Below are 566512 nucleotides of genomic sequence, written 5' to 3' on the forward strand. Positions count from 1 at the left end.
ATATAATAAAGATGATTAAAGAATTTCCTAGCCCTGGACAGGACAGGGGTAAAAAAAAACTTTTTTTTTTTAAAGAATTCCGTGGCCGCAATCAGTCTATAGTGTCCCAACTCTAAAAGAACCACTGTCCATTCTTCACAGACTGAGACTGGGTCACCAATGTGAGGATGTTTTGTTTGTGCACCCGACTTTGTTAGCCACTCGACTTTGTTAGCCTCACTGTTTGGCCATACGATGCAGAGACAGTGCAGGAGCAATAACTTTCATCAAAAACAGAATCCTACGAAAACCGAAATCCTACAAAAATCTCAAGCACATACAACAGGTGGGTCGAAAAGCGCTTAAGAGGGCAATTTACCAAATTCTAATGATGATATGATAAAATATGTAGAGAAAAAAAAGAAAGGATAAAAGTACACACTCCTGAGGGAAAGATTTGGCAGGATATACTGTAGATCGTGTTAGTGCCCAAAGTGAATTGTTAATATCAAGGCTTAAAGCTAAAGGCAAGTCAGACCTGTTACATTTGCATTTTGCTGGTGAGACAGTATTCCAGCTAAGAAAAAGAAGCTTACAGGGCACCACAAACATATACGGACACTTAATTCTAACAGACAAAACGCACATCAAAGATTTGTGAAAATTCTGCAATTTCATGGTTTTACATCAACAACATGAACAACTTGCTCCTCGTAAGTTTTCTATGTGTATCAACACAGTAATGCTAAAGAAAATATGAAGTTCTAATATGATGCGAATGCCAGAGCTTTGCCCAGCATGAGTGACTCACATTATCATTTAAGCCCCACCAGCCTCTGTTTGGGGGGTCAGCTTTCTACAATACAGTAATGCCGCACATGTCGCAAAAAAAACGCTGGGGTCACTTACTTGCAGGAATAACAGAGACACACAAACAAAAAATAACAACAGTGAAGGAGAATTTATGTTTTAGATAATTTAATTGTATGCTCTAAATCAGTCATTCTTAACTGGTGGGTCGGAACACTGCCAAAAATCGCCAGGCTTGCCAAAAATAAAATTGTGTAATGACTCAAATTCCCTGAAGGCACCTGCTGTCTGTGCTATTTGCTTGCAATGCCACCACAAAGTATGTGCCATGTTTAAGGGCGATTTGGACAAGATTGAGCAGGAGGAGAAAGGGTAGGGAACCTATGGCTCGGGAGCCAGATGTGGCTCTTTGATGACTGCACCTGGCTCTCAAACATTTCTTAACACCATAACATTTATTTTTCTTTTTTTTGCTGACATTTGAAAGTAAAACATTACAGAAATCAGTGTTAAAAATAACGTAGAAAATATAAAACTTTTCTTATGCATTTTAAGCCATTTTCCAGCTGTCCTTCTTATATTTTCTGGGTCAGACACCAAAAACTCGATTATTATTAGATAATGCGGTAGCCTACTGGGGTCTTCCCTCCTTTAATCAAATAGTCAGCCAGCTAATTATACATAGCAAACCCTTTTGACGAAGAACATGGCAAAAAAGATACAACGTACGGTGCAAAACCATGCAGCACCAGAAGTCACATTTATGGTAAGAAGTATTTTATTTATTATTGGTTAAGAATAAATTCAGAAATTGTTGGTCTTGCTTAAAAATACAAACATTTGGTTGTATTCAATGTTAAAAAATATGATATGGCTCTCACAGAAATACATTTTAAAATAAGTGACTTTCATGGTTCTCTTAGCCAAAAAGGTTCCCGACTCCTGACAGAGAGTTAACGTGCGGTGTCGTGGGGAATTCCGCCCACAATGAAGACTCGCAGGTACAATTTCATGCCCAGTTCAATCTAATCATGCCCAGAAATCTATTGACAAAGGCAGAGGGGAGGTCTACAGAAGAAATGGACCTCCTATCATTATTAAATGTACCTTCTGAGTTAATCAGAAAAAAAGTTACATTTGTACATTTTGAATTGTACTTTTTATTTGAGGAGTTGAACCACAGCAACTGGACTAGCTTGATTTTCTTAAAGGGATAGTTCAGATTTTCTGACATGAAGTTGTATGACATCCCCATCAGCAGTGGACTATTTCAACAATGACTTATCCCCCACCCCATTTGGTCCCGCGAGTCCAGTTCTGGTTGGATTTACGTGACAAGGAACGTAGTTCGTTCTGCTTAGTTGCTGGGTCATTTAAGCAAAGAGTTTGGCTTCTCAAAACAAAATGCGTTCAAAAGAGTAATACATTTGCATCATAAAAATCCCTCCTCAAAAAAAAATAAAAATAAAAATAATCGCTCTGCGTTATATTTGTCTCCCTCCATGTCCCTGCACAATGTCGCCTCTCCATTCGTGTGTATGTGCTAAAGACGCTCGCATCTTCTTCCGCTGTGGAATACACGTAAAAAAGATGGCCGCGGCGCTCCGTCGCAGATGAAGATGCGAGGGTGAATAATTTTTTTTAAATACATAAATTACTTGTGAGTAGTAGTAGTAGTACTAGCCGAAGGCTACCACCAACATGCTTACCAGTTGTTACTGGTTCCAGTGGGCAAATTGCGTCCAAACGTTTTGCTCTCTGACTGTAACATTTCCCTTCAGGAGTCATTTTCAATAAAGCACGAAGGACTTAATGTTGGCTTCATTTTTGGACTACAACTTAAACACATTCTTACCTTGTCCTTGTCCTCTACCAGATCACTCAGTATGTCATCAGGGTCCAGAATGCCCCCATCACAGTATTCAACGTGGTGTGTCCGTACAAGGAATTCCCCTTCCTATCGAACAAAAGGCAAATGTCAACAACATAGTACTTGAATAGAGCTTTAACTGTTAAATACTATGCTTGTGTACTCATGTGTGACAAACTATATATTCAATAAATAGGGCTGTCAAAAATAACACGTTAACGGCGGTAACTAATTTATTTCATTAATTACGTTACATTTTTTTGTGTAATTAATGCATGCGCACCAGAGCAAGCACGCCCGTTCCTCCTGGGAACGACACGTCCTCATTCTCATTACAACCATGTGAGATGCATTCAGGGACACTTCGAACATCACAAAAGGGCTTCATAATGTGTGTGTATGTAAGTAAACAAGAAGATAAAGCGAAACATGAAGTGGATATTCTTATCACTCACTTTGTAACTCTTTGCAATTCGGCTGTACATTTTGCTCCATTTAAGTATGCTGGAAAATACACTGACAACATGTACATTTACCTTAAATTATGTTATGTCTTTGAACACAACCCATAATTGCTCATAATAACATGGTTCAATTCAAATATTCTGCTACTATTAAAGAGACTAGTGTTAGACAAATAGATTTTTAGACTTGTGTGGTATCTTTTAGCTTTATGGACATATTCAGTACATTTGGAGCTATTAAAACATCCAAATATATATAATCCTGTCCTGTCATTTATCTTTTTGTTCATTAAATACAGTAAAGATGGTTATATTTCAGTCATGGTTGCTAATTGTGATTAATCATGATTAATTCATTTAAAAACAAATTAATCTGATTAAAATTTGTAATCATTTGACAGCTCTAATAAACAATATTGCTTGTTGAACTGGGTGCCATCCATTTTCAAATACAGTAGTACCTCGCATAACGTAAACCTACTTTTACATAAATTCCTCTGAACATAAAGAATTTATGTAAAGTTTTAGCTTCGTATTACAGAAGAATTTCCATATAACATAAAGCGTCAAGTCAGTTCAAGTCTTTTTTTTTTTCAATCAACTTTATTAATGCCTCAAGTCGGTGCAAGTTCAGACTAACACTTGGTGACGCCTTCTGACGCATCACGCTCTCATTGGCTGATTTTCGGGGCACCGCCTCCACTCTCATCTCATTGGCTGATTATCGGGGCACCGCCTATGCTCTCATTTCATTGGCTGAGTCATACTGCACGTACGTGAGTTTGTGTGAGAGACAGGCTTTTCCCTTCAACCTCCTTCCTCTTCGTAGTCCCCCTTAAACTAACTTAAACAATTAAGTTTAGTTACAAATTAAAATTTTGCACAAAGCATTATCGTGTAGTGCGTGTGCGTTTGTCTGTGAGACCAGCTGACTCTTAGACTCTTTGAGTCGCGTTTCGACTTGGAACGGATTATTTACGTTGTAGGGGCGTCTACTGTAGTTTAAGGGATTAATGATGAGCACACCTCCCAAAAGCAAGTACATGCCTCACATTTCAACAACCATTTTTTAATACAGTATACATTAGTAAAAAGTAGCGTAACTTTTTCAAGGACAATAGTAAAAAAAGGAAACGTGTCCTCTTCATGTTTGCCTACTTGCTCCGATAAATTAATTTAAAACGTAAATTTGGTGCATAAACACGGGACTCGCTCGAGAGCTAGTTACAGGAGGGTGCACTGCAGAACAATACACTATGTGCTCAATATTGGCCACGCTTGTCTCAAATGCTTGACTCTCGTGACCATGATTAAGGATAAACACCTCCTTAGAACGTCTGTGTTATAAGGATGACGAGGAGGCTGTCAACAATCTCTTTATTGCAAAAACAACACAGGCTATTGTCAGCAGAACCACACCAAAACAACATCAGCAAACTCAACTGTCCTCTATGCATGCACACACACACAAAGTAAGGACTCGTGCCTTATTCACAAATGGTTGGAAATCACAGTCTTTCACACTACAGTACATATAACTGCCAGGTCACTGATCGCTGAAAGCAACAGTAAAAAGCAATGTAGTGGTCTTAGAAATGAGATGGTAAGGTTGCAAGTGCTTTGGCTTTCCCTTTTTTATTGTTTCATGTCACTCTTATATTAAGTGTTTTTCTACTGTACAGGGCTGGGCGATACGGACCAAAACTCATATCCCGCTATATTTAGGATGAATATCGATATACAACACCCCGCCTCTTGCCCGAAGTCAGCTGGGATAGGCTCCCGCATACCCGTGACCTTAGTGAGGGTAAGCAGTATAGAAAATGGAAGGCTGGATCGACATACAATAAATATATCCTGATATTTTTTAAGCAAAGTGAGTTTAGACAAAATGAAAGCCAAATATGCGTGTCAATTTTTTTTATTAAAATAAATACTTAACATGAGGATGTTTTTTTTTTTATTTTAAAGCTTCATGCAAGATGCACATACTGTAAAAAAAATCTGATCTAAAAATAGCTTCTAAAATAAAGTAGGCCATTCTCTTCTTGGGCCCGCACAGTGGTCTAGTTGTTAGCATGTTGGCCACACAGTCACAGGCAGAAGATCGGAAAGACCTGGGTTCGAATCTCCCTTGGGCATTTCTGTGTGGAGTTTGCATGTTCTCTCTCTCTCGCATGTGTGGGTTTTCTGCGGATACTCCGGTTTTCTCCCACATTTCAAAGACATGCATATTAGGTTAATTGGCGACTCTAAATTGTCCATAGCTTTGAATGTGAGTGTGAATGGTTGTTTGTCTACATGTGCCCTGCTGTGCTGGCGACCAGTCCAGGGTGGAACCTGCCTGTCGCCCGAAGTCAGCTGGGATAGGCTCCAGCATGCCCCCTCCGCGACCCTAATTAGGAGAAGTGGCATAGAAAATGGATGGATGGATTCTCTTCTTGAATTAAATACAGAAAACGTCAAATATAATAATATATAATATCTTTTTTCTGAGAAACCCTTAGCTATGCTCAAAGACCATATCTTAGCAATGTGATAGGACACCTCTTTATAATAGCACACAAATTTGCTTTTCCTTTCATGAGGAACGCAACAGGAGATCACACATGCCTCGCATTGGAGTTTTCATTGTGGAGTTTGGAGTTTTAAGGTGGTGAAAAATATTTTTTCATGCTCTGAATTCAAAGTACCTCCACATTACTGAGCTACCGCTTATTCCTTGCTGACTAATTCTTCCAACGCAGATGCTGCCGCTTCAACTGGAGCCGCCGGGCTTCTGCTCCGGCCCTCCTGCATGCAGGGATGGGGAGATACAGCGCAAATCCAGTCTATATCGATATCAACAATATAGTTGGTTTTGATATTGTATGGTATGTCCTTCATGGTCCATGTGTTCTCTGTACAGTGTGAGTGACTTAGGAGTTAATTTAGGTGACTTTAGGAGTTAATTGCTAATGAAAATTACATAACACATACAGCCATTGTTAAAAACAAAAAACAAAAAAACCATAACACTCTCTAATTTGGATTGTCAGATTGGCATTTCTGCTACTGTACATCCTGGACATTCTCGTTGCCTCCTCACTGCTTTCATCCGCTGTGTTAGGTCTGTGATTAATGACATGGAGGCTACACTGGACAGCTGACTGCACAGAGCTGCTTGTTTAACAACATAGAGAGACAGCACACGAACCGACAAATACATTCACTCGCACACATATAAATCACACATAACCTAAGAGCAGGTATGGATCTAAATGTTATAAGGTTGTTCTCTAGTAAATCACTCTTTCAAGGTCAGGTGCAAAACATACAAAATGCAAATCACCAAACTGAGGTTTTGTGTCAAATAAGTTTTTTACATTATTGTGGCATATTTCCGTTCTGGTCGGCTAAACTTCTGCTGCTTCGGTGGTAAGCAAACTCCTTCTTACAAAGAAGTCCATATATATATCATTCTACCTTTATTAATTGTGCTGCCACGGCATCTCTGACATGAAAAATTCCCATTCTTTGGACCGGCAGCTCTCACACGGTCCTCCATTTTGACGTCTCCTCTCCGCTACTCACTGCTCATCACCTTGCCCTCACAATGACAATGGAAGTTGATGCCAAACAAGCCCAAACACAATGACAGCCAATTAATGTGCACTTCAGGGTGTTAACTGTGTTCATCACTGTCATCGGGAAGGCAAAGTGCTCCAAAATATTATTTATTTATATTTATACAGTAGTACCTCGCATAACATAAACCTCCTTTTACATAAATTCCACTGAACATAAAGAATTTATGTAAAGTTTTTGATTCGTAATACAGAACCGCCTATACTCTTATCTCATTGGCTGAGTCATACAGCACGTATGTGAGTTTGTGTGAGAGACAAGCTTGCCTCCTTCCTCTCCGTAGTCGACCTTAAACTAACTTAAACAATTAAGTTAAGTTACAAATTAAAATTTTGCACACAGCATTATCGTGTAGTGCGTGTGCGTTTGTCTGTGAGACCAGCTGACTCTTAGACTCTTTGAGTCGTGTTTCGACTCAGGCTAGTCCCCCTCCTCCTTCCTGCCTCCACTTGCGCTCCTGATCAAGACATCTCATGAACGGTAGGATTGTTTTTGTTTTTCAGTTTTATTCATTTACAGTAATCTTATTTATTACCTTATTTTATATTGGAATGTTACTGTACTATGTTTATGCTAATGTTTTCTTATATTTTCCCAACATATTTGGTGGACTTTGAATATTTTGAAGGGCCAAAGGGGTGAGTTTGGGAAGATCTTGGAACCGATTAGGCTATTTACATGTATTTTACACTTTGTATAACATAAAATCCCTATAACATAAAGGTTCTCGGAACGGATTATTTACGTTGTAGGGGCGTCAACTGTATAATAAATATATTTATATTTACATTATATTATTTATATTAGTTATATTTCCTGTCCCTCACTTGATATGTACTATGTAGGAGCTTGTGTAGAAGAAAGCATTTTTAAATGCAATCTCCACATTCCTTGTTTTGGTATGGCGGTTAAACTTGACAAACTATTGCTGCATGCTCATATCTTTTCCCTGTGCCAGTGTACTAAAATGACTGCATGCTTTCTCAGAACGTGTCTGGCCATAAATCCTTTCCTTTCTTCCTCTAACGTTAAACCCACATAGGCCCACTACCCCTTTGAACAAATCCACATCACTGTACATTGTGCATGTGTGTTAATACAAAAAAACCACACACATTACTTCACAAAAGAGCAATAATGTTAATAATGTTGGGTAATGTTTTTTTGTTTTTTTTTAAGTGTGACCTTTGTGTTAGATTAAGAATAGTTACATTCCAATATAATGCAAAAGCAATAACACGTACATTTTAAAACTCCACACAAAACTCCCTAACAGCTAAGCCAGATATGTAATAGTCTCCGATAGCACACAACCACCCAGTTATCTGTTGAATGTAGTTAATTAAGAAGTCTGCCAAGAAGCGGACAACTTCCTGGCAACTCCCCAGAAACTGTCTTCCTCCCTCCTCCAGTCTTTCTCTGTACCACTTCTGATTCGCCTTTTCTTTTATCTAGGGCACAAACTTTCCATTCATCATCTATACTATTACTTCAAAAGGTAAATGGATTTCCTCGCTGTTGTCTCTTTATACAGGTGGGCCATAAGCTTCCATACATAGGAACATCTATAATGTATTTTTTATTTTCCCAGATCAGATCCCCAGATCCTTCCCCTGTTGATTTCTGTCTTTGGAGGCACTCTAAGACCAGGGTGTACCAGGTGAAGATACAAGACATAAATCACCTCAAGGAACGTATCACCAATGCCATTACCAGCATAACTTCAACTGTGCTAATGCAAGTTCATCAACAGTGGAACACACATATTTTAGAAACAATGGTAATCATAATGAGAACATTATATAAATACATATGGTTGTCCAACACAAATGATTGTTTCTCCTATGTATAGAAACGTATGACCGACCCTGTATTATTCTCTCCCTTCTATATGTATAAATAATTGGTTGGTACCATATTTACTGTCATTACATAACCACAGTATCACTGTAACCTGATTTCATCCATAATGATTCAGCATTCAACTGCATTTCAATGCATTGGTACAAAACACTCATTAGAAATAAAGAAGGAATATCTTTTATCATATGAACAGTGCTAACAAAAACATGATGTACCAGTATGACTGGTCCCTCATTCATTGAAGCATCTTGAGTCAGATACCTTTGAAAATGATAGCGGTCTTGCTAAATCATCGCTAAAGCTTGAAGAGTTTCCACAACAAATCTAGAGACAGGGGTTGGGCAAAATCCCACTCAGCCCTGTTGGTGTTCTGAATAAAGTATGACACGTCTATCCTGAAGAGGACACCGCAACATCTCTGACTGACATTCTGTGTAAAATATTACAGATCATTGCTGTCCATTTATCAGCTATAGCTAACAATCGGTCGACGTCTCTCTCTCAAAACAAAAAAAAGAAATCAATGAAAAGCTTCTTAAAATATTAAAAGCCATGAAAGAAACAACAGAATGATAGTGTTTATACCGTTGGGCATGTGCAAATGGGCAGTCGATCCGGTAGTGACCGGCTGAGGAACCAAACAACTCAGTATGAAAGACACTTAACAGCATGTTGGCCTTTCTATTGGAAATTCGAGTGTAAAAAAAAACAAACATGACGAAACAGTCGACCGGAATAAGTATTGCGCACACACTGCAGGAAGGAGAGCACTTCCACCTATTTTATATGATTTTCATGTTGATGTTTCATTTTTATGTTGTTAATTTTAGATGGCAGTAAATATTAAATAAAGTAACTGGACATATTTTTACAAATATTTCAACTTTCATCTTGTATATTTAGATACTATAGTTTAGATACTCCTGGTTTACACACATGTTTTTACACAATAGTTTGCCCCTAAACCGAGCTACACTACAAGTTTCTGCTTTTTTAAATTGAGGACAGCTACAATAATCTAAATAACCCACAATGCGGCCAAAAAAAGGTGAGAAACACTACTGAATTCAAAAAATAATAAATAATAGCAAAATACGAAGGTGGTGTCTGTGAATATGTCGCTGCCACATTGGCGTCTTTGTCAACAATCACGTCTTCAATCAAGGTGACAGTGACGTTAAATGTCCATTTATCTCTTTCAAAAGTGTTTTGTGTTAACATTTTAGGGTGTGAGTGTCTGGAACAGATTAACTGGATTCACAAATCAGACCCTTTTGAGCGGATTAATAAGGAAAACCGAGGTATTGCTGTAATGTATATGTCTTTAGTTCAGTTTGATTTGACTACCAACATAGCTGATTAATAAGACAGTAAATGTTGCCAGAGGAAGCATGTGTGGAAAAACATTTTAGATCTAGCAAAAAATAATCTCTGAAGTCGGATGAATCACAGAAACAGACGTTGTGGGGGAAAAACAAAACAACAACAACAAGAGAGCTGTCGCTGCAACTACTTAAAAAATATGATTTGCATCTCACCAGGAAGGATTAAAGGACTGGGCAGTGCTTACAAACACAAACATATACATGCGCACACACACAGCAACAGAGAGACCAAAATAAACAGCTAACTACAATATGAGTGAAGTAAAAAGAGCAAAAACTGAAAAACTGACTGTAAAAATACAAAATAAGTTATCTAAAAATCAACTCTCAAAGGAGGGTTATAAGGTTCATATGGAGGAGTGAGTGTGAACTGCTGCAAACATAAGGCATTTCATTCACACAGACAGGGAGAAATCTATTTCAACACTCAAAAATGTAATCAATAGAACAGACAGGCACATAATTAATAACAGCTGTGGGAAAACACACCTGGAGCACTCCTGTCTCTGAGAACTGTTATGCTCTACCTAAAATGTGGCTGCTGTGGTGGAAAGACATCAAGGTACATTAAGTACTGTGCACTGCAGTAAGACAATTTTATTCACCATTCGCTATCATTTGACACTGGTCAGCCACATATTGTTCTGTTTTCATATCTAAAATGATGTTGTGAATTATTCCAAACACCTCCAAGTAAAAATAAGTATCACAAATAAAGCCTGCAAGAAATACTACAATGTTCTTCTACCTCTAGTTTAAGATTTTAATATGGCAGATCAAGACCTTGTACTCCCACTATATCACCTGCAAATAAAATGAAGTCTCAATCGAGATACTATTACTATAAAATAGTTCATCTATTGAAATAAAATCCACCATGCTTGTGCCGCGCCACAGCAAAAGTGAGAACCACAGCACTCCACTGTCAGAGGGAAATAATGCTGCTTTAAGTTTCATCACATGTAATTTAGGAGAATAGCGGCTCAAGTTCAACTTAGACTTAGACTACAGCTCTTTCATTCTGGCTCTGTCGTCGCCAAGGCAACCCTGGATCAGATACAGTATTTTAGTGGTTGACAATAGGGGACACTACTCATGTTGTTTTAGTGCTGCTTGGATGCTTATTTTACTGAAAGTACTACAAACCTACTAAAATAATCAAACACATATGAGTGATGCTATGTGGTTGAAAGGTTTTGTAAGGTTTGTTTTTGGGATATTCCAATATTGGCATAATAATGGTTCAGAATGTTTGCTTTATTGGCACAGTGCTTCTTATTCATAGTTTTGCACTTTTTAACAATATGTCATACCTAGGCATGTGAACAATAAAACGATGCGACCGGATATCCAGTTTGAGGAGCAAATGATTCTGATGCACCGGTAAAAGACTCCTGTATCAATAATAATCCGTCATAAAACTTTAGATTAATCGATTATGGAGACATACACCGGGTATCGCTAGAGAAGCAATCGGTTGACAGTGTCTTATAAACAAAGTGAGAACCTATCATCTAGCACTGGCTGGCTAGCTATGGCCAGCACGCCATCTAGCTCGTGCCGGCTAGCCAAGTTTGGAACGCCTTTGGATTAATTTCAAGAAGGGTGCAAAACTGGACCAGCCAGACCAACAGAGGCAATTATGGTCACTTTTCTGCTTTGTAACTTGATTACTTTTAATGTTGCGCCTGGAGTGCTGAAAGGGATATATATACTCAGTCTGAAATTACATTGAAAATAAATTACCATTGTTATGACATTTTGAGGATGGGATTGTTTACTTTTTCAAGCTAAAACAGCATTTCCATTGACAAATACTTTTATTTACTTATCTGCGCTTGGAAGAGATGTGTCATTATTTGAGGGGCTGTGCACTATGTATTTATTTCATATTGTTAATTGGACTGCAGGTTAAGACTTGTGTTTTTCATTTTATAAAGATTGATTGATGTTTATTGTCATTGCACACAGTACACAACAAAACTCAGTTTGGTGGCTCCACTTCCATTTCTAGCAACACTGAAACATGTAAAAACTAAATGTTCCTAATCCAAATTTAACAGGTCTCAAAAATATAGATATCAAAAATACAGAATGTAAAATATTGATCCCATCAAAGAAAAAGATGTTTATTCAGCAAGTCTTTTTTTGGTCTTTGTCTAAAGAATATAAACAAACATTTGACATGTTATTCTGTTCGCTTTATTTTTGCCAGTGCCTTACAGCATGCTTGGGAATAAGATGTGCTCTTTTACACATTACAAAACATCGTAAGAATGCCACTTTAATTGGCATCTTTATTTTATAATGTAAGATTAATATCTACATCAACTAACATTAACCATGGAACCGAATCGTATCGTTTGTACACTGCATCGAATCATATTGATTTGTTCTGTTTTGAAAATATATCTTTTTTTTATCGTATCATAACCTTTGTATCTAGATTTGAATCGAATCGTCTATCACAAAGAGATTTACATCCCTAATCAGCCCAATTTACGGTAAAAAAAAAATATATATATATATAAACTCCTGATGGCTCGTGGACCCCTGGGGCTCCCCAGAACCCATTTTGAGAACTGGGGTCTGATGTAGCGAATGAAGAGAATATGCACTATGGAAAGAGAAAAGGATGTAGGGGCAAAACATATGTAGTCAATGGGGGGTAACTGATGAATACATGAAAAGAAGCTCAAAAGGGAAAGCGGAAGAAAAGAAACTATGTCTCATACACACACACACACACACACACACACACACACACAATCGGCATCTCTTTCTCAAGCCCAAGTGAGGGGATCAAGCCATCAGCCCGGTTTGTTCTTTAAATACCAGAACCAATATTTAAGAGGTCACTGAGAAGATTTGGCTGTCTGTTGGGGAGAGCGGGGTTGCTGTCCTACCAAAAGCTAAGCGAATCAACAGCAATCATAAAGGGCCACATTTGCATTTTAGACAGACTCACAACTTGGAAACGAGTGGAAACGAGTCATGCACCACCTGTCTGGACCGTCACAAAATTCATATCAGATATGCTTTGAATTTTTCATGCAGCAATTATGGAGAGCTGGACCTTTGCGGCTTTGGCAAAGACTTTGGAATGTGGAAATCATTGGCTACATTTGTGATATTAATAATTACTAAGTATCAATAATTGTATGGCTTCAGGGGAAATCTACTGTAAAAGTATTGATGTTTTGCCCGATTATACATGTAAATTAGACCCTGATTATTGGTGTGTAGGTCTGTTATGGATTTGTAAAATTGGACCCAGGCACGACTCTGGACTTTTGCTGCAGTAAAAGTAATATGTGTCTGAAAAAAAGATTCATATATAAAATAATATATTAATTTTATTTTACTATAGCATCTGGGATAAGCGTACCCCCAGAACACGCAAATTGTCTTGGGAGTACGTGAAAAGTGGAAGGCTAACAATCAGAGTTACACAGTGCGTTTGAACACCTCATCATGTCAACGGTGCCTGCACAGCACAGGGAGTACAGTCCACCAGAAAACAGACAGACAGAGTGTTCATTGTTCTGTGTGCATTATATGAACACATGAGTAAATTGGAGGATTATGCTGTGCATTAAGAGTGTTTTATCTTCGAGATTTCCTTTGCAGTCATCCCTCGCTACTCCAACTTCCGTGGTTTCACTCTATTGTGGTTTTTCAAAAAATAAATCGCCGCTGGTGTGTGGTTGATTACAGCCTATTAATCACAAAAACATTTACGCATTTTTTTAGTAAATTAAACATTTTCAAGCATGAAAATGTCTAAATGAACGAAAACACAAATTGAACCCTTTAGGCGAGTATTTTCAGGAAAATATTCAATTTCGATATTACTATTTTAAAAGGTTGTAGCTTGAAAATGGTTAGATATAAAGGCATACTGTGAATGATAAAAATCATCAGTATGACCCAAAGTTTGTAGGGTAGGCCTGTCACAATAATCAACAAATCGATTAATCCAACGATTAAAAAAAAACAGGTCAATAATTATGAAGCTCTCAATAAATTGACATCTGCATGTATGCATGTGTTTCATCTGCTCGTCTCTGTGCCACGCAGGCTGGATGACGAGAGGGTTCACTCTGCATTTGTTTGTGCACATTGGTTATATAATAGAATGAACGGAGAGAGTGGGCTCTCATCTCATTCAGCGTCTTTGTGGAGGCGAGGCTAATACTGAGTTGATACAGAGGGTTTAGCAGTTAGCTTCGTGAGCCAGCGTACACTAACATGAATGATGGCACAAAAGCGATAGTTTCTAAGGTGAATGCCATAGCCACAGTGTGGGAATATTCCTTTTTAAACAGAATGAACACGGTCAGTACATGTACACAGACGACCGACAAAGACGGTTTTCTCAACGGGGAAAAAAAATACTTATGGAGGTGCCGGGCAGGGGAGCCTTCGTCCCGATAGTCAAAGCTTACTGAGGGCCCTGTCACACCTTGACGATTTAGTCGTGTTTGTATTTGCAGGTAAGTTTGCAGCTTGACCAGTAGAGGGCACTGTGACACTCGGAAGGGAACCAACTTTTGATTTTTTTATCAACTTTACTAATGCATTAGCGAGTCACAAATCCATGAGTGGTAGCGTATGCAGCCTGCAAACTTACCTGCAAATACAAACACGACAGCCTCTCCTCCTCTCCATCTTCACTCGCCAAGAAGTCAGTTCTGTCTCAAGGTATGTTGACGTATTTTGACTTGTACGTAACTTACAAATAACGTCTGTGAACGGGCGTCAATGATCGCATAACTTATTGCCCGCGGATGCGGGACGTATTAATCATACGTTGACATACGTCGAAATGTTTTGTGCATGCACAAAATTTTTGGACGACTTGTACGTACTATGACGTATGCCGGCGTGCTTCAGCGTGCTCTTAACTTATACAAAACTTACCCATAACTTATTGGACGTACGCCAGCGTATTGGCCAATTTTTTCATACGTTGGCGTAAGATGGTTGCATTTGGAAAGTAAATATAAACAAAACAGTGCAAAATTGTGCGCACCCACAGACAGTGTCGCTGGCTACATTGCTAAAACATACAGGCAACTTCTGTGTCAAGCTAATGTCTCACACAGGTACAACGTACACTATACTCGAGAATCATCTCGTGGTTCAAATGTGACACTTCTCATGACAATTAATGAAAAAATAATCTAAAATAATGGTGTCAAAAAATGACAATAATATTGATTATCGACGATCATTTGTAGCACAGTTATCCACCTGCAATAGTTATCATCGTGACAGGCGTAGATGGGGGTGCATTCACTCATCTAATTTGCATATTATTGCGTCACCAGGCTCAAAATTTGGCAGATCCCTATCTTCACATTACCCAACAGGCACATCAAAATGTCTGATCCACTTGTGATACTCTTCCTCACCTCTCAAGCAAGCCAAGCCATCATCATGGTGTCAAGTAGTAACTACATGAGTTGTTAAATTCAGCAATGTTGCTTGTCGCAATTTTGCGATTTTGGCGCTTAAATGGTTAAGTCATTCAGAAGACACATTCAAAGACATTGTGACGATATATAGTATTCTACACTGGTCACTAGATGTCAGTAATGTTACATTGATGAGACAATAGCCAACACAGGAAGTACAGTACAAAACAGGAAGTAAAAAAAGGACAAAAAAAACATGTGTGAATGTATATTATGTCTTATTTTCTATTATCATGTCTACTATATTAGGTAATACGAGTGTAAAAGTGACTATAGGGGCGCTGTTTCATTTTTAGAGGGCACTAATAATGTTAAAACCCGTATCCAGAAGGTCGTAAACAGGTTTTCTAGGCTCTAACTAAAAAAGTATTCGGAGAAATTCCCTTATCATGGTCGGGTCTGGACATGGTGCTGTGACTTGGGCAGTTTCTGAGCTATGGGCCTGTTCTTTTTGTGTTTTGACTTGAGTGCACTGACTAGTATACTGTATGTGCATTTTAAAAATAAGCCGCAGGACTTCTTTTTTTTTTAAGCAACAAGTAAGACTAGAAAAACTATACAGACCATTTCTTTGTGAATGGGTACAAGACTGTGAAGTTTGGGAACCACTGACCTAACCTAAACATTTGCTTTTATTCTTATTCTATATCACAGGTTGACCGTTTTTAAAAGATGCATGTTAGTTGATTATATTTTATTTGTTTTTTGTCAAAGCATAGGTCATGCAGTGTTGCACTTCCAGCATTTGTTATGAAAATTCTACATAAAACAGTCAGTGGTGTACACCTGCTTCAAATTGTACAGTAATAAAGCTTTAAGGGACACTCGTAGTTCACAGTACCTGTTCCAGTAGTTTCCTGTATCTCTGTGTGGCTTGTTGAATGAGGTCCCTCACTGTCCATCCTTCCTTGCAGGGCACAACCACACCAGTCTGCCCAAATGTCACCGTCACCTTCATTGTAGAGCTCTTCATCCAAGACGCAACCCCTTTGGCTTTGGGTAATGGCAAGAACACCGTGTCGCAGTGGATATAAATGTGCTGAGTTCCTCCAACTTGTACAATATGAAAGCATACAAAGAAGCAACCAAATGTAAACAGTTGGTGGGAGGGACAGCAGGATTAAGTCAGTGGTTATAACTGAAGCACAAATGTTGAGCAGAAAATAATAACACTAATGAAGTTGTACTACTGACAAGGTTACAGTGGTACCATTTTATTAAGAATCATCTGGTCATCATCTGCTGTCACTTAGCTAAATTAGCTTCGCAATGTTACTGGAAACTAGCTGCGCTAACGTGACAGGCATTCCCTTCATAGGAATAACACGTACACATAACTGTAATGCTCCCCCGCTCACTAGTTCGGGTGGCATGGTACAAAATGTGTATTTCGCCTCACTTCCAACTTTCCCATCAGCGTTAGCAGCCCAACTCCCCAGCTAGCTTACTTTAGCCACCTTAGCTGAAGTTTGGAGGGAGGGATGCAGTCGCTCAGGCATCATTCCACAACTTTTCCCCCTCTCATGTTTCCTTTCTCCAGGTCCCCGGTAACACCCACTTCATCGCCGACTGAAGTGAGTCGCTATTTTTACGTTGGTCGAACTACAAACGAGGTGAAAGGGAAAGGCAAACAAACTAAATACTAGTGCAAAAGTTTGGAGATTCCTTCAGACGTTCGCTCCAGGCCAGCTCCTGACCAGCGCTCCCACAGCAGGCTGCTGCGACTTTCTTAAAGAGATAGTACACTAATTGTCACAGGCGCCATTTTGATACAAAAGAGTCAGATTGGAATTAGGGCTGGGTGACATTGCAAATTTTTGTATCGATCCGAAACCGAGTAAATTCTGCGCAGTATTGCCGATACCGATACATTTTACTGGCAAATTTTCAAAATCATAAGCGACATAGAAAATTGATGGATGGATGGATGGATGGATATAAAAATATTTTTTTTAAAACACACCCTCCTATGAACATTATATATGATAAACATGAATGTGCAGTGTTAAAATGTGCAGTTGCTTATGAAATGCAGTATACCATTAGTACACAGGTAAACAGTATCTATAAACACTACTGGTCAAAAGTTTTAGAACACCCCAATTTTTCGAGTTATTTATTAAAATTCAAGTCGTTCAAGTCCAATAGAATAGCCTGAAATGGTACAAAGCTAAGTGGTGAAGTGCCAGAGGTTAAAAAACAGCTAAGGTTACCCAAAACTGAAAAATAATGTGCATTTCAGAATTATACAAAAGGCCTGTTTCAGGGACCACAAAATGGGTCAAAAATGTATAGCCGTTCTGCAGAAATGGAGGTTGGCAGTTTGTGCAACTAATTCCTACAGGTGTTCCAAGTTCTGGAGTACTTACTATCTCCTCTGTCTGCATAAAAACAGTGTTCGTAACTACAAAAAAAAGGGGGAATTAACAATGGAAGTTAGACAGACCATCTTAACACTTAAAAAAATGTAGGTTTTCCTCCAGAGAAATTGGAGTGTTCTAAAAGTTTTAGGTAGTGTATACAGGCTTGCATGAATAATAATTTAGTAACATATGACTTCAACAATGTAAGTCAATGTAACAATATCAACAAAATAATACAATCACTCTGTCATTCCTTTTATTATGTACATTTTTTTTGAAGGAAAGTCAGTAGTGCAAGATCATTACCCGAAAGTAAAACACGACGGGTGTCACAAGACACTCCATTCACGAGACGAGACAATACACAAGACTGGGTCTATGAGAACAAGACGAGACAAGATTTTAACATTATTTTTAAGAAAAGCACAATGAAAAAATATTACAATATATTGCAGTCCACTAAGAAAATTTCTACTACATTATACTCTTCTGCACTCTGTGTGTATGCAACCGGCCTTGCCTCCACCCACTGAGACAAAGAGACTGTTTCACTGACAAAAGGGCTCACTCCGTTCATGCCGTTGTTCTATGGCACAAACGCCAAGGTGCTGAAAGCAATGCACAGAGTGAAACCGAGTGTACAAGGAAAACAGACATGAATGCACACGGCAATATATTGAGGCCGGCAAAAGTTCATTTTCATTTATTGTGTGATTAATTCATTATTATCGTCCCAGGCCTACTGCCCACGAGTCGTTTTTTTTTTTTTATTTTATTTTTATTTTAACAAGAAATTTTGTCTCACGTCTCGCAAGATCTTGTGACACCCCTAATACTACTCAGTTGCTAGGCTGCTGGGACTTCCGCTATTTGGCTCCTAAACAAAGGTTGGCATCAGAGGGCAGGCGCAACAGAAGACCATAAAGTTGCTCACTAGTGTCGCTGAAAGAAGCAGTCACTGGCTGTGCCTGAAGCGGAATGAGACCGTTTGGGCCCCCAGTGTGACACACGCCCAGGCCTGATTAGCCAAATGAGTCCTGGGTACACACTGACGCTTGGTGGCATCAGGTACATCCCCAACATCATAACTGAGCTGCTAATCATGTTACTGTAACATCCAGTCTTAGCAAACAAACAAAAAAACTATCCTTGCTATTCATCCGATTGAGATTTGATAAATCCGCTCACCCATAGTTTGCGTTCATTGTTTGCAGTCTCCTTTTGATATTGCAGTCACTTCCTCAAAATTGCTATTGTTATTGGTATTGACTGGTTGCCAGTCAACCCTTTTTTTGGATTTAGTGGATGCACTCTATGTTAATTTCCCAATTTAGATCCTACAGCATAGCTGTAGATCAGCGGTGTCCAATATTTTTCCAGTGAGGGCTGCATATAGAAAGTATGTGAGGTTGAAGTATGTATGAAGTATTTTTTTTCATTTCAATCTAGTTATGTATTTAATGAGCATTTTAGTTACATATAAATGCTACAAGCGAGCGCGTCCTCGGCGCATGGAAGAAAGAACCGGTGTCTCCCAGCTACAAGCAATTGGTTTTAAGTAGCCAGACAGCCAATCAACCGAAGGGTTCTCCCAGTAGACGATGGATTACTTTGTCATTTGTAATCTCCAGATTTACTAAATTAACGATTAAATCCTGATTAACATTATTTTATTGCTAGCCAGTTGATGACAATTATAGTTGCAGATGATGGACTGCTATGTTTTTTTTAAGTTGTTTATTCGAATTATTTCCTATCCAAATAGAGGCCAATTGTTATTTTAACCCAAACTTTTTTATTTGTCATTATGGCCCTTCATAATGTTCTGACACATGCAGACCGCAGTTAATATTAATTTTATTTGACCGGGCCATAGATCATGTTATGATATCACGTGTAAGACTTTAGTTTGCAGAACTAAAAACATCCAAATGTTGTTTAGTCATCAAACCACATATTGAAATAAAAAGCCACCAATGTCCACTGACACGCGTTCCTAGACATTTAACAACTACCAATGTGCAAGTTGAAGTTAAAATTGAGGCCAACGAAGTAATGAGGCTAAAATCTGTGTCATGCAAAAGTTAAATCCCCTCATCACAGACAGTACAAGCCACTTGCAACCCACATTATGCTATTGAAGCCAACCAAAATGTTATCTTTTGCATAACATCATACACAATTTGACTCATCTTCAAAGGTACCCCTCCTTGTGAGGTGGAGATTGGCTTTGTAATTAGCAGCTCAAATGTATGCAAGTGTACGTCTATTAATTGATTTGGACTAGGTTTAGTTTCTGGGTCATTGAATTCCATTGCTTCTAATGAACCCCAGAGGAGGAGGCAAGGAATGCATACATGCATAATTTCCCTCTTTCTTCTGTTAAAATTAGAAATTGAGAAGCGCACGTGAATAATATTTAAGATATGAATATTTTGATGTTTCTAAATGAACTGAAGAAAGTTTCAATGTAAGACACTCCCATAGAAAACAGACTGAAAAAAATAAATATGAAAAAAAACCAAGGGTGCCTATTTCCTTTCCATATTTCTATATTCATGTTTTTCCTTTTTCACGGTTTTCTATGTGTTATTCATTTATCACTGAGATCCTAGTGAAGTGGTGAGACTTTATGGTATTTCACTATTTTCATCTCCACGTGTTGTGGCAACACGTGGAGATGAAAATAAATATCGTCAGTAAGACTCATGTCAATGGTGAAATACACTCGTGATCAAAATTTTAAGACAAGATGAAAAGTCGCAAGACTTTATATTTTGCACTGTTAGATCTTAAAGATGTTCTGAGTAGAGCTTCAAAATGCAAAAAGAAGAAATGCGAGTGAGACAAAAAATGGAGTACTGTAAGCAATTTATTGCAAACAAGCATTAAAGTGAAATAGGATGTTCATCAGCTGATCAAAAGTTTAAGACGATAGCCTTTAAAAGCCAAAATCATGGCAAAAATATGGATTCAGTGTCATTTTTTTCATTATCGCTTAATGGCAAAGCCAAAAAAAGGTTTCTCTCTTTGAACGAGGTCAGCCTCTCGCCATTGCTGCTGAGCTTGGACGCAGTACGACAGTCATTTAAAACTTTGCACAATAGCACCAAACATGGGACATTGAAAGGTGGAAGTAAGTTTTATTCACTGATGAGAACACATTTTACGTTGATGGTCCTGAAGGCTTCCAACGTTCCTGGCATGACAAGGACATCCCATCTGAAATGTTTTGCACATGGCACAGTGGAGGGGGCGCCATCATGATCTGGGTTGCTTTTTGCTTCAATGGAACAATGCGGCTTCAGCTTCAGATTGTGCAGGTGCGTCAAACGGCAACTGGCTATGTGGAGATGTTACAGGGGGAAACCCTCCTGACTGAAGGCCCTCGTCTGAGTGGTAATGACTGGCTTTTTCAACAGGACAAGACTGCAGTTCACAATGCCCGCCTGACAAAGGACTTCTTCCAGAGGAATGGCGTCACTCTTTTAGCCCATCCTGTATGTTCCCATAATCTAAATTCACTTAAGAACAGATGACAAGGAAACACTTGAATCGAGCATCCATCCATCCATTTTCTATGCTGCTTATCCTCATTAGGGTCGTGGGGGTATGCTGGAGCCTATCCCAGCTGACTTCGGGCGAGAGGCGGGGTACTCCCTGGAATGGTCGCCAGCCAATCGCAGGGCACATATAGACAAACAATCATTCACACTCACATTCATACCTACGGACAATTTAGAGTCGCCAGTTAACCTAACATGCATGTTTTTGGAATGTGGGAGGAAACTGGAGTACCCGGAAAAACCACGCACACACGGGGAGAGCATGCAAACTCCACACAGAGATGCCCAAGCAGAGATTCAAACCCAGGTCTTCCCGATATCCTGACTGTGTGGCCAACATGCTAACCACCGTGCGGCCCGGCATCAAGCATGTCCAAACCAATTTTTTTAGGTGAGGAACAAGACTGGCACATTACTGAGTTCTTTTTTGAACATTTTATTTCTTTTTTTTTATCTATGGTCTTAAACTTTTCATCAGCTGAACAACCTGTTTCAGTTCAATGGTTGTTTGCAATAAATTGCTTACTCAAACAAATTTTTGTCTCACACCCATTTCTTCCTTTTGCATTTTGAAGATCTACTTAGAACCTCATTAAGATCCAACAATGCAAAATGTAAATTCTTTAAATTTTTCAACTGGTCTTAAAATTTTGATCAGGAGTGTACTCAATGTTCTGCCAGTCCCAGCAGTGGTCAACCACTTTTCAAAAAAGCCGGGGCATTGTTTTATTGTTTTTTTTTTCAGCGTATATAAAGTGTTTTTATTATTAATTTGTTCCAAAAGGTCTGGCAAAGACCAAAATGTACGAAAACCAAGGACATTTTTCCCATAAGAAATAATATAAATCCAATTCTTCTTTTTCAGGCACCCAAAAGTCTTAACAGAAAAATAATTTTGTAGATACTAATTATAGCTTTACATGCAGAAAACAATGCAAAATAATTATAAATGATGTACTAAATGGACAAAAACCAGTGTACAAAAACTGAATCATACAAAAACTGGATCATTCGAAAACAATCATTTCAGTCGACGTAATGACTTCTGGTTTCAACCCCTAAACCCAGTGAAGCTACAGTATATGGTCAATCCTTTCTACCCTCTTCATCACCATTCCCTCTCCACATGATGCAGCCCAAATGTCAGCTGTTATCTAGCAAGTGTATTGGATGTGAATGCTCCCCTGCTTTGTGGGCCTGATCTATCAAGACCTTGAGCAATAAATGAGTACGTAGGGATGAGCATGTTATGCACAGTGGGAGACTGGAGAAAATTGACCAATGTAGCTTGAACACATGGAGGGTAAAATTACATACATATCACTTTGTAACTTCAAAAACAAGGCTGTGGATGGTTAAAAACAAAACAAGAAATACAGTATATGGATGGATTTCCCGCTGTGGGTTATGAAATGGGTAAGTGCAATATGGATGAGAATTTAAAGAGCATTGCGCCTTCAGTATATGTACAAGAAGACAAAGGACACAATCTGGATGACTACTTTAGTGCTATATGAACTAGGAAAAAACAGATGCATATTAGTTACTACAAAGCATTGAATGGACAAAGCAATGAATGGTTTGTTGGTGTATTGGTCTGATCCGGTTTCAACCAGTCCTGGTTACAAGGATGGGCATCTCAGCCAGGAAACAGGAAGTCGACTCATAATCAAACTGTGTGTGCGAGATAATGAAAAGAACAGGGTGTGTCTGTTCCAAGTGAAAGGCCTTGCGATCGTGCATCATCTCTGTTATGAGCTAGTGCATGCGTTGCAGTACTTATTCAAAACGTAGTGTAAAATGTTCCATTCCAAACAACGGGTTGCCCAATTGGGTTGGTGACATAAGCAGGACCAATTTAATTGGGTTCCACTAAATCAAAAAAATGAAAAAATCGTTTATACGTACTTACACCAGGTCATGAGCGTGAGCAGCAACCGCGTACTTGTGCAACATGTACAAACTTTGGGGTTCATGCTGAAATACCTCCAAGTCTGAAAAAGAAAAAAAGAGCTGTTAAAAAGTGTCCCTTGTCAGGGATCACATTTTTAGTAAGTATCAATACATTCAATTGGCGAAAATAACCCAACCCAGATTGAAAAATATGCCCGTGCACACTAGCATATTACAAGTCCCTGAAAGATTTTTCCAAAAGCCTGCAGACTGGCGTGGTCTGGTGTGGGGCCATGTGTCGGTCACAGAAATAGACAGATCGATACCATCTCAGCAGGGAGATTTGATCAGTCACACTCCTGAACCCCCAGTGCCACATACCCACTAACTGTCTCATCATCTGTCCCACAGCACAGTGTAAAGATTAGTAGCCTGTCACCAGTCCCATGCAACGCTTCTAACACACACTAAAGCGCCTTTTACGCTACGACCATCCAATGTCACATATACAATATTTCATCCTAAACACAATTCAGTGTCACAACAGTTAAAACACCGACGCAATTATGAATGTGCTTGGTGTTCTTTTGCAGTTTTTATGAACCATACAGGCCTGTGAACGATGGGAAATTCTTCAGTTTAGTTAACCTTTTGAAAATAATATGAACCCTTACCCGAGGAAGGTCATCACCTTCACCCAGAAATGACCAGCTAATTGCAACATAGACATGAAGTGGAGGTTTTTAAGACATAAGAACACATTTTTTGTTTATTTCAAAGTAGTCTATCATTTGTTTTACTGTCCGAAGTACTCAGAGAGTATGTTGGTGGACTGAAATACACTGTGTTAGCATGTTGGCCTCACAGTCAGGAGATCGAGGTGCGTATCTCCATTTGTGAATCTCTGTGTGGAGTTTGCATGTTCTCCCCGTGTGGGTTTTATCCGGGTCCTCTGGCTTCCTCCCATATTCCAAAGTTATGCATGTTAGGTTAATTGGAGACACTAAAGTGCCCATAGGTATGAATGTGAGTGTGAATGATTATTTGTCTATATGCGCCCTGCGATTGGCTGGCGACCAGTTCAGGGTGTACCCCGCCTCTCAACCGAAGTCAGCTGGGATAGACTCCAGCATACCCCACGACCCTAATGAGGACTAGCAGTAAAGAAAATGGATGGATGGATGAATGAAAAACACTCTTTGTACAAAATAAGAGAAATACTACAATATGTAATGTAAGTTATATAAAAAGTTCCATATTTATTTTCAACATTTTGTCTTAACAAACCGAGCTAGCTAGTAAGCTTGTCGATGAGCTGGCAACCCTGAACATTACAGTGGTGCCTCACTTAGCATCCGCCTCGGTTAGCTTGTTTTTAGATTAACGCAAAAAATTTAGGCCAAAACCGGTTTGCATACATTTTTTGGCTAACGTAAAGTACGGCACATGTCTTGTTGTGTTCCTGATACGGTATGTGAGTCCAACTGTGTTCTTAATGTATTTGTATCACAAACGTCCTTGCTAGCATCCTTTGTTTGCTAACAAGATGGCAACCGGAACCAGAAGTCATGCAGCCACGTCACCCGTCTATGATGTAATCAGAAGTTGACTCTAAAAAATGTTAACACAAAACATGTTTTTATAGGTTTACATGCCTAAAACAATTCTAAATTTGTATATATGGCGAATGAAAGGGATGAATGAACATTTAAGGTTACTTCTACCTAGGGATGTTTGGCCAATACCAATACCGATCACAGGGATTAATTCCAAGGGCAATGGTAATGTTCATTAAACAACAACATAAAATAGTGTTCGGAGGACAATACATAGCTTATAATGACACCAAAAGACACATGAAAAAGTCAGTATGTACCCGATGGAGGTATAATATCCACTTCCTCGTGGGATTAAAAACGAGCTCTAAACTAACCGCATTTCGGAGTCCGAAGACGAGAAGCTAGGCGGATAATTGTTAGCTGCAGACAGCTAGGGAAAGTGTGTATAGAAAGATGCAAGAGAAGACGAACACCAATAGGTTTGACAAGGAAGTGATCGAACACACTGGCATCGATTGGCGTAGCCTGTGTCAAGCTGTCAAAGTGGAACCATTGAGGTTTGACAGACTAGTGTTGATTCTCGCGGGAAATACGGGTCAAAGTGTGTTCCTTGTCGGCTGAGTACGGTTGTTGTCAACCCTACGTGACACAGCACACACACACATTCACGTCATGTCTGTGTTGTCATGACATGAATTGTTTAGTACGTCATTTAGAGCATCTCTACTTTTACCTTTAATGAAAAGGTGACTGCCCCCAAAGACATGATATGGAGGCAAGAGAGCACACGGACACCATTTTCCTGTTGTATCATAAGTTAATTCTTCAGTTCAATAGTGTTTCACACCTTCTTTATCAAAATGCTGGCTCTTGCAATTTTCTTTGGCTCCATTTTGGGTTACAGAGGTGAGAAACATTGAATTCAACAGAAACATTGTCAAGAAATAACTCATGGCAAAACAGGAAGGTGTCTGTGTGGTGTCTCGCTGCCACTTTGTATCTATGCCGGGAACAATAATGTCAACATGTCTTCACTGCAGGTAAAAGTAACCCAAAATGTTAATTTCTCCCTTTCATTTATATGTATTTATATGCATCAAATTAATTTTTTTTCTGCATGTAAATCTAAAATTGTAAAACTCTAAAAATGGGTTTTGTTGGCTTTTTGGCTTTCTGGAACGGCTTAATTGGATTTACATTATTTCTTTAGGGAAAAATGTATTTGATTTCAGTTATGGTCGAACCTTCTGGAACAAATTAATGACGCTAACCAAGGTTCCACTGTACCTTTGTACCTTTGACCATTAACTCAAATCGGGAAGCTTAAAACACTTTTCTTTGTTACACACACAATTCAGCTATTTTCTAAAAAAAAGAAGAGCACATTTAATTATGAGTCTGTCATTAATTAACACATGTTATGCGAATGAAATAACGACAAAGAGGCAAAACACTTTTAAAGGAGCAGATGCACACACTTACAATAGCGTGAACCCAAGCAAAGAGTTTTTTTGTGTCTTTCTTTCACACCTCTAGCTAATGGCTCAATTAACACGCTGTCATATGAGAAAAGGTTCACCTGACTTCAAGCAGGATGCTGAAGCGAAAGGAAATAATTGATACTATTCACATCGTGGTACTTTGAAAACTAATTATGTGTGTATAACGAGCTGGGAAGTTATTTAGCAGCTCCAGAAACCTGACAGATTTAGGACCGCATGTGTGTTTGCAAGTGTGTAGTCCATCATTTCATGCATTAAATGAACTATGACCTTTGCATAGTGCACCTCTGACACCTGCTCCTATGATAAGAAAGAAATACTCTTCTATGTTGGTGTAAATCGGTGTGACCGTTTCTACTATTTCTAACTAAACTCACACAGCACTCAATCTGAATCACAGAATTCATTGGACAATACGAATGAATATGTCATTGATATTTTAGAAAATTCACACTGTTTTGCATTTATTCATTCAGTTTATGAAAGAACCCTGACATTCAATCAGGTAAATTCATGATGTGAATGCGATGACCTTTCAAATTGAGATCTCGGAAAAACATAGTCCATCATAAAGGAAAAAATGTTCAAGAAACAACCAAAAAAACGCAGAGAAAGGTGTCTGCTGAAGCGGTTGCTTTCGTCGAGTGAGCCGAGTATGAGCACGGTTTGCAGTCACCAACAAAACAAAAGCAAAACTGATATTAAAACCGTGTACCCCGCCTGTCGCCCGAAGTCAGCTGGGATAGGCTCCAGCATGCCCCCGCGACCCTAATGAGGATGAAGCGGTATAGAAAATGGATGGATGGATGGATATTAAAACCAAAGTCACAATATTGTTGGAACCCTAAAATGCTCATGAAAATGGGAAATTGCCTCATAACAGAAAACTATAGATTTGTCCTTTCTTCATATCGCTTCATCTGAATCAGGAGTCTCAAACTTGCACCCCACGGGCCATTTGCGGCCCACTAAACTGTATTTTGCGGCCCGCGACTGGACATCAAAGAGTAGTGTAACTGCAGCCTGCAACATCCGGTCAAGCTCAGTGTTACTTACATACTTACAGGGGCAAGTAAACACCAACACTGAACTAACAGTGGTGTTATCAGATGGATCGGGGGAGGGGTGGTCGTAGAGTCTAGGGCCACCCCTCCCCCCAGCCTTACGGCGTAAGATATTAGCGTTATTGTGAGCCATGTATTGTGAATTGTATCGTATCGTGAGGTACCCTGAGTTTCCCAGCCCTACTCCCAATACTTGACGCGGCCCAGCCTCACCCAGACTCTACCTCCACTGGCCCCCAGTGAAATTGAGTTTGAGACCCCTGATCTAAATGCTCTAAATTTGTAAGTGCCCAATTGTTCAATAAATACCATAAATATATCATCAAGATTAAAATTGAATGAAAATACATTGGAAAAGTAAGATGGAAAAAGTCTGCATCGGTCATATTTGAACCCGTGACACAATCGTGTTGTTTACGACACATTCATGTTCTTTCGCGACACCCCCATGGAAAAACAGCTCCGCCAGACAACGGACATTGTTTTCGACTATTCCATGTCTTTATGCAACACACCACACACACTCACACAACTGAGGAAACAAATTTGACCGTTATTTGCATTCATCTGCCAACCATTGTATAATGATACAGTGTGTGTATGTGGCCATATTGAAGTATTTGCCCCCCCATCCGAACACACCGAAGTGACGCGGACTGCCTCGAGGTCACATGGTTGCAACCGAGCAATTAGCAGAACAGGGTGTGTGGATTATCAGCATTATTTGATTTATTTGGTGAAGTTTTTGTTGTCGTTCCAGTTCCCACATTCTATCACTCACGTGCACATGATAGCGCGTGTACACATCTCATCGTACACAGCCGCGCAGAGAGCTTATGTGTGAAGTGTATGTGTTGGGAGCTCATTTCTGCCAAACGTAATACCAGCATCGATAGGCAGTGTCGGTGGAACTGATTTAAAACACAACGCTGCTCATGTTGCATATAATGGAGAAACGAGTCATCCAGCACAACAATGTGATTGATTGGTTCACTGAAGTGTTGTAAATACATTTTGGACAACAACCGGGTGCTAAAGCACAGAATAATAACCCGTGGAGTGGTTTAGATACACAGCTCAAAAATATGTATTCATTTAGAGTTGCTTTTTGGTCTTTTGTGAAAAGTTTCAAATGTCACCGTCAATCAATACAGTTGGTTATATTTCCTTTTAAATGTGAGCTGATGAACAGAGCAATGGATAGGGAAGCAGTCTTACACACTGAAATGAAATAAGTGCAATTGCAGACCAAAAGACCGGCAAGTTCAGGCCCTCTATCTCCTTCCTCTCTCTTTTACAAAAAAAATGACATTTTCAATGCATGAAGCAATTTAATCGCCTTCTTTACTTTGAAAATGCCTGTAAATGAGAGTCTGTGAAATTAAGACGATATACCAGCCCTTAGTCAATCTGTTGATCTCTCCCCCTTGTCCTTTCTCCCTCTAATACAAAATATGGGATATTATCAATGCATGAAACAATTTCATCTTTTTCACATCACTCCTTTTTCTCCCATGAAAACCTTGGTAAATGAACGTTTCTGAAATTTAGTAGGAGATTATTCTTTTTTTCTCTAAGGTCAGTCGCTCTCTCCTTTTCTCTGTGCATTGCTGATCAGTCCATTTGTCAGAGGTCAGACTCGTTACCATTCGCATTCTAAAAACGGGAATTACATTCCGTCTGCCCAGCATGCCCTATTACCTCATGTAAATTCATGCAAAACTTCAATTAATGAAAAATGAATGGAAAAACCAACATCCTCAATATTATTATACTCTCAACACCCAACCAACACATGAAGTTGCACTGTAATTATAGTATACTAGAGTATAGCCTTGTTGCTTTAATGACTTTAAAAAGTATGAAATTATTAATTTTCATTGACCTGTCTTGGATTATTTTTGAACTCTTCCAAAGTGATCTTCTCCGTTAACACTGTTACCTGGTACCTGGATTGTTTCTCCTCTTTTGCACTTTCCCTTTTCCATCTCCCATGGTGAGTTTGTGCCTTTGTGGTCTCTCCTAGCTTCTTTGTTAGTCTGCTACTTTGCATTTTTATGTCGCGCTGCTCTGTTTGAGCATGTTTTGTACTCACTACAGACTGTAGTCACTACACCAGCCACTATGTCTTCGCATCCTGGGGTAACACTATACAACATAATAGCGGAACACAACGGATTAACTGGCCTAATGATAGTCACCCTGTGAGGACTACCTTCACTTCTTTATTTCCTCCATGGCCATAGCTCAGGTACCTGTCCGGGATTCACGGCTGCCCAAGGTTCAGGCTCCTCAGCTGTCAGAGGTCCAGTGACCTCCTGCTGCTGCTCGATGCCAGGCTGAGGTCCAGTCGCCCCCTGCTCCTGCTCGATGCCAGGTTGTGATCCAATCGCGTTCTGCTCCTGCTCGACACTAGCCAGAAGCCCAATCGCCTCCTGCTCCTGCTCCTGCTCATTGCCAGGCTGAGGTCCAGTCGCCCCCTGCTCCTGCTCGATGACAGGCCGAGGTCCAGTTGCCTCCTGTTCCCGCTCCATTGCAGTCCAAGGTACAGCTGTCTCCTGTTCCCGCTCCAAAGCAAACCAAGGTTCCAGCTGCCTCTAGTCTCAGATCCACGGTGACTCAGGTTTCAGTCAATGCTGTTTTCGGCCGGGTGGCCAGATCAAATACATATTTTCCCCACTATACAGTGGTGTGAAAAAGTATTTGCCCCCTCCCTGATTTCTTTTTGATTTCTTTTTTTGCATATTTGCTACCCATCAAACAAAATGTAATATTAGTCAATGCACAGTTGAACACACAATGCATTTTTAAAATTGCGTAAACATTATTATTAAGGGAGAAAACAAATCCAACGCCACAGTACTGTATGTTAATTTATGCTGATTTCTCAAAGAATAACCCAATTCCTCTTTTCTTCAATCTAATTTAACACCAATCCAAGCCAACATGATGACCCATATCCTGAAATCATCCTCAGATCCTGAAAATTTTAATATTTCAGTAGTGGAAAATCAGCAACCACGACACATTGACAGAAAAAGGGGGTAGGGAGGAAATATAACCAGCAAAGAGTGAGAAAGCTAGAAAAACAAAATGTGCTGTGATGGTTCAGAAATAGAGGAGAACTCAGAGCTGCTTAACCAATGAGGCAAAGAAAAGCCAAGCTTATAGCAGACAGACTACTACTGACTGCTGTATGAATGAAATCAAGGGTTTTCAGAGCATGAGATGCTGTGGAAAGCCCCCTTTTGTTATGTTAAACATATCATCTTCTTGGCCCGCTTTATTCATCTTAACATTATCATTCAGAAGAATAGCGGAGATTGACACAGACGCTTTCTTTGGATTAATCCCTAAGAAGTTCAAAGAATCTGAGTGAATGCAATGTGTTGGTACCCTTAATCTGGTAATAATATAACAGTGATATGGTACCGTGTATGGATTTCTGCCTATCGACCTACTGTAAGTCTGCAAACTCATGAGCTGTGTAAGTTAAGTCAGCGGCTACAAAAGACCATTCATCGTGTGCATCCTGTATGCAAATGATCCATTACTTTTGAAGTATAACACATTTGCTCAAGTCTGATACACTGAAAAGCTGGTCATATGCGGTTGGCTGTTTAAGTACATGCACTTCTGGATGCACTGTGTTTGTATTAGGAAAAGCATGAAAGATATGATTTTTCCCATCCAACTCTTGGTTATTAATACAGGCGTGCGATACCACACATTTTGGTGTCAATCCGACACAAAGTACATACAGGCACAACGATACTGATACTGACTGGACATTTTTCAAGATCACTGGACGCTTTTGTGGGTTTTGCCTTGAATTTGTTGATGATTATTATAAACATAATAAAACAGAACACAAAGATATGCACCTCCAATCTATCAGGCCATTACTGCTCATAACGTTTGTGTTTGGGTTCATCTCTTGCTGCTTTTTGATACTGTTCTTTAATACAACATTTATTGGACCTCGGAAGTGGCAGATGAGTATCGGGTCATTTGACTTTTTTTCAGCTTGGGGTTGTACTCTTTGTATGGGTGTTGTGTTCAAATGAGGTCTTGCTGACCTCATCAGACTGTGACCTCCAGCCGGCGCTGCGTGGAGCGGATGTTGGCCAAATGTAGCAAGCAAGCAATGTAGCAAGTAACAAGCAAAATCTGTAAATCGGAGGCTGTGGATCTCTGCCAGAAAAGCCCTAATTTCTACATCCAGGAGGAAGTGAGTGGATGCCTGATGTTTAGTCCCAGTAGAAGCTATCTTGGTGTTTGTCCTTTTGGCTGTAAGTTGCCGTATTGATGAGATAGATACCTGCAGTAATCAGAGCACTGAATAGTTCTCCAGTTGAGAAGGTGAAGCTTGCTTTCACTTATAGTCAGACTTTTGAAAGACACCTAAAGGGTAGTTCCAGCACCTTACTGACAGCAATTTTACCCAATGACAAAACAAGGGGTGTGGCTCTGTTATTAGGGCCCACGGCAGCTTGTAGAAATAAAATTAAACACAAAAAAACCCCTGCAAAAATATGGAAAATAGAGCAAAAAAAAGCAAAATACAAAGAAAAAAGCTGAAATGTTGGCACTAATAATTAATAACAAAACGCTTTGGGTTTATATATATATATATATATATATATATATATATGTAAATAGTTTTTTAGCCTTTTTATAAAATAAAAATATATACAGTATAAAACTATCAAAGTGGCCGCCCACATCCTTTGATTTTTCTGTAGGCGGCCCTCGGGGAAAAAGTTTGGACACCCCTATTATACGCTGTATATTCAGTCATGATTGTGAGATGAGGTGATTCAGCTTTGTTCTGATACTTTCTGGATGAAGATATTCAACTTCATAACTCTTCTACAAAACCTCAAATATGCTGGGATAAAAAGCCACAGATTTATTTATTAGAAACAATATTTTCATAGTCCCCTCATATAAAATTCCATTTCTTTGTACACTTTGATGAAATAGAAGCCAGGTTGAAATATTACTGTATGCCTTGGAAAAATGAATTATAGATGATTGGCCAGAGACTATAGTGGCCCTGAATCCACTCAGAATCACATCCCTCCCCACACTGGCTTTTGTCAAGTAATGCCTCTGTCATGTTTTCTTTTTGTTTGCTTTCTGCATGTGTGTATGTGCGTGTGTGTGTGTGTGTGTTTGTGCGGGTTTGGTGAACATTTTAGCCTGTAATGGAGGGTATGATATTGAAGGAATACATCACAGCGCTCAGATTGAATTCTCAGTAAGCCGAGGTTTGAACGGGTCATAGGGCACCACGAGGCTAAAAGAAAGAAGAAGAGGGAAAAAAGAAGGAGAAATTGTATCGAGTATAGAAAAAAAAAAAAGACAACAGAAAGTCTATTTTGTTTGCCATTCAAGTAAGAACACTGGCTGTGTTTTGGCGAAGGCACCAACACTCACACACACGTACAAACACGCACGCACACTCACTGACCTTTTCAAAGCTTTCCACATTTTCTCCACCGCCTTTTTCTTCATTAGCCCAGGGTCATTTTATTTCAATGAAAGCTACACATGCATCAATGGATAAAAAGGAAAAAATAGTTACCTTCCCATCTATGTATATATAAACAGTTCAGATATATATATATATATATTTTTTTTTTGCATGGAATGCATGGGAAATTCCACTTCAGCTTTCAAGGTTAAGTATGTGATGTGTACATCACATACTGTATGTTAGGCCTTGGAGTAAACTTGCATATTATTATATAAACAAGTTTAAAGTCAATGAGACGATATTGGCTTTCTTACCAATATCCAGTGTACTGATGTAACCCACCCTGTTTCGCACAGCCCGCACCGAGGATCAAACACAGGACCTTCGTAATGGGAGGCGAGCTGACCACACGGCCAAAAATCCGGACTGTCGACCACGTATTCAGCGTAGCTCTTAAGGCAGAGGGAGTGAGGTTTACCAACATACACTTGCACAGCCTCACAGGCTGGCATCCGTTACACTGATATTGTCCAGAACTTCGTTACCGATAACAATATGAACCGATACAGATATTGCCAGCAGCTCTTCCCTTAAATGAATGTTGTGTAATGAACACTGTTTGTGAAAAATAATACACATATTGCAATATGCAATGAAAGTTGTAAAAAAAAAAAAAAAAGTGCCTTATTTATTTTAAACAACAAAAAGACATGAAAAAAAAAAATCACAACTAATAGTCAACTCAAATAACATGTTCCTCTACGGTGAGTAAGTAAGACAGGCTTGTCATAATAAATTGACAAATAAGAATCCAATTAAATAATGCTGGCAACAACACAATTTGGAAAGCTGCACATTTGTATGTGGCACAAACATCAATAGAAGAACAAAGTAAAGTTCAAAGTATAAAATGTGGACTAATACAATCCGAGAAATCAGAAACTGGGCCCGATCAGCATGAACAAAAGATATTTTTTTTTGTTCATGTCCTCGCTGTGTCTCTGCTTGCAGAGTCCTACTGGTTCGCCAGTGATTACTAGAATGATTTCTTTCCTCTCTATAACTTTTCATACTGTGATCGTTTTCACCACAACTTTTACATTTTGCAATTTCTTATTATCATTATTCTTATCATTATTTTTAATATGCATCAGGGGAAATAATTATTTTATCCCCTGCTGATTTTTCAAGTTACAAAGACATGACCAGTCCACAAATTTCACAGTGGGTTTATTTTAACAGAGACACAATGTAAAATATATATATATATATATATATATATATATATATATAATACCTTTAATTATGATTTTTTGATGATTTTTTATTATTTAATATGTTATATTTTTTGCACGAAAATGTTATGTAATAATGTGCTGCTACTCTTTTATTGTGCCACATTATGTAATAACGATGTAATACATTTTCATCTCATTATGTAAAAATGCCGCATTTCGTAATAATCTGCCATATTTTGTAGCAAAAGTCTTGAACGCATTTTGTAAGAAACTTTGCTGCGTTTTGTAATAACTTCTTACATATTGCAAAAGTTATTACAAAATGTGCTGCACTTTTCTTTTTTCTTTTCTACGACAAAATGTGGTAAAGTGTATATCAAGTAATGTGGTATAGTATATTACACAGTGAGTCCAACAAAATATGACCAGTTATTACAAAATGCTGTGTTATTACATACAACGTGAACATGTATTACATTATTACATGATGCACATTATTGCATAGTGTGGTGCTACGTACTGTATTTAAAAGCCATAACCTAATTATAATGTATAAAATAAACTGAGCTTTTATGACGTTAAAAATATAAATTGATGCATAGATGAAATGGCTCTGGTGTTGCTTAGCATCAGTGCATATGATGCTGCATATCATGTGAAATGATTGAAACAACATTGTGTGTGTGTGTGTGTGTGTGTGTGTGTGTGTGTGTGTGTGTGTGTGTGTGTGGATGGGTGCACTGTGTGTTGGCCAGATACATCCCAGTCTCAGCATAACATAGAGAGAGAATGACATTTTCCAATTAAAGGAGATTTTAAATCAGTGAAATATGAATATGCATCCATCCATCCATCCTTTTTCTATGCCACTTATCCTCATTAGGGTCGCTGGGGGAAGCTGGAACCTATCCTAGCTGACTTCAGGCGAGAGGCGGGTTACACCGCGGACTGGTCGTAAAATCTGAATATGAATCACCATAATATTAACAAATCATAAGAAGAGATAACAGACAGCTACAGTATATTTAGCTCACAAATGATTTAAGGTAATAATGTACGTCAGAAAGGAAACTTTCAAGTGCAGTTTTTACACTACATTCTCCGCAAATGGAAGTTATGCGCCTGCAAACAGGTCGTGATCAGCCATCAAAACGTAAATGGTGCAAAGACACGACTAATGGCCGTTTACTAGAGAGCGATAGCCTCGAGCTAACTCTTCTCACTCCATAAGGAAATAATACATAATTCACAACTAACAGCTGAGCAATTGAGGACAAAAGAGAGAAGGGGACAAAACTGAAGCAGCCAAAGGATGTTGAAAAAGTCAGCGTGCGCATTTCTGTGCGTGTGATGAATGACAGATGCAAATGTGGGCGTGCATGTATACTCCATGTAATGTCTGCTAATAAGTGAATGTAAATGCAATTGGGTGCTAAACTTTGTGTTTGTGTGTGTGTGTGTGTGTGTGTGTGCACGTCTTTGGCAAGCTGTTCGTTACGTGATTCTGGGATTGAGGTGACAGTGGGCCCGCAAGAGCAGTTAGCATCACACACACCACACACACACACACACACAAGAACAACAGCTGTTGCTAATTAAAGATTCATGCTTAAATTCCTGTGAAAACTCAGTGTGGCAGTGAACACTGGGGACAGAAAGTAGGGGGGGGAGTGCAGGGATGAGAAAACAAGAGAATGACAAGAAACACAGAGACAAAATATTCATGACAGAAAACGCCAAAAAATGAAATTACTATCTTTTTTATGTGTTTTTATTTTGTATTTATTCATTCATTGCAACTCTGTGGGGTGGGAGATCTTATTTTTGCCCTCCTCAGGTAATAAACACACATGTGGTGTATCCTAAACAAAACGCTCCAGCTGTCAAAATGATCATTCCAACCATGATAAATTATGTTAAGACGCATCCCAAGACAAAAGATGAGACACATTCATCTGCATAGTAATTGTATTTCAGGCATCTTGCAGTGGTTCAAACACAGTGGCGGTTCTGGCTTGAAAGACGCCCACCTCAACATACAAAATATTTTTTTTCCAACTACAGAAAGGTGCTCCAAAATATTTCATAACCTCCCCTTAAACTGCATTTAACTTCAATCCACATTTACACAATTTAAACTCTCAGTCAAGTCAACAAATGAACAGCGGTTAGTCTGTAGCCACGTTTGTTAATGTGGTGTAAATTAAATGATGCTGTGGCTCCATACCTTTCTTGAATTAAATAGTGTTTCACAAGTCTCTATTCTTTTGATCACAGCCGCAGAATAACCCAAAATGGGGTCAAAAACAGTTGCAAGTGCCAGAAATTGATAAAGAAGGTGAGAAACACTATTGAATTCAAGAAATAACTCATAGCAAAACACCAAAGGTGGTGTCCGTGTTTAATCCTGTTGCCACATCGCTGTCTTTGTCAACAATCACGTCTTCAGTGAATGTAAAAGCAACCTTAAATGTTTAATTTGTCATTTATATGCATTCAGAATTGTTTTATGCATGCAAAACTATAACTGGAAAGCTATTTTGTTAACATTTTTGAGATTTAACTGTGTTACTTAGCAAAAAACTACAGAATCAACTGCTGATGACATCATAGACGGGTGACAGAGCTGACTTTTGCCATGTATTGGCAAGCTAATAGGCTGCTAACAAGGACAAGACATATGCCATATTGTATGCTAAACAGAAATGTGCACAAACCAAGGCAAAAGTTTGCCGTCCAGTTTTGACGTTAACCGGAAAACACATGATGATGCTGCATATCGCCATCATGTCTGCCAACTGAGGTTCCACTGTATTAAGTTTGTCTTATCTTATCTTAAGTCGCCAACAACTAATCAAGTCCCACTCCAGAGTGTTATTTTTATTATGAAAAAGCGCCCGCTTAAGTTGATGTTGGCATACATGGTCGACTGCTTTTGTCAACGGAAAATTTGAGACCCGAAAGGGTCATGTCTATGAAAAACTGTTTCCATACATGTCAACATGTGTTGCAGTGTTGTCAACATCGTAATTACGGTCTAGTTACACAGCATTCATTCAGTTACACAGTGACCTCCTGTTCAGTGCAAAATAAGCTTCAGCATAAAGCATGGCAGTGTTATCCCGGATTCTACCACAGCAACTAACAAAACGCACCCATTTAATTGTTTTTGATAACCACTGACAGAAAGCTTTATGGTCATTGTAGTGAAGATACCCAGCAAAATTACCAGCAACTCTGTCAGATAGGAATATAAATATTGTAATGAGGCAGGATGACTGTTTTCTTTTGGGCTGCTCTAACTTGCAGGCAAACGTCAGTGCCTCCTACAGTCCAACCCGGGAATCACAGCCCAAAACCATACACAATACTCCCGTCGCTAGAATATGATATAATACATAACCTATACTATAACTTTATCCAAATATAAAATAAATCATTAAATGGAAAAATACAACAACCTTGGCAATACGGTACTTTGTGTTTCAAATATTTTAAATCTGCATCAGGCAGAGGGGAACTGTGGCAATGAAGTCCATTTATGTCGAATCAAAATTGCTTTATTATTGCCGTGCTATGCAAAGCACAGTCCACTAGCTAATTAACCATGGGCACATCATTTTATAGGGGAGCAGAACAAGAGAGGGATAATTTATAATTATGATGATTTCTGTATTAATTAAGTGCTCATTTATCATCATCTTGAACTCTTGATGGATAATGGCATCTGAGGTAATTGCTAGTTTTTTTTAATGACAGACTGACAGACTGTTGCTTGATTATGCAGGCAACATGAGGGCAGAAGTGCACCTGATAGAATGGAGATTACTCTGAGCTAACAGGAACCATTAAGAGATACCAGACAAGTTTGGTTCCCTTGTATTATAGTGTGTACTCACACTATGCCCATTGTACTATCGTGCGCCCAGTTAACACCTAAAGTACGGCACATTTGGCTAGTGTAAGCATCTAGTTGACAGATTCATTCAGCACTACATTGCTGAAGGCCGTTCTGCACGACGGTTTTGCATAATTCAGTGACAAGATAACGTAAGCTCTGGTTTGTTAAAGTGAAAAAAGGGGTGTCTAGTTATTTGTTTGTAGTTTTTGGAAGGCCCCTTTCCAACTTGACTGTGTCCCAGGACACAAAGCAAAGTCCATAAAAGCATGCTTGGATGAGTTTGGTATAACGTAAAAAAACTGGAGAACCCTGACCTTAAACCACAACAGAAACAAACAAAAATCCGCACAAGCACACTGCAAACGCTCAGCTACCTTGCCAGAATAATGTTGCCGGTATATAACACCGAAGGAGCAGAAGAGGCTCGTTAGAGGAGAAGAACTGGACTTGGGCATTTGCTTTTCAAGGGCACGACCTATGTAAATGAAATGTTACTTTTTTGTTTGTGACATTCGAATCCAATCAATTGTCCATGAATGGTTGTTTGTCTATATGTGCCCTGTGATTGACAGACGACCAGTCCAGGGTGCACCCCATCTCTCACCCAAGCTCACCTGTACTAGATAAGCAGTAAAAAATGAGCTAATGAAGTAACTGCAGTATTGAATGTGATAGTATGGCATTATGGACACAGGACACAATGTTTGGACAGACTACAATATTTGGGGAACTGTACCAGGTATGCTGCGCTCCGGGCATATCAAGCAGACAGCAGAAATGTGACATGAGATCCAACAGACCAAATGGCTGACAATGTTGATTTATGGCCAATTACTAGTGGAACTTGTGTAAGGAGTAAGCAGATCTTATGTCAAGGGCTACATGTCAGCTGAGGGGTGTTACGTTACCCTGCAATGTGTGATCAATATGTAGCCACTGTTAGAGGTACTGTACACACCTGATCAAAATCTTAAGACCACTTGAAAAATTGCTAGAATTTGCATTTTGCACATTTGGATCTTAATGAGGTTTTGAGTACAGCTACAATATACAAAAGCAAGAAGGGGGAGTGAGACAAAAAGCAAGTAATTTATTGAAAACAACAAACTGAAATAGGCTGTTCATCAGCTGATCAAAAGTTTAAGACCATCGCTCAAAAAATAACCAAAAACTCTCCAAACCAGATAAAAAAATGTTCTCAGTAGGACTCAGAAGTGAGTAGCTCCACCGTTCTTGTTAATCACTTCAAAAATTTGTTTGGGCATGCTTGATGCGAGTGTTTCCAGGAGGCTAGTGGGAACATTGCTCCAAGTGGTGAAGATGGCGTCACGAAGGGCATTGACTGTCTGGAACTGATGGTCATTTTTGTACATTTCCCTTGCCATCCATCCCCAGATGTTCTCTATGGGATTTAAATGAGGGGAACATGCAGGATGGTCCAAAAGAGTGATGTTATTCTCCCTGAAGAAGTCCTTGGTCAAGCGAGCATTGTGAACTGCATCGTTGTCCTGCTGAAAAACCCAGCTGTTACTACACAGACGAGGGCCCTCAGTCATGAGGGATGCCCGCTGCAACATCTGCATGTAAGCGGCCACCGTTTGACGACCCTGCACCACCTGAAGCTCCAGTTTTTTTCTCATCAGAGAATAAAACTTTTTTTTCCACCTTTCAATGTCCTATGTTTGATGCTCCCTGGCAAAGTCTAAACGGGCAGTTTTTTGGCGTTGAAGAAGGCGAGGACTTTTAATTTGTTTTTTAAACCCTTTTCCCGCAGATGCCGCCTGACTGTTATTGCGCTGGGGCATCAGTAAGGGTCTTAATTTGGGTGGAAGACCGCCCTGTCTTGATGGACAGCCAATCAGATCCTCTGGCTTATTTTTTTTGGGTCTACCACTTGACTTTTTTGTTCCATAATGCCGAGGATCTTTCAAAAAATGTAGAATGACTTTCTTACTGCGCCCAACCTCAGCAGCAATGGCAGCATGACCATACGTGAGGCAGGAAGGTGAAAGCTCACTGGGCAAAGCATCCATTATCCATTTTCTTTCGCTTATCTGGGTCTGGGTCGTGGGAACAGCAGTCTCAGTCAGGAAAGTCAGGGATGCCCAGACTTCCTCGTACACCGCCACCTTTTCTACTTCCACCGGGGGGACACCGAGGCATTCCTAGGCCATCCATAATCCCATAGGCATGAACATAATCCATCCAGCATGTCCTAGGTCTGCCTGGGGCCTCCTCCAGGCTGGGCATGCCGGGAACTCCTCACCAAAGAGGCATTCGAACTAGATGCCAGAGCCACCTCAAATGGCTCCTCTCGATGTGAAGGAGCAGCGGCTCTACTCTGAGCTCCTCCCGAATGACCAAGCTCCTCACCCTATCTTTTAGGGTGAGTCCAGCCACCCTTAATAGGAAACTAACTTTGGCCACTTGTATCTCCAATCTAGCTCTTTCGGTCAGTACCCATAGCTCATAACCATAAGTGAGGGTATGAACATGAAAGCTCACTCGGCAAACCATCCATTATGCAGTGAGGAAAGTCAGGGAAGTCCAGACTTCCTGGTCCCCAGCCACCTCTTCCAGTTCCACCGGGGGGACACAGATGTTCCCAGGCCATACATAATCCCAGTGTGGTAAACATAATCCCTCCAGCATGTTGTAGGACTGCCACAGGGCCTCCACCCAGCTGAGCATGCTCGGAACTTTTAACATGGGAGACATTCAAGAAGCGTCTGGGCGAGATACCAGAGCCACCTCAACTGGCTGCTCTCAATGTGACCCTGAGCTCCTCCAGAAGAGCCTCACTCTCTCTCTTAGGGTGAGTTCAGCCACCCTACAGAGGAAACTCATTTCACCCACTTGTGTCCGCGATTGTGCTCTTTCGGTCACGACCCAAGCCTCATGACCATCGGTGAGGCTAGATCAACAGCTTTGTCTTCCGGCTCAGCTCTCTCTTCACCACAATGGTCCGGTTCAAAGACCGCATTACTGCAGACGCTGCGCCAATTCGCCTTCCGATCTCACAGTCCAGCCTTCCCTCACTCGTGAACAAGAGCCCGAGATACTTAAAATCCTCCACCTGGGCAAACCAACTCCACATTTTCTTTGATTGTCTTGCTGCAGGTATAATGGCAAGCTGTCCATAAACCTCCACAATGTCCATACTGTGTTCCTATAAAGCGTAAGATACTGGACTTGTAAACCAAATGACACACAGGCGGACAGAAATATGAGAAGTGAAGATGGCTGACACTAAATGAACATGTACCGCAGAGTGGAACCACGAAAAAAAAATTGATAAGATAAAAAAAACAATCAAAAGGTCCTTTGAGTCTGACAAGATTAACGGCAACATGAACCACTGCGGACCACCAGCCTAAAATCATGCACATAACCAGAATATGCACTTCATCTCATTTGTGCACTTATGCTTACAGTCATGGTTATTATACCTGCTAATGCACAACGTGTGCAAAGTACTCCAACAGCCCCATTAGAGCTATTTGCGATCCCCATGTAGTTGTTCTTAAATGCCATTTTGATGTTTCCCTCACTAATTTCAAGCAGGCATTAGTTAGTAGCGCTCTGAGGTTTGTTTGGTGGAATATGGAGTCCTTCATGCCCGAGCGCTGCACTTTTGTTTGATTTGTGATTTGGTTTATGAACCCGCAGCTTTAATGGAAGAGACACACTCTTATCGCCATTATCAACCCCCTGCCATAAAGAGAGGCAGATAAGAGAAAGAGGAGGATGGCAGAAGACAGAAAAGAGAGTATAAAATAGACCAAGTCATGCCCCTCATTATCAAATCCCATCAGTGAAGGAGAAAACCTGACTGAGGGGACACGACAGAAGGTGAGGGGGTATTTTTTTTATTTGATTAAATCAGCAAGAGAGAAAATAGAAGGGTATTGATGATTAACTGGGAGGATAGAGAGAGAGCATGATTTACCAACACCAAAGTGAGGGTCACCTACGGAGGCAAAGATAATAGGCCAAGCCCCTGATGTGCATATGTGGGACGGACATGGAGCCCGGTCTGCCTTCATCAGCTATTAATTTACACAATCCCGCCACCCCCTAATATTTCATCTGCACCACAACTGCAGTTCACCATCCAATGAGGCCGTGATGGCCGTGATCCATTACCGATGGCCAGGAGCACAGCATGGTGGCCCACTCAGAGCGATGAGATAAAGCGAGGTGGGAAGTGAGAAAGAGGGCAGGGAGGAAGGAGCTGGAGGGGGAGGAGGTAAAGAGCAGATGACAAAAGGAGGATAATGGAAGAGGAAGAGGAGGATGGGGATGAGGGAGGATGGGTATTCTGAATGTATCCATTATGGAGCATCAAAAGGAGAAACTCAAATGGACAAAAACATGTCAGAGATGGAAGCCAGAAAGTGATGGAGATGAGGGCTGAGTGGAAGTACAGGTAGAAAGAAAGACAGAGATGGATATGGGAGGGAGATTGCTTTTCTCTAATTATGTCCCCTTTCAGCACCACAGAGACAGACAGAAAGCTAATTCCACCTGCCCTTCTTCTCATTCCCACTAGTTCTAAAAGCACTTGTTTTTCTCTTAGCCTCTTTCACATGATGGGTCTGTTCTCATGGCGCCAAATGAACAGACGCCAATAACAGCTCCAACAAAAGACTTGGCGCAGAACCCTCGGCCACCATAGTGCACTTTGCTTCTGTTGAAGACAAACTTTCATTTCCATTTACCGAGTTACCGAGTCCTCCGAGTTGGCCATTCATCTCACTCCCATTACCCTCAGCTACGATGGATACACACCGACTTAATCACAGGTATTGAAACCCCAACACTGCACCGACAAACAAATTGCTGGTACCCTAACGCCAAAAAAGTAAAAACCCACACAATTCACCGCAATAACTTCAAATTGACAAGAAAATACAGAAACGTTTACAAAAAAATTAATACATGGAATTGTGGTTCAAGAGAAATTTGTAAAAATGAAACTGGCCTGGACAAAAAACAATGGTATCCTTAACCTAATATTTTCTTGCACGACCTTTTGAAGCAAAGACTGCAATCAAGGACCTCCTGTAACTTTAAGTGTTTCATCCAGCTCCTCCCGAGGGATTCCCAGGCCAGTTGAGAGACATAGTTTTTCCAATGTACCCTAGGTCTTTCCCAAGGCCTCCTACCACTAGGATGTGCCCAGGGAGGCGTCCAGGAGGCATCCTGACCAGATGCTCGAGCAACCTCCTCTGGCTCCTCTCATTGCAGAGGAGCAGCAGTTCTACTCAGAGTGTTTCTCACCTTATCTCTAAGGGAAAACCCAGCTACCGTTCGGAGAAAACTCATTTTAGCCGCTTGTACCCGCGATCTTGTCCTTTCGGTCACTAAGCAATGTTCATGATCATAGGTGAGGAAAATAGATCGACAGGAAAATTGCAAGCTTTGTCTTTCAGCTCCCCCTTCACCACAACAGACCAATGCAGAGTACACATCACTGCAGACGCCGCACCAACCTGCCTGTCGGACCCCAAGGTATGTAAACTCCTCTACTTGAGGCAGGACTTCACCCTTTTCCAGGCGAGAACAATAGACTCGGACTTGGAGGTACTGATTCTCTGAAAACCTTTGACCAAAAACAATGCCTTTTTATTTTTAGTAATTTAAATATTTCAATAATATGGCAGTAATAAATTCACCAATATGAAATAAAACCCACAACAAAATGTCATAATTATCACATCAAAATCAGCAGCAGTACAAAACAAAAAAAAACTTGAAAGATTTTACAGTACTTTAAGTGCATACATTCTCACAATTCCAGCAGAAATTCATAATTAATACAGAATTAAGGCGACATGCTGCATTGTAATGATGATGTTCAGAATTCCGGTGTTCGTGAATGCACCTTGCTCGCCATTGGTGAGGAAGTGCTGCATTACGTGTACGTGTACGAGTTTCACGTGTCGGAATTGAGCACTGCTGTTGGTGTGTTAAGGTCAGCAAAAATGTTTAAAAAGAGCATCAGACTCCGTGTCTCTGTGGGGATGTTGCATTACTTACAAGACGTTATTTGCACAATATCACCTTCAAACACCTGTTGCAGGTGGCTGAGCTTGCGTTCATTTAGCATGCATATGAGGCACTGATAGCCTCTTAAACTTTGGGTCTGGTTGCCATTATGTCAGCACCGGTGGCATAACGATACCATGATTTGGTACTTATCCTGTACCTGTTGACAGGTATTTTAGCAAACTAGCTCTTTCATCAGGTTTGATGGGTGCCTTCTCCAGAGTGCATGTTTCAGCTCTCATGTTGCAGATTTAAATCAGGGCTCACTGAAGGCCACTTTAGGATAGTTTAGAATGTTTCTCCCTAAGCCATTCTTGAGTTTTGGGGTGTGCTTCGGCTCATTGTCCTGTTGGAGCACCCGTGGCCAGATTAGACACTCTGTGGCGGATGCAGCAAAGCAGGCTGAGAACATAACGAAGACTCCATGTTTGACACAAGTTTCAAAGTCAGGAAAATTGTAGTAATGCAATATTATGAAGTGACGACACAAGTAAACATGCTGAGTCAAAAATAAGGACCATTATTCTCAATCCATTTTCGCTTTTATGCAGGTTACAATGTGAATTAAGTTGTTTTAAACTGTGCTGACCCTTTGTGTTTCTATGCAGACCATGACGGAGTTTGTGGCTTTCTCTTGGAGATGAATAAAGTTTTTATCTATCGGTGTATTGCCAGACCTTGCAGTGCGTTTGTAAAGGAGCAGAAGTGGCTGGTTTATGGGGACAAAAATTACATTATCAAGAAAGGTATTCGGGTCAGCTGCCAGGTGTTACTTTACCCTGCCTTGTGTGATCTACAGTATACGCAGCCACTGTTAGAGGTACATACAAATTCATGATACCTTTGTGAATTTTGCCATTCAGGTCCTTGTTAGAGAACATCGAGTTGTACAAAAAGTACTGAAACATTCAAAAGGGTAGAGGTTATAGTACATTTTAGGTTCACCCTGTAAGAGACCTTTGCATTGATTTGTCTCAGTTGGCCATGAGCATTCTGTGTAGTTCCATGATCTGTCCACCGGCTCATTTGGAATGATCACAAATAACGATGAAAATATATTTGAGAAGTAATACGAACCGGAGAATGCAGTGATGGCACATGTAACCTTTCATGCACTCCTACAAATACTGTAGCTGCAAAAATGAAGTGCAAGGGTAGAACCCTTTCAATGTAGCGCACAATGAGTGGCAGGACGCTCTGAACACAACTTTGTTTGTCATCGCCACAGGAGCAGTAGAACCTGAGCGACAGGTTCTGATAGGCCCAGTGGGGAGGAGATTGGCCTGTCCCTGATTGGATGATTAGAGGCTGCAGGGGCTCAAATCAGCCATTTTCAGAAAGAGAGTGGTTTTGTTAAGTGGACTGGCACAGCGTGTGCTCTGTGTGGGATCTTTTAGAGTGGGAGCTCTTTGTGTGGTTTGCACTTGTGCCCTGTGCATTGTGCATGTGTGTGTGGTCAGAGAAAGCCAACCTAGTTTTAAAAGGTGAGGCACATTTGCATGCGTTACTTCAAAGTAAGTATGAAGATGATGTTCCCAGTTGCTCAAAAACAAAAGGAAGTTATTAATGAACTTTTTTAGTACAATGACTTGTGACACTATAAGCACATCATTAGATGATTTAGGGATTGTATTTACCTTCCAATCTTCCTTAGATGAACAATAAACATTCATCCATCTATCTTCTATCCTCACTATGGTCACGTGGGTATGCTGGAGCCTATCCTAGTTGACTTTTTGGGCGAGAGGCGGGGTACACACCCAGGACTGGTCACCAGTCAATGGCAGGGCACATATAGACAAACAACCATTCACACTCACATTCATACCTATGGACAATTTAGAGTCGCCAGTTAACGTAACACAGAGTTTCCCCAAGGAATTTCTGAAGCTGTGGCGGTGGGCTGTATGGGAGGGCGGACTGCCGCCGCTGTGTCGTGCCGCTGATGCGGCTGCAATTTCTTTTTATGACTTATTTAACTTTTTTCAACAACCAGCAGAACATGAACCGAGAACATCGCTGTCGCCTGTCCATTCTTTTGTATGTGGTGAAGACGCTCGCATCTTCTTCCGAGACGGAGTGCCGCGGCCATCTTGTTTACTTGTGTGTTTCACAGCTGAAGAAGATGCGAGCGTCTTCACCAATACACAAGAATGGACAGGCGACAATACATGGGGGAATGAATTCTTCAATAATATATTTAGTTCAAAATAACACATTTAAACAAATTAACAATTTAAATATATTTTTGTTATAGAACTCTTTCCTGTATAAACAGTATGAATTCAGAGTCCAGGGTTATGATAGAACAGGTGTATTCAACTTGTAGCACTATTAAGCTACTTTGACAAAAACAAAGGAGAGGTGAGCTATTTGTGTTTTATGTGACTGCAACCATTTAAATTGCACTTTATTTACAAAGCATCCACTCAGTATGCTCATTTGTCATTAAATACAGGTGTCCTGTTTGAATAGAACACTTATAAAACTACAAAGAGGTGAAGCAAATATTCTTTGGTGAACTACTCAACATCAGCTGGTGAGCTACTGCTAGCTTACAAGCTCCCTGTTGGAGACACTGTGATAGCGTCACTGTTTAAAGCTGTACACATTACCTTTCCGTTGCACAACTTTGACACAAAAGTAGTGTTTTGAAGACAAACCATACATATAATGATATAAGGGAGAAAGATTGTAAAGTGACACTTTAAAAAAGTAAGTTGTGATGATGATGGATGTGTCCCATGAACGTAATAGCCACTTGTAGCTCGCTCATGGGACAAAACAAGCTAGCTGGATGCCGCCAGCCAGGCAAACAAAAATGCCAGAAAGTGGAATGAGATTGAAATGTGAGCGATCGCACACGCTGGCATAGACAGGCTTAGCATGTGACAAAGCTGTCGTCAATTGACTGCGGTACACATTTTACAGGCTATTGATCATTCTCTGATAAAAAGAAAAAGTGTCGCGTATCTGGTCACACATGCGTAAGTGCAAGCAAGGCAGGCGATTTCGGTGCATGGTTATCAAAGCACAGTGAAACATGATATTTTAAATTGTTTTTAGTTTTAAATAATAATCTACATATGTATCGATATAGCATATATATCCATTCATGCAGTATATTACTTAATATTGTTTCCAAGTTTAACAAAAAAACAACACATTTTTAAGGTGTGGCAGCTTTAATTGTGTTGTGGCACACCGCCACAATCAATTACATGTAACGGAAACCCTGTAACATGAATGTTTTTGGAATGTGGGAGGAAGAAAACCCACGCACACATGGGGAGAACATGCAAATTCCACACAGAGATGGCCAACGGAGATTTGAACCCTGATCTTCCAGATCTCCCGAATGTGTGGCCAACATGCTCACCAAATGGTGTATGCATTTGTTTATAACTGCCTACGTAATTGATATATAGCTACAGTTAATGATAGCGTAGGGACTGTCCGTCAGTGTTAATAACATTGTGACACACCGTTTACACTGAACCAATGAACTACAACTAATTGAGTTCAGTACTAACCATTAGTTCATGATTACAACCACTTTGGATAAAACAAACATCCCACATTTACCACTTAGAAGCAGCATATGATTAAATTCTAAACAAACGGCAGGATGTAATTACATTAATACCACAGCGGAAGTAGTAGTTAACAGTGTATCAGGTAGCCTTGTTCTGCTTAATGACTGCACAGAATGTAATTGTGCAAATAAATAATACTGCATTGTGCGCTTGCTTATAATGAAGTGTTTCCAAAAAAAGAATACAGTTAAAAAGCCAAAGAGGAGCAGGAGAAGGGTGGTACAGGTGTTTGAACATAGACCACAAGTTATTTTAGTCGTCTGGTACCCATGACAACAGAGGGATTGTTTGTCCATGTACATGTGTGCGTGTGTGTGTGTGTGTGTGTGTGTGTGTGCACGCTCAAAGGCTGACTCAATAACCTGTTTCTTCACATTTCCACTGCTGTCACCAGTACCTTCCTGGATGTGTGATACTTTCTACATCCTCTTTTATTCTCCAGTCCACGATCCAGTCAGATTTATGGAATATTTGTCATCAGGGTTTGTTGGAAATAAGGTCTTGGTCATTATGTCTCACTGTCCAAACCAAATTATTTCTGCCATGCCTTGCATGAGATAATAATAATAATAATAATAATAATAATAATAATAATAATAATAATAATAATAATAATAATAATACACTACTAACAACTACCAAGGAAAGAAAACAAGGGCCCATTTATGCAATGTGCATGTGCACAAAGGCTCTTCGACAATGTTCTACTGTATTTCTGATGTAGTTTCTGAGCTATAAGATTGGTACCCTGGCCTAATTATTCCTTTGTGATTGTACTTAATTAAGTCATTCTCCTCAAGGCCAGAAATCGCACAATTTCACTGAAGGTGTAATTTCCTACTTCATCAGCTAATTAAGCCAATCAAAGTGGCTCTTACCATGACCCAGCATGCATGAATTTTAATCAACTTGTCATTTTCTTCTCTGACATTTGTACTTTTATATTTTTAAAGGGAGTCTAAAAAAAATACACTCAACTCAAAATATCAACACAACACTTTTGTTTGTTGAACTCAAAAGATCCAAAAATGTTTCATGTACACGTCTCTCAAATATGGTTCACAAATCAGGTGTGCTTAAGGCTGGCCACAATAAAAGGCCACTCTAAAATGTGCACTTTTATCACGCAGCACAATGCCACAGATGAATTGTACGTTAATTTCTCTATCATGAGCCGTGTCCAAAGGCATTTCTGAGAATTTGGCAGTACATCCAACCGGCCGCATAACCGCAGACCACGTGTCATCACAACAGCCCAAGACCTCCACATCCAGCTTGTACACCTCCAAAGATTGCCGGAAACCAGCCACCCAGACAGCTGCTGCAAGAATCGGTTTGCAGAACCAAAGAATTTCTGCACAAACTGTCAGAAACCGTCTCAGGGAAGCTCATCTGCATGCTTGTGGACTTCAGTGGGCAAATGATCACATTCAATGGCATCTGGAGCTTTGGAGAGGTGTTCTCCTCAAGGATGCATTTCGTAGATCAACCGGTAAATTGTACCAATCCACTTGTCCATGTCACACTCCAGCCTTCCCTCACTCATAAACAACACCCCGAGACACTTTAACTCCTCCACCTGAGGTAAAGCCAGCTTAGAGCTTTTTTTCCAGCTTCTGCTGCGTCCTGTTTTGCGGTTTTTGCACGTTCCTTGGAGTCTTCATTGCTCCATCTTGTTTGGCGGCCACATGCATAGTTTTTGTTCATACTTTTTTCCCCCCCAGTGCAACTGGAGATCACCCCATGACCAAAGAACAGCGACAGCAGAAAGGCAGAATATATATGCTGACTGGTTGGATTTGTTCAATTTTGACTAAGTCGACTAATAGTACATTTTTTAAAACTCATTCAATACCAAAGCTTTTATAAACCCGAACGCCCGATCCCAACAACGGATTTATAAATCTTTTACGTTTTTTTGCGCAAGAGGCTAAAAAGAGGTGATGTTTCAACTCCTCACTGATGGATTAGGCATCGGAGCAATTTTAATGCCATAAAAACAGCCACTAGGTACAGAAGTGCATTTGATAAGAGCTCGGCAGAAGTCATGAGAGGACGGAAGAAACACACATGACAGGGAGAGGAAGTGGAAAAACGTTGAGGAGTGTAGCGTGCAGAAGTTTACGCATTGTAGGGAAATTTTAACACAGGCACACACACACACACAGTTCAGTTCCAAATGTGAAAATTGTAAATACTTATATTTGTAAATAACCGGTTATTTATTTACGTTAACGTTATTATTAACGTTTGTTTTGTGTTATGTTGGTGTAGTCACAAAAGCAAATATTTGTGTCAAAGTGAAAGTTATGCTTGAAATTGATCTTTTCACAAAAAGCTGGGTTTCTCCCTTTTTCTAGTCGTGAACTGATATTTTCCTTAAAGTTGCCTATGTTCTACTAAAGAACGGAAAAAGTTTAAAGTCTAATGAAGTCTAATCTTTCTTTTGGTAGGTCCCATGTATACATAGCCATAGAACACAATATTCTGTGTAACTTGAAAGATCGTCTAATATGGCCGCTACTGAAGGGGTTTTCTTTAAAAAAAAAATGGCTGGAATTGAATGCGTTAAGAGCACTAATGGTGATCCCTACAAGTAAACGTGTCATTTGTGACTTTTTCCACCTCAGTTGAAACACTCAGATAAACAAATTGTGTCCATTTTATTCACTAAAGACCACACATTAGTGAGGAAAATGCTCGGCAAGCAGAGTGTGTGCGGTGTGCTCGATTGGTGTTAGCTCGTATTCTTCCACGCGTTTCTCGCCTTTGTTTACGTTCGACTTCACTTGTGAGCAATTTCGCCCGGCTGGGTGGGGGGTGTAGACTACGATACTCGGGGACGAGTTGAATATCGGTGATGAAAACATTGGCACTGCGAAGTCCAATATCCAAAATCTCTTGTTAGGCGTAAGATATTCAACCAAAACCGATATTAGCAAAAATAATAACTACAAAACTGCAAATCTGGAAGAGAGGCTGGGCTTTGTTGTGTGTACACGCTGCCATCTTGTGTAATTCTGTTAAACACACGTCATTTATGATTCATTATTAACATAAATGAGTCGGAATTTGCCACTGTGTGTCTTCGTCTCACATGTTCACTGAAGGTAAAAGTAACCTTAAATGTTCATTTCTCACGTTCATCCATCATTTATATTCATTTAGAATTGATTTATGCAGGTAAAACTATCATTGTAAAACTATAAAAACGATGTTTTGTGTTACCATTTTTGAGACTTGTGGCGTAACTGTGTTAGTTAGCAAAGAACTACAGAGTCAGCAGCTTATGACATCATAGACGCGCGACAGAGCTGACTCCCAGGTCCTGTTTCCATGTGTTAGCAAGTTAATAGGCTGCTAACAAGGATGTTTTGTGATAAAATCCATTAGGAACACAGTTGGACTCACACGCGTATTAATAACTCAACATGACACGTGTCATTTTGCACACCAACTGGAAAATGTATGCAGACAGACAAAATGTTGGCGTTAATTTTCAGCGTTCACCGAAAAACACATGAAACAAAGTTCTGCTGTATTGTGAAGGCATTGGATGTCATTGCATTGTGCAAGTGGTCATAATGTTATGGCCAGTTGTGTATTCAACACTGAACTTTTTGCTTTGCAAGTCTGGTCATTAGCACTACAGTGTGTGTGTGTGTGTGTGTTGTCCTGTCATGTTCCTTCATGGTAAACATCTGCTCAGTCTTGTGCAGAGGACCATTGGACCCGCTCAGTACTGCTGTGATACCACCATCTAATGAGGCTGTCTGACAGACACACAAGTATCAGTTCAGTTTAACACACACACATTCTTCAATAAAAGTAAGGATGGGCACCAACACAGCGTCTTTCACACATGCAGAGACACACGCGCTTAAGTAATTGCATACATGTCCAATCACTAATGGATTCAGTAAATATACTATTTACACGTTACATGCACCACTGTGTCTAATTCATCAAGCCGCTCGATTTGCTCAAGGGAGGAATGTGTCACTTCATTTGTGACAACTGCAAAGAAATAAATTACAGCTATTGTCCCTGAAAATGCTTCGTTTTGGCTTCAGTGTGTGACTCGCAGTATTGGGAGCTGTGCATTACGACCATGCAACTGGTTTTCCACTTGATAGATTGCTTGTATTGAGATCCGGTCACCTGAACCACCGGATAGTTCTGTGTTTCTTTCTATTCTAATATATACAGTACAGCGAGATATTCTGCCCAGTAACAAGTTTTTCATATTGAATTATCCACACTGCGGTTGAGTACGTTGTCATTTTAAGGCAAAAAGGAAAGGAAAACATCACAGACAGGAAGAGCCAGTACTGCAGTTTTCCCTGGTATGTAGCCTGGGGACATAAGTGGTTCCTAAGTGGTTGTTGCTGCACCAATCTGTCATGTATAAATGCCACTGATTATTTCCATGTATGACAGAAGCAGATTGAAAGATTTTTAGTTGAATTTGCATCAGTAAGCATATAGGGTTACATTATTCTGCATAAGACGACACTGAAAACTAACGCAATTTCCATGCTTAAGTGATACAGGAGAGTATTTTAGAAGCCTGACGGCTCATCCAACTCTTCACAGATTCATAACAAAAAAAATATCAGCCCTCGGGCAATATAGTAAGCCGGTTTTGTATGAAGTCAGCACCTCCAATAAAAAAGGTTATTAGTCGGTCTGCTTCAGTTGTTACAATGACTGAGGTGTTTTTACTAGGACTGTCCAAAAGAACTCGTTAAAAGCCGTTACTCATTTATTTAATCATTTCATTGTTTTTTTTTATTGTAACTAACACATGCACATCATGGCAAGCCACACTTCCCTGTTATGATGGCAGACGGAGGCAAGTGTGGTGTCCCACAGATGTACAGTGGAGTCTGACACTCTTGATTATACTTCATTCCCTATCTTAAAACATCAACCGCAGTGCCCAGTGCCAACACCATATATGCAGGGTCCTATCATGTCCATAGGATTGCAGAATTGTCCAATAATGACAGAATCTACTGTTAAACGCGGAATCCCCCGGAATCTGGCATAATGTGAATGAAATGCTCTCACCGTGAGGAGAAGGAACGTTTGCATGGGGAAATATTTCCCCAGCCGACCGCTCATTCGCGGCGGCGTCTCCTCACAAAAGAAGTCAACATGTCAAAGCGGCCACCTGAAACACCGAATAATGTGTGAAAAAACTTTGAAACTCATCTATTTCGCCTAGAATCGGACGTACAATTTTTTGGCTGTTCGATTTTTGGCATTCCTCAAATCCTTGCGTTTTTGGGTTGCGTTTTTTTTCCCCCCCATGGAGAACGTAGTTGTGGTGACCATGAAGGAGTAAGATCTCGACAGACATGAAGGACGAACGAAATATCTGAACAGGTGTTGGCCGCACTAATTACATATGTGGGGTTCACGGCACACATTGAAGTTCACAAGTGTGACGTACGAAAAAAACTGACATTTTGCTCAAACCTGACACCAACGTCCAAAAGACGACACACCAAGATGCACAAAATTTGTAAGTTTGTCTTGCAACCTGAAAAAAAACAAGCTCCCGGAGAGTTTAACACGACAAAGAACCTCTTGTCTAGTCTACGGCTCAAAAATCAGCACATGCTTTTTTAGGAGCCCGTACACCCGGTTGTGACCTAGGCTTTACTCATCGCCGAGCATAAGCGGAAGGTGGCAGGGTTAGCTTAGTTTAGCATTGCATGCTAGTGCGGCTGTTTACACCGTGTTGTGTTTTACCACTTGTTAACGAAGCGATTGGAATCACATCAGCGACTATGTCTTAACCACAAGCGTGGCCATGACAGTTTGACAAAAGTTATCGAAATTATATTATGTTTCTGAAATACTGGGCAAAAATTGTCCGATGATGTATTGCATTGATAAATGTAAAGATTTTTGCATTTAATTAAAAAGGACATTTTATTCACTGACAAAAAAAATGGCAGTAAAATAAGTGTGAAATTCTAAAAAAAAAAAAAAAAAAAAAAGACGGAATTAGAATTAAAAAAAAAATACGTCCCCCCCCCCCGTAAGGAGCATTTAAGGACACTCTGAACTGTGTCAGATTAAATGTTATTCTTACTGGACTGCGTTCCAAAATGACAATACTATTCTAAATACTCTAAATACTTGTAACTCCAGCCTATAGCGTAGTTCAGAGGAATTGCAGAGAGATACGTAAGAGACAAATCATATGATGGTGTGTGGTATGTTCTACCTTGATTTAAATTCACTATTGATGTGGAGCTGTTGGAGATAACATACATTATGTCAAAGATATATAATCCTGTCCTGCTTTTCAGTTTTCTATCATAAATACAGTGAACATTTGATATTTCAAACGTGGTTGCAAATGGTGATTAATTAATTTACAAACTGTCATTAAACAGATTAAAAACTGTAATCATTTAACCCTACTTTTGACCTATTTAAGCTTTCATTTGTACTTTCCATCCATACATTTCCTCGTACATACAGACACATAGACAGCATTCACGCTCATATTCCTGTCTACAGGGAGTAAAAATGAAACATACTTCGGTACAAATAGTCAGTAATACGTTGGCGTCCAAGCAGCTAGAGGGGCATGTCAATGATGATGACCCCTGGCAGGCAAACTGAGAGGCACTGTTTTTGCAGAGCTTTACTATGCCAACTTAGAGATATGTGTTCTTTTTTTGTATAAAAAAAATATATACAGTATTAGACTATACTCTCTGTATGTGTTTCATATTATGGAGCTATTACAGGAAGGATGAATGATGTGCTGTGTTCATCCACAATGTGCTCTATTGACTTTGACTTGTGAGTAAACAAATCTGGGACTCTTATTTGAATTCAGTTTGTAAGAATATAAAAAGAAATAGTGCTTGCTTCTGTTTGTCATTGTTACGGATGATGAATGAGATAATTACTAAAAAGGGCTTCTATAATCTTTCAAGCAAACTGTTATAGAAACAATACATCAAGACAAGACTGGAGTTGCCCCGTGCAGTAGGGCAGCGCAGTACCTAGAAGGACATCTGCTTTACTCGATTAAAACTATTTTATTAAAACTTTGTGGCATTATCGAAAACAGTCTTGACTTTCAACAAAAGTCTAAGAGTTTTGTTTGGCCAAACGTAATAAACATGCTAATCCACCTCAGATAGTAGGAGTCTTGGAGTCCATTCCAGTTTTGTGCAGGTTTACGGTCTCATCCCTGAGGTATTTTGTCAGCTCTTTGGTCTTGCCCATGGTGGTTGGAGTGGAATAGTTCAGTTTAGGAGTACAGTAATCAAACCCCTCGCCACATTGCGTATTTAGCAGCTTCACTCTATCACGGTTTTTCAAAAATATATTAAATTAATAAATCATGCCGTTTCGTGGTTGAATACGGCCTATTACTAGTCAAAATGTGAATATTTAAGAACATTTTTACATATTTTTTGGCAAAATTAAGCGTTTAAGCATAAAAATGGCTAAATGAACTAAATTACAAATATGCATTCAGAAAATGCATTCAAAGACGTGATATTACTGTATGTAGTTTTCTACACTGGTCTCTAGTCTGTCGTTAGTCCACACAAGCACCAGACTTCATCCTCCACACGTCCAGAACACATTTACTGCAACACACAAGAGTCTTATTTATGTCTTCAATGGATTATTTTCTCTTATTATGTCTACTATAATGAGTAATATGAGTGTAAAGGGGACTGAGGGGGTGTTATTTCATGTCTAGAGGGCTCTAATAATGTTAAAAACCGTATTCAGTATTTTAGAATAAGTATTTTAGTCAAACAGGTTTTCTACGCTCCAACTCCGAAAAGATTCGATTTATAAATAACAAATCGTACTTCGGGGAATTTCACGTATTACGGTGAATCAAATACTGTACTTTCCTAAAGGAACAAGACTAAAAACCGGTCTGTTAAGGTCTGAATGCTTTGTGGTTGGGAGGGGATAAAAATAGCAATTCATTTAAGATTCATTGCATGTTTTTCATGGATTTTTTTAATTTAAACATTCCGTCTCTCACGGTAACAATAAACCTACCATGAAGACCCTGGACATTGACAGAAAGGAGGATGTATCGCTAATAAAACCAAGCTATTCAACTGCTTGGTTTACAATATCATTGATAAGCAGGGGGGGGGGGGACAATACTCTGAACATTTCTTCAAGGTTGGCACATACCTTAGTGTGTTTATTGGTGCTTCAACGATGCTCATACTCAACTCATACGGCAGTTAGTACAGACAAATGCATTTGTTACAGGTTCACCGTCGTATTTCAAGTGGGTTTATCGCCGATAACCATTCCCACCTATGGGAAATTGAGTGTCCAATTAACATTACATGCAACCCATACAAGCACAGGCAGACCACACAAAACACACACACAGGTCCGATCTGAAGTTCAAATGTCAAAATGTTACTTCGCCAGTGCACTGCTTGTACAATTTGTAGCATTTTGTTTGACCTTGGATTTGATCTTTTTGATTATTTCCTACTGGAAACAATGATGCTACACACAAACAAGTCGGAGGTCAACCAGTGGACTGGAATGGATTGTCTTTGACCTTAAAAGTTCCACAAAACATTCACGTGCATCGTTGCCATCTCATGGGTGAAGTGAAATCATAATGAACAAGGTTCCCTCGTTATTATTTCAGCTTCAACAAACAAACACATTTCTTAAAAAGGTATCTCATCTCAAAAGGTATCTATGTTATTGTAGGAACCACAAAGTGAGAACAAAAATAGAAATGCAACACTTCCCATTTTTCCTGAACTGAGCCCAAAGATATAAAACTTTTTCTATGTATACAAAAGGTCGAACATTCTTAAATTTTGTCCATAAATCTGTCCAAAGTCTTTGTTAGTGAGCATTCATAATTCATAATCCATCCACCTCACAGGTGCTGATTAGACAGCATGATTATTGCACAGGTGTGCCTTAGGCTGGCCACAATAAAAGGTGTGATTTATTAGAGCGCTCTATCGGTGCTCTGTTGTATGTGTCTGTTATTGTATTTACTACTGCTACCAGTAGAGGGTGTTGTACGCTCATGCGAGAATTAAAGACGCGTGCGGCGCCATCCAGTCTCAGTATGTGTTTAGTGCCTGTACGAGCATATTAGGAACTCACAGTGAACAATACCCGGCTAAATATAGAGCCATAACAGTGCTTATTGTCTAAGGGAGAACCCACTCATTGTGTTCTGAGTCCTGATTGGCTGTAGACCATTGTCAATCAATCTCCTTCGTGCCTTTTCCTGTCGTGGTCAATAGTCGCTAGCAAACTTGTTAACTGTGTGAGCTGCTAGCTAACTGACAAAAAGCAACAGAAGAAGAAGAAGCTAACCGGCTAAATTAATTTTCGGTTCAAGGAGTAGGACGAGGACGACAGCAGGAGCAATATGTTTTAACAAGGATACAAAAACGCTACAGTCGAACGGCGCCAGGACAAGGCGCAGTCAAAGGAGCGAATACGCATAAGTCACTTGAAATGTAATAAAATTGTGTAAATTATATTATATGATGTATATTATATTTATATTCTAAAAGTGTATAAAGTGTAAGGTGAGGGGTTTTACAGCCTTAAAACATATATAATCATTGTAAACAAATAAAGTTGGCTACTTCGCGGATTTCACTTATTGCAGGCTATTTTGGGAACCTATCCCCTGCGATAAATGAGGGAACACTGTATACATATGGAAAATCAGTGTAATGTTGAGGACAAGCAAAAATGTAGATATTGTAGTAGTAACTTGCTGAAACAATACCACCACATTTTGCTTTAGACCGGGTTTTTAGTGGTCTGCGGCACATTATAGAAATAAAATTAAAACAAACAGAACAGCAAAAATGGGGAAAAAAAACAGCAAAAAAGCACAATATGTTGTCCAAACTCTTTCCACTGAGGGCCACAGTCAAAAATTAAATGGATGTAAAGGCCACCTTGATATTTTGTAACCCAACTCATGTAGATATACTAAGAAGTTATATATTTGCTTTTTTTGTGTATTTTTTTTTAATTTTACAAACACATCAACTTTCTTCTCATCTTTATAAAAATGTTATTATTGTAATATTATGTAACTCCCATAGTTTGACTTTACCAACTTTTTCCACCACGAAAGTTTCCAAAAATGACAACTCTTTTGTTCCTCATAATATTATGACTTTGAAAAATTTTTATTTTATTTTTCCCCATCAATATTTCAACTCTATGCTACTAAAATGATTTTCCTCATAATATTACGATTTACTCTCGTGAAATTGCAACTTTTTTCTTGTTAAAATACGACTTTTTTCTCGTAATATATAGACTTTATTCTCTTACTAAAATTACAGCTGGTTTTTTTTTCATAGAAATTTTCTTCTCATATTTATGGCTTTATTCCTTAATATTTTTGACTTTGTCATAATATTACAACTTTATCCACAACCTCATTATCAAAACAATACAATGTTATTGACTGTTTTGTTCGTTTCTCATATTACGATTTAAAAAAAAAAAAAAAAAAAAAAACATTTTTCCTCTTTAACTTTATGCGATTAAAATTACGTTATTTTTCCTTTTTCTTGTCAGATTATAGATTTTTTCCTTTTAATATTTTGACTTTATTTTTGTAAAATTTGTGTATTTTTGCTGTAAATGAGATTTTTAGAATGTGCCGAGGGCCAGTAAAAAAAAAAAAAAAAAGAAAAAAAAAAAAAACAGCGGCAGGCTGCACTTTGGAAATCCCGGAGATTTTTTGTCAAATGTTTTTTTTAAGCCTTTTTACAAAATCAAAACAAAGATTTAAAGACTATCACATTCTTTGATTTTTCAATAATGCAGGCCTTTGGTGAAAAAAACAACTGGATACTCCTGCATTAGTCCTATGATCGTTTAGGATGATTCACTTAGAAAAGTGCAAGCATTAATAATATTAAACACGTTACATTCATGCTGAGCAAATTAGATGAAGGCAGCAGGAACTGTGGAAGTGTGCTCAGGGTGGAGAAAAGCAACATAAAGTGCTGTTTGATGGCGACTATTCAAGAGTGCCACCTAGTGTTGACTGAAAGTTGTGTGTGGTGGCCCAGCGCCCAGGTTCATTAAATGCACTCAAAGACCAGGAAAAAAGCTCACCCAGCTCCGTTCTGTGTCCCTGAATAACAGTTGAAGAGACAGTGATGGAAATGTACTTCATAAAATAATTTTGATTTTTTTTTTTCCCCCCCTCACCCATACTATTTATTCCATTAGTTGAAATGTGCTATGAAAGAACCTCCACTTTCTACATCCATCACTAATCATTATTGCATCTTAGCGTAATTGCCCTCCCCCTGTTGTGTGTGCACACTTGGCGGGCCTGAATGCCATAATTTCTTTGGCAGGGCCGGTAAGTGAGAGAGAGAGAGTGCTATATGCATAGCCAGCTCATTTCCACCGCCAATCAAATTACTTGACCCAGCCGCAATACATCACTGCCAGACTGTTTATTAAACAAAAAGCCATGATTAAATTATTAATGACAGAGATTAATTAAGACCCCACACACAAATACACATCGGAGTCGAGTGCGCACGCACACATACAGTAGCCGCACATACAAATATCAGTCATCTTTGGCATATGTGGAATTGGGTGTCACGTTTAGGTTCATTTGACATACTGTACATGACAACAGCAGGATGTGTGCAGCAAGCATACGAGCAGCCGCCAAGCACGATACGACACTACACATCAAGGAGCTTGTCAGCACACTATTTTTAATGTTTCCTGCAGGTTGACTGATCTCCTGAAATCTCCTAGTCTATGCCGTTCTCAATATTAGGCTACCCGCCATCGTTTGTTCAGTAAGCGATATAACACGCTTGAAATTTTTCATAGTGTTTAAAAAATTCCTTAATAAATCGTCGCTGTTTCGTGGTTTGCTATCGGCTGTCATCAGTCACAAAATATTGGAAGTACTCTGGTCGCTAGCCGTCAGTGATGTGACGTTGATGAGACATTAACTTACATTAACTTAACTAGCAAAGGAGACAGCCATGGACGCAAAAGTGCTACTCCCATTCCGTGTGGCAAAGGCACGTTTTGGGCTTCTTAGTTTGTACTTCTTCCCCGCTCCGTTTCAAACCCATTAAGTGCAGAATCAATCATTTGGAGGCTGACTAGTTAGCTCGTAAGCCTGCTATGCTTAAAGCGGTGGCCGTCGCTTGTGTCCCTTCAGAGATCTCGTAGCCTGCACATAAGAGTTGCGCAATGTGGTGTACTGTAAACCAGGAATAATAGGAGTGTAAAGGTGACTATAGGGATGTTATTTCATGTCTAGAGGGCTCTAATAATGGTAAAAAACATAGTCAAACTTATCATACGCCCCGGTTTGTGTACAATATTGGACGTACCAAACTAGTCCTTTTCCCCTGTAGTGCGAAATCGAGTGCCCAAACAAAGCAGCCTTCGCATTGCTGACCCACCGTCCGTAAATGTTTTATAGCGATTGACTGCTAAATAACCTGCCATGGGGCCAAAAAAACAGTTGCGAGTGCCAGCACTTTGATAAAGAAAGTGAGAAACACTATTGAATTAAATTTCTCCAGGATGTATGGGAAAATCCGCACCGACAATAAAGTTTTCTCCTTCGGTCTGATGCCAAGGGCAGACTGTCACAAGTTGTCACAGACTGTTGTACTGTAGGTTTAACCCCGGGTATGCAGAAAAGCAAGCATGCAGGAAATAATCTTGAACAAAGCATGAGCAGGTGCAGGTACTTACAGGCATGCGAGTTGGCAAATGGCAACAAAAGACAACGGTGCAAAAATGCACCGTGGAAAAAACACAAAACAGGTAAGTACACATGAAGTAGCAGGTATGCAGAACGACGTCTACGTGACAGCAACCATGAACCAGCAGCGTCTTAACGAGTACGCTGGCCTTAAAAACACCACTAATTGTGCATTGCTGCCAGGTGCTGCACACTGCCACACCTGCCATCAAGTGGCTGCACATTACACTGAGGAGGAAGCAACTCCAAAATAAGAGCGCGGAACAGGAACTGAGCCCAAATGTTGCTCTGTGACTCATTCCACAAAGTCAAAGTCATGTTGATTGCATTCTTCGATGTCATTGGCATTTAGTTCTTACAGTAGCTAGTTTAGTTGTGGCCACAAGGCCAGGGTGATCAAATAGCAAGTGGACCAAGAGATCATGCTGCGTTTGCGTCATTCAGTGTGCAAGAAGAGGCAAGAGCTTGTGGCAGGACAACACGTGGCTGCTTCACCATGACAGCGCACCTGCACACAATGCCCTGAGCAGCCCACAGTTCCTGGGTTTGATCATGGAGCTGCGGAGGATCCTGGAAGAATCCTCCCAGGAGTGCATGAAGACCTGGCTGAGAAGGCTGGGAATATGTGTTAGGTTCCATGGGGATTACCTCAAAAGGGAAAACTTGTAGTTTGGATTTGAAATACATCTGACACACCTCGTACAACTCTGTCCAAAAGCATTCTCTATGTGCAATAAAAATCACTTGTGGTAACAAATTGATTACTTCCAACTCTAACAACACTCCTTTTCATTCTTTAACTACTATTATTCACTTCCAACAAAGGAAGCTAAGAAGCTAAATAGTCCACGAGTGTCATGGCTGCTCACTGAGTTGACCCTCCGAGAAACACTGTTCGAAAAGTTTGAGCTGACAAATGAACATGATGCGCTCAACCCTGACAAAGAGAAAACTCAACTCTCAACCCATCACTTCCTGTCCTCCACACGGGAACACATTTACTGCGACACACACAAGCACCAGTTTTATTTATGTCTTATTTTCTGTTATTATGTCTACTATATTGGGTAACATGAATGTAAAGGTGACTATAGGGGTGTTATTTCATGTCTAGAGGGCTCTAATAATGTTAAAAACCTTATTTAGAGGGCCCTAAACAGATTTTCTATGCCATAACTACGAACATATACCATCCATCCATCCATCCATTTTCTATGCTGCTTATCCTAATTATGGTCACGGGCGTATGCTGGAGCCTATCCCAGCTGACTTCGGGCAAGAGGCGGGGTACACCCTGGACTGGTCGCCAGCCAATCGCAGGGCACATATAGACAAACAACCATTCACACTCACATTCATACCTATGGACAATTTAGAGTCGCCAATTAACCTAACATGAATGTTTTTGGAATGTGGGAGGAAACCGGAGTACCCGGGGAAAACCCACACACGCACGGGGAGAACATGCAAACTCTACACAGAAATGCCCAACGGAGATTTACTGTAACCGTGAACATGGGTGGTGATAACAAGGTTGATAAATATCACGCACACCATTACAGAAGACAGTATGACAACCAGTCACATGGGAGGGAGTTTGATGATCACAAGCTATAAAAAGCTATACTATTACGTAAGAGCATGCAAAGTGTTGTGAAAATCTGTTAAGATTCTATGTGGTTCAGCTGGAAAGCCTGTTGGACTTGGAATTCATGAATGAATGAAAGAAAAAGAACATTATTTCTGTGTATGGATGGAGCATATCTGCAGAGGAGGTGCACAATGGAGACCCTTCATCATGGCCTCCACAGTCCCATTGCTCACCACACTCGATGATCATCCACATCTATGACTTCTGATTGCTCCCAGGGCAGATCAGCAGACACCCGCCATAAAACCACACACACGCCATAAAAGAGCGGTAATGCGTGTACATGTAAAAGAAAGAGAGCGTATTTGCATTTTGCATGTTGAAGGTGGGTGTTTATGAGAAAAGGCAAGCGCAATGGGCCAAAAAAACACTCAGCACTTTATAGTGGAGAGTACTAAATTACAGTGACAACAAAGGCAGTAACGGCGTTGTATGGTGCTGTAAAACACCGTGATCATTAGCACAGCTGGTTAATTGCCTGGCCGAGCCTCTCCTGACGCGCACGTACTTTCTTTGACGCTGTGTTGTACACTTGTGCACCGTATTATACTTGCTAAGAAACAGAGCATGGTTCCGCACGTCTACATTCTTCCCAAAGTGGCCATAAAGATGCATGATGGGTGAAGTCAGAGCGTGTTTGTTGCCATCATTCAAGGAGACAAGGTAGCGTTCGGATGCTGCTGTAAAGCAAAGCAAATTCTTCACACTGCAATTAGTCTGCAGCACCGCAACTCTGCGGTCGCTTTATTAGTTTAACATTCAACCTGAGCTGTTCGGACCATTAAACAAACATACGGATTTCAGTCATCTTAGCACTTGAGAGAGACGATCAATATAGTAGATCCGTACTTTATGTTCCGGGACCACCAGCGAATGGCGGCAAACTGCAAATAATTGCTATTTTTGACACCCGGCTCGCTCCTCCCCCTACAAACCCTCCTGTTTGCAGCCATTCTCCGATTGAATGATAATGTATGTTGATCAATGAACAGACGGACTCAGACGACTCACCGTGTCAAAGTTACATGTAAGTATCAGTTTTGGGTCTCACAGCGTCCAACAAAGTGCGAAATTGCAACGCTTGACGGAAAAACATTATCGGTGAAGAATAGAGACACACACTTGTGGGCTTTTTTAACAGTATGCTGTACATTTTTCCTGTATTACTACATGTTTATACATTATTACCAACTTACACCAAAAAACAGGCCTATTTTTAGAGGACAAAAAAAAAAACTTGTATTCAACTGTATTCAACATGGTCATGGCAAACTTTTGACAAAATAATGAGCTCTTTTGTTTGTTTGTCAGGCCGGGAAGCCATGTAGTTTGAAAAATGACCACGTTTACACTTCATTCCTGATCATTTTCATTCATGTGTCTGAATAGTATCCATTTTTCTAAGCTACACAACATTACCCACGCTTGCTATCCACCACAAACTACACATACAATAATAAACAGATTGTTCGATTAGTTGTCGTACCTCTCTGTGTACCATTACATCGCTAGTGGATTGTGCAAGTGCCCCTAATATTTTGTAGTGTATTGTGTATATCGTTTCCAGGCCCGACTGTGATAAGTCAGTTTCGGTGAAATAGGATTCCTTATTTATAAATGGAATATTTCCCTAAGTAAAGCATAGAAAACCTGTTTATGACCTTCTAAATATGGATTCTAACGTTATTGGAGCCCTCCAAAAAATACCCCTATAGTCACCTTTACACTCATATTACCCAATACAGCAGACATAATAACAGAAAATAAGACATATTAGATATAAGACATAACATAGACTCACACGCTAGCGCTTGTTTATTTTTTTCAGTGTACTTTCTGCGGTGGCAATTGTCTCATCAATGTAATGTGATGGCGGCTGAATGGCACCACATGAGGATGGCTGTAAATTAGCCAGGTTTTTTTATTTGAAATAAACACAGGGAACTATGTCTTACAGGCTTTCATTCAACTGAAGGCCGTGAGCAGGATTGGCACTAGGGCCAGGGCTCGTGGGGACTGTGAGGCACCACACAGACGTACCACTTTTGGACAAACATTGCTGTCAGTGAAAGGAAGAAAATATTGGAACAGCCTTCCCTTAAAAATAAGAGATTCTCAGACAATCTTCAAAACCAATCTCAAAATGTGGATGAAACAAAACCAAGTCTGTGACCACTTTTAGCATTTTTATGTTCTGGGTTCATTTTTGTCTTTTATTGTTTATTGTGTATTGTTTTTACATTGTTTGTTGTTATTTCTTTGTTACCTGCCAGGGGGCTACAGATGGAAACTAGCAGTTGTGCTATAATGTGGCATATTTACATCTGTATTGGTTGCAGATGTTCATTAATATGCATTGTCCCTAATAAATAAGTAAAAGCTTGCTCTAACCCAGAATGCACCACATCACGACCCTCTATAGCCCACGCTCTAAACAGCAGCTCAGAACTACAGTACATAATATAACCATTGCTACAGCAACATTACTGACACCTAGTGTCCCGTGTAGAATACTACATATCACGTCTTTAAACACGTCTTCTGAATGCATTATATTTGTATTTTCCTTTCTTTAGTCCTTTTTAATGCTTGAAAATGCTTAATTTTGGGCAAGAATATGTAAAATTATCTTAAATAAGCATATTTTTGACTAATAATAGGCTGTATTCAACCACAAAACAGTGCTAATTTATGAATTAGTTAATTGGCGAGGGATGACTGTACATGTGAACACAGGGAGATGCAAATAAATATGCGGATAATAAACAAAACCAAGCATTACTTTCTGTCCTTTTAGTGGCAATGTTAAAATACTTCACATCCTTTCAAACATTACCTGTCCTTGACCAGTATTTTCGATGAACCTGAAAGAGTCGTGTGTTGAGAGGATGTCCAACACGGTTTCCTATGGTGTGCAACCAGAACCTAAAACAACATAGAGAAGCACATGGACAAACAAGAGAAAGTACTTCCATATGCCATGTAGTGGTTGCGTGCGTGTGTGTGCGCGTCTGTGTGTGTGTGTGTGAAGGGTTTGATACATCACACAAAATTAGCCCCAGGCTCATGAAAAGCATCTGTCATATAACTTTCTACACTTTTACTGTTTTCTCAAAGGCGGTGAGAGAGCAGTACAAACAGTTCACACAGTATTAAATGACCTATAAATCAGTCTAACGGCCTGGTCTGAGTCACCATGTGGCGAGAAGCAGTATTTCAAGCGTACTAATTGTAGCATTCACAATATGACATCATCATACGCACATTTTTATTTAAAAGTAACTGAATTAAAAGCTGAGCCGAGTGGTTAGCACGTTCGCCGCACAGTCAGGAGATCTGGAAGATCTGGGTTCGAATCTCCGCTTTGGCATCTCTCTGTGGAGTTTGCATGTTCCGGGTACTCCTCCCACATTCCAAAAATATGCAATTTGCCTAATTGGAGACTCTAAATTGTCCATAGGTATGAATGTGAGTGTGAATGATTGTTTGTCTATATGTGCCCTGCGATTGGCTGGCGAACAGTCCGGGGTGTATCCTGCCTCTCGCCCGAAGTCAGCTGGGATAGGCTCCAGCATAACCCCGCGACCCTAATGAGGATAAGCGGCATAGAAAATAGATGAATGGGTATAAGACTGGACTAGTCCAGGGGGTTTCACCCAAGGTCAGCTGTGATAGGCTCCAGCTCACCCAGGACCCTAATGAGCACAAGTACTATACTGTAGAAAATGGATGAATGAAGCCTTGCTGATTAAGAAATTCCTCAGTGGCTGAACTCAAAATCGTTTTTAAATGAGGATAATTAACAAAATGTATGGAATGAATAAATGTAATGGAATAGAACAAAAGTATAATTTTAACTTCATAAATTTCAACTGATTGCATTGTCTCTATTGAGAATTAATGGCAGTAAAGTAATCAGACTGATACCAAAATGTGCTGTATCGCCCACCCCTGCCCTCTGTCATTGAGTAAATCTGAGAAAATGCAGTAAAATGCATTGTATCACTGGAAAAGTTACTACAACACAAACGATACCAAACATGTACTGTAGTCCTGTGCAGTGCAACAACTACATGCATTATTAGAATAAAACACAAATCCACAGATTTATCATGCACTGAGTCAAAGGTCTCACTGACAATTTAGGAGTTTTCATCCTATAAATCCCTTTAAAATCCTTTCTGCTCTCTTGCACTAAAGCAGGACTCGTTGATTTGCATTTGAATGTGTGATGTGTGTGCGCTGCTCCAAGTCATCCATGCGTGTCGTGTCAGCCAGTTTATGGCCAGTCAGCACTAATGCAAGCACTCAAGCATAATGAGTAATGAAAGGGCATCAATAACAGCCATGAGTGACATAGCTTTTAATAATAGCCACTGTCAGCTGAGGAGGAAAGGCAGAATGACGGGAGGAGGAGAAGGGGAAGGGGAAGAGGAAGGAAAGGGAAAAAAAGAAGTGGCTGAAGATGGATGGATGAAGACTGAGGAGTCGTGAAAAAAGGGACGGTGTAGTATGAAACCAGAAGAAGTCGTACGGTGACAATGCTAAAAAAAAAAAACATACTGGAGGTGTGACAAGCACTTATTCCATTTCCCTAGCAGTGAACACCTTGTGCAAGTGTTCTAAATTGTCTGACATGGCCCTCCTTTGTTCAAATAAATCTTATTTACTGTGCCAACAAGTTATTGCTCTTGCTTGTTTGCCATCCAAATGATTTGTGAGGCTAATATAAAAAAAAAAACGTGACCTTTTAGGGTTCATGAGGTTCTGTTGCCTTGTGTCTCCTGTGTAGCAAACGGGGACGTTACAGCTTTACAAGACTCAAAGGAACAACAAACAATTCCTCTCCTTTACAGCTAATGTGAAAAAACTATGTTTCCCCACGCTGTAACTGCTGCACTTCATTCATTTTCCACCATTTTTCTTGGGTCAGGAGAGCAGGAGCCTACCCCAGCTGACTATGGGCAGGTGGCAGTGTACACCCTGGACTGATCTGCTTACGAAATGATCATCTTAGTGACAAAGTGCATTGTAAATCAAATCTATTATTATTATTACAAAGCCAAGTAGCTTATTTGTCAGTGTCATAATATTCACTGATTAGACAATTTATGCAGTTTGCTTAAATCAGGGGTGTCCAAAGTGCAGCCCGGGTGCCATTTGTGGCCTGCAGCACTTTATAGAAACAAACTTTAACACAAAACCCAACAAAAAAATACATATAAAAAGCACAATTGAAAGCGAAAAGCTGAAATATCGATACAAATAACTAATAATGACAAAATGTATTTTCTTTAAACATGTACAGTATATTTACATATAGTAAATGTAATTTTTGGGGGATGTCAAATTTGTTCATCAATTGCGATTCATTAACTGCAGTCATATTTAGAGTGTTTTTTTTTAATCACATGAATCAAATTTTTACAGTTTACATTTTCTGTATGCATGTTGTCTTTTTATTTGAAAAAAAAATCTGTTTTACGTGTTGGGCTGCTTGCGCTTGAGTTGTTGGGGGTGGAAAACAATGGTCAGTGGCACCCTGAAGTGGACATTGACTGGCTGTCATTGTGTTTGGGCTTGTTCAGCATTAGCTGATAGATTCCCATTGCAGTTGGGAGGGCAAGGTGAGGAGCGATGAGTCGCGAAAATGGAGAATCAAGTGAGAGTTGTCGGTCCAATGAATGGAGAATGATTAGATCAATTAATTACAGATAATTAATCTTATTTTTTTCATCCCTTGAAGGTCTTTATCCTACATATCTTTTGTTTCAGCCGGATGTTGAGATCCTTCCGTTTGAATGGGTTGAACTTGAGCTTCCCCTTAGTCACCTTGCAATCATTATGATTTAAGTCTGCATATTAATTTGATACCAAATTGAAAGGAAAAGTTTAAGAAACACGATAAAGCAGTATCCTAAGTACAAAAATACATACAACCAGTGGGAATCCCCACGCACTCATCCTGACACGCACATACTGTACATTACAGAATATTACATATACCTTTGTTTTTCAATATTTCTCTACTGATACGCCAGAGTCAACCACGAAACAGCGATCATTTATTCATTAATACATTTTTGAAAAAACGCGATAGAGCAAGGGAGCAATAATCGTGCCACGCTATTGCAAGGGACGACTGCAGTACAAGACTTCTACATTTGTGACCTGTAAAAAAAATAAAAATAAAAAGTTGATTTGTATTTCATTAATGACACATTCATTTTGAAATATATTTATACACATTTTTTTATGTATATGTCTATTTTTTCAGTTCACTAAGCTGCCCAGTGTGGACAGCCACTTTAGTTAGCAACTTAAATTTTCTTTTTTTGCTCAAAGTAATACACATATAATTTCAATCCAACTGGCTATTTTTAGGGAATAAAACTAAATAATTGATTTTCGAAACCAAAAACAGGCAGATTTACACATGAAAAAAAAAACCCACAGGAGACCTCCATTGTAAGCATTTATTTCAACATTCAAGATTGACTAAATATCACAAGCACAAGGTATTTAGTACAGATTCATCAGCAGCAAAATGTACGGCAACATCATCTGGGCATGTTTATTGCTGTATGAAACATGATTTAAGTTGCAGCTTTGTGTTTAGCAAATGTGATTGCTGTAGCAAAACATCCTGTCCTATAAGACCACATCCTCTTACATACATGAGAATAAGAGGTCCAGAGTCATTCAGCAACAAATATCTTAGGAAACTAGCAGCTTTGTAAAGATCCATATGTGAAACTGTTCCGAAAGCTCCACTCACGAGGCCTCCCACCCTCTTACGTCATATATCATGTCATCTCTCCTCACTTCAAAGCCAAGAACCAACCACAAAAACTCCAATAAACCAAAAGTGCTCAAGTAGCAAGTGCGTGAGAAGAAGAATCAAAGAAAACGATCCTACGTACCAGCCGGTGGTACTACTCAGTATTTGTTTCACTTATAGTTACTTCAAAATGTCGATGCATTGTGTCACTTTCTTCACCTAAAATGAAAATTAAAGTTATTGCACTTGGCAAAACCCGACAAATGACATGTCTAAAGTGGAAGGTTTTGCATCAGGATATGTCCTTCACCTAAACCTGCATGAACACAACAGGTTAGAAATGAATGAGATACAAGCTATGTCCGCATGAACGCGGATCTTTTCAAAAAACTCACATTGTCTGCCCACATAAACACATTCAGCGGTTGTCATGCATATTTGGGCCAATCAGAAGTCCTGAAAAACCAACCACAATTGACTTGGTCCCGCATTATAACTCCTCTGTTCATCAACATAGTGACATATTAGATGCGCAATAATGTGTTCATCATCTGTAAACCCAGCGATCGCTTACACGGAGCCCAGGAAAATCTTTTTAATCACGCGTGTGTAACGGCTATTGTTTCCGTTTAGCCTTTCTTCCTGCTTCTTTGGACCGCTTTGCAATTGGAGAAGTAGTCAATGATCCCACAATTTAAAATTCGTTACATATTTCCTTACAGCGCTGGACTCTTATCATCAATGAGGAAGATCCAGAAAAGAGCAGAGGATGAAAATCCCCAGAGTCTATATGGCAGTGGCCGTGCCCCTTCTCTAGAAAGTGAAAGTCAAGTTTGTGTAGAAACAAGTTAAGCTTGTGTGAGTGAGAACAATGAACCTATCGTGTCTCTCCCTGTATTTTTCTATCAGTTGCATGTAAGTGCTGCGCAACTGTAACGTGCATCAGTGTGTGTGTGTCCTCTTTGTGTCCTGAGGGCCTCTATGAGAAGTTATTAGACTCACAATGCGCTGAGCTATTTGAGTTCTTGAATGTCTCTTGATTTCAGTCTGCTCCCGGCACACTGAAATGTCAGTAAAAGCACAGCTCTCAAGTTGAACAGACATGCCCTGACATGTAAGCATGTCAAGCTGACATACACCTGTTCAAGGAAGGTATATAAGCGCTGTTAGCAAGTCAGGATTTTCATCATACATCGCTTGTCCCATGTCTCTAACAATTCTGCAATGTGATGATCCCAGCTCGATATAAAGTTGTCTGTTACAGTCCTCCTCCATCTAGTAGTCCGTCCTTTCACCGTGTCTCGTGTCCATTGCCATTCTATCACTATTAGGCTGTGTTCACGCTGAAGGTCAATTTCGATTTTTTTTTGCTCATATCTGGCCTGTATCTAATTTTTCATGTCAGTGTGAACAGTACAATTCCGATTTTTTCAAATGCGACTCAGCCCTTAAATGTAGATTTAAATCCGACACATATCCGATGCTACTGCAGTCTGAACGGTCAGGTCGCATATATCCGACGTATACGTCGTAACTTATCGTACAAGACTCGGATAAAAGTGCTTACCGATGGAGGCAAAAGTTATACTTTCGACTTTTTTGTTTCATTTTTATATAAAAAAATAAACATTAGGCATGTCCGATATTATTGTCCGACACTGGCATAAAAATGATATATCAAGTTATGTCAGGATCATTTTTTCTGCCTATGAGGATATGGGCACGAGTGATGACATCCTGCTCCACACCAGCTCGGTATGTCCGCAGTCTGGAATTATTTCCATCCATCCATCTTCTATGCCGCTTATCCTCACTAGGGTCGCGCGCGGGTATGCTGGAGTCTATCCCAGCTGACCTCAGGCGAGAGGCGGGGTACACCCTGGACTGGTCGCCAGCCAATCGCAGGGAATTATTTCCTAGTTTCACAATTTGCGGTGCTTGTAAAGCGCTGCAAGGGGTGAGTATGGTGTTTTCATTTAACACTGCTAATCTAATATTAAAGTTTCATATTTGGCACTTTACTTTGTTGTTATACGGATGTTTGTGCCACATAGAAATGTGCAGCTTTCCAAATCATGTATCATTGCCAGTATTAGTTAATTGTACTCATATTTGTGAATTTATTAAGTATTAACTAATTAATTTATTAACTGTCTTACTTGTTGATAGGTAGGAGAACATGTTTTTTGCGGTGACTATTGGTCGTGATTTTTTTTTTTAGATTTTGTTGAGACAAAATGTTGCAAGTACTGTAAATATGGCACTTGTTCCATAACATTCATTGCATGTTGCAGTATTTAGCAGTGTTGGTGAGATAAATCCAGTTCATTCCACAAGTTGTGACCTGACATTAGTTTGAGAGAGGGAAGAGCTGCTGCTAAAATCGGTATCAGTTGATATCGGCAATGAAGTGCTGGACAATAAATGTAAATGTAAATGAAGGCCCTGACAACCTTTTCTGTTATGTCAAATGACCATAATCTGGTATTTCCTGTCTAAGTAAATTGGATACCTCAGTACAATTAACACCGCTAAGCCTAAACTGCTAACATTGGTAGAATGTGAGTGTTGCTGTTGAACGACCTTGAACAAATGATGACCCGATCGTGGTGCTAAAATAAGTCTAATGATGTTTGACAGATACTCATCCTAGCTACCTACTTGATTTGGTAGAAACTGGACATGGTGACGTAATCCTCCTCTTTTTGATTCACTCCAATGACGTAAGGCGTTGACCTTCCACTGCTACATCCCTGATTAGGAGCAGCATCCTCTTCCAGCAGCGACCTGGAGCTCTGCAGGCTGGAGGCTTCATCAGAGGAGCTGCTGTTGAGCTGAATGGAAAGCTCCAGTTCTTCAGTGTTGGCGCTGTCATCAGAGCTTTGGTGGGAACAGGGATGATTGGCTGCAGGACGGATCAGCATGTCTGGTTCCTGCTCGTTTTTTTCCACCGGTGGGTAGATTTTAAGAGCACTGAACTCCTCGGGTTTTAAGTTGAGAAGAAGAGAACTCTGAAAACCAAGAAAAAAAAAAGTCTTCACTTTCGAGGCACATGTGAAACCAAATGATGTCAGTCCGTTGTCGTGCTGCTCAGAGTAAAACTCACTTTATTGGTTTTACAGTTCTGCACCAGTGTGGGTTTTGGATGTAGAATGTTGGGCCATATGTACGGGAAGATTCTGCGGAAAGATGATCATTTTCATTTTTAAAATGCACTTTTACAAAACGCGTGGACCAGAAAAGAGAATTCACCTACTTTTTCCAGAAGAAAAGAAAGCCTAACGTCAGCACGGCCCACGGGATGAAACACACAATCAGTCTTTTCATCATCTCCTCTGCATAATCTCTTTGTGAATGGACTTTTGTCAAGTTGAGCATCGGAAACGGTAGTTATTGTCTTGTGTCTTGTCCAAAACAAAAACAGAACAAGCTTTTCTCACCATCAGGAATGGAGAAGTTAAAGGCGTAGCTCCACTCACTCCAGCTACCCTGCAGAGACCTGAGCGGCATCGCTCGCACTTTGACGTGGTATTTGGAGTTTTTAAGAAGGTGCTCCATGTTGACAGTCATCGTGTCTGATGATGACACATTTTCAATCTGGAGGAAAAGGGTTTGACATTCTTTGATCTCATGGTGAACGTGGACACCACAGCTCCGATGGATGGTTACCATCATTTTGTCGGATGTCCAGATGACCAACTGAAATAGCTGATTTTCAATTTTCAGGTATTCCTTCTGGTACGGCGTCCGAATGTGAAACACAGCCTGGTTTGACTCATGGTTGACAGTCACATTCCACACCTCGGGGCTTCGAGGTTTAACTGCAGGGACAGAACCGGATCAGGACATGCAAATCAACTTAGTAGTTTAGTCTCCAATGCCTCAGTTTTTGTATGATTTTTGCTGAAAATTTTCACCCAAAATTCAATATACCGTACACCGTCTCAGTTATCGTACAAACTGTTGTATTTTACCCTTTGGTATGTTGACTGTTTTGGTAATAAAGATGTCTTGGATCACACACCCAACACCAAATCTTGCCATACTTAGTTTACACAATACTACGGGATTCTGTAAGGCACATTCATTTGGCAAACTCAATTGAAAATATTACACAAACTGGTCCGTCTGCTGCATCAGCAGTATGTTCTATCCTGGCGACAGAAGAAATCAGGGAAGCCAGCATGTTTTTACTACATGTTTTTTGTTTTTTTTGTACATGGAGCTTGAAGGACATATCCTGTAATTCAGGTTCTTGGACGTAAAACCGGTGATGCAGCTACAGCAGCTGATCAAGTCCAGTTGATAACGGTTTAAGTTGAATGGTGATTTTAGCAGGACAATGAACGTTCATAGTTCACATTTACCTATGAAACTGATAAATAAAATACTATTATCTGATAAACCAGACCTAAATCTCTATTAAAAGGCACATTAATTGCTTAATAACTACTTAATTTCAATGAAAACACATGACATCCAAGTATGCAGAAGAACAATCGTGAAAACGGCAAATACAGACACTCAAAATAAATAATTATAGTCAGTATGACCTCTTATTGACCCAGGATATACATTGAACGTTCATCCCCCACAATTCACAAACTGGTCATTCCATAACTTTGCCGATAAAGCCATGTATTGTATTTCATTTACTGTATGCTTTGGGGTTTTCTTGTGAAATTTCTTCTAATTTTTAGCTTTGTCTGAAGGTTTTATACCAGAAAGGACGTTTTGGAACTATTCAAAATACCCTTTACTTGAAAAACATTCACCCGTGCACAAATGCACAAACCATATCCTACCCAACCAGTGGTTGGCTTTAGATAGTCTAGCAAACAAATAAAACCCAAACAGTTAAAATGTTACATTTACATTTTTTTTACTGATAAAATCCAGCCACAGGTTCCAACAATGCTATCGAACCGGCTTGAAGTACCACAACAAGAAATCATTTATTCATTCATTCATTGGTCCATTTAGTAATAACTAAGCATGTGAACAGCTGAGAAGTGCAATGTGCCCGTGTCATGTGTGGGGGTCATATGCGATTTTGACTACCATTTTCAACCAAAGTTAAATTACAACAAACACACAAGAACCTGAAAAATCCAGTAGTTACCTGTTCTAGACTTTCTAAGAAACACAAAAAAATCGACCTATTGGGATTTTACTGACTTCAGTGTTGATATATGAAGTTTAGTGAAACAAGTTTGCAAGTTCTTTGATTTCGGTTGCCTGATTGCCAGACCGATTTACACATTTACTGACTATGCAAAAAAAAAAAAAAAAACACTTGCAGGTTTGTTTTTGGGACAGCTAAAAGTGGTGTCGTAATTTTACCACAGTGGGTTTTACAGTCTTTTAAGTCCTTCCGGACTCAGCTGCTGCCGACAATTTTAAAAATGGTGGTATAAAGTCCAACAATTCTAAACAGCATTTTCAGTGTTATAAAGAGTTACCGATTTTATTCATCTGGATGGATTTTGTGACAGTTCCGCCCCTTCTCAAGTGGATGGTCAATTTGAGACGGGCCAGAGGATTCAAATCAGCGGACGTGATGGTGTCTCCGGGCACTGGTAAACATCTGTCCACTTGCGGGTTTTGGTAAAAACTGGTAAAAAAATAATAATAATAAAATAAAAAGCAAATGACACGAAGCAGTAAAAACATGAATCATGCTGATAGCAACCAAATGTCAGCAAAAACACTTAAATTAGGGGTGTCCAAACTTTTCCCACCGAGGGCCACAGACTGAAAAATGAAAGGATACTAGGGTCACTTTGATATTTTGTAAAACAGAACATGTACATATGCTAAGAAGTTTTTTATATATATATATATATTTCAAGAAAAAAAATGCATCTCAGCTGTGATATAGGTGAAAAAGTCTATTATTAGTATCAACTTTGGTCTTTGCTCTTTTTTTTTCTACATTTTTGCTGTTTTTTTTTAATTTTCCAAATATTTCAACTTCTTAAATAATTTTCATAAATTTTCTTCTATTTTCTTCTCATAATATTGATTTTACAAAAACATTTTTTCTTTATCATTTCAACGCTATGCTATTAAAATGACATTTTTCCTCATATTGCAAGTTTAATTCTAACTTTTTTCTCATTTGCTGTTTTGTTTGTCTCTCATATTATGACTTTGAATTGTATTTTCTTTTTTTCCTCTAATATTTCACCTTTATATGCCACTAAAATGTCATTTTTCCTCATAATATTATGTTATTCTCGTAAAATTACTTTTCTCATTAGATACTTTAGAACTTTTTTTTTTTTAATTTGGACTTTACTGCTGATTTTTCTTTTTTGCCGTTTTTTGTTTTAAGTTTTCTTGTTAAATTATACCATCAATAAAAAAATCATCTATGGCTGCAAATGGCCCCCGTGCCACGCTTTGGACACCCCTGGCTTAACTAGTCATTGACTAAACGTCGTTTAGCTTCAAATATAAAAACATTCACCACACAGTCATCGACTCCACTCCGTCATCCTCGTCTTCATCATCCTCATTCCTGCTGCCAATCAGTTTGCAGGTTAAACTGCTTTCTGTCGTGCTGATGTGAGACATGCAGCTGATTCTGGACTCGGAAACTTGGGCAAAAAAAACATTTTTATTTAACAAATGAACAAAACAATATTTAAAAAAAAAAAACAACTTCAAATCAATGTAGTAATTGCAATGGACATGATATGCTGTGTGTGGATGAAGGATGCAGCAAGAAGCACTCAGCCAATGAAAGCAATAGCTAACATGAAATAGAAGTTGACAAATGCATCTTGTGAAAAAACATAAGGGTTTTTGGTTTTTCAGGTTCTTACTATTACATATTAGAACTATATGCCTGAAAAGCTAAATGATATATTATTTAATTCAAATAGAAACATTGATCAAATGGGATGTCTTAGACCATCTTTACACAGTATTATGCCCTTATTACATTATAATGTGCTTCTTTATAGAAAAATACTCCCTAATGTATCATATGTTATTGTTTTTCATTCACTTTATAAAAAAAAATGATTCATTATTGCGGTATAGGACCTGAAGTTCTTTTGCCATTGATCAACTACTAGAACTGTTTTCCTTTCTCAGGGCATTGAATTGATCACAACTGGACTGTTCAAGTTGTCCTAAAAGACGTTTCGCCTCTCATTCGAGCCGGCTTCAACAGTTTATGCTCAGAGTAGACTAGATAGGACAGCTGTAGTCTGAGGGGTGATGCAGAATCCAAAGTATTATCCTCTAACGTAGAGGCACCCCGAAACAAGAACGGTTTCGGCCGCGCAAAGCAACAGTCGTAAAGGTACAATTTAGTGAAGCCTTTAGTGAAGGCAATGACAGTCGTTTGGTCATGGTCGCCCTGTGAGGGAGAGGTGGTGTTGCAGACCTTATCCTCTGTTCAGAGATGGCCTCCCTCACTCCATGTTTAAAACAGTCGGTCTTCTCTGTCCAGAATATTTACATTTTGTCCTCAAAAGGAGGCGAAAAGCCTTCTACGACTGCGATCGATTCAATGCCCAGAGAATACAATAACCTGGATGAACAGGCAAAATTGTAACAGGCATAAAGTAAATCAATATAATCACTTTAAATATATTGTCAAAACATAAGAACTAAAACACCTTAGTTAACTATAACTGTTAATTCATTAACTTGGTGATTGATTATCGTCATTCTTTGGAATTTCCAGCAATCTCCAATTCAAAGCTCTTTCAAGAGTCTCAATAATTCAGCTTGATCTATTCTGTTGAACTAATATCAATGCATGAAGTCACACAGCATGGGTGACACACTGCAACTGCCTTGTTATACCGAATAAATAAAGCAGTCTTGCTCTCACCCAGGTCAGCGCCTCCGTCTCCGCTTTGAGCCAGACTTGCTGCTGGCAGCAGTAGCAACAGCAGCAGCTGAGCCATCCAGCAGACAAACAACATTTCTGTGTTTGTCTTCTTCTCTGATGATTTCGCCGCATCTGACGGCTCGTCTTGTCAGGGAGGAAAAGGAGGAGTTGACCAACTCTGACAGAGCAGCGCATCAGACAGCAAGTTCATTAGCATCCTTCTTTGAGCTGCTGAATGGGAGTAGTCTGCAGTGTTGGCTGTAACGGCGTTTTTGTTGTCCAGTAAAGGGTAGTTAATTCATTACGACAGTGGAACCTTGGTTTGCGTCATTCATTCGTTCCAGGAGAACCGACTCAAACCAAAACGCACTCTAACGGACTCAATTTTCACATAAGAAATACAGTCTTCCCTCGTTTATCGTGGTTAATTGGTTCCAGACTCGACTGTCATAAGCAAATTTCCGCAAAGATATTTATAAAAGGAATATTTTTGTAGTTAGAGCATAGAAAACCTGTTTACGACCTTCTAGGTACCGTTTTTAACACTATTAGAGCCCTCTAGACATGAAATAGCACCCCTATAGTCACCTTTACGCTTTATTGCCCATTATAGCAGACATAATAATAGAAAATAAGCCATTTAAGACGTGTTTGTGTGTATCGCAATAAATGTGTTCCAGACATGTGGACAGAAGTGTCATTGCGGGTTCAGAGTTGAGTTTTAGCTTAGCATGGGTTACGGCTGCAACAGTAGCCCATGATTATTGTGCCTAAGACACGCGCCATATTGCACGGTAACTGGAAAATGCACGCAAACCGAGCCTAAATTTTGACGTAAGTTTTTCCAACGTCAACCAAAACAAACACGCAACCAGTCACAGTTACCAACAGTGAAATGTGGTGCGCTGTTATGGACTGACATCTATAACAACAATCTGGATGTTGCTTCAGTCCCCATTGTTCACAAGTACTACACAGGAAGCTAACTAGCTAGTCATGTGGTTGTGGTTGTTGCCCCTTAGGGTTTTGCCTGAGAATTGCAAGTCACGAGGTCAACTTAACCGAACCCTCTCTCAAAAGGCACTGCCACTACAAAGCTAAATTCCAATTCTTTCGCATATTTTTTTTCCCCAAAAAGTACTACAAAAGTTATTTTGGTAACTGGTAACTCATCACATTTATAAAGAAGCAGGTCCGTTACTCATTCATTGGGTTTTGTTGTGTCGTGGACCCCACGCAGAGTTGCCACAAAAATATAGAAATTCTTGAATGCAGTCCAGAAAGTTTCAACACAAGGCGATGGGGCAGAAGGCACACCATGGAGCAGTCCAAAAACAAAAGAACTCCCAAACATGGCTGGGGGAGGCCACGGCCCACTGGGCAGTAGTCAGAAGTCCAAAACAGTGCAGGGCTCAAACCACCAGGAAAAAAAAAGGCAGCGGAATTAAATGGTGGAAAAGGTTTACATACAGAGGAAGTGCGGCTGTCTGAATGCCAGGGAAGACCAAGGAAGAATCCAGCAATACTCAGCTGACAGCAGTGAGCTTAAGTACCGTAGCTGCTGCAATCAATTACAGGTGTGCCCAGTGGAACCGCCTCCTGCCAGAGAAGGGGGTTCTGTGGGTAAAAAAAAGAAAGAGGAGGAAAAGGCACGGATAAACACAATCACTTTTTTTTCCCAAAGTAACTAGCAACTGTAAGTAATTACTTTTTTAAAGTCAGACATGACCAATATCTGTAAAAAACAGAAGAAATAATGCAAAGTTATTATTTACAGTCATGTACACTTCCTGTTATGGTTTGATGGCTGTTTGGTGATTCTTTAGTTAACTGGCAGGATTACACAAACACGACATAGCTGATTTCTGTGACACTACAGACACAACAGTCTACTTGCATTGGGTTCAAGTGGGGGCAGTGGACCGGTCAGGTCCAGTGATGTGATGAAACAAGCTTGTGTTGTGTAGTCGTTTCGTAATGCACGTTAGCGCCACCTACAACACTGGAGAGGAACTGTATCTTCAGGCACATGTTGGTTGGGGTTGTTCAGCCTTGGCTGCGATCTGTGCCGACTGATGATATTCAATTTATTTGACACCCCAGTAGTCCATAGAGAGATTGCTAACACAAGACTACAGATTCCACCATCGATTCCACGGTCTGTGCAAATACAAGTACATACAGTCGTCCCTCGCAATATCGCAGTGCTATGCAGTATTCTGGTCACTAGGCGGCAGTAATGACACAAATCATTGAGACCTTACATTACATTACCTTAGCACTGCATGAGGTCAGCCATGGCATGCCCGACATGATAGAGCAGGAATAGGGAATCTATGTCTCGGGAGTAAGTAAACGTCCCTCCTTCGATCAAATAGCTAATTCTGGCTAGTGAACCCTTTTGAAGAGGATGGCGAAAAGAAAAAATGATACGGACTACGGTGCAAAACCATGCAGCACCAGAAGCCGCATTAACGGTAAGAAGTATTTTATTCGTTATTGGATAGCTTCAGTATAGCATCAGTATTAAAAAGAATAAATTCAGAGACTTGTTACTGTATATTCTAAAATTGTTGGTCTTGTTTAGAAATTTAATTGTATTCAATGTAAAAAAAAAAATATGATATGGCTCTCATGGAAATCCATTTTAAAATATGTGGCTTTCATAGCTCTCTTAGCCAAAAAGGTTCCTGACCCCTGTGAGATAATAAAAAAAAAAGTTCCCCTCCCATCCTGTGTGGAAGTGGTAGGTTTTTGGCTTTTTAAGTTTAAAATAAATAAATTCAAGGCTAATTGGTTAGCTTGCTAGCTTTCTAGCTAGCGGCCGTGTCGTGTCCCTGCAGCGTTGCAATGTGGTTTAAACAATGAATAATAGAAGTGTGAAGGTGACTAAAGGGGCGTAACTTCATGTCTACAGGCTGTAATAAAGTTAAAAAACGCCTTAAGAAAGTCAAATATACGAAAATATGTTCATATTTATTTACATGATATGAAGTAGGAAATCAAACTTCCCGTTTCCTGTAGAGATCTGATTTATCAAGAGTCCGTAAGCTCTTGAGGCATGGACAGTTCTCCTCAGTGCTCCTTAATAAAAGCAAAGAACAACACACATTTCCAACTGAATGTTGTGGACAACAGTTCAGTCTTGATAGTTCAGTATGATGTTTGCTTTCGGACATGCTGTTACATTGTTGTTGTATTGCCGTTATTTGTTAGACATTCATATCAACTGGCATATCAACAGCTTGGTTAACTTAGTCGCCACGGTTTCCTGCACTAAATATTTGGTTTAGTTTCGCTCCACTGGAGGTTTCTATGACGCACGCAATGCTGATAAATGATGGCTCAATAGCTTTTGCTTTTATTGTTTGTGCGAAAACAGAAACCCCCGCAGTAAGAGTATAAAAGTAAAATGATAACATTTTAATGACACAAAAATTAGACAGATGTCCATTCTGATAAATCAGCATCAACATAAAAATAGAAAGTCAAGAAAATTCAAGAACGTGTACAAACCATGTCTGATTGTATAATTTCCACCAGGAGATGATCATAAATAACAGGAAATTGCGTTATTTCAGGACATTTTGCATAGTGCAAAGGTCTGAACCGCACTGCGCTTTAAGCTTGATGCATCTAAGGAAAGTCTAAAGGGTGAGAACAAATCTAGTCTTCATGTTTTGTAGTTTTCAGTTCAGGAGAGTTCAGTAATCCAAAATTCAATATAGAAATAAAGGATTGTTTGGTTAAAAAATGACATAGGGAGGACTGAAGCTCACTGCAAAGTAAACAGACTCCAGAAACCCGCCCCCGCCAAACCACACGCCTGAGGTTTGTATCTCGGCTCAGCATCGCAGAACATCTTCAGCTGTGGTTTTAGTGTTTTAGTTGCCTCACTCCCCTGCACTGTTAAGAATCTGATGAGCCACCTGTTTACACGAACTGATGCACCTCTGTAGGCCTCAACTTGCTGAGACAGAAGAATTGCAGTCAAAGCAGGAGAGTTGAGGAATATGTAACCGAGTTTATTCGAAAGGAACTTCCTGATGGTTTACGACAGGGATAACAAAATGGCGGCCCGCGGGCTGAGTCTGGACCCAGAAACCGTCAAATGTGGACCTGGATCTATACTCAGTAAATTATTTAAGTGTGTTAAGTTTTGACGCGAGGCTCCAGCATACCCCCCAGTGAGGATAAGCGGCACAGAAAATGGATGGATGGAAGTTTTAACGGGGCGCTTTTATTGCAAACCTGTGATATTTTTTAGACTTTACGGTACTTTAGTAACTCCAATGACCAACATAAGCCACCCACTCAGCCAATCAAATCTTTGCATTGGTGCCAAACTCTAAATACAACAGAGAAAGATGAAAAAGGGGAGAAACTAAGTGACTGACATGGAAGAACAAGTGAGGCATGCAAGAAAAGAAGATAGAAACGAGTGATTGATACGGATAAAGAGGACAACGAGATGTGTGAACGTTGCCTAGCAATGGTGGAGGGACAAGACAAGTGAGCTGGAGACAACAAAAAAATAAACGTACAGCGCTCTGAGAAGAGAAGAGCGGACAGTGTTTTCAACCCAGAATGTTCTTCCTTCTCTAGAAGCGCAAAACCAGTTATATGCTCAGAGACTGTGGCGCTCATAAAAAGTAACAATGTGAAAATACAGGTTTTTCACCAAGTATACCCACTCAAATCTGAACTCAGGTCACAGAAAATAGGCAGCCTCAGAGCACAGTAATGGCTGTTACTTCTCCATAGCCTTTCTTCACGGTTCTTTGGACTGCGTTGATCTCGGAGAAGTAGTCAATGATCACACATTTTAAAAGGATTTCAAACTGTATTAAAAAATAAGAGCAATATATTTGGTTAAGCGCTGGACTCCTTTCATCAATGAGGAAGGAATGTCTAGATAGTGAAAGTTAAGTTTGTGTAGATGTGATAGTTAAGCTTGTGAGAAAAATGCATTCATTGTGTGTCTCCCAGTGTTTTTCCATTAGTCGTATATGTGTTGCACAACTCCGATTGTGCTATGTGAGTGTCTGTGTGTGTCATGTAAGTTGTGTGTGTCCTGAAGGCCTCTATGAGAGGTTATTAGACTGACAATGCACTGAGCTTTTAGACTGAATCTAGTGTGTAGTGTAATAATAATAATATCTAACAGTACATTATCAACAATCTACAATCCACTGGTTGTAGATTAAGCAAACATAGGTTTGCAGGATTAGTGGTCCCACCAACTAACCAGTCCCTCATCACCTAAATCTGACCAGAACTCGGCTCACAGGACCAAGTGGGGGGTAGGTCACTGTTGATGCACTACACTGCTGATGGGAATGTTATACAAACTTCATGTCAAAAAACTGAATGAAATGCTCGTCCACTAGATGGCAGGAGGTAATAATTAAGCTGTGTACCCCCCTGTTGTCATTCATACGACAGTTTTGTTTGTGGTGTGATTTTGTAATGTAAAATATGTGCTTTGGTGCAGTAAAGGTTGGGAAACACTGCATTAGTAAACGTTCAGTTTACCACCATGTAGACATGGAGCTGCTTCCTGTTAAGGGTGGCGTACGATGCCATCATGCATGCTGCATCTATTTTCATCAGCCATCATGTTGACGTCTTTATCATGAAGCCACAAGGCAAACTCGCAGAGTGTCGAGTATTCAGAGAAGCCGCACCAAACTGGGAGAGTCTTTGAAGATGGCGCTCTGATGGCGACATGGCGACATGTGTGTGCTGTGTGAAAGCAGCTTCCTGCATCTCCTTGTTTTTGCTTTCAGTTGTACTTGGTGCTCATCACATGCGTGAGCAGCTTCAGCGCCTTTGTCACCACATCCTCTTCCTGGATTTATCTTCATCAAACTCACAGCACACCGTCGTGTCGCGACGCCATCGCCTCTTTGTTAATGATTTCACAGCAATGGTAGTCTGGTTACAACCAAGCTTTTATTACACTCGTTTCTGGAATCTGAGGTTACGGGTTGTTTTAAGGCATCCATCCATCCATCCATTTTCTATACCGCTTCATCCTCATTAGGGTCGCGGGGGCATGCTGGAGCCTATCCCAGCTGACTTCGGGCGACAGGCACTTTTAAGACAGTGGTTCTCAATTATTTTCTGTCATGCCGCTGGGGGACAGAAATGTTTTTGCTGATAATATCTATTTATTTATGTGTTTTACAAACTCAACTTGAAACTGAAACCAGTGAAATGCAACAAAATGGAGAGCAATGAAGCTGACAAATTGCTGAGTATGACAAATTCATACATGTTGGCAGGTCTGCACAACACTTTTTTTAGCTGCATTCGTTGATCTAAACCAAATTAGCAGGTGTGAATGCATCGTTTGACCCCGACGGTTTGTTCCATGTGCTGTCTGGGGAAGGGGAAGTTGATACGGTCCTCTGACTGTAATTAATCCCTTACGGGACACCCAGTTAAACATCAGTTATTTTCAATACAGCTTATCTCGTTCAGGGTCACAGGAATGGTGGAGACAATGCCAAAAGTTCTCCTCCCTTTTTGTGTGGAAGTGGTAGGTTTTTGGCTTCTTAAGTTTAGAAGAAATAAATCTGAAGCTAACAGGTTAGCTCACTAGCTAGTTAGCTTGCTAGCTAGCAGCAGTCACGAGCCCGCGCAACTGTCCCTGCAACTGTATTTAGAAAGTCATTTCTGTGCACCAACTATTAAAATATTCCATTTAATAACATTGAATCCTATATTGCGGAAGCTCAATTATCACGGTCGCGAGAGGGAACTGTATATTTAAAAATTAAATTCTGTATTATTAGTTAATAGTATCAACATTTCAGCTTTTTTTTGTTGTGTTAAGCCTTTTACTCAATTTTTCTCATTTTTTCTGTTTTTTTTTTTTATTTTATTCCTACAGTGTGCCACATTCCAATAAAATACAAGCCACGCGCTGCAAATGGTTCCTGGGCCACACTGTGGACATCCTTGCTTTTAGACCTCGTTGTCAGGGTTAAGAACATGATGTGACCTTAACTCTTAGCAATTACAACTCTTGTTGACTATTTAGCTTGTTAGCTTCTTTTGTTGCAAACATAGTGATGAGGCTTGAGCTAAGGAAGAATTCAAAACATTCTTGGTGCAGTTTGTAATAAAGGTGCATGGATTTATAACGTTGTGGAAACAACAGCAAAAAACGTCTCCTTGTCTTTCAGTTTATTTAGTAGTTGGCAACCAGTTTGGAGTAGCTCCACCTACAGGACTGGAGTGGAAGTGTAAAGGTTGTACCACTGCTCACATTTGCACCCATATGTCATATGAGTCTGTCTGGGCACAGAAAAGGGAGTGCCCGAGAGCCGAAAGTAAATGTCAAAGCTCAACCAAACCTTGCGTAGAACAAGGGAGAGTTATTTTTCTAAAATCATTACCAACTGTAGTAACAACTCTTGTGTCCTGTTTGCTACAGTAAACAAATGAACAAACCCTCCAGTTTCACTGCCCTTCCGACTCATTTCTACATCTAAGTGCAATGAGTTTGCAACATTCGTTCACGAAAAAGTTCAAGGTGTAAAAATGCAATCATTACCACAACACAAATAAGTTTTCTGCAGCCAGCTAGACATCTCGAGCGGACACATTTCATAACTGTCATTGCCACAACAGTCGAAGAGATCATCTGCAGTCTGGGTCCATCAACGTGCCGCCTCGATGAGTTATCCACTAGATTTCTGTGCTGAGCAGTTTGCTCACTCATCAGACTGGAACACTTTCAAAGGCCCTAAAAACTGCTGTCATTACGCCTCGTCTGAAAAAGAGCAGTATTGATGCCACAATACTGAACAACTATCAGCCCATATCAAACATGCCATTCTTGGGGAAGGTCTTAGAAAAGGTTGTATACCAACAGCTTACTGACTTTCTCCTCTCCAACAATGTGTTTGATACGTTCCAAACAGGTTTCGGCCCCACCACAGCACTGAGACAGCTCTGATCAAGGTGACAAATGATATCCGTCTGAACACAAATGCAGGCAAAGTCTCACTTTTAGTTCTGTTGGACCTGAGCACTGCCTTTGACACAGTTTATCATGTGATCTTATTACAGAGGTTATAAAACTGGGCGGGAATCTCTGGTACTGCTCTAAACTGGTCCAAGTCTTATCTGGAGGACAGGAAGTACTTTGTTGGAATTGGTAACTGTGTCTCAGCGCAAAAGGATATGACCTGTTGGGTTTCCCAGGGGTCAATCCTGGGACCCCTATTGTTCAATCTCTACATGTTTCCTGCAGGCCTACTAATACGCAGCTGCAATGTCACTCCATCAAACAGATCAGTGTGTGGATGCAAAACAACTTTCTCCAGCTAAACTCAGACAAAACTGAAATCATTGTCTTTGGCCCACAGAAACAAAGAGAAAGTATTATTAGCCACCTTGAGATTCTTTATCTAAAACCTAATCATCAGGAAATGTAGGGGTAATAATGGACTCAGATCTGAATTTTAAACAGCCACATTAAATCAATAACATTATCTTTTTACTACCTAAAAACATTGCCAAAATCAAGGGAATAGTGTCTAAGCCAGATTTAAAGAGACTAATCCATGCCTTTGTCTCCAGCAGGCTAGACTACTGTAACGGCCTTCTCACCGGGCTCTCTAAACGAGCAGTAAAACAGCTGCCGTACATCCAGAATGCTGCTGCTCGAGTCCTGACTAGAACCAGGAAATGTGACCATATTTGTCCAGTACTCAGGTCTCTGCACTGGCTTCCTGTTGCTCACAGAATAGCCTTTAAAACAGCTCTGCTTATGTACACGTTTTTTCATAGTCTTGCACCAAAGTACATCTCTGACATGTTAGAGCCACATAAATAAATGTTTTTATGGAACGATTTTATGAAGTGATTTTACCCTGCTTTACTTACCCTGCACTTTGAATTACTTTGTGTATGAATTGTGCTCTATAAATAAACTTGCATTGCCTTAAAAACATTTTTTTTAAAAGGAAATGTATTTAATGAATTAATTAATTATTATTTTTTTTAAATGATTTTTTTTTTTAATAATTCATTTGTTTTTTTAGACCAAAAATTCACAAATTTGAAGGTGCGCAGATACTAAATGGCAACTATGTGGCGATCTACTGCGGGTGAAAAATCAGGATGTAAAACCATATTGAGGATTTGAGTAGCACAGTGGATGAGTGGTTAGAACTGTTGCCTCACAGTAAGAAGGTTTTGCGTATCAGTGGCTATGACAGTGTTACCACCTGAGTTACAGGTAAACCACGGATGCGTGTGAGGCAGCTGCTTGCTCATAGACAGTTGGCACGGGCGACACTGTCGTGGGAATCCTCACACACACTCGCTCTCACTGCCTGCCAGCTCTGTTAAACGCCACACCAACAGTGTGTGAGTGAGTGGCACGATTGTGTTCATCTGAGGGGACTGGTTGTCATCAAACGTTACCTGTAATACAATAAAACGATGGTGCAGCTTAACGACATTTGAAACAATGCCATGGACATATCAATCAAAAGGTCCACTCGTGGTACCATTGTTTATACGATATTATTAATATTGGGACATGCGGTATCCATTATGGTCATAGATTGTGGCACAAGGAGGCGGTAGAGCTGTACTGCAGTTAGGAAAAGTCGTCAACTGTCTTCATGTTCCACAGGAAAGGACTCAGCTTTATGAAAGCAAAACAAAAGTAATAAAAGGCCATTTACAGTTCATCACCAGAATTGAATTCCGTGAAATACAACCCAGTCTTCATTAGCTGGATATTGGACCGATGCTCAACAATGCGATAGTATAGTTTACAAATCAGGCTAAGCTCTGTACTGCATGGCTGAGTACGGTGATAACAAGGACTGGGTGGATTAATACCATCGGATATCACAGAATTCCTGTTAATAACGATGCAAAGCACAGGGAAGTAATAAGTCTCGGAGACTGATTTCATCATTAAATCACACAAATAAAACATCACTGCACAGATTGTTTTTGGAAGCGATATGCAACACATTTTGTGTGTGTTGAAAGTTGCAAATATGTAAGTACCTTGCACTTCGATGTGCTTTTAACGATGATGGTATTTGAGGATACGTTGACAGCAGTTGAGCCATAAAGTCCACAGATGAGAGATACTGAAGCAAAATGATCCTTGTGCGACGTATTTAGGATGTATGATCGTACTGGGATTGAGTAGCCCTTCGCAGCTAATGAAGCCCATTGAGATGATAGACTGAACTTAAAATTCTGCAACAAGAACTGAACGACAGCCCTGGGAAACATTGGACAGGCAGCATCAATCCATTTCTCACCAGACCCTCGTTTTTCTCTGTTTGCCATTATTCAGGTATTATGCATTAAAAAACTGCAGTGCATGACTCAAAAATAAATGGAAAGTCTTTTAGTTTGATCTTACTTGTCATTGCTGCTTCTCATATAGCCTATGACCTGGCCAGTTTTTGTCATCACGGAAACTTTGAGCTGGTTATGGGAACCTACGCACTGCTTCTGGTTTGTGCTTGTTGTGCTGACTACTGTGTTTAATTCATTGAATTCCTCATAATCCTCCCATTTTCCCGGGAAACGCCCGCATTTTGCCCTTCTTTTCCGTCACCCTTCACTGCAATCTATATGTGGCAATGGGTTGAGAGGGAGTGGGTAGTCGTCATCATCTAATTTGCAAGTTATTGACTCGGCGGCGTATGGGGGAAAAGTTTGGTTTCAGGGGGATTTTTGTGATTTTTTTTTCATGTGGGGCCCTTGCTTACAAGTATTGGTTTCATTTCGCCCAGCGGTAGGCACAAAGTCAGTTGTGGTAGCTTTTTTAGGCTTGTGATTTGCAAAAATGCACATGACAGCCGGTCAATGTCTTTTTATGCAGGCAGGGATTTGCTTTTTAAAATTCCACTTGTGTGAATGGACTTTTTTTTGTATACCGGAGTGGGTGAAAAGATACGTTTTTGAAAATTAAATGTGTTAAGAAGCAGAGTTACAATACCATCTACTGTACGGAGTTGTAACAACAGACAGTCCCATTATAATGTGTTTATGAGCAAGGGTGAACAGTCAAACAGTCAAAAAAAGTAGCGCCAAAATTATTTGTGGAGGGCCACCACAAGTAAATGAATGTATCATAAACACAGTACAGTAATTCCTTGTTTATGAGTCCTTATTATATTTTAGTAGTTAGAGCATAGAAATCCTGTCTACAACCTTCTAAATGTGGTTTATAACATTAGAGCCCTGTAGACATGACATAAAACCCCTATAGTCACCATTAGATTTGTATTACCCGTTTTAGTAGACATAAGAGAAAATAAGACATAAGATAGACTCACACGTTAGCATTGGGGGAGTTTCTTGTTGGTCTTTTTTTACTTCCTGCGTTGGCTATTGTCTCATCAATGTAACATTACTGACGCCTAGTGACCAGTGTAGAATACATATCACAACGTCTTTGAATGTGCCTTCTGAATGCCTTATATTTGTATTTTACTTCATTTCGCAATTTTTTGTCTTAAAAATACTAAAAATACTTGACATTTTCTCAAATATGCATTTTTTAAAACTAATAATAGGACTAATAATTAGAAATTCGAAGCACAAAGTGACAAGGAATCTCTGTACAGCAGGACAGCAGGGGTGTCCAAACGTTTTCCACCCAAGGCCACGTACTGAAAAATTTCACATTTTGAAAACTAACACATGTACATCCATCCATCCATTTTCTATACCGCTTCTTCCTCATTAGGGTCGCGGGGGTATGCTGGAGCCTATCCCAGCTGACTTCGGGCGACAGGCGGGGTACACCCTGGACTGGTCGCCAGCCAATCGCAGGGCACATATAGACAAACAACCATTCATGCTCACATTCATACCTATGGACAATTTAGACACACCAATTAACCTCACCTGCATGTTTTTGGAATGTGGGAGGAAGCCGGAGTACCCGGAGAAAACCCACGCGCACAGGGGGAGAACATGCAAACTCCACACAGAAATGCCCAGGGGAGAATCGAACCGAGGTCTTCCCGATCTCCAAGCTGTTACTGTGTTGGCCAACGTGCTAACCACTAGACCACCGAGCGGCCCACACATGTACATATGCAGTCGGTTTTTTTTTTTTTGCAGAGTATTTTGTACTTCTGTCTACAAAACACATCCTGTACTCTTGTGGTTTTGAGTCTTCTTTGTTTGCTTTATTTTAATGTGTCTACAGTACACACTTGTAGTTTTGTGTCTTCTTTGTTTGCTTTATTTGAATGTTAAGTGTTGATATTTGACATTTCATGATGATATCTGATAATGTCATCATTCGGGTGGGAGGGTGATCGTGCCTCAGCAGTCCTTTCATCATTTGATGCCATGACTCTCTTCTCCTGGCTCTCATCTCGCTTTCTGCACCATCCTTCCACCCACAGCCACTATCATACATCACCCTGCATCAGGCATAGTTTCATTCTTTCCCACCCTCGCTCCGTCCCTCCCTCCTTCCTAACGACATATTATTACTCACACCGGCAATCCATCCAGTCAGATACCACCCACTCTTGCACTTTTTCATTAGTCTTTATCACTGGAGCATCTCTTTCTGGGCTGTACATGGCCACACCCTGTCCTGCATTCCTCTGGGTGAATTATTCCCTCCGTTTGTTAATTCTCCTCTTAAATTCAAACACTTGTGTGACACATATGACACGCTCTCAGATTTTACCCCAATGCCTTTCTAGAAACTCCAAGCAGGGTCTTTGTTTAGTCTCTCTACCTTGTGCCCTCACATTTCCCTTAATACCGCATGAGCTCTCATATGAGAACGAGGCATTATATTTTAGGGTTAGACCATAAACATAGCCAGATGATCTATTCGTCTGTGCTTGCGGTCTACACATTCCATTTCTCTGTTGATCCAACTCCTCCCGCCTCCTCTTGCACCCTCCATACATCCATTCACCTCCTCCCCTTGTGTTGCATTAGAGCCAGTGGCAATGCAATGATCAGTTTAAACAGGTCGTCTGTATGCATGGAGGCTCACTAAACTATACTGCAGTGTGTAGCTACCCTCTGCAGCCCCATATACTGTATGTGTGATGTGAGGCTGCACTGTAATATTTACCACATTATCATGTGCCAGTATGATGAGTGGGTGCCAGGCATTCTTATTCAAGTGTGTGTGTTTGTGTGTTTTACTACCACCTTAGGTGCCTTGTTCAGGGTTAAATCATTGTTTTATGTGTAATGGTAACATACACCCATTCACATAATGTTTGAGTGTGCCGTCCTACAAAAACATTGTAGATTAGTTGAATATCGTGAGGTCATGAGTAGGAAGTTTACTCAATTTTTTACTCCAGAATTTAGTACCCAGGCAATTTGTCCAATCCAGCACACATTTAAATGGCCACCTCAGTCAAATTCCATGTCTCATACACGTTCAGGACGTTTATTCCCAACCACTGTGCTTCGACACGTTAGTGTATCGTGAGAGATCATCAGGTGCACCCCAGGAAATGATCCAATTTCACTTCATTTGTCCAAAAAATATTATTTGTGTACTACAAATAATGTCCTTGTTAAGCTATCTCTGTCAGCGACATATAGTGACAGCCAGAAAAATTAATACCCTGATAGGCAGGGCCCATTTTGCACACGGGAGCACATCTCGGCAAATGCGCAAATAAAATTTAGCCCCAATTTGATATACAGGAACATATTTAACCTATAAACCATGGCATATAGACTTTTTATGCCATTTTTATTTGGTGCCATGAGAAAATATGGGCCTTGGCTCAATAAAGGTTGGCAAATGCTGCCTTTGATTCACTACAATATCAAAATTAGGCCTTTCCAAAGATACAAATTACTTAAATCTTGACTAACACTATCAGATTCATGTAAGATTATTGCATTTATGATTGCATTATTGTGTAGAACCGCAAAATACTGAGATATATTTGTAATAATTTGTTATATAAAGCTAAATTATTATTATGTGTCAAGTTCTTTTGGACATAAGACAGCCTGCACTTGAAGAGGCTGAGAAGATCATGGAGGACGCTTTATCAACTTCACACTTCAATTATTTAGAGGAGCTTGTCAGGTTCTCTCTGGTCTTCTCTCGTTACAGTCATTTGAGTACTAGTGTCTTTTCGTCAATCTACTAAATCTACCAATTATTTGCTCTGTACAATCACCGAGCATCAATGCATGTCGTAGGTATGCCACATATGTATCAAACAAGTCAATTATGCATCATATTTGGATCAGATAGTTGACAGATATGCACTTTTAGCATTTTAGCATTTTCATACTCTTTTGACATGTGATGCTTATTTTTAACAAATAAGCCAAAATTGACAGAACACCTCCCACTTGACCTCCTGGTTCTTGAACCCACGGGTTTTCAAACCTTCAAATTGGGAATTGCCTGGCTTTCTCCTGGCTTGCCCTGGTAGCACTGCGTTGGCACTGACGTGTGCGCTCTTCCTGGCTTGGCATCCTTGCATCAGTGGGTCTCTCATGTGCAAAGTTGGTCCCAAATCAAACCTTCATTTCCTTCAAGATTGGTGAGGGCTTGTTTTCCTTTCACACCTCGGTTGCTGCAATCCAGAGGAGTGACAATGTGCGGTTGATGCTCCAAGATCCTGCTGATTTCTGTTTGAATGAATTTGTTCCATTCCTGGTGTTTTCAATGTTGGATGTGCTGAGCGTTTTTTGAAACTTATAAAGTTTCTCAAGAGCAAGTTCTCTGATTTTCGTTCCTGTGCATGACCACAATCTGGATGAACTGGTCAGTGATTTGACTCTTTCATCGGCTGAAGGATTCATTTGTGCTGCAATTTGGTCTTTTGAAAAATTTTATGGGATTTGACCCCACACATTATGAACTTAGTATCTTCATTTTGGTAGACCGATAACCTATTGAAGTTTGCGTTCGGAATACCTATTTTGTCCTGGGAAGAATGGAAGGGGTCTTCCAGAGTGTTTTCTCGTTCTCACACTGATGGTTTTCTTTTGATTTTACAAGTCTTACAATCACTTAGTTTGTGTTCTATTTAAGGCGCAGGACAGTTGATTGACATGTGATTTAATTCGGTCTTCTTTTGCCAGTCTGGTATTGTGAAACTTGTGTGGAGTTGATTTGTGCAAGCTGCATATATTCCTCAGTCTCTTTCCTGAGGGCTTTGCCATCTTGGTTTGGTAGAGCAAAGGTTTCCTCAGCTGTTGGAGCTTTGGTGTACCAGTTTCTCCCACTTCGGCCTGATCAAGCCCAAGTTGTAACGAAAAAGTATCGCACCTCTAGGATCTTTTTAATCTCTTAGATGGTTTTGTCAAGTTCATCTTGACCGTTGGGAGAGTCAAGCTATCAGATACTGCAAGACCCTTATGTTCTTAAACTACTTCTCAAAGTTCCCCTTAACCGTTGGGAGCAGTTGGGAGAGTCAAGGTATGAGATGCTTCAAGAATCTTGTATTCTTTAAGTACTTCTTGAGAGATTGTCAAAATGGTTTTGTCAAGTTTTTCTTGACCATTGGGTGGGGTCGAGATATGAAGATACTTCAGGAACCTTGTGTTCCTGAAGTAGTTCTTGAGACGTCGTCAGCATAATAGCCACATGGAAGTCTTCAAGAACTTTGCGTTCTCTAACTACTTCTTGAAGTAGTTCCTCCTATGGGCTTTGACATCTCTTTTTGTCTCTCGCTGTCCTTTTTCTTTCTTGGGCAGAGGGAGTAATGGTGGTCCCTTGTGCACTCCCTGTCATTACAGAAAGACGTTTTATCACAGCATTCTTCTTCATCGTGGCATTTTAGACACAGTTCCCAGGCCCCTAGATTTGCCACTGTCCCCGTCTTTCCGTGCAGTCCGGGTCTTCTGAACTTCCTACAGTGGAAGATTCTGTTTCGATGTTGACCTTGCCGGCACACGATGCACGTGCTTCCGGTGTCCCTCGATGAGCTTTCTTGGTTTCAAAAGCGTCGTCGGTTTTCTTCTGGCAATGTGCGTTATATCGTTCAATTTCTTTGAGGGTCCTCTCTTTTCTTTTCCGTAACGAAAGCAATTTGCTGAACCGGTTAGGAGAAACATCGTTGCTAGGATTGTCTACAAACTTTAGCCATCCATTCTGGAGGAAGAAGGGTAATTTACTTTCCACTGACAGTACAATGAGTCGATCCTCTGCTGCACCGTAATCTTCTACTTCTTCTAAATCTGCCAGAGCTTTCTCAACGTCCCTGACAAGCTCAATAACCTGCCTTGGGTTCCCTCTAACGCCAGGTAATTCCTGCAGTTCCCTCAAGATTTCAACGACAGTGGATGACTTGTTTCCATACTTGTTTGCCAGGAGTCTGAATACCTCTTCCCCAGAGCTGTAAGATGTTAGGCTGAAGTCTTTTCTTATCTTTTTGTCTACACTGTCAATCAGCTAAGCTTTCATGACTTCATCTGACCCATATGGATTTGCTTGTCGTTGCAATGATTCCCAATCTTTCTTCCACCTGTAATACTCTGTTACAGCCACTGAACAAGGGTAGACTAGTTGCTTTAATGTTTACGCGCTGAGGTGGGATTGGTGGAGGTTGCACTCACACTGACCTTTCTTCAGCCGCCAGCGCTCCCATCGTCTGCGGGATGCAAAATTGCGTTATCTTATGCTCCAGTTCACTTTTAATTTCTCAGACCGTTCTGGCCCTTGCTCTTAGTTCCTTCATCTCATCCTGAGATACCCACATTTCTCACGCAGAAATAGTCTCTCAAGTGTGTCCAGGTGGGTTTTAAAGCAATCTCGATTCATGTTAGCAGGGGATAGCCATTTAACAACAGTATGTCGCAGCCCTTTCCAACCCTTCTAATTGCAGATGTAAGACTGTCTTCCATATATCTTGTCACTAGACGGATCCGAACAAGTTCCTCAGCTTCCTCAAGCTTTACTTTTGTTTTCTTTACATTGTCTTTTGAGTGCTCTCTAAGCGTTACCTTCACTTTTCCATCAGCAGCTTTGATTTCGAGGAGTCCAGTTTTGTAGTCTTCACTTGTGTCACTTACTTCACAAATGTATCTTAAGAGCGGAGCAAATTCCTCTTGAAGTTCTTTCTCTGCCATCTTGTGAATTAAGTTACATTTCTTTGTGAAGGAACCTTTCACAAAGCAGCAGCTTGTTTCTTTTTAAGTATCATGAGTTCTGTTACTTGATCTTCCATTTTGATAGCTCTCAGCTTGGTCAGCAGTTTGGGAATTTCTTTTCCGTACGATAACTGCACCATGGACATCAACTGTCAAGTTCTTTTGGACATTACCCAACCTGCACTTGAAAAGGCTGAGAAGATGGTAGAAGATGCTTTATCAACTCAACTCCAGTAGATTTTCTTGAGTTTTACTTTAACTATTTACAGGACCTTGTCAGGTTAGGTTGATAACCTTTGAATCAAAGAGGAATAGCATCAAATTACTAGTCAGACTAATCACAGTTACTGTATATCTTGAAGCAACAATAGTTGTTACATACCAGTGGTCTCTCCGGTCTTCTCTTGTTACAATCATTTGTGTAGTAGTGTCTTTTCGTCAGTCTACTAAATCTACCAATTATTTACTCTAAACATAACACATAAACATCATATAATGCATGTCATAGGTATGTCACATACTGTTGGTATCAGACAAGTCCATTTTGCATCATATTTGTATCAGAGATTTGAAAGACATGCATATTTGGCATCATAATTGTCATAAAAATTGCATACTTATTGATGAACTCACGTACCGTCATGTACAGTCATGTGATGCTTATTTTTAACATTATGCTCTCAAATAAGACAAATTGGACAGAACATTACCATGTAGTTCGACACCAGTGTGAACTACAACAAGAAAACAATGTTATATAAAGTCTATCCATCAAAAGCGATCATTAGAATATTTTTAAAGCAAAACTTTGTAACGGTATTTGATGTTGTTACACTTTGCAGGTACATTGGTTATTTTAACATTCTCAATGCACGGAAAAAAGCCTTTTTAGATCAGTTAAATATACAATATACTGTAACATAGCTCACATTCAAGTACAAAATAACAACAATTGAGAAGCGGCGTGCATGAAAATATTGGATTGCCTTGATATTTGCCTGAATCATGGCAAGTGCATACATAGATTGAACACAAAAGTGCATTATGGAGTAAACAGACAGCCGTGCATAAGAAATGTACCTTAAAAGCATTCTTTACTTTACATAAAAGAATGATTTATTGTGGCACCACGCCATGAGTCCCTGTTTCTCTGTGCTATTTAATAGTGCCACCTAGGGGTTGTAAATATGTGCACAGGTTAATGTGAACATCTGGAACATAGGCAAGTGTAATCTGTCTATGTATGCACAAGTATGAATTACAGTCATGCACAAAAGGCAAGCATTTGTGTAGCTCATAATTGCCATCATGATTTATGAACATCTGTCAGGATATGGTATACAGTTCATGCAAGAAACCGTAAATATGCATACATTTTATCCTCAGCACTTGTTGGGACCCTAATTGAACCAGTGGTCCACATCCTGACGTCATACCCTCATCACAGACGTCATTACAGTAATCCCTTTTTTATGCGGTTAATTGGTTCCAGACCCTAAAGTGATGAGTGAATTTAGGATTCCTTATTTCTAAATGAAATATTTTTGTACTTAGAGCATTGAACACCTGTTTACGACCTTCTCAATACAGTTTTTAACATTATTAGAGCCCTCTAGACATGAAATAACACCCCTATCGTCACCTTTACACTAGCAATAGCCAATATAGCACACATAAGAGAAAATAAGACATAAGACATATTATACACTCACATGTTAGCATTAGCAGAGGTCCTTGTTGTTGTTCTTTTTTTACTTCAAGTTTCTGTCTAGTACTTCCTGTGGTGGCTATTGTCTCATACCATCACAGTGCCCAATGTAATGTTCTTGAAGTTTTTCCACTGGTCTTAAAATTTTGATCAGGAGTGTATAAATTAAGCTGATTTGGTCACATTCCATACAGGCATGGCCAAAAACATTGGCATCTTTGTCATGCCAATTAGTTTGGCCATGACTGCACATGGTATTAAAAACTAGGTTATGTAAACTTTTGATCACGGTTATTTGGGTAATTTCTGTTATTACGATTTAGAAAGCTCAAACACAATTTGACAATAAATGGCTTGCACTTTTTCTAAAGGCAGTTTTGGTCCTTGAGAACCAGTGGTTCTCAATTATTTTCTGTCATACCCCCTTGGGGACAGACATTTTTCAGGCAACCCCCCGATTTTAAATGATTAACTTCATATATTTATTTGTCTGTACAAACCACTGTATGCCACTATGTTGCTGTCACTGGCATCATTCAAGCGTGAATAAAGACACTAACACACCTGCCAGGAAATTTTGTTTAGTTCCCCCTGCCTCTCACGCCCCCCCCCCCCCCCCCCCCCTCTCCCGACACCTCACTGTGGCCAACCAGTGGCCCCACTATTTGAGAAGCACTGCACTATACTACAAGCTCATCAATTGGCTCTGTGAACGTGTGATTGGCCGTCCCCAATTTCTCCAATTCTGCGATATTCCTGAATCAATTTGAATCGCACCCCACTCTGTGTTGCTGGGTGGTGGTCCAAATATTTGAAATTATTTTATTTTTATTGTCATATATTTATAGCAGTATGTGATAATCCATCCATTTGTGTGCATCTGAGGTCAACTACAGTCAAAATAATTCAGAATTTCTGCTTATTGAAAAGTAGCAATAGAAAACTACCAGACCTACTGGAAAACACAGTTAACTGAAATAAGTTGGGTTTTATTAAAAACCTTTTTGCATACTTCTATCTGTAAAATTTTAAATGACAACTTTGTATTTAGAAGCCTTTAGGCTGTACTTTTATATATATTTTCAACTTCACATTGCTTTGTGGTGTAGGGCAGATATCCAGCCACTAACCATGAGGTTGTTTGAAAATATGCCCAGAATTCTGCAAGGTAAATGCAAAGCCTATGAGCTCAACTGTGGATCAATAAAACCACCGATGACATCAATCATATTGCTTTCCCATCGACACATGCGGACACACCAGTAGCACAGTCATCATATTGCCGCACAAACTCAAAAAAAGGAGAAATAATAACCGTGTTGGATGTATATTGAAAAGATATTGGCTATTTCCTGTTTTGATGACATGTCATTCTACAGGCGGACACAGGTGGTCTGGACACCTCTCCGTGATGGTTTGTTTCTGCGTGACTGTTATGATGTTCTGCTCCATCATTGCCTTTCCCTCTCAATTTATTCCACCTTCGCTCTGCTGACATGAACCGGAAAATACATGCATGAATTATTTTCAGAAACTATTCGTTTCTTATGTGATGAAAGTCTATTTGTATCATGAGCCTATGACTCACAGTAACAAGGCGGTAAAGAGCGTTATGCTGCTCAATACAATATGGTGACCACACAAAGGAATGGAATGTGGACCAGAAAGCTGTGTTTACTTTGACGGATTTCGCCTCCAAAGCACAAGTAGTCATTTGTGTATCCGTTGTATTGTTTTTACATTTGCTCTTCTCTTCACACTTGTATGAGCACAAAATACACTCCAAGGCCAGCATATGGCATTAATAAGTCCAGAAAATCATAAGATTTCCACAGCAAACTTCACTTAGCTTGACTTATATTTGCTCTTTCCTGTTCCTAATTTTGTTTCATATGAATGAAGCATTACTTTTTATGTTAGTGCGTTGTTTGAGGTTACACTGAAATGTTTTTTGACCACAAACAATGACACTTTCCCCAATGATAGACCCATACAGTGGACATGTAACTTCCTGTGACTTCTTCCAGGTGAATTTCTGATAAACCTATTGGTCAATTTGAAATGTGGAGGCAGGAATCTCATTTCTATTGGCTGTAAACTTTCGAATGAGATCGGACATCTCTCATTCAGATCAGACGTTGCAATGAGGACCCAACCAACCGTACACACTTGTTCATGAGGAGCAACGCAAACAATATCACTATTGAACATGCGTAGTACGTCATACTTTACTCGCACATGCCCAGCAAGGCAAGGCAAGTTTATTTATTGAGCACAAATTATACACGACGTAATTCAAAGTGCTTTCAAAGAAAGCTAACATCACTTCATAAAATCATTCCATTAAACATAAAATCATTCTAAAATCATGACACACATTTCCATAAAATCATTCCATAAAACAAAAGTGAAAATTAACAATCAACGTGAAGAGTGCAGATAAAATACTTTGAGTTGTCATCTGCACAGTTGAATAGAAGTGTTTTCAGCCTAGATTTGAACATAGCCAAAGTCCAGGATTGCCTCACATCTTCTGGCAGACTGTTCTGGATTTTGGAGAGGGTAAAACCGAAACACAGCCTCACCGTGTTTGGGCCCGACTCAGGGAACCCACAAGAGACCGCTCCCTGAGCTCCTCAGAGGCCGGGATGGTTCATGTGGCTCTAACATGTCAGAGATGTACTTTGGTGTAAGACTTGTACACAAGCAGAGCTGTATTACATTCTATTCTCTGAGTGACAAGTAGTCAGTGCAGAGACCTAAGCACTGGACTAATATGGTCATATTTCCTGGTTCTAGTCAGGACTCGAGCAGCAGCATTCTGGATGTACTGCAGCTGTTTTACAGCTCGTTTAGAGAGCCCGGTGAGAAGGCTGTTCCAGTAGGACAGCCTGCTGAAGACAAAGGCATGGATTAGTCTTTCTAAGTCTGCCTTTCACACTATTCCCTTGATTTTGACAATGTGTTTTACGTGTTAAAAGCTGCTGATGTTATTGATTTAAAGTGATGACTATAAGGAGATGACATATGCGAAGGGAGGGGTGATCTCCTCATTGAAGGGAAGACTCACATGCCTAGACACCCAAGGCTATTTGGATCAGGTGATAAGCATATGGAGCACTTGTTTTGGAGACGAGGCCTCTAACTTTGAGCAGATAATCATAGCAAGTCAGTGTCACATTAATGTGCATCTAAGCAGAAATACATATGGATGTGAGTGAATTATTATAACTAACATTAGCAACATCAAATTGAATAATGGACACAAAACTTAAGCACAATAACAACCCATATTTTCCTGACAGCATCTGCTACTTGGTTGAGAATACACCTTAATCGTGTTTGACTTCTTTTTATGCTAATTTGATAGTTTAGAATGTACCTAAAAAAAATGATTACAGGAGTTTCCACGGTACTGTATTGTTTTTCTCATGTGAACATGTTGACTTTTAACATTTATGTAGGTTTGGGAAGCCAAGGTGGAAATCTATAAGAGAACATGGCATGGGAACTTTTTATATCTTAAGAGCAGGTTCAATAAACTACACATGAGAAAATAATGTAGGGTAGGACGCATTTTCCAAATTCTACTTATTCAAGTGTGAAGTTGGAAAAACAATAACATAAATCTCCCTCGCTCCTGAAGTGAAGCACTGGGAATAGTGAAAAAGTCTTCTTCTAACGACTAAGCTGTAACAATCTTTTTTAGTCCTATCATTGGTCATAAAACGTATGATGAAATTCAGCTGTAATAAAGTTCTAGGTGACAAATAGGCGTTGATTCATTCTGGGAGCTTTTCTTGGAAACAAATTCAGAGGACTTTTATGTCAGACGGTAAACGAGAAAGTTGGAAGGAATAAAAGCAAATAAGGCGAAGACGAAGGGGATGTGTTGCCTGTAGGTACCATCTTGACAGATTTATAGTTTAAAATATGACCACCACTGTGCTCATGGGATTTGTGTCAGGACCCGCTGATTTATTGCTTTTATGTGCGTTCAAGCGTTAACGGTGGTCACTGATTTATTTAATTAATTAATTATTTTAACATTTGTAGCTTAATTAACAGTCGCACCTCTCTGTTATGATGGCAGATGGAGGGAGGTATGACGTCCCCACAAATGTATACAGACTCTGACGCTCTTTTTTTTTTTTAACTTTATTCGTACAGCAGCACCAACAGCATCGGAACAACACTTCCTCATTCTCCGCCACACTACCATGAGGTGCATTCACGGACAGTCTGAACTCCTAACTTCAATACGAGGACAAAAGTGCGAGTATCTCTTAGTTTTACTATTCTTACTGTACTACGTTTGAAAATTCAACTACTATTCTAAATGCCTGCCACAGCAGCCTACAGCCTGGTTTGATTTCAGTTTTCAGTTCATTTGCAACTGTTAATAAACATACAGTATGTTAAATATAACCGTGTCCTGTAATTTACTTTCCTGTTATTAAAATACAGTCAAAATGGGACATATATATATGACAATATACTGCAATCTACTAATTTAATTTCTGCTTCACTCTTCTGCACTCCGTGTGTATGCTACAGGCCCCGCCTCCGCCCACCGAGACAAAGCCTGACTGACTGACAAAACGACTCACTCCGTTCATGCTGCTGTTCTATGGAACAAACGGGCCAAGGTGCTGAAACCAGTGCACAGAGTGAACTGGTGAGATGGCGAGAAACAAGGAAAACAGACATGCGTGCACATGGCAATACACTGAAAAATTATCAAGTTCATTTTCATTTACTGTGTGATTATAACTAATTAATTTATTATTCTCCCAGGCCTGGTGCCCACGAGACATTTTCTTTCTGAACGAGAAATCTTGTCACGTTTTAATCTCGCGAGATCTTGTGGCACACCTAATATTCCGACTATTCGTCGACTATGAACAAAATCTAACGAATCAGATTCAACTACGAAAATCCTCAGTGGAAGACAGCTCGCAGCCCTACTTTTTTTTTTTTTTTTTTTGCTTCACTTCACATCGCATCACACCCATACATACTTATAGATCACAACGGACAATCAGGAAGACGGTGATGTGTCCTTACAAAGACAGCAGAGTTAGTGATAACCATCTGAAATGATCCAGTCATGCAGAGGATGGCACCGTCCTCATTGATTGCCAGTGACAGTTAAAAAGTATGGCATAATTCGCATTGATCGGTGGCGATAGTGTGTAAGAAATGGTGTCATCCATATTGATTTACCATAAAAGTATGTGGCACAAATATGTCATGGAGGAGTCATGAGGAGACACTCTCACACACACTTCTATCCATCATTTCAATGTGTGTGTGTGTGTGTGTGTGTGTGTGTGTGTGTGTGTGCATGTGTGGTGCACGTGAACACATGTTTTAGAGACAAAGTGTCATGCATGAAGGCGTCCAGAACGAATAAAACGTGAAATCAAAATCTGCCTATACCCTAAAATGTATAATATTGTGTATTAAAGCATCCATTAACATTTCACATAAAATAGGCGCTACTTCAACACAGGGAGCGAACAATAAACTCTGCTTTCTTCCTGCTCCTTTTCAGACACGTTGAAAGCCTAACAGGGACTACTGGACTCCAAGGTCATTGCAGGCCAAAAATGTACCTCATTCAAATGATCGCCATCATAGAATCTGTACGTATTGTAGCTGCCCAGGTCACTTTTAGGTCGTGTTTTAACATTGTTAACAGTCACAGTGAAAAATGTTTTAATTTCTGCTGTTTTTTCCTCAAGTATTTCAACTTTTTATCCATCCATCCATTTTTCATGCTGCTTATCCTCACTAGGGTCGCGGGTACGCTGGAGCCTATCCCAGCTGACTTTGTGCAAGAGGCGGTGTACACCCTGGACTGGTCGCCAGCCAATTGCAGGGCACCTCCTTGTAAATTTTCTTCTAGTAATAATGACTTAAATGCCATAATATTTTCACTTTATTCTCACAACATTATAACTTTTTCTGCAACCTAATTTTCCAAAAAGAATGTCTTTCAAGTTTATGCTAGAATTTTTTATTTTTTTTTTTTACTTTATTCTCTCATACTCTCATACAATTACTGCTGATTTTTCCACTTTTGCTGTTGTTTAAAAAAAAAAAAATTGTAAAATTAAATTTTCCGTGGGCCAATAAAAAACAGCTGCGGGACGCAAATGCCCCCCCGGGCCACACTTTGGACACCCCTGGTATAGCGCACAGATTGTTCATCAAATCATCGTTTGAAAGTAAAAGTGCCGCCAACGATGCCAAACAGCAAATGAAAACACTAAATGAAAGTCAAGAAAACAGGAAATCAGAGCGGAAAACAAAGGAATCCCGAGCAATACTGTCGAGGTAAAAGCTAAGGGCGGCGTGGCCTCCAGGCGGCCCCAAAAAATTGGAACAAATTCACTTTCAATAAACAGTGTTCTCTCGTTCATTGCAGGGGATAGGTTCCCAAAATAGCCCACAATAAGTGAAATCCTTGTTTAAACGCTCTCAAAGAAGTTCAAGCCTTTCTTTGAATTTTAATGATCAACCTACAGGTAGGACACAAAAAATTATTAAGTCACTCACGCCTATTTTTTCTCTTGTGACCGTGCCTTTTCGTCCTGGCGCCGTTCTGCTGTACTGTAGCGTTTTTGTATCCTTGTTAAGACATATTGCTGCAGTCCTTTGAACCGAACATTCATTTACAAGCTCGCAAGCTAGCAAGCTAGCAAGCTAGCGATGACAGGAGACGGGCAGGGTGGCACGAAGGAGATTGATTGACAATGGTGTACAGCCAATCAGGATGCAGACAACAACGGGTGGTACAGACAGACGAGCGAGGGAAGCGAGAGACAGACACTCAACTTCCCAAAATGCATTCATACGCTATAATAAAAAAAAAAGAGAACCACTAAAAAATTCTGCGAAAGGTGAACCACGATAGAGCGAGGGAACACTGTCATTGTATTATAAAACTTATTATTACTATGAACTCTGTGGATAATGACAGTTTCTCATGGAACTATATGGCAGTAAATCTGCACGTAAAAGCCCATGTATAGTTCTTACATGTGCTGTATTCTTACACTGCTGTTAGCAGTGCACAGCGTTTCACTGCCTAGTAAGGTGGGAAAATAGATGTGTTGGTGCACATTAATATGGTCGGCTGGCAGGCCTGTTGCCATTGTGTGCATGTATTTGCGGGCGCGCTAAAAGTGATGGAGCAGCAAATCATGTGTAGCCTGGTGGCTGTATGTGTAACGTGTATGAGGGTGGCTACTTGTTATTATTCTCTGTCCGTCTCTCACACACACACACAACCACACACACACACACACACACACACACAGGTGAATGGTCCATCATTCATTCACGTAAGCTGTTCAGCAGTACTACATCAATGTCACTTTGTCAATATAACACTGTGTGTATGTAGACACAAAGAACACACTTGTGTGCAAAATGACCACATTGTCCAAGTAACAAAACCTGAATGATATTCCTACAACTGCAAGCATCAGTGAAAAAATGTGAGCACTGAGCTGTATCAAATTGCTGCATAATTCTTAGACGATTGCAAGACAAAACATACAAACGTAGTGAGCGCTTTCAGGATGAAGTGCCCGTGGGGCTGTGCATTCTGCAGTTCACCTCTAATGGAGTTTATTTACTGACTAATTATATTGTGTTTTTACATTGTATAATAAAACTGGATTTGAATTTTGATTGCAAACCATCGAATGAGCCCGGATGAGAGACGACTCACCAGATTTGCAAAATGGGACAATACTGCCCCCTGCTGTATATGGAGGAACGTAACTACTGTACAGTTTTTGACAGAAAAATCAAGAAATGTTGGGGAATACATTTTTTGATACATATTTAGCATACACAGACCCATATGTGCTTCAAGGACAAAATATCTAAGCAAAAAAGTGTATTATTCGTAATTTTATGACTTTATTTGTGTAATAACTTTCCCCCAGCCGAATATTCTTAAAATTACAACTTTATTGTCTTAACTTTTTAAAACTAACGTATTTTTTTCCTAATGGCGTGATTTTCCCCATGATATTACGAGTTCCTGCGAATGGCTGGCGACCAGTCCAGGGTGTACCCCGCCTCTCGCCCAAAGTCAGTCAGCTGGGATAGGCTCCAGCACACCCCCGCGACCCTAGTGAGGACATGCGGCATAGAAAATGGATGGATGGATATTACGAGTTTATTCCCATAATATTTTGACGCTATTCTCCTGACATTATACTTTTTTCCGCAGGGTAATTCTCCAAAACTTACAACTTTATTTGTTGTTTTGTTTCTCATAAATACTATGACTTAAAAAAATAACATATTTTTTATTTAATATTATTATAATGATTATATTATTCTATTTAATATTATTATACTATTATTATTACTGTAAAATTACAACTTTCTCATTACAGATTTTTTCTCTTAATATTTTGACTTTATTCCTGTAAAATTAACGCTGATTTTTCTACATTTTTGCTGTTAATTTATTTATTTTTTTCTTGTTAAATATTACTTTCTGCAAGCCGATAAAAAAAAACAGCTACGGGCTGCAAATGGCCCCCGGTACGCACCTTGGACAGAATTGTAATTTAACCCGTGATGAGAGGAAAGGCGTGACAATAAAAGCATGTTTTGGGATCTATGCTCAGGACAGTAAATAGCCACTCCTCGAAAGCACTGTGCACAAGCAGGAGACACTGGCGGAATACATTCTTTCCTGAATTCCTTCTCTGCCTCCCTGAATGTGACTTGTTGTCTTCTGCTTCCACTCAACCTAATTGACAGATGACACTCAATCAGGTCAGGAGTACAGGGTAAGGGGGGATGGACATAAGCTAGGACACTGCATGAATTGATTATCTTACACACTTTCAAATGAAGGAGGACATTTTGGTATGGAAAGATCTTGAGAATCGTGGGAAGAAGTCTGGTAGTGGAGGACTTTAGGCACACAATGGGTGCCAGGCTGACACTCTGCTGCTGTTACTACTATCTGAAGTACAGCAGAGAGGAGAAAATGGCGTTTTTGCGGTGGGATTCCTCTTTACGCCACTCACTGGACGATACACGATATCAACATTTATTCATTTCAACCTGTTTCTATCTCCAGCGTGCACGCTGCCAACGCTTCCAAGCCACCAGAGCCGCTATCCTGTGATTCCAGTAGTAGTGACGCAGAGGAGGAATGCCATTCTGGGCCACAGCATGCCTTGAGGACGCCATGGGAGAACCAGCAAAGCCAGAGGACAAATACGCATGGTGCCTCATCGATTAGGCGGGAATCAGAGAGAGAGCTGCAAGCTTTCATCAGCATGAGAGACCAGGTTGACAAAGCTACCGAGGTGAGATGTTTGTTTATATGCACCAACATTGAAGGTCTCACACGGAATGCAGTTTAACCACAATGAAACCTGTTGATTATTTTAAGTCAACCAATTCACTAAAAAGTGCCCGTTTGAGTCGAAGTCGACTTACATGTTGATATTAAATTTGAAACCCAAAGGCGTCATTTCTGCAAAAGCTGATTTGTTGTTATGTTAAAATCGTTCAAAACAAACAAAGAAGGTTGGGAGCTGCAACGGGTACCACATAATGACTTCTCAGTCAAACCTCTTTCCACACAAAAATGCAAAAATCCGAAATTCACCCATTCAAATTTTGCACAAATGGAGGAAAAGGATGTTAACAAACAAAAATCCTTCATGATCGCCCATTCTCTTTATGTCTCTGACAAAAGTCACAAGTAAATATGCATGCAATGGCTATTCTGTTTATGTCAGGGGTGTGCAAAGTGCGGCCCGGGGGGCATTTGCAGCCCGCGGCTGTTTTTTATCGGCCCGCAGCACATTCAAAAAATATACTTTAACAACAAAGCTAAAAAACAAAAAACAGCAAAAATGGAAACTACAACAGTAATGTTACAAGAATAAAGTCAAAATATGAAAAGAAAAAAGTTGTCATCTAACAAGAAAAAGTTGTGCTTTTATGAGAATAAATAAAGTTATTATAACCGCTACCATCAGAGCAAGCTTTTTTTTTTTTTTTTAGGAGCATTATGGCGCTGTTTCTAACAACATTCACAAGAGAATAGACAAAGCCAGAAGGAGGGGGCAATGTTTACACCAACAGGGAGACAAACTCAAGCTACAGAAGCTGAAATAAGTCGATTTTTTAAAGTATATGCATACAATAAAAACTTACCTGCTTAATAAATGTCAGAATGTTGTCAAAGAAGACACTTGTAATACGTGACATGGCGCCTGGATGCATCCCGATGTGGAGCAATATATCAAGCAGCTGTATTTTAACACACAATTGAATTTAAATCATACGTGTGTATTTAGTTAGTCAGTGGCTGGCACAGCAACTACAATCTACGAGGTAGACATAATTAGTTTCCCAATTAAACAACACTGCTGTCTAAAAGACCACATTTCTCAATCCACAGTTATCATATAATTGTAGTTGCACATTACTTACAGACATAATCATCAAGGCAGACGCGTAATACAAAGTATTCCGAAACAAAAAGCGTCCGGTATGCTCTGTATCATTCAATGTGTGTGCCTAACTGCATCACAAAACTCAACTCAGTGCATTCTGGTGGCCACTATGTGTCACCAAAACACCAACCACGACCCCACTTTAACTTAAAGGCAGCACATATTCAATTATACATTCCTTGTTATCGCAGTTAATTAGTTACAGACCCGACTGTGATAAGTGAATTTCCACAAAGTAGGATTCCTTATTTAGAAATGAAATGTTTTCATAGTCGTGTATAGAAAACCTGTTTACGACCTTCTCAATACATGTTAATGTTTTAACATTATTAGAGCCTCTAGACATGGCATAACACCCCTATAGTCACCTTTACACTCATATTACCTAATATAGTAGACATAAAAGACAGAAAATAAGCCATTTTAGGCCTAAATAAGACACGATATAGACGTTACCATTGGGAGAGTCACACCGGGTACTTCCTGTAGTGACTATTGTCTCATCAATGTAACATTACTGACACCAAATGACCAGTGTAGTACATGCCTTTTATTTGTATTTTTGTTCATTAAGCCATTTTTATGCTTGAAAATACTTAATTTAGGCCAGAAATGTGTTTACATACAGTACAGGGCAAACAAAAGTTTGGACACACACAACAAAACTGATGGTTAAGGCAAGAAATTGTCTTGGAGAAAAAGTATCTACAGTATCTATCTATGTAACCCTGACAAGGCACACCTGTGAAGTGAAAACCATTTGAGGTGGATACCTCATGGGGATCCTTGAGAGAACACGAAGGGTAGGGTAGCCAAAGGCGGCTACTTTGAGGAATCTAAATATAAGAAGAGCTATGTCACACTTTTTGGTTAAGCACATACTGTAATTCCACGTGTTCCTTCATTGTTTTGAGAATCTACAATGTAAATAGTAGATGAAAATAAAGAAAAGGCATTGAATGAGAAGGTGTGTCCAAACGTTTGGCCTGTACTGTATGCATATTTTTGGACTAATAATAGGCCGCATTCAACCCCAAAACAGCACTGATTTATTACTTCATATATTTTTGAAAAACTGTGAGAGTGAATCCGCGAAATTTGAAGCGCAAAGTGGCGAGAGACGACTGTATATATATTTTGATACATATGTCGCACCTGAGTGTTAGTCGCAGGGCCAGCCAAACGATGAAAATAAGTGGGACTTGTAGTCCGTAAAATCTTTTAAACTCTATTATTAGAATGTGCTTTGGGCCAATCAAAAATGAGCTGCAGACCCGCAAACTTTGGATCCCCTCATTTAGACAGCAAACCCAAGCAAACCCAATCATAGAATAACCTCCCATGTTAGTTAGTTAGTGGATAATTGTATTTCATTGATCACAGCGATTGTGTTATACTGCACAGAAAATAATAAACATGCCGATGGTGGCGTATAATTCAAATGGAACACATTTTCTATTAAAGTCCCATATTAGAATCATCATAGAATTTAGAGTTTATGACCTGGATATCACAAGTATATATTTTGCCTCAAGCTGTGCAGAACATTTACAGTACATTTGTACAAAGATGTACTAGAAATCTTCATGACGACTTGTACTGCTCTAATTCACTAATTGGGTCTATGTATCCTGGCTGTTCAACTATTTTAATATAATTATCTCATTACCATTAGAGGACAGAGCAGGCACAGATGGGAGCTTCTACAGAACTCTTTTTGACCCACGAGTGTCAAAAATAACTCATGATTACATTAAAGGAACAGAGCCAAAGAAGGGTCCATCCTCTCACGTTCAAAATAAGAACATCAGCGTGACATCCACATAGACCATAGCAAGACAGACACATCCTGCGAGACTTACAACCAGAAAATACCGAGCCAGTTTCCACAAAACTTTGTAAAGACGTTGGACCTAGGGCAACAGTGTAGCCTTGGTGGAGGTACGGATTCTACTGAGTGGCATTCTCGTTCTACAGTGTATGGTCATTGTAAAATGGTTAAACATAACAAAAAATCTAGACAATAGCTTACAAATAATCTAAAAAACGATGGTGTAGTGGTATACTTTTGCCCAGTTATGTACACAGACACTTTGAAACCTTCCAGGGTCCCTCCGGAAAAATAAACGTCCAGGACCCCAATGGGTCCCTTCATAAAAAGTGCTACAAAATCTCCAGCCCAAGTCAACATTTGTATTCATTTTTTAAATATTTATTACCGGTATCTTTGTTTTTGTCATAATTAGCACCCCCTAAAGCACATTAAATACTCCGACCGCGTTATATGAAGTTCCACGATATAGGATTCAATGTTAATAAATGGAATACATTCATAGTTAGAGTATACAAATCCTGTTTATGACTTTCTAAATACGGTTTTTAACGTGATTAGAGCCCTGTAGACATTAAATAACACCCCTATAATCACCTTTACACTCCATAGCCTCAAATTTATTTCTTAAACTTAAGAAGCCAAAAACTTACCACTTCCACACGCAATGGGAGGAGGATCTTTTTTCCACTCTATCATGTCGGACATGCCATGGCTGACTTAAGGTAAAGTATTGTAAGGACTGCCGCCGAGTGACCACAACACTACATATGACTTATGTTTTGACTAATATTAGAACGTAGTCTACCACGAAACAGTGATCATGTATTAATTAATTTCTGAAAAACTGCGGTTTTACAAGGGAGTAATAATCGAACCACAATATTGCGATAATGAAGTGCCGGTGGAATAGGCTGGACTTTTACGTCAATAAATTATAACAATGTTGATTTTCTATGCATTATTTTTTAGCAGTACAATTTTATACCAAAAAAGTCACACTTAGGACCTTTTAGACTCAATCAGTCTCTTCTGTGTAAATGTTTCATTTTGCTTCAATCTTAACCAGAACTACAGAGGGTTTTTTTGTTGTTGTTTTTTTTTTATATATATATTTTGTATATTTTCTAGTAATTAAAAAAATATATGCTTTTTTTAAATCATTGCATGTGTTGATTGAGCCGAGTAGCCTCAAGGATTGGTATGTTTTATTTTTTTTTTTTATGTGTCCTTGTTTTTTAGTCATTTGCAATTTGCAATAAACCAGTGTTCATTGCACTGTTTCCATGCATGTCCTACATTAATTCCCCCCATCTTACTTAACGTGTTTGCCCAAGGAATGGGAGAAGCTGAATTATGACATCCACACTTTGCGGTATGCCCGACGCGAAGTGAGAGCTCGATGGAAGAAAATCCTGCTGCAGTTAGGTGAGACATGTTGTTCCACATATCCACTGAATGCAGCTCAATTTTACAAAACTCTATAAAGTGGAATTGATGCTCTGATGTGTCACAACATTGCCTTTTCTGCCTGCAGGTTATCAGGCTGAGGTGGATGCCTTGTTGTATGTCAACAAACAAAGTCGCCTAATTCGAGACCAGGCGAGTCTTAATAAAGCCACTGAGCTGTTGTCTCAGTTATTGGACCATACATCCCTATTTCCTCCAGGAACTGGACATCAGACCAGATACCTCTATGTTATGGTACACTCGAACACACACACAAAGCATCTGGGTTCCCTTTTTTCCGTCACTAACTCAATAAAAAAGGACCAACTTGCTAATTTACTGTACATATACTGTCATATGCAGGGATTGCATACTGACCTCAATATTTCCACGTCTTCTTTAGGATCGCCTGGTGTCTCTGGACAGTGCTGAAGACTTTGTCCGGCTGGCCAGAGAAAAATATCCAAAGGCCTCGAGACAAGAACACTGAAACAAAGCACATAAAAGTTATTGTTGTACTGTTTTGTACTCCAATTTATGACCTCATCTTTCTCGAGTTGGTGAGTTGTAGTGGTTTTTGTTACTAAAATACTTTTTAAATTGATAAGCCAATTTCATTAGTTGATTGTCTGACTGCTCCAAACCAGTGACATGCAGTCGGATGAGGCAGGGCAAGCAGAGCCTCATCTTTCATGATGAAAAATACAAGAAAAATGAATATTAATATTTGTCCATTTAACTGTATTACACATGTATTTTCTGTATTATTCCAGTCATTTGAAACGTTTTATTAAAAATTTTATTAATTTGGACATTGATCAAATACAAGGCAGAACCCTTAAGATGAGACTGGCACCAGTGTATTCTCGGCTTGCAGTACTCAATTCATCCCAAAGGGGTGGGGGCATGCATGAGGTGGAAGGTGGAAGGTTGGAAGGTGCTTGTCACTGCCGTCCTTCCATAGCAAGGAACAGCCAGCTTTTTTTGTGGGTGTGTGTCGCACTTTGATATTTAGATAAGCAGCAAGCCAAAAGATGGAGGATTATATATCCAAGCTCACCAGGAGGTGATCAGACTTTTACAACAAAGTATCAGAACTTTTCCTGCAGAAGGATAGAGTGCATGTACCTGTACTTCACATACAGATTAAAGGTTAGAACACAAATGTTTTTCCGTTAATAAAAAAAAATAAACAAATGGGACCAAGACTTACCTCTTTTTACTTTTTAATCAAAGTGAATGATTTTCTTCTTTTTCTTGTTAACCCCTAATGAGCAACCTGTATTAACATAAAAAACACCAAGGGAGTGAGTGCCTCACCAGCCATGAACCTCACCACATGTCATTGGAAATGTCATTGACTGAAGTGCATAAAAATGTACAAATTAAACATGTGTTGCAAAACTATTTTGAAATTCGGTGTATGCAAAGGAATGACAACACAACTTGATTGTAATTAATTTATTTCATATTTACTGTTTCTCCTTACAAAGCTGAAAGGTAACTTAGATAGTCACTGACTTATGCCCACATTGTTCTCTCGCCAAGTAGTTATAAATCCAGAGAGAATTGAAAGTGATAATCATGTTGGTCGATTGATGTTGTTAACATCCCTCGTTCATAAAAGTTATTTTGGTGTCCAGACTGATGTCTTTCCTTCAAGCATTGATGTACATTTTCTCTTGCTGGACACACTATAATGTACAGTATATTAGGAGGCAATTAGATAGGTAAGCGAGTACTGTTTTACTTAAGCAGTAGTTAGTTGCATACATTGCATGGATGGGTCGAATGGTTACACTGATGATGTCATGTAGTATTTACAGTCGATACTGTCAGCAACAAAGCTACTTTTTTGCTGCTGGTACAATGATAAATGATAAATCTATGAAAGATTGGTGCTGATGCAGAGTTTGCCTTGGTCCTCCATGCTACCCAACCGTTAATGCAATACTGTATGTAAATAACTGTACAGTGGATCGCTGCACATTCGCCATTCAGGATTCACCGCCCTGCAAATTTGTGGCTTTTTGGTAAAAAAATTGTTTCTTTTTTTGTGTAGCGTTTTTTCATCAGTGTTGAGATTTCACACAGTTGTTTATTTTCGGTTGGTGATCCAGAAGATTAACTCCGCGAGAAGCAGGCATCTACTGTCCATTTTTTTTGACTGACACACAAACTGTGTATCGTGTTAACTCGTTGTTTGGTTGTATACCAGATGCACAGGTTACAACAGGGAACAAATCTCACTTAGGTGAACCAAAATATTGCAATACTTTACGGTGTTAGGAATTAAAAGAAAGACGTATCAGAGGAAAAGGCCCCCACAAGTCTGAATTCCTCCATCGTTAACACACAGAAAAGCCGCTGAGGAAGAGCCTTGGAATATGGTGCTGGTCGAGGGACACATGTACGCAACAAAATCTCCCGGCCTGCTGGGAAAGGGAAGTTGTGAGTTTTGCTCCCTCCTTCAGTCAGCTTCCTTTCTTCTTCATTTCCCAGTCCAGTATCTTTATCCAGGAGGGCAGTCTAGATAGTTTGAATGGCAAATTCATTCAGAGAAAGACCAATCTGAGTGATTTCCCATTCCATTCCATTCCATTCCATTCTATATGGAGATGCTTACCTCTTGAGCAACGGCAAACAGCCTGTGGATGATGCTGCCAATATTGCCTTGACCAGCTCCGCTTACAACAACCTCCGGCTCTTCTAGCAGAGAGTTTACAAAACTGGAAAAAAAAGAAGAAAATATGCAGACAGATTCAGCAACGCCAGAAACAGGTGCAGTCCTATTCATGCATTGGAACGTGTTATCTGGCGTGCAGGAACAGCTGATATACTTTTCTTCTTATACACAGTCATAAAGACTAATCACTAATCAACAGGAAGATGAGTCGGCTAATACCTGCTAATAACTTACTTTTTCAATTCCTCTTTGTCCTGGCCTTTCTCAGCCTCATCAATGGCAAACTTTTGTTTGAGAGACCGAAACTGGGCGATGATTTTCTCCATGGTACTCAAAAAGTCAAGGCAATCCTATAGAAAGGGAGAGGCCACAAATGGATGCTTTTAAAATATGTATGGAACTGAATGACTGTTTATGTCACCTGTAACCTTGTTTCATTCAATCAGCTGAAATTACACCTTACAGAGTCAAGGTGGAGGGAATTATGGATAGTTCCTTATGCTAGGAAGCTGAAGGCATATATGAATTTCACCTCGGAGCATGACAATGACCCGCAGCATCCAAATCAACAAATGTATAGCTTCCCCATTCTTGAATGGCCCACACAGAGCCCAGGGATCAATCCAATTTGAAATCTCTGTGGTGGTCCAAATAAGGCCATGCACAGCAGATGCCCTCAAAAAACTTACAGATTTTGAGTGTTTTTGCAAGAAAAGTGGGGAACTATTGCCAGACCAAGATGTGCCTGGCTGATGCCCGACTCCAAAATGACTGTAATAAAAACCCAATAAAATGGAATGAAAAAGCGCTTCAACAAAAAATTACTTTAGCCCAGGTTTCTGCTAATCTGAACCAAAAAAAAACAAGAAAAAAATTGGGGGCAGGGGGCTGAAACAAAAAAAATAGTCGAGACTGTGGTGAGCGTGCATGTTACTGACCTTTAAATGATTATAGTCCGGATTGGATTGTTGCAGCAGCTTGCTTGCTTGAGCTGTAGCTTTCTGGGTGGTTTTTTTGACTGATGGAATGTTGTCCACTGACTCTGTTAGAGTAGTAAACGGATATTATTAACCCTCTCAGTACTAGACCCTGAACCACAAAACAAAATAGTGAGGAAAATAAGATTGAATTACAGGCTGAACCAAGTTGAATATAAGAAAATGGCCTGAGAGAATTTACTTGAGGACGGTGACTTAGTGGTTAGCATGTTGGCCTCACAGTCAGTAGATCAAGGGTTCGGCCTGTCTCATTTGGAATCAAATACAGATTCATTTGTCATTTCTTTATTTAATGTATTTTTTCTGGATTTTTAACATTCTGTCTCTCAACAAAAAAACAGACGCGTAATAACAATAATATTAATAATAATAATGAAAAATGGTGCAATTTTATATGTGTACTAGAAATTACCAATTTCGGGAGAAATTGTATGAGTGCTGGCGATGCTGACGGCAAACTGCAATGTTGCACTCAATGTCAAATCCTACACCCAAACCCTAATGAGCAGACGCCGGACTGAAACGCTGTAGCTATCATGCTAACTGTTAGCATGCTAACACCTACCATGATAGTGCTAAGTGTATATAAGATAATACCTGAGAAAATGGATAAAATACCACCATGCTAACATTATAATTTTAACAATGCTAGAATGCTGTTACCGTGCTATCACCTAACATGAAAACACAAAGTATCTGTGTAAATGTATACCATGAAAATAGCAAAAAAGCTAACAAGCTGATGGTTTTAGCATTCTAGCAATGCATGCTAGCTTTTAGCATGCTTACTCCTGACATGAAAACTGTCTGTGTAAGTTTATACCTTTTAAAAATAGCAAAAAAGTTAATGATAATGTTAGCATGCTAGCAATGCTAACATGCTAGCTGTTAGCATGCTTACTCCTAACATGAAAAATGTCTGTGTACGTTTATACCTTTTAAAAATAGCAAAAAAAGTTTACATGTTAGCATGCCAGCAATGCTAACATGTTAGCTGTTAGCATGCTTACTCCTAACATGAAAAATGTCTGTGTACGTTTATACCTTTTAAAAATAGCAAAAAAAGTTTACATGTTAGCATGCCAGCAATGCTAACATGTTAGCTGTTAGCATGCTTACTCCTAACATGAAAAATGTCTGTGTACGTTTATACCTTTTAAAAATAGCAAAAAAAGGTTAACATGCTAACACCTAGCAGGATAGCGCTTAATCTTTATGTAAGTTTATACCTATAAAAATGGCTTAAATGCTAAACACCCTGAATTACAGCACAGGAGTCTCACCTAAGCGAATCCTCAACGGCACCTCCCACAGTGCATGGCGCAGCCTACAACTGTTTGCAAAAATAAATAGTCTCCAATGATTTCAGCATTTTGTCTGTGACGTGGTACGAATCAGTTGAGAAATGTGAGAAATATAGAACTTTGAATAATTCCCCAGTCATTTTCAGTGGGAAAAATCTCTCGGAAAATGCAGAATTGCGGAAAATCTGGGAATTTTGCGGAGATAATAGATAGCACCTCTTTCCTGAATGAGCCTGACGTTTGGATGTATCAATGGTTAAAATCGGTTGAGAATTGTGGGACTAGATGGTAATAATTATAATATTATTATTATCCTGTATATGATAGGGACTGGTTGAGGTCCTCACCTTCATCCTTCAACTTTAGAATTGCAGCATGTATTATGCAGGGCAGGAGATGGCAAGTCAGGTCTGCAGGTTTCTGCATTTCCAAATAATGCAACACCTGAAAGACCAGTCAAAATCCAAATCTGATTTTATTTTATGTTCTTTGGTTGAACAGTAACTGTCAAGAGCTCAGCATCTGAGCATCGTGGGTGCCACAACTAATCAAATGGAATGCTTTTTTTTTTTTTTTAAAGGAATTCGGTAACACTTTACAATAAGGTACACAAAATTACAGTAGTTAATGAGGAACGCAACTACCTAACCCTAACCCTAACCACTGCTCATTAGTTACTCATTAGTTCTTCATTAGTTCTCAAAATGTATGTGCCTTAGTTCCACAGTAACTACTCTGCTCGTTAGTCACTAGTTCTTCATTAGTTCCTCAGTCTACTAGTCGGAATTAATGTGCCTTAGTCATTAGTTCCTCAGTAACTACTGTATTTTTGTGTACCTTATTTTAAAGTGTGACCTGGAATTCTACACATGCAGGATCAGAAATTGTAGTGAAATCATCTATGATTGATACAATTACATTTTAAGTTGCATACTGTACTTCTCCAAAATTGTCATGTCAAATAAGGAAAGGGTTGAAAATGACCTTTTCTGCTTCCTTGGTGTCGTCAAAAAGCCTTTTCTGGCGATTTGCAGGTACGGCCCTGGCATTCTCCCACGTCTCAACCCACATGTTGCCTGGAATCTTCATCCTCGCACTGAGCTCACCTTTCAAGACTGTTTCACCTTTCTCATTGACCACTTCCTCCTCCAAAAAATCCCTGGGTGAGTACCAGCGCACAAAGTCCTCAAGAACGGAACCTGGGTTGGCTGCCTATTGAGCAAGACGAAATTGATTTACTTTAACAAATAATACCAAAAAAAAGTTGCTATGTAAATTTACACGGTTATACGAAGGCTTGGAGGGTGAAAGTTCGAGTTGTGGCAGGGTGTGTGCAGAGCAAAATGTGGCACATGATTTGGTGCAGGGGGAGACACTAAATGCAAACATGAGACATCTCCTTTGATTTCTCTAGTAATTTAAACCTCCGTCAAAGCTTTATTAGGGATTCACAATGTTGTATTGCCATTTATTCACACTTACATTTATTGACTAAATACATAGTTACCTGCCCCCATAGAATTAGATAAATATGGCAAAAAGAGTACCATCACACTTTTTGTCATAATCCTGTGACTTATCCATCAATTACAGGACACCATCCGTAGTCTCATTAGGAGCATGCCCCGACGTTGTCAGGCATGCGTACAAGCACGTGGGGGCCACACAAACTACTGAGAATCATTTTGAGTTGCTACAATGACATTTTGGCAAAATGGACCAGTGTGCTGCATCATTTTTTCACTTTCATTTTTGGGGAGCCTTTGATTTCCCCCCTCTATAGGGTGATCATTTTCATTTCTATCAAATTATGCGGCATCATTTTGTTACTAATACATCACCCACTTATTATCAGGAAAGATATTCAAGATCATTTTTCCCCCAGTTTAGATCTGATGTGTTTTCCAAGTGTTTCTTCAATTTTTTTGAGCAGTGTATATATATACAGGGGGTATATACACACACACACATAAATATATATATATATATATATATATATATATATTTAAAGAAAAAACAACCTCCATCTGAAGCTTTGTGTTGTGGGTGACTAAATGAATTCTTAATATAAAAACCTTTTTCTCCTAATATTGCACTTTTTTGCTTATTTTTCCAATTTTGCATTTACATTTTTTTAATATAAATATTTCAACAATATTCTTGTGAATCTTTTTTCTCATAATATGACTTTATCCCAAAAGTAATTCGATTTTGTTCTGATAATACATTTGTCCCAAATTTGCATCTTTATTCTTTGTTTTTTTCTCATATTACAACTTTTTTTTAATCATCCTTTTTTTCTTTAATATCTAAACTTTATGCTTCTAAAATATATTTTTTCCCTCATAATATTAAGACTTTATTGTTGTAAAATTATATTTTTTATGAATATTATAACTTTAGTCTCCTAATATTTTTATTATCCTTGTAAACTTACTCTCTTTTCTTCCATTTGTTGTTGTTTTTTAAGTTTTTTTTACTGTTTAATTTGAACGTGCCGAGGGCCATAAAAAAAAAAAAAAACAGCTGTGGGTCACACTTTGGATAACCCTGATGTAAACATTGTCCCCTCCCTCTGGCTTCATCTTCTCTTATTTAATGTTGTTAAGAGCACCCATCACCCATCACACTCCTAAAATAAAATAAAATACATACATTTAAAAAAAAGCTTGCTCTGATGACAGCTCGATCATAAATACCAGGATATGCGACTTATTACTTTTCCACTTCATGACGCATTTTTTGACTGATGCAACTTGTACTCTGGAGCGACTTATAGTCTGGAAAACGGTAGGTAAGGTAAATTTCAAGCCTTGCAACTCTGGCACGCATGACATGTACAGTGCGGGAAAGAGAAACAAAAATGTAACAATTACAGTTAATGTCAAACATCAAAACACATACAAAAAGACAATTGTACCTTAAAAGACTCCATGTCAGAGAGAAGACAGGCACTCTGCATCCGAGCACGGAGTTGGGCACCTTCGGCGGATGTGCCCAGTTTTGCAAGGATTTCCGACTGCTCCTCTAATAAATCCTCGGTCATGGGAGCAGGTTCCTGATAAAACATAAAAACATTATCTATTTTGTACACGTACCCTTAGTATTTACATGTGATGATTATTGACATGATTGTTACATAGAACAACCAAATAAAACATAAAATAGTTTGGTAGATACAGTATGTGTTCTGTTGTTCTAAATGTATTATAAAGAAATATACTAACTTGTGTCACAGGAATAAAGAGAAGCTCCGAAGAGTTAATCAGGCTCATGTTGTTGTACGGGTGCATTCTACCCTCTGCTCGAGTTTTACTGCCGTGTTTGTCACTCCGACTATGCGGCGACTCATTCTCCCCTTGATCACTCAGACATTCAAAGAACTCTTCTTCGCTGTCACTCCAAGAATCCCAGGATTTGCCAGTTGAAAAAGCAGTCGTTTCGCTGGATGAAGGTGTTGCTGTGATCTCTGACCGGCGGATGTTCTGGTGATCTCTTCCTTTGCTTCTCTCAGGAGCCTTGCAAAGGTTATCTCTGGCTTGCCTGCGCTTGATGCAGCAATTCAGCATCTATAAAATAGACAAATACTTTTCAAACAAGGGAGAAAAACACTTCTGAGTGCTTATTATGTAGACTGGACCTAAAATTAAATCATCAATATTCCGGTGTGAATAACAAAAACCGCAATGTAGTGATAAGTGAAAGTAAAGGAATTGTGCAGATCTTTTTCATGGTAGCGATTGGTATTACTCACTCATATGTATTGAAATAACTATGAATTTTAAAATGTTCGTCCATGTGCGTGATAAAGAGAATGTGAGTGAGGGCGCTGTGGGTTTCATTTTGGGATCATTCTTGATTCTTGGTATTTTATTTCTATTATGAGTTGTGTCAGTTATTATGAATAACCTGCTGTGAGCGACTGCATTACAGTCATTCTATGACGACGTTGTGCTGAGCTGTGCGTGTGCATGGAATTATGCCGGGCCTAAGACCAGGGCTTGTCAGACTGGGTCCCTGGGGCCTTGAATTCTTGAATTAAATAGTGCTTCTCACATTCCTTTATCAAAGTTCAGGCATTTGCAACTTTTTTTTTTTTACAGCTGTATTAAATTGATTGATTTATTTATTTTAAAAAGCACACACACATATAAAGATACTGTAATTACAAGATTCCCTGGCCAGAATCTGTCTACAGTAATTGCAGGATTCCCTGGCCAGAATCTGTCTATGGTCTCACAACACCCAACAAATTCTGAAGAAGTCCCAAAGGAGACTGTACTTCCTGAGAAGACTGAGGAAATTTGGCATGTCAACCACAATCCTGAGTTGCTTCTACAGATGCACCATCGAAAGTGTCCTTACCGCCTCCATCACTGTTTGGTACGGTAACTGTACAACACGTGATAGGTAGGCACTCCAGCGGGTGATCAAGACCTCACAGAACATTGTTGGGGCAGCCCTCCCCTCACTGCAAGACATTTATAAATCTAGAGTCCTACGCAGAACACACAACCTCATCAAGGACAGCACACATCCACAACACTCATTATTCACACTCCTACCGTCAGGCAGACGCTACAGGAGTTTGAAGTCCGGGGCCACAAGGCTGGCAAACAGCTTTTACCCACAGGCCATCAGGCTTCTCAACGAAGCACTCACACACGCCGCACGCAACACAAGCACACACTCATAGCACTTTATTTTTATTTAACTTTTATTTTATTTCACTTTTATTTTATTTATTTTACTTTATATTTATTTATTTGTATTATTTATTTGTATTAATGTCTCTTCTGTTGTTGTTGCTTAATTTATTGGTATATATGTTTATGTGTTTATGTTTCTTATGATCTTATTCTTTCTTGTGTTTTCTTTCTTTTCTTGGGAGAATTATAATAAGATTTTCATTGCATAGTATAACTGCTGTTTTACCATGCACATGACAATAAAACTCTCTTGAATCAAACTGTAAAATATCCACTATCCATTCTTCACAGAGCCACAGATAAATGGATGCTTTATTTGGGCACTGTTTGGCTGTATAATAACTGAGACTGTGTACAAAAAACAACATATTTTTGGCCAAGATTTTTGTCAAAAACTGAACCTTACAAAACAACGGGAAAACCGAGGTTTTACTGTACTGTTGAACTCTTTGCATACTTTAAAGTTTTTGTCATTAAACTATTTTGAACCAAAATATTTAATAGCAAATCAATTATATTTTTATATTCTTGTGCACCTTATTTTTAAAGGACAACTGCACTTTACATATAATGTGACGTGCATATTTACCAAGCTACAGCGACATTGTTATTATTATTATTAACATTGTTACGCTGAAGAACTACTTTACTGGCGTATTGCACACCTCGCCACACCACACCGGCTCATAGCTACTAGCCGGCTAGGAGCTAGCTTGACCACACACTCGCCCACAGCCTCAGGCCACTACCGAAAGGCAACGCTACATATTGGAGCTGCCACTACTGCTGCTGTGTTTTTGTTTTTGTTTGTAAAAGTTAATGCTAAGTGTAGGCGTTTTTTTCTATGTTGCTATCTGAAATCAAAGCGCCCAGGAAGGAAGTTCGGGTAATAAGTTTTACATTAGATGATGAATGTGCATGTTACTACATGGTTACAGCATTCATATAAAACATTGTTGGAGATTTTTGAAGGGGCTTTAATAGCGGTCTTTATAGGCGGAATAGTTGTGTCTCATCACATGCAGTACTGAGCGGCCTCTTTTTATCTGTTTTTATATCTTTAGAATGCCCAGAAAAGAGAATGACATGTGTGGTCATGTCTTACATAAGGATTGTGGATGATGAAAAAAACAATGTAGTTTTCCTATAAAGTCATAGCTACCTGAAACTTCTGATGCAAAAGACAACAGCGAAGATCAGGTGGTTCTTCTGGCAATCTGCAGATAATGAAGTAGATACAACAAAGAAGACAAAAATTATTAAGATTTAATGTCTGCTCACAAACTTTTCCCCTTAGCACACATTTTTATTTGCACGCATGTGTATTGCAAAAGAAGCCTGGGGCTCTATTCGCACTTAATAATACACACTTAGTAGTTTGGTACTCTGGTCTTACTACAATATAAAAAACAAGCATATATACTCCTGGGTCCTGACAATCATTCCATATATTTAATGTTTACTACTATTAACATAAAGCCTTTATTTTATGTGCATAAATCAAACTAAATTGTTACATTAACAAGAGAGGTATCATGTAATCTTGTCTCTTTATCATTTGACAATGACGGCGACATGCGTGTCATACCCACCCGTTGATTTGGTAATTGTTTTCCCAGCGGTCTCGCAACTCTAGGACAAACTCCTGCCAGAGGTAGGCAACAGAGCGTAACCCACCATGGTAGAAGTTGACCAGACACACACACAGTGCCAGGCGATAGGTCAGACTTTCAAGTGGTGCCGACTTCAGCTGAATATAAAGGTCCTAGTCACAGGGTGAAGGAAAAATGACAAACAAAATGGATACACTTTTGTATAACATAACATAACAAACATAACTACCATACTGTGAATACACTGTAAGAATAACTTGGAATAATATTTACATACGTCAGTATTTTCATCTTTCCTGGCCTTTCCACTGCAATCCGCTTGTGTGATTTTATTTTTGGATGTTTTATCCACGACAGAATCTGCAAATAGATACTAAGACAAGAAACAAACAAAGCAAAAAAAGAAAAAAATCACAAAAATGTAAGATTCATAGAATTCAGTATACAGTACAATATGTGTTCCATGTCACATAAATACTTCACAAAGCTCAGTGTGTGTTGTTCATTCCTTTCCGCCTTTTAACAACTGTGATAGATTGTTGATGTAGGGTTTTTGACTGCCAAACTTCTTTTAGGAATTTGGCTTAAAAAAATAAAAAATAAAAAAAAAAACATTGCACATGTTCTGAAATGTGCACTAATGTAGTCAATAACCCCAATAATCCCTTCTCTAGTCTGTTATTTCAACAATTCCATCATTTTTTTGTGCATACTAAACTGTTCCTTGAATATTTACATTTACATATATATATAGATATATATATTTTTTATTTTATTTTATTTTTTATTTTTTTAATTGCCTACCAAGCATATTTTGTGACGTTTTGAAAAAAATAAAAATCACCACACCATTTACCTGAAGAATAGAGTTAAGAATATCAGCGCTAAGTGGGGACTCATCAGTTAGTCTATGACGCCGAATGTGCCTTCGAGCATTGTGCATCATGTTGGACACAGACAGTTTGGAGATTGGCACTGATGCAGCGGGTTCTGTCAGCTTTGATAAAGCAGAGGTGATATCGCCATCTGGAAAGGAAAAACAACACATTTTAGAGTCACATGTGATATGTACCATCTGAACGCGCATTCATTATCAATGAACTGCCAGAGCATTTATATTAACTGACAAATGGACTGTGTACAGTACATAATACTAACCCAAGCACACAGACTGATGTAATAACGTGAGTCAGTGAAAAGTGGTCAATTCAATGCCCGAAAGGTTGTTCAATTTGAAAATGAACCCATATTTTTGTGAGAAATGTACTTTAAATGTCAAACAAAAAGCTAATTATGTAAGACTACAGCAAATCCTGATTCGAGACATTGCGAGTACATCTGTCATCTGCTCGTGTGATCAGTTAATTTGTCGATTTTATTCATTCATTCATTCATTTTCTATGCCGCTCCATCCTCATTTGGGTCATGGGGGTATGCTGGAGCCTATCCCAGCTGACTATGGGCAAGAGGCGAGGTACACCCTGGACTGGTCGCCAGCCAATCGCAAGGGACATATAGACAAACATCCATTAACAATCACTTTCATACCTATGGACAATTTTGAGTGATGATTTTATTTTATTATTGAATATTTCTTATTGCTGACAAACCTCTGCTCCACACTTCAGCCCAGTAGTTGGCAGTAACACACAAATGAGGTAGTTTGCCATCCGACATTTACTCCAAAAGAAGAAAGGAGATGAACGCCAAAGAAGAAGAAGGAGAACCTATGTGCTAATGTTGATTATGTGTTGTCTATAATACAAAGACAAGCACAATGATGATCTTGGACTCGACTTGATGATCTTGGACTCGCAGTTTGAATACATCTAGTAAATAATGTTTGTGTAGAAACTATAAAGATTGCGTAATACACAAACAGTACAAATTCACATACAGTACACACAAGTTTAATGAGAATAGTAGTAAAGACAGCAAGCGTCAACCCCACCTTTTCCCTCCTCCTCAGCCAATCCTCTTCCAAGAACCTCTTCTGTTGTTTCCTTCCTTCCACATAGCTTAAAGAACTCTGTCAGCAAGTCACCTGCATAGGAAATTAAACCTTAAATAAAATTGAATCAAACTTTTAACCTGAACAACAATGTTGTTAAGGGGACGCTAAAACTAGGCAATGGGCACCATGCTCATCCAAGTCTAACTCTCCCAGTGTGAGTGCTCTGTATCGTGCTCTAGCGTACACTTCCCTAGCCTAGCGTATAGCAATAATTATAATAATTTAAAGTGCTAATATGAATAATGTATAAAATGTTTTTCTGTAGAAAATCACAAATCTGACCAAATGGCACGTCTTACCCAGTAAACACTGAGGATTTTCAACTGCCCTGGCTCGGACTGACCAGTGAGGCGCATGTAGAGGGTCAAGATCACTGTCAAATCAGGAAAAGACATGTATAAATTATAACAACAAAGATAATACAGGTCGCACATATTTGGGGAACAAAAACAATAAGAACTTGTAAAACATGATGTATGAATCCCTTCAGGGTAAAACTTTGTTCATACACAGCAATGTTGGAGAAGATGGAGTTAAGGGAGTTTCGTGTTTCAGGACAAATGGCACCTTCACACCAAAATGACAGACTACCTGAGCTTCTAGCGTCATAGTAATATGTTGGTCGAGAACAAAATGGCTCTCAGACCTGGCTCTTTGAAGCGAACGAGGCGTTGTTTTTTCTCGTCTTTTTTGTTTGTCTTTTTTTAATGCATGGTTGACCGAAATGTGTGGCGGCAGATGTGTAGACACTAAGCAGAAGGGGGACCTCGGGGTTACTCACACAAGCAAGCTGGCAAGATGAGGAAAACCGCCTCACTTAAAAGAGCTGAAATTCCCACTATTACATCACATGTTCCTTGACGATTTCGGTGCTACCATCGTGATGAACTTGCATACCAGATTTCATGTCAATTGGACGCAATGGTGGAAGGTGCTCATATTTCAAAACTCTACCGAGGCAGTCAGTGTGTCACAGCAAAGTTTCACCCACACCTTATGTTGAAAAGACAAAAATACTAATTTGGGGTGTCACAAGATCTCGCGAGATTAAAATTTCTTATGCAGAAAAAAAAATGTCTCGTGGGCACTAGGCCTGGGACGACAATAAATGTATTCATCACACAATAAATGAAAATGAACTCATTGCCATTTGCATGCGTGTCTGTTTTCCTTGTCTCTCGCCTCGAAACGGGCAGGAAGCGAGTTCACTCTGTGCATTGGTTTTAGCACCTTACACATTTGTTCATTTAAGCAACAATGGCATAAACAGAGTGAGCCCTTTTTGTCAGTCATACAGTCTCTTTGTCTCGATGGGTGGAGGCGGGGCCAGTAGCATACGCACAGATTGCAGAAGAGTGTAATGTAGTAGAAATGATATTAACAGATTGCAATATATTGTCACATTTGTTCATTGCACTTTTCTTAAAAGTAAAGTTAAAATCTCTTCTCGTCCTTGTAGACCCAATCTCGCATATCATCTCATCTCATGACACCCTTAGTAATTATGACATTTTAATATTTTTTTTCCCTTGTAGGTGGCGCCACTAGAGACCGCATACACACAGTCAAGTACTGGGAAAATCTCGTGTTCCAGAACAGATTATAGCAATTTGTGTTCAATGGCAAAAGCCAATGGTCCACCACCACACTCGGCCAACATTCACTGATGAAACTCAAATCCTTGCCTAGAGTCATCAATTATATTATAGATCCTGTCAGTATTCAAATATAATCGGATAGACCCCATCAAGGAGTCGGTTCTTGTAAGATGCTTGCAATTAATTACTTTTTAATTTTTTTTTTACATTTCCTGTCACCACTATGTGATGTGGTAACTAATATTATGCATGGTAGAAAGACATTACAAAACACTGATGCAAGAGGAAAGATAGACTTATTTACCTGTAGACATCATTGTCCAAAACTGTGCCTTCCGTCAAGTCAGGCCACGTGGTTGATAGCTGAAGCTCACTTCACCGGGAAAAGATGATCAGTTATTTTTGTTTTTTGGGGGGGGTAAAAAAGAACATAGTTTGACGCAGTAGTATATTATTTTGCCCTTCATACATAAAAATGGATTTGACAAAAAAAACAAAACTATTGAAATTAGGTTAAAAACTAACCACAGCACGCACTCACCCGTTCTTGCTTTCTTTCTCAGAATGTAGTACTAATGAGAATTTTCATCATTCCTTCCTAATGATTTTGCTAACTCAACACAGCTCCAGACTTATCTGCTTCATGTCTTGAAGGCATTTTACCTCACCTGGCCTGCTAACCTCTTGTGAGATAATTGACCAAATCCTTTTCAGACCATGAAAACAAAGGTACCCTGCATGATATAAATATAAATAAACAATAAAACAAAGCTGAAACTTCAGTCACAATGTGACTCATTGCAGTCATGTATGAAGGCAAAAGTCCTAACACTTCTGCACCTGCAACTGTTCAACTCCATTAAAAACAATGCAAATATTATGATATTGTACACACTTTTAGAATGTAACAGATCATTTTACCTTATTGTTTCCTCACATGCTCCAAACGGAAGCTTCCCAAACTCCTCCACTCCCACCTCACCTTTAAGAAGGTTATCAAAGTCTGCCAAAAAGCACATTTAAACAGTTGTACATTCAAAAAAATTGAAGTATGAGGTGTTCAAGTTACTAGGTAGCAAAAGCAAAAGTTATCTGAGATAATTGATGATGCATTGCTTAAACGGCATTATTAAATCGGCGTCGCAGAAGAGCCATTTACAAAGTCTAATGTCACTTCTTCTCTTTGGCGCGCTGCCCTCGTTTTACGAAGTTCAATATTACAAAGTTACTCCCATAAATGATTAATACTGCACAAAGACGAAAAGAAAGAACTACTAATGTGCGTGTGATCACAACCGAAAGGAAAAAGATAGTATTCATGCGCATGTGAAAGGATTTTCAACTATGAAATGGACAGTGATAACTCAGCAGCGAAGTGGTCTCATTATTGAGACATCCTCTTCCCAAAAAGCCTTTCTCTCGCCCTTCCTTGCAACGCCCTTTTCAGTGTGCGAGACAACCACAGGGATAAAAGCAAGAGTGGTTCTCTCTTTTTTCTTACTGTTTTTTGTATTTAACCTTTTTTGTTACTCTATTTCATATGTCCTCCATGTGTAATGTGTATATTGAGTGACATAGGTGTTAATTTAGGTATGAGTTCCAACTTACACCGCAGTCATAGACCAAGGGCCACCTGTTCACCACTGCAAACTACTTCTATAGTAATAAACATTTTGACACCGTGATTAAAATAGCCATAAAACAAGCCTAAAAAGAAACAACTGATGCCTGGATCGTATACATGCAACTCAGTACAGTTGGAGAGTTCATTTGAGGTCAAAAATGTAATTATCATTATGTGTTCCTACCTGGGGGCTGGAGTGGCCATGAATACTGTTGCCAGTCCTGAAGAACGTAGGTAAAACGGATTGCAATGTTGATTGGAGGTAAGGGGTACATGGTATATCCCTAACAAGAAAAGAATTGTGACAAAACACATTATTGCGACTGAGTATGAAAATTACTGTATTGTATTGGGCATTCAATCTGAGCAAAAAGCAGCATGACACAAACATACCAGCTACAAACTATTTAAAAGAGAAATAAACACAATAGAAAATGTATTTGCAGGAAGCACTGCTACAACAGAAAAAAAATCTATAATTTCTCACGTAAATTTACAAACTATTCGTTTTGTTTTACAATAATTGTTCGCTACAGTTACAAAACACCACAGCAATTTGACTGTAACGCTTCTTAACATTTTGAGACTTACTGATTTTGATTTGAAGATGTCCAGAAGGCCAGACAGGTGGTTGTACTGGCTTGGTACCTTGCGAAGGTGTACCATCTCAAATTCAGTACGGACACTCGGTCCCTGGCATTCACCGGCGTACATTCGCCTCCACTTTTGCTGAATCTGCACAAACATGGGGACTTGGCTGATGGTAGAGGACAAAAGAAACAAGCAATAATAATTAGAAATATTCAACGTAACTAATATTTTACCTTATCTGAAGACCAGCGTGACCGAGCAGCTGTTATGTATAATGGGTAATTGTATCATAATTGTCTAAATTGTTGTATGACACATCTTGCAAAACAAGGACAATAGCAAGAATTTGGCGAATTTTAAGATTTTTTTTTCTCTGAGCAAAAACAATTTTGAATTCAATCCTACACAAGATCGACAGGAGATGAGGTCAAAGTGCAAATCAGTACATTTTCCGTGATAGGCTAGTACTACTTCTTTTTATCACCCTTCTATTTTTTTTCTAGAAGTAACAATCTTGACTGGTAAGTAGAGTGCATTTAACATCAGCAGACCTTTGTTAATTGTTCACAGAGGAAAATATAGATCATTAACTGGAGACAGACATGCAGACATTTCTTTAAAATAAAATAAACTTTTACATGTTGTCACCACCATAATGAACACCTGTGCAATTATCATGCAATCTATGAGACATAAGCCTTCTGCAAACATATTTTTTGACATACTAATTTCAATGAATAGAAAATTATATACAGTAATCTCTCACCACTTTGCACTTCGAATTTTGTGGCTTTTCAAAAATATATGAATGAATAAATCATGCTGTTTCGTGGTTGAATGCGGCGAATTAATAGTGAAAAACATGCATACTTAAGCAAATGTTATGCATTTTCAAGCACAAAATTGATAAATGAACTAAAATAGAAATATAAGGCATTCAGAAGATGCATTCAAAGACATGACGATATGTAGTATTCTACACTGGTCACTATGTGTCAGTAATGTTACTGTAATGTTCGGTGAGACACACAAGCACCAGACTTATCGCCAGAACAACAGGCTTTTATTGCAAGTTTGAATTATCTTACAACAGGTACAATAATCCATCCATCCATCCATCTTCTACCGCTTATCCGAAATCAGGTCATGGGGGCAGAAGCCTAAGCAGGGAGGCCCAGATTTTCCTCTCCCCGGCCACTTCGTCCAGCTCCTCCCGGCAGATCCCGAGGCGTTCCCAGGCCAGTTGGGAGACATAGTCTCTCCAACGTGTCCTGGGTCTTCCCCGAGGCCTTCTACCGGTCGGACTTGCCCTGAACACCTACCCAGGGAGGCGTCCGGGAGGCATCCTGACCAGATGCCCAAGCCACCTCATCTGGCTCCTCTCAATGCGGCGGAGTAGCGGTTGTACTCCGAGTCTCTCCCGGATGACAGTGCTTCTCACCTTATCTCTAAGGGAGAGCCCAGCCACCCTATGGAGAAAATTCATTTCGGCCGCTTGTACCCACAATCTTGTCCTTTCGGTCACTACCCAAACCTCATGACCATAGGTGAGGGTAGGAACGTAGATCGATGGGTAAATTGAGAGCTTTGCCTTTCGGCTTAGCTCTCTCTTCACCACAACAGACCGATGTACAGTCCGCATCACTGCAGACGCCGCACCAATTCGCTTGTCGATCTCGCGTTCCATCTTTCCCTCACTCGTGAACAAGACCCCAAGGTACCTGAACTCCTCCACTTGGGGCAGGATCTCATCCCCAACCCGGAGATGGCATTCCACCCTTTTCCTTGGACTCGGACTTGGAGGTGCTGATTCTCATCCCGGCCGCGAACCGATCCAGTGCAAGTTGAAGTTCACGGCTCGATGAAGCCAGCAGGACATCATCTGCAAAAAGCAGAGACACAATACTGCAGCCACCAAAACGGAACCCCTCAACGCCCTGGCTGTGCCTAGAAATTCTGTCCATAAAAATAATGAACAGAATTGGTGACAAAGGGCAGCTCTGGCGGAGTCCAAACCTCACTGGAAACCGGTCCGACTATTTGCCGGCAATGCGAACCAAACTCTGACACCGGTCATACAGGGAACGAACAGCCTGAATTAGCTGCTCCGATACCCCAAACTCCCGGAGCACTCCCCACAGAATTCCTCAAAGAAACACGGTCGAATGCCATCTCCAAGTCCACAAAACACATGTAGACTGGTTGGGCAAACTCCCATGCACCCTCAAGGACCCTGCTGAGAGTGTAGAGCTGGTCCACAGTTCCACGACCAGGACGAAAACCACACTGCTCCTCCTGAATCCGAGATTCAACTATCCGGCGGATCCTCCTCTCCAGAACCCCTGAATAGACTTTACCAGGGAGGCTGAGGAGTGTGATTCCACAATAGTTGGAACACACCCTCCGGTCCCCCTTATTAAAAAGGGGGACCACAACCCCTGTCTGCCAATCCAGAGGTCATGTCACCGATGTCCACGCGATGCTGCAGAGTCGTGTCAACCAAGACATGCCTACAGCATCCATAGCCTTAAGGAACTCCAGGCGGATCTCATCCACCCCCGGGGCCCTGCCACCGAGGAGCTTTTTGACAACCTCACCAACCTCAGCCCCAGAGATAAGAGAGCCCACCGTGGAGTCCCCAGGCTCTGCTTCCTCATAGGAAGACGTGTCGGTGGGATTGACGAGGTCTTCGAAGTATTCTTTCCACCGATCCACAACATCCCGAGTCGAGGTCAGCAGCACACCATCCCCACCATACACGGTGTTGACTTTGCACTGCTTCCCCGTCCTGAGACGCCGAATGGTGGTCCAGAATGTCTTCGAAGCCGTCTGGAAGTCGTTCTCCATGGCTTCCCCGAACTCCTCCCATGTCCGAGTTTTTGCCTCAGCGACTGCCAGAGCCGCAGACCGCTTGGCCTGCCGATACCTGTCAGCTGCTTCCGGAGTCCCATGAGCCAAAAAGGATAGGACTCCTTCTTCATCTTGACGGCATCCCTCACCACTGGTGTCCACCAATGTCCGCCACCTCCCTCGGAACATGGTCGAAGCTTTCCCGGAGGTGGGAGTTGAAACTCCTTCTGACAGGGGACTCTGCCAGTCGTTCCCAGCAGACCCTCACAATACGTTTGGGCCTGGCAGGTCTGACCGGCATCCTCCCCCACCATCGGAGCCAATTTACCACCGGGTGGTGATCAGTTGACAGCTCTGCCCCTCTCTTCACCCAAGTGTCCAAAACATATGGCCGCAAGTCCTATGATACGACCATAAAGTCAATCATGGAAGTGCGGCCCAGGGTGTCCTGGTGCACATGTTGACACCCTTACGCTTGGACAAAGTGTTTGTTATCGACAATCTGTGACGAGCACAGAAGTCCAATAACAAAGCACCGCTCAGGTTCAGATCAGGGGGGTCGTTCCTCCCAATCACGCCAATCCAGGTCTCACTGTCGCTGCCAACGTGAGCGTTGAAGTCTCCCAGCAGAACAAGGGAATCGTCTGAGGGAGCACTCTCCAGTACTTCCTCTAGAGACTCCAAAAAGGGTGGGTATTCTGAACTGCTGTTTGGCGCATAAGCACAACCAACAGTCAGGACCCGTCCCTCCACTTGAAGGAGGAGGGAAACTACCCTCTCGTTCACCGGGTTAAACTCCAACATACAGGCCACAAGCCGGGGCGCAACAAGAATTGCCACCCCTGCCCGTCGCCTCTCACTGCTGGCAACGCCAGAGTGGAACAAAGTTCATCCCCTCCCAAGAGGACTGGTTCCAGAGCCCTTGCTGCGCGTTGAGGTGAGTTCGACTATATCTAGCAGGAACCTCTCAACCTTATGCACCAGCTCAGGCTCTTTCCCTACCAGAGAGGTGACATTCCACGTCCCAAGAGCTAGTTTCTGTAGCTGAGGATCGGACTGCCAAGGTCCCCGCCTTCGGCTGCCACCCAGCTCACTCTGCACCCGACCCCTTTGGCCCCTCCTATGAGCAGTGAGCTCATTCGAGGAGGGACCCATGTTGTCTCTTTAGGTTGTGCCCAGCCGGGCCCCATGGGCGTAGGCCCCGGGGACCCGCGTCCGGGCAAGGGAAAACGTGGTCCAATGTTTTTTATCGTCATAGAGGTCTATTGAGCTACTCTTTGTCTGGTCCCTCACCTAGGACCTGTTTGTCGTGGGTGACCCTACCAGGGGCATAAAACCCCTGACAACTTAGCTCCTAGGATCATCGTGACATGCAAACTCCTCCACCACGCTAAGGTGGTAGCTCAGGGAGGAGAGGCACAATAATCCCTAATAAAAAATACCTAATAAAAACACGAGCTACTGTTGTGGCTGTAACCAACGCGAAGCTGAAATTCAACTCTGAACCCAAAAGGTCACTTCCTGTCCGCCCCATACACAGTTCCCCAAACACATTAACAGCAACACACACGAGCAAGAGACTTATTTATGTCTTAAATGGCTTATTTAGTCTTTTTTTTTGTCTGATTAAGTCTACCATGGGGCGGCTTGGCTTTGGTTGTAGAGTGGTCAGCTCCCAACCTGAAGTTTGCGGGTTCGATCCTCCCGTGATCGTGTCAAAGTGTCCTTGGTGAAGATACTCCGTCATCAGCAGGTAAATTTGTTTAAAGTGCTGAGTGCCTTGGAGGTGGAAAAGCGCTACACAAGTCAAAGACCATTTACCATTACTATATTGGGTAATATAAGTGAAAAGGTGATTATAGGGGTGTTATTTCATACAGTATCTAGAGGGCTATACTAATGTTAAAAACTATATTTAGAAGGTCATGAACAGGTTTTCTATGCTCTTAACTGTGAAAATATTTGATGTATGAACAAGGAAGTTCACTTATCCCGGTCAGGTCTGGAACCAATTAACATTTTCAGCAAGATGGGGCATCCCCAGGATACCATCGCAATGTCAGATCCTTCCTTGATGAGATCTTGAATTGGAGTGAATTGGTGAATTGGAGGGAGGAGTTTCATCAAATACCCTCCTTGTTCACCAGACCTAACACCACTAGACTTTTTTTTAATGGGGATACCTAAAAGACAAAGTCTACGCTATGAGATCTGCAATAGTTGCTAAATTGAGAGCAGTCATTGAACGTGAACGCACGCAACCAATGGAATCGTTTGGTCATGTGTGCGGTTCCATCACTTTGCGTTGTCAGCAGTGCCTGGACCAGAAGGGACGTCAGTTTGAGAAAAGGCAGTGACAAAACAATAAAATTATGTTTGTAGATTCCATTGCATTTTGAAAATTTAACAAATTCTAATAAACAACTAGTTTACAATTATTTAAAGTGTGTATACGTTTTTTTGGGAAACCCTGTATAATATGTATATATATCTGTGTGTGTGTGTGTGTGTGTGTGTGTGTGTGTGTGTGTATATACACATATATGTTTTATATATATATGTGTGTTTTCAGAGTGGAAAACACAGAGTGGAACAAAGGTAACATGTTTTCATATTTTTTGTGAATGAACAATATTATGTTATATTATTAGGTGTTGATGGTTTCTCACCAGCCACTGTTGACCAAAGAAACCGAGATGGAGCTTAGAAGCAAATTGCACTTTGACTCGCTGATGATAGCCTCAACGTTGGTTCCAGGAGAAATGACCACAAACTCTCGAATACCGTACCTGTCACCAGAAACAGAAACATGCATCTTTTAAATGTGAATTTTGTTTCTTTTCAAACCCCGACTCAAAACCCACCTGATCTATTGTTGTTCCATCTGTAGCTTGTAAAACATCCTTATAAATTAAATAAACTAAATGTATTATTATTATTATGTCCCTGTTTCCTACCCCATCGTCCCACATGGTTAATGTATGTCATTAGACATTGACAGAGACCTTTCTTGATAGTTTGAAGCGCCTTTAGAAAATGTACAATAGATAAAATAGATGCTAGAACTCACCATCTGACCAAGCAGTGGGCTCGGGGGGGGAAGTCATTATTTGTGCACAGAAGGTCCTGCATTGCAACAGGAACGTCATCTGGAAATAACAAAATATCCCAAAGTAAGCGTCAAATGGAAGGCCTCTTACTTAAATGCTCGGTGTTTTCTAGAGCAGCGGGCTGCAACCTTTTTGCTATGAAGTGTCATCGGTAATCTATCAATAATGATTTAACGCTTCTGGTAACAAATAATATACACTGTTCCCACTCTAAAATGCACAGGTTTTTAAAAACAGACTTTAAAGTAGACTTCAGTTTAGATTTGAGTTTGATAATTGATACAAAATAATAGAAGACGTTGATCATACCTTCCTCCAAGTCATCATTTGCATTGTCGTTCGGCTCTTGTGCCAGGGCGTAGTGGGTTATGGAGAATTTAAAATCCACAAAATTAATTTCCTGAGATTGCTCTACCCAGATGCCACTTGTATAATCACCCTGGGTTGGAAGAAGGTATGAGAGAGCACTGTCACACTAACAAATAGTGGTGTTAAGCGAAACAACTAAATCCAATTACCTTTTCTCTGGATAACCTCCTCTTAGAGTTTCCAGTTAGCTTCCATTCATTTAGCACCTCTTCAACCTTTGACACAAACCTTGAAATAAGGAAAATTGGGTTTACTTTCAGCAGAAGTGAAGTAATTGGAGATCCTATTATAATGCCTTACAGGCATTTTACACCAATTATTCCAGTAGCACAGATGATTTAATACAGTATTTACAAATATTTAAGATATCCTTTTTTATTTTTTTGTAGCTGGCCCAAATAGTAAACAAACTCCCAGTGCAATGAACTTTAACTAACCAAATTATTAATTATAATTATTTTTACTTATAACTCATGGCTAATCAATGTAGGTGAATACTGTACATGATAAATGCTGGACATGACATGATGTTGGACATGAGGCAAAGGTTATGATGATTTTGGTTGAAGTTTATCTTCTTACATAGCTTTATCATGCCCATAGAATTATACAGATGATCAAAACTGGTACCAAATGCTTATGTTAAAGTAAACCTATATAAATGCAAAGTGGTTTAAAGATAGAATACCTTTCCCACTCTGACGCGGTGGTGAAATCGGTGATCTCGAATACCTCGGATTCGGACTGCAAAAAATGGACACACATGTACAGAGCTTATAAGGAAATAAGGGCCTCAAGTTCTACATTATTCTCATGTAATTGTTTATTGTATATATATATGAACTCACATCAGCAGCAGTTGCAGACATATCGTTGCTGTTGTTGTTTTCTTCTTCCTCGTTCGTCTTCTTCTACAAAAAGTACTGCAACACTGGTATGACGAAGAAGAAGCAGTAGAAGAAGAAAATTAAGAAGCAGAAGAAGACGTTTGCGCATGCGTACGCGCAGTAAAAGCAGCAACACCAAAGCAGGCTCGAGCCTTATGAAATAATGTTTTGGTTTAATGGCAGCATTCCCGATGCCATTAATTTGGCAAAACAGCGGAGTTTTGTCTTTGTCGTCGTCATTGTTGGTATGTGCTTCCATTTTATGCCGAAATAAGCTTTGTTTAAGACCTACATTTGTAGATATTCGTCAAATAGCCACCCGGGGCAACTAAAGAATCCGTATTTGTAACTTAACATCTGTAACTTAACACCTGTAATCAAAGATAGAAAAAAAGAGTGTTTTTGTATTGAGTTTGCTTAGAAGATATATGAGGATGTCATTGATCGCTGCCATGAGACGTGTCTTCCGAGATTAAGTTATGTCATCATTTAAGACGACCGGCAATGGTTGCCCACTGTATTCTCTGCTTGTAGGGGAAGATGAACAATCTGCAAACTTGATGTCCAGCTGGGAGGACGTCTCAGAGACTGCTCACAACGGTTGTGTGGCCGTTAAAGTCGACGCCAAGAGGTAACTGACATGAAGGTCATCACTCCGTGAATGTAATTAAAAATAACTTAGATTAACTGATTATCTTCAAAGTGCTATCCCTCCTTGACTCCAAATGGCACAGGTTTTTTCACACGAAAAGTATACCACCACCACCCCCGGCTAGCATGCGTTTCCAAGTGTGGTTTCAGAGAAGAGACTGGACAAACATGTCTATATTCTTCACAATTACCAGTCAAACTGAAAGGGATTTGTCGTTCGGCCCGAAAAGTGGGCGTGGTGGTAATGGCTGTCACTCGCTCACGGCTCGTGCACAAGCACATGTCCGAATTGTGCACGCGCATACAGTCAATAACGAGACGTTAAGTACAAAGTTGGCATACGTTTAAAGCAAAAGGCAGGAAAAATGCTTTTGATGCTTTCCTTTTTCGCATGGGGAGATATACATGGGGCTGTTTTCACCTAAAAGGGACAACTAGCTGGGGATATGCTTGTATATATTAAAAAAAAAAAAACTGAATAGATGAGGCTTAATCTAAACCCGATGCATGCAATACATACTACGTGCTGAATAACAATAGGACATTTCTGAAATGTTTATCTTTTTTGTTATGTGTATCTATGGAGTGTGACATTTCTGTTTTTTTTTTTATTCCAACAGTGATACTTGTGTGCAGTTCTCCCAGATTTGTATCTTTTTATCATGTTCCATCCCTTGTCTGATTTATGTCATACTGTCTTTAAATGTTGTTTTGAAGTGTAGCAGGATGACATGTCATTTGCCAGCAGTTTATTCTTTAACAGCTTTTGGATAAAGATCCAGTGGTGTGCATTCCCTCCAGTTTCTTTATTGGAGAGAATGGTATCCCCTTGGAGGTCATCGCCGGCAGCGTGTCTGCCACAGAACTTGAGATTAGAATCAACAAAGTGAAGCAGGTAGGAATGCAGCTGTTGCATTGCTACCGCACTGCTTTCTCAAGTTCGATATTGAGTTGTAAGGTCGAATAGCAGCTAACTTATCAGTGATATTGTAACTGCTAAATTGTTTTTGTACTTCTTCAGATGCACGCTCAGCAAATTGGTAAGCAGCAACAGGAAGCAACGGCTCCTGTGATCAGCGCAACGCAACCTACCCTGGCTGCACCCTTTGTTGCATCTGTGTCCACCATATCAACAGAGGAAGCAGTGGAAGGCTTAGAGCCTGGACAGGGATGTGAAGGTACTGTAAGTCTTTCAAGGCAACCAGTGTGAAAACTAAGCCAAATTAAGCATGTGATTGACTTGGACTGGTTACTCAGGATGGGAAACACCAAGAGACAAAAATAAATAAACTTCATACATACATAAATTATTTGTATGAATTGGAGACAATTTCAATGAATTGCTGTTTTCTGTTCTTGTTTTTGCTCAATGCTTTCGATCATAGCTGCTGCCTGCAGCCAGTCAGCTGCAGAGAATGGATGTCCAGATACCAGTTTATGTTGTCCAGATGAAACAAACCCGGATGCAAAAGTGGAAAGGTAACAGCACACATTCAAACTCACTAAATATTTAAACTTAATTTTAGTTGACATTTTTCAGTTCTTAATTCCCTTATTTGTTAGTACATCTAATTAATAGTGTATATTACCTATACATCTGTTGTCAAGGTAACTGATTTTTTTTTTTCCTGCAAGAGTAAACAAACCGGAGGGCAAGCAAAAAACTGCATTAGAAGATGAGGTAAGGTTGCAAATGTGCATAGTAAGAGCCCATTAGCTATTATGGTACGCAGGGGTGCCATTTATGATTTGGGGCTGTGTGGGGGGAAAAATAGCGGTTGTTTTATTATTTTCTTGTACCCATGGAATCATTATCACTGAAGTCACATCTTTGTTGCCTCTGTTTTGCAGTGCCGAGCGGAAAGAGCAGCCATTTATGCCAAATTCTTGGAAGAAAAGGCTAAGAAAGTAGCACAGCAGGCCGAACAGGCGGAGGAGGAAGCAAGGAAGGCCGCTGTTGTGAGGCAAAGGAGGTAAACTTGCCAGCTTTAAAATGTGGATCCTACTTGTATGTATTAGTCCCTACTGAACAGACAGGAATGTTCACAAAGTTGACCACACTGAAATTTTCAATAACAGTACATTCATATTTGTATTTAGATTTTTTTTTTTCGGTTTGGCACAGGTGTGTACAGATTTCTTACATGGTACACATTAAAAATGAGGGACATTAAGAGTGCATTCGGCGTTGCCATGCACCTCCACAACCCTGGAGAGTGTTCATTTAAAAAAATGGACACAAAGTCCAGGCATTCAGCACGGAAACGAAGATTCGGGCATGCAGAGCACCTCTGCTGCCCAGTGAGGATAGTGCCAAGGAGAAGCCAGAGCCTGGAGACCATCTTCCATCTCCTGTTTCTGGACACTTTGCCTTCCAGGGTCAAAAGTGCACTTTTTTCGGCCTGCAGCTTGTTTTTACTGGCCCTCGGTCTATTGTAAAAAATGAAATTATTAATGAGATACAGTATATGATTATCTAGTTTATAATACAGTCTATTGACCTACATTACAGACAATAATTAATTAATTAATTGGCTATTTCCCTGTAGTGCCTGTGGTTGATTCCCAATAATTATGAATTATATTTGATAGACTAATTCTAACTGAAACCTCTAAAGGTCAACAGTTGGAACACTCTGCTTCCTAACAATATTAAAATGCACTAAAATGCATCTGGAATGCCACACATTTGGCTTGATTATTCAATACAGCAGCTATTATATGCATGTTTTTACTCAATAGTTAATTTTGTCTCTCTGTGCATCATCAGCACCATTGCAAGGCTCCAGTTTCGCCTCCCAGATGGATCATCCTTCACCAACCAGTTCTCCTCTCAGAGCAAACTGCAAGAAGCTTATCAGTTTGCTGTTCAGGTGAGTGAAAGGAATATATACCACAGTATTTGGGAGGCAGAGGCCCTGGATGTCTCTGAAAGCTTTGACTTTTTACTGTGAGCGTTTCACCCCAGCCATTTCTCCAACTCTTCCAGCTGTTGGTCTTCCTCGGCTATAGAACGCCATCAAAACAGTGGCGCTATAGTAGAAGGTTTATTGACAAGCCGTAGTAAGTTACTGTTGGACTTAACCAATGGCACACAAGTCAAAACATACGACACCAATCACATGTCAGTCTGACACCCTGTCATACCCATAATGTGATGTCACTGAGAAGACAGTTGAATTACAATTTAATCTGAACAGCAGGTGGCAGTAGTGAGTGGATGCTGGGCTCTGCTGCTATTTCTCTTTTTAAAGGCAGGCGATACTGCAGTTTTTGGTATTGATTTGATACAAAGTAAGGAACAGTACCAGTAATGCCTTGAAAATTTCTCAATATAAATGAATGATTTTGTGATTTTTGCCTTCAGTTTGGTGATCATGATTAGTAGTATTGTCAGAGTAAAATATAGGGCTAAGATTTTAGGCAAACCAAAAAAGATTTTTAATCATCAATCATATTTGTGAACACTTTAACAATACAGTGGAACCTCGATTTCTGAAAATGTTGGCCAAAATTTTGTTTAGATTTTTATACACGTATTGTACAGTATTGCACGCAACACATTTTATTTCACCCTTGCAGTATTAATAAAAGTGTGGCCGGACGATACTCCCACAATTGCTTGTTTATTCAGCCATCTTGGATCACACAGTCAACAACAAGTTTTGTCATACTGTACTTAGATTCCACGGTACGACGGTATCCTGTTAGGCACAATCATTTGGCAAACTCAAATGAGAATGTTAAATCAACTTCTTTTTTGTCGTTGTTTGCATATCATTCTGCTGAATTGAGTGCCCAAACAAAGAATCCCATGTGTTGATGACTTGTCATCTTATTAATACACTGCATGAGTCCAACTGTGTTCGTAACATGTCTTTATTACAAAACGTGCCTGTTAGCATCATCTCAACTCCCATATGGTAGTCATTCTTCCCCAGCTCCGTCGTCCCTCTACTGAGAACACGTCACTTCATAATAAAGGCCTTTTCTGTGCATTCTTTGTTTCTCAGGAGGTTGGAAACCGCTATGGTAACTTCTCCATGGCCACCATGTTTCCTCGACGGGAATTCACCAGTGAAGATTTTAATAAGACGTTACTGGAACTAGATCTTGCTCCAAGTTCTTCCATTGTCCTTGTGCCTGTGAGTAGACCTGATCCGACGAACCAAGGACAAGTTTGTTTAGTTGTGGTTGTTGCATATTTCTTGAACAGTGTGGCAGGGCTTCTTCAGTGGTTCCATCCTCGGGAGGTGGTATCTGGGCGGTTCTGAACACACTCTTCCACCCAATTCTCAGCGTATGGCGATTCCTAAGCTCTTGGATGTTTGCACCTGCACCGCAAGAAACATCCAGAAGATCTTTCCCCTCGTCTCACTCTCACACCAACTCAGCAACGCGCTCTGATAAAACCAAAATGTGAGTTACGGCCTGTTTCTCATCCTGCACTGTCTGTATGCTATGACTAAAACATTGAACAATTCCCGTGGAAAAGCCCAACAGGAAGTTACCCAGCATGCCCTGTGTGTAAGCGTTTTGGAGCCACACATTTTCCAAGTGGTGCCGTTACATTGTGTATTCCACGTGTTACTTGTGTTATGTTTGGTTGCACCGTGAGTGAGGGAGGTATTTGGATTGAAGAGCTCTTCTTGGTTTGTTTTGTGTGAGCATGGGTGTAAATGTCAAGCTAATTGAAGCACACTGATGTTATTTAGTTACGGAAGCACCATGGACATTGCCCAGGCTTGATTAGCATGCAAGAAATTATATTAATAAATCATGCTGTTTTGTGGTTGAATACGGCCTAATGTTAGTCTAAAAATATGCACAGTTAATCAAATTGTACACTTTTTTTTGGCCTAAATTGAGCATTTTAAAGCATTAAAATGGCTAAAAGAACTAATGTATTAATATAAGGCATTCAGAAGATGCATTCAAAGACGTTGCGATGACATGTGGTTAGGTCTGTCACGATAATACATTGTGCTGGTCGATAACTGTGCTACAAAATATCGACGATATACGATAACTGCGTCATATTTTTTGGATGGCATTTTTCGTAGATCGTGAGGTGTAATGGACATTTGAACCACTAGATGGTACTCAAGTACAGTGTACCTGTGTACGCTTCAGTCAGTCGCTTGCTTGGCACAAGTTCAGAGACCATTTTTTCATTATTTGTATGGCATGATGCGAATACATCGTATCAAATGCAACACATTTTAATTACTCAGGAGTATTTAGCATTATAATCGGAATGTCAAGAGGTGTTAAATACAAAACATTATACAAGCAAACAAAAAAGACCCACGCAGTTCGTACTGTCTGTGAAACATTTCTAACATTTCCCGAAATGTTGCCTTTTCCACCGTATTGAATGCTTGCATTACTTTTGCAATGTAGTGAGCCACTCTGTGAGTGTGCACCATTTTGCGCTATTTTGCTTGTATTTACATTGTCGACCAAAGGCCTCAGTAAGCGTTGGTTGTCGGCACGAAGGGTATTTATTCTTCCCAGTTGGGACAACTGAAAAGGAGGGTGGTATTTCAGGTGAGCATACAAATTGGTCGTGTTCCCCTGCTTCCTCGTGACTCCTTTCCAATTTATCTAGTGCTCATAATCATCAACTTGGGTTTTTTTATAGTTCGATAAATTGATATATCCATTATCACGACAGGCCTACATGTAATATTCTACACTGGTGTCAGTATTGTTAATGTTAATGTTTGATGAGAACACACAAGCACCAGACTTGATCACCATAAACAGGTTTGTATTGCAGGTTTGAATGATCTCACCACAAGCACAATCATTCCTAAAACGGGCTACTGTTGCAGCCGTAACCCATACCAAGTTAAAACTCATCACTGATCCCCCGACGTCACCATAAATCATAAATTTACTAACTGTATGACATCTTCTACTTGGCTCTCTCAGAGACCCTCTCTCCGTCCCTCCTGAGAAACAGCCCAAGAACTTCAAGAAAGACGGGAAAATCTGCCAGCTCAAGACTCACGAGGATAGCGAGGACGACAACAACACCTGGAACGGGAACTCAACTCAGCAAATGTAGCTTTGCAACAGCTTTCTTTCTGTGCATCTGCTCTGACCCAGACCCTCTCCCCCCACTTTAGTCAGTGACTTAGCAGTCATCGATTGCGTTCTACTATTGTTTTCTTTAATTACACCAGATTTGGAACTTGCATGGTTAAATCGGTAAGTTCTATTTTCTTCCCCTCATAATTGTTGACTATAACAAACTTGATTCTAAAACATCCCGACACATGAACTTGGAAGTTAGTGGAAAACGTTTCAGATATAGACATATACAGTCAAACCTGTCTATAGCGGCCGCTGAAGGGAAACGGCAAAAGCGGCCACTATAGACAGGTTGGTGGCCATTTTGAATTTGTGTGCACACATATTAACATGTTCACAAAAAATAAAAATTTAGTGTTTAAAAATAATTTTTAAAATTAAATCAAAGAAGGTAATAAAATTATAAAAATATAAGTAGCCGAGAAATATTTTTAAAAATTAATTTTGTCACGTTTGGTTGCTGCTGCCGAAAGCTTGACCCCCGGTATGCAGAGACGAGGCGGTGGCGTGCAAAAATAAGGAATCTTTAATGAAATCGGCACAGGTATTCACAAAAAGACTGGAGCAAAACCAAAAGAGACAGGGGGGGAAAACGCTCTGTTGACACAAACAGGTAGGTGAATCCTCCGGTGAGGAAACTAGTAATATCAATAACAACAATGAACCAGCGCCGCACATTCGACGGCGCTGGCCTTTTATCCGCCACAAATGTTAATTGAGTGCAGCTGCGCGGCCACCAGGCATGAAGCGGCTGCCTCTTCCTCCCCGGAGAAGGCACAGCCTGCCGGGACGCTCACTCCTGTCCTGCAGAAGGTCACCAATTTCCATCTTTGATTTTTTTTTAAACACGATTTTAAAAGCAAAAAATAAAAATTTTAGTGAACGAGCCTGAGGAATGGGATCGAAGGATACGCATGAAGCAGTCATGAATGGGTGTGTACGTGAACAATAGAGTGCGGAGGGGGGCGAAGATTGTCGTAAACTAACAATACCATCGCTCCTTTCTTATTGAATGGGCTTCTAATCTCTAATTACTCGGCAATTAAGTGAAATTTTAGATGTTTTATTCAGGTGTTTTGGCCATTTTAGAATCTATTCACGGCATTGCCAAGTGGGAAGATTACTGTTTTGGCCGTCACTGAATCTTTTCAGGGCGGCATTGCAAAGTAAGAAGACGGCTTTTTTTTCTGTGGAACAACTGACAGTTTGTGTGGATCTTGTGAATGATTGTGACTGAGCTAGGACTCAGTAATCAAAGTCTACACACGACGGCTTCATTGCTTAAAAAACGAAACTTTTTCGTGCATGAAGCTTCTGCTTGAGTCGGTATTTTGGCCGCTATATGCAGTCAGATATTGACCAAGGGAGACAAAATGGGTGGCTGCTGGCTGCGTTGGACGGGTGACCGCTATACACGGGGCCTATAACACGCATATTTTCTGCGGGGGATTTTTCAGTGGCCGTTATAGACAGGTGGCCGCTAAGACAGGTTTGACTACATATATCTGTATATATATGACAAAACTTGACTTACACATTGAATGACATTTTATGAGATGAGCAGTTTACAAAAATAATATTTACAATGATAGTGGAATAATTTCAAAGTGCTACTGTATGTTTCTGTTGACTGTGTAGGTGTGTGCTTCATCCAACACTGAAAATAAAAATATTGAGAACAAATGTGTTTTGTAATATGAGTTCTGTTTTGGTGTAAAACCCCCCACCATACAAACTATAAACGTTTCTCTGACGGCACTTTATACACTTGTCTCTGACAGGCAAATGACATTTCTCACATTTCTCTTGTTTAAACACTCAAAAAAGTTCAAGCCTTCGTTTGAATTTTAATGCTCAACTCCAAAAGGCGGACACAAGAAGTTATTAATTCACTCACGAGTATTCCTCTCCTGCTGCAGTCCAACGACGAACCGAAGATTTCATGTACAAGCTAGCATGCAAGCAAGCTAATGGGGACACAGGAAACACTGCAGGGCGGCACGAAGGAGATTGATTGACGACGGTCTACAGCCAATCAGGACGCAGAAAACAATGGGCGGTGCAGATATACAGAGAGGAAAGACACAACTCTCCACAAGGAAATTATTCTTAAAGGGCCAGGCCTGTAACAGCGTTCATATCTGTATTAAAGGAAGCACTAAAAAAATCTTAACTGTTAATTGTTGGGTTTTTTCCTCACGTGGACACTGGATGGAATGACTATGGTGCATGGATGTTATTTTTATTTTAGGAGGGGCTGTAGCCATACTACCAAGTTCCTCAGCTCAATAAAATACTGGTTTCGGTATGCATAAGAAACCCTCCTTAAAGACCAGTGAATGTTTTATTGAAGTCTGAATAGTTTACGTAATGTGGTGTTGAGTCACAGCAAGGTGGAGTTCATCCTAGGGTGCATGCAAGATAGGATTGGATTAGTTATCAGAATGAGATCAACATGCATGTTCTAGAATGTCATGATGATTAAGGTTGAGTTTCTCCCATAGCAAACACATTAGGCCAGTTCGATGGAAAAGTAAACAAGTGAGACTTGGAGAAGCACTCGAGAGTGCAGACCTCCGCCAAGCGCCGTCGTTCAACCCATATTGCGATTCACTCCAAAACATTTTTTGGATCAGTCTTTGATATTTTGTAGCACCTGTTGGAAACATGTTCTGGATTTTTTTTCCCCCCAAGTGCTCTGATCATTTTTTGTGGTGTTATATGCACAAATACCGAAAATGGTCCTATTTTGCAATGTTAAAGAATCCTTCAGGAAAATTCCTGGATTGAGACGGTGATCTGGATCACCCCAAAACTGTAATCAGTTCTTCCATATCCCATTTCCGACAATTCCTGAAAATGTCATCCAAATGCATTCAGAACTTTTCAACTTATTTTGAACACAAACAAACAAACGCCGGCAAAAACATAACCTCCACGCTGCGCGTGTGCTGCGCTTGGCGGAGGTAATAAAGAAGAGAAAATACAAGAGATTTATCTTTTATTTTTGCATGTTACTGAAATCACTGAGTGATGCCACAAACAGGAATGTAGTAAAGTTTGTATGTATATGACAAAGACATGCATCCGCTCCCTGAAAACATTGTTAGGACAAACAAGAACGTAGCAGAGCTTATATTGTGTTTTCTGCAATGTCGTGTGCCAACATAACATGCGAGTGTACGCTCATCCTCTTTAAATTGTTGGTAGGAAACAACCATGGTTACAAAACGACGTGAACCAAGTGTGGTTTTCGTCGTCACTCCCATCCAGAAATGATCATCTAGTCAGAGTCGCTGCTGCAGGAACTGCTGGAGGACTACAAGAATGCAAAGACAAACCAAAAATAAGAATTAGAATGACTTTAAACTGATGAATACATTTAAAGGTTGCATGCAAACAAACAGTGCAGTCTGCAGAGAAAAGTAATGGAATCTTACCCCATGACAAGACTTTCCTTTCTTGTGACACTTGCCATGCTTGTGGCCATGCTTGTGCTTGTGCTTGTGACCATGCCCATGTCCATGTCCATGCCCATGCCCATGCCCATGTCCATGATCATGTCCATGCCCATGATCATGTCCATGTCCATGCCCATGATTATGTCCATGCCCATGACCATGATCATGTCCGTGCCCATGGCCATGCCCATGATCATGCCCATGCCCGTGTCCTTGACCATGTCCATGCCCATGCCCATGATCACATCCATAGTTCTGTCCCTGTCCTTGGCAGGGACCAGGACCATAGCCAGGTGGGCCGCAGGGCTGAGGAGGGCAGTTTCCTGGGGGGTATTGAGGGTAACCCCCTGGTTGGTTTGGATAGCCCGGGTACTGGTTCCCTTTACACACACAGGAAATAGAAATTAGCAGAAGTGATACTCGATAGTCACACGTGGGTGTTCAATATTCACTATTCGCACATACTGTACTGTAGATGTTCAATGTTCAATATTCACACATGGATGTCCTATATTCACTATTAGCACATGGATGTTCGATATTCACTATTTGCACATGGAGTTTTGATATCCACATACTGATATTCAATATTTGCACATAGATGTTCGGTATTCTTACATGGATGTTCAATATTCACATATGGCTATTCAATATCCACTATTCACACACGGATGTTAAATATTCACATATGGATGTTCAATACAGTATGTACTATTTGCCCATGGATGTTCAATATTTGGACATGGACATCAATAAGCCATTTCATTGGATATTGAATGTATTATACCGGATGTGTTTTGTGTTTTGATTTCTAATGGCAATGAGCGTGAGGTTCCACTCGGTAGCACCTCGAATGGAGAAAGCTGTCTGCCCAAATCCACTTTTCCTAAAGGGAATAATCTTGCCTCTCTAGCTGTGCTGTGAACAGCTGTTCGTATGTTGACCCGTGAATCATTTTATCAACGAAATAGGGATTTGATCATTTGACCATGTTTTCCCAGCCGAGTAGTCTCTATTTATGTAAAATTGGACAACGGTGGAAATGTGCGGTTTCTTATGCTAACTGTTTATAGTGTGTTTGGGAAGTGACTGCAGGGGTTTCAGACATGTAATACTAGCCCAGGGGTGTCCAAACTTTTTCCAGCGAGGGCCACATACTGAAAAATGAAAGGCTAAAAGGGCCACTTTGATATTTAATAAACCAACACATAGAGATATGCTAAGAAGCTATATGTAGCTCAAGAAAAAACTGCATTTCACCTTTGTAATAGAGGTGGAATGCTACTAAAAATGATAATAATCAAATTGCAACTTTTGTTCTACATTCGTTTATTACTTTTTTCTTAATATTTTGACTTTATTGTCATAAAATTACAGCTGTTTTTTTCCATTTCAACAATAATGTATTTTTTCTTTATTTCAACATTGTTACAAAAATGATATTTTTCCTCATTTCACAAGTTTATTCTCATAAAATTGCAACTATTTTCTCATTAGAAATGTTTTTTTTTTCTCTTAATATTTTGACTTCACCGTGGTCACATTTCTGCTGTGGATTTTTTCTGCATAATTTTCCAAATATTTCAACTTTCTTTCCTAATATTTTAACTTTATTCCCATGTTATAAATTTTCCCCCAACCTAAGTTTCCAAAAATAACAGTTTCCAAAAATAAGAGATTACAACTCTTCTCTTAATAGTTAATAGTAGACTTTCGATTGATTTTCCCATTTTTGCTGCTGCTGTTGATTTTTTTTAAGTTTCCTTGTTAAATTAATGTTAAATAAATTTTTAGACTGTACTGCGGGCCGATAAAATCACAGCTTCGGGCTGCAAATGGCCCCCGGGCCGCAATTTGGACACCCCTGTGCTAGCCTGTGACCAAATGGGTAAACAGTAAGTGACATGTGACAAGATCGTAGCGTGCGTGTACATTTTGAAGTGACTGAGATTAAATTTGATCCTTTTGACTGTATATTTGGTGGAAATGACAGCTTTGTGTCAGTTATGATACACATATATTTACATTCTGATACCGACGGCAGTGTTTGCCCTGAAACAAAAACATCCGACTCGGCACTGAAGGTATTGTTGGACTTAGAGAAGAACATTGCTACTGCTTCTCATGGATGCCTAGTAAATGTGTGGTTTACCTTGGTTATGCCCGTACATTTTCCAAACGACAAATGAGAGCCCGTCTCCTGAAATGAAGAAGAAAGTCCAGACAATTTTTTTAAATCATTGCCTGCCAACGAGCAACAGACCACAAGCAGAAAGATGAACTTACTGTACGCAGGAAGGTGGGTTGCCAAATGCAGCCGCCGACTATTGCTTCTTTTATGCGAAAGCACTCCTCTACACCCCTCCCTAAACATTTGATCGGGGGAGGGCCGCTGCAATCCTTAGCACATATTTGTACTGTGACCTATATGGGTGTGTGAGTGTAATCTTTAACACAGTGGTCCCCGACCTTTTTTGACTCACGGAGCGGCTTGTCTTCCCACAAATCTCCCGCGGACCGGGTGGGGGGCGGGCCGGCGTGGGTTGGTACGTTATAGCGATCTAATTTATCCTATTTATGATGTATTGTGTAAAACTAAGACATGAATAACATCAAATTAAAAGCATAAAATGAATGCCGACCCACCATCCACCTGTTCAAGTTCCAGCCAAGTTTTTCCAGAGAGATGATTACATTGCTGTTTGGCGTGTACGGGAAAAGGCAGTGCGCTAGCATAAATTAACTTGAGACAAATGTGGACATTAGCACTCAATAAGTAATCAAAACTTACATTTATGCAGTCCCACATAGTATCAGCATTTGAGACCAAATATGAGGTGAAAGAAAAATGGTAAAAATACAGTAGTAGTCTATCTGTGCGGCATAAGATAAAGTTAGCACACGCACAATGGACATGCGTCACGTGAGACGGATGTAACAGAGAGAATCCGGCCACATTTCAAAATAAAACATAAATATGAAATAATGGAAATTATTTTTTCTTTCTGTGCGGCCCGGTACCAAATGACCCACGGCCCGGGAGTTGGGGATCCCTGCTTTACATTAGAGTCGTTCATCTGACGATTCGGTTACACATTATGTATTTGATGTGCACTTAATGTATTTCACCATGTTAGTAATCTGATTTCTTTTTGTTTTGCTTCATGAGCAAACTTCTGCAGTAATCTGCATTTGGGGTTTTTTTTGTACACCCTCCCTCTGGTACAATCCATTCACCTCCCAAAAACTGCTAAGAACCCACCTATATTTAACTGATTTTAATACTTAAAGACTCAGTAGTAGTTTTTCTGTCTATTGTCGTTTTAATATACCTTTATATTGTTTAATTGTTATATTTTAAAGTGTCTTTTAAATTACTCTTCTAATAATGATGATGATTATTATTATTATATAACAACATTTTGTATATTCTGTGTGAAAGTTTAACATTTTTGAAGACAATTTTTACATGCATGACACAAAACGCAACCTACGCTGGAACACGTGTACATTCTGCACCTGTTTAAGAAGCTCCTTTTTGCAGAGAAGGTCTTCTTGTTTGTATGATATTGTAAGGTACAAAGCAAAGGTTACATTCATGGGTGCGCAACTCAGCTGATTAAACACGAGTGATGCCGAAGTATGCGGCATGACGTAACTGTTTATAAATTAATATTGTTGAACAAAGGTCCTCTTTCAGGCCTGCCTTCGTAAATAGTTGTAATAAAAAGCACACCGGCAGCTACAACTCTTGCAGTGGAGGCTTAAAACATGTTAAAATGTGCTTTTCATCAGCTTTCAGCCTATTAAAATCAGAATGAGGAAGATGAGAAACACACAAGTAGATGAGAAATATATTATCCACAGATGATATATTGTGTACATTGCCATAAATGTGTCGTTTTTGATGGTTTTATTGTTTTATGTTTGAAATAAACCTGCTTTTTGCTCAAGACCGATGATTGTCATGAACCAATCAACTATTCCATAACGTCATAACAGGCAAAAATGATGACGTGACCATAAACACTATTACTGGAATGCAATCGCTCCTCGTCAAAACCAGCGACGTGCGGTGAGATTCGTGGCTCGTGAGGCACAGACGTCTTAGGAAGTTTGGAGGATAACAAGATGAAGAAGAGAAGAATTCGCTTTTGTTAAAAATGTTGTCGTGTCTTTCATCACTATCACTTTAAAATGTAATTTTATTGTGTTCAAGAGTGAATCAACCAATAAACGCCATTGTTATCTTGGATTATACCTTTTTATTTGTTGGAATGTAAATATATAGTACATGCTTTTAAATTAACAAGTACATTTCAAGGTTATGTGATTATTGTATGCTGCATCCGTAATGGTGGTGGCCAGGACGGTGCCCGTAGCCATAGCCGTGCCCGTACCCATGACCATGCCCGTAGCCGTGCCCGTACCCATGGCCATACCCGTAGCCGTGTCCATATCCGTACCCGTACCCAGGCCTATAGACGTAACCAGGCCTTACATAGGGCCCATATGCGCCAGCGTATGGTCGACAGGCAGGGTATCCAACTGGCATCTTTGGCTCCTGAAAGAATGATGGTCGTTGAAATTGAGTAGAAAAAAAAGGTTGTGCAGCGGTAAAGGAAAAGGAAAGCAGAGATAAGCAAATAAAAATAAAAAAAAGGTTATGTAAATAATAAACGTCAGAATAACTGTCAGAAAAAATGGAACTAATATTCACTAGGATTGAAATATGTTTAAAACGAATAATACATTTATTTTGGCTACACATTAAATCCCAAAATATTGACTTTTTTTTACAATATAATTTCTTTTTTTGATTTTTTTTTGTGAGTCAGACCCGAACGCTCAGGCCCTGATGCTCCACCCACATAAGGAAGCGTCTGCAACAGAACCAGGAACTACAATAGGGGATTTCCATTCTACTCTATTGCTCTCTTTGGACTATTTCCTGTTTCACCTGATGTCATTTTCACCGTCTATAACCAAATACCAAGGGAAACAAATAATGATGATATTGCTGAAATAAAAAAATACATACCTTGATAATTGTTCTTAGACTTGTTCAATCCACAGATCCAGACTCTGAAATGAAAAGAACGACACGTTGCGTCGCGTCAATACAACACAGGCTGATAATGTAACTAACATCCTGTACAGAAGCAGCGGTACCGAGGTAGAACTCATTTCCACATTCTATTCCCAAGTAGAAATTGATCTATTTACCGTGCACTGGAGTTCAGATCCACACTCACCTGTCGTCAGGCTGTGCCTTTATATGAAGACACACCTGTTACTACTCCACCTGCAGCCACACCTATCAAGGATGACAAGGATTTGTCTTTCCTGTTTCGGGAGGTGTCAATGTTTTTTCTCTGCGTCTACAAGGTTCACAAGACAACAACAACACAAGACAAAGGCTGTGAATACTTGTACTTTTTGTATTAATTTACAAACGTTAAAAAAAGGCTTTCATGTTGCCATTATGGGGTGTTGTGTGTAGAATATTGGGGGGGAATGAATGTATTCCATTTTGGAATAAGGCTGTAACATAAGACAATGTGGAAGAAGCGCCATAAATACTTTTCGAATGCTTTGTATTTCTGGGCTCAGGCTGTTCGCTTGTTTTCGACATTTGCACCATTTATGTGGTTTGAATTGTCTTCTGTTTTCCTAAAATCACGTTCTTCATGTGTTTATTGATTTGGAGCAGTTACCGTAGCGACCCGGCAGCCCCCGATATCGCGGGACCTGTGGGTCTAAAAGGACTTAAGAGCATGTGACTCCATCTTTGTTCTCCAGAAAATGAAAAAACAACAGATAATAGAAAACCTATGAGCTGAAGAGTGATCAATCATTATTTGATGCTTTATTTCAGTTTCACAGTTACTGACACGCAATAGAATTTGTATTTATTGTTATTTATTGTTGTCGATCATGCTTTCAAACAAACCGCACACAAATGTGACCTTATCTTACATATTATTTATCATTTCTGGCCAATCTGTGAATAAAAAGTAGAATGGATGAATACTGTAACACCTTTTAAATCCTGAACTGTCCCGTGACTTTGGGCGTATGATATGCTGTAAAGGTGCTTTCCGCAATCAGCAGGAAAAAGCAATGAGTGTGAGCACCACGCCTCTCATCTCATTCAAGTGCCAACAATGGAAAAGGAATTGCGCAATGAAAAAACACGCAACACTTTTTAAGTTCTTTGGGGTGATGTCACGGCATCATTGCCACATCAGCGCTTTCCTGTCATTGGCCTTGTTTTTGACGACCTTGTCGAAAGACTCCGATATTTTTAAACAACTACATAAGCATTTGGGGTGAGAGAAATGGTAGCGCCTTAAAAGCATGGATGTAATAAAGGACTCAAATTAATACCAGCACATCATAACATATTAGCCATCCCTAGATTCAATGATTCAATGAATGTAGTGTAAAATAACATGCCTACTGGCACCTTTACACTCCTACTATTCATTGGTTGGAGCTAGCAAGCTAACCTGTTATCCTCGAATTTATTTCCTCTAAATTTAAGAAGTCAAAAAAGTACCACTTCCACACGGAATCGGAGGATAGCTTTTTTTCCCACTCTGTCATGTCGGACATGCCATGGCTGACTTCATGACTTCAGGCAGCTTGAAGGTAATGTAATGTAAGGTAATGTCTCATCATTGGTTTGCGTCATTACTGCCACCTAGTGACCACAATACGACATATCACTTGTATTTCAATATGTACTGACTAATAATAGACCATTGTCTACAGCGATGATCATTTCATTCATGAATTTTCTGAAAAAACGTGATTTAGCGAGGGAGCAATAATCGAACCGCGATATTGCGAGGGATGACTGCATGTCACAAAAGTGAGGAAATGTTTCATGATGTCTTTTCATGGGCCAACAGTAAAGAAAAGACTCTCGGGCACATAAAGTAGTCAGTGTACAGCTTGGCTAACAAAAGGGGTGGGACAAAGTACATGTTTTGCAAATCTCAAGTCTTTAATCCCAAGTGTCGACTCAAGCATCAATAAAGACAAGTCCAAGTCAAGTCTTAAAGGGATAGTTTTTGACATGAAGTTGTATGACGTCCCCATCAGCAGCGGACTATTTCAACAGTGACCTACCCCAAACAGCTCCCCAACCCATTTTTGGTCCAGTTCTGGTCGTATTACCGTGAACGTAGTTCTGCTTAGTTGCTGGGTCATTTAAATAAAGAATTTGGCTTCTCAAAACAATATGTGTTCAGAAGACATTTGCATCATAAAAATGCCTCCTCAAAAAAATCAGACCTCACAAAACGCCTGCAGAAGTGTAAGCCACGCCCTCCTTTGTTCTTAATGTTGATTGGATGTTAATACTGTAGATGCATTCAATGATTCAGATTTTGTGGGAAAATGTGTTCTCTTGCTGGAAATGACATAAAAATGGTCACAGTAGTTGAATACGAACTATAAAAGGGGACACATTTTTCTCAACACACTCACTGAAAATCTCAAGTATTTTTCAAGTCCGAGTCATTGATGTCAAAGTCTATGTCGAGTTTCAAGTCTTTGATGATTTGATCCCAAAGTCGTCAAAATTGTGACTCGAGTTCACACTCCAGTCCACCCTCACAAAACTCAACACATTCATGTTTCCCTCAAAGAACTGTAGCTGCCCGGTGCTGGAAGCACTCATGCAGCCCCATACCGTGACACTCCCTCCCTGAACATGTGCACTCAACCTCTTGGTCACCGTGCTGCAGCTCAGTTTCAGGGTGTTGCCAGCCTTTTTTATAGCCTAAAACATGTAGAGCAAAAACGATGTTTTCTCATCCTTAGAGAGTTCGTTTCCATGAAGTGCCATGTTGAACTTCCACTGACCAGTATGAGAGCGTGCGAGAGCAATAACAACTAATTTAACACACCTGATCCCCATTCACACCTGGGACCTTGTAACACTAATGAGTCACGGAGGAAAAGTGGCTAATTGGGCCCAATTTGTACAGTTTAACATCGGGGTGTACTCACTTTTGTTGCCAGCGGTTTCAGCATTAATGGCTCTGTTGAGTTATCCAAGCTGTAAACTGACAACTTTACATTGTATGAACGTGTAAAGTCTTCAGTGTTGTCCCTTGAAGATATCATAAAATGTGAGGGGTGTACTTACTTATACTAAGTGCTGTCAATCGTCCGTCCAGATATACATTTGGTCCAAAACACACGCATGACCAATTTTAGACACTATTTTCTAAACACACAACAATCAATCTAAACTGCTTCAAAACATCCTTAAAACTTCAATAGCATAAACAAAAATGTGTGTTATTAGCATGATAGTGTCTCGTCCAGGGGTGTCCAAAGTGCGGCCCGGGGGCCATTTGCGGAGGTTGAATGTTTTTTTTATTGACCCGTGGCATACTCTAAAAATATAAATTAACAAAAAAAAACAAACACAAAAAATCTGCATTAATTTTACAAGAATAAAGTCAAAATATTAAGAAAAAAGTTGTAATGTAACGAGAAAAAGTCATCATTTTACAAGAATAACGTCATAATGTTGTGAGGAAAAATAACATCGTTTTAGTAGCATAAAGGTGACATATTAAGAAAAAATATTAAGAAAAAAAAAACCCAGCTGCGGGATGAAAATGGCCCCCGAGCTGCACTTTTTAGACCCTAATGGGATTAACCCGTCACTTTGGTGAGCAGTCATTGCTTGGCATAGGAGTGCAACAAATGACTTTCTGTGGAATATGCACCATGCAGACACTTAAAGGTGCCTTTTTTCATGTTTTTTAATGTACGTGTGCAAATGTAATTTATTCATTAACTTAAAAAAAATGAAAGACTTTTGTTACACTCTTAGAGGGGCACTTAATCAGTGACGTGCCTCTGCTGTTTATGTTATGTTACACATGCAGTAACAGCTAGCGAAGTAATTCCCCTCCCTTCTTGTACATTTTACATCTTTATTTCAACAGATATAAAACTCGTCAATGCACAGTTGCACAACTTGTTTAATATTGTTATTACTGAGTTGAAAAGACAAGTTAATGATACGGTCATGCAAGGTTACTGTGCAAAGCAGAAGGGCTCAGCGGAGAAGGTCTAAGAATCTTCTAGTCGGAGTCGCTGCTGCTGCTGCTGCTGCTGCTGCTGCAGGAGCTGCTGGAGGACTACATGGCACAAACATGAAAGACATTAAGAGAATGAATATGAGCAGAAACGTTCCCAGGTAACGTGAAGGCAACAGTGAACCGCACCCCGTGACAGTCCTTCCCCTTCTTGTGACACTTGCGATGCTTGTGTCCTAGCTTGTGCCTGCGCCTACGACCCTTTCTGCAGCCCGGTTTATGCCCGTGACATCCTCCGTGTCCGTGTCCATGATGTCCCTGACCATGCCCACCACCACCACCACCACCACGGCCTCCACAACGTCCTACAGAAATACATTGAACTGGTGTGTAACATCCATCCATTCATTTTCTATGCTGCTTAACCTCATTAGGGTCGCATGGATAAGCTGGAGCCTATCCCAGCTGACTTTGGGCAAGAGGCAGGGTACTCCCTGGACTGGTCACAGTGGTGTGTAACATGTTCAGTACATTTTTAAGAAGAATGCTCTGAGAAGGCGTTAAGCGCACATTTACCTTGCTTGTTGTGGTGCATTTCAGAACCTGCAATGAACAAATATCACAAATTAAGTCAAGAAATCACTCGCAATCAAAGCGTAAGAAGCGTTACAGGCGCTTTTTGAGGAACTTACCTGATGCTGATCTGCAGAGCCACAGGCGCTTCTGCAGCCTGCTCCTCTATTTACCTGCAGGCACACCTCAGGGGGCAGGGATGCAGCTCTAATCTACAATCTACAGTATATGTGGTTGGGACGTAATGTTTGTTTGGTTTACAGCGTGCAGAATGTCAACTATCCAATGAAAGCGTGCATGCAGCTATGAAGCGATGCGCATCACCGGAGGGAGGAATGTTGAAATGAACACACAATTGTGTTATTTTTTTTACATTTGATTGATTCATTGACCTGTAAAATGTTGTCAGGAGGCCAAACCTGAAGAGAAGAAACAATGTCAATGCCCTTCCTTCTCTTTTCAGGCCTGAGAAAAAACATGCAGATTATTCACTTTGTTCTACTGTATCCCCCTAAATCTCTCTCTCTTCTCTCTCTTGCAGTCAGTCGATTCAACTAGGACAGTCCTATGCCATCTATTTGATGGCAATCCTCTACAGGGCTCTGTTATCAGCTGTTGACTGCCACGTACATATTCCTTCTCTTTGCAGGCCTGAGAGGAAAACATGCAGAAAATGAACTTTGTTCCATCCCCCTAAACCAGCGCTTCTCAAAAGGTGAGGTGGGGCCTCCAGGGCGAGAAAACTTAAAGGCATAGTTGGGATTTTTTGACATAAAGTTGTATGACATCCCCATTAGCTGTGTACTACATCAACAATGACTTACCCCCCAATTTTTCCCACGAGTCCAGTTCTGGTGGGATTTCCGTGACGAGGAACATACGTAGTTTCACTTAGTTGCTGGGTCACTGAAGTAAATAATTTGGCTTCTCAAAACAATATGCGTTCAAACAACCTAAAAATACCTCCTTGAAAATATCAGACCTCACAAATCGCTGGGCGATGAACGCATATTGTTTTGAGAAGCCGTACTCTTGACTATACTGACCCAGCAACGAAGCGGAACCACGTACCTCGTCACGGAAATGCGAGCAGAACTGGACCGGCGGGACCAAGTGGGGGGTAAGTCACTGTTAATGTACTACACCGCTGGTGGGGATGTCATACAACGTCATGTCAAATAATCCCAACTATCCCTTTAATTTGGAAATTCTTATAAGTGCAGATGTTATCTCAGCTCATTTTATTAATTGATTTTGATAATAAGGTGATTGCAGGATGCTGGTGCCAGCAACTCAGACGGTTGTTTGTACAGATAAATAAATACATATTATCATTATGTCCTCAACAATATTTCAATGGCAGAATGACAGAAAATGCCCTAAATGTTACGTTCTGTGTAAATTTCAATGCAAAGTTTAAATCAATAAATGCTTTTTTTTTTTACTCCTCGAGGCCTTTGTGTCTTCAAGCTAATATAATGTATAATATTATAATAATATAATATTGTAAACATTATGTAATATTATTATGTATTATGTATTATTATTAAAATGTAACAAGAAAACAAAAAAATAAGAGCAAAAATGGGGAAAAGTGCAAAAAAAAGCATAATGAGGAGAAAAAGATGAAATGTTGACACTAGTAACACTAATAATAATAATAATAATAATAATAATAATAATAATACACTTTGTCAACTACTGTACAACACAAAGCTTTTTAAAACAAAGTTTTGTCTTTAAATATATATGGGGTTTTTTTTTTGCCTTTTTAAAAATCTATGTAAAATATCTGCATCCTTTGACATTTCAGTATGTGACCACCGGTGGAAAAAGTGTGAACCCTTCTTTTGGACATCCACAAAAGGATAAAAGGAAATGGAAAACTACAAAAGAGTGAAAGAAAAACAACTTTTGTTATTGTTTTTCTTTCACGCTGAGGTCACGTCAGGACAGGATTAACCAGTTGCAGCCTTCCACGTCTTAAAATATGCTTGTTATCGTCATTAAGATCGCCCTCTTTTCACTGGCTTGCACATTGCAAGACACTCCTTCGTCATTTCAGATCTCGTTCTCCGACAAGCGCGCATATTTTCTCCTGCACCTTTAAAACATCCAAACATCTGTGACAGCGGAAATAATGACAATCCAAGTTGTTCACCTTTGCAAAGGGACTCCTCACAAGAGAGTAGGCGCCAGTCTGCATGAGACCAAAAGGCGGGCCTCTGAACAAGACAAGGGTCTTTTGAACACTTCCCAGTGGGTATTTTTAGCAGATCAGAAGCCGCTTGCTTCACACATACTTTTGTTTCCTTTTCCACCATAAAAGTTGACAAACCAAATAGAATGTTGACTGACGTAACAGATGTGGATTTCTGAGTGGACTATTGTGGCCAGCCTAAGGTACACGAGTGTAGTAATCATGCTGCGTGCAGGTGGAAATTCTTCCCTCATTTTCTGGAAAATGTCCCCTTATTTTGAAATGCAAAAGTTGACAGTTGACAGTTGACACTGAATGGAATCATTCAGTGTTGTTTGACAGTAAAATTGTTGAGCTATATAGCCGTGCTACTCCAAAAAGCTGTACTGTTGCATTTTAGGCATGTGTGTTTAGGGGGCAGCGTGTAGGTCTCGCCGTGTCGAGTTTTTGCATGTTTTCACCATGCTTGCATACTCAAGCTTCCTCTCACATTCCAAAAACATTCATGTTAGGTTAGCTATAGACTCTAAATAACGGGTGTCCAAAGTACGGCCTGGGGGCCATTTGCGGCCTGCGGCTGTTATTTAAGTGTCCAGTGGCATATTACAAAAATATAATTTAACAAGAAAACAAAAAGAAAAAAAACAACAGCAAAAATGGAAAAATCAGCAGCAATTTTACAAAAATAAAATCAAAATATTAAAGGAATATAGCTGGAATCTAATGAGAAAAAGTCATAATTTCATGAGAATGTCGCAATATTATGAGGAAAAAGTTGAAATATTAGAAACAAAATAGATTTTTTTTTTAAAGTTGTAATATTATGAGAAACAAAACAAACAAATAAGGTTGTAATTTTTGGAAAATTAGGTTGCAAAAAAATGAAGTCAAAATATTATAAGAATAAAGTCTGAATATTACAAGAAGAAATTTACAAGAAAAAAGTTGAAATAGTTGGAAAACAAACAACGCTAGAAATGGAAAAAAACCTGCTGTAACTTTACAAGAATAAAGTCAAAATATTAAGAGAAAAAATTTGTAATCTAACAAGAAAAAAGTAGCAATTTTACAAGAATAAACTTGTAAGATGAGGAAAAATGTCATTTTAGTAGCATACAGCTGAAATGTTAAAGAAAAAAATGTTTTAAGTCAAAATAAGATGAGAAACAAACAAAACAAAAGAAAGTTGAATTTTTTTTGAAAAATAGGTTGGGGAAAAAGGTGTAATATTATGGGAATAAACTATATGAGATGGAAATTGACAAAAAATTATTAAGAATGATGAAATATTTGCAAAATGTAAAAAAAAAAAAAAAACAGCAAAAATGGGGAAAAAAAGACTAAAGATGATACAAGTAATACGCTGAGATGCATTTTTTTTCTTTAAATATACAAAATATCAAAGTGGCCGTTGCATCTTTTCATTTTCCAGTATGTGGCCCTTGCTGGAAAAAGTCTGGACAGCCGTGCTCTAAACTGTCCATAGCCGATGTCTACATCTGTCCTGTGACTGACTGGTGACCGCACGTCTTGTCGGCAGGCAGCTGGTGTAGGCTGCAGCTCACCCGCAACCCTAATGAGGACAAGCAGTATAGAAAATGAATGAATGAATGTGTATTTAGGCAATCTACGTCTAAAAAAAAAACAACTATCATTCAGTGAAGTAGCTGAGCCTGATCCCACACGCCCTATAAATCCGGGGTCTAAAACTTGCAGCCCATGACATCAAAGTTTAGTGTGCTTTAGTGTGGCCCGCACATCCTGAAGAAGAGGCTCTTTAATTGGGCAAGCATTAGCCAGCATTGAACTCGCAGTGAGACGGTCACACAGAGGGGTCCTAGACAGAACACGAACTACAATCCCGGTGCCAACACAAAAATGACAGCACAACATGTAGCAGGCAGGTAAACAGACGTGTAATGTTTTGTCAGAGTTTGGTCGAAGTACGTGTTTTGGATGCAGCAAAATGCATTTGGTGCACAATGAGGTGTTATACTTCGGGAATCACAGCAAAATTAAGTTCCACCGCTTTGTATTACTTATTTAATTGTATTTGTCACAAACTTTTTCATGTTACAAAATGACGAGGTGCAAACAGGCTGAAATTGACATCAGATGGTGTTTTATACACAACAGGCACAAAGAAAGTATTCGACACTGTTTCTTCAATACGTTTGCAGTGTATTTTCATTTTCATGACATGTTTATGGCTTCTAATCACTGTAGTCTGTGCGTCATGCCCCTCGAAGTAACTTTACTGTCACTGGTACCCCTTTCAGAGAATCACCCATTGGCGTTTGCTTGCTTGTTACTCCTCACGACACTCACTTGCAGCACTCTGTGTGTGCACTCGCTAATGCCCCGCCTCCCTCCTCTGGAACAAAGAGACTAAATAACTGACAGGAGGATTCACTCACTCCGTTCATTCCGCTATAGAACCAATACGCCAAGGTGTTGAGGCAGATGCACAGAGTGAATCCTCTTGTCATCCAGCCTGTCTGATAAAGAGAGAAACACGCATGCACATGTCAATATATCGAGGCCGGCAAAATGATCGAGTTTGTCTTTATTTATCGTGCGGTTAATTGATTGGTTATCGTGACATGCCTCGACACGTACCGTGTAGTTGATCCAGATCTTCACAAATTGAGTTTTCCAGTCAGAGAGCTGCAGGGGTTTAGTTCTGAGAAGCGGCCAAGGGTCCAGATAGGGAAGACATTTCTGTAGGAGGTGTAGCTGATAGCGCAGCTCTTGTTGAACACACCTGCAACATTCTCCTATGGGGTGCAATTCAACATCATGTGACACCTCAAATGATATTTTATATTATATTCTACTTACAGTACTGCAGTTTAACATCATATTAGGTGTATAGTTGGTGGGCTCGTGTCAATGTAAGTACAGTAGAGCATGGCTAAGACTGCAGTGAAGAGAGAATTCACCTGAGGCCAGTCTCCATTGGGAAGCTGTTTATCAATCAGCAGTTTTATTCCTCTTTCAATGGCCTGCTGATCAGGGTGCCTGCAAAAAGACATAAATACAACCAACATACCACAATAAACACGTGCATTTACAGCCCATTTCTGTCCAGTTTCCCAAGGGAATGTCACAGTACAATTCATGTTTGTCTCAATGAACCGCTGCTCTCCGGGAGCACTCATGCAGTCCCAGACCATGACGCTACCACCACCATGCCTGACAGTCGGCAAGACACGGTTATATTGTGTTGCCAGAGTTTTTCCAGTGTGAATTTTCAGTGGATGGTAAATCTATACCGGTGTGCTGTACTCCGACGAGTCTAAAGTACAGTGTTCCCTCGTTTATCGCGGGGGACAGGTTCCCAAAATAACCCACAATAAGTGAAATCAGCGAAGTAGCCAACTTTATCATTTTATTTACAATTAATATATATTTAAGGCTGTAAAACCCCTCACCATATACTTTTTCTCAGACAGACATTAACATTTTCTCACATTTCTCTTTAAAGTTCAAATTTCATTTGAATTTTTATGATCATCTTACAAGGTTGGACACGAGAAATTATTAAGTGAATCACATGTATTTCCCTCCCCCGACCATGCCTCTTTGTCCTGGAGCCGCTCTGCTGAAGCGTTTTTGTATCCTTGTTAAAACATATTGTTCCTGTCGCGTTATTTTCCTCGTCCTCCTCCTTGAACTGAAGATTCATTTACAGTATTCCGTAATGGCGCACTATAGCAGCAACTTCTACCTTCTTTCAGCATGTCCAGAAGTCCAACTTTTTGTGCGATGCTTGGATTCCTCTGCCATTTGGGTGCATTCACTGCAAGCTGTTTGCTAGCAATCATACAGGAAACACGGCAGTGCTGCACGAAGGAGGTTGATTGACAATGGTCAAAGGGCGGGTTCTCCCTTAGATGAGGACTGTTGTGGCTCTATATTTAGCTGGCTATTGTAGCTCTACTGTGGGTTCCTAATATGCTCGTACAGGCACATAAACACATACTGAGACGAGGTGGCTGGACGACATTTTTGTTCCAGCTACACACGTCTTTAACAAACTCTATACAACACCCTCTGCTGGTAGCAGTAGTAAATACAATAAGAGACACATACGATAGAGCACCGATAGATCGCTCTAATATGCCACAAGGACGCAGAACACAATGCACTTTAAAAAATCTGCGAAACAGCGAGGCCGCAAAAGGTGAACTGCGACGTAGCGAGGGAACACTGTATATCAAAGTTTCATTGCTATAGTATTGTCACTTGAGATGTTACATATGATGACGAGTACCTCACCTGACAGCCATGAGCCCTAACAAAGCCCAGCAGGTGTTGTGGATCTGAGGTGAGCTGCTCTGAACGTAGCAACGTTGCTCACATGATTCAAAGTCCTCCCCCCAGCCCCCGTCTGACATCTGCCGATCCAACAGGAACTGACAAGCTCTCTGCACCTCCGCACATACATCCCTGGTGGAGGAGGCGGAATAGCATTAGTGTGAGACAGAAGCCAGGCCTGAAATGATGATGGGTTGGCACTTACTCATTCTTGTAGATGTGGCCCATACAAGCAAAGGCTTCAAGGCCGAACCATGTCCCGTATGTGAAACACACTCCCCAGGACCTAAACACGAGTACAAAACGATGATAGTACAACCGCATCTAATCTTCTGAATGAAAATCACATATCATCAGGTGACCTAACCCTTCCCAGGATCCATCTGGCCTCTGCACCTTCCTACAATAATCCAGTCCTTTTCTCAGGGTGTTCCTGAGGGCAAAAAAACACAATCACAATTTTCAAAGTTCTGCATACGCACTAAAAACCAATAAGAAAGAAGAATCGACTGGATTGTAATTACTGTGCTAATGGCTTTTGGTGTTTTGTGTACCTTATTTCCTCTGTGCGGTGTTCAGGGTGGACCTTGTGGAAGTACCTCAGAGCCTGAATCACTGCTGACGTACACTCCACATAGGTGTAATCTATCATGATGTCACCTGTTTGTGGATGTGCGAGCAGGCGAGAGAGTGAAAGGCTGATCATCAACTCAAATTGATTTCACAACAGGCACCACATCCTCTTTAAAAGAGGAAATTAATATTGTACTTGTCAGGCACTACAAAGGTCATTTTTAAATTAGTTCTACTTTTAAAATCGGCATTTTGTGTCTGTTGCGTAAATTTCCTGCATGACTCAGTCACGCAAGGAAATTCAGCCATCAGCTTTTACACTTACTAATCCACAAAGTCAGGTAATCGCAGCAATACTGTGTAGAAGTGACAGGACAAGCAAATGGGCCGGTGCACGAATGCCAGCGGGGGCCAGGAGAGGGAGGGGGAATTGGGGTGCAACGGTGCAGGTAACCCACGGTACGGTCCCTAACTTTTTCTCCCCAAATTGTCTCTTTATTATTTTTATCAAATTCTTTTTTAAATGAAGCATGAAATTTGTTCATGAAAAGTTTTCAAAAACAGCACCGGGTCAGAGTCACCTCACGCACCGCCAACACAGGCCGTGAGGGCGTGCAGCTGTGGTCAATACGTATGCACCGAATCCCTCGTCTTTTCGTCTGCTTTTAGGCAGACTGTCCCACACTTGAAATATACACAGTGTAAGAAAAGGCACAATACATCGCGGCAATGGCTTTTCCCCTGCTTCGACAGGCATGCGCACACACAGACACACACGCAAAGTGCAAAATGCTTTGAAAAACCGCGGCACAGAAGGAGGAATTGTGAACCAAACGGTACATGGCTTTATCCTAGTACGCTGGTTGCATCCCTAGTACAAATGGTCTAGTGTGAGACAAGTACACCTGAAGACGCTTATAAAGAGACAGAAGTCCAGAAAGTTGTATCCAAGGTGTATCTCTAGAAAGCTTGTCTTTTCATTATATCTTTCTTACCTTAGATGTCTTGAGCCAAATGAACATAAGGTAGGAAAGATGGTATTCGTGACAAAGACATCTTGTACATCCTTGTATATTGTCGCATAATAGCATTTGAGGTACTACAAATATATCCATTCACCTTTTCTGTGAAAGACAGCTTTTGTTCTAACATAGAAGGACACAAATATCTGACAAGGGACTCACCAAACACCTCGGATGGGTTGAGCAGCTCCAGGAGTCTCCCCCCCCTCTTTCTTTCATATGTGGCAAATCCACCGTCTGGGTTTCTCATGCTCAATAGCTACACGATGGAAATAGGCATTATTTTATTGGTTATCCTGTTATTTTACAAGCGAGAGTATAAATAATACTATCAACTTTTGTAAATGATGTAGCTGAATGGCAACACATCCGAATAGTTAGTCACACATAGCATTTACAAAACTCGGTACAGGTGGTCCCCAGTTTATGGCAGTCCATGGTTACGCGTGCGGGCCCATAACGGAATTAAAAACGTACCTCACTCATGAGCTAGTTATCACGTGGTGCGTTTATCACGCTTACCTGGTTCCAGATCTGACCATGATAAGTGAATTTCCGCAAAGTAGGATTCCTTATTTATAAATTTTCAAAGTATTTTCGGAGTTAGAGCACTATAAACCTGTTTACGATTTTCTAAATACGGTTTTTAACATTATTAGAGCACTCTAGTCGTGAAATAACATCCCTATAGTCACCTTTACACTCGTATTACCCAATATAGTAGACATAAGAGAACACAAGACATATAAGAGTAGTTCGTGCAGTGGCTATTGTCTCATCAATGCAACATTACTGACACCTGGTGAACAGTGTAGAATACTACATATCATCGCAATGTCTTTGAATGCATCTTCTGAATGCCTTATATATTTTAATTTTACCTCATTTAGGCATTTTTGTGATTGAAAATGCTTAATTTAGGCCAAAAATGGATACAATTTGCTTAAATATGCATATTTTTGGGCTAATAATAGGCCGTAGTCAACCACAAAACAGCAATGACTTATTAGTATATTTTGAAAAATCGTTATGAAGCGACGCGGCGAAAGTTGAAGTGAGAAGTGGCGAGGGACGACCGTACACTACATGCTCAATATTGGCCGCACTTGTCTCAACCGCTTGACTGTCGCAACCATCATGAAGGATAAAGATCGCACTTTAACGTCTATCGGGACGTTGTAAAGATGACGAGGTGGTGGTGGATCAACAATCACTTTATTGCAAAAACAGGCTACTGTCAGCCTAATCGTGCTAAGACTCGACTGTCCTCTCTGCACATGCTCGTGTCGCGTTCGCAGACAGTCAAAAATCGCAAAACTCTAACACTACAGTACACATAACTTCCAGGTTGCTGATCCGATGAAAGCGACAGTAATAACTACGCAGTTATTACTTATTGAGATGGAACGGTTTCTCGTGCTTTAGATTTTATTTATATTATTATTTTTCATTATTTCATTCTTATATTTTGTGTTTTTTTACTGTAATTTATGTCGTTCATGTGTTCTGTGTACAGTGTGAGTGACTTGGGAGTTAAGGACCACCTGTACTACATCATATTCCTATTCCAAAACCAGTTGAATGCTGCTATCTGCAGCCAGCGACTGCTGTGCAATGGATAATGTGAATGTTCTCATCTCAAAATCTCAATATTTAAAAAACATTTCCGACATGATCTGTTTTAAGCTTACTGACCACATTGACGGCGTCGTACAGTCGCTCCACGGCGACAGGCTCGCCGATGGAGGGGCACAGCTCTTTAAGCAGCATCATTGTCTTGAGGCCCTCGGCCGTACAGTCAGCTACTATCCACCCACAGTCGCGGGTACTGAAGGGGAAACCTCCCTGACAAAAAAAATAATACGTCTTTTATCCGAAGCTCTTCAATTTTTAAGTCAAAGTGCCTTCGAGGTGATATTACTTGTACCTTATTTGTCTGTCTGTAGTACTTTTGGTAATCTGGAGGATTATCTGGAATCTATTGAAGGGGGAAACCTTGGTCAATTTTAGAGAAAAACTGCACATTTTTGGGGGAATTTTGCCCATCATCCACAATCCTCATATGAAACATTAGCACACGTTTTTCCCTTTTCTGTGCGTTTTAAAAAGAGAAAAACATTTAGCACGAGGCAGCTAACAATGCACATCATGGAACACACCTATTTCGACTATAAAGCCCTCTAAAAAACCTCCAACAACATTTTATCCTTTTATATACATGCTGTGACCATGCGCTAACAGGTACATTCATGACAACATGCAATACTTACAGTATTTTGCCGTATATTGATCATTTTAAACATGACTTTGTTCCTGCGTGCAGTGATTTCACATCTAGTTACTTCCGTCAAGAACAACAGTGTGTCAAGTGTGTGTCGCCGCCGCCGACTAGTTTTGGACAAATGACGATCCAGAACCTTATCTTTTTGAGACTGACCACAAGGCTGGCAAACAGCTTTTACCCACAGGCCATCAGGCTTCTCAATGAAGCACTCAGACACGCCACACGCAACACACACTCATAGCACTTTATTTATTTATTTATTTATTTGTATTATTTACTTGTATTAATGTCTCTTCTGTTGTTGTTGCTTAATTTATTGGTATATATGTTTATGTGTTTATGTTTCTTATGTTCTTATTCTTTCTTGTGTTTTTCTTTCTTTTCTTGGGAGAATGAACAGAATAAGATTTTCATTGCATGGTATAACTGCTGTTTTACTATGCACATGACAATAAAACTCTTTTGAATCTTGAATCTTGAATGTATGGAGGATGAGCTACAGGTTTTAGAAGGTGAGCCCGCAAGAACAGAGAGTGAAACTTTGAAGGTTGCAGATGGGGGGCAAGGCTTTACACCGGCATGACTTGGTTGTGTAAATGTGGAGCCTGTCAAGCCATGTCGATAGAAATGGAGTGTGGCAACCGATAGATGATGATGAATTACCATCGATGGAAAGGCGTCGTGTGTATGGCAAGGAGGACATTGCTCCAAGAGCTTGCCTCCCAACAAACACAGAATTGTTAGCGCTAACACACCCTGCAGCGAAAGGAACTTTTTTCCATCTACCCAAATTAAACAGGAAAAGACACGCCAGACCAGCTGGACCAGACGGACAACTGTCCATCGAGTAAGTCACTATGATATTGACTGTGGTACATGACGCACACAGCACGATATCCCAACACAGTCCATCCAGCCCTTTATAAACAAAACATGGAATGTGGGCTAATACTTTACAGATAATTTGGTTATCTATTCGTAGTTGTTCATATGCTTCTTCTTGTTTCCTATTCAGTGCAGATTGGTGTCCTACGCCTTGTTTTGAACAGCGCTGGGTAGTAGCGTGAGGAACTACACCAGAAAAATAGTTCTTTGTGTTAGCTGCTACAATAACAATGTCGCTGTAGCTTAGTTTATATCAGGGGTCTCAAACTCGCGGCCCGCGGGCCATTTGTGGCCCGCCGAGTCACATTTTGCGGCCCGCAACTTGTCTTCAAAGATTACTGTAATACGGCCTGCAACAAGTACTCGTAGGATGCACACATAGGCCCACACTGAACTAAAAGTGAGTGAATCACTTAAAAAATGTGGTAAAAAAATTCCACCCATTTTCTATGCCGCTTGTCTTCTTTAGGGTCACGGGTAAGCTGGAGCCTATCCCAGCTGAATGCCGCAAAATATAAACTGTGAAATTATTTATTTATTTCTTTGATTCACCCTATGACTGTATCAAGATATTATTGTTATTGTGAGTCATGTATCGCGTGTCGTATCGTGAGGTACCCCGAGATTCCCAGCCCTACTCCCAATACTTGATGCGGTCCAGCCTCACTCAGACTCTACCTCTGGCGGCCCCCAGCTAAATTGTGTTTGAGACCCCTGGTTTATATACAGGTCAGTTATGTAAATAGAACACTGTTGGCATATTTTGGAGGGTTTTTTTGGGGGGCTGTGTGTCCCATTACGTGAACTGTTAGCTCCCACATGCTAGCTGTTTCTCTCTCTATAGAAGGCACAAAAAAGAACAAGACCTTCACATAAGGCTTGTGGATGATGGGCAAAATTCCAAAAAAAAGGAAGTTTTCCTTTATGTAGTCACAAAAGTGGTTTAGCGCTGAGACGTTTGTGCCTTTGAAAGGGTTTGAGTCTTTGTGTGGACCGCACTTGTGCTCGTGTTGGCTCTCTTCAGGTAGACTGGCTTATTCCCACAGTCCAAAAACATGCACAGCATGTTAATTGAAGGTATGTGACTGTGAATGACTGCCTGTCTCTATGTGTCTTCACTATTACAAAAAGCCACAAAGCAGTATGGTTTACAGGATGGTTTACAGCAGTGGGTGGGATGTTTTTCTCACCTGCGTGATGGTGAGAAACTGGTGGGCACGTCCGAGACACTCCGCTAGTTTAGGGTTATCCTGGGCGCCTGCCTGGGATGAGACTATGCTGATCATTCTTTAGCACAAGATAGTAATGAGATGGATTTTGTATACATGTGTGCTTTACTCGGTATCTCAGAAAAGGGAACATATATTAGGAATTAGCCTAACTTACAGTATAAGTGTAAATGCACACTGTCAAATCTGTCTGTACATGTCAAACACAAACAAACATGTGGATGACCCAGATTTCTAAATTCTTGTCAATGGTGCTTCACACAATTACGCCTGTTCTAATACTGTTCTCCGTGGGAGTTCGATTGTCCGACAGGTTAAACACAAGCTCACAGCTGAGGAAAATGCAAATGCAACTGTCAAATACAACAGAAAGTGTTTCCATCCAGATGTATGGTTCACATTTGTTCAGATAATTAAAAGTAGACCCCTAATGTTCCATCATTGTAAAGACTGTGGGTCTGTGTGTAATGTTTTGGGACTTTAAAACGGATGTCTGTCTTCTTACAAATGCAGTATTAATATTAGTGAGTTACCTCGAGGAAAGCCTGTACAGCAAAGCAAGTATCCCAGAGCTGAGAGCCATTGGTTCCCTGTACAGAGCACAATAAGAAAAGAGCGAAAACACATTAAAACTAAATAAAGTAGTCCGAACTTGCGCATGGTTCATATACCAAATCACTTCAATATGGAACAAACTGGCAAAACTAATGTGATTAAAGGAATAGTTCTGTGTTTTACAGTGTAAAGCAGGCAACAATACAGTGGATCTCCGCGCATTCGCTTTTTCTTAATCTCCGAAAATAGGCTGTTTTTTTACACACAAAACACATCTCATTCACCATAAATTGGTAATAATTTATATTTTATATGTGATAATGCAGATAAAGTGTACAACATACTTGTACCTTTCTTAGAAAGCCCACAATTTTTACATGTTCATGTCTTTTTTGCTTCACCGATTATGTTTTTTGATCAAACTGTCCTTGAACACACCATAGTCGTGTGCTGCGCTTGCTCACCTGCATTTTCATGCCATCTAGTCCCAACCTGGAATGCAGAATGTACTATATTTAGTTGCATTATGGACTTTGGACCATGTTTTATGATACAGCTGTGTAGCTGTTAAATTGTTCACGCCAGAGTGAAGTGACACCACTGTGATGAAGCTTTGAAAAGCCGATGATTTCCTAAGTGGAGCCGACTGACCAGAGATAGTCGGGGATCCTGGACACATGCTCCTGGAAGGCTGGAGAAGAGGGACCTTCCACGTACCAGCAAACCAGCATGTTGATCGTCTTGGAAATCTGGACACGATACATTGTTTACTGAAGCAATTTTTCTTTCCCTTTTGAGGATTAATTATATGTTGTTTTGGTAAGTGGCCCGCAGCCTTTTTGAGCCAATGAAACAAACTACAGTAAACTGCCATGCAGGCTAACTCATGGATCGTGACATAAGGGTGACTATAGGGGTGTTACTTCATGTCTAGAGGGCTCTGATAAAGTTAAAAATCATATTTAGATGGTCGTAAACAGGTTTTCTATGCTCTAACTACAAAAACATTGCATTTTTATGATGGTGTGGTCTGAAACCAATTAACCATGAAAAACAAGGGATTACTGTACAGTGTTCTCTCGCTCTATCACGGTTCACCTTTCGCTGATTTTTTTTGTTTATTACAGCAATATCATTTATTGTGGGCTATTTTGGGAAGCTAGCCCCCCGTGATAAACAAGGGAACACTGTACAACAAAATGAAGAAGTGCTGTACTGATTAAGGTTGGTGTGTCTACTGTATTTTGTCTTCCGTGTTTGTGTGTGCGTTTCGTAAGATTTACCGGCCCAATGCTTATGCATTTTGTGAAGCGGTCATCGGCTTGAATGTGCTCGTAAAGTTCTCTGACAGCCATCCGTCTCAGTGTGGTGCTGTGGTGAGCCTCGTACACATTTAGTACCACTGCAGGGAAAGTGAAACAGCAGTGAGACGCAGTCACAGGCCAGCTGTGACTGTGGATTTTGCGGTGAAAAATTGCATTAAGTAATAATAATATCACTAGCAAGTTTCAGGTAAATGTGACTATGTTTAATAGTCAAGAGAGGAATAAGTACTCTTCATACTTACTGTAAGTGACAGTCAGCAGTGTACTATGAGGCGTGTATATGTCACATGGTGCCACATTGTTCCTCTGAGCTGGCCAGTCAATGCTAGCATAGTCCTGGACATAAAGCTCCTAATGAAAAAAGATCAATCGTAAAAATAGTACAATAATAACAATGTTTGGAACAATCAAAATAAAATGTGAATTTTCAGTATGTATGGTGTGAGTATTGAACATTTTTGCACTTAAATTATGTTCAAAAGTGGTTGTATCCTGATGTCACCACATAAACAAAAGAGAAGTCAGTCTTCAAGTCCTGGCGTAATGACGCCCCCTGGTGGAATACATAATCATGGCACCTGTCTGAGGCTGAGAACCAGGGCATCCTCCTCAGCTGCGAGTCGGACAGCATAGCAGTAGCTCATGGGGAGGTAAACCTGGCGACAGTGACACCACAGCGTAGAGGGGTGGGCTGGCATCCAAGTGGGGAGCAACCTATGAAAATGCCAAAACGGGACCGGTCAAGCGATCCAGAACTTGATAACTCTGCATCCACGGTTATATGGATGCAGCTACAGTTTCTTAAATATCACCGATCTGATATTTGGTGAATTAATGTTGTTTGGTATCATTCATTACTGACTATAATTCCGTGTGCATTCTATTTAAAAACATATTCTATGAAAAAAAATACAGAATGTCACAAAAATGAGTACACCCCTCACATTTTTGCTAATATTTTATCATACAATATTAAATTGTATATAACATTACAAATACTACAACCTCCAAAGTTATTTTTAAATTCCATTAATAATATAATTCATAATTATATAATGCAAACTTGTAAGAACAGATAAAAACATATTAACATTCCCTCAATAACTCATAACTGCTAACGGCCATTACTACTTTTATACAGACACAAATTTTCGTACAAATCTTATATCGGAATGTTATGGCCGGTGAGTGTATATGTTGTCCACAAAAAAAGCCAAGGGTCTCGTAACTGCAGCCTGGGGGCCATTTGCGGCCCACGGCTTGTTTTTTATTGGCTTGAAGGCACGCTGTATAAATACAATCAAACAACATAAATGGGGAAAAATAGAGCAGAATGGCACAAAATAAGGAGAAAAATATGGGAAATGTGACTAATAACAACACAAAGCTGTCTTTAAAGATATGACATGTACTCCGAACCGACTGACTAAAAACCTGGCAAGGGGGTACAAATTTGAAGTGAAGCTGCACTCAAAACTTGCTTATGTTTTGCAGTGTTCAATAACCACGTCATAAAAAAACATGTAAAATGATTATGTTCAGTTAACAAAAAATAGTGGGAAAAAAACTAGTACATACTAAAAAGTACATACTAATTAAGTTAATAGTACTTTAATTTGGCCCCATAACAATGGCCAAGCTTCTTGTTTTGCATCTGGTGTGTGTTAGAAGCAAAACAGAAAGCGTTCAAGGAGCCTCCCATGTTAATTAACGCATGTGATGGTGGCGGACACGGAAGGTAGCAATTGTTTTTAGATTTCCAAAGTTCCTGTGCTTGGTCAATATTATATGTGGAGCAGAAATGGTGTGTGTAATTTGCAAACAGCACATCAATAACGACTTCCACTGCAAATCATTTTACACAACGCAATTACAGTTCATCAGAACCATTCAATAAAGCCATGATGTTCCTGTCAGGTTTCTGTGTCCTTTCTTCCCCAATATCCAGGATGAAATCATCAAGAACATGCAAACTCCACGCAGAGATACCCAACGGAGATTCGAACCCATCTTCCCGATCTCCTGACCGTGCCGCCCAATAATACAACTAGCAGCTTAAAAATATACATAGAATGTAAGATCCTCGTAAAGGTTCAGAGAATGTGTCATATATAAAAGGTTTGGCTCTTTAAAAAATATAAAAGTGGTCTCTGCATCCTTTGATTTTTCAGTAAGCAGAGTCATGCTTCCTGGTTCCGATGACGTTGATGTGTTATGGAGTAGTGTTGGCATGAATGATGAATGTATGCACCAGTAAGGCACTTACCACATCTCTGGTAGCAGTGTGTTCATTCCGTCCCAACTGTAAGCATTAAGAATGGCCAGCCAGAATTTCCCCCATGAAGGGATCCCCACTGCGCCACCTGTGCAAGGTGATAAACAGCCAGAGTTTTTTTTATACTGCAAACAAACAGTTTATATACTTAACTACTGCCTCAATATAAGAGTACAATAATCCCTTGCTTATTGCGGTTAATTGGTTCCAGACCCGACTGTGATAAGTGAAGTAAGGTTCCTTATTTATAAATCAAATATTTTCATACTTAGAGCATAGAAAAGTTTGAACATTTTCTTTATCAAATCATTAACAAATGTTTAACATTGTTAGAGCCCTCTAGACATGGACTAACACCCCTATAGTCACCATATTACCCAATATAGTAGACATAATAAGACAAAATATGATACTTCAACGGATAATTCTGATTTTTTTCAGCAGTAAACAAAATGGCTGCGGCACTCCGTCGTGGAGGAAGATGCGAGCATCTTCATCACATACAAGAATGGACAGGCGACATTACTCTTGTGAACACTTATTGTTTTGGGGAGCCAAACTCTTACTTAAATGGCCCCAGCAACTACTCGGAACTACGTTCCTCGTCACGGAAATCCGACCAGAGTGCTACACTGCTGATGGGGATGTCATACAAATTAACGTAAAAAAAAAAAAAACGCATTATCTCTTTAAGACATAAATAAGAGTCATGCTTGTGAATGTTGCTATTAATGTGTTCTCTAGGGAGAGTGGGTGGCAGACAGGAAGTGATGTCAGGGGGTTCAGAGTTGTTTTGCATCTTGCCGAGGATTACGGCCGCAACAGTAGCCCGTGTTTTTATTAGGGATTAATGTGCCTGTGCCACATAACTCAAACCTGCAATAAAAGCCTGCAGTTGTGGCGATCCAGTATGGCGCTTGTGTGGCTCACCGAACATTACTGACATCTAGTGACTAGTATAGAATACTACAGCAGCGTCTATGAATACATATTCTGAATGCCTTATATTTGTATTTTCGTTCATTTAGCCATTTTTATGCTTGAAAATGCTTAAATACGTAACATTTGCTTAAATATGCATATGCTTTGACTAATAATAGGCCGTACTCAACCACAAAACGCCATGATTTATTCATTCATATATTTCTGAAAAACCGTGATAAGGGTGAAGCTGCAAAATTTTAACCGCCAAGTGGCAAGGGATGACTGGAGTTAAATGTAATGTTCTGAACCTTTGCTGTGGAGGTTGCTCCTCGCTCGAACCATATCTGGATCATCTGGACTGACACCCAGAATTCTTAGTGAGGTGTAAGTCAGAGCTGTGCCAAATACTGTCGACTTATCTTCAATATGTCTGCCAACGAATAATGCACAAAATTTGAGTTCACAGACTTGAAATATATTTTTAAAAATGTGTATATATGCAGGGAAAAAAATCGAATAATAAATAATAGTAGTCTTGTTGTCTTACAGGCCCCAGCCTCCATCTGGAAGCTGAACAGAGCGCATGTATCGAACCATCTCTTTCTTCCAGGCCTCATGCAGAGGGATCCTAGCTATATGACAAGTGATCAGTAGACCTGGGAAGCACAAATGTAACCACATTACATGCTATTACTTCCATGACAAAAATACTCTATCGGGACTAAAGTAAAGGGACACCAACAACTAGTCCCCCGTCTAAGAACATGTCATACCTGGGAGCAGGAAGAGAGGTCCACCGTAGTCCCCTGCCCAATGGCCGTCCTCAGCCTGGAGGTGACTATAGAAGAGCATCCCCTTCATGGCTGCATTTAAAGCTGTGTTGGCGTGTGGGGAGTCACACACAAACTTCGTCTGTGGGAATAAATATCAGGACTGAACCGTCAAACCACATCGACGTCTCAAACCGAAGTCTGTATCACAACATTCACAAAGTAACTGACAAATCCAAGTTTCCCACAACTCTGCCAAGGGAATTTCTTAATTTTTATGAAGTGTAAGAAACCCCCCCACCGTGTCCAAGCCTAAAGAATGGGCCTCTAGCATGGTCTGTTCTCTTTCTGGAGTCTCCCCATCATCCACATAACGCCAGGTTTGTCTGCCGTCAGTATTAGTCAGCCGCCAACGCCTCATTTCTGTGGCCGGTTCCGTCTTGTGCGGCCCCCCTCGCCTACGCAGGTGCCTGGCAAGAATCATACGATCATAATCATATAGTCATGCAATGGACCTCTATTGCACACATGAATACTGCATGATGATGAGCAGAAAATATATTTGACACAAAAAAAATCTAATTCTGCCTTTATGATTTGTGAATTATTGTGTTTGTACTTTGAAATGTTGTAGAACTTTATCATAATGACATGTTGTAATATTCTGTAACTGAAATGCAAGGGCACCAATGTTGTAAACTACATGAACACCACTAGAGGGCAGCCAAGGACTGGGCAGATATACAGTAAATTCAAAATTTCAGTCAGAACAAATCCATCATATTTATTCCAGTAGGCTGGAGCGACAAAATAATTGGCATAGAAATAATTGGCAGACTTTCTTAAAGTATGCTGTAGTTGCAGTTAGCCAAATAAAAGCTAAAATTATTCAAAAAATAAAATTAATATTGAGCAGATTAGGTTACATTACAGTGTATACAATCTTACTGTACTATAACTACTAAAAAAATAAATGGGAGCAATATTGATCCCGAACATGATATACAAATATATTTATACAAAATATATTAAACATTATATATCCTGTATTTTATTCATTATATCGGTGTAAATACTATGCATGTCAGAAACAGCCAATTAAAAAACATAAAGTAACTTTGGATCAGTAACATCTTTCATAACAATTAACTAACGCAGTTCAGTTGTGTTAACGTTAGTTTTCATTCAATCATTTGGCTTAATTAGTCTTATTTAGAAAAACATGGCAACTTACACCCCCTCAGTCATCTCGAGCAAAAAGCGTAAAGTTCTCTGTTGTCGGTGTGAATAAGTTCAGATTCTCCAAATGTTCCGCCTCCTCCATGCTTGCCCTGGGAAGTGTAGTGCTTTAAAGAGGCGTGACTGGACTGTTTAAATAAGTTTACACACCATTTCCCAGGAAACATGGCGATATCTTTCGAAAGACACTCGACATGGAGAGACATGACCAGAGGCGGTGCTAACCAATCACAGGCCGTGTGGACAATAATATGGGCGGATCTTTTGGGAAGTCCTCCAATCAGAGAGCTATTATTATAATTTCTACACGCGCTCACATTCTGTTGCTGCATTTACGAGCAGTAATGAAAAAATTACAAACTTTTTTTTTTTATGAGTGAATGAAATTAATATATTAGAATCGAAACACACATAATAGGACAAAACATACCTACATTCATTTTGTTTTTGAATTGAATATTTGTTTCAGTGTCAATACGGTATAGCTTTTTCTACAATGTAATGATTTATTTTCATTGCCCGAATATAATGGGAGGGGCCTGGCTCCATACTGTACATCCAAATGAATTAATGTCACGACTATCCGCGTCATTATTATAAAAATACACCTACTTAAAGGACTGAAACCGACCTCGTTTTAAAACGCCGTATATCTAAATCGCCGAGAGTAAAGTAATTTAGATACCATAGCCGCCATCGTCACTCATACGAATTTCCGGTTCCGGTCGGCAATGTTATGCAGCGTTTGTTGCTACTGGGAAATCTGAAAAATGTAATTTGCAGGTTACGCTGTTAGACCTCAAATCGGTCCAACCAGACACTGCTGACGACTCTAATAAGCCAATAATATCTTGTAATATTTTCATATTCGTGAATATATTTATATGCTAGCCGTTGTGACAGCAAGTAGTTAAAAAAATAATTCACCCAATTCACAGTGTTATTGAATGCCACACGAGCCGTCAGTTTGTATTCCGCCATTGCAGTCAGTTTCATTGATCGAAGCAGTCTAAAAATGCTTAACCATACTTTTGAAAAAGCTATGTTAGTGTTCGCGTGTTTGGGTGTACATCCACACGTTTCATAAATCATCTGGCTTCCTTACTTTGTACGTCATACTCCCGGCGTGTCACCTTGATTTCAGGAAGGACAGTTGTTGCGAGACAGACTAGTGGCAGTCAACCGGGGTGTGTTCATTTTTACCACAAATGTGTCTCCAATTTTTTTCTTATTCGTCTTTTTGAGTGGCGCTTTAAAATGGGTGTAGTGGTGCGGAATCTCCAGAAGGTGGTGCCTCTTCGCCGTGCCAGGTTGCGAAAGGACGTGAACACGCTGAGGCACATTCTTGGCATCCAGAACTTCGACCTGGGCATCATTTGTGTGGACGACCGCAGGATTCAACAGATAAATCACATCTACAGGAAGAAAAACACACCTACAGACGTCCTCTCTTTTCCATTCCACGAGGTATCTTTAGTAGCCCAAAATAGAAATAATTTTCTCCATATGTTTTTTTTAATTGTGGCTTTGACATCATTAACCAGATCCTCCCATGTAGTTATGGGCTTGGTTACAATAAACTTGGCATATGTACACATTTTTCATAGTTATCTCCCCAAATATTGAATGGATTTATAGGGACTGCGACCTGGCAAGATGCCGTGCCCCCTTCACAGAGATGAGCTCAACCTTGGGGATATTTTCCTGGGTGTGGAGTTTGTTATGAGACAGTGTCAGGAGGAATCATTAGATCTGCATGGAACACTCACTGTGAGTAGCATAGATGTCCAGTGCATTTTACCAACACATCTTGATTGGGGTAAACAATCCCATTGGTTATTGCTTTAGGTAATGGTTGCCCATGGTATCTGCCACCTGCTTGGTTACAGGCACGAGACGGAGGAGGAATGGAGTGAGGTATGTGTGGAGACATCATGCTTAATGAAGAAGCCTGTTCAGAGAATGCTGGTGTGTGCGCGCGCGCGCTGTTATCCTCCAAAGCGAATCAGTCATCATCACTTAACATTTTTATTGTGGTTGTACTTTACCTTTGAACCTGAATCGCCGTTTAAAGTGCAGGTGAACATATCAGGTAATGTGTCCAATGAGTGTTAGTATGCCATTTATAACAGAATACTAAATAACTCTGTTATTACTCTCCCTACTGTATTCCAGGGTATCCCTGCACATTAACACTGCAAATTAGCGGATTTTTGGTTAAAAAAAAAAAAAAATCACAGCATACGTGTAACACTGTTAAAAAAAAAGCCCATAATTTTTAGATTTTTTGTCAAGCATTGAAATGTCGTACTTTGTCCAGCAGTCTTTGAAGGCACCACAGTTGTGTGCATCGATAATCTTAGTAATTCATTAGTTGTGAGTAGCTATATACAGTATTTTATACTTGAAAATGTGTTTAGTAAGCATGAGAGGATTTAGCTTGTTAGCTTCCATTGCTATGGAACAATGGCAATTGAGAGTGTTCTGGAGATGAACATAATCTAATAATTACAACAGTCACTTTTATCCCAAATGTTGATCTGAAATCGGATGGAGGGTTTGGAGGGGTAGGAGCAAGTGTTCCAAATAGACATTTGCATGGGTGTATCGATGACACGCGTATTTTCGCCATTCACTGGTAGGCGTTCTGTAACGTTTAAACACTAATTAGTATAGTTAAGAAGACATAATTCGTACCTGGATGAGAATTTTATTAGGGATTACAGTATCCCATTTCAACCACAGAATGGCTAAAAATTGATTCAATGCCCTCTTTTTGCGTCTTCTGATTGTAAAACATTGAGATAACACCTAAATATGACAGTTGATAACCTGCTGAGTAATTTGTTGCTGTGCCTGTAGATGCTGCAGAAGGAAAGCTACATTCTTAGTGAGTACAACAGACTCACAGGGCAACATTTGGTGCCACTGATGAAGAGATGCCACCAGGATAGGTGACACCGACTGGAATAAGCTTATCCAGCCATTCTGTTGATTTCATTCACACGCAAAGACTCCAAAATCAAATTTTCTGTCTGTATTTGTTTAAAATACTCTGTAAAGCTACTCCTTGTCTGGATATCTTTCTGAACACGAGTATTAAACATTTAAAACAGACTTGTACTTTTGTTGTAATATTTTATTAAAGTCAGCTGTAAGAATGTGTCATTTGGGTGTGGGGGGGCTGTAAAGAGCTGCTCACTGCACCTTTTTTACACTGCATTTCACGGAGGGTGTTGTGGAAGAAAGTCAAGAAGAAATCCAAGGTGGCAATAACTCACTAAATGCTTGTCTTTGTGTTAAGCAATGAAGTAACAGCAGTTTGACACAACAGTGTTGTCATGGAATAAAAGACAAAAGTATTCTATGGACAAACTAACTTGAAGGGATTGATGTGAAGATGAAGAGACTTTAATTGAGCATGACAACATACTGTATCTTGCTTCCCTGGTGATCGAGTATGATTTACCCCCATTGACCACTTGATTGGTCAACAGAGGAATAAATCCTAAACTGCAATAAATAGAAAAACCCGACTATAAAATTGTTACAAATTTGACAAATATTGAAAAAGAAAGTAAAGCTTGTCACATACATATCTAAAAGATTGAGGAGGCACAAGATCAAAACTCAAGACAGGAGGTCTTTGTTGGGACTTGTTAATACATGAAGCACAAAAAGCAGCTGGGAAAAAGAAATCCACACAGCAAGTCGAATTTGTGCCAAGACATAGATATTGCACCAAAAGTACCCGCTAAATACAACAACCCTCTAACTCTATAATAGCTTATAATCCAACATATAATATTTGTATTTACTTTATAAAGGAAATAAAGAGTTTGAAAAACATAATTCATGAAGCTCCAATAGTAGCATCTGTTATTTTACAGCTGCATTTAAGTCTGTAGCAACAGCATTAAAGTTCAAAGTGTATCAAGAAACAAAGAACTGTAACCTTTACAAAACAGTTGCTTGATAAAACTGTAGCAAAAAAACTGAAGCCCCACCAAAACATGAACGAATCATTGTTCAATTGAACAGTTTAACTGCATTTCTGGCCACTCGTGGTCATGACACTTTTGCACCTTGGGTAGCAACAGGTGTTTCCGTAACAAATCAAAACTCTTGACGCGTTGAGAAAAGTGCCAAAAATGAGAAAACGGGACAGCAATCAGTAGTACTTAAAGTTCTTGAGACTGAACACCAGTCAAGTGTTCAGGTGTTAACGTTGTTCAAAGACCTCAGAGCGGCTGCAGGACATTCCTCCCCACATCTAAGGTACTACTGGCCCCAGCCTTCTCCATTTCTGACAGTTGGTCAAACACATCCCTGAGGACACACCATATAAGAAGATCAACGCAGGTTATGCTTTGCAAAAACAACACGTAATCAAAATGGTGTGCACGCAACAACAACAAAAAAATTCTTTAAAAAATTACACTAAACAAGTTGCCAACTTACTTGTGCATGTAGAAGAAAATATATCCACTGCGGTCACGTTCTCTTTGCACGACTGCTTCCTGTGTGCGTGACACGTCCAGGTCATTGTACGTCAGCCATGACTGCTTCTTCATATCGTACACGTCACTGATGTAATGTCCTAGGAAGACAAATAAGACACTGTGACATGCTGCCTTCAAGGCTGTAAAGCAGGGGTGCCAAAGTGCGGTTCGCAGCTGTTTTTGTATTGACCCACAGCACATTCTAAAAATATAATTTAAGAAAACCCCCCAAAAAATTAAAAATCTGCAAAAATAGAAAAATCAGAAGTAATTTTACAAGTTATGTCAAAAATATTAAGAGAAAAAAAGTCATCTAACAAGATAGTCATACTTTTTCAAGAATAACATCGAAATATGTGGGAAAAATAACATTTTAGTAGCATAAAATGTAAAAGATTTTTAGGAGTTGTAATACATTAAGAACAAATAAAACAAATACAGTTGCAGGTTGTTGTTTTTTTTTTAAATCAGGTTGTGGAAAAAGTTGTTACAAGAATAATTACAAGAATGAAGTATAAAAGTAATATGGCAATAAAGTCAATTATTAGGAGAACATTTACAAGGAGACTGTTGAAATAGTTTGAAAATTGAAAATAAATAAATAAATCACCATCAATGAAAAAACAGCTTAACTGCTTAAATATGGGCTAAATCAGGGGTCCCTCACTGTACCACAGCCCAGTACCGGTCCACGGGTGGGGCCGAACCGGGAAGCTTTCAGGTACAATGATTAAAATAAATAAATACAATACAATACAATACACTTATAAATAACTACATCCAATTTTATGTAAGTGCATATCAATTTCTGAAATAAGGGTCATTATTTTATTTTTAAAATAATATACAGTTACAAATCCCATAGTTTTGGCATTTATATGTTGTTTGTTGCAAGCAGCAACCCGTCCCACTTTGTTCAATGGTCCCTGAACGCACCATCGTGCGTGTGCTAACTTTCTCTCATGCCGCACAGAAAGACTACTACTGTATTTTTACTGTTTTTCTTTCACCTCATATTTGGTCTCAAATGCTGATACTATGTGGGAATGCATAAAGGTAGGTGTTGATGACCTTGTTGAGTGCTAATGTGCATATTTGTCTCAAGTTAATTCATGCTAGCACACTGCCTTTTACCACACACAACAAACAGCGATGTCATAATCTCTCTGAAAAACAAACTCCAGGCTTGTACTGGTGGATGGTGGGTCTGCATTCATTTTGTGCTTTTAATTTGATGTTGTTCATGTCTTAGTTTTACACAATACATAATGAATTAGATCGCTATAATCTCCCCCTGGTCGGCGGGAGATTTGTGGGAACACAAACCGGTCCGTGTCAAAAAAGGTTGGGCACCACTGGGCTAAATTCATCTTTAATTGGGCTTACTGGCCACTTTTTTCCTGCGCAATGGCTTGTGTGTAAAATCTTGAAGAGTTTGGTATCCATCTAAGTGGCATATTAGTGCCACCTTGTGTTGGGAAGTGCAGATAAACAAAATGTCAGCAAGGAAGGAAAACAATTTCCAACAATGGATGTTTATAAAAACAGCCTCAATCACAAATGAGTGTGGCTGTGCTTCACTCGTAAGACACACAAACTCAGTTAAGTGCTTACCAGAGGAGGAGCTGCTCCCAATGTGACTGACAACACTGATGAGTCTAAAAGAATTGGCCAAATCTCCACACTGTAAATAGGAGGTAACAGGATGCTTCAAAAATAATGATGTTGCAAACGTCACACGTTGTGAACTACTTTAAAAACAAACAAACAAAAAAAAAACAAAACCCACTAGTATCATCACCACATCTCAAAAACAAGCAACAGAGGCTGGAACAAATTATACAATAAAAACAATACATACATATGATAATATATATTGTTAATACAATTAAAGCCCTCCTCCATAATAAATAGCTTACTCATAAAAGTTGAGGAAATTAACAGCTCTGTGGCAATGTATAATGACGTGTTTGCCTGCAGCAATGGAACTACTGAATTTACAATTGAAAACAGACAGAGATAAAACAGACAGCAGGAAGTAACCTACCTCTGCATTTCTCTTCAGGTGCTCAGCTTCTGCCTCAGTGTACTCCATGTCGAGCACATCTTCATTGCCAGAATCATCATCTGAGCACAACAGCTCAAGCAATGAATTATTAAACTCTGTTGGGCAACAAGAAAATTACGTCTAATACCTGTGCCATATTCACAAGATGGACTGGAGTTTTAAGTTGTAAATAGTACATTCGCTACTTAGTTAGTTGAGGAAGAAACAGAAGACAAAAATCCTTACAAGGAAAAAGTCTAAGATGTAATCCACTAACAGTGTACACACCCAATGTTATGAATGACAATTGTCTCACCTTGCAAGCTGAGCTCAGTTGCCCTCTTCAGATCATCATCCTCCCTCATCTCCTGGGCTTCCTGTATGCAATGCAGCATGAACAAGGATTTTTGCGAACAGGGCAAGAAATTACTCATGGCATACCTTTTGATTGGTGTCTACTTGTTTAACAAGTATATTCATCAGAACATGATCCAATATTTAACTCCCTAACTTTATATAGGATTTATAGATAACCACAGACAAGAAAAAAAAGATCATTTTTTTCTAATGTAAGCAGATTTAAAGATGTATGCACTTTTTCCTCCCTTAGCCTATAAGGACTGTTGTGGCTCTATATTTAGCCGGCTATTGTCTACTGTGGGTTCCTAATGTGGTCGTGCAGGCACATAAACACATACACTGAGACTAGGTGGAGCTGCACACATCTTCAACATGAGTATACACCTCTGTTGGTAGCAGTAGTAAATACAATAACAGTCAAGATACAACAGAGCACCGATAGATCGCTGTAATACACCACAAGGATGCAGAATACAATGCACATTTATACACTTAAAAAAAAGAAAGAAGCAAAATTGCACTTAAAAATATCCGCGAAACAGCGAACTCGCGAAAGGTGAACTGCAATGTAGCGAGGGAACACCAGAAATGAAAGTCAATTTTCCAATACATGCCCCCTTTGAGCATTTACATTTGACTATGAGTGATTACACTGAATTATAATGCTGCAAACTATGATGAAGAAACATCATCATTGTCACGTTCTTAAATTCTTTTGCTCTCACATACATGCTCCTTGAGGCTCTGGGCCAGCGCTTGCTGCAACTCCTGCTCCTCCCTCTCCTGGTCCAAATTGTACTGCTGAACCCAATCAAGCTCCCCCTGTTGCTGCATGCTCTCTGGAGTTTGGTTCTCTTTGTTTTCATCCATGGTCAAGTCCAGAGAATCCAACACATCTAAATAAGGCAAATACAAACCAGTGAAAGCAACATTTAATATTAAGCTCAATAGGAAATGATCGCCATTGTAATAGCCAATAATACAATATCGGACAATTACAACATAAAAACGTGTATCTTTTACACACATACCTGTAGGCTGTTTAGTGTCTGTGTCCAGCAGCTCTGTGTGATAGGCGAGGTCATGTGCATCTGTGTCCCCAAACCCTGTGTCTGGGCTGCTTGTTGGCTCATCCTCCAGAGGAGGAGGAGAGAGACCTGCCTCCTGGCGACTAATCTCCAGCACAGCCGCTAGCATTTCATCGTCATTTATACCACCGAAGTGTGCTGGATCCATTGATGCTCCCCGCTGAGAACAGGAAAAAAAAAGTGTAAAGAAAGAAACACAAAAGTAACTCCAGAATATATACGTTTGCCAGGAAATAGTCACCTCTTCCGGTCGTTCATCATCTTCTGGCAGGCAGCTGCTGAGTCGTCGTTTGCGGCTAATGCTCACTTTTCTGGTAAGCTCTTCCTCGCTGTCTGAATCCCCTAGGACAGATGTGTTGCTGGAACTGACCAACTTTCCTCCAACCCTTCTGCAAGCATTCAAAAGTTTCTAATTACATTTACAATGCACATCCCGAAATCATTGTTGGATGTACATACTTTAATTGAATGTATCATAATTTGAACGTCTTACCGGAGAGGTGCTGTGGAAGAGTTGACTGACTGTGATGTTTTATGAGGTCTGGACCTGTGAGAACAGATTTAAAAAAAGATTTATATATTTATTGATTCATCTAATCAGTTGAACTCAAAATATGATAAATTTTCTGTGTAGATGTCCTACATTTGCGAACTCCAACCTAGACTGATGGGGGGCCGTGTTGTTTCAGTGCAGTGAGACAGCAGCGTCAGGTAGCGGGGTATCACCACCTGTTGGCCCAGCTTGCTGTTCAGAGACAGCTGGGCATTAAAACTGTACCTTTTCAGGTGCAGGATGAGCACTCTGCATGACAAGAAAATCTATTAGCAAAAACTGCTGGGATTCTTTCTACTCAGGTTATGGCATTCCGAGTGTTGTCATTTCATGATCACATATGTGCTCCCATAAATTCATTAAAAACTTAATTTTGTAAATCTTAAATCTGTAACCACTGGACTTGCTGAAGAATTACTTTCAGCACGCACGACGGACGAGTACACACTGCAAAAAATGCAGTGTGTACTCGTCTGACACACCGGGAATGAAAAATGTCTTATTTGAACCTACACAGAGTGAATAACATCTCTTATGAATTAACCCTTTTCACTTCATGTTCATGCTGTTCCCAAGCGTAAGGCAGGCTCTTCCGATGAAAATACACCACAGAAAAGAAAAGCCAGCACCATAGAAGTGAAAATGAACATCACAGATGTGAGAGAGCTGGCAGCACTTTTGGTATTAAATATTTCACTATCACAACCGTCATCAAGGATAAAGATCATAACCTTTGGCATATTAAAGCATCTACTCCAATGAAAGCGACACTAATAAACAGTGCAGTGGTCTCATTGTTTTATTTGTTCTCCTGCTTCTTCTACTTCCTCCTCCCAATAAGCCAGAGTAAATGTAAGGAGTTTTTTTTTATTTTATTTATTACTGTTTCATTTAATTATTGTATTTATAGTATTCTATTTATCCTACATTTCTGCTCCACTACAAAAGTTCTTGTTTTTATGAATGTATGCATGTATCACTCAGAGTCTGTCTGTGTAGATTACCTGGGTAGTTTGCTGAATTTATGTGTAACCATGGCTGCTTTTCCATTGCATTTTTCACACAAGTATTCAATTTCCTCTAACTGTAAAAAAAACCAACATAATTATTAGTAAATGTGCAAGCATTTGCTGTGTTTTACATAGAGGTATTGCGTCACTAAGAAATTATTAAGATAGAATCTTAAACAGAAACTTGACAAATGACTCACCCTAAAAAACAGATCCAGAGAATCCTGGATAGAGCGAAGTGGGAGGGTCTTCTTTCTCCAAGGTAGGTCGATGGACAAGTCATTAAACTGCTCACGCTTGGTCACCACTTCACCACAACTGTAAAATCCAGCCATTATTAGACTACCCGGTGTGCACAATTAGGCAAGTCAGTATTTTGACCATGTTGTCATTTTTATGCATATTTTCCAACCATATTTTCAACATTAAACTTGAATGCCTATTGGGTTTAAGCATACCAGGTGATGTGCATGTGTGTACTGAGAGAGAATGTGGCCTTAGGAGATCACCCTTTATTAGGTGTGCACAATTATTATAGCTTCTTTTCCTCTGGCAAAATGGGCCAGAACAGAGATTTAAAAAGTGAAAAGTCAAGAACTGTAAAACATATTTCATATTATATTATTAATATAATATGAATTAATTACATATTATATTATAGGGATGCGGCACTCTTGAAATTGCCAAGATATTAGGACGTGACCACAGAACCATTAAATGTTTTGTTGCAAGTGCACAAAAGGGTTGCAAGAAACGTGTCCAGAGAAAAACATGCAAATTAACTGCCAAATATTTGAGAAAAATTAAATATGAAGCTCCCAGGAAACCATTATCCTCCAGTGCTGTCATATTCCAGAACTGGAATCTACCTGGAGTGTAGGAAAGGCTGAAACCCGACCACCACTGAACAAGATACACAAGTTGAAAGGCTATGACTTGGCCAAGAAATTTCTGAAAACATATTTTTCAAAAGTTTTATGGACTGATGAGATGAGAGTGACTCTCGATGGACCAGAGGGATGGGCTCGTAGCTGCATTAGCAGTGGGCAGAGAGCTCCACTCCAACTCAGACGCCAGCAAGGTGGAGTCGAGGGACTGGTAACAGCTGGAATTATTAAAAGATGAGCTTGTTCAGGTTGAAGATGGACTCAAACTCAAATCCAAAACCCACTGCCACTTTTTTCACAGTTGTACAGGAAAAAGTGTGCATCTTTCAAGGAGACCATGATTTTCATGCAGGACAATGCTCCATCTCATGCATTCAAGCACTCCACTGCGTGACTAGTTAGTAAAGGTCTTAAAAAAATATTGACAGGACCTCTTTGCTCACACGACCTAAACACTATTGAGTACTCGTGGGCCCTTAAACGTAAGATTTACAGTGAAGAAAAAAGGTACACTTCTCTGAACAGTGTCTGGGAGGCTTTGGTTGCTGCTGCACAAAAAGTTGATGGTCAAATGAGCAAGAAACTGACAGACTTCATGGATGGAATGCTTTTCCGTGTTATTGAAAAGAAAAGTGGCTATATTGGTCACTGATTTATTTTGGGAAATGTCAGAAATATTTATTTGTAAAGTTTGTGTTGTCTGTTTATCATTCTGACTTAAAAAAAATGTAAATAAAGTAATGAGATGTGAATATTTTTGGTTTTTCTTTGAGTTGCCTAATAATTATGCACACTAATAGTTGCCTAATAATTGTGCACACAGATATTCTCAACAAAAGCCAAAACCTAATTTTCACTTCCTTAAATATTTAAGTTTGAGGTTTATTAACATTCTGATTGACTAAGAGCACTGTTATTGTTAAATAATAAAACTAATCAATAATGCAAATTGCCTAATAATTGTGGATGCAGTGCAAGTCATCACCACCAGGTGATCAGTCAAGTGGCAGGCCTTACCCTTTGCAGGTGATCGTGTGCTGCACCTCAAACGCCATGTTAACTGCCACAGGGCAGGTGTAGATGCGAGAGGTGTCCACTTCTTCACTGGGGTCTGCCTTGGTTGCCGCTGAGTGTGCTGTTGCCTCATGGCTACCCTCACACATCCCAGATGAGAAGGACGAAGCATCACTTGTCCAGCTTTTATTCATTTTCTCCACATCATCTTTCAGCTGGACCAGACACTGGCTGAGGAACTCATGTGCATCCTGGTAAACGTAATTACATGCAACTTCGTTAAACAGAATTCATTTGTCATATTTTACATTTTAGATGTAAATGAACAGGGAAAAATCCTAGCCCGTACTAATATCACCATATACCAGGGGTCACCAACCCATCGATCGCGAGCTACTTTGCCGGTCAAACGCAAGAATATTAGAAAAAAATGTATTATGACATCAGTGCCCTCCGCTCCCAGAGAATGACTAACAGGCACGCATTTTGACCACTGAACAAGCCCATACGACTTGCCGCTCTCCAGGCACGCAGCCCGCAAGCTCCAGCTTAGAGTCCAGTCCCCAAAACCCGAACGGAGGTATCATGAGCGCGCACACACGTACACCGGCTCATCTCGTGCTAACATGTTGAGCGACAAGGAGAGAGAGTGTCTGCGTGCAGCAATCTGCCTGCTCACGCAACAGTACGTAATATTCTGGGGGCTTTTATTCAGTCTTGGTTAAAATAAAGCCACATTATTATTATTATTATTATTATTATTATTATTATTATTATTATTATCAATAACTTAAAGACAGTTTCCCCACCACCCACAAGCAAAGGTTTTGCTCAGGCAAATCTTACATTTTGTGTATTTCCAGAGAAGCGCTCAGCAGTAGAGGAGATGGCACTTTTCACTTTCCTCAATAGGTCCTTTTGTGTTTCTAGGCAGCCCACATCTTTCTTCGCCAAAAGATGAGCAAAACGCCTGAAAGTCAAAGGCAAACACATTAAAATAGTACAGTTACGTTCTATGTTTTCATTTGCTGCAGTACCTGAGCAATGCATTGACGGGTACTTTTTTCCAAGGGATGCTCTGCCTCAGCATGTCATTGGAGAATGAAGGAAGGCTGAAGAGCGACTGCAGAATGGCATTCATATAGCAAGTGTTGCCCAAATTTGAAAATCTGAAAAAAAAATATATATATATAATATTTGCTTCTGCTTCAACAAATTGGATTTCCCAGCTTGCTGTGTGCATTACATTCTCACTTTCAGTAATCGTTTTTCAGCTGCAAAGTGTGAAGAAGAGCTGTTTATTTGGAACTGATGAGGCAGAAAATATCTGATAGTAATTACTTGACAAATAATTGGCTGGAGAAAATATTTTCTTCTATTTCTGGTTCTCAAATATTGGTGTGGTTTCGATACAGTTAATGTATATAATTTGGCTCAGCAAATGTAAATCCAGAACTCATATGGCATTAAAATATCGCCAAATTTTTAAAGATGAGCAAGCAATTACCCTTGCAGGGGAGGCTGCTGCTGGGCCGTAGTTGAGGGTCTCTGCTTGTTCCAGCCACCATAATCTAGAGCGGGGCGTACTTTCTTGAAAGGAGTGGAGTGATTGGGCAGTAGAAGACTACGCTTGGCTGTGGGAGTCTGTGATGTACTTGATGACCTGAGGTTTTCAAATAGGTCATACACGTGTTACTACAGTCAAGGCTTTAAAGAGTCCTGCATCAGACTGTTGCGAAAATGGTCTTTAAATATGCCAAAATATACGTCAACTATTGCTTTACAATAGCAATATATTTGTGCATCACAACTGTAGTTTGACAATTAAAAAAGCTCACCTTTCAGTAAAGGAGTTGCTGTGGCTATAATCTTTAGTCACAGATCGACTGCCATAGAATGAAGTTGGCTGGAGGGGAGTTGACCCCAGCGGACCTGAGAGTAGTAAAAAAACAAAATAATAATTCCAAAAGATATAGTGTATATGTGTATATTAATTCTTATTATTTATTTTGTATGTTTTTTTACCTAAACTCCGGTTGTCCTCTGTCTGCTTCAACTTGTCTTTGCAGTTTAGTAAAAACTTCCTGGATGGGTCTGAAGTGGCCTTGTTGTTGCTATAAAAAAAGTGTACGTCATGTTGTGTTATGTTCCAGTAGAACATGGTACACATGTACATTTTTGACAGTGGTTTCAAAATGGTATCAGCTGCACATTCTTGAAAAAAAAATGTAATAATGAATATTAACAAGACATGAAGAGAAGCATTCTCAAAGTGCATAGTAGTTCAGTTCAAGCTGATAATACTTTTACCTTGAGGAGTCATTTTCTTTGGGGTAGTCCTCAGTCAAGTCACTTTCAGAGTTGAGGAGTCGCTTTCTCTTTTCACTCCTGACACACAGTGCCAAAACAAGTTTGTAAAACAAGTTACAACAGTGCATACCCTCCCATTATACAGTATTCAGGTGGGTGCCATGACAAACTTAATTTTTAGGCCTTTTTAAATGTAAAATTGTGTAGTTATTTTTTTATAGAGCACCAGTGCACAAAATAAGTCATTTAAGGGTATTTTTCGTATTTATTCAACTAAATTGCCTTTTTTTTTAATTCATCATATTTGCATAACATGTCATTAATGTCTCTCCATGATCACAATTTCTTGGTCTCTCTATTTGGCAGAGATTGCCTTAAATATTCAGCATGTTTTTATTTGAGCATGCTTGTCGTGGGTTTTAACTGTAGACTATTTTGGAGTCTTTCTGTTGATTTGTTTTATAAAAAGGTAAGGGTGTCCCGATCCGTTATTGATATCGGATATTGACCTGAATCTAAATTCGTGGATATTGACACTCCCGAGACAAGCAGTTGATTCCAGACTCAGCCCCAGCACGTCAATCCAGCAGCAGTCGGATATAGCCCACGTGATCACAACAGCAGCATGTGTGTTAAAGGGATAGTTCGGATTTTTTGACTTGAAGTTGTAGAACATCCCCATCGGCAGTGTAGTCCATTAACCAAGACTTACCCCCAACTTGGTCTCATAAAGTCCAGTTCTGGTCGGATTTCGGTGATGAAGACCGTAGCTCCGCTTAGTTGCTGAGGCCATTTAAGTAAAGAGTTTGTCTTCTCAAAACAATATGCGTTCAAAAGAGTAATATATTCGCATCACAAAATTGCCTCCTCAAAAAAAATACAAATAAAAATCAGACCTCACAAAAGGCTTGGCGATCTTTTTGACAATTTTGCTTTCTTGTTAGCATTATAATACTTATGGCTTGTCTTCAAAACACTAGTTGTGTGTCAAAGTTGTGCAACAGAAACACATTGTGTGTACAGCTTTAGACAGTATCACAGCGGTCGGTCTCCAACAGGTCGCTTGTAAGCTAGCAGTAGCTCACCAGCTGATGTTGAGTAGTTGAGCAAAGAATATTTCCTTCAACTCTTAGTATTTTTGTAAGTGTTCTATTCAAACATGACACCTGTATTTAATGACAAATGAGCACACTGAGTGGAGGTGTGCTTTGTAAATAAAGTGCAATTTACAGTAAATGTTGGTAGTTCTCTCAGCAATTTTGCCATCAAATTAACAGTTCTCGGTTCATGTTCTGCTAGCTGTTGAAAAAGAGTTAATAAATAAGCCGGGTTGGGAGTGAGGTCCTGCCCCAGGTGGAGGAGTTCAAGTATCTCAGGGTCTTGTTCACGAGAGAGGGAAGGTTGGAACGTGAGGTCGATAGGCGGATCGGCGCAGCGTCTGCAATAATGCGGTCGCTGTATCGGATTGTCGTGGTGAAGAGAGAGCTGAGCTGGAAGGCAAGCTCTCAATTTACCGGTCTATCAATGTTCCCACCCTCACCTATGGTCATGAGCTTCGGGTCGTGACCGAAAGAACGAGATCGTGGATACAAGCATCTGAAATGGGTTTCCTCTGTAGGGTGGCTGGACTAACCCTAAGAGATAGGGTGAGGAGCTCAGTCATCCGGGAAGGGCTCAGAGTAGAGCCGCTGCTCCTTCACATCGAGAAGAGCTAGATGAGGTGGCTCGGGCATCAAGTTCAGATGCTTCCTGGACTCCTCCATGGCATGCCCAGCCAGGAGAAGGCCCCGGCGCAGACTTAGGACACGCTGGCGGGATTATGTCTCAGAGCTGGCCTGGGAACGCCTTGGTGTCCTCCCCGGTGGAGCTGGAGGAGGTGGCCGGGGACCAGGAAGTCTGGGCTTCCCTACTGAGACTGCTGCCCCCGCAACCCGGATAAGCAGAGGAAAACGGATGGATGGACGGATAAATAAGTCATAAAAAAATTGCTATTTGTTATTTTTTGTTTTTTTAAATTGCAGAGGCAGCAGCAGCACGACACAGCGGCGGCAGTCCGCTCTCCCATGCAGCCCACCACCACAGCTTCAAAAAATCCTTGGGGAAACTCTGTATCAGTATTGGCCGATATTCAAGCCTGCAATATCCGTATTGCATCTGAAATACAGTATGTTAACATATGTTGCTGGCGAGGAGCGATCACATTACAGTCATTCTATGACTTGTGCGCATGCTTGTCAACAGCAGCTACCCCGATACCCTCTGCCTCACTGGCTGCACCCCCAAAGCTGTAAACCCCAGGTGCACACAATGATGTACAACTTAAGCAGAGAAATCATATGACGAGAAAAATAACACAAATATCGATCATACCTATTCTCAGAGAGCCCAGTTCGAGTGGGTGTGGAGGCCACTCTGCTCGGGCTGCCCAAAGGTTTACGTGGTGTGGAGTCCTCCCGCCCCTCTGCACTCTGCCGCCTTGGTGTAGTCTGGAAGATGTCCATAGTCTGGACAGTTAGCTTAAATATATGCCAATATCTAACAGTACAGTACCTAAATGTTTAGTGTTTCAGCTCACCTGTCTCTCGCCAGAGGAACTGGTTTCATTTTTCATTGAGCGACGGCTCAGCACGCTGAAGTTTGCACTTCCGTGGGATGACTTTAAAACGGCTTGAAACGTAAAAAGAAGAATCTTGTTAAATAATTATAGCCAAAGCAATATACTGTGAATCAGACAGAAAAACATGGCATTTTGCCTTTCATTATTCTGGTCACCATAGCCCTATCTTCCATTCATTACAATGGATTTTGAATTATGTGAATGGTAAATGGATGATTTACTTGTTTTTCCTTGCTTCAGCTTCTCCAGGTAGTCTTTCGTCTTCTGGGCCACAGATGGAGACATTTTGTCCAAGGTGATGACGCTGCTGTCTTTCAGAGTAAGGATGATTCGGGTCATATTCGGGCATACGCTCTTCACGTTCTGATTCAGCTGAAGGCAAGAAAACCCATTTAAAATGGTCACATTTTAAAGCTCGATGATGTCATTGTCTACTTTCCTTAACTGGCTATGTGCATGTAGTTTTTATGGATAAAGTAATCCCTTTATGACGGTTACTTGGTTCCAGACCCGACCGTGAATGTCAGCAAAGTTAATGTCGGCAAAGTAGGATTCTTTATTCATAAATGGAACATTTTCCTAGTTGGAGCGTAAAAACCTGTTTACGACCTTCTAAATACAATTTTTAACATTATTAGAGCCCTTTAGACATTAAATAACATTCATATATTTACCTTTACATTCGCGTTACCCAATATAGTAGACATGGAAAGAGAAAAAAGCCATTAAAGAAATAAGACTCATGCGTGTTGCTGTAAATGTGTTCAGAGTTGAGATTCATCTTGGCGTGGGTTACAGCCACAACAGTAGCCCATGTTGTAATTCGGGATTATTTTGCCTGTTGTGAGATAATTCAAACCAGCAATAAAATCCTATTGTTCCGGTGATCAAGTCAGGCGCTTGTGTGTCTCACCGAACATTACAGTAACATTACTGATATCCAGTGTCCAATGTACATATGTTCACAACTGAATGCCTTAATTTTTTTTATAGTTCATTTAGACATTTTTATGTTTGAAAATGCTTAATTTAGGCAAACAATGTGTAACATTTGCTTAAATGTGCATATTTTTACTTTTTGTACTTTGTAAAGAAGAAAAAACATTAAAGATTACCTGGAAGGTTTTGGATGCTCCGCCACAGTTAAATCTTATGGAGAGGTTCACTTTATTGTCCTTTTCCAGGATCTCAAAAGTTCCTTCTCTCCACCTTGTGGTGCCAAAATCGAAGCCGCTGAAGCGGATCCGAACAGCGCCGCCACTGGAGAGTTTGGGCATTACTGTTGCCATGGCTCGCTTTCCAGTGCACCTTGGAGGTTGGGATCACTTAAATCCTACACAAGAAACGTATGAAATCGGCTTTTCAAGCAGCAATAACAGGAGAGCTGAACTGATAATTGTTGGTGCAGCTCAATAAATTTGATTTCATGATTGCAGTTCAGACTACAAGACCAACTATAAAGACTTTGCAGTTCAGTTTCTGATTATAGTGATTTTTTTGACAATTGTTTTTTATTAGAAAATTATTAAAAAATGAACACATACATTCTTTAAATATTTCAATAGGGCTCCACAAACAAAATTTATTTTAAAATAATAAAATCAATATAAATAATACAATACTCCTATAATTATATTATAGTATTATATTTTATTATTTATATTTATTTTAAAATATATTGTATATTATAAAATAATATTATATTATTTTTTATATAATATTATATTTTAATTCACTTAATGAGCTTTTATTCAAGGGCTCAGACTGCACTGTCATTCGCATGACAAACAACAGGTCCTTCGCAGTTTTCCTGTCCCCCAGCGAACTGGCCAGGGCAGACAGTCCCCCGTCAACCGTCTTTGCAGAACCTCCCATGAAAAACGCCAGAAAGACCAATGGGAATGTATTTAAAGCAGAACAGGACCAGGAGTCTGACAAAAATGATCATACTAAAAAACGGTGTACCGGCGAATAAAAAAAAAAAAAATCCCAGAAAACTGCAATCTCAAGTCTAAACAAGAAAACCAGGATTCACATCTTTTCCAGACTTGTGCAGCCCTAATAAAGAACATTTTGCTAATTAAACTACTGAAATAAGTTACATTTTCAAATATATTCAATTTTATTGGAGCTGCACCTGCACGTCACAGCCAGAAATATCCCACCACTTCTCTCATTAAACAACGCAAATTTACATCAAACTTGATCCAGCGCCAATTTTGTTAAAGTACATCAAAGGGTCAAGTATCTTTGAAAAGTTTTCACGGGCACCATTACAACTCGAAAGGATTTAACGAGCATTATATTATTACACAACCCCAATTCATTCAAAACCAGTGGCGTGGCCAGAAATTTTTCATTGGGGTGGCCAAGGTGAGACCATTATTCACATAGGGGTGGCATTAAGTTGATACCTGAATTGGCTACAGGAGTTTGAAGTCCAAGACCACAAGGCTGGCAAACAGCTTTTACCCACAGGCCATCAGGCTTCTCAACAAAGCACTCACACACGCCGCACGCAACACACACACACACACACACTCATAGCACTTTATTTATTTATTATTTATTACTTATTTATTTGTATATTTATTTGTATGAATGTCTCTTCTTTTTGTTGCTGCTTAATTTATTGGTATATATGTTTATGTTTCTTTTGTTCTTATTCTTTCTTGTGTTTTCTTTCTTTTCTTGGGAGAATGAACAGAATAACATTTTCATTGCATGGTATTACTGCTGTTTTACCATGCACATGACAATAAAACTCTCTTGAATCTTGAATCTCTTGAATCTAGATCAGGGGTCGGCAACCTACAGCTCCAGATCTGCATGCGGCTTTTCAGCCTCCTTGTTGCGGCTCCCTTTGCTGAGCTCTGTGATTTTTTTTTTTTAACACCGTAGTAGAGGAAAATGCATTTTCGAAGAGAATTTGAAATACCCGACTCACCACAAGTCCGCGAATGCATCTCGACTGCGTTCTGACTGCTGATTGGATGAGCAAGGGAAGGGGGGGTAGGCTAGTGTATGCGCTGAGTCTCACTGGAGAGAAAAAAGTTGACCAAGTTTGGAGTTGAGTCTGAAGCAAGTTACTGCACAGTAAAATAAAACTATAGTATTAACGAGAGCATAGCAATGTGTTTTATCACGAGAAGCGCGCTGTAGCTATGTGTCCGGAGCCCGTGACGCGCTATTCGTCGCGGTGGTGACTCCGGCAGAGGCGGATAGTGTGCTGCGGTACCTGACGAGTTACCCCGCTTGCGACTGCTGTGAGGCGGTGCAGAACAATACGTTTTTTTTCCACTTTTACGTCTCCAAATACCAGTCCATACATTTGTCGCCAGTCGCTTTTGGGAAAATAAATCACCAAGAGGGTTTGGAAAGTCACCAGATTTAGTGAGAAAATGGCCAATTTGGCAACACTGGGCTGCACATGAGATCGAAAGGAGGGGGAAGCCGTTCACAGATGGAGAATACGTGAAAGAATAGTTCAGAAAAATATCAGAGCATCTATTCTTCGAATTAAAAAATAAACAAGAAATTATTCAAAAAATGAAAGAATGCCTTCCTCCGCAAAGCCAGTCAAGGACAGGCTCAATAGAATGGTTATTCATGACAATTCAGCACAGGCATAAACGCTACTGAGCAAACAACACTCAAATACAAAAATGTGAACTCTTGTGAGCTTTTTTTATGTTAAAGTTGTCTACATTTGGTTTTCATTTTAAACAAATACGGTAACCACTGAAAAAGGCATTTACATGATTTCTGAGTAGGCCTACACATGCTTGCTGTACTTTTATTTGTTGAATTTTGTTGCTGTAACATGTAACTTAAAAAAAAAAACTTTACAACTTTGACATGTTTATAAGCTGTGTAATGTGCTCCAGACTTTTTTTTTTTTTTTTTTTTACTGAACGGAGGCGGCAAAATGTTTCTTTTGGTGCTTTTTGATGAAGGTTGCCGACCCCTGGTCTTGATGGCCAGTGGGGTGGCCGGAGAGTGACGGGGGTCACGGCCACTCGGAGCTCCGCCACTGTTCAAAACTAAAACTCATACTAATACAATTGTAACAAACTACCAATCAAATACATTTAAGGTAGCGCACCAGCTAAGAGTAGATATTAAATATACAAGGATATTTTCGCATGGAATGCAAGGTACCTTTTTTATCGCAGAGTTTCAAATGTAACAGTAATGGTGTTTGCCGCCTAACGGGACAACCCAGCCCATTAATGTACAATATGTGTTATTTCTGTAACCAAACTAGCCTGGTGACCAGTCTGTGACCGCCGTAGTAAAGGGGAGAGAAGGCAACCGTACTGTCATCAGCACTCTTCACGCCTTGCTTTAGATGGCAAAACTACATCAAGAGCAGTCACATAACACTAACAATGTTAAACCAATACAATTTACTCTTTATAGAAAGCACGTGTCTAGATTACAGGTAATGTAGTCGTCTCACCTACATTCGCTCAATGGACGGATGAGGCCGACATTAGCAAGTCGGCTAGGAGGCTAACGGGGGCTAGCTAACTGGCTAATTTGCCTGGTTGTAATGTTGGGGGTGAAAACAGTGCCACAGTTCAAACGCATAGTTTGAGTTGTTTACCTGCTATTGGTATGCGCTCTTCTTGAAACCTTCCTATGAGAGTCTCGTTTTCGAAAGTCCTCTGTTGGCCCAAAGTTTGTTTTGCCGGCATTCACCTGCACCTTGTATGGATCCTGTTGACAGAGGACTCGCACACGACGCCTAGCAGCGCAGTGCGATGATGGCGGGAACGTAAAAATTTACACCGGATGTGACGCCAACATGGGCTCTGCGTGCCATCTCGCGATATTTTAGTTGTTCAACGGCTTGCCCTGAAACGCGAACCGAGTATTGCACCGATAACGTTAGTTTTAGGATTTTTGTCAGTGTTTTTGGCTTCCATGCAATCTTGAGCAAACGTGGTATTTAAATCTCCTAGACTCGATGCGCCCTGCTGTTTGTAATGTAGCTACAACATTCGCTCCTGTTTGTAAAGCCATTAACAGCTAGCTGCGGCTAACGTTAACTGTCGGATCGCATGTTAGCTTCGTCAACTTTAGTTAGCCGCGCACAATTGGTACTCGCTGAATTTGTGACGCCAGAAAGGCTTCTGAGAATGCTGGCTACGGGAGCAGTAAGTACTTTTCGAATACTTGCACTGCAATTATTATGCTGTTAAATGTTCTTTTTGGTTTCTGCCCAGCTCGTTGTAACGTTGTCCAGGCATGCACTGCTGTATGTTAGCATCATGTTGTAAATGTGTTGTTACTGTTACTTTCGAAGGCTGTAACAAACGTCACAGCCTTGGCTCAGGTAGACCGAGAGAAGATTTACCAATGGATCAATGAGTTGTCCAGCCCTGAGACCAGAGAGAATGCCTTGCTGGAGCTCAGCAAAAAACGTGAATCTGTGCCTGACCTGGCACCCATGCTCTGGCACTCCTGTGGCACCATTGCTGCCCTTTTGCAGGTATGTCTATGTTGTGTATAACCAAAAAAATCCCCCGAAAGCTTTTTGAAAAATATTTTGCATGACAAACTGCATCACAAACAAATGCTGCCATTTCACTCAAGAGTTGCACAGGTGTTGCACAAATTGACGCCACTGCCCTGGCCCGCAAGGCGTGCACATGGTCGTGAACATGTGATTCCAAAGACTCACCATCTCAATTCAAAACAACAAAATTCTGATTCACATTTTTTTGCAGAACTATGCAGCACCAGTGTCTAAATAACAGAATTTACTTTGTTATAGTTTTTTGTTGTTGTTTTTCATGCCGAATGCATTGCACAACAAACAAATAACTCACATTGGTGGTCATGTGTCAGTTAATTCTATTGCCCTCTTGGCAAGAACGTTTACACGTTTTTTTTGGTATCCTAATAGACGTTTCTTGTCTTGTTTTAGGAAATAGTGAACATCTATCCCTCTATAAACCCACCGACGCTTACAGCTCACCAGTCCAACAGAGTGTGCAACGCCTTGGCACTTCTGCAGTGTGTTGCATCACATCCAGAAACAAGGTAAATGGGAATTGTGGTTATTGTGGCTACTCCTCAAATAGCTATTTGACCACTCTGGGGGGAAAAAAAACAACATTAACCCATTTGGACTATAGAAATAGGTTATGTTTTAACTCTGTACTAAAAATACAAAGGTGTTCAAATTGGTTAATGTATGTGTGGTTTTACTCTACACATAATAAACTGTTGGTTACCAGGCGAAACTACCAAATCATGCAAGTCGCACCACAGCATACATCTGATAGCGAATGTGCTCACCTCATTTCAAATGGATTTCACGGTTGTCACCCACCAGGTCGGCTTTTCTTGCAGCTCACATTCCACTTTTCCTTTATCCTTTTCTCCACACTGTGAGCAAAACACGTCCATTTGAGTACCTGCGACTTACAAGCCTTGGAGTCATAGGTAAGTTTATATCGCAAATAATTTTTTTTTCTAGATTTGAACAGTCCAGATTTTTTTGGTAGGTTTATTCTAACCGAGAGAGAGTGTGTTAAAAAATGTCTGTCAGGATAACCAACTCTTCTCCTCCCATGTATTCTTGCAACAGTGCACGGAATCCATGACCCCTCTAGCATTCATTGCCATCCAATAATCTTTATCCTTAATGATGGTCAGGACAGTCGGTTGACACAAAGAGTGGCCAATAGTGGTGGGCGTGTCGCCTCTCTCTGAGCTTTTTATGATGTTCATTTTCACTTCCATGGCGATGGCTTTCCTTTTCTTTGGCGCACCGCTGCTTGGGAGACACAATGAAGTCTGAAAAGTTGACTGATAAGCGATGTGGTTCTTCCTCGGTGCAGCTGAGCAGGCACACACTGGATTCATCCGCCCAGTACACACTGTATTCTTGTGCTGGGTGCATCACGTATTCTTCCGCCGGCAGGCGATGTAACTAGTTGTTCAGTGAATCTCATGTTTTATGGACCAAAGTTAATATATGGGAGCATGTTATCAGAGGACCGCCTGTACAAGAAGCGCCTGACCTCTGTGCTTGCCCACAAGGGTTTACCCCCACCAAGTACTAAGCCATGTTTTGCTTAGGGATCAAATAATACATGTTTTTCTTTCTTTGTTTCCACAGTTTGTCTCTCTCTCTTGCAATATAATTAAAAATCTGGACTGTTCATATCTCTGTAAGGGGGTAAACTTATAAAATCAGCAGGGGATCAAATACTTAGTTTGTGTGTGTGTGTGTGTGTGTGTGTGTTTCCTATTTGTTGACAGTGTGCATTTTTTTTATTGTTACTACAGGTGCGCTGGTGAAAACGGATGAGCAGGAAGTGATTAACTTCCTTCTCACTACTGAAATCATCCCGTTGTGTCTCCGTATTATGGAATCGGGGAGTGAACTCTCCAAAACGGTACTGATGGATCTGTTTTTCTAACAATCCTCTCAGAGTGGCACATTAGTAGTCTGTATTGTTAGCTAGGATAAATAATGAAGGGTATCAACGACTCCCATCTAACCTATTTTATATAGTGGAACCTCTGTGTGAATAATATTTTGGGGAAAAGACCTTACCTGTCAAGTTTCCTGATTTAACATAAGGTATTTGGACTTCAGGTGGTATTTCATCACTAATCTTTCTCTTTTTTTATATGTCAGGTTGCTACTTTCATATTGCAGAAGATCCTATTGGATGATACAGGGCTGGCCTACATTTGTCAGACATACGAGCGCTTCTCCCATGTGGCCATGATCCTTGTGAGTGCCCGTTCCGAAGTTCACCCAGTGTCTCAAGCTTGTTGTCAGCAGTAAGTGAAGCTCACAGTTTGATTTTCAACCTCTTGTCTGTCAGGGGAAAATGGTACTGCAGTTGTCGAAAGAGCCATCAGCGCGTCTGCTGAAGCACGTTGTTCGATGCTACCTTCGCCTCTCGGATAATCTCAGGTACATCCACGTACACTGATGTCACGCAACTTAGATCAATATCTTTTGATGGTTTGTGATCGCTGTTTCGTTAACAAGTTTGGCATTGTTGTTGGCATGAAAGCTTAAGATGGATGTAATAAACAATGAATATAAATGCTTTTAAAAAGGTTAAATCAGGTATTTGTGTGTTCAGAGCCAGAGAAGCCCTGCGGCAGTGCCTGCCAGACCAGCTGAAAGACAGCACCTTCGCCCAGGTACTGAAGGACGACACCACCACCAAGCGTTGGCTGGCACAGTTAGTCAAGAACCTGCAGGAAGGCCAGGTCACCGATTCCCGGGGCATCCCGTTGGCTCCGCAGTGATTTCAGCACCTCCTCGACTAGTTTGTATTTCGCCAAATGCGGTGCTAAGACTGTCTCTCTGTGTAGTGAAGGGCCTAACAATAGTTGCTGGATTTGCTTTTTTGGGATAGTCATTTTGATCACATGTGCTGCCTCTGCAATATTCCACATTCTCAATATTTAAAGCCAACATCAGTAGAGTTACACATTCAATTTTGAAACATTGTCTGGTGTTTTGTGCACATTTTTGGCACATTACATCCCTCGGTTTTGGTTAATAAAGACTTTTAAAAAAAACATGATTGAACAATGAAATTCTCCATACGCCTTTCAACCTCACGGAAAACTGTAAATACCTGATGATTATGTAAATAGAATTATTTGCAATTTACATTTGGGTAAATGTTGACACATCGATGACTGCCAGCTGTTTCACAATTTTGGTTGTCTATACTTTTTACATATTTTTGCAGTTTTCAATATGTAATATGTAAAAGATGTGATTCTTAATGTCAGATGAATTCAATTTTCTACACATCAGAGTTCATCTTTCATCAAATAAATAAAAGAAATATGTCCTATTACAAAGGTTTCTAGACTGGGGGGTACCATAAGGCTGCCAAAGCGATGAATTCATTTATTTTGAATAAATTTGTGTTCTAATGTTAACCTGTGTAGTTTGACCTGAAAACATGATCAGTGTAAAATCTTTTTTGGAGCTGGGAGGGGGGAAATTTATGACTAGGACATGGTGCATTTTTATTAATATTAAATTCTGTTTAGTTGACATCACCCAGACAGACCAGACAATCAACCTGTTAATTTACAGTGGTGCATGAACACAGCATCTGGCTAACTCACAAAATCACAGGTGTACTATCCTGGCACTTACGGAGTGACATCGGGACGGCCAATCACACGCTAGCGAAAAAAAAAATATCAAACGGCTGAGCCAATTGAGCTCGTGGGGTGTCTAAAGAGAAAGAGGCTTCAGCTCAGCAGCCGTTTTCCGCTTGGTCCTAGTGCTTGACTAGTTTCCTTTAATATAGTGTAACAGTGTGTTTGGGCGGTAAAAACTACAGGGGACATGTGCCCCCGTCCGAATTCCGAATACGTCCGTGGTAGTAAGTTACCCCATGAGGAAGTGACACATGCATTTTTTTTATTTATTTGTATCAATACTCATTCAATACCACTGAATCGATACACATGTGAGGCATCACGTATTGAAGCATACGCATGTATGCAAGTATTAAACTGTTTTCATTTAGAATGTTAATTACATCTTGGATTTATAGGCGATTTTCTCATCAATAGTTCCTATATTAGCCACCCCAGCCACTGTAGTAATACAGTAGTCACTCCATAGATTCCATTACCCTGAGATGCATTTTTGGAAGGCCTTCGGCCAAGCCATCCATTTGTGAGATGAATCTGCTCTCCGTGCAAGATGTGTTCCTGCCAACTTGTTTTATGAGCACTTCATGGAAAGTCAATAGTAAAGGTTTGCCTTTCAAATGGATGAGTACATTATCTTGACTGCAGTGAGGAGCCTGCACTTACGGTGTGCATAGTGAGTTTTGTCGTAGTTTGGAATATTATTCATCAGTGTATTTAACCATAAATTGCAAATATATATATATATATATATATACTTCTCATAATCCTACAGTTTCTGGCTTGGCCTATTACAGAAGACCTTTCCCAATAAATCGATATTGTCAAGCATTTCATTACCAATACCGATTTCAACTGATAACTATTGTTTTATAATGAACACATTATGCTTCTTCAATTGGATGCATTACACAAATAAGACAGATACTGCAATATGCAACATCCATCTATCCATTTTCTATACCGCTTCTCCTCATTAGGGTCACGGGGGCATGCTGGAGCCTATCCCAGCTGACTTCAGGCGATAGGCGGGGTACACCGTGGACTGGTCGCCAGCCAATCGCAGGGCACATATAGACAAACAAGCATTCACGCTCACATTCATACCTACGGACAATTTAGAGTCACCATTTAACCTAACATGCATGTTTTTAGAATGTGGGAGGAAACCGGAGTTTCCTCCCACATGGGGAGCGCACATGGGGAGAACATGCAAACTCCACACAGAAATGCCCAGAACTGAACCCAGGTCTTCCCGATCTCCAGACTGTGACTGTGTGGCCAGCATGCGGCTAGACCACCGTGCGGCCCCCTAAACATAACTTATCAAAAAAGTGGCAAAACACTGCATTATGCTTTGTCATGTTCCACAAGTTAGTTTTCTTTTTTCTTAGTTTTCACGTTGGTTCCTCTTTTATGCCTAACATAAAAGTTCCTCTTTTATTTCTTCTGTTTCCTGCACTGGGGCTCAAACATATGTCCTTCACAATGGGAGGCGGGAGCGCTGACCACACGGTCAAAAGACTGGACTGTCGACCGCGTGTTCAGCGCAGAGTGAGGTTTACCAACGTACACTTGCACACCCTCACATGCTGGCATCCGTTACACTAGCAAACAGCACAATGAAATATATTTTAAAAATGTATATAATTTTATATACAGTACAGGCCAAAGGTTTGGACACACACAATACAACCCCATCCCATGGTCCCAACCCCAATAATAAGGCAAACACTTCCACTAAGTAACCCTGACAAGGCACACCTGTGAAGTGAAAACCATTTCAGGTGACTACCTCATAAAGCTCACTGAGAGAACACCAAGGGTTTGCAGTGCCATCAAAAAAAAAAAATATATATATATATATATATATATATATATATATATATATACTGTATATATATATATAAGACATAAAATATATGTCTAAAATATAAGACATATTTAGAGTTATTTCACATTTTTTGTTAAGTACATAATTCCACATGTGTTCATTTATAGTTTTGAGAATCTACAATATAAATGAAAATAAATAAAGCACATTGAATGAAAACTGTATGTAAAAAAAAAAAAACTAAAACAAAGAAAAGCAGTGGGCCAGGCTAAAAACGGCAAAAAAACCCAACACCAATATGATTCAATATCTCATTTTATGCCAGTATCAGCTGATAATGTCGGTCAGCCGTTATTATTGGACATCCCTCGTAATGAATTTACTATTTTTTTGTATTTTATTATTTTATTTTTTAGAATATGCAGAGGGCCAGTAAAAAATGAAATGCGGGCTGAAAATGGCCCCTGGGACAGCACTTTGGACACCCCTGCCACAGAGTCTTATTTAGAATATTGCACCGTATAATCCATAACCCCAAAGCAGGCTAATGCACTGAGTGCTCTTTGCAGGGAAGAGGGAGTGGCAGGAAAGGAAGGCAGGCTGCTGAGGAGGCGGAGGAGGAGGAGGAGGAGGAGCAGAGTCAGTCAGTCTGTGTCCAGTGTGCAATAGCGTAAGAAACCTGAGTTGGTCGGGCTAGATTTCTCAGTGGACACTCCTAGGATTCAAACGCTCCCTTAACACAACACCGTCTTCTTTCAAGCGGGCCACAATGCATCCTAACCCTCAAGGACGTGAAGCCTTCACAGGACCACATCTGGATGTGTGACTCATCCCCAGTGGACCTGCACTTTTGCTGAATTCTGGTAAAACTCCCGTTTATTCTCGTTAGTGTGTCCAAATATGTACTGTAAATGCTGTTAGTTTGTCTTAAGATGTGATTATGCTTTGCAAAGCTGACGTCACATCTATACAGTGTCTGGTTCTTATTTACTGTGGACAGAGCGTCTGCAGCAAAGACTTGCGCATGGATTTCATGGGTGTGAGGAATGTGTGTGTGTGTGAGAGAGAGAGAAAGAGTTTGGAAAAATGTTACCTTATGCATGCTCCAATGGAGCACACACTAAACAAAACCGTTACTGTTCATGAGTGAGTCCCACATTCCATCTGGTCAGGTTGTGTGTGTGTGTGTGTGTGTGTGTGTGTGTGTGTGTGTGTGTGTGTCACTGTGGCTTAGCAATGACTCATCTCACCTTAGGAGTGTGATGACCCAAAACACACGAGTGGCACTAAAAATAAAACGTGGGGCGTACAGCAGTCGAAAACATCAGCATAACATGGGATGAAACCGTGAAAGGATCATTTTCACTTTTCAAATGATGTGAAAGCGTCTCATCCCTATTAGTGTGTGGGAACACTCGTGGTTGTGAACGCCACAGTGAATCTTTGTTATTTCAGGAGACAGTGACAGGAAATGAGGGACTTCTTAGGAACAGATTCACTATCTTCCGGAAGCATATCATTCACACTTATCAGCAAACAACACAGATGCAGTTTGATTTTTTTTTAAATGATTTACTTTTACTGATAAGCAGCATTTCTTCATGTACTGTTATGCAAATGATAACTAATTATAGTTGTGAAGGAGTAATTGTGCTACTAGTTCAATTACTTTTTTGGGAAAGCAACTATAACTAGTTGCTTTTAATTACATTTAATTTACTTAATTAAATAATTCAATCATGACTTCAATTATTATTTTATGTAATTATTGTTGTATTCATTATTATTAATACTTTAGTTGTTAATTTGATGTTATTATTAATTTTTTATTAATTAATTTAATGACTTACTTTTGAGTAATTTGCAGTGAATTTGGATGATGATGGAATTACAGACTATTTACGAGTAAAAAAATGTCAGGTCCAAGTTAAAAGTCAGGTAACTATCTATCTTTTCACAGATGTGCAAGCCAAGATGATATTTCCACATTTTGTTGTTCTGGCTTTCCTTCACGGACATCGTTATTGATTGTTTGTGAATGATACACTGGACTGGGACACATTACAAGGATATTTTTCACAATTAGCACAGGAAGTTCCCTTCATGGAGGCTCTGTTATGTTGATACATGCTGTATATACAAAGACAGATAGGACTGCTGTTGGCTAAATGTGAGCATAGAGCGTATCAATAGCAGGAGGTCCCTGCACCATCTCTTTATCAGTTTAGGTGTCCTTGGCTTGGAAAACATTGAAGATCCCTCCTGGTCTAAATAAAAACTGTACTGTCATTATTCATGTCGTAATCTTGGAATATGTCCAATGTCTTGGAATGACTTGGAATAACAAATTCACTAACATTTGATTTGTTTCAGTAAATTTCCATTGGTATGACTGAGGGGCAACAAATGGAGTCTCAAAATCAATGTGAGTACATGTGCGTTACTTCCAAAGGGGGTAAAAACAGAAGTGTACTTACATTACCTGAGCAAACTCCCCCATTTATTATTAATTCCATAGAAATATTTATTGCATGTACAGACTCTCTAAAAATGTACTGTATATAACTCCAGCTTTTCAGGATGACCCTGATATCAAGGTGATGACGGCAGGATCGACCCTGAGGAAGGTTAAGTCCCGAACATGGAAGAAGCAGCGACATTTCCGACTCCTGGACGACGGTCTGAGTATATGGTACAAGTCCCGATGGGTTGGGAAAGGCCACTCCACTTGTAAGTACATAACAGTGTGTGTACGTCTTTGCATCCATGATTGTACTGCGACATGACGTGTTGTTAAAGTCACATGATCAACCCTTACAGAGGGTCTTAGTGAAAGTTCCCCAAGTAGCAAACCCCACATCATTTTCTTGATATACTGTGAAAACCCCTTAGAGTCGACTCCGCCTAAGCCAGGGGTGTCCAAAGTGCAGCCCGGGAGACATTTGTGGCCCGCAGCTTTTTATATTGGCCTGCGGCAGATTCTATATATAGTTTAACAAGAAAAATTAGAAAAATCAGCAGTAATTTTATAAGAATAAATTCAAAATATGGTAAAAAAATGTAGTATTTTCAAATTTTATGAGAATAACGTTGTAATATTTTGAGGAAAAATAATTATAATAATTAATAATTACGTCGCATAAAGTTGAAACGTTAAACAAAAAAGTGGTAATGTTATGACAAACAAACAAGGGATAGAGTTGTTATTTTTGGAAAATTAGGTTGCGGAAAAAGTTATAATGGTACAAGAATAAAAGTCAAGGAGAAGAAGATAAAATTTGAAACAGTTGGAAAATATATAAAAACAACAGCCGAAATGAAAAAAAAAAAACTGCTGTAATTTTACAAGAAGAAAGTCAAAATAATATTTTGACTTCTTGTAAAATTACGGAGAAAAAAGTTGCAATTTTACGAGAATAAACTCGTAATATTATGAAGAAAAATAATAATATTATAGTAATTATTTTAGTAGCATAGCATTGAAAGAGCAAAGAAAAATCTGTTATTTTTTTTTAAAGTCATATTAATAAAATGAAGTTGGGAAAAAAGTTATAATACTCTGGGAATAAAGCCAAAATATCATGGGAATAAAGTTATAATATTACGAGAAGAAAAATTACAAAGATTATTTAAGAAGAAAGAAGAAGAAATGAAACGGTTTCCACTGTGCTAAAGTGCCCGCTGAAGCCAACGTCGGCATACGTGGTCGACCGCTTGAGTTAACATCAAAGTTGAGATGCAGAATCGGTCAGTTGACGTCGACATGTATTGAGGTACAGTCTAACCCTGGTTTTTGTTCGGCCCAGTTTTTGAATTATTCGTTTTTTGTCGAAAATGTTCACTAAAATTTTCAAAAAAAAATTTGCCTCGGTTTTCATAAGTCAATCCAGTTGTCTGCATGTAAAACTATAATTAAAACTATAATTATAATTTTTTTTGTTTATTTCCATTATTTTTTGGGTGTTTGGAACAGATGAAATGAATTTACATAATTTTCTTTGGGAAAAATGTACTCGTTTTCATACGTGTCGGTTTTCGTCTGATTTCTTGGAACAAATTGCTGTAAAAAACTGAGGTTCCACTGTATCGTTAACTTCATCATTATTGCTCACATGTTTTTGCAAGAGCAGATTTCTTGTTAAATCAAAGTCAATAAAAAAACAGATAAAAAAGGGTGGAAGAGGCTAAAGAAAAAAAGATCTGTTTACCTTCAACATTCCGGCAGAGGACCAAAGATCCTATCTTCTTCCGTGGTACACTTCCCAGCTGATTTTTCACTCCCCTTTCCGCAACAAACAAAATGCACCCATTCAAATGTTGCACACATGGAGGACAGGGAAATGTATTAATAATATGTCAACAAACTGCTGTAGGTTGAAAAATCTGTTATTATCACCCATTTACGTTGACCGTTTGTGTCGATGTGAGTCAGCCAATCCGACTTAAACGAGTTCCACTTTATTTACTTGAGGTTATTATTTCTTATGTTTCTGGTGTTGATTTACAGATTTGTTGTTTCCTTATCACTTCACTCTTGACAATGACATGGTTCCAACACTTGTTCCTACACTCCCTCCTCTTGTTTCAGTCTCAGTGAGTGAGGTAGAAGCTGTGCGTGAGGGCCACCAGTCGGAGGTCTTGCTGAGCATCGCGGAGGAGTTCTCTGCTGACCTCTGTTTTACCTTGGTGTTTCACGGTCGCCAAGGCAACCTAGACCTTGTGGCTGAGTCCCCAGGAGAGGCACAGGCCTGGATCCGGGGTTTGCGTAAGCTCATTAACAAGGCTCAAACTATGGATGAGAAACAGAGGCTTGATCAGTATCCTTCTTGTGTTGTAGGTCAGTTCTTTAGATTCCTGATCCCAAACAGGGATTATCTGTTTGTGGGATGGTTGATGCAAAACTTCTTCCTTTCATGATCTGAGTCACTCAGAAAACTTCTAATCCAAGTTTCCTTGAGCATTCTGTCAGGTGGGTCCGGGACTGGTTTCACAAAGCTGACAAAAACAAAGATGGGAAGATGAACTTCAAAGAAGTGCGGACACTGTTGAAGATGATGAATGTAGACATGAATGACGAGCATGCCTTCCATCTCTTCACGGTATAAATTTGATTGGGGCCACTCAAGTGAAAGTGTTGGTTGTCAGATTCGTGTATAAACCGAGCTCTTCCTCTTGGTTCACAGATGGCTGACCAATCAGAAAGTGGCTCTTTGGAATCTGAGCAGTTTGTCCTCTTCTATAAGATGCTGACCCAGAGGGATGAAGTGTGGAGGGTGTTCCAGGACTACTCTGGAAATGGAGAAAAGCTAATATTGGAGGAGCTGGAGAGCTTCTTGAAGGTGGAGCAACAGGAGGGAGACGGCAGCACCCGACATGCTCGAGAGCTGATTGACCGCTATGAACCGTCTGAAGCAGGTCAGTGATTAACCTTTACTCTCAAATAGATCAGAAGTATCCAGAATAATTACTTGGAAAATGATGGTTGGAGATTATTCACAAGGACTTTGATTGACAAAATTCTGTTAACTCTGATCTTTATAGGTATTAGCTGGAAATGTTACTAAACTAGAAATTTCATATCTTAATTTTGGCCCTGGTAGTGTGATGGTACACAAAGCTACCTTTTGAGCAGACGATGTTTGATTCCCGGCCAGTGCCGCAACACCCAGCCATGCCGGATGAATGGGAGGGTTGTGTCTGGATTGGCATTCTTCAGTCTTCTGCCATCAAACTTTCAGACTGATGTGTTGCAAGTCAGTACTGTATTAGTCGTACCGTATCAGCTAGAAGACCCATACATATAGAGGTGTCTTCTCAACCTTTACACTTGTTCCAGTAATAGTTAGCTATAGGTCAAGTTGTCATCTGACCGCCTATATAAGCAATTACCAATCAATACCTTGTCACATTTCTGCTGTCTGCTTGATCTGACCACAAGCTCAGATATAAAACTCATTTGGTAAAGTTCCCCAGTATTGTAGTCTGCCCAGTCATTGGCATCAGGGGCGGCTGTTGGTCTTTGAAGCAGGGGCACTCATTGTTGTCTGACATACATTTAATATGATTTTAGCAACGTTGTCTGCTGACATGGTGTCTGGGCTAACTAGCAAGCTACTCCTCCCACAACTAGGGTTATGATTTAATGAACCAACGAACGGACAAAACTCAGTAACGCTATAATTATGTCGTTTATTTACAATGTAGTATGTACAAAGTGAGAAAATAGATGTGGAAATGAATTGCTGGGAAACAATTAACTCCAGAAAAGAGACTTCACGTCTGCTCTGACTGATGTCTCCCCTTGAATATGCGTGAGTGCGTCACATGGCGGAAAGGGGGAAAATAAACTGCTCACTCCTCTGGCTGCTGTCAGTCAAAAACCCTGCTCCATAAACCCACAGTGAAGCTCAGCTTCCCTAGGAAGTGATGTCTTTTGCTGTTTATCCAATTAGGGTCTTACTTTCTTGCTGTGAGCTTTCACAGCTTCAATGAAGATAGTATACATGTGTCACTTCTCTCTTTGTGCAGCCAAGAAGCAAGGTATCATGTCCTTAGAAGGCTTCCAGATGTACCTGTGCTCCCAGGAGGGCTCTATATTCAGACCAGAGCATCTGGGCATCTACCAGGACATGAGCCAGCCACTTAGCCACTACTTCATCTCCTCCTCACATAATACGTACCTGCTGGAGGACCAGCTGCGGGGCCAGAGCAGCCTGGAAGCATACATCCAGTGAGTCCTGCTGGTCACAACACACAAGATGGATGTCAAATATAAAGTCACTTGAAATAAGTTGCTATGCTGGTGTACATACAGGGCACTGAAGAGAGGCTGTCGTTGTGTGGAAGTGGACTGTTGGGATGGCAGTGATGGGGAGCCAGTGGTGTATCACGGTCACACTCTGACATCCAAGATCCTTTTCAAAGACATCATCGTAACACTCAAAGAATATGCATTCATGGTGCGAAGATTACCACAATACTAGAGTCTCTTTACAATTTAAACAATGTATTATAAGAGCAATCAATGAGCTATTTACTGTTATCAAAGTCACATTGGGGACTGCATCATGGGTTCCACATGGGTTCCACTACCCACTGTATCATAACGACTGCCGTTTTGCACCACAAAAGAGTGAAATCATTCTTGTTTGGGGCGTGCCTCTGCCTTAGAGGGTAAATACTTTGGATCCTGCACCAGACTAGTGCTGTCCTATCTAGTCGTGAGCATGAACTCATGAAGCTTGCTTCAGTCTTCTAAGACAACCTGAACAGTCCACTTGATGCAATTCCCTCAGAATATTGTGAAAGGAAAATATACGGGACATCAGCAACCTGAAGCAAAAGATCCCTGATGCCATTGATGAGGCTATGCTATAATGACCACAGGTTTGTCTATTAACTTGCTTTTGTAATAAATGTGTTAAATTGTCAGACGAGATTGGGTGCCGACAGAGCAGTGTGGCTGTAAGCCACATTGGGCCTTAGGATCTCTTCTCTGCTATTTGCAGACGATATGGTCCTGATGGCCTCATCAGGCTGTGACCTGCGTTTACTGGGGTGGTTTTCAGGTAAGTGTGAAGCTTCTAGGATGAGACTCAGCGCCTCCAAATCCGAGGCCATGCTTCTCAGTCGGAAAAGGGTGGACTGCACCCTCCGGGTATGGAGTGAGGTCTTGCCCCAGGTGGAGGAGTTCAAGTATCTCGGGGTCTTGTTCAGAAGTGAGGGAGGGAAATGTAAGGAAGGTTGGAGCGTGACGTCGACGGGCAGATCGGTGCAGCATCCGCAGTAATGCGGTCGTTGTACCGTGGCGAAGAGAGAGCTGAGCCGGAAGGAAAAGCTCTCAATTTACCGGTGGAGCTACCGTATGTTCCCACCCTCACCTATGGTCATGAGCTTTGGGTCATGACCGAAAGAACAAGATCACGGATACAAGTGGCTGAAATGACTTTCCTCCATATGGTGACTGGACTCCCCCGAAGAGATAGGGTGAGGAGATCGGTCATCCGGGAGGAGCTCAGAGTAAAGCCGGTGCTCCTTCACATCGAGAAGCGCCAGTTGAGGCGGCTCGGGTATCTAGTCCGGATGCTTCTCAGACTCCTCCATGTTGAGGTGTTCCGGGAATGCCCAGCCGTGAGAAGGCCCCGAGGCAGACCTAGGACACGCTGGAGGGATTATGTCTCACAGCTGGCCCGGGAACGCCTTCGGGTCCTCTCGGTGGAGCCGAAAGTGGTGGCCGGGGAACGGGAAGTCTGGACTTCCCTACTGCCCCTATGACCCGGATAAGCAGAAGTAAATGGAATGGTGTTAAATTCTAAAGACACTTTATGGACAACCTGTGGTTAGTCAGCTTTATAGTATGGAGATTAGTTCAAATCTCCTTTGGAATATCCCCTGGTAGGCCAACTGGAGACTATAAATTGTGCATATGTGTGAATATGTGTCTTGTGATTGATTGGTGACCAGTCCAGGGTGTACCCTGCCTATCGCCCAAAGTCAGCTGGGATAGGTTGCGGCTCACCCATGATCCTACTGGGGACAAGCAGTATAGAAAATGGATGGATGGATGGACATTACCTTTTAGGGCTTCCGGTGCTGTTTGATACCTGTTTTTTTTTTAAGTGTATAGAAATCTTAACTTTAATCTGAAATGATCAAATTTACAAAAGCAAGTGTCAATTCAAAATTCTGCCATTATATGATTTGTGTTTTTTCCTTCCTGTTGTACAGACATCAGACCTTCCAGTCATCTTGTCCGTTGAGAACCACTGTGGTGTGGAACAACAGACAATAATGGCCAGGCACCTTCGCCAAATCTTAGGTGACACACTATTGAGGAACATTTTGGATGGACAGGCACCTCAGCATCTCCCTTCTCCACAGGTCAGACAAACGACTTACCTCACCTTCTAGCAGTGAACATACACGTATAACTACCATCACTATACCAACACATACAGTATATCATCACTGTACAGCAAGGGTGTCTAAACTTGAAAAATCAAAGGATGCAAGTGGAGATAGATACGGTAGATCCCCACTATTTGCAGGGATTATGTTCCAGACCTCCCAGGATTAATGGACACACCCATAAAAAGCCTTAAAAATACCTATTTTGATACACTAAACCCTATGATATGACTTTCACAGTTTTTAAACATATCTAAAATCCAGTTTTACACATGAAAAAACAATTAGTCATACAGTATTACTTACAAAATGTGCAGTTACACAACATCATGTCTTGTCAAAGTATCTTCCTGCTGAAAATGTTGAATAAATTGACCTGTGAGACGGTTAACTCTACTGGATTCATAGCTGCAGCACTCTTTTTCCCCTGTAGATAGCATAGATTAAAGATCATTCATTCATTTTCTATGCCGCTTGTCCTCACTAGGGTTACGGGGGTATGCTGGAGCCTATCCCAGCTGACTTAGGCATATACACAGGGGTATACACCCTGGACAATAGCAGGCTACATATAGACAAACAACCATTCACACTCACATTCATACCTATGAACAATTTAGAGGACAATTAATCCAGTGGTTCTTTATTTTCTGTCATGACCCCACTGGGGGACAGAAATGTTTGGCCCCCCCCGCTTTGAAATACTATTGAGAAATTGATCACATCTACAGTATTTACTGTATTTATTTGTACTGTACACACTAAACCCGAAACTGAAACCAGCAAAATGCAACAAAATGTATAGCATACAAGCGTATTCAAGAGTCAAATTCTGAGTACGATAAATTCATACGTTGGCAGGATACGTTGTGGAATGTAGGAGGACCCAGAGAAAACCCACGGACATACGCATGCAAACTCCACACAGAGATGTCCAACAGAGACTTGAATCCAGAGCTCCTTATTGTGTGGCCAACATGCCACCGCGCGGCCGAGATTTAAGTTACCATAAAAAAATGATTTACAATTTAAAGCAGAGAAAAGAAATCTGTGAATATGTGGGTATCTATTGGATTTAATAATAATTATAATTATTAATTGAATTTATGTAGTGCCTTTCTAGACATCCAAAGCTTTACAAGGACACAGCAGTGACTGGGATGGAGGAAGCTGGGTTTGAGCCGCCAACCCTCCGATCTCAGATGACCTGCTCTACCTCCTCCTTCAAATTGCTTTCCATTAGCAGATGCTGTAGCACTTAGGGAATCAATATTAAAGTAATGGCACATCAGTGCGTGCAAGTCATGAATCCCTTCCATAATCCAAAATGCGTATGTGTCTGCAAAATGACAGTAAAGTGCAGGAAGATGGTGTCCTCTTAGCACACACAAATCTACTGACATCTTACGAGTTCTCCATGCAGCACAGAACACTAACTCTAAACTCTTCTTGGTGTTTGAAGGAACTGAAAGGAAAGATTTTGTTGAAAGCCAAGAAAATCGGTGGTCATCTTGATGAAACTCTGGCAGATATTAGTGATGAAGAGGATATGGCCAACGGCAGTGCTGAGAAGCGCTCTGTCGAAGACCTATCCGCACCTGAGGATTTGAACCACAGCGAGAAGGTAAAAATGTTGGTGAAACTTCATCTAGCCCAGGGGTCGGCAACCTTTACCATCAAAAGTGCCATTTTGCCTCCTCTTCCAGTAAAGAAAAATAGGCTGGAGCCGCAAAACATTACACAGTTTATAAACTTTTAAAAGTTTTAATCGTTTTTTAGTTTGACCTGTTCCAACAGCAGAATTCAACTAACAGTGCGGCGTGCATGTGTAGGCCTACATTCAAATAATTTAAACACTGAACTATGTCGGCCTTTTTGAGTTGTTCCTATATTTCTGTAAAATTATAAGAAAACGTAGCCAACTTTAACATAAAAAGGCCCATCAGAATTCACATATCTGCCTATAAATGCGGCATGAGGCATTTCTTTCAATTTCTGAATAATTTCCTTTTTATTTTTTTAATTTGGAGGAAATATGCTCTGATATATTTATGAATGATTCTTTCACGTATTCGTCATCTGTGAACAGCTCCCACCTCCTTCTGATTGCATGTGCAGCCATAACGCTAGCAGCTGTAGTTGAGTTAGGAGCGTTCATCCACTCCTTGAAAGTATGTTTTCTCTGCTCAACCTTCCGCGGTAATTCCGAAATCGCTCCCTTACGCACATCTGCAGTTGGTTTTCAGAAAAAGCCGAGTGCTTGTTTTGAAAATGTCTTTCAACGTTACATTTTCTGTTGTTTACTATTTTCCCGCCACATACCAAGCACATGGGTAAGGAATATGTCAATTCAGAATTTTACTTCCCAGATTTTTTCTTTTTAGGGATGTATTATGGGATGGTTATGGATAGCTTACTGTGGGGGTAGCACACTCACAAGACATCTTTTTCTTGTCTCACTGGACACACTGGCCCCCCCTCCCCCTTCGCTTGCTCATCCAGTCAGCAGTCAGAATGCAGTCTAGACGCACTCATGGACTTGTGAGTTGGATATTTCAAACTCTTTTCAAAAATGCCCGTTTCCTCCACTTCGGTGTTAAAAAAATAAATCACACAGCTTGGCGTGAAAGCCGTAACAAGGAGACTGCAGATCCACATGCGGCTCAGGAACCGTGGGTTGCCGACCCCTGACCTAGCCAAACACCTAAGACTATTTAGTGGGGGGTCTTAAACTCAATTTAGCTTGGGGCCACTCTAGGTTGAGTCTGGGCCGCATCAAGTATTCCACGAAAAAAGGGTTTCGTGTATTCCAAAAATACTGGTATTGCTGGAGGTGCTTGCAGCTTACCAGTGTTCCTTGCGGCACATGATTTATAAAAAGCTGCATGTTTAGTAGTAGTAGGAGTAGTTGTCCTATGTTTGTTTACTTACCTGTTACATGCTGTGCTGTCATTTTTGTTTTTGCACTGTGATTGTAGTCGGTGTTCTGTGTAGTGACCCTACTGTTCATTTCACTGTCTGGGCCACACGAAAACACTAAACTTTGATGTCAAGTATGCAGCCACAACACATGGTCCAACTGCAGCCCACGGGTCATGAGTTTAAGACCTCTGATTTAGTGAGGAGTAAGTGAGTAAAGCTGTAGCAATAGTTACCACATGAGCTAATGGGATTACCGCTAGATAAAAAGGAGGGAAACAGCTCTACAGTCTCTATAAAACACATGATTTAAAGACACAAAAGACACACATGCTTAAGGGCTGTTTCAAGGAAGGAGGAATATATATAAGTTATAAGTTAAAGGGCTGGAGTGTTATTATTTCCACCTGTTCAGTCTGCCAGATTACATGATATTTGCTCATCATACAAATTTTTTTCGTAGGTCATCGCTCAGAAATCCGAGTCCAACCTGTCAAGAGAGTTGTCCGATTTGGTGGTTTACTGCAAGAGTGTCCATTTTCGTGGTTTTAAACGTGCTCCTCTGAATTTGAAATGCAATGAGATGTCTTCATTCTCCGAGTCCAAGGCCAAGAGGCTTGCAAAGGAAGCAGGTAACATGAGACAATGCGCCGTATCTGATGAATGACAAAATACGTGGCGCCACATTAGTGGAAAGAAAAGCAGAATCATCTGTTCATAGATGCATCTGCGACACATGTGTGATTCTGATTTTTTTTTATTTTTCAGGAACAGACTTTGTGCAGCATAATTCAGTACAGCTAAGCAGGATTTACCCTAGTGGCCTCAGGACTGACTCCTCTAACTATAATCCTCAGGAGATGTGGAACGTGGGATGCCAAATAGGTGAGGGAAATTTGTAGTTTTGCAAATTCAACCTATAGAAACAACTACACGTCTGTGTCTTGCATTACATGTATCCAATGTGCATTTCATTGAAAAAATGTCCACCTTTCCCAAAGTGGCACTGAACTTCCAGACAGCAGGTTTGGAAATGGACCTGAACGACGGGCTTTTTAGACAGAATGGCCGCTGTGGTTATGTACTCAAGCCTGGCTTCATGAGAGACATTAACACCAAGTTCAACCCAGAGAAACCAGAGGAGCAGCCAGGCTACAAACCATTACGCTTATCCATACAGGTAAACTGACTAAAGCATGGACAGCAGGGTTTCTCAGACCTTTCTCCAAAAAAAATGACCACTTCACAATAAAAAACATTCAGACGACCTACTCTTTAAATATCCCAAAACAACAGGCCAATCTATCTACAGTGGGAGAAATAAGTATTTGATCCACTCCTAATTTGGCAAGTTTATCCCTTGACAAGCACGTGACCAATTCATAATTTTTAGGTATGTGTATTTTAACCGGGAGAGTTCCAGAAACCCCAGATTGGTTATGTGCCCATGAAACATACAAATTAGTCCCGTCCCTTTAGGAAAGTCCTCCTAATCAGAACTTGTTATGTGGATAAAAGACACCTCATAGAAAAAGTCTCGTCCATTCAAACGTCTCCACAACAGTGGGCAAGACCAAAAAGTTGACAAATAACCTCAGACCATGTGAGATTTTTGGGGGACCACCTGTGATCTGCCAACCACCCTTTAAGGAACACTGATCTCGGAGAGCTCTTCCTCTTGCAAACATAACTTCATACAAAAAGTAATGATCTGCAATATAAACAGAATAAAGAACAAGGGGATTTTAGGGGTTACCCTTTTTGGGGAAAAATATGCTATATGGGCATGTTGTGGGAAAATAGTCCAGTCAAACATAGTTTGCTGTACTATATATTTCTTTCAAATGTCCACCCATCCATCCATCTTCTTCTGCTTATGTGGAGCCGGGTCGACTTGACTCGCCCCAGCTTCTTCGTCCAGCTCCCGAGGCGTTCCCAGGCCAGCTGAGAGACATAATCTCTCCGACCTGAACACCTCACCAGGGAGACGTCCAAGAGGCATCTTGACCAGATGCTTGGACCACTTCATCTGGCTCCTCTCAACGTGGAGGAACAGCGGCTTTACTCCGAGTTCCTCCCGGATGATAGAGCTGCTCACCCTATCGCTAAGGGAGAGCCCAGCCACCCTAACAGAGGAAACTCATTTCGGCTGCTTGGACCCGCATCCTTTCGATCACTACCCAAAGCTCATGACAATAGGTGCGGGTAAGAACGTAGATCAACTGGTAAATTGTGAGCTTTTCCTTTCAGCTCAGCTCTCACTTCACCACAATGCAGAGTCCACATCAATGTAGACAGTAGACACCGCGCCAATCTGCCTCTTTCAAATGTCGGGTTATTTAATTATTGTTAGCTAATGACTTCTATCTCCTGGGTCTATCAGAAGAAAATTGAGATAATACAATACAACTCACAACAGGTAATTGCGTTGAGTTTCTAATGACACTATGTTTTATGTTTATCAGGTGATTAGTGGGCAGCAGCTACCAAAGGTGAACCAGAAAGAGGGCTCCATCGTAGACCCTTTGGTCAGAGTGGAGGTCTATGGAGTGCCACAGGACCAGGCTAAAGACGAGACCAGTCACATTAACAACAATGGTTAATGTCCTACAGTATGATTGGATGATTTATTTATGCATACAATTGACTGGTGCCGTCATTGTTGCTTTCTCTCTTACAGGTTTTAACCCTGTGTGGAATCAAACTTTGAATTTTGTCATCCATACTCCTGATCTGGCTCTGGTTCGCTTTGTGGTTGAAGATTATGACAAGACATCCAAAAATGATTTCATTGGACAGTACACCCTTCCATTTACATGTATCCAATCAGGTGAGCGGTGTGGCTTTTTTTAATATAAAAGAAGGATTTCATAGGCAGGCAATTTGTAACTCAAAAGCTTCATCTCTGTTACAGGATATCGTCACATCCATCTGCTTTCCAGAGATGGAACAGCCATCCCTCCGTCTTCATTGTTTGTTAATATCAGTATCTCGGACCTCACATGAAGAACTTGAGTATGTGTTTGTTGTCACCACTCCAACATCTCCAACATGAAGGAGGGGAGATCAGGAAGCACTGGTGTAATCATCTGACCTTGGGAAAGTGCTTTGGGATGTCATAATCGGAATCCATCTATCCGTACACTTTGAACAGCTTTTCCTGTTCAGGGTCGCTAGAACTGGAACCTATCACTGACTTTGGGCAAACACCCTGGACTGGTCGCCAGTTGTTCGTACGGCACACAGTGACAGACAACCATGTATACGTCACTGAGTGGGGACTGAATCCTCATCGCCTGCACACAAGTCAGGCGAGTCAACCACTCAACTCATAATAGGCGGTTTCCACAAATAAAAGAATGTTGCCTAAGGCAGTGATTCCCAACTGGCACATTAGGATGCCATGTGAAATGTTCAAATTTCACTAAATTGGTCCAAACATTATTCTTAATTTACTACAAATAATGTATCTTCGTTCATCTATCTCTGCCAGTGACGAAGAGTGACAGGCAGAACAATTAGTACTCCTCCAAGAACTCTTCTTCTCGATAGTAGAAGGTACAGAATTGACCTGTGTATCCACCTGGTGACATTCGTACATTTTTGTTAAGTAGTGTGCCGTTAGTTTTCTCTAATATAAAACATGTGCCTTGGCTGAACTGGGAAACACTGCCCTACGGAATTTTTTATTTGATTTTCAAACAGCGACTTCAAACCATTGGTTAAAGGGAACAATCTTCAGTACTTGATGCTAGACTGTAAGTTTTGTCACGGAAGAGAAAACTAACTGTAAATGTAAATTTTGCATCTCATTTTTCAACCACTTTGTTTATTAGCGCAATACCAGTTATCTATCGGACGAACGGTATTCCCTTGCTTGAGCATGTACAAGGCAAACATGCCTGTTTTGCCTTTCAATATACATCCAACATTCTGATTGGAAAAAAAGAAATGGAATGTACAAAAACAGACAAACATCCTCCTTTGAACCCACAATGTACTAGATTGCACAAGTTATTTTATTTACTGACTTGATATATGCTTGCTATAGCCTTAACATATAAACAAATGATGTAAATGTGAATGTTCATGACTGCTGAGTAGTATTGTTATGCAGCAAAAATGATTTCGTGTTCAGGCATTCACTGCAAATACAGAATAAGTGATGACAAGGTGGCTCATTTTTACTACTGCAATAAGATGAAGTGGCTCATTATTAATATTTAAGATACTGTACCGCTGTGATGGTCTTCAGTCATTTTTCTTCCTCCTCTGCCCCACTACTCTGTCATTCAGTGTTCCTTCCAAAGCCTCCTTCAGAGTGAGGCTGCCAGCTTCTGAGTCTCTTACCACCCCTTGCTCCGCTGGCATGTCTGGGTGGTGCCGCTGTAAATGCTTGATGACTTGGAACTTTTGCTTGGCCCTGTAGGAACAATGGCAACAGCGAAAAGGTTGCTGTTGGGTGTGTGAGAGGAAGTGATGTCTGAGGCCGGCTGGCCACCGGAAGGCCTTTTGACACAAGCCACAAGTGTACGAGCGTTGGTCACTGTGCTGCCGCTGGTGAGTCTTCAGTATAAAACTTGTCTTGAAAGCTTTGCCGCATTTCTCACAGACGTAGGAGCGCACATCGCAGTGCTGCGTATTCTGGTGGGCACGGAGGGCATCGGCTCGGTTGGTGCGGTAGCTACACTGATCGCAGGCATATGGCTTCTCACCTACAGTGGACCATAAATGAATAACATTCTCAACAATGAACCTGCATACAAATGTGTTGAATGACCACAAGTATTTTTCACAAGCATTTTCCAAGTTATAGCTTTAAACGCCTGATTTTGTGGGAGGTTTTTCCCCAATTTCTTTTTCATTATTCAGCCATAACAAAGTACACCAGTATTCCTAAAGGAAAATACATAAATAAAATGTTATTTCAGCCTTCATGTGACAAAAAAATAAAGGGAAAAAAATGTTGTTTAAAGTGTTAAGTGCAAAGAACCATCAATTATGCTGAAGACAACAAAATGCTCTGAAGGACAGACTATAGAAATGACACTTATACAAGCTGTACATTGACTGTTCTAAACTATATCCCAAGCTTCCTTTCTACAGTATAGTATTCTCCTTTGAAAAGATATATTGTAATAAAATGGCTGAAATGTGAGGGGTGTACAGTTGTCCCTTGCCACTTTGCGGTTTGAATTTCGCGGCTTCACTCTACCTCGTTTTAAAAAAAAAACATATGAATTAATAAATCATGCTGTTTTGCGGTTGAATACAGCCTAGTGTTAGTCAAAAATATGCATATTGAAGCAAATTTGATGTATTTTTTGCCAAAATTATGCATTTTCAAGCATAAAAATGGCTAAACTAAACTAAAATATAGTATATAAATATATATAAGGCATTCAGAAGACGCATTCAAAGATGCTGTGAATAATATGTAGTGGGAGGAGGGGGGGTCTGAAGGTTATAAATATCAGGTTATGAATATGAAGAACATTATGCCTCACAGAAACAGATCTCACCTGTGTGCTTGGTCATGTGATATTTCAGTTGAGTGGCCCACTTGCATTTGTAGCCACACTCGGGACAAAGGTACTTCTTTTCCTCTTGATGAACCCTCATATGCAGCTTTAACAGTAAAGAAATATGAAGCATTTGCATGGTGCAGTGAATTTATAGTAATTCATTATATGGAACATGTGCACATATTTCATGTTTTTAAAACTTCTTGAGGTCGTAACATGGATTTGCCTTTTGAAAAAAAAAGATACAGAGTGCATGGCCTATCTATCCATCAATTTTCTATGCCGCTCATCGTAATTAGGGTCGCGGGGGTATGCTGGAGCGGAATGATATGTGGGCAAACGGACTAGTTTGGCTGTACGATAACCAAGACATATTTTTGGTAATAATTTTCATCAAACACCAAGTTGTATGAAAACTGAGGTGCCACTATATTAGATTTGACATCATTAGCAAAGAGTTTGAGAAAAAGATCACAATTCAAATAATATCCTGATATACACTTACCTTCAACCTTGATGGATCAATGCAGGTGTAACTACAATGCTCACACCTGTAAGGCTTCTCCCCGGTGTGTATGCGAACATGCCACGTCATCTTCTGCTTGTTGCCAGTGGAATACTTGCAGTCGGTGCATTGGTACACACACTTGCCTCCATGCGAGCGGAGATGCTGCTCCAAAACCAGCGGATGCTGACAAGCAAATGGACAGCTGCTGCACCTGAGAGGCTTATCCAGCAGGGCCCCTTCCTCATGCTCATCCAGAAGGTGCTGTGCGAGGAGCTGCTTTGTTTTGCTAGCAAAGGGGCAGAGCTGGCACTGCTGTGCAAGGTGGATTCTCCGATGAGCCTTGGTGCTTTCTTTTGTCTCCGAAGACTCCTGGCTGGTGGTGCAGTTCATTGGTGGGTGTTTGCTCTGCTGGTGGGTGCTCAGTGTGGCCTCGTTGCTACAAGAGTAGTCGCACTGCTTGCATGAGAAAAGCACTTGGAGCTTGTGCACACGTTTACAGTGGTTTCTTAAAGCGACTTCTGAACTGAAGCGAGCCTCACAATGAGCACAGATATGATGCATTTCCCCCGTGTGGCATCTGAGGGTGTGCCTCCTCACGTCATCAAGGGTGTAGCCGTGGTAGTCACAGAGCGCGCAAGCCTGAGAAGGTTGTTTGTCGTGGATGCGCACCTTGTGCTGACGCAGTTTGGTCAGGGCTCCAAAGGTCTTGTTGCAGATGTTGCAGGTGTGGCGTCCGATTCCGGTGTGAAGAGACTCGTGTTCTTCCAAGCGATAGCGCCTTGTGGTGCTGAAAGGACAGTAGCGGCATGTGTGCGGTGCGGCACCTTTTTGTTTTAGCCGTGTCTTTCCCCGCTCTTGCTTGCTAGTGAAGGTAGCGCCCTGGTTTAAATGCTTTGGCCTACAGTTTTTATCGATGTGATTGGTCAAATAGATTTTGGATTTGTCAACAAATGGACACAGGGAGCAGCGCAACTCATTGGGCTTTCCCGGTTCATGAAAAGCTGTTCTTAATCCACCCTTAGACAAAGCAGAAGAAACTTCTCCAGGTCTTTTACCAAATTCCTCTCCAGATTCTTCTTCACTGATTTGCTTACTTGTACTGTCTTTGCCTTTTGAGATTGTCTTACTCTCTTTTCTTTGCAACCGCTTTTGGCAAATTGAAACATGTCTATCCACTGTTGCAAGCCTGACTGATGAAAAACTGCACAGGCTGCACATAAATTTCCCATTCTGTACTGAAATGTCTTCATGTTGAACCTCCGGCAGATTTTCTGTCCGTGTGTTGCTCTGCTGATGATCTGCCTCAGTACACATAGAGGCACTTTTGGAATTTGCTAAAGTACGCAAAGATACTCTGTCTTTTTGTTGAACATGGCATTCCTCAGGTGAAATTGTTCCTGCCAGCTTTTTAGAAGTGCCCGGAGTGAGGTTGTCTTCTGTCAGTGTGACTGCCTTGCCACTAAAAGTTTGCATTTTTCTTGGAAATGCAGGACATTGCCTCTGTTTGAACTGAGCACCACATGCCTGGCACTCATGATGCTGTGGTAGCTTTAACATTTTCTCCTTTTTGGTCATACAAGATAATCTGTCACAGCCATGACCATCTTTAGTTGGCACCACAAGCATCTGAACTCTTCCCTCCAAAACCATCGCGTCAGCTTGGTCCTTTTCTTGTGTTCCCCTGGGCTTCAAACGTTCTAACAGGTGATTTTTCACAGGTGGGGATTGTGAACTGCCACAATCATTATCCAATTCTAGAGTTTCCTGCTCCGACTCATAGCTGTCAGCCACTGGACTTTTTTTACCTTCTTTATTAACCATGGAAATCCCGTCTTCTTTCTCTTGGACTGACTTATTATAGTGTAAAGGGGATGCGTCTTCATTTGGCAAAAAAGCAGTTTCATAGTCTGCAGTTAATGTTGTTAAAACAAGAGTGCAGTACTCTGGGCTGGTGCCAAGTGGACTATCTGATATTCCTTCATTGGTAACCTCTTTAGTCCCGACAAGATCAGCATTCAGTGATCCAACAGCTTCAGGAGCTTCACTGGCACCATAATCTGCTGGAGCTTCTTCAGTCAACAGCTTAGATGTCTCATTGGATGTCGGTGGCTCATTGCAGACATTGTATAACATGCTAGATGAGTTCCTTTCCCTTTCTTTTGCTGCATAATTCTCCAGCCAGGTTTTGTCACCCGGTACGTACCCATGGGTTTTCCTCTTGTGCAAGAAGAGGCTGATGCTACTGAAGGAGGAATAGGGACAGAGAGCGCAGCAGAACTGTTTCAGCCTGGTGTGTTTACAATTCTCATGATTTTGAAGGGCTTGGCGAAAACATGTTGTGTATGTGCAGTATTTGCACTTGTACAGAGATGCTTGTTTGCCCTCTGCAGAATGTTTCGCCAACATGTGATTACGGAGCTCATACGTGCGCTTGCAGGCGTAGGCACAGATCTCACACATAAGCGATTTGGCCTGATGTCGAAGTTTGTGGCTTTTCAGCTGGTCCATGCGGTGACAACGATATGGGCACTGATCACACTCATACCTGGAAGAGTGAAAAAGGTACTTAGTCTTAAAAAATGGTGGCACATGGACCTTCAACGAAGGGCTTATTCATTTTTGTGCAGCTATGTTTTTTGGCACATCAACCTGGATTGAATAAATTTTACATTTTTACATGCGGTTAACACATCTGGGTTGTCAGATATCCATCCTTCCTCAGAAAACATGCAAGGTTAATTTGTTTCTTTATTACCAAAGCTTTTTTTAGACATTGATTTTATGCAACAGAATTTTGTGCATTTCAATTTTGTTAATTACATTTTTTTTTTACTTCAAATATGCTGAAAATGTCATTGGAAAAAATTTCACAACCAAAATTCGGTTTGTTAAAATACAGTCTTTTAAGATTCAGTTTATAAAAATTCAGCGCAAATACATCTTATGTTTCAAAACACACATATACACTTCCAGTTTTCATAAGACCCGTGTCACGTGCCTATGCACTTTATACCTGATTTGCTGATTCTGAGACCTGATCGATTGATTCAGTCTTGATTTACCGGAAGCATAATCGAGTTTTGAAACATCAGATTTATTTGCATTCAATTTTTTTGCACTGAATTTTTATATAGTTTCTTGAAACACCATATTTCAGCAAACTGAACTTCAAACACATGCATTTTGCTTACAAATTTTTTTTCTATGACATTTTCAGCCTAATTCGGTGTAAAAAAAAAGTCAGTTCACAAAATTCAAAACGCAAAAACACTTTTCGACACAAAAAAAAGTAAAAAAAATCAGAGCAAATACCGGTAAGTGCACAAACATCAGGTTGCTGCTTGAATATTCCGTTAAAAATGTAAATGTTTGTCAAATAGCTTCAGTAAAACAATAAATCTACACAAAAATACAATCATGACAATTTTTTTAGTCAACTAATCTGAAGCTAGTTGTTTCAATTAATGGAGTAATCGGTTAGGCCATAGAAATTAAAACACTTCTATATGATAGAAGCGAGCACTTTCTGCCCTGCGCTCTTATTTTGGTGTGTAATTGCAATTAGTGGGGTTTATACCAGCGCCGTCTCAGTTTTACGGCGCTGGTTCATTGTCTGTTTGCCTGCTACCTTTGTGTACGTCGCCTGTGCTGTCACCTAGACGGTTCCTCGACCTGTTGCTACTGCCTAGTCTCCTGTGTATGTTTTTCACAGAGCAGTTTGCCTCTGTCGCTTTCTGTTCTTTTTCCGGCACCTGATTTATTAAAGTAGTTTTATTTTCCACCACCCAGGCCTGTCTCCACAGGCCTCCACCGGGGTCAAGCACTCGACAGCTCCACAGATTGTAACACAGAACAATTAAATGCTCTTCCATTAGATTGCAGAAGGTATATAATTACGCTGTAGCGATTCCCATCCTTTACGCATTTGCAGAGAATGCGCCCCCTTGCGTAAAATGGGAATCACCCATCATATTTGAATCATATTCATCATATTTGATTACGACAAATCAACAGACACAGTTAGTCAAAACCAAATTTGTTTAAGTCCTTCTTACCTCCAGGTGTGCACAAACTACAGTTAAATCTAAATTTAATGAAGTAGATATTAAAAAAGTTATCGGTACCATATCGGTCTTGAAAAGCAGAAAGTAGCATGCTGAAAAAAGAAATGATAATAAAGGCGACATGCTACCTGAGTTCTCCTGCATGTTTCCTCATGTGGACGTTTAAGTAGTGTTTCCATTTGGTGACATAGCCACATTCAGCACACATGAAGTTCTTGTCATCTGAGTGCGTGAGCATATGTTTTGAGAGGTAGGAAACATCGCGGCATCGGAAGTCACAGAGGCGGCACTTAAACGGCTTCTCACCTTGAAAAAATATACAGAAACATATACAGAAGTAATCATTCATAATCATATAGGACAAACATTAAAATACAATTCCGCTCTCACCACTATGCTTCAGCATGTGTCGCCTCAAGCCTCTCTTGTGTGAGGTCACATAGCTGCACTGAGGGCATTGATGGATCTTCTCGTTGGCATGCAGGTGTTCAATGTGCTGCTCAAATTCCACAGGGTTAAATGTGAAAAAGGTGCAAAAGTCACAACAGAGTTTTTCACTTCCTGGATGGCCATGGCGCCGGTGCTGGATGAAGGCGGTCTTATTGGAACATGAGAAATCGCACTGAGAGCAATGGTAGGCGAGGTGGGTCCTGTAATGAGCCTCCATTTCCTTCTCACCTGGAAAGATGGCACCGCAGGCATAATGTCGACATTCCACGGCCTTGATCTCATGCACTTCTGCGGCATGTCGGACAAGAGCCTTGGGTAAAAAAGTCTGGAAAGCACAGCCCTCTTGGAAGCAAGCCACCGCAGTTTTGCAGTCTGGTTGGACGTTGTGAGTCTTCATGTGAGCCTTCAACGACCTGCTCTGGGTAAAGTTTTGGCCACATGTAGGACAAGGATAGCTGCAGCATATCTTGTCATCTTCTGCCTCATCAGCATGCATGGTGCTAAGGTGGCGGCGGATTGCGTTCCGCTCCACAGCGGAATATTCACACAAGTGGCAATGATGGACTTTTTCACCTGCCTCACGTAGTCGGTGTGTGCGTAGTTTGCTCCTGCTGGTGAAGAACCGCTTGCATGTGGGACACTGCAGGTTAGGGTCAGGAAAATGTAAACGGAGGTGCTCTTGCAGATGGGAACGCATTTTGAAACAGCGCCGGCATTTGGGGCAAATGTGGGTACGGTACATGTGCTCTGCCCCCTCTGCGAGGTAGTCTAAAGGAAAACAACATGAAATGATTCTTCACTAAAGTCACAAAAATAAAAATCACGACTTTGCCAGCCATAACATTGAGTAAACCTGTATAATTGAATGACTATCAAAAATTCTGCCTTTACAAACAAAAACTAGAAGCTCAGTTTTGATCAACCCTGTCAGAGTATACAATTGCTGGGTTGCAACCATGTGACTTAGCGGCAGTCTGCACCATTTCCAGTGATCGGACTATATTTGTACAATGCAAACTAATGTGAAGAATGGTGCATGCCGTTGAAATAATGTGCTCAGATAGTGTGAGTGTGCATGATGTGTTGCATAAAGACATAAAATAGCTGAAAACAAGGGGATCAAACAGAAGTGAAAGCTTATCTTTCGTCCGACATAATGAATGCAGCAGATGAAAATAGCGCTTCTAACACTAAATCAGTCTGCATGAATACATTCTTGTATGTGTCCTTCATCGTTACATTGCATGGTTATTCCATGGGGGTGTAGCATATGAAAATGTATTTGATATAAACAATAAAACCAGTAGCCTGCATTTGACATGGGCAGTTCATATTTGTCCCTAGATTGTATTGCTCTTCCAGAACACAGGTTTATTTCTAGAAATATTTGTTTTAAACCAGAAATGATGTGAGAGAGAACTTACTAAATCATGATATGTATCCACAAAACCAGGAATTTATTTTTGGTCTGGCAGTATTACACAGCAATTACCTAATAATGTCCACAAACACTGTGGAGTGAGTGAGTGCATCCTGCTAATATCCACACATAGATGTCATTCTCTTGCATTTGTATTGGTTTGTGCTGTGACTGTTCACTTCACCACAAAGTAAGTTGGATTCCTTATTCCTTATAAATCAAATAGTTTCATAGTTAAGGGAAAAGGAAACCTGTTTCCAACCTTCTAAATAAGGGTTTTAACATGATTAGAGCCCTCTAGACATTAAATAACAACACTATAGTCACCTTTGCACTATATTACCCAATCTAGTAGACATAATTAAAGAAAATAAGGCATTTAAGAAATAAATAAGACTTGTTCTCGTGTGTGTTGCTGTCAATGTGTTCCAGATCTAGGGGAGCTGAGTAGGGGATGGACAGGAAGTGACGTTAGGGGTTCAAAGTTGAGTTTTATCGAGGTGTGGGTTACGGCTGCAACAGTAGCCCGTGTCAGGGATTATTGTGCTTGCCTGCAATAAAAGCCTGTTGATCTGGTGTCTGGTGCTTCTTGTGTCTCACACGAACATTACAGTAACATTACTGGCACCTAGTGACCAGTGTAGCATACTACATATCACCATAACATCTTTTAATATTCCTTCTGAATGCCTTATATTTGCATTTTAGTTCCTATAGTCATTTTTATGCTTAAAAATACTTAATTCAGGGGAAAAAATGTGTAATTTGCTTAAATATGCATATTGCTTGACTAATAATAGGCCATTTTCAACCATGAAATAGCATGTTTTATTATTTATTTCCTATCATATTTTGGAAAACCGTGATAGAGTGAAGTGGCGAGGGATCCTTTGTAGAGACACAATGTTGCTCTTATGGTTATGTTAGGAATGTCAAAATATTATGTGTATAAGACCATTTTTATATTGTCATTGTAACTTCTTATCAGAGTTTAATCATTTATAGGGAGTGCTCACATTTTCCTGTGCTAATGTTTCAGATATTGTCATTGTCATATTTTAATAACACGTATGAGCTTGTAGTCTAATGTAGTGTTAGCATTGTTGCATGTACGTACCTTTAGTCGGCAATAGTGTGGCATTCACTGCTGAAAGTGTGTCTTTTTCCACCGTCTTTCCCACTTCTTTCACATTGTGCTCTTGTTGTGCTGCTTCTTCTTCGTTGCCCTGTTCTAGTTCTGATGATATGCAGACTTGACTGGAACCTGAAGCAGAGACTTGAATTTGGTGGTCTCCATTTGTGCCTGCACTTGTAGGCATCTTACCTGTAAACAGATATGCGGAGATATGGTTAAATATAACACAAATCTTTTCAATGGTGAGATGATGCAAAATGTCATTCATCTTTTGGAGACAAAGTCCTACATGACTGTATTACACCCTAACAAAGTGGTTCCCAAAACTTTCACAGTCCCGTACCCATAAGGGCTAAGGGGTAGTATGGGGATTGACCCAAAGTCTATTCATTTTACCTTCAGTGTTGTGCTCCAAAAGGTGGTCACTCCATTCTTCCAACGTTTGGGTGACAAACTGGCAATGAAAGCAGCCAAAATGCTTATGTACCCTACTGTGAGTCTCCATTTCACTCTGTGTAAGAACAGACACTTTACAGGACTCGAAAGTGCATGGAATAAGTGGGAGACCATGCGTGGATGTCAAGTGAAACTGGTATTCCTCACGATCCAAGCTGCGGAACTGGCAGTCTTGTTCACAGCAGGAAAACGGGCCTTCATGTTCAAGAGGTGTGTGGACGGTGTCAAAGTGGTATTTCAAAGCACCTGGTTGGGAAAAGGCTTCAGCGCATTGAGAACATTTGAATGTTCCTAAATGTCCTTGACTGTGAGGAACGGTCTGTCTCTCCGAACAGCTGTGAGAGACGAGCAGGCCAACGTCCGAAAAACTCTGCTCGCATGTTTCACTTCGGTGAGGTTCCATCATCCCCACGGTCACTGAAACAACAGCGTTTGCTGGTTACAATTCGTAATTAAAAAGGAATGTAGAAGAAGATAAAGTGGATAAATATTGCGATTGTCATTAGTAATGGATTTGAGACAGCACTACACCGCCAAAATTTGCACCCTGAAGAACTAAGTAGGCAGTGTACATAGTACACACATTGAAGTGTACAAAGTATAGTATTCTATTTGAGACACAGCCATACAGTAGATGGGAAATACTGTATTTTCAGGGGCTTGAAATGACATTTCATAGTAGCTGCTATCAACAACTCATTTTTTGATATTATTGCATTATAACACGTATAGTCAAGTAAATATGCACAATATGCATATATCTGTAGCTGTATAGTATCACAAACATTGCCGCAATGCTTATATTGACATAGAGCAATGGAAGTCGACCTACCGGCTGTTTCCAATCTTTTTTTATCTGAAAAACAAAATATGAAGATTAGGCTCATTGCCTGTTAATACACTAAAAACAATTAAACGCCTCAGGCGCCTCACTTACTTCATATGATAACAATAACTCCAATCCAACATCATCGGTGGCTTTGTTAGCGTTAGCGTCAGATCTATTTGGCAGCTATATGTTGGTGTTTTTTCGAGATTTAGAATAACGTCCACGTATTTAGATGAACACGTATCATAAAAGAAATAAGTAAATCAGAAAATGTGACTACAGCATATGCTCTAAGGAGGGAAAACAAAACAAAAACACGAACGCGGAACCAATGTTACGTCAACACAAGAAAGGAGGGAAGGTTGTGTAAGAAACACAGGAAGTTCTTCAGAGGTCGCAAGAGACCGGTCCCTGTGGTTATGTTCATGCTTCCTTTCATATAATGCGAATTTTTAGGTTACTACTCTAGACAGTTCTCATATGGCTCTGGAGGCAACCGCAGTGGAATGACGGCCAAAGTAAGGAATTTATTATCATGTTAGCGTTAGTGAATAATGAATTGAAAACAATATCACTTCCTCCCAGACTGAGGCAGTCAAAAAACAGTAGGCTATTCTAAAATGTCAACTATCTCACACGTAAGCAACTCGTGGTTTGAAAGTTTTATAATTATGTAGACGGAGATTTCTTTACATCCATCCATCCATTTTCTATACCGCTTCTCCTGGAAATTTCTGTATATAAACAAAAAATGCCACTGTCAGACCTTCTGGACAGTCTGAAGGACAACCCCTACTTTGGGGCTGGGTTTGGACTGGTTGGTGTTGGAACAGCATTGGCCCTGGCCAGGAAAGGAGCCCAGGTGGGGATGGTGTTTTTTCGCAGACACTACATGATCACCTTGGAAGTCCCGAGCAAGGATAAGAGCTATCACTGGTTGCTGAGTTGGATCACAAAGCATGCCAGGCACACACAGCACCTAAGTGTGGAGACTTCCTATCTGGCACATGAGAGTGGACGGGTTCACACTCAGTTCGACTTTCATCCGAGCCCTGGGAACCACATCATCTGGTCAGTGCTATTTTCTCAATGTCTGGACGTCCCTAGCTGGTACAACTTACCGTACTGCCTTCTCTTGTATAGGTATGGGAGGAAGTGGATCAGGGTGGAGCGGACCAGAGAGAAACAGATGATTGACCTGCACACTGGAACCCCTTGGGAGTCTGTCACATTTACAGCATTAGGCAGAGACAGACAAATCTTCTTCAATATCTTACAAGAAGGTAGTGATATCATAAGTGGCATTTAACATGTTTTCCTAGACGTCTATAGAGTATTCATGGCATTTTTCTGTCATGTTTTTAGCCAGAGAATTAGCCTTGAAACAGGAGGAAGGACGGACAGTGATGTACACAGCCATGGGAGCGGAGTGGAGGCCCTTTGGATTCCCACGGCGACGCAGACCCCTCAGCTCTGTGGTGCTGGAGGCGGGTGTGGCCGAAAGAATTGTCGACGACGTGAAGGAGTTCATTGGAAACCCTAAGTGGTATACAGATCGTGGTAAGTGATCCTGTTTTGCAGCCCAGCATTTAACAATATTTCATTGTCCATAAGGGTATACACTATATATTTATTGCCCTGTTACACACCACCAGGCACAGCATTACACACCTGTCAACATTTGCAGGTGTAAATGTGGGAAATTTTCAACAGCCAACAAAAACTTTCTTCTGCAGAGTGTTCAAATTACTTTATGTGGATCAATTCTGAGTCATTGTGCTTTGCTTGTGCTAAATGTGTTAACATTTGTTATCAATTAATCATACAAATGAATTAATCTGGATTGATGCGCTGATTTTTTACAACCCTAATTTATTGTATTAAATTGTCTCTACAGGCATACCTTACAGAAGAGGATATCTGTTATATGGGCCACCGGGATGTGGAAAAAGCAGCTTTATGTTAGTGTACTATTGCTTTCTTTTGCAATTAGTTCAATATTATTGAATAATAATTACTTATGATTTAATAATAATTAATTGAATAAATAACAAAAATAGTATAATTACTAGAATTAAATATTCATTAATTACGCTTTTATTTATTTATGTCCTTTTGGCTCACATTCACTTCTTTTCCTATGTTCATATGCTGTTATTTGTTTGTATTCCAGCACGGCACTGGCCGGAGAGCTGGGCTATAGTATCTGTTTGATGAGTCTGAGCGACCGCTCGCTTGCAGATGACCGTCTGAACCATCTATTGAGCGTGGCACCGCAGCAAAGTATAATACTGTTGGAGGACGTCGACGCTGCATTTGTTAGCAGAGAACTGCTCCCAACAGAGAGTATGTGACAGAGAAGTTTATCAATAATGTACAGCTAGTAGTTATCTGAATCTTTACCGCTGCGCCTGTGTTTTATGCTTAAAAGACTTTGTGTCACACTATGATTTGACATTTAAATCCTATTTACGTGTCCCTCATAGACCCTTTAGCCTTCCAGGGAATGGGAAGGCTGACCTTCAGTGGCCTGCTGAACTCTCTGGATGGAGTGGCTTCATCTGAGGCCAGAATTGTATTTATGACAACCAATTTCATTGACAGGTAAGTCTATGCCACCAGGGGGCGCCAACTGCGACGCCATGAGAATAGGATATCAGGTGTAAGTAATTACCATTGAACGTAATTATCAATTACGTATATTAAAGAAGAATGATTTAAGAGGCACCCTGAGAGAGAGAGTAGCCAATTCACTATATTTGTCTTGCCTCAATAGCTTCCAACTAACAACATATGGAACTATTATTAATTATAAATTAATAGAATAAACACTCTACTGAGAGACCTTTTAACTAATAATTGTCTATATAAAATTACTAAAACCACATTTGTATAAAATTACTAAAACCACAAATAATGGTGCTTTTTGGTGTAGAGTGTTCCCACGCTCCATCGCGGTTCACCTTTCGCGGACTAAATTAATCTTCGGCTCATGGAGGAGGATGAGGAGGAGGAAAATACGATGACAGGAGCAATATGTTTTAACAAGGATACAGAATGTTTGATGCAGCTCCTGTACTGTGCAGGTGTACCTAATGTTGTGGCCAGTCAGTGCAGGTTACTGTTACCACTGTCTGGGTACTGCCAACAGAAAATTAACAAAATTCTTATATTGTAGGTGGCACGCCTGTTTTATGATGACTATATGGAATAAGACAAAATACATTTCAAGGAAAAAAAGCGATCATGCTACCCCAATTGAGTTGCATAAGTGACTGACGCAAGACATGCCTGCACAGCGCCGTCTTGTCAAATGCACTGTGCACTTTACGAAACAAGTTTACCAAGTAACTTTAGATACAAACCGGAATAGAGGCGAGCTGAGGAAAACCTCATAAAGTGGAGGCATTGGGCAACGCCACACGAGCCGTTTTCAACTTGCCAATTGCACCATGTACATGAACGAGGCGCCGCTCAGCTCCTCTGTGGCTCCAGCCTGCACAGTGTGTCTCGGGAGGGGCGGTCGCTGTGTGTGACTGGCCAATCACAGAGCGTGAAAGGTGAATACATAATGAGGATTTTCTTTCATCACGATTACTGATAATGACGAGATATACTCGTGTCGTGCTCGTATTCAGCATAAATGCATTTCATTCTTTATAGGGCTCATCCCTATAGATTAGTATTTGTATTACTCCTAGTGGCATGGCTATGTAGCTCCTTCTGTGTCCACATCAGTGTTTCCCACACATTCATTTGTTTGTGGGGGCCCGCCACAGATCGCCCTTGCTCTTAAACATTATAACACATCTGCTATGCCAGGGGGTAAGAGGGTGGAGCAGGAGGGATCGGCGTTAGCAACTATCTCGCTATATTTAGTGAGTAGTCAGAACCCTCTATATCAGGGGCGTCAAACTCGTTTTCACTGTGGGCGACATTGCAATTATGGTTATCCTCAGAGGGCCACTTTTTATAAGTCTATTTTAGAAATTCATGCATTAATTATTACATACATTTTTCATTAATAAGTAATAAAGAAATAGTCATTTTAATTTGGATTTGACAACCAAAAAATATAAGGTTTTCTGTCAATATTGACAACAAATACATTTAGCAAGAAAGATTGTCTTTTTGATTAAAAAAAAAAAAAAAAAAAATATATATATATATATATATATATATATATATATATATATATATATATATATATATATATATATATATTGTAAGTTGTTTTTGTTAATGTTAATTTTGTTTGTACTTTATTATTTTATTTATTTTAAATGTAACGGTAAATGTTCATTAAATTATTGTAAAATTTTTTATTTTATTGTAAATTTATATTAAGTAAAAACAAAATTTAATTACAGCATACAGCATAGAGTACATATAAAAATGCAATAATATAAATATAATTTTACAATACTATAAAAGTAAAATAATATTGCTTAAAAAAGTAGACAAAATCAATATTAATAACTAAATTACAATGTATATAGAAGTGTATATACAGTATATATTCTTTTAAATAATAATAAAATAAGTGTCCTTTTGACATGCATTATTTCAAGGCTTTTGCGGGTCACATAAAATGATATGGCGGGCCAAATCCGGCCTCCGGGCCTTGTGTTTGACACCTGTGCTATATATACTCATTAAAAAAAAAAAAACGCAACTAGTGACAAATTTAGTGAAGAGTCTTATGGCGACTGAAATGTATGAATTGACTGTGGCCTTATACCGATAACACCTTTTAAACTCTTTTTACAGATGTGAAATTGAGGTACTGCATTAACTGAATTCTTAACTGTTCTTAGCGGCAACTGAAATAGTGTACATGTAAAACCTATATTCCTGACATTTCTTTTATTAGCGGCAGTGATTGTGCTTGTCATGTGTGCATGCAGGTTAGATTCAGCGCTAATCCGGCCCGGCCGTGTTGATCTGAAGCAATACATTGGGCACTGTACCCACTGGCAGCTCACCCAGATGTTCAGACGGTTCTATCCAGATGCGCCCGCCTCTGAGGGAGAGCGTTTTGCCAAGTGTGCGCTCTCTGCCCACACTACAATCAGCGCTGCTCAAGTGCAAGGACACTTTCTTTTGCACAAAATGGACCCAGAAGGATCCATAGACAATGTTGCCAAAATAAAGGAATGACCGGACAGGATGCTTTTTTAAAAAAAAAAAAAAAGAGTATCAAGGATAGCATTGTTGCATATTTATATAAAAAAAACAAATGTTTCTTTGACCATTGAGGTGTGCCATTACAAACACTGGACTTCTTGATCATGAAACTGTGTCCTGGAATAACGATGATATTTTTTAAGTTGTGTAAATGCATTTTATTTTTGTTAATGTTTGTGTTTTAAATAAATGAATATTTGAAATCAGTTAAATCTACCAACATGCTAATTAATTGCGTTTTTCTATTGCCCATTGTAAGGAGGAATTTTTAATTATGGCCTATGACTATGTCCTGCTCGCTGACATTTTGAAGCTACAGCCAACGATACAGTTTGCAATGCTTTTTTCAAAATACCATAAATGTGGAACTATGAAAATGATTCCAATGGTTTCTGAAGCGTAGGAGTCTGTTTTCTAGTGATACAGTGGTGTGCAAAAGTGTTTGCCCCCTTCCTGATTTCTTGTCACAATGAAATGTATGAGATCATCAAACAAATTTAAATATAAGTCAATGACAACACAAAATGCAGTTTTTAAATGAAACTTTGTATTATTAAGAGAGAAAAAAATCCAAGCCTACACGGCCCTGTGTGAAAAAGTGATTGCCCCCCCTGTTAAAACATAACTGAGATTAATTGCAATCTTTTAATTGAGATAAAGCTTTGGGACTCCAGCGAACCACCGTCAGAGCCATTACCCACAAATGGCGAAAACATACAACAGTGGCGAACCTTCCCAGTAGTGGCCGGGCAACCAAAACTACCCCAGGAGCGCAGCGACTACTCATCCAGGAGGTCACAAAAGACCCCACAACAACACCCAAAGAACTGCAGGCCTCACTTGCCTCAGTTAAGGTCAGTGTTCATGGCTCCACCATAAGAAAGACACTGGGCAAAAACGGCCTGCATGGCAGAGTTCGAAGAAAAGACGAGAAGAAAACCAAAAAAACACTTGAACCATGTGTCACTATGTATTCTTTACTCGCGTATCTTGCTTGCTGCTGTAACAAGTGAATTTCCCTGCTGTGGGATAAATAAAGTACAATACAATACAATACAATACAATACAATACAATACATTCAGGCTCGCCTCAATTTTGCCAGAAAACATCTTGATCCCAAGACCTTTGGGAAAATACTCTGTGGTCTGACAAGACAAAAGGTAGGGAAGGTGTGTGTCTCATTACATCTGGCGTAAAAGTAAAACACATTTCAGAAAAAGAACATCATACCAAAAGTAAAATATGGTGGTGGTAGTGTGGTGGTCTGGGACTGTTTTGCTGCTTCCGGACCTGGAAGATGTGCTGTGATAAATGAACCATGAATTCTGCTGTCTACCAAACAGTCGTGAAGGAGAATGTCCAGCCATGTGACCTTAAGCTGAAACGAACAGAAAGTGACATGACTCCAATTAAAGGCGGTTCATGCTGAAAAGCCCTCCAATGTGGCTGAACAACAATTCTGCAAAGAGGAGTGGGCCAAAATTCCTCCACAGCGCTGTAAGAGACTCATTGCAAGTTTGAAGCTTTGTTGCAGTTGTTGTTGCTCAGGGTGGTCCAACCAGTTATTAGGTCTAGGGGGCAATCACTTTTTCATACAGGACCATGGGTTTGGATTTTTTTCCTCCCTTAATAATAAAAAGTTTAATTTAAAAAATGCATTTTATGTTCAGGTGTGTTGTCATTGACTAATATTTAAATTTGTTTCACGATCTGAAACATTTAAGTGTGACAAAAAAAATAAAAAAATAAAAAAATAAAAAAAATATATAATATAAAATTATAAAATATAATATATAAATATAATATAAAATATAATATAAAAATAAAAAAATCAGGAAGGGAGTAAGCACTTTTTCACACCACTGTATACGGATCATTACGGTATAGGGACTGCATCACAGCAGCTCCAGGAAGACTAGGGAATGATACGAAGCAGAGTAGGTGGGGTTCTGTTTGCAAAGCAGCAGGTAGCGCGAGTAGAGTGACGGAGGGAGACACAGAAGCAAATTTTTGGGTGGTGGTTACGCTTTGCATTAACGTTTTGGTGTGTTTTGGCTTGATTGCAGAGGGCTTCAAGGAGGTTGTCTGGGAAGTAAACAGGATGTTCACATACTAATATTCATTTTCCATCTATTTTCTATGCCGCTTATCCTAATTAGGGTCGCGAGGGTATGCTGGAGCCTATCCCAGCTGACTTCGGGCGAGAGGTGAGGTACACCCCGGATTGGTCGCCAGCCAATCGCAGGGCATCATTGTTTTATAGTTCATAGTAAATCCCACGTCTTTTCTTCATGTGTATTCTTATTCAGTAAAACCCTAGAAAATTCAGTTTGGCTTTTGATGCCAAATGTCATAACATTTTTAGCATTCTGTTATTCATTACTGAGCTTTTTATTACTAGCGTGTGATATGCTTTTATAGGTATTTTTATGGCAGCTTAGGAGAGCACAGCTTTCATTTTGTTGTATCTGTGACAATGACAATAAAACCTATTCTATTCACTAATGCAAAGCAGCCTCCACATGTTTAAAGTGCTGTAGTGCACATACCGACACTTTTGCAGCTAAAACAAAACATAATTCCAGATGGACTGTTACAGTTATAGGTATAAAATATTGGTAGTTGTTTTTAGTAACATAATAAATAATAAAATGGAACACAATCGGCCATCCATTAATTTATTTTCCCTCTGCTATTGTAAAACATTTGTTTAAAGTGGTGTTTTGTGGTTGAATATGGCCTCTTCTTAGTAAAAAAAACAATGCATATTTAAGCAAATTTGACCAATTTCTTGCCTAAATTAAGACATTTCAAGCGTAAACATGGCTAAATGATCTGAAATACAAATGTAAAGTATTCAGAAGACACATTCAAAGGTGCTGTGATAATATGTAGTAGGGATGAGCAAGTACACCACTATCTATATCTGTATCTGTAACTGTTCACCATCGAAATGATCCGTAGCCGTATATGTACTTGGAGTGGGTGAGGCATGAACTAGAAGTGGGCGTGGCTTAAGTGGAAATGGGTGGGGCTTATATTGGTACGTTATTTTAAGTCTGAAATTGACATGGATTGAAGTTGCTATATTCATTATTCAGCTATATGTTTAACGTGTATGTGTGTAAGTGATCTGTAAGACTTTATTATTTCATTATTTTTTTAATGAGCTGTGCGACGTTGGCGATTCATGCAAACATCCACTGATGGCAAACAGGGAAATAATCTGTCAGCCTTGTTCACTGTATTTTTCTCAAAAGCACCGCGTTCAGTCCTACGAGCAAAGTTTTCCACCTGACTTTACATCATATTAATTGTCTTGTTATGTCCTCTGTGTTGGGTAATACGATTGTAAATGTGACTTTAGGGGTGTTATTTCAAGTATAGAGGGCTCTAATAATGTTAAACAATTTATTTAGAAGATCGTAAATAGGTTTTCCATGCTCTAACTATGGAAACATTCATAAATAAAGAATCCTACCTCGTGGAAGAGGGGACATTAAACAGAAAAACAAAGTACAAGTCTAGAGTCCATTCCATGTTGATAGCATCTGGGCTAGAAGGGTTAAACTTTCTGTGAGAACTAACCCCTCCCTTCTCAGTTATGGGTTTTAGCTGTAGAGTGTAACAGAAACTAGTCTATTTTTACCCATCATGGCTGCTGCATTGCTGTGGCAGAGAGTGATGCAAAGGAGCCCAGTCATTGTGGCTCAAGTCTTGAGGAGGTCGAGGAGCACGTCCTCTACTCCGCGCCCTCTTGCAGCCTCCCAGGACAAGCCTCGGACTGCGGGGGACCTCCTACGTGTCAGCTTCTTGGAGCTGCTTTATAGAATGGTGTTTCAAGGCTTCTACAGCCGCTCACATGAACTACAGGTACGCTGTTCCGTATAGTTTAAGTGTTGATAAGTGTTGTTTGGAATTGCATCTAAGTACGTAATGGACTTTCAGTGTTTTTACCAACTTGGAAGAATACGTAATGTTACCTTGTAGAAACTTTAAGGAAAGTACAGTAGAAAGGAATTATTTTGCTTCTGAGAACCGGTTGAATGGGTAGCAAGTATGTTGACCCACCCACTGTTTCTACACTAAAGTCAAAACCTGTTGTTTTTTCACTCTAAATTCAGGAAGAGCTTTCTCAATCGCCGTTAGTAGTTAGTACTTTTTTTAACACTATTTTTTGAGCGCTTTTCAAAGTACATGTCAGATTCTGCATGTCAGATTTAATGACGCCCGTTTCAAGCAAATGTATGCAGGTCTAAAATGCGTATCATACATATTGATTATTTGTCAATGTATAAATCCATGTGAATCATTTAGTGAAACAATAGCCTGTATAGCAATGCTAGCAATGCCATTAAAAATAACGGCGTTACTAAGTACCGTAATAGTGGAACCTTAGTTAGCGTCATGAATTCGTTCCAGAAGGTCCGACTAACCGAAACGGACACTAACTGAATCAATGTTTCCCATGAGAAGTCATCTAAATCCAATTAATCCATTCCAGAAAGCCCAAAAAGCCAAAAACAAAAAAGTAAATCCAAAGTCAACCCCTTGGAGCTACGGTTTGAACTTCTGAGCTGTCGCTATTTTTTTTTGCCTTGGTTAGTGTCATTACTCCAGAAGGGCCGACTCAAACCAAAACAGACTTTAACCAAGGCAAATTTTACAACAGCAAAAAATGTAAGTCCAATTAATCTGTTCCAGACACCCAACATTTTTAACACAAACACATTTTGTAGACAATAATTATAGTTTTACATGCAGAAAATAAAGCAAAACTAATTACAAATGACGAATGGACAACTGAACATTTAACATCCCTTTTACCTCATTTTGCAAAGAAGGAGGGGGAGGAGAGGAGATTAATTATGCTTGGAGGGCAAGCCCCCCTCCCCCTTTTTTTTAACTGTTACTGCACTCATGGGGCGCAAATAATCTATGCAGAGAGGTCTGTTAAATTCTTTTGAACATGCACAGTGTTCATTTATCCCTGTCATTCATTATTTATATGTGTTTATATGCATTTTGAATTGTTTTCAGCAGGTAAAACTACAATGGTAAAACTATAAAAACTTGTTTTTTTTACATTTTTATTTCCTGGAATGGATGAATTGGATTTACATTATTTCTTACGGGGAAACATTTATTTGGTGAGCGTCCGTTTTGGTTAGAGTTGAACCTTCTGGAACGAATTAATGACAGTAGGTTCAACTGTAATGATGTCATGATATTTGGTTAGGACAGTCATCGATATCAATATTGGCTTGAAAAAAAAAATATTGTCCACCTCTAGTTAAAGGTGTATTGTTATGGGACAGGTTTGTGTAGTGACTGGACTCTATTGACAAGCAGTTCGAAGTGTTCCTCTGTCTGAACTCCAGCCTGATGTGTTATTATCCTGGATGTTTTTGCATCACTTCCATTCACTTTCCGTTGTCATCAGCTGTATGAAAAGCAACTTTACGGGCCCATATACATCGATGGATTGAAGACTGTGTCCCTGAACACTCCAAAGCTACTGGAGGAACTCTTGAGGAATGAGGAGAAGTTTCCTAGCCGAGGAGATATGTCTTTTTGGAAAGAATATCGTGATATGAAGGGATTCGGCTACGGACCTTTAACTGAGTAAGACCGATGAATTTCATGTGTTGGAAAAAATACTCTGTTATTGCACTTATAAAAGCAGTGTATGGTTTTATGTGTATTGGGTGATAGATGTGGGTTGACAATAAATAAACTAAATGAATATTCACTGAATGTGGAATACGTAGTGCATTTGTGCACATCTTTATCTAAAAGGCTGTTTCTGCTATGTTTTTCATTTAAGTTGGATTCTCTTTGTCTTCGAAGGGAGGGGGAGAGTTGGTACAAGCTGAGGGTCTTGTTGAACAAGCGCATGATGCGTCCAAAAGACTCTGCACTATACGGCAGCATCATCAATGCTGTGGTTACGGACTTCATAAAAAGGCTCTATTATGTGCGCCAATGCAGCCCGTCAGGAGATTTGGTGATGAATTTGGCCAATGAGTTTTACTATTTTTCACTAGAAAGTAAGTACCGTATGGCTCATTCCAGCTGCAGTTTTTTATTGTGCTTTGCTCGTCTCAAGTTGAATCTTTTTCCACCAAGGTATTGGCACGATATTGTTTGAGACCAGACTCGGCGCTCTTGAAAAGGACATCCCAGCAGGTACCCAACAGTTTATGGAATCCATACATAAGATGTTTTCCAACAGCCTCGCTGTGGTGGCAATGCCCAAGTGGAGCCGAAACCTACTACCATACTGGGGACGCTACATCGATGGATGGGAGGGCATCTTCAGCTTTGGTAAGTTGGTCAAATCATCGTAAAGGCACAATCGTGTGCTTTCTGAGGACCAGTAAAACATTGTTATATGAGCTACTCTTATGACAACAATCACGACATAATGATTTGCATTGCTAGCGACCTTGTAGCGCTACATTATGTAATAAAGGTGCATTATGTAACAACGCAATACAAGTTCACCTCACTGTACCGCATTTTCTAATAATCTGCCGTATTTAACAAGGAAAAATGGTACTTGTCAGTCATACTTAATTAGTGTAGCTTTTATCTCTAGATTGCAAACACATTCTCCAAGATAATCAATACAGTTACATTTGATTAAGTAACATCCTACTATTTTATTAAAATGACTTGTAATCAAGCTGGAATGCTTAATATTGTTCTGATTGTGGTGCCCCACAATATGGTTAAGACATTCACCAAGGAATAGTCCGTTTCCGAGTTATGTGGTTGTTGTAGCGATTGAGTCGTTGCAAAGGTGTGGTGCAGAGTAAACAGTTGATTTCACTCATCCCCGACTCCTTCGAATCACGTCTCCACGTTTTGTGACCCCCAACGTGACAGGAGGCCCCGCCATGTTGTGTCACCCCAAGGTGCGAGGCTGATGTTCAATCAACAAAGTCTTTAATGAACAAAAGTAACAAAGTAAGAGGAAAGCAGGCGGGATCCACTAATGCTAAACACAAAACTCACCATGGGAGGTGAAAACACACAAAAGGAGAATAATTCTAGGAAACAGGAAACTGCTAACAGATATGCCAAGGGGGTGCATCGAGCTCTCAGGTATGAGAGTTGAAGGAGCAGCTCGCAAGCAGGTGCGCTCCCAGCTCCCTCGACCATGAGTAAAGGTTATGCATACTGTGTCAAACAGGAAACAGAAATAACAATATAAAAGCAGACATAGTCTCATTTGTGCATAGTTTTGCAGAAGTTGGGACTGTCACTTGCCAGTTTATGACAACAGTGTAAAAGAAGGGCGTCCACATTACAGTACTTTTAGAATGCATGGCTGGTCCACAAAATGAAACCTCTCTCCATTTATTTTAGCCAAACCGTTGATTGACAAGAAGTTGGAGGACATTCAGCAGCGCATTGCCAACAACCAGGAAGTGGAAGGAGAGTACTTAACATACCTGCTTTCAAACACTGAGATGAGTACTAAAGATGTGTATGGTAGCATCGCTGAGCTCCTCTTAGCTGGAGTGGACACGGTAATTTGTTTTTACAAATCTACAGACTCTGTTCTATTTTATGTCGAGTAGAAGCAGAGACACATAACTGAAATGCTTTTGAAATCTGTATACAGTCAAACCTCCGTTTTTGTATGCCGAAGTTTTCGTATTTGTACACTGTGTCAGTTTTTGTAGTTTGTAGTTTGCTTGCCCTGTACTGTAGTGTATCGTTTTGCAAAATTGAGTGCCCAAACAATAATTATTCTGTATAAAATATATGTTTTTGTTGATATTTTTGGGTGACTGGACCGGATTAATACGATTGACATTATATTGACATTAAAAATATGTACGTTTTAATTGTTGTCAAACCTTTTGGAACAAATGAATTACGAAAACTGAGGTACCACTGCATACACCCTGCCTATTCAGATTTATTACAATGGCATTGCTTAAAATAAATCCAATCCTGTGAAATGGCATCACATGAGAAGCTGTTGCATAAATTCTACAATGCATGGTAGTGTACAGTAAATGATGCACATATACAATGGGTCTCTCTTACTGTAAACATATTCCTACATTTCCAGACCTCCAATACTCTTACCTGGACTATTCACCTGCTGTCCAAGTACCCTGAAGTCCAGGAGAAGCTTTATGAAGAAGTGTCATTGGGTAAAGCCGATGGGACCCCTTCTGCTGAGGAGGTAACCCGTATGCCGTATTTAAGGGCTGTCATCAAGGAAGCACTGAGGTACCTTGGATTGTTCAAGCTTCTCTCTTAATCCACTTACTGAAACCCATCCGTGGTGTCATCCCATTATTATTATTATTATTTTCTTACAGGATGTATCCAATCATCCCTCTGAACGCAAGGGTCATTACCGAAAAGAGTGTTGTCCTTGGTGGATATCAGTTTCCCAAAAATGTAGGTGTGCTTTTTAAAACGGTACAGCATGGTATTATTACACGTGCTGCATTATTGTTAGAATTTGGTGTCATCTCTATTTAATCCCTCATAACATGGTATGTGATGTTTCCCCAGACTGCTTTCACATTTTGCCACTACGCCATCAGTCATGATGACGAAACATTCCCAGAGCCGTTCACCTTTAAGCCAGAGAGATGGCTCCGTGATGGCCGAGAGAGGCCAAACCCTTTTGGCTCTATCCCATTCGGTTATGGAGTGAGAGGCTGTGTTGGGCGAAGAATTGCCGAGCTTGAGATGTATCTGGCTTTATTTCAGGTAAATGACTCTTTCCAAGCATTCACCTGATTATAGTGTTTGCAATGACAGAGCATTATACTGTACAGTATGTGCTTGTGTTGATACGTGTACCACTGGGGGGTCCAAACTTTTTCCACTGAGGACCACATAGTGACAAATGAAAGGACGCAAGGGCTACTTTACTATTTCGTAAAGCAACACGTGTAGATATGCTTTTTTTTCTCCTAACATTTTGACTCTATTGTCATAAAATTACAACATTTTTTTTTCATTTCTGCGACTGTATGTTTTTTTTTAAGTATTAAAAAGTTAAAGTATTTCAACCTTTCTTCTTGTAAATTTTCTTCTCACAGATCTGACTATATTGCCATAATATTTTGACTTTTCCCGCAATCTTATTTATTAAAAATGACAACTTTATTCGCTGTTTGTCATAATATTACGACTTGAAAAAATGTCTTTCTTCAATATTTAAAATTCATGCAACTGAAATGACATTATGATATTACTTACAGTATGACCTTTTCTCATTAGATTGCAACTTTTTCTCTTACAATTCCTGCTGATTTTGCCATTTTTGTTGTCGTTTTTTTTCCCTGTCATTTCATACCTGTTACATTTACAACATTTAAGCTCTAAAATGTCTTAAAGTTGCTAGAAATAGAGGTGGAGCCACCAAACTAAGTTTGGTTGTATACTGTGTGCGATGACAATAAACATCGATTTATCTACGGTAATTAAAATTAAATTAACCTCCAGTCCAATCAATAATACTAAATAAATAAATAGTGCAAAGCCCCTTAAATAATGACACCTCTCTTTAAAAGTGGCAAAAATGTGTCCAAGCACCGATAAGTAAATTGAATTTTTTTAATTTGTCACCTGGGTGCAATGAAAAATGCTGTGTTAGCTTGGAAAAGTAAACAATCCCATACTCAAAATGTAACAGTATTGACAATAGTATTAACGTAGTGGTATTAACAATAATAAGCGTGCAACATTTCAGACTGAGCGTAGTGTTTTCAACCCTCCAGAACGGCAACAAAGGTGCAACATTTCAAAGTAAACTAGTTAGAAAGCAAAAAAAATGACCATACTCGCCTCTGTTGGTCTGGCTGCTAAAGTTTTGCGCCCTTCTTGTACAATCCAAAGACGTTCCAAGCTTTATATATATTTTTGCTGATGAGCCCAGGCTCTCACGTTGTTTAAAAGACAGTCTGTCAACTGATTGCTTCTTTCACAATATCGGGTGCATGCCTCCACAATCGATGATTGTTATCGATACAGCAGAATCGTTCGCTTGTCAAACCGGATATCCGGTCATATTGGTTTACTGTATCGTTCACAACTCTATTAGCCTACATCTCCCGAATGAGCTGAACATTTTGAAGTTGGAATGGTTTGAAGCATTTGAGAAATGTGGGAGTAGCTCGCGGTCAAAAAAAGGCGGAATTTGAAATGCAAAAATGGAGAATGACACACAGGGACTGAGGATCGAACCAGCAACAACCATGTTGGGAGACGACCAATCTACCACCTGAGCCAGTAGAGCCTGTAGAATAAGGGGAATGCAACAGTAATGGAAAACGGAAAAGTTTTTTTTTTTTACCAGTAGACGGAACCAGAGTAAAAACGGCAGAATTTCAACTGTTGGAACCTAAAAATGCAGCTTGAATGTTGAAATGTATAACTAATTACAGGATCAAATCAAGATCAAGAATCAAACCAGCAACACTCAGGTTGAGAAACAACCACGCTACTTCCTGAGTCATGTCATCATGGAGAATATGCACAATGTTGTTGTGGTAGGAAATGTAAAAGGATTTCCCACCTTTAGGGGGCGCCAAATAAATTGCCCATTCATTTTCAATGGGAAAATTGTAAATTACTGTAAATGTGGGATTAAAAACCCCCCAATTCTGATAGATAGCCAGCGTGTCCTGAATGAGCTGGACATTTTGACATTGTATTGGTTTGTAATGTTATATTATACGTACGTGTTATACACAGTATGATTCTCAGCGTCCACAGGAACTTGATATCACTTCTTGAAATTCGTACAGCCTGGACGTTAATGCATGCAAGTGTGTCACATCAGCAACACGTGCGCATGCCATGAGTCCAATTAGCTTCCCTGACCTCCTTCGTGTGTTTCTTTTTCAGATAATCAGGCTGTTTGAAATCAAACCAGACCCCACAGTGGGAGAGGTGAAAGGTCTCAACCGCACTGTTCTCATACCAGACAGACCAATAAATGTATACTTGGTGGACAGGGGATGAAAATGCAACACATAGTCCACCGGCATGAGTGCAGTTTCTCGTTTTGAATTTTTGTTTTGCTCCTTTTTTGTTCTCAAGAGGCAAAATTCACTTTTTCACTGCACTTGAAACACACACAGCACCATCCTGTTGACATGCATGAAGCTGAGGATGCACTGCCTTACTCAAGGGCACTTCAGCAGCGCTTGGGACTTCAACAACTTTTAGTCTTTCAGTGACCACTCTCTGTCCGTTTATACGGACACAAATAGTCTTATATCATCCTGCTACAAAGGTTGAGTTTCTTGAAAAAAACGTCTACATAAATGAAAATAACTGATGACTGTGACATTGTGCATATGTTTTTTTGTCACAGGGTAAGTGAAAACTGTGGATTTATTTTCCGTTTGATGAAAAAAAAATTAAATCCTCTTTATGAATATGCTGTGGCAGCCTTAAAACGTCAGAAAATGATCAAAGCAAAGCCTGTTGCTAATAAAATAAAGATGCTTGATCTTGGCTTTCTTTCCGATATCCGATATACCGATATTGTCCAGCACTTCCGATATCAACCTGATGCCGATATAGGCAGTAGCTCCTCCCTCAAACTCAAAACAATAGTCAGCTAAAGCAATATGTCCTCCTACTTTGAAAAAGTAAGACAGGTTAGTCTTAATAAAGTCACACATAATAATCCGATTAAATAATGCTGCCAACGACACCATTTGGAAAGCTGCACATTTCTATGTGGCACAAACATCCGTATCAGAACAAAGTCAATTAATGCAATCAGTGAAATTAATTATAACCTGGGTTAATGCCACATGTGACTTTCCTCCTGGGGTGTGCGTATTAGATTAACAGCAATAAGGGAAGACACTTTACAATCATTGCAAATTGCATATAAGATGGACTTTTTCATCCTGGTTTGTTGGAAAGGAGGCATTGAGACCAGCAGGGGGCAGCAAGAATGCATGAAGAGAAAGCGAGCGAACGTGCACTAACTGTTAAGCGTGGGCGATACTCTTCGATACCATGTAAACACAAGTGTCAGATACCGATGTGTTTTTTTTTCAAGCTCAATAAATGAGTGTGATTTTGCTTTCAATTTGTTGATAATGATTATGATCAGAATAAAACACGGGACAAAGATTTTAGGCAAACAAACAAAAAAACAAAAAAAACATTTTACCACAATACCAATACCACAATACAACAATATCAACAAAATCATGCAATTATTCCGTTTTATTACAATATTTCAGCAAAATAAAGCTAAAAGTGCAAAATAAGTAAGCAAAAGCAAACAATAGGATTGGCTCTCATTCAAATCTTTTGTTCCCCCCCCGAAGACCTTTGTATACAGTAATAAATATAACTGTGATAATACTGTATCACCAATGTAATAATAAGAACAACACAATAAAATACAACAGATATTTGTGAAAATAAACATCCAGGCGCATCTCAATTAGTAAGATGATCTTTTAAAAGTTAATTTATTTCAGTCGTTCAATGAAACAAGTGAAACTTTTACATTCTATACATTCACTACACATACAGTAAAATACATTAAAGTGTATTCCTTAATTTCTGCATAATTTGATACATTACCTGTATAGTTTACAGCTATTTAAAAAAACTCAAGTTCACTAAGTCAAAATCTGGGAAAAAAAGACAGAAAGTTCAATATTATTACGTAAAGTTTGAAATGAACTCCTGAAAAACAACAACCGTATGCACCAAATTCAAATCTATTGAGACGCACCTGTAACATGTCGATCTCGCCACGTTGGTATCGACCCTAAACTGCTATTACTTGGTATTACAGTGTCGATATTTGGATCGATCCGCCCGCCTCCTACTGACTACCTGTTGACCATCCACAATTTACAGGGAGAACTTCACCTCTTCGGCAAGTGTGTGAAACGGCAAGAATGTGTTTCACGGCACAAGTGGGGTGAATGAAACCACGGTCATCAGAGCGGGACAGAAGAGGAAAGGAGAGCCAGCGGTAAAAGTTTGTGAATGGGTTTGGATTTGGGCGCCGTGTTTCCGCTCGGATGGGATGCACAGTGAGCTTTATCTGCTGTGAAGAAGACTACCTACAAATGCCTGTCTGCCAGCATGAGGAGGAGGAGAAGAAGAAAAAGAGCACCCCCGTCAAGGTTAGTCTCGGATTGCGTATTTCACGTATGTCTCTCTGCGGGTTTTTTAAAATGTAAATTATTTGTGTAGCTCAATTTAAATTGGTCACCGTCCACACCTACAATATGTGGTAGTGCATTTTACGCTGTTCGTCCGAGAACATGACTGGAAATAACACACTTCATTCTGTGTGCAAGCCTCCTGTAATTTACATTTTATGGAGAAAATGTATAACAATGCCCCATTTATTGTATACAATTAATTTCTACCTTCATTTGGCGCTTATAATATGCCGACCACAACAAAATTTGGTACCCCTGCACAATCCAACTGAGAGGTGCATCAAAAATTCTCCGTTTACAAATCCGATATCAGTCGTACAGTCGTCCCTCGCCACTTTGAATTTTGCGGTTTCGCTATATCATGTTTTTTCAAAATATCTTAATAAATCATCAGTTTTGTGCCTGAATACAGCCTATTATGACTAAAGAAATATGCACATTTAAGCAAATGTTGTGTATTTTTGCCCAAATTAATCATTTCCAAGCATAAAAATGGCTGAATGAATTAAAATACAAATATAAAGCATTAAAAAAATACAGTACATTCAAAGACACTGATGAAATGTAGTATGCCACACTGGTCACCAGGTGTCAGTAATGTTACTGTGATGTTCGGTGAAACCCACAAGGATCAGACTTGATCGCCTGAACACATGCAGGTTTGAACTATCTCACTAATTATCTCTAATCCCTAATAAAACCCCCCAAATAAAAACACTTTTGCGGCCATTACCCATGCAAAGCTGAAACTGAACTCGGAACCCCCGACGTCACTTCCTGTCCGTCTCTCTTTCAGATCCACTCGGGAGCACATTTATAGGAACGCACACAAGCACGAGGCTTAATTTTGTCTTAAAAGGCTTATTTTCTCTTATTATGTCTTATATTATACTATTTTGGGTAATACAATTGTGAAGGTGACTAAAGGGGTGTTATTTCATGTGTCGCGGGCTCTAATAATGTTAAAAACCGCATTTAGAAGGTCGTAAACAGGTTTTCTATACTCTAACTGCGAAAATATTTCTTTTAGAATTAAGGAATCCTACTTATCAAGGTTGGGTCCGAAACCACTGAACGGCATTAAACGAGGGATTATTGTATTTTTGCTAAACTGGCCATGATGCATTTGCATAAAGTGATTAAAAAAACATGAAAAGTAAAACAAATGTGTTTAGAAATACCAATGAACATTCTTCTAACACTCCTTTTTAAAAAACCGTCACAAACAAAACTGAGCCGCCTGTGATTACCTTTACAGTAGATGCGCGAGAGGCCACAGCAGAACCCGCTGCTCGTTGAGACGAGCGATACGTGTCTCCAAAAGACTGCTTGCTGGATTTGTTGCTAGATAGGTTTGATTACTCAGTAAACGTAGCGACAGTGTTGCAAAGTTGGCAACATCGATCCCTCCTGCTCCGTCTTCTTATTCCCTGGCAGACCAGGTGTGTGTTATAATATGTTCAGGAGTGAATGGTAACCGGTAGCGCCAAATCCATTTTGTAGTGGGCCAAATGATATGGTCCAAACAACCTTGTTTTTATACCTTCTCAGTGTTGTAGTTTATTTATTTTTTAATCATTCTTGTTGCTTTAGTTTTGCTATGTTAGCTCCTCGCATGGTTTTCTCTTCTTTGTTGGCAAACCCACACAGCTAAACAAGCTGAACAGAGCCTTATCGCCCCCTAGTGGCACATACAGCATAGTTAAATCTTGTGTTCGTAAACTAGGAATTGACAGACAAGTGTGAAAACAAGGAGAGAACAAACTATGGCAGTAATCGGACTAATGTATGCATGTAAATGTACAGATTGTTCCCAAGACAGTTCCAGACCTGTCACCTAATTTAACCAGGTGGCACACACAAACAGCTGGCGGGCACAGAAGCATGTGAGGCGGGGAGGATGAGTGGGTGAGTGTGCAAAGCCTCTCCACACATGTGCTGAATATTTTCTACCCGGTGTTTATTTACCTTCCCAAATGGGGTGCTAAGCCTTGTGTTTATGGCGCATACCTCTTGTTGCTGATGTTTGTGTCAGGTGTGCTCAGGTGCAGAGAGATTGCGAGATTGCATCTGAGTGCGTGTGTGATGTTTGTGCTGTTACGTCCCAGATGCAGGGAAAGAGAGTTTGCTCAGGTTGACCTGTGAGCCTAACGTGAAAGAGTGATAACAATCTGCCGGAAAGGAAAGCCTTCACACATAAGCAAAATAAACAAACCAGGTTTACCAGAGGGGTTCTTGAATTGAGGGATTATGATCACCCTTAGACTCCTGTGACAAACCTTCGCATATAAGTAAAAACAATTTCTTTACGTTTTTGAAATGTATTTGTATACAGTCGTCCCTCGCCACTTAAGCGGTTTGAATTTTGTGGTTTCTCGCTATCACAGTATTTCAAAAAGATATTAATTAATGAGATATGCTGTTTCATGGTTGAATATGCCCTATTTTTCGTTAAAAAAAATACATACTTAAGCAAATTTACATCTTTTTTGCCTAAATAAAATATTTTCAAGCATATAAACAGCTATATGAACTCAAATACAAATAGAAGGCATTCAGAAGACGCATTCAGAGATGCTGTAAATGATATTTACCTGTAGTATTCTACACTGGTCACTAGGTGTCAGTGGTTTGAGTAATTTTACTGTAATGGTCAGTGAGACACACAAACGCCAGACTTTATTGCTGGAACAACAGGCTTTTATTGCAGGTTTGAATTATTTCACAACAGGCACAGCAATCCCTAACACAGGCTATTGCTGTGGCCGTAACCCACGCCAGGCTAAAATTCAACTCTGAACCCCGACGTCACTTCCCGTCCGCCCACCACTCCCGAGGGAACACATTTATTCCTTTAGTATTTATTAATTCTTATTATGTCTACTGTATTGGTTAATATGAGCGTAAAAAGCTCTAATAATGTTAAAAAACGTATTTAGAAGGTTGTAAACAGGTTTTCTATGCTCTTAACTACGAAAATATGCGATTTATAAATAAGGAATCCTACTTGGTGGAAATTCACTGATCACGGTCGGGTCTGGAACCAATTAACTGCGATAAACGAGCGAATACTATAGTTTTTTTTGCCTGAATTTGCGTACCATGGAAAACGACAGTAAGGCAGTCTCTCCTAATTCCCACTTGAGTGAAAGCTTGAAGGTCGGACTATTACATTTTCTTTTCATAAAAGAACGTGGTGAAATGAGAGTTCCTTACCATCCCATAATGCATTCCAATTACTAGCTGTGGGGAAACAGTGCGTCCTCTTTGCTGTGTCTCAGAGGGGGCCTATCAGTTCACTCCTACCTGCCGGCACTGACCCACGCACAAGCCGCAGAACAAGACCCTCTCTGTGTGTTATTTCTGCCCAAATGTGTGCTTGACCTGGGAGAGGCTTGTGATGCCTGAGCAAAGTGAGCTCCAGACATTTTACCTTTTGATGCTCATGTTCACAAAGAATGTGACTTCTGGAGGCTCCACGCTGAATTTTCCCCCCCAAGTATCCACATGTGCTACTAAACGTACTAAATGTAATAGTGCAATGTATCAAATATACAGTGCTGTATATATTTTTGCCCTATAAAATCATGGTGTGATTTTGCTTTAGTAGCAAAACAAGGTTTGTATTTTTACATTTAGCAGTAAGTGCCTTGGACTTCCTTAAGTCGTGTGCTGTCTTGTCTGCGATACGCTTTTGTGGGATGCTCGTTGATGTTTGTACCTTTCAGTTTACTTCTTTGCTTCCACATTGATGATTTGTATTTCTTGTTGATGAACGTCCTCCTGGACATTGGGCACCTGTCGCTCTGTTGAGGCAACATCCATTTTGTCGTTTTCTCACCCGCTGTTCTCAACAGCAGCTGGCATCAGACCTGGGTGTAATGCGGAGCCCAGTCACAATCACATGATTTACATGTGTGCTTTGCTCCAACTCATACACTCTGCACATCATTCGCAATATGACCTGATTCTTTTCATCATTTTGTTTCTCTAAAGTGTCCTCTCTTCCTTCCATCCCAGCATTTTCTTGCAGAGCGCTCTCTTCCCTCAATTCCTTGACAATGACTGCTTGTAGATTTTGATAACTTTTTCTGTCATCATTCACTTTTTTTTGTTGAGATCTCTTTCCGTATTGCCGACATCTCTTTCCTCATGTCATTCAACATCGCTATTATCTCTTGGAAATCACTGTTTTCCTGCGACTCTTCCACATGCTCCTTGGATATTGAGGTGAGAGAAGCCTATTTTCTGCTGCGGATCATTGCGTTGCTAGGCAATACCTTTTGAAATTCAGCTCTTAGTGACTGCTCGCTTGTCTTGTTAGTGGTTATCGACAATCATAACTTTTTTTCAGATAATTAATTCCTCATGGGAAGGATGGATCGTGAGACCGACAGGCAGATTGGTGCAATGTCTACAGTGACGAGGACTCTGCATCGGTCCGTCGTGGTGTAGAGGAAGCTGAGCCGAAAGGCAAAGCACTCAATTTACCAGTCTATCTATGTTCCTTTGACCAATGGTCATGAATTTTGGGTAGTGACCGACCGAAAGAACAAAATGAGTTTCTTCCGTTGGGTGGCCAGGCAGCGTGGCTCTCTGTTAGAGATAAGGATTGAAGCTCTGTCATCTGTAGGGAACTTGGAGCAGAGTGGCTGCAATCCCACCTTCAGAGGAGCCAGATGAGGTGCCTTGGGCATCTGGTCAGGATGCTTCCCGGACTCCTCCCTAGGGAGGTGTTCAGGGGACGCCCGAGCGGCAGGAGGCCTCAGGAAAGACCCAGGACACGTTTGAGAGGCTACGTCTCTCAACTGGCCTGGGAAGGCCTCGAGATCCACCGGGAAGAGCTGGACAAAGTAGCCAGGGAGAGGGAAGTCTGGGTTTCTCAGTGGAAAAAGATGGATGAGTGGATGGACAGTTACTCATTGTATTTAAGCCAAGGGCGTCAGGAAATATATCTATAATTATGGTAGAAAAGTGCCAAAATAGTCCAAAACCCGGATAGCAAGGCTGAGATCTGGCAGTAGACATCTTTTGCGTTCACAGGAACTGAAAACATGTCTTCCTTGCTGATAAACCAACGCAGCTAAACAACCTGAAGTGACCACCATTGCCCCCTAGTGTTTTGGAGGCACAATGATTCAATTAAGAAGCGTGAAAACATGGGGAGGATAAAGTTCAGCAGTAATCCGATTAATGCATGCATGTAAATGTCCTAACTGATTCAGTGATGCATACTGCTGCCCGGAACAAGAAGCTACAAAAGTACAAAAGTTGCTCATTGAGCTTCTTAAAGCACCTTTAATTCACTTGGAAATGTCCATTGGATAGAATGACAGTGGTAGAAAGTGATAGAATGATAGATTAAGGTGCAAGGCAACTGGGTTTTCCGTAGGAATCACGGTTGTGAGCTGAACCCTCACTTGCACTTCTGCTTTAGCCTGGTGACATTAGTGTAACATAATACAGTCAGTTGAGAACCATAATGCCCACATAGTGTGGCTTTGTGTGTTATGAATGTGGCTTTTATGCTGCTGCAGTTTTGTTGATATTTCCCAATGTGTATGAAGGGGGTTGGAGATTTTGTTCCCTAATACTTGGCAAGACAGAGGGACATTTGCTCCAGCAAGGTTAAGATCCCACAAAGTCTCACTCTGGGGTCCTTGGTAGCCATTCACAGGGCTTCCAATTGATGGACAGGGAACTTGGCTCTCCTAGCTTGCATTCTTTTTGCACAAAATGTGTCTTTTGTGGATATTTGTGTGCCACAGGGCTCAAAGGGTAATTACTGTGACAGTGGATCAGAAGTTAGGCCGGGCTACCCACGTCGCCCAATCATGTTTTCATCATTGGGGGAATGTTTTTCTTTTGACTTGTAATAAATCCCTCTTTGACATGCTGCATTTACTCTGAATACACACAGGAAGAAAGACCCCTGATTTTTTTTGCTCTCTCCTTGTTTTGCACCAGTGCTTGTAACAAGCTGAGGCAGATCATTGTGGCAAGTTGGCCCTGACTGTGATTTGAAAGTATAGGTTTGCACACTTTCATTGGTATTTACAATGGAATGTGGCTTCACAGTGGACTTTTAAGAGATAATTTCCCTTCATGTTATATTTCATTGTTACAATTACTCACAGAGGATGAGTTACTTTGTACAGTATAATATTATCCTTGGCAATTAAAATGTAATACTAAAAGAAATAGAATGCCTGTGGGCAGTTCATTCTCCACAATTGCTATGTTGTTATTATTAGTCGAAAAGCAGTAGAAACCTTATAGCCTTCCATAAAAAGTTGCACATGCCCCACGTTCCTGTCCTGATCCCTGTTAAGACAGTGGGCGTGTCCTGCCCACTGCACCGGGTCGAGGAATGTTTAATTAAATCACACCCTTGGTCTTGATATTGGACATGTGTTGCACGTGCCTGAAATCCTTCACAAGCATCATTGGCATGCCGTACATTTACTTCACATCCACGGACAGGGAGTTTAATGACAGTATCCCAAAGGCTTTCTGTATACAAAAGCTGAAATTATACCCAAACAGACGAGACAATGAACAATGTGTAATCTCAGGTGACTGGAATGTGTTGACTGTCTGAGTGTCAGTCTGTTTTGAAGCAGGTGTGACAAAGTAGGAAAAGAGTCGACGTAAACACGAACATTAGAGATGACACACACTGCGTCAATTAGAGAGCGTCTTTGAGAAAATGGAATGGAGCTAGGGATGTCCGATATTGGCTTTTTTGCCAACAACCGATATGCCAATATTATCCAACTCCCATTTTTTGATTCCGACATCAGCCGATACCGATATGTGTAACATCACATATCTTTTTCTTGAGTAAAAGTGTTCTAAAGTAACAATTACTGTTAAATGAAAATTGTTTTGTTGGCTACTCCACCCATCTCTGAGTAGATAATTAATGTATTACATATTTATATAAGAATACATTTGTGTTTCTTGTGCCTTGATTTATGTTATTTTTGGAAATATTTAATTTATTTTTAGTTAAAGTGGTATTGTTTAAAATACATGAATTTGCTGATTGTAAAAAGGTTTATGTTTTTTAAATGTGCAGGAGTAAGGGGTACATGGCTTCAGGTCAAATGTCTGAAAGGGTACGCAACTGTAAAAAGTCTGGAAACCACTGAACTAAACAGTAACACAGAACAACAGGCTGAATAGGTGTCTGGGATGTTAACGTAACACATTAACAGTTACTCAGCTACACAATGGCATAAAAAACATACCTGTGAGGCTGAATAGGCTAAAGTAACATAACAAACCAGCGAGTCCAACAGGCACATTATCGGTAAGCAAGTTCACCAAGCTCCCGATCTCATTCCTTATCACTGAATGGCAGGAGCCGCATATAAAAGCATATAGTATTATATAGCTATAAAGTAGCACCTAACTATAAATCGCAGGACCAGCCAAAGTATGAAAAAAATGTGACTTATATTGCAGAAAATATGGTACTAATCTTAACGGTCCACAGAGACATTTTTCAGTGAGTCAAAGGTCCATTTATTATAGTCGGTCAAGCCACAGGCCATAATATCATTCAAAATATAATGTCTTTCTCTGTCATGCCCTGCGTGTCAGCTTGCGTGACTGTTTATTTCTTAGTTCCGGCTCCCCTGCTCTTATTTTGGTAATACTTCTTGTGTTGTTCTGTTCTGCAGCCTTTACTTCTGATTATATGCACCTGGCGCTAATTTGCGTTTCCTATATTTAGTTCTGCTGGTAGCGTCTTCCCTTTGTTGTATCATTGCATGTTTGTGAATTTCAATTGCATGTTTGCGTGTGAATGTTACGTGCCTTCTGCAAGTTTCCCTTTTCTGCTCTGCAACCTTCGTTATAATTAAAGACTTTTACCTGGGTTCCCGTCTCTGCATCTAGGGGCCACGACCATACCAGAACGTGACACTTTTCATTCAAAACAGTGACAAAACACATAATAAAACAAAATAAAATGCTGCATAAATTTTGGCATAAATCAAAAAGAAAATTTGACATAAATCAAAACATTTTTTTTTTGCTGTTTTGAGGTGAATGAAGGGCCTTAGGAAAAAAATAACATGCATGCTGGTACACTTGCTTGCATGATGGCATTCTGACTTCTAAGAAGAATAACAATTCTGTCACTGCCGTGGTGACTCCAGATCGCTTGCTGTCACTGTCAATGATTTGTTGACCGGTACCTAGACTGAAAATGAATGTAGATTCTAACAACTGGTTCATAAATGATGCTCCTGTGTCATGACAGTTTTACCCCAGATTAAATACAAATTTGGTATTAAGTCATCAGACAAAAAAATCTTTTCAATACACTTTCTTCGGTTCCAGATAGACTTTCCCAGGCAAAAGTAATAACATATTGCATTACCTCAATATATCCCCTAATACCATTTAACATTTTAGGAGTTACAGTATATCAATTCTCAGTACACAATATACTACTAATTTGCCTTGAGAGTACCAGTGGGCCTTCAGTGTATTTTGCATGATTCTGAAAGTAGCCTAAATGCCTGTGAAACTATAAACTGTTGTTGTTTGGGTAAGTCATAGCCGTTTTTGACCAGTGGAAGGCAGAGCAGAAAAGAAAGAAAAATGAAAAAAATCTGTCTTTCACAACTGTGGCCAAACGAGTGGCATATTTTGCAGCCGATTGTGGACTCGCAAGTTGTTATTAAAACATTTTATAAGTCAGCGCATTTTTTTCCTGTAAGAACAGCCTGTCCAACCGCAGCCAAATGCAGCTGGGTAAAAGTGACATTTGACCGACAGTAGGTGCAAAAAGCAGCATTGTTTTGTGACTAACTCAGCGACTTTAGGGACCAAGGAGTGGCTTTCGAAAAGTTGCTTTAAACCACGGGTCCCTAACCATTGGGTTGTGGCCTGGTAGTAGTCCCCCGGCAGTGCCGAACAAGTTGATAAGCTGTGACAAATTTGTCCTGTGCTCTCTGTGAGAAAAATGTGACCATGTTGGCAAAGGGGAAGCTCTTTTCTTCTAAAGTAGAGAATGATTCCAATGTAAACACATATAAAAAGCTTCCATGCTGAGTGGAACACGGTTGGTTAATTCCAATAAAGGTTGGGAGAAACGTGAAGCCATACGTTGGACACACAGTCTTGTTGCCAGTCAAGCATAAATTACAAAGCACAAAAAATGCATAATGCCCGACTAATGGGGGGATGCCATCACCATGGGCAACAGTTGGTGTTGACAAGCAATGCAGCTTTGTTGTGGCACAAACTGCCAGGCAGGGTGTAGACACACACATCCACACAGACTCAGTGGCTTACACTTTGCATGATACAGTATATGATTGTTTGGAAGTATTATTATTTTATTAAATATATTGTAAAGTGAAACTATCCACATATACCCAAGATATGAACTGACCACCTGTCACATGGGCAGTGTGGTTCACACTTTTGCCTCACAGCCAGGATGTTCAGGGTTCAAATCTCAACTTGGCCCTCACAGTGCGGCGCTTGCATGATCTTTTTGTGCTTTTATGGGTTTTTGGCAGGCACCCAGAGTCTAAAACCATCCACGTTAGGTTAATTTAAGACAGCGATCATCAACAAGAGAATAACATTTTGCGTACTGTAATCATACAATGACAACAAGAACATTTATTTTGAGCTATTCCTTGGTCATTGTCTGCCATCGTCATCTGTCCAAAGCACGTTGTTCCAGAAGTCCTGGTCTTTGTCTGGGTGTTCTGTGACAAACTTCAGTCTTGCCTTGATATGTTTTTCGACAGTAGGGTTTTTCTTCTTGCACATCTCCCCTGAAAATCACAGTTGTGTAGGCTCTTTCTGATGGCATAAACATTTAGTTTGAGCTTCCTGTGGACCCTGTGATGATATTTCAGACACCCCACAATTTTACAATGGTGCAATTGTACCAATTCACAGAAATTCAACCAGTCCCCGCAAACAATACATCTGCTAATGCCTCTGGTCACGTTTTCAATGATGTTGGTGGAATCATTGGGTCTTTCAGCATCATACACCTTCGTCCAAGTGACCCAGCTAAGCCTGATCAGACCCTGGCTTGTGACCAGATATCTAAGTGGCTGCGACCATGGATCTTCTCTCTTGAGCCACAGCCATCTCGAGGCCCTCCCTGCCACTTCGGTACTGCTTTAGGCTCTCCTCTCCCTCTCTTTTGATGCCTAAACTGCTGAAGGCTTTGGCCAAAGAACGGGCTGTGAAACTTCTGCATCTAACTTCCACTTGGCACCTTGCTCTCTGTCCTGCCTGCTGACAGTTGCTGACCAGTCCCGTGCACTTGGAAAGTTTTCTTTAAAGGCTTCTTCCAGGTGGTCTTCCCCCGGGACTGTCAGCTCTGGTAGCACTAACTGCTTGGTGGTCTCAGACACAAAGACAATGTCTGGTAGCGGGGTGGTACCAGTGATATAGCTGGGGACCTTCACCTGCTAGTGTCTTGCAGAAGTAAGGATGTCTGCAGGTGTTCTTCCCCATGAAGCTGCTTTGGCTGTTCCATGCCAGTGCTGATGGTTTCAGTGATGGTCAAGCCGGTACCGTCCTTCACCAGTCTTGCGGTTTGCTCTTACTCTGAACTTATTACGTCGGCCTGACGTGGGCACGTTGGCAGTTGTTACTTGATCTCCACCTATTCCCATACTATATCCCAAATTATTTTCCATCCATTCAGTAGAAGTCCTGATTTCAAATTATTTTGGAGACTTTTTACATCCTTTCTCAGGCACATTAAGTACGTACAATTGTCTGAACTTATGATCTTGGAATCAGCAGTTGTTACTGTAGAAATCATTCCAAAAGACTTACCCAACTTGTTCAATCTACAACTTAGTGCTTCCTTGGACTTTCCCAGTGTTCCGAATATTGTTTGATCCGATGAGTGACAAATCCTTTAATGTTGTCAAAGGGATACTGTCAGCTGCAGTCAATCGTGATCACTAATGAGAACTTGTAGGGCTTGTCAAGTTAAAAGACATGACCTTAATAAGAAGGCCTCTCCTACAATTGATCTGGAACAATGTTCTAATCATTTTCCCTGATATGGTACACTTCAAGTCTAATTTTAGACATTTCATGTCGTATATTGTTTTTTACCAAAATATTTCACCAATCATGTTTAAAAGAAATATATTCTGTTGTATTAGTTTTACTTATACTGTATAATATGACGTTAATTTCAAAATACTGTATCATGAAAATGAAAATCAAATGTCCATGTGCTTAATTATTGTTTGTCACAAGATTTCAGATGAGTTCAATTTAAAACACCATTGATTTAGGGTCGTAAGGACATAAAACACATTTGATTATACCTTGACTACATGGTCTTAACTTTATTTTTCTACTGACATTTAATGCTGTTATAGTCTGATTTAAAAGTTTTGTGCACATAATCCAGACATTTGCTTTTACCACCTGTCACCCTCGCCCCACACATTCACACTTGGAATGTTTACCCTCACAGCATGCCTTTTGCAGTGATTGTAGTGGTAGAAACTGCTCTATTAAGAAAGAAATCCTCTATTGTCTGACAGAACAATAGAAATACTGTAAAATGATACTGCATGTGGTAATTCTGCAAAGATTCATCCTAATAGACAACATGATGGCTTTTTACCAAAGGCAGGGATAGATTGCTTCATTTTTCGACTATGTTGACGCTGAACAGAGACCAGCAGGGGGCAGACAGTTCTCTTATTTGTCCAAGTTCTTTCCTTCTAACAATGTGTTCATGAGGCTCTCTCACAAATGTCAAGCGTGAGCTCATGCAACTCAGGCTTCCAATTTCAGCTCCTGCCTTGATCTTATCGCACATGTTGGGGAGTGCCATTCACATAGTACACACATTTCAGACACTCCTGTTGGCAGCAGTGATCACAGAGACCTCCCTCATGGCTTAGCACTTAAATGAGCGATAACAATGAAACATAACATAACCCCCTCCATGTTAAAATATAAGCACACAACAAGCGCTATTCTTTGGCAGGCTTGATGGAATGAAGCCAATATGGAATGAAACCTATATGGAATGAAGCCTAGTCCTGTATGGATCTGGATCTATAGTTAAGAAATTATTGAAGTACTTTATGTTTTGACAGGGAGCTTTTATTTTGATCAGTGCAGCTTTTTTAGACTTTACGGTACTGGTTTTATAGGATCAGCACATCCACACTGACCAATTGCATTTGATGTTATACTGCTCAGCCAATCAAATCTGTGCAATCCAGGCACTACGTTGATATATTTCTTTGTTTCAGACACGCTTAACAAGTTGCATTAAGGAACATCACGTGCTTACATTTGCATGGCTCCAAGTGCCTGAAATTTTCCCCAGCTTCCTTAAGTCATGTGCTTTCTTGGTGTTGTCAGCCTTGCGTTTTGTCCCATACTCGTAGATGTCCAAACTTTTTCCACCCAGGGCCACATACTGAAAAATGAAAGGATGCAAGGGCCACTTTGATATTTTGTAAAGCAACACATGTAGATAAGAAGTTATATAAAACTGCATCTCAGCTTTGTGATATAGGTGAAAAAGCGTATCATTAGTATGAACTTGAGTCTTTGCCTTTTTTTTCTTCATTTTTGCTGTTGTTTTTTTTGTAATATTTATTTTAGATTTCAACAAATATTTTTAGGGTATTTTTCGTCTTAAATAATCCTCACACATTTTTTTTTTAATAATATTTTGACTTTATTCCCATAATATTATTCCCAACATCATTTTCCAAAAGTTACAACTTTGTTATGTTGTTCGTAAATCTTTTTCTCGTTCCAGTACAACTTTTTTCTCTTGATATTTTCAGTTTATTTTTGTAAGATTTCAGCTGTTTGTTTTAAATTGTTGCTGTTCTTGTTTTGTTTTTTTCCAACTATTTAAACTTTCTTCTTTGTAAATTTTCTTTCTTTTCTGACTTTATTTTCATAAAATCATAACTTTTTGCTGCAACTTAATTTTCCAAAAATTACATTCATAATTTAGTTTGTTTCGCATAATATTACAACTTTTAAAAACCCTCTTTTTTTGTTAACATTTCAACTTTGTACTACTAAAATAATATTATTTTTCCCCATATTACAACATTATTCTCAGAAAATAAGACTTTTTGTCAGATTACAACTTTGTTCTCTTAATATTTTGACTTGATTCTTGTAAAATCGCTGCAGATTTTTGCTGTTTCTTTTTTTTTTTTTTTTTTAGCTTTCTTGTTAAATTATATTTTTAGACCGTGCCACGGCCAATAAAAAACAAAAACTGCGGCTGGCTATAAATGGCCCCCAGGCCGCACTTTGGAAGCCGCAGATGTAGACGCTTATTACTTTCACCTTGCTTCTCTGTCTCAACAATGCCACCTTATTTTTTTGTTGTTTAACTTTATGATGATGACAGGTGTGATGTTGTTATTCCAACCAGACATTTAAATGCATGTATCAATGATGTTGACATCCACATCCACCTGGTGGCAGAAATTTGGCCACTTGTTGCTCTGGCCAGCTGAAGCAACATCATCTTGTTTTCTTTCTTTTCCTTTTCACTAAATACAGAGACAGACAAAAGAGGAAAGAAGCGGAAGGAGTTGATTGAGAGACTAGTGAGAAATATAAGGAAAGAATAGCAATACGGTGTGAGAGATGAGTAAGCGGGATATAACAGAAGAAAAATAAATACTAGGGTTGTAGCAGTGCGGCGTAATCACAGCTCGGTACCTACTTTTCCAGGTCACGGTACAGAAAAATTGAAAGGTTTTAGGGCCACATTGATATATTTTGTGCATTAAAGATGCTAAAACAAATCCACTGTACGTCAGGGCTCTAAAATAGTAATTAATATATTTTTTTATTCAGAAATTCAGATTTGGGAAGGATTTTGTTTTGTATTTGAAATAAATTACCTAATGTAGACCAGCAATGTTGAAAGTGCATCACAGGGAGAATTTACGGCCTGTGACTGTTTTTTTTTTTTTATTGGCCATCTACACATTCTAAAAATACGATTAAATAAAAAAAAAAAACAGCAAAAATGTGAAAAAAGAGCTGTAATTTTGCAAGAATAAAGATTAATTAGTAAGAGAGTAAAGTCATAATATTAAGAGAAAAAATAGCATGAAGTTGAAATAACAAAGGAAAAAGGTGCAAACACATGCATCTGGTGTGTTTTATTTGTTGACTTCGCAGTCCAGGAAGCAGACTCCGAGTTTGACCAAGTGAAAATACAGCTTAAGCACTGACCTTGGCCAAAGTAGTACTGGCCAAAAAAGAAAAAAAACTGTGTACCAAGAGAGAACACCATCTCCTGGTATTTGTGCTTTCCGTGTTCTAAAATCCTGACAGAGGCTTTCCATGCTGTGTTTCCTCTCCTCTGGCTAACAATGCTGCTCAGGAAGTACGTCAGGATAAGGGCCAGACTACAGGGCTCTCTTAGTCACTGTAAAGTCTCAGAGACGAGTACATCATTTTTGTGACCAGGAACCAGTTTTGGATCTGCAAAAAAGAGGATTTACGATGTCCGTCTTGCTGGTGAGTGCTGTCATTTTTAGCTGTGCGTGGTCAGGGTTTTGCTTCCTCCACAAAGTCACTCAAAATATTCCCTCTCTTTTAATCAATCACACTGTCGTTATTGTCAGATATTTTAGTGAGCTGGTCTGAAAGGAAGTTAAAGACAAATTTCAGATGGGATTTAAAGGCTATTTTATAAGAAGTCAGTTTGAAGCGGCAGTGATTGTGGTTAGTGGAATTGTTGGTTATTCATCATTACTTTATTATAATTGATTGTTTATCGTGATGTTTTTGTTTGTATGAGTAATCATAGCTAGACAAGTTTGGATCGTCTTCTGCTGGGCAGTTATAAAACACAGTACATTAGAGCTGCAAAAATTAATCACGGGATCGATGATTAATCGATTATTCAATTAATTGACAACTATTTTGGCATCTGATTAATAAAAAATGTAAAAATCCTCCGATATCAGCCTCCGACATGTGAACATTTTTTAATTTCCACAGTCATCCATGAAAGCAGACCTGTTATCTTTGTGTTTTAGGCAAAACAAGATATTCACACACATCAGCTTTGACTTTGGAAAACAGTGATGGACATTTTTTCCTCTTTTGAGGACCAAACCACTTTCTGTTTGTGTATGGGTCATATTGGTTCGGTCCGTTGAGGGCCTAACCGATTACTCTATTAATCAAAAAAACGATCTTAAGAAACTACTGTACTAAGAAAATACTCTACTGTAACTGACAGAATCGCGGAATTGGCCAATAAAAACGGTATGTAGCCTACTGTTAAACGCGGAATCTCACAGAAATGTTCATCATGTGAAAGAAATGCTATCATTGTGAGGAGAAGGAACGTTTGTTTCCCTGGCGGACCGCTCAAACACGGCGGAATGTCATGACAAACACTAACCCCCCTCCCGAATTAAACATGTCGATACGGCGGCCTGAAACACCAGCGAAAGTTGGTGGAAAAACTCCTCTTACGGAGCATGAATGGAAACTAGCTGGGTCGAGCTTAGTTTAGCAGAGCATGCTAGTGGGACTGTGTGTGTGACTCCGTGTTGTCTTTTAACCGCTTGTTGATGTAAGCCAGCGGTTTACGATGCCCGCTGACGTGCAAGTTGTGAGTGAAATAAGGTAGCCAAGCTACATTTGCGTCTGAATTACCGGGCAGAATTATCCAACGATATATTGCATCCATAAATGTAAGAATTTTTGCATTTAATTAATGGACATTTTGTTCACTGAGTCAAAAAACACACACTATGCTGGTTAATTAAGTGTAAAAATTAAACAGAATTGTAAAAATGCAGAATTTGGAAAAAAATAAAACCTGAATTTGGGAAAAAATAGAACATTTCACAGGGCCCTACACACACAAAGCATGTTGTAAATGTGTTCAAAATTGAGAGCGGCATCATATTTGCTCTAAAACAAGGTGCAATCAATGCCTTACTCTTTAAAAGTACATTTTAGAAGCTTTTTTTGTGAAATCAGAATCTAAAAAGAACCAAACTAAAAACGGATGTGACAGGGGAAAAAAAAGCTCCCATCTGCTGACTGAAGACAAAATGATGCTTCTTTGCATCGCTAATGAAATGAGTTTTGATTTTATCCCCGATGGATTTCTGCCATGCACTCACATTAGCCGAGCTTTCAGAACACTGGGTGCAATGGATCAATGTTTGGGGGGTAGGAGGTACTTGGAACATTAATCGTAGCCACTTGGTTAGGATGTAATTGTATGGCTGGTAATATAATACAAAATGAGTCTTGTTATGCTGTCTATTCATAATTTAAAGCATCAGAATATACTGGGATATGGAGCCTTGCTGCTCCCTTGCCTCTCTTTAATATGCCTTTAAAATACGTAACGCATTTTAAAATGTATAGGTACTCATCAATAGTGAATGATAATATAAGATGATTGATGAACAGTTGCCTGGTCGTCAGGCTAGAGGCTAGCAGGCTAGAGAAAAACAATCCACACTCATGGCTGTTGTATTTCCAGTCAGGACTTCGGATCATATATTAACTTGTATTCACTTTGCTGTAAGGTTTGAGGCAGAGTTTCGCTTTTGTGTCTGACACCAACTATGGTGTGTTCAAGGACCGCCGAACAAAGAGCGAAATTTCAACGCTGACGAAAAAGCATGAATCATAAAGACGCACGGTAAATGTAAAAAATGTGGGCTTTTTTTAACAGTGGGACAAGTATGCTGTATATTATACCTGGATTATCACCTAGTTATTATTAGTAATTAGTATTATTCTAATTAATAATAGTATTAATTAGTATTATTATTAGTAATTATTAGTCTTAAAGTCAATGGTATGTGTTTTCCACAGGAAGAATAGCCTGTTTTCTGAAAAAAACAACAAGAATTTGCAGGGTTGCGAATACGCGGGAATCCACCATCAACCACAATTTCAAAAATGTAATCGAAATGGTAGATGAATCTCATACTCGAGCTCAAATAACGGATGAAATGTCAGTGAACTCTTGACATTGCTGCTGTTGCTTTCTGGCTCGTCGCAACAGGAGTGATTAGGTTGAAAACCCCTCCTCCTTTTTTCATCACTTTAAGTTCCTCCCACCTTGCCCGACTCGCCCCGCCGCCTCCCACTTTTGTCGTCTTTTTTTTTCTAATGCCGCAAATGGAAGACCTGCATCATCCAACAAGTGGAGAGGATGGATTGATGCTGTGAGGATGCTTGGCAAGAGGAAAGGATATATTAAGGAATGACCTCCAACACACTTTTTTGGAACCTACGTAGGCACTGAGATCCGAAGAGCCATGCATGCGCCATTTATTTGATTAGATCAACAAACAGGCTCGGATTGTCTCCGTGATTTCTCGGGTCTGGTCCTTTGGTTTTGAAGGGCAGGCGAAAGCAGGAAGAGAGAGAAGCTGTAAGGAAGAGCTGCAGTGATTCAGTACAGGAGTGTTTTTTTTGGAGAGGATGGGCAGACTAGTCTGGTGTCTCAACGCAGTCTTCAGCTGGGCAAGATTATTCTTCTACAGCATCTTCCCATTTTGGAAACACAGGAAAAGCCGAGACAAGGTATTGTTTTTGGTGGTTACAACAGATGTAGGATGAATTCATTGTGAAATATTGGGAGAACTGGCAGTATGGTTTTCAATCATGACTTTCATGTATGGCCGAAAATGGCCATGTTTTTACAGTATGGCGTTATGGTTAACCTTACCTGTCATGTCATGTTTGATTCTACCGTCAAAGTGGACATTTAGTCCATTTTTCAAAACTGTCAAAGTTGTATTCAATCTTACATTGTGCCAGTTTAGGGGATACCAAACGGAAGCCTAAAAAAGGTTTGCTGAACCCCCTACAAAATCTGAAGTTGCAAATTCATGCTAAATATGAAACTTGCCAAATCCCAGTTTTTACACGCATGAACTCTTGGGATCACCTCAACTTGTTGGTAAGCCAGATTTTGTGTTTTTTCTGTGATTCTCTGTTTGTTCTGGAATGCTTTCATTTGTTGCAGTTTCAACTTAGGGGTGGAAGATAAATATCGGACCAATAATTATCGGGCCTATACAAGTGATTTAAGTCATACCGATAAATTCGTTAACATAAAAACATATTAGCTCAGATAACCGATAATGAAAAAAAACACTCCAATGAGGCAAGATTACCTGTTCTGTGCTTTAGGTTCAGGTGTGCATATCAAGTGCTTCTTTTCTCCTACATGTGACGTGTTGTAAACAAACATGGCGTCGATCGTGTGGGAAGTCCCCACTGCTTCAGACTCCTCGCACCCTAGCTAGCTCACGCTCTGCAAACACGACACGCCAACCAACCACCCGAAATTGCCACGCCGGCATTCCGAAAGCCCCCCGCCGGCCGCCAAAAATGCCCGGGGCCCACTCCCATCGCCGCAGCGGCCTCCACCATTGCCGAAGGCCCCGTCGGCCAGCAAACCACTCCGAGCCAAAGTTTGTACTTTTGAGTCAGTTTTTTTTAATGTTTTGTTAATAGTGGTGATATTTGGCATATTTTACGACAAATCTAGAGGTATTTTTTCAAATTCAATTTAGTTTGAGTCGTTCTTATTTCCAGGTGTACACAAACTACAATTAAATCGAAATTTAAGAAATAATACAACTGGTATTGGTATCGATCTCTATATAAATATCGTGCATCCCTAGTTTCAACATATGTCGGCTGGAACAAGTTGCTCAGAGGTTTTTGGGTGCAATTAAATTGAATGGCCGTATTTCCCCCACATACAGCATTCGCTGATTTATTTTCTCTATTTAAATTTTGAAAAATACATATTTTTTGCTAACTTGAATAGAAAGAGGTTTGATGGCGCTATCTGCAGGGGAAAATAAGACTGCTGCAGCTATGAATCTGGCAGAGGGCGCTGTCTCGCAGGTCAGTTCACTCAAGATTTTCCATCTGGAAGATGCTTTGACAAGACGTGATGTTCTGTAAGTGCACCTTTTGTAAGTACAATACAGCAATACAGTACTGTATACTAATACGGCCTGCATGTTGAACACCCATGCTTTACATGAGGCATTTTTAGGCCTTTTTATGAATTAGCATGATTTAATTTCTTGACGGCTTACCTTAATTTGATCTTTAACCAACGATTCTTTTGTTCCCCAATGGAGACATGTCCTCACAATGTTAGGAAAATAAGCACACACATAGACAGGGTCGCATATTCACGGCTGACTTGGGCACGTTGCCTGATGGTCGATTTGCTGAATAAGACTATTAATCTCGTAAATGCGCTACATACCCTGACAATGTAATCACTTAAATGAATTGAGGAATGCAATGCAACGGCCTAAAAACAGCTGAAGTGCACTAAAAGTGCATCTGAAGTTGAACGATGAACATGCAATTCTGCATATTGGAAGCTAAATGATCAAGAAAATAGTTAAGAATTATGCACACCTCCAATGTAAAGATTATTGTACTATTTTGATGCATTTTTACCTTAAAATAACAGCTTAAACATTATTTTGACAGATTTTGACAGTGTAATGCTGTCCTAAATCGATTACTTTTGTTGCACACTTACCGGAAAAGACGATCACAATATTTATCCGCTTCCTCTTCTTCTTCTCCTTTTTAATTGTAAATTGCAACCACTCAAGTTAGTCCCTCCAGTTCCATTAGGTAGCCAAGATGTCGATGATTGAGGCTAATTGGGCTCCTTTGCTCCACAATCCCCATTTGGGCCGTGTTGAGTGCAACATCCAGGTACTGATGGCGCACTTGCACTTTCTGTATGCACACAAAATGCTAAGTGTCAGTGTAGACATCGGCCGTCATGTTGGGCTAGCACAAGCATGAATTTCCACATGACTTTACGATGCTGCGAATTAAGCACTGTGTGAAAAATCACATGTTTTTATACAGTAGCTGTATGTAGCAAAGCCAGTGAGGTACCGTATGTTGGGGTTGAACACATATGCTCATCAGATTGGCATTTTCTTTTGACCATGGCTGTTCTTTTCACTGGAAAGCCCACAGTTCACGTAGAAATGTGTGAGTCGCCAGTGAGTTGTTCAAAACTTGCACGTTTCTTACTCAGTCGGGACTCACAGGTACCGGTTTCTGTGAACACGTTCATTTACTGCTAGTTAGGGTTAGAGCGTCAAAAATAGGCATTTTTATGGGTGTTTCCAATGACGTGATAAGTTTCATGACCAGCACTGGCTCCTTTGGGAGTTTAAAAAAAATGTTAATACAGGCAGCAAGAGAATAATTCACTTTGGTTTAAAAAAAAAAACGTTATCAAATACTTCTTAGTCCCATTTATTTATTTTTTATTTATTTGTTATTAACTGTTTATCAGTTTTATTTGTAAACATTCTTCCCTTTTATCTGTATATGATGTACATGCACGCTATCCATCCCCAGGGAAAGTTCTGATACTGTTGAAAAAGTCTGATCACCTTTTGGTGTTCCCTCACCACATCGTGGTTCACCTTTTGCGGATTCGCTCTTTCGCTGATTTTTTTTAAGTCCAATTTTGGGGTGTATTGCATTGCTGGGTGCTTCTTGCAGCCATGGCTGTCATTGTTATTTCATGCACAAAGTCAGCGGACAGCCTAAGCGCTCGGTTACATTACCTAAAACACAACTCATACACCTGAGTGGCACACACACAGCCGCACTAGCATGCGCCACTCAACTAAGCTAACCCAGCCATCATAGACAAGTAAGTGTTTTCGCCGCCTTGTTTGTCATTTTGCCGCCTTGACATGTTTAGTTCAGGAGGGCATGCCGCTTTGAATGAGCAGTCTGCGGGGGAAATAGTTCCCCACACCAGCGTTCCTTCTCCTCACAATTATGGCATTTCATTCACTTTATATGGCAATTTCCGCAAGATTCTGTTTTTATTGGCCAATTCCGCAATCCCGTTAACGTGGAAATTATAGGGCCCTACAACTACACGGGCTGTAGAAAGTCACGGTGTATAATAAATGTTTCCGCAACATTATATTATTGGTGACATGCTGACAAACACAAACTGGCAGGCACCGAGATCCCACTCATTCCACAGACGGTCGGCTGGGCTTGCACACTGAGTCGAGAAGGGACACTTGCGGCAGCCTCATCTTAGGTTGTCTGCCCTGTATTTGAACAGGAAATGTGCAAATTCAGCGATTTTTACTGAAGAAAATGTTAAAAAACAACGGGAATCATACAGAAAATACATGTATTATGCAGTTTAATGGACAAATACTCATATTTATTTTATGTCATCTTTACTGTATTCGTTTTAAAATTTCTCATCATGACCTGCCTCTCATGACTGCACGTTACGGGGTGCATCCATTGGAACTTAATCTCACGAATACCGCCATATACCGTTCTTCCTGTACTCTGTATGCTACACTCTTAATTTCAAGATTATACATTTGATTATTTTTTGTCTGTATGCCTGACAATTTATGGGAATCTGATGCAGTCGCCGTGTTACTGTCGTTATTATCTTACTGTTATTTTTTCCATGTGCCAGTGTGTGTCCTGATGAGCGCAGGGTGCCTCCTCTCAGGATGGAGAACAGGGGAAAATGTGGTCTTACATGTGAGTGTTATGCAAAGGGAGGGCCGGGTGTCAATTGTTTTCAACAGATGGGAGTTGTGGGGGTGGGAATGGGTGTTTGCACGTGTGTGTGTGTGTGTGTGTGTTGAGGGGCGTGCTGCAGTGTGTTCTTCCTGTATGTCAACACGCTGACTCCCCCTTTCCTAGCAGCTCGATGGACATCAGCCAAGAGAGCAGGACACATCCCTTTGCTGTGTTTGTCACTTTTTATGCCCTTTTACGTGCATTTTTTTTACATTTTGAATCCCCCGCCTGTTGACACGTGTGTGGATAATCTACTCAGCTGTGTGAGTGCTGCACCGTCCCCCTTCTGGTGCTTCACAAGAGAGAATGGGTAAAACGGTCGTAAAACAAATCCCATAAATGATCTGATTAGCCTTTTCAAAATAAACACACCCTCCCATTTTAATACTTCCCACCCCCGTGCACAAACACATGCTTGCACATTTGTGTCCATGGTGAGGTGATGTGATATGTGACCACTAGTGGGAGCAGTTGTATTTGATTATCCTATTAACTTGCACTCATTGGTGATATGAATGCCAATAAGCATATTCAATTACTAGGTTGTTGCATGATTTTAAGTAAAGATAATATTTATTGGGATTTTGTGATTATTCTACTTTAATGTGTGTTTGGTTGAAACAAACATGTTTTGATGAGTATGATGTGGAGAGCAAAACCACAAGCATATGACAGCGAACCTGCAGAGCTCAGTGCAAGGATTTTCTGTTCTATGTATATTTTGAAATTGTTAGTTGTAGGTGAAATGGAAATTCCATGGTTGTAATTGTTACGTGACTGAGGTGTAGCGATGACAAAATCGGGCGGAGGCTATAGTTATGGGGCCAAATTACTCCACATGAATGCAATCAAAAAATATTTAAAAAAAAATCTTATGGTGTCCAATCATCACGATTGTTATCAGTGACATGAATGGCTTGTGAGTACAAGGTTTTATTTACCTCTATTTTTTATGAACTTAATATTGCACGGTTAGCTTTTTACATGTTTTTATGCTGTGGTGGTGATTTGAACTCTGAAGAAGTGTTTCAATATACCTCAAATTTAAATTTTGACTGGCTTGTCAGGTTTTTAGTCAGCACAGATTGTGTCATATAGACAATGTATAGAGATTTATAGTGAATTAAGAGTAAACATGTTGAATGAAACACATTAAGCTAATTCCCATTTTGTAGGATTTAGGGTTAAACGGTTTCAGACTTCCTTGGTGATTTTGCTTCTCTAAGGGTGGTCTGCGGGAAATGCCAAGGGATTAATCCTCTCGTTTGTGTGTTTCTGCTTGTGCGTTTGTGTAGTTTTTCAGGGTGGGAGAAAGATCCCAAGATGTGCGAGTATATGTGAAAGGGAGACATACTGTAGCTGTTTATGTGTACATGTAGTAGATTTGATAGTTTCAATTGCCAGTGTTTATGTTCTTGAGGAAAAAAAGTGTAACTCGGTTGTGAAAGAATCTTTGTTTGTTGCAGACCATGGAACCCAGAATTAGTTTGCACACTTTTTTTTGCTGATTTTGAACAAGGGTTTAAGGTGTGTGTGTGTGTTTGTGTTATATAATACAATATGCTTACATACGGTTTAGAAAGGGATGTGCCTAAAGCTACCATGTTCTGGTCATGGATTTGATGTAGGTCCCTTACTAAACACCTCATCAGCCATTCAATGTACTCACATTTTAAAGTTGAGAGTGTACAGATCATAATAAGTGGTCAGATGTAGCATTACATACAGTGTATTACACATATTATCTGTGAGCTAACTCAAGCTAACTAAAGTGGAATACAAAAATAGCCAATAGACGTTCTTTAGTTCAGTGGCTTTTAACTGGTTTTGCCGCAGGACCCACCATTACCGCACAATGACAATTGGTGACCCAAATTGCAGGAATTTTTCAACTCAATCTTCTCATATATTGTATATTTTAAGGGACCGTTTTCAACACGCTGTCTCTTTATGGCGCGCTGTTCTCTAGCAGATATCTGCAACTTTGTGTCGGACGGACAACCCCCCAGAAACATGGCGTGCACCTTTGCAGCGGCGTAACAAGCAAACAGTGCAGATAAGAAAGTGAGGTGCATTCACGGACATTGGGTGATTACATTATTTTTAATTTTAACTCCACCCTTCAGGATTTTATGATGTTGAGATTGCAAAGTCAATAAGGCACTTCATCTTTCGTGCTAAATGGATTTTAATTGTGAGAAAAAAACTATACTGCATGCAATTGCAGTTCTTCTTAACTCATCATTAATTCATGCAACAAGTTATTCCAGGCATATTTTTGTCAGCAAATCTATAATAGCTTAACTTTAATATCTGCTTTACCTTGACTTCTGACTCCAAAGCATGTTTTCCATCAGTTTGTTGACAAGTAATGACAAAAATCAAATGAAGGGGCAATTTTGTAATAATGAGGCGGTTATACATTTATATGGATTTGCAGGTACAAGCGGCCTTCTGAGGGCAGCCGTAACTGCCAAGTGGCCCATGATGAAAATGAGTTTTATGCCCCTGGTCTAACCTGTCAAATTTGTTGTCGCATTGCACACTCACATGCTCAACGGTTCCGTAATGTTCTCAATGAAAGCAGGGGTAAACCACGTGCAATGTGTTGGAACATAAACAAAAGTCAACAAGTCAATAGCAAAACATACATGAAGAATGGCTGCAATTTGCGGATAACAGATGAGAAAGCGGTCATTAAGGGAGGCTCGTTTGTACAGAGCCATGAACCAAGCTAGTCAGCTAGTTATCAAGACCCAATGGTGGTGTTTGTTTTAGAATCTATGCATGCATTTATGTAAGTTTGTCATGTGTGACTGTTGTTAACTGTTGATTAAGAGATGTAAGTCTACACTTAGCATAAATATATGGTTTATGAAATAAGAATGTATTGGAAATGTCCTTTAAAGGCCTATGTGCATATATAGGGGGTCCTCAGTTGACAGCGTTCCGTGTCATGTCATTTTGTGGTTACAGTCATGCCAATATGTTACAACATATAGTTTTCCTTCCTCCCACGCCAGTTTGGTCTCCTCGGCATAACGGAAGTGTTCAGGATTCTTGACCCCAATATGTTACAACATATTGGCATGCCAAAAACGCCAACGTTTTTGGCCGCGGCTGTATGAATTAAGCAGATTTTATTGTATTCTATACAGGCAAGGCAATAAACATTGGAATCTTGGGAATCAAAAACAATGGCATCTTTGGCATTTCAATATTTTTGGCCATGACTGTGCGTACGCACTCCTATTAATTAATTAAAAACTTGAACGTGAGACTTTCTGGAAAAATAGTTATAGCATGGCGCGCCACGGAAGAATACCCTGTGCTCAATATTGGTCTTCCATCATTAACGATAAAGATTGTATTGTAACGTCTCCCCGGGTGTTGTAAGGATGACAAGGAGGTGGTCCATCGACAGTCTCCTTATTGCAAAACAGGCTATTGTTGGCCAAACCACGACAAAACAGCATCGGTAAACTCAACTGCCCTCTTTCCACACAGCCACACACACAGTCAGGAAACATGTCAAATTCATAGACGTTCAGAAATCGCAATCCCACGAAATTTGTCAATGATATTGTATCATTCAAATTGGATGCAAAATTTTTAAGATCTAGGCCAGGCATACCGTGCTTGGACCAACTTCACACCTAACGTCTGGCAGGTTTGGCTCATGTGAATGCCCTGAGCAGTGCTCATATTCGAAATGAGCCTGGAAATAATACACAAAGTCATAAAATTGTAGTAATACATTAGTATAGAAGTAATGGGACAAGAAAACGTCACGAAGCACTTTGAGTGCAGGCCAGCAGCGACCAGGGGAGGGAGGAGGAATCGCGCTGAGGTCCAACATGGCACAAATAGTCTAGTGTGAGTAGGCCAAGACTAAAATGAAAGCCTTGTTTTCACCAAGTAGTATGGTTTGATTCAGGAGTCATGATCTCACATCTAAACTAGTTTTCATGTGGATTACCAGTCACAGTCGTGCTGTATGGCATGCTTGTGTACGATGGAGAAGGACACACTGCTGTCTATTGATTGGTCAACTGAGAACTGTCCCTTCTTATTTACAATGGAATGGTCATGAAAAATACCAAAAACATCTTACTTTTTCAGCTCCAGGAATAAAAATAAGAAGTTTAATGATAATGTATAACAAATCCAGCGTGGTCCTGTCAACTCTGTGAGTTAGCCCACGTAACAGTTTGGTTTATTTTTTTATTTATGTCTTAGTTCCTGTTTCATGCCCTTATTTTGGTATTACTTCCGTTTCTGCACCTGCCGCTGTTTGTCAGAGCATTGTCAGTGTTAAAGTGTTAATTGAACTGCTCTTTGCTGTATTCCTGCTGCTGCACAGCAGCCATTATTATTAAAATATACTCTTACCTGCATATGCGACCTGCTCTCTCGCATCTTGGGGTCGTTGCCACAGCGCCACAAAGCCAAAACATGACAGGTTCTGTCTGTGTGGAGTTTGCATGTTCTCTCTATGACAGTGTGGCTTTATTTTGGGTGCTCTGGTTTTGTCCCCCAGTCCTAAAACATGAATGTTAGGTTAATTGGAGACTCAAATTTGGGTTTTTAATGTGAGTGTGAATACTTTTGTGGCCCCCTACTTGACCCGAACGTGTATAAGTGTGGCCCACAAAGAGGCTCTTTAATTGGGCAAGCAACAGCCAACACTGAACTCACAGCGAGCTTTCCACACAGTGAAATGAACAGGGGGGTCTACAATCACGGTGCAAACACAAAAATGACAACACAACATGCAACTCCTACTACTATGAAGACTAATACACCAGAGTGACAGGAGTGATGCTGGCTCCCACCGTGCCTTGTGGCACCAAATAGTTGCTCAAAGTACAGTATATGTTTCGCGTTAACTGGGTGCGTCTTAGAATAGTCGACTATTCAACGAATCAATTCAGAGGAGTCTGATTCGACTCTCAATCTCGCAGTCGAATTGATTGATCAAGATTCTGGCTCTGGTGTGGGGGTGGCCACGGCTGTTGCTCAGCATACATTTTCACACAGAAAGTCTTTGTTTTTGTTATAAATAGCCTATTTTGAGACAAATTCAGCCTCATTTGTGTTAATAAAGAATTTAAAATGATGTGTGTTCAACAGAAGATCTGTATTTAAATCAAGATGAGGCACACACACTGAAGCCCATCGTCTCTTTCAGATTTGCGGTTTTGTATTTATTATTTTGCTCATGTGGGGTCTGGTTTCTCAACAAGCTCGACAAGAGAGTTTTGATATTGGAAATTGGCAACATTTTTATCACTCATCTTCAACACTTCCTTAAGATCTCCCGAGTACCGCACCGGAGTTTACAAACATCACCCAGCCGGGCGGAAGTACTCGCAAGCGGCGTTGAGAACGTGAGCAAAGGTGAGGAAGGCGCGGGGGAATAACAGCTATCCTCGCACAGACTCTCGTTACCCAGCATTTTCCTCGCTAATGTGCGGTAATAAAATGGACAAGTTACGAGTCCACATCACCCTCACTGCGAATTCTGCTGCTTGCCGAAATAAAGAACGGCTACTTTTAAGCAAGCTGAAGTGACCATCTCTTGGGCAACTCGGTTTCATATTCTTTATGGCCTTGTGACAGCTCACAGTCAGTTGGAAACTGATTCCAGAGTCAATACTTGATGTGGCACAGCCTCACCCAGACTCTACGTCCAGCTGCCCCCAGATAAGTTGAGTTTGAGAACCCTGATCTCCATTATATGTGCCCTGTGATTGAGTGCCTTCCGGTCCAGCTCTCACAGGTACCTGTATCTTACTGTATGACTCCAGACCACTTGTGACCCTGAATGAATGAATATATGACATAATATAAAACAAATTGGTTCTGAGGGCTTGACATCAAGAAAAACTATCATTTTAGTTAAGATAATGCCTGAAGAAATACTACAGAACAATAATAGAAGGAGCAAATATTGCACAAAATGGATGAGAGGGGGAGGTGAAGGGATGCTGAAGGGTTCTGCACAGGAGGGGGTTAGGGATCAAGGAATGAATTAAATTAAAATAAGTGCAACGAAGAGGGGGGAGGAAGGGAGTGAGAGATGTAATGAGATAGAAAGAGGAGTGGCAGGAGAAATGGATAATAAGAGTACCCCCGCCCCCTTTGCACCATGTGGAGAGGTTGGGGCTGCCTGACCCACCCTTGATCCAAAAAAGCTTTGTGAAACTTTCCCCGGCAGAGGGAAAGAGAGGCAGAGTGAGTAGAGAGGAGAGGCAGTCAGGATCCAATTAGATGACCGACCCTGTCTGACATTGCGGGAAAGTGAAGTTAAGAGAAAGTGTATGTGCCCTGTGCATCCACTGTCGGAATGGCTTTGCAGTGTTGGCAACGTTTTCTTCAGGCTGGATTAGACCGCAAGAAGCCTACTGGTGTGTAGCGACCGCAGCATCCCTCCCGTCCGTCACCATGCCATCAGTCTCTCTCAGCTTGCCAACCGCTTTGGCTGGTCCTGCTCGTACTTGGGTCTGTCTGTCCTGCATGTTCTGGGTGAGATGACTTCTTAACTGCAATGTAATGATCAGAATCATTCGAAACTCTCAGTGTGGATGCCTGTGACATGGATGGACAATATACACATGGCAGAAAGTTGTTAGTTCTTGGAGAAACAGATGCGAGTTGCTAAATGCATGTGTTTTATTGATGTTGCCGAAGATGATAAAAGAGATGTTTCTGCCTTGCTTGATGAATGACATTGGTCTGAATCTCATCAGATCAAGAAAGCCAAACAACTTATTGGGTGGTCCACTTGTCGGGGGTTGGGTGTAGGGTTAGGTCCCAGGCTGAGGGGGGTCTTGGCACTGTGACACATTTGAATTAGGGAGTTCTTAGGCAGGTTAACCAGAGGATGCTCGGGAATCAAGTTGAAAATATGCAGTTTTCACTTGTTCTTTACAGTTGAGATGCCAACTGGATTTAGGATGTCGTCTCTGTCTCATCCTTTCCGAAACCCTTGGTTCCTCTGTGTCCCCTCTCTAGGTGGTTGGAACACACAGCTATTTTTGTTTTCTCTTGTATAATTTAATATGCCGTGAACTCCTGCACTCACTGAGGGGTTGTTTGTGGACTTATTTGCCCTTGAAGGTGTAATATGTAAGTAAACGTTTGTGTATCTAAAAGCATTGTGACGGTCACTTCCAAATTTGACTTAAAAGGGGGCTTTTCTTCATTTCTGCTGATATGAAAGAACATTCCTGTCTAAAATCTACAGCAGTGCATGCTGTTGTCCTCTTCTTGAGCTGAATAAAGGATGAAAGAGGGGAGTAGTTGAATAGACCATTGAGATCCATCCTTCCCCATTCTGCAGTGGTCCTTTGGGACATGACTGCACACCACTGGTGGAGCTAGAGTTCTTGACGAGGAGACCGGATAATCTTACAGAGCTCTTCATCGGTTAATTACCATTCTTTCAGAGAAGAGGGGAATGTGGTGTTTCTAAAAGACCCTCTAAGTCCCCCCCCGCGTTGCTTGGGGTCACTGATTGACTGCATCAAAGCACTGTATTACAGAGTGAGCTCATGTATTCGTAATGGGTTCAATATGAGTCCCATCATTCTTTGGGGATCTGGCCAGACAATATTGTTAATATTAACACGCCTTCTTGAAGTTGTTTTTGCATCCAAGATGACTCAAATAGGGTGACTAAGGAACATAGAAACATAAATAAAATATTTAAGGACACGTCTGCTATTAAGAATGTGTAGTGTTTCTCTTTTCATGTTAACGATTACATCCCATTTTAAATAATCTATCATCTTCTGAAGCACCCGTTGTTTTGGCTGTAAAATAAGCCAGAATGTGGTTATCTTCTCTGCTTCTCTGAAAATTTCTCACTAGTCCACCCATTCAGTTTCCATTTGCTACTTGATACTTTTTAGTGGTACCTCATTTATTTTTAAATCATTTCAAAATGTCAGACAAAAACTGAAACGTACGAAAACCGAGGCAATTCTTCTCCTAGGAAATAACATAAATCCAATTAAACCGTTCCATACATCCAACCAGGGTGCTTTATTTGGGCCCTTGAGTTCACCGAATGCTACAGTACAGTTTAAGTGTAGTATTGTACAAAAACTGAGACAGTGTACAAAAACCAAGACAAAACTTGCCAAAAGGTTTTGACAAAAACCGAATCATACCAAAACTTGTTTGTAAGAAAATCGAGGTTTGACTGTATAGTGCTAAATAGTGACTGCAAATCAAACAAAATAATTGCCTCAAAGCACTGCTTATTAAAGATGACATACAGATGTCACATAAAGACGATGTCATAAAGATGTCATATGTCCAATATGCAGTGAGTACTGTTCTCTGCATTTATACCGTCGCTGTAGCTGCAGGCAAAAACCATGTAGTGCCCAGGGACCGAATTCACATCTTATACTAATTGGTATGAATCGGATTTAAACTGTTATGATGATGTCAGAGACTGTTTTGTAATTGTCACAGATAAGCTGAAAGATCTACAGTTGTAAACAAACGAGGCCACCCCATGGTGTAACTCGTAAACTTCTAAACCACTGCATAAAATTGGGTAAAATTTTGGCAAAACACGCAGTCCGATTGTTACCTGTGCTATTATTTTTCTGACAAATACACCACATGGTGGCATTGCTGTTAACCTCCAAACTTTGACACCATAAGGCGAATTCACTTGAAATTTCACCACGTAATTTGGTACACACTAAAAAACACACGTCTGTAAAATCTGAGCAAGTTTGGTTGAGCAACTTGGCCGTCATCCATCAAAACGTCTTTGCAGGGGCATAGGCGGCAACTAACTGTCCATAAGCTATTGATAATTTGTTTAATGATTATTAAATTTTGCCGCTAGGAGAACCCTAATTGTCCTAATTTTTTCACGACTGTATGTATTGTATGTACACTGGAACATTCAGGAGACATTATGAATACATTTGCTACGGTTCTTGCCATCTGTGTTGGCTGTGTGTATGCCTGCGATGCAGTTGAGCCCATTGAAGCAGACTTCAGCACAAAATTTCAAGCTAATGACATTTTGGTGGTGTGTTGTTTCAAAAACCGTGTGTTTGTGGTGTGATATTACATTAGAAGTATTGAATGAAGACACCTTACTCCTTCCTTGCATAACCAGCCTTCTAGAGTCGTTGCAAATTGCATATTTACAATCCAAAGGTGAAACTTGGGAATAATTCCAGATCGTGGGCATAGTAAAACTGTTTGATGAGCTCTCACTCGCAAGCCGATATCATTACCGGCAGCAGAACCGATACCGATATGATCCGAGGCGATGGGGCGATATTCCCTAGTTTGGATACCCCTGATCTAATGTAAGACTCTAGAGTAGACAGAAAATACTGCCTATTGGAAAAAAGCTGTCTGGAAGATTGAATTCTGTATCTCAATAGAGACATTTTCACTAAATAGCTAGATAATAAAGTAAATACATGAGGACAAGGATGGAGGATGTCTTGTATGAAAGCCCTTGAAAGAAGACCTTCGGAAGAGTCTTCCTCCGGCAACATTATGATTAATTGATTAGTGCCAAAGTGGTTATATTAAGCTCCTTTAAAATATCCTCAAACAAATCCATAAAATGTGACAGGTGGAAGTGAAAAAGTGCCTCAGATGCTGCGTCAGCAGTGTGTAAAGGCAAATATTAACCCTTGGCTACACCATAAGTTCAAAGAACTCATGAGGGCGAGTGATATCTATGACACATGCACATAATCCTGTCGCTTTTATGACAGGGCTCGGAAGAATTGCTCTGGGAAATACTCACTTGAGGAATGTTAGGTCATTGGTCGTAAGTTGTCTTAACATGAAAGTAGAAGAATCGAATATATTGTCCTCTTAAATGCTCCTTAAAGCAATCACTGTTTTCAGTGTTTATGTACTCCTCTCACATTTGGTCTGTTGCTAGTTTTTTTGAGAGTCCCAATTGAAATTACCATATGTGGGTCCCCTCAGAAATACAACATTTCTGTAAGAGTAGTAATTTTAACAGCTGGTTTTATATTTTTCACTATAACGGATTTGTCATATGATATTTGATTCTGGGATGAATGCTCACTCTCACCTAGAACCTTCAACAAGACCTGTGCTATTTTGTCTAGGTGTTGCTCTTTTCATGTGTTTGCTTTGGGTGACCTGCGTGAAACATCACGAACAACAAAAAGGGGAAGTTCAACCTTTTCTCGGTTGATTTATGAGAGGTGTTGAGCTTTGTGTAAGCCCTCTCCCACCCCTTTCGTTCTCCAAGAAAGCCCCAGCTTTCCGCATGCTTGACTGAGCACATTGGCCTTAAACCTCCCATGGTCTTTTGGCGTTCGCTAAAGGGAGTTTGCGAGATTTGGACTGAATTAAATTTTACCAGTTGTGTAGTCCTTGATCCAACTAGATTGACTTAAATTATGTCCACTTAACTGCACACAAATTGACACATGCACACACACACACATTTTCTTTTAATTCTTCATTAATTACCTTCTCTTCTGGTACTTTTGGGGGGTCGAATGAAAACGGAGACTGTGTGCGAAAACCGGGGTGAAATTTTGGTGACAAATCAAAAGTCCCAAATGCATTTGCTACGTTTATCTGAACTCAACTAAGCTCCAGACGATTATTTTCTACTGATGTTTTTTTTTTCATTTTCTTGTTTGTTACTTCCGACTTTGCTTCCTGTTACACTCCTGATCAAAGTTTTAAGACCAGTTGAAAAAGTGCAAGAATTTACATTTTGCACTGTTGGATCTTAAGGAGGTTCTTAGTAGAGCTTCAAAATGATGGGAGTGAGACAAAAATTTTGAGTCAGCAGTTTATTGCAAACAACCATTAAACTGAAATAGGCTGTTCATCACACAGACAAGGGCCTCCAGTCATGAGAGGTGCCCTCTGCAACATCTCCACATAGCCAACTACCGTTTGACGCCCCTGCACAATATGAAGCTCTATTGTTCCATTGAAGGAAAAAGCAGTCAGATCAAGATAGCTCCCCCTTCACTGTGCCGTGTGGAAAACATATCAGGTGGGATCTCTTTTGTCATGCCAGTAACATTGGAAGCCATCATAACCGTCAAGGTAAAATTTTTTCTCATCAAAGAATAAAACTTTCTTCCACCTTTCAAGGTCCCATGTTTGGACATTGGGGCATTTTATGGCATTGAAGGAGACAAGGCTTTTGAAGACGTTCTTTGTTCTTAAAAACCTTTTCTCGCAGATGCCATCTGATGGTTATTGGACTGCACTTCGCACCAGTAACTACCATTTGGGCCGAGGATCATTCCATTTCTTGAAGGACAGCCAATCCGATCCTCCAGCTCAGGGCCGGTGAATTTTTTTTGGGTCTATCAATTGGCTTTTTAGTTCCATAACCCTCGGAATCTTTTAAAAAGAAATGAGTCCAACCTCAGCAGCAATAGCGCGCTGCGAGAGGCCTTGCTTATGCAGCTCAACAATCTGACAGCGTTCAAAGAGAGAAAGCTTTTTTGCCTTTACTATCAAGAGATCATGACAGTGAGAATACCTGACAGAAAATGGCATTGATTCCACGATTTTGCCAAGATCTTGTCTTTGAAAGGTTGTGGTATTAAACGTTTGATCACCCGGTGAAGAGTCTATTTCACTTTGGGTTTTTTTTCAAGAAATTGTTTACTCAAAATGATTTGTCCCATTTCTTCTTCTCGTATTTTGAAGCTCTACTTAGAACCTCCTTAAGACCCAACAGTGAAAAATGCAAATTCTTGCAATTTTTCAACTGGCCTTGAAATTTTTATCAGAAGTGGATGAGGGGATTTTAGATTCAATGAAATTTTTACTCTGTTGTATTTTTGACAATAGCCTGGAAATAACAGAAATGTGACTTTTACAGAAATTATGAGATCCGACCCCCAATTCCTTATAAAGTATTTTGGGTTGAGCCTTCTTGAATAGTTCGATATTGATCTCAAGCACTGACAGTCTCTCCGTGGCCATAAAATTGAACTTACGTTGATTTTGCTGAATTTGTTTAATTATTTCTTTTCATTTCAAGTTAAATTAAACATTTTATCACACCTAAACAATGCTTGTATGCAAACACGCAAATTATTAAACATTCTTTTCTTGACATTTAAAGTTAGTCTGTGGCAGTACTGGTTTGTTGTAAACCGGGGCATACAAAGATCGAGGTTTGACTGTAGTTGTGTTATAGACTACTGAAGATAAAATCCATACTAGGCATGGGCTGGTTACTCTTTTGAAGGTATACCGCAGTATGAACAAGTCACGGTTTCAAAACTGCTAAAATAGTCTGTCATACTGTACTACGCTATCAAAGAAAGTGGAGGTCCAGCGCGGCCACCATGTGGAAATACTTTGTCATGTCCTGTGTTATTCCTTGCAGTTGGAACTGGGCTTAGAGGTCCTGAAACCACGGGCATGAGATGTGTTGCGAAAAATTTTAAATTTTAAATTTTAAAATTAAAAATTTACTTTAAATACACATGTTCCACTGCCATCATGTTTTATTGTACTGTTTAATAATGACTGTTCAACAGAAGTTTTTTTTCCTCTTCTGTTCAAAAAGGTTTTTGAAAATAATAATAATCTATCTATCTATTTTAGAGCCGCAATTATAATACAGTGAAACCGTGCTATTTTTGCCCAAGGTTATCATACTGTCCGAATCTCATACCGACCCATGCCTAAACCAGACGATACTGTATGTCTCTCACTACGTTTATAAAGTGAGTATTGCATAAATTCAGTTGAAACCAGCTTTTTAAAACGCATATAAACATCTTCATTAGATCATGTTAGACTTTTGAAGAATTGGCTTAACACATGTAGACTCTGCCACCAAAAAAAAGTTTGTAGTCTTGCTAAAATACAATACCACAAAACTCATAGATTGTTCAGCGTTATTGCATTTTTTTCTTAGTTATTATCCGTTAAAGGTTTAGTGTCGTGGTCACAGTCACAAATGAAGAATGTTAATGTCAGAACTCGAAAACAGTCTTGGACAGGCTTCATAACTAACACCTGAGGGGTCACAGTAACACAACCACTGACCGAGGTTTAGTTTTTCATTTGATGATGAAATATTAGTAGAAGGTGTTGCTAAATTTATGACAGTTTTTTTTTTCCCGACTGTGTTGCTTACATGTGCCCCTTATGTCAAGCAAGTCCATTTGACATTTTTACTAAATCAACAATTACGATTTAGTTGTGCATTTTTATTTTGTTTGCATTTGTAAAGGTGTATCTACCAAATATTTTCACTATGAATATGGATACTTCAATATCGAATAAGCAGTAAATCCAAGACAATCAGGACAAGTCCACAACTCTGTGTTCCTCTCTGATGGTTTGTGAAAAAGACGGGATTTTTTTTCCTTCCTTGCTTATGGATGACTGAGTAATTTCCTCCCTGGGATTCATGTGAGGTAAAATGGATGTTGAGAGTGGAGATGTCAAGGGGGGCAGGAGGGAAGGAGGCAAAGCTGGAATGCCTGGGGTGCATTTTCCCCAAATGAATAGCAGGTGACTGTTCATTGTAAAGCCATTGGGTTAGTGGGAAATGGAGAGTGAAAGGAAGCGGACGGAGGAACGGTCTTTCCAGTCCTTTGCAGTGAATTGCTGCCCTTTCACTTGTTCTAATAGGTTGCTTACAATTTAAGGAGACTTCCTTCTTCAACTCGTCAGTGTAGTGGTTTCATTCAGGTGAAGTTTCACAAATGTGCCAGGACTGGTGCCATGTTTACTCCCGCAAACATACTGAACTGCGTGTTTGTGCGCATGCGCGTCCCTTCCCGGACACGTTGCGTTCACATTCCACACAAATACAAGTCGAAATTTTTTCGGAATGTGAACGACTACGTAGAAAATCGGATTTTAACAAAAAAACGGAATCGGGCATCATACCCTGCAGTGTGAACATAGCCTTAATCAACTTTTTAAAGTGGTTGGATGGTCTGTCTCTTGTCCATTGTTAATTCCCATTTTTCTTGCCATTTTTGTCACAACAAATTACTTTTCTCCAGTACAATGCTGTTCAACTGATGTTCACGAGGGCATAGTACCACAGTGTGTTCCGAACACTGTTGTATGCAGACAGAGGAGGTAGTAAGTCCTCCAGAACTTGGAACCCCTGTAGGAATTAGTTGCACCAACTGCCAAGGCTTGATCAGCCTCCATTTCTGCAGAACATCTTTAAAAGTATTTTTTTGTATAATTCTGAAATACACATTATTTTTCAGTTTTGGGTAACCTTACCTTTTTTTTAACCTCTGGCACTTCACCACTTACCTTTGTACCGTTTCAAGCTATTCATTGGACTTGAACGACTTGCATTTCGATAAATAAGTGGAAAAATGTTGGTGTCCTCAAACTTTTGACCGGTAGTGTACATGCTGTAACTATGTAGTCACAGGTACATTTATGGTAATATGTAATGCTTACAGTATTTTGCGTATTTCGGCCATTCTAAGAATTATCGGAGATTCCTCGCTCAGCGCATTGATTCCACATAGCAACATCGTAGAAGTGAACGCCTACACCTAGCATGAACTTTTCCAAACTCAGAAATAAAAACACAGCGGCAGTATCTCGAATATGTAGCCTTACCTTTTGGTAGTGGTCTGAGGCGTTGTGAGCGCGATGCTGACGCGCTACGGGCGAGTCTGTGGTGAAGCTAGCCGGCTAGTCGCTAGCCAGCTAGTCGCTAGCCGGTGTGGTGTGGCTAAGTGCCAGTATGCCAGTAATGTAGTTCGATCGGCGTAACAATGTTAATAATAACAATGTCGCTGTAGCTTGGCTAATTTGCACATCACATTATGTGTAAATGGAGCTCTTTCTTCTTACTTTATAGGAGGAATAAATATGTCCCATATGTGCAGTAATGAGCTGGCTCTTTTTACCTGTTTTTATATCTGTAAAACACACAGAAAAGAAAACAACATATGTGTTCATGTCTCACATAAGGACTGTGGATGATGGGCAAAATTCCAAAAAAAGCTCAGTTTTTCTACAAAAAGGCGGTTCATGCTCGAAAACCCCTCAAATGTACCTGAATTACAACAATTCGCTGTAAAAGACTCATTGCAAGTTATCGCAAACGCTTGATTGCAGTTGTTGCTGATAAGGGCGGCCCGACTAGTTATTGGGTTTAGGGGGTAATCTCTTTTTCACACAGGGCCATGTAGGTGTGGATTTTTTTTCAGCCGTAATAATAAAAAGTTTCATTTAAAAACTGTACTTTGTGTTCAGTTGTGTTGTCACTGACTAATATTTCAATTTGTTTGATGATCTGAAACATTTCAGTGTGACAAACATGCAAAAAAATCAGGAAGGGGGCAAACACTTTTTCACACCACTGTAGGTCACATATTAGAAAAAAATTAAAATTTAGCTGCCATGTGAATGTAGCTTAAGCGACATCAGCCAACTTTAAACTGTAACAAAGCATGAAGAAAAAGTAATATTGAGAAATTGAGAAATAGTATTGAGAATACTACTACTTTATTTATCTGTACAAGCCACTGTATGAATTGAGAAACACTGGTGTGCTGCGCATTGGTGATATAAATATAAGAAATGTCAAAAAGTGATTTATTTTGTATTTTCTTTTGTATTTGCGTGCGTGTAGTCTGAAAACTCCAAAAGCCTCAGCTATTTTGTTACATAACTTGAGATTTGTCCATTGACCACTCCCACAGATTTGCAGAAAGGCTGTGTGGAGACAGGACAAAGGTCATTTATTATCCCAAGAAGGGTGTATGTCGAAAGAGGCTGGGACTTTTTTTTGCAAATACAGGACAGAACAATAAAATCACACACAAGACCCATGACCATGACAAGACCCAAGACCACGACATCTGCAGATGGATACATGTCGTGGTCACTCCTCTGAGCCTTGTTGAAATGTCCATCCGTGCATATGGTGTTCCATATGGCGGCACGCTAACTCACTGATTAACCCAGTTGACTGGAGAGGATGGGTTCAAGAACAATAGTGTCTGATTGACCGAGGTCAGCCACTGTGCTCATTATTTGACTTTATTACCTTATTCAGACTGTCGGAAATATCCCAGACAGAGGGGGTGAAGTGTTTCCTCCTGCCCATCCACCCTCTCCTGCTGTCTTATTTTTTAAATGCAAACGCAAGGTCATGATAGAAATTCCTGTAAATGTTGGAATGATTTTCCATGGACATCCAAAGGAAAAAGAAAAGCAAACACCTAACAATACATATATTATTTAAATTAGCCTCTCGTCCTTCTTTTAGCTCATTTGATGATACGGTATATCGGCCAACACTGTCTGTTCAAAGAGCCGGTTGATTTTTTTGAGTGCTGTCACCTTTTGCAAGCGTATCTTTGACATTACTTTGTTTGTACTTTTGTATGCTTTGGACATTCAACTCCCAACTTGAGCGCCTACGATATTGGTAATCGGGAGCTGCTGACCATCGTGCTGGCCCTGCAGGAGTGGAGCACTTCTTACCGACTGTAAGAACTTTTTACGTTCAGGCATGGTGGGCCTTGTTCTTCACCAGATGTAACTTCACCCTCACCTATCCCCCTGGATCCAGGAATTGGAATGCCAAAGCCCTCTTCAAACTGTTCTGCCCTCCCTCTCGTGATAGTGGGAGGTGGAGTCTGGGGCCGTCATCCCCATAGTCTAGGAACATCTCTGCCATGCCTGGCACATCACATGTGCCACCCTCTAGCCACACTGCTACACGCAACTGGCAGACTGCCACAGGAAAACCTGCATCCGACTCCCAGCCCGGACAGAAAGAGCGGATGTCCTCAGGAGACTTACTTTTGGCCACAGACTTCAAGAAGCTCTTGCCTAGAGTCATCGGTCATGTCATCCACCCCTGTGCGACGAAACTGACACTGCCTTCTTCACGCAAGAGTTGCCCTGCTTTCCTCGTTGTCATCCGTAAGCCTGTTGCGTAGAGCGACCTCAGCCCTCTAGTCAATCCTCCTCTGCCTCCTTGGCTTATGGATGGCCATCCAGCCTAGACCGCCAAGTACGGGTGCAATGATACACAAAATTCACGGTTCGGTTCAGTTCCATGCGGTACGTTTGTGTTCCGGTTCGATATTTTTTTTATACAAAAAATAAATTACCTTTCAGCATGGTATGAATGTGGGAGGCGGAGCTTAGTGGCTCAGTGCTTGACAATACAACCTAAACCAGAGTAGTTGATCACAGATACAATGAGCTTTCAGCACAGAGCGCCGTCAGAAGTTGATAAAATAATTGTGAAACTGCGTATTGTTCGATACAGGGGTCACGGTTTGGTACGCATGTGTATTGAACGGTTCGATACAGATACACGTATTGTTACACACCTAAAGGCAAGGCCATTTTAGATGTTAGGAGAAGGTAAAGGGGCTTCCAGTGTCTGGTCGACTGGGAGGAGTATGGTCCCCAGGAACGCTTCTGTAAAGAGTAAAGAGGCACACCTGACCACCATCAGTAATCAGTGCAGCTTTTAAGCGCTGTGCCACTTCTAGAAAGACGACACAACATAACTTTTTGCCTCATGGATTGCGGTTCACCTTTCTGTCCGCCACAGTGTTTTGTATCGGCCATCCATTCTGCCCTTTTCTTGCTGTTGATTGCAATAGTTATTGCTTTGTAATTGTAATGATAAAGTAATAATCCCTCTGAGACTATTTCTTACCACACTGTGTTTTTGTTTGCATTTGACTTGGCTTATATTTTTTTCACTGTAGCGTTTGTTAGTTTTTGGAGCACCGTCAAGTCATCGTATTGTGACTTAACGTGGTGACAGTAACATGAAATGTAAAAAAAATTCTAGTAATGAAAAGTACTATACAAGTGACCTTGAATTGTTAAAGACTTACTGAGAAATCAGGAGCATTACAGATTTTAAAGCATGCGTGTGTGTGTGCATGGATGTGCATCTGTTTCCATCTCCTGCGTATTTACAGATTTTCAGTTTCTGTTTTACCGATGTGTGCTAATGAATGTGAGTCGGGAGATTATGCATGCCTATCCAAGGGAAGAGTGTCTGTTCCCAGGAGCTGCAGTGCCTGAGCTCAGGGGGGTATGCTTGCACCCTGACCTCAGCTTTGGGGTCCTGTCTGCCTGTTTAAAACCGTTTCCTTCCTTTGTGACTCATTTGAGTGCCTGCCATGTGAAACATATGTAAAAAGCTGAAGGTTCTTGCATGCTCCTGCAACATTAAAACAGAAAAATCATAAAGGGCCACATTGTTTATGAACATGACCTAAAAGTTGTCTTAAACTCATTAATTGTGTGCTACCCACCCCCCATGTCTCCCCTGTCACCCCCCTCCAAGCGACTCACCAGCTACCCCCTAAACAATAAACAAACTCCTAGAGTGCCAGCTGCATTGCTAATGGTCGGAAACAATGATGAGCTCACAAAAGGAAACCTCAAGCTATATTGTCCGGTGCCGTATTTACATAGTATTTTGAGGTTAAATGTCTGAGCATGGATTTCTGCAGAGCACAACAACAACAAAGGAGAAATGTATTTGACTGCTTCCCACTTTAAAGGAAAACTTCACTTTTTTTGGAATTTTGCCCATCAGGAACACACGTCTTCCTCTTTTCTGTGCGTTCTTAATATTAAAAAACTGCTAGCGCGAGACAGCTAATAATGCAATGTAATGGGATTCACGTATTCTACCTATACAGCCCTCTATTAAAACACCTTTAAAAACCCTCCAACAAGGTTTTATGGTTTTATATAGAAGTTGTGACCATATAGTCACAGGCACATTCATGATAACATGTAATACTTACAGTACTTTGCCGTATTTTGGTCATTTTAAGCGTTACCGGAACTTGCTTCCTGGGCACACTAATTTCACAGAGCCCATAGCAACGAACGCTACATCAGTCAACAACAGCAGCATAGAGAAAACGTTTGCTATCTAGGGAGAGAATAATTTCTGGGCGCTAGGCAGATCCAGCTATAGTGAAACATTAAGCCATTCTCATAGCGTTAGCATGTAGCACTAGTGCTAAACGTTTCATTGACAAAATAAAACCATCATGAAACAGTTACAAGATCCGCTCTCATTGCGATGCCGACTAATGGGATTGCACATGACTTGTGCTCACTGTTGAACTGGTAGCTTCAATTCAAACAAACCGGCGACGCAGCAACTCCAGTAGCTTACATTACCTCTCGGTTGTGTCGTGAGATGTTGCGAGTGAGGCGCTGTGAGCGAGGCGCTGTGTCACTACGTCAGAAAAGTAGTTCTTTGGCGTTAGCTCCAACAATAACAATGTCGCTCTAGCTTAGTTAATATGCAGGTCATGTTATGTAACTGGAACATTGTCGACATTCTTTGGAGGTTTTTTTAGAGGGCTTTACGTGCTTCCCATTACATGCATTGTTAGCTGACTGGTGCTAGCTATTTTTCTTTCTTCAGAACGCACAGAAAAGGGAAAGCCGCGTGTGTTCATGTCTCATAAGGATTGTGGATGACGGGAAAAAAATCTCAAAAAGTACAGTTTTCCTTTCATGATTTTGGGAAGGTGAAGGAATTTTGTTAGAACCTTGCTTCCGCCCTCAGATACAAGAGAATGACAAATGTGTAAAAAGGATAAGTCATATACTGTTGGATGCCTGGACCTCAGTATGTCTGCTAGGCAAATGTACTGTACGACTGACTGGATACGGCTCTACATAATGGATTTGTTATGGTCGATTGTTGTTGACTTCAAACTACATCAGGTGTTTGTGAGTTGTGTCTTAATGTCCTTGAAGTCCATATGATGTAATTTGTCCAGTTCCTTGATGATTCTTCGATTCTCCATTTAACTTAGTGTAGATTTAACAGTTGGTGCTCCAAGTGCCTTGAATTTCCCCTTTACTCTGGTGTCTTGGCATTTTGACTGCGGATCTCTAGTTAGTTATTTTGGATGACTGCAGGTTCCATGACAACTTTTTCTATTAGCCTCCATAGGGAGTTCTATATAAAAGGGCGGTAATCACCACATGAATGCTTTCATGCTTTCTTGCCGCAAAACAAAGGGCACATTTACATGACAACAACCAAGTAAAAAAACGCTCAGATTTTTTCAATCACATGTATACACATCACTTTGTCATAACAATCCCGCTTTCATACCTGCAAAATTGTCTGAAAACCTTGTAATATGCATTCTCCTTGTACTCAGAAATGATCTTTTGGATGCCTTTTGTCGGCCTATGTGTGAGTTTACAATTTGACCTATTTAAGTAATGCTGCAGTGGAGTAAATTGCACATTTTGCCGAAGAAATGTTTTCATTTGCTTCTATAAATTGTGTCATCTCAATGGCCTTTAATAGGTTTTTAATTTAGCTCAAGAAACTTATTTTCCGCTACTTCACTGTCAATTGCTCTTTTAGTGCTTTTCGAATAACTGGACTATTAATTAAGGCTCACCTCATCTAAATCCCCCTAAATTCAAATCCAAGATACCAACCCAGTAGTTGCCAAACAAAGTTCATGGCAGCACAGAAGGTAACTCCATGGAAGAATTCCAAACAGAACCTCCATTCTTTCCTAGGAAAGCTTTCTTGCCAGCACGGTGCACCCAGTACAGCCATGACTGCTATTTCAGCCAAACTAGATTAAGCTAATCATGTTATGCAGTGATAGCAAGGAGGGCGGAATGAGGGGTTGGCTGTCCTGCTGTTGCCATGTGGCTCTCAAATACAAACACTGAGCTGTCACACCGAGCTTGAGCAACACCAGGGGTAGCATCATTTGATTTCTTAAACCTCCACATGAACTCTGGTCTTTTGGCGATCTATAAATAAAGATGAGATTTCAGTTTTCAGTCATTCTACTACGTCAGCCTTGAGAACTAGAAACTAGAAGGAACGGTCGCTCAGTATGTTCTGGACAAAATCCAATAATCTTGTACTGTTTAATACTGATTTTCCTTTGGCCACAGAACTCACGAACTACAGTACACTGTCAAAACAAATCTGTTCCATATGGCAGTTCAGGTCAGTTTTTTTTTTCATTTTCAATTCTCCCCAACCCCTACAAATGATTGATTAATACGTTTCATGAGTTCATTATCAACTCTCATGGGATCACACTCCTCAGCTTTACGGGTAAGGTCTATTCAGGGGTTCTGGAGAGGAGGATCCGCTGGATTGTTAAATCTTGGATTCAGGAGGAGCATTGGAGCAGTGTGGTTTTCGTCCTGGTCGTGGAACTGTGGACCAGCTCTACACTCTCTGCAGGGTCCTTGAGGGTGCATGGGAGTTTGCCCAACCAGTCTACATGTGTTTTGTGGACTTAGAGGAGGCATTCGACTGTGTTCCTGGAGAACTTCTGTGGGGAGTACTCTGGGAGTATGGGGTATCCGACCAGCTAATTCATGGCGTTTGTTACCTGTGTGACTGGTTTGGTTCGCATTACCGGCAATTAGTCAGACCCGTTTCCAGTGAGGGTTGGACTCCGCCAGGGCTACCCTTTGTCACCAATTCTGTTCATTATTTTTATGGACAGAATTTCTAGGCGCAGCCAGGGCGTTGAGGGGTTCCAGCTTGGTGGCTGCAGGATTGGGTCTCTCCTTTTTCAGATGATGCGGTCCTGCTGGCATTATGGAGCTGTGACCTTCAACTCTCACTGGATCGGTTCACAACCGAGTGTGAAGCAGCCAGGATGAGAATCAGCACCTCCAAGTCAGAGCCCATGGTTCTCACCCGGAAAAGGGTGGAGTGCCACCTTCGACTCGGGGATGAGATCGTGCCCCAAGTGGAGGAGTTTAAGTACCTCGGGGTCTTGTTCATGAGTGAGGGAAAGATGGAACGTGAGCTCGACAGGCGAATTGGTGCGGCATCTGCAGTGATGCGGACTCTGCATAGGTCCGTTGTGGTGAAGGGAGAGATGAGCCGAAAGGCAAAGCTCTCAATTTACCGGCTGATCTATGTTCCTACCCTCATCTATGGTCATAGCAGCTTTGGGTAGTCATAGGAGGTTTTGATAGTGACCGAAAGGACAAGATCACAGATACAAGCGGCCAAAATGACTTTTCTCCGTAGGGTGGCTTGGCTCTCCCTTAGAGATAAGGTCAGAAGCACTGTCATCCGGGAGAAACTCGGAGTAGAACTGCTGCGCCTTCACATTGACAGGAGCCAGATGAGGTGGCTTGGGCATCTGGTCAGGATGCCTCCCGGACGCCTCCCTGTGGAGGTGTTCCGGGCACATCCAACTGGTAGAAGGCCATTTATATTGTCTTCCTGAAGGAGAAATACTAGTAATATAAGACAACTCAAATTTGGTTGTACTGGCTATGACCAATGAGCGTCGACATTCTGTGCTATTTATTGATTGAGTAGCAATGCGATAGGACTTGGGATGCTCCGATCAAGGTTTTATGCCGCTGATTCTGATACTGATCATCCAGGACTGATATTGATCACATGGATTCCATCCATCCATCCATCCATCCAAATGCTGTATTAACCGTTGTACCCCCGCAAGATAGTTTTTGTGGCGTGTGTTGGCAGTTAATTTTCACACGGCAGACGTGATTGTTTTTGTTTTGGCACGCCTGTGAAGGAAAGTGGGAGTAGGACGCTGCCCAAGACGGTAGGGCAAAACACTGCACTGCACGCAGGGATCACTACAGACTGCAATAGTACTAGCCACAGGTGATCGCTTTTTGTGATCGCCGTTAAAATGCATTTATTGGCATATGCCGATCTCTTGATTTTTCATGGAAACTGGCCAATACTGATCGATGGCCGATCCATCAGAGCAAATAAGTAAATAGGACACACCTGGGCAGCAAAACACACCTGTCAGTCACATGTTCCAATATATTTGCTCACATGAGAAATGTGTGTGTTCAAACAAAAGGTGCTATAAAAGCTGAAATGTTGCTCTCTGGTCTCCTATTCATGTTTTGATGTCAAAACCAAATGTTTTCAGTCTTCAGCAAAATAAAGAAATTGGCCTCACTGTTCCAATACTGTAGTTGGGCACAGTAGTTGGAAACATATAATATCAACTTGCTAAATTATTCCCTTGGCAGTCCATGTCACATCATTACCAGCTATGATTGCCAGATAAATATTACTGGCTTCACATCAGAAAGAAATTAGTACACTTGAAAGCTGTTCTGTTCTTGTGTTGCGGCTTGTGAAACTTAAGTCGTTGTGTCTTTGCCTAAACTGTCCATTTTTACTTTCAAGTCTCTGAACACCCACAACACATATAACTCTGTAATGTCTTCTGTCAGACCTACCTGCCTAGTGTTTGGATATGCGTCTCTGCATTCTGTGATGACTGCATTCCTTAAAAGTCCATGTGCCCCATATGGAAGCCATCATGATCGCTTCATGATGTTCTTGTTAGACTTAAGTCTCCAACAAAGGAGGTAAGAGATACATCAAAGTAGAGTAAGCTTTGTGTAGATTGCTTTCTCAGAATCAAGAATTAGGTTTCCTTCAAAAGTGAAGACATGTTGGAATTTGGAATAGGGTTGGGCGACGTGGACATTCGTAACAGGAGGCGAGAGCGCTGACCACACGGCCAAAAGCCCAGTTTGTCGACCGCGTGTTCAGCGCAGCTCTTAAAGCAGAGGGAGTGAGGTTTACCAACGTACACTTGCACAGCCTCACAGGCTGGCATCCGTTACATCAAGTCCTCCAATATGTGGGATCTCTACTTTTAGCGCTCTCCATATGGGTGTATGTCCTGGCACTTAATCCACACGGAGTATATAATCTGTATATATCTGCAGATTTAATACAGATATTCAGCAATGTTCCTTACGGTTGTCCTTTTATTGTTGATCAAGTACCACACACTGCTTGAGTTCACAAAAACATATTGTGGTCTGATGTATGTTTTTTTTTTTTTTTTAACAAAATGGCTACAAAACATTTATATGGTTAAGGTTGTCTGACTTATTCCTCAATTAGCTAAACCTCACAGGGACCAGTTGGCCAAATAGACCACAGAAATGATGTGAAAATGACTTTTCCCAGTGGTTGGTTCTCAGTGTGAAAGAGCAAACACATTACAGGTTTCTTGAAAAGATACCACAGGAAACAGTTGAGCCCCCACCTGGAGTTGATGTGTCCCAATCTTACAAAGCAGACAGAAAAAAAGATTTAGCTGAGAAATGACTTTTGAAAAAGACCAGCGAGATGCAGGCAGACAAAATGACAAAAAGCTGCACGGGAAGGACAAAAAGAGAGTGAAAGAAATTAAAATATAATTTTGCTGATTTGTTTGGAAAACTGCATCCCCTCAATTGAGAAACATTTGAATTCAAACACTGATAATATATAGCGTTGAGACTTTTATGTCTGCGTGTAATGCTCTCTATGAGAGGTGGCTTCAGGGTGAAGTTTTTAATGGCCGTATGTGATTTATGCGTGTAGCCAGGTGTTCATTTGTTCATGCCATAGACGGATTGTACAAAATGAACCACTTACCCAACACCTGCACAAAACATCTGTTCAAAACAAACTCAACCATCTGGACTTCATGAAGTAACATTTTTAGCACTCACACGCCACCTGTGTATTTTGCTTTTCTCTGTGCAGCCGGAGGAATTGGAGACTTTGCATTCCCATACCTTCCGGGAGAAGACTTTCAAGAAGGCCAAGCACTGCAGTGTTTGCAAACAGACCTTCATCCACGATGGGCTTATCTGCAGAGGTCAGTCACCTAAGCTGAATCCTAATACGTAACTTTTTATTGTGAAGGTACTGTAGTTTCTGTAAATCAGATATGATTCTAAATTTCCTCAAACAACTTGTCTGAATATAGGAAACTGAAAACACACTCTAAGTCTTGCCCATCACCCACGACAATTACTGTAGACCCTAAGATCATTTGGGAACTCAACTGGGGGGAACAACATAATAAAACTCAAGTTCCATTAGCAAGAGCAAAGGTTCCCTTGGAGTAGCCAATCCTTACCTGCAGCAAAGACATCCATCACGGGCCTAACTGCAGTGTCATCTGATGTTATCTCAGGTAATCTGTAGGTCACATCATAGTCAGATTCAAAATCTAATAGCTGGTAGGTTGACTGGTTAATATCTCACTTTTATCACAGGAGGAAGATGATAGACTGAAGCTGTATGTTTTGCTGCTAATATTGAGACATCCCATTTAGGCTTGCAACTAAGGCTGATTTAAATAATCATTTACTCGGTCGATAATTTTTTCGATTAATCGATGAATTGGATTAAAAAAAACACACACACACACATTTTTAATTTCCGCCTCTTAGTAGCAGATTGCTACTAGATTTCAGGGAGGGAAAAAGTCCATCCATCCCTTTAAGAATGTATGGATGGACTTTTTCCCTCCCCAAAATCTAGCAAAGAAGGCCAGGAAGACAACTTTCTCCGACTGACAAACATCACAAACGCTACTGCAAATCAACGAGTCACTGGCACAGACTGCAACATGTGCATCACCAAAAAATAAATAAGAAATAACAAATAAATCAACTTTAGGGCCAGGCTTTGCATTTGGCTTCAGCTTGTCTGTTCTTGGGGGAGGGCCGGTGCCTTCTTTGATGGTCAAGTTGTGACGCACGTAGCAAGATGATATGGCCTGCGCTAGACAGGCACAGGCGTAGCTATTTGTAGTTTCACTATTCCACCACTAGGTTTTGTGTGTTTGCATGGGAAGAGTTGTGCATGAATGTACCCATTTTCCTACGCAAATGTACAAGTGGATAAATCCCATCATTTGCGTGGGAGTGTTTTTATGCACTATGCACACATCTCTGCAGTGGTTTGCTTCACAAGATATCAGAAAGAGGCAAACATGCTGATTCCTCTTTTTCAAAGTCAAAGCTGATGTGTGTCAATATCTTGTTTTACCTGAAACACAACTATAATAGGTCTGCTTTCATGGATGACTAAGGAAATTAAAAATAGTCACATTTGAGAGACTGGAATCAGGATATTTACACTACATTTTTAAATGAAACGATTAAACAATTACCTAAATAGCTGTCGATTAATTGGCTAATGGATTAATAATCGATTCATTGATTAATCGTGGCAGCTTTAATCCCATTATTTTGTGAATGCTGAGAAGCAGAAACAACAGTTTTCCCTCTAAAAATGATTAGGCAATTGATTTGGTGCCCCCCTACCGGTGGGAAATCATTTTACATTCTCCATTACGTTCCCCTTGTTCTACAGGGTGAAATGGCTCAGGTGGTAGATTGGTCGTCTCCCAGTTGCTGGTTTGATCCTCAATCCTCAGTCGGTGAATAGATTTCAATACATTTTTAGGATATTTTAACATTCATTCTACATTTCGGTTCAGCTTCAGCATTCACACGCAATTTCTACTGACATTGCTTCATGTAGTTATTTCATCGAGTATTTTCTTTCCATGTATTCACAGCTGGCTCCTCAGTGAATGTTTTAATAACAACAAATTGTTGTCATCGCCCACTTAATTTCCAATTAGAAAGTAGAAGGAAAGCTACAGTATATTGCAGGAAGTTAACAGTTTCCATGATAAACATCCAGTCAGCACCCTGGTCCCACCAACCTTAACCTAGCATGGAAGAGGTGGACAGGAATAAAGAATATACGACCCTGACGGATGCACAAAAATCATGTGACAGTGGAAATGTCTGTTTTTGATAACTACAACTGCAGCCATGCGGAAGTGTGTGGTTGTTTGCTTTGGCTCGCAAAGGGGGAACATCTGGCTGCAAGCTCTCCAGATCTGACCCATGATGGTACAGCTCAGACAATAAAGAGCATTTCCTTCTATCGTATTGTTCAGTTATTTGATGCTGTTTGACAAAGCCACATTTAGTTTTTAACATGTATTGTGTGTAGGGCATGTAAGGTCTTGTTAGCAAAAGGTTTGTTCAAGGTTATTTGAAGTCATCATTCCTTCCTTTATGAAGTAGGGAGCGCAACATCAACCAATGTGCTTTTAATGCAAGTTTAAATTTGCAAGGCTGTTCTTTTGTAAACTTGCAAGGAAGATGGATATGCTTCGTAAAACTTCAGACTTCTTAAAAAGTCAAATAAAATCCGCATAATAATGATTATGGAGCCGGCAGTGTAAGCAAAGCCTTTGAAATAGGGATGCTATGTTGTAGTACACTCAAACGCAAAATGCAACACTTGTGTTTGCTCACCTTTTTCATGGGCTGAACTCAAAATCGAAAACTTATTCTTTTTTTGTGCACAAAAATGCCTTTTTTCTCTCTAATATTGTTCAGATGAGAAGAAGAGGATTCTGATTACAAAGCATGATCATTGCACCCCTTTTTTGGAGTGGCCTTTTACTGTGGCCAGCCTGAGATGGGTGTAAAAACTAATTTTTGTTGAGTGTATAACCGTCTGGTATAACTCCCCCTACATAAGAATTGGATTTAAAGAAGATATGAAGAAGCTGAGTGCACATTCAATAAAACAAACCTATAAAAGTCATCCAATTTGCTGTTTGCTGTGCACTCCATATTTTGCCTAAAGATCTGCATGAAATTGAAAGATTTGTATATCTTTTAATCACCATTCCTTAATTTCAATACATTCTACATTCCAACTGTTTAAAGGATTTCCATCCCTGCATTAATTAAGAAATGGGCAATTTATCAAAGCTACCTTTTATCCTGCTGTCACTGTGCTGTAGATAAATAATGTCATGTTGTGCATTTAGGCACGCTCGTGCACGTGACCGTAAAGGCAGTGGATTTTTTTCATCTGTAAAAGCTTACTTGTACAAGAACACACCATGACAAGGTTGCTATCTTGATTTAAAGAACACAACTAGTCATTAAACTATTGCACGTATGGAACTATAGCATAGAAACATCGTGATACATAATATATGGACCAGAATGCAACAGATAGTAGTTTGTACTAAATACGCCAAATACTCCACCTCTCAGTGGAACAGTGTCTCCCCTCAGCTGCTCTTGCTTACAAACAATCTGCAATCACATGGTCTCCTGATGACACAAGCGCATGGACTTCCTTTCCTCTCTGTTGGTTGCCAGGATACAAGGTGTGGGTTCAGTTGACAATAGCATGTTGACGCAGGTCAGGACTGCAGTTTTCCAGTTACAAAACAAGGAACTCTGTAATAGCGTATTTTTGGAGAGCTGACCTTGAGGGCAGGAAGTGACTTTTATTTTCATTGACAGGCGCAGCTCGGGTTAAACGAAGGTTTACGTACTGGGTGGATGAAAAACACTTGAGTAAAGGTAGCATGCAAGGAAAGACACGGTTATGTCCCAATAAACATATTTTAATGCTGTCACTCTCCTACTCAGTGGTGGAGTCGGAAGTGCTATAATAATACAACTTTAAAGTACACACTACAATAACAAGTGTGTGTGTGTGTGTGTGTAAGGGATAGTGGAGGTTATCATAACGCTTTTTCTAACTGGTGAGCTCACACAGCTGGTATGTAACAAGTCCCACTGAGACTTAAAACACACACGCACACACATAATTGGCTATATCGTGCATTAGTGTCATGCAATGAGACACATTCTTTAGTTGTGAAAACATTACTGTACCACAATGACCTATGTGAGGTTGATTCCCCCGTCCATGCAAAACTGTGGTAAAATAGTCACAATCGTTTGTGCGAGGTTTGTGCTGTTAAAACAGTCATTTGTGCTCTTTTTATGTATGAGTTATTAAAAATTCTTTCATAAGATAAAGTTCACCCAGCCCGATATTTGCTCCAAATTAAACAGCAGTCGTTGCAATCGTTTAAGCTAGGTTTGTGCTGTATCGATTGTACTGCTATGCCCTTTGAGTTGATAAAGATTCAAGTTTCTGTTGATGATGACATCACCCACCCTGACATGCTCTGACTGAAACCAAAATAGTGCCGTTCTACTGCACATACAGTACAATGGAAATAAATACATGTAGTTAGAGTGCCATCTGTTGGAAATGTTGCAGCATTACAACTATACATTTACAGTTGCAGGCCATCGTCAGCAACTGCACAATCTAAAGGGATCAAATACAAGACCTGCCCTATTTCATTGTGACAGTAATTCCACAATGACCCTGTTAGAGATGTTAGAGATGAACTTAATATTTGTATTAATGTGGTTGTACTTAGCAGTGGTGTAGAACTGCTCTACATCATACTGATACGTGTAGTTTGGCACCTTATTGGGCTAAATGAGAGGGGAAGCTATGAACACAATGATACACGTCCATCAATAGTGACCCGTGTTATCATACAGTATTATCACCCTGGTGCCCTGCGATTGGCTGGCGACCAGTCCAGGGTGTACCCCACCTGTTGCCTGAAGTCAGCTGGGGTGGGAGAAGCGGCATAGAAAACGGATGGATGGATTATCACTCTGCATGGACGGTGTACAAACTGCAACCATTTGTGTTAATTTCATACTAATTGGTGAATACAGAATGGCTATATTTTTAGCATTGACTCTCATAAGGGTACGTTTAAGGCAGTGGTTCTTAGTTATTTTCTGTCATGCCCCAGCGAAATGCAACAAAATGGAGAGCAGTGAAGCATACATGCCTATTCAAGCGTTATATGATGAGTACGACAAATTCATACATGTTGGCAGGTCTGCACTAATATTCAAAGTCCTCCCGCTCTCTCTCACCTGACAGTTCACCATGCCACCCCAGGGCGGCCCGCCCCACTATTTGAGAAGCACTGGCTTAAGCTTTGCGTCTTCTTGCTTGTTTTCAGACATAATGGAAGGATAAACATGATGTTCCTTAAGTTACTTGTTAAGCATGTCTAAAACCAATAAAATCATGAGCACGCACGAGCACAGTTGTATTGTTTATGGATCATAAAGTGCTAAATATACACTACCGGTCAAGAACACAAAACCACAGGATTCTGCATTATGCAGTACCCTTTGTTAGGCGATGGCTCGTGAGGGGTTCATCCTACAGCAAGATAATGACCCAAAACATAAAGCTATGCCGCAACTACGTAGGACAAAAAAAAAAAAACAATAGCAGTGGCCAGCACAGCCTCCAGATTTAAACCCCATCGAGCTCGTTTGGGATGAACTGGACAGAGGTATATTGTATTTAAAGAGGTTACATCATGTAAACGTAGGGCCAATCATGTGCTGTCTTTGTGATGTTCGCCACAAGGAGGCCCCAGAGTCATTTGTACTGAAACACGGCTATAGCCACTACATGTTGTACAATGGCAACGTTAACGTGATCCTGTGAAGTGAAGTGAATTCCACTCGTGGCGTAAAATTAAGGCATTAACCATGATTTTCTCGGGTACCTTCAAATGAACAGTCTAACAGCTGTAGACATAAGTTTCTTTTAAAGAATTTCCCATGACAAACACATCAGTTGAATGAAGGTGGAGCCTTTTTTTTTTTACGACAGAAACACAACACTTAGTTGCTAAGGGTTTCTGGAGGGAAACTTGATGGGATGGGTGGCTGAATGATGAAACCCCTGTATGAGTCATAATGGGGTATGAATGACAGATGAAATGGCAAAAGCCTTTTTACTTCACTTAGAGTTTTAATTCACAAAACTGGCTCGGTTTGGTAGCTGGTGGTTTCACATAACTATGACCACTGTATAAACACACTGTTAAATCTGACATTCTCATTAAAAACTGCGCATAGTTATCTTTCACAGACCCGGTGTACATGGACAAGGAGATGGCCGGGCAGGACAAAATCAACATTGTGACTTTGCCAACCGATACACTAGAAACCCATCTAATCGTCAATTCATCGCATGATTCAAAAGAGAGTCGGCTAACTTAAAATCAGGCTTATTTTACACAGTACTTGCGTAGCTTTAGGTTTAGCTCACCGTTTGATCTGCCACCAGAATGCAGTGTGTTTGGCCTAAAAGCTTCCAATGTATTGTATATCTAACTGGGTGCACTGTCTTTACAATTAGTCCATAAGGAAGGCCATGCTCTAGGATTGTGTTCAATTACATGTACGTATCTGGTGCTCACGTGTCTGTGAAGCTGAGAAAAAGGATGTAAGAGGAACAACGAGAGTGAGAGTGAAGGGGAGAGGAAATTCTCCAGCCCTGCCCACTGATTGTGCTCAGTGTTATATGGGGAGGAGTTCAGCCCAGCCCTGAGGGAGTACACGGTCATTCCAAGAGAACAGGGGAAGGAAATCGCCCTCCACTTCTGCATCACATTTTCCTTCCTCTCACCCACAACATGTAACATATCACAGACTGTCATCTAGCAACCGGTGTTGAATGCTCCTCATCGTCTCTGACCACCGCCCTCTTCACTTTTTCCCCCCGACATCTTAGGTCCACTAGGAACATTTCTGTTCTGTTGTTTTTCCAAAGCCCTCTTCCTAACAAGGTAAACTTCAGCCCTAGCACCCTCGGCCCAGCACATTCACGCCCAATATGGAAGTCAAGCATCGTTCCCATGCGGCCCATGTGGAGTGTTGTTTACTGGACACTCACATGCTCTCAGAGGCGCTGCATAACATCCTGGATGGAACATGCTTTTTATGTTTAGCAAACACATGGCAAAATAGGCTGGAATTCCTCATGCATGTGTGCATTCCTTTTGACTTATCTTAAAAAACTTGAAAAAAGATTTCTGAAGTAAAGTGACGACATCAAATCTGACCCATCTCCTGTGTCTTTGGTCAAAATGGCACTATTTCTGGTCAAACTTTCAGTTTTTACTGACAAAAACAACCTGTAAATGATTTCATTTAATATATGCTCGTCCGCTATGTATCTTTGTATATTTATCTGGCCTTGAAGGTCTATGTATATATTCAACGTGGAGCAGCAACAGTATTTAGCTATTAGAATATCAATATGTGATTTAAAACCATAGAAGGGTTTTATAAGAACGAATGAGCAACTTTAACAACAACACGCATATGCTTTTTATACGGCAATGATTCCCAATTGTTTTCTTTCAGTGAAATGTTTTCGCATATTTGCATTTACGTTCAGTTTGTCCTTGGTGAATTGCCATAGTCAGGAAGTAGCTACTGCCTTAGGAACATGCAATGCACCACTGCTGTCTCTTGTTGAGCCTTAGGAAATTTTTGCCTGTTAGGCTGTTATACTTATTATGCATCATCTGTTTAAGTGTAATGTACATTTACTGTAAATGTCGAATTAGTCATTTGTCATATTTGGAGGTTCCCCCCCAAGAGTTTGGCTCTTGGATGCGATGACATTTGCACTTGACGAGCAACGCATCTTGAGCTGTGTGAAAATGACAGGCTGAATAAAATCATGCGGTTGACGATAGACCATTGTCGAAAGTAGTCATTTCAGTGTTGGCTCGCCTTCACCAGCTGTTATCATCTTTTGATAAAATGCCCAAGCAGGAGCAGTGACATTTTTAAAATTACCTTGCAACATTATCCCAACTACTTCCACCCCCATCTTGCTCAACTCAGGCGCTTGTTCCACTTTTAGACTGACCTCTGTTTGTGGTGACATCTCTGTACACTATGATACAATACCGCAAAGGAACTCTGTCTTGGCAGGTTTCCATTTGTAATAATATATTATTGTGGAATTTCCCCAATGTGGGATGAATACAGTGTGAATACAGATGTTATCTTCAGGATTTTGTACACATTTTGCCAGTAATCAAAGCATAACTAAAATTGGAAAAAATAAAAAGCATAAAAAAAGGTTGTTTTTACTATATTGGAGGTTGAATGCCTTGTAATGTAGATGCTCCAGTGTGGGCTGAAAAAAACCCTACTCTGGTGTAAGATGTCATGGCATTTGAAACTAACCCTAGCAACTATTTAGTCCCAGAATGAGTGTGACGTGATGCTTTTCTTCATCTTGGCTCAGGCTCCCGGGGAATGTGCCATCATGTAGACCTTGCAAACTCAGGTCTTTTTGGGACTGTTAGGATTTCATTGTGCTGCAGTTATTTAACGGCCTGTAATTAAAACGTCAAACTGACTTTACCCGACAAATACAGTCTTTCGAGTACCGAATGCCAGGATGATGTCATAACATTTCTGTTGAAGAAAGTATGTCACTTTTTTTTTGTTGTTCAACCATGTCTGTAGACGCAGACCTCTGCCAAGTTAAAATATAAGTGGAACAAAATGTGGTTGTTCTGTAATAAAGACACATTACTAACACAGTTGGACTCACGCAGTGGATTAATAACATGACAGTTAGCCACCACCAACGCATGGAATTCTTTGTGTGGGCACTCGATTCTGCGTAATAATAGTTTTTTTAGGCGCTATGATAACCCAGACAGTGTATGAAAACCGAGGCATATCTTTGGCAGACATTTTTGTTGAAAACCGATTACTACGAAAAACGAGGTACCACAGTCATTTGTGGTAACTGTTAACCTAGAATGTGCACAGTAACGACGTGAGGGTTACCAGAAAAAGTGAAATATGCGTATATGCAAGAGACTGGATGACAGTTGCTTTTGCGAACAAACGGTTTATGGAAAATAATGCATTGACAAGAGTCTGCAAAAATTTAATAAAGGCAGTTTATCTTTCAACTTTTGGATTAAATGTGAAATGTCTTCCACAACTGAGTAAAAAGCCCAGCTGCATCTGTTCAACCTTTTTGGATTGAAAATGTGACTGAAAATCAACACAGACATCGACAAGAGTGTGAGAAGCGAGTTTAAAAAGGAGGCATACCATAAGTTGAATGTGCAGACAGAACATAGGACCCAATCACAGCAGATATTGCATTTATTATGCCTGCTTTGAAAAATGTGCCTTGAGAAAGGAAAAACAACTCATTACATAAGGTGTACTATGTTCCAGTAAAAGCATACAATCTCCTCCTCTTATTTGGAAAGCCTACGCCTGAGCACACAGAGCTGTGTTTTGACTCTCCGTCCTTCGAAACTGACAATTTATGAGCTGCCGGCCCAGGCGCTTCCCCTCTTGACCCTCATTTGTAGACCCTGTGGGAGTCCAAAGAGGGGGCTTGAAGCTGAAAAGGGAACCTGCAAATATTGTGTTGAAAGGAGCAATGCCTTTTATCGTGTTTGATTGGTTGCTAGATATGTCTTAACTCATACTCCCAAATAATGTTGGCTCCAATAAACACATTCACACATTTTAGTGCATTAAATGTGCATACAAATCAACATACACTCCTGGTCAAAATTTTAAGACCAGTTGAAAAATTGGAAGAATTTACATTTTGCACTGTTGGATCTTGAAGAGGCTCCAATTTAGCTTCAAAATGTAAAAAGAAAAAATGGGAGTGAGACAAAAACATTTCTGAGCAAGCAATTCATTGCAAAAAAACATTAAACTGAAATAGGCCATTCATCAGCTGATCGAAAGTTTAAGATCACAGCCTTTAAAAGCATTCATTGGTGCCTGCCGGGGGAACTGCAATGATGTCAGCCTCCCTCTGGGCTCTGGGGGCCTCTGGCTCCCTCTGGTAGACAGAGGCAGCATTGCAGCACCATTCATCCATCCATCCATCCATCCATCCATCCATCCATCCATCCATCCATCTATTTTCTATACCGCTTGTGCTCCAATTAAATGCTTTTCTCGGACGCAATGCATTATGGGAAACTACTTGTTTGTATATTTCTTAGGTATCCTTTTTGAGTGTTAAGTTGCTGTGCGATGAGTTTAGTGTTCTTTGTAAGATGAGTCAGACTGTTATATTGAGTAATGACCTCCTACAATTTCCAATGGGTTGAAAAGGTCATCGTGAGTTCTTTCATAGGTCATTATTGGCTCCTGTCAAATAAAGAGCTGCCTGGTCCTCGCAGACTCGTGCGCGCCATAATATTCCATTTTACAACATCGACATGTGTGGCTTATAGCCCGGTGCGCCTTATATATGTACAAATCTGTTTTTTCTTCTAAATTTAGTGGGTGCGGCTTGTACACCAAAATTGACCGTATATTGTAGGCTACATTTGTGCAGTTTGTACTTTGTGGGGCAGAAATAGACAGAACTGTACCTCCATTTCTGTCAGTGCAGCTTCAGTTGATTTTAACCAGAACTTTATTTTTGCTGATATTATGACAGTCTTGCGCAAAAATGCACTGAAAGTTTAAAGTTTTATTAGCTGATTTTTTTTTCAAAGGTAGCTTTCATTGGTGGGAATAAAACATGTTTAAACCAGAAAAGATTTCAAAGGAAAGTTCACTGCATTTTATATGAATGATTTTTCAGGTCTGGCACATACAGTTGCAAATGTATTTTATAATTGTAATTATAAGTCTTGTGATGACTTCTCTGTTTGAAAGATTGTTATGATAGGTGATGTTAATCATTCTCTACCCTTTTATTTTCTCTAGTGTGCCGAATTGCTTGTCACAAGAAATGTGAACCAAAGGTAAGGATCTTCCTGTTTTTCACTTCTGAAAAGTACAAACTGGTTGGTTAAATATCTAACCTAAAATCAAAGCCTTGCTTGATTTGTGTTGTTTGGGAAGAATAGAATGTAAACGTTGGCCAACATGTACAAATGTGCAATGCTTACACAAACACATACACCTGCTTACAGTATCTTGAGTATACAGTAGCCTTCATTTGGTTTCAATTAAAATAATTGCAAGCTGACAGCTTTGCCCACTCCCCTTTTTTACTTGCAGGAAATGCCAAGGGTACTTTGCAGTTTGTACCGAATACGATGGGGGCTTTGGCCATGTAGGGAAGGGTGATAGTAGACACTAACAAAATGGCAAACAAATTTAACAACTTTAAGAACTGAAAAGATGAAAAAATTATACAGTGGACGCCCGGTTAGTGTCATTAATTCATTCCAGAGGTCGACTCAAACAGAAACGTACCCTAACCGAATACGTTTTTTCATAAGACATAATACATAATATTATTGTCAGTTTCAGACACCCATATTAGCACAGAAAACAATTTGAAATTCATATAAATAACAATTGAAAGGGATAAATGAACATTGAAGCCGAGACTGGTGACAAAGGCGGCTGTGAAGCAGCAGGGACGAGGAGTGATGCCGACCTATTTCTTGAATTCAGTGGTGTCTCTCACCTTCGTTAAATCAAACTGCTGGCATTTGCAACTTTCTTTGGCTCCATTGTGGGTTATGCATATCATTAGAAAAGCTGAGACTTGTGGAACAGCTGTATGGCAGTTAACAAAGAACTATACTGTAGAGTGACGTCATAGACGGGTGACGTAGCTGTGGTACAGTGACTTCCGGTTCCAGTTTCCTTGCTAATAGCCAGCTGCTAACAAGGATGTTTTGTGATGAAATACGGTACACTCACGCAGTACATTAATAACCCGACAAGATACGCGACAAATTGTACGCTAACCGGGAAATGTACGGGAACCGAGGTTAAGTTTGTGTCTAAGATTTTTGACGTAAACCGAAAAATATGCTAAACAGGGCTTATGTAAAAAGTGCTTACAGACTTGAGCGTACTGTGAGTGGAGCGGACTCATTGCGGAATGTCCGCAGTCATCTGAGCTTTCATGGGCAGAAGCGGTGCTACGTTGTATTTTCCTGTGAAATGTCCGTAAAACACTACATTTCCCACCATCCTTGCACATTGTTTACATTTTTGTCTGTGGCCGGGTCCATTTTCAGTACTTTAGAATGTCATTCGAAAAATTTGGCGATGTAGTTTGGTGCCTAGCCCCACTACTCCTGCACTGTGAGAGTCACCGTTCACTGGTCAATGCTTTACAGAGCAGCAAAAATGCATATGTATGTCACATTAAAAACGGGTTGATGTGAAAAATACATGCTGAGCAGTGTTTAGTGTGACACCAGTCTGCGCAGTCACCTCTGCCGACTTACACATAAGTTCCGTCCAAGTATGTTTGTGCCTTAACCGAGGTTCCCCTGTAATGGACTTTGGTCTATCAAAAACTGTTAAAATATTGTATGTATTGATTACCGACCCTTAATTTTAATCCCCAGTGTGCGTGTCTTTCTATATATGATCTATAAAAGATGTTATGTGCCGCTTTTCCACTGTCAGCAGCAGGAGGTAGCTGCTGTGACAACAGTGGTTGAGTTTACGTGACGCAATTTCTTTGAGCTATGAATAAGCATGCAAAGATATTTCAAACTCATCTGTTAAAAGAATCAGGTTTCTGTTAAAATGTTGTTGGTCTCTGACAGTTACACTGACAAGTTGTACTGCAGACAATCTTCCACCACATCCTAAAGAGTTTTGTTGCTTCGTGACAATGTAATACCAGAGTGGGCTCCTTGTAGCCGTAGTTAAACTTCACAGTACATATGTTTTACATTTTCCATACTGATTATGAACTCCTTAACCCCTAACTTCACTGCTATGCGCTCTGTTTCAGGACAACCTTTTCTTTCTATGTAGCTATAGTGCAGAAGAAAATGTGATCATCGAAAGTATGTACATTTACCTCTTGATGAGCAAGCTCACGTTTGTGGGAGGAGTTCTTGAAACCTCGAGAGCTCAGAGGCTATATATACAAAAGTGAAACATTCCACCTCCAAAAATCACAGCAGCATTTCCTTCTCTAAACATTTCAGTTGAAAATGTCATAGCTTTGACAGGAAACAATTTGCTAACAAGCCAGAGATGAAAAACAAGGGAGTGACTACGAGAGGGTCTCGATTGCTATCAGCACCTGGCTTATGGGTGAATTCTTCTGAATCATTTGTTGGCCTGTTGTGCTATGTTACCCATTTATAATAACTATTTTCTAGGAAGACATATGGAACCTTCCCTTATATGTCTATGTCAAGGTAAGATGAATATCTACCCACATTTAACATTAACAAGGACTGATAATTGTACATCAGGATTGAGTCCATTTACGCTACATGCACCAGGGTTTCCCCTAGGATTTTTTTTGAAGCTGTGGTGGTAGGCTGCATGGGAGGGTGGACTGCCGCCGCTGTGTTGTGCCGCTGCTGCGTCTGCAATTTTTTTTATTATGACAAATTACAGTTTAAGTTTAAGTTTATGACTTATTTATTCATTAACTTATCTAACTTTGTTTCAACAACCAGCAGAAAAATGAACGGAGAACATTGCAAAACTCTTAATTTTATGGCAAAGTTGCTGAGATCGCTTAAAGTGAGAGTCTAAACTGTCAAGCCTCCTTTTGTTATCTGACCTATTCAGTCAAACAGTACTATGTGACTAGTACAAAAGTACAAAAGTGTGTACTATTTGATGCAAACCTATATTTAATTTGATGCCTGTTTCAGAGGAATACGAATACATGGGAAATTAATTGTTCAATAACCTTTTTTTTTTTTTTTAAGTAAATTAGCATGTATGCCATGAACGTGATAGCCACCTGTAGCTCGCCTGTGGGACAAACACGAGCTAGGTTGCTGCCGCCAGAGAGGCAGTGAAAGCCAGGCAAAATGTGTAAACAAAAATTGCACAAGGTCGAATGAGATTCAGACAGGCGATTCTGGTGCATGCTTATCAAAATAAAGCACACTGAAACATTTTTTGGATATTTTAAATGGTTTTCAAACTAATTGTGGTGAATATGTGCATAAATAATAAGTTATATATGTATCTATATAGCATCTATATAGATTCATACAATATATTACTTAATATTGTTTTCCAGTTTAGAAAAAAAACCCTAATTTTTAAGGTGTGGGGGCTTTTATTTTGTCGTGGCACTGTGCCATGATCAATTACATGTAGCGGAAACCCTGTGTACTGTACGTGTGCACGAATGCATCTCTGTCCCTTGCAGTTATGTGTTTATTTGACACTGGATGTGAAAAATGCTTTAAAGCATGTCAGCAAAATTTCACACCTAGATGAAGACTGGACTAAACCGCGAAGACAACATGAGAGAAAAAAAAAATGGATGGATAAATGAACACGTAACATGGTTATCACAAAGTTGTTGACGATGACGGAGGAGGAGAAGAGGAGGGGGCGCTATCTTCGTACTTTGTGATGAGTGCTTTCGTGAATTCAACAGGTTTTTTTTTTTAACAAATTGCTGCCGCTCGCAACTTTCTTTGGCCTGATGGCTGGTTATTTACAGTAGGAGTTGGACAGACAGTGAGTCACCAACCCGCAGGGTGCTTTGTTTGTGCACTCGATCCTGTAGAATGATGCAGTACGGGACAAACAGACCAGTTTGTTACTCGCAATATTGTACGAAAAGTGAGACAGAGGCAAAAGTTTGGCCAAAACCGAGTCATACCAAATTTGAGGCATTTGAAAACCGAGGTTTGACTGTACTAAGAGACAGGTCTAATTTGTGTGCTGCATGGGCATATAACCCGTCTATGGGGGTCTGCTTGTTTCCTTGACTCAAATACAAATTAGCATTATTTTTGTTTCCTGCTCTACAGCATGTTTGAGGGCTGTTTAGACTTTGCCTATATCCCTGAACGTCAGTGCAAGTAAGTTTGGAGTCAAAGTACCTCCAATATAACGTAGATATCAGGGAGTTGTGCTGTAATCGGCCATGTTTCTGAAAGTGTTTGTAATGTTTTAACAAGGGAGTGATGTTACTACCAACATCTGCCCACAATTTCCATTAAATGAAGGTCATATTCTGATAAATTGAGTACGATAGTGATAAAAGTACTTTGAGCTGCTCATTGCTCCAAGTTAGCTTACAGCTTGTAACAATTACGAACACGAATAAGATACTTGATCGGGTCGGAGCCTTGTGTTTCTTCCCAGGGACTAAATCTTTTCAAATGTTAACATAAAGACCTCACTGTTAACTGGGAGTGAGCAAGTCCAGGGTGAGGTCAGGGTACTACCCCTCACAGCAGCATTACCATATGCCTGTTTATTTCAACAGCATCTTACAATTGATTTCAGTCATTCTGGGCCCTGAACGAGCTGTAAACAGAACTCTGACATATTATCACCTTGTAAAATAGTTATGGCTGATGTGTTAACAGTTGTAGATTTACAATTTGGAGTTAAGTTCCTTGCTGCAGAGGGTTGCTGTGAATGGTGCGACACAAAGTTTTTACTATAACGCTCCAAAACCAATACACCACCCATCAGCTGCTCTTGGTCCAGTCGATGAGTAAGTGGCTTGCAGAAGGAGTTTGTCATGACATGTCGTCTTAACGTGTGCTTAGATACAGTTGAGACAAAATAAATAAAAACAGGACCACCCAGCCACTAACATCATGCTCAAGAATTGCTGGAAAGAATGTCAACATTGGTCCAACAGTGCTTGACGAAGACAAGTGGCGGTGCTGAGGAAAGTCCAAGCTAGGATCAGGTTGTTGTAGACCATCCAGTTACATAGATTGGGAGGGATTTACTTGAATTGCCAGCACTTTTATAATAGATGTGGTTTGTCCATTGGGTCTTTTTTATTGGCAAGTCTTAATATTATTTGTGTGTGTTGGTAACAGTATTTAACACTCGGTCTACCAGAATTCTGCAACTACTAGAATGACCATAGCAGTCATTTGGACTCTTTGTATATAATTTGGATTATCATTAAAAAGATCTCAAAATAAATTGGTGGAATAGGTAAAAAAACACATCAGGACACTAAATGAAAACTATAGTGATGGAGTGTTTGATTGAATCGACACAACAACACTTCTCTGCAATTACACATGCAAACTCGAACTGCAACCATTTTCTCTGAAGCAAGGCTAAAGCCTCCATAGCTGTCACCTTCTTTCTACTTGTCATTTTTGTCTCTCTTGGGTTTTGAGTGAAGCTACAGTTAGGTTTTAGCATCACAGAGCATAAAAAACAAACAGCCAATAGAGCAGGAGGAAGGGCGGGAAAAATGTAGCAAATAGTGAAATATGACACCCTCTGTAAAAAGCAGGCAGTCAATTTGCCTGCTATGGTCATTTGAGGTAGTAATACTCAGATCTCTTTTGTGTTTTGAAATTTTAATGATAAAACAATGTTAGAATAAAATATACACACATTTAGGAAAAGTCATGGTCCTATGGGTACATAGGTTTTTTTTAAACAAAGTTATGACATTGCAAATTATGAAAACAGTCAAAATGACTGCCTTGGGAGTTCGAGTGTTAAAGGACTGTTAAGTTTAGTTAAGTTGTCTCATAGTTCAGTGGCCCTCTATAAGGGGCCCGTTTGTGAAGCTGGATGTGAGATTTTCATTACGCTAATGTTCGAAAATGAATGTCCGAGGCATGAATGAGTCTTTCAAAACTCGCAAGTTTGTTTTACTGAATTGCGACTCAAGGGTACTCATTTCTGTTAACTCATTCACTTACTCATTCCTGGTACTGCTCGCTAAATTTAAAAAGGAAACCAGGTAACATGTAATTAATTGTGTAGCTGGAGGTTCTCACATCGTGGGGGATGCAAGGAGCCGGGGGGACTTTGTCACTGCCAGTGTTGTTCTGCTCCTGGCAATATTTGGTATCTACTTGCACAGTCAGCAGACAGGACAACAGGTTCTCAATAAAGACTCCAGTTGAGTTCTCTTTCAGAGCTTTGCTTTGAAAACTGAACATGCAGAAATAAAGCACCTCAATTATGACTTACATAAGTCATAATTATAATGACTATAATAGTGACTTCCTGCTTCTTAACTGTTAGAGTCCATGACTAAAATCACTGGTCTGGGTGTTGGTGAAATGTTCCACTTGACGAGCGGGGACTGTCATCTGGTTCTGCTGTTGCTTGGAAAAGCCCGAGTCAGACCGCCTCACCCAGGTCCTTCCCTGTTGTTCTGTTGTGTTAATTGCTTCTCTGTGTTTGACTTTCTCTTATGACTGCAAATGAATCCCTCTCTGTGCCACTCTAAAATAAACTAAAATATGCATTCACTCCTCATTTAAAGTATACATTTCAAAGTCCATCCGTCCATTTTCTATATCGCTTCTCCTCATTAGGGTCGCAGGGGTATGCTGGGGCCTATCCCAGCTGACTTTGGGCGACAGGCGGGGTCCACCCTAGACTGGTCGCCAGCCAATCGCAGGGCACATGTAGACAAACAACCATTCACACTCACCTTCATACCTATGGACAATTTAGAGTTGCCAATTAAACTAACATGCATGTTTTTGGAATGTGGGAGGAAACTGGAGTACCCGGAGAAAACCCACGCACGGGGAAAACATGCAAACTCCACACAGAAATGCCCAGGGGAGAATCGAAGCAAGGTCTTCCCGATCTCCAGACTGTGACTGTGTGGCCAACATGCTAACCAGTAGACCACCGTGCGGCCCCATTTCAAAGTCATATGATTCAAATGAAGTGTTTGAATAAGAAGGGGCACTGATGTTGTTAATTTACGAACAGGCTTCCTGTGATCTTGCTTACTGGGATTGGGCCCAGTAAGTGCAGCACACTAACCGTCTGAAAGTTTGTTAGTGAGCAACATTTGGTCAAACTACCAAACCAATTTCCACAAAACTTTGTAGAAGGGCAGGGCATGGGCCTAAGAAAAAAAACATTTTGAATGGATTTTTAGCGACTATCTAAGGAAGTGGGTATCTAAGGTGTTCAAGATGCTGCTGAGCCAAGCCGTGTCCATATGCTTTTTTGTTTACACGCAACTTGTTGGTCACAAAAATGAAGTCTTTGGGAAATAGTCTCCACTTTCCAAAATGTAGATTTCAACATTTGCTTGTGGATGCGACTCTAACTTGTCCATAGGTATGAATGTGAGTGTGAATGGTTGTTTGTTTGTCTCTATGTTCCCTGCGATTGGCTGGCGAACAGTCCAAGGTGTACCCAGCTGGGATAGGCGCCAGCATACCCCCGCGACCCTAATGAGGATAAGCGGCATAGAAAATGGATGTATGAATGGATGCTTGTGGATGGGGAAAACTTCATTTTTTAAATTTTTTTTTTGCTTGTCCCCTTTAAAAGATTTATCCTTGGTGAAGTACGTACACTGAACAACCTGACTTTGTGGTGTTGTAAAAGATACTAAAGTGAATGTATTAATCTGTATTATTATTTTAAATGTTAACATATATTTTATATATTCATATTTAATACAAAGTACCAATGAACATTAGTTTTAAATTGAGATTATGTACTCAATTCATTCATGCAATTTATTAATTTTAAATAGCAGTAACTTGATCCAAAGGCCACCAAACTGAACAACCTCAACTTGATTTTACTTCATCAGTTGAAGTAAATGTAACCTATAATAGCCTTGCAATTAAGTAAATCTACTTAATAATGGAATTGCAATAGTGTTAAGTATGTTTTACTTGAAACTAGTGACTGACTCGAATGACTATGAAGCAGTAAAATGGTCTTAAAACGCATTAGTAATAAGTAATATGTTTTTATATATTTTTAATAAATATCCTACAAGTTTATTTCAGTATAAAATCCTGGGTGCCATTCTGTTACCCGCTTTGTTTCCCACTCTGGTACTCTTTGTCTCATCGTTTCTCATGCTTGACATTAAGATGTTACACTAGAAGGACTGTATGCAGATGCAATTGTTGACTTCAAAATGCAGTGCAGTGCAGTGAGTGCCCTCACATTAACAAACGCAGACACAGGGGACATTCCTATGTCTCCCAGTTCAGGCCGGCCTCCACATAAAAGGCTTATCTCACATAAACAAGCATGTTGTTTTGTTAGCATAAACCATATGTCTACTCAGTGGCAGACCTTGCTTCCTTCCTGGCTCTTGTCATTAATAGTGAATTAAACATGGCTTACAGAGCTGACGACGGAATGTGTGACTTGTAGCTACCATTATGTGAATCACTCCAGGATAAGATCAAAGAGGAGGCATGTGTGTTAATAGGTTATAATTTGGTGCAACACATGCTGTATACACTTTCTTTTGCTGCAACTTGATAATAGTGTGCAAGACTGCGGGCAGTCTCTCTGTGCGTTTGGTTTTCCGAGAAGTCGCTGGAAGTCTCCCACGTTTCAAAACCATGCATGTTAGGTTAATTAATGACTGTAACTTGTCCATTGGTAGGAATGTGAGAGTGAACGGTTGTTCATCTATATGTGCCATGTGATTGACCGGTAGCTAATCCAGAGTGTACTCGTGTCTGAAGTCAAATGGTATAGGTTCCAACTCACCCCTGACCCTAATAAGGACACGAGGTATAGAAAACGGATGGATGGATGATTAGTCCTGTACATGAACAAAGGCCAGTGTGGTTGGGACCGGATATGCTGCTGCACTTGATACTGACCGTGATGCTGACTCCCTGAGTGCTTTGAGTGCCTTGTGACAGCCCGTGCTATTCGTTGAGACATTAACTGCAAAACGTAGCGTTATATGCTTCCACGCCAAGTTGCTGGCAAAAGTCTCTCAAAGACCAGAAAATCACTCAACTTGTTGCTATTTTTTTTAATATTTTTTTTTCACAGTTTAAGTCACCAAGAGGGTTTGGAACATCACCAAATCTAGTGACGAGTTGGCAAAGCTGGTTGAATATGAAAAGAGAATATCTTAAGGGTAAACCAAATCAGATCAGATTATATTTTAGTGGTGGAAAATTGAATTTCTGACTTAATAACAAAGTGTAGAGAACCAAAAAATGGAGTTGAGAGCTGACCTGCATGTGTATGTATGATAAGGTCAGCGCATACAGAATATCACTTTGCAAGTGGACAATTTTCTCATAATTACAATGCATTACTTCTCACAGCAACCTAATAATGGGTGAAAGGAGGTAAAATACGGAACCAAATCAAACCAAATCAAACCGGACAAGTGTGAACAAGTGTGCTAAAGACTAACTACACTTGACAGGGTTCTGCCAAGGGCAACTGTCAAATTAGCTTCAAATTTGTACTTTAACTCATAGCTAGAGCCCTACTGTTGATCACGAATACAGTCAAACCTTGGTTTTTAAACACCCATGTTTTTGAATGTTAGTTTAATTGGAGATTCTAAATTGTCCATAGGTATGAATGTGAGTGTGAATGGTTGTTTGTCTATATGTGCCTTGTAATTGGCTGGCGACCAGTCCAGGCTGTACCCCGCCTCTCGCCCGAAGTCAGCTGGGATAGGCTCCAGCATACACTACCCCCGCCACTACCCTTCTGAGGACAAGTGGCATAGAAAATGAATGAATGAATGTTTTTGTATGATACTGTTTTTGATAAAAAAAATTTGCTTTGGTTCCCATACACTGTCTCGGTTATCGTACGATATTGCGCAGAACGAACTTGTATTTTACCTTTTGACGCATTGAATCTTGTGGTATTAAAACAGACAGTATTGTTTAATCAGCCATCTTGGATCACACAGCCAACGTAGTTTACACAATACTGCAGTATCATGTAAGGCACATTCATTTGGCAAGCTCAAATGAAAATGTTACAAAAACTAGTTTATTTGCCGCATCAAGTTCCATCCTGGCGAAGAAACTACAAATCTGAAACTAAAAACTAGAAATGTTGCGAAGTTGTTGGTCTGGATCCTCTTCTTCCTCTCCGCTCCTTGCCATCAACAAGTCTTCAATGAAGTTAAAAGTGATGTAAATTCATTTATCCACTTTATTCATCATTTATAATGACCTCGGTCAGCGTGAGCCCCGGTTAGCGTGTTTTTCAGTTAATGTTGAAAATTTACGGCAAAATTTGGCCTCGGTTTGTGTACATTTTCCAGTTAGCATTCAACGTGATGCACGTCTTGTCTTGTTGTTAATGCACTTCGCGAGCCCAATTGTGTTCTTAATGTATTTTTATCACAAGACATTCTTTTAGAAGCCTATTAGCTGCTAATACATGAAAACAGGAACCAGAAGTTAGCTCTGTCGCCTACCTATGATGTCAACTCTGTAGTTATTGACTAACTAACACAGTCTGTGCTTTTCTTTTGATGCAAAATAACCCATAATGGCGCCAAAGAAAGCTACAGTGCCAGCATTTTAATAAAGCAGGTGAGAAACACTATTGCATTCAAGAAATAGCTAGCAAAACAAGGTGGTGTCCAACTGGCTGTCGCTGACACATCGCAGTCTTTGTCAACATTCGTCTTCAATCAAGGTAAAAGTCATAATAAATGTTCGTTTATCCCATGCATTCGTCATGTATATGCTTTTCAAAATGTTCCCTGCATATACAACTAAAACAGTAAAACCTGTTTTGTGTTAACAGTTTTGGCTTTCTGGAACGGATTAATTGGATTTTCATGATTTCTTATGTGAAAAATTGATTTGGTTAGAGTACCTTTCAGTTTGAGTCAGACCTTCTGGAACAGATTAACGATGCTAACTAGGATTCCACTGTATTTCACATTGTTTTCTGCATGTAAAACTATAGTTATTCTCTCTTAAATGTGTTTTTTGTTACTATTTGGGGTGTCTAGAAGAGATTAATTGGATTATGAGTGATTGCCTGTGGGAAAAATTGCTTCGGTTTTTGTACGTTTCAGTTTTCTTGGGACATTTTGGAACAAATTGATAACGAAAACCCAGGTATCACTGTACACTGCTTTTTTGTAACAGTTTTTGAATTGATATGTGAAATCACATGTTCTTGACGGCGTAACGCTAAGGTGCACAATGTAGCATGATTTACTGCTGGTGCTGTGAGTGTTTGAGTGTGACTGTGAAAGCTACTGGAGTGACTTGGTGGATTTCCTCACTGCTTCTGCTGACACGATTCAACTTTGGCCACGAAGTCAATGGACTCATTCTTAATATCTTCTCTGGAGCCTGTGTGCATGTGTGTGTGTGTGTGTGTGTGTGTGTGCATGTGTGTGTAAGAAAAAGAAAGCCAGCAAAGACACAAGAAAAAAAATAGAGGGAATTTGGGGGGGCGGGTGAAACGGTGGACTCATATTTAACCTGTAACTTGAGAAGCTGATAACAAGCACATATTGAAGAATACGCTTGTGAGTGTGTGAGAGAGCTGTGCATTTTGTTTTCCCTTGCTCAGGTCCACGTCTCCCCGATCACCATGGGAAATAGGGTTTGAAAATACATTTGTGTGCTGCGTTTACATCTTTCTCATGACTTGCACGTCTTGAACAAGAGGGAGGAGCGAGCGCAGGCGGCAGAAGAGAGGAAAAAACCTGTAACCCTGTAAGCAGACTTTGCCTGCTCATTCAGTGCAGTGTGCACCACTGCAATGTTTCCAGTTGTGGGATGTTAGGATTTGCCTCTGGCTGTACTTAAGAGAGGGAGAGACTAGCCAGACCTATTAGCTTGGAGCTGGAACACACACACACACACACACACACACACACACACACACACACACACACACACACACACACACACACACTTCTCCCTCACTTTCTGATGCACACTCCCCCATCTCTGCTGCAGTACGGTAACAGTGAGTGGATTTAGCGTTAACTGTCTGACCGGAGTCAACCTTTTAGGACAATGCAGCGCTAAAAACATCACACTTAAAAAGGAGACCAAAAAGAGTGACAGAGGATGGCCACCGCAGTGTTTCAGGTAAGCAGTTGTATTACCGGGAAAGCGCTGCTGCTTGTGTGTTTTTTGGAAATTCCGGCTATCCCGAATGTTGACAGCAAGAACTTAAAGTTGTGTATTAGTGTGATGAGTTTGCTGGATATACGATACGTAAACCTGAACTTTTTGAGGATGTTCACGTGGTATGCACATCAGCATCAGTGTGTGTATATTTGCACATCATTTCAATGTGCGAGCTTCTGCTGGATATGTTTATTTTTAGTTTTGGCCCATATAGTTAATATAGACTCTGTATGGCGTTAATGTATTGTTTTTGTGGGTCACAGGTCTGTGTGTGGTCCTGTTAGAATACATACATCATATAGTGTGGTTGGTTGCCCATATGCACACCTGGCATGACGTTAGCGGCATCTCTAAATATTTTTAACTTACCTCAAATTAGGGAGAAATAATAATAAGACAATTGTTTAGAAACAAAACACAACAGGTTGAACTGCAGAATGATCAGTCTGTGTTACTTCATGTGACACAAATCAACGAAAGCTTGAAGTGCAACAATGTTGTTCCCCACAAACTAAATGAAGTGATGAATGAGGTCTCTGCTTTGGGTCTCCAGAGTGTCGGGACCCTTGGGCAGCTTTGGTACAACTAACCACACCCTTCATGGCAGGTCCGTTGGGACGGTGAAAAAGAAAAAAAATGACTCGGACGCTAATGCAAACATAAATACAACTCAAGGCTGTCGTGCCCGGACAACGACATTATCCATGACATCTGGTTGTGAGGGAATGACGTGCATTCACTGGCTGCGAGCCCATGCTAGACTGGATTTCAGTGGAGACATTTATTATCATTATTAGCTGCCAGAGAAACATTGCTCTAGTCAGTCAGTCCTCTGTCCCTCCTTCAAGCAAGCGTGATAGATTTCAGTCCACAACTACACATCCAGCCAGGACATGGATATTGAGAAGTTCGGCCAGTCTGGAAGGAAGCTTTTTGAGGGTCTGTGCGTATGGCCATGTTTGTGTGAGTATGTAAGAGGGGTGGGGGACCAACTCAAGGATGGACCATTAAAATCCACCAGTGAGAGTTCTCATGCATTTCTGCTGATGTAATCCCCCCCATGTGTCTACCCATGCCAGTTTTGCATGTTCTTTAAGACTGTACATTGTAAAAAGGCACAGTCTGTGTTTTTTTTTTTGTTGCTGTAAAAATAGTTATGGATGTTGTGTTTCTTGGCACCTTGTAGACTCAAATAAAGCTGCATGAGTGTTCAGGTCAAACCTACAACTTTTTCAAGGAGGCTTGTGGTATGTTCAAATCGGTGGGACGTTTGTACTGAAAGTACACTGAACTATATTGACACTTTTGTTTTTGCTCCCAGCTTTCATGAGCAGAACTTAAACATTTTCTATGTAAAAATTTGTCTCAGTCTGTGTTAGTGAGCAATTCTCCTTTGCAGAGAGATTCTGATTATACAGCATGATTATTAAGTGTCTTAGGTTGGCCCCAATAAAAGGCCACTCTTAAATGTGCATTTTCTGTTGAGTGATTAGTAATGCATTTTTTGTTGTGGTTGCATTCAGAATAAGTAGACATTAAATCCCTGTCGGTCCATGAACACAACCCATAGTTCAGCTTTTGTTGTGTCTTTTTGTTAGCTTCTTCCATTTACTTTCCAAAATGTCTCAGCAAGCGCTAATGTGTGACTGTAACAGTTGCATTGTGGTTAGCCTCAAAATTAAATGGAGTAACTGTAAAGCCAGTTGAGAGTAAAATCCCTTTTTCATCAAATGCACCAAAGCTATAATATTTACATTGCATTTTGGACGCATAAACAGTTTGTTTGCGGTCAGTCAACATTTCTGTGTGCCTTATAACTCCGAAATTAGTAGTTAGTGCCACGGGGTGTTTGTAATCTTGATTTTTATGATGCGGAACACTTGGTACAGTACAGAGGAGCAACACGATCCCACACAAAATACATTGAGCGAGAGACAGGACATGTAACTACTTTACGATATAGTCACGTGTCTGCGTCGTAACAAGGACAGTGCAACCAGTGCTACAGTGCTAGTGCTTTGGCTTTTATTTTTTTATTATTTTAATTCTATTTTTATATATTATACCGACGTGAAACCATTCATTTAATACATCTTAGTAGTCTTGTTTTATATTGAGAGCAGACTTGTAACGTTCGGTTACGACTGCATCTCATAAAGTTTGAAGTCTGCTATTTTTTTGTTACTGGACTGTACTGAAGAGATGTGTGCAGAAAGGCTGTTTATTCTTATCAAGGCCACTTCAGGGAAGGCTTACAGAAAGCAAACCAATTTCCTCACTTTTGCAAAATGCAAACATACTGTACCTATTGTATGTTTACGCTTCATAACATAAGAGATGGGGAAGGCACTTGTACTTAAAATATAATGACAGGAACAAATCTGTGGCTGGGACTGGTCACTGACCGCCATTGTGCTATTACTATAATAACATTCATTTTCACGCAAGTTTCAGTTTCCCACAGGGCTGGAATTTACAGTATTTGTGGTGGTGGGTTCTGAGTTGCACAGCCATGACGTGTGTGCATGTAATTGTAATGTATGCTACAGGAGAAAGGAATAATGTGGGAGAGACCTAAAGTGAGGAAAAAGGATGAAAAACAAAACAAATATGTTTAGAAATGTAGAAAAATGTTGCTTCTTTAAGTCACAAATAAGGCGGAGCTGCCTGTGAGTGCTTTTAGATGGGAGAGGGGCCCACAGCAGCACACGCTACTCATTGAATAGCAATATGTGCTTTCATGTCAGTCACCAAAAGTCTGTATGTAATAAAAGCATTAAAAAGTTGCTAGATTTGTCGCTAGTTTCTGAATAGAATAGGTCTGAATACTCCCCCCTTGCTATGTTTTCCTATTCTTTGTCAGACCAGGGGCCTCACTTATAAAGCTTGCGTACGCACAAGATGGGGCCGAAAAGTTGCGTACGCCGTTTCACACGGTACCTATCGAAACACAACTTGACGTGAGAATGTGCGCACCGCTACTCCACCTTTGCAGTTGGCGTACGCACCTTTTGGAGACATGGCGGAAAGGTGACGCACATTCTAAGTGGTGAAGTGAAATCCATCCATCCATCCGTTTTCCTTGCCACTTCTCCTCATTAGGGTCGCGTGGGTATGCTGGAGCCTATCCCAGCTGACTTGGGCGACAGGCAGGGTACACCCTGGACTGGTCGCCAGCCAATCGCAGGGTGTGAAGTGAAATCATATGACATAAACATGCAATGGAAGCCAATAAAGATTTATCAATCATTGCATGAAAAGCATCATGCCATTATTGACTTAAAACATTTGTGGTTGTTATTTGACATGACACTGATGTATATCATTTGTCATTTATCATAGACACCATTGTGCACGAGCATTCAGTATCAGGACTAAGATTTATGAAAAACACAACGCAGCACTTAAATATTCCATCATTTTATTTTAGAATCGTTCGATGAATATTAATTATAACAAGCATCAGGTTGTCAATTAAATAATTCTAGGTATTAAAGCAAAAGTGCACTTTTTTAGAATTTTTCCCATCATTCACAATCCTCATGTGAAACACGAACACACATTTCTTTCCCTTTGGGGAAACGAGCTAGTATGAGCCAACTAACAATGCACGTCATGGGAGGTGGTTATTTTGAAGCTAAAGCCCAAACAAAAAACCCTCAGAAAAAAGGCCAACAGTGTTCCATTTACATAACTGACCTGTATATTAACCAGGCTACAGCGATATTGTTATTGTAGCAGCTAACACGAAAAAAACTATATTTATCTGGCGGAGTAACGTCACTCACAACGCCTCAAGCTGCTGCAACGGGACAGACGGAAGAGTGGATTTGATACTACTGGCTCTCAATTTTGCTACGAAGACTCAACAAGATGCTCGTTTGCTCTCAGCATTTTCTACTTGAGGAGTGGAGCACAACTGTTGTGTTGGAAGACACAGCCATCCCAATGAGAGCCAAGTGTGGTCGCTGTTTCTATGCTGCTGTTGTTGACGGAAGTAGTGTTAGCTATATGGGTTGTATCTGAAATCTGAAGTTTCGGTAATGTTTTAAATCATCAAAATACGGCAAGATACTGTAAGTCTTACTGTACATGTTATTGTCAATGTACTTGTTAATGCATGATCACAGCATGAATATAAAACAATAAAACATTGTTCGAGGTTTTATTTAGAGGGCTTCATAGTCGAAATAGGCACCTCCCATGATGTGCGTTGTTAGCTGGCTCATACTAACTTGTATTCACTCATTAGAACGCACAGAAAAGGGAAATAAATATGTGTTCATGCTTCACATAAGGATTTTGGGTGAAAAAAACATTCCAAAAAATGCAGTTTTCCTTTAAGTTTACAAGACACAGAGTGTCACGTTTCGCAGGACAGGAGCGAGTGCTTCCTGTCCTGTGCCCTTATTTTGGCAATGTGTACTTCCTGCCGGGTGGAAGAGGCAGCTGCTTCACACCTGGTGGCTACGCAGCTGTAGCCATTTACCATTAGTGGCTGTTAAAGGACCAGCGTCGTCAGACGTATGGCGCTGGTTCATTGTCGTTAATGTTGCTGTTGCCACCGTTCCTACTGTACCTCGTCTCCTTTCCGGTGCTGTCACGTAGATCAGTTTACTTACCTGGATTCTACCTTTTGTATTTGTTTTCCACAGAGCCTTTTCCTCTGTCGCTTTTGTTTTGCTGCAATGAGTAACTGCACTTGCATTATTAAAACCTTTTTATTTTTGCACGCAACTGCCTCATCTCTGCATACTGGGGGTGAAGCACTCAACAACCTCAACTCGTGCCTGACAGATCATGGCAGAATGAACCAGCCAGACCTGAGCCCCGCAGAGACAGTTCCCCGCAGCTTCGCGGAAATGGCCGCTCGTTATGAGCATATGCTGCGGGACCACGATGGACCTAGCGGGCTCCATGAGCGCCTCAAGGAATTAAGGACCAGCATTGCTCGCAGCCAGGCGACCAGACGCAAGGCCCACGTCTAGCCCCTTCTCCACCATTCCGGATCTTTTGGAGACGTCTGGAATCCGTCCCTTGAGGGGAGGGCTATGGCCTCTGGAGCCGGCCGCAGGGACGACAGGTTACCTAAGCGAGGTCGGGTCACCTCCAGCGCCCGCTAACCCTTTACGCAGGGTTTCACCTGCGGACGAGAGCAAGCCATCGTCCGCCGAGGCTCCTCCTTCCCTTCTGTCCACCGAGGGCAAGCCTTTGTCCGCCGCGGCTCCTCGTCCTCCTCCGGCCGAGAGCAAGCCTTCGACCGCCGCAGTACTTCCTTTGGCCGAGAGCAAGCCGGCACTCACCACAGCTCTTCCGACAGCCGAGCCCAAGCCGTCACCCGGACCCGGCCGCTCCTGCCACCTCCCACTCCGTCACCGCAGACCCGGCTGCTCCTGCCGCCTCCCACTCTGTCGTCACAGACACGGCCGCTCTATTCGTCGACGGGCTACCTCATCTGCCACGCTTGCCGGCTGCACCGTCGAGCGACCCTCCGTCGCCACCTGACACCTTCTCGCCGGCGGTGGGGATGCCGGTGCGGCTTTGCCGTTCGTCCGGTGATGGGGGGCGTGCAAGCCCGGCGACCCTCCGCCGATCCTCCCTCCACCCACCCTGGAATTGATGGACTTGCTGAACGTCTGGCATCCGTTCTGTGGGGGGGCGTACTGTTACGTTTCGCAAAACAGGAACGTGTGCTTCCTGTCCTGCACTCTTATTTTGGCAATGTGTACTTCCTGCTGTGTGGAAGAGGCAGCCGCTTCACACCTGGTGGCTGCGCAGCTGTTGCCATTTACCATTAGTGGCTGTTAAAGGACCAGCGTCGTCAGACGTATGCCGCTGGTTCATTGTCGTTAATGTTGCTGTTGCCACGGTTCCTACTGTACATCGTCTCCTTTCCGGTGCTGTCACGTAGATCAGTTTACTTACCTGGATTCTACCTTTTGTATTTGTTTGCCACAGAGCCTTTTCCTTTGTCGCTTTTGTTTTGCTGCAGTGAGTAACTGCACTTGCATTATCAATTAGGAAAAATGTAGAAACATGCTCACAAAAAATGGAAATGTGTGCCTCGAAAGCCGACCACTTTTTTTTTTTGTTCTACCACGGTGCGCCCCGTTCCACTGATGCTGTTGACAGCGGACTCGTTCATCTTCCTCTTGTTATGCCACTGTCGTGTCCTCCAAATATTATATTTTCATGGACCTCCAGCTCGCCAACTAAGATTTACACCTCAGTATTGGTGAAGTTCTGCTTCTCTGTCTTCTCACCGGCCACGATTCAGAAGAACCGAGCGGAATGAAATCAAGGGTCATTAAATATGGAAGTCGTATTCATGTGCGGCTGCACGGTGGCCTAGTGGTTAGGCCATACAGTCAGGAGATCGGGAAGATCTGGGTTTGAATCTCCGTTGGGCATCTCTGAGTTTGCATGTTCTCCCTGTGCGTGTGTGGGTTTTCTCCGGGTACTCCGGTTTCCTCCCACATTCCAAAAACATGAATGTTAGGTTAATTGGTGACTCTAAATTGTCCATAGGTATGAATGTGGGTGTTGGCTGGCGACCAGTCCAGGGTGTACCCCACCTCTTGCCCGAAGTCAGCTGGGATAGGCTCCAGCATACCCGCGACCCTAGTGAGGATAAGCATAAGTGATAAGGTATTCATGAGACACTTTGCATTGATTATATGGCGAATTGAAGGCGAGGAGAGGGCTTGACCTGCGTACGCACCATTGGACAGCAGGTGAAGCACAAGTCCAAGTCCAAAAAAAAGTCTAAGTCAAGTCTCAAGTCAAAATAGGCCAATTCCAAAAATAGGGCAAAGTCCGTCGTCATAGGCTTGAAATTGAGTCCTTGAGTCCTTACAAGTCTTGAACACTGTTTAGTGTTTAGTGTTTCCCAAATAAAATGCAATTTTAACAATGTAACAGTCTATTACATTTGACAAATAGAATGGCTGCATTTTGAATTGTTTTATTTTTTAAATAAAATAAGACCATTGTGACAAATTGTAGTCACAGAAAAAGAGTGCTGACAGAGCATTCAGGGTCTAATCAGTGCACAGAAATGTAATCCACACCCTCGCTGTTTGTTCTTAAACCTGACTGGATATTAATAGATGCATTTAATGAGGCAGATTTAAATGGAAAAAGTGCTGTTTTGCTGCAAATTACACAATAACAACCATGTTAGTTGAATACATTGAATGGGGGCACATTTTACTCGATACATTCACTGAAAATCTCAAGTGTTTGCAGGTATTTTCAAGCCATCGGCGCCGAGTCATTGATGTTAAAGTCCAAGTTGAGTTGCAAGTCTTTGATGAAATTGTCGAGTGGTGATATTGTGACTCAAGTCCAAGTCGTATGATTCAAGCCCACACCTCCGGGGACGAATACGACATATTAACAGAATGTAGACCAGTGCTTCTGAAATAGTGGGGCGACGTGTCAGGGTGGCGTAAAGGGGGTAACATTTGCTCTTTACTTGCTAGCTCTCAGAGACTCCAGTTGAGTTCCATTTCAGTTTTTATTTTGAATCACTGTTAAACAGAACATACAGAATGCATGTCAGTTATGACTTAATTCCTCTCTGACACTCAACAACTGCACTGGCTCTATGCTATTTTACATTGGAAATCCCATATTCGCGCTAGCAATTAACATTAACATTTACATGGCATGATTTTGAATACCTCCAAATGTGACATCTAATTAAACAATTAAATGTACATTTAAACTTGAACAGATGATGCATTATAAGCATAACATACAAGTACTTACAGACAAGGGGGGGAGGCATGACAGAAAATAAGTGAGAATCACTGATGTATGCTCAAGGCTTTTCAACTGAACTGTCAGGAAGAAAGAAGCCAGAGCAGGTAAGAAAACAAGAATAGACAAAGATAACCACAGACTCGAGACAGGTGTGAGACACATGGACGGGCAAGGAATGACTGGCAGATGCATGGAGAACCTGGCATGCCTGACAGTAATACACAACTTATCACCACACGTAGGTGTGACTGAGACAAGAACAGACAAAGGAATATTCATCAAAATAAAACAGGAAATAACAAAGTAATTCCATAACAAAACACCAAATACAAAGCCAAAAATCCGCAATTGAAACAGGCTGTGACAAGGGTCTAGACCCGCCTCAGCTTGTCCGATTTTGACAACAGAATAAAGGCACTCCTTATACACTGCAAACCTAGCATGCTCAGTGTTTGACCAAATGCATGAGAGACGACACACACATTGCTTTTAAACAATTTCCCATTAGTGACTCTAAATTTACTACAAGTAAATGCAACATCCGAGGTAACCAACAAAAATAATGTAAGCCGAAAAATGTGTGCAGTTAAAAATATTAACTTATCAAAACAGATGATAACCTGGACTTTATTAATGAAATGCCTTAACTGATGTTTATGTTTCGACACAGTCAGAAAAAAGGGCAGTGTCTTTAACAAACACTTACCATCTAAAACATATAAACCTGTACAATCTAATGAGATTCAGTACAACACAGAATATCTAGCATCTAGCATTTTAGTGGAACCTTGGTTAGCGGCCGCCCGTTGAAAATTTATGCCAAAATTTTGCCTCGGTTTGCGTATATTCTCCAGTTAGAGTACAATATGGCGCGTGTCGTACGCAGTGTTTTAATAACACTGCATCAGTCCAATCGTGTCCTTGATTTATTTTTATAACAGTGTGTCATTGTTAGCACATTTGTTATTAGCTTGCCACAACATGGAAACAGGAGGAACTGGGAGTCAGCTTCGTCGCGAGCCTATGATGTCATCAGCAGTTTGATACTTTTACAATAGCTTTACATTCATAGAACAATTCTAAATGCATAGAAATGATGAATGAAAGGGATAAATGAACATCTAAGGTTACGTGATTGTTTGGCTCCATTTTGGCTTATTGAGGCAAGAAACACAAGTGAATTCAAGAAAAAACTCAGTTTTGCTGCCACATCGTGTCTTTGGGAACAGTCGCGTCAAGAATCATGTCTTCAATGAAGGTAAAAGTAACGTTAAATGTTCATTTATCCCTTTCATTCATCATTTATATGCATTTCAAATTGTTTTCTGTACGTAAAAGTATCATTGTAAAACTATAAAAATGTGTTTTATGTTAACGAGGGAAAGGCTTCTTGAGACGTCATCTGTACTTCTGTGATGAAGGTGTCGGACGTTTCGCTCCTCATCCGAAGAGCTTCGTCAGCGAACTAACAAGTGCTGGTAGCCCAGGCCTTAAATACAGTTAGAGTGGGCGGAATGAGGTGGAGCCATGGCCGAGCCAAAACAATAGATGCTAACGAGCCAGTATCAGAGTCGTTCATACCCAACTACAGGGAGCTACACCTCCCTTTGATCGGAGGTGTGAATGGCAGGAGAGGATTAGACCACAACTCCTCACAGTTTTAGTGTAAGGAACCAATAGGAGGAGGGCATTGGCACACCAATTCCGCCCACTCTTACTGTATTTAAGGCCTAGGCTACCAGCACTTATTAGTTCGCTGACGAAGCTCTTCGGATGAGGAGCGAAACGTCCGACACCTTCTTCACAGAAGTACAGATGACGTCTCAAGAAGCCTTTCCCTCGTTGGACAACTCCTGTACGACTGAGAGCCTACACAGACGTTTTATGTTAACGTTTTTGACTTTTTGGCACAGATTCATTGGATTTAAATTATTTGTCATGGGAAAAACGGATTCGGTTAGCATCCATTTCAGTTACAATCTGACCTTCTGGAACGGATGAATTATGCTAACCAAGGTTCCACTGTACTCAGTTTTGATAATGAGAGAGAGTTGATATTTTCTTTTTCACTATTGTAGTTGTAATATATCTACCAATGTAAGGGCCTATTATCTGTGTATCATTTTCATTTACGTTGTCCCTTCTCCTGTTTTGTTGGCGCATTACTTACAGCTCATGAGCAGCTGTATGATGACATCATACAGAAAAATGTTTTTACTGGCACAAAGACGCAAAACGGAAGACGTTGAAAGACTTCTTCAGTTTTGATGAGGGTTAGGTTTCCAGCCTTTCAGCGAATATTTCCAAAACCTATTTCTCTGCACTGCTTAGCTTCGCCGGTGTCTCATTTGGATGGGAAATTTCATGTTTGGGTCGCAATAAATCATAGAATGTTTTAGGAAAATAGCAAACCTTCTGTCGAGAAACAGATAGGGGCTTCTATTGGATGTCAAAATAATAATTGTGATTCATCATGACGGCCTTAATTTCTCACCCTTCAAGACCCCTCCTCATCCTTCACTACTTGGCTTGGTTCCAGACAGTGAGGGCCTTGCTAAATGTGTAAATCAGCATGCTGGTAAATACTCTTAGCTGAAAGAGCGTGGGAAGAGAACGTGACCACTGCTGTAACTGGAGCAAAAGAGACAACCATAACTTTTCTCCATTCCACACAATGACTTCTTTTGCATGAGGTCTTAGTGAGAACAAACAGGTGCTCCATCATGCAAACACCACTGATGTTGTTGGTCTGTCTGTGTAGGACACAGCAGGGACACACACCAACTAAAGCCTAGGTCACAACCGGTCGTAAGGGCTCCTGTGGCCGGTTTGCGTTCATTCACAGAAATTGCATAGGCAATTTATACATTGTTGCTGTGCCATGACAATCACGTATTTCTGCTTTATAGACTTTCATTTGTATAGCACTTCTCTACCTTCAAGGTATTCAAAGCTCTGTGATGCTGTTACCACAATTACCTACTGATGACGCAGCATCAGGAGCAACTGGGGGTTCAATATGTTGCCCAATGATCCTTCGAGTTGGTCACGGGAGAACTGAGGATCGAATCAGCAAGCTTCAGTTTGGAGACGGCCGCCAACTGTAAAAGAACCAGTCCAATGAGGTTCATTTGGTCTAACATTCAGACGTACTAAACAGTCTTTTTTACAGACCAGAGTTAGCAATTTTTTTTTGTACCTGACAGTTTTGGCTGCTCACTTGCAGTCTTCCTCAGAGTGGTCCCGTGATGTTCTTGTGACGTGTCTTGACAGCTGATTTATACAGATGTTGCCACTCTCTTCCTGTCAGTGAAGGCAGGGCGACAGCGCCATCTGCTTTCCGACTTCTTTCCACATCCCAGGTGTGAGAGAGTGCAAAGGTCCCCTCGTCCCGGTTTATGGTCCTATTGGCAGGTTTCCCTATTTTAATTGCCTGGATTGAAATATCTAACAGAACCACTATCCATTTTTCACAGAGACTGAGTCAACAATGTGTGGATGCTTTGTTTGGGCACTTGACTAATTTGTTAGGTGCACTGTTGGGCCGTTTGATAACTGAGACATACAGTATGTGTGGCAATAATGATGATGACTGAAGCATCCTCACAATTCACAGAAAAGTTTCCGGCAATGTCCAATTACTTTTGTCCAGCCTTATCGAGTGTTTCATTGATGATCAAAAGTACTTATGTGGATGATTGAGCACAAGTGTGTGGTTTGTTAATCAATATTTAGTGGGGGTTTTTTTATTCTGGTTGGTTGCTACTTTCTGTTTTTTTCCCATTGCTGCTGGCTTTCTGTGACTCTCACTCTTTTAACAAAAGTCATGAAACACATTTTTCAGAGACAGAGTCGGTTTTAAGCAGCTTTTTATGACCAAAGGACTTTGGATTGTCTTGAATTCGGTTCCGGTACTAAACCTGTCCATTGAATGTTGTTTGTGTTGTGGTTTCATGAAAGGCTTTGCCCCTGTAGGTGTAATGGCCTGGTGTCTCACTACTTTTCAATGTTGTGTAGTTTTGATGCCATTAACACCTTACTATTAGACGGACATTAGTGAGTGAACATATAAACACGGACAGAATATAAACAGGCACACACATGCCCCAGTGTCTGAAGTCCTTCTTAAGCTTCTTCATATGAAGCATAAATCTGTAGCGCTGAGACAGGAATCAGCGTTTGGGCCAGGAGCTCAGACTCTTGCTCATTCCGATTCATGCCAGCGCTTCTCCGTCGATATACGTTTCATTTTTTTCCAGAAAGCTTTCACCGAGAGAGAAAAAAGCCATAACTCTCATGAAAGACGCTGTGATAAATCAGTAATTTAGAAGCAGTCTGGCTCATTCCTTTTCTCTTGATGATAAGCCCACATGAACCTGCACACCGGCACGCTCCACCATCACGGCTACACAAAGCCTCCTGTTACTGGTTAGGCCTCACAAATTGAATTTGCACACTGAATACAGTGTTTCCCACAGGACTGCAATCTATCTGTGGTGGTGGGTCGGCAGGGACTTTGGGGTCTAGATGGCGACATTGTTTAGTCTGGTGCTTGTGGGTCTCACGGAACATTACAGTTGAATTATTTCGTGTTGATATTGGCTCGATATCTGTATCGGATTCAAGGCTGCAGTATCGGTATTAGACCGGAAGTGAAAAAGTTGTATCAGGAGACCCCTACAGTTAGCTTAAATATGCATTTAAAAAAAAACAACAACTAATAACAAGCCATATTCAACTTTGAAACTGCATGATTTACTAATTGACATATTTTTGAAAAACTGATAGTGTGAAGCCACAAAATTCAAACCGTGATGTGGCGAGAGACTACTGTACTGCTGTCGAATTATTACAATGTTTAATCAGATTAATCGCATGGTAGCATTGGAATAATTTTGATTATTCATGATTAAACGCAATGTTTTTAACCTATATTATTGATTTTGTTGCAACTTGGCAATTGTGTCAGTTAATTTGTCCAAGATAGAATTTGTCCGTGAGGGCGTGAGGGTTTGTTGCAGGATGGGCCACACATTATCCAAAGTGCTAGCACAATCCCCGACTAACGTGTGCTTTGCATTAATGTATTACTTTAAGATGGAAGTGCTTTGGTGAAAAAAAACTCCTGTTTACATGATACTTTTTTTCGGTCGACTCTTCCGTCATGTTTTTGTTTTTTTTGTACAAACATTTTCCACCGAGAAGGTCAATGTGCTGTTTAGCATCTTCCGTGGATCAAATATCCATTTGCGCATGCACAACGATAACATTTCATGGACAAACTGCCTGAAATGCGTTGCTAGAGACGTTTCAGAGATAGAACTGCATTAACATAACACATATTTATAAAAACGATGATGGATTAATCGGCAACAATATGTCAATTTTGAAAGCTCAAATATAAGGATGCAGGATATATGGTGCAAAGGGCCCACAAAAAATCAACAAATGGCCCCCGGGCCGCACTTTTGACACCACTGGTTTATGTATTTCACCGGGAAAGCAAAGTGTTACCAAACGACAGAAGAGTGTCTCCAGGCTCTGTCTTAGCATAATCACAAGTCAAAGGTCGGGCTGCACGCTTGTGGAGGTGTTTGCCACGCTTCCATACCTGCACTTTCACAGCGTTGGTAATGCACACTCCCCGGGCTTGTGGAGGTTCCCGGCATGTCAGGATCTCGCAAATACTTTGCCTGTCCGAACCGCTTCTATTTCACTACTGAGTATACTCACGGCACAAGAAACATTTGCTGTCTTTCATTTTTAATGCGTACTGCTTGGGATGTCAGAGTGCAGTATTGATGCATACCACCACCTAACAGGTATCGCCAAATCAATTCGTGGTGGCTCAAATTTACAAATAAATGAATGTATGGCAAACACTGGGATAGCTATGCCTGGATAGCAGATGCAAAGACCTGGATAAACATAAAAGCAGTCTGAGGAGGCGTGTGTTTATGTGCCAGTGGAGAGAGGGCTGAGGAAAGTTTGAGGGGGATGGGACTGTTTGGACCTTTTCTTTTACTGTGTGCGTATATTTTATCTCGCTTATTTTCAAAGCAGACCTTTCACTGCAGGGTCTTTTGCCCGATAGATAATTATTACTCATTATGTTATTAGTGAAGCACATTGACTTATTGAAACTTGGGAGACTGACTGCAGTTACATAATGTGTTGGAATATTGAGTGTGTCATTAGCTAAGAAGGAGCTGTTTTACAAATAAACACAGCCCTACAGGCCAGAGACGTCCGACTTGTCTGCAGGAAATGGACCTGGGGTTAATGTTGTTAACACAAGCATGTACGGAATGCAACAACACAATTATCCTTTATTATATTACAGTCATTTGAATACTCTCGATAACATCAACACGCTCTTACTAGGCCTCCTTCCCACGCATCGCAAAGCACAGACAAAGACTTTGTTTAGCTCTTCATTCGAATTTAAAAGTCAGAAGTTGTTGGCATAATTAAGTCTATTGCATACACACTAGTTATATTGTTCTCACAGAAATACAGTTCATGATTTACTGAACTAACTTCTTATAATAGCTAGGAGTTTTAAAATGAAAGTACAGTGGAACCTTGGTTAGTGTTCTTAATCTCTTCCAGAAGGTTCGACTCAAACCAAAACATACTCTAACCAAATCAATTTCTCGCATAAGAAATAATGCAAATCCATTAACACGAACACAAAACACCTTTTTATAATTTTACAATTATAGTTTTACATGCAGAAAACAATTGCATATAAATACATATAAATGATGACTGAATGCTCACTTTGAGCTTCATTGAAGACATAACTGTTGACAAAGATGGCAATCAGGCAGAATGGGTGAGCAAAGATCTACAAGGACACCACCTTCTTTTTTTGCTATGAGTTATTTCTTGAATTTAAAATGGTGGCCCTTCCAACTTTCTTTGGCTCCATTGTGGATCATTTCCAGGCCAGTTGAGAGACATAGTCTCTCCAACGTGTCCTGGGTGGGTCTTCCCTCAGGCCTCCTACAGGTCGGACGTGTCTTGAACACTTCCCCAGCGTGGCGTCCGGTAGTCATCCTGACCAGATGCTCGAGCCACCTCATCTGGCTCCTCTCAGTGCGGAGGAGCAGTGGTTCTACTTGGGGTTTCTCCCGAATGACAATGCTTCTCACCTTATCTGTAATGGAGGACCTAGCTACCCTACGGGGAAAACTCATTCGGCCACTTGTGCCCGAGATGTTTCGGTCACTACCCAAAGCTCATGACCATAGGTAATTTTTTTTTTTATGTTATCGGATTTATCGGTATGACGTCATAAATCCTCATAACGGCCTGCTATTTATTCTGCACCCCTACTAATATCTGTATTACTCCTCTTCATGAAGGCGTTTGAGATTAGCTTTTCACATGCTGGTTAGCCACTGTTTGACCTGTGATTAGTCCACTACAAAGGTCTCACCTGCACCATCCCACTGGATAAATACACTCTGTGGCTTGTGTGAGTTCTCTCCTCAGGCTGTGGCATGTTTCATAAGCTGGAGAGCAGATACTCAGCATGAGGAGGAATGTGAGATATTCTGAAGTGGGCAGACCACCAACCCACACAACAATCTGACGTTTTTGTTTATAAATATATTTTTTTTCCAAAAAAAAGTCCAAGGACAACTAAACTGTGACTTACTTTTGCAAAAATAGCAATTATTATTCAGAGACTGACCTGGAGCCTATCCCAGCTGGTTTCAGGCGAGTGGCAGGGTACTTCCTGGACTGGTTGCCAGGCAATCGCAGTGCACATATACAAATGAGCATTCACATTCACATTCACATTCACACTAATGGACAATTTCAAGTCTCCAATTAGCCGAACATGCATGCTTTTGTAATGTGGGAGGAAGCCGGAGTACGTCAGTTAAGAGAGTAAACCTGTGTCTTACAGCATTACCTTATAGTTTATAAAGGTTTCATGATGGGGACAGTCTTTGACTGTTTCGATTTCCGTTATAAATGATTTCTAAACCTGAAGGTCAATCAGAGTCCAAGAACGAATTTTGTTTTGTTTGTGTTCCTGTGGTTTTTGTCATCATATAAAAACATGCAAACATGTGCCTGGCATTGTTGATAGAAAGGCTGTCAGGTGAAAACACTGACCAGGTTTGACGAGTCAAGGAGTTAGCTGCCACTTCAAGGCCGAGGGCCCCTCAAAGAAGAACAGAATGTTGTTATCAGCGATAAGGATGGTGAAGAAGGAAAGGGTTGGAGGACTGTGGGAGCGTTAGAATAACTTGTAGCCATGCCAAGATACTGTAGACTGTCAACTACGGAGACATGTCACATGTCAGATGAAAACAGAAACAGGGGTGCATTCCATGGAGATGCCCTCATTCAAGTTACTGCACGGTTTATCAAAGCTTTGATAAGTGAACAACTCGTTGGGAACAAAATGCAGCCACATTTGAATATTTTCGAGATACCAATATAAATAAATCACAAGAGGAGAATTCATTTTAAAATTTTGATGGTAAAATGTGTCAATGTGGGATGAAATCGTATTCAGTTTGTGTTGTTATATGTGAAAAGCGGTTGAAAAGCACGAACACAAACCAGATCTCCAGGCTTTGTAATTTGTCTTGGTTAAAGAAAGATGTAAAGTGCTGTTAGCGGTAATCAGTTGTGATAACCCCAAGGGCCTTGTCTTTCAAATAGGTACATTTCCAAACAAAATGAAAACAGCTAAAGTAGTTCCAATCTTCAAAAACGGAGACAGACATCAATTTACAAACTACCAACCAGTTTCTTTATTACCACAATTTTCTAAAGTAATCGAGAAGCTATTCAGTAACAGGTTGAACAAATTTATTAATAAGTACGAATTACTCGCGGATAGCCGATACGGACACACAGCTAACATTTCAATTTACATGGCACTGATTGAAATTACCAACGCTATAGACAACAGAAAGTGTGCAGTTGCAGTATTTATAGATCTGACAAAACCTTTCGATACATTTATCACAACATCCTAATTACAAAATTATAAAGGTACAGAATCAGATGGTCAGTTTTGAATTGGGTTAAAAGCTATCTAGGTTAACAGGAAGCAATATGTAATGCTAAGAGAATACACATCTGCAAGTTTAAATATTAAGGGCGGAGTACCCCAGGGGTCAATACTGGGTCCAAAACTGTTTAACTTGTATATTAAAGACATCTGTAAAGCAACAAAAGACTTAGTTAGTATTATTTGCAGATGATACTACTGCTTTTTGTTCTGGGGAAGCACACAAGAGCTAATTAATAAAGTCACAGGCTACGTTTACATGCAGTCAAATAATCCTGTCATAACCGGAATATTAGCAATAACCCGGTTGCGCACGGCCATGTAAACACCAATAACCCTTTTGAAAAAAAACCCCTAATATTACCCCTGGGTTACTCCTTTTCTAACTTGAAAATCGGGTCATGTATACACCTATTGGGATATCTCGATCAAAAGGAACATTAATGTGTGTTCTGCGCAAGTTCTATTCGATGTGAAATGGATGGGGGGTAGGATTAAATAAGCTTTGCTTCTTCCTACTCCTTTTGGACATGTGGAACTGTGAATTGTGTTATGTGATGAATTCCATTGTAACTTGTATGAATGTTCAAATAAAATTAAACCATTACCATAGTCACAAAAAAGCCACAAAACTTACTTACATTTGTCTGGTCTTTGTCCAGTTTTCCATAGTATAAAAAATGCTCTGTCTGTTCATTGATGATACTGATTATGGGAAAGATCTTCCTCATCTCCTGACTGTGTGGCCAACGTGCTAACCAGTCGGCCACTGTGCGGCCCGTTTTTCAAAAATATATTAATTACCAAATCATTCTGTTTTGTGGTAAAGACGGCCTATCATTAGTCCAAAAAAATGCATGAGGGCTCTAATGTTAAAAAATTGTTTTTAGAAGGTCAGGTTTCCTACAAAAATATTTGATTTATAAATAACAAATCGTACTTTTTCTTTAGAAACTCTAATTCAAAAAAACACGCACATGGCAGCCTCTCATCGATTACGTTGTCAAGTGCCCTAATCGGTCGGTCAATTAAATGGCCCAATGAAAAACAATGAAAACCAGGACACTTTTGTCACTATCTAAAAAAACAACAACAAAAAAAACAGGATGGGACGTGAAAACTACAATATAGATGTTCACTTATTGGCCCATTTCAGCCAAAGATGTAGACCAAAAGGCTCCCTCTTTAATCAGCAGCCAGATGCTGATTTCATTTCATGTTTATCATTGTACTTTAATTGGAAAATGATTTGTAAATTGGAAATTAGGCTGCCGATTGCATTCACTACTTGATCCTGATGCTGCAGAAGTGATACGGTCTGTCCTGTGCCTTTTCTGGGTTGAGTGCTTATCCTAAAGCTCCAGCATAAAATGAAAAGAACGTTTCTGTACAAAAACAACTGGCCATAAGGAATTGTAGAGAAAAAAAGAAAAAAAAAACAATTACTGGCCTGTGTTTGATGTTGAGCCTTATTGCAGATTTGAAAAAAAATGTTGTGCAATGAAAAGACACAGTGCAGAGGTGCACAGGAAGGACACATCAGTCGTGGTGTCCTATTTGTCTTAATACTCATCGTTTGTGTCTCCTGTTAGAGACCATTATCCGTACACTCTTCCTGTTTGAGTCCTGAGTTCAAGCTTACATCATGATTATAGCAAAGGATGCTAATCGGATTTACCCCGGCCCTTCAACAGATCATGGGTTCGTTTGGAGACATCCCGCCCCATGCCTAAAATCTCAGCTTTTTGCTTGATAGGCAACTGCTGTAAAGCTAGATCTCAGCGTGTGAAGGAAAAAAATCTGCCTTGTAGTCGTGTTGTTCAGAATTTTCTCGTGTCCTGTAATCATACTGTGGTTAGCGCAACTTTTAAACATTGTCATTTCACATACTTTATTTGAACATGGATAGGTTTCTTTCTTCTTAAATTACCCTATATTATTTTTACGAAATGTCTATAGTAATGTGTACTTGTCTTGTAGTTGTGGTTATCATTACCCAAAGTTTATGTTCAGTGTGAGTGTACAATGTGATGCTAAGCAGGTAGAACACATTTTAGCTACCCGCTGCTCAGTGACGTACGGTCAGGGTGATCAAGTGAGGTTTGTCATGAAAAATAAATAAATAAACAATAATAATGTAATATAAATATCAATATTTAAACTAGGGTTGCAACAAACCATTATTTTCATAGCCGATGTACAGGTACAGGTACTGTAGATGTACAGTACCTGAGAGGGTATGTGAGTGTGCCACCATTGAGGCAAAGTAGTCTTTTGTGTGTGTGTAAGCATGCATGTTTGGAGCAGCAGTAATCCAACCAGATGTTCTGTAGGTGTGCCAGTCCCCCTCAAACCCTTGCATATCAAGAATGTCTTAACACGATTTAGTGCTGTGTTCAGGTAAAGTGCAGACTGATAGCAGCATTTACCCAAGAGATTGCGGAAAATGTTAGATGGAAAAAGCTTGTTGTGAATCCTGGCATTGCGATGCTCATAAACACATAAAATAAACGCACCTTGAATACCACACTAAAATCTATTTTCTAATGTTTTTTTCCCCTTTTGGTAGAGACATAACTATTGCTCTCTGGTGATTTTACAGTTGTAGTTGGTCTAGGTGCTTTAGAATCTGGGCAATTACAGTCTAAAAAAAGTATTGGAAAAACATATTTTTTATCGAAAGTGAAATATCCTCTTCTCCAAAAGAAACTCCAAAGAAGTCAGTGCCTCACCAGCCATGAACCTCACCGCACATCACTGCTGCTGCTGCAGTTTGTTTGTTTGTTTGGGCAAATGAGAAATTTCAAACTTGTCAATGAAACTCATACTTCCTGTAACAAAGTCTTCTTTTTGTTTTTAGGTGTCTTCATCTTGTGTTCCAGCAACAAACTACGAGCTGGTGAGTAACACGATGTTGTTTCAAGTAATCTAATGTACAGGCTCAGCAGACATAATCGAAGTGTTCTTCGGGGAATAAGTACTATTTTTAAACAGTGGGCTATTCTAACATCGGTAACAAACAAGACAATTACTGTACAATTTTTGATAATGATCCTTGTAACTGAAAAACTGATTCAAAAAATTAAACAAAACATTTCATTTATGGTTGGGGAAATGACACACTTGAAAACATTTTTCTTTGGGGCAAAACTAGAAGACATTTTATTTCAGGTCAAACCACAGATGTACCTTTGCCAATAGTTTGTTCATTTGCTTGCCAGAACACAAAACTGTTTTATCAAAATAAGGAAATGTTTGTAGAGCTAATAATCCAAATGTTGGTCAGTCAATATAGTGGGTTTCGGGAATCTGCTGTAGTATGATGACATCTTTTGGTCTAACAAGTCTGATGTAGTCTGAGTATGAAGTGTATTCTAAGAGAAATAAAAACATCCTTGCCTTATTGCCTTTTTTGGTAATCAGTTGCTGCGTTCGGCTTGGATACAAGTCGCTCAGCCTCTTTCTTGCATGTTTTATATTTTAATGGTTTTGGAAGTTTGACAAACCCAAGGCAAATAACCCCCCTGCACTTTTCTCTTGCACTTCTCTTAGGTTTCATGAAAAGACGATGATGTCATGATATAAGAACATGTTATTATCGTCTTCAAAAAGTATTGGAAGATAGATGTCTTCTGCATGAAGACATTGTTTGGTCAAAGTTTGCCCGCATTGTCGAGGTTTTTTCTTTGTAGAATGATCACCTTTACACAGAGTGCAAGAGAAAGTTCCCTACAAACTTTTAAAACGATCCACTTGGCCTCATTAGGTCATAATTATTCACTTTAATAACTTAACAGGTAGTTGGTTGCTGTTGTCAGCCTTAAAGATTTTGCACCAAAACCCGTAGGATATAATAATTTCGCATTCTTGCTAAACTCATAAAGGATTGCTTTTATTGACTATAGAGCCATGCGAAAAAATTAGGACACCTCATGATGGAAGTCTTCTACTCCTGAACCGCTACACGTGTGTGTACCCTTACTGTGGGTAAAGTTCCTGGTTCCAGGGGTAAGTTCTTGGTTCCGGTGTAAAGCTCCTAGTTTCTGGTTAAAGTTCCTGGTTCCAGGGTAAAGTTCCTAGTTCCTGGATAAAGTTTCTGGTTGCTAGGTGAAGTTCTTGTTTCCTGGGTAAAGTCCTGGTTCCATGGTAAAGTTCCTGATTCCAGGATAAAGTTCCTGGTTCCTGTACAAAAGTTCCTAGTTCCTGGGTAAAATTCCTAGTTCCAGGGTAAAGTTGCAGGTTCCTGGGAAAGTTCCTGATTCCAGGATAAAGTTCCTGGTTCCTGTATAAAGTTCCTAGTTCCTGGGTAAAATTACTAGTTCCAGGGTAATGTTACCAGTTTCTGGGTAAAGTTTTGGGTTCCAGAGTAAAGTCCCTGGTGCCTGTGGTAGCCCCTAATTATTTATAACCTGGCCAAATGTTCAATTTTTTTTAAAGGACACATTTTTACGATATACAGGAGATCCTTGCATTATTAAAAAATTGAACATTTTTATTGAGAAAAATTACTGTTTTTGACACCCACCCCTCCCCCCCAAAAACGCCATTGTTGGCTCGCAACACAATCCAGGTTTAAGCCCTACGTATGCTTCTCACACTTCTTAAACACATTTTAGATTATAAAATGCATAGGTACGCTAATGAATAACAATGTAGGATGATCTATGAACAGACAGAATTATTAAGATGAAGCACCACCGGAGAAAGTTATTTATGTACGTTTCACTTTCGGTTAGCAGCACGCAACTATGGTACGTTCAAGGACGGCCGAACAAAGTGCGGCATCGCAATGCTTGGCGGAAAAACATTCGAAGCGAAGCATAACGAAATAAACTGGGAAATTGTTTGCTGTTACATGTATGCTGTACTTTTCACCTGTATTATTTATAAATTATTCATTTATTAATTATGTTTTCTGCAGAAAAAAATAACCGGAGAAACAACATTTTTTTTTAAATATGTTTTTTCCCAAAAATATGCACATTTGCGGGGTCACAAATGCTGAATCGTGACTGTGCGGGGTATCCACTGTACATAGAGCTGGGCACAGCAATCCTTTTGACACAGTAACCCCCCCCATAACATAGTGGCATCCCCCGTCTGTTTGTCATCCTCCATGAACCACAAGGTACCCTTTTAATTAGCAAACAATGGACAAACAGTTACAAATACTGTAAATTCCACATTTACTTTTTCAATTGTGTCTTCAGTTATCAGAGAAAAAAGTAGGACATCCCACGGTCATGTTTTCCCATGACTGTAAATGACATTTGTGGCACCCCTATGGGTTGTGCTCAAAATGCGTTGGAAGGCATGCTACAATTCAGATATCCTCAAAGTTCTATAATCATTAGACAAATGGTCAATGACTTGTGGGCAATTAGGCACTAGGTCCCGCACATGCCCCTGTAAAGATGTGCTTCGAGGTTTAATAATAACACCATGTGGCGTATTTGTCAAAAAAATAATAACATAGGCAACGGAGTCAAGGTGGATGTACAGGTACAGGTACTGTAGATGTACAGTACTTGAGCGGGTATGTGAGTGTGCCACCATTGAGGCAAAGTAGTCTTTTTGTGTGTGTGTAAGCATGCATGTTTGGAGCAGCAGTAATCCAACCAGATGTTCTGTAGGTGTGCCAGTCCCCCTCAAACCCTTGCATATCCAGAATGTCTTAACCTGATTTAGTGCTGTGTTCAGGTAAAGTGCAGACTGATAGCAGCATTTACCCAAGAGATTGCGGAAAAGGTTAGATGGAAAAAGCCTGTTGTGAATCCTGGCATTTTAATGCTAATAAACACATAAAATAAACACATCTTTAATACCACAATAAAATCTATTTTCTAATGTTTTTTTTTTCCTCTTTTGGTAGAGACATAACTATTGCTCTCTGGCGATTTAACAGTTGTAGTTGGTCTAGGTGCTTTAGAATCTGGGCAATTACAGTCTAAAAATGTCTTTTTAGCAGGGGTTGACTGCTCATTTCAGCAGGTTTACACAAAACATTTAATGTTAATGAACAACTAAGACATATATAGCTATAAAAACCCTGTAGATGCAAAGTAATGGGCCTATGAAGACAACTACCACAACAGAATAGCAGAACGGTGATAACAACCTTCAGCCTGTTATGTGCATTTGGAAGAAAATCCAGACTATACCATACATGTAAATATACCCAAAAAAACACTGAACAAATAAAACAAATCCTGTTTAGTTCTACTGAAAATGTCAATTCATCAGACAGAAATTCACAAATGCGTTCTCTCAAAAACACACATATTCACACACAAAGAGAAGACCGTAAACCACCAACACCTACGTCACTCTGTCTTTTATTGGTCTTGTGCTGCCAAAGCTGAGATGACTAATGAGTAACTCCAGGGCAAAGATGATCTAGATGCGATCCAATTAGAGCCTTATTTAGAAGGACAGATTTCTTTTGTTGATATACATGCATTACTCGGAATATACAAGCGTCAACCAGGCCTGCGATGATTTGCAGCACAATCAAGCTCATAAATAACACAGACATGTTTAAATTCCAACTCAAACTTGTCTCTGCATCTCTTAAGTGGACTACATGGGAATGGAACAGTAGAACATGTGTTTAGGGTGCAGAACAGAACAGTCTTTTTTCACAACTGTTGGAAAAGACATCTAAAATACAGTGCACAAATTAAAATGCTTTTTTATTTTTCTGAAGGAAAAAAGAGCATCATAAATCATTCCAAATCAAATCAAATCAAATCAAAGTTCATTTGTATAGCTCCTTACAACATCCCAATGGTGCCCAAGGTGCTTCACAAGAATAAAAACAAAAAAGAACAGAGGAAAAATAAGATGGTAGCATAATTACACAATACTTCTGCTATGCAGTTAGGGCATCTCTTGTGCTCAGCCCTATTTGGACATCTGTCACATTTCCCATTTATTTCAGGTTTGGGCTCTGGCTGGACTATTGGTAACTGTCATCTCGTTCTGGTAAAGCCTTCTGTGTTGATTTAGATACATACTTCGGCTTTTTAGAAGACCAGCAGAAGGTTTTTTGGCAGGCATAGACTGGTATTTGGAAGTGGTCGTTATGGCTGACTAAACTGAAGCAAAACAGCCTCAATGCACCTCTATGCTTCACCCTGGGGCGTGAAGAAAAAACTTGCAAACATACCAAATAGGTAGGAAAAGAGAATATGACTGATGTGTCAATACTTGCCAGATGAGTGGCAGGTGGACCAGTTGGCTTGGATTTACAGGGTCCATCTCACACCGAATCGTACAAAAACAGAAACAAAAGGAAATAATGTAAATCCAAGTACATTTAATAGGTTCCAGACCCGACTGTGATAAGTGAATTTCCGCAAAGTAGGATTCCTTATTTATAAATGTAATATTTTTGTAGTTAGAGTGTAGAAAACCAGTTTAAGACCTTACGTTTTTTAACATTATTAGAGCCCTCTAGACATGAAATAACAGCCATGCAGTCACCTTTAAACTTGTATTACCCAATATAGTAGACATAATAGGAGTAAATAACCCATTTAAGCCAAAAATAAGACACATCCTTGTGTGTGTTGCTATAAATGTGTTCCCTAGCAGAGGACAGTGAGTGTCGGACAGGAAGTTACGTCTCACCGAACATTACACTAACTTTACTGACACTTAGTGTCTAGTGTAGAATACTACATATCATCACAGCGTCTTTGGATGTGTTTTCTGAATGCCTTATACTTGTACTTGTATCTTAGTTCATTTAGCCATTTTTATGCTTGAAAATGCTTTAGGCAAAAAATACATAAAATTTGCTTACATATGCATGTGTTCTGACTAATATTCAACCACGAACCAGTATGATTTAGTGATTAATATATGTTTGAAAAACACTGATAGTGTGAAGCCGTGAAATTTGAACTGCATTGTGGTAAAGGACAACAGTAATCCGTTCCAGACACCCAAAAATGTTAATACAAAACACTTTTTATATAGAACAATTGTAGTTTTACATGCAGAAAACAAGGCAAAGTGCATATAAAAGATGAATGAAATTGATAAATGAACATCAAACATCATTTTTACCTTAACCGAAGACTCTTGCTGTTAAAAACAGATACAGTAAGTGGCGAGGGAGGAAGGCAGGAGAAGGCCACACTGATGCCACCTCTGTACTTTGCTATACAATCGTGTTTATCACCATATACAGTATATCCAAGTTCTGGCACTCGTGTTGTTACCAAGAACGACCGTGTGATCACACAACGTTACATCAACTCACGTAGTCACATGCATGCGCAACAAGTCAAAACAAGTCACACTAGAGTATACCGTAAATTCCAGACTATAAGCAGCTGCTTTTTTCACACGCTTTGAAACCTGAGACTTATGCACTAATTAATGGCTTAGAACTACAGTTCCCCTGATGCTCGGCGTACAGATTCATGGAGTAGTGAATTGGAGTCGTAAAGTGGATGCTAATATCACCTTTTGAAGTCGTATGACAATTCTTCAGTAAGTTTGATCAAGTGTAGAATCACTACAGCTTCTGCCTGGGCTGCTTGGACCGCAGCAGCTGTTTAACTCCGATGGAAAAAAAAGCGTTTGACATCTCACTCATCGCTAACGAGTGATGCTGGGAACACCACGTGTAGGTAGGATTGCAAGGTTTATAGTGTGTCCTTCTGTGTAAATAGCCTATGTTACGACGTGGACACCTGCGGCTTATAGACAAGTGCAGCCTATATATGTAAAAAAGGTTTTTTCTCTTTAAATTTGGTGGGCGAGGCTTATATTCAGGTGCGCTCAATGATAAGGATGATAATGATAATGATTTAAATGCTTATTGTGAATGCCTTTTATTTGTATTTTCGTTCAGTTCAGCCATTTTTATGTTTGAAAATGCTTAATTTAGGCCAAGAAAATGTATAGTTTGCTTAAATAGGCATGGTTGTTGTTTTTTTTATTACTAATAATAGGCCTTATTCAACTATGAAACAACACTAATTAATTAATTAATTTATTTGGAAAAACCATGATAGAGTGAAGCCGCAAAATTCAAACTGAGAACTGGGATGACATGTACAGTATATACAGTATATAAAATGTCTCCCTTTTTTCAATTTATATTTTATTATTTTATTTAATTGGTACAGTTTTTAAATTGCAAAATTATATATATATATAATTTCTTATTTCTATATTATTTTATTTATTAATTTACATTATATTTTTTATTTTAAAAAATAAAAAATATAGGGCCGCCTAATAAGGACCCCTGCTTTATAGACTCCCATTGGACCTTTTGGTTACATAACAGATGAGTCCATATTAGTGGGAGCAAGAACATAAAGGGTTTCGGGTCACGGATTTTGACTCAGTCGTTTTTTCCCACAGAGAGGACCGTCCACTCTCTACTACTCGATAGTCCTGTGGGATCCCTGGCATTTTGGAAGCCCCCCTAATTTTAACTTAAGGGGATGGGAGCTGGCCTAACACATAGTTCGCCCAAACTCCCAATACAAGTTTATGCGTTGCCTCCTCCTTCAACACGGTGTTTACATTTCTGGGACATGGCTGTGAGAAAGCTGCAGATGAAGGATCGTGGCGCATGAGAAAGGAACAGCTGTGCGTGTGTTCATAACATTCTGTGTAAACTTGGGAGAGTTGTTTTATTACCATAATCACATGTTTGAAAATGCGAAGAAATGATTGTTTATGAATTGTAGAATTTATGTTTTATGAGCAAGATGAAGCATCGCAGAATGGTTTTAACCTTAATCGAGAGTGTTGACATAACAGTGGGGCCTGTAAAGTCAATTGCTCTGTGGTTGACCAACATTTTCTGGAAAAAAATACGCCTCGGGGGTCAAACCCCCGTCATGCATGACATCACGCAAGACGTCAGTCTTGCATACCTCCATTTGATGTGCATTACTAAACTGACACTGCCTACTAAACAGCGCTTGTGCAGTCAGAAAAGGTTTACCATGGTGGCAGTTTGATGCTGGGAAAAATATTAATATTTCCATTATGGCCAATGACCTCGGACTGATGTTTCTAAAGCACCATTATTAAAACAGAACCAATGTGCACAGCTTGCAGTTTACTTAAACTCCCACTAGAAGACACCCTTGAGCACAATAACAGAGAACACTTATGACATGCCGCACACAATGATGGATGGCAGTGGGAAGACTTCAGAAAGATCTCATTTTATTATAGTGTTAGACATCAATTTTGGCAGATGAACTGCCCTGATGTCATAATTCTAAACAACCGGGTATCTTTCAGAGGAAAAAGAGGGAATCAGGAAAGAATGAAATGATGAATCCCAAGAACACGCCCCTGGCCTGACTTATTCTCACGCACACACATTTATGTAGACCTAAGGACATCCTCCAAACTGGCAGCAAAGCATCCTTTGTGTGGTTGTGTTGTCATTATTTTATCTTTGCACACACACGTAGACACACAGTTTTGATGTATAATTATAGGAAAAGTGCACTTCTTTGAGGGGGGGTTTTGCCCATCATCCACAATCCTTATGTAAGACATGAGCAGACATTTGTGTGTTGTAAAGATGTAAAAACAGATAAAAAGAGAAAGCTCATTACTGCACGTAATGGGATACACCTATGCCGCCTACAAAGACCGATATTAAAACACCTCTAACAAGTTTTATGGTTTTATATACATGCTGTGACCATGCAGTAACACATATGATCACTTTTAATATTGACGTATTGACGTATTTTGGTCCTTTTAAGCATTACTGGAACTTCCTTCCTGGGCGCACTGATTTCACATAGCATAGAATAAGAAATAATATAGAAACAAACACCTAAACCTAGTGTTAACTTTTCCAAACTCAAAAATAAAAAGAGCACCAAGATGTCACATGACCTTTTTTTTTTTTTTTTTTTTTTTTTTTACCTTTTTTACCTTTTTTTTACCAATACGCCAGTAACGTAGTTCGATTGGCGTAACAATGTTAATAATAATAATAATGTTGCTGGAGCTTGGTTAATAAGCACGTCACATCATATGTAAATGGAGCATTGTTGGTGCTTTTTGGATTTTTTTTGTGAAGGCTTTATAGGCAGAATATGTGTTTCCCATTACGTGCAGTCATGAGCTGTCCCTTTTTATCTGTTTTCATAGATTTAGAACGCACAGAAAAGAGAAAAACATATTGGAACATTGTGGATGATGAGCAAAATTCCCCAAAACGTGCAGTTAAAGTGTCATGTAATAATTCAACTCAAAAATAAGTAAATACAAAAATAAACCGTCCCATCCGCGTACATATCACTAGCATATAATAATATTCTTAAAATAGATTGATTGGGCAAAAAATTTGACTTTTTCACAATAATGTTCATGTTTCTATAACATATCACACGTGTTTGGGGACCCTCAAACCACCACAAGTGTGTGTTGTTATAATTAAAACATTAATTAAACCATTATATCAGTGGTCTCCCCTCCCGCGTCTTCAAATTCCTTGATTATAAGCAGTAAATTAGCTTTTGACAACTTTGATGGGTGCTGTATGCTTTTTTTCCCCCCCTCCTTGTCTCACACCCTCATGGCTACACCAAAGCCACAGTGAAGAGGCTTGGCCAAGCTAAATGGGCTGTGTCTCCAGCCTTAAAGATGAAATGCTGTATATTTAGCCCTGGACTGTTTACCCAAAGGCTCTGCTTTGGCTTCATTTATTCCTGCAACTCTAGAGAGGAAACTCCCTGCATGCTAGCTACCTCCGCTTTTCTACGGAGGCGGGCTGTCATTTGTCTGGTCAAAGGAGCTACTGTGTTGATGTGAAAGAAAACTCATGGCACGGTGGCGGCAGAGATAAAGACGTGGGTGAAAGTGTCTCTGTGACGTGCAGTGCTCGGTCGGTGGAAAGCAAACCACGTGTTCCTGGCCACTCATCATTTTGTTCCTCGGGTTACAGTTTTTGCTTGTGTAACGGTGGACACCCGCGCAATCTGGCCCTGCATATGCCGGGGCTCCACCCATCCCCACTCAAGGAGAGTTGAGCTACAAGCCCGAGCTGTCAATAGTCTCAAGGTGTCAGTGAGTGAGCTTTAGGATTCCTTGAGTTTTAACATGTTTTATTATTTAGTATTTTATTATTATTTAGTTTTAACATGTTTCAGTTGACCCTCGCTACATTGTGGTTCGAACATCGCTCCCTCACTCTATCGCGTTTTTTCAAAAGTTAATTGATTAATAAATGATCGCTGTTTCGTGGTTGAATATGGCCTATTATGACTAAAAAAACATATTTAAACAAATTGTACATATTGTTGGCCGAAATCAAGCATTTTCAAGCATAAAAATGGCTAAATGAATGAAAATGCAAATACAAGGCATTGAGAAGGCGTGATATGAAGTGTAATACAGTATTTGTGACATGTGCGTGCCTTTAACACTGGAACTACCAAGAAGGGGCCATGGTAGGGGCCATGGTAGTTCTACTGTTAAGAAGCAGGGCATGGGCAGCTAGCTAGAGTGCTAGCAGCAGGTTAGCGGTGTAGAGAGTGGCCAGCTCCTGTGTCAATGTTCACTGCATGTGTTCTCTGCTTGTTTATAAAGTGATTGAAGTGCATCGTGAGTCTCTCCTTAACCGCAAACAATGGCAGTATTCTACACTTGTCAGTAACAAACGCACTGTAGGTGTCAGTAACGTTACATTGAAGAGACAATAGCCACCTCAGGAAGTAGGCTGTCCATGCTGGTTTATGTCCAAGATGACTTATTTTCGATTATTATGTCTACAATATTGGGTAATACAAGTGTAAAGGTGATCATAGGGGTGTTATTTCATGTCTGAAGGGCTCTAATAATATTAAAAAACATATTTAGATGATCATAAACAGTTTTACGATGCTCTAACTACGAAAATATTACATTTATTAATATTAAAAAAAGAGGTGATGACTGCACACTAATGGATTTCACTTTTAGAACAGTTTAATTCATAAAAACGGCGGAAGTGCATTTTATAAGAGCTCGGCATAGATCATTTGCATGTAAAAACACACTCAACAGCAAGGAGGAAGTGGAAGAGCATGGAGGAGTGTAGCGTGCAGAAAGTGTAGGGAAATTGTTGTGCATGCACACGGACACACACGCACACACATGCACACACACAGTTTAGTTCGAAATGTGAAAATAAATACATCATAGTGTTATACTGTATTTGTTAATAAATTGTTATTTCGATGTAAAATAACCCTTTTCTGTATCGTTTATGTTGTGGTATAGTTGTTTAGATATGTGAGCTGCCACAAAAGCAAAACATGTGTGCCAAAGTGAAAGTTATGCTTGAAATGTATCTTTTGAAAATGCTTAATGTAGACAAACTGTACGTAAAATGTGCATATGCCTATTTTTGGCTAATAATAGGCCATCTTCAACAACAGCATGATTTATTAATGAATATACTTTTGAAACGAGTAAAGCTGCGAAATTCGAAGCAGGATTGCCTGTAATTTATGAATAGTTGGTGTGACAAGTAAAATGTACAGCGTGTATGTACCACCCCACAATTTTTACATGTTTGTTTTTATGCTTCATTGATCATGTTTTTTCGCCAATTGCACTGAGATGGCACACATTGTTTGGCACATTGTTGAAGGTGCCAGAGTTACTTGAGGCAAAGCGAAAGTGAAACTTCCATATAATTTTTCAGACACTGTCACACTGTAAAAACATCTTTCACTATCATTCATTCATTATTGGTGAATACTGATATATTTTTTTGCCATTCGCTAGTTAGTCTGGAACACAAGAAGTGGGGTTCTGCTGTACAGCACTTTTTTTTTTTTGCAACACTGGGTTTAGTAACATGAAGTCCTTCACTGAGAGCGGTCCGAGGCCAGCAACCTGGAAGAGAAAATTCGTAAACAAACGTAATGTTTTACCCACATTAATGTGATGGCAAGACTTTCCTAGTCTCGTCTCGTTTTGCAATAATTAGTCAGGTATATACAGTAGACACCCCTACAACGTAAATAATCCGTTCCGAGAACCTTTATGTTATAGGGTTTTTATGTTATACGAAGTGTAAAATACATGTAAATAGCCTAATCCGTTCCAAGATCTTCTCAAACTCACCCCTTTGGCCCTTCAAAATATTCAAAGTCCACCAAATATGGTGGGATAATATAAGAAAATGTTAGCATAAACATAGTACAGTAACATTCCAATATAAAATAAGGTAATAAATAAGGTTACTGTAAATGAATAAAACTGAAAAACAAAAACAATCTTGCCGTTCACGAGATGTCTTGATCAGGAGCACGCAAGTGGAGGCAGGAAGGAGGAGGAGGACTAGCCTGAGTCGAAACGCGACTCAAAGAGTCTAAGAGTCAGCTGGTCTCACAGACAAACGCACACGCACTACACGATTACTTACACTTGGTTTATGGCCCATGATTACGGTAATTTTTACGTTAAGTTTTGTGAACAAAGAAAAGTAAAAAAATTAAGAAGAGATTTCAATGCGTGCAAACTAGTTTAAGGGCGACTACGATGAAGAAGGGAGGTTGAAGGGAGAAGCCTGTCTCTCACACAAAGTCACGTACGCGCTGTATAAGTCAGCCAATGAGATGAGAGCGTAGGCGGTGCCCCGATAATCAACCAGTGAGAGCGTGAAGCGTCAGAAGGCGTCACCAAGTGTACTCTGTTAGTCATGGAAAATGTTTCCCTCTCTCTGTTGTGCGCGCTATTCAAATCGAATTTCTGAACTTGCACCGACTTGACGCTTTACGTTATATGGAATTTCTTACGTTATCTGATGCAAAAACTTTACATAAATTCTTTACGTTCAGTGGAATTTACGTAAAAGGAGGTTTACATTATGCGAGGTACTAATGTACAAGTTTCTGCACTCTAGATAGTCAAGTATTTTACACTCTACAATACTTTGCGTGTCTGTATGCGTATAAAGTGTATAAAACAGTTAACCACAGTAAAAAGTACAATTGAATAGGACTACAAAATCGACAACATTGTGTATGATCTTTGTGACAATGTACATGGTCAAGATGAAAAAAAGTATGCTTTGAAGGTGCGTTTGCTTACTTCGCGTAAATCGTGGCGGGCATTCATATTGTTCCTTAAAAATTTTTGGTCTAGAACTTCAGGGACATTTGCTATTCTTTATTCTATACAGAGCACAACGTGTTTATTGTAATGTTTTGTTTCACGCACTTCAGCATTCACACAGAGGGGAACAGTCTTTATCTGCTCCCATGACAAGAAACATAACGTGACGCTCATCTGACTTGGCTGATGTGTGATGGCAAGGTCCTGAACTCAGGATGCGGCTAAATGTCAGAAAGGCATGAACGCAAGTACACACTTGCCATTTAGTGCACTGGTCGCTCTTGTGCGTTTGTTCCCCCGGCAGGTGGTGTGTATCTGCTCACTGCAGAACAACGATTCTTTCATCACTCAAGTGATTTTGTCTAAAGTGACGATAATCCATTTCTGACATGTACATGCAAATCTGGTGGAAAACCAGCATTTCCCTTATTTTAAGGAAATTCTCCTTTATTTTCAAATGCAAATGTTGATCGGTATGCTTCTGAGCTCTTCACTGACTTCCTCAGGCTTTCTCATTGTTTTGGAGTATTGATCAATCCAATGAGTCCAAAATCATTACGCGCCCAAAGAGAAACTATCAGCTGCAATCAATCATCTCCACTAACGAGACGCTAATAGGGCTCGGCCTTGTCAAGTTATAAGACATTCTGGAACCTTCAACATTACATGTTGAAAGATTAACACTCAAGGATTTAGGTCACATGTGTCAAACTCGTGCCCTGGAGGGCCGAGACGCTGCGGGTTTTCTCTCCAACCAGTTTCTTCAGCAGGTGATTTAATTGATGAGCTCCTTCCCTCAAACTGAAGGTGTTGATCATTAAAATCACCTGCTTTAGTGACTGGCTGGAAAGAAAACCTGCAGTGTCTCGGCCCTCCATGGCACAAGTTTGACACCCCTGATTTAGGTGAATCCACCAGTACAGGCTAAAAGTTTGGACACAACTTCTCATTACTGTTTACATAGATTCTCAAAACTATGAATGAACACATGTGGAATTATGTACTGCAGAAAAATAGTGTGAAATAACTCAAAATGTCTAATGTTTTAGATTCCTCAAAGTAGCCACCCTTTGCTTTTTTTGATAGCGCTGCAAACCCTTGGTGTTTTCTTTTTATGAGCTTCATGAGGTAGTCAACTGAAATGGTTTTCACTTCACTGGTGTGCCTGGTCATGGTTGCTTAGTGGACGTTTTGCCTTATTAATGGGGTTGGGACCATCAGTTGTGTTGTGTGTGTGTCCAAACCTTTGGCCTGTACTGTATATACTGTTTATATTATATATTGAAGCCTCTATATGTACCGTATTTTTTGGACAATGAGTCACACGTTTTGTCATAATTTTGCTCGTTCTACAACTTATAGTCGGGTGCGACTTACAGTATATATCCAAATAAATACAATAAGTATATAATTTAACATGTGCTGCCCTTAAGTTAAAGTGGAGTGTATACTTCTATTGAAGCATTTTTAAATGTATTTTTATAATTACTAATACGTTTATTTCAGTTATTTGTATTTTTATTATTATTTTTTGAATTTTATTTAGGTCCTTTTTTACCCACTTTTATTAAGTCATTTGTTTATTCCTTCATGTGTTTATTTTATTTATTTAAGTTAAACCAAGCAAATGTATTCGTTTTTTTAAAATCACGTGTCGCCCTTTGAAACATGAATACAAACAATTACAAGTCCGAAGTGCATTTTAGAGGAATCTATGAAGGTATTTTATCAAGGAAATGAGGAAGAACATAACTGCTTGCATACAAATAATGCATACATTAAAATTAAACATAACCCCCCCCCCCCCCCCCCCCCCCCCAAATGAAATATTTCACTTATAACTGTGCTTTGAACATATAACAAAGAGGAAGATGACGAGAATAAGTCATACACATTACATATTGTAATGTAATTATTGACTTGCTGTCTACAAATCACCCAGAATGGATCCGCGACCCACTGTTGCGTCCCGACCCACCGGTTGAGAATGACTGATTTCAATGATATTGGATAAAATTCCTCGTGGCACATCTGATGATCTGTTCTAGCACACAGATGTGCTGTGGCACAGTGGTTGGGAATCACTGCTACATGCAGTCAGAGGCTAAAGTAGCTTTCAGTAGATGTTCGACTAAGGCAAACCAAAGGCACAATCGGGAGATACTGTATTTATTTCATTAGAGCTATAACACTTCATTTACGAGTCTCCATGAAGTGGCAAACATTTTTTTCCTTTCCTTATTGACTAATTAGACGCAGAAGGACATACTGACCTAAAACTATTGTCTCTACCTGAGATTTTGTGATTGAAGTTACTGTATTGTCCTCCAAAAGAAAGACACTCCAGCAGAATGTCGCCAATCCTCAGTTTCCTGCGGTGGCTGTCATGCTCTTTGGATAATTCGCAACACACAAACACACACACACGCACACACACATGCGTAGAAACGCATGCAAAGACTCAGACACCAACCATCTGGCTGCAATTGTACAACACGGAAATGCACATGTTAGAATAGATCATTGTGAGACTGTGTGCTTTTTTTCCGGGTGGGTGCACAATGGCTCTATTTGTGTCAAAATGCCTGTGGCTGCAACTTTGGCTGGGAGCAATGCCACTCTCTGAGTTTAGAGCCTCGGTCTGATGTTCCTCATTTCAAGGAACAGTAACAACAACACACACACTGTTATCCACCTCTGCTGTCTCGTTGTGGGGAATGAAGCAAATGTCAAATTGCATGTGTTTGTGTTGTCAAGGGAGACACCTTGATAGTGGTACTTTTTATGAGTTTTGGTAGTTGTTCCTGCTAGAAATAAGTATGTCAACAGTGATGCTGGATATAGGGGACAGTTATGTCAAGGTCCTTCTTACTGGTTAGCGGTCTCGTATGGGTGTCGGTATTCTTGGGCTTCCTGAGACAGACTATAATTTCACTCCTGAATTTAGTGTTTGTAGTCGACTGAAGCTTTTTACGGAAACAGGAATGCCAAGCATCGGGGATGTTCCAACACAGCTCCTTGACTTGTACTTTTTTAAACTGTCTTTACAGTTTTCATGACACTGTCAGCGACAGTCAAATTCATTCATTTACTCAGCAGAGCGCTGGTTTTTCTTCTCGATAGAAGGACGGTGTCGACAAGCACCTTCCAGCTCACGCACGCCCCCGCCTCGTCACGGTGAGGTGGAGTTCTGCAGCGCCTCCCTTGTGACATTTCTGTGTACAGTGATCCCTTGTTTACTGTGGTTAATTGGTCCTAGACCTGACTGTGATAAATGAATTCCCATGAAGTAGGATTCCTTATTCATGAATGTAATATTAGTAGGTAAAGTACAGAAAAAACGGTTTACGACCCTCTACATACGGTTTGTAACATTATTAGAGCCCTCTAGACATGAAATAACACCCCTATAGTCACTTTTACACTCGTATTACCCAATATAGTAGGCCGCTATAGTCCTAGGGGAGCTAAGTGGCAGGTGGACAGGAAGTGATGTTGGGGGTTCAGAGTTGAGTTGACGTGTACGCCTGTGGCGCTACGTTTACATTGGTTTACATAGGGTCACTTGTGAAATTGCTGGATTTTACACATTATTATTATTATATTATTATTATTATTATTATTATATTCTCTTCTGGACTTCATAAGAACCAGGATACAGTGGCACCTTTGTGGCCGCCTTTGAGTCATCGTCGTGCGTGGATCTCCCCGGCAGATGCAGGCAGGTATATGTCAACGTGATCGCTGAACAAATTCCTTTTCTGAGTAATAGCGTTTTCCGAAATACATATTTAAACAATTAGTAGTAGTTCTGACGTATAGGTGATGTCACAGGATTAGAACATGATCACACCAAGCATCATGGGAAATGTTGTTTTTAGCCACATATTAGCCGCACCGATGTATAAGCCGCAGGGTTCAAATTTTGAGAAAAAAGTAGCAGCTTATGTACTGTTAGACTGTACCGTAGATTTTTGAAAAACCTTCATAGAGTGAAGGCGAGGGATGACTGTATTTTACTTCCTTGTTAGCCAGAATGATGATGTCGCACTTACACAAAAGACCTCACACAGGCTTTCGAAAGTCATGGTGTATATTAAGTGTAGGGCCCTATAATTTCCACATTAACGGCATGGCGGACGGAATCAAGGAATTGGCAGAATCTCGAGGTGGAATCTTGCGGAGAAGGAACATTTGTGTGGGGAAATACACTACCGGTCAAAAGTTTTAGAACATCCGAATTTTTCCAGTTACTTATTGAACTTCAAGTCGTTCAAGTCCAATGAATAGCTTGAAATGGTACAGAGGTAAGTGGTGAAGTGCCAGAGGTTAAAAAAAAAGGTAAGGTTACCCAAAACTGAAAAATAATGTGTATTTCAGAATTATACAAAACACAAAATACACAAAATGGGTCAACAATTTAAAGTTGTTCTGCAGAAATGGAGGCTGATCAAGCCTTGGCAGTTGGTGCAACTCATTCCCACAGGTGTTCCAAGTTCTGGAGGACTTACTACCTCCTCTGTCTGCATAAAAACAGTGTTCGGAACACACTCTGGTACTACACCCTCGTGAACATCAGTTGAACAGCATTGTACTGGAGAAAGTAATTAGTTGCTACAAAAATGGCAAAAGGGAATTAACAATGGACAAGAGACAGACCGTCTTAAACACTTAAAAATGTAGGTTTTTCCTCCAGAGAAATGAGAGTTCTAGGACTATTGACCAGTAGTGTATTTCCCCAGCAGACACCATCTTGCCTTCTTCCTGCTTTCAAGCTTCTTGTCAAAGTTATTTTTTTCCCAATTTTCTTGTCCAACCACCAACTACTCTGATATTTTTCATTGTATCATTATTTTGTGTGCTGTCAGCCTTCCCCTTTTTCTCCTCATCCTCCTCCTTAGCTTCTCACACTGTCTATGTCTGTATAAGGTATTGGAAAGAGAGTTCCACTTTCTGGACTTGGTTAATGGAGGCTGACTTGTCTCCTTGTGTAAATATTTGCACAGCAGGATTATAGATGGTCCCACACATTCAAGGTGGAGTGCGAGGCGGTTGTAAGCCACATTAGGGCAAAGAATGGTACTGAGCATTGCTGTAACATAATATCAGATGAGGTGATGTCACCTGACATAACATGGTGGAGAGTTTTTGGGGTATGAAGTGATGCCGGTGCAAGTAGTGACCTCCCTTGTTTGTCTTTTTTTCTGAACAGGCGCCCAGCAGCGACCTGCCTCTCAAGCATGTAGATACAATGGTGAGTCTCGATATTTTTACCTTGTTTTTTGCCACTAAGGTGACCTGACTAAGGTGACCAACAAAATGAGGAAAAAGCAATCCAGACATGGCAGTACTGTCTGGCATGAACTTTAACTGTGGCAGTCTGTCAATATTAAACAATTGACATGTTGTGGTGTGTCAACACTGTGGTCTGGTTTAAGTCCCAGCTTTTTTGTCAGTGTCCAACCAACTCAAATACAAAGTATTACAAGCAAACAACAAGCATTTCTCTGCTCTGCATCAGTGGGGCTACCGTAGTAAACAGCTGATGCTTTTCCCAACACACACCAAATGCATCGCACAGGGAGATTAGCAGCTGATTTGTGACCATGAACGTGGGTCTGTTTTCTATTTGTGGCTCTTCACCACAAACACACATGAAAGCGGTCTAAAGTTCAGTTGAGTGTCGTCGGAGTGCAAAAGATTCACAAGTTCATCATCAAAGTCACGCATCTGTAGAAAGTTTCACATCATTTTGAAAATCAGGCTAATGATTGGATACAGCATGGTAGATACGCAAAAATTAATCTGTGAATCGATGATTAATTGATTATCCAATTAATCGACAACTAGTTTGGTATCATCCATCCATCCATCCATTTTCTATACCGCTTCTCCTCATTCGGGTCACGGGGGTATGCTGGAGCCTATCTCAGCTGACTTTGTGCGAGAGTCGGGGTACACCCTGGACTGGTCGCCAGCCAATCGCAGGGCACATATAGACAAACAACCATTCACACTCACATTCATACCTATGGACAATTTTGAGTCTCCAATTAACCTCACCTGCATGTTTTTGGAATGTGGGAGGAAACCGGAGTACCCGGGGAAAACCCACGCACACACAGGGAGAACATGCAAACTCCACAAAGAAATGCCCCAGGGGAGAATCAAACCCAGGTCTTCCCGATCTCCAGACTGTGACTGTGTGGCCGACGTGCTAACCACTAGACCACCGTGCGGCCCGAATTTGATTCATGTTTTTTTTATTTAAAAAAATAAATATCCTATGATTTCATCCTCTCAAATGTGATTGTTCGAAAAGATCTATTGTCTTTGTGTTTTAGGCAGAACTAGATATTCAACTTTGACTTTGGAAAACAGTGATCTTCTGATATGTTGCGGAGCAAACCATTAACTGTTGGTGTTTGGTTTGCATTGATTTGGCCCTAACTGCTTACTCGATTAATCGAAACAACAAGCTTCAAATTAACTGATGTAGAAAATAATTGTTAGTTGCAGCCCTTCTGTAGTGTTCCTTAGCCTTTTTGACGTCAGGGCCCAAATATATCACTGTTGGTTTGATTTGTACTCAACAACTAAATCAAAGCCACTTACAGTGTAACAAGCTTAAACCGTTGTCATCTCAAAGAAGTTCAGTTGTCAGTTGGGCTGGGCGATATATGGGCTGGGCAACAGCAGAAAAAAAAGATGATTTTTTTGGTACTTTTTTGTAGTTTTTGTATTTTTATTTTAAAAAAGAGAATGGCCTACTTAATTTTAGCGGCTATTTTTAGATACAATTTTTTTAATGTGCATCTTGCATGAAGCTTTAAAACTTCAAAAAACATCCTCATGTTAAGAATTTGGCTTTGATTTTGTCTAAACTCACTTTGTGGAAAAAATATCGGGATATATATTGTATATCGACATTCAACCTAAATATATCTTGATGTGAGTTTTGGTCCGTGTCGCCCAGCCCTCGTTGCCGGCCAGTGATGTGAAGGATCTGTAGCCCATTTTCGATTCTCTTGAAAAAGCTTTTCCGTGTGTGTTGGATGTTTGGTTTCTAGAAGCCTCATTGATTATGAAGGCATCAATGCTTCATTGGATCACGTTAGCACACGCTCCAAACGCCGGGCTCTTGGCTCTGCCTTGTTACCTCCGTTCACAAAACCTTACTTAATGAAATCAGACACCCAGATTGTCCAAGCATATGAACTGTGAACTGTAAAACACTGAACATCAACAAGTATGTGAACTTTGGCCCAGTATTCTTTTATTTTAGGGGTTCCCAATTCTATATCAATCCCTGGTGGAGCGCCAAAAAACAGTTCCTCCCAAGTTGCAAGCTAAGACCTCCATTGCACTCCAGACATTACCCAGCAGAGATTAACCAGCAGATATCCTTAGAATGAAACATCAGGCCAGCTCAAAGAAAACGCTTGACAACAACAGTAGAATCATGTCATAAATGTAACACTTGTGTCTGCAATTACAATAAAATCAAGACTGAAGCAAGTCAGCAAACAAGCTTTACATCGGGGTGTCCAAACCTTTACCACTGCTAACTGAAAAATCAAAGGATGCGGGTTACTATTGCAACAACATATCATCAGCTTGGTAAAAGTAACCGGTCTCACGACGGTCTAAACCCAGCTCACATTCCCTAGTAGTGGGTGAATAATCCAACGCTTGGTGAAGTCTGCTTCACAATGACGGGAAGAGCCGACATCAAAGGATCAAAAAGCGGCGTCGCTATGAACGCTTGGCCGGTTATGCCTGTGGTAACTTTTCTGACACCTCCTCATTGAAACTCAAAGAGTCAGAAAGATTACATTTTGTAACCCAACCCAAGTAGACATGCTAATAAGTTGAATATATTTAAAGGAAGAACAGCCTCCACCTGAAGCTTTGTGCTATAGGTGACAATATTATTATGAACTTTTTCCTCCTTGTATTACACTTTTTTGCTGTTTTAATTTTTCTTTACAAATATTTCAACTTTATTCTTGTGAATCTTTTTTTTTTCTTATAATATTATGACTTTATCCCAAAATGTTTGGACTATATTCTCGTAATATTATAACATTTTCCCCAACCTAATGGCACATTTAATCTTTTAGATTTTACCCATGATATTACTACTTTTGACAAAATAACGGTCTGTTTTTGTTTAGATTTCAACTGAATATTTGTAGACAAATATTTTTCCTCATAATATTATGACTTTATTCTTGGAAAAGTACGACTTTTTTTCCCGTAAGATTGCTATCACTTTTATCTCTTAACTTTACTCTCTTAATATTTTGACGTTATTCTCATAAAATGATTGCTCTTTTCTTCCAAGTTGTAATGTTTAGTTTTGGTCAAGTAGCAAATTAGAGAAGGTAAAACAGCAAGAGTAAACTAGCATTCAAACTTTACTACGTCCTGGGATTCAGTGATTTTCCTCCATCCTTGAATCCGATGCATACCGTTTGCCTCCTGGAGGACTTCCTCGGCATGCTAGCAATTCGATAAAAACATGACAAAACACGACAAAACCCGGAAACAAACAGGAACATGTCCAATAAAATATACATTTTCGACAATACCTTTATTTGCATTTCAGCTTTCATCTTCTTGCATCTCTGCAGCAAGGCTGTTCCTTCTATGTCCTGGGAACGGCACATTGTATCGTTTCAGAAAGTTTGTTTTCGATTGGTTTAAGACCTACTGTAGCTTAAATATAGCTTAAAAAATCCTCAGCATTAAAACATTGTAAATACTTCTTCATAACTTTTGCTAGAGGCTAGCTTCTGGCTTCTTCTCAGGCATCCCTCCCTCAATTGTTGTCCCTCGCTGGACCACAACTGAATGTTTTTTCCCAGTCCGCTAGGTGGGATACACTGTGTTATTAATAATAATAATTAATGTGCACCTACTGGAAATGAACGTTTATTTTTTACAGTATTTCGGTGTATCTCGTTTGTCCAGAAGAACATTTGTGAAGTCAGTGGTGCACCACTGGGCTATACTGTAGATAATTTTGTCACATGACTGTTTACACAGTATCTATGACAAAATGAAATTAGTACCGTAGTAAAATAGTGTGATCTATTACATCATATGCATTAACTTCAGGGCGGAACCTGACTCCCTCTGTAATTACAATTATGTCATCTGTTTCCCACCAGACTGCAATCTGTTTGTGGCAGTCATTTCCGGGGGGGGACAGGTGGTTCGTGATGACGTCTGTGTAATTTACATAATGCAGTCTGTCCCAACCAAGACGGAGTGTTTTTAATGCAATCCAAAAGTGTCCAATATGACCAGAAAAAGTCTCCAGATTTGTCGCTAGTCGCTTTTTGGACAAAACAGAATCTAGAGGGGTCTTAATGCTCTTAATGCTAATTCTCTGGCAGACCAGGGGCCTCACCTATAAAGCCTGTATACACACAGGGCCGAAAAGTTGCCTACACCGTTTTCCACGCCAAGAATGTTACCTATTACAACACAGCTTGACGTGAGAATGTGCGTACCTGTACGCCACCTTTGTATTTGGCGTACGCACTTTTTGGAGACATGGCAAAAAGGCGATGCACATTTTAAGTGGGGAAGTGAAATCATGCCAATGACTGTACCCATCATTGCATGAAAACATCACGCCGTTATTGACTTAAAACATTGGTGGGAAGTGTTGTTATTTGACATGACACTGATGGATATCATTTGTCGTTTATCACAAACACTATTACGCAAGAGTTTATAGTAACCACACTAAAAGATACATGAAAAACACAACGCAGCGCTTGAATACTTTATCATTTTATTTTATAATCATGGTAATATTAGGTGCTTGATTGATATTAATTACAACAAACATCAGGTTGTGAAATAATTGTAAGTTTACAAGAAACAGAGCTAATATGTCCTCAGTGCTCTGTTTCTCGCTTTTCTGTGGACAATTCGTCAAAAAAGAAGACCGTTTTTCATTTCACGTGTCACGTATGACATCAATTTATTTAGCTCAGACTTTATTTGAGTGGATAGTGTCAGGGCCGCGTGCGTAAACTCACTCTTTCCTTTTCCACAAATGATGGGGTTTTCTTTTGTTGTGCTTTCAAATACCACAGAACATTAGTTCCTCATAAGATAATTGGATCATACCTCATATTTTGATGGCGTTAATGTCATCATTACATTAAATAGTTTTAAAATAGCCGTCTGGAATTACAGCAATTCATTTTCAACATAACTTCCCTGTTTTGAGTCTTTGCTTCCCCAAAAAATGAAGCAGATTTTGCTAAGCTTATACTCATCTAAAATGTGGTATCAAACATGCTCACTAAAAATGGCAACGTGTGCCTTGATATCGGACCGTTTTTTGGGGGGGTATTTTTTTTTTGCCTAATTTGTCTCTGCTCCATTCACACAGATGACAGCGGACGTGCTGTCGCTCAATGTGTGTTTTAGTGGTTATGCTACCGCTGCGTCTTCCAAATATGATACTTTTTCCAGCATTTCCACGTCCATTTCCATGAAAGCCCGCTTCTTCATCCCACCAACTGTGAATCCAAGCAATCGAGGCTTTTTAAATTCATGATGCACTTTGCATTGACCTTCTATGGTGAAGGGGAGGCGTGGAAAGGGCGTAACTTGAGGCGGAGGTGCGTACGCACACGTCTCCTCGGGATGGAATCTATGAACCACAAAATGCGTGAATGTGTGCACATTTTTATAGGTGAAGCCCCAGGTGCGTATGAGGTGTGTTAAGAAGCAGTTTCGATGCCATCGATCGTACGGAGCTGCAACGGCACGCCACATGCACAGACAGTCCCATTATAATGTGTTTATGAGTGAGGGTGAACAGGTCGAGCTAAGCTTCTAAATGATTGTATGGGAAACACTGTAATCACATCAGAGTGGGTTACACACATAACAATATAATAACATACGAGTTCACAAGGTGGAGAGCATCTGCGTGTAGGACTGTGTGTTTGTGTGCATATCCTGCTGTCAGCTTGTCGACCATGTGGTTGCTCCGTGATATTTTTGACCATGTCTCATCGCCTCTGAGCATTGCAAGGATTAATCTTATGACTACACGAATGTCTCGCGTCAATGGATCCATTTATGCTGTGCTTGGTTTGACATCGCCGAAGCTTTGCTGTATTAAAGTCCGTGAGTTATTTTACATCTCTAGAGCAAAAAAAAATGCATACATTTATTATTTTTTAAAAAAGAAAAGAAAAATGCGAGCCGGAAAATGTGATTTCACCGTTCGAGTGCATTTGTACATGCTTGGATACGTTAATAAGCTGTGCTTTATCAGATTGGATTGATTTGTGAATGGATGCTATTGGTTTGTGAATTCAGACTTCGTATGTAATCTCACGTGTTCATGCCATGATACAACAACAATCAGCAAATTGGACAAATGCTAAGATGAGTGAAGGGGCAGGAAAACTTGAATATGAGGTGAGAGATGGGAGTCCATATGGGAGGGGGAGGGTGTCTACTGCTTGGAGAATGCGCCAGAGAGGGAGAGAGTAAGAAAGAAGGGGTTGACGAAGAACACGCACCATACAGAGGGACAAGCGAGAAGTGCTGTGGAGGAGTCATGCGTTGGGCCACTGGAGGCAACAGCCCAGGACGCTTTACTGCTGGACTGAAAGCTCCAAAGCTAACTTTGTAGAGATGAACAGAGAAGGTCCTTTTAGAAGGCGACTCTCCTCTCTCAGGGGGGCATGGCGATGGAGTACGGGCTATTTATTCCGGAAGGTAGGAAGTGATGGAGTGCTGGATGGATTTTTTGGTTTCTTCAGCTAAATCCTGTGGAGTAGAAGTCAAGATATCACATTTTGAGTGTTGTTCTTTGTCATAGTATTGGATCTCTTCCCCCCTGTGATTTCTTTTTGGGGCTGGTACAACCTCTCCCTCCCATTTTGGCTGCCTCGCTCTTTCTTAGATGGTTAATTTGTATGGTCGACTTGTAAAGTCAAAGTCCCCAGATGGTTTTCATCTGGAAACAGGCCTTCAGATCCACCCCCCGCACCCCAATTCCCGCTTCCACCACTAATTCCTTTCAACCCCCCCCCCCCCCCCCCCCCCCCCCCCCCCCCCACCTTCTTCGTCTTTCTTCCCCAAAAACATTTTGAGTGAGGGATCACTTTTTCACGTTTTACGGTGAAAAGTGAAACATTTGGCCCAACGATTGGATATTTGCGGTAGCAGCGCTGGTGAGACGGGATGTGACATTTTACGACCAACAGCACAGCTTGTTGAGACGCTTGAAAATACAACAGTTTTATGATGTGTCAACTGCACAGTTAAGTCTGGTAACATTTGGCACAGAAATGGCAATGTATCACGTTTAGCGTGTTTCTTTGATTGTTTCCATGTAGTTATCAATTAAAGTTGAGTGACTTGTTTGTAATTCACTCTGATGTTGCTGCAATGACCATTTAGAATTATTTTTCTAAGCCCCTCAAAATTGCCTCAGGTATGCCTGACCGAATTGCAGAAGTTCTAAAGAACGTTTTGCACAAGTGTGACATATTTTTACAATTATTATGGTTTTTCAGTATACAGCGGATCCCCGCATATTAGCGCAATTTGCGGATTTTTGTTTAAGTCTGTAATAATTTATAAATGCGTGATAATGCAGGTAAAATGGACAGGATACATGTACCACGGTTAAAATAAAAAAGCCTGCAATTTTTACATGTTTGTGTCTTCATGCTTCAGTCATGATGTTTTTTCACCAACCATTGAGATTTCGCTCTTTGTTTGGCAGTCCTTGAACGCACCATCATTGCTGTGAAATGCCAAAGTGGAGTTTATACATAAAATTCCAGCCTTACTTGCAGTGAGGTGAACACAAGCTCATATAAAATCGTAAATCCTTGCTGGAATTCCAACATGCAAGGAGTGTGGATTATGTAGACTTGGTGAAACGCCTTCTCGAACAGTGACTAACTATACATATTTATGGTTTATACACAGATTGTGCATTTAGCTTGAACAATGGCAATGGCAATGGTCACTTTTATTGCAAATGTTGATCGGAAATCAAGCTAACGGGAGGGTTTGGAGGAGTTTGTTCAAAATTTACAATCTTATGTGTGTATCCATTACTTTTTTTGGCATTTTCTGGTAGGCGTGGAACAGAACTCCCGCAAAAAGCCGGGATCTACTGTATAATACAAATCTGCAATAACAAAACAATCCTTGAAAATGTTGAAGGTGACAAGTTGCATCACGGAGTAGCGCTTTTCATTTCATATTGTATATCCTAAAAGCCCCTTTTAATGTAGTGCATTTCTTCCCAGCATAATTTTAATGTGTCTCCTCTTTGGATTTTGGTATTTTTGTAACAGCACAGGCCTATCATTTTTACCACTAGGTTTACTGTTGGTCTGTCTCTCATCCTGCTTTTTTGGGGGATCTTTCTTGCTCATTCCTCTTGCTTGTTGTGCTTGTCATGCCATACTGAAACATTTAGGCCAAACCATATAGGAGGAGAAGGCGGGGGGAGAGCTTTGTGTTGCCTCATTTGAAAAGCTTGTGTGAACACTTAGGATGGCAATCTCATCTGTGAAAAAACATGAAAAATGCCACAAAACCCAAAGACTAAAGTGATGCGCTACATTTTAAAGTAAACCAAGAGCTGACTTTAATATTTCGACCCTCATACAGCTGAATGAGGTAACCAAAATAGTAGAACCAACTCCGAAGTATGGCACAAGGCAGTTTTATACCAATGCAAACAAGTTTCTTGTAAGACAGAATGTTTGGTCCTGTATTGGATCTGCTTAGTTTGTACACATAGCCATTGCTACACATGCAAACAAACATTGAGATTAGCAACCCTGATCTGCAAGTCAAATCATTAAACGTAACATCAGTAAACCACACAATAAAGAGATTGTCTGGAAAGCTTTTTGGGATGCATTGAACAATACTAAATGTTGCACGCAATGGCCTTCAATTAAGTACTTTGGTATCTTTCAATTCAAATCATGCAGATGCAATTTCACCTACCTAAGGGACAAATAACCCCAGTATCCGATTCACACATTTTAAAGTATAAAATGTAGAGGCGCTCACCACTAAAGCTGTGGCAGAGATAGTATAAGTTTCACTTGAACTGGTCTTAAATGCAGTGTGTGTTCAAGGACCGCTGAATAAAGTGTGACATCTCAAAGCTTGGCAAAACAACCCCATCGGTGAAGCATAAAGACATAAATAAACATGCAAAACTTGTGGCTTTTACCAATATAATCACGCATTTATAAATGATCACCAACTTGGGATAAATGTGGGAAAAAATGCCTCCTTTGGAGAAAAAAAATAAGTATATTCTGTGTATGTACATATTTTTTTGCAAATGCTGAATCATGAATATGTGCGGTTGAACTACACTGCCCACTATCCACTATTCCTACCGTCCTTTCACCGCTGATAACACTCATTCCTCTTGAGACTTGGGCTGCTGCAACTAACAATTATTTTCTCTGTTGATTAATCTGAAGCATGTTGTTTTGGTTAATCAAGTAATCGGTTTGGCCGTAGATGAACCAAATCAATAAACCAAACACAAGTTTGTGGTTTGGTCCGCAACATATCAGAAAAGAGGCAAAAATGACCATCACTGTTATTCAAAGTCAAAGCTTTGTGTGTCTATCTTGTTTTGCCTAAAACACAAAGATAATAGGTCCGCTTCCATGGATGACTAAGGAAAGACATAAATATTCACATTTGAGCGGCTGAAATCAGAGAATTTTTACATTTTTAAATAAAAAAAAAAGATTACTTGAATACCAAATAGTTGTCAGTTAATGGGATAATCAATTAATTGTTGCAGCTCTACTTGAGACACAAGCTGAAAACCAGGTTAGCACAGAACACACGTAGTTATGTGAATGGCTAAAGTGATTGTAAAATGTTGAAAAATCAACTATGGCAACAAATTTTACATATTTATTGTGTAAAACTTGATACTTGACACTTGTAAACTCACTGTAATTCTTGTTTAATTCTTTGTTTCCTTACATTTTATGTTGCAGTTCTGCAACTGTTGTTCTGCAAGTGGCCTTCAGAGTAGAACTGATACTGAGCTTTATTTTAAATATGTACACTAACAGTCATCCTCAGCTTACCCACATTCCCCGGTTGATAAGCGGTGCTCTTGACACTGATGGTTAGCCAGCCTGTCTGATCTAAAGGATGGTGATGGATAACAGTGCCTCCTGTGTAAATGGGACCTTAACACTGCAGGAGAGAGAACAAGTCCATCTGTCCTTTGAATCCATCTCCAGTCCGCTTTCAGGAGTTGTTGAGTGTTGAGGAGTTTGTTGAAACACCTTCAGCTGCACTTCTTATACAAGGGATTCACTCATTTGCTTGGATGTCAGGAGAAACAAGCCTCAAACGCTCGTTGTTGAACATGATATATACTGTATTATACATCATGATAGTCTTAGCTGTTGTGTTGAACCAGTTGTGAACAGTAGACATGAGTGAAAGATGTCGTGTATGTACATTGTACCAACATTCCACCTCATACTTGAACATTTAAAAAAAAAAGGACTCCATCAGTCAGTGGTACAGACTGTTAGCGATTTGCAACCGGAGGTTCGCGTCCCACTGCATACAAAACAGACGAGATGGAGCGATGCTAGTCTGCTTCCTGGCTACTGTACTGCAGAGGAGCCCTTGAGTGCTCATGAAAGGGTTGGTTTACTCATGCTTGAACGATACTGGTGCCAGCAACTCATACAGTGGTTTGTACAGATAAAACCATAATTATATTTATCAGGTTCTCAATAGTATTTCAGAAATGTTGTACAGACTATCGGTCAACTGACAGCAAGTCCTGTGTTGATTTAAAAAAATAAAAATACATTTTCTTTCATTTTTTTCCTGCAGGGCTCCACAAAATCGTCCAAAAGCATTGAGTCACGACGCAGACCTTCCAGGTAAGAGCTTTTTTTTCTTCTACAGCGCTGCTGTAATGTGGCACAGTGGTTTCAATAAAATGAACGGATGTTGTCTCAGCCAACAGACTAACCTGTTGCATGTATCATCACAGTTAGGTTGTTTTATATATGGATGCTTTTATTAGGCTCAAGCTTAGTGTTAATTGTGACTGCAGTCTGGCAGGCAAACAGGTGGAAAACAAAGATTCCAAAGTGTAGCGATCCAGTCACAGGGAAATAAGACAGGAAGTACATTCTGATTAAATGCACCAAATGACATAGCAGCCCAGAACAAAACAGAATGGCTGAAACCAATGAGAACCATGTGCAAACTCAAACGGAGCTAGAAATACACCCCAAAAAACTACAGGTGTACCTCTGTTTTAGTTTGTTCCAAAAGGTCAGAAAAACTGAAATGTACAAAAAACAAAGGAATTTCTCCCCATAGAAAACAATGTAAATCCAATTAAGTAATTCCAGACACCCAAAAATATTAACAAAAGTACACTTTATTGAGAATAATTATAGTTTTGTTTTCTTTTGTGATCTCTGTTCTCACCTTTACCCGTTTTGCAACATTAGCTATCTTGATTTCTTCTTTTTTCACCAGGATGGAAGTTATTCTTGATGCTGAAAACAGCCATGAATGAGGCTTACAGGATAACGTACAGTGGTATTCTTATTAGTATTCTCTTATTCGACACGGGAATGCGCCGGGGTTTTTGTTTTTCTTGTGTCCACACAGTGTTGGATCAGGAAATAGTCACATCCATACGGGAACAGATCCCTGGGTGAAAACGATGTACAGTAATCCCTCATTTATCGTGATTACTTGGTTCCAGACCCATCTGCGATAAGTGAATTTCCGTGAAGTAGGATTCAATATTAATAAATGGAATATTTTCGTAGTTAGAGCACATAAACCCTTTTTATGACCTTCTAAATGAGGTTTCTACCATGACTAGAACCCTGTAGACATGAAATAACACCCCTGTAATCACCTTTACACTTGTGTTACCCGATATAGTAGACTTAATAATAGAAAATGAGCCATCTTAGACATAAATAAGATAAGATGGACTCACACATTAGCATTGACAGCTCCTGCGGTGGCTATTGTCTGATCAATTTAACGTTACTGACACGTAAAGACCAGTGTGGAATACTACTCTACCGCCGCCGTTTGTGGTTAAGGAGAGACTCACGATGTACTTCAATTGCTTTATTAACAAGCAGAGAACAGATGCAGTGAACATTCACACAGGAGCTGCTGTTGGCCACGATATACACGGCTAACCTGCTACTAGCACTCAGTGACAGGCAGAAGAAGAAAGAATGCATGCGCATAAAGTCCGTCGTCTTCTGCTTGTCCGGCTTGTCTAGACTGACGACGAAGTGAAATGACTTCTGCGAATCACACTGGCGTATAAGACCAAAAAATATCAGGAAAATGGCAAGTGGGAGTCGTGCCAGTCGAAATATTCAGATACTATATTGGCTTTTCGGCAGTCGTACACAACCTGGTCACAACTTCTAGTCACGTGACGGCGATGGGGCTGTGACATCATTCTCAGAAAGTAGTGTTTTGCTTGTCCACATGTCAACAACAAGATGGCGTTGTCAGATTTCCCCAGTCTGAATGCCTGAATTTTGTTGTTGGCCGTGTGATCCAAGATGGCTGAATAAACAAGCTATGCGGGGAGCCCGTCCACATCTTCCATTTTTTTCTGGACAGCGTACTTCCTTGTATTACCAATATCGTAGACAGAATAAGAGTAAATAAGCTATGTAATACGTAAATAAAACTGCTGCTAGTAAATAGCAAGTCTAGTGCCAGTCTCACCAAACACCGACACCTAGTGGCCAACATAGAATACAATACTAAGGCCAAGAATAAGTACAATTTGCTTAAAAATGCAACATTTTCTTTTTTTTACTAATAATAGGCCGTATTCAACTACAAAACAGTGATCATTTTTTTATTAATTTTTGAAAAATGAAGTAATGTTATCACAATGTTGCGAGGAATGACTGTATATCGACCATAACTGCACCAAGAATGACATAAACATCTACAAGAGTGAGTAGACAGTAATACGGTAGATTAAGAAATGAGAGGAAACGTGACAAATAGCGGCAGCAATTATTAATACAACAAAAGAAAGCTTTTATTTAAAAAAAAAATCTAATAAAAAAGTGACTACCTGAGAACATTTTTCTTCTTCGTCTTTAGTGATGAAGAGGTTCCAGTAAGTATTTAAAGTGGGTCCAGATGTGGAGCACATAGCATGTTACATTCTGCTGTACAGTATAACCGGGAGGATCCCTCCCAGATGTTATGAGCAATTTCCTATGGCCTGTTCAACAGCTGACAAATGTGGGAAATATGAAGCTGTCTGAGTGCGCTTCCCTTTTTCCCTTTACCTCCTCATGTAACCCTTATCTCTACTCCAATTGTCAAGGTCAAATTGATATGTTACAAAACAATAAAGGCATTTACTGTATTTTGTATGACGTTCACAAAAGAACTTCACATCAGATTCTGAAATAAACCATGCAAGCTTCTGTGTGCATTAAAACATATTTACAGCAATAAGCATTTTTTTGTGCATGCATTTTACAGAACTCTGAACAGTATCGCTAATGCTGTAGCCAGAGCGAACAGAACCAAGGAGGTTTCCACACTGGTCCAATATCAGAGACAAATGACGTACAGTGGTGTGAAAAAGTGTTGCACCGCAGATCGTCAAACTAATTTAAATATTAGTCAATGACAAGACAACTGAACACAAAATGCAGTTTTTAAATGAAACTTTTTATCATTAAGGGAGGAAAAAAAATCCAAACCTTCATGGCCCTTTGTGAAAAAGTGATTGCCACCCGTTAAAACATAACTGAGATTGAGATCTATCAGTCTGGAAACGGTTCTAAAGCCATTTCTAAAGCTTTGGAGCTCCAGTGAACCACAGCGAGAGCCATTATCCACAAATGGCGAAAACATGGAACAGTGGTGAACCTTCCCAGGAGTGGCCGGCCAACCAAAATTATCCCAAGAGTACAACGACGACTCAAGAGGTCACAAAAGACCCCACAACAACATCCAAAGAACTGCAGGCTTCGCTTACCTCAGTTAAAGTGTTCAAACCACTGCTGAACAAAAAGAACATTATCATTCAGTATCATTCAAGTATCTTTGTCACAACTATTCAAATGATTGTAACAAGAGAAGACCGGAGAGATCACTGGTATGTGACAGCTATTGTTGTTCCCAAGTTACAAACTGTATAGCAATGAGTAATAATTCGATGCTATTCCTCTCTGATTCTAAGGATATCAACTTAACCTGTCCTCCTGTAAATAGCTTAGGTGTCAAATAAAATTCTAGAAAGTCTACTGGAGTTGAGTTGATAAAGCGTCCTCTACGATCTTCTCGGCCTTTTCAAGTTCAGGCTGGTGCAAGTCCTATACAGCTTGACAGTAGTGCGATCATTTGGGGCTGTTTTGCTGCTTCAGGACCTGGAAGACTTGCTGTGATAAATGGAACCATGAATTCTGCTGTCTACCAAAAAATCCTTAAGGAGAATGTGCAGCGATCTGTCTGTGACCTGAAGCTGAAACAAACTTGGATTCTGCAGCAGGACAATGATCCAAAACACACCAGCAAGTCCACCTCTGAATGGCTGAAGAAAAACAAAATGAAGACTTTGGAGTAGCCTAGTCAAAGTCCTGACCTGAATCCTATTGAGATGCTGTGGCATGACCTTTCCAGCACCGGTTCATGCTGGAAAACCCTCCAATGTGGCTGAATTACAACAATTCCGCAAAGATGAGTGGGCCAAAATTCCCCCATAGCGCTGTAAGAGACTCACTGCAAGTTATCGCAAACATTTGATTGCAGTTGTTGCTGCTAAGGGTGTCCCAACCGGTTATTAGGTTTAGGGGGCAATCACTTTTTCACACACAACCATGTAGGATTGGATGATTTTTTTCTCCCTCAGTAATAAAAAGTTTCATTTAAACACTGCATTTTGTGTTCGGTTGTGTTGTCATTGACTCATATTTAAACTAGTTTGATGATCTGAAACATTTAAGTGTGACAAACATGCAAAAAAATTCAGAAATGGGGCACTTTTTCACACCAACGGATGTGATCCAGCGTTTCATAATCCACTATTCAAGAATACTATGCACATGTCATACATTTTATCAGTTTGCCTTTACACTTGATACTTATGGATGGATCAAAGTTACTATAATGATGACCAAATAATACTTTTAAATCCAGTACACAGTCACAGAACATGGTATGAATATATTTTGTACCATCAGTGGGTAATGTGTGTCCCTTTCAGATATGTTTTGCTCATCGTTTACGCAGAAAGACGCAATACTGCTTAAAAATGCGTCAGATTCACAGGTCACAGGTGTCACAAGCAGTCCTCTGGTTACAAAGGAGTTCCCTTCCTAGACTGTGATGTAAGTTGAGTTTTGGTGTAAGCCGGGTCGTATATATCTAAATTAACTCCTCAGTCACTCACATTGTATGCAGAACACATGAAGGATGGTAAAATACAATCATTAAATCAAAGAGTAACACAAGGCTCACTGTGATTGATTCTGGTCTTCCAGCCAAAACGCTAGCAATGTTTCCATCTCAATAATAAGACCACTATGCTGCGTAGTTATTACCGTCACTTTCATATGAGCAGATCCTTTACCAGGCTCAATAATATGATCTGATGGTTGCAACAGTCCAACGGTTAAGACTGAAAGCGAGTCCAGTGTTGGTGGGTGTTTCTCCTCTCTCAGGAGCTTTTTATGATGTTCATTTTCACTTCCTTGGTGATGGCTTTTCATTTCCTTGACGGTACAGTATATCATCCTGAAGAGCCTGCCTTGCACTTGGGAGACCTAAAGAAGCAAAAAAGTTAATTAATAAGCGTTGTTATCCACTCTCATTCTCAGCTACACGGAGCGGTATAGATAAGGCATCCTGGCAGCAGCACCAAAATTACGTTTTTAATTAATTTATATTTTTGTAACCACAAAACACTGTAACCCGAGGACCACCTGTATTGTATATTGTTTCGACTGCATTTTTCACAGTGCATTCAAGGCTTTGTGTGAAACTAAAGTTTGCAAAAGATCCATGTGCACATACCATGTACATGATAAAATTGTTCCACATGGAATCACTTTTATGAATTACATGCCACAATCACAATGTTTATGACATAGAAATAGGAAATTAATAAACAGCTGTGGACATTATTTTACCACATTCATGAGCTGTAACTGGCCCATGTTTTTGACATAACTACAAGCATGTGTATTCAAATCACATGCTGTATTATTTCTGGCAATTAATACACATTTCTCACAGTCTAGCAATTTTCTTAAGCTATTTTGTGTGCCGTAAGCCAGTTCTGAGTTAAATAACTTAAACTGTAAATATAAGACACATATGTAAAAAAAAAAATATGTTTTTGACAGGAGTGTTAGCCTGCTGCAGTCCCTGGAAGACAGATATGAGCTGGACCTGATTTACATCACAGAGAGGATCATCTCCGTCTCCTTCCCCGGCAGCGTAGAAGAGCAGAGCTATGCCTCGAACCTGCGTGAGGTCGCCTCCATGCTGCGGTCCAAACATGGTCACAACTACCTGGTACAGTACTCTGAGCATATGGAAGGAAATTGCATCAAGTACATAAAGACTGACGATTATCAGCTGCTATCTTTCAGCTCCAGACACACTCTCATGAGGGATTGCGTAATGTTAGCACACATTTTAGTACACCGAACAATGTTTGCCACTGATTTTTGCTGCAGTGTGAGGTGATTCTTTAACAGTATGTGCAGAGAGACGGCATCATGCAGTGTTGTCCAATCTCCTTGTATCCCAAAGACACACCAACAAACATTGGCGTTTGGCTTGTAGCTAGATTTCATTACCCATTTCAGACATTTTCACTGCTCAGCTTTGTATGTTTAAAGGCTTAATTATGCTGCCATGATGCCAGCGTAAGCGACGTCGGCTGGCTTTGCCCCCTCCGAACCTTCCAGCGGAGCTTGAGGTGCACCAAAATTTTAACCTTAACGTCAAAGCAGACTGCAGAGGTGTGTATCATGTCCGGTTTTCCCTCTTGGGGAGGCGGCAAAAAGTACATTTCACCAACACCAGATTTGGGAACATCAATGTTACGACACCAACAAGTCGTTTCAATATGTTAGTGGGTGTCGCCAGTCACCATTGTTTACTACTACACCGGAAGCTAGCTAGTCAAAGAGAAGAGAGTTGTGGTTGCCCACTCTCAGGAAAACCCTGCCACTAGCGTTTTAGTGGAGCATTATATGCCAAGCGCTCACCCCTGGCACGAGAGCTGTAAATCAATCAAGACGCCGTCAATGATGAGTGATGAGTGTATGTAAACAACTAACTGGAGCTGTACAATATCTGATTACACATGATAGTAAAATACATTTTTGATGACATTTAAATCACACACATTTAATGTCGGTATGGGAAGAAACAGTCAACGCTATCAGGTCCCGAGTCAGGCTGAAGGATGATGTTTTGAGCCTATAAAGTAGATCTCTGCTTTTTGCAGGGATTCCATTCCAGACTCATGTAATGGATGCCCTTATATATCTGTCTATTTTTGACACATAGCAAACCCACCTTGCATTGTTCACCTGCAACACAATTCAGGTGTGAGCCTGAAATATGTCTCACACACTTATTAAACGCATTTTAATGTATAAAATGAAGGGATGCTTCGATCAATCGGCCACCGATCAGTATTGGACGATTTCCATAAAAACACGTGATTGGCTGATGCTGATAAATGCTTTTCACAAAAAGCGATCACTTGTGGCTCGTACTATTGCTGCCCTGTGTGCAGTGAAGCATAGGGCCCTGTGATTTCCGGAATCTACTGTTAAAGATGGAATCTCGCGTACATTGACTTATTGTGAATTAAATGCTCTCATCGTGAGGAGGAGGAACACTTGTGCGGGGAAATATTTCTCCAGCGGACCGCTGAATTGTGGTGGCATCTCCTCTCAAACACTATCCCGCTCCCTCCCAAACTAAACATGTAGAAACACCGGCGAAAGTTTGAAAAAACTTTTAAACTCATTGCTTACAGAGTGTGAGTGGAAGCTAGCAGGGTTAGCCTCGTTTAGCAGAGCATGCTAGTGTGGCTGTGTGTGTATATGCGGCATCCTTGCTGTATGAGTGTGTTTACACCGTGATGTGTTTTACCGCAAACAAGCGTTTTAGGACGCCTGCTTAGAGTTGTCTGAGTTCTGAGTGAAATAAGGACGGAAGACACAGCAGCAGTAAACACCAACTGGCCGGAACTACTTTCCTCAACACTGAAAACCGACCAGAACTCGGCTCACGGGACGAAGTGGGGGAAAAGTCACTGTTGATGCACTGCGTTGCTGATAGGGATGACATACAACGTCATGTCAAAAAATCCAAACTATCCCTTTAATCCAAGCAATTGGTATTGGCATCTGTATTAGCCGATCTCAGTCATGGATGTTCGATATCGGAATCGGCAGAATAAAACCTTGATCGGAGCATAATAAAATGTTCAGGGACCACTGAACAAAGTGCGACATCTCAATACTTGGCGAAAAAACATCATCAGTGAAACATAAAGGCATAAACATGGTATACGCATGTATATCCTGTACGTTGTACCTGTATTATCATATATTTATAAATTATCACTGACCTAGGGTGAATTAGATGTTTTCTGTGAAAAAAAATGAAAAAAACAATTATTTTCTGCCCAAAATCAGCAAATTTGAGGATTTGCAAATGCTGTATCGCTGAATCCTGATCCACTGTAGTCACACTACATAATTCTTGTCTCCGTGGCTCTTTGTTTCACATTCCATGTATAAATCCGTTGTCAGTCATGCCACACGATGAAGGAACAATAACATCTTATTTTTTTCTGCCCTCCTTAGCTCTTCAACCTGAGTGAGAAGCGTTATGACATAAGTCAACTTAACTCAAAGGTAAACCTCAGCACTGTTGTTTTTTTTTTTATCTCTTTTCCCATTGAGAGCCACCTCATGGACATTCTGTGGTCATTTTCCCCAGGTGTTGGACTTTGGCTGGCCTGACCATCATGCACCAGCTCTGGATAAAATCTGCAGCATCTGCAAAGCCATGGACACTTGGCTGAGTGCAGACAGCCACAATGTGGTCGTGATACACAATAAGGTGAGACTGTGATAACAGGCTTCGGACAGTAAATTGTGTGCTTTGGCGTTTCTTGGGACCCCTTACCTCCCCTGAGGTTGCAGTGATTTATTGCTTGTCATTGAAGCCACATGTTTGGCTTTTTATGGTGTGCTGTGTTGGGGAGAAAAATACAAATCAGAGTAAACTATACGCTACAATTGGTTGCTTGGTTATTTTCATCCTTAACAACTGCGGTGACCGATATTTTCCTGTTTTTGCGCGTCACATTATAGTCATGTGGTGAACCACGCTCATCAGTGCACCAACGCAAGCCATAAGAAATCTACAGTATCTAAAGACAACTACTGGCCTTGCGTCCCAAATTAGTTTCAGTGCATCTCTGATTGTGTTTTGTAACATAATCGTTGGCAGTGGGATCCCAAACTGCTGTTGCTCATTCCAAGAAGTTCCCACAGGGAGGTTACAAACAAGACTGTTGCTATATCAACTGGTCTTGTTTTTTTCCAGGGAGTTGAGTAATTGTCAGCTTGGAAGCGTTGGCGCTTGTTACCAAGGAAGAAGGTTGTGTTGGATGTGCACATGCTGTCATGCCATATGACACATTATAGCATTAGAACATCCAGCATTACATAATTTTTCAACAAGGAAGTGGAAGTGAAATCATTATTTGGAGTCTTAATGTTTAGGTTCATGCATTTTTTCATAGAAAATTCTGCCTATAAATGATTACAGTAGATATATTACAGTAGTTTTATTAATTTTGTGTCCATGGTGCGCTCAAGGACAGACAAACAAAGTGCGAAATCTCAACGAAAAGACGTAAAACATGTAAAAACGTGGGCTTTCTAACTGTGGTACATTATGCTGTACGTTTTACCTGTATCAGCTTGTATTTATAAGTGAGTTATGGTGAATGAGACGGTTTCTGTGGAACAAAACAGCCTATGTTTGGAGAAAAAAATTATTAAAACAATTTTTTGACTAAGAATGCTGTATCGTTAATGTGCATATCCACTGTACACAGGATAATAATGTGTGTACAGCCTATTTGGAACACCTCCTTGATCAAGATAACATGTGTTGCTCACTCTTGCCTGACTGATTCCTTTTCAGGGCAACAGAGGCAGAACTGGCGTGGTAGTGGCTGCCTACATGCATTACAGCAATATATCTGCCAGGTGGGTAAAGCAGTAAACCACACCAGCTCACATCTCATAACTGAAGGAGGAAGGCTGCAATGTGAGGCGAAATATTTAAGGCGTACTGTTTTGTTGTGTGGGCATTTACAATTTATAGAGGATGTGAAGTTCTGTTTGATGGAATTGAACCAAACCACCTATGTTTTGTCTAAATGCAGTGCGGACCAAGCTCTGGACAGGTTCGCCATGAAGCGCTTCTATGAAGATAAAGTGCTTCCTGTAGGTCAACCCTCTCAGAGAAGGTCAGTTCCCCTTTCCTGCTTGTTTACATTAGGAGACTGACCCATAAGTGAACTGTCTCACAAAGACTACAGATGCCCCAAAAAAAGGAAATAAAAAATAATAAAATAATTTTAGCCCACTAGTACCACTGGTTGTAAATTTTGTCCGAAGTGTTTTTAAAACATCTTAAAAAGTAAAGTTGTTTTGTTAGTGAGTCAAGTGTGGTGCTCTCAGCGAACATTGCAGTAACATTACTGACACCTAGTGACCAGTCTGGAATACTACATCTCATCGCATTAATGCGCTTCCTGAATGCCTTACAATTGCACTTTAGTGTTTAGCCATATTTTATACGTGAAAATGATTAATTTGGCCCAAATATATGTAAAATTGTCTTAGCTATGCATATTTTTGACTAATAACAGCAGCATGATTTATTATTTAATATACACTCCTGATCAAAAATTTAAGACCAGTTGCAAAACTGCAAAAATTTACATTTTGCACTGTTGGATCTTAAGTAGTTTCAAAGTTGAGCATCAAAATGCAAAAAGAAGAAATGAGAGTGAGACAAAACATTTTTGAGAAAGCAATTTATTGCAAACAAGCAGTAGCGTGAAATAGGCTGTTCAACAACTGTTCAAGACCACAACCTTTAAAAGCCAAAATCTTGGCAAAAATGTGGATTCAATGTCATTTCCTGTCAGGTATTCACACTGTCTTGATCTCTTGATGGCAAAAAGGCAAAAAAGCGTTCTCTCTTTGAATGCGGATTGTCGCATTGTTGAGCTGCATGTGCAAGGCCTCTCGCAGCGCAACGTTGCTGCTGAGGTTGGACGCAGTAAGATAGTCATTTGAAACTTCTTAAAGGATCTTGAGGGTTATGAATCAAAAAAGTCAAGTGGTAGACCCAAAAAAATGTCACCGGCCCTGAGGCGGTGAATCCGATTGGCTGTCCGTCAAGACACGACACGATCCTCGGCCCAAATCTAGGTTATTACTGGTGCCGAGTGCAGTCCGATCACCAACAGGCGGCATCTGCGAGAGAAGGGTTTTAAGAATAAAAAAACGTCTTCAAAGGCCTCGTCTCTTTCAACACCACAAAATTGCCCATTTAGAATTTGCACAAGAGCAACAAACATGGGACATTGAAAGGTGGAAGAAAGTTGTATTCTCTGATGAGAAAAAATGTAACCTTGACGGTCCTGATGGCTTCAGACGTTACTGACATGACAAGGAGCTCCCACCTGAGATGCTTTTTCCTTCAATGGAACAATGGAGCTTCAGGTTGTGCAGGGGGGTTAAACGACAGCTGGCTATGTGGAGATGTTGCAGGGGGCATCCCTCATCACTGAAGGCCCTCGTCTGGGTTTTTCAACAGGACAACCCTGCAATTCACAATACCTGCCTAACAAAGGACTTCTTCCAGAGGAATAACGTCACTCTTTTGGACCATCCTGTGTGTTCCCCTTATCTAAATCCAATTGAGAACATTTGGGGATAGATGTCAGGGGAAGTTTACAAAAATGTACATCAGTTCCAGACAGTGGATGCCCTCTGTGAAGCCATCTTCACCACCTGGAGCAACATTCCCACCACTAGCCTCCTGGACACACTGGCATCAAGCATGCGCAAACCAATTGTTGAGGCGATTAACAAGAATGGTGCAGCTCCTCATTACTGAGACATTTTCTGAACATTTTATTTCTATTTTAGGGGAGTTTTGTTTTTGTTTTTTTTGTTTTTCTATGTCGAGGGAAAGGCTTCTTGAGACGTCATCTGTACTTCTGTGAAGAATGTGTCGGACGTTTCGCTCCTCATCCGAAGAGCTTCGTCAGCGAACGCTGCATTTTTGTGATGCAAATGTGTTACTCTTTTGAATGTATATTGTTTTCAGAAGCCAAACTCTTTACTTAAGTGACCCCACCAACTAACTGGAGCTATGTTCCTTTTCACCAAAATCCGACCAGAAGTGTGGGGTATGTCACCGCTGATGGACTGCACTGCTGATGGGGATGTCATACAACTTCATGTCAAAAAGTCTGAACTATCCCTTTAATGCTTGTTTGCAATAAATTGCATATTCAAGCACTTTTTGTCTCATTCCTTTATCTTCTTTTTGCATTTTGAAGCTCCTTAAAATCCAACAGTGCAAAATATAAATTCTTGCAATTTTTAAACTGGTCTTAAAATTATGATCAGGAGTATATTTTTGATTAACCATGAGAGTAAATCCACAAAATTCAAAGTGCAAAGTGGCGAGGGATTACTGTGCTACTGTACTACTGGCATTTTTTAAGTGTAAGGGTCCATTACAAGGAATAAATTCAACAGCTGGTGCTTCTCTCCTCCTGTCATGTGTAGGTATGTGGAGTACTTCAGTGGTTTGCTCAGTGGACACATCAAGATCAACAACAAGCCCTTGTTTCTTCACCATGTCATCATGCACGGGATTCCCAACTTTGAGTCGAAAGGAGGTTAACCCCCCGTGCACTCACACATGTTCTCATAATGTTCCGAAATGCTTGTGTGCGAGACACCCCTTGTGTTTTATTTTTAGGATGTCGTCCTTTCCTCAAAATATACCAGGCCATGCAGCCCGTCTACACATCTGGAATCTAGTAAGTCTTTACACATAATGACACTCAAATGCTTGTATTAGCAATAAAAATAATTATTTAAAAAGTCATTTTCATTTGCAGCCTACCCCCTGACTGGCACGTTCGCATTACCATTGTCTTTCCTATTGTTATTTGTAACTCGGGGGCAGTGAAACAAGCAAACAGGCAATTTTGTGGAAGTCTGCAAGATTTTCCTGGGACTCTGATGATTCTCGAGTCCAGAAATATTTGCAAACGTTCACATACATTCCCCGGCTCGCGTACAATATTGCGCGCATCCTTTAAAATACACTGCGTTAGTCCAACTGTGTCAACTCTTAACGGATTTTTATCACACAACATCCCTGTTAGCATCGTGTTAGCATGGAAACCAGAGTAGTGTTTTGTGTTAACATTTTTGGGTTATTGGGAACATGCGAACAAATGGATTTGGTTAGAATACCTTTCGGTTTGCTTCGGATCGTTTGTAACGGATTAATGACGCTAACTGATAATGGTGTAATGGTTTAATTTATTTCGAACATGCATATAGGTTACATTGAAATGTTTCATGTTACCGTTCACAATGTCCAAAAAGGAGTAGGAAGAAGCAGAGCTTATCTTACTGAGGTTCCACTTTTAAGATGCAAAAATTAACAAAACATTTAAAATTTTCATTGTTGTACGAAAACAATGGCAAACTTTTGCTGGCCAACATATTTTTTAACACATTTAAAATATCATCTATTTTAGGGAGACAACTAATGATTATTTTCTCTGTCGATTAATCTGAAGCTTGTTGTTTCGATTATTCGGGTAATCGGCCCTATATGGACCAAATCACTATGAACCAAACACAAACAGTTAATGATTTGGCCCGCAAAATAGAAAACAGGCAACAATGTCCATCACTGATTTCCAAAGTCAAACCTGATGTGTGTGAATAGCTTGTTTTTGCGTAAAACACAAAGATAATAGGTCTGCTTTTAATCACATTTGAGAGTCTGAAATCAGAAGATATTTACATTTTTCAACCAAAAACTATTAATTGAATACCAAAAGGGTTGTCGATTAATTAATCTATGATTAATCAATTATTTGTTGCAGCGTTAATCTGTTTTAACATTTAATTCTTTTGATTTGAATGTTTAGCCATCATATTTGACTATTTTCAGAGGGATTATATAATTTTAAACATATGTTAACCTTTGTTTGAACACACATTAACTGTGTCTTCTTTTTGCTGTTTTTTAATATTCTTCAGTAAGAAAAACATCCCCTATTTGCCCACCGGTGGGCACAGAACAGCTGTCATGTATAATAGCCTACCTGTGTTTGTTGCCATCTGGTGGGCTTAAGGTGGCTTTTTCTGTCATTGGCTGTTACAAACGCTGCCTCATCTTGCGCCGGCCTCCAGGGAGGGGGTGCCCCACATAGCATCTATCTACAACAAGTAGCTATACATCCCCATGCTCTGGATCTCCAACACCATGTGAGCCAATGAAAAATGCTACGTGCGTCTTAAAACGTAACGCTTAATTCCAATTAATATTACATGTTACCAGTCCATCCAATGCAAATCTCTCTCGTAAAGTCTTCCATATTGTGAGAGCTTGCACAAAGTGCGTGAAATAGTGGAAGAGTCGTGCACTTTTACCTCCAGACTCCCACAAAGCCCCAAATCACATTCCTTCCCACTTTTCCCCTCACATGTTCCCTATTAGCACTCTCCACACTTTGATCCACTCCACCAGTCGTTAGACAGTCATGTAGACACTAATACCCCGAATTAGTCCAGCTCAGTGATTATACTCAGCGATGGCCACTTTGAAAGAAAATAATTGTAAGCAGATGATGAGTATGTTGTGCTCACCATTACACAGCAACAGCTTTAAAAAGAAAGATGTTGCAAAATATCAAATGCATTTACCAATGAAGTGTTTGTAGTAACTGTGAAGGCACAGCTCTTATCGTCTGTTTTCCTCTTTTGCAGTAATGTTCAAGGAGACGGTCAGACAAGTATTTGCATCACCATTGAACCCGGTCTGCTTCTGAAAGGGGACATTCTGGTAAGAACAAATGCTGGTGCTTAAACAATGCGTGTATGGTCGTTGTTTGTCTTGCAAAAAGTCAGCAACTGGATTTAACCAAACAAATGCATGTTAGCGTTCCATTGAATAATTACTGCTACTGATGTAGGAAGTAGTTTTACATTTCTTAAACCAAAAGACAAGTCCTTGGGAAGGATTTCAATATTTTTCAGCAGTTAAATGACTGATGTGCATCAGTGAAAACAAATAGTTAAAGAAAGAAGGTTTAAAGTAGAAACACCCAAAAATGGTATAGATTTGCAATTTTAGTTTTACATGCAGGAAACAATTGGAAATGCACATGAATGACAAATAAAATGGATAAATGAATATTTAACATCTTTTAACCTTGATTGAAGGCTTGATAGTTGACAAAGTGAGGCAGCAGCGAGATCCACTAGGACACCACCTTCGTGTTTTGCCATGAGTTATTTCTTGAATTCTCACCTTCTTTATCAAAATGCTGGCACTTGCAACCTTCTTTTTGCTCCGTTTGGGTTATTTTGCAGCCGTGATGAATAAGAAAAGCAGATATTTGTGGTGTAACTGTCTTAGTTAGCAAAGAACTACAGAGTCAACCGTTCATGACATCATAGACGGGCGACCGAGCTGGGGGACAATGACTTCCTGTTCCGGTTGTCATGTTAAAAGGAACGATTGTGATAAAAATATGTTACAACACAGTTGGACTCATCCAGTGTATCAATAACACGACATGATGCAAGCCATATTTTACGCTAACCGGGCGGTACGCAAACTGATAACTAAAATATACACTCTTCCCTTGCTACATCACAGCCCTCACTCTATTGCAGTTTTTAAAAAATTAAGCGGTCCTTACATCCCGACTTACATGGTCCTGCGTGCTGGCTACGTGCAAAAATGGGGAAAATTGCAAGAGACATGCAGATGGCCCGCTGGTTGGTCATTAGGTGTCAGTAACATTACATTGATGAGACACCAGGAAGTACGCTGCCATTGCTAACGTGTGAGTCTTATTCATGTCTAAGATTGCTTATTTCCTGTTATTATTCCTGCTATATTGGGCAATACAAGCGTAAAGGTGACTATAGGGGTGTTATTTCATGTCTACAGGGCTCTAATAATGGTAAAATAAACATAAACAGGCTTTCTATGCTCTAACTACAAAAATATTCCATTTATTAATATTGAATCCTACTTTGTGGAAATTAATTTATCGCGGTCGGGTCTAGAACCAATTAACCGTAATAAACTGTAATATACAGTATTTTATATAGAAGGTTATTTTTGTGTCTGACGCTGGATAATATTGTGTTAATTTAAACATATACTGTACATTCTTAGCTGTGGCTAAAATGTTGAGTCTCAGTCAGACTTTTCTTTTACTTCAATTTTTTGGCAATAAGAAAGCCAAAATGTTAATCACCGATTAACAGCTGTTGCGATGTGGAGATCATTTTTATTACTTAGGAGGAAATCCTGTTGTTTTTTTACAACTTGACATTGGAAGAATGCAGTAAGAGCATGTGGAGTTTATAGTATTCATTCATAGAAACATCATTAAAAAACAGGTTTTAGGGGGTCTGGATCACATTCCCCAACTTTGTTTAAAGGTCCTCATTAGCAGCCTGTGCTGCTGGAAAGAATGACACCTAAATAGCAATTTGCAATAAAAGTTTGACTCCTGCCTGAGAGGAAGTTCTGTTTACGCTTGGAGAAAGAGAGATGGGGGGTGCACAAGTATATTATTGTATATTGGTGGGAAATAAATACGTAATTGTACATAATATATAATCTTGGATAGCACCTGTGAGTGTCTTAAGTTTGGTTTATAGACAAGCAGAGAAATCATGTCAACATCAGCTACATTTCTGCATCTTCTCTTATCCAGGCCGTAATGTTATCCATTGCATTTTTTCAGGGCCATAATTTTAACTTTGGGAATTTGAACACTTACAGTAAGTACAGTCTAAGGCCATTCCATTTAGCACCTGAGCAGAGCCGAGAAGTCATCTTTTATTCAAGACTGATTATTGGATTCTGCCAAGCGCTTCGGCTGACTGAGACGTTAGCTCTGTGTACCGATATATACTGTATACTGTATACTGTGTGTATGTACACACTCACATAAATATAAACACAATGCTTTTTTTTCATGAGCTGAACTCAAAGATCTAAAACTGTTTATACGTACATCTCTCTCAAAAATGCATCCATAATTCATCCACCTCATAAGTGTGGCATATGAATATGCTCATTAGACAGCATGATTATTGCACAAGTGTGGCTTAGGTTGGCCACGATAAAAGGCCACTCCAAAATGTGTAGTTTAACTGTGCAGTAATCCCTTGTTTGTCCCTCAATAATTGGTTCCATGCCCGGCCATGATAACTGAAGTTTTGTGAACCAGGATTCCCTATTTAGAAATGGAATATTTTCGTAGTTAGAGCATAGAAAAGCTGCTTACGACATTCGGTTTACATGAAATACCGCCTCTATAGACACATTTACACTTGTATTACCCAATATAGTAGACATAATAAGAGTAAATAAGACATTTAAGACATAAATAAGACTTGTGCTTGTGTGTTGATATAAATGTCTTGAGGGAGATTAGAGACGGGTGGACAGGAGTGACGTAGGGGGTTCATTTTGTAGTTTTAGCTGCAACAGTTGCCTGTTTTTTTGTTAGGGATTTTTTTTATGGATTAGTGTGGCAGTCGTGAGGTAATTCAAACCTGCAATAAAAGTCTGTTGTTCCGGCTATCAACTCTGGCGATAGTTTGTCTCAACGACCATTACAGTAACATTACTGACCCCTAGTGGCTAGCGTACTGTCGAATACTACATATCATTCCCAACGTCTTTGAATGCGTTTTCTGAATGTCTTATATTTGTATTTTAGTTCATTTAACAATTTTTATACTTGAAATTGCTTAATCTAGGAAAAAATGCTTCAATATGCTGTTAATAATGCTTTCTAATGATGGCCCGTGTTCAACCACAAAACAGCTTGATTAATCAATTAATATATCTATGAAAAAACGTTATTAGAGCTGCAAAATTTTAACAGCAAAGTGGCGAGGGACTACTGTATACGCCTTTTGTGTACTTGGAAAAAAAATGTATTTAAACTTTGAGTTGAACTGGGAGCAAAAACAAAAATGTTGTGCTTTTGTTGAGTTATGTGTATATTTATGTTATTCTATATGATATGATGAATGTGAACTGTCACCGCAAAGCCTTATGGGAAAAACGTTGAATACGCGTCCATTCGGGAATTTTTATCATGTGCTAACTATTTGTTGAGGTTTATGTACAGTATATTTAGAGACAAAACTAGCAGGCTCTGAAATGAGGTGTTTTGCTGAAGACACCGCTGAAAAACAATGTGTTTGTCTGGGTCGGTTTGTTCTGTTATGGTGCTTGTTATAGATTTGCTATCACAACATCTTGTTGCCGGCCGCACGGTGACCTAGTGGTTAGCATGGCAGCCTCACAGTCAGGATCTCGAGGGTTTGAATCTCCGTTACAACATGTCTGTGTGGAGTTTGCATGTCGTCTGCGGGAATGTGTGGGTTTTCTCCGGGTACTCTGGGTTCTTCTCACATTTCACAAACACGCTAGCTTAATTGGAAGCTCTAATTGAATGTGTGAATGGTTGTTTGTCTATATGTGCACTGTACTGTATAGTACAGTATAGTAAAGTATACTGTACTTCCTCCTTAACTTGGTTTATCCTTGTGCATTGAAAGTGCTGTCACCAAGGATGTCATGCTTTTTTTTCTGCAATTCCTTATCAGTCTCATCCGATGACTTTCATTCTGCAGCTCAAGTGCTACCACAAACGTTATTGTGGTCCGTGCCGAGATGTGATTTTCCGGGTGCAGTTTCACACGTGTGCTGTTCATGACCTGGGAATTATCTTTGGAAAAGACGAACTAGATGAGACGTTCAAAGGTAGGCAATACGACCCCTCACAACGACTGCAATTACGCCAAATTGCAAATTATTGAATAATATTTAATCCATTTGATGTGTTCTACTGTGGTACTGACACATTTATGAGTACGATAGACTTCCCAAATGTGATATATTTGATTATTTCCTATGTGCAGATGAGAGGTTTCCAGAATATGGGAAGGTGGAGTTTATTTTTTCCTTTGGCCCAGAAAAAATGCATGGTAAGAATCAATGTGTCTGTCTATATAGGCATACTATTGCTGTTTCAATTTTGGACGTTTCATTCACATTGCTGCTCTGTCTTTTTGTACTTCTGGTCAAGGTATGGATCACCTAGAGAATGGGCCGAGCGTCTCTGTGGATTACAACACACAAGATCCTCTGATTCGTTGGGACTCTTATGAGAACTTCAACCAGAATTGTGAGGACACTTCCGAAGGTGAGTACATTTGCTTACTATTGTATTTCAACATGAATTCCAGACATCATTATTAATCATATGTTGCAATCTAAAACAATAATACAGTGGGACCTCGGTTAGCTTACTCCCCGGTTAGCGTGTTTTTCGGTTAATGTTGAAAATGTACATTAAACATTTGCAATGCTTTGCAGACGTTTTCCAGTTAGCCGCATGGCTTGTCATTTTATTAATACACTGCGTGAGTCCAACTGTATTCTTAATGCATTTTTATCACAAAACGTCCTTGTTAGCAGCCTAGTAGTTTACTAACACATGCAAACAGGGGCCGGATGTCCGTCACCCGTCTATGATGAAGTTGTCTTTAGTTCTTAGTCCGTAACTAACACAGTTAGGCCACAAGTTTCTGCCTCTCCTGAAACACTATTGAATTCAATAAATAACTCATAGCAAAACACACAGGTGGTGTCTGAGTGGATCTCGCTGCCGCATCACCGTCTTTGTCAACAATCATGTCTTTAATGAAGGTGAAAGTAACGTTCAATGTTCATTTATAGCTTCCATTTGTCATTTATATGTGTTTTGAAGTGTTTTCTGCCTGCAAAACTAAAAATAACTATAAGAAAATGTTATAATTGGAATTACATGATTTGTTTTGGGAAAAATGTATTAAATTCGAGTATGTTTTGGTTAGCTTCTGACCTTCTGGGACGCATTAATGACGCTAACCAAGGTTCCACTGTATTTGACGACATTTAGGTACGTGGTGCAAACATAAGAAAACAAAACAATTCTAAACAATTAAAAGAATTTAATTTTTAATCAAACACGGTTGCGGACTTGTTTTATCGAATCCGATTCCTGCTGCTACAGCAAGGTCAGTTAAAAATTGTGACTGAAAAGCACAAGCGAGTTTAGGATATCATCATCAAATCATCCCCGAAAGAAATGGGAACTACAATAATAGTTCCTGTTTATTGCCATGAAAGGGAGGAGAAGTGCTATTACCACTAAATTCATTTGCGGCAAACTTTTAACCTCATAGAAGCCTTGTGGGACCTGGTTCTGTTGCTTCCTCGGGCGTTGTGTGCAGCATTCCTGGTTCGCCACAGGCATGGACAGTCTGTTGATTGAATGCGACCAAAGTGGTACTTTCTTCATCACCCCCAAAAAAAGGAAGCAATGCTACACCCTCAGAAATAGCAGCGAGCGTGTCACTTTTTCTTCTGAGTGCCAAACTTTTGAAGAGAGTCAACATGTTTTTACATCCGCCATAGAGTTTGTTGTTTTTTCACTTGTACGTCTGATTTGCTTGTCTGGCTGGCTTAAATATTTGACGATAATCTCACAGAGCACAGAGCTGCCGACTCCTCCCGATTCCACAAAAGCCTTCTGGAAATCGCTGGAAATCGTTCAATTCAAACAGTAAAACTCGTCTACTCTATAAATTCATCACACACAGAATGAAATATTAAACATTTTGAATAACAATTTTATTATTTAATTTTATATTATAGCTATATCTTATATTTAGTACTTTATATTTTACAGCTAATGAAAACCCCTAATACAGGGGTACAATGCGGTTCACTTTACGCAGCCTCACTATTACACTGATTTTTTTTGTGTGCAATGTTTTACCGTGTAGCATGTTTTGGGTTTTTTTTTTAACAGCGTATGAACGCATTGTGTTCTGCGTCCTGCTTCGCTAAGGGAGAACCAGCTTTGTCTTGTGCGTCCCGATTGGCTAAGGGACCGTAGACCATCAATCAATCTCCTCCATGCAATGTGTCCTGTAGACTACAGAATGCGTTCAGCTTGCCTAAATTACATAATCGTTTGATTGCTAGCAGTGTGGCTCCTTAGCATTGTATGTTTGCGAGTTTTCGCCCCGACAAAACTCACAGTGTCAACTAAACGTTCTGCATCGACAAAGGCACCTGCGGTTGCACCCAAAAGGCAGAGGAAGATCCTAAACATTGCACAATAAGTTGGAATTCTGGACATGCTGAAGGAAGGTAGAACTTATGCAGCTGTAGGACCTCATTATGGAATAAATGAATCTTCAGTTCGTACCATAAAGAGGAAAATAAAATAAGGACGATAGCAGCAATACATTTTAACAAGGATGCAAAAAGGGCTTTAACTGTCTGCAACAAGACCATGGACAGGCCGCCTCTGTGGATGCTGGGCAGAGGCATACGTGAACAAATTTAAAGCCATTATCGAGGAAGGGGCATATATGCCTGAACAAGTTTTTAATGTGGATGAGACAGGCTTATTTTGGAGACACTACATCGCTGATTCAGCCATTGGACCGCACTTTTAAGGCCCCCTATGTGTTCAACACACTGTATATATTTTCTCATGTCTGAGAAATGTGTATAAAGTGTGTGGTGAGGAGTTAAAACGTATATAATAAACATAAAAACATATCCTGTAAATTAAAAACACATATAATAAACAAAAAAACATATCCTGTAAACGAAAAAGCATGCACTGTAAACGAAAAAAAACATATATAATACATGAAAAAACATATCCTGTAAACGAAAAAATACATAATGAACGAATAAACATATAAAAAACGAAAACAAATCAACTTCTACTATATGGATTTCACTTAAAACTGGTATTTTTTGGAACGTGTTAAATGAGGGAACACTGTAACTTGTAAAAATTCTAAAAAGAGTTAACAAGTTCAATATTAAAAAAAAAAGAACTGCAAAAACTTCCTCAGCCTTTAATTGGTCTCTTTGTCTGAATTGAATTAATTAAATCAAATACATTTTATACCATACTCTCATTCATTGTGCTGCGCCTGTGTAAAAGTTGATTTTAAAACTCCCATGCGCCACCTATGGGAAGGTAGATTGCACACACCGAATGTTGGCAGCTCTGCATAGAATCATGATTCCTTCTCACGCATGCAGTCATGAGACCGTGCTGCTTCTCAGTTAACAACATACTACATGCAACCACAGAGTCAGATTACTTTAGACTTCACTGTTAGCCGGGGATTTTGCGAACAATATTTACTTTAAGATATTTTTACCTGCAAAACTGAAGGCTTTTTGGAAGTACATCAGTGTGTTACATGACCACCTACTGTAGTGGCAGTGCTTCTTGTAGACAGGAGACAATTAAAGCCTGAATGAGTCTGTTATGGATTACACAGATTTACCCCAATCAGCACAACAAAGTCTATCATGGTGAACTCAAGCATAAAATGCAAATTCAAAGAACACTGCCCATAATTTTCCCCGTGTATTTTTAACACACTGAATGTCAAAGGTTGTTAGGCTATCACTGCTCATAAAGTGCCAAAGCCACATGAGGTGGCAGTTGCAAATAGTGCTTGCAAAAATAGAATTGATGTCTTCTTATTCTACTCCAGAGAGAGTTAGAGTGTGTGTGGCTGTGTGTAAATTACACTCTGGCTTGTGTTCTCCCAAGGTTTAGAAACACATTTGGGTGTTGCCCACCAAGTGTGTAATTTCCGTTACAACTGCTGCCGACTTGGCGCTGCCAGGTACAATCAAGTATAGTCAAGGAATTTCTTATCCTCCTGAACAACAACAGGTCAAACTAGGGAAAGGGAGTCCATTCAGTGTGTATGTGTTACCAAGAAAACTTAGCTCACCGCCATACTTAAGGCTGGGTTGTACTTTCACAAATCCTGACTTTATACTCCGTGCGGGGTCTGCTCCCAAACTGCAAGGCGCAGTGTATCGAAAACATGCGCCTGCCACGGTACTAAACTACAGCGGAAGAAGTTTGCCATTGTTTACTTGACTTCCAACATGGCGACATTTGCGCGTCTACTTCTTGAAGAAGAGGAATTGTGTTGTATTTATTTGCTGCTCGACAGAAGAGGGAGAGAAGGTGGTCCTCTTCTCCCTCGCAATAGCAGCTCGTCATTTTTCCCACCACAGGGACTTGTACCCCGGCAAAAGGTATGCTGAACACGGCAAAAGAAAATAAAAAACAAACAACTTGACCTCAAACACAGCTTGTTTCAGTGTTTCTTTATGTTTAAACTACTGTGCGCCAGGGTAGGCTGCCTCATAACTGCCGATATTTCTGTACTTCAGCTGCGAGGATCTCCTGCTCGTATGCCATTTTTTTCGGCGTGTCTCCGTCCGCGTAGTTAGAAAAATTTGGAGGTGCGTAGAGCGGGAATTTTCCGCATGAAAAGGGCTGCTTGAGGGGGGCGTGGGTGCGAAAAAGACATAACTTGTCCGCACGGAGCCGCACGGACCTCGCGGATGCTTTCTGATCTATTTTAGATCAAATTAACATTTGCAGATTTTTGGTCTTGTTTTTTCTCCAGAAGTACCGTAAATTCCAGTTGAGCGCACCTGAATACAGTATAAGATATTGACAAAATCAATCACCCACCAAATTTAAAGAGAAAAACATACTGTACATACTGTATATAGGACACACTTGTCTGTGAGCCGCATGTGTCCACTTTGTAACATGGGATATTGACACAGAAAGACACACTATAAACCTTGCAATCCTACCTGTACTTCTGTGTTCCCAGTATCACTCGTGAGCTCCAGTGAGATGTGTGATCGCTTTTTTCAGCTGCCACGATCCAAGCTGTCCTAGCACAGGCTGTACAGTAGTAATTCTAATCTTGACCAAACTTACTTAAGATTTGTCAGATCAAAACACAGTGCATAAGACTTCAAAATGTGATATTAATTCTATTGCGGGAATGCATTACTATTTGTTTTTACACTCGAAGCGTCATAAGAACAGTAGTTATTTTAGCCATAAATTAGCCGCATCGTTGTTTAAGTCACAGAGTTTAAAGCTTGTGAAAAAAGTAACGTCTTACAGTCTGTACATTGCGGTAGGCTATCAGTAATAATTTATAAGTCTGTGATAATACAGGTAAAATGTCCAGCATGCATGTACCACTGCGACAAAGCCCACAACTTTTACATGTGTATGTCTTTATGCTTCGCTGACAATATTTTTTTGTGTTTTGTTTTTCGTGTTGAGATGTCGAACTTTCTTCGCCGGTCTTTAAATGCATCGTAGTTGTGTGATGTGAGTCGCAAAAGCGCTTCGACGGTCAGTCCCACCTCAAAACTTGCAGCGAGGTGAACAGAAATGAATCTATTATCGGGCAAGCAGTGTGGCTGATGTAGACACGGCTTGAAGAAACACCTTCTCTGGCCTGCTAGCCTCTAGTGCGAGCGCATGCCTGACAACCAGGCTAGAGGCTACACTGTGTCTGTGATTCCTTCTGTTCATCAATCATCTTACAATATCATTCACTAGTGGTTAGTGCCTATACATTTTATACTTTAAATTCTTTTAATAAATGTGTGAGGCATACTTGGGCTTAAACCCGCATTGTGTCGCGTGTGAACAATGGCAATTGAAAAGAAAATGGGGGGGTTCTGTACCTGAATGTAATCAAAAAATTACTTTCACTTTTGATTTTGATCCGAAATTAGAGGAGAATGTCAACATCAAGATAGCAGTAAGGTTTGGAGGGGAAGGAGCAAGCCGTGTGTCAGAAATAGACATTTTTATGGGCGTATCAATCACTTGCTTTTGCAAAAATTGGAGGATCTACTGTACTTCAATCACTCACTCTCACTGTTGTATTTTGCTTGGATGGGATGCGGAAAAAAACGGTTTCTCAGAAACCAGTGTGTCTCCACTGGTATTTGGCCTCACCACTGTCTTTTCTGATAAGTGGCCTTTGGAGGCAAGAAGGAATAGAGGACACATTGTATACCCTTCAGGGTCTCAGATACAAGCAAGAAGTAGTGTTCTTGCAAATAATGAAACGTGCATTTTACTTTTAAGCTTTTTACGCTTTGAATTAGCAATTCACAGTGTTTACAACTAGAAGGTATGTTTTTGTTGGACTCAACATTGGGTTGTGCCACCTAACTGGTTTTTGGTTTCAGAAGTTGACTTATTTTTTGTGTTGATAAAGGTAACAATACTCAATGCAAGGAAGAGTTGAGCAGGGTTTGGTAGAGAAATTGGTTAAAGGGTAAAATCTAATCAAATTTAAATTCATCCACCGACAGTAAGTCCACGGCGTATAGAATTATTCTGGGCATTAAATGCCATTCTTTGACAAAATGATGTGTCAATAAGTGGTGGTCACCAATGACAGTGGGAAGATACACCCATGAGATACATTGTACACTGAAAAAGGTGGGTGGCAGGAGAAAAAATGTGTTTATGTATCTAACTCTGTCCTATTTAAGAGTTTACAATGTGTAAAACCTGCTACATACCTTTGGCAAAACACTCGGAGTAGGTTTGTAATCTTTCTATGAAGAAAGTCATTCCCGGTGAGGAATTAAAGGTTTGACTCCTCCACACTAATCTGAGGCTCTTTTGTGCGAATCATACACACTTTTCCAAGTTAATGCCTTGTTAAGAAGCCGTTTAAAGTTTGCTAAAATTCTTCGACTGATGCTTTTGACAATATGTGACTATGGTCCACGGTGGTGGCCCGTGGTCCACATCTGCCGATTTTTAGACCCTGAGTTGATCTCCTTCATTGTAAGACCTTATTTTGACTGTATGATTATGCAAATGTACAACAAGAAGTTCTGGAGTTTATTAGAAATTAATTTCATTCACACATTGGCTAATAGTTGTTCACTATCACACATCACTTTGTCCGGCATCCGTGCCTACGCATGCTGAGAGCTCACCGCTATGGCTTACACACTCGCGTTACAAATATTAAACTGATAAGTCAACTTTTATCATAAATTCTGCCAGTGCTTTATGGTGACTTTAAAAAAAAAGGACTGTAGTCTTACATAACACTTAACTTGATAAGGACACACAACATTAGCTGTACCGTATTTTCTTGTCTATAAGTTGCAGTTTTTTTCATAGTTTGGCTGGTCCTGCGATTTCTACATCAAAATATATCTAGGTACATTGGAATCTTGGTTACCGTATGCCCCGGTCAGCATGTTTTTTCGTCGGAAATTTACCTCAATATTTTGCCTCGGTTTGCATACCTTTTCCAGTTAGTGTACAATATGCCGCGTGTCTTGCGGTGTTATTAATCCACTCCGTGAAACTATAAAACCGTGTTTTGCATTAACATTTTTGACTTTCTGGAAATGATTCACTGGATTTACATTAGTTCTGGTGGGAAAAATCTATTCTGTATGTTTCGATTAAGAGTCGGACCTTCTAGAACGGATTAATGATGCTAACCAAGGTTCCACCCTATATCTAATTCAACAGGTTTTTAAAAGTTAACTCATATTGACTGACATGAAGCGAGGAGTGAACATTACCGTTAACAGCTGCAAGAGGGCGCTCTTGGCTTGTGACAGCTACAAGCTGTTCCTGTACCACTGAAAAAATTAACTAAAACATACACTGAAACACAACTGAGAAACTCCCAAAAAAGAACTCATATTTTGCAGATGAAAAACTACAGGTAGTAAAACATGCAACCCAAAAAACGGTAATCGAGCAGCAGAAGTTACACCGAGGATGAAGACTTCAGTGGAATGAATGATGTGGAATGAGATTGGGAGCTTGGTGAACTTGATTATTGTTAACTTGCTTGTTGGACTCGCTAGCTTATGTTAATGTAGCCTATTCAGTCTCCATGGTATGTTGTTTGTGTGACTGAATAACTGTTAATGTGTGGACACATAGTCAGCCTGTTGTTCTGTGTGCCATTTTGAAGTTGAAAAACTTGCCCATTTCGGAATATTGCAAAATAAATGTCATTTCTAGTCCAGTGCGACTTACAAATGTTTTTTTTCTGTTCATGATTGTAGATTTTTGACTTGATTTTTGACGTTAATGCCATTTTATGATATCAAATGTCTGTATTACACTTCTGCATTAGATTATTCTTAGACCTTGGTTGATTTTGTATATAAACATGCAATTTATACTCCGGAGTGATTTATAGTCCGCAAAATACTGTAATTTTTTCTACAGGATTGGCCCTCAGTTATAATCTTTATAACAGTAGAAATACATTTTTTCCACACTTTTTTGTGTCTATATTTTAAAAAGAAAAGGGTTGTTTAATGTAACACTAAATGATAGTGTGAAGCAACTTGCTGAAATATAGCAGTCTATTGTTGTTCTTGGTTTCAAGGATTGTTCTGACTTGACTGGTGTATTTCAGTGTTATAGTAATCAAACATCAACTAAAAATAGGTCTTTAGTTGAGGTTTGAAACAGGATACTCTTTCAGGTTGTATTTCCAGTGGAAGGTGACTCCAGATCTTTGGCCTCCTGATCGTAAATGCCCTACGACCCTTGACCTGATATCAGGCATTGAGTGTAGTCAGTCAAAACAAGGACTATGACAGTTGATGGTGCGGAAAAGCTAGGTGACCATTGTGGGAGGAGAAATATTGTCATGTTTTATATTGTAGCTTTTTTCTCAGACTTTAATGAGTACATGATATTATCTGGTGCAATGCAATTTTCAGTTTGGTTGAATATTTTGAGAGATGTGTAATTCACTCAATTAAAACAATTTTTTGTGTACATTTGGCGGCCTTTGGCACAAATCCGTCCCATCTGGCGTGGACACAATTTTTTTTTTTTTTTTTTTTACTCTGCTTCAACGGCCTCTTTACATCCATCATCTGAACAGGCTTGAGAGTGAGTTATTGGGATTAAGTCACAGAAATCAGATGCAAATGAATGACTTGACATTAACCCAAGGAGATGCAGAGGTGAAATGTCTGTCCGTTTGTATTGGCAACAAGCCCTGTTTTTCTTGGTGAAGGGATTTCGGTTGCTTTGACTCCAAACAAACCACTGCTCTGATTGCATAAAAGCCAAGACTGTATAATAAGGTTGAATTTAACCCGAAAGGAACTTGTATTGTGATGTGTGTCCTTTTGAGAGTTTGAGACCCATGCCCTGGGCTCACAGAGACAGACAACTATGCAAACTCATGTAACAGAACAGAAAGTCGGTGGTTTCTTAAGACACCCTGTCCATATTTAAATTGAAACACCTTTAATATTACAATATTTCTGTTTAGGAACACAGCAGATTCGTTGATTAGAACAGGAGCATAAGCGTCTATGTTTGAACGTTGTTGTTTTTTTTGCCGTCCACCAAACTGTACCTTGCAAGCCCATCAAAGCTTCTGCTCACCTTTTGAATAAGACACTTGGAAACAACTCATAAAATACTGATTAGTCATTTGTCTCCTATGATTTTTCCTTTTGCAAGCTTACTAATGAATGCTGATGGCTTTTCAAGAGACTCACAATTTTGGCTGAAGGAAATGAATGGTATACAATGGTAGTCAATGCCAGTCATTCTGTTTCTCTCTTGTGTTTATTTTAAAGCTGTGTTCCTTTTTTTACAGTGGCCTTTTTGTTTCCCACAATCCAAGTGACTTTGCACTCAGAGACATTGATTTACTGAAATGTTGATGAATATTTTATAAACTGAAAGAGCTTATTTAGCTACTCCAAGTTGTAGATCTTTGGTGTTGTGTATAATGTAAGCTCTGGCCACAATAAAGGCACTGTTGGATGCTATACAAGCTATAGCTTAGATATAGATTATTTACTAGACTAAAATATTACACTACTCTGAGGTGTGTGAGAGTCCACTGAAGCAATAGGGACTCAGCAGCAAAAGTAACCACCATAATTTCCGGCGCATAGGTCACACTGCAACTTACATATCACAATATATACTTTATATTATTTAACATGTGCTGCCTTAAGCTAAAAGAAAACTGCACTTTTTTGGAATTTTGCCCCTCATTTACTGTATAATCCTTATGTGAAACACGAACACATGTTTCTTTCCCTTTTCTGTGCGTTCTAACGAGAGAAAACAAGTTAGTGTGAGCAAGCTAACAATGCATGTCATGGGAGGTACCTATTTTGACTGTAAAGCCCTAACAAAAAACCCTCAAAAAATGGCAACAGTGTTCCATTTACATAACTGACCTGTATATTAACCAAGCTACAGCGATATTGTTATTGTAGCAGCTAATATGAAAAACTATATTTATCTGGCGGGGTAACACGAGTCTCCAGTAGTCTCACAACGCCTCAAGCCACTGCAACGGGACAGACGGAAGAGTGGATACTACTGGCTCTCAATTTCGCTACTAAAATTCAACAAGATGCTAGTTTGCTGTCAGCATTTTTTATCTGAGGACTGGAGCACAAGTCTTGTGCTGGAAGACACAGCCATCCCAATGAGAGCGGACATTGTAAGTGTCGTCGCTGTTTCTATGCTGCTGTTGTTGACAGAAGTCGGCTTAGCTCCTATGGGCTATGTGAAATCAATGCGCCGAGGAAAGAAGTTTTTTTTCTGTAATGTTTTACATAATCAAAATACGGCAAGATACTGTAAATACTACATGTTATCATCAATATACAATAGCTGTTAATGCAATCACAGCATGAATATAAAACGATAAAGTGTTGTTGTTTATTTATAGTGCTTCATAGTCAAAATAGGTACCTCCCATGACGTGCAATGTTAGCTGGCTCGTACTAACTCGTTTTCTCTCGCTTGAATGCACAGAAAAGGGAAAGAAATATGTGTTCATGTTTCACATAAGGATTGTGAAACCAAAAAAAGTGCACTTTTCCTTTAAAGTGCGGTGGTTGTGGTAGGTTTTTTTGGCGACACCTGGTGGCTGCAATAATTCATTGAGATGGGCTTGCGACGCAGTTAGGCACACAAATAGAAAGATACAGAGCATACTGTTGGCTTTTTGTGACGGAATACTTTCTAATACGCTTCTGCTTTGAGTCTGTAAGTAATGTGCAACTATAATTATATGATACCTGTGTGGATTGAGAAATGTGGTATTGTTATTAATGTTATTTAATTAGGACACTGATTATGTCTAGCTTGGAGATTGTAGCGGCTGTGTCAGCCACTGGCTAACTAAATACACACGTATGATTTTCAGTCTGTTTGAATTAAGTGTTGTTTGATACGTTTCTACACAGCGAGATGCGTCCAGGTGTCATGTCACATATTAAAAGTATCTTCTTTGTGAACATTCTGACATTTATTAAATAGTTTTTGTATCCATATACTTAAAAAGATTAGACTTGTTACAGCTTCTGTAGCTTGAGTTTCGTCTCCTTGTTGGTGTAAACATTGACGTCTCCCTCTGGTTTCGTCTTCTTCTCTTGTGAATTAAATGTTGTTGGGAGCATGAGTGTTTTTGGGACAATCCTAAAAAAAAAAAACATGCTCTGATGATAGCTCCATCATGATAAATCACAAATACCAGTAAATGCAATTTATAGTCCAGTGCGAATTATATGTTATTTCTCTTCATGATGAATTTTTTGACTGATGTGATTTATAGTCTGGAAAATACCGCACTTGTTTTTACATCTTTATCCAGATCCATACCTACATTTAAAAAGATTAAATATAGTTATTATATAGAGTTATTAAGGCTTCCTATTTTCTTGTGCTTCCTGAATTTAAATGCTTGACATTTATTCTTGTCTTGTCTGTCCGAGTTTAGGCTTGAGGAAACATGTCCAATCTTTTCAATGTCACACTTGTGGTTGGTAGGCAAGCCCCCCCCAACTGTGGAAACACACAGACACACACACACACACGCACACACGCACTTGTTGTTCAGGGCATGTTTGGCGACGTAAGCTTGCAAAGAAACGTGCTATTTCCGCTGCGAAGAAGGATCTGTTGCCATAGAGTTCAATGTTCAGAGTTCAAAGATTAAAGGTCACACAGTTGCACCATCTGCCCCCTATAACTTTAAAATATCTCGGCTACACCCTACCCCAGTCAATGGGTTGAACAGCTTTAATCCTTCTTGCATTTGTATAAGCTTTATCTGAAACTGTCTAGACAGGATAGATGGATGGCGCTTGCAGGTGGGATGGCTCATTGTGCTTCTGTAGACATTCATGTGTCCAATTTTAACTTTATAGTGAGTTTTTTTTAGATTGTGAATAACCAAAGTGGTCACTCCAGCCAAAACTGTCATGCTTGACTCTCTCCGGTTGTTATATAATTTATAAAGGCTATGGGGGTCAGACAGGCAGAAATTCTCCTCCTGACTTTTGGAGCTTGCATGGTACAGCAAAAATGAACCCCCTGGAGAGTATGAAAAACACACTGGCCTGTGCAGCGTAATATATCACACATTCACATACCTTTTCTGAGCAAAGGAACACCAGGGAAGCTGATTTTCGAGGATTACTTGAGTTCACTCCCTCCAAAACAAAACAGCAGCAGACGTAGTCGCACCATAAATAGTCCCATAAGTGTAAAGGACAGATTAGATTTCCTGACGTACAAATGGGGATTCTGTGAATACTCATCAGTCACGTCATTCCTAAGTGAAGACATGAGCTTGATAAAAAGGAATGACTAAACCGGGCCTTTCGTTGCATGAGAGAAAGTGGCATTAACACTTTTTTCCTTCGTTTTTAGGTATTCTTTCACTTTTTTAAACAAAAAACATGCAGTACAGTCAAACCTCAGTTTTCGTATGCCCAAGTTTCTGTATGATTTTTTTGTATGATTTGGTTTTTGTACAATATTGCATGTAACAAACTCGTCAGCTTGCTCCGTACGGTATCAACCTATGCATTGGTGACTCACTGCATTTATGTTGTAGAGTGTGGCTGCTAAATACTGCCATGGGACCAAAGGAAGTTGCTAGTGCAATTTTCGGGTAATATTTTTGGGTGTCTAGAACAGATTAATTATTTTTAAACAATAATAATTCCTCATTTATGGCAGTTAATGGCTCCATTTCTGTTGTTAGAGCATAGAAAACTTGTTTACGATTTCCTTAATTTGTTTTTTAACATTTAGAGCCCTACTAGACATGAAATAACACCCCTATAGTCACTTTTACTCTCGTATTACCCAATTATAGACATTGTAAGACAAATAAGCTATTTAAGACATAAATAAGACTCATGCATGTGTGTGTTGCTGTAAATGTATTCCGGTGCTAGGGCAGCTGAGCAGCTTGGCTGGACAGGAAGTGACATTGGGGTTCAGAGGTTTTTGAGTTTGGGTTATGACTGCAATAGTAGCCCGTGTTAGGGATTATTGTGCCTGTTGTGAGATTATTCAACCCTGCAATCAAAGCTTGCTATTCCTGTAATCAAGTCTGGTGCTTGTGTGTCTCACCTAACATTACAATAACGTTACTGACACCTAGTGACCAGTGTAGACTACTACATAATATCGCAATGTCTTTGAATGCGTCTTCTGAACGCCCTATAGTTGTACTGTAATTAATTTAGCCATTTCTATGCTTGAAATGCTTAATTTAGGCAAAAAATACATACAAATTTGCTTAAATATGCATTTTTTGTTTTTGTTTTATGAATAATGGGCTGTATTCAACCATGAAACAGTGATGATTTATTAATTAATATGTATATTTTTGAGAACTCACAATAGAGTGAAGCCGTGAATTTTTTTATGGGAAAAATTGCCTCACTTTTTGCAAGTTTCAAACTTTTTGGAAATAATTAATTCACAAAAACGGAGATAACACTGTGCACTTAAGGGGAAACAGCCAAGGAGTTGAAAATTATTAATCAAATGAGGGGGAAAACCGGTTAAAGCATTATCCATTCGTTTAAGATTGAATTGATTTCGCTAAAACTCCTGCAGAGCCGATGCCATCTACAGTATATGACAATGACAAACGTGAAGTATTGCACAAGACGTGGGTAATATGTGGGGTTTTACTTGTAGGTACATATTGGTCATTTCCATGAAATAAGTGGGGTAAAGTAATACGAAAAAGTGAGTTTTTGCAAGAGAACCTGACCTTGAGGGATTTTTGTCATTCTCTCAAACTGTAGTTTCTCTGCACCCCCCCCCCCCCCACCCCCCACCTCCCACATCCACAATCAAAAAGCTGTTGTAAGGGACCTCCCACATAACCAACACAGCACAGATCAGCACAAGTCACTGAGCAGCAAGCAACAGCGGTGGCTGTCTTGATCCAGACAGACAGGGGCAGACGGAACAGTAGCCAGAACCAACTCTCTAGCCGGCATAATTGTGCGTGTCCCACACTGGGGACTCCTTTGTAGGACTTTTCCCACTTTAGTTTGGGGCTGCCATGCACTGATTCCACAGGTAGGGAACCTCCTCCTAATGAGGCGCTTCTGTCATTTCAATGTGTCTGTCATAAATGCAAGATTAAGGATAGAATATTGGCTGAGTTGTTACATCATTTTAAGTTAGATCAAGTACCAGTAATAGATACTGTAAAGAGAGCGCTTATTAAATTAATTCTATCTATGTTTGCTGCAGTGTGTGTAAATGTAGGACAAGTGCTCATGTGGGCACATTGTAGGGATGGAGCCTCAAGCCTTGACACTGAATGTTCGTAGTTAGTAGTTCGGGTAGTGTTCAGGGTTTGTACCTACTGTTCATGCTTTGATAGATTGATGACAAGCTTTTTTTTTTTTTTTTTTTACATCGATAGGAAAGTGGTGTCACGTTTCATTGCCTGTTTACTTTCACCTTGAAAGCGACTGCTCATGAGAAATAACATGACACAATCACAAAATCATAGGAAACATTATCGAGCATAAATCTGATTTTACTTGACCGATTTTCACCAGTTGTAGGCAGGTTGATGTCTGCACTTTCGAACTGAGTTGAATGGGAGCATCTCTGTGGCTGCGTCATCATGCTATGCCACCTATTATGCTGCGCTTGCATTTTACGCAATAGGTGAAAGACTCCTGAGTTAATCATGACTGAATAATATATTCTGTATGTGAATGTATATTCCCTGCGATTGGCTGGCGACCAGTCCAGAGTGTACCCTGCCTCTCGCCAAAAGTCAGCTGGGACAGGCACCAGCATACCCCCGCAACCCTAGTGAGGACAAGCGGAATAGAAAATGGATGGATGGATGAACTTACATTGAAAAATACATTGTTTTTTAATTAGTTTTTATTTGCTGGGTTCATTGAAGACCAACTGCATCGACCAATATGAATTCATGAGTTAGTATTGGTGGCCTCTTTTTGGCATCACCTCTTTTGTTGCTCCTATTATAAGAAAATCACGATCCAGCTATTATTATACAGTACCTGCATTGTTCAAATGGCACAAATGTCCTGAGTTGGCTTGATAAAGCACAGGGCAGGCTGCTGTAATGTCATATTTCTTTCCACACTTGAACCCACAAGACTTGCTCATTTCCTGAAGTTGGTAGAATAGGTGGATGTGAGCCAGTGTTTGATTTAGCTGTTTTGGCAATGACCACACATTTCCCTATACCATAGCTACAACCACCCCCATCCCAGCACACTCTCACACACTTTTCCCTCACATTTTTTATTAATGTGAATCAATTATATTCCATCCATTTTCTAGACTGTAGGTCTGGAGTCTGTCCCAGATGGCTGTGGGTGAGAGGCAGGGTACACCCTTGACTGGTTGTCAGTCAGTCACACGGCACACAGAAACAAATGATCATTCACACTCACATTCACGCTTATGGGAAATTTAGAGTCTGGGATATGGGAGGAAGTCGGCACGAGCACGGGCGGAACATACAGCTCCACGCAGAGATGTTATCAGTTACATTGAGCGGCATTATTTTTTAATTACCAAAGTACCATTTTAATGTTTGATGCTTGAATCTGGCTGTATTTAATTCTAATGATTATATGTTGTTTTTGTGCTGCAGAAGTCATCCATACCCAAGGACCTCTGGATGGGAGCCTCTATGCCAAAGTCCGCAAAAAAGAGTTTGTTGATGGGCGCGTGACAGCCAACGGGCTCCCACCCACTGCTATTGAACATTCCCTACCTGCAGTTGACCACGCCTTGTCAGTGAGCAGCGACTCTGGAAACTCAACAGCCTCCATTAAAACGGACCGAACTGATGAAATGGCATTACTCCCTCAGACCACTTTGGTGAACCAAACAAACATTTCCACAGTTGAGGAGATTCCCCAAGTGCTTCACCACAACCAGCAACCCATCAGCCCTCAAGAAAAGCAGGAGCTGGAGCAGCTCCTAGGTGGATTAGAGGGCCCCGTGCATCGTCAGGGCTCTCTCTCCTCCCCAAACTCTGCTGTTGGAGGGATACTTCACTTGGTCCCTGCCGAGGTCCATGTGAATGATCATAGTAATGTTGACCGTGAAACAGACATTTTAGATGATGAAATGCCCACCAGTCAAGAGGGCAACAGTGTGGACAGTTTGGGAACATTCTCCTCCACAGATGGCCGAGCCACACCGGCAGATCTTTACTACCAGTCTGAATCTGTCATCAGTTGCCAGGACCATGTGCCATACCTGGGGAGCAGTGTTCCAGAAAAGCCCCTGGAAACACTGGAACAGCAAATTTGCATATCAGGCAAAAGTGCTACTCGAAGTGATTCAGTCCCACCTTCTCCGATGGGTCATCTGAATCTGTACCGCTCACAGTCATTTGGTATAGAAGCACAATCTATGCCACAAGCTCCCACCCGGACCACTAGTAGCAGGGATGCCGTCCAACGTGGTCTCAATATTTGGCAGAGGTTTGGTGTACCTGAAGAGCCAGTCACAGAAGGACTCATGTTTGGGCCACCATCGTCTGTGACAATGATTCCCATTCACCAGAGTCTTCCACAGTTCCCTCAGCACCACAGTGCCTCACAAGAGGAGATTGAGAAATCAATAGAGACACTTAATCTCCTCATGTTGGACCTGGAACCTATCCGTTCTGTGATGCCAAAGTCCCAAAGTGCTCCTCTGAGAGAAACCAGTGTTGTGACCACACAGCCGTCCGTCTCTCAAAGTCAAACCAGTGCTTCCTATGAGGTGGATGCTGCTGTTCATTCTCATTCGTCCGGTCCAATGTCTGGAAAGACCAGTCATCATTCACCAACTCAGGTGTCACCTGTGAAAGGAAGTATTTCGGAGCCTGCACCTGTCCCTGACTTAAAAACATTTGGAACCATTCTTTCTTCTCAAGCTTCCCCGTCTACAACTACCGAGATCCAGCTCAGGCCAATCAACATCTTCCCACCAGGCTCATTGTCCCAGTCCACTGAGGCCTTTGAGCCTCAGACAAGCCTGAGTGCTGCGTCATCATCACCCGCTTTAAGGGATTGTGAACCTGATGAAGTATTCAATGTCGAAGGGCTGGTGGCTCAAAGAGTTGCTGGTAAGTTGAAATATATTGTGTAGTGAATCACATACTGTACCTTACTTTTACGTAGATGGAACTGAATCAACTCCTAATCATCCACAATCGCTTGACATAAATACAATGACCACAAACACCACCACTGCCGGTGAACTATTTTATAGGAGCTTGGTGCGTGAGACAGTGTCTTGAATGGGTAAAGAAGGTTGAAAATGTCTCTTTATCTAATTTCCTAAATCAGACTCTGCCATTCAGGCTCAAACAGGAAGTGTCCTCTCTGGTCCAGCAGGCTTGACTCAGACATCAGACATCCTGAATGGCAAAACACATCTGCAAGAAGCCAACATTCAGTCCCTCAGGGATTTTTTTTAATGTACTTGGAGACAATAAAAGCTCAGAGTTTTATGTGCAAATTTCAGTAACAGGATTAATTGTGCAATAAGTGAACAGTCAATTATTTTCTTTGTCATTCGACCAACTCAGACTTTTAAGAATTATTTGTATGCGCATCTGGCATCCAGGCATGTATCATCACCATATTATGCAGTTTAATTTAAAGGGACTGTTAGCAACTGTTGCACGACTGCCTACAGAGCACTAACTGTAGCATTGTATCGTGCCCTCTTGCTGCTCCGAGCATGTAAGCCACACCCCACACAACACACACACACACGTACACTAGCCACGTTTATTGTCAGCTGATGACAGTGACCCGGAAAAGTTTAGCTACTAAGATTAGCCATCATTGAATGCATAGCCCATGGGTGTCCAAACTTTTGCCCCCGAGGGCCACATCCTGAAAAATGAAAGAACGGAAGGGTCACTTTGATATTTTGTAAAGCAACATAGAAGTTATATATATAGTTTAAGGCAAAAATATATCTCAGCTTTGTGATATAGGTGAAAAAGGGTAATATTAGTATGAACTTCAGTCTTTGCCCTTTTTTTTCCCCATTGTTGTTGTTTTTTAAAATTTTGTAAATATTTCAAGTTTCTCCTTAAATGATTTCATCAATGTACTTTTTGTAATATTTTGACTTTATTCACACTATATTATAACTTCTTTCCCTAAACAAATTTTCCAAAAATTACAACTTTATTTTGTTATGTTTATTATGTTTGTTTCTTATTCTTATTAACGTTCCAACTTTAAAAAATAATGCATTTTTTCTTTAATATTTAAATTTAAAACAATGTTCTTTAATGTTTCAATGCTACTAAAATTACATTATTTTTCCTGATAATATTACAAGTTTATTCTCTTAAAATGTGCTTTTTTTCTTGTTAGAATGCAACTTTTGTCTTTTAATATTTTGACTTTATTCTCGTAAAATTACAGCTGTTTTTTTTCCATTTCTGCTGCTTGCTTTTAAATCTAATTCTACTATTTGCTTGTAAATTTTCTTTTCATAACTACAACTTTATCCATCCATCTTCCATGCCACTTGTCCTCACTAGGGTCACGGCGGTATGCTGGAGCCTATCCCAGCTGACTTTGGGCGGGAGGCAGGGTACACCCTGGACTGGTCGCCAGCCAATCGCAGGGCACGTACAGACAACCATTCACGCCTATGGGCAATTCAGAGCCTAACATGCGTGTTTTTGGACAGTGGGAGGAAATTGGGAGAAAAGCCGCGCATGGGGAGAACATGCAAACGCCACACAGAGATGCCCAAACGGAGATTCGAATTCAGATCTTCCAGATCTCTTGACTTTGTGGCCAAGATGCTAACGACTAACCACTGTGCAGCCAAATTTTCCACAAATTACAACTTAATTTGTTGTTTTTTTCACATAATAGTATGACTTTAATATTTCAACTTTATGCTCCTAAATATTTTATTTTTCCTCATAATATTACGTTATTCTTGTAAAATCGTAAAACCTTTTCTCATTAGGTTACAACTTTTTTCCTTTTAATATTTGTATAGTACTTAATATTTTTTCTTTATTCTTGTAAAATTACTGCTGATTTTTTTTCAGTTTTTTTAGCTTTCTTGTAAAATTATATTTTTTGAATGTGCTGCAAGCCAATAAAAAAACAGCCACGGACTGCAAAATGGCCCCCGGGCTGCACTTTGAACATGCCTGTTATGGCCTATTATAACAACAGCATAACTACAAACCGTTAATTTTTTTCATTTGCAATTGTGAAAAATAGAGACATTTTTCCTTCCCATCTGTTCTTTAAAGCAACTAATGGCAACTATAAGCTAGCCGGTGGCCTTCCTGTATTTTTTGCTTTTAAAAAATGTAATCTTAAACCAGTTACAAACAGTCCCTTTAACTTGTCGGTGTCTAAGCAAAGAAATAATTTCCAAGGACAACCAACACAAATGTCCAAGGCCTATTCTAATCACGTATGCTACATTATTAGACTATTACAATAATGTTCAAATAATCAGGGTTTATTTCTTTATGAAAACCTCTATTAAAGGTTCTGTTCTGCTGAGGCTACATTGTGAAGAAAGTGAAGTGAAGACAGGTAAATGAATGTTAGTTATCACACGATGCGGTGTAACATCAGCGCTCACCAGGGCCTCAATTATTCATAGAATTATTACCTTTCAGTGCAACACCAAATAATTAAGATTCAGTGCATGTTTCTTATTAATGTCCTGGTTTGACCCTTATCTACTGTCTGCTTCTTTTCTTTTTCATCACATCATCATTTTTCTTGTCCATCATTCATCCCTCTACCCAGAATACTCAGCTCGCGCCCAAAGGGTCACCCCAGTGATCTCTTCTCAGTCTGAGCACAGCCACTCTCACTCACTCCCGGGTTTGTTCTCTCATCCTATTGAACTCACCTGAGGGTTCCTTTGGGTTGTCGTCCGTCATCTACTGTACATTTGCACGTGTTTTGTTGGCATTTAAATGTTTTGTCCCAGCCCGTCTCTCACTTCTATGTACAATACCTTGTCGATTGATTGTTTTAGCTTTTTACTTGTGCTTTTTTCATGTACCTGTATGCATAACACGTGTCTCTGTCAGGCTTGCAATGCGGCACACCTTTCCAACCATTTATTATTTTAGGTATTTTTTTAAATACGTTGCAATAAAAACACATGGATTTCACGCTTCTCAGGACATGAAAAGAATCTCTTTAATTCATCTAGAATGAGAATGTAAGGGAAGGTCATTGTAATGTGATTATGTTTTTATGAAGAGCCAGACTTGGTGCACAGCGCAGTTTTCTTTTACGGATGTAAACATCTGCTGGCAAGGAAACGTTTCACCGTCATTATCAACTTTTGTTTGCTTTCGGTGTTCTCTCATGAGATCATTGCACCTTGCTGAGTCGCGTAACACAGCTCATTCTGCAGTTGTCGTAAGTTTTCAGCTTTAATTGTCCGAAATGTTTCAGCAAATCCTCTATTTTCTCTCCTCTCTGTATTTTTCTCTCACATAGACCCTCATCATGTTTTTACAGATTTCTCGACTGTGACTGTGTGGCCAACATGCTAAGCACTAGACCACCGTGCGGCCCCACTGTATGCGGATAGTCATATATTTTTAAAAAATGTATCTTACTAATGTATCTTTGCTATGATATTCTGTGATGTAGTAACAAAGCTATGGTCATTGATTACTTTTTTCTCAGCAACAATAACTTCAACGATCTTGTGCTATTTTTACTTGGATATCGTATTTACAGGATGTCTTATGCTTTAACATGATATGTATGTGAAATGTCACTAACTGTGTGTTGCCATGTGTGGGACTGTTGAATAACAACGATTGAATGGCCAGTGCAACATCGTAAATACTGCATATACAGCAGGGTTTGCAGTGAGCATTTCGAGGAACTAACAACCGTCAGGGCGTTTATGAGGTCTCAACCTGCATGTCAGAATTTTAGAACTCATTTTGCATATCATCACAGGTGTCCATTCCCGTGCGGCATCTTTGGATGAGCAGATAATCCTTCCCCGTCGTCGAATCACAAGTGACAGCCAATGCTTGAGCAGTGCAGATGATGATCCCTCCCCTGATGTCCCAGTTCGCTCCCCGATCCGTTGCGTTTCTCCAGAGTTTGTCAACGCCATAGCGATGAACCCTGGTGGACGACCAAAGGAGGTAGAAAGTCCATGCTTGGTAGCTTGAAGGTGATGTTTTGATGTTTTTTCATCTCATGTTTGACTCCTCAGAGACACATGCACAGCTACCGGGAAGCGTTTGAGGAGATGGAGGGTGGGCCAACGAGCCCGACCCCCACAGTCGGTGGTGAGGTGCTTCCCCGAACCCCTGCCTTCCCCATCTCGCCGCAAACCCCTTACTTCAACCTGTGTAAGTGTCCCCTCTGGCTGACTAACGGCACTGTGGAGCTCAGGCATAGAAACATCATTAGCAGGGTTTTTATATCAAATGCGAGCAGGTTGTATCCTCCAGTATTTTGGTTTGTCATTGTGAAACCGCATCCATTGATTTTTTCAGCATGCGGTCCTCTGGGGAAAACGTTTGGGCACCCCTGGCGTAGAATATACAGTGGGGGGAAATAATTATTAGGTGCCCAGGTGATTTAGTAAAAATACCCCATTACGAAGTCATGAACAGTCCAGAATTTTTTTTGGTAGGCTCAGGGCCGTCACTCCCTACACGCCGAACATGCGTTGTGCATAGGGCTCCATGGGGGCGCATTCTAGGCAAGTGCGCAAATGATGCGCATCGCGTGGCTAGTAATCTGACACCACAGTCGTTGTCGCAATGATTGACAGCATGCACACGGCTGAATAAGCAAATAAAATGGAATGGGCTGTCAGCCCCTGTTGGTGTAATGGTACAGCTGCTGCTTTTTAACGCAGAGTGTGTGGATTCAATCCCATCTTTTAAAAAATTCAGTTCATTTTACACAAAAAAATAATTTATTGAACAATTTGTTTTCCACATTTGGTATTTGCATTACTCCAAATAATGCAAATAATGCTTAGGGCCCCAATTTGGACAGGAGTGGTGGCTCCACTGCAGTTCTAATTTGGTCTACATGTTTTACTAACCTAATTTCCTTTTTTCTACGTCATAACATGGTTCTATCAATTTCCTGTGTCCCCTTGACACAAAAGCAAAATTTAAAAATAAAAAAATAGAACTATTTAACACACTGAAATACCACAAAAAAATCATCTATGATTACCTATCACCTAGGATCTTACAAGTCAACTTGAAATAACATTTTTATAACAAGATTCTGAATGGATAAAGGAAAGATGAACTACATGCAGTTGTGCCATATATTTGAAAACAAGTTTGCCTCATTCATTTTTTTTTTGGTTTGGTTTTAAGGTCCTGATTGGCCACTAAACTTGATTTTCTTAGCTTAACGCAAAATAGTTAACCTGTGCCGCAAGTTAACTATGAACAGGTTTGCTGTTAACAGCAAACTTGTGAAAGTTGCGTGGTTAGCTCATTTGGTAGTGCATGTGACATCAGATTTCTGTCAATTACCCCTTCAAGTTCATGTATCACATTCCTGAGTGTGCACTTAGACTGGTGCATTCACGGCTCACAGTTAGAGGGCGCAAAGAATTGATTTGGATTCTTTGGTAAGTGGGCAATGCATGCCTCTCTTCCAGAGTTCCACTGTCTCACGTCAGTCACGTAACTGTTACCCCACACCCCCTTCCCTGGAATTTTACCCTTTGTATGTAGCATAGCTCAGTCATGCTTTGGCATGATGACACCACCAGAGCAGCACTTGTAGCATAACACAATAGCTGAAGGAATAACACACGCATCAACGCATCGACACACACAGTTTTGTGTTTGAAAACTCAGTGTCGGAAGTGAGTATACAGTATGTCCTCTGAGTTGTTGCTGCTCTGTGTGCTGTTGTCATTTGTGTTTGAGTTCTTGTTGCTGTCTCGCTGTACACCAACCAGCACCGTACCAAACCCCTCGGTGGATGCCACATCCAGGTGTTCCTTTTGATGATTTGACACAAGCATGTTTTGCTCCTCCTGCAGAGCATGAGGCATGAACACAACCATCTGTGAACGCCGTCCCGATTCAGTCATTGTGTCATGTCTTGACAGCCCTGTACCTGTTATGACGATAACATTGTTTTTAAAAAAGCATTTATATTCACTGAGATTAGTCTGTGCTGTTAGACTGTGCTGCTACAGCAGAGAACAGGTATTGGCTGTCAAGGTGGTCCTTTTAAATGATGTGTCTGGTGGTTTCACTTATTTCAGTTCATTTTTTGGAATTATTTTAGGTCGGTCACCTCCAGGTCTTGCTAAGACTCCACTTTCGGCCCTGGGATTAAAACCCCACAACCCAGCTGAACTTCACCTCAATCAAACTGGCTCAGGTTGGTGGGCACGACCCTGAAAATAATGTCACATGTTAACCAACACCTGTTTTTGCTGTCAAACAGAATGAAATGAAGATTTGAATATAGCACATGCAATAGATATAAATGTAATTGGTATTTATTTATTTTAATTCATTTGATTGTAATGTATTCATTTATATATGTATTTATTTGTATTAACTTTAATTTTTGTATTTATTTATTTTCATCCATCCATGTTTATGCTGCTTATCCTCGCTAAGGTTACGCAGATATGCTGGAGCCTATCCCAGTTGAGTTCGAGCGAGAGGCGGGGTACACCCTGGACTTTTTTTTACATTTATTTTATTTTATTTTTTGTATTTTATTTGTATTTATTATACTTAAAATACATTCATTATTTTTATTAATTATTTTAATTAATTATTTTAATTATTTTAATTGGTCAAATAGGATCCCCCCCAACTTTACACACATTCAGACCCTCAAATCCTTTGTGTGCGTCTGTAAGCGTCATCCTGTTCATGAAATCCTTTTTTTGACTTTCAGAACCCAGAAGTTACGTAGAGTCCGTCGCAAGGTCAGCTGTAGTAGGCGGGGAGCAGCCCTCGACACCCCCAAGCCTGAGTCCACAAGGGGAGATTACAGGGAAACAGAAAAGTCCAGGTTCCGTCTCCCATGCCCTGAACTCACCGCTGTCCAGTAGTAGACCCATCCAGAACTCACAGGGGTGAGTACTGACCAGGCTGCTTCTCCGCAGCCGAAGGCTACTTGATAATGATCAGTGCAGTACAGTATATCCCCGCTATTCGGGGGTGTTACATTCCGCCACCATTTGCTAATAGTAAATAAACATGAGTAATTGAGACGCCCATGAAAATGTCTATTTTTGACACGAACAAAGCCTGGATTATGCTGCTGCATCAAGGCGCTACCATACCAAACCCTGTTGCTAGCTTGACAATGATATTCTCCTCCAATTTTGGCTCAACATTTGCAATAAAAGTGATTTATAAGATTAGATTCAGCTCCAGAACCCTCCTTGTCTTTCTTCAATCGCTTTTGTTTGCTTTCAATGAAGGAAGCTAACGAGCTAAAAGCGTTGAAACACAATCCAGGTTTAAGCCCTAAATATGACTCACACACTTTATAAACACATTTCACATTATACAATGTAATAGTACTCACTACTAATGAATGATAATGAAAGATGATCGCAGCTAGCAGTGGACATTTTGTGCTTTATTATCACATATTTATAAATGATTACCAAATTAGGGTGAATGAGACGATTAAATGAATTTTTAATTTTTTTTTGTAACCAAAAATCAGTAAATTTTCAAATTTGCGAATGCTGAATCGTGACTATGCGGGGATCTACGGTATGCTTAACTATTAAACACTTAGCTAATTCTATGTGGAAATGTGTATATTTTTCAATTTTCTTCCAGGGATGTGGCCTTGGCAGACACCAGCTTTAGCACTCCATCCCAGCCCACTACTGATTCAAGTTTCCACACTGAGGCAGAAGTGAGCGCATACCCCACACCAACGCCCTGTTACCAGCCACCAACTTCTACCAAGTCTTCACATCTGGATTCCATTCCTCCAACATCGTCCTTCCTCGGGATTACTAATCCTGTTCTGTCTAATTTTTATCCTAACACCCAACCGAGGAGCCATGTGGCCGCAGATTCCAGTCTATCCACTTGGGTAGAGCCCTCTAAGACCATAGTCAGCCAGGGAGGTCCCCAAATGCAGCAACGGATAGATATCCTGAGCTCTACTGACAATACTGTGTTCCAGAACAACTCAAGTGCTTATCAGGAAGGGTCTATAGGGGGTCAGCAAACAGCACCAGTAAATGGCCGTTTTGAAACTGGTGTCCTGAGGTTTAATGGCAGTCCGATCCTTGGACGTCATCAGTCTCAGGGAAGTCAGATCAACCAAGTACTCAACAGACAGGACTCTATGGGGCAAGAGTCTCAACGAAGCCCAGTCCTAAGCAGACATCCGTCCCTGGGACAACCCATGCCGAGCAGTCCTGTGCTAAGCAGGCATCCATCTATTTCCCAATCCCATGGAAGTCCAGTGTTGGGGCGTCACCCTTCAATGTCACAGATGTCTCAAAGGAGTCCAAGTTTAGACCGACACCCCATACACAGTGGCTATACCACGCCCGATGAGAGGCATGGCAACCTGTCCAGACAGAGCAGTTCCTCTGGATACCAGGGACCGCCCACACCGTCTTACCCTATTTCACCTGCAGCCTACCAAGAGGGGGCGATGACGGGGATCAGTTTAGGGTTCCGACAGGGAAGTACAACCCCTGTTTTTCAGCCCCAGCTTCCGGAAAAGAGGCGCATGTCAAGCGGGGACAGACCAAATGGATCAGTGTCGTACAGCTCATTGAATGGAAAAATGTCAACAATGAGTGGCGGAAGTACTCCCAACTATTTTCACACCCTCTCTGACTTCTCAAGGTTTAACATGCCTGGTAAGGACCTAGCATAATCTCTGCTGTAAAATGAGAATACAGTGGAACCTCGGTTAGCGTACATCCCGGGTAGCGTGTTTTTCTGTTAATGTAAAAAATGTATGGCAAACTGTTGCCTCGATTTGCATACATGTTCCGGTTAACGTAGAATATGGCGCGTCTTGTCGTGTTATTAACATGCTGCATGAGTGCAGCCGTGTTCTTAATGCATTTTTTACCACATTCATAAGCAGGCTGTTAGCTTGCTAATAATACATGGAAGCAGAAACTGGTTTCAGCTCGGTCGCCCGTCTATGATGTCATCAGCAGTTGACTGTAGTTCTTTACTAACTAACACAGTCACGCCACAAGTCTCAAAAATGTTAACTCAAAACACATTTTTGTAGTTTTACAATTCGAGTTTTACTTGCAGGAAACAATTCTAAAATGAAAGGGATTAATGAACATTTAAGGTTGCTTTTACCTTCACTGAAAATGTAATTGTTGACAAAGACGGCAATGTGGCAGCGACATTAACGCAGACACCGCCTTCCTGTATTGTCGTTAATTATTTCTTCACTTCAGTAGTGTTTCTCACCATCTTTATCAAAATGCTGGCACTTGCAACTTTCTTTGGCTCCATTTTGGGTTGTTTCGCAGCTGTGATCAAAAGAAAAGCAGAGGATTGATGCTGCCGCATCGTGTCTTTGTCAACAATCACATCTTCAATGAAGGCAAAAGTAACCGTAAATGTTAATTTATCCCTTTCATTTATCATAGGTACGTAATACATGTTATACATCATATACATCATATACATATCATCACCCTGTTCTGTAAGATAAGGTTTAAATACATGAGCACTTGTGCTTTTTGCAAAAAAAAGCACATTGCATTCATAGCATCATGATTTGTCATACACTAGACCATATTTTTGTGGCGCTAAATGATTTCTGCTTTCTTGCAGATGGCGGCGCCGAGAGCAGGCTGAATGTTAAGTTTGTCCAAGATACATCAAAGGTCTGGTACAAGCCAGACATATCCAGAGAGCAAGGTAAGTGACGACAGAACGAGTACATATTGTTCCAAGTAATTAATAAGAATTGAATTCAAACAAGTTGAAATAGATAATCGTTTGATGAAGGTTTCTGATCTTGGTTGCATTGTACACTCTGTACACTACAATCACATTTTAGAGCAATAGCACAGTAACAGTCGCAGGATAAATAACAGGATAAAATACAAGAAAAAAAACTTTTATACTGTGGCCGATAGGGGCAAATGCACAACAACGTCCAAATACTTGAAAACCGAAGCAAAACTTCAGGGTAAATACTCAACCAAAACATAGATACAAAACTTTTCAGCTGTTTTGTCTTGATATTTTTTGTGGCTTCAGAGGCTAATTTGTCATGTGCTCATTAACCACATTGGATTGTATTGTGTTAAACATATGTTGTGCTGCATTGACATCACACATGCTCATGCTGACATGGGTTGTATTCAGTGCCAAGTGCCCCCAGAGGGAGCAGCCACGCCACATGGACTGAATTAGGGAACATCTGCATCATGCAGAATTGCTCATCTTAGCATCCTTCCTCAAGCTGTGGCTCCTATTGCTGTGCGAGTGAACTGAACAGCCAAGTCATGATCAAAGCTTTGCACATAAACAAACATTGGCGTGCATGATGCAGCGCATGTAAAAAGAGAATATTATTCTAAATTAGCTTGTTTTGACATAGACGCAGTTCATCTTTTTACTACCTCATTCTGTGTTTTTCTTTCTTTTGTTCATTTTAGCTAGAAATGCATATGATACATTGGGCATGCACTTCAAGTTGACTCATTTTCAGTGCAACTTAATATGTTGAGCAAGCATAATGCTGTACCCTGCACTAAATACAGTCAAAAATGTGCTAAATGTCAATTCAAATAAATCTTTTGTTGTAGCTTTGACTGCTGCCAAAACTAAACTTGATAGATTTTTGAGAAAGTTTCATGGAAATCCCAAAGAGTCATTGAAAGTCTGTCAGTCAAGGAAGTTTAACACGGTGGTACCTCGGTTTTCATTATTCATTTGTCTCAAAAGGTCCAACAAAAATTTCAACTAGGCAATTTATGCCATTGGGAATAATTTAATCCAATGAATCAATTCCAGACACTCAAAAATATGAACAAAAATACATTTTATAGAGAATAATTAGTTTTACATGCAGAAAACAGTGTGAAACAATTGTAACATACAAATGCATGGAACTTATTGTTGATGCGGACTTCCTGTACATCCTGGCGAGATGAAACTCAGAAGTGTTGCTCACATTCTTTACCAATTTGCTTGAAACGCGTAGGGTGCTTTGTTTGGTCACTCAATTTCGTGGAAGGATGCAATAAAGGGGAAATGGACGAGTTAGTTATGTACAACACCATATATACCAGCAGCGTGTTTGGTGCAATACTTCCCACGTTGACTAAAGCCATTTACTCTTTTCCAGCAATCAGCATGCTTCGAGAAAAGGAACCTGGTGCCTTTGTTATCCGGGACAGCCACTCATTCAAGGGGGCTTACGGCTTGGCTATGAAAGTTGCCTCACCCCCACCCTCAGTGCATCAAAGCAAGAAAGGTAAGGCGACATGAGGAATTCTTTCAGTGACATAGCAGTTATTATTGTTTACCTTGAAATGTACGTCTTTTTGTGTCTCACAGGTGATACCACCAATGAGCTGGTAAGGCATTTCCTGATTGAGAGCAGCCCAAAGGGCGTCAAACTGAAGGGTTGTCCCAATGAGCCATACTTTGGTGAGTGGGAACTTGTTACCCTATTATCTTTTCGCATGTTGCTCCTCTGTGTACTTGTCTGTGTCTGCCCTGTCAAATGTGTGCCTTTTTCCAAGTCCTGTAGTCCTACCAATTATTGCAGCATTGGCTGCTGCCATCCAAGTCATGTTGTGCCTTCTAATTACACTGCACAGCTGTACTGACGCATGTGTGAGTATCTGTGTGCTTACGTGGAGGAGCAGAGTGATACTGAGTAAGTTACGGAATGTGTACAACTTGAGCAAGTTGTGCATTTTCTGTAACTTTTTGTTTCTTTCCTCAATTGTTGTGGACAATAAATAACATATCATAGCTAAATACCAACAGCGGATAAATACATAGATGACTTCCAATCACAAATACATGTGCCGTTCCAACTCCGAGGTCAATACCATGAAAATCTACATAAGCTGATAATAACACCACTGACAGTGAACAGTCACAACAAAAACATCTTGAAGCTCTAAAATGTGAACTTGTTTGGAATGAAATCTAGGACATGTTGAAGATAAATGAATTGTGTTTGTGTTTTAGGCTGTCTGTCTGCTTTGGTGTACCAACATGCCATCACACCACTGGCCCTGCCCTGCAAACTACTCATTCCTGCAGCAGGTTTGCATATTCTCTTGTGCATTTAAGGCTCACTCAGGTTTCTGCTTTGCTTGCATCTCATTTTTATTCTCATGTTTTTTTCAAACGTTCTCCATTATATTTTCGGGAGAGCAAGCATCATGTAAATTGAACCAATTTACTTTCAAAGCTGAACGGATTCATTGTTTAGTTTGGAGATACAGTCCAACACTTCCGTCGCTACAGTGTCGTATGAAAACGGGAGAATCAAAATACAGTCAAACCTCGGTTTTCGTACACCCCAGTTTTCATATGATTCGGTTTTTGCCAAACTTTTTCCTCGGTTTTTAGTACAGTATCACACCTAACAAACTAGTCCGTTTGCCCTACACTGTATCGTTCTGCGAAATCCCAAACAAAGCATTGCTGTCTCTCTGTTCTTGCATTTTTTATGGCGTGCAACTGCAAAATAACCCACCACGGGGTCAAAGAATGTTGCGAGCCTCAACACTTTGGATAATGAAGGTGAGAAACACGATGGAGTTTGATCTTGCCAGGAATCCACATCGAGGATAATTTCCATTTATTCGTCATTTATTTTAAAAAAAATTGAAGTTGTTGCACGTAAAACTGTAATTATTCTCAATAAAATGTATTTTTTGTTAGTACTTTTGGGTGGGATTAATTGGATTATTTCCTATGGGGAAAAAAATTGCCTCGGTTTCCATACTTTTCATTTTTTATTAAACCTTTTGGAACAAATTGATAATGACAACTGTGAAAATATGCACAAATAGAGGGCAACGATCTCACAAAATTGCCGCAGGTTAAAAAAATTCTTGATTTCGCCCATTCTCCTTATGTCTCTGATCAAAGTCACAAGTGAATGTGCAAGCAGTGGTTAGTTTCTGTTTCAGTTTCAACTACCTCAACAGCCACTTATGTCGACATCAGTCAGCCAGTCCAAAAGACGCTGAGTTAAGCGGGTTGCAGTGTTTCACAAGTTGTTTGCTTAGTGATGTTTGTGAGCATGTTGGTTTTAAACTCTTGAACAAGACAGAAATATATATTTGTTTTTTTAAAGATCTCACGTGATAATTTGAAAGCGTCATCGTGCTACAGCTACACTAGCGGGCCGGCGTCTTGATCCTGTTGTCGCTCTTTAGAGGGGGCTGAGCATGTGACTTGCAATTATCTGCCGAAACACTAGGGGTAGTGTTTTCCTGAGAAAGCTATTTAGTAGTACTTTGTAGTAGTTTAGTAGTTTTAGTAGTACTGAACAACGGTGACGGAAGCGACATCCATGTTATCGCTATTCAGTGTGGATCATCGGTCACTTTTATTGCACATATTGCTCCGAAACTAGGGATGGGGCCGATCCCATCCAGTATCGGTATCTGGTTCCGATAGCGGTGTAATTCCAGATCCGATCCATGAGTCATGTCTGCTCTTAGTGTTGTCAGCAAGCATAGCTTGAGGAATATCAGCAAATGCAGCCAAAAGAGTACCAGCAAACTGCTGTCACCACACATGCATTGCAGCCGTCCTAAAAGCAACAATAACAATAATATAGCGACTCGGAAGTTGTTAAGAGTTCTGTGTTGTCTGACTGTCTGCGAAGCTGTGAATGCGTCAGGCTGAGTGCTACTTGCGTGTGCGGAGACAGTTACATTGGCCAGTATTCTTCTAGCTACATTTGCTGATATTCTTTTGGCGTTGTTGCGACTAACAGTAACCTCCTTTTGTTCAATGAAGCAAGCAATAAATGTTGAAGCAAACGGACCTCTGGTTTCACAATAGCGTCGGCGAATATCCAACTTTAGGTGTCGGGATCGGATCGGAAGAGAAAAACAATGTGGACCGGTGCACCCCCCCACAGTATTATCACATGACTGCACAAATTTGCTGAGACGCTCCACAATTTGCTCCATTGTTGACTTTTTGGCGGAAACCGGAAATGATGTACTAACGCAAAGCCGATCAAAGACGTGATGTTTTTCTTTTTTCTTTATGTTGGAATAGCTCGGCCTCACGTCGCTTACGCCGGCGGCGTGACGCTGTAACATCATGAAGCCTTGTGGCATTTAGACAATAGACACAACACAGGAAGCGACTACAGTCACGAGAGGAGCAGAGAAAGTCCAATGCATAACCTGACACCTTTGTTTTGTTATGTAGATCTACTGGAGAAGGAGCCAGAAGTTGTAAAAACAAATCCGCTGGCTGACCGACTGAAACAAGGAGCAGGTACATCACAGACACTCACTTTTACAAGCAGTTCTCCACTTCTAGTTCAAACGCAGCCAATTGTTCATTCTGAATCATTCTGACAAGATGACGTCCTTGTCATCCCAGTGCAGAGGGCCCCTGCTGAGTCCCATGGTAAACCCTGTGCACTTTTAGTGTCCCTCCATCTGGAATGTGCATCCTATGTGTCTGCAATTTGTCTGCATTTGTTCACATGTGTGGAAGTCATATCAAATATCTCCCGGTTCTGTTGAAATAACTTTCTTTAAACAGGTCTTTCAGTGCTGTCTCTTAACATTAGTCCCTCCAGCCTTACAACGTAGGCCTACCAGTCTTTTGTGGAATGATTTGAATGGATTTGTTTCTTCTGACGCCCATTTAGCATGCAGTCCAATGAGAAGAAAACTAAACAACTGCATGAGCCGATTACGTGTCTTACTTTAACAGTTCCCAAACATACTGTCGGTAGCATTTCTTAAAATGGAAAACCAAATGCCAGTGACATTTTTTTGTACTTATCTGTGTGGAACATCTCATTTCTTCCCAGCATGCAACGTACTCTACATAAACTCGGTGGACATGGAGTCTCTGACGGGCCCTCAGGCCATTGCGAAGGCCTTATCCGAGACACTGGCTGCTGCTTCTCTACCTACTGCCACCATTGTGCACTTCAAGGTGTCTTCACAAGGCATCACACTGACTGACAACCAGAGGAAGTAAGTGTGGCTGCCAATCCAAGAGTCCAAAAAGCACCCAAAGTTGAAGAATCCTTGGCGACGGTCCATCCGTCTTGCTTCTATAATGCTGGGAATTCACCCCTCTAATTGATAAGCCTTATCATACTGTCCCACTCCGTGCCTGATAATACTGTCGTTGGTACAGATGCGGCTGTGCCCATTGCACCCCAACCCCTCTATCCTGTTTTCTCCCTCTATCCACCCTCTGTCCCTCTACTCTGTCTCTATTGCAACCCAACCGGTCGAGGCAGATGGCCACCCCACAGAGCCTGGACTCTTCCCTAGACAGAGTTTTTCCTTGCCTCCGTCCTCAAGTGCTTGCTCATGTGGTGTTTAGTTGGTTTTCTTTGATGTATGTGGAGTGTTACTAGACTTTCCCCATGTTTAAGGTGCCTTGAAACAACCTCTGTTGTGAATTGGCGCTGTATTATAAAATATTTTTTTGAAATAACCTAAACAAATATTTATTATATAATGACACATAAAAAATATATAGAATAAAAACTATATATTTCAATTAAAAAATAAAAATGAAATCAATTCTCCAAGTGACGTGGGTGTAGGAGATGCTAACACGTTACAAAGTAGGTGTGAACTGCCACTCACAGCAGCTACGCTCACCACAGGCCCACCCCATGCGGTTGCGCAACTAAGGCACATTGAAATGCATTTTCACTTGCATTGGATCTCATTAGGTTGTGCAGGTAAACAGTGTCACTTGTATTATGTACGGTATATCTGCCCAGAACCGACATTAAAAATGAAAACCTACATTAAAAATCAAAGAAAATGAAGAAATGAGTGTTGCAGCCGTCCACGATCAACTAAATACATACATTGGCAAATATCTTTAACAATAACACTGACATTACATTGACATGTATTATATTCTAGATGGCATATTGTTAATATGTGACTAACTGATGCACCGTTCTTTTGTTTAGGATTTTCTTCCGACGCCACTACCCCTGCAACACTGTCACATTCTGTGATATTGACCCTCAGGACAGAAAGTACGTATTTTTCATTGTATTTGAATGATTCTGTTAATATTAACAAATGCATTCAATTGCTTGCTCATGATAGATGGAACTTTCCTCTCGTGTTAGCATGTCATTTTCAGCCTTTGGACGCAGAATACAGTAATATAGTAACCCCTCGTTTATCGTGATTAACTGGTTCTAGACCCGACCGTGTTAAGTGAATTTCCGCAACGTTGGTTTCTTTAAGGGAATATTTTTGTCGTCAGAGCATAGACGACCTGTTTACGACCTTCTAAATACGGTGTTTAACGTTATTAGAGCTCTCCAGACATGAAGTAACACCCCTATAGTCACCTTTATGCTCCTATTACCCAATATGGTAGACATAATAACAGAAAATAAGACATTTAAAACACAAATAAGACTTGTGCTCGCGTGTGTTGCTGTAAATGTGTGGTGTTAGCAGAGTAAGTGGCAGACAGGAAGTGACTTCGGGGGTTTAGAGTATAATAAAATGAGGAGACGAGCAGGCAAAGAGACCATCGGGTTGGGAGATGAGTTGGTAGTGAGTGAACTGTTGACTGAGTCCAACGTCCAAAAGCCTTGATGCAATAAACAGTATTTACGGTAACATAAACCTAAACCTAAACCTAAAAATGAGTCAGTGTCGACCCTAACACAAGAGGAAGGTGAACTGGTGATTTTTAATACAGTGGAACCTCAGTTTTCGTCAGTGATCTACTCCAAAAGGTTTGAAACGTTCGAAAACCGAAGCAACGTGTCCCCAACACGGATGCTTTGTCTGAGGACTCCATTCCATGGAATGATACGTCCAAATGGATTAGTTTGTTTGGCCGCACGATAACCGAGACAGTATACTGTACGAAAACCGAGACAAATTTTCTGCAATAATTTTCTGCGAAAACCGAACCCGAGGTTCCACTCTAATTACAACAAAAGCTGCCGCGCAATGGAGTTGTGAAATGACATGTTTGATTGAAATCTTTGCAGATGGAACAAGTCAGAGGGAGGCACAGCCAAGTAAGTGTTCAACTGTACAAATCGAGACGTTTTAAACACACGCGGTGTTGCAGCAGAGGTCAATCTCCAACGCTGTCTTTCCAGGCTGTTTGGTTTTGTGGCTCGTAAACAGGGAAGCACAACTGACAACGTGAGCCACCTCTTCGCCGAGATGGAGCCCGACCAGCCTGCCAGCGCCATCGTCAGTTTCGTCTGCAAGATGATCACGTCGCAAAAACGATGAGCGCTTTCAAGAAACCCTGGCACTTTTTTCAAATGCCTTTGGTTGCTTTCGCTCCTTTGAACCACACTCCCTTTCTCTCCGGACACTTTAGTTTCACCCTCTTCTGAGGGCTTCTGTGCGTGTCAGCGGATATTTGTGTCTGTGTGCATGTGTGTGTGTGTGTGTGTGTGTGTGTGTGTGCATCTTGCATTGTACTTTTCTTTTTGGACGGACCTCCTGAGTGGAACCGAGGAAGTGCCGAATGTGATATGGCTCTGTGACGTTGGGAAGGGACGCGCTTTAGAGCTCCCTGGCAGGGTAACGTTTGAACAGCAGAAGTCGTGTGAGTGCTTTGTTCATTTTGTTGCGGTGTATTCTGTGTACTGTCGAGAAGAAGTCAAGTCGTGTCAGCGATAGCGGATTGTAAGTCTTAGCAGGCTTTTGACTGTTCAACCAAAGATTTTTTAAAAAGTAGTCGGGGCTTGTCAGATGAATATGATATGGCTGCTTTGTTCAAATGACTGAATGATTTCATTCTACTGATACTGTAGGTCAATGACGCACCGCCGCTATCTTGCAAAAATATCTTACAAGGGTCGTTTTTTTTTCACGTGTATGTAAATACTTTGACTTGTTTTATGGGTTGGTCTGTTGAAGAAGACGTTTGGCGTCCGACTTTTCGTTTTTAGGGCCGAGCTTTTTTAATAATAAAAAAAAAAAGAAAAAAATAGCGAAAACTGAACATTTTGCGAGGCTCTCGCAAATATGCAAAACACGTAATCAACAAAGGATTACTCAAATATGATGTTTTCTCCTCCAAATCTGCACAATAGTCACATTATTTTTGTCATACAGTACATAAGGGTCAGATGTGCTTTATAGAAACGCATCATGCCATTCTTTTGTTCTGTTTTTTTCATTTTAAATGTGCCAGAACTATATACATTCACCCCCTACACAAAGGTAAGCTATATATATTTTATATATATAATACATATACAGATAAATATATGATAATATGATTGAGGATATTTATTTTTGCTTTGTCGCTCTATGCTATCTTGTCCACATGTATACGTGCAACAAGATGACTCAAGCATGGAGAACAGAATGCTTTTTATATCGCCTGAAGTCAAGTACTTTGACATATATAGCGTGTAAAAGTGAGTGTACGTGTATCACAGTTTACAGATGTCTTGTTTTCTGCAGCAAATCATCCTGTTGGGGAAGTATGGAAGTTGAAGTCCAAATTGGCTTGTTTTTTTTGTTTTTTTTAAGAAATAGCAACGCAGTTATCGATTGCCAAAGTCAAGCACTTAACTGTCAAAATAGTAGCAATGTGTATTTTTTCAATGAAAGGATACTGCCATTTGACGTCCTCGTGCAAGATCAAATCCAGTCTGGTCAGTGACTGCCCTCTTGTGGCAGAGCACAATCATTACAAAAGAACTAAATTGAATACAGTGTTTTAACTGTAACGATGGCACGTCCAGTCCCAGAGTTTATGTTTTTATTTTTTATTTTTTTTTGTTAAATTCGTGTATTGTGTCATATAAAGGGCAGAAAGATTTGCTGTTAAATCCATGTTAGTTTTAATAAGGCCTGCACTGAATCAAATTAGCTATTGGAGTAATGAAAATAAAGATTCCGCACTTAAAAGGCATTTTGTATATGACCGTTTTCCAGTATTTATTATGAGCAGACGCCCGCATGCAAGATATCTGTAGGCGTTGATCCCCATTATGTGTTTCCGTGGGACAAAGGTAACTTTTCTGTCTCAGTTTTGTGTCTTGACAAAATGCATGTGGAGAAAAGAGGACTTCAAAAAGAATGTAAGCTGTTCCTTTGCTTCGATGGAGTCCCCATCAGTCCATGTTGGACTGCAGAAAATGTGTCACTGAGTTACTATCCCTGTATAGAGAGTGGTTGCTACAATGTATGGCTTTTACTATTGCTGAAAAAATAAAATGTTCCAATCAAGTATCCAATCGAGTATTGTTATGTTTCGTTAAAAAAAAAAAAAAATCATAATAATGAAAGAAAATATTAGAAGGGGGGGAAACACATTTTGATGATAAAGTACAGCACGGGGATGGGCAAACTATGGCCTTCCATCCATCCGTCCATTTTCTATGCCGCTTCTCCTCATTAGGGTTGTGGGGGTATGCTGGAGCCTATCCCAGCTGACTTTGGGCCTTCCAAACATTTCTTATTTTTTAAAAACATCTTCTGTGTAATGGTAATGGTTTCATTTATTTTGAACATGCATACGAGTTACATTGGAATGCATCACATAGTACAATTGTCCAAAAAGAAGTAGGAAGAAGCAAAATCCTACCTCCCATCCGTTCCACATCAATTACAATACATTTCTACACTTCCTGTGTTTTAAATGTACTCTTTGCCAATTTTAAATACACAGGAAAATTATAAGGCAGTCTAAGAATGTGGTGAAATAGGAGTCAAGGTTTGTAGTCACTGTAACTAAATGATGTAACAGTCATAACAAATATACTATAAAAACAATCTGCCATTGGCTGGCGACCAGTCCAGGGTGTACCCCGCCTTTCACCCAAAGTCCGCTAGGATAGGCTCCAGCATACCGCCGCAACCGTAGTGAGTACAAGTGGATTGGAAAATGGATGGATGCAATAATAATAACTGATGAAAGTGTTGTTAAACTGCTGTCTTTGAAACGTTTGGTCTAACTCAGCATGGGACTGAACTACAAACTGACGGCATAGACATTGACAGCTGAAACAAAAATAAACTTCTTGAGGTCATAATAGATAATAATATGAACTGGAAATCTCACATTAAGAAATATACAATATAAAGCGGCAAGAAATACCTTAATACTGAATAAAGCAAAATTTGTTCTACACCAAAAATCACTCCATACTCTCTACTGCTCTCTGGTATTAGCACATCGAATTTATTGTATGGAGATGTGAGGTAATAACTATACAAGTACGCTTCACTCACTAACTGTGCTACAGAAAAGGTCAGTTAGGATAATCCATAATTCTGCTTACAGAGAACATACTATATATATATATATATATATATATATATATATTCCTAAAATCACAATTATTAAAACTTGCTGATCTGGTAAACGTTCAAACAGTTCAAATTATGCATAAAGTAAACAATAACCTGTCTTACACTGACTACTAAGTACGTTGTCTGTACTCACTCACCATCTAACCGTGCCTCTGTCAACTATTTCATCAGCTATTATCAATTTATTACCATGATAAAGTCGGTTGTACGTCGAACAAATGTATTGCTGATGTGAAACAGATGAGGGTTAGGATTAAATAAGCTTTGCGTCTTCCTACTCCTTTTTGGACATTATGTTTTTTGTTATGTCTTTTTAAAAAATGTCTTTTTTTCTTTAATATTTCAACTTTATATTACTAAAATAACATTTATTTTTTCTCATAGTATGACATTATTCTCGTACTATTGTGACTTTTTTCACAATGTATTAAATTTTTTTCTCTTGATATTTTGACTTCATTCTCAAAAAAATTCCTTCCGTTTTTTGCTATTGTTTTATTTTTTGTTTTTTGTTAAATTATATTTTTAGAATGTGCTGCGGGCCAATAAAAAAACTGTCACACTTCGGGCACCCCAGTATACACTAATCCCTTGCCATTTCACGACTTCACTCTATCACGGATTCCCAAACCTATATTAATTCATAAGTAATGCTGTTTTGTGGTTGAAAACAGCCTACCTATTATAAAGTTAAAATATCCGTTAAAATTATTAGCCTAAATTAAACATTTTTAAGCATAAAAATGGATAAATGAATTACAATACAAAGATAAGGCATTCAGAAGACACATTCAAAAACAGTGAGATAATATGTAGTATTCTACACCGGTCACTAGGAGGCAGTAATGTTACTGTAATATTCAGTGTGACACACAAGCACCAGACTTGATCCCCGAAACAACAGGCTTTTATTGCTGGTTTGAATTATCACACAACAGGCCCAATAATCCCTAATAAAAACACAGGCTACTGTTACAGTAACTCATGCCAAGCTAAAACTTAATTCTGAACCCCTGACCTCACTTCCTGTACCCCCCTCAACTCAGCTTCCCTAGCGCCGGAACACATTTGCAGCAACACACACAAGTACAAGTCTTATTTATGTCTTTAAATGGTTTATTTACACTCGCTATGTTTATTCTGAGTGCATTGGTGACTATAGGGGTGTTATTTCATGTCTAGAGGGCTCTAATAATGCTATAGAACGTATTAGAAGGTAATAGACAGGTTTTCTCTGCTCTCACTATGAAAATATCCTATTCATTAATAAGGAATTCTACTTTATGGAAATTCATTCAACGAGGGATTACTCTGCATGCATGTGCTATTTTTAGGTTTTATTTTTCATGTAACTTTTATCATGCAGTTTTTGTTCGCCAGTGCCAACAAGTCAAAGACAACAAGTGAAGACCCTCTTTGGTTGCCTGGCCAATCACTCATAGAAAAAACCTGCTAAAAATGTAACTTTAGGGATAAATTGTGTCAGGATACTTTTCTCTATATAGTTGTAACCGGTGGAACCACAAGGTGTCGCACTTGGACTTCTTTACAAGAAGGAAACTGGCCATTCGGCAGGTGCCAGTTTCTATGTCTAGCCAGGTGCTTTGGGTCCGTGTGTGCCATTGGTTGCTTGATTGTGACCAAATCACAGGTAAATGTTTTATTGTATTGATTGTTTGGCATATTTTAATGTATATTGTCTTGTATGAGAGGATCGGTTGTTTTAATCATTATTAGTGATTGTTAAAAGGGTGCATTTTTATGATAGGACACCATGCTCTGATAATGAAGGCTGTTGATGAAGTTCCATTGACTTTGCATGGGGACATTTATCAACAATAGGCGTGCAGCATGTTATTAGTTTTACACTGATGCAATTAAAAGTTGATTATTTCAAGTGTTTTGTAATTTTGTGTTTTTTTGTGTGTTTGTTTTCACAGTTTTATATGGCGGCTACCTGCTGTCCTTTTTTTTTAAATTAGAGTTTTGTTTTTGATTTAGTCTATCCTGCCTTTGGCCGGTCACTTCCCCTTAACCAGTAATCCAAATACCAGTATACCAAATACCCGGTCCTGTTTGAAGTGCATTCATCTGTGGTGTTGTATTGCTTCGCAGCGTACTTTTGATTTGTCGTGAACAGAGTGCAGTGTCCTTCTGCAGGTTCGTCTGCATTATCCAAAGGTGTTTTCAATTTGGGTTAAATCAGGGTTGTCCAAAATGTTTCCACGCTGGGCCACATACTGAAAAATGAAAGCATGCGAGGGCCATTTAGGAGTGCTAAGAAGCTATATACTGTAAATTTCAAGAAAAAAACCTCCAAAACCTTTGTGATAATATGTATATAATTATATTCATGTGAACTTTGGTCTTTTTCTCACATTTTTATTTTTTTCCCCAAATATTTAAATATTCTTCTTAAATAATCTTGGTAAATTTTATTCTTATAATATTATGTCTTTATTCCATAATGTTTTGACTTTTTTCTATTAATATTGTAACTGTTTTCCCAAACAAATTTAGTTTCCCATGCTATCCCATGCTAACTACTACAAACTACGACTAAAAATGACATTATTTTTCCCCCTAATATTACCAGTTTATTCTTGTAAAATTTCTACTTTTTTCTCTTTAGAATAGGACTTTTTTCTCTTAATATTTTGACTTTATTCTAAAAAAATTACAGCTGTTTTTTGTTTTTTTTTTATTTGGATTTTCCAACTATCTCCACTTTGTTCTTGTCAATTTTCTTCTCATGACTTTTATTCCCATAATATTTTGATGTTAAATGTTAATTTATCCCTTACGTTCATCGTTCATATGTATTTATTCTTTTCTGCATGTAAAACTATAATTGCAAAACTATAAAAACATGTTTTGTGTTAACATTTGTGGCTTTCTGGAACGGATTAATTGGATTTGCATTACTCCTTATGGGAAAAAATGATGAAGTTAGAGTACGTTTTGGTTAGAGTTGGGCCTTCTGGAACAGATTAACGACGCTAACCAAGGTTCCACTGTATTTGAAAATAGTAAAATGTTGTCCCTTCAATTTATATCTTTTTAAAAAATATTGGAACTACATTAAAGCCATCAAAAGCAGGAATTTCAGATTTTTTTATTGGAAAAACGTAAACGTTTATCAGGTCGGTATATTTATTATGCAAATTTTTTATTCCACTAATATCAGAATAGACATAGGCCCCAAACAACATATCGGTTAGGCCCTAATTTAATATTTCCCTAATGAAATAATATTCACCTCGTCAAGTTCTTATCAGTGTTTTGTGCCTGTTTTAAGGCAGTGGCGGGCAGTGCATTTGGTATCTTGGCCTTCAGTGAGTTTTTTTTCATCAAACATCACATCGTGGGCGCCAGTATCAAAAAACTGCCATCGCAGGTTTTCGGACCACGGTCCCCCATGTAGAGTGAGACTCTTTAGCGCTGAGAGCCGAGGTAAATCCAACACATGAAGTAAGAAAGCTGGAATCGCCATTAGATTGCCACGAGAATGAAAGTCCCCTTACCTTCAAATACATAATCATCGGACTGCTAGTAGATTCGAGTTAGTGACTAATTTCCACCGGTGATTGGCGGTACACCGTTGCTTGTAAACTCGGCGCTTAGCCAAATGTGACGAGCATAAATCAGAGCGGCTCTGTGATTAAAGGTTCAGACAACTCCAAACCTCGACACTACGTCATCTGAAGAAGTTCACAATCTATTTTTGTCATGTTATCAATAATGACGTGAGTCATTACTTAGTTTTGCTCTGATCAACCAATGATGTCACTGTAGGCCGGCTAGCTAGCCCTGCAAGGTGAATCTGAAGTGTGATTGGCTAAAAACAAATAACAGCTCCATTGCTCTGAAGGCCCTGGGAGGATTGTATTGATACTCATAGAAGCTGAAATCTGATAGGACAAAAGAAATCAATATACAAATACTACTAGAAACAGTGCAGCAAATGAAGGTAATAGACTGTTGGGAGTAAATTAACACAATTTTATGGAACAAATACTAGATTTGAAGTTGTAAATGTAGGTCAATGCTTCTAACTGTATTTAAGCCAGCAGAGAAGACTTTGCTGGCCCTGACTGCACACCACTGGTATGAGGGGATGACAAAGCATTGAATGACATCTCTTCCAGGCTGACAGAGCTGCAACTCACTTCGTGCTGAAGTTGTCATACAAATGATGACTCTATCTCAGTGCTTTGTAATGTTTACTTGAAGAAGCATGACCTTTCAACCAGCACAAATTAAAAAGAGTGAATAATGACCTTGCCCTCTTCTGTCACAGGGTGCATCTTGAGCACATGTTAGTAAAAATAGCCCAGAGGAAGACGGGGCAAAGGTGATGAAGTGGCGCTTGCTTCATATTAGGTTTGGAAAGAGGAATAGCCAACTGATGTCATCTTGTGATCTTTCTGGGTTTTAAAAAAAATGAATTTCCTCAAGGTTACCGCCTCTTCTGGCTTAAGTTCCTATTTGTGTCAGCAGCCAAATATAAATTCATTTTGTATTTTGCATCATGTGTGGCTATAATTGGACACGGTGACGTGTCATGACACAAACCAGCAGAATGCAGCTTGCCAACTGGGTTTCACTCACTTCTGCATTGTTGAACTGAAGCGAAACATAAGGAGGACTTTGTTGGTCAACAGGGCTCAATACTGCACCCCATCCACAACACCTGACGCATCCCGGGCACTGGCAACCCACCGGGCAGAGATGGATGGGACGGTGTACTGAGAGCCATCCCAAGCTGCTATGATTGTATGCAGTGATGCTTTACATTGCAAACGCTGCAATGTTTCCATTGAACTGTACTGTACGGTGTTCCACATGCTCAATGGATGTTCCATGTCTTTTTGAACCTTGTCATTGAGAGTGGACAAATTCTGTCAAAGCTCCTCAGTCCTCAATCACAACCCATGATCCCCCGGCGGCACCCCTCGCCTCGCTCCCTCAAGCCAATCAACACATCCCGGAGTCCTGTAACAGATGGCTGCAAGGGTCACCAGGGGTCAGGTGGGGTGAGTTGGGGGTTGGCTAAGGTTAGGCTAGGGCGCAGGGATTGTTTGGGATTGTTGTGACATGGCATGTCTGCCTGTCAGTATGCAGGTGGATGAGTAACATGTGGTCATTTGGACTCCTGTCCCTTCTGCCCACTTTCTCAAAGTCAGGGCTTTGGTTGCACGTCAAGAAGCCTGGCTGAAGGGATTCAGTGAACGTTATAGACCAGGCCCCCAAAAATCATGTTTGGCTTACTCAGCACCCCCTCGCACCTGCTGTAGAAAAGTGCAGTGTTAAGCCATGTGGGGGGGGGGGTAAAGTAAACAGAGGGCATAGTGAAGAATTATGAACCTCGCCAGCGCACCGCCGTGATTAATCTGCTCTTCTTAACCTTCCAGACCTTTGGCATATGTTCTATTTATAACCTCTGTTTATTTGGGATTGTTTTTGCTGCTGAATTTGTAATTCCTTCACAAAAGGGGACATCATCAAGTTCCCAACCTTTCACTCTAATAGTACCAAATCAAAATAATGACAAATAAAGAGTTTTGTTTTTTCTGCTCCGTGACATTCTCATCTAGATATCGCTGCTATGATGTCAGTCACTGAAATTGCAGCTCAGGTTTCTTTTATAATGTTATGAACCCCCAACAACCCATACAGCCCAAATTTTGTTGAAATATTTCTTTTTGAGGTTTTTTTCTGACATTGCAGGTGCATGTGCTAGCGGTTGGAGATCTGTGCCTGTGTCGAGGCACCCTCTGACCTCTGGATGACTTCTGTTTCCTTTGTACATGATATATGTTTACTCCAATGCTTTTTTACTATTTCACAGTTTGGAGTTGTCCTCTTCAAAGACCAGCAAGAGTCTGCCTCTGCGGCCAGCAGCAATAGATACGGGTCATTTTGGACTGTAAAACAGCCTCAGTGTACAACAAAGTGAAGCACCTGGTCTTATTGCCGTCAAATGTCAAAACGGGTCCAATTTCACCCAAACAGCATGTAACGGTTAATGTTATGCATAGTTATCACCCTATGTCTACATACTAGTTTTCCTTTTCTTCACCCTGTCACCTTTTTCATGGTCACGCTCATTGCCAGGGCCAGCTAGGTCATGAACAGCTTTTACTTTCTAAAAAACTTGACAGCGATATTATTCAAAGACATTCAGCCACCGCTGGTTCTGTAGATTTTAACACCCAGATTTATCAACTTTGCTTAAATATATTATATATTGTTTGTAATTATGTTGAATATTGTTTGTTTTTTGAAAGTGAACGGTAAATACGCAAAAGTGACATTTATAGTTCATGGCACCAGCCATGATGAACTCGTCGCAGCAAAGCATCATTTCCATAAGTGACGTCAGCGAAGTAACACCTCTCAGCGACACAAACATAACGGTCTACGAGACTGAGGATGTTTACAGTGATTATAGCGTAGATTTGAGCATGTGTCAATAGCTTTTGAGGAGAAAAGAAGGGAGAAGCATTCGGAGATGAAATAGAGAACTTACAGAACACGGACTTCAGCCCAAAGAAATGGAGATAGATTGGTTGGCTTCAAAACACAGAACGTTAAGTGTAAATCGGACTCTGGCGTTGCTTATTCTTCACTTATCGTTTATTCAGCTTCTTAATGAGTGCAAAGGGGTCTTTTTAGACTTTTTTATTGTTTGGATCTGGTCAACATATGGCTGTGAAGAGATGTTTATATAACATGTATACTGCTTTACAGGCTTGTCGCTATGGTGGATTAGTGTTTAGAATAAAATATGTAAACAATACATGACTGTTCTGTGGCAACTTTTATGTCGTTCGCCTTGTCTTTTTTTCCTGTGTGCCGCATCAGGAATAGCATCCTTTTTCAAAATCCATTTATACTGTAATTTCAAGCCAAATGCTTCTTGTAAAGGTGTGCCTTCATGGCAGTCATCAGTGAAATGTTCACTGCAAAGAACAGAACTCGAGGTGGGTGGCCATTTGTTTCTCGTTCTCTGTACTTGTTTCGTCCATTGTTGTCTTTAACCTTCGTCTTTTGGAAAGGAAAACAAACTTCCAGTATCACTTGAATACTGTGAACAGCTAGCCGCTGCTAGCAACACAACACAACACAACGTTTCGGCACGAATACTATTTTGAGAGTGCATAAGCCAGAGGTGTCCGCACTTTTTCCTCCGAGGGTCACACAGTGTAAACTGAACAGATGCGAGGGCCACTTAGAAGTGCTGAGGAGTTATATTTATTAAAAAAAAAAAAAAACTCCATCCCATTTTTGTGATATAGGTCAAAAAGCGCGTCATTCTTATGAACTTCAGTCTTTGCTTTTTCTCCCACTTTTGCTGCTTTTTAAAAATCTTCTTAAATAATCTTCGTGAATTTTCTTCTCATAATATCTTTATCATAATATTTTCAAGATCAAGAGATCAAGAGAGTTTTATTGTCATGTGCATAGTAAAACAGCAGTTATACCATGCAATGAAAATCTTATTCTGTTCATTCTCCCAAGAAAAGAAAGAAAACAAATGAAAGAATAAGAACATAAGAAACATAAACACATAAACATAAATACCAATAAATTAAGCAACAACAACAGAAGAGACATTAATACAAGTAAATAATACAAATAAATAAATAAATAAATAAATAAAGTGCTATGAGTGTGTGCGTGTGTTGCGTGCGGCGTGTGCGAGTGCTTCGTTGAGGAGCCTGATGGCCTGTGGGTAAAAGCTGTTTGCCAGCCTTGTGGTCCTGGACTTCAAACTCCTGTAGCGTCTGCCTGACGGTAGGAGTGTGAATAATGAGTGTTGTGGATGTGTGCTGTCCTTGATGAGGTTGTGTGTTCTGCGTAGGACTCTAGATTTATAAATGTCTTGCAGTGAGGGGAGGGCCGCCCCAGCAATGTTCTGTGAGGTCTTGATCACCCGCTGGAGTGCCTTCCTATCACGTGTTGTACAGTTACCGTACCAAACAGTGATGGAGGCGGTAAGGACACGGTAAGGACACGGTAAGGACATTTTGTCTTCATTCACATAATATTGTAACTTTTTCCCAACCTAATTTTCCCCCAAAATGTTTGATTTTGTTTCTCATATTATTACGACTTTACAAAATTACATTTTTTTTCTCTCGTTACATTACATCTTATATATTTTGACTTGAAAATCACTGCTGATTTTTCGATTTTTGCTGTCGTCGTTCGATTTCTTGTTAAATTCTATTTTTAGAACATGGCACGGGCCAATAAAAAAAACAGCCACGGGGCGCAAATTTATAGATTTTTCTAAATGAAAAAAAAATCACAGGACTTGCATACATGTGATGGTTGAGACTGGGAGTTGTAACTAACTGGTTAAGCTCCAGTTCAGGGTCCAGAGGTCTGGGCCAGCAAAGAGCTAATCAAGCTCCTGTTGTCCACACGAAAGGTCACAGAAAATCCCATCTGCTCCCTGACCTTGACCCCTGTGTTAAATCACCCCAGCTGTGTGTTCGTGCGTGTGTTGATGTACAGACTTGTGACACTGGTGATGTTACACAACCCCGAGGCTTTAAAACGAGGGGTGTGGCGGTGCTGCTGAGAAGACAGAGTCGAGGAGAGGTGACAACCTTTGACCTCTCTTTATTTCTGTGGACTTTCTGTGTCACAGCCACAGCTGCAGCCTCCAGCAGGTGTGGCGACTCATTTTCAGCTCAGGGCTGCAAATCTGAAGGCTGCAGAGGCATTGGGTGTCGGGCCGGTGGAATTTGAGGCAAAGTGCTCTCCAAAATGGATGACAATAATTGCGAAATAAAACAAGCAATATCTTCCAGGAATCGATCCCAACCAGCCTCGTGAGTACTGGCCCGCAGTACTGCGTAAAGTCAATGTTTAAGTATGCTTTTCACCGTTAAATAACATGACAAAACAAACCACATTAAAACATGTACAACATTTCACCCCTGCTTAAATTTCAGTCCTGAAATTGTTGGATTTCAATCTTTGCTTATGGCCCAATAAGTGGAGCCGTGTGTACAAACCACAGCCACATTAGTCACCACACCCTTCATTAAAACAATTGCTCATACTGATGCATGCTCTAAAACATGTATTAAGTCGTCTTTTGACAGGTGGTGGGGGTAGTCCACCCTTGTCGCTGCCTTTTGGGATGGGAAAGCTCTCCAAATAGTGATCTGTGTGTGTATGCTCTTAAGCTCTCCAGTTAGTTCTACAAGGTTCTAAGCCCGAATCATACGTAACTCTCACCAAGCTGTGTGTGTTCATGTGTGGCAGAGGTGCCGGCACAGCGGGTGCCGAGCACTTCCTGAGGACTGTGCCGTGACCACAGTTGCGGTCATTTGCAATTTGTTGGAACTCCATTCCCTCCACCCCTGCGTCTATTTCTGCCGGAAATGACATTTTAAGAGACACCACTGGACATTTACATCAAGCCTAGCTTAGCGAGGTTAGCCAATTAAACACCAATTAAGGATCAAACCTTAACGTGGAGAGTAGTGTTAAGGTGTGGTACCTCGGTTTTCCTTTTTACTCCATTCCAAAAAGGACAGATGAAAACGTATAAAAACGCAGTACATTTTTCCCAGAGGAAAAAAGGTACAATTACAATAATCCCTTGTTTATCACGGTTAATCGGTTCTAGACCCGACTGTGATGAATGAATTTCTCCGAAGTAGGATTGCTTATTGAGAAATAAAATATTTCTGAAGTGAGAGCATAAAAAACTGTTTACGACTTTCTAAATACGGTTTTGACATTAATAGAACCTTCTAAACAAGAAAATAACATCCCTATAGTCATCTTTACACTCGTATTACCCAATACAGTAGATATGATAGTCAATAATAAGACATACAGAATTATAGACTCCCACGTTAGCATTGGGAGAGTTCCTTGTAGTTGTACTTCCTGCGGTGGCCATTGTCTCATCTATATAACTACTGACACGTAGTGACCAGTGTAGAATACTACATACTGTATGTCTTTCAATGTGTCCTCTGAATGCCTTATACAGTCATCCCTCGCTTATTGCTGTTGATTGCTTCCAGACCTGACCGTGATATGTGAATTTTCACAAAGTAGGATTAAATATGAAATAACACCCATCTTTACACTTGCATTACCCAATATTGTAGACATAATAATACAAAATAAACCATCTTAGACATAAATAAGATAACTTACTAGCTAACTCACTTGTTAGCATTGAAAGCTTACCTTGTGGAGGCTGTTGTATCATCAATATAACGTTGCTGACACCCACAGACCAGTGTAGAATACTCTACTGCCGCTGTTTATGGTTAAGGAGAAACTCACAATGCACTGCTTTAACAAGCAGAGAACACATGCAGCGAACATTCACACAGGAGCTGCTGTCGGCCACTCTCTACACTGCTAGCCAGCTGACATCACACACGTCACTCCCCAGGCCACGCTTCTTCAAGAAGCATCCAACAAGTCACAGATTCTGTATTACACTTCATATCATGTCTTTTGAATGCTTTACATTTTTATTTTCTTTCATTTAGCCATTTTTATGCTTTAAAATGCTTAAATTAGGCCACGAATACGTACAATTTGCTTAAATATGCATATTTGCATTACTAATAACATACCATATTCAACCATGAAACGGTGATCATTTATTAATTCATTAATTTTTGAAAAACCACAACAGAGCGAGGCTGTGATGTTCGGACCGCAATGTAGCGAGGGACGACTGTATTTTAGTTAATTTATCCATTTGTATGCTTGAAAATGCTTAATTTAGGCCAAAATATGTAGAATTTGCTTCAATATTTTTGGGCTAATAACAGGCCACAGTCAACCACAAAACAGCAATGTTTTATTAATTGCTATATTAATTTAGAAAAACCGTGATAGCGTGAAGCTGCAAAATTTGAAGCGCCGCGACTGTAATCTGTTGTAGAACATGGCAAACGGACTACTTTGGTACGTGCAATGTACGAAAACAGTGACAGTGAACATATTGAAAACCAAATCATGCGAAAACTGGGGCGTTCGAAAACCCAGGTTTGACTGTATCAATCAATTAATCATAATTCCATTGCAAGTACAAGCTTGTGAGACTAATAACTAGATAATAATCAGTAAATTGGCTAGCCTTGGTACATTATTTACTTTTTAATATAACTGACAATTATATTTGATAGCCTAATTCTAACTGACCCCCACTTGCCCAACAACTCGGTTCCATTCTCGCAAGCAGAGCAGTCCAGCACAGAGCACTGGCTCTTGGCTGACCTCTGCTTCCACCAAACCGCCCTCACTTGCTCACCTCATTAGCTTGACAAGAGCGACAAAACAAACTGAGGGCATCACAGAGCTCACAGCCCTTTCGTGGAAACATGGGACAAAAAAAAAAAACAACAAAAAAAACCAAAACTCCACCTCGTCCCTTCGGGCATTTGAGTGTGGGCTACATTTTGTACACAAACACGTCCACATGTAAACATTTGAGAGGTGTCTGAACTTGTGTTTGAACAAACAGATGGACAACGAGATCATGTGCGGTCTAACCACATCCAGGTTTGCAAATTAAGGCCAGGTACAGTACGAGCTTATGCTACATTAGACCCCATCCTCCAGTCTCTAAACAAAATCAACTTGTCTTGCAATGCCTACTTTTATTTATGCTAAGTGTCATCTATCTATTGTGCTTGCATGTATGGCTGCCATTGCTGACATATTTGTAAACACATGAAATCCCTATAAATGGAGCAGGCGCTTTCACATGAGTCAGCAGTGTCAGTCGAAATGAAATGCATTCACGAAGATGAAAGGTGATAATGATGACTAGCTTGAATGTCCACAGAGCAGCTGGGGATACAGAGCAATTGTGTGATTTATTACAGGCAACACTCCACTGAGCATTCTCTGAATTGTGATCCCATTGTGCAGTTCTAGGAATCACACATGCTTTGTACTCACAAGTCAACATGCACTTGGCACACTTTAAGCCCTTGCACGTGCTCTTTTATAGGGCCTGGGAACAAATACAAAATAGACACACCTTTTTGTTACTTTTTCCTCCAGTTTGTCAAACAAAAAATGCAAAAATCTCAGGATCTTCCGCCCTGATTAGCGTGTTAATGTTGAAAATTGACGCCAAAATTTTGCCTCGGTTTACATACATTTTTCCGGTTAGCATACAATACGGTGCGTCTTGTCATGATATGAATACACTGCATGAGTCCAACTGTGTTTTTCATCGAGTATCTGTTACGGATAATCACCCTGGGCCCCCCAGCTACAACACTGCACTTTTTTTTGGCATTTTGCCCATCATCCACAATCCTTATGTGAAACATGAACACATATTTCTTTCCCTTTTCTGCGCGTTCTAGAGAGAGAAAACGAGTTAGCGGAGTTGATGGAGGTAACAATGGACGTCATGGGACACACCTATTTCGACAATAAAGCCCTCTAAAAAACCTCTAACAACGTTTTATGGTTTTATACACATACTGTGACCATGTAGTAACAGGTACATTCATGATAACTTGTAATACTTACAGTATTGTGTAAGGATGCCCCATAGTAGCTTTTTTGCTGATATCCGATATGCTAATATTGTCCAACTCTTTACGATTTACATTAGTCAGTGTAACATCACATATGTCCTGTCCTGGAATTAACACATACTGTATTTGTTGCGAAACTAATGGATACAACCCGATACAGCATGTTCCAAAAATGTTGAAATATGTCAAATCAAGTCTATGATTAATTCAATTCTCTACCCCAAATACTAAAGAAGTTAGAGCAAATTTCACAGCGGGAAATAGTGCCTTTGGGCCCCATTGCTTTAACATTGACTCAAGACAAAAGCTGTGATCGACCCATGGACCTGGGCAAGTATACAACCGTACTACAAAATATATAATAACTTAGGCTGTAAAATTCTGGTTTTAGCCATTTACATTTTTTTGATAATCAAAAAGTCAAGGGAAGAAAATCAAGTGTCATATTTTTCATGTGTATGCCTCACACTGCAGTGCAGCGTTTTCACCCCACACTAACCACAAGAAATACCTAGCTATCGTCGATGACAGGAATGAATCAAATCCACCAAAATCCACTTCGTATTTGAGAAAGTCAATGTTTTTTTAGCATGATTCTGTTATAATTATATCTACATTATCCATATTTTATTTGCTTTTATATTTACAATCAAGGCATCCTTATGATGGATAGGACACAGGACAATCACCATCAGATTTGAATGAAATTTCATCTGCAGATAGATATTAAAGTGAATTAATATCCTATGGAAGCTCGGATCCATGAGTTCGAAAGGCTTAAAGTTGGACTTAACATTCAAAGACGTTGTATGGGTTCAACACTCAGTATAAATCTGATACAAAATTGAAGAGGAAGAAGTAATCTACCTTACAAACATGTATACGAATGAAAATACACCCATCCTATGAAAATAGAATTTTTAAGGATGTCTCCACGCAGGTTTTGTAACATTGCTAGTCTATGGGCCTAATACTACCAAAGTCTTCAGTCTTACCTGTGAAATGTTATTCCCTGGGATTTGGTTTGCATTGAATAAGCCATCCGACTCTTGCCACATCCAATATGGCGGCGACGTTAACGTACGGCTCAGCGCTCTATGCGGCGTCTACATATATATGTCTATGAGCTACCCCGCTCATCAATAGCGTTGTTTTGACAACCCACCATGTCGAACCTGGTGAAGCAAAACATCGGCTCGAGTCAAAGCTGCGTGTTGATGGCGACAGCAATGTTACATCTGTGGCATATAAATCTTTTTGTCCGTTAAATTTCGTGGGTGCAGCTTATAGTCGGTACTCGGTAATTGGAAGACTTTCAAAATGAGGCAAAATAAGCTTGAAGCAATATTGAAGAGGTGCTGCAGAGGCAGACATGCATTTCTGGTGCCAACCCAAAGAATGAAGCAATACAACTCATGGACATAGAGATATAGTTTATTACTGGCATGCTTTAACGTACAAATAAATGTTACTGCTACTGTCACCAATGCTTTGCGTCACACACTGACATAACTTGAGAACTGTTGAGAATGGGTGTGAAGTCGACAGCAGCTGTTGAAGCACAGTTACAGCTGGATTTCTCACTAAATTGCCTTTTGTGCCAATCCAACAATTTTGTGTTGGATTGTGTAAACGTAACCATGTGATGTTCAAACAAATATGTGTACGTTTCACAGTGATACCACCAGTGCATTGTTATGTTGTTAGCTTGCTTTTTCATGAGCAGTGTCCGCAGACGGGGAATCTTATTTTTTTTCTCCATTGCTTTTCACAGTTAGCAACAGTTCAAACATTTTTGTCCAACCAGTCGTTGAAATGACTCTCACGTGATTCAACATCTGCCACTCATGACAAGAATTAAAGGCGAGCCATCAGGCTTATATAATGCATGACCATGTAAATAGACATGGTTGCTTTTAGGCATGCTGATGCCGCTGATGTTGATCCGCACTAAATCATTCCAATGCATGCAATGGGCGTATTACTACAGCTTTAACTGTGGCACATTACAGTATTTTTAGCTAGTGGTCACACTAGTGTAATGCATCCCTGACTTCTCACCATCCTCTTGATAAAAAGACATGAAATATGAAGTGTCCCTAATGCAAACCATATTCTCTGAGTGTGCAGAGAGTATGGTTCTATCCCAGCCCCACAAGCCTCCTGTACGCTTTACTCTCGAAGAGCATAAACATCTCCCATTTCAGAATGGGCAGGCTCATTTTTTGGTGTCTTTAAACCAGTGAACTTCCCTAAGTGGAGTTCGGGTTCAATCATCAGGCCACAGAGTATTTATTAAGCCACATCTGGGATCGTCATTACAGAACTAAAGCACTGGCAAAAGGCAATGGGAAGGAAATGTGATTAAGTGGTGTTGCGATACTAGTGGGAATAAAGAGAAGCAAGGAGAGTAAAATGAAGGGAAAGATACATTCAGATCATCCTGTTTCCGTGTCTGAGTCATATTTTTGTGCAAAGAGTTAATCAACTTATTGAAGCATATTTATCATTTTCATTTCACTTTTCAAATTCCTAAAGAAGGTACCGCTACTTTACTAACTTTAGTATAATACTCCTTTTAGGGAGTGGCAGCGTTACTGTATGCCTGCTAGCAGGCTATCTGAGGCGAATCCAAAATCTGTCTGGTTAAAGATACGGCCTCGTTGCTAATAGTTAAAGTGACATCCGACACTCCTACAGTAACTCTGAAGGCCCTGGGCAGATTAGACTGGCATAGCTACACATAGAAGCTCAAATCGGATTGGACAAAAGCATCTAACATAAACATGCACATGCTGGAAGTAGTGCTGCCAAGAGACGTGCTATGAAATTGGGAATAAATTAGTACAATTTCAGGGAACAAATCCAGTAAATGTAGGCCAGTGTGTCAGATGAGGCCAGCAGAGAAGACCCTGCTGGCCCTAACTGCCCACCACTGCTTTTAGACCCAAATCAGTGTGAAAACAAGGGACATGTTATGAAAAAACAACTTTTTAACTGCTTGTACCCACCACATATTTGCGTCTTTTGAGTGCCTGCCCACAAATGGAATTGGTTGTGTAATTATACAAGCAAGTCATTTTCATCTTAGCTGCCTATTTCAGAAAAGTGCGTCTCCTAGAAAGCCTTTCAGATTCTGCCCCGGCTGTGACGTAACAGCAAGCGAGTCAACTACACGGAACCACAATCATGTCTAAGCAGCAGTGTTACTGGGTACATAGCTTGTCACACATCATTACATCACCTTCCAGCCTCGAAGGGCACCAAAGCTAAATGATTAATTTTATATATGATGGAAATGGCCCAGCGTCCGCCGGCATAAGTGTTTTTGCCTGTTCAAACCACTTCACGTCTGACTGTTTCACCAACCTTGTTTGTTATTAACATTCTTTATTTTAGCCATTTAGCACAGGATAATGCTGATGTAACTTCATGAGCATCAACTACATACACAAGGTACAAAACTTAGCCTTAGATTCTCATAACCAGCACATCAGCACACTATATTAGAGTGACCATAAAAACCAGCAATGTGATTAACGCTTGATGTTTACTCAAAGATGCCTTATAATTTCTGTATATTTAAAGTACGCCTCCTATGTATGAATAGAAAATTGTGACATTACAAAATACAATCTATAACAAAAGACACAAATTCCAAAGGAAGAATGTTTAGAAAGTCAGTTTAATGGCCTAATGAAAAACAGGACATTTCCATCACTATCTAAAGAAACGAAAAAAAAAACAGGGCGGCCAGGACAGAACGTGAAAACAGGACGTTTGGTCACCCTGCACTACAGTCGTCCCTCGACCACACCACAATAAGTGAATCCGTAATAGGATTCAGCATTAATAAATGTAATATTTGTGTACTTCAAGTTAGAGCATAGAAAACCCATTTATGACTTTCTAAATAAAATGTTTACCATTATTAGCTCCCTGTAGACATGAAATAACACCACAGTAGTCACATTTGCACTCCTATTATTCTTTGTTTACAACACATTGTTCAACTGTAATGCACAAGCTACGGAATCACTGCAGGGACAAAAGAGATGGCCGCCTAGCATAGCAAGCTACTGGGCACTTTACTCATTCTAAGCTTAACAAAGTGTTTCAAATGGAGTGGGGAAGAAGGAAAAAGTAAGAAGCCAAAACCTTACCACTTCCACACGTAGTGGGAGGAGAACTGGGAGGATAACTGTGTCGTGTCAGACATGCGATGGCGGACTACATGCACTGTGAAGGTAATCTAATCTAATGTCATGTAACATTACTGACACCAAGTGGCCATAATACTACGTATAACTTGTTTTTACTTATTATAACCTAATGTCATAAATAGTCAATAGTCAACCAGGAAACAGTGGTCACTTATAAATTTTTTTTTAAACGACAATAGAGTGAGGGAGCGATGTTCAAACCATGATGTAGCGAGGGTCGGCTGTATATGCATATCTGTCAACCCTCCTGTTTTTATCGATAAACTACCGGATTTTGCCCCCTTTTTCCCCAGCACCCTCCTGTTTTAATAGTTTGCCATATTTTTCCCGTATCTTAAAGAAACCTCTGCGGTTCAGTATTCCACACTGCACCTGATTGGCCAGATGCTCAAAGTGCCTTGACTCTGAAGAATATTATTTGAAGTTAAACCAAAAAAAATATCAAGCCAAGACAGCTTGGGTCAATCTTCGCTAACCTTGAGTGAGAACATAGAAAAAACATTTTAAAAACTCCAAAACCCTTCAGACACCATAGGGAAACATGACTCGGCTACAGCCTGATTGCTAAACCACCTGTCTCCCAATTTACCTCTGTTGTAATAGAATACAGAAGGCACAAACTTGTTTACATAGTTCAGCATAAACAGGGCATGGCCTTACTGAGTCCGGTGGAACAGTACTTGTCTGAGTTTGCTTTGAATGTGGAAAGCTCATTTAGCAATTTTTAATTCACCTGATCTCTGCTTACAGTATATCTCATGGACACTGATGAGGTTTATAGTAATGCATGATGAACCTTTGCAAAGATAATGAGTTATTTCAAATAGCTATGTCCTTAGGCATAAGCGTAAGACTGGATCTACAGCTTTCCTCCTGAATCAGAGCTTCAAAACGTGAAGAAGACGCTGCGCTTCACAATAAAGTAATTAGAAAATAAGCCACTTTCTACTCACCCCGGTATCTCAGACTCTTCTACTCCATAGTGTTTAGGAGGCTGACACTCCCTATTAAACTAAGTAACTATTAAACTAACTAACTATTAATCAAAGACTTCTAGTAAGAAAAGAAAATAGAGCACTAGTAGATGCCTTTTAGTTTCTTTCGTAAGGGGTCGCCAGAGTCACACACTGGCATGATTTATATGGATACCCTTCCTGACAAATTCACACCTTCTATTGCAGGGGCTGTGGTCGCAAAGTGGTGGGCGCCAGTCGTGGTGGTAACCCCCAGATCCAAAAGTGGACACCAATGGTGGAGGGGATAAGGAATCCTATAGAGTTTTACAAACTTTTGGGACTCCAAACACAGTTGACACGTGCCAACAGGTCAAGCAGCATACAGCCTCTGTGGTAGCTTAAGCAACAGATTTACTCTGCCAGGGAGAAGTGTGATATACACTTCCCCTGTTATACAAAATTTAATTGACTTTGATGCTTGTTATAAAGCAAATTTGGAGCGACCGGACCGGAGCAGGAGGGGACAGAGAAGAAGAGAAAAGGAAACGGGGGCGGGGGGACAAAAAAAAAGAGAGAGACAGGAGACAAGGACAACAGCAGCAACAACAACAATTGTGACAACAAGAACAGAACAACAGAAACATACAGAACGACATCAGCAAATAAATGTCTGTGACAACTGTAAAGACGAACAAGGACTTAAAGACAAAGGACAAAACAATATCAAGAACCACAATGATAACGCTGTCAATGACAATCACACATAATAGTAGTCATGAAATGATGAACTATGATAGTGATCACAATGACAATACTGCATTGAAACAGTCACACATAATAGCAGTCATGAAATGATGAACTATGATAGTGATCACAATGATAATACTGCATTGAAACAGTCACACATAATTGTAGTAATGAAAATGATTATCCATGATAGTGAACAGAATGATAATTACTGTAATGCACATCATTGTAAAAAAAAACTATAGTCATACTGGTGATATCACCGTCGCTGTAATAAAACCAACAACATAATAACACCCTGGTTAACTCAGTGAGTAATGTGGGGAAGTACGTATGTACTGTGAGTGTGCATATGTGCATACAGGTATCTCTGTATGTGGGGAAGACTTCATATATATATATAAAGGTGCAAGAATGTGTGGGCGTGTAATTGTCACTGAGAATGCATGAAAGGAAAGGGGCCGCCTTCCACCTCCCAGAGAGCCCCGCCCCAAATAGCCAGGCCGAGCCCCCGCCGTCAGAAGGCCACCAGGCCCACAGGGGCAGGCAGCACAAAGATCAGTGCCCCAAGAGCCAGCCCAGAGAGCCCTCACCCCCCGGGAAGACCAGCAAGGGGCCGAAGAGAGGTAATCCCAGCCAAGGACAGGGCGCCGGCGGGCCGGAAGACTGCCAGCCCCTGAGACCAGCGAAAGATCACACCCCACAGAGGCAGACGAGTACCGGGGGTCACAAACCGGCAGGCCCAGAGACGCCCCCCACAACCGGAAAGAAGCCCGCCCGTGCCGGAAGCGCCAATCCCCGCCCCCCGCCACCCCCACCCCCAGGGAGCGGAGCCCGGCCCGCCCCGGGCCAACCCCCACTCAACCCCCAACACAGGGCCGCCCCGCCCAGGGATGCAGGAGGCACACCCTCCACCCACCCGGCGGAGGCACGGGCGGCAGAGATGTATCACCCAGCACTCGACCCCACGGAGCAAACCCCTGTATGCCCCCCCCCTAAAAAATAAATAACTAAAATACATAAATAAATAAATAAAAGTACACACACGCACGCACATACACACTCCTACGCACCCACATGCACGCACATATACGCACCCCTACGCCCCCACGCGCACGCACATACACACTCCAACGCACTCAAGCGCGCACACCCACGCACGCACACCCACGCACGCACACGCACGCACACACTTAAGCAAAGACTTGAGGTGGTGACGAGTTAGGTGAGGCCTTGGAACACAATTTTTGGTAAGCCTCAACACCTTTCTAGACAACCATTATTCATTCACTCCACAGCCATACACTGGTGGTGTTCATCGATATCTGTAGCCACAGCCGACCTGGGGTAGACTGATGGAAACGATTTATGTCAAGGACGGTCTGACCATCGCCACTTCTTTCACATTTATATACCAGAGTGGTCCGCACTGGAGGCAATTGGCAAGAGGGTGTGTTCCAACTATATGGGATCACACTACTGAGTCTCTTTGGGCAAGTCTATTTCAAAGTGCTGGAGAGAAGCGTGAATCCGTTAGTCTAACTTGTGACAATCAGGTTCAATGTATCTCAATGCAATTTCATCCTGGTCATGGAATACTGGACCAGCTTTACCCTGTTGCTGGGTTACTGGAAGATGCATGCAGGAATTTGCCCAACCATTCCACAGGTGCATTGTAGACTTTGACAAGGCATTAAACCCTGCCTCAAGTTGAATTCTGTGGGAGTGCTCCAGTAGCCCACTGCTACAGATCCAGACCTTTTACAACCTGAGTCAAAAGAGAACGCTTACAATTGCTGGTCGAGCTAAGTTCCTACCTTCACCTGTGTCCACAATCTTTGGGTCGTGACTGAAAGAACAAACTTGCGGATCTAATTGGCCAAAATTTGTTTCCTCCGTTTGGTGGCTAGGCACACCTTTAGACAAGGTGAGGAGCTCAGGCAACTGGAATGGGATCTGAGTACAGCCACCGCTTCTTCACATTGATAGAAGCCAGTTGAGGAGCTGGAGTATCTATTTCGCATTACTCTCAGATGCCTCTCTTGTGACCACGGCACACATCCGGCCATTTCCAACCAGGAGGAGACTCCAGGTTAGACCTAGGACATGCTGTGTCTCACAGCTCAGTATCCCCTTTGTGGGACTGGAAAAGGTGTCTGGAGGGGAAGTCTGGGCTTCTCTGTTTAGACTGCGGAACTGGACAAGCAGAAGAAACTGGATGGATGGCAACGGCAGTAAAGTTTTACAATAAGAAGAAAAACAGGCTTTACAACAATATCAATTTTATTGGTAAGAAGAAACAAAACATAAAAACTTGACATCAGTGTGCACCTCATGCTGTGTGGTGGACAATATATTTTAATTGTTTATTTCAGCGCGCTAATATAGTATAACATTCAGTACAGTATGATACTTGCACACTGACTTTGACAAACAGATGAAATTCTATTTTTCTTACGCATACTTGTCGTCTGCAAAATGCAGTTTAAAATGGAGCTCGTGCTCAAGGAACTTTTGTGAACCCAAAACATTGGCGGACTGTCCAACAAAGTAAACAACAAGAAAAAGGCTGAAGTGGGCAAGCACATCACATAAATTATTTTGAGCTTTGAATGTTATTCCAATGGCTCTTCCATTGGAATAACATTTTAGTGCTAGCATTTGTGTTTGATTCAGGGGGAAAAATCCCATCCACCACACCTGCACTCTTAACATGTAAGAGAATTGCGCTGGAAGACCTCACAGGCTGATGGCAATTATTGAAAAATTGCTTGTATTTTCTGGAAGCCTTCATGATTTCCAGTAAACTTGTAATTCATTAGTTCATGTGTGGTTGCATCATTTGAGCCAGCAGAGGAAATGGGTAACACCCAGTTGCTATTTAAAGCCTGGACTATTCTAGGTAAGATCTGAAACATTCCTTTTCAACCCTGTCATACACTTAGCAAGATTATGAACCCTAACACCTGTGACCAAGAAATACAAAACCAATTACATAAAAAAACAGACATTTTATGGGTAAGAGAGGCCAACAACCCACCAAATTCCGTGCACAAAGTAGGGCTATGACAATAAAATAAAAACATGTAAAAAAAACACAAACACACACATTAATGTTACATTGCATATTACTAGGAATGAGCCGGATATTTGATTTAGACGAGTGTCCTTTGCCGAGTACAAGCATGAAACGAGTACATCCATCCCTCCATCCATTTTCTATGCCGCTTCTCCTCATTTGGGAGTATGCTGGTGCCTATCCCAGCTGACTTCGGGCGACAGACGGGGTACAGCTCGCCATTATCGTGATGAAGGAAAACCCTCATTGGGAAACTACTTATGTATTCAGTCTTCACGCTCTGTGATTGGCCAGTCACACACAGCGACCGCCCCTTCCTAGGCAGAGTCTGGCCATGCCTATCACTCTTTCACACACAGCTCACGTTCTTAATGTTGCTGTATTTCGATTTGTATGATATTTAAAGTTAGTTGGTAGACTTGTTTCGTTACGTACGTGGTGTATTTGACAAGACCTAGTTATAAATGGCTCGTGTCGCGTTGGTCACTGCCTCCACTCCGGACAATTTTCTTTTAGGTTTTCCTCATCTCAGCTCGTATCTAAAGTTACTTGGTAAACTAGTTTTGTTACGTACGCGGTGTATTCTACAAGACAGAGCTGTAAACGGCTTGTGTTGCATCGGTCACTGCCAGTGTTTTTTTTATTTTTTTTATCCGCTTGCTTCTAATTTGGCTGGTGATATGAAGTCAATTGGAAAAACTTTGCTTGTCGCGGTGCTTTTGAGAAAACTACAGTGAACAAGGCTGACAGATTATTTCCCTGTTTGCCATCACTGGATGTTTGCATGAATCGCCAGCTTCACACAGATCATTAAAAAATAATTAAATAACAAAGTCTTACAGATCACTTACACCCACGCACAGTACACATATTGCTGAATAATAAACAATCATTCTAGCAACTTCTGATCAACCCATGTCAATTTCAGACTTAAAATAAGGTACCAATTTAAGCGACACCCGTTTCCGGTTAAACTTCGCCCACTTACGTTTTTGCCCCGCCCACTCTGAGTACAGATACGGATACAGATAATTTAGATGGTTGAACAGATACAGATACAGATAGTGGTGTATGTGTATATTACCCTTACTATCCTTGACTAACCTGGCTGTGACAGTGGTTTCAGCTCATACAGGCAGTTTGTACTCGGAGGAAATCCATTTTAACACTAGTTAAATGCAAGACAGGTGTGGTTCATAGCCCCTGGCAAAGCTGACCGGTTATCTCGTGTCTTGAGCAGCATGCCCAGAATGAAGCAACCAAACCATGGACTAGCATGCCAGGTCGGAAAATGTAATGCATGCAGCAGTCATGAATGGATCTTGCACATAGAGACTTACAAAGATATCATTTTATTTGTGTGAAAACTAGGTAAAAAGTGATTGTAGTTTTCCCGCACACTTTTTCAGAAGTGAAATAAATATCATTATTGGCACTGACAGAAATGACCTTAACCAGGTCCACCACACTACACACACCACACCACAAATGGAAGTGGAAACCTGTGCTGCACATAAGGGTAATACCTTTTGGACCACATAATGGTATCCTATTGGCAGTTCTCGAGTAGCATTTTTCACAGCTATATGGCTGCCAACCCACAGGATCTTGTCTACTTCCAGTCTCTTCCATCGTTTCAAGTGTGAGCCATTTCATCTTTTACTTTTTCATTAAATAAATATTTTTGGTTGATCACGATCACTCTCATGCTTTAATTAGATATGACATAGCACACTGTTTGATCCTGACAATTAAACTTGAGAACTCATTAGTCATAATATTGACAGGTAAATTGTGCAAAAGTGCTATTTTTTTGCAAGGAACATGTCAAACATGATGGAATCAGTACTATGACATAAAAATAAGCTGCATGAGAGAACTGTGTTATAATGTTACTCACATGTCTCACATGAAACTAAGGGCTTCCAACTGACCAGAATAATGAGCAGAAATTTAGTGCATAAAGCAGTCAACGTCAACTTGGCTGTCCATCCGGCCCCCAAAACAACATTACTGAATTCAGTATATAGTCCTAGAATAAAAGCTATTGCAGATGGATCATTTTATTGTGAAAATGCAAGACTGTTGCACATTATCACTGCTTTTCTTTAACTTAACTCACCTCGCTTTGCAGCACAGAATGCAAACACATTTGACATTCACAGTGAGACTACGGAGGAACTTAAGACTTGGCCAGTCAGAAATATTATTTGTATCATTGTGGTGCCCTCTGCAAATTTGGATGGTGTTGTCCGCATGGGAGGTGCGGATGGATTGTATAGGATGGGGCTAAGAACACAACCCTGGGGGGTACCAATGTTTGTTGTGGTGGTGGCTGAAGGTCTGTTTCCATTCCTGACCTGTGTGGCCTGTCAGTCAGGAAGTCCAGGAGCCAGTCACATAGTGTGGGATGGAGTCCAAGTTTGCGGGTGTGTTTGTCAGGGATGACCGTGTTAGAGGCAGAGCTGTAGTCAATAAACATGCTGATGTACTGCTGCTTTTTAAGTCAGATCTGTTTGGCATCCGCAACAGACAGCTGGGCCAGGGGTATGATGAAGCCCATTTAAAAGGCCCTTTCTTGTTTACTGTACTGCATAAGTCTCTGCACGGAACAGCATGGGTGGCCCTTTTATAGAGTTGCATTTAAGGTTAGTGAACATATGCCAATATCAAGAAACTCGCACACCTGTCTGCCTTTATCCATGAATTTACTGTATTTGCGCAAACAATGTCTCGACAAATAATTCTGAGAATTATAAAGGTTGTTCAAAAGTCCAATGCAGAGGAGCAGCAGTTGTACTCCGAGCTTCTCCCGGATGACAGCGCTTCTCACCTTATCTCTAGAGGAGAGCCCAGCCACCCTATGGAGAAAACTCATTTCGGCCGCTTGTACCCGCAACCTTGTCCTTTCAGTCACTACCCAAAGCTCATGACCATAGGTGAGGACAGGAACGTAGATCGACCGCTAAATTGAGAGCAACCTCAGCCCCAGAGATAGGAGAGCCCACGGCAGTGTCCCCAGGCACTGCTTCCTCGTTGGAAGACCACCTCGCTTTGCAGCACAGAATGCAAACACATTTGACATTCACAGTGAGACTACGGAGGAACTTAAGACTTGGCCAGTCAGAAATATTATTTGTAGGGAATTTGTAGGGTCTTTGAGGATGAAAGCAGCTCTCCGGGCGCAAGTAGATAGTTTGAAGAGGTGGCAGTGGCGTCCATCACATTGGAGCTGCCGTAACACACTGTGGTACTATGCACTATGGATCTGTAGAAGTTGCTGAGGATCTTACGTTAAATGCCAAACTTCCTCAGACTCTTCAGGAAGTACAGCCGCTGTTGAGCCCTCGTTACCACCTGGGTGATATTAAGTGTCCAGCTGAGGTTCTCACTGATGTGGACATCCAGATTGTTAAAGCTGCTCACCCTCTCCACTTCAAGCTCCTGGATAAACTGGGCAATTAGTTCTCCTCTCCTTCCTCATGTCCACTGTCATCTATTTTGTGTTGTCCATGTTGAGGGTGGTTGTTTTCACACTATTTCACCAGACTGGCAAGCTCCGTCCTATATGCTGTTTTCTCCCCGCCAGTGATGCATCCAATCATTGTGGTGCCATCTGCAAATTTGGATGGTGTTGTCCGCATGGGAGGTGCGGATGGATTGTATAGGCCGCTTGTACCTTGTCCTTTCAGTCACTACCCAAAGCTCATGACCATAGGTGAGGACAGGAACGTAGATCGACCGCTAAATTGAGAGCAACCTCAGCCCCAGAGATAGGAGAGCCCACGGCAGTGTCCCCAGGCACTGCTTCCTCGTTGGAAGACCACCTCGCTTTGCAGCACAGAATGCAAACACATTTGACATTCACAGATGAGGACAGGAACGTAGATCGACTGCTAAATTGAGAGCAACCTCAGCCCCAGAGATAGGAGAGCCCACGGCAGTGTCCCCAGGCACTGCTTCCTCGTTGGAAGACGTGTCCACCAGTCCACAACATCTCGAGTCGAGGCCAGCAGCACACCATCCCCACCATATATGGTGTTAACCATGCACTGCTTCCCCCTCCTGAGATGGCGAATGGTGGTACAGACTCTCTTCAAAGCTGTCCATTGTTAAAATGTTTTCCTAAATATTTGTTAATATAGTTGCATGGGGACAAAAAATTATGCCTTACACATATTATTTCAACTAATCTTTATTTCCTTCACCTTCCTTTTTCATTAAGTGCTACACAGTCTGTGCATTTTTGTGCAGCGCTGCAGTGGCTCAGGAGGTACTGCAGGTCTTTCAGAAACAGTAGGGTTGGGTCCTTGGGCAAGACACTTCACCCACATTGTCTCTAGTGCAGGCCACACCGCTGTGTTTGATGGGAGCATTTACACATGTTCAATGCAAGGCAAGCTCTAGACATTAGTACTAAACTGTAACCTTAAGAAAAGCCCTTGCTAGTGAGGCTAATCGGAAAGAGGACTTCAGTTCTTGAGGGAGAATGAAAAATGGCCTCTGAAAAAAAGGTTGCTGTGAATATCATCATTCATCAGTTTCTCCTTTCATCCGAGCAGGCTTAATCAGTTAATGCTCAAAGATTAGATAGCACAGCTCTCGTCTGAGGGGATGGTGTAGGACCCTAGTATTTATACTCTAAGGTAGAGGAACGCCCCAACCAGGAATGGTTTCACACTTTTGGGATGCAAAACGATGCTGCTGTATCGTTAAGATACAGCAGAGTGAAACCTCTGCCTGCCAACAATGTTTGGGTAGAATCACGCTCGTTAGTGTTTAATTCAGTTGTAACAATGATCAATGAAGGCACCGGAAAGCCAAAAGTGGCTGTGTTGTGCTTGTTATTTGTTAGAGGCTAAAGTATGGAAGGAAGAGCTCAAAGGACAGCATTGTATGTGACAGATAGGTGGTGTCTTAGACCTCCCCTTCTGATCGGGGATGGTTTTTCAACCTTGATGTAGCCGGCATACATATTCTCTGTTCAAAATATGTATTTTTGTCCTCAAATAGTACTGTTTCTCTTTGAGGTGCAGGTAGACAGCTGAATATTGACCTGGCCTGTCTGTGTCATGACATGTGCCTCCTCAGTGGCTGCTTGGTTCTCCAATACGTAAATCAGTATATTCCTCACTGCACTGGAAAGCATACAAAAAGAGTGTTTTTCTGGATATGGGGTGTTCTGGGGGTTTATCGGTCCTTGTCTCAGGGTGTTACCAGCTTTGAAATGTACCGGAATGTTTTGTCGGTTAAAATTTGTCTGGAATGACATTGTCATGGTCATTGTTATTGTCAGGAATGACAATGTTGTTGCATCTATCGCTCTTGCCCCCCTCTTCCACCTTGCTCTTGTTCCCACTGGAACTACAAATGACCAGCTGCGGTAACCACAGGTTGTGAGGGCCTCCCTCAGGTGCTTAAACTCTTTCTTTTTGCCTTGTGGGCCGGTGGGAACATTATTAACTATGTGTTCTAAGGTTCTGTTTGTGTTCCGGTGGGTGTTGTGAGTCAGAAAGTAGGTATTGGTCAGTGTGTGTGGGTTTTCTGTAAACCCCAACCTGGAGGTCCCTGTCATCTTCACGATGGACTTCACGGTCCAAAAAAGGCAACTTTTTGACTTTGACATCGCCGTGTGAACTTCATGTTTTCGTCCACGGAGTTAATATGCTCGGTAAAGGCTTGCCCTTCTTGGTTTGTGTCATCCACATAACTTTACCAATGACTATTGGAGCTATTCCATTCAAGGAGTTCAAAGCCGTACTTTCCATTTGCACCATGTAAAGGTTGTCCACAGTGGAAGATACCAGTGAGCCCATAGCACAACCGGGTATTTGTATGTAAAATGTTCCCATTAATTGAAAATATGTGGTGTTAAGACAAAGTTTTTGGGAATCACTCATGTAGGGTATCCTGTTGTTAGTGACCTGAGCATACCTTTCACATCATGCGCTGTCAAAGTGAGGTTGGTTCCATGTCAACAGACCTGAAGGCAGTGTCACTGTTCTAGTCATTATTGACACGACATTATTAATATATATGAAGTAAATTATTTTATGAACACTGAACACATTTCCTCACAATCCACAAAGAGTTGGACTGGATCAACAGAGCTTCCTGTGGGGTGGAGGAAACATAATCTTTGCAAGATTGGCCAAAGCCCCTATGAGTAATTGTGCTCTAACATCAGGAGAAATGCTTAGTATTTGGCCAGTCGAAACATCACTCTGTGATTATAGACAAAGAATTAAAAAAGAGATCAAATAAGGAAGCACATACTGTATATTGTGCAGTATAGCATGACTAATAGATGGCTTGCCCTAGAAAGAAGACCACTTTAATACAAAAGTGATGTCCTGAATTCCATTAAAGGCCTTTTGCTTTTAGTTATTATCGAAGGCCATGGTAGCCTGACCAGAGGCTACAACCTAAAGCAGGTTAATTCGTTGTTGTCTGTTTCCTGCATAAAGATAAAATATTGAACACATATTAACAGGGACAGAGGGGGCAAGAATCATACATCCCTGTGTATTGGGTTAAGCTATTTACTCCTGCATGTTCTATTTTCCTTGTAGAACCTGGACTGTAGATTTGTAGACTGAAGGATAGTTACATTAATACATTGAATGTGTTTTAAATGTGTACCAGCTTTGCTAAAGTAGACAGGACTTCCCTTGACCCACTTCAGGTTATTATAGGATACTGAAATTGTGCTTGGATAATAATTTATATCGATAGGCAATGTGGTAAATCGTAACTCATATCTGTTTCTCCTGTGCGGGTGTCAATGTGGAGTGAAGTCTGATAATGGATCCATTTGAATACACATCAGGTTCCTGTACTTCACACACCAAGGGAGCCATTCGATGAAATAAAATACACTTTTGGGTGGAATGCCCATTCACAAAATAGGCAAATGCGTTTTTCCCTCGGGATCGACCAACCTCATGAATTACCTCTACATAGAGCTGAAATGGGAATCCAGAACTACCTGGCTGTGAGAGTGGTGTGAAAAAGTGTTTGCTCCCTTCCTGATTTCTTATTTTACGTATTTGCATGGTTGTCACAATTAAATGTTTCAGATTATCAAGCTAATTTAAATATTAGTCAATGACAACACAACTGAACACAAAATGCAGTTTTTAAATGAAACTTTTTATTATTAAGGGAGAAAAAACATCCAAACCTATATGGCCCCATGTGAAAAGTAATTGAATATTTTTCGTACAAGGCACAAGTTTTGACCTTGAACACGCTTGTACGTATCGCTGCTCTCCAGATACGCATTTTGTTGCATTTCGCCGGTTTCACTTTTGAGTTCAGTCTTTGCATATTTTGTGACGTTCACATCCTCATTTAGCTGCGGTGATGCAAACCGTCAAGGCTGTAGTACATTATTTACTTTGTGTATACAACTTGTTCAGAGGACGGGAACCCTACCTCCGCGAATGCCTTCTCGTCCGATGACGAGGATCGGATGAGTATTTGTAATAAAAATGACAGTGTGAAGGCATCGATTAGTTCCAGCCGCAAAAACGCTCGCCTTATCTCTTTAGTTGCCATTGTTCGCTTGCTACATGGGAAGCTAACAACCTAAATAGTCGACAAAAGTTGTGGTTGCTCACAGAGTTCACAAAGCGTGGCCATTTGCGGCCCGCGGCACATTGTGAAAATGAAATTAAACAAAAAAAACCCTGAAAAGTTGGTAAAAATAGAGTAAAATGTCACGCCCACCCATCCTTTGATTTATAAAGTTGCCAGTGGTTACTTTCAACTTTTCTTCAGGTTTGCAGGTTCAGAACAAATGACAAAAAAATCCGTTCTGGGAAATTACCTTTCCTTAAGTTCACCTTCAGTGTTATCCTTGACCCCAACACAATGTTTACAAGAAGAAGTTGACCAAAACACCCAAGCATGAGTGATACAAATCATATATTTCAAAGATATATTTGCTCCAGACAAAGAATAGTTCACCCTGTATCACAATGGACACTGACATGTAATGCTTTCAACATTGCATGAACAGTAGTTTATGGCATTCTACTCAGTGAAAACTTGGCATCTGTTCCAACATGTTCTGCTTCGAAGAAAAACCACAGTGCATCCAGCACTCAAATATTCAATCAGTCACTCCCTAATGCACCAACCAAAGTAAACATGGATTGTGTTTTTACTGAGTCAGGAGATTGTGGGTGATAAGAAAGCTAAATGTCACTGAAAAAGATTACTGAGCAACTTCTGTTGGCAAATTCACTTGCAATGTCATGTAATCAATTTCACAGCGATCCCTTTCATTTTATTCTGCCTTTACAAATGCATGCAATAAAAAAGTTACAGTTGGTTTTAAATTACACTGTCAGAGAGATATTATTTAAATTGTCTGTTTATTATGGAGACGTTGAAGTTGGGGGCTGAGCCAGACAACAGTGCAATTCAGTTCAGTTAAGTAAGAAACATCTTCCTAACAGTGGGAGGATACCTTCGTAACTCTAAAAGAACACACTTTAGCACTTGAACTCTGGTGATTGAGTTGAAATTTAGACATGGGGATGACAAATGGCGGATATAATCTTGCAAGATGACCGCGATACCAAGACATCACAATTTCTGAGAACACATTGAGCCTACATTCCTTTAAAAAAAAAATTGTACTAGCATATGCTGAGAATGGTTGCTTTTATTCGTTTTTTTCCAGTTTGTGTAGTCTCAGCACCAGTGTCTCTCCAACATTCTCTGGCCCCCAAGGCCCAAATTCCCTCACAGTCAAAGTATTCTTGGTGATCTCAGCACCTGCCATTTGGTGTACTGCCAGCCTGTTACAGCAATGACGCTGCTAAACTTGCTCATGCTGTTAACTTTTTGAAGGAGTTTTTACTGCCTTAGCAAGTAAGTTTAAGAAAGTTCACAAGCACCCTGTGTGGAGACGACAGGCACGGCAAGATGACGGAGACTAGGCTAACGAAAAGTGAGTATTTGTGACTTTGACAACTTTCCAATTCAGATCAGGGATGATGACAGAGTTGTGGCAACAACAGTTATGTTCCGAATATAAATTTGCTATTTCCGTCGTCGTAATTCATACCATCATTCTTAACAGGGACAGGACTTTGCCAGAGTAGTTCTGTAATCCCTGTCAGAGTCTGGAAGGCTTTCCTCCCCCACATAGGAAGCATTTTGTTGTTTTTGTCAAGCTAATAGGACAGCATTGATGTCACTTGTTGCCGCCGTGATCAGTTTTGTTGTTTCTTTTAATTATTCTCATAAAAATGGTGATGGTAATGGTTTAATTTTATTTTGAACATGCATATGTTACATTGGACTCCATCACATAGTACAATTCACTATTCCGCATGTCCAAAAAGGAGTAGGAAGAAGCAAACCTTATCGAATCCTACACCCGTTCTGTTTCACATCAACTGCCAATACATTTGATGACTTCCTGCATTCAATAGGTTAAGGTTTGTAAATAAATATAAATAAATCATGTATATGACATTCAAATAAATTTCATTTTAGTACATTGTTTGAGTTCTTTACTCAATCCGTTCCATAATATGATTCCACATACAGATATACTGAAGGTTTTTAGCTTTGTTCACGTGTTAGCATATAAAAAATGTAGGTGGTCCCTGAAACAAGTAGGGTATTCTTTAAAACCTGTTTAATCCCATGAAGGTAGGAACTTAAGCACCATTTCAACTGCGTGCTAGCCACTCGCCTCACTACTAGGGTGACCATATTTTCCATCCATCCTTTTTTTTTCCGCTTTCCAGGTCACGGGCGCAGCAGTCTCAGTAGGGAAGTCCAGACTTCCTGTTCCTGGCCACCTCTTCCAGTTCCACCAGAAGGACACCAAGGCGTTCCCAGGCCAGCTCATATTTTGATTATCAAAAACCAGGACACACGGTCCACAATGAGATACTCAAATGACACTTGAAATGTATTAAAATATGTCTCATAATTTCAATACATTGAAAGTATGATCCTCTGTATGGGTATAAAATTGTTATATTACAAAATACTATCTATGCCCAAAGACACAACGTCTCAAAAATAATTTCAAACACACAGACACAGACACAGAAACCTGAGATCAAATGCTTGTTAAGTTTTGGAATGTACCCAATGTTTGGGGTGAAAATGCACCTTATGAAGTCGCGGGAACTTGGGAATTTGAATGACCTTTGTGCATAACGGCCCCAATTTTACGATATTTAAACTCAGCAAGCATCAGAGGATTAACTTTGCAGCTTCTTGGGGATTATGTCACATGCAGCAGAGTCCCCTAATACCGAAATGAAAAAACAATGGAATCCAGAACATTTTCATCACTTAAAAAAAACTAAACAGGATGGCCAGGACAGGATGTGGAAACAGGGCATGTCCTGGGAAAACAGGACATTTGGTTTCTACTTACTACGGCTGCATCTGCTATTGATGCATTTTGTTAGGCATGGAATATTTTCCACTCTGTTTTAGACAAAGAACAGCAACGACCTTTCCACTTGGACAAACATTTATCCTTTTATTTTTATCTGCGCGCACACACACACATAGTTTCTAGATATGCCACCATTTTAATCTCTGTCCGAGGAGTGATGAGCTGTCCAGCCTAGACGCGTTGGATCCCAACAACAAAAAAGGGGCATTTACCTCTCTGAGGTCAGAGTCATAAAAGAAAAGCAGAGGAGGGTTCCTCGAAGATCGATTGGACTTTGCTAAACCTTTGCCGCTATTTGCTCTCTCCATCGCTGGCATTGCAATTGTCTGCATCTACTCCTGTTTGAAGTAAATTGTAAACTGTCCTGGAGACTCCCAGACTCATTTCAAAGCTGTTAGAGGCTATCCACACAGAAACGTTTTTCAGGTCAAAACAGCAAAGCATTTTATTGTTTCAGCCTCTCATCCACACGGAAATGGCGTTCTGGGTGCCCTGAAACAGTATTATTTGAAAACGGCTTTCAGAGTGGGAAAATCTGAAAACGCTGGCTCGTCGTTCCCGTACAGACGAGCAATCCACGACCTTTTTAAAACAATGACATCAGCGAACCGTCGCCATCACGTAACCAGAAGTCATGAGCTTTGACCACAAGCCAATATAATATCTGAATATTCCGTGTGTCATGATTCACCGCAGTCGACATTCTCCTGGTATTTTCTTGTCTTATACTCCCAAAATGGCTAATGGCTTCAACCCGCCAATCTCAGGAGGGTTCCCGGGTGGACAGAGAAAAAGAATCTGGGAGGACTATCACCCTGTAAAAGGGCTAGTCCAAACAGTTTCCAATGTACCATGAGGTACAATTTCAATGGTCAGTTGGGCTTCAAATGAGCTCAATCAATGACATAATAAACACATACATAATTGACACATATGCAGATTGAGCGAGTGTGGTTTCTTTCTTAGGAATTTTACATCTCCAAACAAACTGTGCCAATGCCTGACTGTATAGCAAAACCAAATACTCCTCAAATGCGCTCAGCGGTGATCACATTATCTTTTTGTCAGATTTGTTTTAGAAAAATCGTGTATATATAAGTGATTTGCCAGAGTGTTTGTTATTCTTACACTTGAGCAACTTTTGCAACCCTGAAATGTGTGATTAGTGTTTTCCAAACACCACAACATGAAGTAAAGCAACACTTTATTAGCCACATGAAAAAACCTAAACTCTCACTGTGCTTTGGAAAAGAGACATTTTTGACTCAATTCCCGTTTATACTGTAAATCTCTCTTCACATCTGTACAAAGTTGACTGGCAGTGTCAGTTTTTATTCCGGCCTTTATAAAGGCAGAGTGTCGTTACTCGTGTCCCACAGCAACAAATGAATATAAGTCTTTGAAACGAGCGTTTGAAAACATTCAAAGATGTGAAACATATTTTAGTTGAATGAGTAAGAGGACTTACAGCAATCACAGTAATTACTACATGACAACAAACATGAACATTGTGATAAAACCACTGAACCATCAAAGTCTGTAACACAATATAAGACTCAGATCATTCTGTATTCAATTATAATACAGTGATGCTCTTCCTCCACACCGACCCTGATAATCATTGCTTGTTTCCTCTAACAATCAGCGCCCTTCCTGTCCTCCTCTCCTGTCACATCTTTCCTTTCTACATCACAAATTGTTTACAAACATGCTTAAATAACACATTTTATTATATGCACATTCCTTTCTATAGTCTTATGTGTATATTTTTATGAAAGACTGCTTTGCGTTTGACAGGGCCTCACTATGGTATATGGTATGGAAGGGTTTATATGTTGAACTTACTCTCAGGGTATTTACTCGACCACAACTGGACTGTTCAGGTTATTTTAGAAAACGTTTCGCGTCTCTCATCCGAGCAGGCGTCATCAGTTCAAGCTCAACGATTCGGTACGACTGACTGGAATAGGTCCGGTTGGCAGAACAACGCCCCTACCAGAATTAGCCACTGCACTGAACAGCTCAGAATCATATGTTTAATTTGTCATATTTAACCATCTTCTTAGTCATCAAGTATCAGAGTCCTGTATGATAAATATTATGAGACTCAATCTGTTAACACTAGTGCACATCAGACAGTGCTTCAGGCACAGTGCAGGATGTATCCTGTTTGTGTTTGCTAATAGCCATGTATTGAAGGGTTCAAATGATCATACATTTTAGAATTTTTGGAATTATTGATTGTGAAATTATTGTAATATACGATAATTATCACACGTCCGGCAATGTTGTTTGACATACACATGCCAAGACTGAAAACATATGTGTACAAATGCTGTTTTGTACTTTCTAAGAATTCCATCCAATACCATGACACCACTACTTTCAATAAAGACCCATTTCATTGCTGCTGTGGGGGAACACAGCAAACCCATCAAGCAGACACGTCAGACTCACTTTGTGAATTGTGCGGCAGACCATGAGATTCCTAATGTTTTTTACATTAACCATATTATATATATAAAACTGTCTGGGATTGTTTTTTCATCGCATGTAATATGCAAGACTCAAAGTGCTGGCCGTTCTGAGCAAAGAAACCTCTCACTGTCTGAGCACTGGGGATTAAACATTTCCCCATAAATGGCTCAGGATATTGATGCAGTATATGTTCAGTTAGGATGTCTATGCCCAACACTGTGTGACACAGACAATGTTGTTGGCATGCTTCCATTACTCATAGTTAATAAGAAGTACTAAAAGCACATACCACTACCAAGGCTGAACAAAAAAACAAGTTTAACAAGGATAGTGGAAACATGGCAAAGACGGTTTAGTGCTGGCTTTTTTTACATCAGAAAATGTAGCAGGAAAGGTGCAAAAAAAAATGCAATTGGTCACGAGTGATCTGGAGTTCAATTAACCAGCATTTAAAAATAATGTTTTATGATTAATCACTTACTGTATGTTACTCTGGTGACAGTTTCTACCCAGACTGTCAGAAAACAGACCCCATGAGGGTGACAAAAGGAATGTCCACAATTCTGTGCTCACAGCCCGGCACTGTGCAACCTGGTTGGCTGATTTGTCATTGGTGGCGTGTTCTCTTCACCGACGAGAGCAGATGCACACCGAGCACATGTGACATGACAGATTATGGAGACACGGTGGAAAACGTGCTGTAACCAGAGATACCCTGATGACTTTTAGGTACCAGCATTAGAACTTCATACCCATTGTCAGATCATATGCTGGTTCAGTGGGCACTGGGTTTCGTCACAAAGCCGGGCCTCATGTGGCTAGATTAAATTAAATTAAATTCAATTCAATTCAATTTACAGTATTTACATAGCGCCAAATCACAACAGCAGTTATCTCATGGTACTTTACACACGAAGGTCAAATTCATAAATGAAAACAGAGAACCAATTGAAACCCCACATGAGCAAGCACTTGGCGACAGAGGCAAGGAAAAACTCCCTCTGGGGAAGAAACCTTGAACAGAACTCAGGCTCTGTGGGGCGGCTGTCTGTCTCAACCGGTTGGGTTAAGATATAAAAATAGAGGGATAGATGGTAGATCAAGCTAGAAGCCTTAGTCTTAGTCCAAGGAACATACATTTGACAGGTAACCAGTAGAGTGAGGATAATACGGGTAATATATCTCTTCTTCTGGTTCTGGTTAAGATTCGTGCGGCAGTATTTTGGACTAACGGAAGCGTCTTTGAAGATCTCTTAGGGCAACCTATTCACAGAGAGTTACAATAACCCAACCTGGAGGTCACAAAAGCGTGAACAAGTTTTTCAGCATCTGGTAGTGGCAGGAATTTTCTGCTTTTCTTTATGTTTCATGAATAGAAAATTGCTGCTTTTGACACTTGCCGGATTTGGGAGCTAAAGGAAAGGTCCTGATCGAAGATGACAGATTGTGTCAGCAGTTCCTGGATGATGAAGCCATTGATGCTATGACTGGTCCAACATTTTTTGGCAGCCACGTTATGATTCAGAATCCAGTCCTGAATGGGTTAAGGATTTGGGTATCAATTACTGGATCATATACAATATACATTTTCAATAAAGATTTTCTGCTGGAATATTTCATTCATTAAGATCCGTAATGTGTGATTTAAATAGTCTCTTAATTTTTTGAGCAGTGTATTTATTCCTGGGTGTTCTTCCAGCTTGTCTGAGTTGTCCTTATTTTTGGAGATTAATGTTTTATGAAAATCACCCAAAGAGGACCTTGGCCAGAAAAGTAATCATTAACTTTTCCGTCAAGGAAATAGCCATTTGACAAGATGATGGGCTCTTGGGCTTACTGGGTAACAAAACATTTGTACACCTCCCAGAATATATCCTGTAAGCAAATCCAACAGAAGAGTTCGCTAGAGCAGCTGCTTCCAATTTTACTATGAATGGGTCTGGAAAAACACAACTGATCAATAGGCTAGAATAAGAAAGACACACCCATACTGCAGACAGTCCATACAGTCTGTAAACATCAGTCAAAAGGGTGTGGTAGTCTTTATTGCCCCTTTTCCGTGTCTCTCTGTCAGCTCCATTAAATGTTACAGTAAATGATTTTATTAAAAACTTTAAAGATGCCAGATGTTGTTATACTGTATACTGCGCATGAAAAGTTAGGGATATGTGCAACTGTTATGTTAAAGAAAAGCAAGTTGTGTGTTAAGTGTGTTAAGTATGCATGTTGGACGTGCATTTAAAGTGAGAGAAGCTCAAATTAAGTTCACCTGTAAAGGTTATTACAGTAGTACATTTTAGGTTCATCCTGAAATGTATCTGAAATATTAACTTCCTGTGAGTACCATACAAGCCTGGAATAAAAAACGCCTTTTTTTGCAAGTTCGAAGTTTACCTTACTGTTTAAATATTTGGAATTTTGTAAAGCAGGGTTCATGACAGTCCTGCTAGCCAGGTCCACCCACACATGAACACAAAAATATAGTTCATTGTGATATTTAGAACCTAGTAATATGCGTCATATGTACTCAAAGTGATTAATAAGTGGTAAAACCATGCTTTTCTGCTTTTCAACATTGCAGATCTCTGTTGTTAATATTCATTTTTTTAGTAATCACTTGTGTCTTCATTGACGTAACGTAACGGATACTCGTTTTAGACGAGTGACTATCCGTTACGGATAATGCTTTTTTGCCGAGTACAAGCATGAAACGATTACAGCTCGTCATTATCCGTAACAATGATGAAGGAAAATCTTCATTGGGTAACCCCTTATGTATTCAGTCTTCATGCTCTGTGATTGGCCAGTCATACACAGCGACCGCCCCTCCCTAGACAGACTCGCTTGGTGTCACATTAATGGCAAAATTGGTGCACGTAAAAACATACTCAGCGCACATTAAGGCCACTCTCCTCACGCTCACGATGTCTGAATTTGTTGCTCCCTGTGCGCGCACGCTCACTCAATGCTTGCTGTGCCTGAATAAGCGCTCGCTGCTGCTTATCGGTTTGTATGATATTTAAAGTTAGTTGGTAGACTTGTTTTGTTACGTAAAAATTTCACTCCACTGTCAAACTTTGAGACTGCTCATAGTCATGCCATGTGATAGCAAAGGTAGTGGGAAGTAATACATTATTGAGGAAGCTGTCAGAAACAGAAACACTTGTGAAGCGCATCAAAGCCAAAACCCTTAAATCCTCTGACATGATTTCCCCACATCCCTTTATGACTTTTGTCGGAAATTTTGTATTTACAAACTTTATGGAGTTCAGGATTTTCAATACGACTTTGCAATTGTATTTGTTCAGAATTGGCTCATGATTCATTTCTTTTCCTCAAATTGTTGCACTGATGAAATGAGTGTATTTGATTGGAAAAGTTAGAAAAGCTTTTTCCCCTCACAATGTAATGGTGTAATGTTTGTACGGAGGCCACTGATGGCTGTGTATCAAGAAGTATCAAACATCATTTCCTATCAACATTTTAGACGTCCATCCATTTTCGATACCGCTTCTCCTCTTTAGGGTCGCGGGGGCATGCTGGAGCCTATCCCAGCTGACTTCAGGCGACAGGCCGGGTACACCCTGGACTGGTCGCCAGCCAATGGCAGGGCAATAAATAGACAAACAACCATTCACACCCACGGCAATTTAGAGTCGCCAACTAACCTAACATGCATGTTTGTGGATGTGGGAGGAAACTGGAGTACCCGGAGAAAACCCACGCACGCACGAGGAGAACATGCAAACTCCACACAGAAATGCCCAAGGGAGAATCGACCCAGGTCTTCCCGATCTCCAGGCTGTTACTGTGTTGGCCAAAATGCTAACCACTAGACCACCCTGCGGCCCCATTTTAGACATTTTAGGCTTATTTTGTGACCTTGAAAAGCCCGGACAGATACTATAGTATTATGAGTTTTAATTTGACACAATAAGCAATCTCAGTCCTAGCTATGAACCACAATTTCCCAGTGCATTCTCTAGGGTGCACCGCAAGAATGAGGGGGAAAAAATATTCACATTTATTTGTGCTCACAATCTATGTACACATCAGGTCAGGATGTGTTTCGGATGGACGCCCTCTAAAGGCGGAAAAGGCTTCCAAACGGAGTGGGGAAGAAGGACAAAGTAAGATGCCAAAAACTTACCACTTCCACACAGAATGGGAGGAGAACGTGTTTTCACTATGTCATGTCGGACATGTCATGGCTGACTTCATGCAGTGTGAAGGTAATATAATGTAAGGTAATGTCTCATCAATGTAACATTACTAATGCATTGTGATCAGAATACTAAATGACTTGTCTTTCGATATTGTTTGACTGATAACAGGCCACAGTCAACTACGAAAGAGCAATCATTTATTTATTAATTCATAAAAAAAAAAAAAAAACGGGTTAGAGTGAGGGAGCGATGTTCGAACCGCATAGTGGTGCGGGACAACTGTAAATCTAATAACCTGTAATTGGAAAGTAGGCCTGATTGCCTTCATTAGCCGTCAGTGAGAGGAATCATGCTCAACCATCCGTGAACGCGTGAGGTGTGAATTAGGTTATACATGTCACGTGCATTTGATACAATAGAAAGTGTTTGAACTGTAAACATTGTATGACTAAAGTCCACCGTTTAGAAAAAGGTTTTGTATGCGAGGTGCGGGTTTGAGTTGGTAAATTATTTGGTGAATGTTGCAATATAATGAAACTCTACTTGCCTCTACCTACGTTTTCGCAGCGCTTCCAGACAATCTTGAGTAAAGTTGTCAAAAGAAGTAAAGAAGAGCCGATGAACCCTCTTCCTTTTCCAAGTTACTCCTTTAGGTGTGTTCTGAGGACTGTAGCAGGCAAGCTACAAAATCTAGAAGAATGAAACAGCACTTTGGGACTAACAGAACAAAGGCCCACTCACGGTGGAAAACTATGCCACTAGTGACAACATAGTAACAACTACCCCCCCGACCCACAAAAGCGAATGTGCCCAAATAGATTCTTTAAAAGTGTCCAAGTTCAAGCGAAGCATTTGCTAAGCCGAGCAAGAAACCTATGGCTAAGCCCGATTCCCCCACTGAAGAAAAACATTAACTTTTCCCAACACAAAGGATAGGTGCTCAAGTGTTACAGGAAATCTAAGTGGGCGTCAACTATGTACAAAGTTCTGGAAAAGATGGGAGACCTACCTGTGTACATCAATGGAGATCCAAAACTCTGCTTTGGGAACTCCTTCTCCCTTGTGGTGACCTATCCAAAATGGCGTCAACCGAACAGACCAAAACTAAGGTTCACCGGCCCAAAACAAGTCTAAGTCACCCTCAGCTGAAGGAGCCCTCAGAATCTTTCATGTTCTTTGCCCTCTTCCAGAGCTTTAACCAAGCACTTGACACAATTAGTAACTATGATAACCCCCGTATGTGAAACAGACCAGCTCATGAAGGAACCCATGAATGAAATATATGCTTACAAAACCCATATATGTAATTTACAGGCGCAATCTCATGCCTCTTCAGGTGTGGCAAGACTACCTGTGGGTCATTCTCTCTCTTTCGTCTGAGACTCTGTCCCGATAGCATGCCCTCAGCGAGCAGAAGTACCCTCAGACTAAATCCCACATGAGAAACTGAGCTTGATTTTTTATGTATCTATACACAGCACTGCCAAATAATGGCTGTGACGCAACAAAACTGGTAACTGTTAACCTTTAGATCCATCCTCTCTCTGGCGAGTTATTAAAATAATTAACAGGGTTGTGAGGCAGAGTAGCGGGAGGGGGAAGATGAAAACTTAGATCTTTTCCTACCAAGGGAAGTCTAGGCTGTGTGTATGTTTGGAGTGCTTGGGAAAGCGTGTGATTATCACATTTTCCTATTGACTTGTCCATCTTCCTTTCCACAGCAGGACATGCATAAGCCTTCCCAACAGCTGGGCTTGTAACCCAATGTGACACCTGCATGATTAGCAACAGCTGCAAAAGTAAAATGCATTTGGCGGAGGAGGTTGGGGGACAGTCTGTATTGGTCCGGGGTGGTTAAGGCGGGAATTGGATACGATAGAAAGGGAGAGCTGCATGGAGTGCTGTCTGCTGTGACATCAAGATAATGCAGAAAAGGGAATTCTGAATCACATCAGTTGCTTTTCTAATGTTGTCAGCTGGCTTTGCATTCCAAACAGCACTTTGGGAGTGTGTGAAAATGTATACCAATGCATACATTTGTTGAAGCGTGTATCTTTCAGGGCGCTAACTTTAGCGGTGGTCAGAACCGGTCATACGGGCTTCTATGGCCAGTGTTTGTGCAAAAAAACCACAAGAAACGCACGTGTGACACGCTCATTTCCAAGCCGCAGGCTGACCACAGACCGGCCGCCGAGGTTCTTTGTCTTGTCAAACATACTCTACGGGCGTTTCCAATTTTTTCAGGTGGCAAGACAATCTTATGCACTTCGTATGTCTTCGTGCGTCATCTGGACGGCCAACATGTGTCTTTCGTACGTTTTGCTGGTGTCAGGTTTGGGCAAAATATCATTTTTTTCATACGTCACACTTGCGGACTCCTATGTGTGTACAGTGTATCATAAAAATATTTGTTAAAATTGTATTAACTCGGGAATATTTTGTATTTAATTTAGGATTGCTGTGATACGTGAAATACCCTGAATACAGATACAGATACAGATCATTTAGATGGGTGAACAGATGCAGATACAGATAGTGTGTATAATGTGACGTGCGTATTAACCAAGCTACAGAGACATTGTTGTTATTATTATTAACATTGTTACGCCGATCGAATTACATTACTGGTGCATTGACACCTACTAACACCCAAAGTACAGCAAAATACTGTAAGTATTTCATGTTATCAAGAATATACATGTTACTACATGGTCACAGAATGCATATAAAACCATAAAACCTTGTTGGAGGTTTTTGGAGGTGTTTTAATAGGAGGTTTTGTAGGCGGCATGGGTGTATCCCATTACGTTCAGTAATGAGCTTTCTCATTTTATCTGTTTTTATATCTTTGGAATGCACAGAAAAGATAATGTGTCATGTGTCACATAAGGATTGTGGGTTGTGGATGATGGGCAAAATTCCAAAAAAAGTGCAGTTTTCATTTAATGTTCTTTTATCCCCTTCAGTCATTTTTCACGTGATTTGTCTTGACATTTTTGAGATTTGTGGTATAACTGTGTTAGCAAAGAACTACAGAGTCAACAGCTGATGACACCAGACCAGGTTAGCAAGCTACTTACACTAGGAACAAAGTAGGACTCACGGAATGTATTAATCAGACGAGAAGACACGCACCATATTGTACTCTAACCAGAAAATGCATGCAAACCGAGGCAACATTTTGCTGTAAATGTTCGATGTAAACCTAAAAACACACTAACCGAGGCGTACACTAACTGAGGTTGCACTGTATTTTAACTTTGTATCAGTAGAACCCATGATTGCTGGGGCCACCAGATTAACCTAATGGGCCCGGAATTAGCGAAATTGTCATTATTGAATCATTTCTCGTGTAAATCAAAGTTTCAATTGTGATCGAAACTCAATTATCCCATCGGACTTTGGGGAATTTCAACATGTAAAATGTTTGGCCTTTATACGCAATAAATACTGCCTGTAGAAAACACGCAGGCAAAGGTATACTGTTGAATTCAAGTATGCATATCTGTAGCCTTCCAGTTTTTTTCAGTCATACAAGGGGTGAACTGTATGTGCAAGGCAGTAACAGACCTAAATTTCCTGGGTAAACTGGGAAAACAAAACTCTTGAACCCTGAGTAGCCAAAAGATGCTAATTGCTTCTGCCATCCAAAAACATTTTTCCTCCCAACGTTTCTTGTTTGAAACTGATTTTGAGGATTAGTGTTTTTGTGGCGACCTCTCACAGTCTTTCCTTGCAGTGTATAATAAACTAAACATGCTATGCTTTCAAGTTCTTGACTATAAAATACTGAGTGTTTTAATGATACTTTTTTTGGCTGTCAGACTAATGGCACCGCTCTCACCTCACATTGACTTTTTCAGCCATCCTGGTTTGATTGCACTTCCTTTGCCCAGCTCTGAAACGCTCGGCAGTTATGAGGATATTCATCACTCTTGCCTCAATGGCTCTCCTTTAATGTTCTCCAAGGGGAAATTGTTCTCTCGCTTGTAAAGCAAAGTCAAAGGGCATTACCGTCTGTACATACAAAATCCAATCCAATCTCGTCAGTCCAGGAAGACCAACCTTTCCCTCTGTTGCCATTCTAAAGGTTTACTTCTATTGTTGAGTCTACTTGGGTACCTTTATTGTATGTTCTGCGCCCGTCATATGTTGTGGTGTACATTTAACAACCACCGTGGGAAGAATGTAATACTTACGCTCTTACATTCATGAAATAAAAATGTATATTTGTTAACTCTGTGTGAAGGGAATTTTGCCCATGCTTTCTCTGAATGCAACCCTTCCCTTCACAAGAGATGGATGTTTACTAAATAAATATGAACAACAAGCAGCAGGAAGATGTAGCAAAGATACATCCTATGCAGTACATGTATCAGTAATAAACAAATAAAATTTACTTTCACTTGTACAGTGCTTTTCGACCTTCAAGGTACTCAAAGCGCTTTGACACTATTACTACTGTTACTGTTACCACATTTGCCTACTGATGACACTGGGTGTTCAGTATCTTGTCCAAGGGTACAGGAGGACGGAGGATCGAACCAGCAACCTTCAGGTTCGGAGATGACCACTCTACTACCTGAGCCATCCCAATAATGTTGGTAGGATGAAGTACTGACAACAATATTGCTCGATTTTATTCTTAATAGGTGTCTCACTACATTCACTTACTCAACGTCATGTATGTGCCTTGTAAAACACATGGTTAATTATAAAATAATTAAATAGCGATTTATATATTTCTGTAGCTTCTTGCCATAAAAGGTTGTCTGACACACAAATTCAAGCCCAATTTGGCAACTCTGCCCTCGATCGCACACACACAAACACACACGAGTCGTTCAGTCATAAAGACACTTCTTTGCTATTGGAACCAATGAAACGGCTGGCACTGAAAAAAATGTTCATTTAAAGGCATAAGTAAAACAACAAAGTGCAATGCTGCATGTTGCACCCCCACCCAAGATCCCCGAATCACATTATACCGGTCAATGCGAGCAACTGGAACATGCGTATCCAGTGATGACTTGACTGACAGTGTTTTCTAAACAGACTCAGTCATAAACCGAGTAGCCGTGTAGCAACCGCTACATTTTTTTTTTTTTTTTTGGAAGATTGTTTTTCTAAGACAATTTTTTTTTTTTCAAGTTCAATTACATGTTTTCCACAGTGGACTTTATGCATGTGCAAGACATAGCACATGCATTATCACCTTCATTCATCTTACATAAACCAGACACATCAGGCAAGTCAAACACATTCTCTCAGTGAAATAGAAAAGAGCTTTTCATAACGTTATCTGTCATCTGGCAGAATGTTTCTTACAATTCTTGGACATACACAGCTCAGGTGACATTGAAATTTAATTCGACAAAAATACCAATATGCCCAGTGCTCTATCTTATTCCACACGTTTACATGCTATGTATACTGCAGGTAAAAGCATCATATTTCACACAGTTAAAAAAACATACTGATAAAATATAAGATCCCATTCAATAAAAATGATAAATAAAGATGGATGTGAGGCTGATTAGCAGTGACAAAATTATATTACATTCTTGAGTTTACATAAAGCGAGGACATATGGACGTATGCAGAAGACAGAACAGGTACTGAACGATTTAGACACTGACCTCAAATACTTATTATAATTAGGGATGCTGCGATCAGGGTTTTATGCTGCTCATTCCGATACCTATCATCCATGAGTGAAATTGTCACAGACTGATCATATAGAATAACCCTGCTACTGGCTATATGATATGAAAAATGGAACATTTAAATCAACTTAATTTAGACAACAACATATTTGTCTTACTTTTTCAAGAGAACACATCACTCGTGAAACTTACAGAGGATGAGACGCCTTCTAAGGAGACTTTGGATGTGAGAGTACATACAGTAGTCTGATGGCGCTCTAGCAGGACTGCCAATAGCACGCAACGGGGCTCCAAGTGACAGCGCAGTCGGCAAACCCGGTGTCTCCCACTGTTGAGAAAAGCTGGTCATCTAGACCGGTGAATTCAATAATTTTTCGGATTATTTGCTTTAAACCTCAGCGTTTTGGCTACATTAGCTGTCGTTTCACTGATGATCACATTGTGAGCCTCGAAAACCAAGCATACCCCATCAAGTGTTTGTTCTTCAAGGGCCGTATTAAATTAAAGCTTTTTAATGTGCCACCCCGGCGAGATATTTTTCGTGGCATGTTTTGCAGGGTGCAAAATTGATATCACTCTCACAAACGGGAGGTAAGCTCCACACGGCAGACGTATTTGTTTTGGGTTTGGCAAAATGAGAAGGAAAGTGGGCGGGAGACAATCACTACAGGTTGTAGTAACTGCAATAGTCCCAGCCGGAGGTGAGCAACATTTGTGATCGGCCTTGAAAGGCATTTATCGGCATATGCCGATCACATGATTTTTCATGGAAACTGGCCGATACTGATCGGTGGCTGATCGATCGGAGCATCTTTAATTATTATTATAATATAATATTATACAATTCCATCTTGTGCAAATAGTGTAATTATCGATAAACAGAGTTAAGCAATTGCATGTGAATTAAGACTTACTCAGCCAATCAAATCTGTGCACAGGAGACACTCTAAATACTGGGGAGGAGGCACGAGATCTCGTGTCACGAAATCTCACGAGATTAAAACGTGACAAGATTTCTCGCTCAGAAAAAAAAAAAAACTGTCTCATGATAATAAATAAATATCACATAAGAAAAGAAACTGACCTGAAATTTTGCCAGGTCCATACATTACCATGTGCATGCATGTCTGTTTTTCTTGTCTCTCACCTCCAAGAGGATGCATCATAGAACAACGGCATTCTGTAGAACAATGGCAAAAACAGAGTAAGCCCTTCTGTCAGCAGGGCCACTAGCATACACACAGCAGAAGAGTGTTGCCTCGTGAGGAACAATGCAAGGCAACGTAGTCGGAATTCTGAGGGAAAAAGATGCTTGAAAAGCAAAATGCCACTGCCACTGTGTGGGAATATTCCGGCCGCAAACCGAATAAGAAAAGTGAACCCATCAACACGGATGAGCCAGTATGCCAAATTTGTTCGAAAGAAAAAAATTTGAAAAAAAGCAACAAAATGAACTTGCCCATCGCAAACATATCCGCAGGACCCAGTTTTCCCATCTGGAAAAACACACAAACATGGAGATGCAGAGCCTTTGTTCCAACAATCTAATACCCTCCAGATGCTTGATCGGCAAAATTAAGAGAGAAGAGCAGAAAATGGTGTGCGCTCACATAAAGTGTACTTTGCTACATCACAAAACAAATGCTGCTCTTTAATACAGTTGAAAAGCCAGCATTTCCAGAAATGCTTCAAACGGTTGGCAGACGGTACAAATTGCCTGTGAGAAAATAGATGCCACAAACAGCAATTATGACATTATTATTATTTGATATCATCATAACATTGGTGGTTTATTTGGTCTCAAATAATGTTGAAAGTAATATCTTTTAGCATCAATTTGTGGGACAATACACATTTTAAAATGCACCTGTATTGAACTTTTAGTTCTTAAAACCCGCACGGTGGCCTGGTGGTTAGCATGTTGGCCACGCAGTCAGCAGATCGGGAAGACCTGGGTTCGAATCTCCCTTGGGCATCTTTGTGTGGAGTTTGCATGTTCTCCCCGTGCGTGTGTGGGTTTTCTCCGGGTACTCCGGTTTCCTCCCACATTCCAAAAACATGCATGTTAGGTTAATTGGCGACTCTAAATTGTCCATAGGTATGAATGTGTGAATGTTTGTCTATATGTGCCCTGCGATTGGCTGGCAACCAGTCCAGGGTGTAACCCGCCTCTCACCCGAAGTCAGCTGGGATAGGCTCCAGCATACCCCTGCTACCCTAATGAGGAATAAGCGAAATAGAAAAAATAAATATCTTGTCTTGTTCTCGTGGACCCAAAGTTGTGTATCATCTCTACTCGTGATCTTATGGAATACAAAGACAAACGAAAGAGGAGAGAAGCGAAGCGAGTGACACGGAAGAACAAGTGGGATACGGGGAAAAAAGAGCAAAACAAGCAATAGATGAAGAGAGAGGACAGAGACAAGTGAAAGAAGAGCGATACAGGGCAAGGACAGTAAGACGAATCGGCCGGGGACAACAGAAGAATAAATACACACGGTGCTCTCGGAGAAGAAAAAAGTGGACAGCGAAACAAGAGCTTTTAACCCAGAAAACTCATTTAAATTCATTCTTCCCTCTGGAAGTTCAAAGCCAGATTGTCTCATAGTGTCGTATGCTACTCATGACTGCGCTACTCATAACAAGTGGAAACAACTATGAGAGTAAATAAATAAGTAAATAAGTCGTCTCATAGCCCAGTACGAACAAGCCACTTGAATTTCAACCAAGTACCCCCTAGCCTGTTTGGGGGCCTTTGCTTCAGTAACCGGGTTACTTGATGGTGGCAAAAGAAAAAGACAACCATTCATACGTTGCACCTATGGACAATTTCAAGCCTTATATCAGGAAGCCACAGTATCCGGGGAGAACCAGGCAAAAAAAAAAAAGATTATTTATAGAAGGTACAGGAAGTATGACTGAATAAGGGTTGACGTATGCCACCAAAGCTAACGTCTGAGACATTACTGAATCCTGCCACCGTGTTTATTTATCTACCCACCTTTGTACCACTTCAATCCTGTGAAATTTCAAATCAAAAGAACCGTAGGATCTCGGCGCAGCATACATTCTAACTGCAGGTGTTTCAAAAAAAGAAGGAAAATAAGCTTTAGAACGTACATGATACCAGGACAGCGATGCTCCCTTTCATCACCTTGAAAGTTTAACCCTTGAAGCGGCATGCAGGGTTAAACCTTTTAAACTAAAGTGTTGTTCTGAAACAGTCAACATGGGGGTGAGATGAAAGCCAAAGTGACGAAGAGGGCAGAGTGGCAATACTTTGGCCTTCTTTACTGTATCAGTCCTATCTGAACGTAAACACAGCTGCTGTTGAGGAACTCAAGCATGGCCCAGATACAAGCCAGCTCTTTGAAATGAACTATGACACAGGCATGGAAATAAATGTATTGTGGGATCCAACCGCGCCAGTGTACTGTATATGCAGTTTATTTCCTCACATATATTTGCCATGAAGTGAAATATTCACAGTCTTTCAGACCTCTCAGCATAACACCTAAATCAGACCATCTGGCCTCGGAGCATATAGCAGGCTGCTGAGTGAAAAAAGCAAGGCCATTTATGTTGTAGAGGGGAAAAAAAGATGAGCAAGAGATGGCAGGGATGATGGGAATGGAGTAAAAGTAGCGCTATGCAATTTTTAAGACAGCCCTCACACGGGCCTGCATTTTTATTGTGGAGTTTGCTATGGATGAATGCCTTAAACGAGGTAACTTTTCAACAGCATATGAAGTTGACATCATCCCATACGAAAAAAAAAAATGACTCATGCCCCCGTCCCACTCCCGGAGGAGGCATGGAATAACCTGTGTGTTCTTGCTACTTACCCCAGGCGGCATGTCATGAAGACATCCAAGGAAGAGAGATAAAGAGTAACTCGGAAAAAAGCGGGGAATAGACGGAGAAGGAAGCACAACCAAAGTGAAAACACATGATTGGAGTAAGTCTAATAAGGAAGAGTGAACATGTGTTGAAAAATGCAGTCATAAAATGTAGAAGAGTACACAGCAATAGGAAAGCATGGGCAGTGTTTTTTTTTTAACCCAAAGAAGATGACTGTGAAGTCCAAGAAGCATCAGGGCAATTCACAGCTTGAGTCACTGTAGCAAAACACAGCAAGGGCAGCTGAACAGCCAAAACAAATCCAACGGAAAACCCAATTGCGGTATCTGAAGAAATGAGTGAAACCATGGATATTGCTGCAATTGTCTCTTCTTCTAAGGTTTCATAAATGTTTTCGTTAATTGTCTGTGGCTAACCCTTCTTATCAAGTTCATATACAGTATGTTATGAAAATTGATCTTTTCCTGAAAGACAGATATTTGACAGGAAATGCAATAACATGTCATCAAACTCACTTAGTATTCCTAATATGCTGTTGTTAATAATAATAATAATACAATACTTATATAACAACAAAAAATCAAAAACTGCAATTGCACGCAATATCCTTTTTTAATTGAAGGTGAAAAATTGGGGAAAAAAAAAACTTTTGACAGGCATTATTTCCAGACTTTCAAAAAAAGGCTACAAAAAAAACAATACGGCGGGTTGAATCTGGTCCCCGAGCCATGTGTTTGACACCTGTGTTCTAAATCAATCAAAATATAAAATCCAATGTAATTTCTGGTTTGATAGTGTCAAGTTCTTTTTTCATGAAGTCAACTTCATTGCAGAAAGAGTACAGGTGGTCCTTGTTTTACAACGTTGTGTTTTACGATGTCGTGTGGTTATGAAAGCACTCCCATAAGTTCTTAATACTGTATAAAAAGAAAAAGAGAACTAGTTACTTGCATGCGGCAGAGGAATAAGTACACTGAGTAGTACACAGTGAGGAAGGACAAGGTCAACTTTTTTAACTTTTATCTCCATTGTGTCTCCCAAGCGCAAGCCAGACTCTTTTGATGCCTCCGGGTCAAAAAAGGAAAGTGAAAAGTGACGTGAAAGCCAACATCGTGAAATAATTCAGTGGAGAAATCAACATTGGCTGTATGCCCGGTCCAATCCGCTCAAACACTGTGACCGCCATCAAGGATAAAGATGGTGTTCTTGAACATGTGAAAGGATCTTCTACTATGAAATGGACAGTGATTATTACGTAGTACAGTGGTCACATTATTGACACTTCCTCCCACCAATAAAAAAAAAAAAATCTCTCCATCCCATCCCATAATAATAATAATAATAATACATCCACCAATATGAAATAAATTCACAAAAAGTTGTCATAAATATCACAGCAAAACCAGCAGCAAGTACAAAAGACAGAACACAGTGAAGGTGCAAAAACAATTGCATGATTTTCCAGTGCATACATTCTGCATATTTTGAGCAGACATTCATACAATTCTGGCGATGTTAGACTAACCTTACAACAGCGTTCGCTGGTTAATTTGACATGAATGAGTGATCTATTAATCGAGCAGAAAGTTACTAACGCAACGTTACACAACTTACATCACCGTTATGGGAACGTAACTTGTGCATACCCTGGGGACCACCTGTAGTAGTTTTAACCAAGACCCGCTCTGATGAAAGCTGAACATGATTTTTGTGATGGGTGATTTTTTTTGTTGGGTAGTCATAAGTCAGTTTCAACTTGGTGTATCAGAAAACTGTTTTGTTGTAAGCTTAATTTAAAAAAAAAAATAAATAATGAGTCATTTCAGAGCAATAGTCTTTTGACTTTTTCATGACAAATTTGGCCTAAGCTTTGCATCAAATCATTGCAGGGTTTTCTCCTGCCTTGTCCAATCCAGCGCAAGAGGCTGTTGACCTTCATTGTGTTTACATTTCAAAATAAATGTACCATGACAAATAACTTGTCATTTTAGTACAGAGTCAAGTTAAACAAATTCATGCATTCATCCATTTTCTATACTGCATGTCCTCATTAGGGTCATGGGTGAGTTGGAGGCTATCCCAGCTGACTTTGAGCAAGAGACGTGGTACACCCTGGACTGCTTGCCAACCAATCACAGTACACATACAGTACATTATAGAGACAAACAAGCATTCCATTTAAACGTCTGCATATTTTGGGAGTACCCGGAGTACCAGTGCAGCCAAGATACACGCTACAAAATGAAGATATGACCGTTGGGAATAAATGAATACAAGTTCACGGAACCCATACTAGAATTTAAATGTAGGTCAGTGCTTCTGATGGTGTTTAAGCCAGCAGAGAAGGCTGTGCTTGCCCTCACTGTGCACCACTGTTCAAAGGAACTGCTTTTGTACCTTTGACACTTTTGAACATATCTGTACAAACAACTTGGATTAGTATTTAGCCTTGTAGGTACATTGCATTCCTTGAAGACGCTAAGGCTACGTTCACACTGCAGGTCAATTCCGATTTTTTTTTTAGCTCATATGTGACCGGTATCTGATTATTTTACGTTGTTGTTCAACATAATTTAGATTTTTTCGAATGCAACTCAGGCCTCGTTCATATGTAGATATAAATCCGATATGTGTCCGAGCTACTGCAGCCTGAACGGTCAGGTTGCGTATATCCAACCTATACGTCATTGGAAGGCGTGTTTTGCCGTGCAAGACTTGGATAAAGGTCGTCACAGATGTAAGCAAAAGTTCTTCTTGTCATCCAAAAATTACTTTAAAAAACTGCTCAGGTCCATGTCCCACCACTCCTGGCTCCGACATCTAACCACGCGCTCCTGGTGTCTGGTCCAGATGTCGCAGCAAGTTCTCCATGAACTGCCGTAGCCAAATGTTTTATCCTCTTCCTTCTTAATCTCCTACCTTTGGGAAAAAAAAATGTTGACTCCCGCAGCACAAAATCTTTGAAACTGTCACAAACGCTCCAGGAAGAGCACAAACAATGTTCACTTCCGTAGACACTCGGCAATGTGTGCGACGTCATGTTCTGCGTGTATCACTTCCCGGATGCCTCGCGTTCACATTTACAAGTCACATTTTTTTGGTAATGTGAACGACCACATAAAAGATCGGATTTTAAGAAACAATCCAAATTGGGCACTTTACCTTGCAGTGTGAACATAGCCTAACTGACTAGCTTTAGACTGCCGATTTCTAACAGGATGTCGACAAAATATTTTGGCCTCAAACATCATGGAACGGGCAGCAAAACCATGTTGCAGCTGGAACGGCGCAGCTGGATTCTGACTGATCCCATCATTACACAAGCTATTTGTCATGCGTTATTATGAGATGCGTAGCAGAACCACGAAAGGGAAACTCTCACATGATATTTGTTAACGCAGTTCACATTCAAGAAATGTCTTTTTTTGCCGTCAAATTGCAAGTTCCCCACCTCAGAAACAGTTGAAACATATTGACATGCTTCCGACCTCACTGTGGGGAGAAGATGTAGATGAGCAGAGGAAGGGAAACAGAGCCATCGCCCACTCTCAGGCTTTCACTGAGATCCCAGAGCTGTTGTCCAATGTCCAACTTTTCCATTGAACTTTAGAACAAGTGTTAGCTGTTTACTTTTCAGTATTTAAATGTCAAGCTCTAAGCACATTCTGTACCTCTTGAAACCTTATAGTGAGCTTGTTAGCACATGGAATGAAATATAGCAACTGTACAATAGAAGGCTGGGCTGTTGAGTTTCGGTGAACTTCTTTGTACTTTGAGTTGTTTTCTGTTTATTTTGCAGTCACTCTCATTTCAATCTATTCCTGCATATTTGGTGGTTTCACCTGTGTCTCGGTTAGTCATTAGCGGCCCTGCCCTGTTTCCTATGTTTCTTTAGCCTTTTAGCCCCACTGCCTGTCTCCCTCCCTTCAACACACTTGACACAAGGGCTGTGTGATGTCTACATTTGTGGATATAAAAACTGTTGTTCAGTGGTTTTCTCTCCAAAATACACTGAACTCATCTCCATGGGATGGTCGGATACTATTCCATGTGGACCTTTGATGGAAATTGATTTTGGCACAAGTTTGAAAGACTTGTTACAGCAGCTACGTTATGAACACATGCTCTCGTTCTTTCTGTGAGAACATTTTCTCCACTGTCCAGTGTAATAGTCCTGGGAATGGATGAGGCATCTGCTTTAATCCATATCAATTGCTTTTGTGCTTCTTAGCATGGAAGACAGAGATAGATACTTTTTGGGTTTCTTTGTCCTTTTTAATGAAACACTAAAATACCATTTAATGGTTAATGAGGTGGTAACATACGCATGGTAGCATATGAGCTGAGCTATAAGTCTACTGCACGGACATGCAGTCAGGTTCATGGCTGCTGAGGCACAGTTTTTTAATGTTATTTCAGGTTGCTCATTAAGAGGATAACAAAAAAATACTTTGGTGTAAAGCTCTGATCATCTTTTGTTGAGCTCCATCTTGGCAGTGAAATTCGTTCATTCATTCTTTCAGCAGAGCAGGAAATGTACAAATTCAATGGTTTTTACTTAAGAAAATATTAAACACATTTGGAATCATACAGGAAATACATTTATAACACAGACATATATTAATATTTATTTTATATTATTTGTTTTGGGGTTTTTTCATTATGACACCAGAGCTTCACCTGCATTGGTGTGCGGTCAGGGGAAGCAGGTGATGAAAAATTAAAAAAAAAATAATGGGAACATAAATAAATATTACTATTTGTCCTTTGAACTGTATTAACAATGTATTTTCAGTATGATTCCAATCGTTTTTAACATTTTCTTAAGTAAAATTGCTGAATTGGCACATTTCCTGATCAAATACAGGGCAGCAACTAACTGAATACATTACCCGTAATTACAGATAATGAATTTTTGCAGAGTACGAGCATGAAACGAGTACAGCTCGTCATTATCCGTATTCGTGATGAAAGAAAATCATCATTATGCATTTACTTTTCATGCTCTGCGATTGGCCAGTCACACACAGCCACCGCCCCTCCCGAGACAGACTCTGCAGGCTGGAGCCACAGAGGAACTGATCGGTGCCTCATTCACGTACACGGTGCAATTGGCAAGTTGAAAACGGCTCGTTTGGCATTGCCCATTACCTCTACTTTATTAGGTTTTCCTCACCTCGCCTCTATTTTGATTTAAAGTTACTTGATAAACTTGTTTCGCAACGTACGTGGTGCATTTGGGGGATGGGGGGGGTCAATATATTCATATTCCATCTATGTGTGCGCTAGCAAGTGTGTGTAGTTAGCACATAAACACATAACCAATATATTCCTGTATTAATGTAAGTGGTGGCTCGACCCAAACAAGCAGATTGAGCTTTTTTGTTCCAAGCAAAACTCTCGACAACATCACTCTTTCTCCACCCCAGTTATTCTAGCTGATTTGGGGCAATACTGGTCTCGGGAAAGAATTTTAAAGGGAGTTCCTCTCTTTTTTTTCCAGGTAATTAATGGTTTCACAGTATTGGACCAGGCGTATACTGTATGTGGTGTCAGCTTTGACAAATTACACGCTGGATTTTACTAATGTTAAATATCACTCCACTTTTCACTGGCGAAATCCAAAATCCCTAAATGGGTGTGCCCCACACTTTGTTCACCACCCTGTCACCATGTCACGCAAACTAGTTCTGCATTTACTCAAAGTAGTTTTTGGCTTGAAGGGAAAGTGGGCACTCCTGGAAGAACTTTGTTGATATTTAAACTCAACAGTTCAACAACTGGGCTTGCTAACCAATAGAAAAGTGATGGCAGGCAATGCATTTTATGTCTACTTTATTTATTATACTAAATTTAATCCTTGAAGGGAAATCTAATTTTCGCTCCGCTTTATATGGGTGGTCCTCTAACTATGAAATTTATGTCACTGGAAGAAATCAGAAAGAAAAACACATTTGTAATTGTTTTTAAGACCAGGCCCAAGAAGACCACTCCAAGGCCCACCACGCAATGACAGTCTGAGATATTGGGTCTAAGGCTAGCTGGCTGAGGGATGAGAGCTTGAGGGAGATTTGGGAAAAGGCGAGAATGGCAGGTTGTACGAGAGATGTGACCATGAGAGTGTGGTTCCACCGACTACAAGTCCATCCAACTTCTTCCGCTTATCCAAGGTCGGGTCGCTTGGGCAGCAGCCTAAGCAGACAATCCCGGACTTCCCTCTCCCCTGCTACTTTGTTCAGCTCCTCCAGGTGGATCCCGAGGTGTTCCCAGGTCAGTTGAGAGACATAGTCTGTCCAACGTGTCCTGATTCTTCCCTGAGGCCTCCTACGAGGCATTCTTACAAGTTCTCACACACATAATCCTTATTCCGTATTTTAGGATAGTTTTGAGTCTAGACAAACGGGGTCTCCACAGGTTTCAACAAGTCAAATTTAAGACATTTTAAAGATAATGAATACAATTTACGACCCACTTCACATCCCTACTGGCAAAAAACTACACAAGATGTGAAGGAACAGCACGTTAGCTAAATGAATTCTGACCGAGCTGCACGGGTACTATTGCTTCTGTTTCGTAATTATGGTATAGCGTCCTCAAAAACTGTAACATTTAGCGACTGAAGTTTATGCATTTTAAATAAAAGTAATCTTAATACATTTTTAAGACATTTCAAAGTTGTATTGTATTTAACACTTTATGAGATTTTAAGGGAACTGTAGACTTTTCAAGGCCTTAAATTTAAATTATTTAATTTTATACTTTAGCTACCCTCACAAAGATAAGGCAATACTTGCAAAATTCATTTTAAAAGTATCTACTGTAACGACCATCTATAATTAAACAGCATACTTGCATATTACACATATTTTTCACCTTAGTCAATCATTTTATGCAGTAAATTATGCAGTATTTAACGTTTAAAACCTAGTTATGGTGTGTATACTATAATAATTGGGTCCATAACTGTTGGAGTTACTAATTTTGCAGTTTCTAAATTTAAAAATGTGAGGATGTTTTGGAATAACCTGCCTAGCAGTTGTCAGCTTGTAAAAAGTGTTGCTGCAACCGCATAACCCACACAAATGAATCATCTTTTACGACCTGTCAAGCAGAGGCAAGCAGGTTTCCATATTTTAAACCATCTTTTAAATTCACTTTTCAAATCAACAGTGTTAGTGCTGAGTCTGCTTACAGTAGCAAGCCTTGTGACTTAAAAAGCAATTGTTGTGCAATAAAAAGGCACGGTATGAATGTAAAAAGACCCCACGTGAGGACAGCCTGACAGATGAGTGGCTGGCTTAATTAGAGGCCCAATCGCTAGTTTAGCCACAAAGAGACACAAAAGTGCAGGAAAGGAATTAACTGCTTGGACAAAAAAGGAGAGAGGTCAGATGAAACTAGGTATGACTAGGTCAGCGAGAAGGGAGAGATCATGAAAATATAAATGATAAACACCAACAGAAATGCAAGTCAAACATAGAACTGACTGAGTATCCACTTGCTGTGGGTGATTTATTTGTAGTTCAGTTTAATTTCACCCCAAAGGTGTGAATGTGAGTGCGAATAGTTTGAATGTGCCCTGTGACTGACTGGCTAGAAGTCCATGGTGTCTCGGTCTCTCACCCTAAACAAGGGAAGTGGTACACAATGACGTCATGTATGTTTGTTTGAGTGATGGAATTAGCACAATTCCTCTGTCAAGCGAACAAAGCTTGATCTTTTCTATGTCTCAGACTTCCCAAGCTTCCCATACGTTGAGGGTTAGCTTGCGCTTGGGCACCTCGACGGTCCTTGAACGTCCGCTGGCATCTCTCCCAACAACCAATGCAAGTTGTGTTCCTTTTTTAGTCCTCTGGTCGGTCTGAGGCTCTTTTTTATGAATTCCTTTCACATGTACTGTCCAGTCTTAAATGCTGAAACGTTTGAGTGCTGAAATGCTGAAACTGAAATGTAGGACGAATGTTGAAATATCCCAGAAATGTGTTCACAGACTGAGGATTGAACCAGCAACCGTCAGGTTGGGAGACAACCACTCAACGACCTGAGCCACGCCACCATGCACAGAATAACCAAAATGTTACATGTCATGCTAAATGCAACATGGATTTCAACCAATAGGGGCGATCACTGAAGTTGCCAATGCATTTTAAATGAGAAAAATGTCAGTGAAAATAATTAATTATGCAAAATTTTGGATTTTTTTAGGTCCTGATGGAAAGCCTACATGTCCTAAATGAACTGAGCGTCTTGATGTTGGAATGGTTCGAAGTGGTTGAGAAACGTGGGAATAGTTAGCGGACGAAAAAACCAACGTAATTTAAAATGTTGGAATGTAAAAATGGACAATGATTGTTGAAATGTATAAATACCTATGTTGAACAATTACAGGACCGGGGATCGAACCAGCAACCAACGGGTTGGGAGATGACCAATCTGCGACCTGACCCATGTCATTTTGTATAATAAGCAGAACGTTACAGTAATGGAAAATATGAAATGATTTTCCACCACTAGGGGGTGCTACATAAATTGCCCATTCAATTTCAATTGGGAAATTGTCAAAGAAAATATGATATTCCAGTAAATGTGGGAATTCAAAAAAAAAGTCCAGATAGATAGCCAACGTGTCGTGAATGAGCTGAATATGCTGGCGTTGGATTGGCTTGAATCGCTTGAGAAATGTGTGAGGAGTTAGCAGGCAACAAAGTAGAGGCATAAATGAATGAAAAAATGGTGTAGAATTCTTATTTTAGTTATATGGACACTGGGGCATAGGAAACCCACAAGTTCCGTCCAAAAATGTTTCCACAAAGTTGGATAGCATGGAATTGTTCCGAATGTTCTGGTATGCTGCATAATTGGTATCCAGGGAGAACCAAGGGATTAGCCTAAGAGACTGAAACTCTGGAAAGTATATATATGCAAATTCAAATCATCACCACTCCTTAACCCCAACAAAGTGGAAAACAAACTGTCATAGACATCATAAAACAAAATTTGGAGATATGCCATTATGTTGTGTCAGAGGGTCATGACCAAACAACTTCAATGAGCTATCACTGGGGTAATGCAATATGGCGCTATATTATTACCTTTACATTTCTTTTTAAAGAGGGTGTAGTCGCCCTGCGTCTAGTAATTGAAACTAATTAACTTAACAAAAAGCATAAAAATATTGTGTTGTTCTTCATCTTAAATGAAAAACCGCTGTCTGAGAGACAGCATACTTGTAAGGCAATGACATTCGGTATGTCCTGTTTTATTTAAAACACTATAACAAGTAATGGAAACCACAAACTATGCTCTACAAGCTTTCTCCAGTAGGTTTTAACATAATAGGTTTATATTTAGCCTTATGAAAATAAAAGACGACACACACTGTAGCAAGCTTCACTCACAGCTTCTAAAACCAGTGTTCTGGTTTCGCTTGTTGAATTTATCGGAACATTTTTGAGCGCTTGGTGTGAAGCAAGGTACAATATTACAGTCAGGAAGAGGGCAAAGTGTAAACATAATGTGGCTGCCATGGAATGATTCATAGGCTATTTTAAGACTGAATGGAGATGATAGGAAGTGAGAAATGGTGACAGGAATGCAAGTTAATACATTCTGCACTGGGTTTTGGAAGTCGTAAAGAAGAAAAAAAAAACAGAAAGAAATCCTCCCTTGAGGTAAAAAAATGAAATGTTTTAACTGTTTGTATTATTTCCAAAAGTAATAAGAATATATTTCTTAAACTAACCACCTCACACATGCAAGCTTTGCACTGTTTTCTTAGTAGCAACCAGTCAGTCACAGGGTATGTACTGTACTGTATAGACACACAACCATTCACACCTATGGGAGATTTGGAATTTACCTAGCATGCATGCTTTGGGGATGTGGGACGAAGCTGGAGTACCTGGATAAAACCCAGGTTCGAATCCATTGTGCACTGGTATTTTTTTGAAGTATAAAATACATACTGTATTCACATATTAAGCGACCCTTAAATGAGAAGTTTGAGTTTGAGCTAACACGGTTTTGTAGTGATGAGCTATAAGTTGATGGGTTATGACAGACCATATTAGGCTAATGGGTCATTTCAAATGATTGTGTACCGTACCAGCTATTTGGCTGACAGGCAGTTGGCCTCAGATGTCCATAAAATCTCCTGCTTAGCATGGGTGTGGGCTTTACTTGGTTGTCTTCTGTATTCTAAAAAAAAAAGGGAACGCTCTGAATAAATGTCACCATCCATTGTGCACGACCACCAGGTTAATCAAGCTGATCCGTTCCACCACAATTTGGGGCTGCTTTCTGACTTCAGAAAATGGTTTGTTTAGAATTTCTTGCCGTTAATCAATTCTTAGTTTTTTTGTGCTACAGTCTTAAACTGTGCTGCATTTGCTGTCTTTTAGCTAGGTAAACCAAGAGACTAAGCTCATGAGGCTATGCATCATATCAAGCTGGCAATGAAACATGCAGTTTAACATAAGCTGTCCACTACTGTACAAGGGCACTAGAGATGGTCGAATGATGACAGAGTCGTTGAAAACGTGCAAGTTTTTTACTGTTTTGTCTCTGTTAACTGCTTCATTGACCCTGCTGCCGCTAGCTTAATTAAAGAGGAAACCAGGTAACATGGCATTAATCGCACAACTGTTATTCTATCTACATTGGTATAACCCTGTGGAAAAAAGCAACAGATCTGCTCCTTGTCACAAATCAACTCTCCTTGCCACTTCCTGTTCCTATCCGAGTTGCTCGCTCGTTAAAGCCCAGCCAAGCACTCAAAGAACCTTGACCCTCACGAACCTAGACTGACTAGAACTCACTCACCAACGCTGGAATGAGGGGGTCGACAAGTGAACTGTGAACCTGACGTGGGCTCATGGCTTTAGCGAGCCGGATAGCTGGACTTGTTGCGCATGTGAAGCGGGTGTGCACTCCAGCAGCTGCTTGTGTGTTGATTCACCGACGATGAATTGACTTGGCTCCCGATAGCCGTTTATTCTGCCAATGGAACATACACACAAAGGTTTCGGTTCCCTCACAGCCCTGCAGTAACTTCCGGCATCTGCCAGAGAACAAATAGAAGAAAATGAAACCACAAATAGCGCCTCATTAGCACACCACGCCATAATGGCTTCTCGTGGCCTATTAACAAAAATGCAAACTATGTGACAACTCAACAATACAGTTAGCGCAAAATCCGGCGTTAAAGCCCCAGCTACGAAATTTCGAGGAAAAAACAGATTTTTTCTGATATAAGCCACACATGTCCACGTCATAAAATTGCATATTGTGGCGTATACACATCCGAACATCTCAATGAGGTGTTTCCGTGGTGTCGCTCCGGCGGCGGGCAACAGTGCGTATATACAGTATGTCTATGCGAGTCTCTGTGTGGGTTTTTTTCTTTGCACGTGTGTGATGCGACACCCGATTCGAGTGAATCGAGTACTCTATTCACTTTGTCTGTAAACACGAGACTCACTCAATACCGGCCGCGCTTGTTTCAATTGCTTGACCGTCGCGGGCATTATTAAGGATAAAGATCGTATTGTAGAGAGATGTTGTAAGGATGACGAGAAGGTGATTGATCAACAATGTCAGCAAACTCGACTGTCCTCTTTTGCACAAAGTCATCTTCATCCCACACCCAAACTGTCGGGACTCGTGTTATGTTCGCAGACACTCGGAAATCACAAAAATCTTTTAACAGTACACGTAACTGCCAGGTCGCTAGTCCACTAAAAGCGACAGTTATAATCAAGCAGTACAGTGGTGTTATTATTGAGATGGAAAGCTTGCTAGTGCTCTGGCCTATATTTTTATTGCCTTTTCATTTAATTCTTGTATTTAGTGTTTTATTATTGGATGCTATGTCCTTCATGTGTTCTGTGCACAGAACCTGGACGTAAGAACAACTCAAATAAAGTTGGATTTGAAAAACTGTACCTTAAGATTTGTTTTAACCAAATATCGTGACAATACTCCTATTAACAAAATAGTTTTAAAATAGTGGTGGCTCAAAAGTACAAATCATGGCTCCAAGGGGTTTCTTATCTGACAAAAAAGTATTCTAGACTTTAAAATCTCGTACCATCGCTTTAGCCCTCGGGTCGTCTCTGGCAAACTTTGGAGTACCTTTCAAACTTCGCTGCGATAGGAACAAGCCCCGCGCCCCCGGTGTCGTAGTGATGCTAGTGTTTCAGTTGCCTGATGTGTTGAATGTCAATGTTTTTTTCCTTCATAGCGGAGCATTTGGTGCAACTAGCGTGCAAAATGTCCTCCTTGGAAACAGTGACTGTTTATAAGTGAGCTCAGGGGACGTTACGACAGACCTTTAATGACGTAGGCGGGAGAAAAAAGGACCACTTGATTTCCTTACCAGAACAGTATGGGTAATCTTATTATTTTTTATAATTATCAGTTATCTGAGCTATTTTTGAATGTTATTTGATTCATCGGTATGACATAATTCCTCATATTGACATGCTAATTATCGGAACCGATATTTATTGTGCATCCCTACATTTAGGTATAAATTTGGGATAAAATTTGACTCACACCAAAACTCGACTTACATCACAGTCTAAGAATGGAACTCGTACATAACCCATGGAGCACCTGCATTGATTTTATCCTATGACCTCAGCTACCTTTATCATTTTGTGTACAAGGAATCTTACACTAGCCAGCCAAAAAAAGGTCTGCAGTCTAAACACTCTAACATTTTGTTGGGCTGCTTTTAGCTTTAATTATGGCACAAATTCTCTGTGGCATTGTTTCCATAAGATTCTGCGACGTCACAACATTTCTTTCTGTTCAGAGATGCATTCATTTTTTTGCCAAACTTGATGATAATGGGAGAGTCGGACCATTGTGCAAGTTTCCCCACTCACTTTTTAATAACGCGTTGGACAGTTCATAAGACAATGTTTTCTCATTCTTGATACACGCCAATAATTTGACCTTTCTGAAAAAGATTAACGTCTCTTCCACGACCGCAGGCTGTGTCTTTCGACATGGTTGTTTACCAAATAAGCAACTTGTTGCCATTTGAAACATAATCACCCATGCAGTAATTATACAATGGGAGGCTCTTACTTACTTGCTTAGTTAAATCCAGGTGATGATCTTTTTTTTGGCTAGGCAGTGTGCTTTGACCGAGAGCAACATTTCCAAAACTTGTTTTGCCAAGTACACTTTTCAGCAAAAAGTTAGCACACTCCCTCTCCCTCATAAACACTCAGAAGAGGTCAAAACAAAGCCAGTTTACACCCAATAGAAACATCATGATCTAAGCGGTAATGGAAATTAGAATGTCAGCAACTACCATTTCTTCATGCGGCTGTAAAGAATGTTGCAAGATTGTGTTCAGACATCGTATCACTACAGCGCAACATAGTGTAGTTGAACATCGGGTGAGCCCAGTGTCCTTCTCCAATTATACGTTCTACCATCTCTTTGGCTCCTGGCAAGCGCAGGCCATTGTATCGGAGAAAGTTCTAAGCGTACTTTTTGTAGATCTAATTCATGAATGGGACTGCAGCTGTTTTTGGCAATTTTGCAAGTCCATGGATTTGTACTTAAAACATGCAAGGGGCCTCTGACATTAGCATGCTTGATTTTCACGTGGCGACGTAGTAGGAGGGTTTCGGATAGGTTGACCAAACATCCTGTTTTCCCAGGACGTCCTGTTTTTATATCCTGTCCCGGCTGTTCTGAGGGGCTGCTGTGTAGGCGGCTTTTTGATTAGTGTTGTCAAAAAGCAAAAGGTATCCTGTGAATCTTGACGAGTTAAAGTCTCATAAAACTGGGGACGTCATGCACAATGGTGGTTCAAGTTCTTCTGACTTTAGAGGACACAAATATTTGTTACTTTCCAAAACTCTACAAACATTTGACCATAGCTTCCTGCTTCGTTCTGTTTTTCATGCTGGATTTTGAACATTCTTTCTTAGGATTTTGTGTCTTTGGTTATTGATAGAATTTTGTAATATAGCAATTTTCTATCCATATCGAGGAGGTATCTTTAAATGTATTGAAATTAGAAGGCATCTATGTATAGACTTCAAGTATCATTAGAGTAGCTCATTGCCGGGCTGAGTATCTTTGTTTTCGATAATCAAAATATGGTCATCATAGTTTCAAACAGATGTTAGCCAGAACCTCTCCCTTGTACAACACTTCTCTCCTTTTAGATTGTTTCATGTTGACCCTTCGTCTTCTTGACTTGTAAAACCAACTTTATGTGTCCCACCTTGAATTTCCCTGTTTTCGGCCTGTTGGGAGCAATATAACAAAGCAAATGTGTAATTATTAGACCAGACTGCCATTACCCCTTTAAATTCATGCATCCCCTGGAACGCACACACCACAGTTTGGGAATCCCTGACCTAAATGGAAAAAAATCCTGAAAGTGTAGATGTGGACACGTGTGTGCTTTCAGAGGTTCAGCCTGAAATAACTGTTATCAACTCAAAACGGAGAGAGAGGGAATGATACTTTTCTGGATCCAAACATAAGAAGCTTGCACAAGTTGTGAAAATGGAGACCTAAGTTGGAAAATAAACAAATCTTGCTTTGAATTTTCCTCTCCTCTAGGAGAGGCCTTTTGCCAAGAGAAACATCTGTCAGTTTAATCAAAGAGTCAATGTAAAAATACACTCGCGATGTCCAATAGTATTGGCTGACCGATATTATCGGTCGATATCGGCATAAAAATTAGATATGGTGCAAATGCAAACCACTCATTAACAATTACAAAACGGAGGCCAGGCTGGAATTTGCCAAAAAGTACAGAGATGAGCCTAAACAATTATGAGACAAATGTTTTATGGACTGATCAATTTTTGAGCCTCATCTTAGGCAAATTCCAGCCTGACATTCCAAATGCTTGTACTGGCTATGACCAATGTGTGTGCAATGGTTCTGATTAATATTCCGTCTTCTCTGAGACTCATAATTGCTTATTTTTCACCCATGGACAGCTCTCTGGTTTTCATGTTGTTTTCACCTCTAAATGCAGTCTACACAAACAAAATCTATCCTACTCAATCTGAGGGTAGACATTCACTTCTATTAATTGATTAAGCAATGCAATAAGACACACCTGCCAGTCACATATTCCAATACTTTTGCTCACATGAAAAATGTTCAAACAAAATGCATCTTCTAGCTTGGGCATCTGATCCAGCTATAACTAACTGGAAATAAAAGCTGAAATATTGCCCTCTGGTGTCGTACATCTTTTCACGTCAAACCCAAATGTTTTGAGTCTTCAGACTTTTGGAGGGCACTGTATATTGCTGATGATAACAAACTAAGAGAACTGCTTAACTTGTGGTAATTTAATCACCTGTAATATTTCTTGTATGGTTTCACCCGAATTCAAGTCTCTTTTACTGTGTGTTGAGTTTGCACAAAGTAAATATCAAACCATAAACGTCAGTAGAACATCAGTCATGAAACAAAGCGATCCCACCCTTCAGAAATGTTGGCGTCATAAAGTCAGTATCCTTCACACATGCAAAATGTGAAGATGTGCACATTATGCACTCTAATACAGGTCAATACTGCTAATGTCATTTGATAATGGAAATTCCAGCCCCAAGTAGGTGTTTTCTTGTGCACTTGCCAGTGAAAATATTATGATTAATTAACAGCAAGATTGATTGTACCAATGTTCCTCTCAAGGTTGCTTCTTTCTTCATACAGAGATCCCATGGCACCTTTTCCAAGAAAGTCAAGTAAAGTACTGGATGACAGATGTGTGCTGGGCAAGACTCACAACCGCCGTGAGGCATCAATCAATATTCTTCTCAGGGATTTTTTGAGCCCATGAGTTCTGTGCTGAAGTTCAACCATACAAAGCTCGGCCAGGCTCCTAATGTTTTTAATGGTGAAAACAAACACAAGTTATGTTATAATCCAATCAATTCTCATCAATTGCAAATTAATGACACCGAAATATTGGAGCTCTCCCGACTGAGCAAACAGCAGAGTTTTGTTTTCATCCTACCTGCGCATGAGAAGACCGAGATATTCCTAGGACTGCTGTTTCATATTAAAAGTGTGAAACTGTGAAGCAACCTAATGAGAACGACTGATGGTGCAATTTTATGAGCTATGGCGGTAAATATGAGGCATTAAAATCCATAGTCGCTGTATTGAAGGTCTGAACAAAGACTGCATACATTATAATACTGCTGGGACAGATTCATTGGATTTACATTGTTACTTATGGGGAAAATGTAATTGGTTAGAGTTCGTTTTGGTCAGTGTTGAGCTTTCTGGAACAGAATAATTGGATTTACATTGTTGCTTATGGAAAAAATTGAATTGGTTAGCGTACGTTTTGGTTAGTGTTGGACTTTCTGAAACAAATTAATGACGCTAACCAAAGTTCCACTATAGTCCACTGACTTTGTGAGTCCACTGAGTATATATACCAAGGGTGAAAGATGATCTAATTCAAAATTTGTAAAAAGTCACACATCAGCTGAATATTACATATTTCTGTATCTTGTACTGTATATTTTAATGTGCGGTGGCTCGTGGTTAGCCTGCCAGCCTCGTATTCAGGAGATTGAGGGTTCAAATCTCCGCTGGAACATTTTTGCAGTAGAGGAGATTACCACATTTTCTTAACTCATGACCGTTTGGCCCTTTATTTCCTCTACTGCAGAGATGTCCAGATGTCTATTTGATGGCGGTGTCGAGTCAAGTGGAAGCATTCAAGTTCACAAATGCTTTCAGAAGGGTGACACGGTGTTTCCCATGGAATGGTGCAATTTTATCTTCCATACTTTATTGGAAATTGAAAGTAACATGCTCACATCACGTTTATTATAGCATGTCCTTTTATTCTTCGTTTCTTTCAATAATTCAGGTGTTCTCCAAACCTAAAGGTTTGGTCCTCCTTCCTCCTGTGACCATGTCGGAGTATCCGTGGGCAAGATACTGAACCCTGTGTCATCAGTAGGTAAATGTGGCAACAGTGCCAAAGCGCTTTGAGTACTTTGAAGTTAGAAAAACACTGTACGAGTGAAAGTGTAATTACCATTTACATGTTCACAGCAAAGACATTGCTTCTAACTGACACGCCTGCCTCATCAAAGAGGCCACAGCAGACAAGCTGTCAAATCCATCTGAGAATCAACTGTACATTCTCCTAAATAGCTGTTTCATACAACCCTCGTTTTTGACAAATGTTACTATGTTGCCTTCCAACTCTTGTTGGTTCTTACATTATTCAAATAATTGCAATGAAGACAGTTTCTTTGAGTTTCGTTGATGGCAAGCACATGTCATTACAAAATACCTGCTTATGGAAGTCTGCCCCAACTCCTATCCTGAGAGAGTAAGTGGAATTGATTTGACCCTATAAATGCAATATGGACTCTCTACGGCATAGTTTGGCATTAGATGCGGATTGCTGTGGGATGAGAATTCCATTCGTCATTTTCACCAAAATAGAAGTTGCTGGACCTCCCAGACTGACACTAATTCATCTGCGCAGTTTGTAGGTGTAAAATCTTTATATGTACTCATATGGTTTTTCATCAGTGCCAGTTTCCAATGCATGTTCTGTGTCGACGTTGGCTTGGAGTTGTACAGGAACAATAAGTTGTATCCAGATTGACTTATTTTCGCCCATCTTGCTTTAATCAACCCATATTCCAACTGAATCATCTGCCCAGCGTGACTGAACTAAGACAGTAATTAATTACTTTGAATTGAAGTAACATTTAGAGTAAACATGCCAAGCCACAAATTGTACAAGTCCATAATAAAAAATTATAAGAATTATACCAACAACAGAATAAATCTTTAAAAAAAAGTTTGTCTCCCTTTTGCAAAAATAACAGATTCCTGAGAAAACCTTTTTCAAGATGTTGGAGTGTTTCTGCAGGATTTTTTTTTGTCTGTTCATCCAGAAGAATATTTGTGAGGTCAATGGTCACTGATGTTGGATGAGAGGTCCTGGCTCACAATCTCATTTCGGTTTCTTTCCAAAAGGGTTTTATTTGATCAATGATCTGTCCAGGTCAGTCAGGTCTTTTTCATACTGTATTAAAAACACCCAAACATGTGTTTATGGACCTTGCACAGTCATGCTGGAACAGAAAAGGGCCTTACCCATAATATTCCGTCAAAGTTGGAAGTGTATAAAAATACTGTATCATGTAGGGCAGGGGTTTTCAAAGTGTGAGGCACGCCTCTCTTGGGGGGCAGAAGAGCACTTAGGGGAAGGGAGGGGTGATGAAGCATGGGAAAGCTTGCAAATAAATATGAAAACGCCACGGAAAACTGAGTCGTTATGCCTTAAGCTAGTGATTCTCAATTAATTTCTGTCATGCCCCACCTAGGGGACAAAACTATTTTCATGCCCCTGTCCCCCGATTTGAAATACTATTGAGAATAATGAGTTAATGTTTAATGATTTATGTGTACAAAGCACTGTATGAGTTGCTGGCACCAGCATCTTTCAAGCATGAACAACGAACAGACATGCCAATGTTCAGTGTATGAGTAATCCCCCCCCCAACTTTTGGAAGATCTTAGAGGGACACCCACATTGTTAGACTTTGAAAACCCCTGTGCTGTTTGGTGCAAAAGAATAAAAGTCATTCTTCCCAAAAAAGAATGTTAAAACCAAAACAGAAGAGCGTGTTAAGACTGAGTTAATGTGTTAATATTCTACTATTTTATAAATAAGATCATATGAATTGTAAAATATTTCTGAAAACCTTAAAAAGGCATGACATATTCAAAATTTTGGCTAAATGTTAGAATCCAATGTATTAAATGTTAAAACAGAAGATAAAAATATGTTAGCTAACAAATTCTTGCCATTGTTTTTGCAACAAGTGTACGTCCACTTAGCACCCAGGCATTTAAAAAAGTTGTCATTAAGAAAGGTAGGCAGTATATGACAACTAAGAAACCTTTAACCAACTATATAATAGTCATTTCTCTTTTGAGTTTCAGTCAGAAAGTAAAACATGTAAAGAAGGGTTGGTGATTATCTTGGGATTAAGCGCTTTAGAAATACTCTTACTCTGTACGATGGAACATCTGACCCGGAGTGTGGAATGCTATTCTTACCCTTAATTGATTGAGATAATGGCTGGTCAAATTGTTCCCAGGCGCTGTCTTCACTGTGCTCTACTGAGTTTTCAGGATCCGGGGACTACAATAATCCGATTTTTCCTTCTATTATCTCTCAGACTGCAAAGACAAAGCGAAGGGGCTTTGAAATGCCATGTCTGCTTGTCACGACCCCTTTTGTCTACCCTCTGCCCATGTGTGGACCCAGTCTCAGACGCCTTCTTATTTTCAAGGGCTCACTGTCACGGCCTCAAATAAACCTGCTGGAGGTGCCAACCCTGTTTTCCATTTTCCTGTCTTTTTTCTTTTTCTTTCTCTGTGTTTATCCAACTCAAGCTTCTCCCAAAATTAGGAGCCTCTCATGGTTAAGTGGTAGAGTTCATGCCGAGGTTTATGGAAATTCACCAGATCTCTTACAAACTGCTGTGGTGAGAAAAGGCTTGGGTCTGATCACCAGGATGTGAGTCACGCCAGGCTCCCTGTGTCAGGAATGAGTATACAATGCGTAATAAGCACTTCTGCTGCGTGCTAAGTTGGTCTGGTCATGACATCTTAGAGTCGAGGGTGCTGCCAACTCTCTTGTTACAAAGACAAATTGTGCATGCGGAATTTCCCCCCAGTCTTACCACTAGGCGTTCTGCGGGGAAAGTGCTCATGAGATGTTTAGTGTTGTAATTTACTTCCTAATACAGGTTTACGTTGTTAATTTGTTCCAAAAGGTCGGACAAAATAAGAAACACACGGAAACCGAGGGAATTTTTCCCATGGGAAAAAATGTAAATCCAATTAATCCGTTCCAGACACCTCAAAATAATTTAAAAAAATACATTTTATAGAGAATAATAATAATTTTACATGCCAATTGATGATCATTTGGTAACAAATTGCTGGCACCCATGGCGGTTATTTAGCAGTCGCACTCAAAATGCAGTGAGTCACAAATACTTTGTTTGGGCACTCGATTCTGCGGAATAATACAGTACAGGGCAAACAAACTAACTTGTTAGGCACAGTATTGTCATACTCCGCTTGACAGCTTGTTTGTGTTGGTTTTCATTATTTCCTGTTTTGTGCTCTTATTTTGTACATCCATTTCCTGTTTTTCACTATTGGCAGCAACTTTACTTTCTGTTGGTAGCGCTTTGCCTGCACCTGGCACTGATTGGTGGACTTCAGCTGGTCTCCCTGCTAGTTGCTGATTCATTTATGTGTTCTACAGGACAGACATTGCATCTCATATCTTCCTTTCAGTTATAGTAATCTAAATTTTATATGCATTTACATTTGCTAATTCCATGTAGTTGTTTTCCTCTCGGTGCTTCCTCACTTGTCTTTTTGCCTTCACTCTAGTGGCAGTGATTGTTTGCACCTGCCTGTGCTTCTTTTACTTGCACTTTGCCTTCGTCTCTGCATCATGGGGTCACGCAGCCAAACAAGAACATGACAGAATGAATCAGCCAAAGAGTCCCCGCAGAATTCGATTTTTGGACAATGCTTTTACTCTGGCGGCCCAGAGAGTGGGATATACACTCAAGACGGCAGAGACCATGATGTGAGGGCTTTATGGCAAGCACATCGACACGGTGTGACAAAGTAACACCGCTTGTTTCCTGGCCGCTCTCGCTGCAAATGCAAGCCTCAGCCGACTCCGTCTGCTCTCGCTCCTCAGCAGGCGAAGTCGCCTCCTCCTTCTTCTCCACACCAGGCCAAGGCCAAGTCGCCCCCTGCTCCTGCTCCTCACCAGGTCAAGGTAGGATTACCTCCTACTCCGGCTCCACTTCAGGCTGCAGTCTGGTCACGTCCTGTTATGGCTCCATGCCAGGCCGAGGCAAAAGTCAAGTCGCCACCTTTGTCCACTCCATGCCAACCCAAAGCCAAGATGCCTCCGATTGCGGCTCCACAAAGACTCAGGGTCCAGTCACTGCTGGTTCCGGCTGGTTGGTCAGAGCAGGATGGACCTTTGACCCCACTCCAAGCCTCCCGCCACCTATCCCTGGCTCTTGGTTTAACTGTTGATCGAGAGCTGCAGGTTTTGCTGCCCACCAGTCCTTCCTCCGTCAGTCATGAAGAAGAACGTCTGAAATCTGTCCTCGGAAAGAGGGGCTACTACTGAAAGCTGTGCAGTGGGGGGAACACACAACACAGTGGTGCAGACCAAAGCACTTCCAGTTTCTGTCCCGGCTCCGCACCAGCCACCCTCAGTTCTTGTCCCGGCTCCACGGACACGGCCGCGCCAGCCATTCTCAGTTCTTGTCCCGGCTCCATTGATGTTGCTGCGTCAGCCGCCTCCTGTTCCTGTCCCGGCTCCACGCCAGCCACCTCCAGTCCCCGTGCGGGCTCCATGGCAGCCCAAGGTCGGGTTGCCACCAGTTCCTGTCTCAACTCTGCGGCTTGCCCTTCATTGGCCTAGCACACAAAGGCGTCCCGCCGCTGCCGCCCGGTCTGCCATCCGGGCCATCCCTACACCAGCGTCACCTTACTCTTCCTCGCCGACTGCGCGGACACCAGCCCTGGTCATTTGTCTAATTTGTTATGACGGCGCCTGTCCCTGCTAGTTGCTGATTCATTGTGTGTTCTGCAGGAGAGACATTGCATCTCATATCTTCCTCTGAGTTACTAAGTTTTGTATACATTCACTTTTGCTACTTCCATGTACAGTATTTGTTTTCCTCGCAGTCTCTTTTTGTTTGATCTTTTTGCCTTCACTCTAGTGGCAGTTTGCACCTGACTATGCTTCTATAAAGACTCTTTTACTTGCACTTTGCCTCCGTTTCTGCATCTTGGGGTCACACAGCCAAACTAAAACGTGACATATTGTACAAAAACAGTGTACAAAAAATGAGGCAACATTTTAAAGAATCTTACGAAAAGTAGTGCATTCAAAACTGAAATTTGGTTTTATGAGATCAGGTGAAATCTTCTCAGATTTTTGGACTATGGGACAAGGTCTCATGAATATAAAATGGTAATGTTGGGACATCTTCAAGGACCCAAAGGTTACGAGAAAAGGTATTAAAGTCAGACTCAAAACAGAAAGAAGTTGAAATCATTCTGATCGCAGTCAAGAGCTGAAGTACAGGCACAGAAACAGAAACGTCACATATGCACACCTCAACATTGAAATGTAATGTATTTAGTCTAGCCTTGTCATTATGATGTAATGGTGAAGGCTGAGAGACGAAGGAGCACTGCCATTCATGGGGAGTGCTGAGCTCCAAGAAGGTTCGGTCATGCTTTTCATCACTTAAAATGATGTCTTAAAGTTCCATTTTTATTTAGATAACACTGTTCTGTGTCATCACTGTGTCAGAATTATTATTGACACAGTCCTACATAAATGTATCATTTAAATGGCCCCAACAATTTAGGCTTACTTAAATTTGTAAAGTAGTAGAAGAATAATGACTAGACATACTGTTTACAGAAACACATGTGCAACTTTTCTTTATCAAGTTTTGCATCCTTTATCTTGATAGGCTGTGGTCCCATTTATCATAGTGTGGCTGCTATGTGTCCAGGCATGAAGAGTTGGCTGCTCCTCACACAATATAGTATGAGCTTTTTATTCCACATCTGATATGTGTGGCCGTAATCTCACTGATGCGTAATCAAGACTTTTTGGAATTTTAAACACATTGACAAATGTGTTGCGCTATATCTATCTTTTCATTTTTACAATACAAACTTTTTATTGCCTCATATCTAGGGTAGTGAAATGAAAAATGAAGCTGTTTACAAATACACTGGACATTAAAATACCTCAGTAGTCCTCAGCAATTATCCATGTACCATCCACTACTCTGTTTTTCATTTTGGCAATATAACACAGAAAAGCGTTTACTTCTTACTGCTCCTACCAATTGAGATTAAACAACCAATGGGTTTACATTACAATATGGGGAGGGTGTTCATTAAGGGTGCAACGTAACTGGTAACAGGTAACCCACTGCATTTGGCCTCCAGTTTTCGGTCTGGTTTTGGTATGTATTTTTGTGCGTAAACATCACAATCTTTATTGTTTATTTCATCCATTCATTTTCTATGCCGCTTATCCTCATTAGGGTCGCAAGTTTATGCTGGAGCCTATTCTAGCTGACTTTGGGCGGGAGGTGGGGTACACGTCAGCCAATCGCAGGGCAACCATACACGCTCACATTCACATCTATGGACAATTTAGATTCGCCAATTACCCTAACATGCATGTTTTTGGAATGTGGGAGGAAAACGGAGTACCCGGAGAAAACCCACGCACGCACGGGGAGAACATGCAAACTCCACACAGAGATGCTCAACAGGGACACGAACCCAAGTCTTCCCAATCTCCTGATTTTGTGGCCAACATGCTAGCCTCCAGAAAAAATGAAGGATGTGTGTGCGTGTGTGTGGGGGGGTGCACTTTGGTGTGTACATTAAATCAATCCAAAGCAGGTCAGTATATTGTTTTATAAGCTGTATAAGTGTTGTGTTATAGGTGACGAAGCAAATTTGTGTAATATCTAATAATATGTTTCATTAGTGAGAACAGAGAACAAGCTGCCAGCTTAGTTGCATAGTTGCAGGGTGCAGAAAAAACATTATACAGTATTACAACATCTCAGTTCATCAATATAGTGAGATATTAAATGTTTTTAACCATTCACACACACACACACACACACACACAGACACTGGCTGGAGTTTTCCAAAAGTTTTGCTTTGTTTGTGTGTGGACAAGAGGTCAAAATGCATAGAAAAATATGTTTTTCAAATGTTTTTTTTCATGCAGACATGGTCTCAATTTAAGAATGAAACACCGGACTATGCTGTATAGAATTCATTAATTTTCATACTGGTGGTGATGCTGACAGGAAGGAAGAATGACAACATTCTCAGTCATAGCTCCAGTGTCCAAACTAAATGTGTCATTAAACGTTCTGGACTTAAATTGTGGTTTTGTCCCACCACTAAGCTTTTTTTCTGTTCTGAAGTCACAGTTTTCTTTTTGGAGAGTCTCCTTTTTTTTGGTACACCTTGTAGTAACAGAGGTGGATTCAATCTGATAGTAGATCTGACACTGCCTGCTCGAGTAAACTGTGGATGCAGCCGTACTGGATAACTCATATGTTGGGAATGTAAGCTAAGTGCAACCTTGTGTTTTTATATGTGAAAAAAGTCAGATAATGGTCACAATAGGGCATGATTTAACTGTTGATGGTTTCTAAGTCACTGGAGAGATGTGGCATATTATACTGGTGCCTCTAAAGTTACCCGTGTCTTTTCAGTTATCTCTCTTCCTGCTACTGTGATGATCCCTGTTTGTTTTTGAGAGTGCGTCGCCCATATCACTGTCTTGCGACCCATGCAGGTAGCCCTGAGGGAGAGAGAATGGAGCTCTTGAACAGGGGAGAGAAGGGGGAAGCGGCAGAGTTACACCGCAACCACCATCTCCTCCCCCTGTCTTTGCTCATTCTATAATGAAATGGCCTGTGTCATGGAGGACTTGTCTAAACAATGGGTCTATTCAACATGGAGCGTCTCTGAGTCTCTGTCAGGGCCAGGCCGAACACGATACCTCAGATTTCTGGGCAGTTTTTTTCTCTTTTCAATTGTTTTTACTCCATATACTGTAATCATTACAAATTCTTCTCATCCCCATTTGTAATATATTCTTTGTCTCTAATTGTATTTCTGTCTCTGTAGATTTCTGTAATTGCTTTCTGCCTTCAGACAGAAATGTTCCACAAAGAAATGCTGTTAACGCCTATTAATAAGATATCAAATATCTTTCCTCCCATGCCCGTGTCAACATATTGCCTTTTTCCAATGAACCACTTCTGTTATAAGTATTACACTTTAGCATTTTATGTTCCCTAGAGGTTTATGGTGTTTCATTTGGGGTCATTCATCCTTGGATAATGTTTAGTTGTATAAGACTGCCAAGCTTAAATTATAGTTTTAATTTCATTCTACTTTAGTAAAATGACATCATATAGTCACTTTTCATATCATTTCCAACTTGGGGATGCTGACTTCACTTATGAAACAAAGGTCATGCGATCTCAGCTTTTGCCTTGCCCCCAGTTGTAAACGACAGCAGGGACAAACCGAAGTCACCATGATGTGCATTATTCTAGTTACGCTGCACAGATAGACTACTATGCTGTATTTTTGCCCTTTTTTTCACCTCATATTTGGTCTCAAATGCTGATACTGTGTGGGAATGCATAAAAGTAAGATTTGATGACCTTATTGAGTGCTAATGTGCGTATTTGTGCAGTGTACCTCTATGAGAAACATACTCCAGGCTGGTACTGGTGGATGGTGCATTTATATTCATTTAGTGCTTTTAATTTGATGTTTCTGTCTTAGTTTTATAACATAATACATGAGATAAATTAGATTGCTACAATGAACAGTATGATTTGCTGATGTGTTGAAAATCTTTCCCGGTGACTAGCTAGCTAGCTGATAATGCTAGCGCTCCTAATGCTATTTACATCCATTCTCGTCTTCAGTCATGCTAAACTACAAAGCATGCGCGACAATCGTTTTGCAGGCAGCACAGGCTCTAACATTGTTTAAGAGACTGACTGTCATCCAGTTGCTAGTCTTGCGATACCTGGTGCATGTCTCTACAATTGGATAAGGATTTATGTTTGATTCTTATCCATCCAGGAGGTTGTTACCGATGCAACCGCATCTCCCTCTTTTCAAACAGAATATTCGGTCGTATCGGTTTATAGTTCACAACCCTAGTAGGAACGTAGCTCAGTTGGTGAGAGTTTTGCCTTTCACCTCAGCTCCCTCTTTCCCACGACAGTCTGATGCAGAATCCGCATCATTGCAGACCCCACACAAGTCTGCCTGTGAACCTGTCAACTACTCCACTTGGGGCAGGATTTCATCCCCAACCGAGAGATGGCACGCCACCCTTTTCTGGGCTTGGACTGAGACTTGAAGGTGCTGATTCTGATCCCAGCCGATTCTCACTTGACTCTGAACCGATGCAGCGAGAGCTGAAGATCACAACCCGATGAAGGCAGCAGGACCACATCATCCACAACAAGCAGGGACTCAATCCAGCAGCTAACAAACCCCTCAATGCCCTGGCTGCACCTAGAAATTCTGCCCATAAATCTTATGAACAGAATTGATGATAAAAGGCAGCCCTGGCGAAGTTCTAGAGCTAAATCTCATCTTATACTATTACAACAGTCACTTTTGTTTCAAATGGAGATCCAAAATCAAAGGAAATGTCAACCTCAAGCTTGCAGAAGGGTTTAAAGGGTGGCGTGAAATATAGTAAATATAAGATCTCACCCAGAACTGAATGAGGTCTTTATGGTTTTCGTGAAACAAGGATAGTTTAGTGTGTGTAATAGAATGCGTGTGTGTGTGTTTGTGAGTACAAAAGACAGAGAAAGAGAGGTCTTGCAAGGTGGGGTACAATTTAAAAGATGACTAACACAGTCAGGGCCCTGTAGAAACTCTGGGCATTTACTGTTGTTCAAGGGCTTTATCAGAAAGACGGCCAAGAACAACTTGTTTCAATAGCAATGCTTTGGTTTACAGCATCTGTTTAAGTTAACAATTCACTTTCATCTACAAGTCAAGGACAGAGCTGTTTAACAGGATTAAACACATGAATTAAGGCACACCACAACAGTGTAATCTGATACCAAATTACCCATGAAAAGGTCAGTAAATTATTATGCTTAATCTGCTACAAACCCATCAAGATATTATCTCAGATTACAGACTGAAGTGAACCTTTGCCAGAAAGGATGCCTTCTTTGTAAGAAGGAGTCTACTTACCACCGAAGCAGCCCAAGTTTAGCCTACAAAAATCAAGGCAAAGCCTCCAATCACAAGTGCAGCCACAGCTAACGTTAGCAGCGAAGACATTAGCAATTTAGTGAGCCATAGCAAAGCCCTTCGCCAAACTAAACATGAAGAAAACACCCCACATTATAAGTCTGCGACCAACAGGCTGACAAATGTTCTTGATAAGTATATAGTGATGACCGGACAGGCCGATAAACATAGTGAATGACGAGGTGTTAACAGAGGTTTTGCAAACTGCATCCAATGACCCAGTCATACAAGCCACTGTGCAGGACGACAGTAACGGCCAAAATCAGCAAGATTTACGATGGTGAAAAGAACACCCAATTTAAGATTTTGGAGGAGGATTCGCCCAAATGTGTTGCTATAACCACCGATCACTGGACCTCAGCCGGTTCAGTGTTGAATACTTGTATTGCTCAGAAGAGTGTCATTACTGTTTTTTGACATGTTAGCTTCTTTGTGTTAACTGCTTTATAGGGACCTGATGTTGTATTTTATTTTTGTTTTCTAATTATTTGAAGATTGACAAAAGAACACAGCAACATTCCCCCCTGGTGGTCGAAACTAAAGGTTGCAGGCAGCTCTAGGGACCTGTTTCAAATAAAACGTAATGTAAATGGCTTCGACTGCATCTGTTCAAGGCTTGCCACAATAACTTAATGGATTTCAATGAAAATAACTCAAGGTGATGTTTTGATGACATTAAAAATGAATTAATTAATCAGATCAATAAACTACAGATAATCTTTTTTTAAATCTCTCAGCAGTCAGCACTAGTTACACTATTTTCTAGGTCCCCTGTCTGTCACGGGCCCCAGTTTTTCAGTTTACGGCACCCCTGCCTGGCAATATACTGTAATGATTATGGTAATATCAAATCAATATTTCCACTTAATTATATTTGTTTAGCCTCTGAGCAGCCCATAAGACAGTTCGCTGATGAAAATGAAGACGAGGAGGCCATGAATGCATAAAGGATAGGTAGAGAGAATAACAGGAAAGATGATAAAGTTATCTCATCATTTAAGACTGAATGACTGTATGTCTGTATGATATCCAGATATTAGAGTGATGTTAACAGGATATAGGTTCCGAGGTATGCCAGACTAACTAGAGTCAATGTGTCGTATGAATGCAATACAATAAAATAATTGACTTCATGATAGGTTAAAGTTAAATGAAGAAGCCTGTCTGCCTGTTTAATGGCATGCAATACAGATGAGTCATCGAATACTCTCACAGTATAACAGATGCTTACCACGTGATTGGGCTGGCATCGCTGTTTTTGTTTATACTTTCCATCACTGAGGTTGCCTGTGAGAGAAGCGCTCAAGCAACAATCACACCAAAATCACAAAGCAGACGTAGCATCAGTTAAGAGCCACGTTTTGGAGAATTAAACCTTGGCCTCAAGGGATAGGGATGTGGCTCGGTAATTTCAGTCAATACGTGTTTCAACACAAACTGTTCAGAAATAAAACACAGGCCAAGCAGAGGAAACCTTGCCAAAACAATTAGCTTAAACATAGGTGCTGCTTACCAACCAACTGTTAAAACAGAGGCTACCAAATAAAAAATGAACAATAAATTCATGATCGCAGATGACCACAATGTATTCCAGCAGTCATCCTCTGGTTGCTGCTGTAGAAATGATATTGTAGGAAAAACATAATTGTCATTATGTATTTCAAAGCAAAATGGTTTGCCTTCATTTTAAGATTAATTAAAATGCAACTGTCTTTTAAATGGCATGCAATTTGAGAGAAAAAAATATCATAACCTGAGTGTATGTGAAGTAAGAGATATCATTTTTGGCCAATGTTGAGACCTTCTACAAAACGTACACAAATGGAATGCGATCTAAACTAAAATGCCACCTGTGGTCTTTGCACAAAAAGTCGACAGACAATTAATCTGAAGGAATTTCTGTGCGAGTAATAGTTCTGTGGGGATAGCCACATTTAAAAAAAATACTTTTTAACAGCAGTCTTTGGACCTACTGTGTCTTATAGGAAATTATTTCAAACAGGCCAAACGTTCCATCATTTCGGTCCAACTATTGTAAGTAAAACTTAGGTTTAATCAGGACACCTGTTACTTCTAAACCTATAACAAAGGTATTATGTAGCTGAACACTACTAAAATGAACAGAAATATGAAAACAACTGGGGGAGGGGGTTTAACCTAGTCCATCACCCACCCTCAGGACTGAAATATCTGTTGAAGAAGGAGAAGGTGCTGAAGGCAGTTGTGTTGTACAGTATGGTGAGTACATGACTTCCAAAACTAAAAGGCATTGCTCATAGTGCTCTGGATAGTGTTGGTGCATTATAGAGGAGTGCATTTGTTTTTATTCTTGGAAACCAGTGCAGGTTTTCCATAACAGTGCACAAGTCAAATAAGACATTACCTCTGTTTCCAATTACATCAGCACATCAACCTTGGAATATGCCTGTACATCAAAGGAAAATAAAAAAAACTAAGAAGGAACTTCTTGTGGTTTCTTCTTTTTATCTTCATACTCAACATGTTAATGCTCCTTGAACGCCTTCACAAGTCACTCCCGTTGTCCGTTACACGTAAAGTGACTCAACTGTCTATGCATATTGAGAAACATGCCCTCCAGTTCACTTGCAATGTCGCGGTAAACAGTGTTATGCATGGTTCTGGGCTGTGATTTAGGGGTTGGTCTAGAGGGAGCGGTAACATTTACTTGCTGGTTAGAGCCTGCCCAAGAGAGAAGAGTTGAGGGACAGTGTTGGCAGAACTGAAGTGTGGTGTTTGTCTGTCTGGAAGATAGACAGCGCTGTTTTGACGTCATCCTTCCTCATCGTCATTCATCAAATCGCCTTCCGTTGGCCCTGCAGTCTGCTTGTGAAGAGGACACGGTGAAGCGGGCAAGTGGGAATCATCAAACCCTTAAACAGCCCGTGGGCGTCAGGGTGGTTATGGTCCTAAAAAAGTTGGGGAGTCTGCCAAGACTACATCCCTGTCAACAGAGAGGCAAAAAAGGAATGGTACCCTGACCACACACAAACAAATCCTTTCATATTGTCTTGAGTTTATCCTGGTTCTCATCCTTGGACCTCTGCTGCAGCTGCTAAAATGTACCTGTTTCTTTTTGGTCCACCTCAGACAAAAGAACAAGCCGTGGAACTATCTCATCCAATTAATGATCTAAAACTAGCAGGAAACACCTTGTTTATCATTTCATTTTACATTTCTTTACTTTTTTTTACTTTTTATTTTGTTATTTATGTCTACAGTACTGTTATTTCCTTATTTCCTTTCTGTTTTGCAGCAGCCTGTTCTTTTACGATTTAATTCTGGAAATGTACCTGAAAGTGATGACGCATTTGCTGTTTATGTTTACTTTTGTCTAAATAAAAAATGAAAATAATACAAAAAAAAACCTCAACTGAAAGAAACAACTACTCTCTGGTCCCTTCGGCATCACTCGTGCAAACTTGGGGTAACACTTCCTGTGTCCTGTAAGATCGGCCGTCAAAATAAAAGCACGCCAGTACCACATGCACGGCTAAGACACTTATTTAGTCCACACTTCTCACTCTGGGTCAGAGCAGCCCACACTTGAAAAAGAACAAATCTCATCCCTCTTCAACTCTTGTTTTTTTGTTTCCACATACTCCAACAGCCAGTACACCTTAGAGGACTTTTTTTTTTTTGGTGCATGGCTGTGGCACTGCCCGTTTGTTTCGCTATTATACTGGGTTAGCAAGCAGCATTTAGCTCCCCTGCTCCAGTAGCTATACGCTTAGCTGCAAAACAGCAGCATGTACAAAGTAATGCGCTGTTAATGAATTGATTGGCCGCGTAAGTAAATACGTACCAACAGGCTCTCATTTTTGGCTGGACTGTGTTCGTCTTTGTGTTGTTACCGCTTGTTGTCGCCTGTCACTCACGGAGTTGCATTGCAAAATGGTACAGATTAAATAATGCGTTCATTTTATTTACATACAGTACAGGTTGGATTTTATTTTGCTGTGCAGCAAGGATTTCTTGTGCGCTGAGAACACAAGATCAGACCGCGATTGCGCACGCGCGCAGCTTAGCGGGAACGTTGCCCGTGACCTTTGCAAGACTGATGGACCAAGTGTTGGTTGGGGTCCATTGCAAACAGTGCTGATTCTACCTAGATGATATCCTGGCACATGGTCGGTATGACATATTGGTAGAAAGAGTCACACAACAGAGGTGTCCTTGGTATGTAGGAAGACTGATGAAGATGTGTGTCAGACTGGGGTGTTCTGACAGTGTATGGGACTGTGGTGTTCGAGCATTCGATGACAATGAGTGGCTAGGATTCCCTACAACTTGATGAATAGCTTCAAGAAGTGTCGATACAAGGTGCAGAGCATACAACATTCCTTCTATGCTCCAATGTTTGTTGGGTGGATTATTCTCAGGGGGCGTAGGGTTTCCCTCCTCAGCTTAATCGGACAAGCATACTCCAGTAAGGGTCGTATGTTGGCCATGGAGATGGTGACTCTTGCGTTTAACAGAAGGTGGTCTCCAGGTTAGGATGTATAGCTTCTTTGCAACTTTTATGGCCAGACAAGTGATGTCGGTAGCCCAGGTTGGGGTGCTGGTGACGACTACACCAAGGAGAAACATGAAACAGAGAGGAAGATGGTTCTGGATTATTTTCTCCTGAGTTTTACTTGTATTGAACGTTAAGCACTAGTCTGGTTCCCATTTCTCAACTGACAGCAGGTCACACTGAAGGCTCTCAGCCCAGATGGTTCTGCTGCAAGAGTTTTTAATGACAACGTGGAGTGTTGAGTCATAGCAAAGCGGCAAAGATCATTTTCAACTCAGGCAGTGAGATCATCAATGTATATGTATGTTGGCACTCCATATGTCTGCTGTTGTTGATGCTGTTCTTCACTCCCAAACCACATCATGTGTCAAACACAGCGGACGCAGTTTCATGACATGGGCATTTACAGTGTAACTGCTAATTTAACGGGCTAACCAGATAGTGTTTGATGAGATGAGTGTTTCTGACATCACTTTTGTCTTCAGTCACAGAAAAGCATGCTTTATTGAGTCGGGATCGGGTGACTGACTTGACAGTTGAAGAAATATTCAGTTTGTCTTCTCTTCTTCTGTTGCTTTTAACACAGGAAAACAATTCAACTTACAAAACAACAAAAACAGATAACATTTGCAGTAAATATTCCTGACATGTATCCATAGAGGGAGGAAATATGTGCCCCCCCACCTTCTACCAACCCTGGTGCGGGTCTAACAGTTTTTTACAGTCTCTACTTTCTGCATAGACTGTACTGTATGAGTCTATATAATGTATTCCATGACATTTTATTCATTTATGTTTGTTATGTTGATGATGAAAAATATGTTCTGGCTTTGGAAATGTAAAAAGCTCATCAAACCTGCTTTGAGGTTAAGTTGCGCTGCAGATGTCCAGCTAAATAAACACAAGCTATAAACGGCCAGGCAGATACTGTTCTCCAGGCTTATTTATTTGCTGACCTGAAGTTTTTTATTGAGCAGTTTTCATTGTGTCATGCATGTACACACATGGATGCACATCATAAACTGACAGAAAAAAACGCCAACATACACATCCAAACAAAAAGAGCACAGGGGAGATCTGGAACTTGTAAAAACACCACTGACAAAAATAGTACATCTGTTCCAACTGTCAGACAGCACCTGCAGCATTCTTTGTGTTTTGCAGGCAAGACAGAAAGAGAGACAGAAAGAGCGATGCTGTCAGTAGCTGGGACAGTAACAAGTTGTTACACAATTCGGATTTGAAACTCCAACTGCAGAAAGAATCTGATACGGATATGTGGCATGGTACCTGCCATGTAACGGGATAAATTGGATATTCCTTGTCAGTGCTAGCCTGATGTCATCAATATTAGGGATGATCAATGATTAACCAGATAAATCACAGTTAGTTTTCAAATTAATTAATCATGATCACCATTTGCCACAATGTCTGAAATATGCCCATTTTGTCTTTACAGCCATCTGGGATAGGCTGCAGCATATCCCCGTAGCCCTAGTGAGGACAAGCGGCATAGAACATGAATGGCAAAATTAATTAATTAATAACTGATTGCTGTTTTTGATTAATAACTGGTCTATTAGTAGTCAGAACATATTGAAATATATGTGATTGTAAGTGAGAGTGTATTATTCCGGTCACTAGGTGGCAGTAATGACATAAAACATTGATGAGACATTATCTTACATTACATTACCTGAACACTGCCTGAAGTCATGAAGTCAGCCATGGCATGTCTGACATGATGAAGTGAACAAAAAATTATCCTTCCATTCCATGTGAAAGTGGTAAGTTTTTGTTTGTCATGTTTAGAAGAAATAAATTCGAGGCTAACTCGTTAGCTCGTTTGCTTGTTAGCTCGCTAGCTTGCTAGCTAGCGGTCGTCTCGAGTCCCTGCAGCATAAGAGTTGCAATGTGGTGTAAATAATGAACAATAAGAGTGTAAAGGTGACTATGGGATGCTATTTAATGTCTGCAGGGCTCTAATAATGTTAAAAACTGTATTTAGAAAGTCAGAAACATGTTTTCTATTCTCTAACTATGAAGCGGAAATTCATTTATCATGGTTGGGTCTGGAACCAATTAAATGCAATAAACACATTTAAAAAATATATTTTAATGAATAAATCATGCTCATGCAATGCATGTTTCATGGTTGAATACTGCCTATTTTTAGTGAAACAAATGCTAGTCTTAACAGATTTGAAATATTTGACATATTTTTTTAATTTTCAAGCATAAAAATGGTTGAATGAGCTAAAATACAATTATAAACCAATACAAATATATAGTTGTATAATACATATAATACAATTGTACTCCGCCTTTCACATGAAGTCAGCTGGGATAGGCTCCAGCTACAGGGGTGTTATTTTATGTCTAGAGGGTTCTAATAATGTTACAAACTCTATTTAGAAGGTTGTAAACAGGTTTTCTATGCTGAACTCTGAAAATATTCCATTTATGAATAATAAATCCTACATCACGGAAATTGTCTTATCACAGTCGGGTCTGGAACCTATTAACCGTGACACACGAGGGATGACTGTATTTTATTAACCGTAAGTTAAATGACAGGATGAATATATACATTTGTAAGTATTCTCCTTAACAGTAGCAGAACATTTGAATCACAATTTAAAGAAAGACAACACGTAATTTGATTTGAAGTCACATGGTTTGAGTATATTTTCTGGGATTTCCGAGTATGCTTAAATGCAGCAAACTGTACTTCTGCATTATCAGTTATGCAGAACTACGACTGGCCAGCACGGAGAGCATGGTGCTACTCTGGAGGTGTTGTGTGCATTATGTGACTTTAATGATTATACATTAAGTGTGAGTTACTTTGAGTGTTAGTGATAGGAATACAGCAATCCCTCGTGGTCGTGGGGCCTGATTCCTGATGCTTGCGGGCACCATGTTGGTGAACCCTGCTCTAACGAAAATATAAAATAAATAATTAATAGTGTTAATATATTTTTTTCAAAGTAACAGAATCCTTTGTATATGTTGAGCATCTTGACACACGCCTGTAAATAAAATGTTCACCTTTCTGCATGTACTTTGCTGTGTCAGCAACCCCAGTGCGTACATACGATACGTACGATCCAGTGGTTATAAGGCGCTAATATTTGAAATACCCAGGGCGCTCACAACTCATGCTATACCATTTAGTACTACAATGACTTTAAGAATACATCCAAATCAGCAAAAGAATGACTTCAACAGAAAAAAAGAGCCACTCGAAGCTATGTGAAAATCTCTGGTGTGACCTCGCACCAGTATAAACCTGTGTGTCTCCAAGCGAGGTAAATACACAAGTTTAAACTGCTTTTGGGACAGATGCCAAGAATACATCCATCTTTATAGGAGGCCTTGCCTCTGCCTCTTGGCATATCTGTTTGACTTGGTGAGTGACAGCTTTAACAATGTGGATTGAGCCAAGTAACAGCCCAAGGCACATTGTAACTGTAGCCATGTAGTTATTTGTGCCAAGTTTTCCCTCCTTTTTATTTATTTATTTTTGTTTCTCTCTTATATTTGCAGCTCTGCCAACAACATGCACCACAGTGCTTGTTTCACAATAAATGCAAAAATAAAATGTTTAAGCACAGTTATGAGGATTGATGTTTCAGTTCAATTCAAGTCAAGTCACGTCAATTGTATGCATCAGGCGCCAATTCACAACAGACCCAGAAAAAGACACTTTGCATATGAAGCAGATCTAGAACCGTGTTCATCACGCATTATAAATTTACCAACCCTACATGAGCAAGGAGGCAAGGAAAACTCAGGGGATGAAACCTCACACAGAACCCAGACCAATGTGGGGCAGTCATCTGCCTTGACCGGTTAGGGATGGGATAGAGAGCGCGTGAATAGAATGAAATAAGGAGATGAGTCTATGCAGATTTTCTTACCCTCCAGCAACAGAGGAATGGGGCATGAAGTAGCAAGAAAGAGAGAACAGGATAAATGGAAAGAGGGATGGATGAGAAAACAATGGTAATTGTAGCAATAACTAACAGTATTGTGGTGGAATAATATTATTTAATATTTGGAACTTCTGATTTGCATAGCCAGGCGTCTTTAGTGCCAATGTGCTATGTTGATTTTTTTAGCAGATTCAAATACGACATCATTCGCTCTGCCCTCGATGTTGCTAACCTCACATAGCTAGAATCACTCGAATCAGTTTCTCAGCAGTGGGCAGACGGAGGTGTTTGACACTCAAACAGACGATTGGGCTCAGCGGGCTTTTGGTTTGAATTGTGCCCATTTAGCCCGGCGTTCCGCCCAAGCTAACGTGCTTGACATCAAAACTATCAAGGAAGTGGACAAATACAAACGCTACCAGAGTATAATCTTAAATTTTAAAAAATAAATACAGAGCAGTTAAACAAATATAGAAATATTGGAGGTAAAGGGTCATAGGGAAGGGCAGCCTATTCCAGCTGACTTTGGGTGAATGGCAGACTACTAGGGATGAGCCCGTCTAAAACGAGCATCCGTTATCCGTATCCGAGTACGAGCATGAAACGGGTACGGCTCGTTGTTATCCGTAATTGTGATGAAGCAAAATCCTCACTGGGTATTTGCTCTTCACACTCTGTGATTGGCCATTCACACACAGCGACCGTCCCTCCCTGGACAGACTCCCTACAGCCAGAGGAGTACGTGGTGCACTTGACAAGACAGAGTTGAAAACGGCTCGTGTCACGTTGGTCACTGCCTCCACTCCGGATGTTTTTTTTTTTTAGGTTTTCCTCAGCTCAGCTCGTATTTACAGTCACATAATTTAGCTGGTTCCTTCCCTACTCCTGTAAAAACAAAGGAAAAAAAATATACATTTACACCTCCCCTGAAGTCTTCCAGCACCTCCCATGCATGGAAGGCCTGCCTCACACTTCGAAAATCCCTATCTATTTACAAACTGAACAATATCAACAATATGAACAATATATGTCGTGGTTGTCAAAACAACTTGTTTCTTTCTCAAATGCATCCTTTGCGTTGTTCAACTGAGCCATTATGATTGCTTCAGCACCACTTTGAACTTTTGCTGTCAGTTTTCAGAAATCGTGATTACATTTTAAAAAATATAATCACTGAAAGTGTAATCATGTGCATTGTTTGGAGTTGAACTCATACAATATCATATTGAACCTCTGATATTAGTTAAATTATTGTCAAATTTGCAGATGGCAGGAGGTACAGTATACCAGGTACTTGCAAAGTACAGTCCCACCCCGTTTAGCATCGGCTTAGCAAGTTTTCAAGAGCTGCTGTAACACCTAAAGAATGAAAATGAGCAAAGGTTGCTGATAGCTTAGCACGAGACATGTCCATCATCCATTGGATAACCATCGTACAATGCTGATGATGCGGCTTGTGAAATTCACAACCTGAGGCAAAAGCTGTCACACTGCTGTGTAGTCTGTCATTACCTTTCATCAATTTGCCATAGCCATATGTCTACACGTGGAATTTGAATTATCATGTTTCTTATTTCTTTCTTAAAACTGAGTGAACAATTAGCAAACACATTATGGGGAAATGTAGAGAAATGTACAGAAACATTTCAACACAGGCTGAATTAAAACACTTCCAAGTTGTGTAGCAGCTAACAAACTCTTTTCATGTTTTGCAATGTATACTATGGAAGCTTGGTTATTGTATGCCCTGGTTAGCGTGTTTTTTTGTTTTTATATTTATGGCAAAATGTTGCCAAATTGCAATCACACAAACCGGAAAGGGATTGTACCAAAGCTCAGACTGACAGGAATGAGACAAATAACCGTGCAAGTTGTTGAAATGATCAGCTCTAAACGTGTGAGTGTGCAAAATGTTGCCTCGGTTTGAGTACATTTTCCGCGTCTTGTCTTGTTTTTAATACACTGAGTTCACCGGTGTTCTAAATGTATTTTTACCACAAAATGCCCTTGCTAATACATGGAAACAAGAACTGGAAGTCAGCCCCGTCCCCCGTCTATGATGTCAGCAGCGGTTGACTCTGTAGTTCTTTGCAAACAACGACTAACTACTAGCTACGCCACAAGTCTCAAAGATGTTAACAGAAAACGCAATGATTTTCATATGCATAAAACAATTCTAAAAGCATATAAATGACGAATGATAGAAGAGGGTAGAAGAAATACTAGATAGATAGAGAGGTGTTTATCGCTTATGAAGGCAAATGCAGAATAATATGCTAAAAGCTCTGACTTCTCACTTTGGTTATGATTGATTGAGTTGCTTGAAGGTTAAGTCATGTGTTCCTTGAGCGCCGTGGGTCTTAGTAGGCACCCAAGCAGTTAACCTGAGATAATTTCACAAACGTATCAGACAAATAGCCGTCATGCTCACAGGCACACTGCATTCCTCGAAGCCTGCTGCAAGACAGACCAAACAATAGATGGCATGTCTCCACTGTTCTACTGCTTTCGGTTGACTGCATCACCACTGGAGGATACTAATAGAAATACTTGTGGTTGATGAATGATGTTCAGATCACCCTTGCTTATTATTCTTTGTCATGCACAAATTCAACTGTCTGCTATAGGTACATACTGTAACGGGGGACACCAAGGACACAGCCGTAAACATAGAGTTTGTCCTCTTTTTCTGTCAGTCACTGAATTGTCAATACACTTAATAGGCAGGAAGAATAACAGATGGTCTGCCTTCTAAAAACTCAGCATAGAACACCTCAACAGATGTTTCAACAATTCAAAATGCATTCTATGTAACAATACAGTCATCCCTCGCTACATCGTGGTTCAAACATCATGCCGTCACTCTATCACGTTTTTTCGAAAATTAATTAATAAATGACCGCTGTTTCGTAGTTGACTATGGACTATTGTTAGTTAAAAAAATATGAAAGACAAGTCATATGTAGTGTTCTGGTCACTAGGCATCAATAATGTTACAATAATGAGACATGACATTACATTACATTACCTTAACACTGAGTGTAGTGAAAAAAGTTCTTCTCCCATTATGTGTGGAAGTGCTAAGTTTTTGACTTCATACTTTATCCTTCTTCCCCACTCTGTTTGAAACCCTTTCTTAAGTTTAGAATAAATAAATTGGAGGCTAACTAGCTCGATTGCTAGAGTGCTGTGCTTAAAGCCGTGGCTGTCTCTTGTGTCCCTGCAGTAATCCCGTAGCCTGCACATTAGCAATGCCCAGTGGTCCTCAACTGGTTTGGCTGCAAGACCTACCATCAGCCCTCAATAACAAGCTGCAACCCAAATTGCAGTAATTGTTAAACTCCACATTCTCAAATATACTGCTCAAAAGAATTAGAGGAACACTTCGAAAACACATCAGCTCTAAACTGGGGGAAAAATGACCTTGAATATCTTTCCTGATAATAAGTGGGTGATGTATTAGTAACAAAATGATGCCACATAATTTGATAGAAATGAAAATGATCACCCTATAGAGGGGGGGAATCAAAGACACCCCAAAAATGAAAGTGAAAAAATGATGCAGCACACTGGTCCATTTTGCTAAAATGTCATTGTAGCAACTCAAAATGATTCTCAGTAGTTTGTGTGGCCCCCACGTGCTTGTACGCATGCCTGACAACGTCGGGGCATGCTCCTAATGAGACTACGGATGGTGTCCTGGGGGATCTCCTCCCAGATCTGGACCAGGGCATCAATGATGTGGCATCATTTTGTTACTATTACATCACCCACTTATTATCAGGAAAGATATTCAAGATCATTTTTCCCCCAGTTTAGATCTGATGTGTTTTCGAAGTGTTCCTCTAATTTTTTTGAGCAGTGTATTATATGTAAATGTTTGCAACGGTTATGAAGCTGCCGAGGCACACACGTTGTGCTGGTGCCGGTAACACCAGCACCAGACAAAGAGTTGAGAATGCCTGATTTAACCTACACTTTTACTACTCTCGAAAAATTGCATTTTATTTGAAATGTTTTAACTTCCCGATGTTTTCAAAACAAAACAAGTCCATACAAATAATTAACCATCTCCAACACAAATTTGCTTCAATATAAATATAAAGGCAAAGCTCTTCATGTACCGGTCGATCTACGTTCCTACCCTCACCTATGGTCATGAGCTTTGGGTAGTGACCAAAAGGACAAGATCGCGGGTACAAGCGGCCGAAATGAGTTTTCTCCGTAGGGTGAAAAGAGATAAGGTAAGAAGCACTTTCATACGGGAGAGACTCGGAGTAGAACCGCTACTCCTCCGCATTGAGAGGAGCCAGATGAGGTGGCTTGGGCATCTGGTCAGGATGCCTCCCGGACGCCTCCCTGCGGAGGTGTTCAGGGCAAGTCCGACTGGTAGAAAGCCTCAGGGAAGACCTCGGACACGTTGGAGAGACTATGTCTCCCAACTGGCCTGGGAACGCCTCGGTATCCGCCGGGAGGAGCTGGACAAAGTGGCCAGGGAGAGAAAAATGTGGGCCTCCCTGCTTAGGCTGCTGCCCCTGCAACTCGATCTCGGATAAGCGGTAGAAGATGGATGGATTGATGGATAAATATAACAAAAACATAATGATAATTTATGGTTTTCTGAGTATTACCTGAAGGTAGTAATAATAAACAGTAATACATTCTGTTTAAAATAGGGATGCTCCGATCAGGATTTTCAGTGAGATATTTTTCATGGCTGAGTGCAAAATTGATATCACTCTCGCAAGCGGCAGGTATGTTCCACTCTGCAGACATGTTTGTTTTGGGTTTGGCACGCCTGCGCCGTGTGAAGGAAAGTGAGCGGGGGACGCTCGCTACAGACTGCATGCTGCAATAATACGAGCCAGAGGTGATTGGCTTTTATGATTGCCGTTTATCGGCATATGCCGATCACATGCTTTTTCATGATTTCCGTGAAAAAGCCAATCGATTGGAGCAGCCCTAGTTTAAACCCAGTCTTCAAAGATGTTTCGAGCCAAGCCCATCTCCACTTATTTTCGGCAGTCTTTTCAATGTTCAGTGATGAGTTCTAAACTCACTCACTTTGTCACATCCATCCTTTATAAACAGCACATCCATGCTGACGTGCTAAGTTAGCTTACAATGTAACAATCGCCCCCGCCGTACTCTAAATTTAACACAAATACAGTTTCTTTTTCAGCTGTCATTTTATGTACATTTTTCTTTTTGTCAAGATACTATCAGTATTATATGACTATGAGGTTTTCCACGGCCGCACGGTGGCCTTGTGGTTAGCATGTCAGCCACACAGTCAGGAGATATGGAAGATCTGGGTTTGAATCTCCATTGGGCATCTCTGTGTGGAGTTTTCTCCGGGTACTCCGGTTTCTTCCCACATTCCAAAAACATGCATGTTAGCTTAATTCGAGACTCTAAATTGTCCATAGGTATGAATGTGAGTGTGAATGGTTGTTTGTCTATATGTGCCCTGCGATTGGCTGGCGACCAGTCTAAGGTGTATGCCGCCTCTCGCCCAAAGTCAGCTGTGATGAGCTCCAGCATACCCCTAACCCTAACCCTAGTGAAGATAAGTGCCATAGAAGATGGATGGAGGTTTTCTACAAAACCTTGTCGGTTGTACTTTGATAGCTTCCCACAATGGTTTTAGAAAGCTTGTTCGCTTATGACAGTTTTCTTGTGGTTATGGTTCAAGCAAAGAGCACGTTTAGACACAAACTTTCACATACAACATATAGAGGGACATAAAGTGCGAAGTTGGCAGTAACTTTAACCAGCTGTTGTACTTAAGTATATTCCAAACATGTTGAAAAAGTGACATGTCTGGTGAGCATGTGAGCCACACAAGGAATGCTGTGTCTGAGAAGTGTGTAGTGTTTCTTGGAACATGAGATTGTGGATTATCATGCTGCAACATGAAATGATGATGCTGTATGAATGGCAGGCCTAAAGATCTTCACCATTTCCAACAATAACATGCTACGGTGGCCGAGAAGTGCAAAACACTAACATTTCAGGAAAAATGAACATTTCAGGAAACATATTAAAAAAAGGCAAAACTAATTTACACTTTCCACTGGTTCTAGGCAGAGTGATGAAGTTAATTAATTAAGGCTGGTGATTGTGTTGTTTCCAACAAATTATTGTTAACGGGACATCACAGAGCGCAAAGAGTGAATACTAAGTCGTCACTCAATGACGATTTTCCTTCATCATGATTACGTATAATGACGAGCTGTACTCGTTTCATGCTCATACTCGACAAAAATGCATTATCCGTAACAGATACTCGTCTAAAACGAGTATCCGGCTCAACCCAAAGCACAACATTTGAATCACACTTTAACTGTGTTATGATGAGCCATGAAGAGCTGCATTCAAAGACACCAAGTAATTTAAGTTAAGTTCACGTTTTGAGTGTAGATGTATTTGCGGGGATTTCCGAGCATACTTAAATGCATCAAATTGTACTTCCGCATTAAGAGTCATGTTAGTGAGTGATAAGAATATCCACTTATTGTTTTTCTTTGTCTTACTGTTCTTTATACCACAGATACGCGCATAATTAAGACATTATTGTGATTTTCGGAGTGTTCATGAATGCATCTCACGGCCGTCTCGTGACAATGAGGTTGACTAGAGACGTGTTCTGTGAGTTGGAGATACATATATGGTGTTGGAATTGCACTGCTGTTGATGTGTTCAGGTCAGAATAAAGTTATGAAAGAGCGTCAGACTCTGTGTGACTGTTTGAGGACACCACACTATGCCACCGTCTGCCATCATAACAAAGAGGTATGGCTTGACATGATGCGCATGCGTTAATTACATTAAAAATGTTAACGTAATTAAATAAATTAGTTACCATCGTTAACGCACTATTTTTGACAGCACTAGTTTTTATAGATCACATACTTTGCATGGAAAACGGCCCTGGCTTCTCTAAGATCTTGCTGAATGTGTCCCACACCCAAGTTTCTGTTAAGCATAAGCAAACACTTATGCCCTTTTAAAAGCAGTGATAGTTGTCTGCTGATGAACAAGCCTAGTCCAGCCAAGCCCAAAAGGTCTTTTCCATCTGCTTAATGACACACTGCGCAATTTATTTTCTGCAATCCTGCAAACACACACCCATAACGGATGTAAAAGTCAGGATATGTCAAAGTGAAAATCTGAAAATCCACAATGTAGGAAAAATGCTACCAAGGTCATGGTCTGGATTGTCATCATATTCTGCTTTTGGTTGTTTCCTATTCCTCCTTGCTGGTTTCATGTTGTTTGTGTTTCCAGGCAGCATGGTGTGACTCCATTAGCAATCAGTGCCATTCAAAAGCCCACCAGGCAAGGACAAACGCCCTTCATAACATTATATGTGTATTCTCTTCATAGTGAGGGGAACTGGCTTGGAAGTTGTGAAATCCACTTGTGCTGTAACTCAATTTTACTGTGTGAGAAATTCATCCAATTGTTGCATGACAGGCGGCCGTCCGTTCCTCAATTCCATTGTATACTACTGACTTATGAAGCCCAACTAGACTTGAAGTCTATTCAAAAGTAAGTTGGAAAACTGAGTGTCATAGTTAAGAGCTCAATCCCATACAGTCTATGCCTATTTGTAGTCATGTAAGTGGTTCTATATTACTAAAATAGCTGTCCATCAAGCTAGACATTTGCTGAGCCTCATAAAAGTAGCAGCTACAACAAATGACGTACAGAAAGTAAACAATAAAGTCAAGCAAATACCACCTGTTGGTATGGAAATTGATCACAACAAATAGCATGTTGATTACTATCCTCTCTGTCAAGCATCAGCGGCATACGAGTATGTGTTTATATACCGCACCATAACTATTCCATTCCCCTTTCAATTTCTTTTTCTTTGAGCCATTTAAGTCACCCAATCCGTAAAATTATCATCATAATCAACTGTTTTCAAGCTCTTTTGGTCTTTAGCCAGCCTGCATTTGAAAAGGCTGAGAAGACCGTACAGGACGCTGTATCTACTCAACTCCGGTAGATTTTGTGTAGATTAAGGCTGTCTTCGACAAAGGTTTTTCATTTTTGAATCTGATTCGTGAGATTATGTCCATAGTTGACAAATCATTGTTGTGTGATCCGTACAAATAACAGATCTCATTTGCTTTTTCTACCTAAAAAAAAGCTAAAACACTCAGATAAACAAATAAACATGGTAGGTGCGCAACAACAGTACCTTTATTTATTTATTTAGTGAAACAGAAAGCAAGATGAACAAAACTGAAACACGGTCACTTTCGGCAAGTGGGCATCATACATCACATATCAAGAACTTGCCAAAATTCTGAGTTAACAATTTGATTTATTTGAGTAAAATCCACAGTCGGGTTGTCATAATAGGATTACCTGTTTTAAATGATACGCCATGTTGGTTGTTGTCACGTGATATGGAAGAAGCTGCTGCACTTCACTTTCTTGGGGTCATTTTTAACCTTTTCTAATTACCTCCATACTTTGGAGGAGTTTTTTAATAGCCATTTTGAGGCAATAAGTCTGTCGATGCTGAAGATCATCCTAGCGCTCATCTCAGCTCATTTGGATTGAGCAACCGCAGTTGGTGCGTGCTAAGTATGTGCGTCTTCTGTCAAACACACACATTATTTATTGTATTTATGTTATTTACCACAAATTAGGCTGATTTTGTATCAAAATAGACTAAGTATAACAAAAACCAAGACATTTAATGTAAAAATGTATGCTCAACAGCAACCCTGGGCAACCCCATGTCGTCAGAATGGTATATTCTTGATTACATGACATTTTCATACGATTCGACTACGCGGTTGATAGCCGAATCAGACTCCTCTGAATCAAATCGTCAGCTTTTCTAAGACACCCCTTGTTTAGATGTTTACATTTAACAGATTTTTTGTGATCAAACAATTGCAGAAATACAACATTACATAAATTTGTATTAAAAGATCTCTAAAAAAGATTGTCAATGGTATTTCATTCATTCATTTCATTCATTACAAGCAACACTGTCACATCATAAACATAATGAAGGGGAAAATTAACATAGTAAAACAGATATTAATAAAAAGACTGGTCAATATCAAACCCTCTGATGGTTTGTGTTTGGTTCGGAACCTAGATGCAGAGACAGAGGTGGTCGTGAAAAGAGTGCTCACTCTAACGTCGTCATGTTCAAACAATATTGTCTATTAGTCACGGTAAACCTAATACCGTTCCAACATTAGAATGCAAAATGTTTGGTTGGTTGTTCACCTGTCTCACTGGGCCAAAATAACAACAATCCTATTGTGACCACCCTCGGTGGACACTCCCACCAGGGACATAAATAGGGAAACTCCACACCTTCAACAAACAGTTTCCTCGATTTACCTTTTGAGGATTACCCTGACCTGGATGACTGAGAAGCTACACAGACATTTTATGATTATGCAATTTTTTTAATGCTTATGCCACTTTTGTGCGTACGCACACTTTTATTAGCAATTATGTGGACAATTTTATAAATAAAACCCCAGGATCAGAGCTTGCTCCAACAGCGTGAAAGTCACCTTTGTGACGCACTACCAACGCCTTTTAATTCCATCACATCCCACTTAAACATTGCATGCAAAACATGATATGATCTTGCCCACAGATACTGTAGATAGAAAATCTAACTAACATAACATCGCAAAACCTCTTTGGCCCAGGTCCATTAGCTCGCTGGCTCACTGTCACATGCCAGAGGCATTCACTCTTGGCAGAGCTGTGAAAGACTTTTCTCATAATAGCCTCTCCTGCCAACCAATAACCACATAGTTCTATATTTAGCTTACGGCGGCACACCTTCAGACACGCTAACAAGAACAAATGATCCAATAAAATTGAACACTGGACAAGAACAGACATAATCAGATGCTGCAAATCGGGAACAGTCAAGGATGGTGTCAAGTAAAGCATCAGTCCAAACGTCCACTTTCTCTCTTTAAGATAAAAATATTGAAACATATGCTGCATTTCTGTTCATTTCAGTCAGTAGAGACAGACATAAAGTTCAGTTTCAAAATAAGGACATTCTTAAACTACGCACTGTATGACTGCAAAGTCTCACTGACATAATGGCGATAACGTCATACTATCGCTTTTCATCTAAATGTCATTTTAATGAGAACACCAGCGAGTGATGTCTTACTGAGGGTTTGGATGAGGGTGATGATGATGATGACAGCTGTGGATGAATTATATTCAGCAACTTGTAATGGACCACATCAGGCTGTATTCACTTCATCACCCATGCTGTACTCTGCTAATGACATCTGTTCATACTGTTGAACAAGGATATGGGAAACTTTGGTGCAACTCAGACTTCAAATAATACAAAATGATACTGCCAGCATATTTTAACTCGGCTTTCCCCAGAGAAAAATCATGCTGACGTATTGGAAAAATCTTCACAGTGACACATTCCCAGTTTGTATTATTATGTTTGACTTGGATGCAGTTTATATTAATCCTTCTACAATCTGATTGTTTGGCCATCGGGGGATCGAGTACGCAGAGCCAATGATGACACAGCTGAAGTATTGAATACAAAGTTGCTGGATGGAATTTGTGAGCGTAAATGGGAATTCCAAAAGTGACTTTTGGCAATCACGATTAGGGATGAGCAAGTACACCGCTATCTCTACAGTGTTCCCTCGCTGTATCGCGGTTCACCTTTCACAAATTCGCTGTTCCGCAGAATTTTTTTTGTGCTTCTTCTTTTTTTTATGACAGCTCATGAACTCTGTTACAGGCCAAGCCTGGCCCTTTAAGAAGAATTGCATTATGGGAAGTTGTTTTCTGCCTCCTGATTGGCTGTAGACCATTGTCAATCAATCTCCTTTGTGCTGCCGTGTCTCCTGTGTCATTGCTAGCTTGCTTGCTTGCTAGCTTGTAAATGAATCTTTAGTTCGAAGGATGAGGACCGCAACAGGAGGAGTACTGCAGCAATATGTTTTAACAAGGATACAAAAACGCTACAGTACAGCGGAACGGTGCAAGGGCGAAAAGGCATGGTGGCAGTGTTTAAACAGGAGAGAAATGTGAGAAAATGTTATTGACTGTCTGAGAAAAGTGTATAAAGTGTATGGTGCGGGCTTTTACAGTCTTGAAACATTTATAATAATTGCAAGAAAATGAAGTTGGATACTTGGCTGATTTCACTTATTGCGGGCTATTTTGGAGACCTATCCCTCGCGATAAACGAGGGAACACTGTATCTGTATCTGTTCACCCATCTAAATTATCTGTATCCGCATCTGTACTCTGAGTAGTGGGTGGGGGGGCATAAATAAGATGTGGGTGTGGTTGAACCGGAAATGGGTGGGGCTTAAATCTGTTCATTATTTTAGGTCTGAAATTGACATGGATTGATCAGAAGTTTTATTGACTGTTTTTTTTTTTAATCAATCTGGAATTTTTAGGATGAGTGTAGTTTGAAGGATGTTCCCGGTAGAGTATGGTGACATGCACATTGATCACCTGAATTCTACGTTAATTAAGAGAAACACAATCTCAGTGCCAAAGTTAACTTGATTTCAACAGAGTCAGGTTAAGAGATAAGGAATCAAGTAGACTCCAAGATACGAATGTTCACCAACATATCCATATTCAAAAGATGTTTTCAATTTAATCAGCACTATATTTTACTGTCATGTTCTGTGTTTCATAATAACATCTCCAGGATTCTATATGCTTTTACTGGTAACGCCAAAAGTAAGGCAGCCCATGCTATGTTTACGCACTTTTACCATACCTGTTCGCTGCATATGTGCTTTGTCAAATACATAAATAATCCATAGATTGGTGCTTATAGCTGCAAGGGACACTGACTAATGTTGTTGGCAGGAGATAGGATAGAGAAAGTGTGTCACCCATAAAAAATATTTATTTTCTGCTGGAGAATTTATGAATGTTTCGATTCCACTCCCTGTAACTTATCCAGATGATGGGAGGTGTATCCTGAAATAATGCTCCAAAGTTGTTATATGGAGGTTTAAACGCCCCTGACAAACAATTGCCAAATGCTTTTTAAGTCACATCGTATTTCAGTTCAGTGAGCGTCTGTGTATTAAAAATAAAGCACTTTTTGGGGGGGAATTTTGCCCATCATCCACTATCCTTATGTGAAACATGACCACTCGTCTTTCTCTTTTCTGCACGTTCTAAAGAGAGAAAAACAGCTAAAAAAACAGCTACCATGTGGGAGCTAACAATGCACATAAAAGGGACACACTTATTTCGACTATAAAGCCCTAAAAAATGTCAAAAACGGCAACAATGTTTTACTTGCCACACTGCACGTAGTCTGGCATGGCATGTCTGACACAACATTGTTCGCCTCCTATTCAGTGTGAAAGTGGTAAAGTTTTGGCTTCTTACTTTGTCCTTCTTCCCCACTCCATTTGAAACACTTTCCTAACTTCAGAATAAGTCAATTGGAAAGTCTAACTCGTTAGCTTGGTAGCTCGCTATGCTAGCGGCGGCCGTCTCTTGTGTCCCTGCAGTGATCCCGTAGCCTATGCATTACAGTTGAGCAATGTGTTGTAAACAAAGAATAAGTGTGTGTAAAGGTGTCTATTGGGGTGTTATTTCATGTCTACAGGGTTCTAACAATGGCAAAAATGGCATTTAAAAAGTCATAAACAGGCCTTCTAAGCTCCAAGTATGAAAATATTCAATTTATTAATATTGAATCCTACTTAGCGGAAATTCATTTATCTGAAACCAATTAACCGCGATAAACGAGGGACTGCATTTGTTTTTGTTTTGATACACCATTTTGATACAGTACAGTACATTAAATCTTGATTCTTGATCTTAACCACCATAATAAACTGCAATCTTTATAGGCTTTTTATTTTTTATTGAAACCAGTCGAAGATAAACACGTGCATTAACTATCCTTTTCAAACATCATAACGACAACTGTCAATTTTATCATTTGACAATATAGTCCTGCAGCCTAATCTGACAGTTATTCCACCTTTTTATAGACATAACATTGTCACTGAATGGTAATAAATAGGCATAACGGGAAAAATTGAGGAACATTTTCTCCGAGTTAATTCAGTTAGTCCTCATTCATCAAATGTCACGGTAGTATTTCTGTTTACCACAAGTAGTGTTTGCATTTGTGCATTATTAAAGTTATTACGAATGCAAAGAACCATTTGCACAGGCTCTCAAACATGCCCAAAGATATCTGTCTGTGCTCTTTTTTCAGCTCAGTCTGGAATATGATTTCATGGTCTACTGAGTTAAAAGCAGTTCCTGAACCCCCGAGGGCGAGCGTTTGTGTCTGCTGGCCACAAGTGTTAAAGGTTCGTTCATTTTATCATTGCTTGACCTGGGACAACCCTCAACTGTTATAATTGGTTACCAACCCAAAAAGGGGACCAATTTTCTACACCGGGGTTGTCCCCTTGTATTCTTACTTTTGTTGCAATTTGATATTGTGCCAATTCTTTTTCTAAAAAGAAAAAAACAAGCCAAACTGCTTCAAAATGCCCTTAAATGGCCCCTGGCGGTGAGTTGTACTGGCTCATCCCAGAACTGCAGGTGTTCTCAATGGTTGTGGCCATATCCTCACCCTTTCTGCCCCTAAATGGGTCCTCAGCACAGAACTGACACACCCGGGGGTTCTGCACCTGAATGGATCTACTTGGGCCAAGAATTGGACTCCAGGAGGGGGGTATTTTAATTTGAGGCCAAAAGGACAAAACAGAAGCATTGTGGCCATCATCTGGTAACAATGACACAGCAGAACTAATCGACATCAGCGGGAACTGCAACACAGCTGCAACTTTTAACCCACAATGACACAGCATGTCATCGGAACATTTGCGGAAGCTCATTCGACTTGAACATTTTTAAATTTAAAAATAGACAAAAAAAGACAGTAAACAAGCTACAAAATCCTTTATCTTTCTGTCCCTCTGCATCAAATATAGTCTGGTACTTGATTAACTATATAGCATAAGGCTTTAGGGCAGGGGTGCCCATTATGTCGATGGCAAGCTACCTGTAGATCGCCAAGGTAGTTTAGGTCGATTGCGTAAACGTCACTTTGTAGATGTCATACAACATCCGTCAGCTGACATGAAGCTCCCCTCCTGATTCGCTCTTGCTCCCCTGTGGCGTTTCAAGCTACACACGGGGATGCAACTTTCATCTTTATTATTCTGATTACGGATCAATCAGGTAAAATATTGAGGAATTATGTGTAATTACCTTTATTGCCACGTTGAATATAATTGTGACATCAACTACTTTGATTACCTGTAAACTTTGAAAATAAATGCGAATGTGAAATACTAATCATTAATATTTAGAATAGTATTTCAAAGTTTACCGGTTAGATTTTATATATTTAATATATGTTTTATTGAAAGAGGTACATCATTTTGACTTGTAACTGAAAAAATGCGTGAACCCCTGATATACGTGTATAACGTACCTAAATATGTACTCATATATTTTTTTTATATAGTAAATCCATCCATCCATCTTCTGTACCGCTTCTCCTTATTAGGGTCGCGGGTGTATGCTGGAGCCTATTCCAGCTGACTTCGGGCGACAGGCGGGGGTACACTGGACTGGCCGCCAGCCAATCGCAGGGCCCATATAGACAAACAACCATTCACACTCACATTCATACATATGGACAATTTAGAGTCGCCGATTAACCTAACATGCATGTTTTTGGGATGAGGGAGAAAACCAGAGTACTCGGAGAAAACCCACGCATGCACGGGGAGAACATGCAAACTCCACACAGAAATGCCCAATGGAGATTCAAACCCAGATCTTCCAGATCTTCCAGCACCCTTGGTTTAAGGGAAATACTTCATGTAAATGTCTCAACAGGGAGACAAATAAGGATTATCTTATCTTGTGGTATTCTTTTATTCTCGCATTTATGGCTGCCGAAGAGCCACAGCTCAAATGCCAATGCAAAAAGTTGACCTTCCAAGCATTTTCATATGCAAATATTGGTAACTGTATTTCAATATTGAGAGACGTTCCTGTTCCGTGTTGGCAGCTCTGATTCTGCAATACAGTGGAACCTAGGTTAGCGTACGCCCCAGTTAGCATAAAAAATGTATGCTCGCTTCGCGTAAATTTCCCGGTTACCGTACAACACAGCTTAAGACACTGCGTGAATCCAACCATGTTCGTAACGTATTTTTATCACAAAACCAATTGCTAGCAGTTTGTTAGCATGACAACCAGAACCGGAAGCTATTGTCCCCCATTTCCGTTGCACATATATGATGTCATCAGCGGTTGACTACAGTATGTGTTCTTTGCTAGCTAACACAGTGACGCCACAAGTCTACGTTTTTTACTTGATCATCCATCTATCCATCCATTCTTCCAACTTCTATACCGCTTCTCCTCATTAGGGTTGCGGGGGTATGCTGGAGCCTATCCCATCACAGCTGCAATATATTCCACAATGGTACCAAAGAAAGTTGCATTATTTCATATGGAAAGCTTTATTTGTTTAGCGTACGTTTTGGTTTGAGTCGGACCAAATGGAAGGGATTAACTCATTCAATCTCAGCTGTTTTTCAAGGCAACACCTTCAGTACCGGAGATTTTAGACGATTTTGACAGATTTTTCAAGGCACACAGAATATTGTGTTCTATGGCTACGCAAACGCGGAACTTACCAAAAGAAAGAAGGTGTCTTGATCTGTGTTGTCGCTCTGCTGCCGCCTGCTGTCTGTTCTGTTTAAGTGCATGCTGCCTTGCTGAGGCGGAGCTGGCGACACACGCACCTTCAATCAATCACCTGGTCTGCTCTTAAGCCAAGGGAAGACAACACTCCGGCGTCAGATTGTTCTCAGGCTCAATTTTCACATTTGGAACTAAACTGTGTATGCATGTACAGTATGTGTGCACGTGCGTGTGTGTCTGTGTGTGCATGCCTTAAAATTTCCCTACAATGCGTTACCTTCTGCACGCTACACTCCTCCATGCTCTTCCACTTCCTCCTTGCTGTCGAGTGTATTTTTACATGCAAATGATCCATGTCGAGCTCATATCAAATGCACTTCTGCCGTTTTTATGGCATAAAACTGCTCTAAAAGTGACATCTATTAATGTGCAGTTGCGTCATCACCTCTTTTTGCCTGTCGTGCAAAAACACATAAAAGACGTACACAGTTTTCCCTCACTACATCACGGTTCACCTTTCGTGGATTTGCTCTTTTGCGGATGTTTTTAAGTTTGTGTTAATTTTAAACAGTCTTGATTGGCTAAGGGAGAACCCGCCCATTGTGTTATGCTTTCTGATTGGTTGTAGACCATTGTCAATCATTCTCCTTCACGCAGGACTGCCTGTTTCCTGTTGTATGCTGGCGATCACTCATGCTGAATGAAGGCAGAAGATACGCAGCTGTAGGGCGTCTGGAATACTGTAAATGAATCTTCGGTTCATGGAGGAGGACGAGGAGGAATATGTTTTAACAGGGATACGAAAACGCTACAGCCTAACGGCGCCAGGACAAGCCACGATCAGAGGAGCGAATACGCGTGAGTCACTTAATTTCTTGTGTACAATCTCGTAAGTTGATGATTAAACGAAATTTTAACGAAATTTGAACTTTGAAAGTGCTAAAATGATAATGCCAGTCCGAGAAAAGTGAATAAAATGTATGGTGAGGGGTTTTACAGATTTAATACATATGTAATAATTGTGCAAAAATATGGTTGGCTACTTCGCAGATTTCACTTATTGCGGGCTATTTTGGGACCCCATGCCCCGCGATAAACGAGTGAACACTGTAAATACGTCTTTGGGATCAGGCGTTTGGGTTCATAAAAATGTACAAATACACATTAGTATTGAATGAGTTAATGACACTAATAGTATGTTACACTGTATTATGCTAGCATGCCAGTGTCTTAAACTTTCCAAACCAGCTGTAAAATTCAACAATACCTTTTTAAAATAGTAGCTGAGCTCTCTCTAATCATGTGGGCCTGGAACATAGGTAGTGGTTCCTGGGTGATTCCCGGGCACTTACGTTTTTTCATAAAGAAGAATAAATCAGATACGCCTTTCATAATGTGATGGAGAGACTGACACAGAGCTAAAGGAAACCCGCCTCTGTGCAAACACAGCCGCTAAGTGATTTTTATTTGTCAGCTCAGTCTCTATGGAGACCTGGGTGGGAATGGAACATCCAAATAGAAAGCATGTACTGATCACGCACAGGATTTTTCTGTCAAAATCAGGGTGCTCCCATAATAAGGCTGTTCATCTCAGTGGCATTAAGTGATCAGTTAAGGAAAAGAAAACACACAACCGAATTCTTGTTAGGTGTGAATGGGGTCAAAGGGTTTTCCCAAGTTGTAATATTTTAAAATTTGAGTACGTCTGTTAGCAAACACCCCTCACCTGTGCACACACCCTAAAAAAAAAAAAAAACGACACAAAGCCTATTTGAAAGTCAATAAAGGCTTGTGTTTCAATCACATAAACACAATCAAAACAAAATGCAAAATGCAAAGTGAAACACAGTTTCACTATAATGCTAAAACACACAAAATAACCATGAAGTACAGTAAAACATTGGCAATAGTGTGCTTATAATAAATGTTTACTATCACGAGTTACAGTTCCACAGACATTTTCTTGTCTCAGATTCCCTTCCCATGTCAGTGGAACGCTAATATGATCGCATGGCCCCGTCAGACATGCTTGAAATGCAATGGATATCAGCCTGAGCATGAGCAGGTCCCTGTCATGGAATGTTTTCTTTGGTGTCACTTTCTAATTCCTTCCAGTGTCTTTAAGTGCATTAGTGTAAGCAAGCTTGAGTTCGCTGAAATAGTATTAGGAATGGTATTACACCATGTACTTCTTAGGGTCCTGGGCCTAAAAGTAGCTGACCTTTTTAAGTGATCAATATCAACTGACCATTCAATGAAAGTAAACATGAAGAAGGGGGCTCAAAAAGAAAATAATGTAACCTTTGCTCATGTTTACTTTCTCGTTCATAGAGTGATCATTTTATCATAGATCTACTGTATAAAATGACACCGGCCAGTATCGCCCCCTATCTTAACAAGATCAATAACATACAATAACATACTGTACATTGGAAATGCAAAACAAATGTCTTTTTTAAAGAATCGGGACTCACATGTGCTCTTCTAAGTGAACTGGTTTCACTTACTCAGCCCTGCTACCACTAACTAAATTTAAAAACAAGACCAGTTAACATGTCACTAATTGTGCAACTGTTAGTCTAACTACATTTGTATAAAAGTATTAGCCCTGTAAAAAAAATAACAGATCTGGTCCTTGCCTCAAATTTGCTCTCCTTTCCCCTTCCTGCCTGAGCTGCATCGGAAACTTGACAAAACGATGACTCACTCACTCAGCCTGCAAGGTTTTCAGACTCACAGGTGCTCGACGAAAACTCGAGTTTCACTGACTCACGGGTGCACTCTGCTAATATAATGTCTACTACGTCACACTCTGTGTGGACTCTCTGGACTCTGTGTGTATGCTACTGGCCCCGCCTCCACCCACTGAGACAGAGACACAGTATGACTGACAAAAGGGATCACTCGGTTCATGCCATTGTTTGATAGAACAAACGCACCAAAGTGCTGAAACCAATACACAGAGTGAACTCTCTTCCTTCCTGTTTGGAGGCGAGAGACAAGGAAAACAGACACGCATGCACATGGCAATGTATTGAGGCCGGCAAAATTATATAGTTCATTTTCATTTATTGTGTGATTTAATTAATTTACCGAAATTTTCCGGTGTGTAAGCCACTACTTTTTTTTATCAAACTTTGAACCCTGCTGCTTATACAGAGGTGCGGCTAATATATGGTCATGTTCTAATCGCGTATACTTCAGAATTACTCCTAATCAATTCAATACGATAAAATGCAGAAAAGCCACCTTGCAGTCAGCATAAGTAAGGGCCTTGATTTGTCTTCACGAACAGGGTGTCAGATCGTGGCTTAGCACAGGTGAAATTTTTGGGTCCACCCCTTTGAATTGTTTGTCAAATAACCCCCAGGATCTTTTCAGAAATGTAAAATCACTGGCTTATCCCGTGTCCACACCGGAATGTGGGACTTTTTTTTTTTTTTTTTGGCGGGTTGAAAAAAGTCGCGTCCACACTGTGCCGGATTAGTAAACAGTTGCACCCAGACGGGAACGGATCACTGAGTGAAAACGATGTAATACACAAGGCACACCTACATGTGGCACTGTGAACAGACATGCAGATGGAACCACATGACACACCAAACCAGCACAATATGCAAATACTTGTAATTTCCCCCAGTTTTAAGATTTTGTTCAGGAGTGTAGATTTCCCAGACCCTAATCCCTAAAACATTAGTAGGGGCTTAGCTTTAGCTCAGGCTCTCTCAAAGCAACTGTGCTCCTCCCAGCATCTCACTCTCTTCCACTCCCACTGTTTCTTTGTTCAGATTGATGAGGTCATGTTTGAACCATCTTTCTTTGGGACTTTGTGTGATACAAGCCTCAACAGAAGGGAGCCAAACCTCTGCCGATGAGGTCAAGATAGTCTGGGACATGTTTCCACAGATTGTCATAGGGTATAGAATATGTCTTTGTAGGTGTGTCTGCATGTGTGAGAGAAGACACACTCACACGACCTGATCATTAGCAGATTATAATGATGATAATGACAAGGGAAATGTAATGACTCCTAAAGTAGATACTCTTTTGAAAACTGAATTGTGTCATGCCAGTGGAATCCAAAACATACCGCAGGGGCCTAAATTAGGCGAATACAGTACATGGTTGTGTGGGATTCTAATTGGGGAAAGCAGATTATAGTTGTCACATTAAAGAAGATTGTGTTATTTTCTTCAAAGGTGACCAAAAAATTGCATTTTTCCATGCAGTTTAATTTCAAGCCGAAACATGCTTGCACATTTACTGACAACAAGGTGAAGTATACAGTATGGAAATAATGTAAATGTTAATCTGACCAAGAATTAAAAACATGTCCACTGCTGCACTAAAACATTATCGCTGGAGAAAACATTGACAATGAATTTAATGTATGTACCATCCATTCATTCATTCATTCATTCATTCATTCATTTTCTCCTGCTTATCCTGTTCATGGTCACAGTTGAACTTAGGCCATTTCCACCCGAGAGGCGCGGTACACCCTGGACTGACAGGGCGCAAAAAAACAGGACAGGACAACAAAAAAAACAACCATTCACTTTCATACCCATTGGCAATTTAGAGTCTCCACTTACCAAACATGCAGGTTTTTGGTATGTAGGAGGAATACCTGGGGAAAAAACCTTACAAGCACTGGGAGAACATGCAAACTCCTCCATTATCATCATTGGCAGCCTTGCATATTTTTCCTCCTTTAAGCTTGGGTCCTCTACCAGAAGACTTGGAACTTGGGGGTTCTGCACAGACAACTCCGAGATTGTTCCTGGGATCTGCTGGAGCAGCTAACGCAGTTTGGGGTGTCACAGCCTCGAGTGCTCCGATTACCAAAGTCATCACTGTTGACCTTGCTTGCAAGGAGCTTCCTTGTTGTGATGTCAGTGTTTTTGATCTCCTTTGGGCAGCTTATGACACTGGCGTGGCATCTGATGACAGGCAGGGCTAACCATCAGCTGGACTAAGCTTGAGAATTTATCGAGGGAAAGGCTTCTTGAGACGTCATCTGTACTTCTGTGAAGAAAGTGTCGAACGTTTCGCTCCTCATCCGAAGAGCTTTGTCAGCGAACTAACAAGTGCTGGTAGCCTAGGCCTTAAATACAGTAAGAAACACTAAGAAACTTACTCCGCCCAGTCTTAGTGTAAGAAACCATAGGAGGAGGGTGTTGGCACACCAATTCCGCCCACTCTTACTGTATTTAAGGCCTAGGCTACCAGCACTTGTTAGTTCGCTGACGAAGCTCTTCGGATGAGGAGCAAAACGTTCGACACTTTCTTCACAGAAGTACAGATGACGTCTCAAGAAGCCTTTCCCTCGATGGACAACTCCTGTACGACTGAGAGCCTACACAGACGCTTGAGAATTTATGCATTTTTTTTGTGCTGTCCAGCCATTAGGCAGATTAGCATTGTTGATCTAAATGCCCTTACGTGCTCAACAGATTTGCTCTGCCAAGGAAAAGTGTGAGATACTCTTCCCCTGTTATACAGAATTTATTTGACCTTATTTGATGTTATGCAAATTTGGAGCGGCCGGAACGGAGCAGGAGGGGATAGAGAAGAAGAGAAAAGAATACAGAGGTGGGAGTGCGGGAACAAGAGGGGGACAACAAAGAGAGACAAGAACAACAGCAACAACAATTGAAACAACAATAACAAAACAACAGAAACAAACAGGACATCAGCAAATGTCTGTAACGGCCCTAAAGACCATGATGGTGAGGGCAAAAAATATCAACAACCACAGTGATAATACTGCATTGAAACAGTCATACATATTAGTAGGAATAATAGTAATTAAATGATTAACCATGATAGTGAACAGAATGACAATAACTGAAATGCACACAATTGTAATTACTATAATAATATTGCCGACATCACCATCGCTGTAATAAAACCAACAAGATAATAACACCCTGGTTAAAGCAAACGGAAAGGAGTCCGCCCACGGCGGCAGCACCAGACCCCCACGCCACTCCCCTGCCCCAGGAAATGGAGCCCAGGCCACCCCATGCCCGACCCCCGACACAGGCTCGCCCTCCCCACCCAACGGAGCTCCGGGTGGCAGAGATGGAACACCCAGCACCTGCCCCCACGGAGCAAACCCCCGAACATCCCAATAAAAAAAAAAAAATAGGGTAATAAATCAAATAAATAAATGGCTAAAAATAAATAAATAAAAGCACATGCGCACACACACACACACCGTGGTCGCCAACCTGACACCCGAAAGCCTTGACATGACACCCTGCGCAGGGGACCCGAGGCGCAGCTCAGTAGGGGACCCTGGGATCCCAGACCCACAACCTAGATCCCGAGCCGCGGAGAACACGAACCACCAGATAGCCAGACAACCTCAGGCACCCCGATCCCATGCTTAAAATATTAAAATCGTCAAATTTTGTTCATTGATCATGTGTGACATCAGCTTACAATGCTGTTACTGGTTTGATTTTGATACGTTGCTATTTTTGTTCCCATTGTTGTTGGCTTGACACAACTTTTAGCCGTAGCCTGACTTGACCAACATTTTCTGACCACAGGACTTTGATTTGGATCTTCCGTGGCTGATGATTTTAATCCAGTCCAGCAGTAGCCCTGCTAAAGTAACAAATCTGATCGTATCCAACATTTTTGGCACTGTCATGCATAGTACAAAGAGCAATGGCAACACATGCGGAAAACATGACACTGATCATAGAAATAGCAATGGTTACAATGACAGCACCAGTTGTGCAAATCTATTCTACTGAAAGCATGCATCTCTTAACTCGACAAGCTTCTAGTCCCAGGTGTGTTGTGATGTATAAATATATTGTAATACTTACAAAGCTATTATTACAACAAGTGTTACATTAAAAGGTCATTGTACAGTTGATGTTTTCTGTGTTTGTCTTTACAATGCTTAATTTGCTGTGACTTTCTTCTCCAAAGGAAAAATAGAATGAATGATGGTTGGCTTTGGTTCTTATTGCTTTTTATGATGGCATGTGTGACTCAAGTATTTTGTATTTGTTGGTCAAATACAGTGGTTTCCAACCCATCCAAAAGTCAGACCCTCCAGGATTGCGCAATGTTGCGATTGCACCGATTCGTGTTAGTTCAGCCAATGCCCGCGAATTATGTGCGTCCTCTCAACTTTGTTCAATCAACACCCATTTTGGCCAATCATTGTCATTTTTGCCAGTAGAATTTGTCCCTAAGCAGTGCTCAAACACGCATGTGAACTGTCTAACCAATCAAATGTGTCCCCGCATCGCCCACCCATGTCCTCATTTCCTTGTCTACTTTGACAGAGATGTCAACATGTGATGATAATCTCTCTTCAGCGGAATATTTTTCAGTGTTAATGTTTGTTTTTGTGTCAATACATCTTTTTCTACAATTGGTTTCTAATATAATAAGGCTTAAGGCCGAACAAAATTATTACAAAATTGTACTTTGAATTGTGACAAATATATTTATTTGTTTCTTCATTTGGACCAGCACAGACTGACTGGAATGATTCCCATAATTTTCCATGAGAACAGTGATTCTACATACAAACAAAATGGAGGTCGGTCAGCGTAAAAAGGTGTTCAGTGAACAACTGATGCCGGTTAGAGTTGTTTTGAGTTAAAGCAAGATGATGGGTGGCGCCATAAGGACTGAAGTTTTGTGCATCACCCTCTTCTTGTGCTGCTGAAGTTTTGTTTTGGTTTCCACTTGGGACAAATGAAGCAAATCTCAACAGCCTAGTCTGTCCTGAAGAAAGACTTGACAGAGCCTATTTCACAGGTAAGCTTGACAGAGTAAATTGCATGGCAGAAGCAGACACTGGAGTCTCATCAATCTGTAATGCCCTTATGATGGAGAAAAATCTGTTACGCTAGCTGTGAACTGTCTGCATACCGACATAGTTGTCATGTTTCCCCTGCTTGTTCTGGATCATTATTATGAAACTCACATTGGTGTCTTGGGGGACGGAGAGATTGCAATCGCATGCCCCTACATGTCGTGAGTAAGAGCTAATGCATGTTAACATCTTGCATCGTCATTCCACTTCATCGACTTATCAACTTTGTCACAACATTTAATAAAATGCTGGAGGCAATACGAAATAGTGGGTTACTGCATGTGTGTTACACAACCCCTCAAATCTCTGACGTGACCAAGGGCTGAGACAGAATCACCGAACACATCGACATAAACTTGCCTGAACCAAAAATTGCAAAAGTTTTCACCATCTCAGTCTGTCTTCTTATCTAATTTTAACAGAGTTAAATGCGCAAACGTAATCATATGGATGAAAGATTAATGTGGAGACACAAACAAACCAAGAAACAAACTTAGCTTGATGATCTAGGGAAAGAGATGGATGGGGTATTTGTCACATTTGCACTTCAGTGCAGACAGTAGGGATCTGCATGTCAACAGTAACAGTGTTTTCTTTGGATTCTGTCCATATTAGACATGTCTTTTCGTGTCCTGTTTTTTCTGTTTGTGGCATGTCAAAATTGTCTGCACTATTTTAAGTGTTTTTCTTTTTTCTTTTTTTGCCTAAAGGGTAAAAAAAAAACTTACAAATTTGTAACAACAAAAAGCAACTATAAATACCATGCTGCTGTCCATCCGCAGGTGACTTAGGCTTTTCTACTTCACAATCAATTTTTAATTTTCTTTACCATTTTTGAAAGGTTGAAAAGTTATCTGTCTACATGAGATTATGTCAGGTAATGTACCTGTCCTCACAAAAGTACTTAAAACGACTCAAAACGAGCGCTGTAACCCTACCACAGAAGATGACACAGATCATGTACAGTGCGCAAACTCCAAGCAGCCACACCAGAAAGTTTGCAGCAGGTGTGGAGTATTGACCAAGAAGTTACTTTAGTAGTTTAAAGAACTCCGACAAAATGCTGACTGTGAGCAGGGGGCCGTATAGGGGGGAAAAGTTAGGACAATTCCAAGGGCCCCTGACTGACAGGTTGGAATGTGATTTTTTTTTCATGGTGCCCAGAATTCCTGGCCAACACCACTGACTGGGAGTCAACCATCCATTTATTCGGGTCCGGGTCAGCAGTCTCCAGCCACCTCCTGCAGTTCCACCTGGAGGGCACCCAGGTATTCCCAGGCCAGCTGAGAGAGATAATTAATCCAGCATGTCCAAGGTCTAGTCCTGCTTCCTCCCGGTTGGGCATGCCCAGAACACCTCACCAGTGAGGCGTCCGGGAGGCATCTAAACTAGATTTCCCGGGCTCAACTGGCTCCTCTGGATGTGGATGAGAAGCAACTCTACACTGAGCGCCTCTCGAAGGACCAAGCTCCATAGCATAGGTGAGGGTCGGAACATACGTTGATCGGTAAATTGAGAGGCTTGCCTTCTGGCTCTCAACCCGGATATCCTCAATGTCTTGGCTGTACCCAAAAATTCTGTCCATAAAAATAATGAACAAATGGCAGTTTTTGTAGGGGTCAACTTCTCTGGAGGACTGCATCAAGATTTGTGGGCCTTCTCTGTTTCCCAAGTGGTCAATTCTTTTTTCAGTGCAGTGTGATTCTGCTTACCAAGGTGTTGGCAAGGGAAAGTACTATGGCCTCTGACTCCAGACCGCTTAATCCCCTCAGGATCATCGACAGAGAGCCCATCTAGGGGGAATTCTGCGAAAGTGGCTCAACCAACCCAGGCTTTGTGCTCAAATGTAGCTCAACAGAACCTAAAATCCACAATCAGACTTAATTGGTCCCACATCCGTCGTTATCAACTAAATTTGTTAAGTCCGATTCTCGGCTTTGCGCTATGTGTACGTTGACATATATGGGGGCATTTGACGTAATTTTATTCTACTTCTGCGCAAAAATGGAGAGATCCTGGGCCACATATTTCACGCAAGAAGAACAAGTCATCATTATGCAAGGTTATAAGAAATTTAAAAAATATAATAATGGCAAAAAAGAACACTGTCGCCGCCAATCGAGCGAGGGAGGAGTGCTGGCAGAAAATAACAGACCGTGAAGTTAACACTGATTATTATAGAGGATAAATTCATTATAAGATATTGATATATAGGTATAGATTTTATTATGCCCTAATTGTTCACATTTTTGAAAGCTCAGCAATGCGTAACTTTTACACATTTTTACACATGATTTTTAAATTTTTTATTTAACTATTATCCATACAAAAAACTGGAGTAACAGCTATCTTTTTGTCATTGTTCAATGATGTCTATATTGTTAGAATATCGACTATAATACTATGAGTGTGTTTATAGGCTGTAAATGTGTTTTTTTTCATTAATGTATTTTTAAAAATAGTTTGGACAGTAAAAAGAGCTCAAAGCATCCCTAGGTAAAACATCGATCGGTTTATTAATGGCCACATCAAAGTAAAATAATTAACTCTACGCATTATCTGTCATGAATAATTACACGGTAGGCTTAATGAATTTGTCATATTGCGTTTTATTAGATGTGGAAGCAGCAGTCGGACATGGCAGCAAAAAAAGGCGAAATTAGAATATAATTCTAAGTGGTACAGTACAGTGTGTAGCCAAGCTGAGCCATCATTTTGTCAGTTTGTGGATAATATGCTGCATTCCATTTTATTTTCATATCATCACGATATTAAGCCAACAGGAAAAAAAAAATAGCTGAAGAAGACCGCAGGGGGGCCAGCTCCACCAGAATTTACAGTACCTGAGGAGCAGGCCCTCTCCAACAATGAGAGTCGCTCAATAATGGAGGACATCGACGGGGGGCTCAGGTCGGAATCACATGCTGGCAGTTTACAGGGCAACCTGTTTGTCTATGGTATGTAAAGAGTAAAGTAGTTAACATTGCTTTGGGCAGGAAAAGCCATTGTGTCATTTCAATTGTAGGAGATATCATTGTGCTGCTGCCGCCAGAGGAAATTTCCTATACCAGCCCAGAGATACCTATCACAGTAATCTGTCAGGTACTTTGTACTTTATGTGTTCAGTCTATATCATGCAGACCTCTGTAATCATACTTCATAAATGATTTTAGACATTTCACTTGCACATTGATGCTGTGGAAGGATTTTCGGTTCACATAGACAGCCCCGTGTTCCCCCAGGGGCCCTGTGATTTTTAGGTGAGAGCAGTCCACAGCATCAATGGTCCTGGGGAATCCTACAGGTTATATATTAGATTCCATTATGCAAGCAGGTAATGTAGAAGATGTAGAGGGTTATGAAAGTACATTACCTGAAAATTTGTAGAATTCTTCTTTAACACGCATTGTGCTCACATGAGTTGGGAACACTACAGTACAAACATATTCAGCTTCTTAGTAAGAGCCAATTTGCGGATGCCGCAGCATGCAGCGTTCTTGCTAACATTTTGACCAACTGAATGTAGGTAGGTTCCCGTGGCAAAAAAAGACATGGTTTATCCGACAGTGAACGCACAGCTTCTTCGAGTGGCATTCCTGATGATCGGCTCAACAAGTGAGCAAATGTAGTGTATTCCCTTGGCTGAAAACCTATATCGCTCATAGAGAATTTCATCATGAAATGCCAACAGATCGGTGCAATCTCAAAGAAGCCGCCTTTGTCATGGTGTTGCCTGGATTAATCGTGCTCCCAGGTCCACTGGATTCTCTATAAATGGGGATGCCATTTACGAATGAGTTGCACAGTGAAACAGCTGCACTTTTATAGCCGATTTTAAGCTGAAAGCCTGGACATAACCAGGTCCCGACCAGGTTATGAGTTTAGCCTAAGTTAACATGGTGATATACAGTAGCTGCTCTCAGCTACCGTCGCTGAACAGCAAGTCCGGCTGTCCACTCAACACAGCTAGCTAACCCACTAAACTTGCGTTGCAGAATACCCCGCTACACTGATACACACAACAAAAATATAAACACAACACTTTTGTTTGTGATCCTATTTTTCATGGACAGAACTCAAAGATCTAAAACATTTTCTCTGTACACAAAAGGCCAATCTCTCTCAAATATTGTTCACAAATCTGTCTAAAGCCGTTTTAGCGAACATTTTCACCTCACAGGCGTGGCATATCAAGATGCTGGAGAGACCGCATGATTACTGCACAGGTGTGCCTTAGGTTGGCCGCAATAAAAGGCCACTCCAAAATGTGCAGTTTAACTGTGTTCGGGATGGTCTAGACACTAGTCAGTGTTTGATGTCACCATTTGCCTCTAATACCGTATACACAGATCCAGAGCATCCCAAACATGCTCGCTATCTTCAAAATGCCATCAATAAAATGCACCTGTGTTTGTTGTCCAGGACATATCCATAACCCCACTGCCACCATGGGGCACTCTATCCACAACACAGGTGCATTTTACTGTACTGTTGGTATTTTGAATGGACTGTGATACTGTGATGAGAGCCTGAGCCCCATTGTTGTGCCATACATCCACAAGCATCACCACATGTTGCATGATAATCCATGGCCCCATGTTGCAAGGGTATGTAAACAATCTCTGGAAGCTGAAAACATCTCAGTACTTATGGCCAGCATACTTACCCAACATGTTACCCGTTGACTGGTTTTCGGACCACTCCGGACCACGCTCAATACAGCTAAACTGCACATTTTGGAGTGGCCTTTTATTGTGGCCAACCTAAGGCACACCTGTGCAGTAATCATGCTTTCTAAGCCTTGAGTTCAGAGTCGCTTGGTCTTAAGAACGGGAGGTGGAAGGGTTCAAGCACCACTAGAGACAAAATAAATTGCACCTATTTGTTGGAGAGATACTAGTCTGCTTCCTGAGTACTGGCAAGGTGTCCTTGGGCAAGGGCATGAATCGCCCCAGTCTCAACTCATGGGCATAGTTACCCTTTGACACCTTGCATCTCTACATGTGTAGTCTGGTTCTGTGTGTAGTTTGCAACACCATACATACAGCAGACTGTTAAAAGAATTTCTCCTTATGGGAGTGACTCTTTTTCCACAACAATAAACCTTTAATTGAATGAACTGTGACCCAATAATCTACTATGAAGCGTGATGTTGTATTCAGATGATGCAGATGATGTTCCTTGATGAGGGCAGCTTTGGATGTCACAAATCAGATACTGACAGAATGGTAGCTATTAAAGTAATTAGCGATGACCCTGAAGTTGTTCACCAGGCATGAGAGGAAATCGCTTTTCTCGATCCAGACAAATCGCACCTTGTCAGCTGTAATAGCTTTTTCTTTGAGAAAAGGCTTGTCTGCCTGGACTTCAAACTTCAGGACGAAAGCTTGAACTGTATTGCGAATGCATTTCCCATAGTGGATCTCAAAACTGGCGATATTGTGGTGTTGAAAGCACAGTGTCTTACAACAGAGTATTACATTCAGCAATCCCATTGATACACAGTCTCTCAACATGAACTGCGAGACATGCTAATGGCTTCTTGTGTTTAGTAAATACAAAACAGAGTGCAATGTCCTGACCTAGGCTCAGCCAAATTCAGTGCTGTATCGTGGGTCAGGAACATGCTTCTACTATCACAAACAGCAACAGACTGCAAAGTCAGAAATTCAAAACCTCGGAGGATATAGGATACTCTATTGACCCCCAACATTCACGGCTTTAGTCTCTTGATGAGGTTTTAAAGGTCACGATTCGGGAAAGACTCAACACATGGCGACAAGATACATCACCATAGATACAATTTACAACAACACAGTATATACCACGGCTAGTGGGGATTGCACTGGTGTCATATTTTGTATTTATGTAGTTACAATATCCTGTATGTTTATACTTAAGTTGGATTGAATAGACTGCGTACCAAGAATTGGAACAATAGCGCGGTTAATTGGCTCCAGACCCAACCATGATAAGTTAATTTCCGCTAAATAGGATTCCTTATTTATAAATCAAATATGTTCGAAGTTAAAGCATGGAAAAGCTGTTTACGACCTTCAAAAAATGTCTTTTAACATTATTAGAGCCGTGACATGTCGTGACCTGAAAGAACACCCCTAGAGTCACTTCTATACTCTTTGTCTATTTTTTTTCCCTTGTTGTTGACTGAAAAGGACGTACATGGCAAGAGCTCTCCTGACGATACCAGAATTGTGAACTATTTTAGAACAGCTTGCTGACACCCGCAACTTCAACTTGGATAGGTGAGAGGTACAGATTTTTTTTTAAATAAACCAATTAAAAGTGCTGACAGCTGCTAGCAAGCCAAGCTAACTGGCGAACTGCTGAAGTGCAAAGCGGTTGCCTAGCAACAATGCAAAACACAGCTAATTGATATCGGCGCTGAAAATCTGGCTTGAAAATCAGAAACAGGGTCAGTCTGGCTGCCGGATGAGGAAGACGGAGTTGTAGCGCACTGGCCCTTTAAGAGAGCCCAGTCTTTTCTATTAGCATGGTGAAGGCCAGCACACATCCTTGACAACTTGGACAGTGTGGAAAGTGTCAGTACAGGGTTGATTTTTGATTTTTATGGGAAGGATTGGTATGCATGCTCTGAGACCTGTTGGGTGTTTGAAGGTGGAGGGACACTCCTATTTTTGGGTAAGCATTCAGTTATGAATGAAATATAATGCCTCCCTTTTTTGACATCCAATGTCTTCTGAGAATACAAACCAGATCCCTACCGCTCTCTCACACACACAAAGACACTCGGATGCATGGTGTACATGCACACAGTGCGCACACATGCATGAGGGACTTCTGCAACTTAATTTGCATGTTCCGAGAAACAAACCTTTAGTCATATAAACATCCCGTCCACAGAGTCACTTCCTGCTCCTGTCTTACTCCCATTAACTGGAGATTTTTTCTTTGTGATTTCAGCAGTTTCCCAGTGTGGGCGGCAAAAGGCAGGCCATGGAGCACACCCCTATGAACGTCATGTTCAATTCCTTTCACCGAAGAACACCCTTGATACTTCTCTGAGCCAGATAAACAGTATCTGGCGTTGGCTTTCCAAGGTGAAAATCAAAAATCTGATGTTTTTTGTAAACTATGAGGGAACCTGAAGTTTACCGACATACCGCTGATCAAAATTTTAAGACCAGTTGAAAAATTGCAAGGATTTACATTTTGCACTGTTGGATGTTAAGAAGGTTCTAAGTAGAGATTCAAAATGCAAAACAAAGAAAGGGGAATGAGACCAAAAATTCAGAGCCAGAAATTTATTGCAAACAACCATTAAACTGAAATAGGCTGTTCCAGTCATTACCACACAGACGAGGGCCTTCAGTCATGAGGAACGCCCCCTGCAACATCTCCACATAGCCAGTTGCCGTTTGACGCTCCTGCACAACCTGAACTCCATTGCTCCATTGAAGGAAAACGCACTCCAGATCATGATGGCGCCCCTCCACTGCTCTATGTGGAAAACATTTCAGTTTCAGGTGGGATCTCCTTGTCATGCCAATAATGTCGAAAGCCATCAGAGAATAAAACTTTCTTCCTCCTTTCAATGTCCCATGGTTGGTGCTCTTGTGCAATGGGCAGTTTTGTGGCGTTGAAATAAACGAGACCTTTGAAGACGTTTTTTGTTCTTAAACACCTTCTCTCACAAATGCCATCCAGCGATTATTGGACTGCACTCGGCACCAGTAACAACCTTCATGTGGGCCGAGGATTGTCCTGTGTCTTGACTGACAGCCAACTGATCCTCAGGCTGGTGAAGTTTTTTTCAGTCTACCACTTGACTTTTTTGTTCCATAACCCTCAGGATCTTTAAGAAGTTTAAAATGTCTTACTGCGTCCAACCGCAGCAGCAATGGCGCGCTGCTAGAGGCCTCGCTGATGCAGCTGAACACTCCGACCGCATTCAAAGAAAGAAAGAAAGCCTTTTTTTCCTTTGCCATCAAGAGATCATGACAGTGTGAATATCTGGCAGAAAATGACATTGAATCCACATTTTTGCAAAGATTTTGCCTTTTAAAGGCTCTATCTTTAGATGAGCTGATGAACAGCCTGTTTCACTTGAATGCTTGTTTGCAATAAATTATTTAATGCAAATCTTTTTGCATTTTGGAGCTCTACGTAGGACCTCCTTAAGATCCAACAGTGCAAAATGTACATTTTTGCAATTTTTCAACCAGTTTTAAAGGAAAACTGCATTAAAAAAATTGTTGCCCATCATCCACAATCTGTATGCGAGACAGGAACACACATGTCGTTCTCTTTTCTGTGCGTTCTACAGGTGTAAAAACAGCTAAAAAGAGGCAGCTCATTAATGCACATCATTGGAAATACCATCACACCTAGCGTTAACTTTTCTAAACTCAAAAACACAGCAGCAATGGCGACAGCTCCAATATGCAGTGCTACCTTTCGGTGGTGGCCTGAAGCATTGCGAGCGAGGCGCTGACTCGCTGTGAGTGAGTGTGTGCTGAAGCTACTCGTTAGCCGGTGTGGTGTGGCAAGGCGTTACTACGCAACAAAAGTAGTTCTTTGGCATAACTATATTAATAAGAATAATAATAACAATGTCGCTGTAGCTTGGTTACTATACAGGTCATATTATGTAAATGGGTCATTGTTGGCTGTTTTTGGATTTTTTTTCAGGCGGAATAGGTGTGCCTCATTACATGCATTCTTAGCTTCCTCTTTTTAGCTGTTTTATATCTTTAGAATGCACAGAAAAGAGAAAATGTTCATGCCTCACATATGGATTGTGGATGATGGACAACATTTTTTTGGAAGTTTTCCTTTACAATTTTGATCAGGAGTGTACCGTACATGAATAAAGGATGCAGGATTTACAATATCAACTATGAACTATAGGAATTAAATGAACTATAAAACACTGATAATCAAGAGTATGTGAACATTCCTCATTTAGTTCCCTGACAACCTCCTTGATATGTTTTGCAATTAAGCAAAAAACACAGCTAGAGCAAAAAGCATGGCAAAACATGAAAGCATAACTTGGCCATAGAAAGCTTGCTTCTGCGTCTGACTGCGTCACATTGACCAGCGCTCGCTGCCTGCTCTGTAAACAGACCCCCACCCACTCTGCTTCATATCACTGGCTTTGTCTTCCTGCAGCTGCGGTGATGTACTGTAGTCCCTATGGTTACCAAAATTACATGTAAATCACTCAAAAGCGCAGACTCTCTTTCTTCAAAAAACTGCTAACTACTAATTTGGATTGGTGAAGATTTACAGTCATTTGAAATCAGCATTGCAAATCCCACTGCAATGTTAAAGGTTTGAAAAAAAGGGGGAGTATGTCTATTTAACATCAAAATGGCACTTTTTACATTACGTTTGTTTCTACACAGAAGAAGGATTACACAAACACGTTCTTTTTACAAGTACAACTCCCTCTTCAAGCCTATGGAAAACACTGCCATCAAGGCCGAAATCATTCAAGCAACACTTCAAGGAAAAGAAGAGAGTCACCTGTAGAATAGTGTTCCATGAGCTTGAGGCACATACTGTATGTCTCTGCATCGCGTGTTCAGGGAGACAGAGCAGGAAATCTATTCCCCAGACTGTACTTTACGAGAGAAAGCTTTAAACTAGGGGTCTCCGACAGGTAGCGTGTGAGCTACCAGTAGCTCATCACCCGATTTTGAGTAGCTCACCAAAGAGTCAAGTAATATTTGCTTCAGTTATTAGTATTACAAACCTCAATTTAATGGCAAATTACCGTAAAATAACAGACAATGACCACACTGTTTGAGTGGAGATCTGCTGAGTTGAGTTGGAGACTCCTGCTTTAAACCATTTCGTATAGAGATCAGTTTACAAATAAATAAATCGGAATTCACAGTTCAGAGTGGTCTTTAATGTGTATGGTAATTTCATGTAATTTATGGTAATTTCAGACAACACCATGGTTATAAAGTCGGAAATCCAGCAGTGCTAAGCAGAAACACAGGACGACTGCCAGTTATAGTAAAATGCATCTTTTACGTCTCCATTTCTGCCCACAAAATGAATTTTAGGTAAGCATAACATTTACTTTTTCTTACCTATACCTTATTTTACAATTAAATGCTTACCTTTGAATCTTAACTTACAAAATTGCATAAAATAAGAAAGTGCTATTGGCTATAAGGTGTAATTTTCTGGGTACATTTTATATTTTGAGGTTATGTTAGGTGACTGTAGTACCTTTTTCTCCCGTGGCTACTATTTACAGTACTGTAATTTCCAGTGTATAAGCTGCTACTTTTTCTTAAACTTTGAACCCTGTGGCTTATACAGCGGTGCAGATAATTTAGTTTGAATCTCATGACATCTCCTTTACTTCAGAACTACTACTAATTGTTTAAATACTGCGCTGCTCGCAAGTCAATGAGGAAATGTAATTATTTCTTTGGCAGGAGCCAATCACAAGCTATAAGTGAACTCACGACAAGCTTGTCAACCCATTGGAAATTGCAGGAGGTCATTACTCAATATAACAGTCTGGCTCGCAGTGTCATTTTACAAAGAACGCTAAACTCATCGCACAGCAACTTAACAGTCAAACGCTAGCTAAGAAATATACAAGTACCAATACGAGTTTAAATTAAAAAATATCTGTTTTAACTTCTTCCCATAATGCATTTCAGAGTTGATTCATTCAGCTGCCTCTGCCCACCAGAGGAGCCTACGACCTCCAGCTCCTCTGTACTGAATTCAATGAAGCTTTTTGGAGGGGTAGAGCATGGGACAAAGAAAAAAAATATATATAGTCGTCTCTCGCTGCATTGTGGTTTGAATTTTGTGGCTTCACTCAATCACGGTTTTTCAATCATATATTAATAAATCATGCTTTTTTTGTGGTTAAATATGCGATTTTAGTAATAACAAAAAATGCACATTTAAACAAATTGTACCTAATTTTTCCTGAAATTAAGCATTTTTAAGCATGAAAATGGCTAAATGAACTACAATACAAATACAAGGCACTAAGAAGACGCATTCAAATTGTGAATGTAATTTGTTTGATAATACAAATGTGAAGGTGACATAATGGTCTCTATGGTCATAATGGGCTCTAATTATTTTAAAAAACATAATTAGAAGATTGTTAACAGGTTTTCTATGCCACAACTATGAAAATATTCTATATAAATACATATACTGCATAATGACATTAGTTTTGAATATCAAAAGTGTATGTAAGTCGTTACAATTACGATCCCTAAATAGTCTAATCTAATCTAGTCCGATGTTGGGTAATACGTGGTATCCAGCGCTTATCAAGGTTAAAAAAGTTGTTTCTTTAAACTATGAACATACACACGTGCCTAGTTTGTGGATAAACTTGAATCCCCTTGGATGGAAGGCTATAATGAAAGTTTCAGCATTCGACTCTTTTTAAGGTTGGAGACAGTCTGCTTTTGCGCTGGAGTCTGTGAGGCCCACAGGGTGGTGGATTATTCCACAGACTTTATGGGTCTGAAAATAACTGTCCTACCTAGTCTCTCACTGCTCCCCCGGTAATCATAAAGTGCAGCCGTCCACAAATATATTTAGTGCCTGCTGAAACTGTCATGTCACCAATATTTGGCAAAGTCAAGTTCAACTGTCTATATCAAGCACCAGAAAAAGAGATCAGCTATAACAAGTATTATTATTATTATTATTATTATTTGCTGAAGCAGATGTTGAATGAATACAGTATGTTCATGCTCACAACTGAATAAGGACATCACGTTTCCAAGTGTGTGCCCTCAGTCCGTCATCACACACAAATTTTACCTGGGAGCCTGTTGCATATTCTTCACCAGGAGGTCTACTTATCTTGACTGTTGACATTTCTTCATCAAATAGGTAACCAACGATGGAGCTTTTAATAGTAGTGCTTTGGGGCACCAACTTCCCAGTCAACAGCCCTGCTGTACATGAAATGTGGAACAAAAGTCTGTAGGTGTTTTCACTTGTAGACTTGGGTTGGTATTCTACCTGCTAGTCCCGTAGTCGGCTCCAGCTCGTGTCCGTGCATTGGTTTCGTCAGTTTCTATTCGTGATTTTTATGCCGAATGTGGCTTTGAAGTCCAAGCCGGTGATGGAAGAGACGTGGGCAGTATTTGCATGGGAGGGTCGTTGTGGGTTGAGGGTGTTGAAGATGGTCCTTTCTTTTTCTACATTTCTCTTCCTCATTTTGTTGTCTGCTCTGCTCGAAAGGTTGGTTCCATTACATATAGCAGTCCTCCAGGCTGTTCTATCCCTGGCAATTTATTCTCATGAGGATGGCTGGGTGTTAGTTTGAGCCAGGGTCCTTTTGAGCTGCTCTTTGAAACTGAGTTTTGGCCCTCCTCTGGCTCTTGTTCCCAATGTAAGTTCTCCGTAAAGCATCATCCTTGGGTGACGAGCGGGCTCTATTCCCTGAATGTGACCTACCCAGAGGAGACGATGGTGAAGAATGGTGGTGAAAGGTAGTGAGGCCCGGCGAAGAACCGTGATCTTCCCATCGAATATTGAGGCTCTGTCATGCCTTTGATTGTTGGAAGCGTTCGAGGCACTTGATGTCATGGCGGTACAGTGTCCAGGTCTCACGAATGTAGAGGAGCGTTGATAAACGGCACGGAAAGCCATGATCTTTGTGGGGATGGTCAGCGTGTGGTTGATAAATACACGTTGGCTGAGTCTACGAAAGGCAAAGTGGGTTGCCAACTTCCCGGTCAAGAGCCCTGATGTACATGAAATGTGAAATGAAAGCCTGTAGGTGCTTTCACTAGTCGACATCGGTCTGTATTCTACCTGCTAGTAGAACAAGACTGATGTCTTGATTTAAGAATCTGTCATTACACATGGAACACACGTTCTTGACCATGACTTAACTTGGTAACTCCAAAACTCAACCGCCTGCAACAAATGCTTAAAGGTCATATTGTGCAAATAACGTCATGTAAGTAACTTCATTTTTTTCAATTAATACACAACTCTTGCATGCAGGAATAACTAGCAAGTTAGTCAAGCATTGCCAGAATGTAGTATTATTTATCAATTTCTGCTCAAATTGTGGGGAATGTACAGTATATACTTAAAGTACTGTACTGTAAATCTTGCAGATGTTTTTTTGGACCATTCCCTGTATTCTGTATTACTCCTGGTTTTACTGTGACAATTTGTTGTGAATTGTATTTCACACTGGTGAATTCATTTCATTCATGTGTATTTAAGTATTTAAATGTAAATATTAGTACATTATTCAATATTCTCTGACTATTTAAATTTACCAGAGCATAAAGTTATCATGTCATATTTGTGATTACAATTGTCCTCAGATTTATTTTACTCTGGTTTGATTGGGAATGGAAGGCCAAATAAATTGTATTCAGTCATGAAAAATGCATGACCCCACATGAGGTATACCAGGATAATAAGTTTACTTTAAGTCTAATGGCATGGAAAGGGGGGTGTGCATGTGTGCATTGGGGACAGGGTCTGTGTTTGGAACAAAATGAACTGTACTTGTTTTGGCCTAAAGCAAAGTACGTGAAGGCTTTTTCATGGTTGGAAACACTTTAGGAGTCCAATATCCCTATTCAACAGCTCGAGTCCTGCAGAGCTTCAGCCTGTTGCGGTTGTCTTCAGCTGTTTGGAGGCCATAATGTGAGAGTTCTGGGTTTCTATCAGCCTCTCTTTGTCCTGTCCCACAGAGAGGCTCCTGTTGATGACTTATTTTGGAAACTAGAAGCACAGGCCTCTCAGCACTCACGACAAGATGGCGAGTGACAGGACCAGGCCACCTGGTGCCTAAGTGTGTGAAAAAGGGAGTGACAATGGTAATGTTTTGCTTGATTAATAATTGTGTTCATTTGGTGCCGGGAGACAAATTGTTTTTAATTTGAAAATAACTCAAAACTGTGAAGATAAAATAAATTCTAGAACCAACTTGATCAAGACGAACAACTCTAAACAACATGTTGGCCCTCTCGATGGGAAGTTTCAGTACAAAAATAAACCAAAACAAAAGAATGGACCTACCCTTGCACACACTACAGAAAGGAGTTTGGTTTCACTGAAGAACTTCTTACTTCAAGTACTACATCGTGAAGTATACAGTACATACCTATGCAAGTACTTCAGAGACCCGGCCATGCCCGGCATCAGTAAATTTGCATATGAAAAAAAATGGAAAATTGGAAGACATGTCTTTTACAAGATGCATAATAATGACAAAAATGAAAACAATAATGAATACGTATAAATTGTGATGAAATTAATCCAAGGGATTAACTTGTTTGACAGTCCTAATTATAATATAAATAGTAAATTATGAATTATTTATGAAAAACAGAGACGTGACACTCGGAATAAGAAAAAATGTTATTACAATATATTCTACAACAAAGTAGGGGGCGGGAATAGTTATCAGGAAACAACATGGAAAAAGACAACAAAAATATGTCATGTGGAAAAAAAATCCTACTTTTAACATGCGTATGTCAAAATTGCCACAAATGCATCGGAAATATCATCAATATGTTAAACAAACAGACACAAATAGATTGACTGATGACGCAACAAATCCAACAGGCAATTTTACTTACATCCCAAAAGAATTAGTCATTTCTAGGGGATGATATTTTAACTACTACTACTACTTTTGTTTAAGGAAAAATATTTTTTTCCGAATTAATGTTGCACTAATTGTCTTATTACTTTGCAAACACAGTTTAATGAAAATGATGTAATTATGTCTTTTGAATTTCTTAAATTAATTCGAATGCAGTGGAACTTTGGTTAGCGTCATTTTTCCATTCCAGAATATTTGACTCTAATCGAATACATTTTTCCCATAACAAATAATGTAAATCCAATTAATCTGTTCCAGAAAAAAGTTTAAACACTTTTTAAAATAATTTTTTACAATAATAGTTTTACATGCTGAAAATGCTTTGAAAAGAATATAAATGCATGAAAGGGATAAATGAATGTTTAACATCACTTTTACCTTGATTGAAGACATGATTGTTGACAAAGACAGCAATGTGGCAGCGAGATCAACCCGGACAGCACCTTTGTGTATTGCCATGAGTTATTGCTTGATTTCAGTAGTGTTTCTCACCTTCTTCATCAAAATGCTGACTCTTGCAACTTCCTCTGGCTCCATTGTGGGTTATTTTGCAGCCTGCTCTAGTTAGCAAATAACTACAGAGTCAAACACTGATGACATCATAGACGGGCGACAGAACTGACTTCTGCTTCCTGTTTCCGTGGCTTTACAAGCTAATACGTTGCTAACAAGGACATTTTGTGCTAAAAATCCATTAAGAACAGTTGGACTTACAGTGTATTAACACGACAAGACGCGTGCCATATTTTGTATGCTAATTGGAAAATGTACGTGAACCGAGGCAAAATTTTGGCTTAAATTTTTGACGGTTAGTGAAAAACACGCTAATCAGGGCACACGCTTACCAAGGTGATGCTGTACAAAATATTTGATTTAAATGGGGATGAGATCACTGAATAATAACCATACATTTAAATCTACTAATATGACCTCAAAACTCTGATGCTGCATAACCAGCCTATTAATATCATATTTTAATCTGTTTACAGTGATTTTTTCATTTCATTCTGCCCTTCAAATGAAAATTCGTGTGATTTCTCTAATAGTGCTGTTTGATAAAGTTTTAATGTTATGATTGGAACTCCAGTGCATATCAAATACTGCAGAGGTGGTCTCCATCCGCTAGTAAGTAAATTCTGGTTAACATCAGCTCATATATGAATTCTGCATTGACCAAAGACACTGACGCTGAAATTGTATTTCACATTAAAGACTGGCAACAGCATCGTAAAAAACATCTCTCTGCAGCATAACTGTGTGTGTGCATGCATAGCTAAAATGGAAGCACTCCGGCATGTATTAAAATACATTTTATAAGTTATCTGTGGCATGTCAACTGCTAAAAATACCACCATAAGCATATGTAACCTACATAAGTAATTACTTTACGTCCTTGGCTACCTTTACCACCCGGGTATACAAAAAAGCATTAACTACCTGCGTAGTTGTAGGTCACTGATCAGCCAACAAAAGCCAATGGAAAAAGTTTATGAGCACATTTCAAACACTATTTTGAATTGTACCATTTTAGTTGGTCAGCTCTAGTTTCTCCCCTATTTCTGATATGTTAATCTCTCAGGAAATACCAATTACTGCTCTGAATGCTCTCTGTTATCAATGGAAATAGCCAAGAGGGTGTTTTGCATGTAGCATTTCCTCCTTTGGCAATAAGTAAGAAAATCTGTGTTTATGAGAGCTGGTTAAACTTTCTGGGTGATCTGATCAACATTTTCCAAATGACATTTCCACTACCAGACATATTGTGAAGCAATTTATATTCCTATTGCTGATGAGAGCTTAGTGACAGTGTGAAAAGTCTAAATGAAAATGCTGTAGATGAAAAAGTTATGGTTTAGTTTAATCACTTTCCCTTTTCCCACACGTCTTACGTCTGTTTTTACAATTACCATATAAGTCCGTTTCACTCAACTTATTTTCCAGTGATTTAAGCATCTCTCCCTTTTCTCCTAATCAGATCCTTTTTATCCTTCTTCCCAAAAAGTGCAAGAGGAGATGTGTTTCACATAATCTACACAGAAAAGGTCTGAGCAGAGTTTCGAACGTAGAACCTTCTTGATCTGTGGCAGCAGTGCTCACCATTCTGCACTGAATGGATTGTGCTACTCTATGAAAGTATGCTAAAATATGCCTTTTTTCCAGTATGGAGACAAGGAACACATTGGACACACATTGTCCATCACAGGGATGACACTGTAGAAACAGACAACCATTACACTCACATTCTCACATACTTAAGAGTAGCCAAACTATCTGCAGATAACCTACATTAACACAGTAAGGTGTGCCTGACCTATGGACTATGCGCATTGGTTAAAAGCTACAAATACTCTCGCAGAAGAAGCTTTCACTGTTTACTGGATCGCCATCTTTTCAATTCTTTCAGGACTATATGGGACATACAATTGTAGCAATTAAAATTCAAATCATTACATTATATTAAGTCTGAAACTGACATGGCTTGATCAGAAGTTGATATATTGATTGTTTATTATTCAGCTATATGTGTACTGTGTATGGGTGTAAGTGATCTGTAAGACTTTCTTATTTAATTATGTTTTAATAATCTGTTTGAAATTGGTGATTCATGCAAACATCCAGTGATGGCAAACAGGGAAATAATCTGTCAGCTTTGTTCACTGTAGTTTTCTCAAAAGCACCACATACTCCTCTCTCTGGCTGTAGGGAGTCTGTCTAGGGAGGGGCGGTCGCTGTGTGTGACAGGCCAATCACCAAGCATGAAGAGTGAATGCATAAGTAATTACCCAATGAGGATTTTTCTTCCATCACGATTATGGATAATGACGAGCTGTACTCGTTTCATGCTCATACTTGGCAAAAATGCAAACAAGTTAAATTTATATTTAGATGTAACATTTATTTTCCATTTAAATTTAACATTTAGATTTCTCATTTAGCTTTACATTTAGTATTTAGATTGACTATTTGATTTCTAATATTAAAGAAAATGAGTTGAATGTGAGAAAAGCGAGCTAAATGTGACATAAACGAGCTAAATATTCCAAATATATCTGCTTAAAAGGTGTCACTGAATGTTTACATTCGGCACCCAAAAGTACTGTATTGTGTAAAAGTATTGCATGATTTGGTGATGGGTGTGTGTGATCCAAGATGGCTGACTAAACAAGCAATATGCTGGGAGTAGTCTGTTCACATCTTTATTAATATCACAAAATTCAACATGCCAAAGGGTAAAATAGAACAGTTTGTTACGCGCAATACTGTGAGAAAATCGAGACAATGCACAAGAACTGAGAGAAAATGTTGGTAACATTTTTTTCTAAACAACCGAATCATACAAAAACTGGGAGGTTCTGGTGTATTTGTTGATGTCTCCAAACTTTGGAAGAGTTACTGTTGCCGAGCGTTGCAGCAAATGGGGAATGAATAGACAGGAAAAAAATACAAAACACAACACAGCTGAGGTTCAAACCCCAACTGAAAACATTACTTCACGCAACATGGGCCGTCCTTAAACCAGCATTTCTTCTCTTCTTCTGTACGGGGTCACCACAACAAATCATGTTTGTACTTCACATGATTTGTGTGGCTCAATTTTTACTGTGGATGCCCTTCTTGACTCAAACCTCCCATTTCTCCCGGCTTGGGGCCAACACTGGAATCTCCAGTGGCTGGGTGCTGGGTGATTGCCCGGGAAACAAGCCTGCACTATCTACATAAGAGGAAGGCCCCTTTTATGCAGTATAAAGGTATGTACAGATACATGTGCATATCCTGTGTAATCGTATGAGATAATAATAGTAATGTTTTGGCCCTTGAGGAAGGCACCAAACTCCCCTCACTCAATGGTACAGCACCGTTTGTTCCCCTCAAAACTAACTTCCCTTGGTCTGTGGGGTCTGGTCTTCTTGTGGTGTAATGCACACAACATTTGGGGATTAAAATCAGTATAATAAATCCAAGCACCCAGGTATCACATATACGAGAAATTGAGGACTATGCGTGAACCTCAATGGTTAAAAACGGTTTAGATGCAGTAGTCCAAAATTCACTTTAATCGGGATTGAATAAAATAAGTGTTTCGGATATGTAACGTCTATTCTATTTCAATGTGAACAAGCAATCCAAAGGCACTTCAGAGAGCAAGCTGGCCACAGACGTAAAAATGCTGGAAAAAAAAAATCACAGGACAGCTGTTGGAGGGAAGGAGCAGCTCCTAAGTGGGCTTGTTTTATCGTGGCACAAATCACTGCCTCGTGCAGCAAGTCCAGAAGGTAAAGCACTTTTCTTCACCTCATCATCAGGTCTTGGATTCCACTTTTCCAGATGGCCACAGCAGCACTAGACTGAGCTGAATCTGCTTCCGCTGACCCCACCTAGTAATCCCATCTGTCCGACCCAAGCATCTCAGTCACTACTGGCTACAACTTTTGGGGACTGGGAACTTAATCCCAGTCTCTCACTGGAGACCAATTTGTGAGGTGGTGGGATGTAATCTGATCCTCATTTCTGGGCCTCCTTCTGTATCCAGCAAATAACCAAATTGGTTTATGGTTAACCATAAATTGGTGGAGATGGAGGTTTTGGCTTGGAAGTCACCATGCAGTGTATACATGCTGCTGCAATAAAAGTAAATATAGCATAGTGAGGATCATTTTTAGCTGTGAGGCTCTGATTTTCATCTCCATTTGCCACGCAGTTCCAGGCTGGGCATTCCTCTGGCACATTTACATTTACATTATCCACTATTGCATACAAACTCTTTCCACTTTGTTAGCTTAAGGAACACTTTCCATGCCCATAAGTACTTTTACCTTTAGAGCAGCCTTAATTATTCAAAGATCAATAAGAGCAAAGTCACAGAGTGCTGGAACCGTACTGTACTGACAGGAAAGCAACACTTGTGCTGCAGAAATTCCAAACTTCTGTTCCAGCAAATCCCAGGTTTTGTTTGAGTTTTGGTTACTAGGGAGCCCATTATTATCAGTTGAGTCCTGTGAGCTCACTTTAATGTTATACAAACAGCTCAGTTGCCTGTCAAGTTCAGCATGTTGTGTTAGCTGAGTTAGTGTTTTTGTTTCGTCATCATTCGTCTTTGACACGTGCCATCAGAGTATATTTTCATCCACAGAACAACTTTTTTACAGCACACATTAGAGATACAGGTTGTTGTGTGTAAATAAAATATTGACAATGGATTTCAGGATGTCGGATGTCGGGTTATGCTCAACCCTGCATGAATGTTTTTTCAGAAGATGTTTTAGCCGTCTTTGGAGTCCAGTTGAGTTCCATTTCAGAGCCTTTACTTTGAAACTCAATTAAACTAAACATATAGAAATAAAAGCGTGTCAATTATGACTTACATAAGATTAAAAAATATATATTTCTCTGTGACATTTAAAGAGATAGTTTGGATTTTTTGACATGAAGTTGTATGACACCCCCATCAGCAGTGTAGCCCATCAACAGTGACTTACCCTGCACTTTGTCCCGTGAGCGGAGTTCTGGTTGGATTTTGGTGAGGAGAAACCTAGTTCCGGTTAGTTAGCGCCCGTAGTGATACGAACGGAGAGAAAATAACACCAAGCGACTGAGAGGCCTGACTTTTTTGTTAGCAACGGTTTTGTGATACAAATGTATTAATCTTTTCAACGCGTATGTTTTGAGAAGCCAAACTCTTTACTTAAGTGACCCCAGTAAAAGCTGCTCACAGTAATCCGACCAAAACTCCACTCACAGGACAAAGTGGGGGGGTAATTTACTGTTGATGGACTACACTGGTGATGGCGAGGTCATACAACTTCATGTCAAAAAATCCGAACTATCCTTTCAACTACCTCGACGCTAAATTACATTGGAAATCCCATGTAAATGCTGGCGACTCACATATTGGCAGTTTTTAACACCTCCAAATATGACAACTAATGCAGAAGAACAATTTGCTGCATTTAAGCATGCTTGGAAATCCCAGAAAATACATTCAAAACATATGAGCTGAACAAAATGACATGGTGTTTTTAAACACAACCTCTTAATCCTTACAATAGCACTTATAATAGCACTGTTCAAGTGTGATTCAAATGTTCTGCTACTATTAAAGAAACTAGTGTTTCTTACTATAAAATACACAAAAAATTGGCACATTTTACACATAGTTTCAAATGGTTATTAATCATGATTAATTCATTTAAAAATCATGATTAATCTGATTAAAAATTATAATTATTTGACAGCCTTAATAATAGTATAATATATACTTATAAAATAAGTAATAATAATATAAATTATAACAAGGTAAATATTTTCTACGGCTCAACAAGAGATGGGACTGGCACTTTACCCGTCCCAATGCCAGTTGCGACTTCCTGACTACGGCAATATGCCGAGGACAAACTTACTTGCACATGAGCCTCATATAATATAAGCAATATTGTTGCAAACTTTGGACCAAAAAAACAAATGTTAAAAATTCATATACCTTTTGGAAAAGGAATAATGATGATGTTGACAAACATTTTCTGTCCCCTAGGCGGGTCGTTACAGAAAACAATTGAGAAGCACTGCCCTAATGCTTCAGTTAGGGTTTGCATGCCTCATCAGTCAGTGGTGCATATTTTGTAAAGACAATTTGATAGATTCAAGATTCAAGAGTTTTATTGTCAAATGGACAGTAAAACACTAGAAATGTGATGTCATCCTTCAAAATGGTCACAGCAGCACCCAGAATGCAGAACACAATGACGGAAATTACAATAAAAATATGTACATTTCCAGTTGCTAATCTGGCTAGTGTGCTAATCTCAGCACCACATAAAAGGGTTTGGAGTTGATTGGTGGTGATCGGGCTAAAATGCTAGCATATTGAACCCCCTCACTTTTTACTTTACTTAGTTTTCTTTCTAATAAACATGTAGAGCAAAGTTCTAAACATTATTTTTCTTATTGGTAGTATCTGAAAAAAATACATGTGTAGCGGCACTTAAATGAAGCAATGGATTTTAACAGAACCATCCTCATGCAGGGAGCTGCAAGCAAATTTATTTATTTAGGCTCAAAGGGCTCCAGGCGCTGGTCGTCTCAGTTTCCACCAGCTTAAAAAGACTTTCCAGGGAGAATGAAGCAAGCTGGAAAGCACAGCCAAGCAAGAGCCGGGTTATGGACTCTCGGCTAAGGATTTTTCCAGTTCCTTCCACGAAGCAATATGTAGATCCAGGTGTTAAACATTAAACACTGCATCTGGCTTACAACTAATTGCATTTATTGCTTAGAAACTGCCAGGTTTTATGAAATGCATTTGAACAATGCCGAAGTAGGAAAGCAAAACAAGAATAAAGTAAACCCTCGCCAAAATGAGCATCAAATTTTGCGGCTTCACTCCATCAAAAATATATTAATTAATCAATTCATAGTTGGATATTATTTACGATGATTATTTTTAAAAAATGCATAAATAAGCACACATATTACATACTGTATATTACATATTTTTTGCCTAAAATTAAAAAAATCAAGCATAAAAATGGCCATATGAATGAAAATACAAAATTAAGGCAGTCAGAACACGCATTTAAAGACATTGTGAAGCTACAGTATATAGAGATAATATTCTACACTGGTCACTAGGTGTCAGTAATGTTGCTGTAGTGTTCAGTGACTTTTCAATGGCGGAACAGGTTTTTACGTCAGGTTTGAATTATCTCACAACAGCCATGATAATCCCTAATAACAACACAGGCAACTGTTGCTGCCGTAACCCACCGGCAAGCTGCAACCCAACTCTGAACCCCTGACGTCACTTCCAGTCCACGCGCCACTTAACTCCCTCAACACCGGAACACATTTACGCCAACACACACGAGCACTTTATGTCTTATATGGCTTATTTACTCCTATTATGTCTACTACTATATTGGGTAATATGAGCGTAAAAGGGACTGTAGGTGTGGCATCTCATGTCTAGAGGGCTCTAATAATGTTACAACCCCTAAACATAAACAGGTTTTCTATGCTCTAACTATGAAATCCTCAATTTATAAATAAGGTATCCTACTTTGCAGAAATTCACTTATCACGGCCGGGTCTGGAATCAATTAACCGTGATAAACGAGGGATTACTGTATTATCATATCATATAATGTATGCATGTATGTATTTGTCTGTCCATGCTCAAAGTCAGTCATTGTGCAAATAATCCTCCCTGTACTGTGGTGACTAATTTAAAATAAATAATTCATGTTGGACTTTGGCGCCTGCCATGTGTTAAATGATTTTGCATGCATGTGTATGTCCAACTGGGGAACAGGAGCGATGAGAAAAGTTCACTCAGAGTCCATCTTCAGCTTGTAACACAAAGGCAGGCAAAGTTCACATGCAGTTGCAGGGAAGAAAGGCGAGGTGACAGGTTCAAAAGTTCAGGCACTGCTTCAGACTCACTTCGCATGCCACCAGCATTCGGCACACCCTGATACTTTGGGAATGCCATTGGGAGCCTCATTTACTGTTCTGCATCAAACTCTGAATGGTAGTGTGCTCCACAGGGGAATACCAAAGTGGGAATAAGAGAACAGGATGCTGTTGCAAGTAACACCGTCCGCATTCTGCTTGATGCATTTGTAAATCACATCTCTGATGTCTCACTGGGGACAGGCTGTGGCAAGGCCCCCTTTTCAGATGTGTTAATCTCTGAGTGCTTGTTGCCATCACATGAGATACCATGAAATTAATTCCTTCACCTCTAACTGTCCATCCATCCATTTTCTATACCGCTTGTCCTCATTAGGTTCCCAGCTGACTTTGGGCGAGAGGCACGGTACCTAACCTTCGAATGGTTGCCAGCCAATCACAGGGCACACATAGACTAACAACCATTTACACTTACGATCACACATTCACACCTATGGACAATTTAGAGTCTGCAATTAGCCTACAGGCATATTTTTGAAATGTGGGGGCAAGCTGGAGTACACGGAGAAAACCCACGCACACATGGCGGGACGATGCAAACTCCAAAAATGGATTGGAACCCTTAATCTCCTGACGCCTGTGCGCCCGACATGCTACCACCACCTCTGACCGCTAAAAGCTTCATAGTCATTCAATTATCTGAGAGTCTCAGGAACTGTGATTTATTCAAAAAACAATTCCTGCATGATATATCATTTTTACTTCATCCATCCATCCATCCATCTATTTTCTATGCCGCTTATCCTAATTAGGGTCTGACTTTGTGCGAGAGGCGGGGTACACCATGGACTGCTCGCCAGCCAATCGCAGATTTTTACTTTATTACATAATACATTTATAAACACTTCAGAAATACAGCGATCCCTTGTGTATCGCCGTTAATTGGTTCCAGTGAATTTCCGCAAAGCAGGATTCCTCATTTATAAATCTAAATTTTGTAGTGAGAGCATAGAAAACCTGTTTACAACCTTCTAAATGCATTTTTTTAAACATTATTAGCGCCCTCTCGACATGAAATAATATCCTTATAGTCACCTTTACACTCATATTACCCGACATAATAAGAGAAAATAAGCCATTTAAGAGATAAATAAAACTCATGCTTGTGTATGTTGTTATAAATGTGTTCCGGTGATGGGGGAGCGCAACAGAAAGTAACATCAGGGGTTCATAGTTGAGTTTTAGCTTGGCATGATTTATGGCCGCAACAGTAACCTGTGTCAGGGTTTTTTGTGCCTTTTGTGAGATAATTCAAACCTGTAGTAAAGTAATAATTTCACAATATGAAATCATAACAAAACCAGAACACACAAAATGTGCGAAAAAAACAACCTGCTTGTTTTGATGCTCAGCATTCCGCTGTTTTTGAATGCGCCTCGCTCGCCATGACTGTGATTTGTGCATAACAACGAAGTGCTGTGCTGCTGTTGTGGGCAGCGACGGATAAATGTGTGTGTGTGTGTGTGCGGTGTTGGACTGAGCACTGCCGTTGGTGTGTTAAGGTCAGCAATAACGTTTAAAAAGAGTGTCAGACTCTGTGTGCCTCTGTCAGGATTCTACATTACTTATAAGATGTTAGCTGAACAATATCACCATCAAGCACTTGCTGCAGGTGGCTGAGTCTGCATTCATTTAGCACCGAAATGAGGCACCGTATATAACAGTTACGTCAACAACGGTGCCGTTACAATGCCAAATTTTGGTACGCATCCCTAGCAATAAGTAATGCTTTCTTTCATAATGCATCTCAAAAGCCACCAAAAATGTTAGATTGGTGACTTAGATGTTTTGCACATTGCTACGACAACCGACTGGTGGGGATTTGATGTGACGTGACTTAAAGCAGCAACCAACTCTGTCCCGCTCTCAAACAATCAGGTATATCTTATTTCAACCGATCTAAGCCGCATTTGCAAAGCAAACACACCACATCTTATTTTAACCGAATCAAACATGACCGAGGGATGTGCCCAGCTGTTTTCAAATAAAACCACAATGAATATGATTAACTTGCATGCATTTGGAAAGAAGACAATGCAACCAAGTTCAATACCAGCACAGCAGTTGATTGCAATTATACATGATAAATGATAATGGACAACTGATACCCCGCTTACTCTTTCCTCAGTGAGAGACAGAGTGGCACAAATGGAGGAAAGTTGCATGATTTAATCCAGGTTTGTGTGACTTAATGCAAGAGCGAGTTATTCCCAGAAAAAGAGTGAGGATGGAAAGGCACGTGACCAGTGTGAGCTTTCCATGACTGTGCACCTCTGAGCATGCGCTGTGCAGGCTTGCCACGTCACGGAACAGCTGCCGTGTGACGGGTCGAGATCTTTGGCAGTTCTCCAGCATCCTGACAGCCTGTAGTGGTTCCCTGCCTGCCAGATCACTTTTAATTATCTTTTAAGTCAAACAAGCTCTGAGAAAGTCCATCAGCCCCGTGGATTTTAACCCTTAATGCTCATTCTGCTCACCTTGAATGAGTCACACAATGCTGTCTGTGTGAGAACCCGCATTGGTGTCTGTTTGGATCTTATCTGGCTCCTTTCTTGCAAAACAAAATCAGCATTTTGATCTATGACGTGATAGGTAACTTGATATTTTCACCACCAGGCTACTGTCATGGCTATCAAAGTAGATCAAACAGTCAATGTGTTGTGTTTTATGTACCCAAGCTCGGCCATTGCATTTGTTAAGGTTGTCTTGGTGCTTCCATAAGTGCAATAAGGATAAGTACAAAGAGGAAACACTTTATTTTAAGCTTTGCTGCCTCTTTTAGGTTTTCATTGAGATTTATTACACATAACTGCTGAAAGTCTTGCAAAAAAAAATATGAGCAACAAAAACACCATTAACGTCTTGACCAGAGAACATTTTCTTAATAAATCCACTTATTTTGTGTACTTAAAAAAACCCAACATCATAATAAACACTATTTTAAGCACTACGGTATGCGGTCAGAAGGCCAGTTTCACTGTGTGTTTCGTACACTGAAACCAAACAGCTGCAAAATTAAAGTGGCTTGCCCTCACCGCAATCCGCTGGAGCTGCGCAATTAATCAGAAGTTAAACCCAAATGGCCACAAAACTTTTGCATAATCTTTAATTTGAGTACCTTATGTACTTCTTTGCGCACGCACACACGCTCAGATTGTGGTATGCAGCTTCTAATGTAAACACAGAGAGTCTATAAGTAGATGTCAGTACTCAAAACATCCACAAAATCCAACGGAACCGCAAAGAATCAATGCCAATGAAAATGTTGCGAGTTTGATTTTTGGATCATTCAGAGTAGAAAAATAATTTCAAAAGCATGAATTCATGCCTGCCAACTTTCCTGTGTTCCCTGGGAAACTATCATGTTTTGTCCCTGTTTCTGTATTTTTCCTGGACTTTCATTTTTAACTTTCAACTTTAAAAAAATCCCCTCCGGTACTACGAGAGCAGAGCAACCTCCAGTCAGCTCTGTAACTCTCGGGCTACATTAGCGTAACACACATATACATATACAGTATATATGCACACATATATACTTTGGTTAGCATACGCTCCGGTTAGTGTGTTTTTCGAATAACGTAGAAATTTTACTCCAAAATTTGGCCTCGGTTTGCATACATTTTCCGGTTACAATATGGCGCGCACCTTGTCGTGTTATTAATACACTGCATGAGTCCAATTCTGTTCTTAAGGTATTTTTTATCACAAAATGTCCTTGTTAGCAGCTTGCTAATACATGAAAACACAAAGAAGCACAACAAGTCATCTCCGTAACCCATCTACGGTGTCATCAGTGGTTGACTCTGTAGATAACTAACGAACAGTTACGCCACAAGTCTCAAAAACAATAACACCAAACATGTTTTCATAGTTTTACGATTATAGTTTTGCATGCACAAAACAATTTTAAATGCATATAAATGATGAATGAAAGGCATACATGAAGATGTAAGGTTACTTTTACCTTCACCTCCAGGACGTGGTTGTTGACAAAGACGGCGATGTGGCAGCGAGATCAACATGGACACCACCTGCGTGTTTTGCCATGAGTTATTTCTTGAATTTAGAAATCTTTGTCACCTTCTTTATCCGCCATGATGAAAGCAAAAGCAGTGACTTGAGGTGATGGTGGTGTTGATCTAGTTATCACATTGTGTCTTTGCCAACAACACGTCCTAATTGAAGTTAAAAATAACCTTAAATGTTCATTTATCCCTTTCATTCCTGATTTAAATGCATGTTGAATTGGAGTTTTTGTTCATTTTTAGTTCATTTAGCAATTTTTATGCTTGAAAATGCTTAATAAAAATATTTAAAATGTATTAAATATGCATATTTTCGGACCAATTATAGGCCACATTCAATCACGAAACAACACCATTCATTAATTAATACGTGTTTCAAAAACCGCGATAGAGCAAAGCCGTGAAATTCGAAGGGGCGGCTGTACATTATTCCTTATGGGAAAAGAGTTTGTTTCGGTTAGAGTCGGACCTTCGGCAATACATTCATGACGCTAACAAGGTACCTTCAAAATTGAAGACAAAAAAAAAAAAATCATAATTCATTGTCGTCATGCGTGGGGGCACACAACACGTCAGTATAACTTTTAAAATGGCAAGCATCCCAGAACATTTTATGTTTGACCTTCGAGGTGTCACTCCACCAGTGTTTGAGTTAAGGATTCTTTAAATTCATGTCTGGAAAACGACAATCCCTCATTTTTTGTGTAAGTTTATGTGGTCGTGTTGTGCTTTGGTGCAGGAGGAGGATGGGGGTGAGGGGGCTCCTCAACACCCCCGTCATGGATTAGTTTACTTAGTGGAAGACATCATTCTTGAGAGGGGGCGGGGTTATATGCGGTATTGTGCTGCCTTTGGACAAGGCAGAACTCTGCCAAGAATACACACAGTCCACAAACACATGAGTCTGGAACCCAGTGTTCCGCTTTTTTAAAGAATTTGCTTTAGAATGGTAATGGGGAATATTTATTTCAGACGTGCTTAGCAAAGTTACATGAAGGAACATCGTGTTTACTCTTGCACAACTCAAGACGTCCGACAAACAGTAGGAAGAAGCAGAGTTTATTGAAGCCAGGGGTGTCAAACCCGTGCCATGGAGGGCGGAGACACTGCAGGTTTTCTCTCCAACAGGTGATTTTAATTGATGAGCTCCTTCCCTCAAATTGACGGAGGTGTTGATCATTAAAATCACCTGCTTTACTGACCAGATGGTACCTTGTGGTACGAGTTTGACACATGTGATTTAAGCCAATTCCTGCTCCAAGTCTCAGCAATTACTAACAGACTTTACTTCCTGTGTTTAATATTTTCCCATGTTGCCATTTTCTAATAGGGAAGAAGAAGAATTAAGACTTTGTAATAGTAGATATATTGCTTATTCAGTAATGAAAAGAAATACAGGAGGAAAAGTAGTTGGGTGCATGCATGCATACATACAAAATATAAGGTAAATAGCATTTTATGAAATGATGATAAATTAATTCAGAGGACCAAATGGAAACAGATATTTCCTCTCCTTCTTCCCTCCAGTACTTTCTGTTAATGTAGTTTAGTTCGTATCCTTCCAGTTCAAAATCCAGTGTTCAACCAGCATCAATTCAATTGCAATTGCAATAATCCCTCGTTTATTGCAGTTGATTGGTTCCAGACCCGAACGTGATAAGTGACTTTCCACGAAGTAGGATTCCTTATTTATGAATGGAATATTTTCTTAGTTTGAGCATAGAAAACCTGTTTACGACCTACTAAATGCATTTTCTTACATTATTAGAGCCCTCTAGACATTAACTAACACCCCTATATTCACCTTTACACTCGTTTTACAGAATACAGTAGACATAATAAAAGAAAATAAGTCATTTAAAACATCAATAAGACTCATGCTCGTGTGTGTTGCTCAAAATGTGTTTTGGTGGGGGATGGATAGGAAATGACAATGTGGGTTCAGAGTTGGCGTGGGTTATGGCCTCAACAGTAGCTGTTAGGGATTATTGTGAGATAATTCACAATGTGCAATAAAAGCCTGTTGTTTGATCAAGTCTGATGCTTGTGTGTCTCACCAAACATTCCAGTGACATTACTGACACAGAGTGACCAATGTAGAATACATTGTAATCTTCACAACATCTTTGAAAGTGTGTTCTGAATGCCTTATATTTTTATTTTAGTTAATTTACACATTTTTATACTTTAAAATGCTTGCTTAAATTGTACTGTGGCTGTGTTGTTCCTAAGTGTAGTAAAAACAGTTGTTATTGAAAAATAAATTTGTATCGAGGTCCCTATAATTTCCCAAAGTGTCCATTTCCAGACCTTCTTGCTTCCCCAATCCTTTGTATTGTAGTGTTATTCTCTCATGAATGTGGTCCTTCAGACATAGTAACTGGACATGTTTGTGCTGTGGCTTCATTTATCTGACTGTCCAGATGATTTGATCTTTACTATTTATCCAATTCCTTGATGTCTTCAATGTATCGTACGTTGGCATCTTCCGGTCCTCCAATTAAAGTGATGTATATTTAACAGGGGACATTCCAGGTTTACTGTATTATTTCCTGCAACTTTTTTGCACAAAGCAAACAATAAAATACAGTATGTAGCCAATAAACACGTCTTTTTTTCAACATGAAAGGAAAAAATAAGAATTTTAATCAATTAAATATATCTGTACATTATACACACACACACACACACACACACACACACACACACACACACACACACACACATACTCAGCAACTAAAAACGCCATCAGCATGTGGATTATGAGGCGTAAAAATATGAACCACAGTAAAATTATTTTATTGTTAATTCATTTATGATTATTTACTAGTACTATTTATCACATATCCTGTATTTTACTTACTCGTTCACAATCCTTGTGTCAGTTTTATCTATTAGGTATTCTCATAATAAAATGTTTGTCAGTTGTTTGGCCTACTTATCACATTGGTGTCCACATTCTAAAAATACATATTTTTAGAAAAAACTACAAAAAAACCACAGCAAAAATTAGCAGTAATTTAGAGAATAAAGTAAAAGTATCAGGAGAAAATGTTACATTTTAATGAGAAATAAACCCATAATATTATGAGGAAAAATAATGTCATTTTAGTAGCATACAGTTGAAATAAAGATGTTATATTTTTAAAAGTCGCAATATGACGAAAAACAAACAAGACAATATAAAGTTGTAATTTTTTTTTTATTAGGTTGGGGGAAAAAGTTATGGGAATAAATGTAAAATATGATGGGAATAAAAATCAAAATTTAGGACGCTTATTTTGCAGCGCTTGTTTCAGAGGAAAGTTGAAATGTTTGGAAAAATGGGGGAAAAAAGAGAAGAGACCGAAGTTCATACTAGTAACACACTTTTTCACTAATATCACAAAGCTGGGATGCAGTTTTTTCTCAAAATATATACAGTATAACCTATTAGCATATCTACATGTGTTGGTTTACAAAATGTAAAAGTGGCCCTCGCATCCTTTTCATTTTTTAGTATGTTGCCCTCGGTGGAAAAAGTTTGGACACCCCTCCGTGACTTATCATATATTTTGTGTTTGTCGATTTCCGAGTGTTTCTGACAGTTTTTACTGAACACGCCTTTCACAAAATCTCTTGCAGACTTGGAGAAAGGATAGGATCCTACTCCTTTTCGGGCATGCTGAATTGGGCAAGTGTAAACATGGCATGGCGAGTGTAAAAAGTGATGTTCTTTAAAGTAACTTTAAGCAAAATAAAATGAAACCATTACCAATTTACAGACAGATGCAAGTTCACGCACATGTAGATCAAACGGATGTGCAGCAGTTGCAAGTTAGAATTGAAGAGTGGAATGGGGGAAGGGGAGACCAAGTGTTGGGGTTGAGGAGAAAAGTATGCATCTGCCTTTGTGTGAGTGCACAAACATGCACACACATGCAGACATACACTTATTTCTAGATGTGCGTTATCGAGGTTACACAGTGTCTGTGTGTGAGATGTAGATAGTGGTAGCAGACACCAATCACCAAAGCACACAAGGTCACATACAAGGAGAGAAAGTGCACACTCAGCATTTGGGGTTGAGTGATGAAAGAATTTGAGGTTTACAAGATGCAGGTGCTTACAGAATGCGCTCAAAAGCAGCAACTGGACTGCACAGGCTAATTGGGTCTTAACTGGTGTTTCTGCGGTGTCATGGGTGTTTGAACCAAGTGATCCTTGTTTCGCTTTGGTGAAGGAATATATTTGTAAAATATGTGCATGCTACCATACACTAAACTGAATAGTTTTAAGGTTGTTTCTAGACGTTAACTATTTTATAGTATACTTGTAGGATACAATAGATACAATACTTTTAAAGGAAGTTGACCGCTTGCCTGCGGAATAGATAGCACACAGGTCGAAAGAATTTTCAGTGAAGAGTTGGAAACATCAAATCATTGCAGGGAGCGGCTTTGCGACCAAAACACACCCAATCCTGTCCTGAGGATGCGGTCAAGCAGCAGCTATGAAGAGGCTACACTATCCCAAGGAACCAAATCAAGACGCATCAAAAGAAGACCCCCACCTGTTAGAAAGGGAAGGAGCCAGAGCGTGGACCTCCTTGTGCATACCGGAATGCTGTTACGCCTGGAAAGTTTCCTTTCTCCAGTGGGACTGTCGTCTTGCGAGTGTATTTTCAGTCTTTTGCTAAATCAATCACAAAAACTCCAAGGTCCCTTTTGCATTTCAATCTTAACTGACATGTGGTGTGAAAGTGCAGGTGTTGCCGGTGCGACATACATATTCTGACAAAGAAAAGTATACAGCATGGGTGTCTAACTCGTGCCATGGAGGTCCAAGAGACGTTATATTCGTCTCCTGCCGTATCACTGCGCACTGTTGCCTGTGCATTCATGCGTATGTGATGAAGATGCTTGCGGTAATGCCGCTCTCCTTCCGCGACGGAGAGCCGCAGCCATCTTGTTTATTTTTGCGATGCAAATGTATTACTTTTATGAACGCATATTGTTTTGAGAAGTCAAACCATTTACTTAAATGGCTCCAACAACTAAGCGAAACAACGTTCCTCGTCACGGATCTCCAAGCAGCACTGGACTCACAGGACCAATCGGGGGGTGGGGGGGGGGGGTAAGTCACTGTTGCTTTAGTGTACTGCCGATGGGGATGTCATATAACTTCATGTCAAAAAATCCGAACCATCCCTTTAACTTGACAGCTGAGATGTGTGAGACAAACACGCAGAGATAGTACAAAACAGCTGAACCATGACTTAAGACATTAGCTACCAATGTGGTTGCTACAACAGTACATGTTGATGATGGTGGGTTCCAGGTACATATGCAGCTGACTGATGGCTTGATTACTGGCAGATGTTGAAGCTCAATGGTCGGTGTAAATGTGGTATCCAGAGAGCAATAGAGGACCAGATAAAGGTAGACCTCACATAAAAGCAAATAACAGCCTAACAGAAAAGAGCTGTCCAAGTCTGTTTTAATGCAGCAGATTTTTGTGAGTGCAGGTGACAAGTTCAACTTGCACTAGAAATTACTTCGTATATGCTGCCTTGAAAAAGCAGTATGACATTTTTTCTATCGGGAATTAGCAAATGAAGTCTCAAGTACGTGTGTGTGTGGTGTGTGTGCGTGTGCGTGTGCGTGTATGTGTGTGGTTTTTAAATTCACCAGTTAATCAAGTCAAGAGACGAGGCAACTCTACGGAATTAACATTCAACTAACGGTCAAGATTGCAGAAATTCCTCTTCTAAAGATGTTTAAGTGGTATTCAAGTGGAAACTCTCATTGTATTTACAAATTTCAGTTAGATCAACCGAAAGCCATGCATCCATTTTCAATAATTTAATAACAATGTTAGACTTTGAAAAGCCCCGCTTTCGACTGTTGGAAATGGTCAGTAGTTCACAACAGTCTGTAAGGTAGAATGACTTTCTCCCTTGACGTCCCAAAGCTTTGTGTCTTTTATCTGCTCCTTCTGTGAAGGCTTGTTAATTCCTGCAAGTTGGTTCCACATTGCCACACCATTAGTCTAACACAAATACCGCGACGCATTGTTCAGCCATTTAGAAGTATTTGTGTGGGTTGTGGTCAGCTGCCTCAGCTTGGTCTTCTCTATTTGAGAACACTGCGTTCATTAATCTTATGTATTGTAGTGTCGAAAGGAAAAAAAAAATAGCTGCGACGCTTTAAAGGCCCTGTCATTTGTTGTGTGGCGAATATAAATGTCACATGCCCCTTTTTGACGCACATCCCTACACTGTAAACCTATGAATCACTGTCAGTTTGTCTTGCCCTTATAAGTGTTGTTTGGGTAAAAAGAATTTAGGGCTTGGCAGTTCACATTTCAACAAAGGCTGACACTGACCTCAGGGCCCTTTTTTACAGAAGTGCAACCACAAATGCAAGAGGATGTCAGACTGTTTGAAGATTGTCAGACCCTGGTCCCCTCCCTTCTTTCTGACACCCGCTCCCGTACTGTATGTAGTGGAACTTCAGAGTGTTTTTCAAAATTTACAGCAAAGTTTTGCCTCGGTTTGCGTACATTTTCCAATTAGAATACGTCTTGTCCTGTTATTAATACATTGCATGAGTCAAACTGTGTTTTTAATGATTTTTTTAAATCAAAAAAGTCCTTGTTGGTGGCCTATTAGCTTGCTAAGAAGGGCTCTATTCAGAGCATGTAGCGAAAACACACACAAATGGCACGAGATAAAAACAAATGCTCCAACACAGGGGGATGCTACCTGCTGAACTAAATAGAGGGAACACGAATTAGCACCAGGTGGAAAACACAGTGACACAAAACAGGATAAGGGCATGAAAACCGGTACTAAGACATCCAGCCATCCATTTTCTTCCACTTATCCGGATCCAGGATCAGCAGTCTCAGTAGGGAAGACCAGACTTCCCGGTCCTCGGCCACCTCTTTCAGTTCCACTGGGAGGACACCAAGGCATTCCCAGGCCACCTGTGAGACATAATCCCTCCAGCGTGTCCTAGATCTTCCCCGGCGCCTTCTCCCGGCTGGGCACACCTCACCAGAGACGCGTCCAGGAGGCACCTGGACTAGATGTCTGAGCTTAAGGTGAGTCCAGGCACCCTACGGAGGAATTCATGTCAGTCGCTATTATCTGCTTGATCGCGTTCTCTCCATCACAACCCAAAGCTCATGACCATAGGTGAGGATGGAAACATAGATCAACCGGTAAATTGAGAGCTTTGCATTCCGGCTCAGCTCTCTCTTCACCACGACTGTTCGGTACAGCGACCACATGACTGTAGACACTGCACCATTCTGCCTGTCGACCTCACGCTCCAAACTTCCATCACTCATGAACAAGACTGTCAGATACTTGAACTCCTTCAACTGGGGCAGGACCTCATTCCCAACCTTGAGGGTGCAATCCACTCTTTTTGAGAACCACGGCCTCGGATTTGGACGTGCTGAGTCTCATCCCAGAAGATTCACACTCGGCTGCAAGCTTCCCCAGTAAACGCTGAAGGTCACAGCCCGATGAGACGTGGTGCTGGGATTGGAGGAAGGTTAACCTCGGCCTTGAACAGGCACGGAGCAGGGACTGGAGGCGACGGGGCTGACGAGAAGCGAAATGGATGTGTCGGAGGATTGAGACGGCGTGGAGCGGGAACTGAAGGTGTCAGAAGCTGAGGTGGTGCAGGCTCCGGGAGCGTCAGAACCTTGGTGAGACACGGTACAGGAGTGGGAGGAGAGACGACCTCCTTCTGGCGTTGCATTGGCGGCAAAATTTGTGAAGATGACGAGGGCAGCTGGAAGTCGTGCTGACGTTGAGCAGGGGCCGTAGTAGGCTGAAACATGGGCCGGCACTCAAACAGCGTGAGGCAACTGCAACTCCGGCGTGAACCGTGCGCACTCCTCCTCCATGGCCTTGAGGAACAGCTGGGTCCATAAATTGTACTCCGCAAGGTCATCTTGTGGTTGGAACATTCTGTCACGATGACCCAAAGATGCAGAGACAGAAACCCAGTGCAGGTAAAAGTCTTTTTAATCAATAAAGGTTGCAGAGCAGGAAAAGGTATCTATTCAGAGCATATAGCTAAAACACACGCGCAGATGGCATGAGACAAAAACATATGTTCCAACACAGGCAGATGCTACCAGCTGAACTAAATAGAGGGAACACAAATTACTGCCAGGTGTGCATGAACAGGTAAGTAAAATTTGAGGAAAACTTTTTTCAACCAAAAAACACTTTAACCAGGGCGGGCGCTAACCAAGGTTCCACTGTACATGAACAATACAATACAGTACAAACACACCCAGCAAACATACAAACATGTGCTCATATAAAAAGTGTATACTTCTACAGCCCGTAGGCATGGGGTGAGGGAGAGATGTCAGAGTAAGAGGGTTGCACAAGTGAAAAGTTCAGTGGTTTGGTGCCTTGAACAAACTCTGCACGGCTCCGAAGCATACTGGTGTTTCTCCAGCAACCACTTCCAAATGTAATATTTCTGGTTCATTGTGTTTGGTATGCAACAGTCCTTGAACTCATCACTTGTCACCATCACTCTCTAAGCCAAAGCCTTACACTCTTACAATAAAAGTGTATCTTTTAAGAGTGGAGTGGCTTATCGCTGTGATGGTGCCTTATAGAAAATGTGCTTAAACACAAGAAGGGTTGTCAAATACAAATATTGATCAGATACTGATACTACCATTGGTATTGTTACAATCAATATTTGGATCGATCCGTCCACCCCTAATGGAAAACAGCTTGTGGATTTAAACACAGACCTAAGATGTTAGAAATGAAAACTCATGCTTCCCAGAAAAGTAATGTTATGAGAACCTCGTCTTCCTTTCCTGCATTTTTTTGTAAGTTACAATTCCCAATCTTAGCATGAATTTATATTTAGTACAGATAAATTCCAAAAGGGAAAAGGGTTGTGAGAAAAGTTTAGATGACGTGAAGGAAAGACAACAGGGTTCCTTACTGTGCTTCAGTGGGATGCAGACGCATGCAATCCTAAAACAATACTTAGACGCAGTCAGCTTCATTTAGCGTGATAAAGAAAAACATCGCTTTGTCTCAAAAAATGTTGGTGGGTGAGTAGGTTATAGAAAATGTTTCTATTGAGGAGCAGGAGTACTTTTAAACATTCATTTTATGTTAGCTTCCCGGAGTTTTTTCAGTGGTTTACCGTTGTTAATACTACCTAAAGGGTAAGGGCCCCTGTGTTGTTTCACATACAGTGTATGTGCGAACGTGCATGGAATTGGTTGTTAGTATGTCTGTCAGCCATTTTCCTCGGTGCCTTAGCTGTTGCCCAATGTCTTATAATAACTACTGTATGTACAAAAGTAGTAACATAAGGAATGGACAATGTTTTGAGCACTTCAGGGCTTCATGATACTGGCGGCAAAAGGTAGCATCTTGGTGCACAGAGACCATTCGAGATGGAGGCAATGGAAATATAATTTTATGATTCCCTGGCAGTTGGTATTACTTGGAAACACAGGGTTGTTCTCTATGAAAAAGAAAACAAATATATTCATGAGCATTTTTTTTTTCACAGACCTCAGTCAAAGAGGGGGTTGTTTCAACCTTGAGAGCAGGGTGTCCAAACTTTTTCCACAAGAGCAACATACTGACAAATAAAAGGATGCAAGGGCCACTTTGATATTTTGTAAAGCAACACATCTACATGTGTGAAGAAGTTATATATATTTCAAGAAATAATGCATTTCAGCTTTGTGATACTGGTGAAAAAGCGAATTGGTATGAACTTTGATCTTTGCTCTTTTTTTCTCATTTTTGCTGTTCTTTTTTTTTTTTTTCCAAATACCGGTATGTCAAATTTCTTCTTAAATAATCATCATTAAAAAAATTCTCACAATATTATGAGTCTATTCCCATAATATTTTGACTTCCATACACAGTGGCGGAGACACACATTTTTACTTGGGGTGGCCCAGGTGAGAGCATTACTGTCATAGGGATGTCAATAAGTTGATTCCTGAATTGTCTAGATGGCCAGTGGGGTGGCCGGAGAGTGACCAGCGGAGACCATTCTGTAGCTCCGCCACTGCTTTCGGACCGTCTATTAGAGCAATTCATTCTGAGCAGTGTGCCGAGTTTATTACCAACTTAGCTTAGGTGAGAAAAAAACAGCCTATTTTCAGAGAAAAAAAATAAAAATTGTAATATTTTTTTAAACAAAAAATCAGAAAAGTCGCAGGCACCAGGAATGCTGAATTGTGAGTATGCGGGGATCCAATATATCATAAATATAAACACCCGCCTTGTTAAATTAATGTCAACGTTGAGAAAGCTTATTAAATAGTTCTGTGAAATATGGGTCCTTATTTCAAAATCTGTGCTGGTACTCCAACTCCACAGAAAGAATTAAGAGCTTGTGAATACAAGCGCAGTGAAGTACCATTTTAGTATCCATTTTATAATAACCCGCTGAGAGGTTTTGTTGCGAGGTCATTAACCTCCAGATGCTGCACTGAAACTGCAGTGCACAGCAAATTGCAAAGCTTGACTCCCAAATGTGAACGCATGTAAGTGCATCAATGCGAATGATATGCCATGTTGTTGAAAAGCAGCAAGCATATTCAGTTAGAACTTCTGCGGGTACACTCCTTTCTTACAAATTACATCTGGATAATCCTTAAACATTAAACGTTACTGCTTTCATCATATCACCCAAAAATGGCCCAATAAAAATACCGAGGAACTCCAGCAAACCACAAAGGGGATTACTACTGTGAAATGTGTCAGAAAAAATGAAGCATGCTGAAGTTATTGTTTACCAAAATGATCTCAGCCAGAAAGAATATTGACTTAATTCACAAGGCAATCATTCACATGTCATCCCCTCTTAATGTGTGATGATTATGAGATTACAGTACCTGATGAAATGCCCACTCCCAACACAGTGAACATTCAGATATGCCCAAAGCCAAAATATTTGCTTTTTGTCGGCAGTCATGGGATGCTGCGTCTTGAGTTACCACCACCTCCTTACAGTACTGATGTTGGATGTTTCTTTTTGTATTATTTTTGGGATGGACAGATACAGTAGCCAGTAAATCAAACCCCACCGAATCAAACATTAAAATCTTCAGCTAGAAACCACTTTGTTTTTTGGAGTGCAACAATTGCAAGCCAGCACTTTTTGTTCATGGCTCATCACATCTTGTTCAGGCCAGCCAATGTTGCAGTGCCTGAAATGCTAAAAGCCTGTCACAAGACACATGTAGTGATGCTCATGCTTGTAAAGTTGGTGTTCAGCCAGATGTGATAAGCATAAATAAAAGGCTCTGTGAATAAACTTTCAGACAATGCCAAGCATCTATACTACAACATCGTCTGAAGCAGTTCAGTTCAGTTTGATTGTATATTTTTGTGAAGGTACCGGATAATTATCACAAAAATATAAAACCTTTTAAGTAAAATACATCTACTCACCAGAGGTGTCGACTTCCTCCTCCTCAGTCAGCCATTGTGGGGGTAACTTATCTTGTTGAACAGTTTTGCTTTGATCAACCAATCAGAACTGGGGGCCTGCAAGCTGGCCCTGAGAGGCGACTCAGAAGTCTGCTAAAAAAAGAAACAACAACAACTAAAGAAACAGGCTCATTGCTAATGGTGTGTATGTGACAGTGACGAACTCTCCTGATTCTGAAGGGCCCTGGGCAGATTACACTGATATGGCATCACATAGAAGCTGATATCTGATTGGACAAAAAAATAAATACAAATCGAAACATACACCGACACTACAGCAGGGGTAGGGAACCTATGGTTCAGGAGCCAGATGTGACTCTTTTGATGACTGCCTCTGGCTCTCAGACATTTTTTTTTAACACGATAACATTTATTTATTTATTTATTTTTCACTGACAATTTAAAGTAAAATGTTACAGAAATCACAGTGTACGTTCAAAATATAAAACTTTCTCATGCATTTTAATCCCTCCATCCATTTTCGCCAGTCGCCAGAGCCAATACCAGCTGTCCTGCTGATATTTTCCGCGTCAGACACCAAAACTTGATTATTACTGGATAATGGAGTACTACCCGGGTCATTAAGAGGTAAATCAAGAAGTAAACTTCCCTCCTTTAATCAAATAGTCAGCTACCTAATTCTGCAGAGCAAACCCTTTTGACTAAGAAGGTGGCAAAAAGAAAAAGATATGGAGTACGATGCAAAACCAGAAGTCGTATTAATGGTAAGAAAGTATTTTATTTATTATTGATTAGCTTCACTATCACAATGTTATTAAAAAAGAATAAATTCAGAGATTTATTATAGTATAAAATTGTTGGTCTTGCTTAAAAATGCACACATTTAGTTGGATTCAGTGATAAAAAAAATATGAAATGGCTCTCACGAAAATTTTAAACATTTTAAAATATGTGGCTCTCTTAGTCACAAAGGTTACCGAAACCTGCACTACAGGAAGCACTGCAGCCAAAAAACATGTTATTAAATAAAGCTAATTGACTGCTGGGAATAAATTAATATAATTTAATTGAACAAATACTACAATTTCAGTTTCAAACGTAGATCAGTGCTTCTGGCAATGGTTAGGCCAGCAGAGAAGGCCTTGCCGGCCCTGACTGCACACCACTAATGTACTGTATAGGCAGGATCAGAAGCTGTAATATCTGATCCAAATTGTCTATTTGGCAGAAGTATAAACTTGCATGGAAAATCATGTGTTCTACCTCATACTGAGATACTTACTGTTAATGTGTTAGCCTTGGCGGAGGTCTACACTGTCAGGGTGCTCCCATTTCTTAGTTTTTTGGTTTTTTCATATTTTGTACACGAGGCTCAAATAAGGAAGAGTTGTTTGGCAGATATGTGACTTCTTTAATTTCACCCTCTGAATTCCAGGGAAACATATTAAAACATTATTTTGGATTTATGTTTTTGAGAAGGGGAACCTCTGAATCATATGAAGGTGAAAATGGCTGCCTGGTTCCGTTTCAAGGCTAGTTGGAGAGCGCAAATGTGAAACACTTGAATAAACACACTGCAAAGGATGAACATACTATTTTTTTTCACATAGTCTTTAAGAAATCCCCAAAAATATAAATCTTCTACTGCACAGTACCTGTTCTGCTCACCTGATACGATATGGGTATAGTGTGGGTGGCGTAAACCACCGCTGGTCACTCAGCGGTCAAAGAGATTTGTCATCTGTTCAACAATGTAGCATCTGAGGGATAATAATGGCAAAAGTCAGTACACATGCTAAGTTAACTTACTCTGTTGTGATGCCTCAGCTCTGGACACCGCATTATTCCTCTCCATAGTCTCCAACTTGCAGTGATTTGCTTTTCTGTTACCCTCAGTCTCCTCTTGAAAATAATTTGTCTCCATACCATGGCCAACACAAAACATAAGAACCTTGCTCTCCTCCATTGTTCTTTGTGTGTGTCTTTGTTTGTCTTATGACCGATGCAGTTTAATGTGGCATTGTTTTTATGGTTTCCCAGGGTACAATTGGAAAACCAGTGGAAAACCAGTGAAAAACCAGTGAAAAACCACTTGCCTCCAACTCCTCATAAAATGACTGGGCTTCTTTTATTGACCCTAAATTCAAAACAGGTTTCTTTCTTAGCCTTTTACTGCTAACATGTTATCAAGCAATGTATTATTTCTCTTAATCTGAGAAAACACTCTTGACAGGCAGGAGAGCAACTAAGCATCCTCTTATCACTCCTTGTCATCATCATCTATATGTCACTTCCTGTTGACTGGAATGGTCGTTCATGGCAGGACTGGAGTTTTTAATTATGTTGGCATCTTCCTGATCTCACTTGTCAATACATTACGGCTTGAATAACCTATTGTTTGCACTAATGAAAGATCTACAGCAGGAAATCGTGGCACATAT

General features: G+C 40.3%; 15 protein-coding genes across 38 annotated transcripts in view; 8 read left to right on the top strand and 7 right to left on the bottom strand.

Annotated features, from left to right (window-relative positions):
• Positions 1–17175, bottom strand: part of pard3bb (par-3 family cell polarity regulator beta b) — a 201935-nt gene extending 184760 nt beyond the window's left edge. For 3 of the 4 annotated variants that reach the window (XR_008572425.1, XM_054786859.1, XM_054786862.1), the window contains exons 1-3: positions 16936–17175; positions 16320–16531; positions 2645–2746 (exon numbers count right to left, since the gene is read on the bottom strand). Coding sequence is in view for 3 of the 4 variants with exons in the window: in XM_054786859.1 (XP_054642834.1) it covers positions 2645–2746; positions 16320–16451 (234 nt within the window). In the remaining variant the exon portion in view is untranslated. Of the gene's footprint in view, positions 1–2644; positions 2747–16319; positions 16532–16926 lie in introns of all 4 variants that reach the window. The other variant, XM_054786860.1, reaches the window with a different exon arrangement.
• A 50193-nt stretch (positions 17176–67368) lies between these two features.
• On the bottom strand, positions 67369–85489 carry il7r (interleukin 7 receptor). The gene is made up of 8 exons (XM_054786534.1): positions 80284–85489; positions 76768–78384; positions 75388–75517; positions 74378–74529; positions 72356–72736; positions 72172–72274; positions 72022–72094; positions 67369–71926 (listed from the first exon to the last, which is right to left on the bottom strand). The coding sequence occupies exons 2-8, from the start codon at positions 76859–76861 to the stop codon at positions 71573–71575; spliced, it is 1287 nt and encodes a 428-aa protein (XP_054642509.1). The 5' UTR covers positions 76862–78384; positions 80284–85489; the 3' UTR covers positions 67369–71572.
• Positions 85490–104404: 18915 nt separating this feature from the next.
• On the top strand, positions 104405–110804 carry LOC129187375 (melanoregulin-like). The gene is made up of 5 exons (XM_054786535.1): positions 104405–104629; positions 104709–104940; positions 109270–109360; positions 109470–109636; positions 109785–110804. Exons 1-5 carry the CDS (start codon positions 104553–104555, stop codon positions 109869–109871), a joined length of 654 nt encoding a protein of 217 aa, XP_054642510.1. The 5' UTR covers positions 104405–104552; the 3' UTR covers positions 109872–110804.
• rab3gap1 (RAB3 GTPase activating protein subunit 1) lies at positions 108271–142455 on the bottom strand. Of its 3 annotated transcripts, XR_008572397.1 has the most exons (26): positions 142382–142455; positions 133696–133778; positions 133536–133591; positions 132997–133075; positions 132788–132917; positions 132439–132517; positions 132038–132157; positions 126519–126684; positions 126112–126211; positions 125225–125306; positions 124608–124676; positions 123005–123078; positions 122643–122735; positions 121548–121717; positions 120969–121064; positions 120671–120843; positions 120241–120295; positions 117597–117938; positions 117290–117427; positions 115354–115581; positions 114717–114813; positions 113006–113109; positions 112302–112417; positions 112008–112110; positions 110595–110660; positions 108271–109867 (listed from the first exon to the last, which is right to left on the bottom strand). XR_008572397.1 is itself a non-coding variant. In XM_054786531.1 (25 exons), the coding sequence occupies exons 2-25, from the start codon at positions 133714–133716 to the stop codon at positions 111674–111676; spliced, it is 2928 nt and encodes a 975-aa protein (XP_054642506.1). In that variant the 5' UTR covers positions 133717–133778; positions 142382–142454; the 3' UTR covers positions 110828–111673. The 3 variants fall into 3 exon arrangements, 2 of the variants coding, with proteins under 2 accessions (XP_054642506.1, XP_054642507.1); XM_054786531.1 differs by lacking the exons at positions 108271–109867; positions 110595–110660 and adding an exon at positions 110828–111910 and having other exon boundaries at positions 142382–142454; XM_054786532.1 differs by lacking the exons at positions 108271–109867; positions 110595–110660; positions 132788–132917; positions 133696–133778; positions 142382–142455 and adding an exon at positions 110828–111910.
• Positions 133819–142161, top strand: ubxn4 (UBX domain protein 4). The gene is made up of 12 exons (XM_054786533.1): positions 133819–133979; positions 134269–134365; positions 135006–135034; positions 135162–135280; positions 135407–135563; positions 135771–135864; positions 136021–136066; positions 136237–136358; positions 137156–137258; positions 138399–138530; positions 138602–138804; positions 140323–142161. Exons 1-12 carry the CDS (start codon positions 133898–133900, stop codon positions 140456–140458), a joined length of 1320 nt encoding a protein of 439 aa, XP_054642508.1. The 5' UTR covers positions 133819–133897; the 3' UTR covers positions 140459–142161.
• A 1017-nt stretch (positions 142456–143472) lies between the features above and the next one.
• LOC129187895 (uncharacterized) lies at positions 143473–153899 on the bottom strand. Its single transcript, XM_054787685.1, has 10 exons — positions 153706–153899; positions 153590–153616; positions 153203–153378; positions 149172–153115; positions 148987–149030; positions 146737–148509; positions 146232–146369; positions 146098–146145; positions 143925–144325; positions 143473–143803 (listed from the first exon to the last, which is right to left on the bottom strand). The coding sequence occupies exons 6-10, from the start codon at positions 146752–146754 to the stop codon at positions 143764–143766; spliced, it is 645 nt and encodes a 214-aa protein (XP_054643660.1). The 5' UTR covers positions 146755–148509; positions 148987–149030; positions 149172–153115; positions 153203–153378; positions 153590–153616; positions 153706–153899; the 3' UTR covers positions 143473–143763.
• Positions 153900–157541: 3642 nt separating this feature from the next.
• lss (lanosterol synthase (2,3-oxidosqualene-lanosterol cyclase)) lies at positions 157542–174535 on the bottom strand. Of its 5 annotated transcripts, XM_054787681.1 has the most exons (24): positions 173338–173467; positions 173183–173294; positions 172250–172418; positions 171952–172090; positions 171726–171834; positions 171487–171608; positions 170246–170342; positions 168558–168693; positions 168222–168330; positions 167938–168056; positions 167306–167403; positions 167119–167146; positions 166633–166689; positions 166061–166132; positions 163629–163679; positions 163397–163546; positions 161864–161960; positions 160661–160766; positions 160474–160539; positions 160312–160392; positions 160068–160238; positions 158729–158807; positions 158406–158563; positions 157542–158284 (listed from the first exon to the last, which is right to left on the bottom strand). In XM_054787681.1, the coding sequence occupies exons 2-23, from the start codon at positions 173194–173196 to the stop codon at positions 158426–158428; spliced, it is 2208 nt and encodes a 735-aa protein (XP_054643656.1). In that variant the 5' UTR covers positions 173197–173294; positions 173338–173467; the 3' UTR covers positions 157542–158284; positions 158406–158425. The 5 variants fall into 5 exon arrangements, with proteins under 5 accessions (XP_054643656.1, XP_054643658.1, XP_054643659.1 ...); XM_054787683.1 differs by lacking the exons at positions 173183–173294; positions 173338–173467 and adding an exon at positions 174293–174535; XM_054787684.1 differs by lacking the exons at positions 173183–173294; positions 173338–173467 and adding an exon at positions 173873–173922.
• ybey (ybeY metalloendoribonuclease) lies at positions 173940–176270 on the top strand. 2 transcript variants are annotated; one of them, XM_054787687.1, is made up of 4 exons: positions 173951–174654; positions 174826–174957; positions 175036–175104; positions 176050–176270. In XM_054787687.1, exons 1-4 carry the CDS (start codon positions 174445–174447, stop codon positions 176143–176145), a joined length of 507 nt encoding a protein of 168 aa, XP_054643662.1. In that variant the 5' UTR covers positions 173951–174444; the 3' UTR covers positions 176146–176270. The 2 variants fall into 2 exon arrangements, with proteins under 2 accessions (XP_054643661.1, XP_054643662.1); XM_054787686.1 differs by lacking the exon at positions 176050–176270 and having other exon boundaries at positions 173940–174654; positions 175036–176043.
• Positions 176271–176322: 52 nt separating this feature from the next.
• usp37 (ubiquitin specific peptidase 37) lies at positions 176323–194341 on the bottom strand. Of its 4 annotated transcripts, XM_054787830.1 has the most exons (25): positions 194185–194341; positions 192523–192614; positions 190691–190908; positions 189797–189947; positions 189534–189625; positions 189329–189444; positions 186959–187036; positions 186674–186762; positions 186487–186580; positions 186156–186311; positions 185686–185817; positions 185495–185618; positions 184652–184899; positions 182948–183065; positions 182742–182821; positions 181828–181986; positions 181678–181731; positions 181426–181573; positions 181128–181344; positions 180826–180992; positions 180053–180113; positions 179737–179852; positions 179304–179373; positions 177649–177787; positions 176323–177516 (listed from the first exon to the last, which is right to left on the bottom strand). In XM_054787830.1, the coding sequence occupies exons 3-25, from the start codon at positions 190862–190864 to the stop codon at positions 177429–177431; spliced, it is 2871 nt and encodes a 956-aa protein (XP_054643805.1). In that variant the 5' UTR covers positions 190865–190908; positions 192523–192614; positions 194185–194341; the 3' UTR covers positions 176323–177428. The 4 variants fall into 4 exon arrangements, with proteins under 4 accessions (XP_054643805.1, XP_054643806.1, XP_054643804.1 ...); XM_054787831.1 differs by lacking the exon at positions 192523–192614 and having other exon boundaries at positions 179737–179816; XM_054787829.1 differs by lacking the exon at positions 192523–192614.
• Positions 194342–194414: 73 nt separating this feature from the next.
• On the top strand, positions 194415–198431 carry cnot9 (CCR4-NOT transcription complex subunit 9). Its single transcript, XM_054787834.1, has 8 exons — positions 194415–194737; positions 194887–195072; positions 195511–195626; positions 195922–196031; positions 196881–196990; positions 197236–197334; positions 197429–197520; positions 197696–198431. The coding sequence occupies exons 1-8, from the start codon at positions 194642–194644 to the stop codon at positions 197862–197864; spliced, it is 978 nt and encodes a 325-aa protein (XP_054643809.1). The 5' UTR covers positions 194415–194641; the 3' UTR covers positions 197865–198431.
• A 2792-nt stretch (positions 198432–201223) lies between these two features.
• On the top strand, positions 201224–217619 carry LOC129187748 (1-phosphatidylinositol 4,5-bisphosphate phosphodiesterase delta-4-like). Its single transcript, XM_054787402.1, has 16 exons — positions 201224–201437; positions 202948–202999; positions 203146–203304; positions 205163–205391; positions 205544–205673; positions 205758–205989; positions 207103–207304; positions 207389–207533; positions 209302–209454; positions 210944–211105; positions 212864–213032; positions 213169–213285; positions 213402–213580; positions 214866–214998; positions 215081–215230; positions 215315–217619. Exons 2-16 carry the CDS (start codon positions 202963–202965, stop codon positions 215404–215406), a joined length of 2289 nt encoding a protein of 762 aa, XP_054643377.1. The 5' UTR covers positions 201224–201437; positions 202948–202962; the 3' UTR covers positions 215407–217619.
• Positions 212448–227119, bottom strand: znf142 (zinc finger protein 142). Of its 2 annotated transcripts, XM_054787400.1 has the most exons (9): positions 226896–227119; positions 226791–226814; positions 225899–226375; positions 225485–225691; positions 222888–223715; positions 222626–222803; positions 218431–220978; positions 217923–218028; positions 212450–217115 (listed from the first exon to the last, which is right to left on the bottom strand). In XM_054787400.1, the coding sequence occupies exons 3-9, from the start codon at positions 226362–226364 to the stop codon at positions 216652–216654; spliced, it is 4797 nt and encodes a 1598-aa protein (XP_054643375.1). In that variant the 5' UTR covers positions 226365–226375; positions 226791–226814; positions 226896–227119; the 3' UTR covers positions 212450–216651. The 2 variants fall into 2 exon arrangements, with proteins under 2 accessions (XP_054643376.1, XP_054643375.1); XM_054787401.1 differs by lacking the exon at positions 225899–226375 and having other exon boundaries at positions 212448–217115.
• A 56-nt stretch (positions 227120–227175) lies between these two features.
• On the top strand, positions 227176–234908 carry LOC129188161 (mitochondrial chaperone BCS1). The gene is made up of 7 exons (XM_054788307.1): positions 227176–227858; positions 227931–228070; positions 228153–228347; positions 228685–228748; positions 228961–229133; positions 229274–229391; positions 231695–234908. The coding sequence occupies exons 1-7, from the start codon at positions 227539–227541 to the stop codon at positions 231945–231947; spliced, it is 1263 nt and encodes a 420-aa protein (XP_054644282.1). The 5' UTR covers positions 227176–227538; the 3' UTR covers positions 231948–234908.
• A 721-nt stretch (positions 234909–235629) lies between these two features.
• Positions 235630–243825, top strand: LOC129187305 (sterol 26-hydroxylase, mitochondrial-like). Its single transcript, XM_054786372.1, has 9 exons — positions 235630–235848; positions 237419–237600; positions 237826–238025; positions 238105–238302; positions 239350–239513; positions 240065–240228; positions 240321–240402; positions 240520–240720; positions 242866–243825. The coding sequence occupies exons 1-9, from the start codon at positions 235630–235632 to the stop codon at positions 242980–242982; spliced, it is 1527 nt and encodes a 508-aa protein (XP_054642347.1). The 3' UTR covers positions 242983–243825.
• A 1029-nt stretch (positions 243826–244854) lies between these two features.
• tns1b (tensin 1b) lies at positions 244855–417244 on the top strand. 10 transcript variants are annotated; one of them, XM_054786473.1, is made up of 33 exons: positions 244855–245129; positions 291391–291505; positions 302103–302140; positions 333844–333882; positions 351304–351345; positions 362004–362053; positions 367547–367718; positions 370037–370087; positions 370173–370295; positions 371391–371455; positions 371635–371718; positions 374063–374175; positions 374259–374319; positions 376292–376367; positions 380201–380330; positions 380489–380552; positions 380648–380772; positions 396449–397918; positions 400605–400682; positions 401787–401980; positions 402052–402127; positions 404115–404210; positions 404742–404922; positions 405644–406689; positions 407636–407722; positions 409161–409289; positions 409373–409465; positions 410018–410095; positions 412232–412300; positions 412848–413016; positions 413982–414050; positions 415032–415061; positions 415146–417244. In XM_054786473.1, exons 1-33 carry the CDS (start codon positions 245025–245027, stop codon positions 415282–415284), a joined length of 5457 nt encoding a protein of 1818 aa, XP_054642448.1. In that variant the 5' UTR covers positions 244855–245024; the 3' UTR covers positions 415285–417244. The 10 variants fall into 10 exon arrangements, with proteins under 10 accessions (XP_054642448.1, XP_054642454.1, XP_054642446.1 ...); XM_054786471.1 differs by having other exon boundaries at positions 244856–245129; positions 380489–380554; positions 380656–380772; positions 402052–402190; XM_054786469.1 differs by having other exon boundaries at positions 244856–245129; positions 402052–402190.
• Positions 417245–566512: the final 149268 nt, after the last annotated feature.

Source organism: Dunckerocampus dactyliophorus, chromosome 9, assembly GCF_027744805.1.
Source record: "Dunckerocampus dactyliophorus isolate RoL2022-P2 chromosome 9, RoL_Ddac_1.1, whole genome shotgun sequence".
In the NCBI taxonomy this organism is placed as follows: Eukaryota; Metazoa; Chordata; class Actinopteri; order Syngnathiformes; family Syngnathidae; genus Dunckerocampus; species Dunckerocampus dactyliophorus.

What these genes read in the sequence shown, in the direction of transcription:
- il7r (XM_054786534.1), bottom strand. Translation starts at nt 76,861, where the DNA reads ATGTTGTTTGTCTGCTGGATGGCTCAGCTGCTGCTGTTGCTACTGCTG. An exon ending in CATCCAGATGAATAAAATCG is followed by an intron (nt 72,737 to 74,377) that starts GTAACTCTTTAT and finishes CTGTCCCTGCAG; the next exon opens with TTAAACCTCGAAGCCCCGAG. An exon ending in TTTCTTTTCTTCTGGAAAAA is followed by an intron (nt 72,095 to 72,171) that starts GTAGGTGAATTC and finishes ATCTTTCCGCAG; the next exon opens with AATCTTCCCGTACATATGGC.
- LOC129187375 (XM_054786535.1), top strand. Translation starts at nt 104,553, where the DNA reads ATGGGTGCCAGGCTGACACTCTGCTGCTGTTACTACTATCTGAAGTAC. An exon ending in AGGTTGACAAAGCTACCGAG is followed by an intron (nt 104,941 to 109,269) that starts GTGAGATGTTTG and finishes TGTTTGCCCAAG; the next exon opens with GAATGGGAGAAGCTGAATTA. An exon ending in CCAGATACCTCTATGTTATG is followed by an intron (nt 109,637 to 109,784) that starts GTACACTCGAAC and finishes CGTCTTCTTTAG; the next exon opens with GATCGCCTGGTGTCTCTGGA.
- rab3gap1 (XM_054786531.1), bottom strand. Translation starts at nt 133,716, where the DNA reads ATGTCTGCAACTGCTGCTGAT. An exon ending in ACCGCGTCAGAGTGGGAAAG is followed by an intron (nt 133,076 to 133,535) that starts GTATTCTATCTT and finishes CCTTATTTCAAG; the next exon opens with GTTTGTGTCAAAGGTTGAAG. An exon ending in TTGGACAATGATGTCTACAG is followed by an intron (nt 123,079 to 124,607) that starts GTAAATAAGTCT and finishes CTGATTTGACAG; the next exon opens with TGATCTTGACCCTCTACATG.
- ubxn4 (XM_054786533.1), top strand. Translation starts at nt 133,898, where the DNA reads ATGTTTTGGTTTAATGGCAGCATTCCCGATGCCATTAATTTGGCAAAA. An exon ending in TGTGCAGTTCTCCCAGATTT is followed by an intron (nt 135,035 to 135,161) that starts GTATCTTTTTAT and finishes TTTTGGATAAAG; the next exon opens with ATCCAGTGGTGTGCATTCCC. An exon ending in GAATCAACAAAGTGAAGCAG is followed by an intron (nt 135,281 to 135,406) that starts GTAGGAATGCAG and finishes GTACTTCTTCAG; the next exon opens with ATGCACGCTCAGCAAATTGG.
- LOC129187895 (XM_054787685.1), bottom strand. An exon ending in AACCCACCTTCCTGCGTACA is followed by an intron (nt 146,146 to 146,231) that starts GTAAGTTCATCT and finishes TCTTCATTTCAG; the next exon opens with GAGACGGGCTCTCATTTGTC. An exon ending in AATGTACGGGCATAACCAAG is followed by an intron (nt 144,326 to 146,097) that starts GTAAACCACACA and finishes GTGTGTGTAAAG; the next exon opens with GGAACCAGTACCCGGGCTAT.
- lss (XM_054787681.1), bottom strand. An exon ending in ACCTCTCTTCCTGCTCCCAG is followed by an intron (nt 171,835 to 171,951) that starts GTATGACATGTT and finishes TGTGCTTCCCAG; the next exon opens with GTCTACTGATCACTTGTCAT. An exon ending in CCAATGGAGACTGGCCTCAG is followed by an intron (nt 158,564 to 158,728) that starts GTGAATTCTCTC and finishes TGCACCCCATAG; the next exon opens with GAGAATGTTGCAGGTGTGTT.
- ybey (XM_054787686.1), top strand. Translation starts at nt 174,445, where the DNA reads ATGGGTGTAGTGGTGCGGAATCTCCAGAAGGTGGTGCCTCTTCGCCGT. An exon ending in TCTCTTTTCCATTCCACGAG is followed by an intron (nt 174,655 to 174,825) that starts GTATCTTTAGTA and finishes ATGGATTTATAG; the next exon opens with GGACTGCGACCTGGCAAGAT. An exon ending in ATCTGCATGGAACACTCACT is followed by an intron (nt 174,958 to 175,035) that starts GTGAGTAGCATA and finishes TTATTGCTTTAG; the next exon opens with GTAATGGTTGCCCATGGTAT.
- usp37 (XM_054787829.1), bottom strand. Translation starts at nt 190,864, where the DNA reads ATGGCAACAGTAATGCCCAAACTCTCCAGTGGCGGCGCTGTTCGGATC. An exon ending in AAATTCAGCAAACTACCCAG is followed by an intron (nt 181,987 to 182,741) that starts GTAATCTACACA and finishes CTTGTCATGCAG; the next exon opens with AGTGCTCATCCTGCACCTGA. An exon ending in ATTTTCTTCTACATGCACAA is followed by an intron (nt 177,517 to 177,648) that starts GTAAGTTGGCAA and finishes GTGTGTCCTCAG; the next exon opens with GGATGTGTTTGACCAACTGT.
- cnot9 (XM_054787834.1), top strand. Translation starts at nt 194,642, where the DNA reads ATGTTAGCTTCGTCAACTTTAGTTAGCCGCGCACAATTGGTACTCGCT. An exon ending in GAATGCTGGCTACGGGAGCA is followed by an intron (nt 194,738 to 194,886) that starts GTAAGTACTTTT and finishes TTACTTTCGAAG; the next exon opens with GCTGTAACAAACGTCACAGC. An exon ending in GGAGTGAACTCTCCAAAACG is followed by an intron (nt 196,991 to 197,235) that starts GTACTGATGGAT and finishes TTTATATGTCAG; the next exon opens with GTTGCTACTTTCATATTGCA.
- LOC129187748 (XM_054787402.1), top strand. Translation starts at nt 202,963, where the DNA reads ATGACTGAGGGGCAACAAATGGAGTCTCAAAATCAAT. An exon ending in TGGGAAAGGCCACTCCACTT is followed by an intron (nt 203,305 to 205,162) that starts GTAAGTACATAA and finishes CTCTTGTTTCAG; the next exon opens with TCTCAGTGAGTGAGGTAGAA. An exon ending in AGCCTGGAAGCATACATCCA is followed by an intron (nt 207,305 to 207,388) that starts GTGAGTCCTGCT and finishes GTGTACATACAG; the next exon opens with GGCACTGAAGAGAGGCTGTC.
- znf142 (XM_054787400.1), bottom strand. Translation starts at nt 226,364, where the DNA reads ATGATGGAACCTCACCGAAGTGAAACATGCGAGCAGAGTTTTTCGGAC. An exon ending in AAACATGCAGGAGAACTCAG is followed by an intron (nt 220,979 to 222,625) that starts GTAGCATGTCGC and finishes TCACTCTTCCAG; the next exon opens with GTATGAGTGTGATCAGTGCC. An exon ending in TTGATCCATCAAGGTTGAAG is followed by an intron (nt 218,029 to 218,430) that starts GTAAGTGTATAT and finishes TTACTGTTAAAG; the next exon opens with CTGCATATGAGGGTTCATCA.
- LOC129188161 (XM_054788307.1), top strand. Translation starts at nt 227,539, where the DNA reads ATGCCACTGTCAGACCTTCTGGACAGTCTGAAGGACAACCCCTACTTT. An exon ending in TGTGGAAAAAGCAGCTTTAT is followed by an intron (nt 228,749 to 228,960) that starts GTTAGTGTACTA and finishes TTTGTATTCCAG; the next exon opens with CACGGCACTGGCCGGAGAGC. An exon ending in ACAACCAATTTCATTGACAG is followed by an intron (nt 229,392 to 231,694) that starts GTAAGTCTATGC and finishes GTGTGCATGCAG; the next exon opens with GTTAGATTCAGCGCTAATCC.
- LOC129187305 (XM_054786372.1), top strand. Translation starts at nt 235,630, where the DNA reads ATGGCTGCTGCATTGCTGTGGCAGAGAGTGATGCAAAGGAGCCCAGTC. An exon ending in GCCGCTCACATGAACTACAG is followed by an intron (nt 235,849 to 237,418) that starts GTACGCTGTTCC and finishes CGTTGTCATCAG; the next exon opens with CTGTATGAAAAGCAACTTTA. An exon ending in TGTATCTGGCTTTATTTCAG is followed by an intron (nt 240,721 to 242,865) that starts GTAAATGACTCT and finishes TTTCTTTTTCAG; the next exon opens with ATAATCAGGCTGTTTGAAAT.
- tns1b (XM_054786469.1), top strand. Translation starts at nt 245,025, where the DNA reads ATGGGATGCACAGTGAGCTTTATCTGCTGTGAAGAAGACTACCTACAA. An exon ending in TTCTGAAAGGGGACATTCTG is followed by an intron (nt 376,368 to 380,200) that starts GTAAGAACAAAT and finishes TTCATTCTGCAG; the next exon opens with CTCAAGTGCTACCACAAACG. An exon ending in ATTGACCCTCAGGACAGAAA is followed by an intron (nt 414,051 to 415,031) that starts GTACGTATTTTT and finishes AAATCTTTGCAG; the next exon opens with ATGGAACAAGTCAGAGGGAG.